This window comes from Acanthaster planci, linkage group LG09, assembly GCF_054643075.1.
Source record: "Acanthaster planci isolate LZ-2023a linkage group LG09, COTS_SCS, whole genome shotgun sequence".
Lineage (NCBI taxonomy): Eukaryota > Metazoa > Echinodermata > Asteroidea > Valvatida > Acanthasteridae > Acanthaster > Acanthaster planci.
This window is the reverse complement of record NC_141785.1, coordinates 13,349,376-13,926,091: the sequence shown is the minus strand read 5'-3', so window position 1 is coordinate 13,926,091 and position 576,716 is coordinate 13,349,376. Positions and strand designations below refer to the sequence as shown.

The 576,716-nt window shown below is 41.6% G+C and overlaps 28 protein-coding genes, 1 long non-coding RNA gene and 10 other non-coding genes across 62 annotated transcripts; 10 read left to right on the top strand and 29 right to left on the bottom strand.

The window, feature by feature from the left end:
• Positions 1–678: 678 nt before the first annotated feature.
• On the top strand, positions 679–75,822 carry LOC110986351 (uncharacterized). 2 transcript variants are annotated; one of them, XM_022248153.2, is made up of 5 exons: positions 679–5,405; positions 51,143–51,307; positions 69,037–69,086; positions 70,169–70,257; positions 72,821–75,822. In XM_022248153.2, exons 1-5 carry the CDS (start codon positions 1,547–1,549, stop codon positions 72,831–72,833), a joined length of 4,176 nt encoding a protein of 1,391 aa, XP_022103845.2. In that variant the 5' UTR covers positions 679–1,546; the 3' UTR covers positions 72,834–75,822. The 2 variants fall into 2 exon arrangements, with proteins under 2 accessions (XP_022103845.2, XP_022103846.2); XM_022248154.2 differs by having other exon boundaries at positions 70,169–70,261.
• Positions 75,823–77,355: 1,533 nt separating this feature from the next.
• On the top strand, positions 77,356–81,118 carry med21 (mediator complex subunit 21). The gene is made up of 3 exons (XM_022248192.2): positions 77,356–77,433; positions 80,438–80,659; positions 80,906–81,118. The coding sequence occupies exons 1-3, from the start codon at positions 77,392–77,394 to the stop codon at positions 81,116–81,118; spliced, it is 477 nt and encodes a 158-aa protein (XP_022103884.1). The 5' UTR covers positions 77,356–77,391.
• Positions 81,119–81,166: 48 nt separating this feature from the next.
• Positions 81,167–86,907, top strand: cdin1 (CDAN1 interacting nuclease 1). Its single transcript, XM_022248191.2, has one exon. The coding sequence runs from the start codon at positions 81,167–81,169 to the stop codon at positions 82,028–82,030; it is 864 nt and encodes a 287-aa protein (XP_022103883.1). The 3' UTR covers positions 82,031–86,907.
• Positions 82,789–140,620, bottom strand: LOC110986346 (calcium/calmodulin-dependent protein kinase kinase 1-like). Of its 4 annotated transcripts, none has more exons than XM_022248135.2 (16): positions 140,182–140,620; positions 113,470–114,635; positions 108,556–108,646; positions 105,690–106,449; positions 102,287–102,388; positions 101,728–101,779; positions 101,452–101,573; positions 95,646–95,704; positions 95,211–95,299; positions 92,963–93,036; positions 92,445–92,624; positions 91,106–91,179; positions 89,746–89,833; positions 89,050–89,178; positions 88,176–88,303; positions 82,789–87,655 (listed from the first exon to the last, which is right to left on the bottom strand). In XM_022248135.2, the coding sequence occupies exons 2-16, from the start codon at positions 113,507–113,509 to the stop codon at positions 87,634–87,636; spliced, it is 2,010 nt and encodes a 669-aa protein (XP_022103827.1). In that variant the 5' UTR covers positions 113,510–114,635; positions 140,182–140,620; the 3' UTR covers positions 82,789–87,633. The 4 variants fall into 4 exon arrangements, with proteins under 4 accessions (XP_022103827.1, XP_086997722.1, XP_022103828.1 ...); XM_087141596.1 differs by having other exon boundaries at positions 114,268–114,635; XM_022248136.2 differs by lacking the exon at positions 140,182–140,620 and adding an exon at positions 123,952–124,106.
• On the top strand, positions 124,609–150,734 carry LOC110986349 (glycosyltransferase 1 domain-containing protein 1-like). 7 transcript variants are annotated; one of them, XR_015426537.1, is made up of 12 exons: positions 140,695–140,872; positions 141,918–142,040; positions 142,815–142,963; positions 143,244–143,349; positions 144,968–145,019; positions 145,294–145,330; positions 145,960–146,106; positions 146,640–146,733; positions 147,275–147,395; positions 147,532–147,701; positions 148,019–148,133; positions 148,763–148,900. XR_015426537.1 is itself a non-coding variant. In XM_022248148.2 (11 exons), exons 2-11 carry the CDS (start codon positions 141,973–141,975, stop codon positions 148,946–148,948), a joined length of 1,059 nt encoding a protein of 352 aa, XP_022103840.2. In that variant the 5' UTR covers positions 124,609–124,625; positions 141,918–141,972; the 3' UTR covers positions 148,949–150,734. The 7 variants fall into 7 exon arrangements, 5 of the variants coding, with proteins under 5 accessions (XP_022103840.2, XP_086997724.1, XP_022103839.2 ...); XR_015426536.1 differs by having other exon boundaries at positions 140,696–140,872; positions 148,019–148,117; XM_022248148.2 differs by lacking the exons at positions 140,695–140,872; positions 147,532–147,701 and adding an exon at positions 124,609–124,625 and having other exon boundaries at positions 148,019–148,117; positions 148,763–150,734.
• A 1,701-nt stretch (positions 150,735–152,435) lies between these two features.
• Positions 152,436–191,839, bottom strand: LOC110986347 (neuronal acetylcholine receptor subunit alpha-3-like). The gene is made up of 8 exons (XM_022248145.2): positions 188,167–191,839; positions 163,191–163,330; positions 158,569–158,613; positions 157,601–157,710; positions 156,212–157,101; positions 155,537–155,677; positions 152,886–153,031; positions 152,436–152,638 (listed from the first exon to the last, which is right to left on the bottom strand). The coding sequence occupies exons 1-8, from the start codon at positions 188,252–188,254 to the stop codon at positions 152,468–152,470; spliced, it is 1,731 nt and encodes a 576-aa protein (XP_022103837.2). The 5' UTR covers positions 188,255–191,839; the 3' UTR covers positions 152,436–152,467.
• Positions 158,989–159,061, bottom strand: Trnar-acg (transfer RNA arginine (anticodon ACG)). Its single transcript has one exon. It is a non-coding gene; the product is annotated as a tRNA-Arg (tRNA).
• On the bottom strand, positions 159,148–159,220 carry Trnar-acg (transfer RNA arginine (anticodon ACG)). The gene has a single exon. It is a non-coding gene; the product is annotated as a tRNA-Arg (tRNA).
• Positions 159,466–159,538, bottom strand: Trnar-acg (transfer RNA arginine (anticodon ACG)). Its single transcript has one exon. It is a non-coding gene; the product is annotated as a tRNA-Arg (tRNA).
• On the bottom strand, positions 159,625–159,697 carry Trnar-acg (transfer RNA arginine (anticodon ACG)). Its single transcript has one exon. It is a non-coding gene; the product is annotated as a tRNA-Arg (tRNA).
• On the bottom strand, positions 159,943–160,015 carry Trnar-acg (transfer RNA arginine (anticodon ACG)). Its single transcript has one exon. It is a non-coding gene; the product is annotated as a tRNA-Arg (tRNA).
• On the bottom strand, positions 160,102–160,174 carry Trnar-acg (transfer RNA arginine (anticodon ACG)). The gene has a single exon. It is a non-coding gene; the product is annotated as a tRNA-Arg (tRNA).
• Trnar-acg (transfer RNA arginine (anticodon ACG)) lies at positions 160,261–160,333 on the bottom strand. The gene has a single exon. It is a non-coding gene; the product is annotated as a tRNA-Arg (tRNA).
• Trnar-acg (transfer RNA arginine (anticodon ACG)) lies at positions 160,420–160,492 on the bottom strand. Its single transcript has one exon. It is a non-coding gene; the product is annotated as a tRNA-Arg (tRNA).
• Trnar-acg (transfer RNA arginine (anticodon ACG)) lies at positions 160,899–160,971 on the bottom strand. The gene has a single exon. It is a non-coding gene; the product is annotated as a tRNA-Arg (tRNA).
• Positions 191,840–193,727: 1,888 nt separating the features above from the next.
• Positions 193,728–223,880, bottom strand: LOC110986375 (neuronal acetylcholine receptor subunit alpha-3-like). The gene is made up of 7 exons (XM_022248195.2): positions 223,183–223,880; positions 199,980–200,122; positions 199,427–199,471; positions 199,116–199,225; positions 197,467–198,347; positions 197,163–197,299; positions 193,728–196,535 (listed from the first exon to the last, which is right to left on the bottom strand). The coding sequence occupies exons 1-7, from the start codon at positions 223,238–223,240 to the stop codon at positions 196,398–196,400; spliced, it is 1,512 nt and encodes a 503-aa protein (XP_022103887.1). The 5' UTR covers positions 223,241–223,880; the 3' UTR covers positions 193,728–196,397.
• Positions 223,881–227,538: 3,658 nt separating this feature from the next.
• On the top strand, positions 227,539–300,756 carry LOC110986353 (uncharacterized). 5 transcript variants are annotated; one of them, XM_022248157.2, is made up of 14 exons: positions 228,849–229,284; positions 231,016–231,042; positions 231,637–232,360; positions 233,574–233,609; positions 236,416–236,620; positions 237,038–237,162; positions 237,639–238,019; positions 238,777–238,961; positions 239,644–239,746; positions 240,276–240,284; positions 242,192–242,293; positions 242,856–243,062; positions 258,789–258,952; positions 259,693–260,915. In XM_022248157.2, the coding sequence occupies exons 3-14, from the start codon at positions 231,764–231,766 to the stop codon at positions 259,826–259,828; spliced, it is 2,250 nt and encodes a 749-aa protein (XP_022103849.2). In that variant the 5' UTR covers positions 228,849–229,284; positions 231,016–231,042; positions 231,637–231,763; the 3' UTR covers positions 259,829–260,915. The 5 variants fall into 5 exon arrangements, with proteins under 5 accessions (XP_022103851.2, XP_086996953.1, XP_022103849.2 ...); XM_087140827.1 differs by lacking the exons at positions 231,016–231,042; positions 258,789–258,952; positions 259,693–260,915 and adding exons at positions 298,775–298,938; positions 299,645–300,756 and having other exon boundaries at positions 228,826–229,284; XM_022248156.2 differs by lacking the exon at positions 231,016–231,042 and having other exon boundaries at positions 228,850–229,284.
• LOC147798163 (uncharacterized) lies at positions 278,649–289,702 on the bottom strand. The gene is made up of 2 exons (XM_087141495.1): positions 282,314–289,702; positions 278,649–282,151 (listed from the first exon to the last, which is right to left on the bottom strand). The coding sequence occupies exon 2, from the start codon at positions 281,736–281,738 to the stop codon at positions 279,642–279,644; it is 2,097 nt and encodes a 698-aa protein (XP_086997621.1). The 5' UTR covers positions 281,739–282,151; positions 282,314–289,702; the 3' UTR covers positions 278,649–279,641.
• Positions 292,087–298,024, bottom strand: LOC147798162 (uncharacterized). The gene is made up of 2 exons (XM_087141600.1): positions 297,907–298,024; positions 292,087–297,744 (listed from the first exon to the last, which is right to left on the bottom strand). Exon 2 carries the CDS (start codon positions 297,306–297,308, stop codon positions 295,278–295,280), a length of 2,031 nt encoding a protein of 676 aa, XP_086997726.1. The 5' UTR covers positions 297,309–297,744; positions 297,907–298,024; the 3' UTR covers positions 292,087–295,277.
• Positions 300,757–301,505: 749 nt separating the features above from the next.
• Positions 301,506–306,281, bottom strand: LOC147798161 (uncharacterized). The gene is made up of 2 exons (XM_087140829.1): positions 306,168–306,281; positions 301,506–306,005 (listed from the first exon to the last, which is right to left on the bottom strand). Exon 2 carries the CDS (start codon positions 305,568–305,570, stop codon positions 303,474–303,476), a length of 2,097 nt encoding a protein of 698 aa, XP_086996955.1. The 5' UTR covers positions 305,571–306,005; positions 306,168–306,281; the 3' UTR covers positions 301,506–303,473.
• LOC147798160 (uncharacterized) lies at positions 306,166–309,118 on the top strand. Its single transcript, XR_015426327.1, has 3 exons — positions 306,166–306,847; positions 307,034–307,197; positions 307,897–309,118. It is a non-coding gene; the product is annotated as an uncharacterized LOC147798160 (long non-coding RNA).
• A 124-nt stretch (positions 309,119–309,242) lies between these two features.
• LOC147798159 (uncharacterized) lies at positions 309,243–315,475 on the bottom strand. Its single transcript, XM_087140830.1, has 2 exons — positions 314,878–315,475; positions 309,243–314,715 (listed from the first exon to the last, which is right to left on the bottom strand). Exon 2 carries the CDS (start codon positions 314,276–314,278, stop codon positions 312,182–312,184), a length of 2,097 nt encoding a protein of 698 aa, XP_086996956.1. The 5' UTR covers positions 314,279–314,715; positions 314,878–315,475; the 3' UTR covers positions 309,243–312,181.
• A 2,107-nt stretch (positions 315,476–317,582) lies between these two features.
• On the bottom strand, positions 317,583–335,732 carry LOC110982266 (interstitial collagenase A-like). Its single transcript, XM_022240564.2, has 9 exons — positions 335,221–335,732; positions 325,873–325,990; positions 324,284–324,519; positions 323,295–323,517; positions 322,616–322,774; positions 321,964–322,059; positions 321,276–321,436; positions 320,295–320,445; positions 317,583–320,169 (listed from the first exon to the last, which is right to left on the bottom strand). Exons 1-9 carry the CDS (start codon positions 335,338–335,340, stop codon positions 319,778–319,780), a joined length of 1,656 nt encoding a protein of 551 aa, XP_022096256.1. The 5' UTR covers positions 335,341–335,732; the 3' UTR covers positions 317,583–319,777.
• Positions 335,733–336,796: 1,064 nt separating this feature from the next.
• On the bottom strand, positions 336,797–352,404 carry LOC110982274 (sodium-dependent serotonin transporter-like). Its single transcript, XM_087141545.1, has 12 exons — positions 352,129–352,404; positions 350,004–350,358; positions 348,322–348,456; positions 347,426–347,648; positions 346,677–346,950; positions 346,055–346,158; positions 345,479–345,603; positions 344,675–344,787; positions 343,973–344,104; positions 342,296–342,496; positions 340,847–341,002; positions 336,797–340,333 (listed from the first exon to the last, which is right to left on the bottom strand). Exons 2-12 carry the CDS (start codon positions 350,341–350,343, stop codon positions 340,253–340,255), a joined length of 1,884 nt encoding a protein of 627 aa, XP_086997671.1. The 5' UTR covers positions 350,344–350,358; positions 352,129–352,404; the 3' UTR covers positions 336,797–340,252.
• Positions 343,281–343,398, bottom strand: LOC147798158 (U5 spliceosomal RNA). The gene has a single exon (XR_015426582.1). It is a non-coding gene; the product is annotated as a U5 spliceosomal RNA (small nuclear RNA).
• Positions 352,405–353,450: 1,046 nt separating the features above from the next.
• LOC110982219 (active breakpoint cluster region-related protein-like) lies at positions 353,451–405,488 on the bottom strand. 2 transcript variants are annotated; one of them, XM_022240491.2, is made up of 24 exons: positions 405,134–405,488; positions 402,769–403,629; positions 391,454–391,626; positions 390,912–391,028; positions 387,173–387,358; positions 385,843–385,990; positions 379,471–379,523; positions 371,879–372,004; positions 370,967–371,079; positions 369,928–370,019; positions 369,094–369,197; positions 368,557–368,601; positions 365,161–365,220; positions 364,508–364,570; positions 363,908–364,045; positions 363,588–363,630; positions 362,752–362,820; positions 361,710–361,909; positions 361,057–361,113; positions 360,109–360,280; positions 359,195–359,272; positions 357,763–357,897; positions 356,762–356,867; positions 353,451–356,122 (listed from the first exon to the last, which is right to left on the bottom strand). In XM_022240491.2, exons 1-24 carry the CDS (start codon positions 405,168–405,170, stop codon positions 355,921–355,923), a joined length of 3,378 nt encoding a protein of 1,125 aa, XP_022096183.2. In that variant the 5' UTR covers positions 405,171–405,488; the 3' UTR covers positions 353,451–355,920. The 2 variants fall into 2 exon arrangements, with proteins under 2 accessions (XP_022096183.2, XP_022096184.2); XM_022240492.2 differs by lacking the exon at positions 368,557–368,601.
• A 966-nt stretch (positions 405,489–406,454) lies between these two features.
• LOC110982234 (serine/threonine-protein kinase ULK2-like) lies at positions 406,455–432,633 on the bottom strand. 4 transcript variants are annotated; one of them, XM_022240515.2, is made up of 25 exons: positions 432,109–432,633; positions 431,500–431,592; positions 430,213–430,254; positions 424,259–424,328; positions 423,755–423,805; positions 422,261–422,383; positions 421,274–421,347; positions 420,268–420,428; positions 419,821–419,903; positions 419,609–419,659; positions 418,943–419,199; positions 418,356–418,386; positions 418,141–418,198; positions 416,893–417,021; positions 416,170–416,311; positions 415,372–415,465; positions 414,987–415,163; positions 414,422–414,555; positions 413,415–413,619; positions 412,981–413,171; positions 411,788–411,954; positions 411,384–411,502; positions 410,392–410,579; positions 409,640–409,730; positions 406,455–409,290 (listed from the first exon to the last, which is right to left on the bottom strand). In XM_022240515.2, the coding sequence occupies exons 1-25, from the start codon at positions 432,196–432,198 to the stop codon at positions 409,211–409,213; spliced, it is 2,901 nt and encodes a 966-aa protein (XP_022096207.2). In that variant the 5' UTR covers positions 432,199–432,633; the 3' UTR covers positions 406,455–409,210. The 4 variants fall into 4 exon arrangements, with proteins under 4 accessions (XP_022096207.2, XP_086997210.1, XP_022096208.2 ...); XM_087141084.1 differs by having other exon boundaries at positions 418,141–418,192; XM_022240516.2 differs by lacking the exon at positions 416,893–417,021.
• Positions 432,634–433,388: 755 nt separating this feature from the next.
• On the top strand, positions 433,389–447,145 carry LOC110982240 (A-kinase anchor protein 1, mitochondrial-like). Of its 3 annotated transcripts, none has more exons than XM_022240531.2 (9): positions 433,389–433,497; positions 436,553–437,592; positions 438,408–438,597; positions 440,091–440,187; positions 440,494–440,624; positions 441,509–441,689; positions 442,219–442,434; positions 443,053–443,195; positions 444,746–447,145. In XM_022240531.2, exons 2-9 carry the CDS (start codon positions 436,958–436,960, stop codon positions 444,863–444,865), a joined length of 1,713 nt encoding a protein of 570 aa, XP_022096223.2. In that variant the 5' UTR covers positions 433,389–433,497; positions 436,553–436,957; the 3' UTR covers positions 444,866–447,145. The 3 variants fall into 3 exon arrangements, with proteins under 3 accessions (XP_022096223.2, XP_022096224.2, XP_022096226.2); XM_022240532.2 differs by having other exon boundaries at positions 433,391–433,497; positions 436,556–437,592; XM_022240534.2 differs by lacking the exon at positions 433,389–433,497 and adding an exon at positions 433,570–433,809.
• A 2,379-nt stretch (positions 447,146–449,524) lies between these two features.
• On the top strand, positions 449,525–487,821 carry LOC110982231 (SH2B adapter protein 2-like). Its single transcript, XM_022240511.2, has 7 exons — positions 449,525–450,509; positions 467,035–467,136; positions 467,793–467,896; positions 471,632–471,738; positions 472,739–472,957; positions 475,871–476,094; positions 480,734–487,821. Exons 1-7 carry the CDS (start codon positions 449,751–449,753, stop codon positions 481,157–481,159), a joined length of 1,941 nt encoding a protein of 646 aa, XP_022096203.1. The 5' UTR covers positions 449,525–449,750; the 3' UTR covers positions 481,160–487,821.
• Positions 487,822–491,137: 3,316 nt separating this feature from the next.
• On the top strand, positions 491,138–501,931 carry LOC110982253 (uncharacterized). Of its 2 annotated transcripts, XM_087141097.1 has the most exons (4): positions 491,138–491,369; positions 493,889–495,095; positions 496,089–496,374; positions 500,754–501,931. In XM_087141097.1, the coding sequence occupies exons 1-3, from the start codon at positions 491,271–491,273 to the stop codon at positions 496,325–496,327; spliced, it is 1,545 nt and encodes a 514-aa protein (XP_086997223.1). In that variant the 5' UTR covers positions 491,138–491,270; the 3' UTR covers positions 496,328–496,374; positions 500,754–501,931. The 2 variants fall into 2 exon arrangements, with proteins under 2 accessions (XP_086997223.1, XP_022096240.2); XM_022240548.2 differs by having other exon boundaries at positions 496,089–501,931.
• A 678-nt stretch (positions 501,932–502,609) lies between these two features.
• LOC110982263 (uncharacterized) lies at positions 502,610–514,795 on the bottom strand. Of its 3 annotated transcripts, none has more exons than XM_087141098.1 (12): positions 514,695–514,795; positions 513,354–513,554; positions 510,871–511,064; positions 510,130–510,476; positions 509,540–509,597; positions 509,219–509,348; positions 508,423–508,494; positions 508,082–508,157; positions 507,580–507,656; positions 506,989–507,079; positions 505,891–505,977; positions 502,610–505,509 (listed from the first exon to the last, which is right to left on the bottom strand). In XM_087141098.1, exons 3-12 carry the CDS (start codon positions 510,941–510,943, stop codon positions 505,375–505,377), a joined length of 1,146 nt encoding a protein of 381 aa, XP_086997224.1. In that variant the 5' UTR covers positions 510,944–511,064; positions 513,354–513,554; positions 514,695–514,795; the 3' UTR covers positions 502,610–505,374. The 3 variants fall into 3 exon arrangements, with proteins under 3 accessions (XP_086997224.1, XP_022096251.2, XP_086997225.1); XM_022240559.2 differs by having other exon boundaries at positions 513,358–513,554; XM_087141099.1 differs by lacking the exon at positions 513,354–513,554 and having other exon boundaries at positions 514,695–514,785.
• A 170-nt stretch (positions 514,796–514,965) lies between these two features.
• On the top strand, positions 514,966–521,920 carry rfc2 (replication factor C subunit 2). The gene is made up of 8 exons (XM_022240506.2): positions 514,966–515,309; positions 516,799–516,910; positions 517,435–517,541; positions 518,060–518,161; positions 519,122–519,380; positions 520,018–520,083; positions 520,581–520,775; positions 521,247–521,920. Exons 1-8 carry the CDS (start codon positions 515,209–515,211, stop codon positions 521,358–521,360), a joined length of 1,056 nt encoding a protein of 351 aa, XP_022096198.2. The 5' UTR covers positions 514,966–515,208; the 3' UTR covers positions 521,361–521,920.
• Positions 521,913–525,350, bottom strand: LOC110982229 (peptidoglycan recognition protein-like). The gene is made up of 4 exons (XM_022240508.2): positions 525,180–525,350; positions 524,147–524,338; positions 523,660–523,814; positions 521,913–522,578 (listed from the first exon to the last, which is right to left on the bottom strand). The coding sequence occupies exons 1-4, from the start codon at positions 525,310–525,312 to the stop codon at positions 522,408–522,410; spliced, it is 651 nt and encodes a 216-aa protein (XP_022096200.2). The 5' UTR covers positions 525,313–525,350; the 3' UTR covers positions 521,913–522,407.
• Positions 525,351–535,602: 10,252 nt separating this feature from the next.
• On the bottom strand, positions 535,603–542,136 carry LOC110982230 (peptidoglycan-recognition protein SC1a-like). Its single transcript, XM_022240509.2, has 4 exons — positions 538,453–542,136; positions 537,437–537,628; positions 536,985–537,139; positions 535,603–536,273 (listed from the first exon to the last, which is right to left on the bottom strand). The coding sequence occupies exons 1-4, from the start codon at positions 538,544–538,546 to the stop codon at positions 536,106–536,108; spliced, it is 609 nt and encodes a 202-aa protein (XP_022096201.2). The 5' UTR covers positions 538,547–542,136; the 3' UTR covers positions 535,603–536,105.
• A 130-nt stretch (positions 542,137–542,266) lies between these two features.
• Positions 542,267–544,676, bottom strand: LOC110982247 (peptidoglycan recognition protein 1-like). The gene is made up of 4 exons (XM_022240543.2): positions 544,459–544,676; positions 544,083–544,280; positions 543,706–543,860; positions 542,267–543,367 (listed from the first exon to the last, which is right to left on the bottom strand). Exons 1-4 carry the CDS (start codon positions 544,550–544,552, stop codon positions 543,161–543,163), a joined length of 654 nt encoding a protein of 217 aa, XP_022096235.2. The 5' UTR covers positions 544,553–544,676; the 3' UTR covers positions 542,267–543,160.
• Positions 544,677–547,202: 2,526 nt separating this feature from the next.
• Positions 547,203–551,526, bottom strand: LOC147798157 (peptidoglycan recognition protein 1-like). Its single transcript, XM_087141532.1, has 4 exons — positions 550,879–551,526; positions 549,477–549,668; positions 548,903–549,057; positions 547,203–548,100 (listed from the first exon to the last, which is right to left on the bottom strand). The coding sequence occupies exons 1-4, from the start codon at positions 550,973–550,975 to the stop codon at positions 547,900–547,902; spliced, it is 645 nt and encodes a 214-aa protein (XP_086997658.1). The 5' UTR covers positions 550,976–551,526; the 3' UTR covers positions 547,203–547,899.
• A 123-nt stretch (positions 551,527–551,649) lies between these two features.
• Positions 551,650–556,475, bottom strand: LOC110982228 (peptidoglycan recognition protein 1-like). Its single transcript, XM_022240507.2, has 4 exons — positions 556,243–556,475; positions 555,272–555,463; positions 553,470–553,624; positions 551,650–552,840 (listed from the first exon to the last, which is right to left on the bottom strand). Exons 1-4 carry the CDS (start codon positions 556,382–556,384, stop codon positions 552,634–552,636), a joined length of 696 nt encoding a protein of 231 aa, XP_022096199.2. The 5' UTR covers positions 556,385–556,475; the 3' UTR covers positions 551,650–552,633.
• A 2,365-nt stretch (positions 556,476–558,840) lies between these two features.
• Positions 558,841–561,195, bottom strand: LOC110982258 (sushi, nidogen and EGF-like domain-containing protein 1). Its single transcript, XM_022240555.2, has 4 exons — positions 560,724–561,195; positions 559,786–559,908; positions 559,291–559,438; positions 558,841–559,070 (listed from the first exon to the last, which is right to left on the bottom strand). The coding sequence occupies exons 1-4, from the start codon at positions 561,102–561,104 to the stop codon at positions 559,063–559,065; spliced, it is 660 nt and encodes a 219-aa protein (XP_022096247.2). The 5' UTR covers positions 561,105–561,195; the 3' UTR covers positions 558,841–559,062.
• Positions 561,196–572,054: 10,859 nt separating this feature from the next.
• LOC110982254 (peptidoglycan-recognition protein SC2-like) lies at positions 572,055–576,203 on the bottom strand. Its single transcript, XM_022240549.2, has 4 exons — positions 575,763–576,203; positions 573,330–573,536; positions 572,779–572,930; positions 572,055–572,615 (listed from the first exon to the last, which is right to left on the bottom strand). Exons 1-4 carry the CDS (start codon positions 576,061–576,063, stop codon positions 572,451–572,453), a joined length of 825 nt encoding a protein of 274 aa, XP_022096241.2. The 5' UTR covers positions 576,064–576,203; the 3' UTR covers positions 572,055–572,450.
• Positions 576,204–576,716: the final 513 nt, after the last annotated feature.

Genomic DNA, 576,716 nt, shown 5'->3' with positions numbered 1-576,716 from the left:
CAATATTCTCCCTTCACGCTACAACTCTGTAAATGCTTGTTAAGTCGAAATTGAGTTATCCAAGACTAATGTAAAGCTAATTACACATTTCGACACCCTTTCCTGCAAAGAAGGTTGAAAGTAATTGTTAACAGATTATAGATAAAAATGGAGGCTATTTTTCCAGAACAAAATTCATGTCAGAAAAAAACAGGAAGAGACACGCACGAAAGCTGTGACCACTGCCACTGTCTGATATTCACACGGGATACCAAAAGTCTGACGCCTAGGGCTAAAAAAAATCCCGCCCACTCCGGACAGGGGGTTCAGTGAAGTGTAATTAGGCATTATCGACCTGTCCAAATATTGCGTATCAAATTCTAAGTTGAACTTTTGTAATGCTGGCCCATTTCTTTAGTCTCAGATTGTTCTATTATGAATTAGGGTAATTGCTGTAAACTTTTTCCTTTTTCCCTGAAAAGGTGAGTCCATCAAATACGGTGCGTTTTTTTAAGTAAAAGAAGAGCAACAATACTAATTCAATATAAAACAGGAAGGTAGAGTTGAAAAAACTTGAGCAGGAGTCCTGAAATACAGCCAAGATGAATAATACAACTATCCCTCCCATCACAGAATGGAAGGCTCTCATTAAAAATTCATACATGCGCACGGCGTTTGGTACACACAATGGCCGGTCGTGCGATGTTGCAGACGACGATTTTGCATACGACTGTACGTAGTACATGTACCCTGTACATGTACAGTACTTCGTGCGTTAATGTGCTGTGTACAAGTTTATGGGAACTTTTCATTCCGAATCGGCCGGGATTCGACTGGAGGAATGTGAGATTTTCCTGCGGAAGCAGTCACTCGTATTTCGGCAAACTTGTGAATTTCGACCAGGAGACCATTTTGACCAGTCTTTTTCGTCTGGAATCCGTGCAAAAGAAACAGGAAGCGTGCCTCGTTGAAATGAAACTTGTTGATGCGTGTGCGCTCACAAACTGGTCGAGTGACTATCGACATTCCGTGACATTCATTGTGTGCACCGACTCTCAACGATTGATCGCACCGTTTTGTGAACGTAAATGACAGCTTGGATTACCGGTGCAGCACGCTGGCAACCCGGTCTTAAAAGCTTGCAGAAAGTGACTGGAAAGATCTCATGAAACTTCAAAAGTTGGTCAACCGCTGTCGACATGAATAAACCAGCGAATTGGATTGTTATAATTGTGTGACAGTTCCCATGTTACGACGTTTTAGAGTGAAATTTTTGACGGGGTATTGTCACATCGTGTTCCGGTCGTATGGCAGTATCAGTCAACATGATCGAGCGAAAAAACATCTTGAGTTCTGGATAAGAACTTTAATCACCTGATTATTGTTACGCAGTACAAGCTTTAGTGTGGACTTCAGATTATAGTGATTGCTTTATGGGATGCTTATGTGCCTAATGGCAGTTTTATTATGGCAGATAAAACTATTGGAATTCTGACAAGCATGGCCCGTGGACATTTAGCAACGGTGAAGCACGCTTCGTGACGGTCGGTTGCAGTCCGTGTGCGTGATGTTTTCAGTGGGTCACCTGCCGTCGTCCGCTTCGCACGAACAGCACAGCAGCACAGTGATGACCGGGAACCCAGTCGGAGCTGGCGGGGTCGACTACGGAGTGCGGTCGGTGGCGGGCGCCGGAGGCTACCCGTCCCGGGCAACACAGGCTTATCACGGGGGAGGTATGGACGCAGGCGCCGGGTTCAACTCTTACGGTGCCAGCAACACGGCGGACAGCTTGAAGGGATTTGAATGCAGTGATTTGGACAATGCCCTCCTTGGATCTGGTGGGTTCCATTCCAATGCCGGGAGTGACGGGCAAATGTACCCCATGCCAAACAGAACTATGGCCACAAATCCTGCAAACATGCCCTATGGGGAATATGGGCATGGTGAAACAAACACTGAAGGATTTGGTTATGGCCATATGAACAGATCGCATGCATACAACAGACAGTATATGTCAAGTGCTGTGTATGGTAGACAGACACGAGGGATGAACAGCATGAGCAATTCTTTGCAGCAACACCCCACAAACTCAGATTACTCTTCTGAACACATGACAAGGAGAATGTCTATTCCTGCTGCAGAGAGCAACGTACCAACCCAGAGCTATGCACGATCGAACTCTTACCCTGTTGGAACACCTTACGAAAACTCACACAACCAGTACCCTTCATCCAGCCAGTCCTATTCTAGCATGACTGGGTACAATCAAACAGCCTTTTCAGATCTGGACACAAATGCATCAAACATGGCAGATAGCCAAATGAGGAGGACACAAGCAAACAGTTACCTGCAGCCGTACTCATCAAGTGCCATGAAGAAACCTTCGTATCCAACAGCCGGCACAGGTGCCGGTAGCGAAGGATGGTCAGATTCTGGCTATTCAGCGCCGGCCAAGTTCCCATCCCATTCTCCCATGTCAAATGCCAAGGCATTGCATTTGATGGACTCTGCAGAGAGTAGCGGCATGTACCCCCAGTTTCCACACGGGAATCAGAATTCAACAAACACGCAGGGGATGCAGTATACAAATACAAGACAGGGAACCTATTCATCTGTCAACAACGAAATCACAACAAATCACTACCCTTCAGTAAACAGCATGGATATATGTCCACCCACTTCAGCTTCAATGAATTACAGTAACAAAATTGCCAAGCCGTTTGCAGGAGGTAGCCATTTAAGGCAGGGTGCAGCGTACAGTGAAATGGCTACAGGCCAGTCACGAGCTCAAGGGTACAAAAATTTTCAAGATTCACAGGCATCTGCCATGGGCCAGTCAAATGTAAGTGCTGGCAGTCAACGGTTGAGACATTATGGACCAATGCCTAATCAAAACCAGTCCCAGGGCATGCACCATTTGTCGTATAGAGCATATGGTGCTGCTGACCCTTCAGTGAACAGTGGCCAGTCTGTGGTCACACCCAACATGGATGGACAGTACCAAAATTACGATCAGTTTAGTGGTGCGTCAAGTACAAGGCATGAGAGACTTCGGTCACTGGATGGAAGATTTGTGAGTGGTGCTCCATCAGTGCAGACAGGTATGGGGGCCTCAACATTCCCTGTACAATCTCAAAACCAGAGGTCTTTTGATTCAGCTACTCAGCAGCAAGGTGTTAGTGGTCAATCTTTCGGTAGCACTAACCCTGCTTACTACAATACCAGAACTAAATCAGATACATTCAGTCCGACCTCGGTGCAGACCAATGCTGGTTGTCCAGAAATGTACACCAACCAGACATATCTTGAAGGCCAGCAGAGGTATAATGTTATGAACTGCTCCAGTGCTGTGGTGAACGATAACTGTCCTCCAGCTTACCAGATGCAGAGTGATGCAGCTCAAACACAGGCTGACATAAGGAGAAATATGATCTTCAGTGCAGAGTTGGAGAAGCTGGCTCGCTTGTCAAGGGACCCAATGGCTGACGATTTTCCTGGTGGACTAAATGCAATTAGTGGTGCTTCCCAAATTCAAGATTCTGTCGGCAGCCTGCCACAACCTGTAAAAAATCCTCCCTACCTGAATGGAACAAGTGCAAACGTGGCTCCTGGTTTGTTCAATAATCAAGGCCCAACCTCGGTGGAAAACAGTACAAGCATGGGCAAAAGTTTTCAATCCCCCTCAGCCACTACAACATCCATCACAACAAATCAGAGCGTGAAGATGACCAGTGCTCCATCCTCTGTTACTGAGTCCTGTGCAGCCGTCTCTTCAGCCCCATCCACCCCGAGTTCCAATGCTGCTGTCGCACAGCAGACATCCCCGGACTCTAACTCCGCCAGGCCCATCCGAACATCGCCCGTGACCAATCCCACGACCTCCACCCCGACCACTGTTACCTCACAGGACAAGGGGAAAGATTCCGAAAATGCCGTCCAACAGCTTCAGCGCTTGACTCAGTCCTTGAAGGAGAAGAAAGATGATGGAGTGAAGGGTTCTCATATGGAATACCTAAGTCACAGTGGTGACAGTTCTTCCTCAATTGGTGGGCAGAACTGCATTGCTGCTTTGTCTGCTGCCTGTCGCAACATGATTGCTGACATGGACAGCTCCGTCCCCAAACTCACTTCAACTTCGCACAGCCCGTTGGGAATGAAATCAGTTATAGATAACCCTGGAAATATTTTGGGACAGAAATACACCCCCACCCCATCAAGTCAAACCTCTTACGGTCCTCAGATGCCTGAGCAAATGTTTTCACCACCTGGTGCCAGTGGCCAGAATATTTCCCCACCGTTAGTCTCGATGGGTGACTCGTTTGGCTCCCCTTCGTACAGTACAGCAAGTGTACCTTCAGACTACCAGATGCAGTTCAGTGATTTCCTCGAGCAGAGTGTGCCCATGCAGATGAACACCAGACGACCAGAGGACAAGCCGAGGAAGAAGGGCAAGCGCAAAAAGTCTGATGAAGTCAATGACATGCTTGCAGCCAGTACTATTGGCCCGAAGAAGAGGCGTGGCAGAAAAAAGTCCTCTCAGAATCCCCTGAGTGTGGAGTCCTTTGACCAGCCCCCATCACTGGAAAATTTGAGTGCCTCAACACCCCTGAGCGATGGGCAGTTGCCGTTGGTGGAGGAAAACTCAAACCGTTCAGCCACGCAAACGCCAAATATGCCATCAAATTCTTGGAGGACCAGTGATACAAAATTAAACAGTTCAGAGTCAGTGCCCAGTCTTTTGTCCAACCACCAGCCCCCCTCTGTGGACAGTGATAGTGCCACACAGGATTTTTTAGACAGCGTGTTCTCTCCAGACACCACAATGTCCGCCACTAACCATGAGCCCGTCGACTCTTTCAGCCAGCTTACTTGCATTAACCAGTCGCATCACTCACCGGCGTCCTCCCTCACTTCTCAGCAGTCCATGAATGAGACCGCGTCCACGGGATCTTATTCTTCACAAGGTGGACTTACATCACGGACTAGTCAGAACTACCAACTTGACAATATGGACCAGTCGAAACTAGCCATGAGCCAAGCAGTTAAAGCCAATAGAACGTCCAACAGCACAGTGTCTTCGACGGGTGACCTGGTGTCCAACCCAGTGTCCACCTCCAGTGATGCCACAGACGCCAACAGTGAGATGGGTGCCTCCGAAGAGGTGCACCCTCTCAAAATTCTGCAGGCCCAAATTCAGCTGCAGAGGCAGCAGTTCAATTTGAATGACTCGCGCCCCCTGCCTCTGAAAAACACTTCCAGGAAAACGGCTGGAGTCAATCCCACCAAGAAGACCCGTCCGTCCTCTGTGCAAGGGGAAGTGGATGTGAATGTACTAATGGCAGAGGAGGACGCCACGTGGTATGTGCCAAGTGAACAGCCGAAGGAGCCAGAGGTACCTTGGGAGAACACCAGGAAGAATGCCAAAGGTAAGGACAGTTCCACTGTCTTTCCCTGGGACTGGTTTGCATCATGACATCCGATGTGGTGTAGACAGCCCAAATCAAGGAAGCAAACCACAAACTTTGTATATCGCTATGGAAATGCCAAAAGTCACTGAAAAAAATCCTCCATCTGACTTTTGATACATTTACAACTGCATGTAATGTATGACAATGTCCTGTGGTGGTTTCTGTGGAATTATGCACCAATCTCTCAACCATGATGCACACCACTTTTTCTTCTATTCTGAAATGTTTTTCACAGTCTGATGAGAACTGGTTATTCATTTCTGGAGAAGGACTCAAATTTGCAGTCTCTACATGCAGTACATGTTCGTACACATGTATTGCTTTATTTCACATTTAACTTTAGAAGAGTTACACAACGTACATGTCAGTCCCAATCTCAGGAGCTTTGAACAACATGACAGTAATGCACTTAACTGGTACATGTACATGCTTCAAAAATTGCAAAATAAGATCTCAAAATGTGGATACTGCTCACCTGGGTAATCATAACACCCATGTATTTGCTGTCTGATGGACAAGATGAAATGGCAAAATTTGCATTGACTGTATCCAGGAGGAGTTGAAAGTGAGTTTTCAACTTCCAAGTACGACAGGTGTTCTGTAGTTGTGAGCCAGACTTGTATTATAAGGGCTCTTATATTACAGAAAAAATAGAAGTGTTGTCAATATGGCTTAGGGGAGGTTCGGAAGTTCCATCAACTTGGCCCAGTGTTGCTAGCATTGAAAGTCTTGGCACTGGCCAGTGAATGTTGATTGTACTGGACTACTGGACATTGTGACCTTTTTTGGAGTTAAATTTACATCAAGCCAGAAAACGATTTAGACTGAAAGTTGCCTAATAATGTACATGTACTTGTAAGTAGTGCAGGCATGAAATTACTTTTTAAAAAAAATCTGAGAACAAGGTTTTAGCAATATGTTGTTGTCGTGAAGTAGGTTTTGCTTGTAAAATGTTGTCAAGCTTTTGGACTGTTTGGATATTTTGAACAAGCACCCAAAATGAGTTTGATAACCAGCAAGTTACAAGCTGATATATGTGTAGTGAATACTGAAAATGCAATGTATTCCTTGTACATACATGTACATGTGCCTCCTGTCCTTTTGTAAAATATTAACCCAAGCGGAGTATTCTTTCCCATAACAAGCAAGAACGAATGCAGAGTAGTATGAACAGCAAGTGGCAGTGTAGCGGTACCTCACGCACACACAACATAATGCACACACTGTGTTTGACTTAGTGGTTATTGTGGGCACTGAGTCTTACTATTCTGGGTATTTTATAGGGAAATGGAAAAGTTGAAGTATTATACAACTTTAACAGATAGCCTTAAAGTTGATTTCATTTTTACATGATATTTTTAGGTCTGCAAGCTTTGAAAACGAAAAATGATGTACATTGTAGAGGCAAATGTAATAAAATGTATCTAATACATATAACAAGTTTGAATTCAGTTTTTATACTTTGTTGAAACACTGTAATTAAACACTACCAGTAAATCAAGTTTAGAGTAATTACTGTTTACAATGTGAGACTGAGAGTTCAGTTATCAACCACACACTAAAATAAAAATTAAACATTACAACTTTATTATAAAATGTGGGGGATGAAGTGGCTCTTGTATCCATTTTTAGTGTAATACATGTATGTACTTAGCTTTTAACATCAAGGACATCTACATGCATGCATGTATCATCTGTTCATTTGTAATTTCTCTCTGAAAGTCAGGTTGAATGTGACTGTTTTTGTGGCCAGGTGTTAGAATTCCATTGTTTGAAGATTGTGGTGACATTGGTTGCAATAATACATGTATATGTACAGTTTTTTCTCCAAGTATTAACTTTCTTATTTAATCAGCCAGGCATTTTGCATTGAAACGTGGGGAAACTGGCTAAACCCTTCTAAAATTTCTTGGTACAAACTACAACTACTTGGCGCTGTATTTCACATCTGTCTTTAGGATACAGTTTTTTTCTGTTCTCTGTATCTCCATGCTTCAAGGAAGTCATGGTGAAAAGTACATGTGCTAGTCTTGGGGCCTGTCAGTTCTGCGCCGATCTGGATCGCGAGCAGTGATCCATAGTTGGTTCACTTCACCGATACCACATCCTGCCGACTCGATGGCACGAAACAGAGTTGGATCACTGATCGAGATCCAGATCTGCGTGAAACAATCAAAGCCATAATCTCCCCAGTCTTTGCACTGGTTTCCTAATTTGCATGTCATCTGTATGGAGATGATAATAGTGCTGGAATGGACCTTTGCATGAAATATGCAAATTGGATGGGCGCATGTGCACTACTACCACTGCTTGGCAAGTGCTGCCGTCAACACTGTTGGTAGCATAGGCAAACTTATAGTAACCATAACCTGGAGTGTTGAAGGTCAATCAAAACCATATTACTGCCTTTACCCGATACTTGAGCACGACTTTCTCAAAACTAAGTGAAGTTTTCAATGTCCTGAGGTTGGAAAGTAACAATCCTTTGTCTTAAAGTTTGGCACTCATGTTAAACTATACTAGTACAGAAACGGCAATAGTAATGCGCACATGGAGATTTGTATTATAAGCAACTTTGCCAACCAGTGGTAGTAATATGCATGCACCTGCCTTATTTGCATATTTCAGGGGAAAGGTCCAATGAGATTACCTGTTCAGATACAGAATGTATTTTCTGATCATGAACTTAATGATGGTGGTTTTTGTAATGTGTTTTTTTCTTGAATTCACAAAGATTCCTCAATTAGCTTGAAATTACCAGCGAGTTAACCTACATGTATACATGTATGTGGAAGTGGATGTAACTGCTAGAATTTTCCAGTTCTGTGGACAAGAGATTGCGCCTAAATTTATGTTTTTGATCATAACTTAATGATTGGTGTACATGTAGTTTCTGTGCTCTTGCTACACCCAGCTGAATCCCAGCAGACTAGTAAAAGTCAATTTGGAAATTGTCAAGAAACAAAGCATAAATCATGCACTGGAATCCCTAATAAATCACCCGGGGCAATTTTGCCCTTTGGCCCCCCTTCCCAGGCACTTGTCTTGAACCCGGTGTACATGTACATGCCGACTTTGGTGACTTTGGACTTATTATTTCGATTGACCTTGGGGATTTCAGAGGGCTTCCGAGTCACAGCCAAGCTTTCCTGGCTGGAATTTTGTCTGCTGCATGAGTGAATTATTTATTTTTCCCCCTTTTCTCTTTTCGATCGGGATTGACTCTGATTGAGAAAGCCTTGCTCTGGTTTGGTCCCGCCTGAACTCTTGTGTCATTGGAGTTCAAGGTTACTTCACTGCTTACAAAACTGCAAACTGACACGCACATGTGCATTGTTCAGCCTGCAGTTACCAAGCATACCGGTACATGTATGTCACAGTGCATTCAGGAATTATGGCTTCTCCATATTTGCTGTATTCCCTTCCTCCATAGGTTGAATAGACATCATTTTTGTGCTTTGCTTGAAAATCTGAACGTTTTGGCATGCTTTTCTGGTCCACATGAAATAGCATCATATACACGTACCGGTAGCATTGTGCATGAAGTTTTTTGCCCATTGCAGGTTTTCTTTGATTGCCATATTTTATGTTGTATTGCAGATACCCACTTGAGTACATTGTTCAAGTTCTGTTTCACAGCTTACATTTTTCTCTTAGTTACAGAAATACTAAGTATTTAGGAGCAGAGATAAAAAAATGTGCTTTGATATAGAAAACAGAAAGAAAAATTGACTGGAGTCTTTCCGCCTGGGCTGGCAATGTTTTAACAGCTTTAGGAACTGTTGCACAGCCTAATCCAGCATGCGCGAAGAAAAGAAGCTGGGGTATAGCTGTAAATACAAATTACATGTAGGTTGCTGTAATCTCGCCCGAGGCAACAACTGACTCACTGGAAGAAGGGAAATTTTCTCGTAATGCCCAACTGCCCATTTAAGGTGGACAGGATGCAGGATATGCAAGGAAGCACCATCTTGGGCCTGCTGCCTTTTTATTGGAGAGGGGAGGGGGCATTTGTCCCCGTTCTTCAATTTTTGTGAACCTGCAGTGTAAGGAAACAACTGGGGATAAATAGCGCGACGACCTGAATGATTTGCTGTTATGCGACCACGATGGTTGTTGTGAATTCAGTCGCATCTTTTGTAACCATTGTCTGCCCTGGCTGGGGCAGTGCAGAGGCGTTTGCTGCTCTGACTATCAGTCAACACTGTCATTTCTACGTGATGAAAAAAATTTCAAGTGTTTTTAACAATGCAAAGGAATAGTTGGCCATGAAGGCACTCAAACCTGCCGCCCGAAACTTTCTGCTCCAGCGTGCCTGTATCACTGCTCACCAAAAGGTCATAAGGTCACAAGCTCAGAGATTTTTTGAGGAGGTGGCAATTCTCTTTGCCTCGTGGCACACTTCGTGCACAGGCATATCAAAACAATGGTAAGGCCTACGCAACTTTGTATAAATTTGCCTGCAAGCAGTTGTAATTTTCTGTACAGGTGGTGAGGAAACAGCAATTTAAAGTACATTTTCACCGAAGCGCTGCACGTTGTTGATGCCAAAGAGAAGTCAAATTGAGTTCATCTCTGCCAGCCCTGGCAGCAACTCTTTGCAGCCGGCCCACGCAGGGAAAAAATCTGAAGCTGAATCATACCCTGAAGGAACTAAGATTGAACGCTGCTGCTTAAGGGGATCAACACATACCACATATTCACAATACAAAGAGGATGTGGTGGTCAGAGAAAGGGGTCAGAAGTAGATTCTCCTTGAGGGCATAGAGCGGACCAAGAGGACTTCCCCTATTTTTCCCCCTGCTCACCCACCAACCCCCAGTATGTGAAGTGCATTAAACAGGGTCAACTCTAGTTTAGCAAAAATGTACCACATATTGGTTAACTGGTCTTACTGCAGTTTGGTGAATCATTGTTTTTACTGCAAGTGTTGGATTTTTGAGGATTTTCAGGAACATTCCTCCCATAAGTGGCCAGATAAAACTACAAAAACTGCTGAAAACTACGAGCTGACTACTTAAACCTTAAAGTTTCATGTCAAAAGAGTTTGTAGGCCTGACATTTGGATCCCAGCAGAATCTTTCTCCAGGCTAAGAAATGTCTTTCATCCATGCTTGGCTGATTCGCTGTCTGCTTTATTTTCTCTCTCTCCTCATTTTTGCCTTTGTGAAAGGATAAGGTAGGATTCAAATATCAGACTCTCTAACTTTTTGAGCTTGTAAATGAATGAAAGAAAAATTACATTCGAGCAGATTAGGGGAGCAGTGATGTGACTAATTTGACAGTTTTGGAATTGGAAATATTATTAGCTGGCAGATGAAATACCGGTAAATCCAGTCTTTGTCTTCTGTGCAGATGTTGAGTTACTTTTAGAGGCTGTGGCAGGACGTGGGCTTAACACTGCAGACATAACTGCCTTTCAGTTTTCTCAGTGTCAACAGTGGCCTGAAACACATTGTCACAACCATACTGTTTATGTTTGTGCCTTGCCCTGCCCTAAGTCTGCTGATTGAAGTGTGAACCAATAAGAGAGCCTCACAGTGAAATACATGTACATGTGCAGCTGGAGAGAGAGAGAGAGTGAGTATGGGGGACTACACAACGATCTCATGAGATGCAGCATACCCCTGGGCGCTGCGCTCTAACATGTCCAAACCCTGACTGCCAACACTCTCAGTTTCTATCCGGAAGGGACACACACACTCTAAAATAAAAGATGCATGATCTTTAGCTGATCCCCCTGCATTTGAAATCAAATCAGCCCCAAATTGCTGGGGGTCCCGGGAGACTGACGGGGAAGACCATTTGTCGGGTATCGCATTACGTAGTTTGCTTCAAGTTTTGGCTTGCAATCGCTGCTGAAGAATGCTTGGAGACTCCATAGCTTGGCAGATCGACAAATTGCTAGTTAGCATAGCCAAAAAAAAAGCCATTCCTTGTATATCTAGAATTTTTGTAGAAATAGTCTGTTCATAAACTTCATAATGTTTATACTGATTAACCTTTAGAGAATGCATTGATATCCAGTTACAGTCCTCAAGATGAGTAGAATCATGAAGTGGAAAAAGGCAGATTGTATGCCTGAAATGCACTCGCAGAAATTTTGGAAATCCAGTTCAGTGTTCATAAGCTTGATACAATGTCTCTTTCAAAGACGGATCCAGTTTTGGGCCAACTTGTTTTATAGGGGCCCAAAAAATTGGAAATTTTTTTCATGTAACCTTTTACAGCCTTCTGATAGGTGAGAGTTTGCAATTAGGGGTATTTTAAATACTTTTTGAAGGGAGGGGAAAAAAAGTGTCTTCTATTATTTAAAAAAAAGGACTTCTTTTTTGTGGGGGAGGGGGATAGTTCCCTGAAGCTGTCTTTAGTCTGTTTAAAATGAAAAGTACTTAAAACTGAAAGCAGTGCCAATTATTTTATTGATGCTATTGGTTGAAGCATGGAGGAAGGACACAAGCCTCCATGGTCTGTGTTCTTCCTCTATGATTGAAGCACATGTAGCTATGTTGGATGGAAGAATATTGGAATCTCATTTTAAGGCTCTCAAGAAAGTCTTCTAAGATTTACACGGCCTAAGAAAATGAAGTTATCGTAAATAGATTTAGGAAGTAAAATCCCTTAAATCAGTCAGCGAGAAGACAGACTATTTTTAGCTATGAGGTTAATGTGAACAATGGTAGCAGTCTGTCTGTTCTTTGTGGATTCCCACGAAGGCACATGTATTTAAGTACACGTGGAAAACAGTCATAAATTTTTTGTATGTTTCTTGAAGACATCACTGGATTGTCTGTTTGAATTTTGGAAGACTATTGGGACATTTTGTTGCCGTGTTTTGTCATTAATTCTTGCAATGGTTTGTAAAAAACACTCAAACAAGTGGCATGTGTCAAATTAACCTTAAACGTAATAGAAATATTTTTTGGAAGCAATTTTGAAGTGTTTCGTTGAAGTTAGACTTTGTAGTAGTCATGGATAGGGTCAGCTGATAATTATGAATGGTGATGTTCTGGATTATTGTCATTTCCACGAGAGGAGGTGAGATGGAAATGGTTGTGAGTGGACTCCAGAACCTGGCACCTGCTGCATTAATTGCCAGTCAAGCCTGGACGTTTGACCTCCTCGTGCCAATCTGAGGTGGGCGGGTAAACCTGTCAAGCCAAGGAAAAAGGTCCTTAATCACCTGTTATAACATTTATCCCCACCTCACCCCTGTCGTCCTTATTCCTTCCTTCCACCTCCCCCCAAGTCCAGCATTTTTTCCCTTCTTTTCCTACCTTGCTGCTGCCTCACCAGAGCCGAAGGAACTAACGGACGGATGGACTGGGCCATACAGTACATACCACCGCTGTGCATTCTTTGACTTGTAAATGGGCATCACACCAACCCCCTAAGTGGGTCTCAGATCAATGGTCCCAGGGACACTTGGGGTTTAGTTTGGCCTAAATGCTCTGACATCCTCCAGTCATGAATTTTCAGCGGGGGTTGGCCGAGAGGCGAGGGGGGTATCACTTTACGGCAATCCAAAGCCAGGTTTTGGCCCTGGTGTAATGGCTCCAGATGCTTGAGTTTGTCTTGAAGTAGACGATCGCGTTACCTGCGCGGCACACCTGGATAGGCTGGGGGGTGACAAGGACGTGCATACTGGCCCAGATCTAGGCCAATTAACCCCCTGGTCTCACCCCCAGTTGCTGGATGGCAGTGGGTTGGAAAGTGGCAGGAAATTGAAGACAGTCAGGACGATATTAATCTCTCTGATAATAAGACCAGTTTGATTGAATTGTTGTCAATAAAGATCAAGGCAGAAGATATTTTGACTTTGATTGTTTCTTCACTTCACGTCCTTTTTGCAGGAGGAGAGCTTATATTTTAAACAACATGCTGTACTTGATGAGAACGTTGTCATGAAAGACACCCAACAGATCAAATCACATTGGCCAGTATACATAAATGCAACTTGTATGCTATTTTTTTCCTCCCCAACAGGGTAATTTTAAGACAAACTCACCAAATCTGTTGAGCTGATCTGTTCTAAAAAAAAAGAAAGAAATCTTGCATCATCAGCTGAGATTAGGAATGGTCTCCTTGTGCAGTCATCTTCCTCCCCTCGGTCGCTCGAGATGTTGTGCTTTGAATTGCAAATGGAGGCTGCCGAAGATACAGTTTCATCAGTGAATTTATTGCCCGGTCCCTGCGGGCCTAATTTTACCTCAATATTCTTTTACATGCTGGAGTGTTTCCAGGTGAATTACCCAGACTCTCCCTCCCCCCCTCAAAAAAAAAATTGCCCAAGAAAATGTCAGGTGTTGCGAGATTGTAAATCAGTATCTTTTCTCAGAAGGGCTGCAATTTTTGTGAATACTAATTGGTTTATCAGATTCCACAGTTGACATATTAAAAGCCACGGATTTCCAAAATCAAAGCCTTTGGCAAAGGGTGTGATAGGCCTACAGTTTGACGTGTCTTGGTCATCTTGCAAATATGTCAGTACCGAAACCACAGATCCAAATCAAAATCTGATGTACATGTAATTGCTAATGAAACATACATGTATTGATTGCATTAATTAATTTATGTATTACAAATGAAAGAAACTGAGTACTAATTTCTTTGGAGAAATGTCTTAAATTTCTTTTTGGTTCCCCTGAATAGTCATAGTACCACTGATAAAAATTCCTTACCCACACAGTAGCCAGGAGTCCCTAAAAAGGGGGCAATGTTGTAACAGTAATCAATTTTGTAACCTTTTTGTAACAAGTTCTGCATATATGGTAACATTTTTTGAGTAACCATTTCGGTCAACAACTAATAAGTCGCTTGGACTTCTTCATAACCGGGGCCCTGGGTACAATACATGCATAAGTCATGCCAAGTCTGCCCTTGATATTGTCCACCACACTTTTTCCCCTTGTGTGCTTGTGACCAGACAGTGTGCAAATTTCACACCAGATGACCGCCAACAAGCTGGTAATGTAAAGTGCACAGGAACTATCTGTATAATTTACACATCTAATGACACTTGAGTGAGAGAAATCAGGATACAAATTAATGCAGGAATATTTCCTGTACAGCTCACCCGCCAGTATCAGTATACGGGCGAGCGTTGAACACCGCACAGACGTCGGGCATTCACCCTCTGCTTTTGACGCTTCCTGTAATTTGTTGGCTTCATCAGGCCGATGTGATAGCTAGTGTTTGGAGGGAGAAAAGAGTCCAATGACATTTATTGTAGTTTAACTGGAGCGTGCAATAAGATACCTTTTCGATTACATCCCTGAGGTTTCTAAATTGGATTTTTAGATTCTGCAGGTACAGCTTTCTGATGATCTTGTGACATTTACTGCTTTGCATATGGGCTTCAAATTCTGTAGATTTTCACATTAGGATAAGCAAGCAGTGCCTTTGAATTCCTAAGGCTTTGGGAAGGGCAAGGTGGTCAAATTTGTAGTGTACACTTTTGGGCAATAAAAGAGCTCAAGCAAAACAGAAACACAAACAAAAGATTTCTGAGCATAAAATGGTGTAAAAAAGGATACATGTGTGTGAATACAAGTGGTCTGAAGTGTGAAGAATTTAGTACTTCTTAGCACGCAGTTTTCAATTTTGTTGGTACATGTGCATGTACCTGCAGCGTACATGTGAATTTATAAACATGTGTGGGATTGTTTACCCCTGTGAACATTGACGAATCTTGATGTGCACATGCACAGCTGGCATTATACCAAATTGATAAGATATTGATAGATGGATAAACTCGATTAATTACGATACTTTGAATATTACAGAGTTGGCTAGAAGCCCTTTTTGCCGAGTTTGAAAGTATAACCCTACTCTTCATTGTTTTATTCTCAGACCTTGGGAGTGGGGGGGGATCAACAAACCACAATTCTGTTTTTTATTTAATTCTGGTGTCCCTGTAGAATAATGCTGTTGTGTACTAACCATCCACCTGGACATGTGGAAATGAATTCAAGTTACTCATCAGAACATTCCTTGTGTTATACTTCTACTTGCCTGCCCACTCCCTTTGCAGTACTTCAGGATTTTTGTGTAAACAGGCTCTGCCATGAAACCATGAATGGGAGACTAGACCCTGGCTGCTTCAGTAAACTCAGACAGGTTTAAATTTACACCGTACTTGTGTGCATTTAAGCTGGGTTTACCTAGCAGATACTGGCAAATTTGGGATGGTCAAATGTTTTCCCTTTTTCACTGTGTAAGAAGTGATTATGGCACTTCAGCTTGCTTTTTGAAAATACTTTGAAATGAAAATTCCACCTCTGCCCTGAAACAATTCATTTTTGGGGGACGGGAAGGGGTATTTCGGTACTATTCGATTACATTGAATTTGAGCCGAGGCTGTGATAGGAATTCTATTTTCCAGACAGCATGCAGACTGACTTTTGTTTCCCCCCTTGTTGACCAGTCAGAAGCCCTTTTGGCATGCTAACACCATCCCAGTGCACCCCTGCCACACAGTTCATCAACACCCCCAAGCCCCCCCTCAACACCCCTCACCCCAGCAGTCGACAAACAAAACTCCCTCCACGTCTTCCCCTGGATTGCTCAGATCACTCGCTCACTGCAAGCTCACCAGAAAAAAAAAAAGCACTATGAAAACATTTACAAACCGATATTCCCCTGCACAGCTGTGCCTCTAGTCCTAAGCAAGCAGAGGCCGGTTGTTGTGCGTGTATTATATTGGTTTTACGGGAGGAAAGCAGGGCCAGCGGGGCTTGCTTGTATTAGCTACCGAATACCTGCGGAGACAATCTACGCCGTGTTTGCACAGGGTCAGTTGAAGCCAGGTCTCAGCTGAGGGCCCTGGCTCGCTCTCTCTTGGCCAGCAGCACTGGATGTTTAAAAAAATGCACACAAAATATCTCCGTTGCTGTGGATTTTTCTCGTTTCCCCCCCTCCCCCCTCCGTATATTTCTCTGGAAAATGTTATTACCCAAAGGAAAATGTCTGTGGAATTATCAATAATAGCAAGGATGTTTGAAATGCCAAGGAACAGGATACAGGTAGATGCAGACTGTGAAGGGAATAAGATTAAAGACAGATGTAAGTGGCATGGAGCATGATAAATTTACCTTCCTTAAACTCCTAACTTTAGTAAATGTTCATATAATATGTAATTCTCTTCATACATGTATGTAACTAAATGTGGAGTTTAACACAAGTTTAAAAAGCCTGGTTTAACCCTCTTACAAAACTGAATATTTTTCGCAGCTTAACCAAACAGTGATTTTCTTTGGTAGCGTTGAGTGGGAGGTTTGAACAGATATTAATCTTAATATTTACACGTACTTTCAAACAATTTGTTTTTTTTCCTAAAATCGTTGAAACGTAGAGGGAGATACATGTACATGTTGTGTTTTCAACATACCAGAAGGCAGCACACTGTAAAATCAGGGCACATGACCCATAGGGGCCTACGTTTTTCTTAATATTTCCAGGTATCAATTTGTTAGGCAGCCTAAAGCTCCATACATGTAATTCTACCCTGGTTTTACTACAAATCATTTAATGGACAAATAATTCATTGACTGTACTGAACGTACGACCCCTCATTCTCCATGGTGTTGATGAGTGTGAAATGACCAAGTGCAGGAAACTTTTGTTTTTAATTGAATTTTCCCTCCCTGCAAATCAAGGACAATGTGTGTGCTAGGGGTACTAAACCATGGTGTAAACCGTGTGAGTGTTCTTGTTCACCGTGCTTTCATTTGGCTGTTGTACCACATCAGAGCAACACTGAGCAACAGGAGAACAAGACTGATCAATTGTGCAATCATGCAGTCTATGCTAATCTCTTGGTTGGGGAGAGTCATGCAGTTGGCATGCCTGCCCCTTGACTCCATTCTCTCGCTTCCTTGTGGTCTTGGTTGGGCCCGCTGGGGATAGGGAGGGATACTACAGTCTCATTCTAAAAACTTTTGAGTTACTTTAGTTTAGCTTACAGTGTGACAATAGAAGCCCAGTTACACTGTATTGAAATGAAATGGAGGGAAAATCTGTGAACTTTCACCGCTTTTAATTGCATGTTGTGCTGTGTGAGTATGCGTGATTGTAATAACTCTTAATAATAATTTGAATAAAGTATGGTACACTGAGTCCTTTAAATTCACATGAACATGGCAATTTGAATTCTCCATACTACAAACACTGTTGCTGTACCTTGTGAGTTGTGTTAAGTTATTGCTTAGTTACATAAGAGACGCCTTGCAACAATACACTCTTCTCAATAGATAAGAAGGGCACAAAGGAACCAGTCCATTCCAGATTTGGTGGTTGCGATGCAAAAGCTTGCCCTGAATCACGAGGTACCGGTACATGTATACCAACAATGTCTTTAGTCTGGGAAATTCAAATTGTTACGTTTATGTGCAAATCAGATAACTCAGAGTAGCAGATTTTATTCAAATTTAACCCACAAATGGCTTATTGACTTTTTTGGAAGATCTTGTGACGGGAAATTGTAAATATGTAATGCATGAGCATGCGATGTGTATATTTGTCTTTCAACATTTGTCTAAAACTGAGCGTTTATTAGAGTAGAGGCCCTTTGTTAACTTATGACAGGTTCTTCTGTATGCATGTCTTCAGACATACACTTCTGTATTTCATAGTCATTTCTGGCCCATATGACATGCAATACACATGACTTTAGATGTTTACATTTTGTGTTTTAAAGTACTATCAATTATTGTTGGATGTTACATAATAGGGTAACTTTACAGGATAATGTACCTTAGCTTATGTGGCATTTCGTAGTACATATCCATGGAACTTAAATAAAGGGAATATACGGAATACACAGTATCCGCTCTGAGCAGGAACAAAAGAGGGTTGGTAGTCATTTGGTACGCACTCAGCGCATAGGCGTGCAAGTTTATGCGTGTTTGGTGCTGAGCATGCTGAGTTACGCGCAATGAATTTAGTCTGGAATATATTGTCTGCGTACACGCGTGTAAGAACACGGTTGGAAAACTTAGCACGAGTACCATCTGTCTTTCTTTTGTTGGTGAGGGTGCACTTCAGCTGAGGGCAGATAGACCCAATTTGTTTCAATAGCTGTACCAAATTTGCAGTTTCAGTTCAATGAGGATGTACTCGATACACGTGTAGGTACAAGACTCAGTGTGCAAAAGACTTTTGTGTGCAAATGTTTTAATTTAACTGTGAAATCACAGAAATTTGTCCATGCCCCAAAAAGAAAACATTGACTTGTGGCCATTGAAAGGAACAAGTAGGGTTGTGTACAGATGGCTGCAATTTGGGGAGGCAGTAGCATTCCATCACAAGTCGCTCTAGAAAATAAATTGCCTTTGTAAACATGGTTGAATTATCCTGACAGAGAGTGTTTGGACAGTAATTTTTCATTGGGGGTAGATAATTACCCCCTTGAATTACCAGTGTTGGTGTACAAGGGAGGAGTACAAATGCCTCCAACAATGCTGGAAATCAGCCTGGCATGATATGCAGGTTGACTGACAGCTGGGACTGTACCATTTCTGCTGGTAGGAGGGAGGAAATTTTCAGTTTTGAGGGGTGCCGTGGGTGTGCGTGTGATTTTAAAGCAGAACTCAAAAACTTTGCTCTTGGTGTTGGCAATTAAATGCATTACTAATCTAGCTGTCTAGGAGATGAAAATGTGGCTTTCATTTTGTGGCAAGTCGGGTGTCCCCAAGGTGAAGTCAGAATTGATTACCCCTTGAAGTGCAGTGGAGCTGGCTGGGTCAGGGTGATTGGCAGCTGTCACCGGGCTATTGACCCTGTAGAAATCCTTGCACCTGGAGATTAAGCCAGATTCTTACAAGATAAAAATGGTGTTGGCCATTTGATCTCCCCCCATGTAGCCAGTGTGAGTTTTGGCTGGGGTGTTTGTTTCATGGGTTCTCATGTTGTAGAAATGTGGGCACCCACTGCTCCTGTTCTGGTAGGCAGGCAAGTTTTAAGGTTTCTGTTGGATGAAGGGGGAGCCGAGGAGGGCAAAAAGTGCTTGAGAAATGATGCAAAGAATTGGTGGTATAGTAAAGGGCATCTTGTTTCAAAGGGTGCTTTACAACAAACTTGTGTGTACTCTGGGTGGGAAGGTTTTTGTTTCCTCAACTTTCGTGTGGATTTTCAGACAGGTTTGACACAGGGTGCATGTACACTGGAACAAAATTTGTACATTCAATTGGCTGGTCATTGCATGGCTGCTCTCCTACAATGCTCGCTCAACTGAACCAGGAAATTGGAGAAGGTTTGCATTGAGTGTTGGGGACAATCGTGGTATTGTTGTCCTGAAAATCCCAAGCTGGAGCCTTGGTGGAGGGATTTACATAATGTGTGACTAACAAGAGATTGTGAACTCGTTCCTGGTATGATCGGTCCTGAAACCCACGTAATTTTTTTTTTGGGGGGGGGAGAGTACAAGGCTTAGTAATTTGGCAGATATAATGAGTTAAATATTTTGTCGAGGACTTAAGCTCATGTGCAGTACATTTATGGCAATTGACAGTGATACTGGGCTTTTTACTGAAAAATGGCTTGGTTCTGTATTCATTGTAGATTCTGAAGTCATTTAATGGTTATGCTGTCGCTTTCCTGCTTACATTGCACTGAATCTTACTCAGAAGGGCCAAGTCTAATAAAAGTGGCACATACCAATATCTCCCTTGCAGTACATGTTTTTTGTGTAAGTAAAACTCAGTTTTTGTATTCATTTTCCTGAGAGTCCTGTCGGCGGTTGTGAAAATGGATGTGTTGTCACAACTCATTAGCGTCTAATGAATATTGATTTTTATGATATATCACCGTGGAAAGGAAATACCACAGTGTGCTTCAGGCGTACATAGCACATATAGGGGCGGACAACAGCACAAATATGAAGACTGCTCTCATTCTTCGGAAACCCGAAAAATTTCAATCCCAGTTCTTTCGCAGAATCTATACGTCCAACAATGAGGCACAATTTTGGCATTTGGCACAAACTGTCAATGGAAAAGAGATAATGTCACACAGTAGACACGGTGCACAGATCGATCCCCAGTAAGCAGTGTACGCATACATACCAGTTTCAATAATTTCTCCGTTATTAAATCATACAAATTTTGTTTCTCACCAGCACCGCTAATGGTCAGATTGTGGAAATTTTTCGTGAAACTCGAAGACACCGTTCAAAAGTTTCGGCCAAATTACAAAAATTACAGACACAATACAGACATGATTTGGTAATGGACATATGATTTATTACACACTAAACACAATAATACTTTATTTTCAAAACTTTTAAAAGCATTGGAGTTGGTCTTTAAGAACTTGGAAAACCTTGAGTTCTGTTGAAGGACAGTTTTGTTTTGATTTCTCTGTCAAAATACCACAAGTGACAATTTGAGTCTTTGAAGTTGATACCTCTCGGAAAGTGGTTGTTTTCAAAGCTTCTTAACTATATATTACCCCCTTCCCCATGGATTTACCAAGGTTGGGCTTGAAAGTTTTTCTCCCTCCATAAAATCTAAAAATTTATCACGTCATAGGTCTACATAATAATTGGATTGTACAAAATTTAAAAATTCTGTCATCAGTGAATGCAACTTGCAAGCAAGATACCTACTAAAAAAGCACAGAAAATCTTTTTGTGAAATGAAATGTTATCTGTACCCCAATAAATGTATGTGTAGACCTTTTCACACTGCAGAGTCAATCCCTGGGAAATATCCCTTGGAAAATCCCGGGGATTTTTACCCCACCAAAACCCCATCAACCGTTCACACTAGACTCATTTGGTAACTCCCAGGGACACTATTTCAGCCTCAGGGAAACACCAGTTGCTCTTCCCCAGGAAAAAGTTAAACCCCAGGGTTTACTCCTTTAACCCTACTCCTGAGCAGGGTAAATATTTCCCAGTGAAATGCTTTTCCCCCAGGAATTTCCTTGGTAGTGTGAACAGACAGACTGAAATTCCCTGTCAATTTCCCGAGAAATTCCTGGGAAATTTGTCTAGTGTGAAAGCTCCTTAAGAGGGATTGTTTTCCATGAATTACCTTGATTACCAGTATGCATGTGTAATCATCAGCAACTTGAATTGAATTTTAAATACTCATGCAGACTGGACCCAGGAGGACTCTGTGGTTGTTACTGCTAATCACTGCTGATTGAGAGAAGAGCAATCATTGATTATCAGGTTGAGCGGCTTAGCCATCCCTCTCCCCATTCCCCACACTTGTGAGTGGCACGAGGTGATTTGTATAGGATGTGTCATCAGTTTGGAGTTTGTGGTAATACATGCACTTCCAATGAAGGCTGGCTCAGAGGGCTCTGTTCGCAGTCAGGGGATTTGGCAAACTTTTGTGAGTCAATTTCCATGTTTGAGAATTCCCTCAGTGATTTCCAACAGGACATCAGTGGTAATCTTTGAAAATTGTTTGTCTAGCCTCAAATGAAAGATGCTCCTTTCAAATGTGTTACTTTTTATGCTGCAGAGATATTCCAGCCGGTGAAAATCCTGTACTGATGCTAATTGGATTCATGTTAGTGTGAATTTTAGCTGATAAGCCTACATTTTGTTTGGTTGTGTCTGTTACCTCTCTAGGCTTCCTGTTACCAAGTCTTTCATCAGAGTTTTAAATTTGCTTGAAACGCTAGTTAATTAAACTCACTTTTGCATAACTTCACCATGATACTCTACCTCATATCCCCTCAAACACAAACTGAAGTGCCAAATAAGAAGTATATTTCAATAACTCAAGGCTTGCCTTTTGTGTTTCCTTTCCTTTTTAAACCTAATACTTTTTTCTAACGTTGCTAAGTACTAGAATGAGTGCTTTTCAAAGCACATTCAGCATCTATTCCTCTTTAGTGCATCTGAAGAAGGAGCTGTCACTAAGAATTTAGAAAGTGTACGCCTTTATTTAAGCTTATACAAGCTTAGTCTTTAAGGCTGCTGTCCCTTTAGTCGATTGATGTTTCTAGCAGACCAACACAACGCAGCTGTTCACATCTTTCTTGGACAAAAGAAAAGAATGAGCCAAACATGGAGTCATTTGAGACTCTTTCCTCAACAGGCCAGGTCTAGGTTTGGTACATGTATGCCACATTGGGTATAGGAAGGATCTGGCAGCCAGCCCCAGGGCACGGCTCCTCAGCGGCTGGTATGGCAGGCATGCCCCAATGCTGCTGGGCTGTTGTTAATTCTACAGCCTTACCTGTGGCACTGGAATGGGAAGCATGCCAAGGGCCAGCCAGTTTGCCAACCTTGAACCTTTTACCTTTTTAATGAGGATATTTTCTTGAGGAGAACATTTTTTTGGTTTTTTTGGGGGGTGGGAAAGACTATGAACCAACTAGAATATATTGATGTTTCCACTTTTATTTGGTAAAATCAATTGAACACAGGCATTACATCTCACAAGAACTCTAAACAAGGATACCTGTTTACTAATTTTTTCTTTTGTGTTGAAAGAGGAATGTACATGTACGGTACTTCTGATTAAATCATTAACAAACAAAATGTCAACAGTCTTAATCTTTCATTACATGAGAAAAAAATGAAGCAACCGTCCCTTTTGCCAAAATATTTTCCATCTAGCGAAAGCAATTTCCTGGGTAATTTTGTAAAGTTCACTGTATATTAACCGATGATGTCTTCAGATTTGAGTTCAATTCTAACAAGAACTAGGCCTATTTGCATGCACATATGCATGTACTTTCATCCGAAAATGCACATGTATATCTGTACAGGCAACTTGAAAAGTTCAGTTTGATCATTGCATTTTGTGTGCTTTGCAAACAAAAAACCCCAAAAGAAATGTTGAAATCAAACACACACAAAATCCTGCTGTTGAAATGTCGCACTGTTATTTCTTCACGTTTAATGGCCTTTGCGCTGTAAATCGGACATCTTCATGGGCTTTTGAATTGTGAGACCTTTTCAACAATATTCTACATCCCAAAGTTATTGCCTACTAGTGACTGTGATTTTGGAATACGATCATTTCACATGCACAAATTCAAACCTGCACCTGCGTGTAGCATGGTGCTGGTGTTTTCCCCAAAGCAGGAACGTTTTTGCATTTCCCCCCCGCAATTAAAGATGACTCAGGTGTGACTGACTTGCCAGTGCGTCTTAAAAACTGTACCAGATGAGATTTCTTGTCATCCTGTTTCTTACCTGGAGTGCTTTTTGGGGGGGGGTAGAAAAAGAGGTTTTCTCTGCCCTCTTGGCTTTGCACCATCTGCAGGACTAACCAAATTCATTTCCACAATAATACACCTTTGGGAGGCATGAGAAAGTAGCTAGAAACCCGCCCGAATGAATTGCAAATCGGCGTAATCGCCCCGTGACAACTACCTGACAAATGCAATTAAGACCAGCCCTCCCTTGAACAGGTGTCTACTGTGGCAGAGGGGAGGGGGGACATCCACCATGTGCAGAGGGTCTTCCCTACCCCTCCCCCTCTCTTCCAACGACCACTTCATGGGCAAAAGAAGAATTGGAGAGTCGTTTGGTTACCAGCCCCCTGCAACTGTGTATCCATGATCCAGTCATGGCGTAGCGTAATTACCCTGCGCATTTCACAGGAAACCCTTTCCACATGTGTACACATCCCCAGCAGGTGGTACGTCCCCTGCATCCACCATGATGCAATTACCAGCTTTGTGTTATCCTCGTAAATTGCATTAATTTTTTCTCCCTACAATTTTTTTTTCCGTTTTTTTTTCTCTGTTGAAAATCAATACTTCCCTCTTTTTTATTTGATTTTTTTTACAAAACGTAGTAATTTAATTAGTAAGCCACTTTGTCACAGTCAGTTGCATGACATGTGCACCACCCTTCCACTTTGTTCGTTCACAGTTTTATACAGAAATTGTGTTGGCCCATCATGCACAGTTGCACACGATTCTGTAGTGTGCACAAATTTTCATACTTGTTAGGGTTGGTGAGTCTTTGTGGCATTAGCTGTTTTGGATGTCAGAAACTTCCCCTTGCTGCCCCTTGCTCCTTATCTTGGTCAAGAATGAATTTGTCCTTCGAACTCTGTGACAGTATTGTCTTGTGACACATCAGAGTCCCTCTTTGTCAGAGCATGGAGGAATAAAATGTCAGAGCACTTAAATCACCCTTGTTTGGACAAAAACATGGGTCTATGCTGAAAGCAACTTTCTGAACTTATGTCTTGTGGGTAGCTTAGTTGGCTAACCCCCAAAATGCCCAGCAATTCATCACTGTTACATTGTCTAAATCCCTGATGTAAAGCAGGGGTGTCTGGGAGCAAGGTAAAAAGAAGGAAAATACTGTGCAGAACTTGAAGGCTTTATGGAGGGGAAAAAGCTGCTTTGACAATGACAAAAGCCACATGGAAGTTTTCTAATCCAACCCAAACTGTGGGAGTGTCAAGTAGGTGCAAATAAAAACACAACCCGAGCCAGATAGATAACACACACACAGGAACACCTTTGGACCAAATTTGACCCGGGTGTTAAAAAGATGAAATTTGGTGTAAAATGTAGTGGTAGTCACTAGTCATGGACTGTCTGAAATTTATGGGGCGCTGCCTTGTAGATTTGCCTTGGTGTGCAAGCTTTAACCTTCCTCTATCCTTTGGTGAATGGACAAACAGTAGAATTGGGATGAGCAATGAGGGAATCTGCCTTTTTGGGGCTCTTGCCACATGTACGCTATCTTACTTCATGTACATGTAGACAGCACATAATGCAACTGGACAATCTGAAGTGAACAAGATGATCTTGCAGAGATACTGTCATGCTTTGAATTGTGGCAAAATGGGCGGTTCACAATAGTGCGCCACACCATGAGTTTGCAACGCGTTGGCCAATCACAGTGTGCGAAATTTGTCAACCCAATGCGCATTCAGAAAGGTTGACAAATTTCGCGCACTGTGATTGGCCAACGCGTTGTAAACTCATGGTGTGGCGCACTATTGTAAATCGCCCCTATTGAATGGAGAGCTGAAGACGACAACGGAAACTGACAGGCATTCTGGACAATCCCGATTCTGAAGCTGTCCGGTATTGGATCAGGCTCAGGGAAAATGCCAAAATGGGGAGGAGGGAGAGAGGGGGGTTAAAACTGTGTGGAAAATGCACAGTGTGAACAATTCAGAATTCAGTGTGCCACTTGAGAGTTAGAGCATTTTATGGACATGGTCAGTGCCGACATTGTGCGTGCCAAGTGACATTTCCTTTGCATAAGAAATGGGCAGCGTTTACATTTTTTTCCCTTCACATGATTCAGGTTTACTTTTTTGTGGCTGAATTGTGTTTAGCTTACTACCAGCTGCATGTTTGTGCAGTACATACATGTACATGTACAGTGTATGACATGAATGCATGATTAACCGCTGGATAGTATCATGCAAGATCGGTGTGGAAGCTTCGCCGTGTGTCAAGTTCTGTACTGATCAAGAAGACAGTGTACATGTGCATGTAATGGATGTTTTGTTGTTCGTGATGTGCATGAATCCGTGCACACAGGCTATCGGAGTGCACTTGCTTGGAAGCTGTGCAGATGCAGTTTCAAAATGGTTCTATATATAGCAGGTTCCATTAGCTACATGAATACTGAAGGTCTTTTGTTTCAATATTGCTCACAATCAACATTCACTGTTTGTCAGAAACCACCCTTTGTTAGATATTATTGGTGGATTCTGTAATTTTTGGTTTATCCACTTTGCCACATCAATGGTTCATCTTGACAGATCACAAATTGTTTCTCTCAAACCAGAGTTGGGGGAGGGGACACATACTTCATCTGGGTTCTGTTTAAAGGTACAGATGCTGAAATCAACCCAGGAATGGGAGGGGTGTTGGTACTTGTGCCCTGGTTGTAAAAACTTGAACAATAAACAGCCATTGTATTCCAGCCCCCACTATTTTGTAACCTGGCACCCTGGCACTCAAGTGGATGTCACTTCTCTGTAGCTCATCCATCATTCTCAAGAGTTCCTTGATGGAGATTTGCTAAGCCCACCCAGGTTTGGGATTGAAGAGGGGACTAAGTTTTGAATATTTGTACTATGCCAAACAACATCATGAAAAACTAATGAAGATGAAAAAAAAAGAGGGTAGGGGAAAGCACATTTAATCTTTGTTCTTTCTGGTCCGAGATCTAACCCGAACGGGGATGCTGCTATATACCGGCAGTATATGTAGGATGCAAATTGAAAGTTGTTTGTGGATTTGTGTATTTATGGACTGTTTCTCCGTTGAGTACCTGCATTTCTATAACTGTGAAGCCATCTACCTGTATGAATAACTTACGCCTTAATGCAATTTTCCTGCAAATGCTATGCTGCTGCACTGTACTCTGTGAAAGGGAATAAACCAACTACATTTCACAGATTATTTTCTTTGGACACAAAACATACTGGTATTTTTTTTTAATTTCACTGTTTACACAACTGATTAATGGAAAGGTTGTACATGTATGTCGTTTCTTTTCAGAAATGCTGCTTCAGAATTTTGACTCTATTGTAAGCTGGTCATGAATGGTTCAGTGTACATTTCATGAGTGTACACATTTGTATGACATTACTTACTAGTATGTGCTGAGAGACAAGTAGTTTTGCTTTTGTTTTAAAGGTGAGAGAGGGGAAACCCTGATTGTAAAACTCCCAAAAGAAAGGGCATTGCTGTCTCCAACGGCTTGTGCGCTGTTAGACATCAACTTACGGTACAAGTGGCGTGCATGACAATGAACACTATACATGATAGCATTTCCACACACACTGTTAAAACTGCCGAGGTTTCCCAATCAGGAATGTACTTTTGAACATGTGAAACTTTGGACAGGTGCCCCTTAGGATATCTGCTCAGAGGAATTTGCGCAGATACATGTACATGTACATGTGCACTGAGCGTTCGGGGGCAAGATTCAACTTGTTTTATGGTCGTCAGTGCTTCGCAGGCAATCAAGCCAGGCTGTGTGCCTGAAGTACATCGTGGTATTTTATGGGATGTAATAGATTCAATAATGCGAGATGATCAAATGTGATAGTCCCTATTGGATTTCACGTGATTGACTGACACTTGGTATTAAAAAAATATGCAGACAGTGGACAGAGTTGCTACATTCTGAGTCGTGTTTCACGTCCACCGTGGGGAAAAAAACAGTGGGCACTCCAACTCATGAAATTCAATAGACATTATTAACATTTGAAGGCGCATTGAAGGCAAAAAGGGTTACTGATGCTGTAACACGATTAACTTTACACATCCATGTATTTGAATAATGTGGCGTGTCATTTTTTATGTTTCACCGAGTGGATTTGAGGACATCTTACAGATCAACAGGATTTAGATGGTCTTGCTGAATGCATCCTCATGCTTGTTTTGAAAGTGATGTTGTCTCACAAAATTGAAATGTAGCTTTCTGTGGAAGGAGAGATTTTCTAGATCTGCTACAATTATATGTGCATGTGGCACCGGTAACTTCTGTGAAGTGTTAACAAAATCCATGCATGTAAATCACATAGAGTGAAATTGGCAACTCCCTAATGGGTCATGCTGCAAATACAGGGTCTAAAAGGTGTGTTAATATTTTTGTGTAAACTTCTATTACACCTGACCCATGTACCAAGTAATTTGACAAAGAAATAGACCTCAAAACTATTTTTTTTGTTTTTCAAGTAATCTACATTTCCTAATCACTCTTGGAAATGAAAGGATGCAATCTAAACTTACAAAATCATTTGTCTGTTGTGGCAGGTACACAGAAAAATTGGATGTAAGATTTATAGAACAACTCAAGTATCAACCCTTATTTCTTGGGTATGGAAATTTCTGAAATTGCATACAAGCCAACACATACATGTAATTAGACCAATACTGCACATTTTGATCAACTTTTGGTCTACTTCAGTGAAGACTCAAGCCCCATGCTCATGTAAAAATGCAAAGCAACAGAGACTGATCAGTATCAGTATGCTTCAAAACAAGGTGCAAGGTTAGGATTGTATGGAGTAATTTGGGTTAATCAATGATATTGATTTAATCATTGAAAAAAATCTACAAGGATATCTCATATCTCTTGACTGTGCAAAGGCCCATCAGAAGAATTCCAAGAATGAACGGTTGAGTTGAACAAACTGAGTGACTTTGAAAAAAAAAATCCAGTCAGCTAATATCGCTGACTTGTTTCAAACACTTTGCCAATTATCTTGAAATATCAGCCTTCAGTTACTCATGTTAAATTTATTGGGTGAGGGGTGAGGAATTCCGACCATGCATTCCCAGCAAGATTCACCCAGTCAGTTAGAAAAAGAGTAGGGGAAAAATTAATATCGGACTTTGCCAAGAATGCTAAAAATTAACCTGGCAAGATAAATATTGGTGTAGGAGTACTTGCATTGCATTCTAATATTGTAAATCAAACAGGACGAGACATCTACTGTAGAAACAGTCTATGTTACACTGGGCGGGGGAAAAATCAGACATTAACATACCGGTATTGTACATGTATGTATAGACAGTGTTCATTATTATACAGCATCATCACTATTGATTTGTGTCAGGTGAAGGAAGTTGATTAAAATTAAATTGTAAATATTGAAACGGGAAGAAATGATTTGGTTACTTTGGTAACATATGCTACACATGTAATTTGCATGAAAATTTTTGTAATTTGTAAAATATGTAGAGGTGCAGTGTGAACCCTGTAAGTTCATGTAATGTCACCGTATGTGCATGTATTGCCTAATATTATTTCAATTTTCAGATCTGCTGTATGATGCTTTTATTTTACTTGTGCGATTCAAGGTTATTATAATAAAGGGTCTGCTATTTTGTGAAAACCACTTCTTCCAGTTACAGCATCCTGAGCAGAAAGAAAGAAATAACTTAAGTCTTCGGGCTGTGAAAGGATGCTTAATTTCTCAGTCTGCTTGCTTTGCTTCTTCACACACCATACTAGACTTGATGGCAAGTGGTGAGATAGTCATATTTTGTCCATGGCAAAACATACAGTATCTATAGACACATCCGACGAAAAGAATTATAAGCCATTGCTGTGGGGCCATCCTGGTTGCACTCTGGTGCTACACACACATTACAGTCTTCTCAGACCCTCAGAGTGTCAAGATTTACATGTACCTGAAGAGTGGCCTTGCACTCAAGTTAAGACATGTGTGGGAGTGCAGTGGCCCTACTGGAATGGCATCTCATCCGATTTGTTCATGCAGAACAAAACAGTCAATTACTGACTTACCACCAAATCTAACACACTACCTGACAACTTCACCTCAAGATACTGGGCCTAAGTCAGCCCATGGCCTACTACACAGACAAGGGACTCTGCTGTCTTTGACAGCCGCTGGACATGTGCTTGCTTCATGTGGTGCAAATACCCAGCACTCCACAAAGGCTTGATTTATTTCATGGCAAGCTGCACAATTTGCCAACAAGCAACTGTTAGCCTTCTTTTATCCAACCATCACCCAGTTGATGACAGACAATGGGCCTATGTGATTTAGTGCAGGTGCTATTGGGCTTTTCACACCTACCAATGCTGTCCTGATGGCTGGCCAATAAAAAAGATAAGTTACAGTCTCTGTTTGGACATCATTCCTCCTGGAAGGTTTTTTAATGCTCATGTAGTGCTCTTTCAATCAACGCTCAGAGAGGATCAGTCCGAAACATTTCAGAGATTCTGTTGAAATCTTGGGGTAATATTCTGCAGTGTTTTTTCCCTCTTCAGTACTACTGCAGTAGGACAAGATCTTAGTGTACATGAAAACTGGGGAGTGTGTCCCCGTGGCCGGGTTTGAACCTTTCAATTTAACAAGAAGAAATCTAAATAGAGCAAAAGAGGAGAAATGAAGAAATTTCTTAATGTTAGGTTGTGTCAGAAAGTTCTGGTTGCAGCTGCCGGCTGGAAATGATACATAAAGATGGCTAATGGCTGCTGCCACTTCCAACAGACGTACCTATTATTGCCTGCCATAGCCAGTTGATTTGGACATGGCTGCTGACAGGAGACTTGATACCGTGAGTAGTAGATCAGACAAGTTGTAGCTTCCGAGATTTCATGGGTTGGTGTGCACAGTAAAATTTTTTTTCCTGGCCGTTGGTCAGACAGTTGAACCTGAGCATCGTAGGTAGAATGTTCATACATCGTATGTAACTTTTTGAATTGAATTGACCCCATGTCAGATGCCACTGAAGCAAGAAGTTGCCTCATCACTCCAGACACTTTCAGGCTCCACGTCTAAGATTGTGGCAATGTGGGTAGAATACAAGCAGTCGACATTTTTCTATTGTCAGAGAAGGAAAGACTGAATTGCCCAAATTGATACAGAATACTAAAATATGACTTGGTACATGCATGGATCCGTTATCTCAAATGACCTCCCACAACTGTGGCTCTGGTTTGTTTCCTTTGTGTGCCACTGAAGCCATTTTAACTGCACTCTCCATCATCGTGGTCTTGCATTTCCTTGCCTCCAAACATAACTATAAATTATTGCAATTACATACGTGTCTCTTTTTCTCCTGTCCAACCCATCAGAGTAAAATTTCTCCAGTGTGTTCTAGGGTTACCATGTGCTGGTACATGCAATATAATCGCAATCCCTGAGTATCTCCCTTTTGCCCATATAAGGTATTGAGGTGCAGTCGCTAATTTGTACTCTTCATTGAGCATTTTTTTTTTAGTCGACAGGGCACAAATCGTGTCCCGTACTTTCCACTTGCAGTCGTCACTGCCCAGCATACTGCAGTGAGGGTTCCTATGATCACTGCAGCCAATTCCCAGTGCAACATTTTGGTTAATCCGAGCCGGCGCCCCAGTTTCACCAATAATGGTTTCCACATGTGCCGAACCTAAAGGCACTTCATGTGCTCAGATTTACGTGACTGAAAAAGAGCACTAATGGTGTATCTACGCATATTTGTTGTATGTCACCTGCAGTGCATCATCCTATATACCGGTACATATGTTGGTGTAAGTCTGTAGTAATGTACATCTACATGTACTGTACAGTCAGATACCGGTACATGTACATTGTACACGTTATACATGTATGCGTAGACTGCACTCATGTTATTGTCGGCCCTTTTTTGTCATGAAAAGGCTGATGCCTTGCACATGCTTCGACACCTGTTTTTCGCACAAACGATTCTCACGAAATATCCAATTTAGTGCAAAATGTCAAATATTTACACAGCGAGCACTGGACAGATACTCATATTCACAGACTGTGGTTTGAATTCTGATGCTCCATTACACACAAAACTTGCAGAATGTTCTTATAAGGGAAGATCTCACATACCAAATGTTCTGAAATTGTGTGGCAGAGGCAAAGGAGGAAGTTGGCCCTGCATCCCCACGCCCTTCTCCAACCCTGCCATTGTTTTTACTTTGGTTGCACTTGCTTATAAATTTACAATCAATTTACAATCATTTACAAGTTGACTTGGCTCCACCACTTGTGAAAGATGCGTACATGTGCATATGCATGTACTTGATGAATTGGACCAAGATCTGTGAGTAGCAAAGAGACATGTACATGTGCCTCAGTTGTGCGAGATTTTTCAGACTCTGTTTTGAAATCTTGGTGAGATAATTGGTAGGAAAATGGTTGGAAATATGCCGTGAGTTCACCTGTTCCGACTGAGGCGTTTGATTGTATCGTGTCTGCATCCAGCCATCCAGTACATGGATGCATACACGAGGGGGTACGTGTTAATGTCATCGCCCTCTGACAGAAGTCTATCATATACAGTCTTTGCTCTGTAATTGCATTCACCTTGAATTTCAAAGACATTCACACTTGTCAGAAATATACTATATTTTAGGTCCTGTCTTGGGGTCTTATTTCTGCTTTGTGGGACTGGTTAAGATAGCAAGGTGATGGAGTGAGAGTTGTCACTGTGACTGAAGAAAGTTTACATATCTACACTGGGGAAGATACAGTATCAGTCGCAGTACATGTATAGAATCTGCAGTGAAAGTTAATAGGCCCTATTAGTATTCATTATAAGCAGTAGCCGCCTGGATATAAGGTACATGCATGTGGACACGTGTTTGCGAGAGACTGAACACCGGCGTGCCAGCTTGCAGGTTTGTATTTATACAAAATGCCCCTGTCATGGGCAGCATGCAGGAAGACTTCTGATACCTCCTGATTCCAGGGCCGCTATCAATCTTGGCCTGGGAAGATCACTGCTGGTTGGCCCCTTCCTGGCTCGGCGATATCTGCTGTCATTCCCATGGTCCCTCACAGCAATATTTACCCACGGTTATCATATCACAACTCAAACACCAATATCGTTCAGATCCCAAGTCTTTGGCAGGCTCTATCTACATGACGAGAACGTCAAAAACTTGGAACTCGTCTTTAATTATTAGCATTACTCTTTTTCTTCCTTTATAATTTTTCATTTGGTGGTACTTTGTCAAAGCGCATACTGTCGGTGAGTGTGCATGTACTTGAATAGTGCACTTGTTTGTTAATCATTCACAGCTGACTACATATCCAGCATCATTATTGGGTTTTTATGGCGCACTGGTGTACAATGTACTTTATGTTCCCACTTGTACTTTTGTAATCTGGAAAACAAGAAAATGATTGAGTAACGTTGTTTGTATAGATAGGCCAACACAAGTCTATCTCTACCGCTGGACCTAGACCTCACCTCTATACATCTCTTTGACCTAAATGGAAGTCTTATTCCTATTGCACTCACCTGTACATTGTGGCATTGCTGTCCCATCCGTGTTCCCCCCCCAAGAAACTGAAACATTCCTGACTTGGTTCATACCTTGAGCTGTCACCCTCTGAAGTCCACTGCTCACCTTTCTGATCTGATTGGTTCACTTGACCACGGCTTCATCATTGCAATGTTTGCCAGCATTATGTAAGATGGCGCGCACATGCCTGGTTCCTGTTTGTACCAGTAATTTTGGGACTTGATAATCAGTCATGTGATTTCACTGATTGTACTAAATTCAGCCCAAGAGTCAGTGTTTGTCAATGTTGGGCCAGGATTGTTTCATAACAAGTAAATCCTTATTTTATATGTTAAACCAGACCTCTTGAAATTTTTTTTATGTTAAGTTTCATCTCATTTATTACGAATTATCATGTACTTCAATTTCTCCCTATTAAAGATTATGCTTACATGTATTTATAGCCATAATAAAATTTTATTTAATTGTATCATATTCTTAAAAATCAATGTTCTCATTTATTTATCATGATTTGTTGGTGTTCAGAATGAGCATGGACCATTCCACATCTTTCTGCAACTATTACTATTTACTTTTTTTTTTCTTTTTCCTGGGATGGATCTGGGTGATTGTTTGCGGGGGTTATGCCTGTTGTTTCAGATGTAGGGTTTCTTGATTCTCTGCAAAGATGTGACATGGTGTGTTTAACCCGTTTTTGTAGCATGGTAACATTTGGAGAGCCACTCGATTGTGATTAACTTCGCATTGGGTAGTCCATCAAGGCTGTTGCCATTGCAGTTGTGTATTGTTGTCTCATATGTTCTGTATTTGTTTATGCCTTGAGAAATAAGAAATGAAATGATCTCCCTGATAACACTGGATAATGGCAAAAAGGCCTTTGACTTGCAAGAGAATATTTGCTATAGAAAAAAATCAGCTGAATGTAATTATAGGCAAACACACACAAAATTGATCTTGAAATCCTGTTCTGTTTAGGAAAAAGGGACAAAATTCAAAAGGATTACAGTTATCATACAAAGCAATTTCAGTGTGTGCATGTTAACTGGAAACTCTCAGTGTACCGGTATGCACATGTTTGTCATAGTTACATTAAGATGTGCTGCCAATATGTTGGTGTTTTCATTCATTCATTGATCCCAGCTCAGCAGGGTATGCTTTTTAACTAGCTGGTGTTTCCAGGATACCAGGGACAAACAACTCCGGTGCAAATGTGGTCCACCCCAAATTGGTCAGTTATGTAAAAAAAAAAAAAAAAAAAGTGGGCCTGTTTACTTGTAAATTCTAACATGTGTCCCGGATACAGTTGTGTGTTTTCAGGTGTGCTTGAGTGGTGTGGTTACTTACTCTGTCTGCCTGATTTTTGTGTTCTTTTGTCTCAAGTTGCAAGGTCCAATGTACAAAGGTTAGACATTTGATCAATCTATAGAATTCTTCCCATTTTTCAAATCTACACTGCGCCTTTTCTCTTGTGGCAGTTGGCTCTAAGATTGAGTTTGCAGTAATTTTTTAATGTAGTCCAAATGCTGCTTGTCAAAGCTTATCCTATGGAGAGGTTTTAGATTAGAAAAATTATGTATTAAGGAAAACTACTTTGAAATATTTGAAATTGTACATGTATATTTCCTTAGACTAGGAACACTCCTTGAATTTACTCTCGACCTGCAGGATAAGTGTATTAAAGCATTTACTTTGTAGCATTCGACTTTTACAGCTACAGAGAAACACCGATTTGATTTAGTTTGATTTAGAAAGAGGTGAACTAGTTTTTGTTGATGCATCTTGGATACCTTGTATATGTTTGTGATCATGTTATTACCGATTTGAGAGTAGTAAAAATTGGTGCAACAAACATTTCACACTGAAAAAGGTGAGGAGCAATGTTCAGACCAGTTTGTATACATGAAGGTCTATGATATCAACTGTCCAGACTCCAAGTATATTCTGAATTCAGCTCTACCTTCAACTCTAACGATGCATAATATTGGCTTGTTCCCTGACCCTTCCTCCCCTACTTCATGTCACATCTCGTCACCTAAGGGTCCATTCTACCTCTCCCCCCATATTTCTGATTGCGTTATGCTATTTGGGGTACCAGCATGTCTTTTTTAATAAGGCTTCTCCTGTTGTGTACTCGTTCTCACCTTTGCTTTTCCTGCAGCCTCATGCCAGCCCTCTCTCATTTCCAGTCCTGGTGTCACTAGGAATTAGCCGGTAACCCCAGCCTCATGGGCTGTGATGCACCTGTTGCCTCAATATCCACTAGGCTGTACCCTTTTTTCCCCCCCTCCTCCCTCCACCTTCCACCTCTCACCTCTCACCTCTCTTGATGAATGTTCGTGTACAATTATGTAAACCGAACCTGTACAGAATTTGTCAGGAGAACTAACAGTTTGTTCCAAAATCAATAGTTCGGAAGTAGTTATAGTTTGTGCGAAATACAATGTACAGGCCAAACATGTAGTTCAGGGAAAATTTGATGTTTGTGTTATTTGTTCTTGCCTTTACTTTCTTGGTCTGATTCCTGAGCAGTTAAAATAGACTTATCCGATTAGACGCCATACCTGCTGTGTCACTGCGCTCTCACACATATTCTTCAGTTCAATGCGCGCGTGCATTGGCAAATCACGACACCCTGTTGGTTGAAGAGTGAAGAGGCTTGTAAAAAGCGCATACCACCTACCCAGGAGCATTGTGCCACCGCAGTAATGGCTTCTAATTCTGGTTGTCAAATTACACTATACTTCATGTGCACATGTATTTATCCTGCAAAGTTGTACCATTCTATGCAGTGATTTTTTTTAATGGACGAAGCAGTTAAGTACTGATGTGTTGAGCTTCAAAGCTTTTCATGGTGAAGGTAGCAAGTTACGAGTAGTTGCACTTGTAGCAGTCTCCTGATGACGGACAGAGCATACTGTCTGAAATGTTGAGTACCCTCCGGTTCTTTTCAGAACCGCACATACTCATAAAAGAGATATCCTTGCATGGTACTACCGCAAACCTGTACAACTAACTTTAATACTGCTGTGTTTTTGAAATCAGCTTCACTGTTTAGGTCTATAGAGTGCAAAAGTCTTCTGTCTAGTGCAGACAGTTAAACTTCACTTGTTTTGTGTATGGTCTGTATTTTGACACCACATTGCTGAAATCAGGGTTGGAATTTCAATACAAAAAAGGGAGAATTGTTATGTGTACTAGTTGATTTGCTTGAGTCTTTGCTGGCTATTTTGGTAAGGCAATGTACTGTTCAACTGAATAACCAGGAAATGCTGGATTTCATTGGAGGTGAATCTGATAGTGCTTGACCAGCCTAATCCCTGCTAGTGCCAGCCAAAGTTCCATTCCTTCCCTGGCTCCGTCTGGCTGTAAATTGAATCAGGGTAACCCCAAAAGCCTGTGAATCACAAGCTAATGAGGTTTGATTCAACCATGGAGCTATTAAGCTCCATGATTCAGCCATGCTTCAACACCCCCCAGCTTTAGGCCTGGCCATTGCATGCCCCACCAAACAACACAATATACAATCCCATTCCAAACTGGTTACCTGGCTTTTAGGTTGTAACCAACAATGGTATTTATCAGTGTTGTGGAATTATTGGAATCAAAGGAACTCATTGGTACCCTGACTGCCCTCCTCTGCCACCACCACCACTACCACTGGAAAAAAACATACCTGGGTCTTTTAGCTTTGGACCCCCTGAAAAGGGATATATAGTTTACCGCTGGCTGGTAAACAGAGCGATTGATTGGGCCTGTCACTCAAGTTAGTTGACAGCTGCTGGAGTGTTTTCACAATGCCATGGGCTCAATGGGCCGTTTACTGACTGGTGTGTTGATTGCACTGTGGCTCAGCAGGTTGCAATGGTGTGCTACCAAACCCCTACCAGGGCTCAGGGAAAGTGGTCCCTCCATCCCCTCAACACAAGCCAGACATCAGAAGTCACTCTTCTGGCTGGAGAGTTTACCCATCTCAAGATCTATTTACCAAAGCCAATCTTGTCAGTGAAGGGAAAAAAAAAACTATTCATCCTCTCCCTGTGGACAAGCCCTCCTGTTTTTCTCACCTCCCAACAAAAGGACACCCTCCCTGATAAATGGCTGCTCCATTTTGTCACTAAGTGAAATGGTTTTGGACAATTGGAAATCTGGTTGAGGACAATGGCACTTAAATGCTGGCTGCTGTGTGTGTGCTTGGCTTGTAACACATGTAGTCAGTGACAGTGACCTGTAATTGTTGCCGTGGAATTGATTTTGATTGAGGATATATTGATCATCTGAATATTGACACTTACCCAAGTGGCTTTTATTACTGTACACAAAAACAGATGTTTGGTTCAGTTCAAATATTTTACAGCCGATCAATTGTAGTATCAACTACCGCTATGTTTTTTCAGCTGATAATGTTTAAATTACAAACACCATTTGTTTTTAAATAAAGCACTATTCATTGATACTGGTGCAGTATTTCTTTCCTGAAAACAAGTGCCGTTGCCCTTGCACCCTCTGGTAAGAGCTTGAAAGTGGTAAGCGTTTGAATTGTGTCTTGTGATCTCAAAAGTCGTGATTGATGGTGTGAAATGCAGAGCAATATGTGACTTCCAAATCTCATGAGGAGCATCTTCAAATCATTGCACCGGAACTTGTAAAATTTGATGTCAGCCCACATTTTCATTGAGAAATTTCAGTATGGATTACATGTATAATGATTTGTTAGATCTGTTGTGATAATTCACAACCATTACTTCTACCCAAATGTGCCATTCTAGCAAACCTTCAGTCCTCCAGTGCTTTACTGTTGAGTAGAGTACAAAAGGTTTGTGGTAGCACCATGGAAGGATATCTCTTTTGTGACTGAGTATGTGTGGTTTGAAAAGGCTCACAGTCCTTTACTATGCTGTCAAAATTGGGTTTATGTTGGTCTTAAAGTGCATATTTATGGGAAAACAGTTCAATGCCAAAATTGTATATGATCTATAAGACTCTTTCCATATTACTGCAGAAATTTATCATTTCTGTATTTTCACTTTTGAATACGATAAGTTTTATGAAAAATAATCAGAATAATTTAGTGGATTGTCCAAACTTATTACAGCATTTGTCTTTTTAGGCAACCATAAAAGGGAGAGATTTACATGTATACGTGTACATGTAGGTCTTTTAGGCCAATAAAAGCATCTCTCACCTTTTTGGTACTAATGGTAGGCATAAATTCAAAACTTGACAATTTTATGAACTGGCCTATGAGTTACATGTACATGTATAATGCATAGGTACATGTACATTACTAGCATGTGAACATCACAAATGTCCAGTTTCATCTGTTGAGATAGCATTTCTTTTCTGTTCACACTTCCCCTGGACGTTGTTCGGTTTCCCCCTTTATATCGACCAGTGGCTATCAGTTCATGATAAATAAACCAAATTGAGTCTGGGCTGCGGTTCCCACCTAAAGCCAGTTGGTATCGGCAGTATCAAGATGCAAATGTTGATTATTCTGTGGGAGTCCAATATTTGTCATCTGCTTGGACTTCATTTATGGAAGCTCTTGCGGTAGTTCTCAACACTTATTTTTAATAACTTGGTATCCTTATCGAACCAGGCCAGAACAGTGTTATTTGAACAATATCCTCCATGATTCAGCGACATCACTGTAAATAATAATCTTTTGATTCTTTGTCAATTTTAAAATTGCTACACCACTTCCATAGGCTTTGTAGTTTGCGTATCAGTCTAGCAGGAGCAATGTAGTTCGTTCTTCAAAGCTGAAACAGGAGAGAAGCCACATACATGTACCCAGTTTCAATGAGAAAAAGAAGCTGAAGAGTTTAATTTGTTATTTTGTTTATTTGTTAATTTTAAGAGTTCTTGTGTGTGCTTTTTTTTATAGCTTTGTTATTTGCTTGCTACCAATGTATAGTGAAATAGAGCTTAACTGTGTAGTTAGTATTGCAGTATTGAAGTGTTCGGAAGTTGACCCATAACCTATTGGAAGAACATTTCCCATGCTTAAAACAGACCATTGGGTGAAGGTGTAGTAGGCCCTACATGTACCTTTGAAAAAGTAAAGAGAATTCACTTGCTCGTCAAAGGTACCGGTAGAGGTTGCTGTCCTGCCATTTTATGGGGTACATGTACACTTGAAAGAGTTTACCGCTAAAGACAGGCTGTTGGGGTAATTCTGATACTGGTACCACTCCGGATAGGATGTACATGTACCTTGTCTAGGTAATGTGACACAGTAGGCGATCATGATACATTCATATATTCTGAAACATGCTGTCAACTGAAATTAACACGATACTGTTTTATAAGTAGACAACATAGCATGTATTCATTACTTTTTTCATTTAAGTTGACCTCATGCTGTGCATGAATTCACCACATGTGCTTTCAACATTAAATTAGCGTAACTACATGCAGGGTTTCATTTTTCAAGTTTTGCAACTCTTTGAAACTGCTGGAGCTATACTGTTCATTTCCCTTTGTCATTGAGAAGGCTTATGGTTTACCTTTTCACAGTGACAATGTGTCTCATCCCAAATTGCTGACTTCTGTTTCCTGAAATTGCCTGTTTTACATATATAAGTTCATTCAAAGCCAACGGGTTGTATGATAGTTTTCCATACTGTAGCATTCTCATCACATTGCAACGTGCTGTACTTGAAGACGCATGGGCCATTTCATTTGAACAGGTTTGGGGCTCTACTCATAGTTACTAGTCGACGATTCACTTGTACTTTTCCCTGTTGGTCAGGGGAAGCATTAAGTTTACATGTGAGCCTTAGATTTGGTTTTGTTTGTCTTATTTCCTCAAGGTTTTGTTGAGAGGAGTAAACGGGTGAAGCTCAATTTAGTCTTGGTGATAATGGTGCTTGTCCTTCAAATGTTTTCCATGAACGGGCCCTCCTTAAGTTTATGCTACTGGCACATGTACATTTCACTCAGCCACATGAAGGTGGATTTTTTATAAGGATTTGCGGTTTCACAACATGGTAATGGTTTGTGTGCATGCATGGAGTGTCACTGCTTTTCATAACCCCAAACAAGAGACTAAGGATTTAAGTTTTTGAAGCAGGAGCAGCCGTCAGTACTTTTATGCCATATGAAAGTTTGGCCTAAAGATTTGCCAAGGAAGCTATGCTGTCACACTGCTGTCATGGAGCTGTTCATATTTTAAAGAATACCATGGCACCAAATAATGTCTGTTAAACAACCTGTGCCTGACAGGACTACCATACTATCACCCTTGATCAGGAACCAATTATCGCGGCAGTTATTATTTTTACCACTAACACCCTTATACCCACATGTGAACAGTCTTGGGATGAAGGCCTTTTGTAAAAGCAACAACCCCTCACCGCCACGGGGCCCCAGCAGAGTCCTGGGGGAATGCAATCAGATGGTTGGGTTGAGGGACCCGATATGGATTATACCTGCTGAAAGGCCAAGGATTCCGGCCTGAGTCATATCAGGGGCTTGACTCAATTAAATCTGGATTTTTTGCCCCCCCCTCCTTTTTTAAAAATAAATTTGGAAGAAATTATGTTTTGATTTGTCACTAAGTAGGATCAGTTGTAATTCAGGTACTTGTTGTTAGGCATTTTGTGGTGACGGTTTTGGCTCATTTCATTTGTTGGTTCGGATATGTTGTGCATATGTCTTCATTTCTGTCTGTCTGTCTGTTGGTCGAGGGCAGTACACATTGTACATGCATGACTGCAGGGCTATCTGCTTTGTTATTCAGACAGTTGAACAGGCAGTTTGCTTGAAAGTATACAAAGTTAGGTTAATTCCTTTTTTTCCGAGAATTTATGGTCAAGTGCAACCACCTTTCAATTTCACATGTGACCCTGAGAGGTACCGTACATGTACAATTACCAGAATCTAGGTCATAATACAATGTACCTCCACTCAGAGCACCGTGAGTACCCCCTACCCTGTCCTCCTTGTCCATTTGCTGTTGGTATACAAATTATGCTGTTGGTATATAAATATCACATGTACCGGTATTTGCCCAGATTTTTTAAGCTGCAAGTACATGTACAGTACGGACAGTAAAACGCAGCTTTGGTCTGAGGGAAGGGAGTTTCTCAGCATCTGCTTGACCAGGATTGTAAACTGATTGGGGCATTTGGTTCTTTTTGAGTCAGACACTTAACAGGTACATGCGTGATGTACATGTACATATGTATTCATGTGCGTGTTGTTCAAGGGCCGTACAAGGGCCAAATATGTTGTTATCAGATGGATGGTCAAAGTGTAAGCCCCAACTTACTGGTACAGTAGGCTGCACTCTCTTGTGCCTGTGAGTCTAGTAGTACTCCCAGTCCCACTGAACCAGTACAGGCACCTGCAGTGGGGTCACTCTGCCCTCATTAGAGGGGTCCTAACAATCAGAAGGGACAGCCACAAGTTGGTGAATAATGGCCAATTTCCCCCAATATGATTAAAGCCCAGTCCTCTTGGGCTCTCTTTGGCCATGGAAATACAGAGGGCGACTTGGAATTCTGGTGGACGCTTGCTCGCTCACCTTCAGTTGCGCCCCTGGCTGGTGAAGCTCAACATAGACATACACGTAGCTTCAACTTCAAGCTCTGCTTTGCATGCTTTGCAAGTAACCTTTAGACTCATAGGCCAATGTGACCTCTTCCTTACTTTTTTGGTGGAAATCGTAGACACAGGGAAATGAAGTGATGAGGGGGAAACACAAATTCAGCTGGAAAAGTTTGACGGAGACAAGGAAAATGTGTGACTGTTTTTAAGGCCAATCCACACTTAGCTCCAAAGTGCACACGAACCTGAATTTTTGACATTTTGGTAAGCACATTTATTTACACAGTGCATTAGCAAAAGTTGAATGCGTTTTTAGCTTTGCATTTCCTTTCATGGGAAGTTCCAGCCTTTCACATTTTTTATTTTTCCCCAGTTGTATTTTTAGGGTTGATGGTGAAAGTAAGTTTTGAAAATTACACAGTCCTGAAGTGTGAGTAAAAGTGCAAAAACAGGAATGGAGTGCATGTGTGAGAAGGTCTCAGGTTGAAAGAAGTCCATGGTTACTGTCCTACCAGATTCAAAGTTGAGCTGTCCTGTTTTTGGTCTACAGACCGTCAGAATCCACTGATGGAACATGCATACTGATACTTTAGCAATGTGATGAGAGGTGGACCTTTTTAATTACGTTAGTGTAGAACTCGTGTTCAATATTCAAAATTAAACTAGCAAAGAAGGAGAGGTTTTCACATGGTCACATGTTGAAAGACTTGTTTTAGGAGTTCTTTTGAGGGAATGATTACTAAGCTACATTATTCTTGTTTCATTGTTCTTATTTTTCCATGTGATTGTAGGTCAGTTAACTTTGGTTATAATTTGACATTCCTCACTCCCTCAAATTCTGTTTTGACTTTTGAAACATTTAATTTTTGCAGGGAGAACATCCACAGTTCATTTTTCCTGCTTATTTAAAACCACAACATCTCCTCTGAATATGAAACTCTCGACGAGTACCGGATGAAAATTCAGTGCACATTTCGAATGGCAGGCAATCAGTCACAATGCTGACAATCGGTACTCGACAAGGTAAAAGGCAAGGCAAATGTTGTCCCCGTGCTGCTAAGTACTGCTGTGTTACGCACAATTGCTCATGCATTGCAAAGTTTTTTTGTTCATTATAAAAGCTCCGTACTTGACCAGACAAAGTTGCTCGGTGCTCAATGGTGGTTCATCGTGGGCAAATTTGTGCCTCTCCTATAATGGTTAATGCCACCGTGTTTAAAGGACAAACACTCTGTGGTAATGGTCTCAGTAGCTCGGGCGGTCTCCGCAAAGCTACGGCCAAGTACATGTGTACGAGTTTATACGGTTATGTGCACAAATGTAATCACTTCTTATACTCTTGACAAACTTTGCTGCGAGAAGCCAGTTGGCGGTGCATTTATGCATGCGTGCCCGGCCGCGGACGAAATCAAGACACGGTTGAAGTTTATTGAGCTAACAGCATGTCAAATACTCCATGCATGCTCTCAACAAATGCCGCAGTCCCGCGTAATGCCTGCTTCTCGTTCTAAGTTCCCCCTGCAGTATCAAGATGATATTGCCATCTCCCTCTCTGCCATTCTCTCTCGTATTGATTGCAGGGGCTTTTTCTCCTTCCTCCCCTGACAATCCAAGCAAGACAAAGTGAGTTTGTGTGGAGGGAAATCTAAATTGGTGTGGATTTTGCAATTTAAGGCCAGAAGTGTTTGAGAGGGCTAATCCATCTTGTGTGACAGTTTTGATGTTGGTACATTTAGGCAAGCACTGTCTGGGTTTATATACCTATGCAGCAACTTTTTCCTTACAGACTTGTCTAGGTTACCTTTTACAAGTTTTTGAGTGCTTAATGTAGATGAACTGAGCACCTCTTTTTTGTACAGACTCAAGTACTCCATTACAAATGGGAAAAAGTTTCCTTATTTACAAGGTCTTGAGGAAGTTTCAGATTTTTTTCGTCTTTATTCCAACTTTCTGGTGCATGCCTTTTGAACACATGCAAGTGAAACTGGTTTCGCGGTTTGGATCTTTGGTCGCTGTTAACAAGTTGGAAGAATTTTTCCCCCACTGTTTGAGAAAGTCTGGCCATCTCTTGGTGTCCCATCATTGGCTGTGCACTTGTCACTGCACTCTACCTTGACTGAGCAGTCCCACCTGGGTACGCTGGGGGCGATAATAGATTTATTACACCGTCAGCCTGTACGCTGCTTGCATGTAATATGAGTCCCAACATGCTAGTCTGGCCTGACCCCGGCTCGACCCCAGTGCTCCACTAAGGGGCGTGCAAAGGCCTTTTATGTGTTGGCTTTCTCCCATATCTTTTTCTTTTTTAAAAGTTAGTCATGAATGAGAACCTCTTACATGTGTGTAGTAGAGATATATTTTTAGACCAATCCAAGGATGAAATTTCGCTGTACGCTTTAGAAGCCAAGCAGTAATGGAGGAAGCGTTGTAGCAGGTGTTGTACAAAACATGTGGAACTGGCCCTCTGTGATATTTCTTAGCTAGAATTGGCATTGTACTTCTCTCATGGATAGCAGGAGAGGGGTTACACTGACCTTGGTCCCAGAGTGATTGTTGAAGGAAATGGCATAAAAGTATGCCAAAAACTGGATATTTACATATACGTGTACCTTTTTGTTTGTTACATGTAGAAACCTCCAGTTCATAAATGCAAATTAATTTAAGTCTGTTTGGTTTTAATTTTTTGTTTTTTATTTCTTAAATTTTTGGGTGTTTTTGTCTTTGTTTTGATTGAGCAGTTAAAGAACTTTATCCCTTGTTAAAGTCCCGGCCACAAAATGAAACCAAAACATGCCTGGTTCATAAAGGTCAGTCTGATAGAGAGTGTACAGAAAGATTTGATGTGGGATCTGCTTCTTTTGGATCAAAATTTTGCAACTGCTAAATCTTCAGTACTTTTTATCATTCTCATGGACAAGACTTCGGTTACCCTGGTTGGAATGCAGTATGGCTTATTGAAGTTGCACTTAGGAAGCAGCCAGTTTCATAGGATCGTTGCAAATCAATTTGCGTCATTCCTCATCAGGTTTGCGATTAGTCTGACGAGGAATACGTTCTGGTTTGCTTGGCATTAGTTAGGGGAGCTGAATCTCTTGGGGTAGATCATTCCAGACTAGAGTACCCACTCCACAAGGCAGCCGGGCTGCATATCAAGCCTCTTTGGCTTGCCTCGCTTGGGAGCTGCCCTCCATTTTGTACACTGTTGACACAGCCAACAGTGGGTTGAACCACACAGCGCTGAGACTGGAGCCATGCCTGGCTAGGATCCGACTTTGAGTTATTACTTGTGTGTATACACTTTTTTATTGACCCAACCTTCAAGGGGGATTGTAGTTGGAGTTCCTGGCTACATGTAGCTTGGTACCGGTAGCTATTTGTGGTGCGACCTGTCAAAATGAGCCACAAGTCACCAGAGCCACCATTTGCCTTTAAAGAATCTTTACCAACATTAATCAATAGGAACCCTCAACATTTTTCATCTGCATCATGTCCATTTTCACCAGGATGCCACACTGAGCAAAACAAAGAACTGAGTTTGCTTTTTCATTGCAAACTAGAACAAAATGACTAAATTGACTGACTGACAGACCTTAAGACTCATTTTATGACATGGTCACAGTTGCTGCGCTTGAGATTTTAATCCTTGTCAGTGTTCTATAAAGGAGACCTGGTGGTGAGTTGTTCCATGTACATGTACATGAAATGTACAATTACAGATCCTGTGACAGTTACGTATGACACTACTTGACCACTTCCATTCTGATGCTTGGAAATGAAAAACTACCACTGTATGAATTATGTATAGATCTGTGGTGTGTATCAGTTCATAGTTTCAAAAGCTTTCACGCTTCGTTTCCATTTACCCACACTTACAGAATACCCAATGCCAATGTAATTTTGGTTTATCATTGGTCCATCTGTGGTGTGATGGGTCACTTTGTGTTGGCCAAATTCAAACAAATCCGGACTCCTGTGGGGGGGGGTGGGAAGGTCAGTAAGCCAGTCTAATTGGGTTGCCAAGGATGGCAATTGGTTAGGCCCACAAACCACAACTCCCTCATCAGACTGACCCAGTTCTTGACCAGCCTTGTCTAAACAGATGGGATTAAACTTCAACTTGAAATTCCGTACATATTAGGATTTCCAAGTACATGTACAAAGAGTGCAATTATGGGCCATGAAGTGAAGACAAGCCCTGCGTGTGTAGAGACCATGTATTGTGTACTTTCCGGTCAAACTCTTGTAAGGGTCCTCTCTTTTCCTAACCAGATGAAGTTGCTGTATGTTTCCCATGTCTGAGGTTGCGTTTTTATTGTCACTTTTCAGGCTCGTTCTCACTTGGCTTGGAAGTGAATGTAAATACAAATTTCTTATGACAGATTAGACTTTCTACGCCCGCATGTTCACAAAAGCTGAACGCAGTGCAACTCGAGTAAAGTTTCTTGGGAGATATTTCATTTTGCTGAATTCGCTTCACTGTTTTATTGGTGCCCCAGTTTTGCTTGTAATCTCAACTAGGTGTCCAGTATATTCACCCCGAGAACTTTTCTATACCATCATAGGAAGCAGGTTGTTCAAAACTTCAAATAATGTCCAGGCCAGCCTGGATACATTCTCAAAATGTCTTCATCATCTGGTTGAAGTCTGCGTAGCAAAGATAAACTGCAAATGTTAAGTTTCAAACATGCTTGTCATGGTTGAGATGCAGATTTGAGAACACTTGTGAACCGATGGCCGATATACATGTACAGTAGGTTATATTCTTATTCACTAGGAGACATCACCCACTGTTGTAAATCTTCTTTGGCAAATGGAGTCGTGATGTGGAAATGAATTCACTCAACAGAACCAATAAATGTTTGACACTGACCTGACAGTTTTATCTGTCATTAATGATGGACGTCCGCTCATTCTCCTCACTTTTTCTTGTCACAAAATATTTTTGTCAGGAGAGTGTCATGGACATGACTTTAAATAAACAGAAGAAACTATCAGGTCAGTGTCAAAGATTAATTATTGGTTCTGTTGAAATGAATTCGTTTTCTACAAGTACATTTTTAACAGTGAACCTGATGAATAGATCTACGAAGTCATGATGTTTCCCAGTACATTCCAGTCATGGAATGAGTCTGTCTTTGACTGTACTGGATAATAACAGACGTTTGTTAAACACCGTAACAAGATTGTTGGAATGTTTAACAGATTGCTGTTATTTTGTAGTTTATTCAAAAAGATGAACTTTGAAAGGGATTTCTGACAAGAAATATTATCCCCAAATCTTGTGAGTGTTCTTGTGCCCTACAGCCTTGTTTGTCTACATCCTTTCTTTCCTTTCTCAGTTGCTCCATATTCACCCAACTCCTACCCCAGTCATGTTGGAAAACATTCCCCATGCATCAGCCGATGCTCTAGGGCTGAATCCGTTTAGGCGTGGTGATCCTACGGCAGTGGACTCATGGGCCACATCTTTGAACGCCAAATTCCAAGAGTTCCCTGGATACAGGCCAAGCATCCAGCGGATGAGATACCGTTCTCTTATCTGTCATCCTGCGCTTGTCACTCCTGACTCTCACCTCTGATACATTTGAAACCTGATTCCCTTTAGCCTGCCTGCCTGGCCAAGAGAGAAGAAAAAAAAGAAGAAAAGGAAAGGGAACCACAGCTAATGCCATCATCTTTTAAGCTGTTTGTAATGGAAACCAAATTGTACCTCGGTGGCTTGGTGGAGCCGGCATTCCAGTGATGTCTGAGGGAAAAAATGGAACTGCCTTAGAGCTGCACAGTGATTATTTGGTTGTTTGATTAATCAATTGTTGTGGCAGTTATTTGGTTACATTTTAAGGTCTGATTATTTAAAAAGCACGTGGGATAAAAAGGGATTCTTAGCAAAATTTGGAAGTGTACATACATGAAAGATTCTTGAACAAAAGAAAAGGTTAAAATTCGCTTCCCAGAATTCTTTCAAAGGAAAGTAGAATGAACACAAAACAAAATTGGTGTAACTTATGCAAAGCTGAAATATATTGGTTTTTGTGATTGTGGGCCAGGATTTTCAGGAAAGGAAATAGGAAATAGCAAGTGCTAGATAATAAATCAGCTATTTGCTTAATTGAAACCTCAACCAAAAATGAAAGGATGAAAGGATTGAAATATAAATGCTAAAGTATTGTACAGTATTCTATTTAGGCCCGTTAATGGGGCTCAATCAACAAAATGCAGTATTTCCCAGCCTTATGATTTATTTGAGTTTGTAGTATTTAGATGAGGTGTTGTGTGTTTATGCCAGACAGAGTGTGTTCCCTTGTTCTCCCTTTCATGTAAATTGAGAAAGTGCTGACTGGCTGGTCATTGTTTTCAAGGGGACGACTGAATAGTTTACAGACAAGCTAATAATTAGTCAAGATTGCCGGTACAGTGTATTTTAATGCAGCTATTCAAGACTACAGTGCAGTGCATTCATCTTAACTGAAGATGAATTTGAAGAAAGAAAATGTTCATAAACCAGCCAAATAATAACTATGAAATTGATTTCCTCACTGCTTCAGACTTGTACAAACAATTGCAAGATCATGTTCCAGTATGACATCTCATGATGCATCGGATGATGCATCTGTGATGGTTGGATTTCTTTGATCAGTCCCACGTGTGCGCGCGCCTGGCACATCCTGCAAGTCAGTCAACGTAATCTAGTTCATTGACCCGACACCTCGCTGCAACAATGTGTTTGGCCCGGATGACGATTGTCTTTTTCAGAGCTGCGAATATGCGGCAACCCCTTCTGTGCCTCCGTGAATCATAACCCAGTTGTTGTTTTGTTCTTGTAGGGTCAGGTCGAACCTATCGATCCCACAGTCCGCCCCGGGGCAGATTTTTCTTTTCTGTGTTTTTTTCCTGTTTTGATGGAGGATTAGATGAAAAGGTGCTATTTGTTATCATGTATTTGACATTCATGATGTTTGAAGGTGCATGATGTACATAGAAATACACATGGGATATCTAGTTGTAAGTTCTGGATGTGTAAGTGAATGGGAATTTCTCTGTGATTTTTTTTTTCTGTTTCAGTCCTTATTCCAGTTTTTGTTTGGTAACTTGTTTCTTACCAGAATGATTTGGATGATAACTATTTCTTTTCAGGGAAGTTCAAAAGGATTGGAAAACTCAACTCTTGAGGAGTTCTTGATCATGTTTGTTTGTCAGTGTTCTTCCTATAGGGATTTGGAAAAAAGAAACACAGATAAATTGGAAGAAAGGCCATGACGGTGTGTTATAATTTTAAATGTTTCAGTGTGTAATCAGTTTGTTTCTTGCTGCAAAAGAAAAAAATATCACTTCTTTCATGGGTTGAATTGAGCATTGTTTTCTTTAACAAGATTTATAAGCAATTGCTCAAGGAAATGCAGATTTCCAGCATACCGGTACTGTGTGCAGCAAATGTTGAATGTTCTTGTGTCACAATATTAAATTGCACCAAAGTAAAGCTTTATCCTGTCCAGGACAGTGCATAGGCACAAAGCATTTTGGAAGTCTGAACTCTGATGTAAGGGGATCATAATTGGCCCTCTTGCCTGTCCCAATATTCCACATCCTCATTCATTTGCCTGTCACTTCAAATTTGGCCTATACTCTGTAACCTCCCATTGACTGAATTACAACCCCCACTTCAATTTAATAGCTATCCAGAGCTCTTTATATTGTTATTTAACAATAAGGGCATCATACACAGACATGCTGCAGCATACAGAGAGAGAGAGAGAGAGCCTTCAGCACAGCAGGCTTACCAACAAGATTAATTACCACTGGCTATAAAATACAAATTGCCTCAAGTGGCTGGCTTCCTGTCCTGAAATAAGGCCAGTGTCGCTTTTTGCTATAGCACATGTAGTTCATGCTGTATTGGTGTATGGGCTTTTTAATACCGGGTAGGATGATTTTTATGGTAACAGTGTGTTTTTTTTCCCAGTGACAAGTTGATAGGCAGATATGCTGGTTTAAACATTGGCTAAACCTTCAAAGATACCAGCATAAAAAGAGCCAATTTAACAATGATGGATTCCTGTAGGATGCATGTAATTTGCACTAATGCAATTTGGTGCATTTGGTTTACAAGTTGCTAGAATGAGACTTGTCATTTTTTTTAGAATAAAACCCCAGCCTTTCCATAGCATGCCCAGCATAGCAATAATTTTTTTGTGGTCACCTTGCCTTGTTGTGTGTGACAGCACGGTCTGCGCTGGCCTGTCTACAATCAATACTACTCATGTGACTGTATGAAACTTAAGCTGGTGGACGTGCTTTGGGCGATCCTTTCTGAATGCAACTATTAACTTGATTCCCTGATTTCTCAGAGTTTTAGCAGAGCAGGCATGGATTTTTGTCTCGCTTTACAGAATAATTGTTGTTATTGATCCCCAAGAACAAACTCTTTGGCAAACAAATGTGCCCTGATTGTGTGGAACTTTTGCTTTGCTCATTAAGTGATCACAGAGTTTTCTAATAATTTCGTACACAAACTGGTGTCACAGTGCTTTACGTATAAAGTAAAGTGTGTAATACAGAATGAGGAATTAAACCAATAATGGGCTATGAGGCGTAATACTTATGGGAAAGATGAGTTTTACGCGGTGTTTTAAAGCCAGCGAGGGAAGTAGCGTTATTCCAAAGGTTAAGAGCAGTGGCATAAAAACCTTTCGTGGAAATGGAAGAGCAAGTTTTGGGCTTACATGTGGAATGAAACAGTGGCGTAGCTAGGACTTTACTAGTGGGGGCACAAAGGGGCACCAGCATCTTATGGGGAGCACCAGCTTTCAGTGGTGTGGCTTGTTCAATAACCATTCATCGTTTTTTTTTTTTTCAGTGGGAGGGGGCACCGGGAATTTGTGGGAGGCATGTGCCCCCCAGGCCTCCTGTGGCTACACCACTGGAATGAAAACATTGCTTTGTGAAAGCTAGTGAAATATTGAGCAATAGACTTAGTGAAATACAGAGGAATGTTTGTACATGTACTTGACATAATATTCTCTCTAAAATCATTGGTTTCCTGCAAGTACTCCACAAAGTAACTCATAACATCCAGTGATTTCTCACAAACAGTCTTTGGCTATATTAGAGCTTTAGATGAAAAATACTTCAAGAAATAATCACAAACAACATGAAATTACTCACTGATGCACACAAAGTTCTAGTTATCATGCTGTTTTGTCTAGGTGATCTTGTTTGTAAAAACAGTTCTTAAAGTTTTTCAGTTTAATTTCTCTGCTATAAAGGATGCCTAATTCAGGACAAAAAACCAAGGTTTACACGGATATATGATTTAGATGCCTGTACTTAGGAAATGCTGAAATAAGAGCAACCAACAAGCAACTTTCCTTTACCTCAGGATAACTTGCTAGGCAGTTATTGTCTGTTGAACCAGTTGGCTATCGTATCTGTTATCTTGGGCTTGCAGGCCAACAGCAAGCCGATGCTAACCCTGTGGACCGACGCACCCAGAACAAACTCCTGGAGCAGAAGCGACGTGACTCAATGAAGAATTCCATCGACAACCTGAAGAACGCCCTGCCTGATGGCCGCAACCTGGCTGACCAGACGCAGCACAGTGTCCTACTCAAAGGTGAGCCCGGACTTCATGGAAGGCTATGTTCGAGTTGCATGACATAGGCCTACATATGGCAAGAATATGTGTGCCTGTGCATGGCACCGACTAGCAGCTTAAGCAATGTCCCATGGAAATGTGTGTTGTTGTTGGTTGTAGCCAAATGGGTTTGGATGTAGCCTAAGATCCTTGATTGGATTTTCGTGAGAAACAAATAGTCAGTATGCTACATGCCCCTGTCCCTCAGATGTACATGTAGCGTAAGAAACGTGCCATCGTGCCAAGATGACTTCATTCTCTGATGAACTGTAGCATACAACCACAGAGTTCAAATGTTTACCTGCACAAACGTAGGAACAGCATTTTTATTTTTTATAAGAGATTTGACAATTGAACTCCCAGTAATATCTCAGATGTTTTGAAGCCATATCACATGCCATCATTCATGATGTCTGGCAGTAAGCAGTGCTGAGAACTACAGTGGTGCAAAAAAGATCCAGTTGGAGGGTGGGGGCTGTGAACGATTGGTTGAAGTTTCACAGCAAGAAGTTGAAAAGATCACATTTTTCCCTGATTTGCTTTAGAAACTTAAGATGACGATTTGTAACAAGCATAACATTGGTACCTGCTGTGTTTAGTTGCATGTCTGACTTGAAAATTTTTTTGCTTGCCAAAAAAAAAGTCCAGAGAGGCTGTTGTACAACTTGTATTAGGTAGTCATGGAATTTTGCCTCACCATCTGTGCACTGCATCTACCCATATGTAGAGGATCAAGAGGCTTCATTTTCACGTCTGTGAGAAATCATCCTCTGAGTTCAATTTGTGAGGTGCTGTGACCCTTGAGGTTCAGTGACTAAGCTTCTAATTCATGCAGCAAAGACAAAGAAGAAATTCCCTGAAATGAACGAGGTGGAGGAGCTTCTGAAAAGTGCCACATGTCCAGGGCTGGCACAGTTTAATTGGCATTGGGCGGAAAACAAGAGAGTGAAAAAGCAATTGAGCACCGTGTGCCTTGCCAGCTTTCTCAATTCATATTTGGGTAATTCCAGAAATTAGGGATCCATTTTTTTTTCGTGCCCCTGTCACATCTGACATATGATTTTGTAAGTTCAGAATACATTTTCCAATTTCCAAGAGTGGTGAATTAATGCGAATTACCTGCCAAATCAATGCTGGTGATACGGTATTTCCATGTCAAATAACTAAGGCCAGATGTAACACGGACACAGAAGTGTCACACTTTTGGACCCTTTATTTCTGGAATTACCCGTTTGAAAAATGGAGTGCCATATGAACTTCTTGTACATGTACTTCCTGCCTGCTGATGTAGCTGCAGCCCATATCAATTGTCCAGGCATCCCCCCTCTTCCCTCCATGGGCTGGCTTTGCTTAAGGAGGATACACCAACCCCCCTTGCAATCGCACCCCCTTCCTTGTGATACCGTGATTCAGTTCCCAAGAAATTTGCCCTTGTAATTGGTACGGACCCCATTCTTGGTTCATTTGCTGGTATGTCTTGTTTGGCCGTGCCCCTCTTGAACAGTTTACCTTTTTTTGCGGTAGGACCCGGCTTGGATAGATGTGCTGCTGTGTACTTATTTGCATGATGTTCCCTGTTCTCTTGGAAGAATTTCTGGTGATTCAGTTCCCTTTGAACAAGTTTTCAGCTTGTTTGTTATTCCTGATTACCTTTTGGTGCAGATTAAGTACTTAACATGTATCATACAGAACTCTCCTGGCACCACTGCCATACTTGGATCCTTTCCACACCAATTTGTAAGTGTGCTCACCAAACTATTTGCATTTTTAATACCTGTACCTGTAAAGTCAAGCTTAGCAGGTGGAGGCTGAATATGTGACCATGTACATGGTACGCACTACACTTGCACACCGAATCAGATCTTCCAAATTCGGTCTCACTGCCATTGCAGTGTTGAAGCTGCTGCAGTTTCAGTGGCCGTAAGACTTGACTGTACATTAAAGGGATTTATATACTGAGTCCACCCCCCTGTTCGAAATGTGTATGGCCCAAATGTTTGAAGTCACCCATCTGTTGAAATCTCCAATTGAAAACACTGTTGCATGTCAAAGCCTGTTGACAGAATCACTAGGAAATAAATGTAGGCATCTTCGTAACTGTGTATCTGACAGCTGTCAGATCCTCCCCCAGCGCTCTCAGTGATTCAGTTCCTCCAAACTTCCTCTCTAATTCGGCAATTCTTGTACCCCTTCTTCGATCCCCCATGCCCCCTTGTTAGTAAGTTGTCTTCATCTTGTGGGCAAGGCAACCCGTTAGCGCCGATATTGGGCTCGTATCCTCTGCCTGACACTCCAGCTCGTTGGTAGGTTCTGTTCACGCACCATTAGATCGGGCTTTCCTTTCTTGTTTCCTCCACTTCGCCAGGCTCTGAAACACGAATGGTCTGGTTGACTGTGTACTGGCTGCATCTTGTGGGGCACCACAAAACAGGTAAAGGGGGCCAGTCATGTTAGCAGTGTTCCCCAATTGTTAGAGATTTCTATGTTTCAACACCCCCCCCAAAAAGCTTATACTCGTAGGCACACAGGCTGTAGTTTGAATGAAATGTTAGAGTGCTTGATGTTCCTACAAAGTTGCCACATTCTTTTGCAGTCAGAAATGGATGGAACAGAATTTACCTGTCAGTTTTGATGTTGAAATGTGCCTTGGTTTTTCTTTCAAAACACAATTCATTCTCATGTCGCAATCCAGTTACAGCTTCCACGTGAAGAATGGGATGTGGGATGTTCACGAAATATGGCAAATGTGTATAACTGTCGGGAAACACGGCTAACGTTGTAGCTGCTTACTGGCTCCCTAACTGTGTTTTGTGGATGGCTGCAAGGTTTCTGGCCTGACAGTCACTCTTGGGGGGGAGGGGGAGTGGGTCAGTTGGAGGTCAGGCCAGTGCAGACTGGTCGATACCCTCCGCAAATAGGAAAGTACACATTACCACAGTTCGTCTGTCGTCTCAGATTGCACACAAGAAACAAATTTTTAACCACAATTTTGGCTCTACTCAGCCTTCCCCTTGCTGTTATAATTTGCTAATTTTTCTACCGCACAAACATGAGCACGGGTAATTGTACTTGACAAAAGCACATGGACGAGCACACAGACAAAGTCTGGAGCCCTGAACTGTGATCGAACATGTACACAACACGAATGTTAAATGTGAGGTCAACTCAACATTGAAGATCATTTAAGTTGAGAGGTATTCAACTTCCGCAAATTGGCCACACGAATGTGTGTTCCAGCGTCACAAAGTCGTGTTTACATTTGCTTTTGCACACAGTATGACCCAGCATTTACGGTAGGACATTGGCTACTGCACTTTTTCAATTGTTACGAATTTCAACTATGAGAGCATGGAAAAAAAGTACTTCACTATATGCAATTACCATCGACATGTTCTTCCCCTTCCAAATACCCTTTCAAGCTTTTTCTGGTGTTTTAGAGGTTGATCCTCAATGGAATAATACAGTAGACGGTGCTTTTTGGTACAACTGCATGTGTGGATTTAAATTGTATGTGAAGGGGCCGGGTAGGGCTTGCACAAAATATTTTCTTCCTGGAAGGACTGTCTGTGCCCTCCTAAGCCCTGCCTTAACTACCACAAAATATTGTTGGTGGGCTCATTTCAACATGGAGTCCTTTGCTTAACAAACTTGTAGATCGGAAAAAAGAATTTTTGCCTGACCTTTCGGGAAAATGACTCCGAACCCACTTAGGACTTGCTGGCGGAGTATCTACGGCGTGCATCTATGTTAAATATATCTTGCGCCTGAGGCTACTTGGGGGGTAATAATTGTGTTCAGATGTTCGTAGCAGACACGAGCAGCCGGAGCAGATTTGGAGCTGGTCTGAATTGGAGCAGGAGGAACGTGAACCTGTGACCCATTATGATTGTTGTTGTCACACGATGTGCAATTAGACCAAAACCAAAACAAACGAAAAAATTGCTGATTGCCCGAGAACCTAAACAGGCCAGCGATCATCATGCTGTGGTAAATGTTTGTGGGCTTCAAGCAGTGAAATAGTTTTCAAGAGAATGCAAGGTGAATACTCCTAAGTCTTCTCAGGATTGATTGGAGATGAGTACAAAACCTTAAATGCTTGGAATCCCCACTCTTAATGATTAATAATAATGAGCCTTTTTAAAATTCTCTTAAATGCATTCTATTGCACCAGGAATGTACTGAAAACTGAAAAAGGTCCAGAATTAGACTGGTCATTGGTCTTTTGGGAATTTAATTCATGCACCCTTGACCCCTCCATTGCACACACAAACAAAACTAAAAGGTTCCACTTGTTTGTTTTTGTTTTATTCCAGTATTATTGTAAGTCCAACTGCTCCTGGCAACTTCCACAGTTATAGTCCAGGGCTATCAGCCTTTTGAGGGTCATTTTTTTTCTCTCTTCAGAGTGGGAAGTAGGGACCCACCTAAAAAATTGCCCTGAGCTTGGTAAAACCCAATGGGTTATCTCTAGGGTTGGCTATTTAGGTTAGGACTAAGTTCATGGCTGGTCAACTTAAGATTAAACTTTTTGGACAAATCAGACAGAGCTGTCAAAGTGACAAGCTAGAACATTCTTGTTACAAGAACTTGTAACATTCATATTTTGGCCTTTTTTGGTTTTAATCTATGACATCATAACATTTCCTTGCCACGTAAATTGTACTTTTTTTCAGATGGTGACGATAGAAGCAGTATTGGTTTAGTTACTGTACTTTTTTTAATGTAAGATTAATATATAAAGACCAATTTGTTTTATTCTCTGCTACCGTTCATGGAGGGGAAAGTTATGTTCTAGTTTTTGTATGTGATCCATTACCAACTTTTTATCAGTGGAACGTGTGAACATGGAAAACAGGTGTGATTGCTATTGGAGATCCACAGTTGGCTGGATATGAGCAAGAAAATTGATGTTATCTATAATGCTGTTCACACGTGCACGTAGGTACGTGTGTGCCTTCAACTTGCATGTTGCCCATGGGAATTTAATCACATGCCAGGATGTTTTCACTGCACTTTGTGACTTCTTGCAGGAGCGAGTGCAAAGTTTGCAATGCATCGCATACATACCATTCTCTCTCACAACTTCAGTATTCTCAGATCGGGTAAAGTGAGATTTATTTGGATTGGATATCTTCTCTTCTTTGGCAAGTTTCAGCTGCTTGTACATGTATATGTAGGTGATGTGTCATATTCATGTGTACGCTTATCAAGTGGAGAACAAAACCCCACATGGCACAACCACTTACTCGTCTGGTATGGCCGGCTGCATTGGGAGACGTGGAAAATGTCTTACAGCCTGTCTGATGCCATTAACACGATGTAATGACACTCACATTCACATTTTTCAAACTGGACACGCGCATGCCTCCAGGCCAGTCACACGATTCTAGTTTTCAATGAGGTGTTTAACATGTACACACCACCAGCACAGGATGAGTATGGAGTCACTACAGGAGCAACTTCTTATTTTGGTCTCTGTCGGGTGCTGCAGTTCGGATCATCTGACTTGACTTTGTATATATAGAGCACCGAAGTGCGACGTCATTTTGAACCAAGTGTAGTGCAAACAAATGGAATGTGTGTGCATGTTGGGTCATGGACTTGTATTCAAGCTAATGCCTTTTACAGACGTAATTGTAGGCGTGATGTATTCACTTTGGCACTCTGTAGAACGTGTAGGTGAACCTTTGTAGTTTGTTGAAAAAATTCGAACACTACAACTATGGACTGGGAAACTATAGTCTTTGAACATACATCACCTTGAGACCTCAGAGCTTTCTTCATCTCTATGAATCTTGTGTTGTACCGATGTACTCTACTTGTACATACATGATGCAAAGTAGATTCATTAAACTTACGGTAATTTCCCCTTGCTTTGTTTTCTTGCCTTGTTTCATTTTAGCAGTCCCCATTTACATTGAATGGTGGTGAAGCTGTATTGTAGGCTATCAATTACATGAAGTATCAGTGCCCAGGTATGATCCGAAGCAGATTTACAGAAGTGTTGTGCATCTTCACCTGTCCTGTGATACTGACTGGTTCCCAGACTTCCTCTGCTTGGAGGAAGTCAGCGATACAATGAACAGCCGGGAGGTGCTTCACAACCCCCCCCTCCTCGCCACTCAATTGGGGTCAAACGCTTGGCACACTTTTGTCCAGTCGAGACTGTGTATTCTAACTGAGCCGGTGGGGTTGTGTGGGTATGCTTGTGCATCATACATAATGGGGGGGGTATCAATGAATTTGAAGAGAAGCCTTGCTTTGCAGCTAGTCCACAATTTGAAACACATGGGCCTGTGTGATTTTAGAATATTACGTACACTGTGTTTTGTATCCTAACTTTTGTCCGAACAATATTTTATGTTTCTGGCATGTGGCAACATGATCGTTTGTAATCAAAGTTCTGTGTGAACAATATTTCCATGCTTGTTTGGATGGCAAAACAAAAACATTTTTAAACATTTCATAATTTGGTTACCACCCTACCCATTATTAATATCTAATATACTCGAAGATCTGCATGTACTGAAACATTTCTCTGGTACGGTGTGAAAAATTTCTGAAATTGTTGTGGCAAGCCAAGATGAACTCCAAGGATTTTTAATGAATAGTTGTGCTTAAAAGCTATGATATCACTTTAACAGATATCAAACAATGAGATGTACATTGGAAATCGCTCACCAGACAAGAGCGACAATATGGTCAAGTGATACACATGGATTGCTTAGTGCTTCTTTAAGGATGCAAGCTTATCACATAATTGCCTTGGATAGGTAGGCCTATATTTACTTTGCAATTGTTTCCTAATGCTCCCTCCATTACTGTCCTCTCCAGGGGGCGCTATGCATATTTTATGCAATCAAACATGGCCGCCACAACTGTTTGAGCATGAGGAACAAACAGGAAATTCCAGATGTTGAAATCAGGAAAGACTGGATAAAAGGGTTCATTCCTGGAAAAAAAAACTGATGAAGGCATCTGTTGCAACTGGGTCTCTATAGTTCAGCAACAAAAAAAAGTTTGCATCTGTATGACAACTTAGAGCAATTGTTTGGTGAAGTTAAATGGGAACTCAGTAGCTTGAGGTGGAGAAGGGAGCCAAGTTGAAAAACCAGTCATCGTACAAATTGGAGATAACATATCGTGGATTGCAGGATTTAGGGGACTTCTCTCCATAATCCAACTCGTCAATTGATTATTTCCTCCTCCCCATGTGTTCCCAGTTTTGGGTATTATGTACAATTAGTGGGTGGAGAGAACTGAGCGTCAACCGTCACAAGCGCAAGAGATTCGTCACAACTTAATATCAGGAGTTATTCCATCAATCTTTTACTATGTCTAATGTGAGATATGACACACTCTTGCTTGTTCCTAATCAAAATGATTATTCTTCCTGGAAAACTGGAAGTCATAGAAGTTCGACTCTATCATGTTGAGGAGGGACTTTAAATGTTGTTTTTTTGCACGTTGTCCCAAAATGCTGCTGCTAGGAAGTTGGAGATTATTGCAGTGAGTGCTAATGGTATGATAATGTCAATCTGAATTCTCCGGTGACATGTAAGTGAACTGTTGTCATGGGGACCGACAGAAACTCATGTAAACTTCTTGAAAATGTCACACTAAATATGACAATTACAAGCTCATAGGGAAGTGTGACTTCATCTCGGAGTTGTACATTAGTTGACGATCATAATTTTCAAAGATGGTTTGATACTCTAACAAGAATGGAAATTCTAGCAAGCGATCCTTTGTCCATCGACAGAGGTTTTATGAACAGGCTTTCACTTGGCCATTGCTTGGCCATTGCATTGAGTTGCCTTAATACTGGGTTTAATTTGGTGGTCCGCCTGGGGGGTCGCCCCCCAGGAGTGTGGTGGCTTTCCGGGCCAGACAACCCCCTCAAGGAAATTGTAGACCCCTCAAACCATTCAGTGTGCAGGTTGATGGACACAGGTGAACTGATTGGTGATCTAATAATTTATCCAAAATAAATTGCTGGGTTCACTAGGAAATTGAGACCCCAATTTTTTTCTCATTTGCTCTTTTCTCCAAACTTGCTGCTTGCTCCCTGGACAATTTTTAGGAAGGAGAAATGGCAATTACACTCCAGGTAGGGTGGGTCCGTCAGTCTGCATGTATGTCTGGGCCTTGCCGCAGAGTAATTTCCTCCCGCGTGGATTTGCCGGGAACTTGAAGCTCAACCCCTCTTTTTATGGGGGAAAAAAGAAAGCCTTAATCTGAAGAACATCACTGAAGCTCCGAGTGAAAAAGGAGGGAAAAGAAACTTGTGAATTTATATCTTACATCTGATTTGGCCGAGCTGCAGAATAAACTGCGACTTTTACGTGACCTGTGAGTTTGGTCAATTGAGGATTTGCACTAATAATGTTAGGGATTACTCACCCATTGATCGCAATCCAGATAACCCATCTATCTTGACATGTCAATGGCTATGGGGTCAAGAGTTTGCGTGCATTGGGGGGGGGGAGAGAAGTTACGCACGCAGGCTGCCTCACATTTTCCCCCCCTCTCCCTTCTGTCTCTCTCTTTCTCTGTCTCTCTCTAGTTGCACACTGACTCTGGCTCCTACCCGGGCTTCATATGCAGTGTGCCATCCATCGGATGTGTCGTGAGTAATCCAGGAAGGAAAATGAGGTCTATGTCCAATTTGGAATTAATCGGGAGGGCCTTGGGAGCAGGGGGGCTATATACCGGGCTGAGTCAATGGCTAGAGGGGATTGGCTAAGATTCTGCGCCCTGGTACTCGCAGATGCCCCGTCATGGCACTATGCCTACCTGTGTGACGGGCCCTCACAGAATCCAGGCCAGCGTCTTGTCTGCACGCCGGCAGACAATGCACATGAGGAGCAGGTGTTGCCTCACGTACACGTATTGTACTAGTTTGAGTAATTTTAAACAGATTTTGTAGAATGAGTCTCAAGGACATTTTTTTTTTCACCTGCAGGACTTTGTTTTCTTCATGTGCATTGAGAAGATCTTTCATACATCAGCTCTCCATTTGATATTTCTAAATGTTTGATGTTCTGATAAATATGGTGATAATGTGGTTGAAATGATGGTAGTCATAATTAGTGCAAGATGTGTTAAGTGTGTGCAACTCCATTGAAGCTTCAGTTCCAATTTAATTTTTGCCTCTCATAGCTCTTGTAGTCACATGAGGTGGCCAGGTTGTTAGGCTACCTGACGTGGTTTCAGTGTTCAAATTAGTGTGTCTGTTGGTCTGCTTGGCTGTTCAGTACCTGCTTTTCTGTCTGTTGTCTTTTCAGTCCAGATTAGGAGTAATATTACTGGATATGAGCTCTTGAACCAATTAGGCATTGTAGAATAAGTTGTCATGCTTGATTGAGGTGACCTTTTGACTTTTGTCAATGGTTTCCATCATGCAACTTAACGGCCCCTCAAGATGTGTGTTCTAATTTCATAGCTCTGCTGCTTTCTTGGAAGTTAACAACATCACCCCAGCTCAATCCTTATTTATGACCACCACAAACGTCAAAGTTTAAACATTTAAAACCAGACCTTTTCTGGTTCTGAGGATAAAGTAGAACAAGGTTGTAAGCCAGTATTTTGTCAGTTGCCTTAGGGGGGAGGAACCACGACCCACCCATAGGAGACCCTTAAGGGTTGGCCAAGCAGTCTCGCCACACATGCATAACCTTAGCTACAGAAATGTGTGTCTGTTGGTTGTGGATTTTTTAACACAGGTTGCTGGAGGCTGCTTCTGAACTTTCTACGAGGTTTGGGATGCTGGCATTTTACTCACATCCAATTTAAGAAATAAAAACAGTCTTGAGAACAATTTGTTCAACTTTCAACTAATCATTCTCAAAATAGGTAAGGTACTGATCTTACCTATTTTGAGAATGATTAGAGAAACCACCTCCCTCTCTCTCAAACGCTGATGACGCAGAAGTTGTCCCTTAGAAAATAAGTCACTCTTTTTAACATACCATTGCTATATTATTGAACTTTGTGAAAGGAAGAATCCATTTAAAAACTCAACGCAAAGTGATTTGTGTCAGCACCTGTGCGTACTGTTTTCTGCATGATATCAGAGAAACTAATAATGAATGATTGAAAGTCTGGCAAATGGAAAGTAAGTTACTTTTTGCTGAGGTTTTAAAATTGATCATTTTTACCTGAAATTATTGGAGATTTCTAACTTTTTGGATGTTTTTCAAAAAAAATCGGCCATCCGAATTGATCAAATGCTTAAAGCACCCATGAAAAATTCTGCCTCCCAAAAAAACCTTCCAACAGCAAACCAGTGAAATTCAGAGCATGCAAACCCACTCCCAGGCAGGTTCTTTTAATAATTCCATTTCCAATGTCTGGGGAAAATACAGAAAAACTAATTGCTGTGGTACTGAAACTGGAAGGTGGAGATAGTGATGTTGACACTCTTGATTGTATTATCATTGCATTGTTGCCCTAGCTGTTGCTTAGATAATGATAAAAATGTGTCCAGCTAATCAGAAGCGGTATCTTTTTTCTTCCCTCCCTTGTGGAAGAGATCATGTGATTTGCCTCAACAGTTTTGCATGCAAACACATGTCAGGATGCCACGCACTGAGGATGCAGGAAAATTTTCAATGTGGTAGTCTCGTAAATGGTTGTTGTACAGGTGCGCAGCTTTATGGGATAAAGGATAAAGAGAAACAGGTTCCCGTGTTCGTAGTTTCCTACACTCTCCTACTCTCTAGGAACTAAAAGCAGTTTTGAATGTAATTTTGTTAAAAGTGCTCTCACCTTTCTCTGGTTGGCTGAAGCACATTTATGTGGAATTCAGTCATGTGATAGTGAATGGAACTGACAACTATAGGGTTGTTGTCCAGTCTATCACACGTATACTCGGTTCCTGTATTATCACAGTAACAGTGAGTTCCCAATCGGCAATATTCACCCAGGTAATTAATAACTTATGGCCTGAGGATTAGTTTTACAGAGTTTAGATTAGTTTTACATTAGTTAAAACAGAGTGAAAACTTTTGCAAGTTTTCATGAGTTTAATAAAAGATGTAATTTTTCCAAAGTTTGTCATTTTTCCTTGACCGTATCTGTCATTACCTAGCATCTACATGTATCTCTTTTAACAGTTATTTCTAACACTACCCTGTCCTTGGATATCTGTTGCTGGGTTCCCATATGTCACTTCCAAAATGGCCAAAGGTGTCTACTATAAAGACACATTTTAATTACTTCGGCATGCTGCTGTTTTTTTTGCTTTTCTTATACAGTTTGAAGAATTTCTAAATAGTTCAGGTCTAATCAGATGGTTATAACCCACAGAGAAATAGAATTCAGAAAGAAGACATTTTTAACGATTGTTCCAGACATCCATGAAAGAATGAGTCCACCAAGAAAACGAAACTTGCGATACCCGCATATTTATTATTTCTTCAGCAAAACACCAATTTAAGTAGTAAGATGGATGTCAAAGTTGTTGCTGCATTTACGATAGGGTAAAAAAGTTGGTGTGAAAAGCATGAAATCATTCCTTGCCAGAGTAATGAGTGTACAGTGATGCAGTGCAATTTGTTTCATCTCCTTCTCTCAGCGTATGGTATCTTTAAAGAGAGGACTGCAAAAAATGGAGTATATTACTGGCAAAATGGCACATTGTCACAAACTGAGGCTATTTTGTTTCTTCTGAAAACAAAATAATTCTTTTTATCTTTATGTATTCATAAACAAAGTCCTTTAAAGGTCATTGTAGAAACCATTTCTTGATACCGCGATAATAGTCCACCTCCATTTGCATACGTTGTGCTGACATATTTTCAGAGCTATCATAGAGGAAAATAAATTGAACCAATAACAAAGGTTTATGAATCAAGTTTAAAGTAAGAGTTAAACAATGGCAAAAATGGGATAATTCAGGAAGGGAGTGAGCTATCTTTCTTTTTTGGGGGAAATGTGATTACTAACGCGATAATAGAGTAACCCATCTGACAAGTCCTTTCTGGAGGCCAGTTGCAAGTGACAGGGTGAATAATGACAAAGGAGTGCTTTTGTCACAGGTCATGTGACTAGCTTGTGATGTGATTTAAAACTGGATGGTTTGAGTATGGACTCAACTGTGCCAGGGTGTCTGACTTTGTCTACTTTAATTTGTCTGAGGCTGTATCTGAATCTGTTGTCTAGAGCTAGGTCAAGGTCTTTGGTCATAGGAAATATGCGTAGATAAGCTGACAGTTACCATAGCTGTAGCCCTGCAATCCCATTTTGGACACAGTCTAAGACTTGCTTGTCTGATCTTGTGTGGTTCTCTGTCCATGTCTGATCTTCAGCCTAATACAGGTGTATTGTGGATTGCTTAATGGATAAATTGATCATGTTATTTTTATTATTCCATTATTTATAAATGTTCTCTATTATTGCAATTACTTTTTAAAACTTTTGTACGTTTTATTTTTCTTTTAACAGGGGTATGGTTGAACACATCATTTTGATGACAGTGAATATACTATTGGTTTATCCTTTGTTTTTCGTACCCTTAATCATTTTATCACAATTATTAATGTAAAAAAATGTAACATGTAAGAAAGATAAAGTACTACACTGGTCAAGCTTCACGCTGGTACCATTTCTGTAGCCCCCCCTTGTCCCCAGATGCCAAGATGCCAAGATGTACACGTCACAGAAGTGTTAAATTTAACCCCCGGTTGATCTTCAGCTTGGAGTAGTGGGAATTATACATGGGCCTGTACCCCTCCACAGGATCTTGGTACTCCATGTGTTCCCTTGTGCAAAAGTCCTGTCTTCAGCATTACATTGAACATTGGAAAAGGAGGGAGGGGCTGTATGGGCATCGGCAGGATTTGTCTGGGGGGAGAGGGGGAGAGCGGGGAGCAAAGTACTCATGAGCAGCGAAACGGACAAACCAATAATGCTAGAAAGGGGTTACTTTTGAGATATTTTCAAATAAATTTTTTGATTCTTATTCTTTCTCTTCTTTCATCTTTGTTTGGTTTTTCTTCCCCCCCTTTAATTTTTCATTTTTTTTTTGGTGGGGGTTGGGGTGGGGAGAGTGCCTCCCCTGCCAATGCCCACAGGAGGGGTGTCGTAGTCCTCATACATCAAGTTTCCTGTATGCATCATCATGATGACAAGCATTTAATATGCAAGCCAGTTATTACAACTAGTTTCCGCCAGTCCTTATCAGCATTCCGTTCTTATTACCATCGAATAACACTGAAAATTAGCCCCCAAATACACACTTATATGCGTCTCAAGTCCATGGATGATACAGCAGGAAACTGTGAAAATTGTGAAACCTGATCACGATAATATGGAATTAAGCATTGATAAGGGCCCCCCACTGCTCTCGGCTGTAATGGGAGGGGACACCTCACAGACTGCAGGGCGTCATCCCACCTCCCCTGGGGAATTGATCTAATCCCGACCCTGTTGGAAAAAGGACACCACCATCCAATAATGACGTGTAAAAACTTGCACTTTTTTCAGTTAACAGTTTGGCCGGGTGGATCTTGTCATCGCCTTGGCCCACTTCGTGCTGACTTTTAATCCCTACTTCTTCTTTTTTATTCTCCTCTGAAAAACTAACTTCACGCACTGTGGGTAATCAAGTGTGCATAGACTGTCAAGGGTAAGTGCAATTTTTTTGGGAGCCAGAGATTCCACTGACTTTAGTGGGGAATCTTGTCTCAGATAGTCCTAAATATGCATATTCACCTCATCTCTTCAAGTGATTACAAGCAAATACAATTCCTAAAGAGGATGTAATGAGGGCCATTGAGCTGTCAACACAGTTCCTCTTTTGGGTCATAGTTTGGGAACAAATGTTTGGTTAATCACCTTGTGATCAAAGGCTAGCACTATACTGTTCAACCACCCCCCCCATGATGTTGATCATTTTATTAAGAAGTGTGAAATTATTCATTTGATTTGCTTTAGACTGCTGTGGTACATTTGGTTCCTGAGAAATAAAGGCTGAACGTGCTTTTCGACAGACTTTCAAAGGATTCATTTCAGAAGAGTGATTTTGAAAAAAGTGGTTGAACCAGAGTCATGTCAAACGCTTCCACCTTTCACTGGAAAAATACAGGTGATATAATCATGTATATCAGAGAAGCAAACTAAAAACCATTGTTGTGCATATTTGCGCTTGCCGGCTGATTGCATAAAGGAAGAAAATGGCATTTTGTGAAGTCATCACAGAATGGGTTAGCCTCCTATCTTTACGATACCCATACTGGGTGGATATTTTATCATCATCATTTATCATAATAAATGGTGTGAGTATATCTTCTACTTCCAACATATTTGTGTGTGCCAAAGAGATCTAACTGATTGGCTTGGGAAAATGTGACCCTACAATTTGGAGAAATATAAACTCTATTGGTCGGCTTGGAAAATTTGGAATTTTAGCCCGATTCATCACCCTCCTTGGTGGATGAATGGCTGTGTTTATGTAATTATCCATTGCTGGGTCAGTAGACATTATTCTGTGGTCTAGGATCTTGTGTTACAAGGTGTTTGGGAATTAGCCGCTTTGCCCCAGATTTGTTTATGAGCTAGGCATGCCTCTCAAGTCCTTCTTTCCATTCTGGATTTTCTGGTCTCCTTCACTGAGGTCAAAATGTGTGCTATGCTTTTCATCACTGAAATCACTGGCCTGTTCAGGCTCATCAGGAATGGGGACAGGGATTCCACCCAGGAGCATTGTTTTAGGCATCTTGTATCATTCAGATTAACACCTTTCGTTTATATATACGTGTATACCCACACTGAACAAATTAACTGTGAAATCTTGAAAAGGCTCTTTGGTAGAAAATTTTGCAATTGTGAATTTGGTAATTGTTTTCTGAGACCCCAAATCGATTCCATGGTGTTATTTATTTTCGCTTCATTATACTTGGTAAAAAAAAAATGATAAAAGGCATCAGTAACTGATCAATAATAAGAATTAGTTGATTGATTATTGAACCAAGTAATCAATTAATCAACTCCAAACAAGCAATTCATTAAATCAGCAAAAAACAAATTCTCAGCAATTACCATGCACTCAAGTTAAATGACCAGCCAATCCCGTTTCATTAATCAATGAACAAATTAGTCCATTGGCCGTGGAGAATAAATTTAGATGGACACATCATCCGACAGCGGGGTGTACCTAAGGGTTTAGCCGTCTTGACAATGAGGTCTCCCCTCCCCAAATCCCATGATTGATGGTGTAGGAAGCGGGTGCAGGGTGGGGATCCAACAGTTCACTTCCAGCATTGCCAATTCCACCTAGTCCACTGGTCACTCAACTTTGCCCAACTCAATTATTGTTTTGCCTAACCTGCCTTTATCCGCAAACAGCTGTATTTCCCTAAATCCCCTTACTCTTTCCAGTCTCCCCCCCCTTCAAAAAAAAAGGGAAAAAAGAAAGCAGAAATAAGCAGAGGGGGTGTCAGGAGTAATCGAAGCCTGTCGCTTATGTTCAAGGGGGTATGGTTTTGATTTGAGGCCCCCCAAGACTCAGGAAAGTGAAATTGGCACTAATTTCCCCCCAGAACCGCTCGGTCAATTACGCTAAATGTGAACATATTTTCACGCCCGGTGTTTTCTTATTTGTGTGCGCATTTCTTGCCGTCTCTCTGGTCTTTTAGTTTTGAGAGGATAAAGGTTGTACCCTTTGTAAGGCATGAATGTTAATGTAAGGTGACCTGTTGTGACAGCCTGTTTGTAGTTTGTAATCTGTTATGACCTCTGACCGACTGTCATGAGAGGTCAGGCAGCAGTGGCATGCATGAATGTCTCATTACCATTGTAGTCAAGGAACCCAGATGAAACAGGAGAAAGGAGTCTGTGACTAGATGTGCAGAACTGTGTGTATGATAAATGAAAACATCTGAGTAACCATAATTTTTCAGTAGTTGAAAAGAAATGGGGAAAAAAAGGAAGAGGGCCAGCTCAGGCTGGAGGTAGATTGTCAGCACAGAGTTCCCGAAGTCGCAGGTTACATGCACATTGTCATTCAGTTAGAGCAATGATGGAACAACTTAGAGGAAGGGGCTTAGTATACAGACCTGAGGGTAGCTGAAAACTGCCAGGTGGACCTCTCTTCAGTGGCTATCCAGCAAGGTGGTGATGGGGGCAGGGGGAGCAAGTTGCACCCCTCCTGGAAACATGTCAATGTTTTTTTTCTTCTAGGAATTGAAAGTGCCAGCATGTCAGTAATGGTACTACCACATTTCTTGGGGGAAGGGGGACATGAGATTTTCTTTCAGATGAAAAAATTTGAACTGTCATTTGAAATTTCCATTTTGACTGTTGAAATCTTTAAAATAGTGATGAATATGAACGAGAGAACTGACTGCCCCAGATGCTTAGGGGACACTGCCATTCTCTCATTCATCTCAAACTCTGTGATCCAGCGAGCTGTTCCAAATTTCCGCAGCCGAAGTTGAAAATTTCCACATGCGATGGGTCCTAAGTGATTGGAATTTCCTTGTTTTTGTCCTGGAAGTTGTGGTCTTGGGGAAGAGCTTGTGGACGAGGACTATCCTAAAGAAAAAAAGTGTTCGGATACTGTTTCCACATGTCTACAAAATATCACAGAAAATGGCAGCAGAGTAATTGAGCATTTTTCAACAGGCTTTCGAATGACTTACATTTCGCTCTTCCCCTGAATTGGATCCCGTCCCGCTGAAATTTGTTGATATCAAGTCCTGCAATGCTACACCATGCCGTTAGGTATGGACCCTAATTTTTTCTCTCTCTTGTAGCTACATTCTCAACGCGAGTCTCACGCCTGTCATTTATGCCGCCAATTAATCCCATCTCTCAGTATTAATTTATGGCATTGACAGTTACGAGGCAATGGGAGACACTTTCCTCTCCCACCCCCCCAAACCATTATTGGCTCTTTGTTGGCAATGATCTTCAATTGTCTGATCTCATTTCAGTGCAACCAGAGCACAGGGCAGTTGCCTAGCAGGCTGGAATGGCAGACTTTCCCAGCTTCCCAGTGCTTCTCAATATATTACCAATTGACAATCGCCAGTCAACCGTTCCTATTTAATGTCTGGAAATCGTACACTGATAGGCAAGGCCTCGAGAGGTGTACGATGGTACCCACCTCCTGTCTCAAAACATTATTCTCTGTGAGCATTTTACAGTTGTCATTTTAATAGCTTTTTTGCCTCTGGAGTATTTTTAGGGTTGAGATACATGGAACTGAGTAGCAAAGGCTACTGGAAGAATATCGGGAGGGAAAGCACATTACCAAAGACTAAAGGAAATTTACAGCTAATCATGTGGGCACTTTCAAAAAATAATTTAACATTGAAGTGCTTGTGTAGGTTATTCATTTTGTCAAGTTTTTACCTGTTTTTCTCTGGTGTTATGCATTGTCAAGTTGAACTGGTTTCAAATTGAAGAACGGTTTACCCATATTAAACCACTCGCATGTATACTATGTGTACTTAGTAATTCTTAAGACAAAGGAAAAGGAGGGGTTTTAAAAGGTTTTTGCTGGGAAATTGTAAAATTTTGAAGCAGTTTATGTCTACCTTTTCTTTGAAACCTCAGGTTTAGGTTTCATGTAAGGGTGCCCTGGTGTCGGTGTTTTCATCGACAAAGTATGCGGTTTCCGTATGACCCATAAATGCACACCATCACACTTAATTCGTGGTGCACATTTATTAAGGCAAATTTACTGTTTTTTCGACTTACAGCTCAGAGCTTCATCAAGGACATGGTGGGAAAACAACAGCGGAGCAAAAGTGTAAGTTTCCATTTCAAATGACAGAAATGTTGCTGTCATGAAAACAAAGATACTGCTTGCCATTTAACTTGGATGTGGAAACATTGAATATTTTTTAGTTTTTAATAGACAATAGCTGAAATTTTACTTTAATCTTGCTCTCCAGTTTTGGAATAGAATCAACCGCTAGCTCCATCTTTTTTTAGTTTCAAGCATCACATTCAATTATTAGTAACTGGGGAAAAATTGACGAGTAATTACATCGTTTCACATAGCCCCCTCAAGATTAAAGCTGGCCGAAATTTGAGGAAATAGACCATGGAAATGTTTCATTTGCAGAGCAGGGCCAGCTGTAATTGTTGCCTGTAAATACAATTAAGCTGTCCCCAACCAGTGCGCAGTGAATGGAGGACATCTGTACAAACTCATTCATCCATGTCAGGTGAAATTAGCCTCCAAGGCCGAGTGATTGATGCAGGGAGAGTAAACCTGACTTTACTTTCCCCTCCCATCCTCCCCTCAGGGCAGTGTTTATGGTGGCTGATGAACCCCCTCAGCAAAAAACAGGGTGCAGACACAAGGCCCGCCATCACCCCCTCCCTGTTTTTTTTTTTTTACCAAAAAAATGCTCTTTAAACTTTGCATGTCTGGATGTCAGAAAATGATTTACTGTCATCTGATCCTTATTGCTTGTAATCTTTACTTCCTTTTTGCATTATTTTTTGAAAATTTTCCTTTTCCTGCCCCGCATCATGGAAGATTTTAAAATGTTGCGGGGCCATGAATTTGTAATGAGTGCATTTCATGTTTCACGAGACTTTCAAAAATCAATTGTCTGGAATGGTTTCACCCATTCAAGTAAACAAACTGTTATTGATATTTCAAATCATAGAGAGTGCATTTAGTGTTTACTTCTTCAATTTCGTGGGACTGAGCATATTAAAGGACACATCTCATCTTGTGTACATTACATGTATGTTAAGAACCCCCTTTAATTAGACACTTTTTCTTGGTAAATTGCGTGCAGCCACATGCACGTAATTTACGCTGGTTTCATCTTCAAAAATCTGAGCAGTGTGTGTTGTATATATTTCTCCTGGCAGTGTTTGGAAGATCTGAAGAGCGTGAAGTCCAGAAACAGCATGTTGGAAGACAACATTGCCTTGCTGAAGCAGGAGTATGACATCCTGAGGTAGGTAAGCTATACCTACATGCTCTCTTCTTTGGCTGTCCCCTCCCTTCCCCGCCCCTCCTCCCCCCTCATCTCAACGCCACCCCTCGTTCATCAAAGCATTTCATGGATCAGGAGCACGTTGGTATTACGGTAAAACATCTGTTTATCCACTGAGGAGGTCAACAGATATTTGCAGCTCTATTAAAGGCAGACATCAATAATTATGCAACTCCTTACCAGCTTTGAAGATGGACATCCAGTGATTGGATTGAACTCAAGCCGATTGATGGAAGAATTTTGGAAAGATCACGGCATCCCTCTTTGTATGAAGAAGGAGGAGTTGCAAGAATGGATGTGAAAGCGTAGAGAGGATATGATGAATGAGCTGTGTATATGATCACTATGTATAACTGAGTCGTTCATAGTCAACCTTTTCCCACAGTGCAGTGTTGTGCTTCTGTTGATACGAATTCTCCGATTAGGGAACAAATATGTGCTTGGCCAGTCTTAAACCTGCATTTAAGTCTTAAGACCCGCTCAGGAGAATGGATGTGACTAATGCTGAGCCACAGGCAAGGGCAATATCAGTATTCAGTCTCCTGAGCTGGGCTTAAACGTTAGAGAGTAAAAAGAAGTAAATATATGATGGATTTCGAACAATTTTGTTGTAGAATTTTACTTTTATTTTCCCGAGCACCTCTGTCCATTTTATTTTATGGTTGTCCGAAAGAATCTCCTTATACGGACTTGGTGCACGCGTGGCGAGTCACTTGCACACTGACTCTTGACCAATCATGATTGATTAAACTGTCTCGGCGAGTGACTTATGCAGGGGGCATTATCACTTCTCAGAGGGCATTTTTAAAATGTTAATACATGGTCAAGTTGCATCTTGTTGACTAGGGAGACTGTCGAGGTATGGTTGAAGAATTATAAACTTTTTCGCCTCTGTATCTGAACAGTGATTTTCTTCAAGGCTGTTATTTTGTGGGAGAATCAAAACTACCAGTGGGTCATTGCAGAGCGGGTGATTTTTATAGATTGCCAGCATAAGTGGGGGGACATTTGTACTTTGCTTTGTATGGTAACATTTAAGGTGCCCCACTCCCCTCTACTTTCAGACATATTCTGCGGATTGTTGATGAAATTGACTGGAGAGTTAGGGTTGACTGGTTGGCACTCTGGCGGTCTAGTATAAAATGATCCATATCATAGTGGCAACGACAGACCTTTAAAATGGCAGCAGAATTCTGTGGCTGCTTGCCAAAAAGATTTCATAAAGCAAGCCCAGCGCAACAGATTGATTTGTTCCCCAGCTACTTGTGACTTGTCTGTCGTTTTCTTGGGGGGGGGGCAGGGAGAGACCTTGTTAATACAGAGAATAGGATGAGCCTGTGGTGATTGTTATCAGGCTGATTCAGGGGGACAAAGGGCCCCCACAATGCCTGGCATGACGGTACATTCCAGGCCCTATTGTCGTCATTGTAAGCTGCTTGGCTTTGCTCCATTGCGGTTTGCTTAGTTGCTTCCTGTGATCATTGATCGAGCTGAAGGAAGGGAAAAGATTTTGGTCCTCTAAGAACTTACCGGTGACTTTTTTTTTCTCCTTACAGTTGAGCAGCAGTGTTGAAAGGAAATCTAGAGCCTTTTAGCCATAACAGGGGAAGCAGAGGCTCATGGGGGGGATCGAGAAAATTGGACGGCGTGTCGGACTTGCAGGCTAACCCTTATTGAAAGGCTTTTGTGGCTTGTTCAAGAGACTAGCAACTTTTCAGGAAATTTATCAATAAGATTTGCGGATGTACGTTTGTTCTGTGTGTTTTTTTGTATGTGTAGAAGGGAAGGGGATTGAATTAAGAGAAAAACCAAATTGGGAAAAACTGAGATACACCTCACAGATATTTCCTCCATGCGGGTCCCAACTTCTCATAGGGGGCCCATGTTCCTTGCTGTGAACCATGAATAGCAATGTCCTCACTGTTGTAATTCTTGTTATACCTCATTGACTCCGGCGGAAGTACTGGCTTTCCTTTGGAATTCCTTGCAATAATAACCCTCATTGTTTGCTGCAGATGTTACTGCAGTCCACAGTTCTCTTTTTTTCTGATGGGCTGGGTTACCCTTGCGTGGAGATTTGTTAGTTCACTTTTTTTCTGATGGGCTGGGTTACCCTTGCATTGAGATTTTGTTTGGTCTTCTTTGGTATTTTTTCTTATTGTGTGATGTGGTCTTGGGTAGTTTGTTTGTATGGGCAGTTTTGGGAGTTGGCCATGGTGGTGGGCGGGCTTAAGTTGAAGTAACACTTGTGCTTAGGCTGTCAAATTCCTGTGGTTTTTTCGTGAGAAGTTGCTACTGGAATTGAAAGGAAGTAAGCAGGGGGCTTGGGAGCAGGGATGCAGGGAACTGCATGCTGCAGGGGTGGGAGTTCTGGATATAGATAGGCAGAGCGCAGCAGTGTAATAGAAACAATAGCTCCCTACTTCCATGCTTTAGAAGGTTCTTGAGACAAGCAAGCAATCCTCACATCTCTGATAAAATTACACCCTATCTTTCCTTTTTTTTCTTCCCATTCTCGCTAAAGCAACATGGAGTGAGACCACAAGCCCAAAGCTACAGGAGTCATCTTCAACGAGGCCAGCCCGCTGCTGTTGCTTGTAATATGCAGGCCTCCGTCCACATCCCAGCCACAAGATTGGCAGAGACTGAGACATTTTAAGACAGTGGCAGAAACTGGAGGCGGGTAATATCCGTCAAATCAACAGGGAGGAGAACTGGAATTGTTGATCGGTTGAGCCATGAATCCCTGAGGTGTTTGAAGTTTCCTGGAAATTTGGGGTCAGAACTTGGTTAACTCTAATCTAGATTGTAACAGATTGATTGTGGTATTTATATTCCAGTGTAAAGAGGGGATGGTTTCTAGAGTCAGTTGTTTTTCCAATTCTAATGTATGTGGTGCATGATAATCCTTAATTCTGTCTCAGCCATTGCACCTTTATCTCGTGGATCTAATTGATTTCAACTACAAATGACCGAGAGTGTTTCCTGTTGAACCCTTTCAACAGAAGTTGCATAAAGAGAGCCATCATGCAAGCTGAAAATGTTAAATTTGAGTCTGTTGCCTCTCATTTAAGAAACACAGGGTGGTTCCAAACTTTACCTCCATTTCAAGGAAACTTGTTTGCTTCACCCATATACTGATATCATTGTCAATCCAGCGGTCTTGTGTTATTTGGAAAAGCATTCACGTCTTCCAACATAACAAACATTCAAAGACAGAGTATTTCAAATGCGATAATGAGATTGAAAAATCAAAACTTTGAGATTGATAGTGATTTTCAGACTTGCATTATTTTGTTAATACATGTTGAATCGTTGTTTTTTAATATTCTGCTTGATAAAGCCTCTTACATGTGAGAGTTGTTTCATTTCATTGTAAATTCTGTATGTAAATAAGCTTTCTGTACAATTTTCAATCTGTAAAGAATGTTACAAACCCAAGGGCTGCATTCAAACTACGGCACAGTGACACACATTGACAAATGTCAACTTGTCGCTTTCAGAACTCCCTCTTGTGAAAATCTTCAGATCGTGGCGCTGAAGTTCATGACTCCAGATGGATCACTATAGGGCATTCTGGAAATGTGCAAGTTAATTGTTGCCAACCGCATCTGATCTGATTTTGAAATAATAATCTACGCACCGAAAAAGCAGAAAAGTGAAAACAAAAGTCAGAAAAAGATCTATGCAATAACTGATGTTGTATAATGTTTATATAATGTACTATGATATCATTCTTTGGGGTAATCAGAACTTTGACAATGACAGACTGAGTTGCTATCGGTTGCCATGGTAATGACAATTGTAGAGGACAACATAAAAGGAATTTTTTATTGCTTTGAGTCTTCGGGCTGGTCTAAACCTTTGAAAGTTTTGAGTTAGAATCTCAGGCAGTGTTTGCCTTGAGTCCATTTTTTTTTATCTTGTAAATCCTTTGAAAGTGGAAGTAATACATTTCACAAGTTTAATGTAGGACCAGAATGCAGCAGACTGCAACTAAAAAGGTTTTATGTGGTCGATAAATTGTATTTTTGTGTAAATTTAAAAATCTTTTATTGTTTGACGGTTATTTTCTTTCATTTTTAATGCCTTGGTTTAGCCTAATGGGGTATTTATCACCCACTAGTGCAGCATCTTAGTTATTTGAATCACATAGTCTTTTGTAACAGGTTTGCCATGTCATAGTAAAGTCATTTTGTGTCAAACAAATTACTAGTTTTGTTGTTTGCTTTTGCAGGATGTTATATCCAAACCTTCATTTTAAAAAGCAGGTTTTTATAAATCTGAACATTTTATTTTCAAGTAAATTATATCTTGATATCATGTTAGTCAGTGCAGGTTCCTGGATGTCATCTTGGGCATGCACATGCTTCCGAACACTTCTTTTTTTTTGTTTTTTTCCTGAAGGCAGTAGTGACTGTTGACTGAATTCTGTGTGTGGTTGGCGGTTGACATTGAGGGTGTGTCTTCAAAGTGTCCTCAAATCTTGTCAATTTTCTCCTTTAACTTGAATTGGATTTGTGAAGTGTTAATGTTTACTAACAGAGTTTTTCTCCATTAAAAGGACTTCCAAAGAAGAAAGAAATGACTGTTTGCAATCCTATCCAAGTTTGCCCCTGTTTAAATGGATGATGGCCTAGAGCGTTTACATTTGATTGCAAACCCCCAAAAGCTGTTAAAATACCTGCATTTACATTCTCTGAAGGTGACTTCAACACCTCAGTTGCCTTATCACCTATAGAAAATACTTAATATTGGTCTGACACACTCACAGAAAAGTTACAAACAGTCGCCGTAAGGTGGACTCACCACTCAAAGATATGGGGCATATTGAATGAAACACCGCTCGTCATTGTCATGAGAAACATACTTTGCCGCACGTGAAACATTTTGTCGTTAATTCTGTCTTGATGGTCAACTGCACATCCTTGAAGATAGTTCAGTTTTACTTTGAGCTTATTTGGTGAGAGCGAATGAATTGGGCTCTCTGTGTTTGGGTGCTATATGTCGATAGAAAATGGACAAATCTTGAAAACTATGACAACAAAATTCCACTGGTTGTTCATGGGTGGATTTGATTTTGAGTGGAAAACACTGACCAAATTCAAAACGCAAATTTACTTTCATTTAAGGAATTCATCTTCTTTTTATTTTCTTTCTCATGTCTTTAGTTGGAGTCTCAGGTGTAATGAAAGAGATTGTGAATATAAATTAACATTGTACAGAGGGAAAAATGGAAGGATTAATAACGGTTCATTACTTCAATATCTTTAATTGCATTCCTCCAACTTTGTCTTTTTTATCCTATAGAGAAAAAAAGCCTCTAAAATTAACTGTAAAAAGAATCACCGGTATTAGGGTAGGGCTTGTGACTTTGTGAAGCATACTGTTTGATTGGAAGTGTAAATTATGTATGATATCATGCCATTTTTTGGACGGCAGTGGAGCTTGGTCAACAATGCTTGGTCAGATGTCAATAGTGAAAATCTTAATAAAGAGCCCCTCGATGGGCAGAGATATTTTTAACACGATTCGTGATTGTCCATATTATAGAACTGTTGAACACTTTTCTTAACTGATAAGACTTGAAGGTTTTCATTACTTTTAGGTTTTACTCACTTTTCTTGACTCCTGAACAGTCACAGTAGCTTAAGAAGGGCTATTTTGTTGGGGGGACACCAAAAGACAGTGAGCTGCAGCAGACATTGTTCATGGATTTCAAATGGGGGGCACCCGGGAAGGGGCACGGGCATTCCCCCCCCCCCCCGATATTTTGTGATAGGACGAAAAGAAAAATCTCCACTTGTGTCATGCCCGCTGCTGTGATGCTAATTTGCAACAGATTTTTAAATGCATTTCCAGAAATAGTTGCCACCTTCACTAGAACCCAAGAAAAGTATAACTCTGTCAATCCCTTTAGTGTTTTGCATTTATACACTACTCAAAAAAAGTTAAGGACCACTTTTTATTTTGTGAAACTTTTTTTTTAAATACGAGATGTTACTGCTGAAAATGTGCATTTGATGTTTTGAAACATTTATTAAATTATTTATTCCAATGAGAACACCATCTAGACAAACCAAAAAAATGAAAGAACTAGACTGCACTCCTTGCTTGGAAAAAAATCACAAGAAAAAAGTGGTCCTTAATAATTTTTTAGTAGTATGTGTTTACTTTTATTTCTTGCATTCGGTTAAATTCCGCTGATCTAAACAATTTCCAGCAAAAATTCAAATATTGCTTAGAAATTGATATTTTGACAAACTGATGTTTCCACTTCCAGACAAAATGACAGCCCCACCTTTGAAAAAAATCAGGCACTGATAAAAAAATGCGGGTAGCACCCATCCGTGAAAAGGGTTGCAGAGACGCTTGAAAAGCATTTCTGCATCTATAGTTGAGCCGGCAAATAAATGTCCGTCAGGACATATCACACCGGCCTTTGCATTTTTACTGCCGTCTAAATAATGTTCGAACCACAGACATAATGCAGTTTGCAGGCCAGTTAAAAGACCCCAAATTGCGTGCGCAGACCAAATGATGCACTCCCTCAAATTCTCTGTTACTTGAGCATTTTTGTGGTCTGTGGACTGGAGAGCTCATTTTAAACAGAAGAGTGGAAACCACGAACAGGACTGCTAGCTTTTTTCTTTTTTTCAGAAATCTGGACAAAGCAGAGCCCCCTCAAAATGGCGCTACTTGCACACAATGGAGTGTATGATTAGCTAGCTGGCAGTTTTTTAAATAGTGATGGGCTTCACAACTTTATAAAGGATGAAGTATTTTCAAAGTCGACGTCTAACCCAGCAAAACTGAAAAGAAAAAGGACAAGAATTTAAGAAAACTTTAATTTGACGTATGGCTTGAACACCTGAGAAACTTATATATCCCAATTTTTGAAGTGGGGGTATTCGTCATTGTGTCCCACTTTGCAAGTTGCATAAACAAACTTTGAATTATTACTCTTTGGCTCAATATTTATAAGACCTTCCCTGTGAAACTTCAGATCGGCTTTGTTTGTTAATGCTTCGATCACTTTCGTTTATACCTATTCAACGAGTGAGGGCGCTGTGACACTTTATTGTCTCGAAGAACATGGCGGATAGGGTCACTCAACTGCAAGATGCTGTAAATCAGGTAAAATTTAGGGGATCTTAGAACCAACCAGAGGATGTAAATGCGGTTGGAGTTAATTTGATGATCAAAAATGATGTGCAGCTAATAATGAGCCTGTTTTTTCAACAAACTATTAAAATCTGCTGCAGAAAGAAACGACGCTTATCTTTATGACGTGACCCAATTTTCGGACTTGTGGGGTCGCATTGACTGTTGTCTTGTACCCTGAATCTATCACATTCGATGTAATCTATTAAACAGGATGGGGCCAGACTATTTTGGGTTCCAAACTTCTTTTTCATTTTTGTAAAATTTGGCTTGACACAGTTAACGTCCGTGACTGTTTAGTCGCCAGGTCCCTTATTTTGCCACTTAACCCAACTGTGAAAACCAATCAGACTTGACAATAGCCTAATACTATAGGTGGCAATACATTGTGTATATATATGGTCATGGACGTTGTAACCAGACTGCTCCAATTAAAACAACTGCGACTATGGCGACGCGCGCGAACCAGCCAGTCGGAAGATCAGGCTACTCAATCTTTTCTTTGATCAGTACGTACACGGTATGTGTGCACATCACAGTTTTCATCGGTATGGTGTGGTTACTTCCCACCATTTGCGAATGTTCCGGATGTCCGCCCAGGCCTATTGTCAAATTGTCATTCAAAATGAAAAAAAGGAGTTGATATAGACCACTGTCATTTTTACCTATGAGCGGCTAAAAATTGCAGAAAAATCACCCTTTGGTTGTTTTTTTATTTTACACGTACCCCAGTTTTGTTTAAACTGTTTATTGTCCCATCAATGTTAAAGAGGATTTTATTTCCATGCAGTAGTTACATGTAGTTATACGTGTATTATTTTCTGATGGTTTGATAGGTGCTGCGGATTTTGAACATTCTGTGATTTATTCTTTTACTTTTGTACTGACAGCCAATCATAGTTTTAGCAGCCACTTGTAGGAAAAACACAACAAGGTCTATGACGTAAAAAGAGCAGACCCTACAATGAAGAGTAGGCCCGGGCAATTAGTCAAGTTGCCAATACCATAAGTATTGGTGGTCATGACTATCAATTTCCAGATAGATGACTAGTCGTGATGCAGCGACTAGTCGGACTGTGTTACAACTAGTGGTCGGAACTTGTAACCCACGCCCGCGGCTATATATGTGCCCTCTGCCCAGAACTACCAAAAAAAAAACCAACTAGCGGAGTACCCAGTCCCCACAAAGAAACACCGTGCCACATGTGACACAGCAATCACCTGTTGTGTGCAGTGGAGCTGCACAATGCACCAAGCTCATGTACATGGAAAGTTTGTACACAGAGCTTCACTCAACTGCTCACACTCACTGCACAACTTGATAGTCGTGCACGACCACCAGTGTTTTGTGTCCTTTCTTGATGGTATAGTTGATAAGTCACAGTAGTTGTGCGGGCCTAGTGCCAGCACACGTACATGTACAGTACATCACTGCCGCGATGAGTCATGTCCGATCTGGACATGATTGCACAGAGCGCGAACATGATTCCTTCTTGCTTGAAGATATTATCCATGAGTGGGGCCATGCATCTGTGCTTTTAAGCTTTGGGATTGTTGTATTTTTATGCATGTCTATTAAACGAAAAAGGGTTTATGTCGAATGTACACACTGTGTCACTGTGATAGAGTCTTCTGTATTAGTCGCAAATTTTATTATACAAATTACTGTTTAATTTTTATGATTTGTAATTCCGACTATTCCCTATAATTCCTCCGTCATCGAAAGGCTGATTTGTAGAACTGTACGCTGCCTGGTTCCATTCATTGACCAAAATAGGGGTCATTTATTGTTTCTTTATTTCCTTTTTAATATATAAACATTTGTGAAATTAAAATAACTTTTGTTTACATTAACAATTACCTTCTGCACATAGTGATCTAAAAATATTTTATTCGTCATAGGCTGTCTCGACATCTTTTTATGTAACAATAGTGTTTCACCCTCCCCTTGAAGAAAATGGAAGTCTCCAAGTCATGTGAAGGTGACTGACCATCCAGGACACACCTTGACTATCGCATGCATCATGCATGTTGAAGACTCATTAATTAACCCTCCTATGCTGAAGTCACTCTTTGGGTCACTTGGTAAACACCTCAAAGAAGCACAGCTGTGTCATGTTGTGCACTGCACCAACATGCAAGAGAGTGACCTTGGGCACTTGTGCATATTTGTGCTGTAAAACTAAAGGAGGGTTAACATTCAGGTCAACCTCGTTCCCATGGGTACGATCTTGCTGCGCCATGTTGGTTGGTTCCCACCATGCCTTGCACAATCTAATCTCTGGTATTGTATAATTTATATATCCCACTGCATGTATTTTGGATATTTAAATGTTGAAATATGTACATGATTGACTTCACGTTTATCGTATTGAAATTGGTTTCATCCTGAATAGCCAGTCAGCATCATTTTCATTTTCTACATGACCAGGGGCTAGTGAAGGGGCATGCATGCAGCCCAGTCGAGGTTGCACTTAGGCGGACTATTCCATGTGTGCTGCTGCAGCATACATGTAGTGTACATGTACATGTAAAATGCTACGAAAGTGATGATACTGTGGTTAAATAAATCAGTGTCCCATATGAAACTAGTCTGTCAAACAGGTTTCAGTTTTTATCGGTTACTAACAACAGAGAAGCATTAAAAGGGGAAAAGTAGTTGGACATAAGCTGATGAAATGGAGACTCTCAAAATATGACATTGTATGACATTGTCCAAAATTAACCCTGTGTTATTTTATGCAACCACAGACATGGTTTAAATGGATAAATAAACTGCTAATAATTGCGACTTGTCGCGACTATTTATTGATAGTCGCCATGACTACTGAAATTCATTGGTCGCCCACGCCTAATAAAGAGCACATCCTGTGATGTCATTTTGCAGTAACAAAACCTGTGTGGAATTTACATGAAAGGACTGTCCTGTTATTAATAAACACCAAATTTATGAATGTGCCAATCTATTTGGTCACAGCTTGCAGAGCACTTTTGTAACAGCATCGGCGTCCTCCAGCAAAGTGCAACTCCGGCGAAGTTCCCTGGCTTTGACAAGCAAGGTGTCATCCAACAGCCAGAACCAGCCCAGCCACAGGAGGACTACACCCAGCTCTTTGCCCAGCTCATCGCTCGCACGGCCAAAGACATCGATGTCCTGATCGACTCCTTGCCTAGTGAAGAATCCACGCCTGAACTTCAGGTGAGATCAAGGAAAACAAGTGTGCAATTTTGTATTAACGGCCCTTTCTTTGTGGCCATAGTGCAAAGTCCAAATGCTGCCTCAAGTCTTGGATAAAGTCACTCATTTTACATGTAGTTTCAACTTGATCCTTAATTTTCCTGACTGTAGCATTTCGTAATGCCAAATTTCTTTTCTGAGAGCCCCAAATTGATATTTTTCCCTTCCATACTTCATCAATAAGCAGGCCTTATCTTCTCCTAACAGCAAGCCTCCTTGAGGCAGCTGGAGACTGAGAACCAAGAGGCTGCCTCTAAACTTGCCGAGGTGGTAGAGAGAGGTGAGGCCTTACTGGTCAGAATACAGGAGGCACTGGGGGACATTGCGGAGGCGCAGCTACGAACCCAGAGTAACAGGAAAAACAAGCAAGAGAAGGAAGGACAAGTCAAGCGTGAAGAGGGTGACCCAGAGACGACGTGATTGATACGTGCTCGCAAAGAAAAATTAGGAAACCGACCAAGTATTAAGATGAAACTTGTTGAGTACAAGAAGATAGTGGAATGCTTGGAGACTGCGTGCTGCGATGGAACCAAGGAGTCACTGGTGCTTGTGCAGCAGCAATTCCCATCGCTGTCATACCACACCCTCATTAGCATCCACTCGCAGCGGGTCCAGGTGAAAACTAAGAAGCAGCACGGCAGGCACAGCTCGGTGGCCGCCATGGAGGCCTACTACGTCCGGTACCAGAAACAGGTCGCAGACCGCTCCTGTAGACAGGGAACGGTCCTGTTGGGACTTGCCCGCGAGATCGACCTGAGCCCTGCCCTACTGGCCCGCATCATCCTGGAGCGGCACCTGTTCCACTCATCCGGAGATGGGGTGGCCGTGCCCAAGACCCGAGTGACCAAGATGCTTAGGGAGCCCTACTTGATCGAGGATCCTGTGCTTTCAATGGAGGTGCAGCAGTGCGTCCTGTGGGACTCCAGCTACGGCCCCCTGGTGGATAGCATCAAGCACTCCATAGGGGTGGAACTAGAAGTGCATCTCAAGAAGACGCTGAAGGAACATGGCCTCGCATTCCTCGGGGAAGAAGAGATGAGGAGGAAGGGCTATGACAAGACGCCCGATGTCAAGCTACAGGTCCCCATAGCCATTGGGGGACGTGTTGTCAATTGGATAGAGAGCAAAGCATCCTTTGGCGACAAGCACAGCCACGAGAACTACATGAGGGACCAGTTCTGGAGCTATGTGAACCGCTTCGGCTCCGGTCTAGTCATCTACTGGTTTGGATTTATTGAAGAGTTTGCCACAAGTTCAGAGCAGGGCATCATTTTAGCTGATGACTTCCCCAGAAACTTCACAAAAATTGATTCATGGGATGGAGTGGACTAAATAGAACTTAATTTCTTCCAAAATCATACAGTGTTCATATGTTTCAGTTTTTTGCATTGTAAATTTCACACTGAAAATAAGTTTATTTAGGCTAGCAAAAATGTTGCCGAGATCTGCTGACTTAGCTGGGTAAACCTTACGGAAAAACAGAAAAACAAAAAAATTTATTTGATTGGGACTCAAAGAATGGTTTTAAAAAAATATTGTAACACTGCTCTTTATAGAGGCTGTGCATGGTAGCCATCTTTGTTATGGAGAGATAGCACAAGAGGTCCACTCATGTATCCCTGTGGAACAAAAGCTGTTACCCGAAAAATGGCTACCATGCATGTCAACATGGAGGCACCTGCCATTGTTCTTTTCATTTACAAAACAGCGGAGCATGTTGCTGATGTTTAAAAGTAAGCACATAATCATATTGCAGACCTTGTTTTGATACTTGGTACCACATATGTATTACATTGGTCCATGTATGCTCAAAATGCATAGGGAATTGGGGTTCAAGCTAGGAAAATTTAAACAGACGTCAAACTTTTAGCTAAATGAACAGTTTTTGCAGCCATGCACTGCTTTGTTATACTGCAGTGCTAAAAAGAATTTTTTTCTCACCAACTGCTCAGAAGTATGAGCAAGATTTATAAATGTTTGTAAATATAAACATCTGGAACCGTAGGAGTGTTTACAGTAAATTGTTGCATTCTAAAGAATAATGCAAATGGAACAAACAAGAAAATCAATATCACTCTCACAATTTCACATGCATTTCTTATCCCCTTTTTATTGTCCTGGGTGGCTTTTTATGACACATCTTTTTTTAAGATGCCAGACTTAAAACACTTGTAAAAATAGAATCAATTTTTCATAGCAATTCATGAGAATTTTCATGAGAAAGTTAGCGAAAATATCCATTTATAATCCTTCAACATCCATTGGTAGATATAAATTGTTCTGTTTTATTTTTACAAAAAAAAACAAAACCTGTCAACATACAACAGGAATAATTGCTAGATGTTCATGAGAGCTACACAGAACGTAGATTTAGAAACTGGACTGACTTTTCCAGTCACTCAGATTACGAAAATCCTAATTTCAAGAATCTCGCTTGATTTGCAGTAGATTTTCTTTGCATTTTTGTGGAACATTTTTATGCTTACGTTCAAATTAAGGAATTTGAAGCAAGAAAAACAAATTTTTAAATAATGAAAAATCCACTTACACTAGAACTGACATTGTGTTCGAGTCGTGGTGAATGCTGTGGAAAAGTTTGAACAGTAACCTTGCTGTTTGTTTTTCCAAAGGAAATGCACAATTATTGAAAAATGAGTTAAAAAAAATGAAAATATAAATTCCCCACCAAGAAGGAGTTACCCGATGGTAACGCACATGGCACCAGTCCTACGTTTGGAAACTGAGATGTACAGATGATCCTTGTATTAATCATGGAATTTTCCAGCAGATGAACCTAAATGCATGCACTTTGTTTTACGAGTTGATAAATCAATGATTGGCGCTCACTAGCAACTGAGTATCTACATGATCAACATATCAATATTAAACATCCTTCTTACATGTATGTACATGTACATACCAAATCTCAATTTCTGTTCACTTGAATAAATATTTGTCAGTCAATAATAGTTTGGTCCAATTCCAACTGATCTCGACTCAAAAAGGTGTGTGAATTACTTCTGTTAACTGCCGGCAGCACCAGACATGGCACACAATTTATAAGATTGAGTAAAAAAGGAACAGTAGGTAAGGTATGAACCTGTGACAATGGGAGACATGGAGACGCTGGTGCCAGCAGCCACTGCACCGGTCCTTTGTGACAGTTTTGTGCATGCTCAGAGCTATGTGCACATGCTCAGAACTATGCGCGCATGCTGAGAACTACGTGTGCATACTCGGAACTACATATGTATGCTTGCTCAACAGTCGGCCAAAAGCAACGCCTTAAACATCTCTCATTGCTAGCTGGTTCAGATGCAGTTTTCATCCCGTTCCATTTTTTTTCTTACCAATATAAGTACCAACTCCGTACATGAGGCAGGTAACACCTGACAATACATCATGGTCAGTATAAATGACCAACATAATCTTATAATTGACATTTTCCACAAACGATTTATAACATAACTCCAAGTTTGCCATTACCATAGAAAGACAAGGCAATATATGCACTCTGGACTTTATAAAGTGATGTTGGCGACCAAAGCTTTTTTTTCCTTGAGTAAGGATGAAAATGAATAAAAGAGAAAATATTCTGTACATAAAATGACACTCATTTTGGTCTTTCAAAGAGAGTAAAATAACTGTACATTCTGAATGCAGTTGGTCATTCAAGCGGACATACTTGATCATAAGGTGTTGGAATGAGGCTGCATAAAACGTCACCCCCTAGACTGTATGTTTGGTTGGGATGCTGAAATTGAACCGTGGGGAGCTGTTTGTGTGGGATTCAGCATCCCAATATCATTAAGTAGGTCTCCAAAGTTAAACTACAAATGGATACACATACATGTATTGGTTCCCCGGGGTATAGCTGAACCTGTTTGGATTACAAATGGTTGTATTTGGGTTCTTCAAAGACTGGCTATATGGTTCCCCGTTTAATTTCAATGATATTCACGGATCAAACATACATGTAGTCTCTTCTCACTGCAGATACATCAATGGTCTGAATACAAAGGACAGTAAGCAGAGAATAAATAGCAACCAAATCTGTGCTCTCAAAGGAGACTTCCCTATTCTTTCTGCATTAAAGGAATACCTTTGAAATGAGAAAAATCAAAATTTGCAAAACACTGGCCAGAACAATAAGCATATTTATAACAGATGCTCAAATCATTTTAATCTCAAAAGCGCAACAAAAATTGCAATGTATTTTTGGTTCTGAAGGAAATTAGAAAAAAAGCATGAAAATGGCTTAAAGTAAACCTCTCCATCGCCATTTCAGTTTTCAAATTATAAAACGTAACACTGTCAATGAGTTCACGCTAACTTTGCAAGCATGAAAACTTCCTTTCTTTAGCAGTAATGCACAAAACTGAATAAATTAGCTTAAATTTGCAGCCGTTTTGTAGTGATTATTTTGAACACATCAAATAAGAATTCAAGAAAACTAAATACATTTATCTGTCGTGTGCCTTACAAGAAGTCAGATATTCCTACAAAGTGAATTGGGCCATCCAATACCATTAAGGATGCGATCCAGAGGGATGATATCCACTTAATGGAAATGCTACTCCTTGCTTCCCCCTGTATCAAACTTCACAACCAAGTCTATGCTCTGGTGACATCCCTAATGATTTGCTTCCCTTTGGAAGAATTAGATGGTCACAGTACAATAAGATAAATGCAATACATAATGAGCACTTGATACTGCGCATAGTGATTAATGGAGTTCAGTTTCATTTTGTTGTTGATACAAACAAAATGTAAAGCATCAGGATATCAATTTTAAAGAACCTCCTCCCCCCTCCCAGGAAGGCATGTCATGCCATTTGGACATTTTACTGTCTTAACCACTTCCTGCTGAGGAGCCCGGTTTGGGCACCGTGGGTTTTACGCAGAGCTGGGGTGCCCGGTTTCGGACAAAAGAGCTGGTGTGTGTAACAAAAGACTGTACTCGGAACAAAGGACCTACTGCTGGGAATTGCCACCATTTTTCGCCTTCCATTTTTCGAGGGTAATCCGGCACTGTTTTGAAACGGTATACCACTGCTTTGGGCATAACGCACCTGTGGATTAGCACCGCGGACAAAAGTGCTCCAAGGCCCCATTGATTAGCGACACAGCGCCGCTGCTCACTTATCCAGCTGTGTATGAAAAGATGCAACTGGCATTCACTGGAACCAAGGAAATTATGCAACACCAAACAATTCTGGGCTCTCTTTTTTCAGGGCTGCAGGCCTGGGCTGAATACTCAGGTATCAATGAAGGTTGCCTGACAGACTAAAGTAGCCACCAGAGAGTCTTTCGTGTGGGTGTAAACGTCCAGTAAATGAACACATAAATTTTTGAAGAATTTTGAAAACGGAAAACATTGAAAAGGTCCCACCATCACATCCTAATCATGAGAAATCCACCCAGTAGGCAGTGGTTAACAAGTCTATCGAAATGATTCCATTTAGGAATACATTTCATATTGTCATCTCGAAGCAGAAGCACTGAGGTTTTTTTTAAAGGGGACGGGAGTTATTTTCACACACAAAAAATGAGACAATCATAATACTTGCCAAAGACAATTTTTCAAAAGATAATTTCAGAAAGTTTTGGTATCTTGTCTCATCTCAACATTGCTAAATCTTAAATGTTTTTAAAATTCCTTTTGCAGTTTTATTGTTTACCGTTGACATACTGAAAGTTAATGTTTGATACAATTTTTCTTTATATATACATGTACATATTTTGGTCAAGAATAAATGGTTCTTGTATATGAATATCTTGAGACACTGGAGTCATCCTATAAATTAGAGGTCCAATTTGATGTGTGTCCCGGTCACATCTAATGTGATTTTGTAAGTTCAGAACACATTTCCAAGATTTCTAAGAGTGATGAATTGATGAAAAGTACCTGCTGAACAAATAGAAATAGTTTGATAGTAATTTCAGTGATATTTCCAGGTCAAATTACACAGGTCAGGTGTAACAGGGATACAAAAATGTCACACTTTTAAATCCTGAATTTATAGAATGACCCACTGTACAAATGCTGAATGGAAAATAAAACTGAACAATTCTAACCACATCAGGTGTTGATATGATTGCGATGAGAATGCAAGTATCTCGTTTGGTATACTACATGTACAAGCTTTGTTCTTTGCTTAATGACGATCATTTTATGGAATAAAAGGAATGTTACATTTGACCTCTCACTCTGTTCTGACACATTTTGTTCCTTTCTTTTCAATACAAAAATAGGCAATTTGAGTAAAACACATTTGATTCACTTCCCATCAAAACAAACAGGCACTTGATGATTTTAGTGGGGGGTGTCAAGCCCCATGATGGAACACCATACATAAATATTAATTACACCTATCACGATGCAGAGAGGCAATTTTTCTTGTGCCGTCCTTTTGTTTGGTCCAACTCCCTCTGGCTGAATTCAGCAACTTTGCCTGGTCACACTCCCGATATAAATCACCAGCTGACGCGTCCAGAGTTACACCAAGGTGAGACCTTTCACTGTTCCATTTTACGGCACGGCTTCAGAAATAAGCATTTCAAGCAAGAATTGTCGCTTTGCATTTCTGCTTTACTACACCCTCACAAGATTCTGTATTGCTGTATAATAATGTGCGGCATAGTCAACACTGTATCAAATGTAAGAGCTTAAGTGTCCAGCAACTCTATGAAATTATGTCTGGTCAGATATGCACGTTTTTATGGCGAGCGCGTCACGGCCCAGTTGTAATAGCTACAGTGGTGAGGCCTGGTGTGCAGTTGCCATGGTAATGCTCAACATCTTAATTCCCCTGGGATTGCACAAGAGAATCTATCACAGAGCACTCTGTCAACGTGAATTCAGTTGCCATCCACGAGGAGCCAACAATCATGCATAAATAAGGGGTATCAGGAAGTATGACGTCCATGTCTAGTCATGGCAAAGCAGACGACAACCTACAAAATAAAACCGGAGGTAGATTTCACTCATTCAATCTTTATGTGGCAACACCTACATGTATTTGACCATTTCATGCCAGATGTAGATGACACTTAAAAGATATGGGCATTTACCTTGGGGCGTAGCAAAGGCATTTTCTTTGGGGGGTATACCAGAGTCAATCTCCCAACTTGCAACTTGTTTGCCAACTTTGTGTCATGTAAAATTCACAAAATGCGGAAAATGGAAATCCATGGTACGCTATCCTGTTGTCTTAAAAAGCCACTATTTTGACCACAAATAATATCGCACCTGGGACAAATTCATTGAGGAACAGCTGGCAAGTGATTGATTGGCAGTTATACTTCAAAGCAGTCAAAGTACCGTAAAGATATTTCACAAATACACAAAGTTTTTGTACACAAAATGTGAAACAACATTCATATAAAGAAACTCATACACAGGCATCTTTAAAAATATCCTATCTGGAATTCTCCATTTTTTAAAGCCTCTGGCTGACACCGAGACCAGACTGACCTGTTTGGTTGCTGATTGGGTGATATGGGTTCCAGCAGGACACGCCCACCCTTGGCACTGTTATGCCGGGATTTCTTCTTGTACGGATTGCCGAAAGACTTGGTCTTCAACATGTTCTTGACTAGAATCTACAAGTATCAACAAACGATGCCAAAAATTTACATCCAAAGTAGTTCAGAGATGTCCATAAACAAACCCTAACCCTAACCACACTGAACCCGACAGGATTCAACAAAGTTTTCTTGCTCTTGCATGCTGGGCTCCGCACACTTCACATATTACAGCGGTTTGATGTCCCTGGGTTCATCAAGGCAGCAGCACAAATTAAGGTTGGTGGGGGGGGGGTTAAGGGTGAATGGATACCCTCTATTTGTCACACTGAAGTAACTTCAGAAATGTTACATGTAAATGCAATGACTGTTACAGACGGGACCTGCTGAATGTACAAACTTAGTTCAAGCATAAGGCAAACATAAGCAAGTTGGGCACGTCAAGGAAACGACGTGTCACTAATCCAATCCCAGTCATGCTGATTTTTACTTGTTACCAGAGAGAAGTATTCAGATTGTGTACACGGTAATGTCATTTTGGGACAGTTCAAGTTTACATGACTGTCTGGGTTTGACTGAAATCCATGAGACTCACATGGGAACTTGACTAAGATCCTAGGAACTATCCAGGACAGGTTCCCACCTCACAAATCCCTCAAGGAAGATACCAAAGGGCATTTCCCACAATTCATCTGGTCATAAAACCCTTATTTTTTTGAAATATAAACACAAGTTTTGTACACATCAAGGTGCAAAATAGGGTTCCTGCATGACAAACTTCACTGGTTCCCTGATGTGTGAAGCTGGTGACATTTAGCACTTACCAGGGTCCTGAGTTTGGGCAGTGTCGTGACACAGGTGTCTACCTCATCCTGCGACACTTCCACCAGGGTGCAATTCTCCTCTTCTGTGGGCAGGGGTTCCTCGCCAAGTCTGGTCACCCATGGATGCAACTGAAATGGGGTTAAACACCAGTGATTACTTACTTCCATGGTGAAACAGTGACCATTCTACAACTTGTGCGTGCCAAGTTTATGGCTTTTATTCCCACAACATTGTACATGCCTCATTAGACTCTCCAGATGCCCTGGAAAGAACATGCCAATGACCCATTCCAGATTTTGTTATTTACTACATTTGGATCTAGAAATATCAATATTTCTCATAGAACATCTGACAGCAGCTACAAGCCATTCAACAGTTTTGGAAGGAAAATTACTGTATTAGTCAAACTGTACTATTGCACGATGAGCCCCCAAGCTGGATCGATCGAGGGCACAATTTTCTTAGCAACGGAGGCTCCTTTGGTCAGAACTGAACTTTGCTGGTTCAAAAACGACTAGGAAATGCATGTGTTACAGTTGCATCGCTACAAACAAAATGAACACTCCTGACCCACCTGGCTCTTTCCAACCAATGAGGGGGTGCTTCTGCTCAAGGGGGATAACCAAACAACTCTTTTTAAATTGACATATACAATGGAAGTATCAGCCACAGTGTAAAGGCCATTTCATCCTCACCTTTATTTCAGGGATTTTGATCCTCTTGTCTGGATCCTTCTCTAGCATCTTCAATATAAGATCCTTCAAGTTGTCTGGTATTGGTTTGCTGCAATGCAAAACCACAGAGACACAAATTTATGTCAAATTATGCAAATGAAGGGCACTAACCATATCAAGTCAAAAGCTATTCAAATTAACTGTAACAGGGGCAGTCTACGTGTATTGTCCCTCTTAATCCCTTCAGCAGGGGGGGAAAGTGATTTGTCAGCTTATATTTCATTTTACTTAAATGAATATTCGCAATCAGGAGGTCACATATTCAGGTGATAAAGTTTTTGGATTGAGAGCGGTCTTACAACAGTCTCACCAGTGAAACAAATTTGCTGCACAGCTGTGACATTTCCAAAAAACACTGAACAGCAGGTTCTAGAGCATGGGCCAACGCTACAAGTTCTTGTTCTGTAACAACAGTGCAATAATTAAATCGCCTGAATCGTAATTTAGTCAACCACTGTTTGCCTGCCATTTTCCCTCCGCGCAGACGAAAACAACCACCCATCCAGGCGAGGCAGACTTCCATAATGAAGGCCGTGTGTAAACACAAAGAAGCGGCTAATTCTGCCTGACATTTCCGTTACTATTTACTCCTGGGGATGATGAGATTGGGAAAGGAGGGGACGGTTGGACCAGACTGACGGAAGTGCGTGTAGACAGCATCAGCACGTGGTCAGGGGATACACTGCTTGTACAGATGCTGGGCTTGGTGTGTCTCCACACGTACATGTAACACAAGCCAGTGCAGAGTACATTGGCCTCAATGCTATCTCCCAGTAGAGGGCACTTGATATTTACTGATTTTGGAAAAGGCTGGAGAATTGACAATTTTTCGCAAAGCTGAAACTTGGCTAAAAGTCTAGAGCCTCCAATCAGTTCAAAGTACTCTATTATTTTATAACTATTTACAAAAAGACTTTTCATTAACCCCCCCCCCAAATCACTTGGAAGAAAAAGAGGTCATGGCAAAGCGAGCACATCCCTGTAAAAGAATACATGATCTACAACAGTGTATAAAAAAATCTCCTTGTTTCTTTACTTCCATTTTTCCCCCACATTTAAATGATAATGCAATACCTTGCAGGTAAAATTGCATACTATGGCATTTCATTTCCATTCAGTTGCGGTCATCGAAACCAAAAGCCCATCTGTTTACGAAGCACTAGAAACTCGAGCACTTGAAATGAGTCCACGAAGTCACGGGGCCAAACTGAAACCCATCAAATCACATGTGTCAACCCAAACTATGCAGAACAAAAAGTTCTTCCCTTTAAAATGACCAGCAAGACGTATTCCAGAGAAAGTGCTGAAAAATCAAACTTACTCTTCCGGAAAAGGCAATGGTAAATTCCTGATCTTGGCATGGAGGCCGAGAATAAAGTCATCCTGGAATGGCACCTTTATAAAAAAAAGGGGGGGGATAGAAGAGTGGAAATAAATTCAATAAATCACAATGACCTTAAGATCATACATGCATATCTCAACATCAGCTTTATCGTAACATCTGTTTTGAGCCAACTTCCCTGCAATGCCAACATTTCTTCCTCGTTATTCTTGTTTCAACAAAAGCCTGTCACAATTTCAAGGACATATTTCTGGCCAAGAATATATTGCTTCAAGCATGATTTTTTCCCCCTCATTTTAACACTTTTTCTGTGAGGTAAGAATTTTTTCTCATTCTCATTAACAGATGTTTGCGAGAAACAATGTCAATACAGGCTCTGCAGTTAACTGGCTTCTCACACCCAAGCGAGTCTCTACAGCAACCTTGACTGGCATCTTCCTATCAACCATTATATTTGTTCCCACAGGCCAGCCCAAAACACAAACAAGGCCACACTAGTATCTGCTCTTGGAAAATGATTTCACACTGTAATGAGCCTGACTCGTTGCTCTGTTACGCTCTCAGCACACTCACTGAGCCAAGTCAAGCATTCTACATGTAAATGTTGAAGCCCTTTCCTTCTACTTGTGGGCCAAACCTCCCACGGGATATCTTGTGGGCCCTGAGTACTGATGAGGCCAGTCTAATCATGTTATTACAAAAAGAACTCAAGGACAGATGGAGAATGTCCGATTGGGTTTTGCCAGTTTCCTCATGGCTTCATCACCTTGCTGTAATAATCCCGTTGCAATCATTCAGGTACAGAATTAAGTTAGGACAGCTAAGGCTGTTTTGTTTTGAAGCAACACCCTCAAAACAACTTGTAATGAGCACGGGGTAGTATAGAAAATCAATGGTTTTGGTAGCAGAAATGAGTTCTTGAAAAAAAAAACCTTAAGGTACATCTACACAAAAGATACTAACTAAATAAATGGATAAACCCCAGTTTTATCTCATATAAAACTTCTTGGCTTACAGGTGTTTGAAATAAAATATGGAAGAAAACGTGAACTGCAAGCTACATGAAAAATAAGTTTCAATATCAAACACATTTCTGTCAAAATCATCTTCACAACTGAAAAAAATAGTAAATCTTGTTAAATAAAGGGCTTGGGAAAAATTGGGTGGCAAAAGAACACCACAAAAAACAGGTTGGGGTATGACAGATGGAATTTTAGTTTTGCAGAGTTGGAAAGGGGAGGAGTCATTATCATGGTGGGGGAATGTGGGGCATTTGTAGACTTTGATCTAAACAATCAGAGTTTGAGATAACTCGTACATGACCAAAGATGAAGCAGTAGAGAGTGATTCCAATGGCCCAGACGTCTAAGGCTCTACCACCATACTTGTTGGAGTCTTCGTGTAAGGTCTCTGGGGCCATAAATGCTGGCGTACCCACTGTGTCAGATAACAGGGCATCAATGCCTTCAAAGCGGTCACTGACGCCAAAATCTGCAATCTGGCGAAAAAGAAAGAGAGAAAAAAAAAAAACACCTCAGATTTTGATTTTTAAAGGATTATCTGGAGGCAGATGTCGCACAGTTGTGTCTTGGTATTAGCACAGTAACTTTAGTCAGAGCTGGAAAGTTTGAAGGAATTTCCCATTTGCTCGATACTTTTTGAAAATCTTCAACAGAGAAATCAAATCACTTGCAGTTCAAACCCAGGACCTCCTACTTTTAATACTAGTCTTTACAAGTTTCAAGACATCACAACACTCTGTTTCCTTTTATTCTGATATTTAGCCTTGCTGAATACAAGGAAAGTGTGACATGAGAGAGAAGCTGTCGTGTGTACCTTTAAGTGGTTGTCCTCGCCTAGTAGCAGGTTGGATGGCTTGATATCACGGTGAACAATTTTCTGATAATGTACTGGGTATGAAAAAAGGGATATACATGCACATTCAGTTGGAAATTGTTCACATGGAGTTTCGGAGCGAAGAGGTCACTGAACCTCAGTTTTCGCTTCAAATTGTTATCTTTTTATTTGTAAGAGAGCAGCAATTTCTATGTTTCCATTTTTGCAATACCAGGCGTGTGTGTTGCTCAACTAGTCAAAGGTAAAACTTGAGAACAATTTTGAGGTTTGTGTTTGTTATAAACACATTCAAGATGTCATCAGTGTGGTGGCATCCCACTCTGAACGCACTCTGACAAGACCCAATGCCCTATTGGTCGAAGAGATATGTAATGCGTGCAAATCACCTGCGCACAAGGTGCCACCACACTAAACAACTTTGAACACTGGCCCGCAAATTAGTCAATTCTTTTTCTCAGGAAAACACATCAGTTTTAAATTATATCTAAGAAATCTGGTAACCAGGCACCATAAGGTCACTTGATTATACACTCAATGACAGCGGCTTTCTGTGCCAACTTGATCTATTTCCTGTTCGTACTTTTCAGCAACCTGTGAATTTTACACCCTTTTACACGCCTGCCCTACATTCTCTTATCTGGCTCAGTCCCTACGAAAACACTGGGGGCTACCTCCGGCAAATATTTTGCTGGAAAACTCTATCCCCCAAATGAATTTGATTACTGTATTCAAGACCCTGCTTGGAAAAACAGCAGTCAAAATATTGACTGTGCTGCTGCTTATCGGTAGGGGCAGATAAGGATTTCAAGCGAGCAAATCAACACAGACTTTGAACCACCCCATGCGTGCTTATTATATGTGCAGAGACAGGGCCAATATTGACACATTTTGGTATCAACAGCCCTGCCCCTATCAGCTTATATGGAGTTCCAGGACAAACTCATACTGGGCAAAGTTTTGTCACGCATCTTGAGTTGTGGACGGTTTTTACGCTGCATGTTAACATCCAATCAAATATTGGTTACGACAATGTCCAGTATCCACATGAAGCACTCGTAAGATGGGGTACATGTGCAAACCAGGTGTCAAGGCCTTCGCCTCACCGAGGGGAGAATTTTGTTTGTACGGAAAGTTGAAAATGTGTGACAAAAATTCATCCCAATAGTGTTTTTGGTCCTCATAACATCAATGTTTCAATACATACATGTATGTAGTCCCCACAGGTACATGTACACGGCAAGTGCATATGGACTTTCAGAAATGGGGAATGTGTTTGTCAATCTCTCTTTCAACCAAATACATACAGTAGTGTGTGAGTAAAGAATGAAGCAGAAACCTATTGAAAAAAAGCCAAATAATTTGCCCTGCAAGCCACAAATACAGCGTCACTTCCACGCCACTTGATAACTACCTCAAAGCAATTAATCTAGGACAACGTGAGAAATCCCGAGCATGCCATCAAATATGTACAGTATATGATTTTTATTTGTCAGACCTAAATGATATTCAAACTGGCTGTGGAGACACTACATCACAAGAGCACTGAGACCCAAGAGACAGACAGATGAGACTCGGTGCTCAGCCACGCGTAACACCGACCATTCTAGATTCATAATGCAGCGTTTGGGGGCAATCTTCCAAACCTGGACGTTATCAGTTAGAGCACTTGACATCTGCTGTGCACTCAAGCACATCATCTCAAATACCTCTCCCTCTGTCTGTGTAAGCTGTGCCCTTCATCCTTCACAGCATTAGTCCATTCTGAGCAGACCTAAAATGATTTTGATACTTTCTTGACTGCACTCTCTCAACCAACACTGCAGTATGCCCAAAGCAGCATCAAGTAAGGGGGACAAACATTGTCACAACTTTTCTCTGGTGCACGTCATATGAAATGACACTCACAACCTGTTAACTTTTATTCAGACTCCATCTTTAAATCACATGTTCCAATTCTACATGCTTTCAGATTTTCATAGGCTGTTCAAAAACAGCTATTCTGTATATCTACATGTAACTACAATGCCTGTCTCAAGCATATGCCCTGACTTCTGTTCTGGCTAATTCTGGTCTGTGCCGTCAGCAGCCTCAATCTACATTGCTGCTGTACACCTAAGCTACATTTTAACATTTCTTTCATGCACTTGAGATAACCACCACACAACAAATAATGATTGCATGATAGCCTGAGCCGCTGGTACAATGTATATCTAAACTGTTTACTCACAGTATTCAATGCCAAGGATGATGTCCCTGAAGTAAGTCCAGGCTAGCTCTTCGCTCAAGGGGTTGTTGGTAGGCACTTCCATTACAGCTCTGCCGAGGTAAACCAAAGGGGGGAAAATAAAAACAGCATTATCCGAGAAATCTGGAACACATTTCCTCTAATTTTACTGCGTCTCATTGCAACATGAGGGTCTAATAAGCCTGCCAATTTTAATCTAATCAAGAAATCTGGAGAATATCACGGGACCAGCTCATGTGAAAAAACAATCACTCTGCCAGATTTTGCTGGCTCTGTCTGCTATCAGATGGGAAATGAGAAATATTCAGTTTAAAAGCAGTACATGTATGTGGCAAAACTGTAACCAAATGGTGCACTGAAAACTTTGTTTTGTCAAGAGCCTGAGCTATTCAATTAAAAGATACTACAGGTACTTACCCCTTCTCAACAAGTTCAAAAACCATGTACAAATTGTCTTCAGCTGGGTCGTTCAACACCTGACAAAATCATGATAAAAAATGAAAAGGAAGGCCACTTAATATTTGGTTTTCTACTGGTACCTCAAATCAAGGCAGGAGTTGCCATATAAAAAGCCAAGTATATGTTTCATAAATGAATTACCCTGGTCGTTCATAAATATTGTTCCCAAAAGTTCCAACATAGTAGTTGTTCAAATACTGACAATAAACAAAGCGTGTCAGATGATCATCCCACAAAACAGGATGAGATAAGCTGAGCCCTTTTTCAAATCATAATTGTACTTCTCTGCCAGGCAATTCACCGGAAATGTCAATTCTGAACAAAAAATTGTGCAATCCAATCCTCCATTCACGTGAACAAGAACCGAAAGGATTCTTATTTTTCACGCCATGTTCTCAACAGACTCCGATATATTTTTCTCGTGCACAATACTTACATACTACCCGAAGAACCTCTGAGAAGATAGTAGATAGAATACAAAAAAATTAAGGCTTGAGGGCACAGAAGTCGGGATATTCTTTGGGGAAAATGACAGAAATCTGATCAGCATGAAACAACCAGAGTCATCATTAAGCTGGATTGCCATCAATCATTAAACTCGGTTGAAATATGACGAGCTCGGTGCTTCAACATCAGGCAGTAAGAATCCAAGTGAGTTTCAGAACCATATATAACAAGCTGGTTTTTGCCTTTTTTTCCCTTTCTGAGGGGAGTGGCAATTACTTTTTGTGGACTTAAAGTTTCAATTATGAAATTTATTTTGTTTCTTTTATTCAATTTGACATGTTTAAAATTTCAGGAAGGCTTACAAAATGCCATTCGCAATTTATAAGAAATAAAATTTGTTTGGAGAGGGTGTGTGCCACTTTTTTGATGTGGTGGTGGGGGTTGGGTGGGTTAGGGTGAGATACCTATGATTGGATGTAATTCTATGTCAAGTTTGACTCACTTCAGTAATTGCTTTGTCAAGAGTATGTCTCTTTGCTGTTAATTTATTGCAGTTGTATTTGTCTGTTTCATTTGTTTATTTATTCCACATACATGTATCTGTTTTTATTAATGTAGTTTTACTTTCTATGTGGGTTAATTTGCTTCGCTACTGATCGCGCCGTTTGCTTAGGTGTCCTAACTGATTTGAAAAAGCTTTCTTTGTGTACTACCTCAAGTACATGTACATTTCAATAAAAAGTAACATGTTTTTCTTGTGTAAGATGTTTCGCCTTTTATGGATTGTCACGAGACCACGAGTTGCTACTTCACCTGGAAAATCATTCAAACCAGGAATTCTTTTGTATTTTTTGGTGTTAGCCAACTTCTTGTAACAAGCTTCCTCACTGAAGAAGTTGATACACTGCGATGACATATCCAACAGACAAGAGCATCACCAGTCTCAAATTTCCTTACACAAACAGTGCTCTTCTAACATGCAAATAAACTAGGAAAAGCAAACAATGAAAGTGAAAACAAAAGATGACTGCATTTCACAACTGGATGACACACAAACGCATACACACAAACAGGTTATAAAGCCTGGGATATTATAATACAGCTCTAATGAGATTCACAGGATGAGACTGATATAGCTGTTGAAGGCCAGCCTAGGACTGGCAATTTGCAGTGTTGTTAGCCCAGCCTACAATGGCTTAATTATTTAATGGATCTCCTCATGCCAGGGTTCTGGAGGGTGATTGCTGTGGCAGTTAATTGAAAAGGAAGGGTTGGTACAAGCAAACTGATCCAACCAAATGACTGGCTGATGTGAAGTCAGCAAGTAGCACACATGTACATCTACATGTAAAGCAGCAAAGAATTTTCGTTATTTTAAATTGGAATGATTCTCTTAGTATCACATGCAAATCTTCAAGAGCATTCTTTCTGAAACTTGTCTTTCTGTGCCCCAGTTATCTGAGGGATGTCCCTTTTTTGGCCATTTATTTTTCTAACAGACAAGGAAATGATTAATTGACCAGCGCCTTTATACTGGATGGTTTTCTTGGAATTTACATTTTCGAGGCTACCAAATTGATCACCACTCAAGCTAAATTGTGACGCTCATGTTAATGGGGCATAAAATGTCGCCCTTTTAATACGAGCGATAAGAATAATTGACTTTGTGGTATGTTGACAGGCATGACAGCTCTTCCATTTTGTGTATTTTTCCAGAAAGAAAAACAGGCTTTCATTTAAATGTAAACTTTACAAATGATGGAGTGTTTTGGGGGTTCCCACAGAGGACAGGTTAAAGGAAACTGATTTCTGACTACATCACAGTGTTTAACTATACAACAAATAGTCTGGATTTTGGTTTATTATTCAGATGAATGGAACACACTTTGTTTTTGGGGGTAATTTTTGAAGCAATTTCTGCAGAAATACTGACATGCAAAGACAAAGTTGCGTAAACAAAGGCTGAGAACCAACCTAACTGAAGAGTCAGCAAATTGACAGAAAATATCAATAAACAGATGGCCAAATGAAACACACAAGAGTGCACAGTTGAGCAGAAGTTACAGGGTGCAACATAAGAGGCCATAGCGTACAAGTACTGTTACATCAACCAAAAAGAAAAACCAAACTCTCATATTCAACCTGAACTGACTCCAAAAAAAAGTGTAAATGCATACATCTATCCCCCCCTCCAAAAAAGGAGGAAAACAACATCTCACTGAGAAAATTCCCTGATTAACAGATCGCTGTTAAGAACGTGCCAGACAGACTTTTGCTGGCGCACTAAGTGCTCCTGGGATATCATTTATCATCGCAGTGCTCGCAACGCCCGGCGGAAAACACAGGACTGCGGAACGGCAAGTGTGAATGTAACTACTGTATCCCGCCAAAAACAACGTATAAATCACAACCACAATGGAATTTACAAATGCCTCATGTCTGAAGTAGGCCAAATATAGACAGTAGAGTACCAAAACAGCTGTAATACTTGGTAAAAAATCCCCTCTCGACCTGTCCAGTTTTAAAGACAGAAGTGCCAATTCTACATTGTACCATTGTATCCGTACATGCGCATGTACATGTATCATCATGTTAAAGACTACTGAACACTTTTTTTGTCAATGTTCAGAGCTGTGGGGAGTGTGTATCTGTAGAGTTGTCTACAGAAGGTTGCCTAACTTGCCTTCAACCAAGACGTTTTCTACTCTGGTAGAAAATGCATGGCCATTCCATGTTGAAACAGTTTATGCTGTAGCCTGTGAGGCTAGTCTTGTCACGTACATGCCAGAGAGACACAAAAATACCCCCGAGCTGAAAATTCAGTCGCTGGGTGATCGTTCCTTTCTTTCTTTTCTTATTTTTAACAATCACTTCACTTGAGGCCCATTCTATAAATGGGGCTCCAATTACAGTGTGTGTCCCTGTCACATCTGACAATATGATTTTGTAAGTTTAGAATGCATCCTTTAATTTCCAAGAGGGATAAAGTGATTCAAATTAACTGCCGAACAAAGAAAAAGTTTGCAATTAATTCCAATGGTATTTCCATGTCAATTACTTGTACCATATATGTAAGCAGGTCAGGTGTAACAGGTACATAAAAATGTCACAGTCTTGAATCCTGAATTTATAGAAAGATCCATGCACACGTAAGCAAAGGAAACAGACACGCCAAATACTTGATAAGTGACAACATAATGAGAATTAGGAACCAGATAAGTGTGCACACAGTGTTTGAAAAAAGGCACAAAAAGTGAAATCTTTTCCTTTGCTCAGAAGTTTGGTACATGAAGCGGTCCAGACTTTTTGGTAGAGACTGAGAAATGTTCTGGCTCAAGTTCAGGGTGTGAAACAATGCAGTTTCACAAACTGTTCTGGAGCATAATACTCAAAGAGTGCAGCGTACATGTACATGTACATACATACATGTCTGTGCAGTGTCACATTTTAAAATTTGCTTTTCAATATGATCTTTAAAATACATGTATCACTAAAAAAGCAGGAAAAAATCCCGACAAGGGAGGGAGTTTGAGTTACTTTTGCTGATCTACTTGTAAGTATTTCATCTCATTTATGATTTCTATTGTTTTACCTGCATACATGTAGTTTATACTTCATTACAGATCTGTGAGGTTCTTTGGCAAAGTACCAGACCATAATTGGCCTTTATTCAATAAAATCCTCTATACAAAATACAAAACGAGAGAGGATCACGCCATAAATCTTGCTCGGATTCATCTAATCGTCACCGTACCTGCTTTTGCCGAGAGCAGAATGAGAAATGGCATTCGTGACATTCTCAGACGCTCATTCTGACGTGCGATAACCATTCGCCAATCACTGTGTGTGATCGATGGTAACCTAAGACACTTTTTTAACATGTCGAAAAAATAATCAGCAGCATCCATCACCTCTTTGGCCCTGTGTAAGCACGAGAGTCTCAATTTCCATGATATTTGTCTTAGTAGTTAAATTTCATACCTAGAAACAGAAAAGTGCTCCTTTTAAAATATGTTTAATTCTTTTGAATTTGCACGTCCAGCCGGTGTTTGTAAACTAGAATGGGAAGCAGTCTGAAAAATCTCTAAGCAAATTTCATAAAGCTACTTTAAGCAAAAAGATAGGATAAGCTCAGGAAATATTTATGTTATCAGCTAATCCAATGTTTTTCAAAGCATGGATTTGTGAGCAGACCCCGCTGAATAACGAATTTGGTTTCCCAAGTTGTCTTGGGTGGTTAACACACCAGACACCCCCCCATCATGCCCTGGTTTGGTTGGTTTCTGGCATCAGTTTCCTCAAGTTTGAGCAAAACAACAACTTCAGTTGCTCCAGTAACACTGCATCACAAACTATGCCCCCTTGGTTTTAAAAAAGTACAATTGCCTGTCCAAGCCAATGGACAGGGTTGCACTTTGTGGTTTATCAAAACACGTCATGTCCCCGGTGTACCGGAGTATTCTAAATGAAGTGTTTTGATTAATATAAATCTGTTTGGATAGATCGGGCAGCCGGGCTTGTTTTAATTGAAGCCACTGTCAGGCTATAGAATTACGCGGAGGTGCTTGCCAATTCCAAAAGACCAAAAGGCAGTCCGACTTTGAGCAAATGATGATGGGGCATCACCGGTTAGCCAGGAATGATAATAATAGCTGATGACATTTGGGTTGGTGAAAGCCAACACTGTAATAGAATGAGACTCGACATCATGTCTCAATATGTCAAGTCATCATGGCCAATTCTTCAGCAGAGGCAGATTGGTGAAGCAGCATAGCAAGGCAAGAATAATGGGTCTTGAGACACACGTAAAATTTAGGGAGAAATGACGTAAATTTGAATCTACAAGTGGGGGAAGGTGATGAAATCCAGTTATCTCCGTCAGAGCACAGAATATCTCGAAGTATTTGCAACTTGGTGATTCTTTTCTACCAAATTTCCAAACAAAATTCCACAAACTTGGAGCAGTGGGAAAGCAGGAGGGAGGAAGACCACATTCTGACATTTCTGCTGAGAAGATGACGTTAAAATTGCCTGTACAATGCTGCACTGGATGCTGGCCTCTTCTGTCTTTCATCTCCTCTTTGTTCTTTTTACCCAAGGAAAAGCCATTATTAAAGAGGCATCACACTCATAATGTTTCTGAACTTGTCGCACGTGTGCATTTCAGCAAGTCACAACACTTTCTTAGTCGAGGAGGCCAAGGGGCCGGGGATGTACGTGTGGCACTGACCACAGTAACTGCTTTCAATTCCGCTCCATATCCTCTCTTCCCCTTACTTCTTGCCACAATCTCTGCTCTTGCTGAAGAGTGACCTACCTCCACAAGCTTGACGATGTTGGGATGGTCCAGCTTCTTCAAGATGGCAATCTCTTGGTAGACTCTGTCCAGCGGGGTCTTGGGCCCCTGGCCTGGTTTGCCTCCCCTGGGTGGAGGTCGCTCTGCCACAGTGAAAACGGTAAAAAAAATGCATGCAAAAATCTTGATAAATTATGATACCAGTAAGTGGTTACTGTCATTGATATTGTTTTTTTTTGGGGGGGGAGGTGGGAGATTGGTGCATGGATAGGGGATGTGAAAGGATAACGTTCTTACTTGCAAAGCCGCCTTTCCGTACAAGTTTCTTCTTGGAGAGAATCTTCATTGCCTGTGGAAAGAAACAACCAGAAAGGGTTAAAAAATGTTGGACCCGCATTTGATTGTTGAGAAGTTTGTTTTAAATGAAGAGCCTAATGTTTGTGGCTGTGCAGCCAATATGAAGCTTAAGGAAAACATCAAGTATGAAGAGAAGTATGCACTGGTAACACTTTTGCAGTACTGGTACCGTTCATTTGGTGATTACAGCACTGTGATAAAAATCCTTCATGAAAGCCAAATTTCTTCCAAGGTCAACTTGAATGAATGAAATTTATTTTGGACTAAGGAAGGTAACTTCTAGTCCCTCAAGCAAAAGGAGCACTTTATACTCAAAATACCCTTCAGGTATTAGTACATGTAGGGTATACAGCCACAAGGAAAAGACTGGCCCCTGAAATCCAAGGCCAATTGTAATAAACAGAACTTCAATTCACACACCAAGTGGGAGAGAAGGGACCGGAGGGACCAAGGATAGTAGAGTCAAGGGGGTACCATATGGAAGCCAAGAAGTACTTACATAGTGTACATCATCTTCCTCATTGTAAGCCAGTTTGACAACTCCATAGGAGCCTTTGCCAATCTCATCAGAGAGAAGGTACTGGTTCAATTGCACATAATCCTGTATTAAAGGGGAGAAATGGTATAAAGACATAAAATGTTGTCTCTTTCCTGAAAAAATGTAGAATATACATGTAAAAATGCTACAACCTACTCGCTGAATACAGTGACCTGATATACAGTGTACATGTGCAAATGAAAATGGTTAACGAGTACAATGTTGCAATCCTAGCAGAATCTTTCCTTTCCACATTAAAAGAATTTAGTTTATGAAGTCTAACAAATGTAAAAACCTGCTACACCAGTTTTTTTTTTATAAGTATGTGTCATGCTGAATAATTTAACAATACTCTGAAATATTTTGAATCAGCAGAACCACAACTAATATTACATGTATGAATGACAACGTAGCCCTTAGGACCTCTCATACTCCATCTGTGTGTGCAACTGTGCTCCAGAGTCATAAAATAATAACCAAACCTTAAGGAGAGACCCATATAGGGAAAAATTGTAAGGATACTGGATTCTTTGTATAATTTGTCTTTGCCACTTTTGTGGTGGTTGGACCCACACTGGTTGGAAATTCTTCACTTACACCTGCATGTAGTAAATTCTTTAGCACCCTCTAAAACTGACTAATTGGTGTCAGTTTGGAGAGACCATCTCCCTGGGCGTTTCAAAATCCCTACTTTGTGATTTGCTGTTGGCACGAAAGAGCAATTACCAGTGCACTGAAACTGCTGCTCAGTTGCAGAATAATTACACATGGGCTATGAATAAATTCAGATGGCCAGGAATCCCTCTGGGCAGTATTTATGGCTTCTGATGTCTTGTTTGTTTTTACCTCAAGCAGATGTATCCGATCCACCTGCATTTGATTTGCAAATGGAAGGTTTGAATCTTTTCTCAATGGGGGGGGGGATTGGGAAGAACCACAGGGACTAGTACAGTACCAGCACATGTGCAAGTAATTTCTCTGTGAGCACTTTATTTGATGTACACATGTACATGTGTGATGATATTGGAGTCTGAACATGACAGAGCTTTTTAGAAGAACAAGTTAACAAAAGTCCTCTTTGGGGAGTGTTGTGGTTAATTAATTTTTCACAGGAACAATGCCTCCGCCTTTCACCCCCCCTTTCCCGTTCCAGTTTTGACATTAAAAAAATTTCACATGGCATGAACAATTTATCAATGCGGAGATCACCTCTGATGAAAATGTCAGCATGATTTATGACAAAAATGTCAGCATCCTCAAATATTTATACAGTTCCATTTCCATCTGCACAAAGTTGCACGTACAAATGCATGAAGAACTTGTCCTCTTGAAATGGTAGCTGATGCCACCATCAATTTTAACTTGACTCTTTCTCCCACCAATGGGCCAATTAGTGTACAAAATATGGCCCTATCATGAAAATGAATTATTCAGCGAAGTGGATATTTTCTCAACTCAGTGCTTCTGTAATATTGCTCAGGAGACTGCAACCCTGGATGATGAATGGAAACTAAAATGTGGTCATCTGTGGGCAGAATCGGCATAGTGTGAATTTGAAAAATACATCTACACTATATATACCGGTACGAGCATTCAAGACTCAGGCTGCATCTGAATCTCTTGTCTAGAGATAGGTCTACATGTAGGTCTTCACTCCATTAGAAATGCGTGGATACACGTAGACAATAGACCCAGCCGTAGCTCTGGAAGCCCGTTTCGGACACGGCTTTAGATGTGTCAATTCCGAATATGAAATGTGGCTGTAGGTAAATTTGGCCTCCGTTAATTTCTACATAATTGCTGTGCAAACCTCACAACTCGGTCAATTACTCTTTGGCAGCAACTTTTTTTCAGTACAACCTTGACATGAAAATGTGTATTTCATAGGTCGTCGAAGATTGCGAGGGGACGTTTGCTTACGAGTACAATGCCAATGAGATCCTGAAAATCTGCAAATCACCCCATATCAGTGAGTTCAGCCTAAAGCAACACATCAAATACAATGCACGAGTGGGGAATATGACCAAAACCCACGAGCAAAAACAGAGGCTCCAAGCACAAGTTTGCAAGAGACCCGTTGAAGTCTCTGGCATGCGACGTCAGAATGGACAAAATGCAGGTTCGGCGCATGCTCTTCAAGAAAGAGGAGCTCAACGCGTAACTCGGAAGCCGTGAATCTCAATGGTCGATAAACAACTAATGAGACAAAAACCATGATGATGATTTCTGGCTTCAGTGATACAAACCCTTTAAAATTGATCAATTTGGACTTCTGGTTTGTCCGTTTCTTACATGTACATGTAATTTCAAGGTAATATTATCGAAGGGTGTGCAAAACTTTACATCTTTCTCCTGCAAAGATTCTACAAACGTTAACAGTTTAACTCCATTGCACATCATTACACGACTGTTCTGCAACTTTTATGTACATTCAGTGGTAAACATAGTGAGGCTTTTTGGTGAGTACACTAACTCTCCATTTTCTCGTCCTGAGCCCCGCCAAGCGAATCACATTTCACCAAAGGGCAGCCTTCGAGGGCTTCACTATGACAAGTGATGCCTTTATTGTTCATGCAGCTTGCAGAAATTGTGAGCCATAGGATTTTATGAGACATGAGCAGGGTCAGTAGGTCCACTGAGTACATTGGTATGTACATGTACACAGGTACACAAAAGAAAAGAAAGAGGTCTTTTTAATGCAGAGAGAGGCCCAGTTTTCATTACTACAGTTGGCTGGGACTGAGTACACGAAACTCAATGCAGTATCAACTTCCAGTGTGTCTCTACTTATCTGAACTTACACTGGACTGTACACTTATACGTACAGTACACAAACACACATTAAAATTGTGAAAAGGAATTTTTTGCTGTTATTCAAAATAGCAGTACATGTATATCATCTGCATGCTGCTGCAGAACTGCACTCTGATTCTCTGCCACTCACACCCTCATCTTGTTTGAAGTAGACTCTCCAACATGATGCACAGCATTGGGTTTAACTTGGTACCTACACTGTACACGTACGTGTACAGTCTCACTGACAGATGATCGGGGGCAGGATAAACCAGATCAGACCACCCCCCCAACAAAGCCACTTAAAAAGTGATGAGGACAATTTGAGGTACATCTCATTTCCATTTTCCCCCAAATTTGTGTTAAAATCAAAAACATTAATAAGCCTTACAGGTACAAGCAAGAAAGCTACAAAAATGCCATAAAGACATCCTGAGTCTCCCCAATAAAAAATAACTTGATTCCCTCACCTACCGAAAAATTCACTTCTGGATCCTCCTTTGAATGGTACATGTATGATTTAAGCAAGCCATTGGACTGACAGGGGGTGCCTTACTCTGCATGGACTTACCTGTACTGATGATATTGATATGTGGGAGGATTCCTTCGTGGGCGGTCTGCGCAACCTGGGTGAGCCGACTGGCGATGCATAGGGCGAGCAGGACAGGGAGGGGAAGACTCGTCTCTGAAGTGGTACGTTCAGCTGCCCCGAAGCTGGCCGGTTGCCACTGGAGGACTTATCGTTCCGCTCGCACATGCTCCGGGACATAGGGCGATAACCGGCGCCCCCTAGTCGGCCCCCCTCACGCAGTGAGGGCGACATCTCCACTGGGGGCAGATCGTCATCAAAGGCACTACGGTCTAACCCATTGAGGGTGCTCTCCACTGTCCGGTCCCTTTGCAGCAAGATCCCCTCATTGAACGAGTGCGACCGCCGGCGACCGAACTGGTCCACCAGAAGGAGGTGTGGATGTTTGATGGGCTCCACTGGCAAAGTGACAATCTCCTCCTCCTCCACACTGGTACCATCCCCGCTGACAATCACTATCCTGGAGTTGGGGACCTGTCCACTGGACTCCATGATGGTTGAGCCCATGCCTGAATCTACCGTCCCCTCTGGCACCCTACCAGGCATGTTTTGACCGTCACAAGACACATCCAGAGGGAACTGAATGGGCTCGTCATAGTTAACGTCAATGTTTCCAGCATGCTCCTCGGTTATAACTGATGGAGGTCCACTATGAGAGGGCTCCAATTTAGAGATCTCCGGAGTCTGCCCATGACGGAGACCGATGCTTATTTCTGCCTGTGATATATCCGGGCTTTCCATTCTATAAAATCAAGAAAAAAAGTCATCCAGACACATACATGTACAGAGCAAGGTATAAATGTGTCGCTTATACAGTGAACATTACACTTAACATACACGTACATTTATGTTGACAGCAATTTACAACCTGAGGGAATTTGGACGGATCTATGAAGAAGCAGAAACATGCTGTGCAAATTTAAGTGCATGTAATTTTAAAAAAGTTTCAGGCAAGAGAATAGAGTATTTAGCATCATTCTGTGTCAGGTCTCACCATTCTGTGTCAGGTCTCACCATTCTGCGTCAGGTCTCACCATTCTGTGTCAGGTCTCACCATTCTGCGTCAGGTCTCACCATTCTGCGTCAGGTCTCACCATTCTGTGTCAGGTCTCACCATTCTGCGTCAGGTCTCACCATTCTGCGTCAGGTCACACCATTCTGTGTCAGGTCTCACCATTCTGTGTCAGGTCTCACCATTCTGTGTCAGGTCTCACCATTCTGCGTCAGGTCTCACCATTCTGTGTCAGGTCTCACCATTCTGTGTCAGGTCTCACCATTCTGCGTCAGGTCTCACCATTCTGTGTCAGGTCTCACCATTCTGCGTCAGGTCTCACCATTCTGCGTCAGGTCACACCATTCTGTGTCAGGTCTCACCATTCTGTGTCAGGTCTCACCATTCTGTGTCAGGTCTCACCATTCTGCGTCAGGTCTCACCATTCTGTGTCAGGTCTCACCATTCTGCGTCAGGTCTCACCATTCTGTGTCAGGTCTCACCATTCTGCGTCAGGTCTCACCATTCTGCGTCAGGTCTCACAATGTTCAAAAATTATTGAAAAATTACTGCGTGGTACAAGTATTCAGCTCCATAGTAGATGCATTTACCCATGTATATACATGTACATGTGTGTAAGAGCATACATGTATAAGTATCCAAACGGGAAGTTTATGCTGATTCGAGAACAGAGCATAAGACTTTTCCGCATTTTGAATGTTGTGTTTTAAAGAAAGAGAGAAAAGGACTTTAAAGAATGGAAGTTAAATGTCACTTTTAAAGTTTATTTTGTCTGCAAAGTTTCAATTCAATCGCACATGGACTCTGGGAGATAAAGGGCTTTAAACATTGCCCCTTAAAGGCCACGTGACTTGTCACTTGATGAGGTCATTATCACATGAGGGCAATTTTTGTCTATACCCCTTCCTTTTCCAGCTACATGTATCTGCAAAGTTTCAACCCGATGGGACATGTACTTCAGGAGATACATAGTGCTTCAGAGAGTGCACCTTTAATGTCACATGACTTGTCACTCCATGACGCCATCATCACCTGAGGTCAAAATTCGTCTTTAGTACATGTACATCCGTTTTGAAATATCTGCAAAGTTTCAACCCAATTTGACGTGTACATGTACTTCAGGAGATATAGGCCTCTGAAATTTGCACCTTAAATGCCATATCGTGTGACACGTGGTGACGTCATGATGATGATTTTTTCTTGGACCCTGTCTACCCTGAGGACTGAGTGTAGACCTACCGTAATAAATATTGAGTCAGATCGAAAAAAGGGCCTTAGTATTGCTCTTGAAAAACGTGTACAAAAACATGGTAAAATATTAAAGATTTTAAATTCCACAATAAATCAGGTGATGAGGTCATCATGACGTCATGTTTCGGAAGAGACCCTTGCTATAAGTTACTTAAGTGTGTAAAGTTTCAAAGTCATATAACTTTGTTTAATGCCCAAAGAGGTGATGAGAAAAAGGGATGGAAGTTTGACTCACGGTGCGTGGCTGTTGAAAAATATGTACAAAACATACGGGCGAAATATCAAATATTTAAAATTCCATAATAAATCAGGTGATGATGTCATCATGACATCATGTTAAAAAAAACAGAAAAAAGAAAACAAGAAATGAGTAGAAAAAAAAACCTTTGGAAAAAATAAAATACACTAAAATTCCTCTTCATTTTGTCTGTAATTGAACAATAAGACAATGTGTTTTTTTTGCTCAGACTCAAAAACAAGCATTCTCTGTAGTTGTCTATTCACTTTTCTCAAAATTCAAACATGCATGATTTGAAAAGACACAGAAATTTCTTCAATCAGTTAATGATCACTTTTAAGTTTTACCTGGACTGTTGACGGTTTTGGTCAGCATGCTCCTTGTTTGTTGAGACCGTCTTGCTGTTATTACGAAACTTGTCACAAATTGTACTGTTGCCTGAAAAAAGGGTGCATGTCAGTGACAGGTACATGTAAGCATGACCACATGGGGGGAAACAAATGGTTAAAGGCACTCACTTGGACAGTCTCAATCGCTAAAAACCAATTAGATACACGTCTGCTTTAGGACCAGACTTCAGCAATTGTGCAACATGTGGACTCTGATGTGAACACACTACGTGCAAGTGTGTGTTTTGCGATTGTAATGTGAAACTTGCAGTACAAGAAAAGAAGAAACTTGTCAGCGATTGTCACGTGTTGCCCTTTGCACGTGTTAAGCATAAACGTGACTGCACAAAACGGGATGTGACTCAAATTCAAAACCGGCAACCTACCCTACAAAGTGTAATTAAAGTGCAACAGTAATAAATGGCCTGCTTGGAGTGGAAACAATCCGGCAAAATGACTCGCAGGCTCTAACTGATTCAAAGTACAGTTCATATCAGATAAACTGATAAATCCAAACCTCAGATTTCAGCAGCACACCATGAGTGAGATCTAAACAGGGCGTTGGTTTTGGTTTCCATGCCTGTTCGTGAAGAGCCCAAGGGAAGTAAGGGAAGTTTTCTATTTATAACTCACAGCTTGGAGTGATGATAAAATCATGATACAATCAGCTACTAACGTTCATTTGTAAGGCACTCAAAAGGAATGCGTACGGCATTCGACTTCTTAAAGCGACTGCAATTCTCTGATGTAAACTTCACAAGCTCCTTAACATAAATTAAAAAAACCTTCATGGAGGTATTACACGTATAGCCACCTGGTGGCCAATGTACATGTACATGTAACCAGGTACATGTACATGTAACCATGTACATGTATGTGGTCAATTGTGGTCACTCTGGTCATTATTCAAAAGAAGCAAGAGAGTTCAGAGTGGAGAATATCATGTACAGTTACCAGACCATTACAAATCATTTGCTTGCATACATACCGGTATACTGGTATATCTGGTACATGTACAATAGTACAAGTGTACTAGAACATACAAATTACTGATGTGCAAGTACATGTACGGTATATGTATACCAGCCCATACGACACAAATAAATCTAAGCTACCGGTACATGTGCGGTTGCTTCAATATTTTTGAAATTCTGTTCAAGACCGATTTCCAACCCTTCTCCCTCCCCTCCCGAAAACCTCAATTAAATTCTCTACAAAAGAGACTCACTAATGTCACAAGATTCAATCAAAGACTTAGCAGACTCACAAAAGGAGTCTCAATTCTGATTCTGATTTTGGCATCCGTTCAATTTGATTCTGGCCAATTCACCAAAAGTTGCCAGTTACATGTACATATACACTGTACCGGTATGTAAGAATGTTGTTCTTGAAGTAACAGTTTAACATCTAAATACAGTACTTCATCAATTTAATTTTCATACATGTACATATTCTGTTAAGAAAAATAGAGCAGTTTCAATTGCAGTTAAATTACATATTAATATGTTAATAACCATACTGTGTTGCATCAGATATTATTAATTTGATGCAATCTGAACTGTCATTGAAATGCCACTTGCACATGTCCATGTACATAAATGTTGACTAGGTATAGGGCTGAGCCAATTCAAATCATTCAAGATTCGAATATTTGACCTTCAATTCCATCGAATATCTAAATATTCAGTCTTACCGACCAGCAAATTATTGATGATTAAACAAATTATACAAAATCAATATGAATAATGCACACAATTGTACATTATAATCACTTTAATAGCTTCTCACGTCTAGGAGTATCTCCAGCCATGATTTAGTAAGATTTCAGAGACGAACAGTACCTCTTGCCCTGTTGAAAATTTCTTTTCCATTTAAATTTTTTGATGAATAATTTTCTTGTTGAGTCGCCATAAGATTTCTGTTGCTTTTCATTTGAAACTTTTTGAAACAAGCCTCCATAGTGCATTTTTTCTCATTTAAAATAAGAAAAACCATTCTTCCTTCCTTTTCATGAATTTTGCATTAGAATATTCAAATTCAGAAAATAATATTCGAATATGCGATAATTGATCGAATATTCGGATATTCGGCACAGCCCTAACTTACATATGTGTGGATGAAGTTGAGCAAATGATAATTTCATTGACCAATTTCATGCTCATCTTGTGTTGGGCTGGCTACACAGCCTGGGCACAAATGATATTTACTGTATATGTACATGTATGTGCATAAGTGTGGCACTGAAATGAATGTAGTGACATGTACACATGTTTACATGTACATGTACATATATGCGTACGTGCACTGGGCTGATTATGAATTCTAAAAACTTTGGTTTGTTGGAAAAGAACTCTGCGTCAGCCTCAAGTAAATGAACTGTAAGCAGTCTTCCAGCCAAGGCTCACGTTGAAGCAGATCTGTTGTCAGTATGAACTGATCTTGTTGGCACATTAAAATACCCCGTATGTACATGTACCGTACATGTTTACACACCGGTACATGTGTGAACATCTGAAGAAAAAATATTGGCACACGTACATACTGGGTATTTGAAGGTTTTGTAGAGTACATTCATGAATACCGGTACATCTTCCAAACCGTTCTCCCCTCCCATTCTCTCCCCCCCCCAAAAAAAAAACCCTCAATGAAATTCTCTACAAAAGAGACTCACTAATGTCATAAGATTCCATCAAAGACTTGGCAGACTCACAAAAGGAGTCTCAATTCTGATTCTGATTTTGGCATCCGTTCTATTTGATTCTGGCCAACTTGCCAAAGTTGCCAGTTACACATACCATTGTATACACTGTACATGTACATGCATGTAAGAATATTGTTCTTGAAGTAACATGTACGTGTACATGTACATACTGGGTATTTAAAGTTTTTGTAGAATACATTCATGAATACACTCTTCATACCGGTACATGTAATGTAAGGACCCTACATACACATGTGGGTAATTTCAGAAATTATTACCGGAATTGATTGAATATCACCGGAACTGATTTCAAACTACATACATATTACAATTTGTTTGGCAGGTAATTTGCATTAATTCATCACTCTTGGAAATTGGAAAATGTGTGCTGAACTTACAAAATCAAAGGTCAGATGTGACTGGGACACAAAAAACTGACCTTGAGCTGTCTCATATAGGCAGGGGACACCCTGGCTCAGTACATGAAGCCACACAAGTATTTCCATATTCAGCCTTTTGAACACAGTTTCAGGTTTTGTACTTTTTTTACACAATGTAAATTTTATGAACCAATGAATGTACAAAAATGTAAAACATATGTGCATGAAGACCTACATGTATGGCTCAGAGGCTATTTATAACTGCACAATTACTGCGTACAGTTTCATTTAGCAGTAGAAATTAATCATAGATAATACATGTACCGGTAGCCATGTTCATCTGGTTGGGTGTGCTATTCAGAGGTATCAGTGTGTGTCAAATTAGCGTCTAGGAGCAAAGGGGGGTGAACAGTGATTGTGCATTGTATTCAGGTAATACATGCACATGTATGCAGCCATAATGCGAATTTGCCTCCTGTCTGGACTCTTTTAATGGTGCTGTCTCAAATCCCCCCCCCCACATTTTTCTTGTCTGTGGCAAATATACATGTAACTCTCAGCTTGCAATCAGTTGGTTTTTCAATTTTGTACAGTTGGTGGGTAAACACATCTGCAACCTTAATCTTTTAAACTGTTTTTTAAAACAATTAGTGAATGAGGACCCTCCAATATTTTCAACAGTCTCCAATACAGTGCTGAAAATTCATTACTACACTGTGCACTCAGTTTGAAGTCTGGAAACTTGTACTGCAAAGTACTCCAAGTTATTTAATAAAACTGCCCAAATTCTCCTAGAGTTAACACCTGGTTGTTCCATATCAGGACTACACAGTCAAGCATACAGTACCGCAAATAATAATGGACATAATATACAGGTACAGCATACAGAGCTTGTGTTTGGTGCTAGTATGGTACAGTACATAAATTGGTCTCCACTAATTGCAAGCAGGTGGGCACATACATGTAGCCTACATGTATGCTGAAAAGACACTACGGGTTGTACACCTGAATCCCTTAGCCTTAGAAGTCTCTCTCGCACATGGTCAGATTGTGTGAGCTTGATGGCCAAGTTGGAGTACATGTACATTGTACAAACTACAGGTGCTCATTTTCTACCTCTATGCTCCAATTCAAAGTACAGTGTTCATTTTGGGAGGCTTCGGGACACTTCCAAGACCACAAATTTGGGCTGACAAGAAGAACAGTTACCACTTTGAATGTAAGTGAAAATCTTTGGCCCACCCAACTTCTAAAAAAAATGTTACACTGACTATCAAACCTAATCTGATCAGTCGGTGAGCTCAAAGCAAAGATTTCAGGTCAGAATCTCTTCTACAAGTAGAAATTTTTTTTTTAAGCTAAGTACAAGGAATAAAAAAAGCTGCCTGAGCAAAAAAAAGCACAAAGAGAATAAATCAATAACAAAGCATCCACAGCCCGAGGGGATAGCTAACCTTTGACCAAAATCCTTTTGCTTACTCCCCAGTTCAGCATTACTTGCTTGGCTGAAATCCTTTGGGTGCTTTTATCCCCCAAAATATGTGCCGATTACTGGCGGCTGAACTTGTTTTGTTAACCAATGAACAGAGAAAGACAAAATGAAAATTCAGAACCAGTTTTCACTTTCAAGTAGTGGGATCAAAAACATGAATAGGCCTACATGTATAACGTTAACATGTCCACGCTTTTAAGAAAAAAAAGGCTACAGTCGGTGTATTACAAAAAGATACTAATACAAACTACATGTACAGGATTAACCTTTTTACCCGCAAAAAATACTATGTAGCTTACCTGCACCCATCTTATGAGAGTGTTTGGCTTTCTTCACCATGTCCTACAACTGAGCGAAGCTGAACAATACCTAGGAAGTCACACTAGCCAAGGGGGGCATGTGTGCTACAATCGAGGGGGGTCTAGCTGGTCAACTGGTAGACACAGTCTGGAGTTTAAACAGCAGCAATTGAGTGGAGAGGGCACTACCGTATCGGTACTTTACTTCACTTTCAAGACGACAGTTAAAACATGTGCATTTGCAGACATGTATGGCTTGCTGGCTGGCTGGTTTTTTTTTTCTCAGCACAATCAGAGTTTCCAGCAGGTTTCAGCCTGCCGAACATGTGTCTGGCAAGAACACCAAATGCCTGAGTGTGCACCTGTCGAGTCAAGTACATCAGCTGATCACTGCCACAACAAGCACATGTGGGATTCAGCGGCACTTGACCATGTGCAGCATGAACACATATTCAATGTACACAAACATCCGATGAGGGGTTTGAGGGTAGGATGGGCAGAACCGCTAACGTCAGCAAGTACACAATAAGCGCTGGGTTGCTGGTGTACACGAACAGGAGGCGATAGCACTAGGCTACTTGACAACTGTAAGTACAACAACACATGGGAGCTTCACAACTGAACACAGCCAACCAGTCTATTTCCAGCAAGACTATATCACACCCTATGTAATATGGATGCACACAGTTAGTGTCAATGATCTCCGCACACGACACACATCACAGATATACACGAACTGATGTCACGCACACTTTTTTGTTACTAGCAGCAGCAGCGGCCTTTGGTACAGTAATATACCTCGTGTGACGCACACTGGATTAGATGATCGGTAATTGTGGGGTGGTGCAGATTCGCTCCTGGATGCCTCACGGGGTGAAAAGCGGTGTGTCCGTCAGCACCACGCTCGTTGAGTTGATACATGTGTGGGAAGGTGCTGGATGGGGAGGGAACCGGATCTTCTGCGTGGGTTCAAGGTTGAAGACTGCGTGCTTGATTCCCGCTGTATAAAAGTTGCCCACGCCCAGCCACCGTAACTCACTGACCGGCCTCGGGTTGAGATCAGGGGCCAGTTCCCTTCAGGTCCAAAAGTCGTATTGAATATTTGCTGAAGCCCAAATATGGAGTCACGGCTTACAGTTGGTTTTCAACCTCTGGTCAAGCTGCATCTGTGCAAAGGTGATAACAGATTGCGATGTGTTTAAATAATGATGAACTACACCAGAGAAATATACATGTACATACACGTGTACAAAGATCAGATCTAAGAGGTCAAAGCCAATTGGTGCCCTCCATCTTTCAACACTGCAAATTATTAAATGTACAGCATGCAGACCTACCGGGTACATGAAGGAAAAAGTACCAAAATAAAGGTACGTGTACTGCATTCAATAAGGGACAAAACCAGAACTTCAAAAAGACTTTGTCAATAGTACACATGTACAGGTGCATAAGGACAATGGGGGCCTAAAAACAACTTTAAAAAAATTTAAATGTTATGATTTCAAAATCAAGTACCGGTACCAGTACATGCTTGTTTGTATACATGTACATGTATACTAGTACATGTATACTAGTACATGTATACTAGTACATGTATACTAGTACATGTATACTAGTACATGTATACTAGTACATGTATACTAGTACATGTATACTAGTACATGTATACTAGTACATGTACATGTATACATGTAAACTTCAAGAGCATGGACACTGAAACAAACACTGCACAAGTAGATGAACTAAATGGGGGGTCCAACAGGTTTTTTTTAGAGGGGGAAATTTGGGAAGTTCAGTAATCATTGATAAATTTTTCTGAGGGGTGAAACAAGCTTTTTGAGCTTTTAACATACTTTGCAAGGAAGAAAAATGAAGAAGTCCCTTCAAAGGTTGCCCTTTTCTCATTTTATTTTATGAACAAAATTTGTCCACTTTTTTGGGGGGGTCCATGGCCTCCATTGGCTCCACAGATCTGCAAATGGCCTTATTTGGATGTATTTCGTGTTCAACAAAAATCAGTGCTAAAATATTAATTATATTGCAAAATCACAAGCACAAATACATCTTGACAAACATGGTAACCGACAACTGACCAAACATCTACCTCAAACAGCCATTATTCAAAGCCCCACATTAACTGTGTCCTGCATGATTCCATGGTGATTTATAGGGCAGCAGGTGCCAAAACTTTGATTGGAATCAAAGACAGCCTTAGGTTAATAATCAGGGAGGGAAACAACATGGAAAGGTCACAGCTGACAGCATAAAAAAGGCAATAGGCCTTATTCAAGGGGAAGTGATTTTTACTGTGTTCTGAGAATCTACTGTACATTGTACATGTATTCAGTGTGATCTGTTGAATGGAGTAGTGCCAGACTATTTTGGTTCCACAGATGCACCTCACTTTAATTTTCAAAATGTGGCTTGAAACATTTAGACATATAATTCTTAGAATTTTAAAATTCTTCATCGGCATAAATGGCAAAACTTTGTACTGATCTTTTATTTCAGTGCTTTCATTTTTATTCTCAAGATGCCAAAATAAAAAAAAGTTAAACTTGTTTTCAGTATGGCCCACTTGTGAGTGAGGCCAATAAACCACTTGTGAGTTAAATTTGAATAAAATCTGGTACACTGTGTTAATTATTTGATTGCATAGAAATGTATCAATTTGAATTCCCCAGTCTAAAGACACTGTTGCTATACCTCTTGATTTGGGGCAAGCTTTTGCATAGGGACCACCATCTCTGGGATGGACTGGTTCCTCTGTGGCATTCTTATCCATTGAGAACAGTGTATTGTTGCGAGCCGTCTCTTGTGTAACTAAGCAAAAGCTTGCCTCAAATCACGAGGTATAGCAACAGTGGTTTTAGTATGGAGAATTCAAGTTCATGTGAATTTAAAAAAACTCAGTGTACCAGATTTTATCCAAATTAAGTCGCAAATGGCTCATTCTCCTGACTGCTGCAGGCTAGCCAAACCAGAGAGCCAGTAGATCTGGGGCAAGCTTGGAATGTGACTGTGCACTCCCAAACAGGGCCATTACGGAGTATAATGATTTGTAAATGGGGTCAGAAAATGTCACTAATGTTGTCTTCTCGGTTCACATAAAATGCAGTTCTACCACCTACGTGTACATGTACATGTAAACAAGACACTGTTGTATTTGATTGTCTTCAGCAATTTTGACAACGCCAATAAATCTAATGGCATGCTGGTAAGTATTTGTTACTGCTGATTTCACTGAGAAATAATTTGGTGAATTTATAAGGTACACATGCAGTATCATATTTAATTAAATGGCATATTGGTACATTATAAAAATGAACTTTTAGTTGTAAAAAGTTACTGAAATTATTATAAGAAATGTACATTTTCCTGGACACAAGAGTTTCCTTTCTAAGTACATACGTACATGTAGCTATTTCAGTACTTTCCATTTTAACTGCTTGGTGAGTGCAATGAAAAACAGTCCATGTTACATTTTCATGAGTGATTACTAGGGCCTATGTAATTCAGCACAGAGTTTGCATTTAAACAAGCAGTTACATTAACCTGCACATTACTTGCTACGTACATGCTTCAAATGGCTATTTGTCTCAGGAATATACATGTACATGTATGCAATCTCTACATTTGAAAAGACTGCATGTGACTTCTGTTTGACGCAAACAGCGGAAGCGACAGTCTCCACATCACACGTGAATCTTTCCTGATTTCTCTACACATCTACATGTACACTATGTATTTTCCATTCGAAGCAGAAAGAACACTTTAAGCTTTCCGTTTTGACATTAAAAGTCAACTTCCCAAGTCAATACAGACATTACGTGGGTAGAATGCCAGACAGTTCCAATGTGCCACTCAAAAGTGTGGCTTAAGATATTTCTAATTCTGACTAAGGATGTGTACATGCACACAAAAAAAATTGTACACTGTACTGGCATCCATACAATACTCGGGTTCATTCTATAGGCTGAATTCTGATTTCAGAAAAGAGGGAATCAGTTACCAGTACATGTAATTTCCTTCTGTTTTCTGGCCCAACAAAAAAAATCACTGACCATATGCCTGTCCAATCAATGACATCGCAATCCCCCCCCCCATCCATCAAGCCTGGCTGTAACTTGTAAGCAACCTTATCTCCAGTCACAACCTCCGTAATCCGAGAAGGGCTCTGGACAGGAGGTGGGAGTCAAAATCCCCTTAGTATCTGATGAGCCAACCTGCCTAACAGCAGCGAGGCTTGGTCCCAAACATTCATGAACACTCTAGAGACTTCTTAGGTTGTCTCTACACCCCTGGTACACACATGGGGAGGGGGACATGTACCCAGGTCATGATTATGTTATATCTATTGTTGGGCTGAGGAACCAGTACACCTCCCATCTCCGAACACGGTGTGCCCTTCCCAATTCAATTTGTTAATGGCGGGGAGGCACAGCTACACGTACAATTATTCCCTCTGCTGAGCATGTGATGTGTGACCACAACGTAAACATCCATCGTCACTCCTGGTCTGGTTCCAGAGAAACCAGTTTTATTACTCTCAGTGTGGGGGGGGTTGCATGTGCATTTACAAGGCCCGAGGCATAAAAAAAATTGCATTTTATTAAAATCATTTTGTGCTGCATGGTGGACGTAGTAAAACTGGCCACATTGGAGCTGATGAAAGAGCTGTTGTTACAATAGGGATTGAGATTTTTATCTGACTGGAACTACATGTGGTTAATTTTTAGTCTAGTCTCCCCCATTCCATCTAATTAAACCTCTGTGGCAGCGTCTGAGAATTATCATTTCCTTAAAATTCTTAAAGTCAAAAAAGTGAGGATGGATGGGAAGGGTAGAAGGCAAATATGTAAGCCTTTTGCGAGTTAAATTTGATGAAAATCTGGTACACTGAGTTCTTTACATTCATGTGAACATAATTTGAATTCTCCATACTAAAAACACTGTTGCTATACCTCATGATTCGGGGCAATTCGTTTGCTTAGTTACATGTACATTACAGAAGTCTTGCACCAGTACACTGTTTCCGATGGATAAGAAGCGCACAAAGGAACCAGTCCATTCCAGAGATGGTGGTTGCTATGCAAAAGCTTGCCCCCGATTCACGAGGGATATCAACAGTGTTTTTAGCATGGAGAATTCAAATTCCTACGTTTGTGTGCAATCAGATGACTCAGTGTGCCAGATTTTGTTCAAATTTAACCCACAAATGGCTTATCGGCAGAGCTCTAGCCCATGGGTCCCCCTCCAAGTAGCACCAGAGGGCAAGTCATCACTGTGAATAGCTGAAAACAAAACCTCTTCACTCAATGCCTTCTTTCTCAACTAACCAGGTTGGAAGACACAGCGGTTCACTAATTAGGGTTGGCCACTTGACACATGTTGGATTGGATGTGGATTGGCATGGCATATACATGTGTAATGTATCATCATTTCCACAAATGTACATGTAGCATCTATTTGTAAATGGCAAGCCAGTATTTTTGGCATTCCTCATGTAAAGGCTCTAGACCCTGGTTCTGACCAGAGCCATTTAGAGCACTGGACTTGTGAACAAGTTACCCAACCACACTGGATTCTTGCTGCCATGAACCAATGACAAACCATTGTCCAAAACTTTAGATTTTAACCAAACCAAAACAATAATACACAAAGATATTTTTGGATAAATCTGTGAAAGGAACTAACCTGTATGAATGTAAGACATTACATACTTCACAAGGCTCCCAGTGAGTTCCCAAAGCCTACATTACAAGCTCTCCTCTAATCTAAAATCTTCAGAAGGCATAAACGGGACACTACATTTTAAATGGACATTGGTCTAGAAGCAGGCCTTGGCTGGATCAAACAGGTCCCTTTTGAAAAAAACTCTACATCCCTCAGAAAATTCCAGTGCATAAAGCTTGCCAACAAGCTCCATCAGAGCAGTGTCACTGTCGTCACAGCCAGCCGTCCACCTAAATCTATTCTGAACTGAATACCAAATCAATCTATTTTAGCATCCGATTATTTATCCGATAATTTGTGCACATGAACACCTTGTATCTCACAGTATACAGAGTGACCAGTAAATCGTCGTGTGCCTGACAGAAGGGAATAAGCGCTTAGGTCCTTTTGCTGGGAAGCATGATCACTGCAAAGAAAAAAGGTTTTCCGGCAAAAGGATGTAATTATGCAACTGTTTTATTTCAATGAAATATAAAGATATCTTGGCCAAAAAAAAAAATAAGTCCTCTAGTTGTTCAAAGGTTGCTTTTTGTACAGCCCAGGTTGATTTTGTAGTAAATTATATCTGCTTTTACTAAATAAAGACAGCGTGTTTCTTATGCCCTTTTGCAGGGAACATTATTTCTGCTGTGATCATGTTTCCCAGCAAGAGGGCGTAAGTGCACTTACACCCTTCTGCTGGGCACCTGACGAAATGTTGAAAGACTGCCAAGTAGATACAAACAAAACAAAACAAAACAAACGGCCGCATGGAGAGTTTGACAAAACAATCTGTTACTGATGGTGGGTTGTTCCTTTCAATGGTGAGTGGCAACAACTGAATGCATCAGTGTGACAGGTGTACATGTACGTATGTACACAGCCACAGGGATGTCATATTGTGCCCAAGCTGTAGTGGAATTAATAATAAAACACACAACAATGTTTTGAAGCCAAGAGGAATATTTTAAAGTGTATTAAAGGAGAGAGATGCAGTCACTGGTGAGACTGCACTTCTTGTCTGGGAAACGACACGTACAGCCGGCAACACTTTTTTTTTTCAGAAGCTCAAACAGAACCAGTGTACAATGTACCAGTATTGAAAGCTGTATTAAATTAATGTACATGTACCTAAAGTGTATAAACATTTAACATCCAAAGGAACCTGTCTATTTATCTTCAAAATAAAAATATTTCTGAAGTTCAACAATAAGCAGGAATTCTCCCACAAGGGCATACACAGACATGAGGCAGAATTCTAACGACCAGTGTAGATGGGGTTTTCAGTAATTCATGTTGAGAATCAACACGTTCATGCACTAGTGGTGGGAATTTATACTTCATTTGAAAAATGTTAAGAAAACTTTCCCATTCCCGTTTTGCCAACACTTTATTACAGAGGACGTCTCCACCCATGAGTACCTCCTTGTTTTATGCATAATTATATAGTTCAACAATGCACATGGTCCAACCAATACAAATGTATATAGATTGATGTTGGTGCACTTAATACAGGCAATCTTTTTTTTAGAATCCACTTTTTTTTCTCAAAAAGTACATGAATGTTGAAAGGGAAAAAATATTCCAAAATATCATATTACCTTTTACAGGCACTGTTTACAATAAAAAAAAATAAATGCCAGATTGCTTCAATCAAAGAGGCGGATCTATTTAAACATTTGGGAAAATCTGTAAACATATTTGGAACTTTTTTGGTTTAAAACGTGTGAACATCTCACCCTTTATGCACAGAGCAGGCATACATATACTAGTAATGTACATGTACTTTGTACAGTCAGTAAACTCCTGTCTGGTCTAACTCTCACAGTCGCAGGGAAATTGGTATTTGAATACCTTACCTGTGATGATGTTCTATAGCATGTACATGTACGAGCCTTCAATGATGCCACGTGTACTGGTACTTGAAGTACAGGTACATTATTGGAACATGTATGTAAATACATGTACATGAGGCCTACCGACGTGAAGCATGGAGCTCCACGTGTTGGTACAGTGAATGAGATGAAAAAGGCCTATCAGTGAGGTATCAAGGACTGTTGTCTTCTGTGCATTTGCATCATGAGGATAATACTTGTACATGTGTACATGTGTACATGTAACCATACATCATGTGATAAACCACAGACTTATGGTACCAGTATGACAAAGCAGAATTGCATAGAAGTACCTGCAGCTGGAGTGATATCAAAACACTTGTATTCACGGCATGAAGAGAATTGAGTAGAGATCAATACTCATCAGGGGAGGGGGCTATTATCCTGAATTCGATTGGTTCAGCCACTCAGTAATGATCTCATCACTGTCCAATCAATCACCGGAAGACACTGGATGAAGGCGGGGCTTAAGGTGAAAAAAAAAAATCCCAGCATGGAATTGCACTGCCAAAGTTCATTCAAGGACTGTAAACAGTTCTCTGAAAGGGACTCCCAGCAAACAAGATTACAAGAGGCAAACAGTTCAGGCAGGGATCTGCACTGCCATTTGGGATCGGATGTAATTATCCTCTCCAGCCGAAAGATGTGTGTTCTTAGCTCAATGGGTCTTGGACACGCTCCATTACCACTGTCCATTCTTCCCCTTTCTATCTGAACAATCTGCAATCCACTTTCAGTTTATTGTCTGGTTTCCCTGAAAACCACACAATGATGAATGAGCTGAGGAGGGTGACAATGACTGGTGAACAGGGAGCAGGCACATCAAAGGTGGAAGCACAAGTTGGTGGCTTGGAGCATTCAAGTCTGGTTCTAGTCTTGACTTGTTCATACAAACATTGTGATTTTTTTTTTCAGGACACACAAGCAAATGGCACATTTTCAGCATTTTACAGCATTACGCACTGTAAAAAATACAGAATCTAATACAACGGTTTCCTACGGGCCTGTTTGCGCTGACAAACTACTTGGTACCAGTGTGATAAACCACTGTGTTCAGAAACCTGAGCAATTCCAAAGGCAACATGTTAAAATTGCATATTCTGGCCACTCAGCACTCGGGAAAGGCGCAATATCACAGACTGGCTGGTAGACTGTTAGAACACGAGTGGCCCGCCTCAAACGTGCCAATGATTCTTCTGATGGTAAACTCATTAACATAAATATTTGCATACCAACTGGTCCCCGTGTGTACCTGGCATACCACTTTCAGTCAAGGTTTTCTGTTACACTACAGCTGTCTGCATTAATGGACTCTAGGATGTTACTTGCCAGCAACTGTGTTAATTTTACAAATGCTAGGCTGGCATTTCTCATTTAATGAAGAAAAAGCTCGGCTGGAAATCTGAAGAAAAACAATGCAGCAGGATAAACACATGGAACTTCTGTAATATCATGTTGTCAGCCTCTCCAGATTACGACATTAAAAATCCACATAAAAAGAGCAAGGAGGCCCAGAGAGCTATAAAGCCAAACTTGAATAATTTCTAAGAAGCAGGAATGACAGCAGGGCAAGAGGCAAGAAAATTATCAGACTGGACACCCAAGAAAAGGAGTTCCATATCAATTTTTAAAAAATGTTTTTGTATTTGTTTTCATTGATAGAAAGAGAAACCTGAGCTGTTTTGATACATCACACATCCTGATGAAAATGGCCATTATGTTTATTAAAAATGATGAGGGTTCCCGTTGATTCACACCTTGCGAGATCATTAACACAGGTACTAACTCAAAAGTGGCTCTGGTGAGTGTGACTCATTTTGTAAGACTCAGTCACATATTGTTACAATTGCAAAAGCCATAAACTTGTTATGCAACCAAATACTGAAAAAGGACAGTGTTACTTAAGCAGAGCTGTACCTGGGTCAGGGGACAAACAAATTCAAGATTTTGTTGATACCAAACACGACAGATGTTTTTGATTGGAATGGAAATTTAATCACAATCACATGACTCGCTGAGGACAAAGTACAGGTGCATGTGCACTATTGTTGAGCAACACAGGAGTGCTACTGAGGATTCACCCAATAAAAGCTACCCTGATCTGAGTGTGCAATATGGGAACCACACTTGGCTCAAATTACCAATAAATCAAATATTTAGAGGCCCAAAATATTTTGAAACACCTAATTGATGTTTTGATAAGGTTTACTTACCTTTCTCTCATAGTAGTTACATTGTACCATCTCTTAGTCTTATGAACAATTCTTCTACACTGTGAAGTTGATTATTATTTTACTGTAAGCCTATGGTTGCAGCCTGTGAAGCTTCCTTAAAATGATTAACACCACAAGTCCGAGTGACAAATCTGAGGAGCACAAGGATGTTATGACAGTTTACATTTCCAGTTTGGATAATTTATGCAACTATTTTGAACAGTAAAAAATAAGAATGAACATATGCGCATCGGTATCTATAGAGCACCAAAGTGAAAAAAATCCCAATGTGAAAATAATCCCACGCACCATTTTGTGTGTAAAAGGCATTATACCAGAACCAGCGAGTGAACTAACACGCGCCCGTGCCCTGAATGATGTCAGACTGGGGTACACTATCAAATTGCACTATCCTGTAGGCCTACACGAATGCACATTCTACAGGTAGGTACAAACTACATGTATGATGTACATGTACTACAGTATGAACATGTGTTGGTTACGGTACAGTGTATGTACATACCATGTATGTACATGTATATGTATGTACATAAATAAAAACAATGATCAAAACACACATGGGCCTACATTACCGTACAAGTTTTTTGGCTCCATTATAATTTCTAACCATGGTATAATTACCATTGTATCAAACTTACCAGTGAAAAAATTCAATGTGTACAGTATAGGTTCCTCTTGATCACTATAGGCAAGGCAGGAAATTACACGCATTTTGGAAACACTAAAAACAATCCTCAACACTTCCAAGGGAGTCAAGGTCAGTGAATGAATAAGAGTGTAAAGACTGCCTGTATGTGCTCACCTTCCCAGTGAGCACACCCACTATACACACACACTCACCTGCTAAAAAAGTCAATACATGTACAGTATGTATGCAAATGAAGATGCCCCAGTACATGTACATAGTATGTTTGGGCCTTAAGAGAACCCTGACTGGCCATGACCAAGGGCCTGGCTGATGGCATCATAGTCTGTTGCCCATGTGATTGGCAGAGCTGGCAAGGTCCTGGCCTTGTCACTGGCCAGTCAATAATAGTACCAAGAATAGAAAAGTTCCTTTGATAAGGGAAGTGGGCGGGACTTGCCAGCAAAGAATGTCCCCAGTGGATCAATTGTGGGGGTGAGAGGGGATCATTCATAAAAATACATGCAACTCTGACTGAGGTGCTGGCCTTGTCATGCTTGTGATCTGGTGGCTGACTTCATAACAGAGTAGCCTTGGACAGTGCAAATCCAGATTACAGATCACAGGAAATAATAAGAAGTCCCATTCATTTCAATTGATTGGGAAGAGTGTATTGCGCAATGACAGGTGAGAATGACAAATGATTTTTTTTCACACAGGCACACAGAAGTTCATGCTTCTGAATGATTCAAGCCTGGATGACATGTACATATGAGACATTACTATGTACATATACTTCTACAGTACACATTAATCTTATGCCTCAAGCAGTGAGACCATTGCCCTAAAGCCACATTTTAGTTTATCACATGTATCTGGCCTGCATTTGTCCTATACAGACCTAACTTTTTCTTTTTAAGGCAAACGTCTGTACTCTATTGTTTATTTTCAGAACCACACATACCGTACTCATAGAAGAGATACTGGTATGGTACGACTGCAAACCTATTTACCGTAACTTGCCACGTTCATTATGAAAACATCAGAATCTCATTTGCATTTTTTTTTACTGCATTTACACGTAGTTCAATGGTTTGGTAGCGCGATGCTGCATTCTCTGTGCTGATTTTTAAGGATTCCTTTTCACGTTTGACAGTAAAAATACTCACTGCACTTACATGTAAACAGACAAAAATAACAAACCTGGCTGATACGAATTCAGGGGTCAAAATTAACTCCCATCTCTTGGTAACCAGCAGGGCCAGTGGAAACTGCACTGCAGCTGGCACTCATGAAAATTGGATGGCCCAGATTGAGTTCATGTAACATTAACCCTAACACTCCTCAATCCTTCACCTGTTGGAGGATTGAGGAGTGTTGGGGTTAAAGAAACGATCAAGCCCACCACACATGCCCATTTGCATCAGTTGAACTTCTCTACCAAAACAGCTGATTGGCCAGCCCGGCTGGATTTACATTTGTAAATGCACTTTTGAGGCCCCCAAAAACTAAGTCTGCTTCTGATACGTGAGCAATCCTAATTTTTCTTTACGACCGTAAAATTGATATCGGTAAGTTAGAAAAACACATATAAAAATTTTAAAAAAAAGGAAAAAAACAAAAACAAAACACCTCAACAATTTTTCACACCTATAAGCTTGTATTTTTTGTTTGCCTGCTTACATTCGCAACATTTGGAAAGAAAGTTCCATTTTTTCCACAAGTTCCCTTCCCATTTTGCTACTGCGCTGGTGAAAACAGGCACGTGATATTGCTCGATGCATAGAAGCAAGATGAAGCAAAGGTGAAGAAAAACCGATAGAGTAGTGAATAATGGACCTTCAACTGACATGTTGGAGGATGATTCATGCTTTTATTCACAATTTCAACTGATCAGATGTTCGAAAACTGCACATTTATCAAACTAATGTGACTACATGTAAAATACCCTGAATAAACATTTACAGATATTGTACAACATGGATGATTACATGTCAACAGTAATGGTAAAATGATAGATTTGCTGTAACTGCAGGCACCTCTGCAAGAGCCAGTGACCTTATTAATATGCATGTACATGTACATGTAATACATCATACACGTAGCTGTATTAGGCAATATGCTCACAGGATGAATCATCCAAAATTAAAGGCAGTACTGTAGTATACGGTACCTCTGTATGTTGCAATACCTTGTCTTGTTTACATCAGTCCACATCTCAAACTGCATTAATGTGTGTACACGGTTTCCAAGATACTATTGATCGGAAATCCTTTTCCGGTCGTTGCTTCATCTTTACTGCACTGTGGCCAAATATTTGAAACGTACATGTACATGTATTAACCCCCCCAGAATGCATTTTCCCTTTTGACAAATATAGAGATTCTGGGGTACAGTAGATTTTAAGTTGATTAAATGCAATATGGTAAAGCGGACAGGTGTGGTCAGCTGGAACAAACCAAATTTAGAATAATTCTCAGAAACACCTGGTATTCTGATGCTTTTAAGCCAAAAAGGAAATTTCAGTCTTTAAGAGTGAACTAATCTACATTATTGTGAATTTGGAGAAAAATTTTGAAAATTTCAAAGACTGGAAACATTGCTTTTGCCAAAGAAAATAGAGGGGGCTCAGACTTGTACCAGTAATTTGCCGGTATACGCTCCCACACGTGGTTGATTTTCAATCTGAAATATTACTTTTAATAACATTTGTCAGATTTTGTTAAATGTCCATGTTTCACACAGCATAAGAAGTAATGCCCATGAAAACCTGGAATGCACTTGACATCCTGAGGTCATGGTCCTCTTTACATATGTGCATGCCTTTCCTTATTAGTCTGTCCCCACCAAAAAAAAGAAGGTTCCTCTTTCGCCAAATCCTTCAAGTAGCACCAGACTACTGTTTTCATAAGATCCTCCTATGGCTCTTGGCCGGGCAATGCTGGAAAGGGGACGGCATTCTTACTTTAAACTGCTCGGGTCCCCACCCGGAGTCCTCGGTCTCGTGTGACCTGCATGCAAGCCACCACTCAGGCAACCACAGCCAACACAACAGCACTATTGCCTAATCCCACACAGCATTGCTCAGACAACCAATTTCGTTTTCAAAGGCTCCCAACTCAGGGACTTGTTCAGGATACAGCCACTTTCACATAATGTACAATGTATGTACATGTATATCTGTGAGTGTGAAACTTGCAAAACTCCTCCCATCCCCACATACCCACTTGTTCAAAACACAAAAGTGCATCATCAGCACGTTTGGAGGCGTATGCAAACAAACCTTTTTGAGGTTGAGGCAAGAACAAGATTTGAGCTGCAAAAAGGCAAAGTTGAAAAAACATTTCAGCTCCAGTGAAGTACAACGCTAATGTTCCTAACATCAAATTTTCCAAACAAAACCTATTGCAAATAACACAACAGACTGAAGCCACTTTCTCTAGCATTCTACACAAATGAACGGATTTCAACCGTCAAATCCTCTCTTTAATCAGCACTGATGCCGCTGTGCATTTTTTTTCAAATTTGGAACTTGGACTCTTGCATGTGAAATGCGCCCAAAACTGGCCACATTTCTGTTTGTGACATCTCACTCTGATTTTAGGCATGATTCCAAATCTCACAACTTAATGCAAACACCGACTGAATTCTGAGCAGGCACTACCAACGTGTTGACAGCGAGAGAGTCCCCGTTTGCCCCGCTCGCCACAAATCCACTTAAGCCATTTTGTGTCCTACCCATGGGCACTGGCACGACCGGGGATAATCCACCGAGCAGTGCACAGGGCAGTCCTTTTTTTTTCACATACACGTACTTTATGCCGTTTGATAAATTCACTACACGCACTGATACTTATTACACTGAAATTTTGCATCCCTTTTGAATGGTGACATGCGGAGGGGGGATCTACATGTCCACTGTTTGCCAAAATACTGTACTCCCCGAGGTACTAGAAAGCTTTAGGTACACTATACCGTACATTGTAAATGGAGGGAAACAGACTCAAATAGGCCCGAAGTGGACTTGAAACAATTTGCTTCCCCCACTTTCTCTGTTTAGCTCATCGTTCGTTGTTCTCCATTAGAAATTTACTCATAATGTTTTATAATGTCGCTCCTTCTTTGTGTGGACGACTATTATGGAATGCTTGACATGGTACCAGTACGGTGAGATGCTACGAGCATGTGTAGGGGAACAGGTGGCAGATCACGTCCTCAAAGGTGCAGTCGGGGGTTTAAATACCGGTACAACCGGATAGGCAGTCTTATGAGAGTCAATCTGCATATGATCCAATGTGACTTGTACATGTAAGGTGGTACCCGGTAGGTTACTCATCCGAATGAGGTCACAAGTGTGAATAAAAACCACTGACATTCAGACTGGTTATGAATTTGTGGTGTCATTCTGTACCGGCAGCTCTGTGGTTTTAGCCATCTGTGTGCAATATTTTAACAGACTTACGTCATGTTTCTGGAAAAAGCCATAAACAGTGTTGAAGCACCACTTGTACATATATTGCCACCTCTTTTGAGGAGAGGGAAGCTTTTTAGGAAATGATCATTGATGTACGTGAACATGTACATGTTCTTAACAAAATAAAACCTACCATTCACGGACCAATAATAAACATGATAACATGACAGGTACTGTTACATGTATACATGTAAATTACTTGATCCTAGCCCAGACAACCATTAAGCATGGCTGGATAATATGCCTACTGCAGGGTAAGAGTACATGTAATGAACAGTTTACTCACAGTTACCGGTACATGTACAGTACGTACAAGTACGGTGTACAAAATGCTACATATGCAAGAGACGAACAGCAAGAACCCACAGAGCTTACAGTTAATCCAACCTGATCAATGAGCATGTAACACATCAATCTATGACAGGTGTTGAGCACTGCCTGTACACGGTAAATATGCATTACAGTGTTTTATAACACTGGTGAAAAAACTCATTTAAAAACAAAACGGTGGATCCAGAACCACTTTTTCAAAGTGGGGGAAGGGTAAAAAAATTGGAGGGGAGGGGCAATATGTGGGAGTTTCTTTATGAGACCTTTTCTGGCCATTCTGAGGAGTGAAAGTTAATTTTGGGGCTACTGTATTTACATGCTTTTGGAATGAAAGGAAATTATGAAAAAGTCTCCCAAACTAACCTTTCTGTTTATTTTTTTCAAAACTAAAATACCGCTCTTTTTTTGGGGGGGGACATGGTCCCCATGGAAGCGCATTGTTATGTTGTTAGAACAATGAAGGACAGGAGAACTCTGGCCAAAAAGAGGCAAGAATTCACACAAACAGGAAGGTATGAATGAACAATACAAACAGCAGTTCAAATTGGAAATCATATCAGGATTCATAGTAAAAAAATTTCTTTGTTAAAAGCTTTGTTTAGATTTAAAGCCAAGGAACTATTCAGTCTCATTATGATTAGAGGATAGGTTTCATTTTAGCATTTATAAAAGCTGTAATTTGTCATAAAAATACTGGTATAAAATGAAATGAATACTCCCACATTATACTTGAACTTTAACAAATGTGCACTGAATCCAGCTTTAAACTGCAACATTCCCAAATTGCAAATTTGATTTCTTGATGTCTAATAAAACTTCACAGTCAGCAAGCATGCCCCCTATGTCACTGCAGCAGTGTCCCTTTAGAAGTCTGGATCATGCACGCCGCAGGGGCTGAGGAGAAGAGAAGCCAACACTACACAACAACATGATTTCCAGCTAAAAATAGACGATCAGGGAAGAAAAAAAAGAGAAAGTTGTGAATAGGCCCATGACGCAGCGTGGGTTTTGAAGGATTCTTTGATCTTGGTGGGGGTTTGCCGGTAATTGGTTCCAGTAGCAGATCAAGTTTAATGTCAGAGCAAACACTGCGTGTCCGCTTCAAATACAGGCTACTTTTCTTAATAGAATGCACCTCCATCCTAAACAAAGGTAGACGGAAGAAAAGATTATTTTTATTTCAAAAGTAATCATACAAAGTACTGTGAAATATACGATCTCATTGCATATTGTCAGAAATCTTGAATGCGGTGAATGCAGGAAACTACACTGAACAATACTAGTACACTGCATGTACTTGTAGACGATACATGTACATGTACATGTATGTGAACCGGAGCACGTACCGCGTATACATGAATAAACAAGTAACACATCTGTTTGCTGTGCTGCTTAGTAAGCAACTCAGTTCTGACGCCAGATCTGACACCTGGCCTGTCGGCACAAGTTTTATGGAATTAGTCATTTAAATGTACAGTGCAGCTTGACTGGTACTTATTTGACATGGGGTTCCAATGCCAAATTTGAATAGAAAATGCGATGGGGTTCACATCCTCCTAGCACTTGGATTTTAGCAAATTTGGAAGGAAAGCCACATTTGAATAAGGCCGGAGATAACGCATGCATAGATGGGTGACGCATAAAGACGTTAGCTAACGGTTTCCATAGGCCCACATACTATGACATGTATTACCATTGTATTTACCGGGTAGCCATAGCCGAGTGATTTGGACACAACCCAGCTAGGTCCCTGGGAATATTTCCCAGGGAGGGGGGGTTAGGGTTAATTAATATTTAAGGAACAGTGAGATAAGGAGCCGACCTCCGACTGATGCAAAACAGGTTATTGTAAGCTTCCACATGACTCACGGTCAAATGAAATAATTTGCCCCGGGCAAGGGTATACATGTGTTCCTCGAAGAAAACAGAGTCGGCAATAGTTGGTGCTGCTTTGCAAATTCGTGCATTCGTTTTTCCCCAGCTGAAACATTACTTTAGTTTCCTTGAGGAATACGGGCGATTTAGTGCACCTCCAAGAGTTTGCAATACACAGTGCGCGAAATCTGTCGACCCTTTCCAAACGCGCATTGGATCGACAAATTTCGCGCATTGTGATTGGCTAACGCGTTGCAAACTCTTGGAGGTGCACTATTGTGAAACGCCCGTATTGTACCTATTTCAAGTTTGTGTTTTGACTTATCATTAAACATACTTTTGTTGTCCTTACAGTTGGCTGCTGCTGAAATACTACACCCCTAGCCCAACCTGAATCCCAACCCATTGTTTGAGTCATACATGTACTGAAAATAATTCATCCTGCAGGAGTGGACGAGTAACAATAACAGACACCTGTAATAATTGATTCACCTTGTTCCGGTATGTGTACAATACAATAACATCAAACACAATGTGAATGTACGTACCGGTATATTGAAGATGAACTGAAACCTGTGTGAAAGCATGGTGAAGGAATAGAAAAGTGTAGTTTTTAATCCTGCATGGTATGGCCAAACCAAATGCAACACAATATGGGAATAGCCTGCACTGTATCCTACCAGTACTCGTGTCCACGACACAAAATACCGGTTTGTACAAAGACTGACCATATAGAAGAGCTGGTACCCTTCAATTGCTCATGCTACATGTACCTGTGCAATCCAATGTGCACATACTGCATACATTTATACATGTACGTGTATCACAGCTGGCATATTCTGTGTACACACTTTACAAATATGGCAAGGATGTTGGTATGACCATGAGCCTACTGCAAGCCGTTGCAGGCTGTAAAAATCTGGAGGGACATTAGCTCTGAAAGCTACCAGTATGCAGATAATCCATTTGTTCACTGTTTCCCAAAATGTAACTGAAACTTGCAGGTATATGTATATATGTACATGTACATGTTAGTACACAACCGTGACAGTGGCAGAGGAGAAAAAAAGTCTGGCCGTATGGCCCAGTGATTGAGACGGTGCTCCAATTCCAAATGGGTGGCTTTTTTCCGGTGACATCATCTCTGATTCAAACAATATTCTCAAACTATCTCAACAGTTTAATGAAAATTTTTTAATCAAATGTACTTTGAACCCTTGGTTAAAATAATACATGGTTCCATAGTTCAGGATTAAATATCAAGCCCCGATGATGTAAAATTGTTTCGCTTTATCTAGGAAACTGATAAATGACGAAAGCTGCAGGTTGAACTTCGTGCCTCTCTGAAATTGTTAACAGGGTCATGCATTTGTGCGTCTCTGAAAATGGCCTACATGCTAGGGACAAGTCAATTCGAATAATTCACTCTTAGAATATTCGACCTTCAATTCGATTGAATATCTGAATATTTGGTCGTACCGACCGGCAGATTGTTGATGAACAAACCATATTTACAAAATCAGTTGCAATAATGCACACAATTATACATTATAATCACTATAATAGCTTCTCACCTCTAGGACCATCTCCAGCCACAATTTAGTAAGATCTAACAGATGAACACTACTTCTTGCCCTATTGAAAATTTCTATTCCTTTTAAATTTATTAATAAACAGTACTTTTTGAATTTGAATCTGCTTGGAACATGCCTCCATGATGAAACTTTTCTCAATTTAAAACAAAAGAAAATTCTCCCTTCCTTTTCACGAATTTCGCATGCAAATATTCAAATTCGAAAAATACTATTCAAATATTCCATAACCGATCGAATATTCGGATATTCGACACAGCCCTACTATATGTCAGTCCCATCAGTGACCAATCCCAAACTCTGTCATGAAATGGTCCAGCTGAAGGGTCAATGGCAGCCCGTTAGTGACTTATTCTTGGAAAGAAAACAGCAAATCAAAACAAAAACCCAGGAACTGTTTGTTACCGAGGACGTGATCAACTGCACCAGATTGCTGGGCTGATTGTATCATGATGAGTAACGCAGGTCGGTGCTCCACACGCACCACTTAAAGACCTCTGGCCCTCTGGCCTACATGTGTACATGAGCTGTATCACGTACCCCACTTCCTCCCCTCTCAGTATCCAGGTCAGTGCATGGCCAACTTGTCAACTTGTAAATCTGGTTAAACTTATAAACACCACTCCACCAGCCAGGGGCCTGGTGTTTGTTTTTTGATATTTTGTCCCTTCTCCTAAATATTATGAATAGCGGGTTTGGAAGCATCACTCTCATACAGTGCTCATTTATGTATAATGTACATCAGGTTTTGTTTATGCAGGAAACTACAATCCTGGGCAAAATGGTTAAACAGCTTTGAGTGTGTTTATACATGTTTGGGGAGGGACCATGGAAAAACTGAGGTGAGTTCATCCCTCAGGGCTTTGAACTTTGGCGGAATTCTGCAACATCAAGATTTCAGTTTTGACTGTATCAAAATTGAAGAGTGTGGGTAAGGGAAGGAATATTTCCATGCAGCTGCAGGGATTACCGGTAAGTGCCTTAAATGAGGTTCACATACATTCTGAAATTAATTCAAATTTTGTCCACTTTCCCCATCTCAATCACCAATCAAAAAACCTTGGGGTGGGGGTGGGGGTCGGTGGATGAAGAAGGGAACCCTTGATAAACACAAGTAAATGTTTTATCACCGTAATGAAAAAAGCAAGTCTGGTCCGAGCCAATTTGGCTCATCAGGCCGGTGTTTATCTCCAGTTTCCTTGCCATGAAACAACTGAGAATATTTCTATTCCCCCCGGATGGGATGCCAGTCCATCACACGTTGCTTCCCCAGGTAACGCTGGTACCCATTTATAGCTTGCCAAGGGCCACAACATACTGCCAGCAGCTGGATTCGAACCTCCAACCCTATGACTGGAAGCCACACACCCTTAACCACTTGGCCACATGCTCCCCTACTGTAATGAAAGTTAACAGTAAATTCCGTTTCCGATTGTTTTGTAACTGCTGGGTATACATGTAGTAGCTCAACAGATCAGAAAGCATGAAAGATCAATCCTCCTTTAATTTTCTCGGCTTATCAAAGAGAAAAAAGTCAGTTAGTGTCCATATTCCCTGTAGGATTTAATTACATACATTTTGTAAATGTAAATGCACATGTGCCGTACATATGAATGTGGTTTGCTGGACAAACACTCGTGCCCAGCTGGCAGAGGCACATTATGCATCAGTTCAATATTTGAAGAGCTTTGCACGTGTGAGGTACATGTACATGTACGTGCAAGGAAGAAGTCACATCTGCTGCCTGGTAATGGACAAACAGGCCAGGCGCACCGATTCTGTTCTCCATTGCATTCAATTGGAAGATCTGTGAATCCCTCCATATGTGAAACGTGCACGGTCAATAAAATTTTATTCGCCGACTCCGGAGAATGCGCTGATACACAACGCTCTGCCAGTCAAGGGGAAAGAGACTGGCTATGTGTCGGTTGCCCGGTCTTTGTTCATGTTTTTTCTCCAATACAAAAAAAATGAGGTTAATGGGTGATTAGAGATTTCGCTTTGCCATGGAAGGTCTGCGAGTTAATCATTGTTGTTCCCGTCGTGGTGTTGATCTGTGGAGCACGAGTGAATGGTTGCTTGCACATACACAAATTGAAGGATGCAAATTTGATAGCTCAACCTGTACACAACAATTGACTAGTTGACACATGTATACATGTACACTTGTAGCTCCACCCTTGAACAGAGAGGCACAGGTTGATACTACAATGCCGCTGCCACCATTATGGAGACACAGTTGTTCATGGAAGTGATAGCAGAACTTTGCAAACTTCATACCATACTAGGCATGCCAACCAGTGTGCTCAGGGGACACGCCTCTGACGAGGATAAAGACCCGTACATGTACTTGTAAGTCACCAAGCTCTGCAGGGCAAAAAACATACCAGTTGGTACATGTACAGTGTGCATTACATTACTGTATGCATGTTAATGAATGGGGCAACACGGTAGGGGTTCGAATCCCACTCAATCAAGCCTGTGAAGTTTTTATTTACAGGATCTCCTCAATCTCTGCACATACTAACTGGTACATGTACAGTCTGTGCACATCCTACATGGTACCACATACAATGTACCAGTACATGTTTGTCAGAATAATCAAATCTTAAATCTCCCACCTTCAAGTTAAACTTACCGTACTGGTTCCTGTGCACACACACAGGCCAAGCAGTTGTGACGTTACCACTAGGAGTGAGGCTGGGAGTTCAAATCTGACTGGAGCAAGTTTTTTTGTGGGTGTTTGCAGGCTCTTAATTAAATCTCTTTCCTTATCCTGAAAACTGCATCACTTCTGAAGGAATATGGATGCACACGTACCCCAAGGGTGGATCCTGAACCAAGTTTGGAAAGAGGGACAAACTTGTTTCTTTTTTGGGGGGGAGGGAGGAAAATGTAAGAACTTTTTAATGTAACTTTGAATGACCTCTCTGAAGGTTGGGATGACGATGGGGTACTTAATGCTCTAGAAGGTAGAAGTAGAAGAAAACAGACCCCTAAAAATCTCTTCTCTCTCATTTTTGACAAAACAATTTTTTGGCCCATGTTCCCCGTCTTCCCCTCTCCCAGATGCGCCCCTGTGTACCCCTGTACAATATAGAACATGACTGATCGAAGCACAACTCAGCCTCAACAAATAAGTAAATGTACAATTCACTTCCGAGCTTTCAAGTAACTTCATGAAGACCTGTTTCTGTAAATATATTTAATGAATATAAACACCAATAGATTACAAACTGCCTTGTTTTTTTCTCCACCACTCTCTATTCTCACTTATGTACATGTACAAATTTTCAATGCATCAATGCTCCTGTTTGGACACTGCATGTGCACACTGTAAGCATGTGGAGCGAATGTCGTTCTACTGAAGAAAATGCAATCAGTACACCACTGTGACTGGTTTTTCTGTCGAGCAAAACATGCTGATTGCATCCAAGTTCTGCGCAGCTTTGTTCCTGATTAATGATTAATCTTTGATCTTTGGGAGGAAAACCATTTTTCTTTGTACTGGTACATGTACATGTACCTCTCTACAATACAAGGCCTTGCAGTACATGTACGTACACCTGTACACGTGTGTATCTGGGGGTCAATTCTTGACAATAGATACCGACCAGTACAAAAATAGGTTTTTAAATACTGTGTACATGTACATAAAAACGGCAGTTCTAAATAGTTTTTTTTACTAAATTTTGTCAATTACCGACTTTTTTGTTTCAGTTCATGAGTGTTGATAATTCACAAAGAATGTAAAATGATCTCAGGAAATCCAATAAATGTGTAAGAATGTGATGTGATCTGCAAAAACCCTTCACATGGCGAACTTTGTCATTTGGGTGCATATAAACTTCAGCTTAACACATGCGTTTTCAGATATTGATTCTTGGATGTCAACAACATGAATCTAGGTGTCTCGAATCACAAATTAAACAGTTTCGAAAACAAAACAGTGTCCAGATCCATTTGAAGTTGATACAGTATGCACCAATTTGACAAAGCCAACAATGTGAAGGGTTTTGGCAGATTACATTGACAAATAGAAACATGACTAACGCACCGTATCTGTACAGTATCTGTACCCGTTTTATGCGTATCGTACGTGTATAACAATAGTATGTGTGAACTGCTCGCACAATACCCGGAAGATTTTCTCAATTTCTCCTCAGACGCTGATTGCTTTCAAGTGTCGATCACAAAGCAACAACAATCCACAGAAATCCAATAATGTTTAGTTTACCATCAAATTAATCATGACAGTGTGCGATATGCACATTTACACATGAAGGCCGTACCTGTGCACACTGTACCGTGCCAGTAGCATTTTATGGAAAATGCTGTTTACAAGTTTACAGTATTAAACTGTACCAATTCCGTGCACTCGGAGTGCAGTCGGGAGCACCTTACTGGAGTGTTTTGAAGAGCAGTTGCCCAGAGACCCAGTGGTGTAGAGGGCAGGCGTGAAATTTGTTCGGAGCAGGGCAGTCTGACTTGAAGGGGGCCGAGGGTTTCTAGGAGGCAGTACATTATTATTAAAGGGGAGGGGTGTAGATTGGTAGAATACCATGAGATGGAAATTTCAAAGGCAAAACCAGGACAATAGAAACAGTCAGGTTGATGACGATGGGTTTAATGCATGGGACCAAACAACTCTTGCCACATGCACATGTACTTGAAAGGACGGGGTTGTTAGATTCATCACCTTGGAAATTATCATTAAACTGGGCTTTACTTTATTTTTTTGATTCTTGGACAATGGAAGGCTCTGAGATGCCTCTAACTGTCTGAGCAAAGCCAGGCAATACGTACTGTACATATATACACTGTAGACTGTAGATCTGCAAGTAAAGTGTTCATGGATCAGTATGCATTGTATGATTATTAGTTGGCTTCATTCCAATTAAAACAAAAGAAAAACCAAATCAGCAATGCAACAATATCGATGTGCCTGGCGTGGGGGGGGGGTGGACAACATTTAGTCAAAGAAATCTTTCTAACTTTTTTTTTCTTTCAAATAACTGAACAATGTGATAAACAAACAGCATGAGTCTTCATCGGACACACCTTCCACTTTGCACAATACATGTGTATAGTTTGCTGGCTTCAAACATGTCAAAAGGCACAAAGGGGCCTTTCAATGGGGTACATGAACATGTACAGTGTACATGCACACCTCAAATGATGGACCACATGAGCAATTGGGTAGTGCTGAGTCAATTTGAATAATTCACTACGTGTATTAGAATATTCGACCTTCAATTCGATCGAATATCTGAATATTCGGTCGTACTGACCGGCAGACTGTTGATGAACAAACCGTATCAGTTGCAATAACGCACAAAATAATATATTATCACCACTAACATCTTCTCATGTCTAGGAGTACATGTATCTCCAGCCACAATTTACATGTACATGTAGAATGATTTAAGAGACAAACAATACTTCTTGTCCTGCTGACAATTTCTATTTCTTTTAAATTTTTTAATGAATAATTTACTTTTTGATTCGCTCTAAGATTTCTGTCACTCGTCATTTGAATCTGTTTGAAATACATGTATGCCTCCATTGTGCAAGTTTTCTCATTTAAAACAGAAGAAAATTCTTCCTTCCTATTTGCATTCCAATTTTCAAATATTGGAAAATAATATTCGAATATTCGATTATTGATCGCATATTCGGATATTCCGCACAGACCTACAATTGGGGCAACAGCATAAATGTACTTTGCACATGCAGGTGTTCATGAAACTCCAGTCTGATCCATTTTGAACTATTTCATAAAATGGAAATGTTAACATTATAACGTGTTTACAATGTACATTGTGTGCATACAGATTCCCTGACATGCCTTTTCTTGAACACCTTTTCTACTGCTTTTCATATGTAGGTAATGATGCACAGTACCCTGTGCAATGTTCATACTGGTGTATATCTACTGCATTGCATAGGCCAAATCCTCAAGGCACGTTTAAGTACTGGACCAGAAAAAGAGCACTCATGTTGTGGCCAACCCTGGAAAGCCAGTGACCTGTGGGAGACATTACCAGTATTTTCCTATCTGGGTCAAGCAGAAGTAACAAAGGACCCAGACTGCAGGGGGGGAGGAGCAAGTCAGTCACTGTACAGGGTGTCCCTGACCCCGGGGTAAGGTCAGAGTCATCCATTGTGTCTCCCTGCGGCTGCGGTTTTTGGCGGGAAACCAGTCAGTGAACTGGCTCTTCCTGGTAAAAGGTGATAGGAAAGTAAGTCGATATTATGACAGAACTGGATTGGGCAATAAAAAACAAAGATACTGGTACACAATGTGTCCGTGGGGTCACTGTGCTGGCTGATAGCCTGCTTCTGATTTTGTTTTGTTCTGTACAAACAGCAAACCTAAACTGTAAATATGCAAGCTAAAAGATGAAAAATATAGATTTTTATCCGTCAAGGCATGCAACAGTAATGCAACTTTTAAGCAAAACAATGACTTAGTGTTTCAAACATGATTCTTTCAAACAGAAGAAAACTGGACAAAAATATTAGCCAAATGAGTTTGTTCTACTGGCAATGTTCAACATGGTACATGTACATTAAGTCCAGAACTCTGGCGCTGGAAGATGATGTTGCATTCTTTCCAACAGGTACAAGATTTAATGAAGCAGCCATGTGCTGTGCTGGCACGCTTGCACAAGTTTGGACTTAAAACCATCTGAAATCTGAACAAGACCAAGGCTTGAAACATCTTTTGAATGCACTTTACAGGGGGCCTACAGTTAATTCAATGTTTTGGACGATTCTGCGAACAAAGAGTAAAGGCCAGGAGGGTAAGATAGCCTACAGGTAGACGAGGGAGATACCATACAGTACTGGTACATGTAGGTGAGATGAAGGTGGGGAAGGTATACATGCTGTGTGCCAATAGATCCCTTCATTCAATCACTTGTAATTCTGTGTAACACTGCCTTCCAATATGTATTTTACTGCACTTTTAACAAAGGTTAAAATTGTAACACACTAGTAATGTGCAATATTAAGCACGTGGTTTACTAGACTGTGAGTTGGTTTTGCTGTTGGACCAGAATGGCAACTGAATTCTCATGCACAGTACAGTGAGTGCTCTGGGGGACTTAGAAATGTCACCACAACAAATCTTAGTCTGGCTCCATTCTTACTTTGTCATTGTGAATAATTTTGTATCCATGACGTGCACAAGATAAAATTCAATTCAGTTCATTTATTCCTTCAATACCATGAGAATTCAAGTCATAAATTCAGACCTCTTAGTGCAAAGTCAGGTTTTATTTCCTTTAAAAAATCCACCAGAATCACAAATAGAAAAATGACTTATCCAGCAACTTAATATTACTGGTAGGATTAAATTTAAAACAGTAAAAGGATAATTTTACAACTTTTGGGGGATACCAAAAGAAAAATAAACTACAGGTCCAAGTGGCCTGGCTGAGGACAGCACAGGTACAGCATTGTTACATCCTAACTATGGCCATGGCCCCAACTATTAATGGGCCAGTCCCAATGGCTGCCCAAGGCCATAGTTGGGGCGTAACATTATCAATTGGATGCTGGCATGTTAATCAAATATACAGTGTGACTGGATGGCAGCAAAATTTTCACCTAACAAAATTAAACAACACTTTCTTGCACTCTCTTGGCATGCTTGAAGTCAGTTCAACCCCAGTTTTAATTTGTGTGCTTTTCTCAGTGCACTTCGAGGGCTCAACCTGAATGCAATCAACGCAAACCAATATAATTTCATACCCCCAAAAATGTCAGATTATATTTTATATACAGGACGGTTAAAAAAACATAAGTTAACCAGATAATGTTACGCCTAGCCATGATAACATAGTACAGTAGCCTACATCATGCATTTGACATACATACACTAATCATCCCAGGCCTAGGGCCCCAACACGATCCTTGGCCTACACAATGAGTAGGCCTACGGCCTACTTATAAAAATATTGCTTACCTTGACATGCTTGAGTTTCAATGGGTTTGAGATTTAAACAGCAATTTCCAACTGGTCCAGGCGCAATTTTAACTGTAAAGCAGCAGAATTTCAATGGAAACTGTAGTCTTGTCACGCCACGTGCCCCGAACGGGTTCACACACACCGCTTCTAACCGAGGATCGTCCCTGGAATTGATTCTCGACTAGATTAGCACTGCAGCACTCAGTCCGACAGTCTCGGTCCACGACGAAGCAAAGCGAATTGATGTTATTAATCGTTATTGAAGACCACAGACAAAACTCGCGGTGGCCCAGGGATATTAGGGGTGAAGTATTCTTACTGACAGCTACCACTAATTGCTGAGTAGGACATGACGAAAACCAAATTATTGGATTTTCAGTGCAGAGGTTACGTTTATCAGTTTTTTATTTAGAGAAAAACAAATCCATAATGTAGATCGCCTGCATGAGCAGCAAATGGCGCCCTCTGGTGCTTTAACAAAATAATTTCGAAACCCCTTGAGGGCGCTCTCACCACAGTGAGTGAAATGTAAACACGGACGTGCTAAGCCGGCGGCCAGAATCGTTGCACGGCAGAAGTCCCCCTGAAATTAAGTGTGGTTGGATGAAGTACTCATCATCACGTATAAAGCGCTCACAAGGGACAAGTCTCGTGGATTATTCGACTACAGCTTGAATGATTTGCTCAGGTGCGTTCGGCCGGCCGGCTGACTTGAAGTTCAGAGGCGGGGTCGGATGTGAAGTGTTTGCCATGTTATGGTTGACATGGTTGAGTTTACCCCAAAACAAAATGTTATGTTTTGTTTTTCAGTTCAATGTAAAATGTACATGTATGTGTGGGGAGCGATCAGTCAGTCACTACGATCACAAGAGGGCATGGCGCTATCAGTTGATTTTGTTTGAAATCTTCGACTTTACTTCCCTTTTTGGTCAATTTCATCATGTTCACAACCATGGATTGGAAACAAAAGGGGATTGGCTGATCGTGGATTTATAGACAAATCGTGCATTGCAGCATTCAGATTGACTGATCATGCATAGATCAAGTGATCTTGCAGATCGACTGATCGCTCCCGACATTAGAAGGGTTGAATTCAGTTTGAGTTTTTTTTTTGGAATTCCCTCTCAGATCATCAGTGATCACTGTTTTTTTACTATTATGGCTATTTCCAACCTGTCTCCCCCCTCCCGCTGTCCCAGCTTGTCCCCTCCCCCCCCTGCCATTACTAACTACTGAGTCCCTTTCCTTATTTTCCACTAAAATTATAAGGTTGCCCTTATATTGGTGTTTTAGGACACTTGAAAATTGCGATGGTCTAATGTGGAATTCTTGCCTAGTTGGGACTTAATCAGCTTTTTGCGAGTTAGATTTGAATAGAATCAGGTTACACTGAGTTATCTGATTGCACATAAGCATAACAATTTGAATTCCCAGACTAAAGACACTGTTGCCTTGTAATTCTGGCAAGCTTTTGTACAGCGATCACCATCTCTGGAATGGACTGGTTGCTCTATGCCCTCTTATCCACTGAAAACAGATGTACTGGTGCAAGGCATCTCTCATGTAACTAAGCAAAAGCTTGCCTCGAATCACCAGGTATAGTAACAGTGTTAACATGACCTTAAAGAGCTCAGTGTACCAGATTTTATTCAAATTTAATTCGTAAAAGGCTTATTGTCAGATTGTTTAAAAGTTTAATTTGATGGAATGTGTATTTTTCACCCTGCAAAAAGGTAGCTATGAAGGCATATTGAGCGTCAGTGACATGAGTGAATTCCCAGCCTGTCTATGAAAGTATTGTTGCTGTCAGCCCTAAAGACATGCACAGGAAACTGCTGCACTGCTCAGCGAATAAGGTAAAGTCTACCCTGCGTGGAAAAAGGACAGAAACATGCACCGGTGTAAAGGATTGTGGAATGTATACAGAAATCTTCTGCATCAAATCAGCCAGCTGTCCGATATAACGTTTGCTCTGACGTCAGACCTTCAGACGTTACAGCTGTTGTGAGTCTGAAACTTTGCAGACATTTTACATTGCCCAGGCAATGCTCTGTCAATGAGAAATGTGCAGATACAAGTGTTGTTGTTGAGTCGATCTCAAGTCCCTCCTCCAGTCTAGTCATGAGTCCTTTCCGAAGAACCTTCACAAGTAACAGGAAGAGCAATGACAAAGGAATGCTTTTTGTCACCGTTCATTGGAAAATTGTGTTATGGCTTGCTACTAGGTAGCTTTTCAAGATGTACTCTTGGGTTTGGGAAATGTCAGGGTTTTTGCCCTTGCCCGATGTATATATTTTATAAACACGGCATACTCAGTGCTTGTCTGAAAGCTTGTGAAAAAATTCACAAGCTTACTCAGGTGGGACTCGAACCCACGACCTCCTGCTTACTAGTGGAGATGTCTTAACCACTTGACCAATGAGCTTACCGAGATGGCTTTTCATAGACTTGCAGGGACTTATTATGATTATTATTTATGCGACCATCTCAATTCCTTACAAACACGCAGGACATTACACACACAAAACAGTAAATGGACTTGACTGCAACACAGGTGAGGAAACTTTAGCGCAGGTTTGTGCACAGCATAGGTAGGCGATAATGATAACATAGATGCTGTCTATTTCCAGCGATTATCTTCAAGAAGCTGGTCATGACAGCCTGCTAGCAGACAATGATGCCTTTAGCAGCTCCTCAGAATTCAATCAGCATATTGCCAAGATGGGAGCAGACTGTGTGCTAGCCATTCATGCCTACCGCAGTGGCAGGCTACTGCTAGGTAAGGCATCAGATCTCGTTAATAGGGGTCCTTGCATTAATAGACCTATCCACGAGCATTGAATGAGAAAAAAATGGCCACTTGATCTAATAAGAGTATACTTGAACGAGTTCTTAATCAGTGACCGTTGAATGTTCTTCTTCCCACAAAGTCTACCTTATGGTTGAGGGGGCTGGAAACCACACCCTCTCACTTTGCTGTCCCTTTTTGGGTGTAAGCCACATCCCGAAGGGCACTTATCTCACAATTCATTGAGGTTGTGTTTGTTTTTTTTTTCCAGAATGCCCTGTGCCATACTCCATCGTGTTTGGTGGCACCGATGTCAATGAGCATCACAGGAACCATGACAGATTGGTCACCATGACAGCAGCTGTCGCAAAAGCAAGGTAACCTAAAACTCAAGCGTGAAGTTGGCCATTCAAGTCATGTGAACAGTTTTAAGGTATCCAAAATTTCCTCTTTGACTCCGTCTTCGTTACATGAAAACCAAGTGCAGACCTGTAAAATATTCAAACTAAAAGCGCACACCTTCATCTTTGGTCTACAGCATACAATGAATGTTGTACCTGTAATTATTCTTTATATAATTAAGTGAAAACTTGATGGTGGGGGGGGAATCTGGCAAAGCCAGAGACAGAGACATTGTTTAGATTCAAGAACCCCATTATCCGAGCTGTGTCAATAGAAGCATCATCTTATTGGCTGTTTGACGGGATGGTAGATGGCACTGTTTGGGCTGCTGCTGAGCAGTCAGTAGAAGCATCATCTTATTGGCTGTTTGACGGGATGGTAGACGGCAGCGGGTGGGCTGCTGCTTAGCAGTCAGTAGAAGTGTCATCTTAATGGCTGTTTGACGGGATGGTAGACAGCAGTGTGTGGGCTGCTGCTGAGCAGTCAGTAGAAGTGTCATCTTAATGGCTGTTTGACGGGATGGTAGACAGCAGTGTGTGGGCTGCTGCTTAGCAGTCAGTAGAAGCATCATCTTATTGGTTGTTTGATGGGATGGTAGACGGCAGTGTGTGGGCTGCTGCTTAGCAGTCAGTAGAAGCATCATCTTAATGGCAGTTTGACGGGATGGTAGACGGCAGTGTGTGGGCTGCTGCTGAGCAGTCAGTAGGAGCATCATCTTATTGGCTGTTTGACAGGATGGTAGACGGCAGTGTGTGGGCTGCTGCTGAGCAGTCAGTAGGAGCATCATCTTATTGGCAGTTTGACGAGATGGTAGACGGCAGTGTGTGGGCTGCTGCTGAGCAGTCAGTAGAAGCATCATCTTATTGGCTGTTTAACGGGATGGTAGACGGCAGTGTGTGGGCTGCTGCTTAGCAGTCAGTAGAAGCATCATCTTATTGGCAGTTTGACGAGATGGTAGACGGCAGTGTGTGGGCTGCTGCTGAGCAGTCAGTAGAAGCATCATCTTATTGGCAGTTTGGCGGGATGGTAGACGGCAGTGTGTGGGCTGCTGCTTAGCAGTCAGTAGAGGCATCATCTTATTGGCTGTTTAACGTGATGGTAGACGGCACTGTGTGGGCTGCTGCTGAGCACTAACGGAAAGCACTGCCATTACACTGTTGGAATGAAATAAACAAGCCAGGCATGCAAATAACATTGCTTGAGACTAAAAGTCCTATCAAAGGAAAGCATTTATTAGGTGCATAGCATGCAGCACTATTGTCTTTCATAGACACTGACATATTATTATCCCTGCACACTGGGCTCACAACATTTAAACATCTCAACTCCTTGCGGAGTATTCTAGCCCGATTATGCCATATCAGGTGCAAACGCCTGAACATAACCATATCTGTCCTCACAGGTAGCCATTTACTCCTGGATGGAGAGGGGCACATAGGGGTAATGCCCAAGGTCACAACATACTGCCACCAGCTGGGTTCGAACCCCCCAACCATAAGATTGGAAGTTACAAACCCTAACCACTAGGCCACATGTCTGAGCTTCATCTCCAATTTTCTTCTTCATTGCTTCACTTGCTTGTTTTCTTGGCAGATTTCTAGTGAGTTTCAATAAGCCCATGCGTGATCAGGCCCTTGCATTATGGGTAAGTCGAAAGAGTTAATATCTTGAAGGAAAGAGTAGCCATATGCAGAAATAAACAGAAATATTAGTTTTTCCTTATTTTTGAGGATAGGGGTTTCTCAACCAAAGTTGCTCTATCATGCAATTATTATTGAGCAGACTTACATGTATGTTCAGTAATGGATCATTTACTCTTGGCCAAATCATGTGCTGCAATAGTCCCTGATTACAAATTGTGGTCAAAAATATCTATGGAAGTATTCTTGTACCTTTCATTCAATTTTTTATGTTTTCAGCCCGATGTCGATAGTAAACTGCATATCCAGCCACAAGGTAAGATCTGTACATCAGCACTGCAGACTGTGCCAAAAAACCACTTGCTAAAGGCTGGTTCCTATGTCAGACAGAGGTTAAAGAAAGTGAGCCATTTTGTTGTCATGGAACATTCACAGTGAAGTGTGAAGGTTAAATTGGACTTGACTTTTGTGAATTTGCAGCACAAATATCTGATCTGATGTCACAACTTTGCGTTCAGGCTTGCTTTCCCGTCAAGCATGAACCTTTGGTTGGAATGTCGTAGAGTTTAATTTTGCCCTTATCAAAGTAATGCTTATGTGGATGACTTTGGGATCCAGGTTCACTGAAATACAGGAACAGAGGGAGTCACGTCTCTGCGTGTTCCATTGTATTCCTATATATTAATGGACCTAGCCGGACCTGCCCTTGATTGTATTCTCAGTGCTCAGTGCTCTCTCATCGTTGTGAGGTAAAGCTGATTCGGTGTGGATTTGAACCCACTACCCCCTGCTTCCTTGTGCAGGTTTCTTACCGCTTGATCTCTGACTTACGCAGATGAGCTTGCAGACTTTATTTGCACAAACATGTCTGGGCCTAAAAAACGTATGAATTTTTCATTCTTTCCATTCTCTTCAAGTTTTTCTCACCTCATCTTGCAATCACAGGAATTGTAACCTCTCCCTCCAGCCGTTTTGATTTTCACCAACACCTTCAAGCAACTTGTGGTATTCCTAAAGACAGCAGTGTGTTCCTCCTGGTGGCTGGTTTGAGACTGGTCAAGGATCCGTTGTATCTAGTCCACAAATTTTCAGGTACTTCACCAGACATTTTGCTGTTTCTTGGTTTCACCGGTGCCTAGTTTCACTGTTCTGATTACCTCAAGTAAAGAATTATTACTTATTAAGCAGAAATGTATGGTGCTAACAGAGTTTGCCTAATTCGAGGGTTTGCAAGAAAATTTTGGCTTATTCGCACGTCACAGTAACTAAAGATTGTGTGCTTACAGTGTTTGTACAAATGTTGTGTGCTAGTCTGGCTAGAATGGTAGTCATACATACGGGCTTGTATGGTTAGTGATACAGTGAAAGTTAGCAGGAGGTCTTGGGCAGAATTTGGTGTCAGCTTTGCTTGTGGTGACTGGTTCTCATATGTAACCCTGTTCATGTGTCTGCTTTGAAAACCGGATTTTTTCCAAGCAATCATAGGTTATCCCCCTCAAAATTTCATATGTTGTGTACTGCTTGTGGTTGCCTCTCACCTGATCAGTCTGCATTTAAATTTGACAGTGATATGTTTGCTATGCAAGGGGCCTCAATCTAACTTCATCTATCTCTATTCCATTCAGAATGGCACTTGAAGCATGGAGATGTATACTTGGTGATAGTGGGCCCCAGTCTGGACCAACAATTCACAGAAAAGGTCAAAACAACTGTTAAAAGGTAGGTGTTGGGGATTCCTTAGTAACCGGTAGATGCTTGGGGCATATATCTCCTTCCCTTATCCCATGGATTTTTAAAGTGTGTTAACACTGCTCTCTTCATTTTGGGAAAAGATTTGCATGGTTACTATACCGACCCTGCCGTTGTTTTCATATTTGCCCATGCATAAAAGCCCCACGTAGTAATGCATTTTCAGATGGAACTTATGCTCGGGTACTCTGTGCCATGGGCCTGTGAGCCAGTATGGTCACATTGTGTGTTTGCACCAAAGGGCAAGAGCCCTGGCTGCATTGAGTCAATTAGAGCAACCACCAGTCATTGCATTGTACATGTACTGGGATATGTTTTATGGCAACTTCCCCTCCCCTCAACTTGCCCTGCCCCGCCTCATTGGAGGGACCGATTTTGGACCACGGCAGACTACTCCTCAAACCACAGTAATGCTCCAAAGTCCTGATTATGACAGATGAATGATCATTAAATTGACTGACAACAAAAAGGAGAAAACCTGGGCCATCCTTGGTTGTTGTATGTCTTGTAGGCTTCCAGGGGTCGAGATCCTAGACCCTCTATCACAAGGGGACTGTCACAAAGCTATGCAGGACAGCACAGCATTGGTGAACTCGTCACTGAGTGAGGGCATGTCGACAGCTATCTTGGAGGTAATCAAGGGGAGACCCTCTTACAGATGATTCACCTTTGCTATTTTGGTTATGATTTTTCGTAACTATTTAGTTTCAGGTCACACTGCTAAAAAAGGTTTTGTTGCCTGTAGTGAACACATCTATTCTATTTTAGAAAGTCTCCCCGTGCAGTGCACTGCATCCTTCCAACACTGCCACACATCCACCTGTTATGAAGTCAAGCCCAATATGGGTTTCGGGAGCTACACCAGTGTCTATTCTCAGCATGTGCCTAAGATTTTGCAACTGGTCCCAGCTCAAGATACAACATGATGCAGCTTTAATGTTGGTATTGACTTTGATGAGGCTTACAGCTAGCCAATAACTTACCTTGAATTGTAAAACCTCCATCAAATGCCAGAAGCAACATTGTCACAGATTGAAGAGCGGAGGTAGATTTATGATTCTGGCAAGTCGTGGCTTATCTTGTCTCTTTTAAGCAGTCTTTGCTCAGCAACATCACCTTTTCATCCGATTATCGAGTTTGCTTGCTTGTTCGCTGAGTGCAATTAACCCCAATTTCCCCAAATCAGGCCAGTCATATTTCTGTCGCTCCATTGCATAATGCGCAATAACCTTTTCCTCAAGGATGTTTTTTGCAGGCCATGGATCTATGTGTGCCAGTCGTAGCACGTAACATACCTGGTAACCGGACCCTCATCACACATGGACAGACTGGACTGCTCTACGAAACCCCACAGGTTAAAAAAGACATTTGTGAGTCCAGAGGGAAAAGAAATGATTCTGCTATCTGTTGAGATTTTTCTGTGAAAGAATCCCAGAAAGTCAAGTGAATGTACTAGACTTTTTGGCGCAAGCTCACCACGGTTGGTTGTATTGATCATTGCCAATAGCTGATTGCATTGTGATGTTTATCAGGAAGCTAGGGACTCCCAGATGACATTGTGGTTAACTAGAGGCTCCACTCTGTTATAAGACGCTGAGCTGGAAACATGCATTCATGGGCTTTCGGGGGGGGAATTGAAAAATAAAAAAGGAAAGAAAAATAATGCAAACGAAATGAAAAAAAGAGTGATTTTAGGGGATAAAAATACACCAGATTGCTTGAAAAAGCCTCAAAATTGATCCCCTCCCACTGTCAATGATTTATTGTTTCTTTGCTAATGATTGCTTTGCTCCCCCCCCAAAAAAAAATTGGCGATGCCAACACATGCATTCTTGTGTCTGGCTGTGTGCTGTAGCATTCCAGTGGTATATCAGACGCCATGCTTAAGACAGCTTATTTAGAATAGATTGAGACTTTGCATGGAAACAACACAATAGCCACAACCCTGCCACTTGTGGCCCTCAACCCAACTTGCCCTTGAATTGTCTCCATTTGTCAGGAATTCATCAGATTGGCTGAGAATCTACTGGCATCACCGGACCAGCGAGCTGCAATCACTAGGCAGGCCAAGGAATTTGTGGACGCCCACCATTCACCTCAAGACGAGAGATGCACCTATGTCAGCCTTGTCAAAGGGATGGTGTCAGACCAATGGTCTGCTGCTGGTCAGGACAGATCCACATGAGGTCCACAGATCCACCAGAACTACTCACCGAGACCACCCCAGGCCAGCATTTTTTGATGTGTTGGAATACTGATGCGCTGGCTCTGAGTGAAACAGTTTTAGAAAACTGTATCAGTTTATTGTACTATCTGACTCGTTTTCACAATGTGGAACCTATGCAAAGTTTCTCAATCAGAGACTCTCTCAAGGCAGTGTTTAACATAAATCCCCCTCACCTTTAGAAAATTGTAAATCTGGTAGAAATGGAGTCACAGTGAGTCACACAAAAGAGAGTTGACTGCATGGGGCTTCTCTGATTTTCCACAGGGAAGTGGCCGTGATGTTGAAAAATCCACTAAAAATAACAACCAAAGAAATTTCAGGCAGAGTGATTTTGGGCATGTTTCCTGGAATATGTAACATTTTGCAGTGAGCAGATGGACAAGGAAAGAAGTGGGTACAGTGGTTTGCTTCCTCTACCCACCCACTCACTCTGTCTGTCCTTCTGTTTCCAAACCACCTGTGCTACATTTCTGTAGTCTTTATTGAATTTTGCTCAGAACTGTTTTGTGGAATAATCCTTGATTACTAGTGGATTCATATAGGGGCAAAACTTGTCTTTTTTTTCAAAATGTTAAAAATTCTTATTTTTATAGCTTTTTTTTTGGGGGGGGGGAATATTATAATATTCAAGTTTCCTCTTTTCTCCGCTGCAGCTGTTATTTCATGAGTGTGAGAATTAAGCTTTTTAGCTGATTCCAGTATTTTTTGTTCAGATGTCGACCCTGAATTTCAGCTTTTTGGTGCACCTGGTCTGTACAAAAGTATGGGAACTTTTTACATTTCAGCTTTTTGCTAGCAGTTTTCAGCTTTAATTGAAAGTGGCCACTCAAAGCCCCGTATTTGATAACAGTTTGGACAAATTGTTACACCTATGAGCAAATGTACAGTAGGCCCTGTTCATCTATTTGGCTTTCACCTTCATTTCAGACACCCCCCTTTCTGACATGGATGGGTTCATCAGTGTGTATCCTTCTAAATACAGTGCTGTGCAGAAACCCAGCTGACCATTCTTTGGTCTAAAACATGGAAAGTAATGTTGGCCAGGCTTCTTCCTCAATCCCACAAAATCCTGCAAAATCTTTTTGATTTTGAAGGATCTGAAGGTATTGACTTAATTGACCAGTGAAATGGCTCCTTTTTGGCAATTTTAACACGAGCTAAAAAAACCCCAAACATTTAAGTAATCCAGCTTGCACAATATTAATTATGTGACTTATTTCAAGTGGAAAACAAATCTAACAAATTCTTTCAAGTCATTCTACATTATCTGAACATCTTGCAATGCGATTTCTAATTTTCTTTTAAATTTTTTAAGCTAGCAGCTTCACATTCAGACAGACAAAGTTTCTGACACCAGTGGCAATATTTAATTACATTCTTGCATTCACTATGTGTACGAGTTGCAGTGTAGATTTCTTGGACTTTTTCAGAGTAATGCTATGGCATGTTGACATCAAACTTTTGCAGAATGACTCATTTGCAAATTTTATCAACTTACTGATAAATAATTAATCTTTGTGAACTTCTAGACTTCTACTTAAAGTGCCTTGAGCTACCTACCACGCTGTTGTGGACTGGGAGTTTTATCTATTTAAAATCTGGCAAATTTGTGTTTTTATGTTGTTCAATTATTTGATCTGAACTCTTACCAAAAGGCTTAAATCCTTTGATTTCAATCATGAGTCAGATTTGCACATGACAATGGCAGTATTATGAATCTCTAATAAATCACGGTCATAACTCACATGCGTGTTCTGTACAATTTATTACTTGTCCAGTGATATCAAAATGACAAGGACCGTAAATCTTGATAGACATGGAAATTGTCAAATTTTAGAAAGAAATAACATGCAGAAAATCAAGAAAACCAAACTTCCCTTACAATTACATGACCACAGCATCCAGGCTGATTAAAGAAAACTCTATTTACAAAATGTAAAATTCCAATTAATTAAAAACATAAGGAAATATGTCTCAGTGCGCTATCATTGGCTTGGAAAACATACATGCAATATTGCTTGAGATATTGCAGGCTCATTAGAAAAATAGCTAATTTTTCCAAAAATGCAATTAGAAGATAAAAAACTCAATTCTCCTATCAGCGTTATGCATAATTGTTATTCCATGTTGTCCACTTTAAGCAAGAATTGTTTATGTCGTTACTTCAGACAAATTTAAGTACATGTTGTACTTTTAGTAAAAATGAAATGGGTAAAACTTTATTCTTACAAGCTTTATTTTGACAGGTGTTTGAACTGATGTTGAGAACACTAAAATAGCATCTTCTTCCAGTGGAAGAAGCACACCGCGTTGCGATAAAAGAAAATTGCCCTGAAGAAAAAGCACCATACTGTCGCAAGCCTTGTCCACAAATAAAGTTGTGTTATCCATCTTTTGAAAATGATTTTTGATACTTTTGGGAAACCTACGGGAATGCTGTCACGTGCCGCTTGCTGCTTTGACAATTAAGCACATATTAAGGCGTTAGTTTAATTTGACAGCATTGAGACAGACCTATTATACGAGACTTAGTGCTTGATACACGGTACTACAATGATTCGTAACGGTGCTTTGTTAATTGCGAGTTACAGTTTCCATAAAATAGACCCGTTTTTGTGTAATGCATGGTCCTCTGTATCTATGAACGGGACCAAGGGGTGAACTCCGTATACGACATTTCGACAGGACCAGCTCGAACCCAGCAAAAGTAGAGCTTGGTGGCAAGCGCGGTTGGGGGAGGGGGGCTAGGGGCTCCCCCCCCAAAAAAATTGTCTAGCCCCCCGAAAATGCAAAAATTAAAAAAATATATTAAAGGGTGGAAAAGGTTGGATTTGCAGTGGAGAAAGAGAAAAGGTGTCGTCACGTGCGAAGGGTCTAGCCCCCCCATGGCTGTAGAACTTCGCCAGCTCAGTGGATAAATTAAATTTGTAATAAACCGGCGCTAATTCACAATTTAAAATGGCTGTCTGTGCTCACTTCTACGTCTAAATTAGGTTTTGCCTCGCAGCTCAGTTCCGTAAAATTAAAAAAGGACATCACATGGGAATCTAGTAACATCAAAGAATCCCGTCGCATGACTCCAGAAGATGAATGGCGCCCTCACTGACATTTAGGCCTAGATGTTTGGACAAAAGACAAGGTACTGGACATTGTCTTTACCTATCGTTCAGCTTGTGAGGATTGCAGCAGCGGCAGCAGGGAATCTGACTGTAACCATCATCCGTAGTTTAACATTACTGAAAGTTTTTACACCATTAAGGTAGTACTTTGCTGGCTGAGTAATTTATTCTTCATAAATTTGACAAAATGGCCACCGCAGAGGATTCGAAGAAAGTAAATTGGTAATCGACCTTGCATCACGAGAAGCTCAATCAAGCTGTCGAGGAATCAGACAAACCGCCAAGTTTTCGTTTGCACTGTTTTTTTTTCACTCCGCTGAGGGAACTCATCGTGATAGTTTCCTTATTTCTGTCTCTTTCATTCCACCGTGTGAGCAACATCGTCACCGGTGAACACCCGAGCGAAAAACTCCTTGGCCAGAGGCGCCTCCAACATGATAGTGATGGTGCCCACAAAGACACCACAGAGGAAGATGATGAGGAAGATACGATCTACTACCATGGCAACGTATTTCCAGTCCTCTTTCGCCTGTATAAAGGAGATGAAAGTATAACATTTCCAGAGTGGTACCCTTTGGAGAAATCCATCTTTTTCTAGGTTTGTTCTGTTAATGATGGGTTGCCAATGGTTATTTTGCTTTCCTATTTACATCCATGATATTATTTCAGCGTTTGAAAACGAATCACAGATGCATCTGGCACAGATGGGAAAAATACATCCCTTTGAAACAAATTAGGGTACAGGTTTCCTTGCTTATTCATCGAAGACTTCTTACCCGGACCATATCATCCTCGTTGTGGTACCTTGACGCCATGTACATGATCTCCTCCACCGCCCGGTGCACGTTCATGGCCTCGGAGGGGTCCGGGTCGTGATTAGTCGAGGGTAAATACCGGCTGGTCCGTCGAGACTCCTGACCCACTGGCAGGAGATAGAAGGGGTGAAGATGGAAAAGCTGTTGATTATAATCTAATAAATAAATATTTAATATGAAGCGGGGAACAAATCATATTCCAAAGTCTTTCTCGTGAACGGAGGTGGCGTCGACATAGCATAGAGCGGAGAAGGACTGTGGAAGCTCTACAAGTTTCAGAAAGACTTTAAAATTGTCTCTCAATTTATCTTCGATATCTCATTATGTTTGGCTTGGTTTGTCCAAGCCAGATATATTCCCACTTCCTGTTCGATATTGAAGACATTATGTGCCCGATTAGAAACTGTGAGAGTGGGTCTGCTATCAAATTCTATCGAGACTCTACAAGCAATGTGTTTATTCAAACATTTCAAGCACAGTCGCATGGAAAATTGGAGGAGGGCAATTCGATAACTCCGAGACTTCGATTTTGCCTTTTACATCTCGGCATTTGGCGAATTCGCGACCGGTGTTAGTTTACAAAGCACATCCCGCAGTCTCCGCTTTCCCGTGTTCATCTCGTCCATTCATCAGCGCTCTCCGGCGCCAAATACACACGCGGTCCCCCAAACGCGAAGTTTACGAAATTAACAGAAATGTAATACTGTCTTTTGCCAAAGGGAAAACAGATTTAACCAGTGACAATTACTGGTCTTTCGATGTTACCGCAATTCATTCCGAGCAGGAGCAATCCTTTACAATTCAAGGCGTGGTTAAATTGACTGCGTTTTGCCAACGGCTCCATTTAAATATCTGTCTCCCACTATTACATCCAATACACCACTCTTTAATGAAACACTCTGATCCGAAGCGATTGCTTTTCTGAGCTGACATATTTGTGTTTTGTTTCCCCTTAGGGGACTTCTAGAGTGTTGGCTCATAAGTGAACACTGGACAATATTTTGCAATAATGATAGTGCGTATAAGAGTTGTGCACAGGCCTTTTGACAATCGTCTTCACGTTGGACCAATGTATATGAAATTATGCCACGAGTTATCGAGGTAGAGCCCTTGTTGCGTTCAGATATGAAGTAGCTCATGACGTTATCAGTTCGGTTCTGACCCGTCTGTATTCAGTGGTTTCTTTGAGGGTGGCCGCATTATTTTCACTGAATTTCCTGTCTAATCACTGAATGTACTATGTATGAAGTCCGTTCACACTGGCGTCATACAAATTTAAGTTTCGATTCGCCAACTTCGACACTGAGTCGCGTCCAAAACTTGGACACGTGTATCTGCTGCGGCCAGGTCATCATCCTGGCCAAAACTGTAATGGCAAAGCCACAAAATACCTGATTTAGACGGGGCCTGACATATTAAAACGGGGACCCCAAGGAATTATTATGGGAGATGTGGCATGAGGTTCAAAAGGCTGGTGAAATCGGCCTATTTGAGCACAGTTTACCCCAAGCCTTTATTTCATTTTGAATTGGCCAAGAAAGACCCAATTTCGGCGAGACTCAAATATCCCCTGGCCAAGCATCTCCCGGGCCCAGCCGACTATAAGGGCATTCTCTCGTTGTGGCAGACATAATACTTTGGTACAATTCCAGATGGGTCAAGATTGTACAAGCACAAAAGTAAACACATTGATCTCATCATCCTGCGGCTTAGATCAGTGTGCTCGTCGTCACCCGTCTTGACAGATGTAAATCCAGAGGGGGATGTTATTTATCGAGACCACTCATCAGAGACAGGACCTTTCTGAAAGTACCGCTCGCAAATTAATTTACCGTCCTGACATCGTGGTGCTTGTCTCGTCCTCGTTTTACTCGTGCGTATAGTAACTGCTCAGTGTACAAGCCCTTATTCACATTTTTGTCGTTCTGTAGATGGCATTACGTCTCGATGACTGACACACGTACAGTATTACTTTTAGTGGCGGAATGGTAATTACAGTGGTTTCCTGTCTGTCTGGCTTATAATGTTTACCAATCTAGGGAATCCTATAGAAGGCGTAATGAAAGGCCAATTTACAAAGGCCCACTCTCCCGTAAGGGCCTGTGCACGGAAGCACGGTAATGGGTGGCCGAAATTTCGAACTCCGTGATTTTCTATGGGACAGTAAGAACCGGCAAATCACGCGATACATAGGGCAATTAACTGAAGTGTTTAGAAACCGGAATGATTTCTTCACAAAACTTCACTGAGAGGGCGCGTTTTAGCCAATAGTATTTTATAGGTACGACGTCACAGACTGTTTGGTATGACTGACCTGCGGGGTGCTATTGTTCTTGTGAAACGTCAGGAACAAAATGATTTTGCACACAGAATGAATTTCCGCCAAGTGTGTACATGCAAATTATGGCAGGACATCTCTGTCGCTTTCAGTCTCGTCGCTCGTTTGTGTAAATAGCTATACTCGTGACGTTATCATCAGTAAAACCTTTAAAGCGTTGGATCAGCTGCATCGCACAGAAGACAACAAAAAATTGTCACTGTGTTTTTTGAAATCGATTTGAAAAGTGGTTAGCAACATCTTTGGTTTTGATGTTGCACTGATGTTTCAGTACCTGGACTGGTCCTACGAAGTCCGTTGGAACTGGACGGCGTGTCTGTCTTGTTGGCTGCCGACCCAGTGGCGGCCCAGTACGTGGGTGTAAGGGAAAGAGAGGGGTGTCTGCTCCCGCCAGCGTCACCGTTGGCGTTCACTTCTGCGTGTGAGGCAGCAATAGATAACTATTTAATTACAAAATCAGACCTTCACTTTCTCTCAGCAGTTTGATGGATGGTAGGATATAATGTCCCGCGATGACAAAATAAGTCGTGAGAAATGAATCACGGAAAATCAGGCAACCTAAAATTCAATGAAAATTAATGGCAAAATTGCGGAAAAGATAAATGAATTTCCTTATTACACTCAATAACCCACGAACGTTCTCCCTTCTGGACTTGCTCTGGAGAAAAAGATGCATGGTAACTTTTCGGCAGTTCAACGATCCTATGTCCAACTTCTTTCAATATTTACCCCTTAGGGTCGCGACATCAGGCAAGTATGAAAGCGAAGCAAATCTGACGTCACTGATGATTTCAGCAAAATTTCATTCGAGTTGAAACGTGTGCAACTTTTGCGAATTCGCAGCGCCAATATTTGATCTGACGTCACAAATTCGGGTTTGGGTTCACTTTCGCACCAAGAACGTCAGACCCTTAGTTATGTTGTGTGAGAAGCATTTGCCTGATTTTACCTGGGATAGCTTCACCCTCTGAGTCCGTCTCCAACCCATTCACGTCACGGTCCACCTCATTGCGCAAGCGCACCGTGTAATTATTGCCTTTGCTCTCCATAACGAGTTTCTTGGAGTCCACGTATTTGGTCGCGACGGCATCTCTCGTCAGCGCCACGCCCACATGGCGGTACCGGAGGTTGTACCGCTCTGGTCTCTTCAGCGCTATGTACTTGGGAAGGACGTTGATAAAAAGCGTCCGGACCCAGTTTGGCATCTTGTGGGTGTGCGGCGAGCGGTACCTGATATTGAGGACAAAAACAGTCAAGATAATGGAGGAAGACACCACGACCATGGTGAAGAGAAGGTACTTAACGATCAGGGGGAAGTTGTTGCCCGTGGGCGGTATCCTCTGCGTCACCAGTAAGAGGAACCAAGCCATGGAGAGCAGCACCGAGGTGCACAGCGACATCTTCTCGCTGATGTCCGGTGGCAAGTAGAAGACTAAGACGGTATTGAAGGAGATGAGCCCGCAGGGCAGCAGCAAGTAGGCGAAGTAATAGAGCGGCATCCGGCGCAGAATGAAAGTGCAGGTGACATCGACGTAGACTTCCTGACAGCACAGGTAGCTGATAACGTGCCGTTCGCAGGGTGACTGAACGATGGTCCACTCGCCGTTCTCCCAGTAGTCTTTCTTCTCGGCGCTGGGGCTGGATGGTATCAGGTCGATCTTTCCCAAGTCGTAGGTCCAGGAGCCGAACTTCATGGTGCAGTTCTGCTCGTCGAAGGGGAAGTAGCGGGCGTCAATCTTGCAGGAACTCTTATAGACGGCTGGCGGGGACCAGTTAACAGTGCCGTTACAGTCCACACTGGCCCAGGCTCCAGTCTGCATGTCAAATGAGCCGTTGGCGCTGCAGTGGTAGGAGAGACAGAGAATAACATGAGACATTACTCAAACAATCACGTCTAAGAAGATCTTATTCTACTTTCATTTCGCTATAATTCCCATGGAAAACTTATTAAAAATGTTACTGGAGAGCAAAAACAGTTTTACTCGTCATTAATTGTGAGGAAAGTTAGTTATGTTACCAAAGGCCATTGCTGTGTCAAACAGCATAAAATATTAGACATCCACGTACAGTACGAAAGAAACTCTCAAAATACTTTATTGCATCCACAACTCTGTACTATATTCAGTTTGTTGTGTAGTCTAAGTTCTTTAGTGTTAATGTGCAGAGAAATGTGGAAGCTACGTTTAAAGAAAGATATTTCCTGAGCATTTCAAACAACTAACGCGAAACTTTAGGGCTATTGCGCCCCCAAGAGTCAGACATCGGTTCCAAAAGCGTAATTGTTTGGATACAAATCAACACGAGTCGTACTCAAACAGCACTTCAGACAGATACCCACTTGTTGTAAATGAGTATGTCAGGAATCCATATAGCGTCACTTGGTACTTTTATCCGCTCGATGCCTTCGAAGTGACTGGGTTCCCACTTGAGATTGTAGTCATTCCACACCTGTGTTGTAAGCAAAGGAGAATTCATCTTGATATCCCATTGGATATGAACAAACAGCACGAAGTAGATGAATCTGACGTTGAGTGATGACGTTCATTAGCAAGGATGGGGCTACAAGGTAAATTGTTGGCAAAGAACAGCGAAAGCGTCTGTCAGTCTGCCTCCTCCAGCCTGAGGACTGTCAATTTTTTATTTGCTCTGCGTGTTCTAAGCCTACTTAGATTATGTTTTTGAACTCTGTTCACAAACCCTATTGATGGAGCTAACTTGTAATGAGACCTGGTGTCAGTGATATGGAACTGCTTAAAATCAGAGAAAATATCTAAAATGCCATGTGTGTTATGTTGCTTGGTAGTGTCTGTGGGTTCCCGGCAAATTGATACTTAATCGGAAAATTTGCCAATTAATGATCTCTGCTGAACAGCTCTGGAAAATTATGCTAAGGCTGTATATGCTGGAATTGTAAGACGGAAAAAACGCTGAGTTATGAGAGGCAACAAACATCAAATCGCAACACGAAGGCTGCATGTTCTGTAATTTGGTATGCCTGAAACATCTCTGCAGTGTGTGCGTTTTTAATTGTCAGCATCCTAGCCTTTCTGGAATTAGGCATCAGTCCTTGCGCCATCTTTCTTCAAACACAATGTGGCGGTGGTGGCCTGAAGTCTTTTTGAAATAGTATTGAGTTACCAAGTAAGTCTAAATAATTAGTTTCACCACTTCCGTACAGTTTAAGATGAAACGAGTCCAACACGTACAGAGCACGTCACCTGATGTTACCTGTGACGCCAACCTTTAAGGTTTGCATTTTTGCGTTATCTACTAATCGGAAAGAGACATCAGAGGCGATAATCATACCTGTTGGACCCACACTTTGGACGTGAGAACCTGGTTTCGTTCATCCTGTGTGAAAAACAGATGCATTGTTAAAACCAGTAGCGGTTTGTGAGGAAAATTGAAGCACTGCAACCTTAGTCTCTATAAGGGGCCTATAATAAGATGTCTTTAACTGTTTGGCCGGCCGCGGGTTCAATCAAGTTTTGGCTTATGGAACGTATTTTATGAATAAAATTTAGAAGTGCCTGCAAAATGATCCCACCAATAATGAAATTTAAAAAACCTTAAACCTATTACCAACACCGGCATGATTCGAACCTCAAAGCCCCTGACCTTTGGTCCAAGGCCTTATCCGTTGGGCCACGGGGCCTCAAACATAATCATACCAATAATTAAACCACAAATAAATACGTCGAAAAGAAAGAAAAAGTATTTGCAGAGCGACCCCGCCAGGATTCGAACCTGGAATCCCCTGATCCGTAGTCAGATGCCTTATCCGTTGGGCCACGGGGCCTCAGATGTTTGAGGATCAAACTTAATTATACCAATACTTATAGTACAAATAAATATGTGGAAGAGAAATAAAAAACACTTGCGAAACGACCCCGCCAGGATTCGAACCTGGAATCCCCTGATCCGTAGTCAGATGCCTTATCCGTTGGGCCACGGGGCCTCAGATGTTTGAGGATCAAACATAATCATACCAATACTTAAAGTAGAAATAAATATGTGGAAGAGAAATAAAAAACACTTGCAAGACGACCCCGCCAGGATTCGAACCTGGAATCCCCTGACCCGTAGTCAGATGCCTTATCCGTTGGGCCACTGGGCCCCAGATGTTTGAGGATCAAACTTAATTATACCAATACTTATAGTACAAATAAATATGTGGAAGAGAAATAAAAAACACTTGCAAAACGACCCCGCCAGGATTTGAACCTGGAATCCCCTGATCCGTAGTCAGATGCCTTATCCGTTGGGCCACGGGGCCTCAGATGTTTGAGGATCAAACTTAATTATACCAATACTTATAGTACAAATAAATATGTGGAAGAGAAATAAAAAACACTTGCGAAACGACCCCGCCAGGATTCGAACCTGGAATCCCCTGATCCGTAGTCAGATGCCTTATCCGTTGGGCCACGGGGCCTCAGATGTTTGAGGATCAAACATAATCATACCAATACTTAAAGTAGAAATAAATATGTGGAAGAGAAATAAAAAACACTTGCAAGACGACCCCGCCAGGATTCGAACCTGGAATCCCCTGACCCGTAGTCAGATGCCTTATCCGTTGGGCCACTGGGCCCCAGATGTTTGAGGATCAAACTTAATTATACCAATACTTATAGTACAAATAAATATGTGGAAGAGAAATAAAAAACACTTGCAAAACGACCCCGCCAGGATTTGAACCTGGAATCCCCTGATCCGTAGTCAGATGCCTTATCCGTTGGGCCACGGGGCCTCAGATGTTTGAGGATCAAACTTAATTATACCAATACTTATAGTACAAATAAATATGTGGAAGAGAAATAAAAAACACTTGCAAAACGACCCCGCCAGGATTCGAACCTGGAATCCCCTGATCCGTAGTCAGATGCCTTATCCGTTGGGCCACGGGGCCTCAGATGTTTGAGGATCAAACATAATCATACCAATACTTAAAGTAGAAATAAATATGTGGAAGAGAAATAAAAAACACTTGCAAGACGACCCCGCCAGGATTCGAACCTGGAATCCCCTGATCCGTAGTCAGATGCCTTATCCGTTGGGCCACGGGGCCTCAGATGTTTGAGGATCAAACTTAATTATACCAATACTTATAGTACAAATAAATATGTGGAAGAGAAATAAAAAACACTTGCAAAACGACCCCGCCAGGATTCGAACCTGGAATCCCCTGATCCGTAGTCAGATGCCTTATCCGTTGGGCCACGGGGCCTCAGATGTTTGAGGATCAAACATAATTATACCAATACTTAAAGTACAAATAAATATGTCAAAAACAAATTTAAAAAACCCTCAGAGCAACCCTGCCAGGATTCGAACCTGGAATCCCCTGATCCGTAGTCAGATGCCTTATCCGTTGGGCCACGGGGCCTCAGATGTTTGAGGATCAAACTTAATTATACCAATACTTAAAGTACAAATAAACATGTCGAAAAGAAACAAGAAAGTATCTACAGAACGACCCCGCCAGGATTCGAACCTGGAATCCCCTGAACCGTAGTCAAATGCCTTATCCGTTGGGCCAGGGGTCCTCAGATGTTTGAGGATCAAACATAATTATACCAATACTTAAAATACAAATAAACACGTCGAAAAGAAACAAGAAAGTACCTACAGAACGACCCCGCCAGGATTCGAACCTGGAATCCCCTGATTCGTAGTCAGATGCCTTATCCGTTGGGCCACGGGGCCTCAGACGTTGGACATACAAATTCAATTATAGCAATACTTAAAGTACAAATAAATATGTCAAAAAGAAATTTAAAAAAACCTGCAAAGCAACCCTGGCAGGATTCGAACCTGTAATCCCCCGAACCGTAGTCACATGCCTTGTCTGTTGGGCCACGGGGTCTCAGATGTTCGAGGTTCAAACATAATTATAGCAATACTTCAAGTACAAATAAATACGTCAAAAAGAAATTTAAAAAACCTGCAGAGCGACCCCACCAGGATTCGCACCTTGAACCCCCGATCCGTAGTCAGATGCCTTATCGGTTTGGCCTAACGAATAAGGCATCTGGCTATCAGGGGATCCCAAGTTCGAATCCTGATGGGGTCGATTTGCAGGTACTATTTATTTCTAATCGACATATTTATTTGTGTTTTAAGTATTTGAATAATTATGTTTGAACCTCAAACACCCGAGTCCCATGGCCTAACGGATAAGGCATCTGACTACGGATCTGGAGATGCCAGGTTCTAATCCTTACGGGGTTGTTCTGCAGGGTTTTAACAATTTTTTGACATATTTATTTGTGTTTTAAATATTGGTATAATTATGTTTAAACATCTGAGACCCAGGGACACGGGGCCTCAGATGTTTGGGGTACAAATTCAATTATTCCAATACTGAAAACACAAGTAAATACGTCGAAAAGAAATAAATAAACAAACACTTGCAAAACTACCCCGCCAGGGTTCGAACCTGGAATCCCCTGATCCGTAGTCAGATGCCTTGTCTGTTGGGCCACGGGGCCTCAGACGTTTGAGGATCAAACATAATTATATCAGTACTTAAAGTACAAATAAATACGTCAAAACATTTTTAAAATCCTGCAGAGCGACCCCGCAAAGATTCGCACCTTGAACCCCCATCCGTAGTCAGATGCCTCATCGGTTTGGCCCAACGAATAAGGCATCTGACTACAGATCAAGGGATTCCAGGTTCGAATCTTGGCGGGGTCGTTCACCAGCTACTTTTTATTTCTTATCGACATTTGTACTTTTGGCATTGGTATAATTATGTTTGAACATCAAACATCTGAGACCCAAGGGCCACGGGGCCTCAGATGTTTGAGGATCAAACACAATTATATCAGTACTTAAAGTACGAATAAATACGTCAAAAAGAAATAAAAACACTTGCAAAACGACCCCGCCAGGATTTGAACCTTGAGTCCCCTTGATCCGTAGTCAGATGCCTTATCCGTTTGGCCCAACGGTTGAGGCATCTGACTTGGCTACGGATCTGGGAATTCCATGTCCGAATCCTGGCTAGGTCGGTTAATTTCCTTTGGGACTTTTGGTTTTGAAAATTTCCACTACTCTGAAGCTTGACCGCACATTTTATTCTGTGCTGTCAAATGTGACAGTCCCTTCCTGAATGTGCTGATAACAGTCAAGTTGTATCAACACAGCCGTGACCTTGCTTATTAACTTTTCACACTCAATTGATTAAGCATCTCTGACCGAGGCCGCAAAATTAATTTTCTTTAACATTTAACCTACCCTCCGAAGACGGTGCCAAGCCAGGTTGCACCAAACGATGACAGGTCATTTCAGCGGGGACAAGTGTAAATCACCAGAGGCCATGCAGCCACGCATTGCCATCTGTAATCGCGGGGTGAGAACGCACGTGTGGGTCGGTCATGGTCACGGAAATGTACCGCTTGCCGTGCACCATCGTTTAAATGTCCTCTGGGAAAGCTTTATTTATATATTAGGTTTAGAGTTTTGAGAAATGAATTGCCCTTCTGCCATCGTTCCCGAACTACGCTCACCCATAAAATTATTTGAAATCCTAAGCCAATATACGAGTACGACTGATAAATCTGTGTGTTTCTTTACTACAATTACTGGCACACAGTGAAACGCGGTGGTGCACTGCCAGAAAAAAGAATGGTGGCAGACCAAATGCTTTCTGTTTCCACTTTGGATACGAGGTTTAAGTTTTTTATTAACTCCGCTAATTTTGAATTTTGGCGGGTGTTCACAAAAGGTGTTAATTACATACTATTTTTAAGTTGGATTTACTTTCACAATGTGACAAAATCTCACCATTCATCATTTCTGCGTAATGTTTTAAGATTGATTGCTCAACTGTCTGCCGTTGTGTCGAAATAATAACCCTTTCAGGTTGTCCTGTTACGTTACAGATTGAATTGTTGAAGACACCGCACTATCGCACTTACCACATCGACGATTTGGGAGATGGCCAGACTAAAGTTGATGTACAGCGTGTCCAGAGCTCCTTTGACCGGTAAGGCTAATTTGCTGTAATCATTGAACAGAAATTCCTGCAGTCGCTCCTCGCCCTCCGATGCTCGAACTCCTGCGTGAACATATAAAAACAAAGAAACTAAAAAAAGAGGAAAATATCAAAAGATATGTGAGGCGGGTGACTGCGCTTCGCGCAGGAACGATACATTATTATGACGCTGCTCAGAGTCAGAGTGACCCAAAAATGTGTCATTTGTTTTTACCTTAGAAATGGACTAAGCCCCATATGACCCAGATTCCTAGATTTTTTTTAGAGTAAATATTGTGTTTATTTAGACAAATTCTTCCACATTGAGCAGTTCTCAATTCAAACCTTTCGTGGTAAAACTTAGATATGACACCCGGTGCTCCCAACGAAGTAAAATAAAACTCCGTCCCAATCATTAAAGTTGGATGTATGTCATGCCCATACCGCCCTAAGTAGAAACACCCCCTCATCGGTTGAATAGAATTGTGGGCAGTGTTCGTTACGTAAGTAGCGACGCTACCACAACGCATGGATTTCATAGTCGCTTGGAAACCAGCGAAGGGCAGTTCCCAGCAAGGGATGCCCCGTTGCTTAGAGTCGTTTATAAAGTAGCGCCAACGTCATGCGGTATAACGAAAACGGTTGTTCATTATGTGTTTATACTATTGAGACATTCATATTGCGACTCTCTCCTTCATTAAACAGCTCTGCCGTAGCTGAAAATGGCGCCCTCTCTTGGTCCCGCTCGGGCCTCTTAATATCTCGAGCTCCTACGTTCCCTAGATGGCAAAAGTGTTGGCTCTCCTTTAAGTTTCAATCAGACAGCGTTCCATTTCCGCATTGACCTCTCTGACACGGAGCTTCTCTGTTTCGACAAATCGTCAATTTTGGAGGCAACCTTGCCGGGGTCCGGTTACAATTTCCTCCCGTCAAGGTTCGTTACTCCTCTCGCACTTAGGACGCCACTTGTTTGTTTTGTGAAATCTCCCCTTCCCCTTCCCGATTTCAGCCTTTAAATATATCGTCTTTCGTAATTACGAGCCGCATAGTTCGGCAATAGTTCGGGAGTCAAGCTTTTCATATGTTAAAATTCTTAAAATTTTCATACGTTAAATTTCTTCGCCTTGGTCTTGCCAGGTAATTTTTTCGCGAAGTTGCTCATTCCTTGAAAGACGCGATGGTTTGAGTTTTGCACTTCTATAATCAATTTCACGATGGTTTTGAGTTCGTGCTGTTTTGATCATATTCCACTGTCCATTTTTCTTCGTGCTTATCATGGTAATGGCGTTGAGTCCACTCTTTTTTTTTTAACTGTGAGACATTTTTCGTCATAAAACACAACTAATTTTACTCAAATTTCCTGTACATGTACGTATAAGCGCACATCGTTGGAGAGCCTTTTAGTGTGAGGAAGGAAATCGTTTGCAGTTCAGTTGCATACACAGCCGCCTACACAAAACGGTAGAAAAATAGACTCAACATAAAAGGTATGATTTGTACAAATACACGTACAAGGCAGTGGAAGATTCATGCATCGCGTTATGGGCATTTACGTCGACAACGAGGAGGATGGGTATTTTCATAGGCTTGTTGCTCTGACTGGTAAGGACTTGGTTTATGTAGTTTTTATATCCAGACTTAAGCCTGTCCGTTAGCGGTATTATGAGAGTACTTGCCCGTGCAGCCAAAATTCGAAATTTTGAGGATACTGAGCAATTACGGTTGAGCCGTGGATCCTGACACAAGATAGGGCCTAATCCAGCGGTCCAAATAAAGTCTCATCTACAAAAATTATTCCTCTCTGTAAAAAAAGTTGTTGGAAGAATGTTGGGCAGCGTTCTCCAAACGACAGTTAATAAAAACTCAATTCCGGTAAAATACCCTTTACACACCTTTGGAGAAAAATATCCAAAAGTACAGGCGATGGAGAATTTCACAAACAGTGAGTTTGAGCAGTGCACATAGCTTGCAACTGATTGAAATGCCTACATAAAAGACGTCTAGGCCTCCTTCCATTTTTTTGGGGGGGAAGACAGTATTTTACACAGAGCATCCTCTCAAGACGATTTTTCTAAATTGGAACGTTGAGTGGGAACTATTTTTCCTCGGAGCAGAGCGACCTCGGAGAGATATAGGTCGCGAGTTCTGGGCGAACCCTCTCTTTTCCTCGTCAGTTCTGTCATTTCATGTTTCAGCCATTCGATCCATTAGAAATCGGAGACGGTAATGTTTCTGTGACAAGCGGATTGTTCCAGTCATCGCCAACTCATTTCGTCTTGTTTCACGTGGCTCATCATAACGCTGAGCTATCTTTCATCTTGCATCGCTGACAGGAGCCTGACAGGTTCAAACCAATAGAAGAAATGAGGATAATTATGAAATAATGGTTTTTCGGTGAATGGGGTATTTGCAGGAGAATGATCTTTATTTGAAAGGGTGGAATCGAAAAAAAGATTGAGGAATAACTAAATAGTAATAACTTATAAAGCGCAAGTATCTAGTAAGGGAAAACTATCACTGCGCTATCAGCGAAATCTACTGATGAGCATGAACAAACAGGTAAGCTTTGAGATGAGATTTAAAGGATGTAATGTCAGGTTAGGTCCTTGTATTAATTTGCAAAGCATTCCACAGGCAAGGGGCAGCGATAGAAAAACTCCTGTTACCAAATTGCCTCAGTCTTCCGATGGTCCACTAGATCACAACCGACGCACAGGCTTAGAGACTTTTTTCAACCACGTGACCAAATGTAAACAATACCACCACGTGTGGACCGCATTAGCTACGGTGATCGCATATATTCCGACAAACAGCTTCAACCACGTACAAGCCCACGAGCGAACGCTGCATGCTTGACTAGTTCATCTTGAATAGGTAGATTACATCACAACATTATGCACTCATTACCATCACAACACATCTTAGGTCCAGCACAATCGTGACGTCACAGGAAAAAGGTCTATATGGGAAGATGACTTTCCGAATGTATTGAGGTGCAGTGCCAATTAATAATTGATCTTAAAGTAATGAGAATGATCTTATATATTTTGCGTTACTGAACAGGGAGCCAATGAAGTTCTTTAAAAACTGGGGTGATGTGATCGAACTTTTTCAAACGTGTCAATATAAGGTTTTGTATTCGCTGAAGGTGATCGATGGAGGAAGCCGAAATTCCTAACAAAAGGGAATTACAGTAATCCAGCCTTGATGTCACATATGAATGAGCTGTTCAGCAGTTTTCTGAGAAAGCTTTGAGCGAATGTGATAAATGTTTTTCAGGTGAAACATGGCAGTACGGGTTGTGTTTCTCACATTATCCTTGAAGTACAAATTTTGTCAAAGATAAATGCATCGCGGGAAATGTAGGTCAATCTCGCCCGCATACTGGGGTCTTTCATGCCGCAAGGAATAAACGGGTTAACAAACGATGAAACTAACCAGCTAACATTTAGGCCTACATAATTGTGTCACCACTAGAGCGTCTAACGAGCAACCATCAGCTTCAAAGGACAACTAGGATATCAAGCAATAATGCTTAAACAACCCACAAAGCGAAATAACGGTGAATTACTTGTACACAAGGTATGTCTTACATTTTGAACATCCGTATATTTTTATTCTATAAAATATGAATAAATCCTAAAAAGATAATGTATTGTTGCATGGATAAAAAGAACAGGTATTTTTACACGTATAAATTTGTCGCATCGAAGCGTGCTTTTTTCCAGAAATATAGACGTACGGGAGGTCTGAAAAGCTATATCGACTCCACGTTTCATCTGAAATTAATTCGTAGCTTTAGCTCCACCTCGTAGGCAATACTCGAGCAAGTATTAGTTTACATCACACACACGGAATACACCTAGGTGTATATGCTTTCACAATCGATCAGGTTGTTTTTTCTTGCGGTATTTTCCCCCCCTCGGAAAAAAGGTCGACGTGGCAGGCCAAGTCGGTCGCATGCATAGGAGCTCACATCATATCAGTTAGTCCAACGGTACTCTGCCAACTGCTCGAGCCTCGAGGCTTGTTATGTACATACGACCCGAAATCAGACATGACGTTCCAAAATTCATCCCCGACATTAATTTCATTATATAATAAATGGAAGCGATGGTCAGGTGGGGCCTTTACGCGGAGATCAATCAATATTTGGCCGGGCACAGCTGCCAAGAAAAAAATTCCTCAAGAAAAGGTTCATTATTATTTGGAGATTGTTACCAACAAAATCTTATTAAATGGCTGTACCGGTATCTCTCATATTTGGTTTGTAAATCATTTGCTGTTATCTGGCTTAATCTGATTTCTTTCAGTGGTGCGACCTCTGACATTTAAATGAGATTTATAAGAAACTTGCAAATGCATTATGCCCAAAAATGTAATAGATCTGTATGTCCTAGTAGTGGTCCGAGCAATCTGATTTGACATAATTGGTACTCCCGGACTGACGTTATGTTAATGCACGAGCCCCCACAAGTGAAACACGACAGGAAATTACCAAGGTGGTTTAATTGTAATCATTCTTAAAAGTCTTCGAATGCTATTAAAGGGACCAGTCTTTTTATCAGCGTAATATTGCATTCACTTTGATGTATTTGTCCATCAATAAATCTGGGACCTAGACCATGAGCAAACTGGCATGATGGCCATGTCACTTCGGACACCCGGTGCCCACCAGTTTCGTGCCTTCGATATACCAGCTGTTGCAGCACGTTCAATATTTGTTGAGCCTGCCGTGTCCCTATTTATGAGTTTTGCTTCCGCCCCCCCATTAATAACGGGACGCCGAATGCTCAATATGTGTCACGATGTATGAAATGCGACATTAAAAGATGCATTCCCTCAGCAGGTGTTCCCGTCCGATAAATCCTTGGGCGACTGTTTTAGGCCGATATCGCATGCCGGTCACGTTGGGAGCATTCGCGAGTTGCCGTCATAGTGATGTGTGAATGGCGATCATGGACAAGCGTTTATATGGTTCGAATTTTCAGACAATGTCTGCTGCTGGGTTTGACTGGAATGAAGTCTGGATTGCAGAATAAAAAGTCTGCCAGAGAGCTTGAATTGAGGGAAAGGTATCGAAGCATTTTCACAAGTTAAGGGAACGATTAGCATTTTTAAACTTAAGAAATACATTAAGAGAGTATGAGTTAAAATAGGCCTAACTTTTCAACGTTTCCAAAAGCAGGGATATGGCCTATTACCTGTAAGGAGTTACTTTAGAGGCCACAATTACAAGAACTAGTTTCTTGACAAAAAGATCGAGTTGCAGTCGTGATTTTTGCTACACGTCTCAACATCCAAATTAAGTGATTGATGTTTTAAAATCAAAATTTTTAAGGATAATGTCACAGATAACAGTTGTCTATTATCACGTTTTTATTCAAACCCCTAATAAGGAAATAACTCAACTCAATGATTATCTACATTGGCTTTCAACTGATTAAAAGTGTGGATGACAGTTCAGTTTTATAACACGACTAAATATGTCAAGGAACCATTAGATTAGGTTGCGCAATGTCCCTCGATTATTGGAATGTTTGATGATGTATTTTTATGTGGTATGACAATATAATGAAGAGTAATTTATGGGCCAATCGTCATTCCAGGGTGTTCGTCGCTTCACGGGGAGAGCGTATAGCAGCAAGCGGCCAGGGCGCCAGTCACTGCCTGGCGGGCTACGTGCTAATTAATAATTATTGAATGCCCAGAGAGGAGACTAATTCCAGACACGTCACACTCAAGAACACAAACGCAATTTTAGCTGTGATGAAACACATTTGGTGTCGCCATTGTCAATGCACGTTTCTTAGGAGTCGGGCTTTTATTCGCTTGAGAAGAATGGTTTGAGTAGCGAAAGTCTGCAAAGAACCAATAGACCTTCACAAGGAAGCCATTTTTCAACATGTCCCCTACACCTATCTTATTCAATGTAATCTATCAAATGGGGGTGGTGACGGAGTATTTGGGGTTCCGTAATACAGTTATTTAAAATTTTTAGTAAACATTCAGGTATAATTAATCACATATTTTAAATTAGTCATCATTGTAAATGAAATAAATCTATAATGAGCTGTTTCCAATGCGTTCATTTTTATTGCTGGGTTACCAAATTAAAAAACTAACTTCGCTTTCGATTCAATATGGTCAACTTGTAAGGTCAGTTCCACCATCCACGTGTCATTAAAAAGAGAATATACATGTACATACTTACATCATTTGTTACCAAAACGATATGCAATCGTACCCAGATGGCAAGATCTTAATACATCACCCAAAATGCACTGCAGTTAAAACTAACCACTTCAACACGTTTATCAGTGCGCCTCCATAGCTGCCACGCCAGTTACAGAACCACGAGCTCAACTCTTAAGTAATAGTTCGTTCGAATTACTTCAGGGTAATTCGTCATTAATTAAATGTCCCATCTCCAAAACGGTCTGTTTTATGATTGCAATGAGCATCGAGCAAAGAAATCCTGCTGCAGTCAAGAAACAGCACACTTTCTTAAAGATTGTATCCAAAATCCGAATTACAGCGTACATTGGAATCCCGAATCCCTTAAATCTTGCATGGGCATGTGTGCTTATAGAGCCCGAACCTAACTATGCAACTGCTTTACTATGATAAATAAGAGGCAACTTTAATGTTCTTGAATCCGAACTATCTGTAACCAGAAATGATAAAGGAAGGTTTAGTTTCTTGATATGTTTGCAGATGCGTATATATTATATGCGTTGATTTTGTGTGTACTATACCGTACGTGACTTGGATATTACTCATAAATACTTGACAAAATGATGTAAATAATAAATGAAACAGGTGGTGCGTGGCTTATCGTCACAGTAAAACGACCGGGGGTCTATTCTCCTTCCTGTAGTCGGGCGATAAAAGAGAGATAGATTGAGTAAGAGTTCAGTGTTCGACTGGTTACTGATCAACAGAGCATCTTCAAATACGACCTTGTATATTGTAAGACCCGCTCCTTCCACTATTTCCTGCTTTGTGCGCCTATCACCTGATGTCACTCGTCCTTGACTTTTCTATCGCTTTCCAAGGTCAGAAACGGGTAAAGTTTTCTCACATCACGCAGGTCAGATGCAGCATGGCTAAAAATGATTGAAAGCTAAAATAGTTGGCTGGATTTCCCCAGGATCTCTTCAGTCGCTAAAAACATCTGAACAACGTCACCTGTCACGCTGAAAAAATTAAGAAGCCTTACGTATATATTACATACGCACCACCGATGAGGTCTGACGCAGCGTCAGAACTCAGTCGGTTTTACTGTCGATTCGAGCCAGACGACGAGACACACAATACAAGGGAAGAGACCCTTCCCATTTCAGTTACAGGTTTCACAGATACCCATTGTGGTTGGATGTTCGAAAAGCACCGACGGTATTTCGGTCCGTCTCCTGGGACGATGCGCAGATGAACTTTCAGTTATTAAAACTATGCCGGATTCCACAGATTTAAATAAAAATCGATCATTGCATCGGTTCCTAAAACATCTCTGTTGTCAAGTTTTAATGATTATCGGCCAGTGGCACTCACATCTCAGCATATGAAATCATCCAAACGAATATCTTGTGTTATCTTATGTCTGCCCTGCTTATCCACTGCAATTTGCATTATCGCACTAACAGGTCTACCGATGATGAAGTCACTGTCATATATATTGCATCATATTCCCGAACACTTATAGACAATAGAACCTCAACCTATGGCAGAGCGTTGTTCATTGATTTTAGTTCTGCATTCAATACAATATCATCATCTAATCTGTACAATAAACTGGTGGGTCTTGGTATTTACTCATCCCTCTGTCGCTGGCTTAATGATTTTCTCACCAATCATAATCAAGTAGTCAGAGTGAAGTCTGATTTCAAACGCTATTATTACAAACACCGGTGCCCCCCAAGGGTGCGCGCCGGTACTGTCACCATTGCTATACTCCCTGTATACTTATCCACTGTGTTGCCTCATTTGATGATTGTACAATCGTAAAATACGCAGATGATACAACTATTTTTATGCTTATAAAAAACGACGAGGAACATAATTATCGTAATCAAATTCAGCTCTCAACATGAATGTTGCGAAGACAAAGGTTGATTTCTGACCCAGACGGAATGAAATTTCTCATGTTGCCATTAATGGAGCAGATGTGGAAATTGTGTATTATTTCAAATTTCTTGGTAGTCATTTGTCGAGCAGTTTAGGCTGGGGTGTTCATGTTGAGCGTTGTTTCAGGAAAGCTCAACAACGGATGTTTTATCTTGGACGTCTGAAGAGTTTTCACTGAAGTAGTGATTTGCCAATGAAGTTCTACCGTGAAATGGTGGAGAGTGTGTTAACGCAGTCTGTCACCGTATGGTGCGGATATACGGCAAGGACTGGAGAGAGTTTTTAGAACAGCTTCACGCATTGTTGGCAGGGGTCTCCCATCATACTACGAACATCTAACAAAAGAAACACAGTGCACTAATAACGTCCTTTACTATTGCACCGTGCTTCTTTTGTTGGATGCTCATAGTGTCAGTTTCTGAAATCGTTTCGATGAAATCCAAGAACAAATTATCAATGACGATTCCCATCCAGCATTCGAACTCTTTGCCTTGTTAAGGTCAGGGAAGTGTTACTTGGGTAAAACAGAAAGATTCAGAAGGAGCTACAACTCAACTATAGTAAGAGTGCTAAATGGGATGAAATAATGGGATGGTTATAGTATGCTTGGTGGCGCCCGTCGATAATATAGCTGCTAAATGTATTTTAATAACTATTTTTATTAATCAACTCAATTCTGCTTATTTTGTTGTCATTTCTTATAATGTCACGATGTGGTTTATTTTATCTATTTTAATGTAATATTCTTTTATGACATATATAGGAAATCTGTATTTTTCTTTTAATTACATGTAAATTGTATTATAGGCCTAAGTGTAATATTTTAAGCACGAGGAGCAAGATGAATATAGAGATAGCAATAAATAATTTAATTCAATTCAACTAATTGAAAACCAAGACAGTGATAGTTGGCTGGATTTCCCCACTCTCCAGTCGCTTAACACACAAAAACAGAACTTAAGAAGCCTTACGAATTTATTATATAAATGGATGACTTTGGAACCCATGAGTCAACTTCAGGGTGGCGCTTCACAACGAGAAAAAAGCATTTCGCAACCTTGGGCGTGTCTGAGAAACAGAGTACTGCAGATTCTCAACCAGCAATAACACGTAATTTGTGGCCATGCCCAGTTTATCCCGTCCTCATCTTTATGATCACCTTGATACAGTACATGGATATCAACAAAGATGGAATCGTGCACAATTGCTATACATCCCTATCAGAGTAAACCATATTTACGGAAGTCCACGCTAAATGAATGCTTAGACTGGCACGGCTCATTGCTGTACTTCTCTCAACTACATGCAGTCCAATAAAACGTTTTGTATTATCTGTTGGCTATTGTTGCTGTTACTGTTTGCCGTTGCTGTAGCGGATGTCCGTATGGTGTCATCTACGCACAGAGTTTTTCAAAGTTGTAACTTCCCCCTTTAAATTTCCCGCGAAATATATCCCTTTCTCCGATATTCGGCAACTATCTTCCTATAGCATATCACCCCACCAAGCCACTTCCTGAGCCGCGCCGTTGCACAAGGCAAGCACCGAGTACATACACCCGCAGATGGGCATCAATCGATACCGCGCAAACTGCTCGGGGAGGAGGGGGGGGGTCTTTTCCTCTTTCACGGCCCAGGGGTCGTACCGTTGTCAATATTGCTATAACTCTGGCCGACCCAAACCACCATGTCACCTGCAGCCCGCAAATGAAAACTGCCAAAGAAGACGGCATGTATTGCGCGGGATTCCGTTGCCACGCGAAAATCTGAGTGCATGCCCCGGCGGACTGGAAAGCAAGGGGACGATAATAATGTATCATGTCAATCACAACTTTTAAAAAAGAGAAGAAAACTGATTGCAAGTGAACATTTATATTGTGGATTGATGAGTGATGGATTTTTAATACTAAAATAGCTCAAAGCTGAATGATTTGAGTCGCTGCGTGTCAAACAGTCGCTTCACAGAGCATCAGCATAGGCCTACTTGTACTAAAACCGCTCTTATTCTGCCTATTCTGCCTACTATTCGTGTAGGCGGCCATTAGTTTGCAGAAATGTCATCCCCGGATGTTACCTCAAAATGCACAGTATAGTTTGCCCAATTACCCTCCAAAAGCAGTGGCGTATCCAGCGGGGGAGGGGGAAAACTTGCCCCCAGGACATTTTTGCGTTTTTTAAAAATAATGAATGGATGAGTAGGAAAGGAATTATGCCGTATATTCATTTATCAAATATTACCAAATCCCTACGAAAAGAACACCGGCAAATAAAAGAAAGGATGTTGGGCCCGTGAGTATTTTGGGTTTCTTGCGTGATTGTCGTTTTGCTCGGCATAGAAATCGCCAAGTGTCAAATCTCATCAGACATGAGTCTGGAGTGATTTCCAATAAAACTAAAACTACACTGAAATTAAATCTGTAATTGGCCCACAGACAACCAGGCCAAAGGGGTGGTATAGTTGAAAACTGTTTGATATCAGCTGATTGAATGTAAACTTTTGTAGGAAATGCCCCGATCAATCCCAATCATGTTTAAACGATCAATTCAACGGAATCCCGAAGTAAACCGTTATGTCACGTCCATTTTCATTTCACTCTTCGTATTGCCATTTTTAAAGTGTCTCGGGGCCTTTGGGCTTATATTATCGCAGTGCAAAGACCTAAACAGTATATTAACCCTAACCCCAGGGTGAAAATCATATTGAAATTGGAGGATTGAGGACTGTTAGGGTTAATAAACATGGCGATGTGATAGGCGCGAGCCTTGTTGTAACAGTTGTGTATCAAAATGTTGGCGACATTTAGTCAGTTTGTTCATTTTTATTTATTTGCGATTTTGTTGATTAAGCACAATACATCCATTCCTCGCACCCACTCGATACAACCTCTCTGTAATGTCGTGTGCAAAATGGAAGCTGTTGTCGCCCAACGCATATATTCTTTTTATGTCACGGTTGTGTTTTTCCTACTAACAGCTGCTAAAACTATGGCTGGCCGTTGCTACAAAATTAAAACTATAATTCAGCTATCAGAACACCAGATAATAATATATGTTTTAAAAGTAAATGAAAATACAACGCAATTTATAATTAATGGGACAGATGTGTGTTTTGAACGAATACGACGTGAAATCAAAAACCAAATTTTGGCTGTCCATACAAGTTGTATGCAAAAGTGAGAGTGGTCTATAATGATGCAACCATCCACTCGCCTATAACGGTCACGCGACATTGGAAACCGCGTTATGCCGAGGGCGCTTAGTTTTGAAAGTGGGCGGTACGCACGTTGTAATCTGTTTTTTCATATGCGCACAAAACCATCGCAGCCGGTAAGGCACCCATTTATTCGAATCAAATTTTCCCAACCATAGTTTTCAATATTTGAGTTACACTGGCATACGCTAATGTAGATATATATTTTAATGTGACTGGAAATCGTAAATTTCTGTGTATATATATATATTTTTTCTGTGTATATTAGGGAGCCATGTCGTAAGGCACCATGCCCTTAATACAGGAGTTTACTTTGCTTAAGACGCAGTAATGTGATTAAATGTTGAATCTTTAATCGATTCATTCTTCTTACGGAATTTACTAATTCCTAGAACACATTTCAACATTTTGCTGACTCATCCCCGGTCAATAACTCCTCAACAACTTGTCCGTTTGCGTGTTTCGTCCATTGCTTTCATTCATGAATCGCCTACGGGACAAAGGGACTTGACAAGAACAAGTTCTCCGCAGACGAAAGCAGTCCGTCGAAATGAGTGGATTCGTACAGAATAATATACCTCCGCCGTTTGCGCTGACCCTGTAATTCAAGTCCGCCGTGATATTTGAGACTGCAATAATATCACTGTCCAAATTGAGCAGAACCGGCTGAAGACGAACCTAATTAAGTACACATCAGAAGAAAGGGGAGAAATTTTTTAAAAAGCAAGATCTGCAAGTGGGAATGGCACAGGAACTCAATAATCAGCGTTGTTGTATACCTTGCTCTCAGTTTTGTTAATTTTTGAATAGTAGTATTAGAATAGTAACAAAGCAATTGATGAAAAATGTGCATTGCGAATGAATAGTCGTGTCCGTCGGCCTACGTAACGCGATTGGCGACTGTATCAGGAGTTTGATTGGATGGATGAAACAAAAATGTTCCACATTAAGACACACGAATCTGTAGGCAAGTCTTTAGCCAAGGAACGCCATGGAGAGATTACAAATACAATCTCTGCTTTGGAACAAAGCATGTTCCATCCTGTGAAACTTTCTTCCACACCAAACACAGTATTGGTTTCTGGACGTCTCGTCATTGAAGATTACATTCATAAAGCAGTAAATTACGGTCAACTTTCTGGCAAAGTATGTAACCAAGCTGGCCTAGTCTAGTTAATAAGGAGTAATTGTGGTTCATTTGATGCATGTCAACCTCTGAGCAGTTGTTTAACAACCTTAAAGCCACAGCATTTATAATGGAGTGAATGGTCAATGACTTGGCGTATTTCATCCATTATTTTGTAGTTTGCTTCTGTCCCCATTATAAACTGCGCGTTAGTTACTGAGTTACGTATCCAATATAATGAAACAAGACTTAACTTTAACTTTTTATTTTCTGGCAAAGCAGACTTCCATCTGCAAAAAGTATATCAGCCTGCGTCAGACGACAACAAGCCATGCCTTCCTTAAGCTCAGTGATACATGTATGGTAGCAATTCCTGTTGATCGTGGCACGACGACTTCGTTCTCATCTGACAATCTAATTTATAGCAGAGCTCTTCCATCTTCTACCCAAGTAATGTGCGCCAGCTCCGATCATTCATCACGACCGGGCGACGCAGTGTATGATCCAAAAATGAAACACTATGGAAGATATCAAGCGAGTTATTTCAATGATTAAAATACCATGCGGTGCCTTGTTTTGATAATGCAGCATTCAATGAACATGAGGCCCCGACGAGTGTTCATTTTTTAGTGGAGGACAAAAACGTAACAAAGCAAACGGAATAACACCAAATAGCCCCCCCCAAAGGAAAACCTCGAAACAACGACAACGACAACATCGTCATCATTGTCATCATCGTCGTCATCATCGTCATCATTGTCATCATCGTCATCATCGTCATCATCATCTGTGCCTGGACAGGCGGATAGGGGATGACTTCAACCCCCCCAAAAATTGCGCGGTCGTGGATATTCTAGAAATTGGTAGATGGATTTTTAGACACCATGTGAGACGAGGGGGCGCTGTTCATGATAAAGATGTACATCTCATGCATATTGACACTCCTTCACCTTGCATCAAAACAGTGTGGTGAAGGTTTTGTACTTTTTCTTTCTTTTTCAATACTATTAAACACATTCGTTAGTTGGGAAGTTAAAAAAACCCAAAATCTGCTTTTTAAAACTCTCACCACTACGGTGGGAGTGGTCCAGTGTAGCCCATACCCTTGGTCAAAATGTGTGTGTGTTTGGGGGGGGGATACACCCCCATCCCTAGGGATTTTTGTTCTTGAACCAACTACAGCCATGGACAAGCCAAACACGCTTTCATACCTCGAATGACCTCCTGAACGAGGTCATGTATATCAAAGTAATGGAGGTCCTGCACTCTCCATGAATCGTCCGGTCCATCAGCTGTAACATTCCGCGCCGTCGTGCATAGTTAGTCCCCATATTTAACAGTTGACGCAAATCAGAAACCTCAAATTTCTTCTCACCTCAATGACCTCGGGTACAGAAGAAATATTTCTATATTTTAAGATGGGCAAGCGGCACCTGGGGCAATCTATTATTCCAGTTGGTTTCAGGTTTACCGTCGGGGCAATATCGTGGTATTTGAAGAAAGCGAAATCTTATCCGCGATTAATTACGACTGTTCACCGGGTATTCGGTTATTGGGAATAGTTTGAAAACAGACGCCCAGGTTCGTATTGCTGTTAGGTGCACACTTAATTAACACCCTACGCTTGAATACTGCACATGTTATCCAGTTGAATCACTGCGACCGGACGTTTGGTGTCGATGATCTCTCGGGTGTCTGCACTTATACTAGCCCTGAAGTTTTCTTACAAACTTGAAACTTCCCGACTGTTTTGCACTAGTTTTTTTTTATCAAGGAATAGAATCCCATTTCAACATGTACGCATTTCGATAGAGTGCATCCAATCTAGATTTGAAATGATTAACATTTTCTTAAGTTTTTTCTTCATTGTTTGCTGAGCACTCTTTCTTTATAAAGAACTGGAGAAAACTGTGCTCCAATACAAAATCTCTGTACATTGCCAAATGAACAGGAATTCATCCTCGACAAGTGATTGCGCTTTTCGTGATCCCGCCGCAGTTTTCTGTCGTGACCATTTTGATAACAGTTGCTTGAGGTGCAGAGGACTCTATACCATTTGTAATACATGAAGGTTTCTGCGAAAAAGAAGCTGGCTATTCACCCCATACAGCCACCCACTGAACGAAGCTTCAGCAAAATATCAAGCTTCGAAGCTTGCTGGTATTATATTATAATAGCCTCCTGTTACAGTTTTAGCAGCGTCATGCAGAGTTGTGGGCACACGGGGGAAGTGAGTAGCGCTTGGAGTAGTAAGGGAAAGGAGTACCATGGTAGATGTCCTTGGTTTGAATCCTAATGGTACATATTCTTCCCTCTCATTCTCAGTTTTTTCGGTTGGAAAAGATAAGTTTTGAAAGGTCATTCAATTTCCTGCTAAAACGATTCTTTTGTTCCAGGGAAAAATGCTCACTTCGATGCAGTGTCGATCAGGAGCCTCGATTATAAATTTGACACAAATACTACATTATGAAATAATATATAACCTCCACATTTCGAATGTTGGCATTCTGCTGTTAAGCTTTAGTCATTAATAGCGTTGGGTAGTCAGATTATTATTCCCCATAATTATCTTGCCATTTATGATTAGTTTAGGCCCCGACTCCGTTCGACTGTTATGAATGTAGATATGGACGCCACTCTGATAATAAGAATTGAGGATATTGAGGGTATTCTGCCAAAGTCGATAACCTTTACGTATTGGTAAAAGTTCACACAGTAATTGTCTCGACTGTTCAGTAGAGCACAAACAGGAAGGACCTGCTACCCGCTTTGCCGCTTCATGGAGTCATTTACCGTAAGTCTATGTACACTCGGAAATCCAATAAGCCCCCTCCTCAAAAACGAGCCATTTATTACACCTCCCAGAAGAAGTGCCCCCCTTCGTCATAATTAATTTGGGTTTACCTTGCAATTAGGTCCAGATTTCACTACGCGCACTCTATCTCGCTCTTCACACGCGTGAGTTGAGTTGCCGCTTCCGTGCCTTAAGTGCCCGCCCGGGCGTCCACAACCCTTGCCCCGCAGTCACGCCGTCAGCCGTCACGAACGCCGGTGTCTAACTGCCCATAAATCCCCCCTTGGTTCGTTATAGGTATCGCATGAACTCTCTCTGTAGGTGTCTCCAGCACGCGCTGATTATAGATTTCCTTCGTGAAAGTACGCATTTTCGCTTAAATGCAACTGGATGAGAAACGGGCCATATTCACGTCGCAGTTTATGCCAGATATAAGATTTCAAGCACTCGATACCAGGGTGTGAAGCAATAATAGACCCGTCGTGAACTTACACTATGTTCACGTTGCAAATTTTGTTTAGGAAGATGAGAATTTCTAAATTCTATTTTCTAAATGAATTTTGTAAAAGTGGTCACTAAAATAGTTTGACTGACTTGCAAATAAGTGAGTGGTAACTACCGAAGAAGATTGTTTCAAAATATATCTTTAGTTCCCAATACTGCGAGTCACAGCAAATACCTCCAAGGCGATGCGATTTGCATTCAGCTAGAATGTCCCTAACTTTGTGCTTAAATAAACAGCAGCAATCATAAAGAAGAGCGGCGAAATTGAATGCTGGAAAAACTCAGCATTTGCCTCAAGCACCTCCGCATGCAGAGAGAACAAAGCTTTCTAAAATGACTCTCACCAGTAGCCCTGTATTAGGTATTGCTGGTTATAAATCACAGCCGGGGCTAGGAGAGGTGCAATCGGGTCGTGTTGATGAAGCATCAGTCTAAAGACGTGAAGAACATTCGACATTTAAGGTAAACATCAACAGTGTGGGTAATACTGTATGTGAATAACCACTTAAGTTGAACAGGTTACAAAATAAGAGCTTTATTATTCCAATGAGGGGAATATAACGAAATTTCAAGGTATATATATGTTGTGTTTGCGGTGGCACCATATATAATCTCTTTTGCAAGATGGAGAGGCTATGGAAAGAACCAGTGGAGTCATTGTTTTGGAAATATATGCTCTGCCCATCGTCAGAAAACGGGAAATTTTTACAGGCATTCGCAGTTGCACCACGACATTTTGGTATTCAGACAGCAAAGGGCTGAAAATTGGAACCTGCCCCTGTCCGTTTCTCATCTCATCTATACGCATTTCTGTGGCAAATTTATTCTGCTTTGTTGCCTTTTCCTATCCCAAGCGATGAGGTTCGCACGGATCCGTTGCTGACCGAAGCCCCGACCAGATAACATCGCGCTAAATCATTGGTTGGCCTAACATGCACTGAACCCATGGCCTCAGCGGTAAATAGGTCGGAAATGCTTCTGAAGGCACGGTTGAATACCCTGGGTTTTATCGAGGTTCTTTTTTTTCGATGGCTGAATAGGTAATAATCGAAGAGGCTGTTAATTCGCATACGTGATCTACGGGACATGACCATTGCCTCTGCCTGTACTTTTGGTATTCGGGTTTTGGTGCATTGGCGTTGACTGGTGCGGCATAAATTGGCACGCAATGCAAAATAGACGGTTTACCATTCCCATATACGGTGAATTCACAGCAGGCGTTGTGGTACTCTCTCTTTTTTTAAGGGGAAACTGCACGGTGATTTGTACGTTGCAGAGAATAGGGACTGGGCATTTTCGTTATTTATAGGGAAGAGGGCATCTTTACGTATGTAAGACAGAATTATTTTCCTTTTCAACTTTTCATTTGATTCTGGTTATTACTGTGTTACCCAATAAACAGGTCAAAGTTTGCCACAGACCCCTTTAGGTCAATTTATACCATTACATGTATATCATGTGGTCCTCTTTTTGAATGAATGCATTAGGGATTGGGACATGCTAAAGGTGTAACATTTAGTACAGGTCAGTGTACAAGACATCATCTGTTTTCCCCAAGGAAATTTGTCCCTGTGTAAGAACTGAAGCCACGATTTGGCTGAACATTCTGTGGGCGTAAATGACAGCGTGGGAAGATTTCCGGAGACGGGATGATACTTTGTTGTGCATGGCTTCTTGATGCAGTTGAGTGGCACAGGCTGACGTTTGCAGTGCAATGTTTCAGTTTCATTGGGATTCAATATCCCCGTGGCTTCGAACGAGACCTGTCCTATAACCCCGCGCCGAATACCGCTCCCTCTCTTCGTCAGTTTACAATATTACCCCGTGAAACTCATCTAACGTTGATGGTAGAGCCGGTGTACGCTCATCACCAAGCCTCACCTGTTGGAGATTTGAGGCAAGAGTTCGACTGTCATACGACCATTACGGCATGGACCGGTGCCACGTCCGATTACACCCCTACAAGCACTGCACACTTTACATGCGGTCGGCTTGCAACAGCGTGCAAGAAAAAAGGCGGGAAATGAAGCAGCTTGATTTCTGCGCACAAAGTGTTTTAAAATGCCTTAAAGCGCGCGGCCTGAAAGATTCATGAAGGAAACCGGAGACGTTTCTACGGGACACACTCTGTATCCCCCTCAAGTCCCCGCTGCAGACCTGTCGAGTGGCACATTACGGGAAGGAAGTAGTGCAAAGGGTAGCACGAGTGTGTCAGCGTTTTAGCCGATCCATACACAGAATCGATCTTCCCCATCGGACGGGCACAGGTGAAAGCCCGTCAGTGCGGTATCCCTCCGCTGTCCAACTCAAGCTCCCCTTCCCTCACCCCGGCATCGATCACGTCTCTCAAACGCCGAGTTAACTAATTCCCGTCCGACCGAAGGTCGTCTAATTGTATCAAGTCGGGGCCACAATGCAGCGGTAACCTGATTATTCGGTTCCCCAACAATCCTGCATCTGGTTAATTACGGATTAATTAGATAGTTCCATTTGCTTTCATGAAAGGGCGCTGTTTACAAGAAATTGAAGTTCCTATCCACAGGACAGAGAGCAAATTAATGCAAATTAGTATTGGGGTTCAGACGACCAGAAAGCAAGGAGATCCTTGAAATGAACTCTGGTCGTGGATGTAAGGCGCAATTGAAAATTGATAGAATGAGAATCCCTAGACAGCAAGGCAATCACAACCACCAAGCAAACCTAGACTTTCCAAGACTTTATAGAGATTCTAGGCCGATGAAGACGCAAATGACATGTTTTATTCACAAGGGAGCTTATTAGAGTAACTCAACAGTCCGTGGTCATTTTGGGGGGACGATTGAAAAGTGATTCTGGACACGTTGTGTGATGAGTCGTACTCAGGTACATCCACCGGCCCACTCAACTGATTTTCAGCTGAATATGAGCTCAAGTACCACACTCCATCGGGAACATAAAAGACGGTGAAACTGGGACATTTCGACACAATTTTGCCTTCAGCGCAATAACACTCGTGCCATCTTCTACTTCAGCTGACGACATTTCTTGAATTTCATTTCCAAGCATGTGGAGTTCTCGAATATAAAAGACGGCGCGTCCGATCGACGGGTAAAAGACGAGAGCCTAAAGTATGCTTTAGACGGTAATTAAAACAGTCCTAGATATACAGGTCATTAAACCACGGCCAGGTATTATTGCCTCGCTTTGTAAGGCAATGAACTGATTCAACCTAAAATGCGTTGAGTGTGTTGCGCCCTCTTGTGTAACCAACGACGCTGGAGCGGCTTTTTTCGTGGCCAATCGAACTCAATGCACAGTTACACTCAATTTCTATACAGTCACATCCTGAAGAAAACCATATAATCTTCCAAAATATTACTTGTATTGTAAATGCGCGTGTCATCATTTTCAGTCGTTCCTTTGAGACTGGTGTCAATAAGCAAGAAATCTGAATTTCACATTGAAGTTTAAAGTTTAAAAAGCATGACTGTAGAGACCGCTTGAAGATTTTACGCCGAGGATTACTGTCCCCATCAACAAGTTTTATTTCAGGAGTTGACTTTATCTCCTGTGAAGTCTCAGTTTTTTAAAAAACATTTTGACCGTTTAAAATGTCTGGAATCGGCTAAACAACATGTGAAGTTGTGTATAAGATGACATGGCTTTTCTTCAGCGAGCAAGCTTGCATAAACTTGAATGAACAGTTGGTAGCTCCCGAGGGTCCTTCAATGAAACTGGAGACGCGCTTCGATTGAAGGTCTGGTTTCAGACACGATCTCATCACCCAACGATTGGGAGGCCCCGGACAGTGGATGAGTTTTTATGACCGCTGTAACCCATACGCAATGATACATTTACGCTTTCAGATCAAATTTGATGTGAGCCGAGCTCCCCCAAAATCGAAGCTCTGACGTACATTAATGCCGCTCCCACGGTTTCCCCTGTCCAAACCAGTCTATGTGTCGGCAGTTTATCACGCCCGAGAAAAGTCGTGATGCCGGGTATGCAGTTTTATCCCTTCCCCAATGGAGACTGCGGCAGAATATCAATCCTTCCCTCTGAAAGGTTTAACGGTCTAAGGAAAAGAACTTTGAAATATCTTCAGGCGTGACAGGTGACGCGTTCTGGCCATGGCTTGACAGGTTTCATGGACCATTCCCGGTGTTTTATGTTCGATTCTAGTCTGTCTAAACATCATCGTTAAGCCGAGGGCACGTGTCGTGGTAAACCCTACGCTCCTAAGGACTGTCGTATTCGGCTGTAAACTGATCGCCCATATGTTCGTAGATTGATGCTTGCATTACAGACTCGTGGGTTACGTGGTTGGTTTTACTTTTGCATAATCTATTGTTGCTTTGTTTACCTTAAAATCATTCCATCAAATAGTTCCAAGAAACATCATTCAAAACAGATGTGATCTGTCGTTGTCCGTATTTAACGGTAAAATGCTGATTTTAAGAAAGAAATTACATTGTTACTCGTGCAAAACGAATAACAAAATTAAATTAAAAAAATAAATCTACATATCTAACAAGAAAATCACTGGGTAATGGTAGGGTTTAGATATACTGACATACTTCCACATCAAAAAAGAATTCAACAATAAAACCAGAGTAAAAGCAAACAAACAACTGAAAACCAACTAAACCAACTACTCCATGTTTTACATCAAATCAAGATAATCGTTATCCAGAAACTTTGTACCCTCAAGCTGCAGCAGAAAATAATAATGACTCATGTACAGAGTAAAACAGAATAATTAGGGTTGAATCATGTTTTCCATGGAGCCGACTGATTTCACACTTCCACCGAGATATTTGAAAATGTTGAAGGGTAATGCCAAGAGCAGCTTTTCAATCATCTTCTGGTTTTATTTATTTTCAGAGTCTCAGTAAGTTACAATATTTTCTCAGAGCTTATCGCGGTACGGCCGTAACGCACCGAAATCCTATGAGCTTCATTACGTGATCCACCAGGAGGTGGTGATAAGTGCATGTTTCCACCTTGCTCTTTTCAGACAGAAATCAACTCGTATCCGCCTCGAGCAGAAGCACCCCCGCATCGGTTGAAAAGAGCCGCATTGTATGGTCAGAAATGTTCATTTTGTTGACGGCGATGCGACCGTTACGCGTGCATTTCCTAGTCGTTCGTGAACAGCGAAGTTCAGTCCCGGCCAAGGAAGCCTCCATTGCTCGAGGCCCATACGGTAACCGCACATTACAAAATGACTACACCTCATAAAACAACGTCTACCGTACAACTTGCTCTTACTTCTCCGTATAAGGACAGTTAACTTATAGAATTGGGCAAAATGGTCGGCCACGATACAAGAGATGCAGACAGTGCCCGACTATATCAAAGTAACACGACAGCATTGGACGTTTGGGATTGACTGTTATAGATGTGGCGCGTTATAGCCCATTTGCACAAGGGCCAGACTAATGAAAAACAAAACGCTAATAACAGGACTGGCAAAGAGTCTGCTAAATGCATCATCGCCATGTTTCAAAATCACATCGTCACCGTTTGCATCAGTTCCATCAGTGTGTAAGTTCAAAGCCCAATCACATCAACCGCATGCTTACGCTTGTCGATCAATGTATCCGCAAAGATCAGAGTAAGGTGTTTATTGAATTCAAGGAATTGCATCGCATCAGTTTTCTACTTTGCTAACACATCTGATTTAAAAGTGAACCATGTTTTATTTAAAGGCAGAACTACACTTGAGGAGATGTCAACGTCACATGCAGGTTTTATTCATTATTTGACAATCATGGCATCATCTACATTTAGAAGTATAAGGACTGCAAGGATATCGAACAGCTTTCCAACACGCGTCCCTGCCCACATCGCTGCATGCATCGAGATCCATGGGTTCCAGCTTTGAACAATGTGTCCTTTTCGTTTTTCGCATGAAACTGAGATGAAAGAGATCTATGATTGATCATGTTACCAGCTCCATTTGGCAAATATAATCTAACCCTGCGAGGTCATCTCGGTCATTTGGCACCCCTGGCTCTGTCCGTGTGGAGGAGCGCGGAAAACCGGTCGCTATACCACCTCCGTGGCCATACCATGCCTGACACCCGTGCTGTCAATCATGATCCCTCTACTGCCCGAGGCGATGCTTCTAGGCAACCGGTGAATCGTATTACCACAATCGCTCCAGCTCCCGGATTTCAATCACTAGATTGTTTTGTAGCAACAGTAATACCATTTACAATGGGCGAGAATTCAATAAACAGTAAAGCGTTGAGATATGCCTGGGAATACATTTATGGATGATCCCGGTTGCTGCATAATAATAACCCTTTGCCTTTGCCAACAAGAAATGGACAGTGTGTCATGCTGCTTGCCCTCAAGAAGCATTGTGTGTCCAGGTTCCACGAGGAATCTTGGTCACAATTTCGCGCGCAACCGATACATAAATAAAATTTGATTTCATGAGCTTAGGCCTATACTGTCTTGCTTCCTGTACTACTGTACAGATCCCGTTCCTTAAAAATGCTGTCGTATTCCCAGGAAACTGTATCAATTCCTTACAAAGTGGAACAGATACAAGATTACTGTACACAAACTGCATGTGCTGTTAGAAAAACAAGCCTAGCAAAACGCCGTAGCGACGCCTGAATTTAATTGTGAGGTATTTCCCTTGGCGATAGGAAGTGACGGAATTGAAGCCCCGAAACGGGCCAAACCAAAATAATTACCAGCCCCAAACGAAAATCCACCATTCATCTTAATCTTCTTTACTGTGAAAGATTGATCATACTCGTCATTAAGCCCGAAGAGGGTATTTTTTTGTATAGTTGATTAATGCGAAGCACGAGCTGCTCGGCTGCGTTGTTGTCCGTACATGCCCCAATCGTAGCGACAATTACTCGATGCTGTCTCCACCTTGACTAAGAGAAGCTGACTTGAAGACGTGTCGGAAACATGGCACAGAGGCGCCTTGCCAGCATCTTCATTGCCACCGCCGCTGCAAGGCAGCACAATCTTAATGAAGCAGAGTCCTCGGATAGCTGCGCGTCCCGAGCGGGATATACTCCTCAGCTATAGCACCAGACGCGAGGAATCCTTGTATCTCGGTGGGGCAATTGGCGCGTGTAGCCCTAATTACAATGTTTTACCAAGTGGCAGTCAGGCGTGTCATTGAATTTTGGGGCCCGACAGGAAGACGTTTCCAGCCATTTAATTGAACAGATGAGCATTCTAATTTCTGTGCTCAGGTAATAAAACTAATATCTCGATTTATTTTCAAGCGATTTCCACAGGTTTTTCTGGCTGTTTCTAATCGTGTTAAATTTGTGTGAATGGCTGGCACTTAATAATAAATGGTTACCTTCTACAGTCAGACTCGATGACATAAAAAAATTTCCTCTTTTCTCGAAAGAAAAATGCAAACCTTTGATTGTAAATCGTGCCTGAGTGACCGCAGGTATAACACAATGTAATGCAAGGTATAACGTGAATTTTTTTGTTTTGTTATTCCCAAGTGACTTTTACTTTAACCGCATCGACAGTCTTATTAAGCAAAAACAACGTACAGGGCCATTCAGCCATCCAATGCTGAGGGATCGCACGTACGTGCTTTGGAAGACAAACGTGCTGCTTTCGTCTGGGTGTGGATATTAATCCAACTCGGCCCTCAGCAGAATTAACCTTCATAAACAGCCGCAGCAACCCATAGCTGTGTCCTGGCATACACACTTCGCACTAATTTACAAAATGAACAAAATGTTTATTTTCCCGCGAGTTGTTATTCCTCTCATTCTGAGTAGGCCTTTGTGTCTCATCAACCTATCTTTGGATCCCTTTCTGCCTTCTCCCCATCCCCTACTGGCTCTTACAAGTCTCGTCGCTCTGTCATTTTCTTCCTGCTGAACTACAGTCTTGTAAATATCGGTTTTTTTTTTCCTTTCTCATTTTCAGACATCCATCAGATTGTCTTCAAATCATTCTTCACTATGTCACGCTATAATCTTCGCCGTGAAATAGCCATTGCAATGGTGCCGCTCAAACAGTGAGATGCTATGGTGTAATTCATGAGGTATAACCGCCTGCCAGTCAGTCTTCATGCTTAATACTCACGGGCCATGAAAATAAAGGGCTCTGTTTGGTGGGCACTCCGATCAACACTTTCCAAATTTTTTCAACTCTGGCAATTGGAAGGGAGGATGTGACACAAATATATTTAAATCCATGCCAAAATCTCCCAGTGCAGACAATTCGGTTGGTAACTATTTTAATTGTATTATCCCAATTTCATGGAAGACAAGATATCAATATCATAAAGCAACGATTTAAATAACACTCAGTGTTAATCTAACACCAACGTTATAGAAGCACAGAGCTGCTGAGGTTTTAAAGCAGAACGCTGAAGCGGAGACGCTGAACGGGAAGGCCTGGTCAGTATTGCTCTCCTAATTTCCCTAGCTTATTCTGTTCTTTTCCAACCTTTCCTCAGTACCTGTTTTCTAACCACTCCTGTGACCAAAGAAGCCAAAGAAACTAGTCTACTCCTTAACGTCGCACGAGGTGAAATCTTGTCCCTAACACGTATAAAAATAATGGGAAGTTGGTTTCCAACTGCGCTGTGTCAGACAAAGTGCCACTCAACTAAATCTGATCGCTTTTTGTGCAACTTGTCACCGAACCGAACCTGACAAGGGCCCTTATTCACTCTGAGTGGCCATTTTGGAATTTCTGAGTGAACACGGTTCCCGCTTTTGGTTTCGCACGACCAACTTCACAGCGTCTTATAAAGCTTTTCCCTGAAAACAGACGTTTGACTAAAGACAGCCATATTCAAACTTGCTCATACATTAAAAAAAAATAAAATTACAGAATAGTTTGTGGTAAAAGAATATTAGTCGACATGGGTTTCCTTCTGAAGTTCCCTTTTCAGCTATACTGCATTTAGGTAAATGTCGCGTTGCAGTTCAATAATACATGAACTTACGTTTTCCAAAGCATCGAAGATCTGCGTAACTTAATATTATTCAGTTCTTGAGTTTAAATACATTGATCTAAATAGAGAGTGAGAAAAGATCGGAAGAGATGGACTTTTGCGTGATTTTTTTTGTTCATTTAATTCTCGATGCAGAAATTTAGAAAAGGTGTACAAAATAATACTCATCATAGGCATGATATGTGGGTCGAAAAGTATTCTTTAATCTTACCTTGACCTTGCTGCATCGTAACAAACAGTACAAAAGAGATCCATTTCTGAATAGCAGTCATGTCGGTCCACATAGCTGGGCCACGCATGTATGTCGAAGTCTTGAATACGCTGGACGAAACTTGAGCAAAGGACGTGTGGTGGATACAGCAGTGTCAGCGCGGCACAGTCCGCGTTATGAATTCCGTGACAGCTGCGGTTGTGCGGTTGAACGTTCACAAAAAGGAGCAAAAAATGTTGCTGGTTTATTGCCACCAGTTGTCATGTTCGCCATTGCATGATCATCATACCCAGACACGAGTTGAACAGATTAAAAATGGACAACATCTCACAGTTTGGGATTTCATTAGGCAGTCGGTTACCTGCTGTCGTTGTGTCCAACTCTTCCGTGCATGATGGCACCGTGCCACTCTTCCGTTTGCTTTTTTCCCCGACTACTAATCGATGCGGATGGTTACATCGCAGGTTTCTTGATGAGCACAGCTTGCTCTTAACCCAGATGTGAAAGAGCCGCGAGTTGTGGTCAGATGGGTGGCCGGGGAATTGGACGCAATATGCGGCCCGTTGCAGGTACACCGCTACTGGATGGGTGGTACACGTAAGTAGTGCAGTGATGTTCTATGTTTTCTCGTGTGATACCTTCCTCGGCGGAGCAGTGTCACTGGCCTTCGGATGAGCGATTGCACAGTGCAGGATTGAGGCGCGGCGTAGCATCGGCTTACAACAGTTTGTAAAATTGTGTACAGGCGGGGTTGTTTGATTAGGTTGCAAAGTTACCTGTGGCAGTAAAGGGGACAATCTGTGACCATGACTCAGCCAGGGGTGTGCACCAAGCCTTCCAAAACGATTGACTGAGCTCAAAAGAGTGAATTTGTTCCCGCTCCCCAAAGAGGGATCAATCTTCATGCCGATCATGGGTAATGCAGCAATCGAAATACCGGTTTTTGCAGTATGTGTTATATGCATCAGTGCATGATGCTAGCGACTGGAATCACAGACATAAATATGCGACTTGAACGTAAGAATTCCCTCATTGTCTTTGTTTAGAACTTGCATTAAGCCCATATGAGTTTCTGAAACATGTACGCCGATGGACTAGGTTTCTGGATCAAGCTGAAAGACTTCGTTTTCTTTGCGTGAAAGTGGAGGTAAATTTCACCTCACAAAGCATACTTAGCGACATTATCGTGTCAAAGGTGCAGTCTGCTCAAATCTTGCGAATTCAGCAGCGTGAACACTTCACAGAATTTGCTTATGCATTCGCAATTGCGCCGAGTGTGAGCACCGAGTTTGACTCTTATCTCAAGTCCAAACCCTTCACCCTTTTGTTGATATACGGTTGCATTGTCAGCGTGAACTAGTTTAACTTTGACTTGCTGGCCCAGACATTTACTCTTGCTCGTTCAAAGTTTCAACAATCACCTAAAATCGAGGAAACAGTTTCCAAAAAATGTCGCACGATTTTGAATATTTTCAAAATGGGAGGAATTACTCCCGTTTGGTCACGTGACATTGGCAGTTGTCGGACCTAAAGATTCTATCAAAGAGACGGGGTCTTTTGGTCTTGGAACCAGACTATAAGCTTTCTCTTGCGCGTACAAAGGGACTCGAGTGTTGGCACTTTCGTCAAGCGGGTTTTTCTTTGCCAACCACGAATGGGTCCTTGTTAAAATGATGACGATATCCGTTGGTGTAGCAGAAAATGGCGCGTGCTTACGACAGCGCCATCAAATGGGCTCGGATTGGTCGCACACCGGAGGAAAACAATTTAAAGAACTTTGTATAACCCTCACTGATAGCGTCTTGCCTTTTGCATAAGCTTGGTTACATTTGACATTTTGCTTCGTGCAGTGCACGCAACCTTGCCCTATACCTTCGCAATGGAGCTGGCTGAACCCTGGCTTGTTTCCCGGATTACTCGGTCTGGTCGGCGGCCCTTTCAAGCCGTACAAACGCGTCTCCGGGGACACAGGTCTGCGGATTACGCGTGTCGCCCATCCGCATAGAGTGGACCATTTTTTTGTGTTTCGCCATCAGAATCTTTGCTGTCGATGTTTCATCATCCCGGCTTCATCGATGTGCAATATGATCTGATTAGACTTGCAGATGGTGGCACAGAAAAGTGCCGGTTCACGTGTGGATGTTTCCTTCATTCGGGCACGGCCAATGCGAATACGCTGTTATGAATCCCACCCCACCTCATCTCGTATAAAAGTGCGGTTGTTCGCTTGGAGTCCGCAACAAGCACGCACGGTTAATTTCTGCAACGCGCCAAGTGACATATTCTACACCATCAGGCGACACCGTGCAAGCGACTATTGCATTTTTATCTGCATATGATCAGTGCTCAAGATCGGCGCACGGGAGGCTACATTCAAGTTAAGCCCGGGTAAAGTGGGCTCCGCCATTTTTTCTGAGTCACCCTTTACATTCAGTGAAAGACAACAAATTCCATTTGGGAACTGGACGCCACACGCTCATTTCTTAAATATTTACATGTACGGTGTATACAGGAATTGAAAAGAGTAGGCTTCACTGAGCACGAGTATAAATTTCAGGCATGTCGTAAACAACTGACTGTCCGTGGGATGCCCTGCACCATTCCGTATCTCGCGTCGGTCCTACCTGGTAGAATTTTGTATGCAAATAAGGACGGGGCAATGAGTCGTTGGCAGGATCCGATAATTTTTTCCAGCAGCACGATGATATTTGATAGAACGACGCGCAACCGCTCTGTCGCAGGGGAAACCAAACTTATCCCAGTTACTGAAGGACATCTAAGGCAGGACAAAGAGGCCAGTAGGCCTGCAGAAAATGTACAAAGCCACTGGTATAATAATTACTAATAATCACCCAGATTGGGTATTCATCTCTCCGACCCGTCTCCAAAAGATGGACCTCGGAAGGGGACATGAATTTCATTGGGTCAAAGGCTGAAACTTACGCCGTAAGCCTATTAGGCTTCTATATACTTACGGCTTCGTCTGTCGCATACATACATGTACACACGCATGTGCAACCGTAACAGACGTTCCCCTGCTCTAGACGCGCATTTCAGATGCAGGTCTTCCGTCACCCTCAATTAGCACAACTTTTGCAGACGCCGTTGTCCGAGAAACGCCCTCTAGTGCCAGTGAGTACCCTTAGGCCGAGTTCGGGCGGCTTGTTCTCGTATGTTCACGAACAGCTTGATTTGTTGTTCTTACGTCAGCTGCTCGAACGCCGGGAACGTACAACTGGTTATCGCTGGTAGTTAGCGACATGCAAGATGGCGGCGTCTATGTACGTTATCCGAGAGTTAATACTTGGTAACTGGGCTGAATTCTTTTCTGTTTAAACAGGAACATTCAGTTCTGTATTTTGGAAAATAATGAATGCCAATTTTGAAAAACTTCCCATTGTCTCTGGCTTTTTAAGCCATGTCGCTCTACTTTTTGCCACGTTGTTCAAAAATCAAAATCACACGAGTTCTTCCATGTGTTCCTGTAAAACCCTGACGAGGAGGCGGTGTACGATCCTGTTCCGAGAACAGTGTTCTTGGGTCATGTTCCCTGTGTTGGAGCGCGAGAACAAGAAACCTGCGTCAAGAACAGGTCGCCCGAACTCGACCTTAGCGATCATCGCTCAGTGCACTGGCTTGCCCACAGAAAATAGAAACCCAAGGAAATAGGCTTAACCGAATGCGCTATGAGGGGAGCCTGATTCATTATCACTGTTGTGTACAGGTAGCCGGCAAAGGGTTATATTGTATTTATTTCACACAGTTTTGTGAACCAAATTTTTTTAGCACCAGCGTCGAAAGGCATGGGAAACGCCTCTGATAAATTATATCCAACAGGGCCTCAAAGAAGTTATCTCATGCATCCCAGAAAAAAATAGACTACCGGAATACGTACTTTCTTTTATGACGTCCCATGTTAGAGCGAGCTTCCAGACAAGTAAAACACTGAGAGGTTGCTGGGGCCGTGTCCTTTGATACACAGAATTTCACTTCCAAACGAAACGAGAAGTAGAAGGTGCACTATGCCCATAAGTCAGACAGAAACAATAAAAAAGACTGCTTGTCGCCTGTAGAATACGTGAGACAAGTCAAACCTGCCTTTTGTTGATATAGAGCTTCACTATACATGTAAAAGAAGTTGCATACATGTCTGCTGCCACCAGGAGTTGTTTGTAGTAAAGTATGATCTCAATGTTCGAAACTGTACGAAGGTGAGAACATATAACTCATGGTAGACTTTGTTTTGTCTCGACCCCTGTTGATCACTTATGGTAATTGAGAAGATACTTCAGGTTTGACTAACTCGTATAGATTAGCCGGGTTCGAAATCTCTGTACAATCAGAAATTCAGTGGACCTTTCCCATGAAATATGCAAATAAGGCAGGTGCATGCGCGTTACTACGACTGGTTGGCAAAGTGGCTTAAATCAGTGACGTAACAATATTAAAGATCTCCATGCCCACGCAACTATTAATACATACACGTCATTTCTGTGCTAGTGTAGTTCGGCATGAGTACAGAACTGAAAGACAAGGAATTGTTACCTTCCGACCTTAGGACACTGGAAACTTCATTTGGTTTCAAGAATGGTGTGCTAAAGTATCGGGAAAGTGTTTTAATGCGGAGTTGATTGACCTTCAACGCGCCAGGTACAGTACAGGGTTAAAGCAGTTCTCCTGCACTGCCGACAGTCTTGACGGATGTGCTTCATTAACCAGTGGTAGTAACACGCATACGCCTTTCCAATTTGCATATTTCATGCATGGATAGGTAGTTGCAAGCACGTTGGGCGTGTACGTTTGGCATACACTGCAACAGGCGGGCGTAAATGTACCATGTTATTGGTGCTGTATTTTGCATGAACTACAGCTATTTTATTCTAGACTTGGTAGCCCGTAGGCCTAACGCGAGCATTTCATAGTCGTTTTTGAACCAACAACGTGCAGTTCCGACTAAATTTGGAGCCGCCATTGCTCGGAAAACTGCGCCCTCTACTGGTACAGCTCGGGGCTCATACTTTATGCATTATTGCCCTGGAAAATCTGGAACGGAGAATAATTGGGTAAAAAAGCTTTGGCTATATGACGGCCATTAATGGTCAATGCCTAATCTGAATGTGCTCAAGTGGTACATAAGTTATGGTGTGAAATCTATAACAGCGATTAACCCGAACTGGCCTTAATCGTAAGTTGGCCATACTGAATTGAAAGTGACGTTAACCTGTCTATTCGGGAACTTCAGAATAAACAGGAAAGCAATAAATAAAAGTTCATCCCAAATAAATGTCATTTATACTGATGGAAAATATAAAATTTTGTGATTGATTATATCAAAATGTTTAAGGCCACATTTAAAAAAATCCGAAAGTGTGGCATGGAATTTATAGTCTGGCACCACTCCAATTAACATTTTACAGTGAATAAGATAAGACTCAATCAATCACAGTCGAAAATGGCTTCCTTATGATTAAGGTCTACTAAACGGCTGTACATAAACTATGGAGTTTCAAGTCTAGGAAAACAGGGACAAAATGAACAACAGGAGAGCTCTTTTGCAGATATTGTGTTTCAAGAATAAGTGCGGAACGCACGTTTATTAAATATATTCTATGTCCAATGAAAAATGAGACATTCAATGTACAGAATAAGAACTACGTGAATTAGATTGTACTTTTTACGACTCACAATCAATAGCCTTGCCTACGCGACCTTTTTAGCACTCTGTGCCATGATTACTGGCTTTAAAAGACCAAATATTGTTCAGTTATTTGCAAGATCAGTTGTTAGACAGAGACACACCCCTTAAGTGTTTCTAAAAGTAAACAATTTATAGTCATACTAAAAAATTTGTCGTACTATGTAGCCATACAGAGGCCAGGGCGCCAAACATACACGTCACTGAATTGAATTGTATTGTATTAAAAGGATTCAGCTGACGTTATAAAAAATCTTCACCCAAAGTGTCAGATAATTATTATCTGCACTCTATCATCAACTAGTATTTGTATACATTATGTTAATGAGGTTAACGTTAAAAGTAATATGTGCGGCATACTAATTTGTACATGTAAGCCTATTTATGGAATTGGCGAATCCATTGCGCCTTGCTTTTAGAATTATTCGCAGAGGGTGCGTCGGTGAGGATAATGTGATAGCGGTACTTATGATGGGTGTAATCTTTTGTGGCGCGGATACCTTACGTAATAATTTATCCACTGCATGGGTGTTGGTATTGTTTTTTATAATCACAATTACAAAGCCACATCACTGCCTTGTAAAATACGGGTTGTGAAATGAAACGATAATTTTTGTCATAAATTCAAACGTGACCGATTTTATGGCGCTGCTAATCACATGATTTCGCTTTGATACAAATCAGAAAAGTGGTCACAATAAATCAGAAAAGCGGTCACAATAAATCAATGTGCATGAAATATCATCTTAGCCAATAACCTCTTTCACCATTACTGAAGCAAAACTTCGTCACGCACCATACAGTTGGCTCAAAGATCACATCAGGCCAACGCACTGGCATCAATCAGTGAGTGACGGGGAACGTCTCATTAAGCGCTAATGTGATATTTCATAATGGAGGCCCTCAGGACTGGTGCGCTGGTCCTTACAAGCCGAGGCCCCTCCCTCTATGCTAAGCGATCGTCAGCCATGGGCAATATCGACACCCCATTAGCTGATCCTATCACTCAAAACTCATGAGAGCAGAAAATCTCTCGGCTCGACGGAAGCGAACATATTTTTCAAGGAGCTTTTGGGTGAAAGCCCCATTCTATTGCTCCTATTAATTTCATATCAGCTTGACCAAGGCCACTTCTAATCCTAAGGACATGTCTTTGAGACAAACCCGTACAGTACTGTTCTGCGGACAGTGTGCCGCTCATCCAACCAATATACATAGAAATCTATATTAACATTAATAATACATTATTTGTTAATAATACATTATTTGTAAAGACAGAGTGGAAAATTATTTAATTCTTTTCAAATTGAAAGTATGGAATCTTTCTACTCTATTGAAGTATAATTTAATTTTTCTAACAAAGAAAAGATGAGGCCATTGAATTTTTGTGATTTATTTTTTTTAATTGACCAATATATCTGCAAGTCTTGTTTTTCCTTCGTTGTAACGATTATATCCGGTCAAATATCTGGTTCTGGAAAACCATGCTCTGGCAAAATTTTCTAAAGGGTTGCCACAAACGTCTATCAACTACTTTAAGAAGTTCACAGCAAATGTGCACAGCGTATATTCTGTAAAAGATATGCGGTGCACTGAGAGATTACATGGGCTGATATTCAAAACCTGCTTTGGTTTGGTACCTCACAGAGTGTGCAGAGTAATGGCAGCCGTATTTACAAGCCTGAGATAAAGTGAGAATAACAATGCTGATAGTAGGCCCTAGTGTTATTGCAACGCCTGCAAGACGATTGGAATAGTTGACGTTCAGGAGGCAGGCCTTGGCGCATACCAGTGAATTCCAGAAAGTGTCTTGTGAAATAAACAGAAGGCCCTATTACTACTCTAAGGTCGAATGTGTTTTGCCGTCCAATGAGAAACCTTCAGACGCTTGGTGGCAGCACACATACCAGTCCTTTTTACCAGTTCTGAGCATGCGCACATTATTCTGAGCAGGCGCAGAACTGTGAAAAGGGGCCGGTATGTCTGCTGCCAACAACGTCTCAAAGTCTCCCATTCAGTTTACCTTGGAGTTACATTTACGGAAGTCTTGATGCGTGCAAACTTTGTTCCAATCGTTTCGAAATGTTCACATACACCCAATTAACGGAAAGTAGATTAAAATGACGCATGCGCCTCGCCTGTATGCGGCTTTGATCATGGAGCTATTAAATGCTCCATGCTTTGATATTGCCTCTAGCAGCATTTCCAAGGGTAGGCAAAAAGGAAGTTGCCATTCCATTAAAACAATGAAAGCACAATACTCCTTAACCAGTGTTGGCACCCGCCCTCTTTTAAAACATCTTAATGCTTGCGTAAAATGGGTTGTTTAATATAGAAAAATCTTTATTGCAAACCCCAACATCAAGCACAGAAAGGCCTTTGCTGTGTAACACAGACTTGACATACGGGATCAGTGTCAGCAGAATTCTTGTAAACGAAGCCGCTTCACCTCAAAGGCAGGAACGCATTACTCGACGTTTGAAAGGTGGTCTTCCCCAATGCCATATTACATTCTGCCCGTTCCAAACGGTTTCCGTCATCCGCCGAAGAAGAACTCCTTAGCGTTGGGTGACTCGAAGATAATCCCCACGTTGCCTGCGAACAGGGCGCATAGGTAGCCAATGAGGAAAATGCGATCCACCACCATTGCGATGTATTTCCAGTCTTCTTTCTCCTATGCAGAAGGAAAGAAGACAGAGGTTTCAGATTATGGACACAGGCCTAAATGTAGTGAACAGTAGCACTGAGCCTTGCTATCTAGGCCCTATGTAGAAAAATACAACAGTGATGTGGAGCTGTCGACACACGATGGCTGCAAGGTGGGCCAATCTTTGGGTACCCAACAGCAGCAAGGCTTTGTTGGCAGTCCGATCCACTTTTGCATTTAGTAACATTCAACAGGGTTCGTATCATAACTCTCAGCCTTTGTACACTTAAACTGGTATAGGAAAAGCTCCGAGTTATTACTCTATCAGGGATGGGTGACCAGCAATGGTAACCAGCAGGCTGAGGCGGTCATTCATAAGAGCGTGGTTTTGAAGTTTCAGCACTGATAATCATGTCTCTTCTGGTTATTCTTTAAGCGGCGATGTACGCATCAGATAAGCAATTAGCTGTGCTGGCTTAATTTTTTTATGTCTTCCAGATCTAATCGTTTTCGACTATGGAAATCTGCACAAAATATTTACTTTGGGGAAAACGTAAACTATGCCTCTTTGCCTTATCATAAAACTTCTTCGATGATCCGTTTGAATCATTGATTTCATGGGCAAAAATCTGACTTTTGTTTTCATTCCTATACCCGTTTGTCGTCCTCTTCATTGGCACACTGTGACGTCAGATACATGATCTCCTCTATGGCGTTATTAACGACCATGGCCTCTGGGCATTTAGTACCTACATGTGTAGTAGGTAGGTATCTCAGTGGCTGCATTCCGCCTGTTGAAAGAAACCGTTCAAAACAATTCAGCAAATATCCTTTCCTAGAATTTGGGATACATGTATTTTAGGACATTTTCGGATAAATAAACCATTTTAAACGTGTTTCTAAGCTCCCGGTCGGGCATTTTTTTTTACTTAGGCACCATTCCTAATTGGGCAATTACCTTGATGCAAATCACTATCAGATTCGGTCTCAGTTTCATTTTCCATTTCATTGCGCATGCGCACATTGTAATTATTGCCTTTGTTCTCCATAATGATTTTCCTCGCGTCGAGGTAGCTGGACGACAACGCATCTCGAGTTATGGTGACCCCCACTGTGCGGTACCGTAGTGAGTACCGTTCAGGTCTCTTTATGCCCAGGTACTTGGGCAAGGTGTTGATCATGAGCCACCGTACCCATTTGGGCATGGTGTGAGTCTGCGGCGACCTGAACCGGATGTTTAGAATGAATACGGTGAAGACGATGGAGGAGGACACCACCACCATGGTGAAGAGCAGGTACTTGACGATTAGCGGGAAGTCGGTAGCGTTGGCCGGGATCTGCTGGGTCACCAGCAGCAGGAACACGGCCATGGAGAGCAGCACAGAGGTACACAGCGACATCTTCTCGCTGATGTCGGGAGGTAAGTAGAAGACTAAGACGGTATTGAAGGAGATGAGCCCGCAGGGCAGCAGCAAGTAGGCAAAGTAATAGAGAGGTTTACGGCGCAGGATGAAGCTGCACGTGATGTCGATGTAGGGATATTCGCAGCACAGGTACTTCTGGACGTGCCTGATGCAGGGTGACTCTTTCATCTGCCACTCGCCGTTCTCCCAGTAGTCCTTCCGACCGGCTTTGTTGTTCAGCGGCACCAGGTCCACCACGCCACCGTCGTAGGTCCAGGAGCCGAACTTCATGGTGCAGTTCTGCTCGTCGAAGGGGTAGTAGCGGACGTTGATCTTGCAAGAGCTACGATAAACGACGGGAGGGAACCAGGTGACCGTCCCGTTGTGGGCGATGTTCGCCCATGCCTTGGAGTCGATCCCAAAAGGTCCGTCGGCACTAAATGTAAATATGATACAAAAGTATTTCATTTAGTTTCTGTGATAAAGTTGTTTTGTATAAAGGCAAATCTATCGCCTTTCAACACATCATTCCACTATTTATACGTGTAGTGAGCACACTGGTAAGGCTGTCAGTAATTCAGTCAACCTGGTTTAGACCATACTCTTCATGACTACGTCATACAGGCCCACTTGCTAAAGACACCACTTATTCTACTTGCGGTTCGAACTGCGTGATTGGGCGTGATTTAATTTAAAACGAAGTCACACGAACTGGTTAAATCAAGTGCGACGTTATACCTGCTAGCCTTGCATACAAATTTGCTTGTGTGCCATTCTGCCAATCAGCTTACCAACAAGACAGCCTACAAAAAAGCCACCAACCAGCTGTGATCTCATGATCCACAGAATTCAATCAACCAATCAGCTAAATAGCTAACCCCCCAGCCAGCCGTCTGGTGAAAGTCGGTCAGCCAACCAGCGACCAGAACAGCATCCCAGCCGGCCATCAGGGAACCGATCAACAAGTCATTAAGTTAGCCAAACAGTCAACCAACCAGCAATTCAGACAGTGCTTGAAATAGGCTTCAAGAGCTATGGCTTAGTCTATTGTCAGTGTGTCCCCGGGTATTTTCAGTGTGGCAAAGACCTAGACTTAGACAACAGTTTCCGGTGTAGCTCTTGACAAATTTCAAGGGCAGCCAACCAGCAACCCATAAAATTGCCAGTCCACCAAACTGCAAGTATTGAAATTTACGCCACTCACTTGTTGTAGATGAGAATGTCTGGAATCCATATTTTCGACGTTGGAACCTTGATGTTCTTTATCCCTTCAAAGTCTTCCGGGTTCCAGTGTAGCTTTGGATCTGTCCAAACCTAAAGAAAACAAGAAATTACAGAAGACAATAACTGGTCAAGATATCAAACCAAAGTCTTATATAACAAATAATGTCGCCATCATTAATAAAAGATGTCATGTATTTTGTTTAAATTTCAATCCTTTTTCAAACATTGAACATTCATAAGACCATCCTACCACAGGCACATTTCTTAACTTTTGGTGAACGCAGTACACACCTGTTTCATCCACACTTTTGAAGTGAAGACCTGGTTTTTCTCATCCTGCAAACGAAAATCATAAATCTTTAATCTTTAGATAATCCGTATCGTAACATGAGGTGCATTTTCAAATCTAAGCTACATCTGCCATGCTGTGCTCTACGAATAGCAATTTTCACTTTTCTTTTATTTTCCATGTTTTCTTCAGGGAAACTTATTGCATACGGAGTCAATTTAAGGGTCAATTTACACACGCTAGACATTCAAAAGCATTATCAACATTATCAGAAAATTGCATAAAACAGTTTGAGGCAATTTTGAAAAAGGCGGATATTTGTGGAGCAAGTGCAATTTTGCCATTGTTGGTTGACATTGACGACTGCTGACACCATATCTGAAATACTTGGCCACAGTTTAAAAATGTGAACGAGCACGTGTTATTCCTGCCAGACATAGACAAGCAGATCGGACAGGGCTTGATCTGAGTTTGTCAGAACAGTCAAAACCTCGTGGTCTCGGAAACTGACTATTCAAATAGAACACACGGGCGGGTCTGCCGCGTGCCACTCACCACGTCGACAATTTGGGTCACTGCCAAATCGAAAAACACCGTCAGGATATCGGATGCATTGACGACCGGTAGAGGGCGCGTGTTGTAGCTGCCATTGAATAGATGTTTGTGGAGGTTATTTTCAGCTTCCGAAGCCAGACACCCTGTGGAATGAAATTAGGTGCCATAGAAGAAAGAAATCAGTAACAACACTCTTGTTAAAATCTGGGAATATAAATTTCTATCCATGCAATCAATTGCATTGATGTGAATGTTAAGAGAGTATACATGGGGTGAAAAGATCCAAAGAGAGCGTAAAATACGCAGAGAAGAAAACTCCTTGTTCCTGTATGTGTACACCCCCCGACAAGTTAAAAACATAAACTAGGCCCTATACAAAGGGATTTGTTGCCCACTTGAACTCTTAAAAGCACATCGAGGGACTAGAACAAGTCTGCTATTAATACAGGGTATCGTAATGGGCCCTTGATGAACCAAGAGAGGGCGCAATTTTCCTAACAACAGAGGCTCCTTTGGTAATTATACGGCGCCACTATGAAATGTAAACTACCAACAAAAGGAACACTCCCGTTCAACATGGGTCTTTTCAGTCAATGATGGGGTGCTTTTGCTCAGGGCAGATACGGCAAAAATAATAGCTTAATGTACCAATGACGCATCACTCTGTTTTTAGTAGTTTGATAGGATAGGGGTCATCAATATACTCTACTATCATTAACATTATGAGTACGATTATCCCCATTTCCAGAAGGCAGTTAGTTGGGTAATCAACGTTCTTAATATTCCGGAGAATAATTTTCCGTAACGGTAAGATTCCACCTTTCACTTTCTTGTGGTCGAAATTAATTCGTTTATACATACATGTATTTTTTGCCTACTGAGGTACACGATGATCCCCATTCAATCCCACCATGCATTACGGAGAACACAGCGGTACGTCATCCGTACAAGGGGCTACTGCCAGCATTACCACAATATACGACAAAATCTGACGGCTTATATACACCATGCACACGCACAGTGACATTGTATCATCACATTGATCAAACCAAACGGAATTAAAGACTGGACATTATTCCCTCTGCGCATAAACGCTGCACCGACTTAATTGTCTTGTATTCAAGGGAGCTAGCGATAGTGAACGATGCTAAAAACATGACACTGTTAATTATTTGTGTTGATAGTCGAGTAACATTGGGTCAGTACACGATGAATCGATGGCGTGCATGCAGGGGGCACCCATGATAGCGGGATTATATTTGCAGCTGCGCCGTCTCGAGGTATCTAAGCTGGCAGCTTATCGGTGGATCAATGCTGATATTCCTCAGATCTCGCTCTGGTATTACCACGCATGTGCCATTCAATCAATTTAATTTTGTGCATTATTTTAGACCGCTGGAAGCTTAGGAACTTTTTTGTTACTGCCAGTAAAATTAGGATTTGTTAATTCCCCTTTTTCAGACTGTCGAAGAAAAATAACCCTAGGAGCCAGTCTATTTCACTTTACCCATGCATTACTGTCTTCATTTACCAATGCTATTTTTGGGTGTAAGACTCAACGTACTTTCTACTGCTGTGTCCTATTTTCCAGAACTTTTTTATGCATAAAGTTCCTGTTGTCCTTTTTTAACCGTGAGTTTGACTTTATGTGGTCATCTCAGTTGTAAAATTCTTTCAGCACTGTTGACCAGTCTTGATATTAAATCAGATAAGAAAAATGTAAAACGAAAACCATACACATTATGATCGACGAGGATCGATTAGGGAACGCATTGCAGGTTAAGTTCCTTGGACTGAATGAAAACCCGATTTGTTTAGATCTCAACATCAGTTGAGAGTCATCAGTAATGGCCATCAGTAATGGCCATCAGTCATCGACCGTACTCTGCCGGACCGGCCGGACCGAAAAGACTGGCTAATCACGGCAGAGACTAGCAGTCAAAACACGCTCTCTGCGCCCGCTTTCTGGACGAATGCCAATTAAACATGGATGACAGACCGATATGGGGGATACGGATTTCTCTTAATTGGTTGTTTATACAATGAGCTGTTGATAAGACTTTTCAACCAGAGTATTCGTGCACTCCTAAAACGGTGGCATGTTCGATAAGACTAGTGTCCAGGGAAGTCGTTGAATAATTGTCCTCACATCTTGAAATATCTTCAGGGTCTGCGGAGGGAAAGGTAGATTCATGGCCGCGAAAACAGTGATACAGGCTTATCAATGGAATATGCACATCTGCCACTTCTGAGATATTTGCATTACAGCACCGTCAGTGGAGCTTTCATTTCTCCCATTGAATCCACTTTTCAGTATATTGCACCTTTTCGGAGTCCTCAGAAAATCCAGAAATGAGCCAAATGACTTCAGTGGCTCCCATAAATTATCGAGACACATATTGTATACCGTAGCTGTCTCAAATCCAACATTCCATTTTTATCGCACGCATTCACACAAACACCGAATGAACCAAAAGTCCACGTATACCAGAATACAACTGATTTAAACCGTTTCGTTGTGAACGAAATTTATGAATGTCAAACAGATGTAAACCATCGTTTGATGGGATCCTCTGATCTGCAGCGCACTATCAATCATAATATGCTTTAAACAGAGCTTGGTGCGGCAGAGCATTCCCGCTAGTACTCGCGCGGGGTTCTAGGTCTAACATTTTAACTTAAGAACATTCCTGCCATTTCTATGTGCATCGCCCGTCATTTGGCTTGGGCGAATTCACAGTTGATGAATGGCGCCATATAAAACATGTCGGAAATGCAAAATGACCCTTTGCATGGTGCACTAAGGCTGATGTGATTTGGGTAGACCTACACAAAGGCCTACTGCATGTATTATCGTGACGTAATGGACGCGTTTGATCGTTTTCCCAAAGGTTGCGTTTCACTGCACCGTAGGCTTCCTTGATCTTGGTGAAACAGTCCAATTGTATCAAGAAAATACGTTGGAACCAATTTGCCCACGTTGTTCAAAATGTTAATGACCTTCATGCATCTAGCTCAATTCTCTCATTGCAGCCAATGACAATGTACTGTCGTGACTATGACCGGATGTCGTCAAAATCCATTTCCGGTTTTGAAATAATCTTTTTGTACTCCTGCTCTCTTACCTTTGCAGACGTTCAACCAAAATGAAGTTGTATAACTTTTTGGAACCTAAGCATTCTGGTTAATTTGTAAAACAGGATCCAACAGAGCTTGAAATCAAGACGTTCACCCTCGTATATTTAACAAACTTGCAATTGGCTTCGACTTCAGTTTTGCCATTTGAGCGACTTGGAGCACAGCCGTACCGCAACAGCATCTTTTTCTGACCTACGGGAGGCAACTGGGTAGATTGTACCCGGTCCCCCAGAGTCGTTTTCACTCGAAATAATTACGGGTTAAAAAAACCCAGGCCCAGGTCGGCCCATCTTCCTGTTGTTCGGGGGGGGGGGCTCTTGTGACTGAAGCCCAGCCAATTAGCCAGTGCACAGAGAAAACTGGAATTCCCTGTACATGTACCACATCCCCGATCCGAAAAACGTCGTTAAAATAGCCTTCGAATGATGAGTTGATTCATATTAATAAACAGACAGCTCGAGCGGTGCGGGCCAAGCACCTCTTCACAAGCGTCCACTCGCCTGCCGAGATGCCGCGCATCCGGACACAGGGACGGCAAGCACTTCCGGGAATTACTGTGCATGCTGATGAGTGTTACTCGGTAATAACAAGGGTTTTTCCCGAACCTTTAGTTTCGCCCCTGGTACCGCTTCAGGGGATTTCAAGCCCACGTGTTTTTTTTTCAGGGGGGATTCGGGTCACTGTACATCTAAGTCTTTTATTTTGTCACGTGTACATCAAACCGTTTGAAATAAAGGCCATTATCTTCAGCGTGTCTCTTTGATTGGGACGTGAAGACTTCTAGTTCATTGTTAAGCCGGGGAGGAAGACTAACACGAGACACAGCTGAGAATTGGAAATGGTCACGACATGCCTCATGGGGGCGGTAGCAAACCACGGTACAAGAAGGGCAAGAGCTGATCTGCCTCCAGTTAAACGAAATTCAGACACATTGCCATTTTCCAATAAGTCCGAATGCAGCCATGCAGGTCAATGCATAGGGTAATCTGTGCTTGTATATCTATCCGCTGGCTCCTGACATGCAAGACATTGCTAACACATGGGTACGACAGTGTCGAGTGGCTCTGTGCCTCAGGGCTCCAGGTTTGTATGCCAGTCGAAGGTGAACAGTTCAGACCACTCGTGCACTTCGAGTGCTCCAGGAAATATTCAAGATGGCGTCCACTCTGTACCAGTTTAAAGTCCATAGGTTATGCGTCTTGCGTTGCCGGTAATTATTCTTGGTACCAATTCAATGTAAGATTCTGAACCCTGTGGTGGTTGATCATGGGGGAATAAGCAGGTCTTCACGAAAAAATGTACTGCGATTGAAATAAAAAAGAATATGTCCTCAAGACTTATGTCAGCACATCTTTTTTACATTCTCTGTTTCTTGAGAGCATGAGAAATGATTTCACAGGACAGGTTTGAAGATTCGTTTTGATGGGAAAGATACGAGTTTATAATGATCATCAATGTCTTTTGGAAACAACATTAAGCCTACAGAGGGAATTGATCGATTTTAATCTTTTTATTTACTAATTATCAATTGATTGGGGTGCAGAAAACCTGATTGGAAAATATTTTGTCTCACTTTAGCGGAAAAATCGATACCCAAGCGAGCGTGTGTTTGTACGTGATCGCTGACACCAGGTGCGACGCGGCATCGACCCAACGGGCCCTGCGTGAGTTTCTTCCACCCCCGGCACGGGGGCAACACGCGCTGCTGGCGCGTGCCCGGACAAACAGATTGCTGTTTCCACCCGTGGTCATCATGAAATGCCACTTACGGGGATGTTAACTCCTAAGCGACGACAGGGGAATTGGCTTGAATTGGCTCCCCGGTCGCTGAGAGCACAGGGACAATTTTGCACTTGCGCCGGAGGTCATGATTTTGAGCCTTCGTTCCACATCTATATTCTCGCAGAATTGCCCATTACGAGAATACAACCATCCAAAAGAAATGGAGTACATATGAAGAAACCTGAGATAAGAATAGAGTAGGCCTACTATCGATGCGCAAGCAGTAGAGAAGAGATTAGATATAATTCAAACACTCTGTGCACCTTCCCTCTCTGTAATCTTAGTGTAACATACTGCACCCGATGTCTCACAATCTAATGGCCCATTTTGACAGAACACATTCTTTTTCTGGGCCTCTAATGTATGGTGTCGTATCTGGGTCTTGGCTGGGTCTTTTTTTCAAAAGCGAATGTCAATTTTGAAGTATCCTCAACCCCTCTCCCCACTAACAACTGTGAAAGTATCGTTTAGGAATGCCAGTGCTTTTAATTCCTAAACAAATTTTGAGATTTTTTTCCAAAATAAAAACAACGAAACTGGCAATATGTTAGATATGCCACTGTCCGGGTATAGTTCTTATGGAGCCAGTTGATAAACACTATCTAAATCCCCTCTGCTCTCTGAACGGAAATACTTTCGATTACATATGATAATAGGATAACCACTCTACCTAGACTTCACCCTTCGAAGAGCATACTGTAAGGAACTGCCAAGTCAAACATACTGTGGTAGGCCCTATCCCTGTTGAAAAATGTGTTAAAAATAGACAGGTGTACTGATAGGGCTAATTTTACGTGCATCGGGACTCGGATGTATCATGCACTTGTGTGATTTGAAAGTGCAGATTTATGGAGACCGTGGTAAGACTAATCCTTTTAAGCGCACTGTGTCGTTTCTGAGAGTACACAAATCAAAATGCCAGGAACCAACTCCCAAACAATCAAGATTCCCTCAAGGAAGTTTTACGTTTGGTCGTCAACTCCCGTGGCTGCAAAGCCATTAAAATGCTCAACTTGAGAAGCAGTCTACATGGGCATGTGTGATGTGTAACCCTCACTTAATTATGTTTTTACTGATCGATTAGATCGACTAACTTGATAAGATCGTAATTTTTACAAATTATTTTTTTTTACAAAATATTTTTGAGGAAGCGTTGCTTCCTGGCCTAATTTAAATGTCTTGAACCGAAAACAAAAACACGATAGGAAAATTAAGTTGGCAAAAAACCGTAATTCTGGCAAACGTTGGTGCTGAAATAACTGTAACATTTGAGGTTTTCCAAGAATGACATCACAAATTTGTTCACGAATAGGCGAACTCGCAATGGCAAAAACTCAAAAGTCATCGAAATGACTAATTATATGGCAACATAAATGGGACACAAAGGTGCATTTATGCAATGGCTACATTTCAAGATGACTTGCATGGGTCCTTAAAGCTGTATTCAATTATCAAGTTCATAATGGCGTAAGATACTTGGTGAAGTTAAATCTTAGCATCCAGGAAGAAAATGCCATGGGGTTCCCATACAGATCCAATACAAGCAAGCAATCCGCAACTAAATGTATATGTTCTTAAATCGTTTTCCAAATTATGTGTGTAACACCTTAAAATCTTTCTTTCATCGGCCTCCGTATTTATGGTGAAAATTACACCTCATCCTCCACACATTTTTTCACAGAGTATTTTCTCTGGCGTTGATGATGTATTTCATCGCCATTCTCGCGCCGTACCGATCCGGGTACACGCCCGGCGTCCCTGTGATTTGCTAGGAGGTGGGAGTATCCGGTTACGGGGCCCCTGCGGACTGGGTAACGAAAGACCCAATCCACCCTCGGCGACAGAGCGGGAAATGAGACGGGACTGAAAGAGAACTGATGGATTAAAAAAAAGGAAAGAGGAGGAGCCACGACGCGCCGAGTTAACCAATCATGCAAACACCTTGAGGTAAGGAGGGCAAATGATTGCCTCAATTATTGGACTTCCTCCGATGTTTATTTTCACTGTTTCAACTAATCAGTTGATTTTTTTGCCTTTTTTGCTTAAATACTGCCCTTTTCATGATCGACTTTTCGGGTGCATGACTGAGAAACCGCATCGTTTATTTAAAAAAAAAGAGAAATACTGACATAGTTTGTGCTTCTTTCGTGTCTTCGAGGGGAGTTTGAGTTACTTTTCTCTCGCTGCATAAGCATCCCTTCATGTGTGACTGATATAAAGTGACATTCGAATGCCATTGGTGCCTCGCCCTGGGGAGCCCGTGTAAAGACGCTACAGATGTGCAAATTTCACCTAATTCCTTAGTGCGACGTAGTGGCGCATCCAACGGGGGAGGGTGGGGTCTTAAGCCCCTCCCCGTTGGCATTTTAAACTTTCTGAAAATGAACATGCAATATATACCCCAGGCCTCTGTGGGGCAGCAGGAGTCTTGATCATCATGAGCTGGGGGGGGGGCTCCAGTCCAAGCCCCCCCTCCACGACAAATCCTGGGTGCGTCACTGGTGTGACGTCATTGCAACAGAAACTACACTCACCCACAGAGTGTGTCATTGGAGCCGCTGGAACTTCAAGAGGTGCAAAGTCTGTTGGTGTTTTATCCAATAGGCCTAGCCTGTCACAGTACAGACAGTTCGCCCGTAATGGGCCCTCCAATATCACATAGAGGGTGTGTGCGGGACAGAGTCACTGACGAACCGGATAGACAACTGAAATTGATGATCACTTTTTTTTGAACCATGACATCGGTATCATAAAAATGAGGTACCTGTATGCCATTTACGTATTACAGTTTAGAGATTTACACTAGAGGTTAGTGCAGTTTTGCGTAGGAAAGGCGGGTTACTGAAAAAAATACATGAATGTACCACGCGATATTGTCACGACTGGTTTTAAGCTTCCACGAATACTACGCCCAAATGCAATCAGCATTTTCTGGCATACCCATCACAGTTGGTCCTGGTCTTGATATAATAACAAGGTATGTGCGAGCAAAGAACGAAAATCTGCTGAGTGCTGCAAAGCTATACACGGGTGTTTCAACCACGATTTGATATCATGTTGAGGAGAAATATAAAAAAATAATCCAAGAGAGAGGCTTTAAACCTGCGACAGATAAAAAGCAAAGCAAACTATAGTTACATAAAGAGTATAAGAATTTGGATTTCTGAAATGCCTTTTACATAATTTCATTTCCTATACAGCCAAATCTTCAAAGTCTGAACTGACTGCATGTTAATGAGCACTTTGATGTTTATTAATAATGCGTTCTTCGTAATAGTGCCGCTGGGACCTTATCCTGGCAGGCTGATGTTGTCTCCAGATTAAGAAATTCCTCGCATTTCAGGTGGAGGCAGATCACGCAGCCTGCTAGCACATACTTATGCTGTGTTCCTTACTCTTTACGTATTGTATACAAATGAAAAACATTCCTAGTAACTTCTCAGAGTATCTAACTTATTTTAAAGTTGGTTTAGCCATTATTGCTATTTACTGTTGTGTCTAAATAATATATTTAACCAGTATTACTTCTAAAATTTTGTTTGTCTTGATTACATAATGTTATATATTTGCTTTTGTTATTATTGTTTCCAAATGCTCTAATTAGTGTTGCGTTGTTTTGTCTTGTATTGTCGGGCAAATCCACACGCAAGCTTCGGCTTTTAAAGCGATGCCTCCACAGTGAGGAATGATGTGGCAGTAAAAAATAATCACAAGTACAAGTTAAGCGCAATCGTTGACCTTCAAAGCCGAAATGATATCGATCGTCATGAATTAAATTTGGAAAGGGCATGTAAAACGTTTATATATTAAAGAAAGAGATTAGGGTCATTCTATAAATTAGGAGTCCATTTTCTTCTTGTCCCTGTCACATCTGACGTATGATTTTGTAAGTTCAGAACACATTCTCTAATTTCCAAGAGTGAGGAATTAATGCAAAGTACCTGCCAAACAAACAGCAATTGTTTGAAATCAATTTCAGTGATAATTTCATGTCAAATTACATAGGTCAGATGTAACAGGGACACGTCACACCTTAGGACCCTGAATTTATAGAATGACTTAATTGCTCGTTCTTCACACATCGTGCATGCACAAAGGATTATTTTAAAGACCTTATTAAAAGAGTTTACAAAAGTCTAAATGTTTCTGAAGATTTACCGAGGTTCATTTTAGTTTCAGAAAATCTTTAATTCACATCGGGGGCCTTTATGTGTTACCAATAATTTTGTCGTCTTCCAAAGTCTGCCAAAGCCTCGTTTTGTGTTTGTTTATAAGCGTCGCCTTACGCCCGTTACCGAGGTCATTCCTGCCATCCGACCAATTCAGCCATCAGAGATCTGTTCTGTTTCGCAATCGAATTTGTATCATAAAAGTTTACATTTCAAGTCTGACATGTATACGGCAATATTTCGCTCACTGACGGGCCCATATCGTATCTGGTCCCGAGCATTTTTCGTGTGTTGTAAACAATTCTGACCCATTTACATCTCACACGCGGAGCGCGTTCTTAACATTTTACCATCCAATCAAAAAATGGCATCTCTGATAAGTGTTATGTTCACCAGTGGCCTTTAACGATCAAGGTAATGTTCATTTCGTAAAAGCCATGTCTTTCCCCACACGCATACGCTCCCATCCAATAAATCAAGTCAGCCTACACGTAGATCTTCCCTCGTTATAAGGTTCTCCGGGACATTAAGATTGGAGACCAGTTGTAGGCCTGCATTATTTTGTTCAAAAGAGATTGACCCTTTTTCTCCAACGGCGTTTTCCACAAGGAAATAACGAATTAGATGGATGCTGATACGAACAAAAATGTATGCCGCCAACACAGCGCAGCCTTAATAATTATATGTGAGAAACCTTTTAGAATAAGGGAAGGATTCTTTCGTAGCAGATTATTAAAGGCTTTTAAGGGAACCTACACCATCAGCATTATTATTACTGCAGTTATTCTACATAGTGCACGTGACTATGTCCTTCTACATAGTGCACGTGACTATGTCCTTCTACATAGTGCACGTGACTATGCCCATTAAGTGTAGTTAAGTTTGAACAATAAAAAGACTGCTGTGTTTCACACATCTGGAATCCACTAGTGACAACTTTTGAATAAACACGCGATTTGAATCCAACATCACGCGGTTTTAAAAAAACTCTCTGCATGCACCAGAGAGCAATTTTAGAGACTAGATTCTGCTTGGATTCCAATATCAAGATCAATAAATCAATAATTATACATAACACTGCATTTTGATGCCGTCAGTAACAGGTGTTCATCCCAGATGTTTAAATCAGTCCATAATATGGGGATTTCAAGGTCGGTCAGATCTATAAGTATTTCCTTTGGACTACTGAGGTGAATGCGTCACGCACACAATTATAATGTGTGTAAAGCATTAGCGCAAGAACCAGCGCATGAAACATCACTCCATTCGTTTGCACTGCACTTTCTGGTTCACAGTGACGTCACACTTCGGAACTCTGTAGATAAAAAGGCAGAGCTAAACATGTTGGGCAGGTGAGAGAATTTTTAAAAAAAATTGCTGCGTTAACTTGAAATCATTTTAGTTCCCACGAAACCAATTATTTGGCCTCCTCGAATCGAAATCATTTAATTTTCTAGTAAAATTAATTATCGTTCCCTCGCAATTATTAATTCACGGCTAGCTTTTCTGAGGGGTGAGGCTATATTTTGGGGTGTCAGACACGCTTTTGGAAAGAAGGGAAATGAAGCAGACCAAAAAAATCGCCTTTCTCTAACAAGTAGGGGGGTGCATGACCCCCAATCTCCCCTTCGATCTGTCCTTGCCTGAGAATGTCATAAATCTGTAGGCTTGCATTAATGACGTTATAGTAACAAAGAATCACAGTATTCATTCAAGCTTCTTAATGTGCCAAAATTCTCAAACAGGAAAGAATAACAAAGCTTACTCCCCGTTAACGTCACAACAATTTCATTTTCGTGCCAATTTTTAATACCGGTAGTCTTACTGCCCTAACATTCATGGTGGATTCTGTTTTTGGCTCATATCTTCCGGCCTTAAGATGCAAAATGGCCCCCGTGAAGATTTGCAATTTCCTGTTTGAATTGAATTTTCAGAGGAATACGGATCGCGCCGTGAATTTGCCGGTAGGCCTTCTACGTATGCTGCTGAGGACTCCTACATGGGCCCACACACAGCAGGAACACTGGTCACAATAATTTCTGTTATTGAGCACCCTTCCCAATTGGTATTATTTGTCGCGGGTCGTGGGTGACAGGTACGTGTGACCTGTGGCTACAAATTCATAAACTTGGAAGCGCTCCTATCAGATGCTTGTGTTGGAGCTGAAAATACACTCTATTACATAACCAAATTTCTACAAAATCATTTATTGGCACAAAAAGTAAATTTTAACCAATTTCCAAGCTTCCCGGTCTATAGGACGACTTTAAAATACTAGGCGGGATGACTGCTCGTCGCAATTTGACGGCCTGCGTCTGCTCTTGTTAAACTAGAAAGCATGTGTTTATCCTAAGGAATTCTTGGATGAAAGGTAACTGAGGAGAAACATGAGACGAGGACGCTAAACGGCCGATAATCGTCGAGGACAGATCGTCACAGCAGGCCAACTTCGGACAGACACATTTGGACTTTATTGGGACCTTTGCTTGACACAATTAGACACCTCTTTGAGAATAATTTTGTTGGTAAGGAGAACATCTATCAAGTCATTCGTGTCTGCAGTTATGTACGCGATTGCTGTGTGTAACTACTCGTCACATTTTATTTTCATAAACTAGACGAATTGCACGACTTTAATTAAATCTGGAGAGTAACAACGTAGCATTTTAGGTAAACGAATGAGACTGATAACTTTTTAGGCAAAACATACATCCACTTCATTCGGCGCCGAGAGTTATAAATATTTACGAATTGACAAGGCTCGTCATGTTCGTTCCCACTTTTTCTCATACATCCTGTATAATAAACTTGTCGTCCCAGGGCATGTAGTTCAAGCTAACATGAGCGCTTTTAAGCCGATTAGCTGTCAGACTACATGATCAAATTAGTCCAGCTGATTAAGCAATAAATTGCCCCAAATCCAAATTCGCTACCCTCCTCATGGGTGCGTGTTGAACTCGAGTTCAGACTGTTAAACGCGTCATAACAAACCCGTCTGCCGGTTGCCAATTCGAGAGGCGCGAATCTTTACGGCATTGCCAGTATTGTAACGCTTGGTATAAACTGCAATTTAATGAGTATGAAGGAATGTACTGTAGATAAAGTGAAAGGAATCTAGGTCTTGGGGGGGGGGAGTAAAAACTGTAATCCAAGAGTGCTAAATCTTCTAATCATTTTACAATGTTTTTTTTACCAATTATCAATTTTTATTATAAATACAAACTTGATGCCTAAACTATATGGTCTTCAATGGCCTAATTAACTACAACTTTCCTTTTTTTAAGAAATCAGACCGTTTAAGTGTGATTAATTCCCATTGGGGATTTCTGTGCAATCTGAAAGGATCAGAAACTCGACTGAATTTGTACTATAGTAAGTACTGTTGAATTTGGGGGTCATCTTAGACTCGATTGTCTCATAACTGTTTCTACAATTTGCTTAGAATGACCACCTAACATCGCAACATGGAAGGCTGACAGAAAATTTAGAACATCTTTCATATTTCCCACGTTAAAATTGTCTGATATTAAGATACTTCAGCTATCACGAGTTCAACTTGTAAATAATGCTTAAGATAAGCGCCATAGGCCTATACATGCACATCTTGGCTATGTAACAGACTTGAATAGCTCACGCCATCTTGGATATTGCACCCTGACCGATTACGAGCATTCCTGCAATTATGCCAAGTATCTGGTACACGACTGCCTGGTATTTTGGTTGATCGTCTTACACTTCAACCCCGAAATGGCCCAGGCACTGTACACGCCGTACAGACGATAATATACGGTTTGCTAGATGTGGTGCGTATAGGCAAGAAGGCTGATCTCCAAAATAATTCGAAACGAAGGAATTGCCGTCATAAATCATAAATGACCTAAAGCGGTACGGAAAAATTGCAGCATACCAATCATTTTTCTAAAATGCTTCTTTTGGGGGAAAGTATACAAATAAAAAGGACACACGGCAAAAAAAAAAAATTAATAAGTGCACCACAAATGTGGTTCAAATGCGCAAATTTTTGGCGCATGTTTAAACCGTGTCAATCCCCAACATGATTTTTTATTAAAATCACTACTTTTATGTCTAGTTTCTGAACGAGCCCAAATCAGGTCGTTGACGCGCATGCTCTGTCTAATCTGTTACTCAATAGGTTTTATGCACTTTCGATAGTTGATCACCGCTTAAGACTGTCAGATTTCACGCTCTCTATACCTTCTCCTCCCTCCCCCTTAAAGACAATTTTCAACCATTGATCAACCTGCTATACATTTCTGTAAATGTGGCCGTATTGATTAATGTCCTCACCCCCTGTTTGCCGAACTCTTCCAACAGGTTTTTCCAACAGGCCGGAGTTTGCCCATTTCCCTTCCCCCTTGTTACTCCATGACTCCGTCTGTTTGCTCAGGTGCCTTGGTTAAGTACGTCACCCGTCCCCGCACCAAGCTTGCCTTTTCGATCTGTTTACGAGGGCTAAAGGCGCTCCTGTCGAGCACTCCTTAAAGAAAAAATTAAGGTTCGTCCCGCCTGGATCTGCCGCAGAAAATACGTGCACTTTTAACTAACTTTTTTTAGCAATTCAAGCGACAGGTCACTGTTCGTGTGAAGGCACGTGTGCAGTGTGATGTGGCAGCTTATTAGGCGAATGTTGTTAACGTCAACTGACTCAGCCTCGCTTAACTAAGTCATTTTTCTTGTTTTCTGCTTACCAAAAAGTACAATGCTTAATAATCTACCGTCCAGTGAATACAACCAGTTAATACGTCAAACATGAAAACATATATTTTAAGAGTACGGGTTAAAGAAATAGAAAACGAAAGTTCCGATTTTGGTAACTCACTTTTCCCCATCGGCGATGTACTGGTACGTGTTATGTGTTAAACATTGCTTGAATGCCAGAGGTGTATATTGTGCCACTCACGCCCAAATAAATGTACACGTACTTTGTACATGTGCTATGTCACTCAGGAGTGAAGCAGAAACGGTGTGTGGAGGTGGGTCTGTCTTACCATGGTCTTCCCTTGCTTTTTTGCAATCATTGGTATAAGCATGGGGGTAGGAACCGTGGTATAAGCATGTATGACATGAACGCAAGGCAACTGTGTCGCCGAGGTATGTGAAGATTCCCAGTCCAGTACCTCTGCCAGACCTTCTCTCGTCTCTCTGATATTTCAGTGTCATAGCCTGGGATTTTTCAGACAGGTGATGACGTCATGTCAGTGACGCAGTACTCTCTGCATATGCAAGTGGTGCATCCACGTTCTGGGTCGAGTGGGGGGATATATTTTTTTTCCTGAAACGACGGTCCACATTTTTCATCATTGAAAGAATTCTCATCCCCTCCAAGAAAGTGGTAATATCATTTCGAAAATGTAAAGCGTTTTCAATTCTTCCACCTAAAAAAAAATAAAAATAAAAAATGACAGCAAATCTCGGGTTGGGGTCGGGGTGAGGGAGGAGGACTTTCTCCCGCCCCCACTGGATACGCCACTGATAAAATAAAAACGCGGTCCTGGAAAGATCAGTCTAATTGGATTCTTGTTTGCTCTTTTATTTTTGCGGGAATCATCTCAGATATTTGTGTTTAATGATGATTTGGGGTGTCAACACGACCCCACCACTCTTACACATGTTCCACATTTTGACAGTGCCGAAATACCTCCCTCCCCCTCGGCCGAGATCCTGGCGAACCGACATCGGTTCGCGTTCTCAGGAGTTTAATTACTTTTACTTAATTTTCAATCAATTTTAATTTATCAGGCATTTGGGGTTTCTGAATTGTGTGAAGTCAGAATTCGATGAAAGAGTGAAAACAGGTCCGGTTTCAACTATAATTACAGATGCCTGATGAATGATACTTTCCGAGTGGTTATACTCTGTGTTAATATGGTAACGAATTTATCTTAATGGTTGCCCCAAATAAATTCGAATTCAAATCCACGTGACCTTCATACCTTGGAGGACAGAATGATGCTCAACAAGATGAAGAAAAACTCGCAAACTGGCGCAAACAAGTCTGAACTGTCAATGGCGATACGAGATCACAAGCAAACGCACGGATGGGCAAACAGACTTAAGCAAAACCTGACTGCAGACATGAGCCTAGACAGGCAGACGAACGAACGAACCCATAATGCCTTGCACTCGCACTTTAACCAAGAAAATAAGGGTGGGGTTAGGCTCAGTGTACATAATCACGACACTTCATTCACGCCGGCGCACGCGAACTACCAGACTAGATGTAATATCTTGACGAAGTTATGAAGCCCTCGGGGGGGGGCAGAGAAATTCCTGAGGAACAAGGATTGTAACACGGTCCGTTTAGGCCTGGGACGAGGCAGGAACTGATGCGTATAGTGTGCCAGGCGCGTTGTGTGGACGCGTCCATGCCATAAGACCTAACACGCACCGGCTCGCAATGTTGCATCCGATTCGCAGCCGGCCCGAGAGTTGATTCAATATTAACCGAGAAACATGATCGAAGTTGTATATGTCCACGGGCTACGTAGATGCCTTTCTCGGTCGCACTACCGTGGAGAACCTGAACAGAGATGAAACATATAGGAGCATGGAACAACCGGTTGTGATCACAGACGCTCTGTTTACATTTTGTGGGGCTACCTCACATTAACGGGAATTTCTGGCCGTGAAAGTATATGCAAACGAAAATTAAAGACAAAAATCCACAATTTATTCATTTGGTATAATAGGCCTATTCGTACTGAGCCATACCTAAACGAGTTTAGTTTGAAAACATTGCGTATCGCCATACAGAAAGCGGGTTCAAAGATCCCATCTTAATCATCAATCACAAGAACCACGATGTTGAAAAAAATAAGTGGTATTTTTGTTGAACAATTCGCCGAAATACAGAAACGGAGCGATGTTGACTAAGTTGTGCCATGTTGATAAAGACTTTATAGAGTTGTTTATAGAGAAAGTTGCGACACGAGTGTCTGAATTGTCGAACCCAAAATGGTAGATTATTCAAAGATGCAAATGGACAATTAACGCACAATAGCTGGATGCTGTACTGCACATAATTTTATAATTAGCAGCCACTTTGGTTCCAAAGTCTGAAGTTGGTGCAACTCTCTCTATATACAGCTTTGTTTTTGGCAGCAGACCATCAAACGAGTGAGAGGGGTTCATAGGAATTAATTCCTCGAGAAACATGCAGATATTTTATTTAAGCTGTCCATTTGTTCGCTTATTTTGCGCTGAAAGGGTTCCAAGAAATAATAACCAGTCATCTTTGGAGATGCCCAAACCTATGCTGGGTTTGGGCCGAGTCCTCAACTGTTTTTGTCCGGATCCGAGTCTGTCAAAAAATGGACTCAACTCCCAAAATACTAGTTTGAAAATATAAAGTACGCGCATCTGTAGCTGTGCTTCACCAAAACTTTCGATTTCCGCTCACGCTTTTCTGGTCATCCATAGATCTAAACCAGTTGTTTGAGTCGTTCACACTGCGCAAAATTACGTTCAAGTTGAATTATCAAATTTGCGTAAAATTTAATTGAAAACTGGGATTTCTCAATCAGATGTTGTCTCTCTCCACTGAGGTCATTCACAAGTCGCTCATGCTTAACGAAAGAGAGATTATCTTTTCATTTTGAGAACCAGAGAGTAGAAAGGAAATCCAATGAAATAAAAATCGCCAAATACATTGATTGTCATCCGATCCTATGATTCACTGCAATACAGGGAGCTTTATGTATTCGGAATCGCATCTGAACAGCTGTCTACGGAAAGGGTGCTCAATCCTTCCCCAACCACATTTACCATTCCTCGCTTGACGCCATAAAGATACTACACAACTGCACAGCCTCTCAAAACGAAGTAGGCTTGAAAACTGTAAGCCAATTATTCGGCCCCACTGTACTAATTTATGGTCCTAACTGCTCATTTTGAAGTTTTGCAGAAGGCACATGACAGACCAAATGTCTTTGGTATCACTCACACACAAGAAAAAATATGTACATTCCGGCTCCTCTCTTTTTGTCATCAGTCATCACAGAAGGAGACTCTGGAAAGAACTTAAGCAAAGCATGCTCTCGAATGGCAGTTGAGACGTGTTTTTCGAGGCCTGGGTGCTTGCTGGGGCATCATTTGTAGTGGCACTCACAGCCTCTGGTCAATCGAGGACCTTGGGTTCTGTTCCCGTGTCCACCCAACGAAATGTTTGGTGCTTGCTCATTGCTCAAAATGCACGATATGCGTTTTTCCTGTGGGAAAATTGTCCGAAGTTGAAATGGACACTGTTGGAGCATTATCCCGAAGATGAATCAAACTTTTTAAAGAGGAAGGGATTGTTTTAATTTCCACCTATAGCCTCGAAATGGCCAATTCAATTCTTAGTGGCTCAGTATAAGACTTGTGCCTGGTTGCTTACAATTCGCATTATGCTGTCTTGCACTGTAGCATAATGTTGTCATTAAGGATTGTTTTTCCGAGTCATTTCAACCCTATAGAGCCGAGGGCAGATTCCAATACTGACACATTCTCCAATATCGTCGTGGTGCATTTTTTCACGTGCCGAGTCTTGAGGAGCTTTTCAGTAACATCTTGCGGTCATTTTGACACCAACTTCATGAAATTCAGACACGCTGATCTCGCAAAACGCCCATTAATATTTTTTTCAAGACAGGTTACTCACGAAATGCATACTTTTTACATGAACATCATCTTTAGTGCAAGGGGGCGACAGGCGTGAAATTAAAACGACTATAACACCAAAACCCTTCTCAAAATGAACGAGCCTTTGCAGTTGCACCGATATATGACTGTCTTTACATTTATGCCCAGGCGTAAAAAAATCAATAATGTGTGACAGCTAAGTGTTGGAAGGGGTGAAATCTGCTTCTCTGGTCGTGAGATGGTCCGGAAAAATGCCAGAGCCTTTTAGGGTTGAAACAAGGTATGAAGATGTCTCTGCCCTGTGATGAAAATCCAGAAAAACTTAGCATGCATTAGAGATGCATCAGTGCTGCCCAAAATCTACAAAGTTTTAGCTCAAGAGAATGGAACATTCTGTCATTATTTCCGCTGCTGTTTCCAACCTTCGTATAGGTGCATCAGCACCTTTTTGTGTGGTTAATGAAACAGACGTTGACATTTCACGACAGCCTGTATAAGTACGTCCAACAAATCGTCCCAAACGTTTGTGGCAATACGTGCATAAGACATCACTTTAAAAAAGAAGTCCCGAATGCCTGGCGTAAAAATAATTTTGTGACAGTGATACTGGAAAAAAACACGGGACTCCCGGCCCCTACTTGAGGGTTTAATGACCGGTCTGTGATATCAAGCGGACACATTCAAGTGTGTGTCGGTCCCCGTTCCATGGATCGAAACTCACGGTATGTTTTGGCAGGGAAAGGGTAACTCTGTATCTTACATCTGAGAAATGTTATTTCTGTCCGCGTTATTGATAGGTTTTCTTCCCCAAACACAAGTAGGCATTACTGGATATCCCATCCCGGCACGTGTCAACAGACATTACCCGCAAGAATAACTGGTCCATCGATCGCAACCTTGTCGATTCAACCGAGTGTATAACTATAATTCAATCACGTTTTTTTTCTCCACTTTTTTTTTAACCAGTCTCTGCTCGGGCCCCATTGATTCCGCGTTATTGAGTTACGTAGGTTGCCGTTACAAAACGGGCTATCGTGTAAAAATGCGTGCAAGTCCTTCGTTGGACGGAAAAGCGTGAATTCGCAACACGTATTAATCCATGTGGTATATGACGGTGTCGGTTTCCGCCATGCAAGATGCATCATGCTTTTAGCGCGGGAGGGAGGTTCCATAGGATAGGATGTTGAGATGTTTTGTTCGATTCGTCGTTAAAGTGACGAATCGCCAAGGGTGCACTGAGGTTGGTAAAGTTGACCATGACGCAACATACTCATGTTTTCCTCGCCTCCTCCAACGCTCTGTCTAAAATCAAACGCTCCGTCTAAAATCGTTCTGAGGGTTTGTTGTAGATTGTGTAGGCCCCCCTATGGGTCCGAACCCAGCGCATATGGCTTCGGTACGGATGTCCTTAGGCAGGCCACTTTACCTCTATCTACTTCACAATACTTCACCTGACACCGGTCGTCTAGTAGATTATGGCTGCAGGTATTTAGATACGGGAGCGTTGTAGCTGCGAATCCAAGGAATTTATGCCTTTTGTCTCCCCAGAAGTGGGACGCGCTCTTTCTCACTACTTTTGTATAAATTAATTTCTTCTTTCGTCTCTCTGGACCATGCTTCTGCAGATTTTTTTAACAGAAAGTCAAGTTCGAGAACCATTCCGATGATATTCGCATGGGGATAAAAGATATTGTCACTTGGGCTTCACACAGAGGACATCTCCGAAATTCGCTACCGGCACTGCCAAGGAAGCGAATCGGGGCCTCGAGAAGTCCTGGGGGTAACGTAACACGTCAAGTGGAATGTTCAAGTCGATCCGGCACACCGACGGCGGCGGAAAGACCGGCAACATCGAAGTAGGAGTTTGTTGCACGATTTCTCCTCGCACAACCCCTCCGGGGAGTTTTTGTGTCCCGCCCCCTCCCCACAACACCGATGCGGGGGAGAAATCAACCACGTCCAATAACGGAGAACCCGGTAGTTTTTCTCCTCATGTGCGTGCGCGGATCCGATTGGAAAAATTAATGAAGGTTTAATGAAACGATGGCCGTAAATTGGCATGGAATGGTCTGAATAATTAATGCGACCTAATCGTGTTCGGTCGACCGAAGGAGTGCTCTGATTCCAGGGAAGACAACGTGAGGCAAAACCGGATGGCGATTAATTAGACATTTTCTGCTAGCGGATATGAGTTCAATTCAACGGAAGGACAATTGCAGCGGGAACAGATATTAACTAGTAGGCCTATACAACAATTGCTTGTGTCGACCAACCTGGTGTCTGTTTGAACTGTCAAATTAACTGACCATTTTTATCGGGAATATAAAGTGTTTCACAAACCTATCGTTGAATGTTATACAGCCATAGTTTCGTGTTAACTTGGCCATACTCTGAAATTTATCTGTGTGCTGGTAACTCTTTTTCTTATTCCTCCGTGTACTAGCCCTCGACTTATTCAATGGAGGACATTTCTGTGTGTTGATTTATACGCAGATACAAAGATAAACGCAGAAGGAAGCAGTAAATATAACAGAAAACGATGGCCTTCTCGTCGGGGGCGGATGTAAGGTTTTTTTGGGGGGGAGCCTGGGGGGTCGGTAAAGTTTTGTTCGTAAGTGAGGGGGTGTTATTTGGCTCTCGCCGTGTGAAGATGGCTGTCGCCGAATGAAGTCATTCTGTCTCTGTTTGTTTTGTCCTCAACCGAACACATAAACTAAGTCCAACACATGCTTTTTGCTTCCAACTTTTAGAAGTAAGCTCTTGAAAAAAATGGCAATGAGCGGGGGAGGGGACCTCCCCTCGGATCGGCGCGTGCTGACTAAGGTTCAAGCTATTTAACAGCCATCTTAAACCATGCTCTTTTGAGCACTTACTATAGCAATTCTACAAGCGAGGGTTCCGTTCAGTGAATGAATCGCGCACTTCATCATCCCATTGCTGCATGCGCAAAAGGGAAATTTACACTTGAAATTCAACCTTGCTACCTGCACAGTTTTCACTCAGAGAGGTCCAAGAGGGAAAAATGATTTCAGCATGAAGATATTTTTTAAAATACCATTGGTGGGCTTTTGGGGGTTTGTTTAAAAAACCTGTGCTTCATCGAACCACGTAACGGCAGATTTCCTATTCGAAATTCCCAGCTATTCTGCACACTCTGAATTTATATGACATAAGAGAAGTAGACTGAACAGCCTCTGTGGTCACAGCATACACACGCTATCAAAAGACACCACGGTGCAGTTTTTCACCTTTCCCCCCCCCATTTCGACGGGGGCATATTGACAAATGAGCCCGAAGATGTTGCTCCTGTCCCCTGCTTCCACACTGAAGTGATTTGCATTACCCACGGGCCTTCTCCTCCTCATGTGTGCTGAGCTCTTCAAAGAGTCTGCCAAGACTTCCCCTGGCTAAATTTGTGGGAGGTCAAGAATGTGGACCGATTCCAATATTTTTTTCACCAGTTTTTTGGTGCTAGCGTAATTAAGTAGAGTCGTAAACACACGAGCCCACCGCGCGGGCTGTGTGTACCCTTTGGTGTTATTTAATAACACTGCATGCACTCAAAACGACGGGAAGCCTGCCAAAATTAAAGCCAATGACAGAAAAGCTAATTTCTCTTCGGATACTGCTTCAATCTCTTTTGAAACGTACCAAATCAACCAGTACTGATCGCGGGTCGAGCTGAAATGAAGCAAAACTACCGTATCTGTCAGTTTTACTAAAAGACCGCAGGGTGCAACCATTTTTAACAGGATTTCAGGTATAGCATGAGGCATCACCTCAAGTGTGACTTTGATGTGTAATGACATTTTGAAGATTGTTTTTAGGGGGGCTGTATATTCGTTTTTGTTTTACCATTGACCAGCAACTGAAACGGTTCAAGATTCATGTTTGTTGCAACATGGCTCTTTCTATTCCTCTTTGATCACAGTCCAGCAATGCTTATTTTCCAAGTAGCTTTAAAGGAAGGCGACATGTAAAGCCTTTGATGCAAAATTTAAAAAATAAATGAAATAGAACTCGTCTTTGCATTTAAATACCGATGTTTATATCTCGAAGACCTGTTTTATATTCCGGGAGGACTGACAGCAAATGGACGAAGGATTTGGAGCTGCTTGGCATGTGCAAGCAATATTGGATGGGGGAGCACCTCAAAAGGAATTCACTTGGTCCATTCATTACAGGCCTAGTAATCTATCCATGCACAAGGACAACTATCGAAGGAATATCAGACTATGGGAGATGGTTTCTTTATTACAGCCAAGATAATACAGATTGCAGGCCTTCGAAGATGAAACGTTTTGAAATGAATGCCCTGTGAGTTAGTTTTTGCCTATCGTGTAATCGTTCCAGGTTATGTCCTCCGAGGTTTTTCTCCATTCATGCTCGAGTCATTTAGATTTTTTCGAAGACGCGACTGTCCGCTTTTTTGACGGAACCCCTCTGACAAGGCAGGTGCACTAATGGACAAAACCCGGAGGAACCGTTGTGATCAACAGTGGCATGGTGGAAGGGTGAAGCAGAAATGTGGAGAGTTTAATGGATTGCAACAGACGGAGCAGACCTCTAGGACCAGGGCATTAACGGCGCCTCGGCTTTAGTAGAGAAACCGACCATTCGGTGTATACACTGGACTATATGGATGTCAAAAAGAAATGTAAAGTGACAGTCGTAGAGTTTCATATCACTGTTGTGGACTCCCACAGTTCTCTCCTTTTCTGTTTCCCATTCTCCGGACTTGAGTTTCTCTACATGTCCGATGAGATTTGCACACAAACTGCAATGAGGCCTTACCATTATAGTTCTCTCAGAAGGCCCGTTATTCCTTGACAGCTTTATGATGACGTGAACAGTTTTGTTGGCTTAGTTTTAGTAAGGTTTGGAGGCACTGGATTTCATGAAGCCCATGCATGTTTGCCCCAGAGGAATCCTTCTTATGCACCTCTGTGTCATATTTCAACCCATTTTGAAATATACATTGCTTGTTTCATTTTGTTTCTTTCTCGCAGATACGTATCTTCATATTCGTTACAAAATAGTGACGCCATTTTCTATTGGTCTTACGACTACGTCTCACGAATGCGTAGCAGAGTTTTTGGTCCAAGGTCTTTTTGTTTATTTTCATATGATATTAGAGACACACCTTGCTTAAAGTGAGTTAGGTGATACGTTTCCACGGAATTCCACATATCTTGCCTCTCTGAAAAGCCCTAAACTGGTGGAGAAAATGCCTGACGTGTGGCATCGCAGTAACGCGGCCTTATATTTTCGTTTTACTCAGTGGCTATAAGTCGCTGTAAGGTAAGTTAAACTAATCCTAGTGCGTATCACTGTTTTTTATACAGTTTAAAGGCATGGAAATTAAGTCCAACACCGTTGTTTGTTCACATCGGTTTGTCTGTCTCGTTCTGATCAGTTATTCAGATTTATTTTTCTTTCCGTCCAATTGTATAGTCCTGTCTCTTTCAACTTACCTATTCTGTAACCCTCAAGCAGCAAGATCCAGGCTAGTTGTTGCATTAACAGAGGCATATTGGTGTAGAAAACGGCACTACCGCAGAGAGAAAGACAATCCACTAGTTAAACTCCCGCACGTTTCGTCATGTCCGTATCATCGCGAGGCGTGAAAAAGCATATCAGGCCGGGTCTCTCTTAATGTCATTAACAAGGCGGCGGAAGGCTGCACGGGTCCCCGGTTAGCGCCGGAATCGCACTGTCAGATCATCAACTGGCAACATCATCAAAACTCGGACGCGTGGCTCGACTCCTCCATAGTGAAACCAGACCGCGGAAACCCAAGCCCCCAACACAGAGCAAAATTTGTCGTCACGCGGTGCGGGGCCTGACGATTTTTTTCCCAGAGCATTTTCTCTTTTTTTTTCCCAGGCAAAGTCTGTCATGCGAGCAGCTGCCGGGGTTTATCCAGCCGTGTGCGCTTGATATTTGCACGCTAGCCGAACAGTTGGTAGCGGGATCGATATACGTGCCGTGAAGAAGATGATGATGACGATACGGGATGATGATAATGATGACAATAAATAAGGGGGTCTTGGTGGCAGTGATGGTGTGCGGCGATCGCGATTGGCAGGGGGCTGCCTTGTGCTGTCCGCGCTGCCCAGAAGTTCTCCCGTCCCGATCTCCCCAGTGGTGGGCCCGTGCTCGCACGGTGAGCAACAAGGCCCTGATAATTAGCTAAGGTTCAGGGACAATTTCTTGGCGCTGCGTTTGAAGATCTGTTGATGGTAATGTGTGTTGATGGGATGCAGGGACTGTGTTGCTGGCTAATCTAGTTTGAGGGAGTTGATCGATGCGGTGTCGTGGTATTTCGGTGTGTAATTAAACGCGAAAGGGCTGTACATTAGGCCCACAATAACAGTTGCTACTCTGTTCAGTGAAGATGTTTAGGTTATAAATACCCATGGCGCCACTGTTTGGTATGGTCTCTCTGCCGACATTATAATCATTTGTAACATCGACTGTAGTGTTTTCGTCTTCTTGTAATTGTCGTCATTGTTTAGTTCATTGCAACATCACATCGTGTCTTTGTCACTTCGTCTTCGTCATGATGGCATAACCACGGGCACGCCTTCTGTACAAGCCCTTGCCCCCATACCAGTTCCTCCGTTCAGAATGTGGACGGAGAAATGTTTGTAATTATTGACACTGCGATTAAAATAAATTACATGTCCCTCCAAAGAGAGTTATACCGCAAATTTACCCCCAATCATATTAATTGACCGTAAATTTCACCAGTGTATGATCAGTGCCATCGTTAGTTCAAGCCATAAGCGACGTTTTCACTGCCACTTCGCGCACCTCCATTACTATTGCTCGGCTCAGTAACCGGTCAAAGGCCCCATCATGTGATATTTGGATGAATTTGAATCCTCCCCCTTGGGATCCGAGTTGACAGATGCACGAGCCCAAGCATACCTGCAGCCAGACTAGCCCTGGGGGCCCGCACGGTGAAGGGTCCCGCGCAGATGGTATAGAGTTGAATGCTCAGTCGTGGAGGCTCACTCAAGTGGCACATCACACACAGGGTAGTGGCAGCGAGGGATGAAGTGCCTCGAAGTTGACATTTTCACGATGATCAGTTAGTCTTTATTATGTTCATTAATTCCATGACCATCATCGTTTTTACTTATACTCGATTACACGTACTGTGAATGTGTTGACCATTGTGGTTAATGGGTTCAGGGAGTTGGTGAGACTGTGAGGAATGACAGCGTTGAGGATGGTGGTGGCGGTGTGAGGGTTACGATGGTGGTGACTGTGGTGAGGTCTTTGGTTATGCTGCTGCTATAATGATCATTGTGGTCATGGTTATGATAATGGTGCTGGTGATGATATCATAGCGGTTATCGCTGAGATGGTAATATGTTGTAATGTAGTACACTGTGTGGTACCTACGGCATCGAATGGCAATTTTTCTTTTGGGGGCAACACATTTGGGAATTTCTTTACGTAACAATCTAAGGAATAAGGCTAAATTTCGGTCTCTACGTGCTTGCAATTGTAATCGGCCTTTTGAGGGGCCAAGCTACTCATGGCCCCCTTAGATCCACCAGTAAAGTCACGGTGATGGTACCGATGATGCCTCAAAAGTCCAATAAGTCTTCTGCCATGCACTGCATGATCATTTTCTTAAATTCCAGAAAGCTTAGCTTCTTCTAAGCAACCAACCCTTATTCACGCATCATATTTTACCAGTTCACTTTGATACTGCCATTTACAGTGCTAATGTAAACACATGCAAAAATGTAGACTGTATACAGATTGGGTCGGATGTCATCTGTCTTTACCAATGGGTCAATATATGGTCAGCGTCAGGATTTCGGACTGAGACCACAGATACAGAAGAAAGGATTGACACATGGTACAAACGAAACAGTGGCTGTTATTAGACACCGTACTTTAGACTTAAAAGACTCGCTATACCCTTTAAGGTTTCAATGCCAAGCTGCGTGGCTGCCATCTTGCAGGCCAGTGCTTTTGTTCCACAGGGTATGGTATAGATGAGGTTAAATCTCCCTGTGGAACAAAGTAACTGTCCTGCAAGATGGCTACCACGCAAAACCTCTATAAGCCAAAGATGTTCTTACTGTTTTCTCAGTGCTTATGAGGAGTATGTTATGGGTCTATGTGGAATGACTATTTTGACTCCGTTATTGCACAGAATTGATTAGGAGCCACAAAAAATTCACATCCTTAATTAAAAAGTTATCATTTTTTTGCAATGGCTTAGGCCTAGTGTGGGGACTTGCTTTCCATTACCCTTTTCCCGAATAGAACATTCCCCTGCTCCACATTGTGCGGTTTAACATCTTTGTCTGGTAACACATTCAATTGCCTGTAAATCGTGGTCAGTAATGTGCCGTCAGGACTATTGAGCTTATCCCTGTGCATACTGACACCAAAGATATTTGCTGATAATGTCACGCGTAATGTTTGGCCGATAATTAAAACACGGCTCGCCAATGTCAGCTGAGTTGGGCGGGCAGCAGGCTCCAGGGGCAGCCTGTCACGTGGCTGGTGTCACTCCTGTCGTTCGAAGTGGCGGGGGGGGGGGGTAAAATGGAAGCTTGGACCGAAGCGTACAGAAGCAGGAACAGGCTTGCAGAAAGGGGCCCTTAGAATACGCCAACCCCGCCCTTCTGCAACTTGGCAATAAATGTCAGGGGTAACTTGTCAATTACACCTGTGCTGCGGATAAACCCACTTTTGTCTAAGGCATTTGTTAACCCTAGCGTTTAAAATCTAAGTGGTATGGCCTAAGCGTCAGAAGGCGCAACTTTTGTAAGCCCTCGCAAGGTTATTTTGTTTTGATCTAGGGTTCGTCGCTGGCACTTTTTTCTATCGCTCCAGAATAATTTCTAAACATTTATAGTTGGAACAAAAGGGGAATACTTGTACTTCAGACTGTGGCCCCACATTTGGCAGTCATATCAGTTGAGCAGTAGAGGGCGCCTCTAGAAAAAATTACACCAGATGGGACTGCGGCAGAGTGTATGGCCGTGTCCGAAACGGGCTTCCAGAGCTACGGCTAGGTCTAATGTCTACGCGTCTCCAGGCATTTCCAATGGAGTGAAGACCTAGACCTAGCTCTAGACAAGAGATTCGGATGTAGCCTAAGCCTTTAAAGTTTAGACGCAAAATTGATCCTATGTGCAATGATGCACATCGTCAGCGTCCATTCGGTGGTGCATTAAATTTGGAGCCATTTCTGTTTGGAGAGGATCCACTCGTTACACCTTTTTTTTTTCTTTGTTTACGATTCTGAATCCCTCAGCCCAGCATGTAATGTATTTATTATGTTGATCGATAGCGCCTCACCGCTGGGGCTATTTCTACCGCCAACACTGCAACAAACCGTCTTGTCAAACAATGCAGTCAATCCCTTAAGGCCTCTTGTTTCCGAGTCATCCCACCGCACCACACTTCCTGGTAACCCTATTCCGCCTCTTGTTCCGCTTGAGATCTCCTGTGGTTCTTGCGTAGCCAGCTTGTTTTTGTACTATTGCCGATTTAGGTCTGAATGAAGGTAATTACGGTCCCTGCCTGGCCCATTCACACCACGCGCGCCACGCCACAGAATTTCAAAATGACCCCCCTCCCTCACCTCAACAATGAGCTAACCGAGGCTTGTAACTACATAAGCCGAACAAGTACAGCCACAACAAAGTCATTTCGGCATAATGAGACGCCAGGATCTATTTCCACTCAGTCTGTTGGCGCCCCGTATATTTTTCCACAGACGAGAGAGCGTTGGTGCTCTCGATTACGCCTGGGTTCAAGTCAGCCAAAGTGTGCTCTTTGCATTGGTAAGTTTGAAAGGGTAAATGTTTACAGGGGTACACATGTTTTGAAGGCATTGTAGACTCGCTATTTTGATGACGAGACATTACTGTTGGTGTGGCAACTGGCGTCAAATTCCCTTGCAGAACAGATTCGGAGGTGCCTCAGTCGACTTGGTTCTATTAAGTAGAGGGGTTATGAACTGTTTATGTCTTCAGGGATTTATCTTATTTTATTGGCTATTGTCGCCAAACCATTTCTGCTGGTGTCGAGTTACACGTTCTACAAAGAAATACAAATAAACATATTCGTCTTTGTCAAGGAAATCAGAGATTTTATGCGTAAATGATAAGGATGAGCACGACAGACAGACAGATTGATGCGTTGACTTCCCCCAGGATTTTACCATCACCCTACCCGGCCCGTCAAATTGCTGGCTACACAGTAGACACCATGCGCTGCACCTCCTGGCGACACGAGGCCATCTTCTCGGAAAACCCTTCCCCCGTATTCGACCGGGGGTTACAGGTGACCCCCAGGCGCGCCCGGTTACGACTTCCCGTGGCGCGGGTCAAGCACAGGGTTCTGAAAACCGAGGACAACTTGTCCTTAGCGGCAACGGCGAGGAACGGCCGGCGGTGCCGAGCCTTCTCCCTCCCTCTTGATGGGGTCAACAGCTTCACACTGGTCGACAACCTCAGCGCGAGATTCGACACTTGTGGGTGGTATAAATACACGAAGCCTAAATCTACCGTAAGTACAGACAATATTTATCTTTTCCAACACTTGATTTTTTTTCTGTTTCTGATAATTATCAATCTGTGGCACTTTGAATGAGTAGTTTCATTCTGAAATTCCGGGTGATCCCACAAATAGCTGTACTGTCTTGAATAGTAATCCAACGAGCTGACAATCAATCATTAGCGTTGAAATCGCAAATTAAAGTAGCCTTAGGACGCTTTTGCTCATCAAAATTGAGGAAGATTTTTTAATCTGGCGTCAGTTTCTGTAACTGTAAAGAGTTCTGAATTTAAAATAAGTCAATTAATGGCACTCTAGTCAGGAAGCCGGCGGCAACAATGGTATTAACAATACATGTACATGAAGAACCCATAAGTTAAGTCTTGGCTTGAAATTTTCACGCAAGCTTTTTTTTTTCTCCTCTCACTGTGAAATTCATTTCTGCCCACTTGTTTTGGGCTTCACCTCAAATATTCTGCAAACCGCCGGGTGCGTCTCTTTTTGATTGAGAGAGGGCGGTGTCGGGTCCCCCTGCAAAATTATTCTGCCCTGTAATGACAGTGCTGAAATTTCAGGCCCCAGTGACCGATAACAAAACTAAATTGACTTCGTTTTCACGGTCTTGGAGCTTTGTGTGCCATCTGTTGGTAACAACTAGAAAATACAACTGTCTGTGACAGAACTGGACTAAAAGTTGCATAGTTTGACACAATGTTATGGCGCCACCAAATTTCTCTTCCTGCGAGTGAAAGTATGTACGCTGGTGTCCTGGCAACAGACAACACATGGACACACTTGAGCGCATGGGGGCGCAAATATCGCATCAACGAGCCGGAGTTAAGACAGATACCCTGTCCTCTCACCGTGTCCCTTGAATTGCGGTAAAATTAGAGCCTGTTGACGTAAACAGGCGATTGAGTGGGTGATTGAAGCGCTAGCGGGCAACAAGTGCAAGTGGGACGTAAATGTGATTGATTTTCAAGAGAATTTTGCAGCTGGATCAGGTCATCATTATGAAATCGTAAGCTGTCAAACGGGTAAGTGATTTAAATGATAATGAAATTGAACATTTTGAAAAGAAAATCCACATTTAGACGTAGGCCTACACTGTGTTGGTCATGTTTTGTCCTCATGCCATGGCAAACCTCTTTCATGGAAAACTTCAAAGTCATTCGGTTCAATGCAGGTAGTTACCTATACTACATACACGTAATAAACGCTACATTAAAACTCGGAAAATCAGATGAAAATAAAATTCATCTGAACTTTGTACCGATGTGAAGTCAGTTCCTTGTTTGACATTTGACATTCAATGTTGAGCAAGTACCCGTTTGATGTTCGAACGTTGACTAAGTAATTGTTTGACATTCAGGATGCACATCCCTAAAAGCCAAAGCGATGGAGCACAAAAGGGACCCCAAAACACACCCCGCCACCGTGTGCATCCATTCACTACCCAATTTACTTTGTACATACCATTTCACAATGATGTATGCACAAACAACTCTCTCCAATAGAGGGAACTAAGGGCATGGGGTTCGTCGGGGTCAAACATGCCCTGAAATGTAGACGATGGTGTTTTTTAGGGCATTTTAATTTTTAGATGAAAAATAAAGGTTAATTTTATATACTTCCTGGTTTCATTGAACTATTTCACTCAACTGAAATAATATACATCAATCCAATGCCCGGCTCTAAACTTCTTTTTCAAAGTGTTTCTGTACACTTTAGTGACCCTGTTGCCCCCATTTTGACCAGGGTAAAGGTACTTTTCCATGGTCCAGACGGCTCTGGCGAAAGTCTTTTCTCGTCTGTGGAGTTCTTTGCTTGCAAACCAGGGTTGAAAAGTGAATGCATGACACCACACTTTTCTCCAATTGCAATGAAATATCCAAACCCCATGCCCCGCCTGGAGATTACATGTACGTTGAATCCTGGTAACTCGGGGCATGGGGGTTTTTTGGGTCAAACAAGCCCTGAAATGTAGTTTGCACAGTTTGTTTTTTGTCCAGGTTTTGTTTTCCATCCCTTTTAGGGACATTTGCATCCTGAATGTAAAATGGTCACTTATTCAACGTTCGAATATCAAACAGTTACTTGTTCTTTATTGAATGTTGAACGTCAAACAAGGAATAAGTAACAAAGTTCACTTTGTAGCAGGTATGTAAAATTGAGATTTATGAATCACAGTATTAGGAGTTTGATGAAATTTCACTGATTGTGAAATTTGAGTAAAACATACATATATTGCTCTGCTAAGACTCAAGAAGGGAAAAATGAAAGTGTGTCACATTAGGAGCTGTGCCGTGTTAGGGTACATCCGTAGCCGAGACTTCTGGTTAGGCCTAACTCTACCAACATGACTAATATGACGAATCAGTCTTTAGAATCCCATTCAGTTTGGAATATTTCTAGTTCTGGATCGTTTCAACTGTTACCTCAATTGAATTGGTCTCCAACTTTTTTGGGGGGGGTGAGTTCTTTTAAAAGTGATCATCAGTGATGTCTGCGGACATACCGGGTATATCTGCATTAGATCTGTCGAGGTTTGGTCTTTTGGTTATTATTATAAATGTAAATTACATGCTTGTAAATCAAGACAGCAACAACTTCACAATTACATACATATATACTTTTTATAATTTTTTGAAATGAGCAGAAGACCACATTTTCACTAAGACTAGCCTGAGATTAGGCCTTAAGTGCTTGGAATTACATTCATGATGTAAGCTGTTGTGTGAAATCTACCATTGCAATTACTTTTTCAGAGTTGCTCAAGCATTCACACCAGCACAGTAAGTAATTGAATACACCCCTGCAGACCAAGAGCTATCCCAGTAGAGAAATCCCAGATTTAATTAGTGGATATTTTACCATAAGAAAAAAGTACCTTTTATGCCCTGTTGTGTTTTCTGTAACTCAGTAAGATGTTTACCTCATTGATAGGGTAACCGAATCTTGTGTTACGGCCTGCTTCATTACTTACTCTACTTCACAAATTGCTTGTTTAGCGTCGGTTTTAACCATAATATTGAAACTTGTGGCGCCCATTATTAGCAAAAGTCCTCTTTGTCAGATCTGTCCTCATTGAATTTGAACTACACTGGGATGTTACTGATATTTTTCAATCATGCCTAAGATTGAATTACCAACATGAAAAGGAGCACAGTCTTTGTTGAAACCAAGGAGGTCTTCACATTTTTTAACCCTTGTTTTCTTTAGAGCTTATTGACTGTACTTTATAGTAAGCTTCATATGTATTGAAAGGTGTTGGAGGTTGCAGGATGGGTGTGCTGGAGTGAGGGTACAGTGTTTGGCGGTCGTTTAGTGGTAAGGAAAATGGACTTCGAGTTTTGCTTTAGTTGAATGCAGTTGTCTTTTCATTGCAGGATGTTTCCAACTACAAGTATCCAGTTAGGATAGAAGAGCCTTCCAAGCCCTTGGTGCTGTTCTTCATTCAAGGGATGACATTCTGATCAGCCACTGAATTATATTCTGCCATACTCAAGTGCAATCATGTTAGATCCCAGTCTGCCCTGGTTAGCCGTGGGCTACCGCAACTTCAAGCAGGAAGACTTCTGCCAGCGACAGATCCGGGATGAGATGAGCAAGTACCGTGTCGATGCGACCGACGTCCGGAGCATGTTGCGCTCTTCTACTCCACAAGGCCAGCAGCGGAGGCGGGTAAAGAGTGCCACGACGGCCCGCTTTGCCAGCCGCAGTGTCGACAGCTTGTTCAGCAGGCCTGTGCCAGCGCGGCCAAAGAGTGCCCAGTTGTTCCACCGAAGTTATTCCCATCACCAGGACGTAGAGCGGTCGCCTGCCTCAAGACAGCCACCCCGCCCACGGAGCGCAATCCTGCCCCACCACCGGCCCTCAGCAGCACAGAACCGCAGCGTGACTGCCGTGGAACGGCAGCATCACGCAGAGCAGACAATCAAGCTCTTCATGGATGAACGGGAATCCAGGTGTGCCTTTTGTCCTGTGGAATGCCGTCCCAAGTCTAGCAGCAGCAATAGGCCGACATCATCAACTGGTCTGGTTGCGGCCCACGTGCCCTCACACTATGATAGATACATCTTCTGGACCAGACCAAGAACTGCCCCAGCTACGGTATGGGTGCTTTTGTCCTCAAATTAAGAATGGGAAATCATGTTCAATATGGCAAACGCTCATGGAAATTTTCAAGCTATCCCTGTCTCAGCAGGCGTGTGGTCATTAGCGTACATGGGTGACCCTCACCATGTTTACAGGGAAACTTTCTATTGCTGGGCAAGTTAGGACCGAATATTTGGAATTGGTCCCCTAAAATTACCGTAATGACAACAACTGCAGAGCAAGTATAGGTGCCTGAGAACTCTTGTATAAATCTACAGTGTAAAAGATTGAGGTACACGTAGATGTTTGGCATTGCTTGAAAGTTGAAAGTTTTATTTAACCTAGCCTTTAGAATAATAATTACTGTAGGAAAAACACTCAGCATTGTGCTTGGATCATCAGTGTATACCGGTACATTGACAACATTACAGGAAATTGTGTACAGTCGTTAGACATGTAAAATGCTCTATGTTGCCAGTTATTGACAAGTTTTTCAGTTATGTGTTAAGTTCCTGGGGTGTCATCAAGAACTGTATGTATGTGTAAGTTGCTTGTGAAACTTCATTACTTAGAGCTCTGTTAGTTCAGAAAATCTGGATTTTTAAATTCTTTGTAAAATTGCAAGTAGAACATGTTTAGAAGGTCTTGAAATTCTTGTTGCATTTGATTGTTCAGGGATTTATTACTGTTTAGTGTTACGAAATTGTTATAAAACACAATTTTTGTTCACTTTTGTTTTTGTTGGGGAGGGGAGACTTCTTAGTACTAAGTACACGTATATCACATCTAAACTCAAAATCTAGTGTATGCTAAAGGTCGGGGCATGAAATTTCCACTCATTCTGTGGATGGCTCCCATGCAGATCCGTGGACTTAGTTGGCCCAGATTCTTTAAGGAGAGAGCAGTGTGAGGCCATGTTAAAAGCATGCCTCTGTATACAGTGGATAGGAGGTTTACACTTGGCAATAGGACGGTGTGAGTTTTGAGTCCCACCCTCCTGAGCTTACGAGTGCTTCTCACAGAATCTTGCAAAGACTTCAGAGTAAAAGTGGTTGTAGCATCCCTTGTGTGTGTCGAATTCAGCAGGCAAACCCTCAATCTAAAATATTCATCAGTACTCAGCAGCAAAGTACATGTACATGTACTCTTGCTGGAGCACTCAACTCAAATTTTGTTTGACATTCTTAAATTTTCACCTTTATTCTCGGTCTGATTTTGTTCTTTGCAGAAAAAGGAATTTCTTCAGCTACCAAGACACAACAATGTAAGTGTATGTTAATTTTATATTGTACATGTTTGCATCATAACTTTATTTTCTGTGATGCTAAGAGATCAGGATAACTTTGATCAAAGGACTAAGTGTTGAAATTCCGGAACTTTTAATTACATACATGTACACACATGTGAGCCTGAGCAGAAGAGGTACTCGTGGATTTCTATCAGATGCAGAGCTGTAACTTGACCAGATCACAACAACCCAGCAAATATCCCTCTAGAGATTTAAATGAATGCTGTTCCACTGAAACGAGAACAAAGCTGTTCACAAGAAAGCAAAAAACAGAGGCACAGTCACTCATTGGCCTAAGTCCTAACTTAAGCTGCTTTTTGGTGCATGAAAATGCTGCATGGCTATTACCATTGAACGGTCAATGGTTATGTTTTCTGCCATCTTGAAATAATCACAGGCTGAAAGAGTATACCGGTACTTTGAGTCTGACTGAGGTTATACTCTCACTCAATGTCAGAAGTAAGGAAAGCAAGTTGCAAAACATGGCTTGAAGAAATTCTCACTTTCCTGCAGGTTGCACTCATGCTGTTCATGTCCATGAGTTTACTTGTGTTTTATTGAGTAAATTACTTGAATGTAACCTTGTTTATGCCCCAACTACATGTATGGCATCAGTCCCAACTATTATCGGGATGGTCCCAAGGATAGCACTGGAGTTGGCCCGGCCCAATCACAGTCAGCACATTTCTTACGAAAATTTCTCAACTCTCTCGAATTCAATACAGTTCACACCCCACAGAATTCATCACAAGTATGCCAAGGTGGCATTTCACCTACAGCACAAACAGACACTAGATGCTGGCAAGAGTTACGGACATACAGTAAATGAAATGATGTGGGTACATGCAATAGCACACCATGGAGGAATAAGAATACATGTACTCGGGACAAACACTTGCATTCTATGCCATAGTTGGGCTGGCCCAACTGTAGTATTACAGTAGGGATTGTCCCAACTAGTCCAAACTACAGTTGGGTCAAAAGCCGTAGTTGGGGCGCAAAAGCTTTAATGTCAGAAGTAAGAGAGTAGCAAAAGTTAGCATGAAAACTATTCAACAGCCGGTGTCCCCAGCTGCTCGGCTGAGGTAATTCCATTCAAACATATGTAATGCATTTACTCAGCCTTGCTGTTATTTAACTGAGGGAAATATGAGCCTGCTTGTTCAGTCACATTATTTACGCATTTGAGCTTCTCGACAAACAAGAGGATTATATGGAGAGCTTTTTTTTTGTGAGATTTTGGATGTGAGTGCATGGGCATGGCATTGCCGAAGACTTTGGACTTTATCTATTGGCCATGTAGAGGTAATAGCCAGGCTCTGGAGGACTATCATGGATTGTGTGAAGTACCCCATAAAAGTCAGCTGGTATTTGTTTAGCCTCTTGTAGCCATGACAACCATTGATGTGCTGCTAATCTGATTTGCCCCTATAACAACCAGGGATGGACTGCAAATCAACACTTGAAAACACCAGGGAGACGGTCTGCATTGGAATGGTGCTAGAGGGTCTCAATTTCATTTGACACTAATGTTGTGCATGAAATGTTAATTTTGCCAGCCCCGTTTTTGGTCTAATCAGCACTGTTGAGTTGTTCTTTATCATATGAACCAGAGATAGATTTCTTATTTTTGTTATTTCTTATTTGTGTAAGTCAAGAGTTCTGGAAAAGTTGCAAGAAAAAACCTTTAGTTACATGCACATGTAGTAGTTCATGTAACTTTAGTGACAACCATCACAGAATCTTGATTGTGAATAAATGCCACTTGCAAACTGGCCTCTAAATCGATATACATGTATGTAATTAATAATGCTGATTTGATGAAAACAGAGTACATGTAGTGTGTTTAATAGAGTGGTCACTGTTTAAATTCAATTATAATACAGGATTTGTAAGACAGACAACATTCGTCTTTCAAGGGTCCAATTTGTTATCCCTGCTTGTTGGGCTGATAACATTTGAAAATCCCTGAAACTGTTTCAGATTTCTAAGAAGTAAATCATTTCAGGTACATGTACAAGTGGCCAATCAACCATAACCACCAACTCTGCCCTCACAGAACATTGATATACCTCGGTTGAGGTACATGGGCTATATCAACAGTGCCCTCATTTAGCAGGAAAAGCACCAGTGTATGCGGGGGAGGGGGGCAACTTGCCCCGGAGGAATTCTTTAGTTTTATTTTCATTTTAATATTTATTTATCAATTTGTTATTGTAATATTTACATGTATCAAATATTGGCACCAAAACCTGAAGAAAACAACACCAGGAAATATAAATGCTAGGATTTCGAGACTGAGAGGAAGGCTTTTGATGACCGGTATTTTATCTCCCCCAACTTCATGTCAAATAAGCCTGAAGCTACTGTTGCTTTTGACTTTTCTCCTCTAACACCAAGAGTTGGATATGCCGCTGAGGAAAAGTATACAAAATGTAAATGAGTTTAAAAGAGCACTTTCCAATGAGAGTTATCAGAAGACATGTCAAATAGTTAAAAGGATTATAAACATAGAACATTTGTGATTAGTGCATGTGGAAATGGCCTGTTAATGAATGTCGCATTTTCTTACCCGAAAAAACTGCGGGGGGCAGGTTTTTTACCCACGAATTTTTCAACCTTGCAATTGTGTTTTGACCCAACCAAGCACTATGCATTATTGCGTTAACTGGGAAAATGAAAAAAGAATTCTTCCATGGAACAACTAAGGAAAAGTATGAGTGTTTACACGCCATCCCGTGTCAAGTGGTTGAAATGAGCTTTTTTACCAACTGATACACAGATAAGGCGAGGGACTGTTCCGCATTACACCAACTTTGTTAAACGGGTGGAGCTGGGTCTACGAGACAGGACCCCATCCCCGCCCCCCAGGAGGCGGATCGCGTTTGAGGACGAGTCAGGCAAGCGGCACTCTCCTTCCCTGGAGTCATCGTCAAGTGCCGATGAAGAAGAAGGGGAGTTAGTTCTATCTGAGGAGGAGGATGATGGTGAGTTGCTCAGTTGGAAGACCTAAAATTGGACAAATTAGATGGGACAAAGAGACTTGATAACCTCTTTCTTCTTGCATTCCTTATTCATTTGTGACCTGCTCTGTGACATTGAGCCACAAGTCACCATGGCCACCGTTTAGTAATACCCAGTCAAAAGAATCTTGTATCGTGAAAATCAGTGGAAACCGTCAACATTTTTCACCAATATTCATTTCATTAATTTCATCACTTTTTACCTTTTCACAAATGCAAATGTTCGGGCTGATAGTAAGACGTATCAACAAATTTTTTAAAGGTATCGAAAGTGTAAATCTGACGTTCTCGAGCCATAGGCTTTACGTGGTCTTCTAGTACAGAAATCAATACTGAATTGTTATATTATTTAGAGGTTTCATACAAATTAATTCCTATCAGAGGATGAAATAGAAGAAGATGTGTCAATCCGCATCCCAACACCTATAGAACCTCCTCCAGATGATGGACCAGAGGAACCACCCTCTGAGGAGGGACGTGAAGCCTGGACACAGCCCAAGGCACCAGTGAGTATACAAATATAGCTTAGCATTGCTTTGCAGTAAACTGGGTTGCCAGCCATTACCTATGACTGGTACTCCAATGATTTTTGGCTAATCTTGTAAATTTGCTTAACAGTTTCTTTTCTGCAACTTCATAAAGTTTGCTTATTCATAAAGAGACATTCAAGATGTCATCACAAATTTCACATCCTGTGCCCAATTCGTATCTTAAGATTGAGTTTCCTCGTGAGATCTCCCAAGGTTGTCTTTATGTTGTGAGTACGTGTGTATATAATCTTAAAAGAAGTTAATATATGTGACATTGGAAAAGAATTGAAACTTGTGGAACTGGGACGTGATTTTGAATGCCAGTAAAGGTACCGTTGTTTTAAAGACTTTAATCACTCTTAGTGCAAAATAACTTGATGTTATAATGTAAGATCTATGAATGTGTTTATTTGAGCAATAGTTGAGCAGTATTTCTATTGTCTGTACAATAGACTCCATCCCCAGCACTGTCTGGCAGAAACAGTCCTGAACTAGATGTACCCGAGACATCACCTGTTGATGAACCAGAAGAGCCCCCACCCCCAAGGGAACAAAGCCCACCCCCAAGAGATCCCACCCCACCCCCAAGGGAGCCTACCCCACCTCCCAGCGAGCTCACTCCTCTCCCAAGAGAACCAACTCCACCCCCTAGGGAGCCCACCCCTCCACCGAGAGAGCCCACCCCTCCGCCAGAACCCAAACCCAAGAAGGAGGTGAGAATTCAGGAGACGCCAGTGCCTCCTCCGGCAAAGCCCAAGACGGTGCCCCAGACGCCGGAGAAGAAGACCAAGTCATGCCTTGCCAAGAAGCCAGAGGTCCCCAAGGAAGTCCAGGTGAGTCTTTGATTTGTCCCACTGGTGTCCAGCCATTGGTTCATTTGGAACAAAGAAAAACTCGGGGGGAGGGAGCGTAGGGGTTGTGTAAGTATAGCGAGTGTCCTGTAATTGCACAGACGGTACTTACGAGCTTTTCATGGTTTATGAATCTTGTTTTATGATTAGAAATAGCCAAGTGGTACACTAGGGCTCTATTCAAGATAGGATTGATTGTTTTATTTTGTGTCCTTGGGCAATATACTTTACTACAATTGCCAGTAGCAGAACTGAAATTTTTCACTGCTTTCCTAGAAACAGCTTTTATATTGCATATTTTGCCAAATATTATGAAGGATGTCCGTAGTAGCCGAAAATATTGATCCAGTTCTCAAGCAAAGTAATATGTAACCTGCTCTGCAAAGTGAGTCTCAAGTCACTGGAGCCACTTTTGAGTTTTATTTCGTATTAGATTGAGGAATTTGAGCTCTGTGTTTTGATGTGTCGCTCAGCTTGGTATGATTAAAATGGATGCCGTGAGACTGTTCAGGTTTCCTATTGCTTAAACACTCTGCAAGATTCTTTCGAAGGCCTTTTGCTCAAAAATGGCTCTAGAACACATGACTCATTTTTGCAGAGTGGGTCACATATATTGTTAAAATTGTCAGAGAAAAGTTTCTGAAATGTGACCGTTTTATTGTTGGGTTGTGCCAACATGGACAACAACAAGCCTTCGATGTAATTGTTGGAATCACTATTGTCTCTTTCTCTCCCTCAGCCACAACCCAAACCACCAACACCTGAACCCGCCCCAAAAGTGGTTGAGGAAGTCGCTACGCAGGTGGAAGATCAACCTACTGAGATTCCGCCCTTGGCTACAGAAGAGGAGAGTACTGAAGATGCCCAGACAGTGCAAGACGCTGCCCAGGAGGAACCAGGAGAACCGGAGCCAGAACAAACTGGGTAAAGCTGTTTAGCATTGTGCAGGACTATCGAGTGTGCCACGCTCGATTCAGTTTTCTATCAAGGGAGAGATTTGTCAAAAGTTTTCCAGATATCAGGATTCTGGACACCGGCCATGTGGATTTTTTTAGGTTTCGAGACTTTTGATAAAATAGGAAAACACCAAGGGCAAGGTTTTACACAATCATAGCGATTTATAAGAGAACTGCTGATTTCTTATCTTCTAAATTTTCTGAAAAGTCACTGCATTTAAAATGCTTCATGGATCTCTCCTCATCCAATCTCACCCTGCTGCTCAGTATAATTTGCATTTACAGTATTTCTCTACACGTCTTTAAGGAACACAACAACACATATGGTATTGGAAAAATGGAACAAATAGTACATTACACATTAATGATTGTGCATGTCGTCAAGTCCTCACAAGAACAAATAGTACATTACACATTAATGATTGTGCATGTCGTCAAGTCCTCCCAAGAACAAATAGTACATTACACATTAATGATTGTGCATGTCGTCAAGTCCTCCCAAGAACAAATAGTACATTACACATTAATGATTGTGCATGTCGTCAAGTCCTCACAAGACCTCACATGTTTCCCACAAATCTGTTACAAACTATGTACATAGATCAAAGGCATTTTGAAAAACTTAAAACCAGTGCGTTTACTTACTACAGTGATTTGGACAAGCCAGCCCCAGAAACAGAGGACAAGCTGGAAAAGAAGAAACTTGGCCCACCACCAAAATACAAGGTGGACTTGTTTGGTGTCGATTCTCAGGTATGGTGTTCTGAATACTGCTGTGGCTGATTTCCCTGTCTAGTTTTTATTTGAACCCAGTTGATGTTAATTGTAGGTAATGCAACTCCCTGGGCCAAAAAGAAACATTTAGATACATAAACAAACAATGTGGCTTTAAGGTTAGAAAAAAAATGACTTGGTATCAGCATCTGTTTCATGGGAACCACTCTGTTAACTTGTTTTCATGCTGAAAGTTCAAGTCACTTTTGTTTCATTCGATATTTCCTTATGAAATGTGTTTGCTCAAGAGACATACAAATGATTTTTTTCTTGTTATGTTCACATGCAAGGATCAGTGTTTAAAGACAGAAGCAGTGTTTTGGTTCCTAGTTAATTACTAGTCAGTTGTTCACATGGTAATGTACATAGATGTCACATCACATGACCAGTTTATATACTGGCCATTTTTTTTATAATTGCAATATTTGTTGACATTAATATCGATCTATTTTCCCTCATCTGACGATGATCCTGTTTGATTGCGACACAACGTAAAAATCCTTCACAGGCCATGAAAGTATGTATCAACTCAAATCGTTTGACGCCATAGCCTCACCATGCGCTAATATGCAAAGTGCACCCATCTTTCCTATTCCTCCCACCACAAATTCCAAGCTCCGCCCCTTGCCATGCACGTCACTTCTGAGTATGCACATTATCAACTTCCCAGCAACATCTTGAGCGCAATTCACTTAAATGGCAACAAATTTTATATTTGAAATTGTGAGACAATTCTATGTGTTTGCTTTATCGTTAATATGATGTTACTTTTGTTATTGTGATGTGTGTTTGAATGTCTGTGTTGCAGTTTCCACTTTGTTTGTTTTGTTTTTTGGTATCTGTTATTTCCATTTATTGTTTTCATGTTCAGTGTCCTGTTTGTATGACTAGTTTTGTTGTTTGTGTCAGTATTGTCTTTGTGGGTGGTGTTGGGGATGGTGTATATGGTGGTGGGGATTTAGCTTGCAGAGGTGCCACTAAAAGGTGACAGTGGTGAGATCACCAAAGTTGCTGATGAATTATGGGTATGGTTGCACTGCACCACACACCAATAATGCCAATAATGTCTGAATCACAAAAATTTTTAACGGTAAGTTTTGCCTTGCCACACTCCCGTCTCTTCAGCCATAAAACCAGCCTCTCGCACATGCACATCCTGCATAGCAACTAACAAAAAATAGCTTGTTGTCCATGACTGCCACAGTAATAGCGAGACGGGTTTTTTAAACATTGCAACACCTCTGCTCTGATCTGTGGATTCTCTCTTGAGTTTGAGTAACCCTCCCACCAGGCGAGCGAGCCGCTCACTCAGTTACAGCATTAATGAAGACAGCATGTTGTCAATAAAACATGATTAATGCCTGGTCAGCAATGCCGTCCGGATGAGATGCTTAATGCATGATTTTGAGTAATCTCCAAAGTTTGAGTAATCTCCAGAACTTGAGTAATCTCCAGAAGTTGAGTAATCTCCAGAGTTTGAAACTTTGGGTGATCTCCAGATCACAAGTCACCACAAGTCAGTCACAAGTCTTTCAGTCCACAATTTCATTCGTAGGAATTTGCGCTGCCTGTTTACAAATTGCCAAACCTTTACGTAGCACAAGAAGGGAACAAATGTCTCAGCATTATTTGCCTGAACAAACATGTACATGTACTAGATTTTTGCGAAAGCCTGCGTGTCTGTCACCAATAGTAATCAAAAATGGGCCTATCAAAATATAAGCAACAGCCAAGGAAACAATTTCAAGTCCTTGCATGTAATTAGACTTGGCATTGTTTTATTCCCATAGGATATCAAAGATGCAAATTCGGAATTTTTGATGCCCAGCTGGGGCCACCGTTACCGTCGCATTTTGCATCTTGGAGATTTCCACCATGTATGCCTTTCACACATTTTCAAACATGCATTGTAGATGCAAATGTCTAATCATGCAGTTTATTCTCCATGGTAGAGTTATGTATGCTTCTTGCTAACCATACATCATGTTGCTGTCAGGTAGAGCTTGCCTCATTTTTTAATTACTGTAAATAGTCTTGGAGTGCAAATTAGATTTTTCAGGATCAAAGTGAGAAGTTAGGTCATTTTGTTCATCCAGTGTCCTAAAATGCATTTGTGTCAGACATTCTTGCCATTTAGTCTGTACAAATTCAGTGTTTTTCCACTTTCTGAAAGTTGCCTTGATGATAGACACGTATATAAAGATGTGAAATTTTTTCTCTTTATGAGAAGTTGAAATTCTCGGAAAGGTGACTTTATGCTGTATTGCGGGAATGCAGGATGCATACTTTTGTTGCAGTTTGTGATCTCTTAGCACTTTTCTGCAGTACAGTAGCAACTCTTCATTTTCAATAATTTTTGGAAATTCCAAAGCTGGAAATCGTTGTGTGATTTGACTCTGGTTTGCTCGATGTGGTCTGAAACAGGACTTGCTGGATATGGAGATGAGGATGAGACGGAAAGGTCCGGGGAGCCATGTGTCTGACACGGAGTCCGCCCCACCTGACATTCCAGAACACCTGCTCAGGGTATGTGTGCCGTTACCTGCAAACTGCATGGTCTTAGTTCTTGATTGAAGATATCTGAAGTATTTCCCGTTGTTCAAAACTTGAACATTCTTGAATGTAGAGTTATCATAAATTGGTTACTTGAAAAAAATTCCAGTTAGTCCGAACAGTCTTCAGATCTTGCAGTCAGTGAAATTTAAGTCTGAATCAACTGGCTGCGGCCTAGAGTAACACAGGTATATATTCAAAATGGCTGAAGCTGCTAGCCATAGGCATGCATGCTGTTGCTAGCCGTATCTATACGTTTTGGACACAGCCTCTGCATGAACACTGAGGCTGCAGGGAGGTCAGCATGATCAGAAATGATGTCAGAACCACTGATTGTGTTGCCTGTCCAACACATTTTGTAGCCGAAATTAAATTTCCTGTTCAGAACTATGCCTTCCATCTACATGAAGAAATTGACCAATTCATATTTCTGTGTGCTGCTGTTAATCATTGGTCACTGCCGTTTTGTTTAAAGAGTGTTACACTTATTAACAGGATTGTGATGAAGGGAACACTAACTTTTTTGCTTCCTCAGAGGAGGCAGCCTTGGCAACAGGGTCGGCTAGCCCTGTCCCGCCGTGCTTGCCGGTTCGAGCTGCCCATGGACGTCCATCTGTTGGAGAACATGAGCCCCACCGAGTACCTACAGAAGTACTGCATCGTCAGCAAGAGGCGACAGGCCATGTATCGCCGGGCGTTCAGCAAGGCCGACCGGAGCAACAGCATGAAGATTAACAAGAAGGTAAGAGTGTATCTGAAGCACCGGGCTACGGCTGGAGATAGCACAGGGGCCTGCGGTGGCTTTCATACATGTAGACACTTCCGTTATTTCAAGCCGTAGTCATCTATTGAGACACAACCCAAGTACCCACCCCTAGGTACAGTATTACATGTACTTGTCTGCTTTTGACTGCTTGGTACTCAATTCTCCCCAGATTATTGTGGCTGAGGAGTCGGGGAAGAAATAACTGAAAAATAGATCCATTCAGTAGAAAACCCAGACAGTTTTTTTGACGGCGCATACTCTTGAGGTAACCAGCATCTGTTTATAATTTATCATGGGGCTTTCAACAGTTCATGATATTGACAAAATCCTTTGACTGGTGAGACTGTCCACCAACCCTTTTATTCCCCAGCAATGTATGTGAATGTTCTCTTTGAAAACAGACCATTGTAGCCTAGAATTGACCAAAGTTGCATCGTAACACTCAGTTTAGGTGTAGTAAGGGTCCGCAAACAAAAGTTGGCCCTTGGCAGCCGATCATCCGCTAGCCTTGCAAGCTTATTTGCATTGTCTAACAATGGGCTCTGTTATGCTAATTTTAGGTCCGCTGAGTCAGTGGACTAGTGAACATGTGAGGCTCGCGGACTAACCGCTGCTCAGATCTCTTTATGGTCAATATGTTGGATGAGCTTGGTTCACAAAAACCACCGGCATTTTTAGCCTCGGCAGTTCATGCCGCTGTCTCTTTTTGGACAAGAACCCTAAGGACAACTTTAATAAAATGATGTTTGTGATTTGTTTATGCTTGTAAGGATCACAAATACACTAGAACCATCGGAATGTAGACAAGGAGAGTGAATCACAGAAACTTGAATGCTGCTGCAACCTTGTTCCCAATGCCGGTGCAAAAGTTGCTGTGGAATTTGTGTGCATTCAAACAAAATTAGTCACATGCTTCATGTGACTAATTTGAGGTTCATGAAGAACCTCACAGCATACATGTGTAAACCAGTGTGTGCATGTGTTGTGTTCTGTTGAATACCATTGCTCCCCTATGCCTGCATAGAAGAGCCTGTAGATTTTGTGCACATTGAAACAAAATTGGTCACAGCTTTACAACTATTTATGCGGAGCAGCGCAATGTGTTACATGTGTATATTCTGACTGAGGGCTGTCCTCCACATACATTTGTGCCCTCAGCCTGTGAAAAAGTTCACCTGTATGGGAGACAGTGCCTTGTCCCCTTAGGCACCGGTATCTAAATGTATGTAGTTAAGTACATTGGCTTTTTTGGCGACTTTCCTTGCTCAGAACCTATGTAGTCATTGTCCCCAGGTAATGCAACTTTGCTAAAAAGGAGAGCTAAAAAATTTGATTTGGCTTGACATCCATGTAAGGTTGGGGGGATTTTTTGTCAATCACACTGCCAGCCATCCACCTACTGAACACACCTCCACTATCAACTCCCATTCTCTGGTGGGTGGACATTTTCAGTGCGTGTAATCCCATTTTCTAACAAAAGGCTACGGTCTTTGTAAAGGCTTGCACAGCTCAGCTCTTCAAAGGGAGTTTAAATGCCAAAATGCTCTATCCATTTCAATGTCCATGTTATGCATGGTTAGCCATGTTTACATGTACATGTTTGTTTCCTTCTGGAAACAATTTAGGACTCGACTAGTTGGTATTTGGTAAGCGTGTTGAGCACATGTTAATTTGGAGAGCGTACTTTTCAGCATGTAAACCAGTGCAGGAAAGTATATTTACAGAGGAGTCACAAAAGAGACATTTAATGAGAGTTTCTTAACAAAATATTCCTGATGATCAGGTTTTGAATCTCCTCAGAGCTTTTGTGAAGAATTAGTACAATTTATAGATATTTACACAGAAAATTTTACATTTTACAATGGACCCTTTATATTATGGTGTTTTTGCTATTCAGTGCATACATGTATTACTGTTACATCTTTTGAAAGAAAAAGGAAAAGTTTTGCTTGATTTTCTTTTTAGGTGGATTATCTAGAAAAAGAACTTGACTATTTACTACCTACAGTTGAAAATTGAAAACAAAACACTTCCGCTGACAGGATCAATTAACAAACAAAAACAAATTTGTTAACCGATCACAGTAACCTTACAACCGATGTTACCTCATAATCATATAAAAGATACTTGTTTCAATTTGAAATACTTTCCGATATTGGCCTGGGTAAAACATTACCAGTACATGGTTTGTTTTGTATAGTTTGTACAAAGAAAAGTTTCGCTTTCAGAACAACGTTAGTTTCTGTCAATAATTGTTCTCCAGATACAATTACAAGGATATATTCTTGCAGTTGATATGTTTCTAGTAATCAAATTTAGCCACAGTAACCATGGCAAGTGAAAGGCTGAAGTAGCTAAATGCTATGGTACAGCAACCGATTGGGAAACACTTTGAAAAGAGGTTGTCTTTGATGCCCCCACTTTTGAAGGAAATGTTTGCCTCGGTGCCCTTCCAACTTGCCTTGGTGCCATGAAATATGAGCTCACGCCCAAAGCAACACTTGCTGCATACCCTGAAAAAACTAAAATTCAATCCCTTTGCTGCTAACGTTTTCTACATACATGTGTAAGCTGTTGGAACCTTGTGTGTTCAGTGGTTACACTATAACATTGAACCACCAACTAGATTCACCAAATTTAAAATACAAGAAAATGTTTCATCCTTTAATGAATTTTAACAATAACAACCTTGACAATTAATCAAAGGATATGGCCAGTAGTTCTTTGAGATCTCAAAAAAAATATGCGCGCAGAAGAAAAAACTCTTCAACCGGTTTAGCTACAGTTCCGACTCTGAAAACAGTCAGTGTCCAAACACTAGGGAGGCTTGAGAATCCACACTTCAGTTCAAATAATGCAGAATTCCTCGTCAACTCAGGTGGTGCTGCTGGTGCACAAGTCCCACTTCGAGGATCCCTGCAATCTGCTTGGTCGTTCCTCGTCTGAATTCAGGTACAGCAATGTAGATCTGGTCCACACTAATTGAACTGCACAGCCTGGCCTGTGATTCCTGCTGACCACAGTTCAGGTCTGAGGGCAGAGGTCAATGGCCTATCTGGAGTGGCCTCCCACTCATATCGGCTACAATTCGACTTGACTGCCACCGGCCAGTGATTTGATGTCTTGTGGGAACTCCACACTACACCATAATATTGTTCTACACCAACGATGTAGGTCAACAACCCTTGCAATCACAATCTGAGGGTGTAAACTGAGAGCCGCAGGCTTAATCGGATCAAGAATAACCAGCTTTATATTGGCAAAGCTTTGGCGTAACAAGATGAAATCACACAAAGAACATGGCATCAAGCAAGTGAGTGACTGAATAGGCGCGCAGTCCCACTCATCACAAGAGAGCGCTACACCATTTTGCAGCGGGCTACACATGTAGCATTGCCTTTGTTGGCAATTTGATTTTGCAGATACGTATCACTGTTAAAAATAGAACAAGTTTTCAGCTGTACACAGAATATATTTACATGTATATTATACAGAGTGTTTATAGGTTTAACCAGGGGTCTAAAAACAAAACCAAAGAATCCCGCTTAAATCAAGTTGTCCAGGATTACAAAAAAAATCTCTTGGCTAAACCAAAGCTGGTGAATCAAGTTTTTCAGACTTTCCGTAGCACTGTGTCATGAGGCTATTGTGACTGACGCTAGACCAGGGCTGACTGTTTGATCCACAGTCTTTTTTCTTCAGCTTGTGGCATGTTGAAGTGGCCAGATGAGAGTGTACAGGAAACCAGTCGCGCAGTGACAGCAATGAGCACACACTATGAAAATGTTCAGTGACACAACAGTCCTTTATTGGTAGCATCTGGAACAAACTCAACATTTCTCAGGATGAGAGGCACTCGCCAGGTCTTGCGGAATCTGTTTAGTGGGTCATTTTGCACACCGGTATAGTAGCTTTCTGTGTGCTTTCTGCCTGGTTTGGGAATTTTTGTGAAATATTTTGTGATTATTTATTTGTGCGTGAACTGCTCAGTCAGCCGCAGGTTGGACAATCCGCTCAAAAATGTGGACAGATCGTCCTGTTGCTACGACCAGCTCACCTGCAGGAGTGATTGTGATGCCCTGGGGTGAGCTGCGGCTCTTGATAATAGCTATGTTGGATCTGGCGGCCGGTTTGACAGTATGCTGTATGAAGGAGTTGAGGACTGGCCTTTGAACTGCGACATAGTAGCCGCCCTCACCATCACAGCAGATCCCTGTGGGTCCCCTGACCATCCTGTCCATGCTTTGCACTGCGGTCACTGCACCCCCTCTGTAGTTTGTGGCGAGTACCTTCCTCTTGTGGGTGTTGGTATAGATGAGCTGCTGCTCCCCCATGGCCAAGTGGGCATCTATCAATGGTGCATTCACGGTTCTGACCAGTCTGCCATCTTGAGTGTGCAGTGTAATCTGCTCCTTGTCTCTGTAGCCAACAGCTATCAGGTTCTTGTCATCTACGGCCAGGCACGTGGGCTTGCCCCCTGTTTCTTCCCCCGGTGTGAACTGATGGACAAGCTGGTAGTCTTGGCTAAAGGTCTTGACTGTGGGACCGTCCAGCACAACCAACTGGTCTACTGTGTTCACCGCGACATGGCTGGGATTGGTCAGACTTCTTATTCGCAGCCGCTGTGTGAGGAGAGAGACGTCAGGATTGCGTCTAGTGGAATACATCAGCAGACACTTGTGTGCCATGTCTGCAATGAGTATGTCATTGTTAGAAAAGGCTGCAACTTGGGATGCTTCTTTGAACTCCACAGGTCCCGATCCAAAATGGGTGACTTGTCTCTTCAGTGACCATTTTTCCTTGGTGTGCCTAGTCTTGTCCTCAACGTCTTCCTCATCTGCTTTGTTTTCAAGCACCAGTTCTCCTAGTTTTTCGCCTTCAACTTCTTCAAAGTCCATAAATAGCAAAGCCTCGTACCCAGTGGCTGCCTGCTTCTTTATCAGCGTGTTGAGGTTGTAAAGGAGCTTGGATCTGGTGTCTAGGATTGAGTGGCAACTGGCATGTTCCAGGAATCGGTCGACCTGTTGGAGCTTGTGCTTGGCGCAGGCCATCTCCCTCTGATTGCTCATTTGAGCAGCGTGGAATGTGTTTCCCCTGTCCTCATGGATCCTGTCCACCTCTTGCTTCAGTCTTTCCTCCTCAATCCTGATCTTGTCAATCATCCCCTGGGCTTTCTGAGAGATCTTCTGCTTGATGTTGCCAACTGTGACATCCAGGTTCTTGCGCGCATGGTTGACAGTGACGGAGACGTTGCCGAATGTCCTCATATTCTCTTTGGCTTTTGCAGAAAGTCGTTTGATGTCCTCTTTGCATTTGTCAGCAGCCCTTCGGAGGTCAAAGAGAGAGTGCTGCGTATGCTCCAAAACAGAACAGGCTGCACACGCCAATTTCTGGCAAGATTCGCAGAAGATGTTCAGATTCTCATCTGGGTGCTGTCTGCATTTGGGAACGTCATTTCTTAGTTTACGTTCATAGATGACCTCTCCTGATTGAAGCTGACCCAGTGGGTGAATGATGTGGGCTCTTAGCAGTGATAAGCGGTGGTGTGCCTGTTCGCACTCCATGCAGAGAAAATGGTCACAGTTCGTGCACCAAGAAACTGCCGGACCCTTTTCCTCACAGGATTGACATTTGATTTTCATCTTCTGACCCCCCAGTAGTTGCTCTTGCATCAGGAACTCTTCCACCAGGGCACACATTGTCAGGTCGTCTGCCAGCTCTTCGACTCCCTGGGGGATTGCAGTCGCCCCACTGCAGATGGGACACTTAAACGTTGGGCCGCGACGATCCTGAGTGCAAGCGAGCTCTTGGAGGCAGTTCTTGCAGAAACTGTGCAGGCAGTCAAGTATCTTGGGCTCCTTGAAATAGTCAGAGCAGAAGGAGCACAGCAGTTGAGACTTGGCCATCTTATCTTTGCCGGATGCCATCTTTATGACTTAATGATGCTCACAGTTCTTCCATCAAAGACTGACCTGCAAACATGTGTGACATTCCCTCGTAAAAATTCTCAATGGCAAGGATATAATTTTGTTACAGGCCTTTTTCCCCCCATGTTGCCAGTCAACGATGGTTGGACTAGCCTTGTCAACTATTCACCACCAGCCTACCGAGGTTGCCATAGAGGTCATTGGTTGCCATAGACCATTTTTAACAGCGCAGTGCAGAGAGGACCAGTTTAAAGAAAAATGCCGGAAACACAGTATGTCACTTGAAAATGACCATTTTCACTGTAATTTTTGCTGTTTTGCCCTTCCTGCGGCCACTTTTTCTCCCCTTCGGCCTAATGACCTGACAATGGTTGACTAGAGTCATTCGCATTTCAACATCACTGCACATGCACTGGGTACATGTATGTCACAAATCAACCACTAGTTAACTAGCGGTCCTTGATCGAACTTAACCTATGCAAAAGTGTTAACTGTTCTCACTGAAATGTGCTCAATGCACAGACTGCCACACCTGAAAGTGTAAGCCATTAAAATGACCAATACAGCAAGTCCCTTCAATTGGCTTAAATTAAAGCTCCACTGTACTACTGTTGAAATCTTTTGTGGCCACTGAGCTGATTTACACGAGTGATTGCTACTCTACGCCCACACAGCATTGCCGCATATTCACATGTTCAGAGCTCCGGCTGGCAAATTTTAGATAATAGCCAAGTTTCAGTTAAATGTCACCTTTTTGCTGCCACTGATACCTCATTTTTGCATTGTTGAATGCAATTTTTCTTCCTCCCCAAGTGCTTAGAAATCAGGATTATAGCTAACCATGTAAATACATTCATAGGTAGATTTTTTTTCTAAACTCACTCAAAATTTGCAGCTCCAAGGCTAGATTATTAAAGTGGAGTTTACAATGCTGATTTAAAAATACACCTTCACATAAAGTAAAAAAAGGAAACATAAAACATGTGGCCAGAAAACAAGATGCCACAAGATGATCATTGAAAGAAAAAGTGAACAGTAAAAACACCAAATGCCGCACATGAAGAACTAGTCTTCAGCATGAGAGTTAGAAAGGACATTGAGCTGTTACTCTGTTTGTTCACCTTGGAAAAGAGAGTTACCAGAGTAGCAGAGATTGTATTGGGTCTTAGAGGAGGATGTTCCTCAATTTGCTAGATCAAAGAATATTTTGTCCAACTTGGATGGGGAGCAGATTGGGTCTATCTTTTAGGATAGAAATTTTCAGTCTATAGCACGTACAGATGAGAAGTGTCACTGCTCAGATGTGTTGAGAGAATTAATCTGATCTATGAGGGCTTTTTTGAGTCAGGGACCCATTAATACTGATGCCTACACTGGCAGGACCTGAATAGCTGTTCTTTAGGATGCACCTGTGTTGGTTAATGCTAAAATAGTTCATTATTCCAAGAAAAAAGGCCAAATAATCTGAAGATTTAATCATCCAAATCAATAACGTTTATTTATCTGAATTGACAAGAGGTTTCAGTTGTCGAAAAATAAATTATAACAGATCTGAGAAAAGTACAAGCCAAGTCTTGATCTAGAAGCTTGGGTGCTATTTTTTAGATTAATGAACTGTCAGACTATCAAGCCATGTGTTGATTTCAGAGTGTTTAACTTTTAGACTAATAAACCTTATTCTAAATTCACACAAAAGACCATCACACACGACTTAATTTTTCTGCAGTCTTAGACACAGTACATACTGTACCTGTTACGTTTCGGTCTCACAAAGGTAAATCTGGCTGGTCCTCGTGTGAGCTTTGCTTCATATATCTTGTCCCAGCCTATGCATCAAATGTTAGCTGAATCAGGTACTTTAATAAGGATATACATGGAGTTGGCTCAGTACATTCTATCATGACTCTTACCTGTAGCCCCCTACTTTCCATACTTTCTATACAAACATCAATCTATCAATCTCTTTTAGGATGGTGGCCCCATATTTTTTCCATTTTACACTCGAGAAACAAAATGCACATACCTGAACAATTTCTTCAGACGTTTGCTGTTAAACTGTGCCATTTGCCTGAATCCCTAAAGGAAGTTGTCCAGAGAATGATTGAGACTGTTCACGGCTTGGCACACCTCAAATTACTTGAACCAGAACTTCAACTTGCTTGTCTGTTTCCGGGATTCATTTGTAAAGCACAGTGCCTTGCATGCCTGTACTTCACCTGGGTCTGATATTTTCCACTCTTGTTTATACACCTACAGTATAGTTTGCTGTAAGCCAAGCATGAACTGTTTTGACATAGGGTTAGTTTTAAAGTTTGGAAATTCCAGGGGATAGTTTTCAGGGAATTCCCAGTGGTCTTGCAGATTTGGAATTTTTCTTAATCTTATAAAAAGGTCAAAAGTCACCTTTTTTTCCAAAAGATTACCACTTATTGCATTGAAGCTGTGACCCAAAGAGCTTTTTTTTCATAGGGTACCAGGGACCTTAATTTTCTTGAAGTATATAAATGCTGTTTTACCATACCCTGGAAAAAAATTATGTAGAAATGATGTAATTTCTATGGACAGAATTCCAGGGTAGATACACCGCCTGTATGAGATCATATCACATGCTGATAAATCTGGAACTGTGTATGCAGGAATGCGGAATTGTTTCTAGCACGTATTTTCCAAGAGCAAGTCTGGAACCAAAGGTTGTGGTTGTAGTTGGGCCTCAAGATTGGAAATCCCTTTTTGTGGCCTCCTGTGCTCTTTCTGAGTGTTGAAGTTAATTTTTTTGTTATTGAAACACTTTTGCAAGGCAAGGAAAGAAAATTGTCTCTGTCTCATTTTTGTTTCAAAAACAGAAACATTTTGAGGGAGGGAGGGGAGGCTCCTTGGCCCCCCATATCCACAAGGAGTATTTGCCATTACTGCCAGTAGAATGTTGATAACACTTGTTTTGCCTTTCATGTCTCTGGTAAATGCCCCATTCCAAACTTATCACCATCCCCTGCCGGTTCTTCAAGTGAAGAAACCTTGTAGGTGGTACCTGCTTTCAGTTAGCAAAATGTTAGCAATCATCAGCCTGTCTAAAAAAATCCACCAAGAGCACATGTGTAAGTCTGTGCATAGTCTTTCAATGCACATTTATTTATCCACACATTATTCATGCTTTCAAGAGAATTATTAATATTGTAAATGCATGGAAATTGCTGGTGTTTGTGTGCATTGTGTGCATCTGGTAGACATCTGTTACCGCAGATTAAATTTATCAGGGACTCTGAATTACAGTAATATTTGCTCTTTAATTCTCTTGCGTGAGACACCTTCTGATCTACTGAATTTTACATGTCACACATAGAGCACACTAATCCCCCCAAGTTTGCCTAGACTGAGCCTGGCTGCTTTATGTATAAGAATTTGAACAGAATCTTATAAGAAATTTGGCAGTGTGTTATGGACATCTCGGTAGAATGTGTTGATTATGTCATAGAGCTTGTGCCTCGTAAAACCTTGGCACAATCATTCGCACATGTACATTGTACATTCCGGTACTGGCCCAGTTTGTGTAGAGACATTGTCAAAAACATGTAAAATAGGAAAGAGGTCATAAAGACATCACATTTGTTTGAGAAAATTCTTAACAGTAAAGGTTAATGCAATTATCAACTGGTACTAAGTAGACATACCTTGTCAGTTATGTAACAAAAGGTAATTATTGAACTTATTAAGATTCAAATTATGCATTCTTTACACCATATTAAGAAGATTTTTGGCTTGAAACTTAAGCTTTGAAACACTCTGTCATCCCATGAATGGATTGCCTTCTTAGCAAAATATGAATCATCTGTTTTTAACATTTAATCAAGTAAAAAATGGAAAAGTCTGATAATCTTAATGTGAAAAACATTGCATTTTGATAATAAGGTAGTTATCTGGAATTGGGCCTCTTACACTTCAGTGACAAGTAACTCATGCCGAGAAAAAGAAATTCAGCTAGAAAACTTGAAAAAGTGTTCTATGGTTCATGTACAGTTAATGCCACATGTTGGCAAGAAATTCTTCCAGTAAAAGACTAAAATCTCTTTGTAATCCACTTTAATGTAAAACTTCAGAAATCCACCATAACAAACATGAGAAATCCACCGTAACAAACATGAGAAATCCACTGTAACAAACTTCAGAAATCCACCGTAACAAACATGACAAATCCACCATAACAAACTTGAGAAATCCACCGTAACAAACTATGCCTGTCAAACTGGATATTTGTACATGGCTAATAACAACTTGATTAAATTTGAATGAAATATTGCTCTATATTGCTTTTTATGAAATTACTGTCAAATATCAACACCATAAATCTTCCACTAAATCAAAAATCTCTGTGTATTCTATTTTACTATAAAAACTGTAAAAGTTCATCATATCATAAAAGTTCTTTCATTATCATAACATTCCTACGTTTTCAGTGTCAGCATTTCCATTCTCACTAAGTTTCCTTTAATATTTTAAGATCCAGGTAGTATGGGCAATGTGGGTTTAAAACTGTGCTTTGTATACCCCAAAACCCTTGGGGGGTCTTTTTCACTTGAAATTTATGAAGCAAGTCAAATTCCCCAGTGGCTAACGTTTTAGACTAGTTGGTTTCTCTGATCTCTCCCTGATTGAAGCATTCCATAGCTCAATTCAGAAACCCCTTTTTCAGTTGGAAGAAAATTAAAGAATTCCTCATTCCAAATATTAAAAGGTTAAACGTACAACTAAACCAGACACTTTCAAGTAAGTCTCTGACTAACACAAAAAACATTGGGCATGCTGAACTTCCGTCTCTATTTTAAACAGGAAAATTGATTCCAAATCAATCTAATCACATAAATGCTTCAAAACTGAAAATAGCAAAAGAGGTAGCAGAGCAAGCAACCATGTGCAATGAACAAATGCATTCAGACTTCCACAAACCAGAAACAAAGGTACTGTATTACCACTTCACGGGGTTAACATTAAACAATATGTTCATGAAGTTGAGAATAAATTGTAATGTAAGGGATTATGTGCCATAGAATTTAATTTTACTACATCCCTTAAAAATGTACCTTTATATTTCAATTAAACTTAATTTCAGCTTTTGTTGTGCTGTTTTAAATGTATTTTGATGGCTTTTTGCCTTTTATGCAAATACGAACCTCCATATTCATGAGCAAAATTGAGGCCATTTGAGAGAGAAAAACTCAAAGTTGCATTGAGTTTTGCACAAGAATGTGGTGAAATTTTTTATATTTTGGGGTACAAAATTTCCTTTTCTTGTCAATTCATTTTTGTGTAGGCATATGGTAATACAAGCAATCTTTTCTCTGACAGGCTTTTTAATAAGCCAATATTGTAAATTGAAATGTGTCATCCTGATTCACATTACAGTAACAGTGCCCTATAAAGTTCATCACCGTTTTGATGAAGAGATGAATCTGCTGCAAAAACAGATATTTGGGTAATTAGTGATTTTTGGACATCTGACATTTTAGCATGTCCTTTACTTGATCAGTTAATTTTGAGACACAAAAAAATTTGATTACTTGTTAATGAAGCTAAATAACTAGCACTTAGCAGTGTGTGTGCACAAATTGTTTTGGTGAAATGATGTTCCCGATGAAATTCCTTTCTTCTATATGTAATATATTCTCTCCAAGAGTTGCTTTTTGGCAATATGATATTCTGTGATGTTTTACATTTGGCTGGAATGTGTGCTGTGCACAAACATGTGCTGCATTATGTGTGTGCTCTATAACTTCTGTTTTGGTGGTGTGACATTCATTTTTACTAGAAAAAACACTCCTCCAAGTTAAACAGGGTTTTGTGCAAGGAGAGAAAATGTGTCAGCTTTTCAAAGAAACGGCTGTCGCATCAGCCAAAAATCTTTCAGTGATTGATGACAAAGTTTAATGGGAAATCGCAATTTGAAAGATATACCAGCTGGAAATGCGCAGCTTTGTAGGGAGGTATGAGACATCAAGAAAAAGCCCAGACAATGTTGAATAGTAACAAAGTGCACTTCTGTGCACTTTTTCTTCACATGGATGTCAAACCCAGAAGGCATCAGATTTGGAACTGAGATCTGTGGTGTGGGTGAACAATTTCTGACTGGATCTGTACAAACAAAGCTGTGTTGCCATTAATTGGCCGCATTGACCGCATGAAGCATAGAATGCAGGACCTGCAGTTCCAACATTTCTGATTAATCTGGTAAGGGTTACAGTGTTCCTCTGGGCTGAAGAGAAATGTGAAGTTACCTGCGTTTCTTGATTGTTGTGGGCTCACGTCGATAGATGTGAATGGCCCGTCCTGTAGCGACAGCCAACTCATTACCCTCTAGATTACAAGTGATGCAGTACACTGGACTAGTATAGTCAGCGATTACACATCTCAAGATAGGCTCGTCAAGAGTAGTAGGATGGGTGTACTCGTAAATTTTGCCTGATCCTGATCCCTTAATGGCAACATACAAGCTGCCATCTGCACCTGAACAGATTCCAGTGGGGCATGCATACATGTATTTGCCTTTCTTTGGGAGCTGCATATCCAAAGAGAATACCACATTACCGTTGTAGTCCACTGATACAAGTTGCTTTCTTGTGGAGTTGGTGTAGACAAACTTCTGCTTGCTGGCAATCAGATATTGACCGATCAGCGGGGCAGACAGCATCTTGATAAGGGTTCCATCTACATTGTGCAGGGCTATCTCATCATTGTCTACAAAGCCAACTGCTATCAGATTGTTGTCATCCACTGCCAGGCACGTTGGGGCTTTTTTAGACTCTGTTCTCCCTGGAAGGAACTGCCGGATGAACTGGCCTTCCTTGGTGAACATCAACACTATGGGAGAAATCAGGACAACAAGCTGGTCATTCTTGTTCACAGCCACATGGGTCGGCGGCAAAGTGACATTCTTCCCAATCAGTGATTTTGAGTAACGGGATTTAGTGGAGCAAGCATTGGTAATCTTGACAAGCTGCCTCCTTCCCACATCTGATGTGACAATGTCGCCAGTGGAGAACATTGCAATGCCAAATGCAGATCTGAACTTTGTTTCTGATGACCCAAATTTCTTTATCTTGGTTACAAATCTCCACACTTCTTTTTGAGGCAATTCTTCATGTCCTTTTGTATCATTTTCAATGAGAGTCAGAGTCCCAAATCTTTGCACAGGAGGCTCAAAGCCTGGAGACTGCCCTATAGGCCTCATCAGTTTCTGAGCTGGAGTCACTCTCGCTGGAATCTGTGGTGCTTGTCTTCTTAGTTGGTATTGTGTGGGGCTGACTGAAGTTTCAGATGACTGTGACCTCGGTGGTTCTTCAGGTGAAGTTGTTCTTGTAGGTCCAAGTAGATCTTGTCCAGGAGGAAATTGTTCACATCTTTGTGAGGTTTCAGCAGTCGGTGATCTTGTTGATTGATGTGATTGACATGGGGGTTTATCATTCGGAAACTGTCTGCCAGGTCCTGGATGCATGCCCTGACTTGCCAATAACCCCAATCTCTCTGAAAAGTTGCTTACAGCCAACTGCATATCAGGTATTATCTCAGGCTTTTTCCAGGTGCTTATCAGTTCCCTGAGACTTTGCAGGAGTGTCTGCCTGAGACTGAGAATCTCGTAATCAGTTGCCTCAGACATTTGTCGGTTCACTTCTTGGAGCTTTTTCTGGGCCAGGGACAATTCTTTGCTGTTGATGGCTCGAGCACTCTCAAAGGGCTTGACCTTCTCCTTATAGATACTCTCAACCCCTTGCTTCAGGCTTCTCTCTGCTTCTCTGATTTCTTCGACCATGTGGTCAGCCTTATTGGAGAGTTTGGTTGTAGTATCCTGAAACAGTTTGTCCAGTTTGTGCTGGACTTGGCCCACAGCTTCCATGACAGTGCTGAGTCCTTGCATGTTCTCCTGGATTTGGGCAGTCATTTCCTCTACACCTTGTCTGCATTCAGTGATTGCCCTTCCCAGGCCGATGGGTCCGTGTTTGCCGTGGTCCTCGAGTCGACATTTTGCACAGACCAGCTGCTCGCATTTTGGGCAGTACAGACTGAGATTCATGGTTGGATGCTGTCCACATTTTGGGATTCCTTGCCACAGATGATTCTTGCTGTTACTAAGCTCCCTCATATGGAGCTGAGGGAGTGTGTAGATTCGATGCGATTTGATTTGTTTCAAACGTTCATGGGCACTTTGACATTCTTGACAAAGGAAGTGCTCGCAATCCATGCATCTTGAAACAGCAGGATTCTGCTCATCACAGGCTTGACACATCTGTGATCTCTGACTTTCCATTGTTGGTGGCACTCACCTTTTATATTTTCTGAGTAGAGTTATTGTAAATCACTCTTCTGCTGAGAGGACTGTTGAAATATTTGTTCCCAGATACTGCTTGCAAAACTGATCAAACCTCTGAGAGGTGTCTCAGACAGTGGAAGCATGCAGATGTAGTCTCTGCTCTGTGAGATTCGTGCAATTCCTTTCAAATGATAAACTGAGTAATCACGGCAATACATAAGGGGACTGTTTGCATGGCAACCAGATGAAGATTTTAAAGATCAACAGAATTGCTTTTGTGGACTCTACAGCAGACGCTGATGACCACATTAGTATTGCTCTGAGAGAGACTTTTTGCTCGTTTCTGCATGTGGGTAGTTTATATCGCAGCTGAAATCCAGTTGTCATCCTGTCCCCGCAAAGCTGAGCATGAACACTTTCAATAGATGTTGACCTGTGAAAGAAAGAAGTGTAAACATCATATAGTATTTGTACGTGCAGGTGAATTGTTGGCAAAATGTCTTAATAGAGTCCGAATAGTTTCTCAACATGTACTAAATGAAAACTAAAAAAGTTTATCCTGAAGTCCTAGTCTTGAAGTCCCCTCCTTTCATACCTGAATTTCTGTAGAACATATGCAGTTGAAACGAGTTATTATCCAGTCCTCGGTCAGGAAATGTTAGAAGTGAAACTGGTTCCTGTGGTGAGGTAATGAATTGATACACTGTGGTTGTAGCTGACGGTGTGTCTGTAGTTGCGGATGGAGGTTTATTGAAATACAGAACTACAAAGGGACAGAGGGGGCCATAGCCCTGCTCAATCCGCTGTATTTAAATGGATCCAGTCTTGTTTGTGTGAGTGAATAGTTTGAACCAGGAAATTGATGGAAAATTCAGCCTTTGTAATAATGTGCTTTAATACTGTGAAAAGTTCAGTCCTGTGTAGGTGGAGCCTATTATGTACAAATCCTTTCAGGGTTAAGTTCGGCCATTGAAAGAAAATTTTTAGGTACCTGTGATTTAGCTACATGTGTGTATCAAACACACATTTGTGTTGAAGGATAGGGGAGGTAAAAAAATGATTGATCTTTGCATTTGACATGAAGATTTTGGTTGTGAACATGAAAATCTTATGGATGACGTAGTGCAGCTGTTGAGCTTAAAACTTTACCAATCACAATCACAAATTACAAATTTCTACGGTACTTTGCAGAAACAGGTTTAATACGAGCCAGAATTTTAGGAGATGTTTGAATAAGTGTTATTTCTTATTTCATGACAGGTCTGGCACTTTGTCCATTCACAGGTACATATACATGTTCTTTGAAAAACAAAATAGCATGTTCCTTCAAATTCTGGCTATTAATAATAAATAAGCAGTTCTGACTTCAAGCTCAGCATAGTTGGAGCTTGTACTTGTCAAAAGTTAATACTTTCTTTCAGTATTCAGTTGAATGGTTGGGAACATAAACGTACACGTTGCCCATTCTCTTCATTTCAGGAGTTCAACACTGCTGTCTTGGAGGCTCTGGTGGATACTGTTAACACAGATCAGATCCAAGATGCACTTCAACTGCTTGAAGCAGACAATTTCACCCACTTTGGTCCCAAACTCTTCTGTGCCATCTGTTCTCTTCTGGAACGGTTACACTACAGCGATTATGTGTGAGTATAGGAAATGGAAAACTTCTAACCTTTCAGATAAAACAGAATGGATAAGGTTGAAGATGTGCAAATGGAGTAGGGGCTATGTGTTTGAAACATGACTTTGTGACAGAATGTACCGTCCAACTTGCATTCTTAGTTAAGATTCTGATTTTATGTTTACATTCTCAGTCTCTTCTTCATACGCAAAAAAAATTCATTTGCAGTATTTTAGTCCTGGCAGTGGTCTGATATGATTTGCCATATTTCTGTTCTGTGGACCTTGAGGGTCAATAAGGATCAATGAGAAAGAAGTCAAACGTGCAGTGAATAGAAAAGACAGGTGGAAATCTGTAAATGCAGTGAATAGAAAAGTCAGGTGGAAATCTGTAAATGCAGTGAATAGAAAAGTCAGGTGGAAATCTGTAAATGCTAAAGTCAAGTGGCAACTTTACTGGATGCGTTTAAGATTGTGACACAAAGATGATTTCTGGGATCTCATGGACTTTTAGATTACTTAACTACAGAGGCTTTGCATAGCTAGCTTGCAGGGCTGTTCTTTGTTCCATAGGGAAACCTCATCTGTGTATAGCATGTGGAACAAACGCACTTGCTTGCAAGATGGCAGCCATGCAAACCCTTCATAACAATGTAATGCAACTGGTGTTTGTTTCATAAGTCATTTTTTTGTAACACTTTTCCAGTCAAAACTCACTGGAGGTTTAGCCTTAACGATTTTGTCATTTTTTCTTTTCCTGCAGAACTGAAGACACCATTGATCAGGAGAGCCTGGTAGCAAAGGAGCGAGTGGAAGATGCAGATTTCCTTGCCCTGGATTGGAAACTTGATGGTTGTGTCATCAATCCCTCACTGAAACGCCTCCTGTACATGCTGTGAGCATGGCAATGCAGTATATAGAAGATCTCTCTTAACTGCTTGGCCAATATATCTCGTGGTCAATCTTCACAGCCTGGTGAGATTGTTTTCCGCCAGTCCAATAGTTTGTACTCTGTCAGAGGAAATGTTGTGCATCCAGGTTTTTTAGATTTACATGTATGGTGTATGTATGTCTCATGAGGGTTAACGAATCCTTCATCGGTAGTGACTGTCATGGAGGGGTGACTTTATAACAAAAACTGCTCCAGGGTTTATCTTCCGCAGTGATAAATATGACAGTCAATGCAAGTTGTCCACTTATCCTAACGTAGGAGATTACATTAGGTTAAATGTTGGAGTATTGAGAGTAAGAAAAGCACTTCCCAACTTGGTTCAGTATTAACTTAACATTCTGGACTATTTCAGTATTTGGATAGTATTTTATAATGCAGCTTTGGAAACTGTTAAACCAAAGATATCATCTGTCAGATGCAGCTGTCCTTAAGCGTATACATTTTCTATTAATTTTCCAACCAGTGTCTTTTGAAGAGTTCTCCCAAAACGCTCACTTTGGACAGTAGTGTTATCATGTTTGCAATGTACCTGTACATTTGTGCACACAAGTCAATTACATGTAGTCTCACTTTCCATTGGTGTCTGAAAGAGACCAGGATGTTCCATGCCTCTGTGAAATTTTGCTTTTACAACATCATTCAAAAGAAGTACACCCCATGGAAGTAACATGTACAAGACCTTTGAGGCCTTTTGCAACTAGTGTACTTGTTTTGTTACAAGTGACTATTTATTTGTTGTATATTCGAAATACCGGAACTAGTTGTATTTTTCAAAGGCTCACTAAGTTGCAAGCAATTTTATGTAGCACGTGTTGAGTCTTTATACATATTTTGTTTGAATGTCAAATGTAAGAGTTTTGTCGTGGAACAAACGTGCATGTAATTTACTTGTTGACAATGGAGTACTGTTTTTTTTAAACATAAATGCACACCATGTTCATTTTAATACATGTATATAATGTAGTTTGTATATATTTTTTTACAGAGCAAAGAGAATACTTTGGAATAAAATACCAAACATTAGACATATAAACTACTGTTTACAAATGGGCATGGTTTCCTTTTTCATTTCTCCGAGGCTGTTGTTTGTTTATGTTACATGTATCTGTTGGGTTGTACACACCCTTTGCAGGACGCAATCTTTGTTTGAGTCATATTCCCAGCGGAGAAGGGTATTCCTTCATCAGTCTGGAAACCTTGTCCGTGTATTTGAAAGAAAAAGTTGATGGTGCATACGAACTCACTAATTTGCTGTGAAATTTGTTCACATTATATTTCCAATATTTGTTTTCTAACATTTCTAAGTTTTAAAAAGTTATTACTCCATTATTTCAATATTCTTTGTTATCCGTCGGAAGTCATGGGAGCAGAAAGTGGAAAAAAAATTGACATTGCCTTTCCTGAACAATTCAAAAATTTACTTCCGAACAAATGAATTGTTCAAACCAATTCAGTGTATTCTCATCTGTTGCTGGACTTCATATTGACCACATATTTATGTACAGTTTTTCCTTAGACCAACTGTATACAGACGTGAAAAAGTTTGGTTCGCCGCATTTATTCACTTTGTGAAGACGTTCCAGCCAAACCCACTTTCAAATAATTTCTTGACATAATTGTCGATATCACAGTCGGCAATTGCCTCACACAAAAGTCTACTTATGCAAAGACGTATACATTTTCAAAGAGTGAAGTATATTTTTCTCAATTTGATTTTTACAGATACCTTTCATGTACCATAATAACTGTAACTGCTGAGGTCAGATAACTGCCTATGAATTACTCAGAATTACCAGTATAGAAACAGAGTTGTTCACCTGGAGCTTCCTTCCTCATGTCAACAATGGACCGTTCGCCAACCAAAACCTATAATGCACGCAGTGAACAGTCTGTTCTCTGTGTCTGCAGCAATGCTAAATTAGGTGTTTGTCGGGCCCTAATATGCCCTCAGGTAATGTATAAACTAGACAAATCCTTAGTTTTCTACAATTCACTCATTGTCAGCACTACCATTTCACGAAAAAAATACACTGGACAGCAAAAGAAACTTGCCACTTCTGTCAAAGGCCGCACATAAAAATTCACTCCATAGAAATAAACAATTTTTGTACACAGGCATGCTGCAATACCCCTCACTAATCATATGCCCAAGAGCAAGTGATTATCTTTATAACAAAGAAGAAATTGATATGCACAGCATTTTAGTTACTGGATCAAAAGTCACAGAACGTAACAGAATGAGCCTTAAGTTTTACGCAGAGATCAATGTCACAGGACGAAATAAAGAAGTTACAATCATTACTTTTCAATAGTCAATAAGGACGGCATCCCTCTACAGAAACCATTCATGCACATCATTTTGACAAAACAGGTGTTCACTTTGTCACTGGTTGTCCATTCATGGGCCATTTTTGCGTGGTGGAGAGTACTTTTGTATGTGACTTTGATTCGGTAACCAAGTTGCTGTGAATGTCAATTACTTCTTTATTATAAAGATAATCACTTGCTTTTGGGCATGTGATTAGTCAGGGGGTATTGCAGCATGCCTGTGTAAAAAAACGAATTCAGACTACATTAAACTAAACACCCTTGCACAATTCAGAGGGTTAAAACTAATAAAACATTTTTTTAATACAGAATACATGCAACTTGTTTAAGGGTCTAATTGCAATGAGTAGTAGAGAAGTGAGAGTTCTGGAGCACACGCCCCTTTTGCCCGGTTTTTGCTCAAAACCCTTGGGTACCTATACGACCCAAAAAGCCCTCGAAACATTTTTGGTGGGGAAAAATGGGAAAAAATGGGAAAATCCAGAAATGACGTGAAACCCCAGTTTTTGATCAAAACCCCTGGGTAGTACATCGACCCAAAAAACCAGGGGATTTCCACTCAACTTTTGACCCCGGCGCCGCTCGCTAGCTCGCTGGCTAAACAACTCGTGACTGGCACCGGCCTGCACAAACAAAAAGGGATTTCCCCTTGCTTTTCCGGTCTGAACTAGTGACCTTGGCTCTGTTCAAAGCAAAACAAACCGCCTTAAATAAATGACCTATATATAAAAAACATGTCAAGTCAAGTCGATAGAAAAAATGATAAAAATTTTAGAAACCTATATATAAATAGAGACATGAGCAGCCTTCTACACAGACCAATACTAAAATATTTTACTCGATTTAAGAAGGCGTTTTTAGAAGATTTTGTCAAGCGGTATAACGTTCCGCTACCGGCACCTAAAAATAAACACCATACACGATTTGAACTAATAAACGCTATCAAAGAGGATCAAAAACAGTTTAGATATCTCCCGCGTCAGTCATATCGGCAGCTGTTGAAAACGGTACAAAAATATAATATTCCTTATGCAAACAAAGACAGATACGTCAAACAGGACTTTATCAATGCGATTAAAGCTTATACACAACCTGAAGAACTCGAGGAAGTAGACATTAAACGTATATGGCGTTTTAAAAATAATTTTCGTAATTGGGAGTTAATTCCTCGCTTCTATGAAGACGACTTGATACAAAATAAAGATCAAGAATGTATCCGATGGGCGTTGAGAGCAGCTTTAAAGCTGTATTCAGACGGAGTCAAAAGCCAGCTAGAAACAAATCCAAAATATAAAATGAATAAGGAGCGACCTTCGACTTACCGGTCAGAAGCAGACAGTCTAAATTTTACAAACATAAGCTTTCCAACACCGATTTCACAAATTCCACGTATCGAATCGCTAAATAGCTTGGCAATCAATGTGTTTGGTTACACCAAAAAAGACGGTCTTTACATTCTCCACAAAAGCAAGCGGCCAGAAGAACCGATCAATTTACTTTTATTTAACAAAGGTGACAAAAATCACTACTGTTGGATTAAAAATTTTTCTCGGTTAACGAGTGATATCGATCATCACAACGGCCAAAAATACTGGTGTTTTAAGTGCATGACGCCTTTCCTAACGGAAAAAAAGTTAGCCAGCCACAAAGAAGATTGTCAAGGCTTAAACGTTCCCACGTGTAAAGTCGAAATGCCAGTCAAAGGCGAGAATATACTCAAGTTCAAAAATTATAAAATAAGCAAGACGCGCCTTTCGTCATTTACGCCGATTTTGAGTCTGTTTTAGAAAAATTACCGCCAGCAGACACAAACACGGTTAAAACACAGATTCACAAGCCTTGTGGATACTCATACGCTGTCGTCAGATGCGATGGAGTTTGTACTAGCCGAAAAACATCCAGAGGTCAAGACGCGGCTGTTGATTTTGTAGGGTCACTTTCTCAGGAAACAGAGAATATAAACGAAACGTTTAAAAACAAAGAGCCGTTGATTTGGAACGATCAATTACAAAAAATTTACGAACAATGTAATAGATGTTGGATCTGCGAAAAGTTGATAGATCGGGCGAAAGCGGGTGAATCTCACTGTCAATGTGATATTCCAAAAATACCAGAGACAAAAGAAGAAAAAATCAAGTTTTGTCGTATAGTTAAAGTTGAAGGCAAAGAATGCAAAGAGTTCAAAGAGTGGAAATGTTTAGATTGCAAAAAGCCCATCAACAATTTTAGAAAGGTTAGGGATCATTGCCACGTGACGGGTAAATATCGAGGCCCAGCGCACGCTAGTTGTAATCTCAAGTTAAGAATAGTGCCCGATCAAACACCTATTCCGGTGATCTTACACAACTTGGAGAAATATGACGCACATTTAATCATGCAAGGCGCTCATGAATTTTACGGGAAATCAATTAAGTTGATCGCTAAAAATACTGAAAATTACATTTCGTTTTCTTTTGGCCAACTCAGATTTTTAGACTCCTTTCATTTTATGGCGGCTTCGCTGGATCGGTTGGTTAAAAATTGTTCGCCCGATGATTTTAATTTACTTTGCGAAAGGTTTCCAGAAAACAAAAGCGCAGCGAGTACGACCGAAGGGAGGACGAGTTTACTCTTGGAAAAAGGAATTTATCCTTATGAGTACATCGATTCCTTTGATCGATTTCAAGAAACAAAACTCCCACCAGTAGACGCTTTCTATAGCTCTCTGAAGCAGGGAGGGATAACCCAGCAAGAATACATTCGTGCGGAGACAGTATGGGAAAAATTTAATTGCCAAAATCTAGGCGACTACCACGACCTATACGTGGAAACGGATGCGCTATTGCTCGCGGGTGTATTTGAAAACTTCCGGAAGGTATGCAAGAAGAACTACGGCCTTGACCCGGCCAACTATTATACGTCACCGGGCCTGTCGTGGGACGCCCTCTTAAAATACTCTGGCGTCCAACTGGAACTATTAACCGACATCGACAAGCACTTGTTCTTTGAAAGGGCAAAAAGAGGTGGTATTTCGAGCGTGGGTGCAAAGCGATATGCGAAAGCTAATAGTCCAGAATTACCCGATTACGACCCCAATAAGCCAGAGTCACAGATCATGTACCTAGACGCAAATAATTTATACGGCTGGGCGATGAGCAAATATTTGCCCGTAGGGGAATTTACCTGGGAAACAGACTTAGAAAAATTTACTTACTATTACATCCAAGAGTTGCGACTAACTGACGACTACGGTTACATGTTTGAGATCTCTTTAGATTACCCGGAACGTCACCATGACGAACACAATGACTTTCCACTCGCACCTGAAAACATGTCGGTACCAAACGAATGGCTTTCGAGCTATCAACAGGATTTAATTGGTAATGGCGAGCAAGTGACCTCGGTAGACAAACTAGTGGCTACTTTGGACACCAAACGAAAATACGTGGTTCACTATCGTACATTGCAAAAATATCTCAAACTAGGGTTGTGGATCAAAGAAGTTCATCGGGTACTGCGTTTCCGCCAAAAGCCGTGGATGAAGAGCTACATCGACAAAAACACGAAATTGCGCAAGAAAGCAAAAAATGATTTTGAGAAAGACTTTTTCAAATTGATGAACAATTCGGTCTTTGGCAAGACGATGGAAAATGTTAGATATCGAATTGACGGCCACCTCCTAAGGGACGAACAAGACGCCGACAAATACAAAAAATTAACTTATAAACCGAATTATAAATCGACGGTGCCATTTGGGGATTGTTCTCTTTCGTTTGTGGAGATGTACCGAACCAAAACAAAATTAAATAAGCCAATATATTGCGGTGTAAGTATTCTTGATATTTCAAAAACGTTAATGACGATTTCTACAACAACGAACTAAAATCAACTTTTGGTGAAAAAGTAAATTTACTTTACACAGACACTGATTCTCTATTAGTTCAAATCGAGCGAAGCTCCGACGATTTAACTGGTTACCTAAACGAAAAGCGTAATTTATTTGACTTTAGTAATTACCCGCCAGATCATCCGCTTTACAGCGTCAAAAATAAAAAGTCATCGGTAAAATGAAAGACGAATTTGGTGGCAAAACAATTTTAGAAGCCGTTTGTATCAGGCCAAAAATGTATTCGATCTTAATAACCGATCACAATTTAAAGAAGGCGAAAGGGGTTTCCAAAGTAGTAACTGAGAAAAGCTTAACCCACGAGATGTATAAAAGCTGCCTATTTGACAAAACGCATTATTGCAATAAACAACAACTATTTAGATCGGATAAACATCAAGTGTTCACCATTTCACAAAATAAACTTAGTCTGTCGCCGTTGGATACAAAGCGCTACATACTATCAAATGGAATCGATACGTTAGCTTACGGGCATAAGCTAATTCGGTAATTCGGTGTCTTCGGGTACTACCTGAAGTTCCTCTTTGACGAAACTCCTATTCGGGCCGTTTAATAGGTAGTACAATGTTGGACCCGTTTTGACGCGTTTTCCTTTCACTCGTTTAAATTGACTAGTTCGCTTTTCAATTTGATAGACGTCCACAGACCAGATCGGAACCGTTGCCCTTCTGACGGAGCCGCCCTCTTGCTCGCCCGGGTAATAGAGGTACCTGACGACCGCGTCTGGAGGAAGTTCTCTTTGGGTAGTTCTTACAGGTGCACTCGGTTCTTGTTTCACTCGGTCTGATATGACGGCTTCTGCAGGAACGGCATCTATGAAACGCGTTTTTTCCTCGTTTAACGATTTCACGACCTGAGGCAAACGCACCACCCATTCCACGTTACGCACACCCACGTTTAACATTTCTTGAGCGTATTGGTGTCCAAATAACCTTTCGGCTAAAGTACGGTTAAACCTTTCCACGATTCCTTGAGATCTGTGTACCCCAGGTTCACCCACTTGAATTTGTACTTTATTTTTTGTCATTAACCGTTTGAACTCACCTTTGAATTCAGACCCCGAGTCTACCATTACGAATTTGGGCCAGGTTAGAGGTGATCGCTTGAAAATTTTCTTGGTCGCTTCGCTAACTTGCTCGGCAGTTTTACTGTTCAACGGTTCTGCCTCTTTATACCGCGAACCCACGTCTACTACGGTTAAAGCGTACTTAAACGTTTTCCTTTTAACTCGGTCCCAGGGTAAATACAAAACGTCCATTTGATGCGCGTAATTAGGTTCGACCGATTCTGATTGTAACATTGTAGGTCTGGGTACGTAATTTGGTGCGGGTAAATATATTTGCCAAACGGCCTGCTTTTTTAGCCAGTTTCTGACGATCGATTTGTCCGCACCAGTCTTTTCGTGGAGGCGATCGACAGCACTTTCTCCTCGCCAGTAACCCTGTGGACTGTAAAATAGTTTTTTAAAAGTTTGGTCCATTTTAAAATAAGTTACACAAAGCGAGTGGAACGAGTTACGACCGAAGGGAGTATCGATAAGCCAACAATCCGACTATTGCAGTTCCACCTATAATCCAAACAAACTCGGAAATTTTTTGATCTTCGGAAGGCTCGTAAAAATCGGACAAAGTAGGCTCTGGCGGTAACGGGGTAATACTCTTACCGGTTAATTCCGAATAAGCTCGTAGGGCGTCGTCTACGTTTACAAATGTTTGCTGACTCGCGCGTTCTTGTCGCATTCGTTCGTTCAAAAAGTCTAGCATGTGTACGCGTTTTTGTTCCCATTCTTGTTTTGCTTGCGCCAGTTGCTCTAACGCGAGGTCGTGTCGCTTTCGTTCTTCGTCGACTTTACTTTTTGATAAACTGCTAAATAAAAAATTTGAGCCCGTGAATGCCAAGGCGTTTACTATCGCTCCTCCAACCATCATTAAAGCACTAGCCATTTTTAAAATAAGGTTAAATTAAATATGGATAACGAAATTAAAGATAAATTAATCGAGATTCAAACCGACCAAACAGAGATTCAGCAGATGCTGGGTGATATGCGCGCCGATATAGATCACATCGGTGATAATTCCCAAAGTGAAAAATACGAAGATCTGTTTTTTGCAGCGGGTTTAACGTTAGTCGTGTTTTCTTTTCTTTTTAAAATGATAAAATAAGAATCGTATTAATAAAACTACTATATATTAAAAGTAAATATGTCGCAACAATACACCAAAAAGCTTAACCCGAGTCGCAGACTTAAAGTTCCTCGCGCGATCAAAGGCGAAAGACGCGAAGTCACCATTACGCATAACCCGAGTACGGTAGACGCGGGTCACACGTTAAACGTAAAATTCCCCGCTTTAGGCACTGACGACGTCATTGTACACGGTACGGCAAAGTTGGCTTTTAAACTCGATTTAGACGGCGGCGACGACGTCGGCAGGACTGTTTATAACAACGTAGCGAGAAACCTGGTGTCGGAAATAAATATAAGTCTCCAGGGAAATAAAATCGTAAGTTACCGGGATGCGGACGTATTTCACAATTTTAAGGATAATTGGTTACCCCCGTCGCAGACCAAAAATATGGCGTATTTTGGACTAGAGAAAGAAAACGTAGCCAAGATACGTCTAGGGGCTGACGATGCTAATGCTGCCGCAAACGACGGTAAGAAAAAGGCAATCGCCGATGCTTTTAAAAATCGTTATGCGATTCCACTAGACACGCCTATGTTGACGGATCATACCCCATTTTATCCTTCGTGGTTTAAAGAGCCTCTGACGTATCAACTAACTTTCAACGGGCACGACAAAGTGGTTAACTCGTCAGATACTGCCGCGGAATATCAAATTTCGGATCTGACCTTGGAATACTTGGCGCGAACCTTGAAAAACAAGAAGACGATGTATTATCTATTCGACCGGATTCACTCGTGGAAGAAGCAAGCGGTAAACAAGTCAGACACGCTATGGAACATTAGCACAGACCAGAGTATTAGAAGTCTAAAAGGAATTTTGATCCTGTTTAAAGACCCGACGACCCGCAACCCGCAAAAATTTTATAATCCGCATATCACTAAGACGATTGTGACAGTTGAAGGTAGACCTAATCAATTGTACTCGCAGGGCCTGTTTGAATATCAACACTGGAATGAAGTCACTAAATATTTCGGAGACTCGGATACAGAATTGGCTAGAGGGGTCGTCTCGGACTTATCCTTGTTGGGAGTAGACATGGCGGACTATCTGAAAGACAAGTACGGTTTGTGGCTCGACTTCCGAAGTTCCGACGACAATTCCGCCCACGGATCGGGCAGACCTCTCGGTGGAGGCGGGGACACATCTATACAAATGGAACGAACGGCCGAAACCGCGGGACCGCTGACGATGTACGTGTTCCTGGGGATGGATTCTCAACTAACGGTGGAGGACGGAAACTTTAAAAATTTGGTTTATTAAAAATGAGTCAGATGTTTAAAAATCCGCACTGTGCCTTGATCGTGGGTAAGACTGGGTCGGGTAAGACCAACTGGATCTTAAATCTTTTAGAGACCGAGTATCGTTTTGCGTTTGAAGCTATCGTAATTATATGCCCGACCCTCCTTAAGAATAAAACGTATTTAGAACGACTGTGGGTGTACACCGACGAAAATGTTTACCTATGTGATTTAGATCGAGAGAAACTAGAATTAAACGAGGCAATCGAACTTTATCAGAGAGTATTCGACGGGATAAATACTTTGTTTATCATCGACGATTGCGCAGCCGATCAATTTATTAAGTATCGTAAGAAGTCTAAGGTAAGCAGTACGTGTGCTTTGTCTAAAATGGCGTTCTCGGGTCGACATTATAACCATTCGTGTTGGCTTCTGACGCAAAAGTATAATTCCGTTTTAAAAGACTTCAGAGAAAATACTGCCTGGACCGCAATTTTTCATTGTAAAGATAGATCGTCCTTTGACCAATGTCTGGACGAAAACGACGTTGTACCAGATGAAAAGAGAGAAGAAATTAAAAGGCATCTACGCAACGTTCGGTTTAGTAAATTGGTGTTGAATACGGAGCCTCCGGCTTGTTATTTCATTAAATAAAAATGAGGAAAAAATTTTAATTACGTTTGTTAAATAATATGATCGAGAACAAGAAATGTAAAATGTGTCGTAGTCTCCTGGACCTAACGAACTTCTCTGTACAAAGAAGTGGTAAAATTAATTTAAACTGCGACAATTGTATTGCTAAGATACGCGCTCGACAGGAACGAAGCAAATGTACTCACGGCAGGCAAAGACATCAGTGCGTTGACTGCGGAGATTCAGGTATCTGCGAACACGGTAAATTAAGACATCAGTGCACTAAATGTGACGGTTCGGGTATCTGCCTGCACGGGAAACTAAGAAAACAATGCGTTAAATGTGACGGAACATCGATTTGTGAGCACGGGATAAGTAGATATTTTTGTAAGATTTGTTTTGATCCAATCAAGGTAACGATTCGGAGTTGGATTCACCATTGTCGCCAACCAGATAAGAAGTATAATCGATTCGATCCTGACCGATTTATCGATACAGACTTTTGCAGTGGACTAATTGAAGATTATCCGCGTTGTTTCTATCCGGACTGCAATGTCGAAATGCAATTTTTAGACTATAGAGACGATCTTTGTACCATCGAGCGGCTAGATAATAGAATTGGACACATCAAATCGAATTGTGTCCTCTGCTGCTTAAAATGTAACAACGCTAGAAAGTCGGATAAACTAGAGATCGAGTACTCACACCATTACTATAAAACTAGTTAACTTTTGTTATAATCGGGATAACTCAGCCTAGTTGTAACAAAATAATAGCTTTGTTACAATATGTTTTAGCTAGTTATTTATTTGTTTTACTTTGTTACAATCGGGCTACGTCAGCTCGGTTGTAACTAAATTCTATTTGCTTTATATTAAATGATAACCGTGCTAGAATACGTTGAACTACTTATCCAGCTAGTTATCGCAGTCAACTCAACTTATTATACAGTTGAGTACATACGACTAAAGTATACTTACAACAAATTTAAAACGCATATAATTAAATGGATGACATCAAAAGTATACTCACCGAATCAAAAAGCGATTCAAACGAATCGACCTCAAACGTAAAAGACCGCCTCTGCGCGATAGCCGCGTCGGGTGAATCTAAAAAATACTTAGGCAAAGAATACACGATCAAAGAAATTGAAGCTATGCCACCCAAAGATCAAGAAAAGCTGTTCAATTTATACGAAGTTAAGTTTGGGAAAGGATTGTCAGAACCCTTGGTCACGCTATTTTAAGTTTGTACTCTCGCCTGCTAGGAATAGCTACTCCGATCGATCTACTCGGATTCAACGTCAGCTTAAAATCAGAGGAAGCGCTTACTAAAGATTTAAACGACGACCCTATCATCGGTCAGACCATGGGTAGACTACTTACCGAGGTTTGTTACAAATACGGAGTGTACCTATCTCCAATTACAGCAGCGTTGATTACCACAAAACATCTAGAATTCAACAAAAGTTCTCTTATTATAAAAGAGGATGTCAACGGAAGTGAGCCAGCAACAAAACAACAGCGAGAACGAGAACAAAGTGAGTCAACCGGAGAAAGCAGTTAAGTCAGTTACTAAGCGAGTAGAACGAGCCAAAAATCCGAAACGCGTAGAACAAGGTAAAAAATTGGCCGAACATAACAAGAAGATGAAGCAACAACTCGTTAAGATGAAATTAGCGGACGAAGCTAACGGTGAAGAGAGTAACCAAAATAAGATCTATCAAACGGTTACAGAGAACAGAAGCTTGATACTCGGCGGATTGGGGGTCACGGGGGTTGTGATCTACTTAATTTGGAGAAACAAGTGTTCTGCCTCTCAACAAGTTTTTCAACCAAAACCAAAAGCGATAATTCCTAACCAAGAACCAATTTTGGACATGGATTGAATACTCCCTTTGGTCGTTTCACGCTCCGCTTCATTTAAAAGTTCTTTATATATAAATATGAGTAACGCTAAATCAATCGACGTAAACGGAATCGCAAATACGGTTTACCACGGCGCCGTCGTTTCGGGAATCTCACTCGGATACGCCATGCTATCGAGTAAGCTATTTAAAATTAAACCACCGGATCTAAATAGGTTGTCCGCCGAAGACGCGTTAAAATTAACCGCGTTGTCCAGCGGCGCACTAGCCACCCAGGGTTGGTTGGTAGCGCAGGGTATTTTACCCGCGAGCCTACCCACCGCTTAAAAAAAATATAAAACGTATACTATAAAAGAAATGGCAGAAGGAGGATTCGATCCCGAGGAAATACCTCTCTTGGAAAATCAAGAAATAAACTACCAAGATAACTTAGAATGGGACGATACCTTTGATACAACGCTAGAAGAAACGTCCTTTATAGAAGACACTAATTTTACACATCCTATTGACGTTGGGCCAGACGAAGAAGATGAAATATATGTATCAAAAAGCGATACAACGAGTTAATTAAAGACGTCGATCCTTTACACGAAACAGAACTAACAAGACAAGTCAACTTAATGGATCTTAGGCAATTGTTACGTGAATCTAAAGTGAACGATTTTTACACAGCTATCAAAAAAGAAACTGGTTACGAAACAGAAATTAAAGATCCAAATATTTTTAATTAAGATAGTAAAGATCGCTTGTACGTAAAGTTTGAAGGCAAAAAAGTTCTTTTAACCCAAGAAAACGATAATAGTAAATTTCTTAGCCTAAGTACTATCAGACAAAGAACAAACACAGATTTTATAAGACGCGTTTTAGGCTTGCGTCATTACGTTTCCGGAAAAACAAAAGAAGAAGCTGCTCGGGTCTCTCGTAAACTCGCAAAACTTCATCCCGAGAGCATAGAATTGGTAGAAATACCCCAAGAAGCAGATCTAGCGAGCGACATCGTGGAAGACCTCACCCGTGACGTAGACGTTCAAACCGAAGGGTTAAATTACAGAGAACTCGTCGCTTTAGATAAATCGTTACAAACGGTAAAAGGAGAATTAATTTTAAATCAAGGTAAATTAGATGAGTTAGACGCAAAAATTCAACAATTCGAAGCCGAGTTGGAAGAAGCGACATCCGAAGAAGAACGTACGGGACTGCAACGATAATTGGACGACTTACGAGTCGAAAGACGGGGTAGATTAGAAGTCATCAATAGAAACACCAATCAATTGAGAAACCAAATTAATCGCATCAAGGAAACGATCGAAAAGATCATGAATTCGGATTTGACACTACGCGAGAAGATTCGAACGATATTTAGAGAACAAGGCGTCACAATCGTGAGCATCTTAACGGCTTTTAGTTTAGCGGTAAGTACCGTCGTTAGTAGTATAGTGGCCAGCGTCAGAGCTGTTGGAACTCCTAAACCAACGCCTAAACCAACTCCTGAACCAACGCCTAAACCTCCTTCCAAACCAGGAATTACCGATTGGATCAAACGGCAATTACAAAATTTAGCCAACGTATTGAAGAAACTTGGGTTGAAAGCTCTGGACGCTTTGCCCGGGATCATCGGTAGCATTTTGAGTTGGATTTTTAACGTAGCGAGTAAAGCGGTCGGATGGGTGGCGGATCACGTGTGGACCTTGTTCGTGGGCGCAGGTGTTCTGCTTTTGACATACGTGCAAAAGAATGGGTAAAAAGTAAAAAAAAAATTAAATCTCAATTCAAATTTGGGGTGAGATTTTTTTTTTTACGCCTTAATTCAAAACGTTTAAGTGAAAACCTTGTATAACATAAACCCGACGACACCCACTGCAACGGCTCCAACGGTTAATGATAGTTTTTCTTCATTGTGGGCGTCTAAAGGCGTGCTCGCTTTGCAAGCTGGTTCTGGTTGCTTCCTCGGTAACACTGTCGGTTCTGGTTGAATCGCTTCTTCGTTAGTACTCGTTCCGTTATTCAAACTCGGTATGTATCCAGTCTTCATATCCTCAGTCGCGACTTGTAAATTATTGTTGTATCCCTCAAACGTACCGATGCGTAAGTCCATATCCGAGGGCACCAGGTACAAACCTGGGGCAACTACGAAGTTTAAAGGCGTTTTTGCGTACTGTAGCGAATCTTGATATTGGTCGATCGACTGTTCGAGATCGGGACCCGAATTAATTAAAGATTCCACAATCGTAATAAATTGCCGTCGCGCGTCTAATCCGGTGCCGGTGGCCAAAACGCTGGTCTTGGTCTGCGCCTGTGCCCCTAGTAATGCGTAGACGTAAGCTCGAATTGATTCATTTACCTTGGTGATTCCCACGTCAGTCAAACGAGACTTTTTAGGAACGAAGTCCCACCAGGCCAAAGTAACCGCGTCCGACTGTGAAATCCAGGTAACCGTGTATGTGCTCGCGTGACCGGAGCCTTTAGGTGGCTTCGCCCATCCAAATCCCATGTAAGTAGATCCCGCGTATTTACCGTTGGTCACGTGTAAGTCGTGCGCGTCGTAGTTTTTACCCGGAACGGGTACGTATCCATTGTTGTAATAAAAAGCTGTCCCTAATCCGTTCGACAAAGTGTCTCTCGTTTGTTTATACGATTTATTCGGGTCTACTCCGTATAAAAGACACGTGTCGGTAAACTTCCGATTGTCGTAATTATTGTGTAACGCGTCAAATACGTCGTTGCTCGGAATGGGCATCACGCAGTCGTAAAATATTTTTCGTACGGTGTAATACACGTGAAAGTTAAATAAAGCCGAGACGTATGGATTAGGGTCGGACAGTAGATCAAAGCCCACACCGCAGGCCGTCGTCGCGCAATAGACCGCAAAATTAAATTGATTTTGGTAAAACGATATCGCCTCGGCAGACCAGCGATTGACCGCTTCATCCGTAGTTACTTTTGGTAATTTATACGCGTGCGTTAAATTTGGAAACTCGGCTGTAAATGAATTGTCTTCGTTTACTAAAATATTTAGACTACTAAAATTGCCTCCCATTTATTTTAAAAGAATTTTAAAAATAATCTTTACCAGTCTTTTACAGGTGCCGTTGGAATAGTCGCTTCTCGATAAGTGGGTGGATTCTCTTCGTACTCGCTCCGGTCGTTCTCCCTCCGGTCGTACCCGCTACGCTTGTACTCAACCGACTTTGTAAAACTTATTCGCCAAGTTTTTTCATAAGATCTTTTTTTAAAACCGCTGCTCGTTCGTTGGCCAGCGCTTCTGCTCTTTCGTTGACTTGACGTTCAAATTCTTGCTCGCTTTGCGAGCTGTGAGCTTTAGTTTCTTCCAATTTTGTAGACGTACGCGATCTGATCTTTTCTTTCATCTCGTTAAACTTTTTCAGCTCGGATAAAATAAGGACAAATTCTTCCTGGGATATGTCACCGTCTGCAATCGCGTTAGATACGTATTCTTCGATGGTATTTAATTTAGCGTCTGCCAAAATTCGAATTTGATCGTGTTTTTTAGTTTTGTGGGTGAGTCTACGGGAGGCGTACTTTAGAATCGCGTAAGCGCCAAACGCACCGATAGCGATTCCTTCCATCACAAGTCCAACGGGACCGGTAATGACGCCCAAAATGGCGGGAATGCCTACGGCTGCCGATGTGGCGCCCAGTGCTTCTACTCCATATTCCACGTATCCGAGCGCGGTTAAGAGTCGTTTGATCTTTTTGTAGCTATTTTCCCTCGCGTCGCGTTCTCTTTGGATTTGGGATTTAATTTCTTCGATCTTTCTTAGCCTGTAAACCTTTGTCTCCGCTTGTTCAGTCGAGTTTAAAGTTTTTAACTCCGGGTATATGTTAGTCGTCATCTTATTACTTTTATAATTACGCGTTTTAAAAAATGTCTAACTCGATTAAAATTTTGCCGATGTTATTCAAGAGCTCACCTCTGTCGTTTTTAACAGAAAAAGTCAATTCACTGATGTTCCTGTCGATTAACTTTTTAGGCGTTTCACTGTGATTACGGGTGCGAGGCTCGGTAGCTATCACGTACAGCTATCACGTTATAAAAGTTGTCAAATGTATTTAATTGTTTGCAATGAATAAACGCGAGTTTCAAGGGGTTTAAATCGTACTTGCCTTCGTAAATAACGTTGGGTAAAAGTTTTATTTTGGGTAAGTTTAATAGCTTGGACACTTCTTTGTTTAGTCTCAACTTGAGATTGGGGTCCGTAATGGCCAAAGTCACCCGTTTAGATTCCGAGTGAACCTGAAAAGAAACGCCTGGTATCGAGTTTAACAAAAAGTGAAACCAGTCTATGCCGTAATAACCGGGGGATACCACGATGCTTCCTCTTTGACCCTGAGGTAATGATTCGGATGAGCTTCGCGAATAAAGTCTGTCGTACATAGGCCCAGTTAGCCCCGTCAAAAACAGTCTTTTAGTTAATTCTCTTCTGGGTCTCCTGGGGGAGTTGGTGGTGGTGGTAGGTCGAGTTGGTGGATTCCCTTCGTAGATTTCATCTAAAGCTTGTCTTTGCCCCTCGAGCAGTGAAGCTGATTTAATTTTTTTATCGTCGAGATCAAAAGCTAAACGAACTTTGGTTTAACTGATCTTCTAAAGCTGCGATTTCTTGGTTTAGCTGCTCAATTTCATCAGCGTGATTCTGATTTCTTCCGCTAACTCGCCTCTTTTATTTGCTTGGATCAATCTGTTTTTAGCTGTTTGTACTAATTCTGGATTGGGAGATGAATCCGTTCTTTCCACTGAGGGCATACCGGGCGGTCGTTCGCCAAGTACCCCCGCTGGCCTACCGTCCAAGTTTGTATCCCACTCAATTTCAGTAGCGTTTGTTACGTTAAAATATCCAGCTTCAAACTGAATATTCTTTACTCGGGCGACTTTGTCGCCTTTGGTGTTGTTGATCTCGTTTTTCAATCTAAACGTCTGCGGGTTCTCGGTCAAGTGAAAAGTGTGCGTCTCCATTTTATTATATACGTTTTATACGTCTTGTTTTGCGAGGTTAAACTTCTCCATAGCGTTTTTCCAGTGCTTATCCGAGACTTGAAAAAGTTCTTTAACTTCAGATTCGATTTCCCCAGTGACGTCTTGATAACAGACTGCAATTAAAGCCTCCAACGGTTTACCTCGAGAGATTTTACCGTTTAAAACTTGGTTCAACTTGTATTCTATTTCACCCGCTTTGCCGTATTTAAAACAAATGTTATATTTTTGTAGGGTTTTTCTCGATTTTGGCGGCTTAGGTTTCCTCCAAACGTGATGATTAAAGTACCGATCTCCCATTTCTGCGGGAGTGTACGAGGAAACCCACCCAAGAATTTGGCCACAATTTGTACACGCATATCTTTCATCTATTTCAACTATTTGGTGATCGCAAGGCGGTCTCGGTTTCACATTTGTCGTTGCCCCAATTATGTGTACTTCCTTTCTATTCAACAAGTGGCAAAGTTCCGCATCAGTCATTTTATATAAGGGTTTATTTATTTAAAGTAAAAAAAATTTAACCCCGGGATAACCGAGGTTAAATTGATTTTCACTAACTACTCGCTTTTAATCAAACGCTTCCCAAAAGCAAGGTTTTTCTTCAACCGTGAGCATAGCCGACGTGACTCGATATCTAACGCTCGCTCCGCAAGAAAGTGAACCGTGGGCGCCATAGTAAATATCTTTAGGAGAGATCAAAGAGATCGCCTGGCATTTTTTGTTCGCAAAAAGAGCGCGATCGATTTCTTTACACGATTTATCCACCAATGTGGCATCATAGCCGATCTTAACGTACATCCTACTTTTATCGGTATAAGCCGGTTTAACTAAATAATTGATCCTATCGGATATGTCGTCTAGTTTTTGAGACACCTTAAAAGAGTTACGCGTAATCACGGGGAGATGTTCCAGCATCTTATCTGTTAATTTTTCAAAATAGTTATAAACTTCATCATTTACACGTAATAGCAACGACTCGGTCTCGGGAGACACCTGATAACAAATTTGATCTTGGCCAGTAGGTTCCTTAGTACCATATTTATAAACTGGGTTGACTCCGTAACAAGGATCTTCGAGCCTAATCAACAGTCGTTTGTTTTGTCCCTCGTGGTGATAAGCGATCTTAGAAGAACACTTTGTAGGTCTTAAAATGACTAAATTTTCAGAGTCAAAGGGGCCATAGGTAATTTTTGGGTTTTTGTTGCCGGCATTTAGACGTTCGTGGTCATTTGAGACGATATATATTTGAGTTGACATGGTTCTGATTTTCCGGCTTTGACTAAAATTTTTCTCATTTTATTCGGGTGGGATTTCTGTCGCGAGTTGTTTAGCCAGCGAGCAAGCGAGCTGCGCCAGGGTCAAAAGTTTAGTGGAATTCCCCGGCGCTAGTCACGAGTTGTTTAGCCAGCGAACGAGCGAGCGGCGCCGGGGTCAAAAGTTGAGTGGAAATCCCCTGGTTTTTGGGTCGATGTACTACCCAGGGGTGTTGATCAAAAACCAGGGCTCACGTCATTCCAGGATTTTCCCATTTTTTCCCATTTTTCCCCACCAAAAATGTTTCGACGGTTTTTTGGGTCGTATAGGTACCCAAGGGTTTTGAGCAAAAACCGGGCAAAAAGGGGCGTGTGCTCCAGAACTCTCAGTTTCCTACTACTCAATGCAAGTTTTATTACTACAGTCTTTGAAAATGCACCTGTTGTTTCAGTTACCCTCCTGTTTCCAATTCTGTTTTGAAGATATTTTGATGCCTTTTTGGTTTTATGTAAACACGAATGCCCATACTCAAGAGAAAAGCTGCGATGATATTCAAGGAAGAAAGCCTCAATGTGGCGTTGATTTGTGCACCAAATTTGCTCCCGTCTTCGACAGGCTGCCATTCAACATTTCCCTTCTTTGCCAAATCGTTGTTGTGTAAGTTTGTGGGCAATATGCCAACGAGCCACCCTTTCTCAGAGATGTTTCAATGAGCAACCTATGGATTCACAAATTTGTACTGTAAAACGTGTGAACTGAAAAGTGTCTGGCCTGATTTACATCACAGTAAGAGCCCACACAAGTCATCGTCGTTTTTGGTGAAGTGCGAATCTGCCGAAACCAGAGCTTTTAGACAGTTTGTGATTTGTGGATAACTGACCGTTTATGATGCCCTCTACACAAACACAAAAAGTTTGAGAAACATACTCACATGACTCATGCGGAAACGTTTTGTCGAAGTGATGTTCCGGTAAAGGGATATGAAAACGCGATTTGAAAAACAAAGAGACAAACTTGAAGTGCGCTTTTTTCAAAACATATAGCTTTACAAATGTGTGGGCAGATACGTCACTTCATCACGACGGTGACGAGTTACCAAGACAGGATGGATAGTTTGAAAGGTTTAAAAACTTCATTTCTCAATACGCTTAACACATTCCCATGTAGATATGTCAAACCGTGTTGGTATGATATTTGTAGTGAAGATGAACAATTTCTCTTCAGATACGTATTAGTATAGTTTGTGGAACGCTGGCAGTTTTTACGTTTATTAGCAATGTTGGCAAGATAAAGGATCCACAGTTCCAGCATTGACCTGATTAACCTGGCAAAGGTTCTAAGCACGTACCCTCCCACTCTTTTGAAATGGAATGTGAAGTTACCTTCGTTTCTTAATTGTTGAAGGCTCACGTCGATAAATGTGAGCAGCCCGTCCTGTGGCCACTGCCAACTCATTACCGTCTGGATTACATGTGATGCAATGTATTGGACTACCACAATCAGTGATTACACATCTCAACTGGTCACTAGTCCCGGGATGGATATTGTAAATGCTGCCCCACCCAGATCCCTGGATGGCCACATACAAGCTACCATCTGCACCTGAACAGATTCCAGTGGGGCATGCATACATGTATTCGCGTTTCTTTGGGAGCTGCATACCCAGAGAGAATACCACATTACCGTTGTAGTCCACTGATACAAGTTTCTTTCTTGTGCGGTTGGTGTAGACAAACTTCTGCTTGCTGGCAATCAGATATTGATCAATCAGCGGAGCAGACAGCATCTTGATAAGGGTCCCATCTACATTGTGCAGGGCTATCTCATCATTGTCTACAAAGCCGACTGCTATCAGATTCTTGTCATCCACTGCCAGGCACGTTGAGGTCCTGTTGGACTCCGCTCTTCCTGGAAGGAACTGCCGGATGAACTGGCCTTCCTCGGTAAACATCATGACAATGGGAGAAATCAGGACAACAAGCTGGTCATTCTTGTTCACAGCCACATGGGTTGGCGGCAAAGTGACATTCTTTCCGATCAGCCGTGGTTTGGAAAAACAAGATTTAGGTGTGCAGGCATTGGTAATCTTGATAAGCTGCCTCCTTTCCACATCCACTGTGACAACGTCGCCGGTGGATAACATTGCAATGCCAAATGCATATCTGAAGTCCGTTCTTGATGACCCAAATGTTTTTATATTGGCTACAATTTTCCACTGTTCCTTTTGAGGGGATCCTGCCTGTCCCTTTGTATCATTTTGAATGAGAGTCAGAATCCCAAATCTTTGCGCAGGAGGCTCAAGGCCTGGAGACTGCCCCAAAGGTCTCATCAGTTTCTGAGCTGGAGTCACTCTCGCTGGAATCTGTGGTGCCGGTCTTCTTGGTTGGTATCTTGTGGGGCTGACTGAAGTTTCAGCCGATAGTGACCTTGGTGGTTCTTCAGGTAAAGATGATCTTGTAGGTCCAAGGGGATCTTGTCCACATGGAAGTTCTGCAGATGTTTGTGAAGTTTTAACAGTTGGTGGTCTCGTTGATCGTTTTGGTCCTTCTTCACGATGCATACCAGCCCGGAGCCTTAGTTCCTCTACGAGACGGCTGAATTGTGCAGGCTTGTCGTGCGGAAGCTGTCTGCCATCTCCTGGAAGTCCTGGTTCATTTTGGTGTCTGCCCGGATTTGCCAGTGACTTCAATGTCAAGGAAAAGTTGCTTACAGCCAACTGCATATCAGGTATTGTCTCAGGCTTTTTCCAGGTGCTTATCAGTTCCCTGAGACTTTGCAGGAGTGTCTGCTTGAGATTGAGAATCTCGTAGTCAGTTGCCTCAGACATTTGTCGGTTCACTTCTTGGAGCTTTTTCCGGGTCAGGGACAATTCCTTGCTGTTGATGGCTTGAGCACTCTCAAAGGGCTTGACCTTCTCCTTGTAGATACTCTCAACCCCTTGCTTCAGGCTTCTCTCTGCTCTTCTGATTTCTTCGACCATGTGGTCAGCCGTATTGGAGAGTTTGGCGGTAGTATCCTGAAACAGTTTGTCCAGTTTGTGCTGGACCTGGCCCACCTCTTCGATGACAGCGTTGAGTCCTTGCATGTTCTCCTGGATTTGGGCAGTCATTTCCTCTACACCTTGTCTGCATTCAGTGACCGCCCTTCCCAGGCCGATGGGTCCGTGTTTGCCGTGGTCCTCGAGTCGACATTTTGCACAGACTAGCTGCTCGCATTTTGGGCAGTACAGACTGAGATTCATGGTTAAATGCTGTCCACATTTTGGGATTCCTTGCCACAGATAATTCTTGCTGTTACTAGGCTCCCTCATATGGAGCTGAGGGAGTGTGTAGATTCGATGCAATTTGATTTGTTTCAAACGTTCATGGGCACTTTGACATTCATGACAAAGGAAGTGCTCGCAATCCATGCATCTTGAAACAGCAGGATTCTGCTCATCACAGGCTTGACACATCTGTGATCTCTGACTTTCCATTGTTGGTGGCACTCACCTTTAATATTTTCTCTTCTGCTGAGAGGACTGTTGAAATATTTGTTCCCAGATACTGCTTGCAAAACTGCCCAAACCTCTGAGAGGTGTCTTAGACAGTGGAAACATGCAGATGTAGTCTCTGCTCTGTGAGATTTGTGCACTTTCTTTCATGTGATAAACAGAGCAACCACGGCAATACATATGGGGATTATTTGCATGGCAACCAGACGACGATTTTAAAGATCAGCAGAATTGTTTTTGTGGACTCTACAGCAGACGCTGATGACCACATTAGTATTGCTCTGAAAGAGACTTTTTGCTCGTTTCTGCATGTGGGTAGTTTATATCGCAGCTGAAATCCAGTTGTCATCCTGTCCCCGCAAAGCTGAGCATGAACACTTTCAATAGATGTTGACCTGTGAATGAAAGAAGTGTAAACATCATATAGTACGTGTACATGCAAGTAAATTGTTGGCTAAACGTCTGAACAGAGTCCGAATAGTTTCTCAACATGTACTAAATGAAACCTAAAAATGTTCGTCCTGAAGTCCTAGTCTTGAAGTTTCTTTCTTTCATACCGGAATTTCTGTAGAAAATGTGCAGTTCAAACAAGTAACTATCCAGTCCTTCATCAGGAAACATTAGCAGTGAAACTGGTACCTGTGGTGGGGTAATGAATTGATACACTGTGGTTGTAGCTGACGGTGTGTCTGTAGTTGCGGATGGAGGTTTATTGAAATACAGAACTACAAAGGGACAGAGGGGGCCATGGCCCTGCTCGTTCCGCTGTTTTTAAATGGATCCAGTCTTGTTTGTGTGAGTGAATAGTTTGAACCAGGAAATAGATGGAAAATTCAGCCTTTGTAATAATGTGCTTTGATCATGTGAAAAGTTCAGTCCTGTGTAGGTGGAGTCTGTTATGTACAAATCCTTTCAGGGTTAAGTTCGGCCATTGAAAGAAAATTTTAGGTACCTGTGATTTATCTACATGTGTGTATCAAACACACATTTGTATTGAAGGATAGGGGAGGTAAAAAAAGATTGATATTTGCATTTGACATGAAGACTTTGGTTGTGAACATGAAAATCTTATGGATGACGTAGTGCAGCTGTTGAGCTTAAAACTTTACCAATCACAATCACAAATCACAAATTTCTACGGTACTTTGCAGAAACAGGCTTAAAACGAGCCAGAATTTTAGGAGATGTTTGAATAAGTGTTATTTCTTATTTCATGACAGATCTGGCATTTTGTCCATTCACAGGTACATGTACATGTTCTTTGTAAAACAAAACAGCATGTTCCTTCAAATTCAAAATCCTTCAAATTATTAAATAAGCAGTTCTGACTTCAAGCTCAGCATAGTTGGAGCTTGTACTTGTCAAAAGTTAATACTTTCTTTCAGTATTCCGTTGAATGGTTGGGCACATAAACGTAAACGTTGCCCATTCTCTTCATTTCAGGAGTTCAACATTGCTGTCTTGGAGGCTCTGGTGGATACTGTTAACACAGATCAGATCCAAGATGCACTTCAACTGCTTGAAGCAGACAATTTCACCCACTTTGGTCCCAAACTCTTCTGTGCCATCTGCTCTCTTCTGGAACGGTTACACTACAGCGATTATGTGTGAGTATAGGAAATGGAAAACTTCTAACTCCATTAGTCAGGGGGTATTGCAGCATGCCTGTGTACAAAAATTGTTTATTTCTGTGGAGTGAATTTTACGTGTGGCCTTTGACAGAAGTGGCAAGTTTCTTTTACTGTCCAGTATATTTGGGAGACACATTTACATGATGCACAATTTAATGCTAGATATGTAAGACCCGGGGATTTAAAACCTTGTCTTTTACAACCCCAATTGAGGTCCCTCTTTCTGGACGTCTCTAAAAAATTCATTTTAAAATAAAGTTTCAAAATTTGTTCCAAATTCCCCATTGTTTATATATTCATAATACATGTGCCCTGTGCTCCCAAGTTCTCAGTCGGAGAAGTCTGTATTCCCAATTCCTAAGCTCCTTTTTAGTCAAAGAATTTCTAAAGAAATAAAAAGGGTAAACATCTCCTAATCGGGCCCTAATGAAAAAATTCCTTGACTAAAGAGAAATCATGCTTGTTTAACTTTCACATCTCTCTTAAAAAGGAACATTGATTTCAAGTTAGAGGTATCTTAAACTTTGTGTGATTGCTTAAAAGTATTCAAACTTCAAATTGAAATGACTTTCAAGACCCTCTTTAAAAGAAACGAGCAAAACCGCGGATCTTGAAAAAAACGAATTCAGACTACATTAAACTAAACACCCTTGCGCAATTCAGAGGGTTAAAACTAAGAAAACAATTTAAAATACAGAATACAAGTAACTTGTTTAAGGGTCTAATTGCAATGCAAGTTTTATTACTACAGTCTTTGAAAATGCACCTGTTGTTTCAGTTACCCTCCTGTTTCCAATTCTGTTTTGAAGATATTTTGATGCCTTTTTGGTTTTATGTAAACACGAATGCCCATACTCAATGTCACGGGTCAGGACAGGGTAGTGCAGTTTTGCACTTCGTTGTGGTGAGTCCGCCAGTGTTTTATGACCGGATGCTCCAAGGGAAACCGACAACAGACCAGAAATAATCAATCGTCAATCACACTAGTATCCAGTTTTAACTTCACTGTAATATTTGTTAACTTATCTCCAGATCACAAAAAAAGATGATAAAGTTACCCCAATAAGGTTCTGATACAAAAGACAATTCTCCAAAGATAGGTTTCTCTAATAAATTCCCCGGACTTAGTAAATTCCTAATCTAAATTCCCGGACTTCGTAAGTTTCTAATCTAAATTCGCCGGACTTCGTAAGTTTCTAATCTAAATTCCCCGGACTTCGTAAGTTTCTAATCTAAATTCCCGGACTTCGTAAGTTTCTAATCTAAATTCCCCGGACGCCGGTCGGGACCGCCCTCGCTCTACACAGTGGCTGCGTACACAAGAAAAAGCACAACATGACATGAGCATGCAGTACGGTACACATATGGTCGCACATGTAACGAACGGTCGATCACATGTGATGAACACACATGTGATCGCTAGAATTGTTGACAGGATTTTTGGGCACAAAATATCTCATTTAGGAGACGTCCAATTGGCTGGACAGTCAACCAGCAATCGTAAGGAGGGTGAATGCACTCTCCCAACCTCAAGATTACAACAACAATGGCATATGTGAGAAACAAAAAGCAGAAAAATAGGCCCAATTAAAAACGCTTGTCTCACCATTCGGTGTCAGCCAGAAAAGGAGCGAGCGTTCGTCCGGCGTACGCGGAAGACACATTTCCCTAAAATATTCATACGCTAGAACAATACCAAAAATGTTGCAAAATGAAAACGCGCAAGTTTAGACCCAATATTAATTACTGAAAATTTTTGTAGGTTAATTACCTTTACATTGGCACGTAAATGATAGATTCCAACGAGACTTTATTACAATATAATTGGACTAAATTGCGTAAGGGCGACGGGCCCTTGGGCGGTAATTCGCCTTCCAGAAGTTTCCAGAAGACAACACTACGGTGTCCCTGAAAGGCTACCGACCCTCACAACTTCCCTGCTTGGAAACCATGCGCCCTCGAATGGTTTTCTTTTTAATTAACATCATCACGAGAACAGTAATGTTAATAACAAATGAAGTAAGATAAATAACCTCACATGTTAATACAAGCACAATCACTTAAGAACAAACCAGAGAAAATCCCAAGGCCAAAAATTTTCAACTACTAAATGGCCTATACGAAAACAAAACACAGACCAATTTGAAGTACAGCAATATTGTCAAGGAACACGTCCTAAAGCGGATGTGTAACAACTATCTGGTATCTTTGGCTCATTTTCTCTGACGGGAAGTTACATTATCGTTACTCCCAAACGGCAGGTTCCCTGCTTTTTCGCATGCCTTATTCTGCAAATACAAAGCAAGTTACACTTTGGAAAGCCAAACAATTGCCAAAGTTTACAAAGAGATATTTTATAACACCTGCAAAACATCACTAGTGAAAGTGCCGACTAAATGTTTCATTGCATCGTTCACTATGAGTTGTAGAACACACTTTATGTATAAAACCAGGGTTGGGCAACAACAATCAAAGCACAACACCCAACTAAATAGTTGGAATGAAGAGCCAGACATCACAAATTACAAAAAAATTCCTGCACAAGTGATAATAGTTACAGTAAATATAAAGTTAACAGTCTTTTGAACCAAGACACCATAATGCTAGTAAATACAGGTTTATGAAAAGTTCTTTAATACACATGACAAACAATGAGATGGAGAAACTAGCAAACAATCCCGCTCACCCCAAAAATGTTCAACCAACGGTACTGTGTGGCAGTCTCTCATACAAGAACATTGCAAATCTTGCTCAATAATAAGAAGCAAGCTGAACTCATCAACTGTTCAGATAAAACATAATTTGGCACTTTGCACTGGAGCATTCCTGGAACACCTGTCACTAATAGTACACAGGGTTAAATAATGGACAAATGGAATAGGGAAATAAGACATTTCCTTAACTGGCATTATAAAAAGATGGTGACAAGCCAAACAAAGTCTCACATCAGACTAGGGAATGTAAACAACCCCTTATTTAAAAGTGAGGAAAGTGAGCTGGAATTTACCAACTGCACAAACAATGGCATACAATTCACCTCAACGCAAAAACCCGTCACCTACAGTACGTAGGGTCAAAAGAGGAAAATGTCAAGTGATTCCCATTCCTAATAACAGCGACAGTAAGGATTTGCAAGTATCTAGCGACATTTCTCCATCACACTGTATATTACGTGTGGTAACCACAAAAGTTGTTCAAAATTGACTTATGGGAGATAAATACTTCAAACCCACACAATTTTCAAACAGATGGATATTTGCTACACATATTAAAGTTCAAACAAGTGAAGTGATAGTACAACACAACTCGGTTTTCAATCACAACTCTATACAGCACTGACAAAGGGAGGTCATCACCATGTCCTGCTATACAGGCAGCCCTTGTCAGACCAGTGATTAAGTTATAGCATTTGGCCACCCAGGATACCACTTCCCTGCTTTTTCCTGGGTCCTTTCCTCAAGGGAAGGTATCCATACCTTAGTGTCTGTACATGACAGAACATAACTGGGATCCACTGATCCTACTGAAAACTGTGGCCAACACGATTGGTTCACCACCTTGACAGGTGAAACCTCACTGCAACACTTATGCCCATCTGCAGTAAGCTCTAGAGATGCGAAACATTTTGTGTCGTCACAAGAAGGTGTACTCACAGGGTGCACTCTGAAAAACGACACCATCAAATTCAGAAACAATGGGAGTAACAACAATCTGAGGACATTCAACAATAACTGTACTCTCTTTCTCGAAACAATGAGGGTCTTCAGTACTACTGTTTCCCTCTTCAACAACATAACGAGGACAGGGAGATACAACACTACACCCCTCCTCTGAAATATCACGAGACACAGGACAGTCTTCAAATTCGTCCTCAGAACAATCTCCCTCAAAAGACACATTCTCAAAATCGTCATCTCTAAAAAACTCTACAGTGGGCAGATCAACGTTACACTCCAAAACACCATGGTTATTACATGGCTCACTGAGAGCTAGAGTGGGTGTAACAGTTGCAACTTCTTGCTCAAATAGGGGGCACACGTTCTCAATAATTAACTTATTTGTATCAGCAAATATGCCTAAAATGTCCCCCATGACCTTATCAAAATCAACTTTAGAATGAGTTGACAAATTCCCAACTGTGGCTTCTACAGCAAAATCTTTGACTGCATGGACCACTGTTGCCACAAGCCTTTCATTACGAATGGCAAGTGCATCTTTAAGCACTGTAAGTGCAGCCATGATTACAAAGGTGAAGTCAAACTTCACATGCAGGGTACAATGACCCAACCAACAAGGCCGTCAATAAGGGATACATGATAACATACTGAACACACTGGTAATACATGATGTACATAGGATACTCACACAAGGACCTTATTCTATAAATATAAGCTGATAAGGCAAGCACAGTACTGGAGTGTAAAATGCTAACCGCCATGATAAGAAATTAAGTGCAACTCTAACATTCAGGCACCCGTTGGTATTTTAAGCCCTGGAGGGCACCAGCCAGTGTTTCTGCTAAGGCCTTCTGGGATTCTGCAATGATTTCTCCTACATTTGGATTTGCCATATCTGGGTTTGCCATGTCTGGGGCAGGGGACCAGTCGAGCAATAAGGAAAAATATGAAAATATTAAACTAGTCTAAACCAAGTTACACACAAGATATGATTCTCAGTAGGGCTAGAGTAACCCAAACATGTATGGCTCACGGTTAAAAGAAAATCTAAACGATAACACTGCCTGTGCTACCCTATGGTTGTCTCATACAAAACTAGAAGGAAGCATATATATGTGCTCAATGCGAAGCACCAACTACAAAAATGCTCTGACAGTATATTAAATACTAAGGGTGGGGAAAACTAAATACGATATCCCACACACAATTAGTATACTGCAATAAGGCACAAATACTAGTAAAAAAGCATCAGTCGGAAAAATTGCCGCAGCACCAAAAATCCTCCTGGAAGACAACACAGAGAGCAATCAGCAGGAACAACAATGCTGACAACAGGATGTGCCACGTCTGGCTTGAACATGCAGAATTCTTGCTTGCCACTGTACTTAATTCAAGAGCATCTATAACGGTGACGCAGAGTAACATGCAGCACGCAGGATAGTGTTGTCCACGTTCACGACTAATCACCAAGAGAAACCAGCCAGCGCCCGGGGAATGTTATTTCAAGAATCAACAGGTCAGAAAAAGACTAAATTACCATGTACACGGATGAACTATAATGCTGTTATACCCCTAGAGCATCCTGTCTACGACGCCAGAATGTCACAGGTCAGGACAGGGTAGTGCAGTTTTGCACTTCGTTGTGGTGAGTCCGCCAGTGTTTTATGACCGGATGCTCCAAGGGAAACAGACAACAGACCAGAAATAATCAATCGTCAATCACACTAGTATCCAGTTTTAACTTCACTGTAATATTTGTTAACTTATCTCCAGATCACAAAAAAAGATGATAAAGTTACCCCAATAAGGTTCTGATACAAAAGACAATTCCCCAAAGATAGGTTTCTCTAATAAATTCCCCGGACTTAGTAAATTCCTAATCTAAATTCCCGGACTTCGTAAGTTTCTAATCTAAATTCGCCGGACTTCGTAAGTTTCTAATCTAAATTCCCCGGACTTCGTAAGTTTCTAATCTAAATTCCCGGACTTCGTAAGTTTCTAATCTAAATTCCCCGGACGCCGGTCGGGACCGCCCTCGCTCTACACAGTGGCTGCGTACACAAGAAAAAGCACAACATGACATGAGCATGCAGTACGGTACACATATGGTCGCACATGTAACGAACGGTCGATCACATGTGATGAACACACATGTGATCGCTAGAATTGTTGACAGGATTTTTGGGCACAAAATATCTCATTTAGGAGACGTCCAATTGGCTGGACAGTCAACCAGCAATCGTAAGGAGGGTGAATGCACTCTCCCAACCTCAAGATTACAACAACAATGGCATATGTGAGAAACAAAAAGCAGAAAAATAGGCCCAATTAAAAACGCTTGTCTCACCATTCGGTGTCAGCCAGAAAAGGAGCGAGCGTTCGTCCGGCGTACGCGGAAGACACATTTCCCTATAATATTCATACGCTAGAACAATACCAAAAATGTTGCAAAATGAAAACGCGCAAGTTTAGACCCAATATTAATTACTGAAAATTTTTGTAGGTTAATTACCTTTACATTGGCACGTAAATGATAGATTCCAACGAGACTTTATTACAATATAATTGGACTAAATTGCGTAAGGGCGACGGGCCCTTGGGCGGTAATTCGCCTTCCAGAAGTTTCCAGAAGACAACACTACGGTGTCCATGAAAAGGCTACCGACCCTCACATCAAGAGAAAAGCTGCGATGATATTCAAGGGCGAAAGCCTCAATGTGGCGTTGATTTGTGCACCAAATTTTTCGACAGGCTGCTATTCAACATTTCCCTTCTTTGTCAAATCGTTGTTGTGTAAATTTGTGGCAATATGCCAACGAGCCACCCTTTCTCAGAGATGTTTTAATGAGCAACCTAAGGGTTCACAATTTGTACTGTAAAGCTGAAAAGTGTCTGGCCTGATTTACATCACAGTAAGAGCCCACACAAGTCATCGTCGTTTTTGGTGAAGTGCGAATCTGCCGAAACCAGAGCTTTTAGACAGTTTGTGATTTGTGGATAACCGACCGTTTATGATGCCCTCTACACAAACACAAAAAGTTTGAGAAACATACTCACATGACTCATGCGGAAACGTTTTGTCGAAGTGATGTTCCGGTAAAGGGATATGAAAACGCGATTTGAAAAACAAAGAGACAAACTTGAAGTGCGCTTTTTTCAAAACATATAGCTTTACAAATGTGTGGGCAGATACGTCACTTCATCACGACGGTGACGAGTTACCAAGACAGGATGGATAGTTTGAAAGGTTTAAAAACTTCATTTCTCAATACGCTTAACACATTCCCATGTAGATATGTCAAACCGTGTTGGTATGATATTTGTAGTGAAGATGAACAATTTCTCTTCAGATACGTATTAGTATAGTTTGTGGAACGCTGGCAGTTTTTACGTTTATTAGCAATGTTGGCAAGATAAAGGATCCACAGTTCCAGCATTGACCTGATTAACCTGGCAAAGGTTCTAAGCACGTACCCTCCCACTCTTTTGAAATGGAATGTGAAGTTACCTTCGTTTCTTAATTGTTGAAGGCTCACGTCGATAAATGTGAGCAGCCCGTCCTGTGGCCACTGCCAACTCATTACCGTCTGGATTACATGTGATGCAATGTATTGGACTACCACAATCAGTGATTACACATCTCAACTGGTCACTAGTCCCGGGATGGATATTGTAAATGCTGCCCCACCCAGATCCCTGGATGGCCACATACAAGCTACCATCTGCACCTGAACAGATTCCAGTGGGGCATGCATACATGTATTCGCGTTTCTTTGGGAGCTGCATATCCAAAGAGAATACCACATTACCGTTGTAGTCCACTGATACAAGTTTCTTTCTTGTGCGGTTGGTGTAGACAAACTTCTGCTTGCTGGCAATCAGATATTGATCAATCAGCGGAGCAGACAGCATCTTGATAAGGGTCCCATCTACATTGTGCAGGGCTATCTCATCATTGTCTACAAAGCCGACTGCTATCAGATTCTTGTCATCCACTGCCAGGCACGTTGAGGTCCTGTTGGACTCCGCTCTTCCTGGAAGGAACTGCCGGATGAACTGGCCTTCCTCGGTAAACATCATGACAATGGGAGAAATCAGGACAACAAGCTGGTCATTCTTGTTCACAGCCACATGGGTTGGCGGCAAAGTGACATTCTTTCCGATCAGCCGTGGTTTGGAAAAACAAGATTTAGGTGTGCAGGCATTGGTAATCTTGATAAGCTGCCTCCTTTCCACATCCACTGTGACAACGTCGCCGGTGGATAACATTGCAATGCCAAATGCATATCTGAAGTCCGTTCTTGATGACCCAAATGTTTTTATATTGGCTACAATTTTCCACTTTTCCTTTTGAGGGGATCCTGCCTGTCCCTTTATATCATTTTAAATGAAAGTCAGAATCCCAAATCTTTGCGCAGGAGGCTCAAGGCCTGGAGACTGCCCCAAAGGTCTCAGTTTCTGAGCTGGGGTCACTCTTGCAGGACTCTGTTGTGCCGGTCTTCTTGGTTGGTATCTTGTGGGGCTGACTGAAGTTTCAGCCGATAGTGACCTTGGTGGTTCTTCAGGTAAAGATGATCTTGTAGGTCCAAGGGGATCTTGTCCACATGGAAGTTCTGCAGATGTTTGTGAACTTTTAACAGTTGGTGGTCTCGTTGATCGTTTTGGTCCTTCTTCACGAGGCATACCAGCCCGGAGCCTTAGTTCCTCTACGAGACGGCTGAATTGTGGAGGCTTGTCGTGCGGAAGCTGTCTGCCATCTCCTGGAAGTCCTGGTTCATTTTGGTGTCTGCCCGGATTTGCCAGTGACTTCAATCCACAAGGAGTATTTGCCATTACTGCCAGTAGAATGTTGATAACACTTGTTTTGCCTTTCATGTCTCTGGTAAATGCCCCATTCCAAACTTATCACCATCCCCTGCCGGTTCTTCAAGTGAAGAAACCTTGGAGGTGGTACCTGCTTTCAGTTAGCAAAATGTTAGCAATCATCAGCCTGTCTAAAAAAATCCACCAAGAGCACATGTGTAAGTCTGTGCATAGTCTTTCAATGCACATTTATTTATCCACACATTATTCATGCTTTCAAGAGAATTATTAACATTGTAAATGCATGGAAATTGCTGGTGTTTGTGTGCATTGTGTGCATCTGGTAGACATCTGTTACCGCAGATTAAATTTATCAGGGACTCTGAATTACAGTAATATTTGCTCTTTAATTCTCTTGCGTGAGACACCTTCTGATCTACTGAATTTTACATGTCACACATAGAGCACACTAATCCCCCCAAGTTTGCCTAGACTGAGCCTGGATGCTTTATGTATAAGAATTTGAACAGAATCTTATAAGAAATTTGGCAGTGTGTTATGGACATCTCGGTAGAATGTGTTGATACATAGAGCTTGTGCCTCGTAAAACCTTGGCACAATCATTCGCACATGTACATTGTACATTCCAGTACTGGCCCAGTTTGTGTAGAGACATTGTCAAAAACATGTAAAAATAGGAAAGAGATCATAAAAACATCACATCCGTTAGAGAAAATTCTTAACAGTAAAGGTTAATGCAATTATCAACTAGTACTAAGTAGACATACATGTACCTTGTTAGTTATGTAACAAAAGGTAATAATTGAACTTATTAAGATTCAAATAATGCACTCTTTACACCATATTAGGAAGATTTTTGTCTCCAAACTTAAGCTTTGAAGTATTCTGTCATCCCATGAATGGATTGCCTTCTTAGCAAAATATGAATCATCTGTTTTTAACGTTTAATCGAGTAAAAAATGTAAAAGTCTGATAATCTTAATGTGAAAAACACTGCATTTTGATTATAAGGTAGTTATCTGGAATTGAGCCTCTTTCACTTCAGTGACAAGTAACTCATGCCGAGAAAAAGAAATTCAGCAAGAAAACTTGAAAAAGTGTTCTATGGTTCATGTACAGTTTGTTAATGCCACATGTTGGCAAGAAATTCTTCCAGTAAAAGACTAAAATCTCTTTGTAATCCACTTTAATGTAAAACTTCAGAAATCCACCATAACAAACATGAGAAATCCACCGTAACAAACATGAGAAATCCACTGTAACAAACTTCAGAAATCCACTGTAACAAACATGACAAATCCACCATAACAAACTTGAGAAATCCACCGTAACAAACTATGCCTGTCAACCTGGATATTTGTACTTGGCTAATAACAACTTGATTAAATTTGAATGAAATATTGCTCTATGTTGCTTTTTATGAAATTACTGTCAAATATCAACACCATAAATCTTCCACTAAATCTAAAATCTCTGTGTATTCTATTTTACTATAAAAACTGTAAAAGTTCATCATATCATAAAATTTCTTTCATTATCATAACATTCCTACGTTTTCAGTGTCAGCATTTCCATTCTCACTAAGTTTCCATCTATATTTTAAGATCCAGGCAGTATGGGCAATGTGGGTTTAAAACTGTGCTTTGTATACCCCAAAACCCTTGGGGGGTCTTTTTCACTTGAAATTTATGAAGCAAGTCAAATTCCTCAGTGGCTAACGTTTTAGACTAGTTGGTTTCTCTGATCTCTCCCTGATTGAAGCATTCCATAGCTCAATTCAGAAACCCCTTTTTCAGTTGGAAGAAAATTAAAGAATTCCTCATTCCAAATATTAAAAGGTTAAACGTACAACTAAACCAGACACTTTCAAGTAAGTCTCTGACTAAAACAAAAAACATTGGGCATGCTGAACTTTCGTCTCTATCTTAAACAGGAAAATTGATCACAAATTATATTGCATATGTGTAGACTCTGTCAAATCACATAAATGCTTCAAAACTGAAAATAGCAAAAGAGGTAGCAGAGCAAGCAACCATGTGCAATGAACAAATGCGTTCAGACTTCCACAAACCAGAAACAAAGGTACTGTATTACCACTTCACGGGGTTAACATTAATCAATATGTTCATGAAGTTGAGAATAAATTGTAATGTAAGGGATTATGTGCCATAGAATTTAATTTTACTACATCCCTTAAAAATGTACCTTTATATTTCAATTAAACTTAGTTTCAGCTTTTGTTGTGCTGTTTTAAATGTATTTTGATGGCTTTTTGCCTTTTATGCAAATACGAACCTCCATATTCATGAGCAAAATTGAGGCCATTTGAGAGAGAAAAACTCAAAGTTGCATTGAGTTTTGCACAAGAATGTGGTGAAATTTTTTATATTTTGGGGTACAAAATTTCCTTTTCTTGTCAATTCATTTTGTGTAGGCATATGGTAATACAAGCAATCTTTTCTCTGACAGGCTTTTTAATAAGCCAATATTGTAAATTGAAATGTGTCATCCTGATTCACATTACAGTAACAGTGCCCTATAAAGTTCATCACCGTTTTGATGAAGAGATGAATCTGCCGCAAAAACAGAGATTTGGGTAATTAGTGATTTTTGGACATCTGACTTTTAGCATGTCCTTTACTTGATCAGTTAATTTTGAGACACAAAAAAATTTGATTACTTGTTAATGAAGCTAAATAACTAGCACTTAGCAGTGTGTGTGCACAAATTGTTTTGGTGAAATGATGTTCCCGATGAAATTCCTTTCTTCTATATGTAATATATTCTCTCCAAGAGTTGCTTTTTGGCAATATGATATTCTGTGATGTTTTACATTTGGCTGGAATGTGTGCTGTGCACAAACATGTGCTGCATTATGTGTGTGCTCTATAACTTCTGTTTTGGTGGTGTGACATTCATTTTTACTAGAAAAAACACGCCTCCAAGTTCAACAGGGTTTTGTGCAAGCAGAGAAAATGTGTCAGCTTTTCAACCAAACGGCTGTCGCATCAGCTAAAAATCTTTCAGTGATTGATGACAAAGTTTAATGGGAAATCGCAATTTGAAAGATATACCAGCTGGAAATGCACAGCTTTGTAGGGAGGTATGAGACATCAAGAAAAGCCCAGACAATGTTGAATAGTAACAAAGTGTACTTCTCTGTACTTTTCCTTCACATGGATGTCAAACCCAGAAGGCACCAGATTTGGAACTGAGATCTGTGGTGTGGGTGAACAATTTCTGACTGGATCTGTACAAACAAAGCTGTGTTGCCATTAATTGGCCGCATTGACCGCATGAAGCATAGAATGCAGGACCTGCAGTTCCAGCATTTCTGATTAATCTGGTAAGGGTTACAGCGTTCCTCTGGGCTGAAGAGAAATGTGAAGTTACCTGCGTTTCTTGATTGTTGTGGGCTCACGTCGATAGATATGAATGGCCCGTCCTGTAGCAACAGCCAACTCATTACCCTCTGGATTACAAGTGATGCAGTACACTAGACTAGTACAGTCAGCGATTACGCATCTCAAGATAGGCTCGTCAAGAGGAGTAGGATGGGTGTACTTGTAAATTTTGCCTGATCCTGATCCCTGAATGGCAACATACAAGCTGCCATCTGCACCTGAACAGATTCCAGTGGGGCATGCATACATGTATTCGCGTTCCTTTGGGAGCTGCATATCGAAAGAGAACACCAGACTGCCATTGTAGTCCACTGATACAAGTTTCTTTCTTGTGCGGTTGGTGTAGATGAACTGCTGCTTGGTGACAATCAGATATTGACCAATCAGTGGGGCAGACAGCATCTTGATAAAAGTTCCATCTACATTGTGCAGGGCTATCTCATCATTGTCTTCAAAGCCAACTGCTATCAGATTGTTGTCATCCACTGCCAGGCACGTTGGGGCTTTTTCAGACTCTTTTCTCCCTGGAATGAACTTTTGGATGAACTGGCCTTCCTCGGTGAACATCAAGACAATGGGAGAAACCAGGACAACAAGCTGGTCATTCTTGTTCACAGCCACATGGGTCGGCGGCAAAGTGACATTCTTCCCAATCAGTGATTTTGAGTAACGGGATTTAGTTGAGCAAGCATTGGTAATCTTAACAAGCTGCCTCCTTCCCTCATCTGATGTGACAATGTCGCCAGTGGAGAACGTTGCAATGCCAAATGCACATCTGAACTTTGTTTCTGATGACCCAAATTTCTTTATCTTGGTTACAAATTTCCACACTTCTTTTTGAGGCAATTCTTCATGTCCTTTTGTATCGTTTTGAATGAGAGTCAGAGTCCCAAATCTTTGCACAGGAGGCTCAAAGCCTGGAGACTGCCCTATAGGCCTCATCAGTTTCTGAGCTGGAGTCACTCTCGCTGGAATCTGTGGTGCTTGTCTTCTTGGTTGGTATTGTGTGGGGCTGACTGAAGTTCCAGATGACTGTGACCTCGGTGGTTCTTCAGGTGAAGTTGTTCTTGTAGGTCCAAGTAGATCTTGTCCAGGAGGAAATTCTTCACATCTTTGTAAGGTTTCAGCAGTCGGTGATCTTGTTGATTGATGTGATTGATGTGGGGGTTTATCATTCGGAAACTGTCTGCCAGGTCCTGGATGCATGCCCTGACTTGCCAATAACCCCAATCTCTCTGGGAAGTTGCTTACAGCCAACTGCATATCAGGTATTATCTCAGGCTTTTTCCAGGTGCTTATCAGATCCCTGAGACTTTGCAGGAGTGTCTGCCTGAGACTGAGAATCTCGTAATCAGTTGCCTCAGACATTTGTCGGTTCACTTCTTGGAGCTTTTTCTGGGCCAGGGACAATTCTTTGCTGTTGATGGCTTGAGCAATCTCAAAGGGCTTGACCTTGTCCTTATAGATACTCTCAACCCCTTGCTTCAGGCTTCTCTCTGCTTCTCTGATTTCTTTGACCATGTGGTCAGCCTTATTGGAGAGTTTGGTTGTAGTATCCTGAAACAGTTTGTCCAGTTTGTGCTGGACCTGGCCCACCACTTCGATGACAGCGCCGAGTCCTTGCATGTTCTCCTGGATTTGGGCAGTCATTTCCTCTACACCTTGTCTGCATTCAGTGACCGCCCTTCCCAGGCCGATGGGTCCATGTTTGCCGTGGTCCTCGAGTCGACATTTTGCACAGACCAGCTGCTCGCATTTTGGGCAGTACAGACTGAGATTCATGGTTAAATGCTGTCCACATTTTGGGATTCCTTGCCACAGATAATTCTTGCTGTTACTAAACTCCCTCATATGGAGCTGAGGGAGTGTGTAGATTCGATGCGATTTGATTTGTTTCAAACGTTCATGGGCACTTTGACATTCTTGACAAAGGAAGTGCTCGCAATCCATGCATCTTGAAACAGCAGGATTCTGCTCATCACAGGCTTGACACATCTGTGATCTCTGACTTTCCATTGTTGGTGGCACTCACCTTTAATATTTTCTGAGTAGGGTTATTGTAAATCACTCTTCTGCTGAGAGGACTGTTGAAATATTTGTTCCCAGATACTGCTTGCAAAACTGATCAAACCTCTGAGAGGTGTCTCAGACAGTGGAAGCATGCAGATGTAGCCTCTGCTCTGTGAGATTCGTGCAATTCCTTTCAAGTGATAAACTGAGTAATCACGGCAATACATAAGGGGACTGTTTGCATGGCAACCAGATGAAGATTTTAAAGATCAACAGAATTGCTTTTGTGGACTCTACAGCAGACGCTGATGACCACATTAGTATTGCTCTGAGAGAGACTTTTTGCTCGTTTCTGCATGTGGGTAGTTTATATCGCAGCTGAAATCCAGTTGTCATCCTGTCCCCGCAAAGCTGAGCATGAACACTTTCAATAGATGTTGACCTGTGAATGAAAGAAGTGTAAACATCATATAGTACGTGTACATGCAAGTAAATTGTTGGCTAAACGTCTGAACAGAGTCCGAATAGTTTCTCAACATGTACTAAATGAAACCTAGAAATGTTCATCCTGAAGTCCTAGTCTTGAAGTCCCTTCCTTTCATACCTGAATTTCTGTAGAACATGTGCAATTCAAACTAGTAACTATCCAGTCCTTTATCAGGAAATGTTAGCAGTGAAACTGGTACCTGTGGTGAGGTAATGAATTGATGCACTGTGGTTGTAGCTGACGGTATGTCTGTAGTTGCGGATTGAGGTTTATTGAAATATAGGACTACAAAGGGACAGAGGGGGCCATGGCCCTGCTCGTTCCGCTGTATTTCGATGGATCCAGTCTTGTTTGTGTGAGTGAATAGTTTGAACCAGGAAATTGATGGAAAATTCAGCCTTTGTAATAATGTGCTCTGATCATGTGAAAAGTTCAGTTCCTGTGTAGGTGGAGCCTGTTATGAACAAATCCTCTTCAGGGTTAAGTTCGGCCATCGAAAGAGAATTTCAGGTACCTGTGATTGAGCTACATGTGTGTATCAAACACAACTTTGTATTGAAGGATAGGGGAGGTAAAACATGATTGATGTTTGCATTTGACATGAAGACTTTGGTTGTGAACATGAAAATCTTATGGATGACGTAGTGCAGCTGTTGAGCTTAAAACTTTACCAATCACAATCACAAATTTCTACGGTACTTTGCAGAAACAGGTTTAATACGAGCCAGAATTTTAGGAGATGTTTGAATAAGTGTTAATTCTTATTTCGTGACAGGTCTGGCATTTTGTCCATTCACAGGTACATGTACATGTTCTTTGAAAAACAAAACAGCATGTTCTTTCAAATTCTGGCTATTAAATAAGCAGTTCTGACTTAGACAGCATAGTTGGAGCTTGTACTTGTCAAAAGTTAATACTTTCTTTCAGTATTCAGTTGAATGGTGGGGAACATAAACGTAAACTTTGCCAATTCTCTTCATTTTAGGAGTTCAACACTGCTGTCTTGGAGGCTCTGGTGGATACTGTCAACACAGATCAGATCCAAGATGCGCTTCAACTGCTTGAAGCAGACAATTTCACCCACTTTGGTCCCAAACTCTTCTGTGCCATCTGCTCTCTTCTGGAACGGTTACACTACAGCGATTATGTGTGAGTATAGGAAATGGAAAACTTCTAACAGTTCAGATAAAACAGAATGAATAAGGATGAAGATGTGAAAATGGAGTAGGGGCTATATATTTGAAACAGGACTTTGTTACAAAATGTACTGTCCAACTTGCATTCTTAGTTAAGATTCTGATTTTATATTGGCATTCTCAGTCTCTTCTTCATATGCAGAAAAAAATTCATTTGCAGTATTTTAGTCCTGGCAGTGGTCTGATATGATTTGCCATATTTCTGTTCTGTGGACCTTGAGGGTCAATGAGGATCAATGAGAAAGAAGTCAAACGTGCAGTGAATAGAAAAGTCAGATGGAAATCTGTAAATGCAGTGAATAGAAAAGTCAGGTGGAAATCTGTAAATGCTAAAGTCAAGTGGCAAATTTATTGGATGCATTTAAGATTATGACACAAAGATGATTTCTGGGATCCCATGGACTTTTAGATTACTTGACTACAGAGGCTTTGCATAGCTAGCTTGCAGGGCAGTTCTTTGTTCCATTAGGAAACCTCATCTGTGCATAGCATGTGGAACAAATGCACTTGCCTGCAAGATGGCAGCCATGCAAACCCTTCATAACAATGTAACGCAACTGGTGTTTGTTTCATGAGTCTTTTTTTTTGTAACACTTTTCCAGTCAAAACTCACTGGAGGTTTAGCCTTAACTATTTTGTCATTTTTTCTTTTCCTGCAGAACTGAAGACACCATTGATCAGGAGAGCCTGGTAGCAAAGGAGCGAGTGGAAGATGCAGATTTCCTTGCCCTGGATTGGAAACTTGATGGTTGTGTCATCAATCCCTCACTAAAACGCCTCCTGTACATGCTGTGAGCATGGCAATGCAGTATATAGAAGATCTCTCTTAACTGCTTGGCCAATATATCCCATGGTCAATCTTCACAGCCTGGTGAGATTGTTTTCCGCCAGTCCACTAGTTTGTACTCTGTCAGAGGAAATGTTGTGCATCCAGGTTTTTTAGATTTACATGTATGGTGTATGTATGTCTCATGAGGGTTAACAAATCCTTCATCGGTAGTGACTGTGATGGAGGGGTGACTTTATAACAAAAACTGCTCCAGGGTTTATCTTCCGCAGTGGTAAATATGACAGTCAATGCAAGTTGTCCACTTATCCTAACGTAGGAGATTACATTAGGTTAAATGTTGGAGTGTTGATAGTAAGAAAAGCACTTCCCCACTTGGTTCAGTATTAACTTAACATTCTAGACTATTTCAGTATTTGGATAGTATTTTATAATGCAGCTTTGGAAACTGTTAAACCAAAGATATCATCTGTCAGATGCAGCTGCCCTTAAGTGTATACATTTTCTATTCATTTTCCAACCAGTGTCTTTTGAAGAGTTTTTCCAAAACGCTCACTTGGGGCAGTAGTGTTATCATGTTAGCAATGTACTTGTACATTTGTGCACACAAGTCAATTACATGTAGTCTCACTGTCCGTTGGTATCTGAAAGAGACCAGGATGTTCCATGCTCTGTGAAATTTTCCTTTTACAACATCATTCAAAAGAAGTACACCCCATGGAAGTAACATGTACAAGACCTTTGAGGCCTTTTGCAACTAGTGTACTTGTTTTGTAACAAGTGACTATTTATTTGTTGTATGTTCGAAATACCGGAACTAGTTGTATTTTTCAAATGCTCACTAATTTGCAAGCAATTTTATGTAGCACGTGTTGAGTCTTTATACATATTTTGTTTGAATGTCAAATGTAAGAGTTTTGTCGTGGAACAAACGTGCATGTAATTTACTTGTTGACAATGGAGTACCGTATTTTGTAAACATAAATGCACACCATGTTCATTTTAATACATGTATATAATGTAGTTTGTATATATTTTTTTACAGAGCACAGAGAATACTTTGGAATAAAATACCAAACATAAAACATATAAACTACTGTTTACAAATGGGCATGGTTTCCTTTTTCATTTCTCTGAGGCTGTTGTTTGTTTATGTTACATGTATCTGTTGGGTTGTACACACCCTTTGCAGGACGCAATCTTTGTTTGAGTCATATTCCCAGCGGAGAAGGGTATTCCTTCATCAGTCTGGAAACCTTGTCCGTGTATTTGAAAGAAAAAGTTGATGGTGCATACGAACTCACTAATTTGCTGTGAAATTTGTTCACATTATATTTCCAATATTTGTTTTCTAACATTTCTAAGTTTTAAAAAGTTATGACTCAATTATTTCAATATTCTCTGTTATCCGTCGGAAGTCATGGGAGCAGAAAGTAGAAAAAATTTGACATTGCCTTTCCTGAACAATTTAAAAATTTACTTCCGAACAAATGAATTGTTCAAACCAATTCAGTGTATTCTCATCTGTTGCTAGACTTCATATTGACCACATATTTATGTACAGTTTTTCCTTAGACCAACTGTATACAGACGTGAAAAAGTTTGGTTCGCCGCATTTATTCACTTTGTGAAGACGTTCCAGCCAAACCCACTTTCAAATAATTTCTTGACATAATTGTCGATACCACAGTCGGCAATTGCCTCACACAAAAGTCTACTTATGCAAAGACGTATACATTTTCAAAGAGTGAAGTATATTTTTCTCAATTTGCTTTTTACAGATACCTTTCATGTACCATAATAACTGTAACTGCTGAGGTCAGATAACTGCCTATGAATTACTCAGAATTACCAGTTTAGAAACAGAGTTGTTCACCTGGAGCTTCCTTCCTCACGTCAACAATGGACCGTTCGCCAACCAAAACCTATAATGCACGCAGTGAACAGTCTGTTCTCTGTGTCTGCAGCAGTGCTAAATTAGGTGTTTGTCGGGCCCTAATATGCCCTCATGTAATGTAAAAACTAGACAAATCCTTAGTTTTCTACAATTCACTCATTGTCAGCACTACCATTTCACGAAAAAAATACACTGGACAGCAAAAGAAACTTGCCACTTCTGTCAAAGGCCGCACATAAAAATTCACTCCATAGAAATAAACAATTTTTGTACACAGGCATGCTGCAATACCCCTCACTAATCATATGCCCAAGAGCAAGCGATTATCTTTATAACAAAGAAGAAATTGATATGCACAGCATTTTAGTTACTGGATCAAAAGTCACAGAATGTAACAGAATGAGCCTTAAGTTTTACGCAGAGATCAATGTCACAGGACGAAATAAAGAAGTTACAATCATTACTTTTCAATAGTCAGTAAGGACGGCATCCCTCTACAGAAACCATTCATGCACATCATTTTGACAAAACAGGTGTTCACTTTGACACTGGTTGTCCATTCATGGGCCACTTTTGCGTGGTGGAGAGTACTTTTGTATGTGACTTTGATTCGGTAACCAAGTTGCTGTGAATGTCAATTACTTCTTTATTATAAAGATAATCACTTGCTTTTGGGCATGTGATTAGTCAGGGGGTATTGCAGCATGCCTGTGTAAAAAAACGAATTCAGACTACATTAAACTAAACACCCTTGCACAATTCAGGGGGTTAAAACTAATAAAACAATTTTTAATACAGAATACATGCAACTTGTTTAAGGGTCTAATTGCAATGCAAGTTTTATTACTACAGTCTTTGAAAATGCACCTGTCGTTTCAGTTACCCTCCTGTTTCCAATTCTGTTTTGAAGATATTTTGATGCGTTTTTGGTTTTATGTAAACACGAATGCCCATACTCAAGAGAAAAGCTGCGATGATATTCAAGGGCGAAAACCTCAGTGTGGCGTTGATTTGTGCACCAAATTTGCTCCCGTCTTCGACAGGCTGCCATTCAACATTTCCCTTCTTTGCCAAATCGTTGTTGTGTAAGTTTGTGGCAATATGCCAACGAGCCACCCTTTCTCAGAGATGTTTCAATGAGCAACCTATGGGTTCACAAATTTGTACTGTAAAACGTGTGAACTGAAAAGTGTCTGGCCTGATTTACATCACAGTAAGAGCCCGCACAAGTCATCGTCGTTTTTGGTGAAGTGCGAATCTGCCGAAACCAGAGCTTTTAGACAGTTTGTGATTTGTGGATAACTGACCGTTTATGATGCCCTCTACACAAACACAAAAAGTTTGAGAAACATACTCACATGACTCATGCGGAAACGTTTTGTCGAAGTGATGTTCCGGTAAAGGGATATGAAAACGCGATTTGAAAAACAAAGAGACAAACTTGAAGTGCGCTTTTTTCGAAACATATAGCTTTACAAAGTGTGGGCAGATACGTTACTTCATCACGACGGTGACGAGTTACCAAGACAGGATGGATAGTTTGAAAGGTTTAAAAACTTCATTTCTCAATACGCTTAACACATTCCCATGTAGATATGTCAAACCGTGTTGGTATGATATTTGTAGTGAAGATGAACAATTTCTCTTCAGATACGTATTAGTATAGTTTGTGGAACGCTGGCAGTTTTTACGTTTATTAGCAATGTTGGCAAGATAAAGGATCCACAGTTCCAGCATTGACCTGATTAACCTGGCAAAGGTTCTAAGCACGTACCCTCCCACTCTTTTGAAATGGAATGTGAAGTTACCTTCGTTTCTTAATTGTTGAAGGCTCACGTCGATAAATGTGAGCAGCCCGTCCTGTGGCCACTGCCAACTCATTACCGTCTGGATTACATGTGATACAATGTATTGGACTACCACAATCAGTGATTACACATCTCAACTGGTCACTAGTCCCGGGATGGATATTGTAAATGCTGCCCCACCCAGATCCCTGGATGGCCACATACAAGCTGCCATCTGCACCTGAACAGATTCCAGTGGGGCATGCATACATGTATTCGCGTTTCTTTGGGAGCTGCATATCCAGAGAGAATACCACATTACCGTTGTAGTCCACTGATACAAGTTTCTTTCTTGTGCGGTTGGTGTAGACAAACTTCTGCTTGCTGGCAATCAGATATTGATCAATCAGCGGGGCAGACAGCATCTTGATAATGGTCCCATCTACATTGTGCAGGGCTATCTCATCATTGTCTACAAAGCCGACTGCTATCAGATTCTTGTCATCCACTGCCAGGCACGTTGAGGTCCTGTTGGACTCCGCTCTTCCTGGAAGGAACTGCCGGATGAACTGGCCTTCCTCGGTAAACATCATGACAATGGGAGAAATCAGGACAACAAGCTGGTCATTCTTGTTCACAGCCACATGGGTCGGCGGCAAAGTGACATTCTTTCCGATCAGCAGTGGTTTGGAAAAACAAGATTTAGGTGTGCAGGCATTGGTAATCTTGATAAGCTGCCTCCTTTCCACATCCACTGTGACAACGTCGCCGGTGGATAGCATTGCAATGCCAAATGCATATCTGAAGTCCATTCTTGATGACCCAAATGTTTTTATATTGGCTACAATTTTCCACTTTTCCTTTTGAGGGGATCCTGCGGGTCCCTTTATATCATTTTGAATGAGAGTCAGAATCCCAAATCTTTGCGCAGGAGGCTCAAGGCCTGGAGACTGCCCCATAGGCCTCATCAGTTTCTGAGCTGGAGTCACTCTCGCTGGAATCTGTGGTGCCGGTCTTCTTGGTTGGTATCTTGTGGGGCTGACTGAAGTTTCAGCCGATGGTGACCTCGGTGGTTCTTCAGGTAAAGATGATCTTGTAGGTCTAAGGGGATCTTGTCCACGAGGAAGTTCTGCAGATGTTTGTGAAGTTTTAACAGTTGGTGGTCTCGTTGATCGTTGTGGTCCTTCTTCACGAGGCATACCAGCCCGGAGCCTTAGTTCCTCTACGAGACGGCTGGATTGTAGAGGCTTGTCGTGCGGAAGCTGTCTGCCATCTCTTGGAAGTCCTGGTTCATTTTGGTGTCTGCCAAGATTTGCCACTGACTTCAATGTCAAGGAAAAGTTGCTTACAGCCAACTGCATATCAGGTATTGTCTCAGGCTTTTTCCGGGTGCTTATCAGTTCCCTGAGACTTTGCAGGAGTGTCTGCCTGAGATTGAGAATCTCGTAATCAGTTGCCTCAGACATTTGTCGGTTCACTTCTTGGAGCTTTTTCCGGGTCAGGGACAATTCCTTGCTGTTGATGGCTTGAGCACTCTCAAAGGGCTTGACCTTCTCCTTGTAGATACTCTCAACCCCTTGCTTCAGGCTTCTCTCTGCTTCTCTGATTTCTTCGACCATGTGGTCAGCCGTATTGGAGAGTTGGGTGGTAGTATCCTGAAACAGTTTGTCCAGTTTGTGCTGGACCTGGCCCACTTCTTCCATGACAGCGCCGAGTCCTTGCATGTTCTCCTGGATTTGGGCAGTCATTTCCTCTACACTTTGTCTGCATTCAGTGACCGCCCTTCCCAGGCCGATGGGTCCGTGTTTGCCGTGGTCCTCGAGTCGACATTTTGCACAGACTAGCTGCTCGCATTTTGGGCAGTACAGACTGAGATTCATGGTTGGATGCTGTCCACATTTTGGGATTCCTTGCCACAGATGATTCTTGCTGTTACTAGGCTCCCTCATATGGAGCTGAGGGAGTGTGTAGATTCGATGCGATTTGATTTGTTTCAAACGTTCATGGGCACTTTGACATTCTTGACAAAGGAAGTGCTCGCAATCCATGCATCTTGAAACAGCAGGATTCTGCTCATCACATGCTTGACACATCTGTGATCTCTGACTTTCCATTGTTGGTGGCACTCACCTTTAATATTTTCTCTGTAGGTTATTGTAAATCAGTCCTCTGCTAAGATGACTGTTGAAATATTTGTTCCCAGATACTGCTGGCAAAACTGCCCAAAGCTTTGAGAGGTGTCTTAGACAGTGGAAGCATGCATATGTAGTCTCTGCTCTGTGAGATTCGTGCAATTCCTTTCAAGTGATAAACCGAGCAACTACGGCAACACATATGGGGACTGTTTGCATGACAACCATACGAAGATTTGAAAGATCAGCAGAATTGCTTTTGTGGACTCTACAGCAGACGCTGATGACCACATTAGTATTGCTCTGAGAGAGACTTTTTGCTCGTTTCTGCATGTGGGTAGTTTATATCGCAGCTGAAATCCAGTTGTCATCCTGTCCCCGCAAAGCTGAGCATGAACACTTTCAATAGATGTTGACCTGTGAATGAAAGAAGTGTAAACATCATATAGTACGTGTACATGCAGGTAAATTGTTGGCTAAACGTCTGAACAGAGTCCGAATAGTTTCTCAACATGTACTAAATGAAACCTAGAAATGTTCATCCTGAAGTCCTAGTCTTGAAGTCCCTTCCTTTCATACCTGAATTTCTGTAGAACATGTGCAATTCAAACTAGTAACTATCCAGTCCTTTATCAGGAAATGTTAGCAGTGAAACTGGTACCTGTGGTGAGGTAATGAATTGATGCACTGTGGTTGTAGCTGACGGTATGTCTGTAGTTGCGGATTGAGGTTTATTGAAATATAGGACTACAAAGGGACAGAGGGGGCCATGGCCCTGCTCGTTCCGCTGTATTTCGATGGATCCAGTCTTGTTTGTGTGAGTGAATAGTTTGAACCAGGAAATTGATGGAAAATTCAGCCTTTGTAATAATGTGCTCTGATCATGTGAAAAGTTCAGTCCTGTGTAGGTGGAGCCTGTTATGAACAAATCCTTTCAGGGTTAAGTTCGGCCATCGAAAGAGAATTTCAGGTACCTGTGATTGAGCTACATGTGTGTATCAAACACAACTTTGTATTGAAGGATAGGGGAGGTAAAACATGATTGATGTTTGCATTTGACATGAAGACTTTGGTTGTGAACATGAAAATCTTATGGATGACGTAGTGCAGCTGTTGAGCTTAAAACTTTACCAATCACAATCACAAATTTCTACGGTACTTTGCAGAAACAGGTTTAATACGAGCCAGAATTTTAGGAGATGTTTGAATAAGTGTTAATTCTTATTTCGTGACAGGTCTGGCATTTTGTCCATTCACAGGTACATGTACATGTTCTTTGAAAAACAAAACAGCATGTTCTTTCAAATTCTGGCTATTAAATAAGCAGTTCTGACTTAGACAGCATAGTTGGAGCTTGTACTTGTCAAAAGTTAATACTTTCTTTCAGTATTCAGTTGAATGGTGGGGAACATAAACGTAAACTTTGCCAATTCTCTTCATTTTAGGAGTTCAACACTGCTGTCTTGGAGGCTCTGGTGGATACTGTCAACACAGATCAGATCCAAGATGCGCTTCAACTGCTTGAAGCAGACAATTTCACCCACTTTGGTCCCAAACTCTTCTGTGCCATCTGCTCTCTTCTGGAACGGTTACACTACAGCGATTATGTGTGAGTATAGGAAATGGAAAACTTCTAACAGTTCAGATAAAACAGAATGAATAAGGATGAAGATGTGAAAATGGAGTAGGGGCTATATATTTGAAACAGGACTTTGTTACAAAATGTACTGTCCAACTTGCATTCTTAGTTAAGATTCTGATTTTATATTGGCATTCTCAGTCTCTTCTTCATATGCAGAAAAAAATTCATTTGCAGTATTTTAGTCCTGGCAGTGGTCTGATATGATTTGCCATATTTCTGTTCTGTGGACCTTGAGGGTCAATGAGGATCAATGAGAAAGAAGTCAAACGTGCAGTGAATAGAAAAGTCAGATGGAAATCTGTAAATGCAGTGAATAGAAAAGTCAGGTGGAAATCTGTAAATGCTAAAGTCAAGTGGCAAATTTATTGGATGCATTTAAGATTATGACACAAAGATGATTTCTGGGATCCCATGGACTTTTAGATTACTTGACTACAGAGGCTTTGCATAGCTAGCTTGCAGGGCAGTTCTTTGTTCCATTAGGAAACCTCATCTGTGCATAGCATGTGGAACAAATGCACTTGCCTGCAAGATGGCAGCCATGCAAACCCTTCATAACAATGTAACGCAACTGGTGTTTGTTTCATGAGTCTTTTTTTTTGTAACACTTTTCCAGTCAAAACTCACTTAGCCTTAACTATTTTGTCATTTTTTCTTTTCCTGCAGAACTGAAGACACCATTGATCAGGAGAGCCTGGTAGCAAAGGAGCGAGTGGAAGATGCAGATTTCCTTGCCCTGGATTGGAAACTTGATGGTTGTGTCATCAATCCCTCACTAAAACGCCTCCTGTACATGCTGTGAGCATGGCAATGCAGTATATAGAAGATCTCTCTTAACTGCTTGGCCAATATATCCCATGGTCAATCTTCACAGCCTGGTGAGATTGTTTTCTGCCAGTCCACTAGTTTGTACTCTGTCAGAGGAAATGTTGTGCATCCAGGTTTTTTAGATTTACATGTATGGTGTATGTATGTCTCATGAGGGTTAACAAATCCTTCATCGGTAGTGACTGTGATGGAGGGGTGACTTTATAACAAAAACTGCTCCAGGGTTTATCTTCCGCAGTGGTAAATATGACAGTCAATGCAAGTTGTCCACTTATCCTAACGTAGGAGATTACATTAGGTTAAATGTTGGAGTGTTGATAGTAAGAAAAGCACTTCCCCACTTGGTTCAGTATTAACTTAACATTCTAGACTATTTCAGTATTTGGATAGTATTTTATAATGCAGCTTTGGAAACTGTTAAACCAAAGATATCATCTGTCAGATGCAGCTGCCCTTAAGTGTATACATTTTCTATTCATTTTCCAACCAGTGTCTTTTGAAGAGTTTTTCCAAAACGCTCACTTGGGGCAGTAGTGTTATCATGTTAGCAATGTACTTGTACATTTGTGCACACAAGTCAATTACATGTAGTCTCACTGTCCGTTGGTATCTGAAAGAGACCAGGATGTTCCATGCTCTGTGAAATTTTCCTTTTACAACATCATTCAAAAGAAGTACACCCCATGGAAGTAACATGTACAAGACCTTTGAGGCCTTTTGCAACTAGTGTACTTGTTTTGTAACAAGTGACTATTTATTTGTTGTATGTTCGAAATACCGGAACTAGTTGTATTTTTCAAATGCTCACTAATTTGCAAGCAATTTTATGTAGCACGTGTTGAGTCTTTATACATATTTTGTTTGAATGTCAAATGTAAGAGTTTTGTCGTGGAACAAACGTGCATGTAATTTACTTGTTGACAATGGAGTACCGTTATTTTTTAAACATAAATGCACACCATGTTCATTTTAATACATGTATATAATGTAGTTTGTATATATTTTTTTACAGAGCACAGAGAATACTTTGGAATAAACTACCAAACATAAAACATATAAACTACTGTTTACAAATGGGCATGGTTTCCTTTTTCAGTTCTCTGAGGCTGTTGTTTGTTTATGTTACATGTATCTGTTGGGTTGTACACACCCTTTGCAGGACGCAATCTTTGTTTGAGTCATATTCCCAGCGGAGAAGGGTATTCCTTCATCAGTCTGGAAACCTTGTCCGTGTATTTGAAAGAAAAAGTTGATGGTGCATACGAACTCACTAATTTGCTGTGAAATTTGTTCACATTATATTTCCAATATTTATTTTCTAACATTTCTAAGTTTTAAAAAGTTATTACTCAATTATTTCCAAATTCTCTCTTATCCGTCAGAAGTCATGGGAGCAGAAAGTAGAAAAAAATTTGACATTGCCTTTCCTGAACAATTCAAAAATTTACTTCTGAACAAATGAATTGTTCAAACCAATTCAGTGTATTCTCATCTGTTGCTAGACTTCATATTGACCACATATTTATGTACAGTTTTTCCTTAGACCAACTGTATACAGACGTGAAAAAGTTTGGTTCGCCGCATTTATTCACTTTGTGAAGACGTTCCAGCCAAACCCACTTTCAAATAATTTCTTGACATAATTGTCGATACCACAGTCGGCAATTGCCTCACACAAAAGTCTACTTATGCAAAGACGTATACATTTTCAAAAAGTGAAGTATATTTTTCTCAATTTGCTTTTTACAGATACCTTTCATGTACCATAATAACTGTAACTGCTGAGGTCAGATAACTGCCTATTAATTACTCAGAATTACCAGTTTAGAAACAGAGTTGTTCACCTGGAGCTTCCTTCCTCACGTCAACAATGGACCGTTCGCCAACCAAAACCTATAATGCACGCAGTGAACAGTCTGTTCTCTGTGTCTGCAGCAGTGCTAAATTAGGTGTTTGTCGGGCCCTAATATGCCCTCATGTAATGTAAAAACTAGACAAATCCTTAGTTTTCTACAATTCACTCATTGTCAGCACTACCATTTCACGAAAAAAATACACTGGACAGCAAAAGAAACTTGCCACTTCTGTCAAAGGCCGCACATAAAAATTCACTCCATAGAAATAAACAATTTTTGTACACAGGCATGCTGCAATACCCCTCACTAATAAGTTTTACGCAGAGATCAATGTCACAGGACGAAATAAAGAAGTTACAATCATTATTTTTCAATAGTCAGTAAGGACGGCATCCCTCTACAGAAACCATTCATGCACATCATTTTGACAAAACAGGTGTTCACTTTGTCATCATTCATGGGTCATTTTTGCTTGGTGGAGAGTGCTTTTGTATGTGACTTTGATTCGGTAACCAAGTTGCTGTGAATGTCAATTACTTCTTTGTTATAAAGATAATCACTTGCTTTTGGGCATGTGATTAGTCAGGGGGTATTGCAGCATGCCTGTGTACAAAAATTGTTTATTTCTATGGAGTGAATTTTACGTGTGGCCTTTGACAGAAGTGGCAAGTTTCTTTTACTGTCCAGTATATTTGGGAGACACATTTACATGATGCACAATTTAATGCTAGATATGTAAGACCCGGGGATTTAAAACCTTGTCTTTTACAACCCCAATTGAGGTCCCTCTTTCTGGACGTCTCTAAAAAATTCATTTTAAAATAAAGTTTCAAAATTTGTCCCAAATTCCCCATTGTTTAAATATTTATAATACATGTGCCCTGTGCTCCCAAGTTCTCCTCAGTCGGAGAAGTCTGTATTCCCAATTCCTAAGCTCCTTTTTAGTCAAAGAATTTCTAAAGAAATATAAAGGGTAAACATCTCCTAATCGGGCCCTAATGAAAAAATTCCTTGACTAAAGAGAAATCATGCTTGTTTAACTTTCACATCTCTCTTAAAAAGGAACATTGATTTCAAGTTAGAGGTATCTTAAACTTTGTGTGATTGCTTAAAAGTATTCAAACTTCAAATTGAAATGACTTTCAAGACCCTCTTTAAAAGAAACGAGCAAAACCGCGGATCTTGAAAAAAACGAATTCAGACTACATTAAACTAAACACCCTTGCGCAATTCAGAGGGTTAAAACTAAGAAAACAATTTTTAATACAGAATACAAGTAACTTGTTTAAGGGTCTAATTGCAATGCAAGTTTTATTACTACAGTCTTTGAAAATGCACCTGTTGTTTCAGTTACCCTCCTGTTTCCAATTCTGTTTTGAAGATATTTTGATGCCTTTTTGGTTTTATGTAAACACGAATGCCCATACTCAAGAGAAAAGCTGCGATGATATCCAAGGGCGAAAGCCTCAATGTGGCGTTGATTTGTGCACCAAATTTGCTCCCATCTTCGACAGGCTGCTATTCAACATTTCCCTTCTTTGTCAAATCGTTGTTGTGTAAATTTGTGGCAATATGCCAACGAGCCACCCTTTCTCAGAGATGTTTTAATGAGCAACCTAAGGGTTCACAATTTGTACTGTAAAACTGAAAAGTGTCTGGCCTGATTTACATCACAGTAAGAGCCCACACAAGTCATCGTCGTTTTTGGTGAAGTGCGAATCTGCCGAAACCAGAGCTTTTAGACAGTTTGTGATTTGTGGATAACCGACCGTTTATGATGCCCTCTACACAAACACAAAAAGTTTGAGAAACATACTCACATGACTCATGCGGAAACGTTTTGTCGAAGTGATGTTCCGGTAAAGGGATATGAAAACGCGATTTGAAAAACAAAGAGACAAACTTGAAGTGCGCTTTTTTCAAAACATACAGCTTTACAAATGTGTGGGCAGATACGTCACTTCATCACGACGGTGACGAGTTACCAAGACAGGATGGATAGTTTGAAAGGTTTAAAAACTTCATTTCTCAATACGCTTAACACATTCCCATGTAGATATGTCAAACCGTGTTGGTATGATATTTGTAGTGAAGATGAACAATTTCTCTTCAGATACGTATTAGTATAGTTTGTGGAACGCTGGCAGTTTTTACGTTTATTAGCAATGTTGGCAAGATAAAGGATCCACAGTTCCAGCATTGACCTGATTAACCTGGCAAAGGTTCTAAGCACGTACCCTCCCACTCTTTTGAAATGGAATGTGAAGTTACCTTCGTTTCTTAATTGTTGAAGGCTCACGTCGATAAATGTGAGCAGCCCGTCCTGTGGCCACTGCCAACTCATTACCGTCTGGATTACATGTGATGCAATGTATTGGACTACCACAATCAGTGATTACACATCTCAACTGGTCACTAGTCCCGGGATGGATATTGTAAATGCTGCCCCACCCAGATCCCTGGATGGCCACATACAAGCTACCATCTGCACCTGAACAGATTCCAGTGGGGCATGCATACATGTATTCGCGTTTCTTTGGGAGCTGCATATCCAAAGAGAATACCACATTACCGTTGTAGTCCACTGATACAAGTTTCTTTCTTGTGCGGTTGGTGTAGACAAACTTCTGCTTGCTGGCAATCAGATATTGACCAATCAGCGGAGCAGACAGCATCTTGATAAGGGTCCCATCTACATTGTGCAGGGCTATCTCATCATTGTCTACAAAGCCGACTGCTATCAGATTCTTGTCATCCACTGCCAGGCACGTTGAGGTCCTGTTGGACTCCGCTCTTCCTGGAAGGAACTGCCGGATGAACTGGCCTTCCTCGGTAAACATCATGACAATGGGAGAAACCAGGACAACAAGCTGGTCATTCTTGTTCACAGCCACATGGGTCGGCGGCAAAGTGACATTCTTTCCGATCAGCAGTGGTTTGGAAAAACAAGATTTAGGTGTGAAGGCATTGGTAATCTTGATAAGCTGCCTCCTTTCCACATCCACTGTGACAACGTCGCCGGTGGATAACATTGCAATGCCAAATGCATATCTGAAATCCATTCTTGATGACCCAAATGTTTTTATATTGGCTACAATTTTCCACTTTTCCTTTTGAGGGGATCCTGCGGGTCTCTTTATATCATTTTGAATGAGAGTCAGAATCCCAAATCTTTGCGCAGGAGGCTCAAGGCCTGGAGACTGCCCCATAGGCCTCATCAGTTTCTGAGCTGGAGTCACTCTCGCTGGAATCTGTGGTGCCGGTCTTCTTGGTTGGTATCTTGTGGGGCTGACTGAAGTTTCAGCCGATGGTGACCTCGGTGGTTCTTCAGGTAAAGATGATCTTGTAGGTCTAAGGGGATCTTGTCCACGAGGAAGTTCTGCAGATGTTTGTGAAGTTTTAACAGTTGGTGGTCTCGTTGATCGTTGTGGTCCTTCTTCACGAGGCATACCAGCCCGGAGCCTTAGTTCCTCTACGAGACGGCTGGATTGTAGAGGCTTGTCGTGCGGAAGCTGTCTGCCATCTCTTGGAAGTCCTGGTTCATTTTGGTGTCTGCCAAGATTTGCCAGTGACTTCAATGTCAAGGAAAAGTTGCTTACAGCCAACTGCATATCAGGTATTGTCTCAGGCTTTTTCCGGGTGCTTATCAGTTCCCTGAGACTTTGCAGGAGTGTTTGCCTGAGATTGAGAATCTCGTAATCAGTTGCCTCAGACATAAGTCGGTTCACTTCTTGGAGCTTTTTCCGGGTCAGGGACAATTCCTTGCTGTTGATGGCTTGAGCACTCTCAAAGGGCTTGACCTTCTCCTTGTAGATACTCTCAACCCCTTGCTTCAGGCTTCTCTCTGCTTCTCTGATTTCTTCGACCATGTGGTCAGCCGTATTGGAGAGTTGGGTGGTAGTATCCTGAAACAGTTTGTCCAGTTTGTGCTGGACCTGGCCCACTTCTTCCATGACAGCGCCGAGTCCTTGCATGTTCTCCTGGATTTGGGCAGTCATTTCCTCTACACTTTGTCTGCATTCAGTGACCGCCCTTCCCAGGCCGATGGGTCCGTGTTTGCCGTGGTCCTCGAGTCGACATTTTGCACAGACCAGCTGCTCGCATTTTGGGCAGTACAGACTGAGATTCATGGTTGGATGCTGTCCACATTTTGGGATTCCTTGCCACAGATGATTCTTGCTGTTACTAGGCTCCCTCATATGGAGCTGAGGGAGTGTGTAGATTCGATGCGATTTGATTTGTTTCAAACGTTCATGGGCACTTTGACATTCTTGACAAAGGAAGTGCTCGCAATCCATGCATCTTGAAACAGCAGGATTCTGCTCATCACATGCTTGACACATCTGTGATCTCTGACTTTCCATTGTTGGTGGCACTCACCTTTAATATTTTCTCAGTAGGGTTATTGTAAATCAGTCCTCTGCTAAGATGACTGTTGAAATATTTGTTCCCAGATACTGCTGGCAAAACTGCCCAAAGCTTTGAGAGGTGTCTTAGACAGTGGAAGCATGCATATGTAGTCTCTGCTCTGTGAGATTCGTGCAATTCCTTTCAAGTGATAAACCGAGCAACTACGGCAACACATATGGGGACTGTTTGCATGACAACCATACGAAGATTTGAAAGATCAACAGAATTGCTTTTGTGGACTCTACAGCAGACGCTGATGACCAACTATAGTATTGCTCAAAGAGAGACTTTTTGCTCGTTTCTGCATGTGGGTAGTTTATATCGCAGCTGAAATCCAGTTGTCATCCTGTCCCTGCAAAGCTGAGCATGAACACTTTCAATAGATGTTGACCTGTGAATGAAAGAAGTGTAAACATCATATAGTATTTGTACGCGCAGGTGAATTGTTGGCTATATGTGTCAATACAGTCTGAAGAGTTTCTCAACATTTACAAAAGCAAACCTAGAAATGTTCATCTTGACGTCCTAGTCTTGAAGTCCCTTCCTTTCATACCTGAATTTCTGTAGAACATATGCAGTTCAAACGAGTTATTATCCAGTCCTCGGTCAGGAAATGTTAGCTGTGAAACTGGTACCTGTGGTGAGGTAATGAATTGATTCACTGTGGTTGTAGCTGATGGTGTGTCTGTAGTTGCGGATAGAGATTATTGAAATACAGGACTACAAAGGGACAGAGGGGGCCATAGCCCTGCTCGTTCCGCTGTATTTTAATGGATCCAGTCTTGTTTGTGTATGTGAATAGTTTGAACCAGGAAATAAATGGAAAATTCAGCCTCGCAATAATGTGCTTTAATAATGTGAAAAGTTCAGTCCTGTGTAGGTGGAACCTGTTACACTGCACTTTCAAGGTTCTGCCATCGAAAGAAAAGTTTAGTTACCTGTGAGTTAGCTGCATGTGTGTGTAGCAAACACAACCTTGTATTAAAGGATGGGACGTTTAACATTGATATTGATTGATATTTGCATTTGACACAAAGACTGTGGTGGTGAACTTGAGAATCTTCCGGGTAATGTTGTGGAGCTGTTTGCAGAAAACAGGCTTAATACGCGCCAAAAATTCAGGATATGTTTGAATCGTCTTCAATTTTTTTTTATATAAGTTTGGCGTTTTGTCTATTCACAGATACACGTACTTTGTAAAAACAAAACATTTTCCTGCAAGTTTTGGCTATTAAATGAGCAATTGTTACATTTTGCTTTGAAATGAATAAATTGAACTGATTAGGCTATCTGATAGTTGGCAGAGTTCCATAGGCATTGTGCAAACTTGACTTCGAGTTCAGCACAGTTAGAGCTTGTACTTGTCAAAAATGTATTCCTTCCTTCGGTATTCTTTTGAATGATGGGGATCATATACATAAACTTTGAGATTTCTCTTCATTTTAGGAGTTTAACACTGCTGTCTTTGAGGCTGTGGTGGATGTGAACACAGATCAGATTCAAGATGCCCTTCAACTGGTTGAGGCAGACAGTTTCACCCACTTTGGTCCAAAAACTCTTGTGCCATTTGCTCTCTTCTGGAACGGTCACACTACAGCGATTATGTGTGAACATGGGAAATAGAAAGCTCCGACAATTCAAACGGAACAAAATGAATTAATTTGAAGTGACAAAAATAAAGTAACTATATGTTTGGAACAGGATTTTTGTAGACAGTACTGTCGGAATTGCATTCTTTGTAAAGTTTCAGATAGAATCTCAATTTCATATTGTTACACACTAAAAATCATTTGCAGCATTTTAGTCCTAGCAGTAACCTGATATCATTGGCTTTATTTCTGTTCTATGAAGTTTGAGGGTCGATGAGGATCAATGAAAAAAGAAGTTCAAACGCTCTCAACTGTAAAGTCAGTTGGCAACTTTACCAGGATGCATTAAAGATTGATACGTTATTACTTCACTGTTAATTGATTCCATGGAAAGTCAAATACTGGATGATGTTTGCTCGTCCTAAGGTGGACATTCGATTACCTGACTATAACACTGTAGCTTCACTTCCAAAGCAACTGGCATTAGTTTCATGTGTCATTCATTAATGTCACAAGATTGTTCCAGCCAGAGCTCTGTACTGCAGGTTTTAAAAGCCTTCATGGTTTTCCTTTCTCATGCAGAACTGAAGACACAATTGACCAAGAGAGCCTGGTGGTAAAGGAGCAAGTCGAGGATATGGATTTTCTTGCCCTGGATTGGAAACTTGATGGTTGGGTCATCAATCCCTCACTAAAACGCCTCCTGTACATGCTGTGAGCATAGCAATGCATTCGATAGATCTCTCCTAACTGCTTGGTCATGATTGCTGTTAGAGGACACGTTGCCAGTCCGGGTTCTTATTTTTACGTATGCCTCATTAGAATGAATCCTGCATTGGTGGTGAGTATGATGAAGGGGAGACTTTGTAAGAAAAAAAATCGTTTCGGGCTTTATTTTCCAGTATGGTAAACTTTGACAATCAAGTTGTCCACTTATCCTAATTCTGTACATTACATTGGGTTAAAAACAGGAGTGTTGTATATTTTCAGATTTAGAGAGCAAGCAAAGCACATACCAACTTGTTTCAATATGCACTTGACATTTTTAGATCTCAGTATTTGGATAGTATGTTGGCTTTTGAAACTATGTTAAACCAAAGGTTTTATCTGTCAGATGTAGCTGTCTTGTAACACATCAATCTGTTAGATTCTTAAAAACTGAGGCAAAATGTACAAAAACAACCAATTTGCAAGTGTACTTGCTGAAAGGGAATATTTATTTGTTGTATTCGAAATTGAAGAACTAATCTACTTTCTCTTACTTATTTGCAAGTGATTTCTGTATTTCGTGTTGAGTCTGTGTGTCTTATTAAAATGTCACATATGATTTAAGAGCTTTTTCGTGGCAACAAATGCACATGAACCTTATTTGTGAACTTCGCATAGTTTTTGTAATTTTGAACAATGAACACAAGTTTAATTTAATATATTATGTAGTTTGTAAACATTTTTTTACAGAGCACGAAGCCTAATGGAATGAAAAAGCAAACGTTACACATAACTAATGTACGAATGGGCATATTTTCCATTCTTATTTCTCTGTGGCTGCTGTTGGTTTATCTATGTTATCGTCTTGTATATGAGGCTTCTTGAACTCAATATTGTCCTTTCAGTTGGCTCAAAATGCTGTCCATGTATTTGAAAAAAGGTGTGCAATATCATAACTCACTAAGTTGCATTGCAAGTTGTTCGTATTTTATTGCAAATGTAACTTTTCTGAACCTTCTAAAGTTAGATATAAACTCTTAAAAGTATTCAACAAAATTCTGTATATACACTATTATGACACAATTATTTCAATATTATCTAATTTGCCTGTATCTACACTCGTACATGTAAGGGTGGCGCACAAATTAGAAACAGGTCGGCATTTCGTCTCCCAATTCCAATTATTTTCGCAAAGATTCTGAAATTTTCAAACCTATCAATGTATTCTAATCTTTGGCTAGATTTTATGATGACGCCACATTTGGGTTTAGACTTTCCTTAGACCATTAGTATAGACGTGAAAAAGGTTATTCGCAGCGCAACAGTTGTTATATTAAAGTCACTCGAGATAAAAACCCGCTTTGAAAAAACCTCCTAACCTCGTTGGCAAGTCATAGTGGTCAACTGTCTCATGCGGCTATGTGCAATTCACACTTTTCCATACCAAATCCCATAATGCTATGAAATACACATTTTAAAAGTGAAGTACATATGCATTTTTTTTAGTTTATGAGATTTTTTATTCAAGTTAGTTTTCACGAGATAATATTCCCAAGGTCGTTTTAACGAAAGTTATTCTTGGGACATTATTTCTATTTGGGTGGAAATTATTTCTATTCGGGTGGAAAGTCGTTTTAAGAGGGGTATGCCTTGAAAAAGAAAAATATAAATTTTCAGACTTGTTTTCTGAATGTGTAAAGTTTACGAAATGCGTTTGGGGAATTGAGGGCGTTGGCTCTCAGGCGAGAGGTCGTTTAAACAACACAGTGCGATCTCAAAATATTTCTCATGAAATTAAACTTTACAAATATATTTCATACATAAAAATGTTTTAACAATTAGATCTCGAAACGAAAGTCTCCTAAAACAAAACTTGAAAAAAGTGTATCTTCACAAATAACCTTGAGAAATATATTATAAAACCAAGTTGAAAATGTATTCCTCAAAAACCTTTTATATATATATATCTAAAGATCGATCTCGTAAAAACGAACTTCAAATTACCTATTTGGTAAGATCTAACTTCGGAAAAGAATCTCATAAAAACGAAGTTGAAACACTTCACCGGTACTTCAATTTTAGAAAATGCATACTTTACTTTTTTATATGCCATTAGTAGGCTTTCGTACGAACCTTCCACTTGCATTTAAGCCAACGTTCAAGTATAAGAACGTTATCATTCATATACTGTACTAATGTACCGGTAAGTGTCGAAGTCTAATATTCTCTATGTGTTACTCGGAGATACCAATTTAGAAACGGATTCGTTCATCCGATGCTCCACGATAGTCTGTCCTGTAATGTCTGCAGTATACAGTTAGGACCGGATGTGGAGTTTTTATGGTATACCAACATCAATTTGAGTTTGCTGGTCAGCAATACTGTTAGAAAGCTGTGAAACTAGCTTGATTAAAGTTCCTCCAAATCAAAAATTCTGAAGAAAAAAAATAAACTTTTTAGGAAACATTTTTCTTTATCTGCGTAAGAGTGTATGTATTTTGTGGTACACTATAACTTTTGTAGGTCTTCAAATGTTTCTTAGGAATTCCAATTCCTGATTGGTCTCCAAATTTTCGTAGGTCCTTGGCACAGTGTGTATATTCCACCTGTTGTATTAACCGGCCTCGTCAGCCGACCACGCCCCAATAATAACTTTTCATGAAATTAGTACATCTATTAAGATACGGCTCTAAATATGCTTTGGGTGATGCTAAAGTAATCATGCTATGTCTTCGCCTCTGTGCCTATTTCAACTGGTTCGCCATTTTTTGGGGCGTTCAAAATGAGACGAAGGGTACAGGGGCGAGACCTGAGGTAGGCTAGGCGGGGAGGAAGGCATGGTGCTGGGGAAAAAGCGAGAGAAACCAAAAATGGAGGAAAGGGACGAAAATGACCAATTTGCTTCAACATACCTTGAAATTGGCCCCGTTCCGCCGTTAACCATTAACAGTTATATCAGTTTGCTACCAAGGAGTCTTTGCCCCCCCCCAAAAAAAACCCCAACAATCCTGTCAACGCCCATGGCAAGGCCTGGTATACAGATATTTCTTGAGCATAAGATACATCCCTGTGCTATCAAGGCAGTTGGGCCCTTGCCACTAGCTGGCATTGCCTAGGCTGTGGTGCCACGCCAATTGCACTATCAGGAACGCCGACTCATGTCAAAGCTATTACACTTGAACTGAGAGCAATCATGCTAAACGTCCAGGTGCTGGTGGCCTGCGCTGACGACCGATCTGAGCCAGTTCCGGTTAATAAATCCTGACCCTCGGAATGTTGCAACGTCTCGGCCGTCCCAGCCAATCGTAGGCTATCGGCCGAGTCGCTTGAGCAACCAATCCAGTCCACGTGCGCGTGTTGTGGGAACCCGCGGCTGACGGTGAAGCTCCAGGGGCCGCACTGGTAATACAGGAAGTCGTCGGTGAAGAAATAGATGTAGTTGTCGGTCCACTGAATTGCGCCAACAATGTTGGTAGGAACGCCACTGAAAACCTGTAGGGTATAGGGGCCTTGGAAACCAAGCCAACTGTACACGTAGAAGCCGCCATCTACAAGGTGTAAATACACATAAAAATCACTTTATAAGGAAGGCTTTATGCTAGGGTCTTCAATGAGGCACAGTGGATGAAACAGTGGGCAAACACGTGAGCAGAAAACAGCCATTTCTAGTTACCTATGAAGATGTAGGTCTCCCCGTTCCCGCTGATCTCGAAGATGCCTTTGATCTTCTGGACGTCCGAGGGAAACCCTGGGAATTCTTCGGCAGCGTCCTTGGGGAAACCCTCGTCGAGGCTGCTCAGAGTGTACCGCCATACATGCCGGTCCTTTGATTTAAAAAAGAAAGAAAGAAGGTGAATGTATTTTTTCATCTTAACTTCCGTGATCACAGAGTGTTTCCCTTTTGTTGAATATTGAAACGAAAAAGTCGTATTTCTAGGGATGGATTTGCGTCGGAGAGATGTAAAGCCTAATTTAATTTTGGATTTTTGCCCTGCCCGCCGTGTTGGTTGGAAAAAAGGTGAACAAATTGTAATTTGGAACAAGGGAAAGGTAACGAGGTCAAAACGAAGACTCGCTTCAACAGTTGATTTGCATTTTTCCGAACTTCGAAACAACCACATATGATATCAACAAAGTTTCAAAGCAAAGGTTCATTTAACAGATGCTGATCAAAATCATGTGCTTGTTCATCATCACTCAAAGTCAGATTTTTTTGGCGGGGAGGGCCTTTGATGTTTGGACTGCCATCCTTGGACTTGCCAGTTTGTTTCATACCGATCTGGATCTCGATCAGTGATCCTACCAATGGTTCGCTCCATCCATTAGGCGGTTTTGGGTGTCAGTTAACCAGCGACGGATAACTGATCGCGGTCCGGATCCGCGTGAAACAAACTAGCCCACAGCATGGATAGCAAGAATGACCAGCGCAAGACCGTAAGAACGTAACGCAAAACTTCTGCGACAGAATAGAGACAGACGCCAGACCATTTTTTGCGGTGCCATGTAGTCTTCAAAGTTGAAAAAGGTGAAAATTTCATTTCAAAAATGTAAATCGTCATATATTGTAAAAATTAGGGGGGGGGAGAATCGGGGCTGGCGATGATGATAAACGAGCAATTCAGTTTTATCAGCTTAACACTGCCATAAGTATTACTTTGAAGAAATAAGTTTTGCCCGTGTGTGGCATCCAGACGTATTCATTTTTCACGGTGAGTGCAGCATCGATGCTCCCTTCCAATCCGGGCCACCGTTCTGATATCCTCCGTGGAAATCCGGGCTCTGGTCGCCCGTTGAAAATCTTCCAATAGTATTCACCTGCAACGAAAAAAAATGTATAGCGTTCCCAGAAATACTTCAAAGGCAAGTGATCATAACTGATATAAGAATAAGATAGAAATCAAATCTCCACTTTTCGTGTGAACACCAGCGGCCGATGTCATTGCACTGCCTATAAAAGATGATCAGAAACATGATTCTTCTTCAAGTAGAAACAATCTGCAACAATTTTAGCATACCCAGGGTGTTCTAACGCACGCATAATTGCTTCAGTACTCTTTAAAACATTATTTTGTCCATGGAAAGTATCTTACTGTACCGAGTTTAGCACGTATGGGTCTTCATAACAGACCCTTTAGGCAAAGAATCATATGCTAAACAGTGCTTTGAGATTGGGCATCGATTTTGGATTTGGAAAAAGGACTCGTAACGAAGCTGCTAACGAACGGCCGAAGAATGTCATCCTAACTTATGCATTCGTGTTTCACTGATTCTTTGTCATTCCAAACTATAAAACAGCGACACGGTTGAAAGGGGCTTGATTTGAAATATCACTTGGGGCCTACCTTTAAAGATGTATGTAAATCCGTCCACCATTACTGCGTCCATCACCACGCGGCATATATCCGGGGCATCTGTGACTTGCGTCGGTACAACGTCACCTGGAGAAACAGTGAACAAAAATCGCCGTCAAGTATTTGAAGAAAGAAAAGGAAGTACGTCATTGGTAACGGTGGTAGGTCAGATGTGGAATCGATGGAGATTTTGTGACTCACACGATAAAACTACAGATTCTGTATTGATCCTGTACATGAAAGTTAGTATAATCCAATCCTCTTAAAACAATCACAAGACCAACATAAGACCTCCGATGTGAACTTGTAATTGTCGCAAGCTATTCAAATGAACAGCAACGAAGGTATTCCTTCAATCGTTGCTTATCTTTTGTTACTGGTGACTTGTCTCTTAAAGGATCTTGTGCCCGGTATTGTTTCGTTGAAACTTTGTCATGTAATAGTGTCAGTGCTATAGTCCATTGCATTTCCATGGGAACGAGCCAGGGAGTAAAAGTGTACCAGAAAGTATACTCAAATACAAGTACGGGTGTTGCAGTACTGAATGGGGCATACCAATATAGTGGTGATTTAGTCGACCGTAAAGTAACGCCGACAATGCGAAAGTACCGGCAGTAAAAATGACAGTGGAACATTGCAGTACCGTAGAGTGCCTGTATGCCATTGATATCGTCCTCGTGTAATGTGAAGTCGGGATCGTAGCCGAAGTGAAATGGAAACATCAGACTGCCGAAGATGACGCTGTGACCCAGGCCTAACGAGTGGCCAATCTCATGAGCGGCAACCAGCCATAAGTTGGCCCCTATTTTAAAAAGGAGGTTTAATGTGACACGAAATAGACTTCATTAATACAGTCTGCAAAATCTCGCTTTTTTACTCGATTTACTTTTACTTTTAACTTATTTATCTTTTGGGGTCTTTTGTTTTTATGATCAATTGATACTTTAAAAGGAATGAAATTGCTCGCACTGCACAACCAACACCATTCCAATGCTTTTAACGTACTTAAGGGACGAACAAATTTGGACTACTTTTTAATGAAGAGTTATACAAAGCAAGATAACAGTATTTTTATGAGGAAACTCGTCCCCTTATGACTAATTTTATTCAACAGTTTAAATTTTCCATAAATTTAACTTTTCATGAAGTCTCAAGATAAAAATGGATTTGACAGTCTCGGTTAGTGCATCATGGGCTCTTTATTTTCTCAAAGGATCAAAATGGATTTATATTTTTTGTATCTCCACTGACCAATTATTACTGGAAGTGCTAAATTTTCTTGATTTACAGTTTCTGCCCAGCATGATATATAAACTATTTACCCGAGTAGGACCTAGCCGTCCACGTCTCCGCCTCATCTAAATGCACGTCAGATTTGAGACGGTCCTCACTCCACGGCCAGAAGGCGTGGGCCAGAATCCGGCCTGGCCCGTCAAACGGCATGTTGTCGCCGTGCTCCTCCATGGTGGGGTAAAACGAGAGAGTAATATCCACCTGGCCGCCTCGTCTGCGCTCGAAGGACAACGCTGTGGCGTTGGACCACACCTTTAGAAGGAAAAAAAATCAAAATGAACCAGTAGAGAGACAGTTAAACTGCTCGAACAAACAGTGGCAATAATCAAAGGTGTCCTTTATCTTTGTGAGGTTAAATTTGGTTGAAATTTCAAATCGCTCTGAAGACCAGAAGGGCCTAATAGGCGTGTTTAATTGGACCGAGTATGGACGATGGAGTGGGATGAGGAGAGATACGAGTAACAAGATTTAACAAATAACAGAGGGAAATCGACTCAGCGTTGAAAACAAACGAGATAAAACGTAAAACAAAGTTTATGGACTAGGCCCTATGGGAAACAAATAACCTCAATGGAAAATTGAGAACAATAAAAATAATCCACTTAATCTGGGAATAAGAGAGTCAGTAGCTGATACTTGCTTGGTCCTTTTGATGGCAAATTGGCGATGCCAGACTAGACTGTTCAATGAAATATGTGTTTGTGTGTCGAGAAAAAGAAATGGCGCTGGGGTAAATTTACAACCACCGCCTTATGTCGAGAGCCTTCATGAATCTTCACCCGAGAATTTCTTATAGGGAGAAGCAAAGTCTTCCCTCCGTTTTGTTCAGCCAACTTTGGGAATCTACCACCAGTCAGCTGAGTTAACATTTCAGTAGCAACTCTGAGATCATCTATGAGCGGTGTTTCACAGGCGGTTTACACTGTCACCGCACCAGAGACACCCCAAACTGATGAAACTGGCCGGCGTGGCTTCCCAGAAAACTCCCGGGTGCTCAAGATCCACACCACCCCCTCACCTCAAAAGCACGCTTGATGGAATCATCGATGACGCTAGGTGGGAGGTCATCGGAGTACATGACAATGTCGTAGGTGATGTGAGTGGACTCTGGCTGCCACGACTCGGCCTCAGTCGGGATGTAGTAGCGGCGCTTGCGACCGCGTCCAGAACTGCCCCGGCTGCCCGGCTCAAAATCACGGTTACCGCATCGCTTCCGCTGGAAGCACGCTGCGGTTGCTTCGTCCATTTTACCGTCTAGAAAAAATCAAAAAGCCAAAAAAAAAAAAAAAAAAAAGGTGTTGACAAAATCATGAATCTTAACTTCATAACTTTCAGTTTACAACAGGGGTTTATTTGGCCCCATGCGCACGTGTGTGCATTATTGGCAATCCGTTTTTAAAAACCCTTTTCCATTGCTGAACAAGTTTACTAAGCAAACTACAAGCAATGACGTATTCAGGTTTAGATCCAAGGGGAGACAGTTTTTTGCAAAAACGACCGCCCAATGTTTTCATTCGTCAGAGAATTCTTCCCAAAGCAAAGAAATTCGTAGCACCGTTTCTAGAATGCTGGTGTATTCAATTTCTAAACATGAAATAATTTATTTTTAAATTTCAGTATGTCTCTTATACGCAGGGGGAGCGACTTTCCTCCACTGGATATGCCACTGAATTTCGAGGCTTCTAATCTCCCGTCTATGTGCAGTCGATTCCTTAATACTTTTTGATTTGCTACTTTTCGATTTGAAAACGATAGCAAAAGTTTGGAAATGTGTAAAAGGAAAAGAAGAAAATCTTTTCCAACACATTTTTGAAGAAGGAAAGTAGCGAACATTTTCCACTGTTGATAATAAAGACAATAGCCCGCCAAATGTCCACAGCCGCGTCGAGGATTATAAATAATTCTTTACCAAAAATGTGAAAGGAAAAAATTGTTTTTCTCACGGACAGCTAAGGCACTAAAGTAACAGCAGATCTCATATTTATTTTTCTCTGACCCAGCTCAGCCAGGTCACACTACTTTGAAGTGAGAGAAGATGCGCAGTATATTGGATTTAAAGAATAAAAAAAATCTTGCTTCCTTTTTGGTTTTAAAATTGAGAAAGAAGTAATGTTTGAATTCTTTTGAGGATTGAAAAACAACTGAACGAAACGTACTTATGGACCTGCTCTAGACAACTGCCATATTTTAACACGTACTTCAACGTGTCACTTCACTTTGCCAAAGAGAAGCGTATCACATTGTAGAAATGAAGCGCATCAACCGATGTATCACTGGAAACATGAATTCTTAACTTCCTGCGAAAACTTAACTAATCTAGAAAAATTACAACGAAAATGAACACAAGTTTTATTACAAATGGCCAAACTCAAATTACAGCTTTACCCAACTGCTTAATTTGCCCATTTTTTTTAAAAGAACAACCCTCACGCTTTTAGTCTTTCTGCTTCAGGATCAACTGATCAACGCTGACTGCGTAAATACAGATGACAAACATTTTCAGACTTTCGTAAATGCCATTCTGTTGGAAATATCCGTGGAGAAAATCCCAAAGTCGGAGCTGCCCAACGGCCAGGCGCTATAAAGAGCTCCATCCATCGAACTTACCCGTCCTTGTGACGCCGCATATATCTTGGAATCTATGGAGTGCATCGAGAAGAACTTCGGCGTCTTGAAGCTGACCGTCTTCCACTGGAGCAATGTATCCAAACTGCTCAAAATAAGGCTGTATCAAGAAACAAGATGACAGTTACAATGACAAGGGAATTTGCCGAATAAAGAGCACGATGCATTATAAAGAAGTCACCTGTAATCATTATGACAAAGTGTCGCATTAATTGGTGGACCCGCATAGCACTCGCAAGCTCTCGGACAAGCACTGAGCATACAGTGCTTATTAATATACGTTGGGTAAGGGCAAAACCTGTTATATAAAATCCGCATAGCACTCGTTGGTAGGTTTAACTGAAGCCGCGTGAAATTGTGTGTGGGACTAAGTCTAGGTCTTCATCGGTTGAAAACAAGTTGACACGTATTAGGCGGCAGTAGACGAAAAGGTTGCTCTGCATACCGTTTCGGACAAGGGGGTGTAAGGGGGAATCTTTTCTGACTCAGGGGAAGACACCTGAAATTTTCGGCAACCGGTTCCACCTTAAAAATGACATTGGAAAATATTGCGGGCTTACTCGGGACCCAGACACGGCTTGCTCACTATTCTTCTGTCTTCTGTTTTACCTGTGTACGATACAGCGACGTTTCAAAGATAAAAAAATGTGCATGTTAAGTTGCGACTAACTTGTACCGAGAATTGCAGCGCTGGAGAGTCGAGCGCCAGCGGTGGGCCTGGGCCTATTCATGGTAAGCCCAGGTGCTTTGGTATACACGTACCATGGTTAACGCTCGGTGTTGTGTTGTACCTTTGTTGACAATAATGATTCATCGCACTCGTTTGCGACAGCCGGCCACCCTGACGACACCGCATGCGCACGAGATATTTCAATTCGCTGAATGTTGGTGAAAGGTAAGAAGTTCACAGACTGTGCAGCACCGCCATTGCTCACCACTGCACATTGTGGGAGCGGATTCATGACACATTATCTGGTGAAGATGTTCTTGAGGCGTTTACTAGATTTTTGCGCGATGATCCCACCTGAACATAACAGCTTTAATTTTAGGTGTGATTTTTGCGCATTTTTCTCGAATGCTGTTGATCACTTCTCGTGTCTCCTTTTTGCTTTCATTCTTTTCACATTCAGAATTGGTAAACTCATTATGTGCCTCAACAGTGGCGGAATTGGGCCCAAAAAACAGGTAGTTTGGGTCCGAAAACTTGGTCTGTTTGATGAATAGAAATGACCCGGGGGCCAGTGGTGTAGCCTCAGGGGCCTGGGGGACGTCCCCCCCCCACAAATTCCTGGTTCCCCCGTTGCCCCCCCCCCTAAAAAAACCGGGTGAATGAATATTGAACAAGGCTAACAAAAGCTATCCCCAAAAGCCACACTCCTGAAAGCTGGTGCCCCCATAAGATGCTGGTGCCCCCCTTGTGCCCCCACAAGTAAAATCCTAGCTACGCCCCTGCCGGGGGCCACACTCAAGGTTATGATTCTTGGATTGGCAACCTGCTTGAAAACTCATTGTTACACTCAGCCCTGATGTTTGTAGGCTTGATTTTGACTGCACATCAACAAATTTTTAGGCTCAAAAAAGGACAGAGATTCGATTTCAACACTTATACAATAGGTGAGCTTTCTTAACCTAAATCCTACACGCCAAACTATCCTATGCACATGTACGTGACCAGTCGTTAGTAGGTGAGTTTTCAGCTGGTAAATTTGCTCAAGCATTTTCTTTATTTGCAACACGTCAAACGCCAGACAACCATGCACGGCAACGACGGCTGAAATATTTCAGACACGGTTCGTTGGAGAATTTATCTTTCGGCCTCGAACTGACTACAGACGCGTCGTCCCTCTATTATGCTATCCTGGGATTTGAATACAATCATGCATGTGGTCTCTGTGTGATTTGTAAGCATGCAAACCCACAGAGTCTCGGAGGAAATAACAACACTACTCTAATCCGCAATTTCAATACTATTGGAGCGGGTCCATAGTGATACAGTTTGAAAAATACAACCCTCTTTTGTGTTTAATTGGCCATGGTAAATCCAAACCTCACTACGAAGATTTTCAACACCAACGCAATTCAAGTTTGGGTTTGGTCAACCATAAACTTCATTTTACATGTACATTACTATTATCGGAAGAGGGGATATCATAAAGAATCTTCCCAAACTGTGGTGAGAATGTCTCACTGAATCTCACAAGTTGTTTTTGTTCGTGGTTTATTTCGACAAAGCCTTTCGATTTCAAGTTGAGGAGAAATCCTGTGCAACTGCGAAGGCCTCATTGTTCAGTTTTCGGAACACTTTTCACAAAAAAAAAATGGATACCATCACACAAATCACGTTGTCGTGAAAGCAATTCGCGATGCATTGAAATAAAGTTAAGCCTCGGCGCGATGCCACCTCAAGGCCTCCATGTATAGACACTTGGCTCCAGATATCGATACCAATTGGCTTGTGAAAAATGAATCGCAGTTTCTGTTTTCTTTTCGTAACGAATTATGACAAACTTCCAACAGGTTTCCATCACGACAAAAAGTTGAACCTAATGTTTTCAGGATGCCGGTGGCAATATTTAAATATTGTTAACTACTTAGCTGTAAAACTGTAAACACTTTGGGAATGTGAAACCTATTTTTGTTTTGTTTTGTTTCGTTTTGTTTTGTTTTCACATTCATGCACTGAGCACCGACGGCGGGGAACCGAATCTTCTTCTTACATGCTAATTGGACTTTGAAATTAGAACGTGAAATGACGATCAAACATCCCTGCAGTGCAGGCATTCAGGCGGGAATTACTGAAGCCCGCTGGGCAGGGAACAATGTTGAAAACTGATCCAGTAAAGTACTTTTCAAGTGACAAGTTCACTTGAAAAGTACTTTACATATTGCACCGGTTGGGAGGGAACAAAAATGCGAGTGAACATGGACATTAGATGGTAAATATACACAGGTATGATTACAAAACAAATTTAAGACTTCAGACAAACAGTTTGTAACAATTAAAGTATTAAGAAAGTATTCGGCTTCGTACTTTTGTCCTATAGAGACTTATTTTTTACATTGCAATATTTTACACTTTACATTGCTCGTAAAATACTCGATCATACCATTGCCTTGCGAGAGGACGGGGTCAGTGAAAGTAGTAAACAGTTAATTACCGGTAAGTTACTTGTATACGTGGCCGTATATGGGATTCGAAGTGATTATCAATGAAAGCGTCAGATTCGATTTTACGTTATCTACACTTCCGTACACATCAGAAACACGTCTGACTGTGTGGGTAGGGTTTCGAGGTGACATTTAAAAAGCCGTCAGTTCTGTTTCTTCTATTGGTGCCCCTTATAGCCAAGAAACCTTCGGGGACCAAAAATGCACAACGGTGATCCGGAGGACATTCTTTATGTCATAGAATCGTACTCGGGTGTTAAACGAATTATTTGAAGGTTATGTATATCCACTGCTGCCAGTTAGGATTGCAATATCAAGAGAAGGTCGTACATGGAGCAACCTGTTATTACAAACTACCGAGTCAAACGAAGTTGTGACCATAAAAGGGACCATATAGGGAGGTTATTAAATTAAAAAGCTTCCCTATCTAGAAGTACAGATTGATGTTAAAGTATAGTTGAAATCAACAGCTATCGAGGTTTTTTAATGACCAAATCCTCCAATTAAAAAAAATGTGTCCAACTAATATGGGTAAATCGAACTCCCCCCCCCCTTTACTTGTCAGGAGCTAGTTCTTGTCATAACGACCAAACCTCTCAAATCCAATGTTTTTGAGCACAGTTCTTGTCATAACGACCAAAACCCTCACGTCCAATGATTTCGAGCACAGTCGTGTGCTAATCTTCGAATATCCTTTCAATATCTCGTCAGTATGATTAAAGTAGCTTGACGTTTTTCACCGACGGGAGCAACTCTTGTCGTCATCAGAACACACGCTGCAAATATTTTCAGTGTATAGTTGGGTATAAAGAGAGCTAGTTTGTCAAATCCGTTGTTTCCAGCAAAACCAGATGGGCGTAATTCAGAACTGGAGGGAAGACAACTTCGGTATATACATGTATTTCCAGCGACTAGATGTTCCCACCCGGAAGAGATTTAATATACACGTGTACCAACATGTGTGACGGCAAACCGTGCGTAGTTTATAATCAGCGGCTGTTCGTTTTCCTCTCAATGAATGACGTAGGCTACCGGTAGCAGCTCTCTAAAAGGAGGGCGGGAGGGGAAGAGAGGGGCAAGAGTTATGGGGGGAGGGGGAGTTGCTCCCCCCCCCCACTATACCACTGCGTCCTCCACACAATTTCTTAATGTTCGTTGAAACCGCTAAGGCCCCGTCTCCCTGTACAAAAATCGCTGCTTACTATTACAGAGTTATAAATAGATTTTTAGAGTTACGGATAGAAAAACGTTTTCGCTTTCTTTTCAAGAGAAGTCACGCAGCCCATTCACTTTAACAAATGACCTTCTGAAGTTTTGTACTGATATCTACATGTCTGCCCTTTAGTGTGTTCCTCTAGAGAAAGTCCCCCCTTCATTTCCATCCCTTGACAAAAAGTAAACAAGTTTTATAAATAAATACCAATTTGACACAGGAGTCAAAATTTTTCAGTAATTTTTTGAAATCTTGGTTCCTTCCACTCAACCCACCGCTGCCATCATTAAAAAGCATACTTGAGTAGACCTTCAAAGCAAATAAATCCAAACAAAATCGACCATCACTTTGTCAGGATTTTGGACCACAGATGATAGGCGTAAATGACACGCATAGGTGTGAATCTTCCCTGAATGCAAAAGAATATGATCTCTTTTAATTTCAGTCAGTCCAAGAGTCCGAATAAATGTGGCGTGAATAGGACCAGGACGTGCGCGCGCCGGGGACTATAATATTCAGGTCAACATGAATATTGTTTTGTTAGGTGCTTTTGTTGGCTGAGTTGGGCGGGTTCACTTTTAGCCGGGTTTCGCTTGTGATTATAGTTAGCTCTCGTGCATTGAGTAACCTTGAGAACAGCACGTGCCAAGCCGGAGCAAGGTAAACTCCCAGCAGTGCATTGTCAAGAAAAACTGAGCCACGGGAGGGAAAATAAAAAGTAGAAAATGTTGCTGCTGAACATGACGCCAGCACATTGCCCTCAGTTTGAGTCATGGGTTATTTTGGGATAACTACATTCTTTTATGCAGAATGACGTCCGATTTTGAGTTCTCATGATATCATTTCCTTCATATGTACATTGTAAATAAATCATGTGTTTGGGTAAAAATGTGCAAAAACACCAAATGTATTTCCAAAACTTTTTCCAGCACTGTAAAAATGTTTATAACTAGCGACACAAATATATACGACGAGTTTTATCATTTCATGTGGAAAATCTAATTTCTTGAATTGAGAGCCAAGTCTCAGTTTGCAAGTGTCTCTGCTTTTCCACAAACCCCTTGCTTATAGTTAACTGAGTGGCCTTCAGGTAATATTGCGCAGTTATGACTCGTCCGACACTCAGCCTTCATTCTAATAGAAAACTGAGTCTGATTGGTTGCAGAGTCTCCTCGGGAAGCGAAATTCTTCACAAACCCGCTCACGTGCTTGGAGTTGTTGGGAAAACGAACCCAGGGTTCCTTTGAGATGAGAATACCGTCATAGAGGAAACAAATGCAAATAAGATACTCCAAATGATTGCGCATAATTGATTTATGTTCTCATCTTCAACAAAGTAATGCTTAATTTACATCTATTCACAGAGAGCTAGATGACACATTAATCTCTACTTTGAAGCTTATATACCCAAACAAAAACTAGACCAGAGATGTCATAGTTGCCAAGCATTATACCACCTGAATTGTTTTTAACTGTGGGTCTAATCAAAGGATGATTCTTTCACAGATCTGTTGGGTAATTTTGCCCATTGACAGATCCACTGTTCCTGGAGGAGTAAGTTCCAACTTTGGCGCAACAAACCTTCCAACTTCCCAAGGCATTATAAGCAGAGTTTTGTCACTGAATCCAAAATCCAACTAACTTCGAAGACTATACTTACGACGTCAACAGCAAGAACTGAGACGTGATCAGGCCTGGCTTGGAGCCAAGGCTCGAGGCACAGTCTTTTTTTTTCAGATTCACATTTACTTTTTTTCTGTTGCCTATCTATTTGGCGCGTTCTCTCAAAATATACATGAACGCCTCTGAGCTTAGATATAGCAACTTGTTTTTAAAGTCAACAACTGTTGTGACCGAAAGAAATTTTAACTTAAAAGGTTCCCTGAAGCTGAACCCACGGTACCGCCAAAATCTCCCAAGTTTGCCAAAAAGGAAACACAAACAGGGTCTTTGTTATGCAAACAGTGAGATCATGATATGCTTAGCCGCCACTGCGTTAATCGGAATGACATAGCATGTAGCCAAGGAGAATGATGTGTGCATTGGTCCTGTGTTTGAGTTTACATGTCTGTTTGTATGGATTCAGCTTTGCAGACGTGTTAATTCGAAAACAAATCCGGACAGCACCTGTCTGCCGACTCAGAGTGCGCCATCTCTGACTGCAACAGAGATTATCCTATTCATCTGTTTTGCGTTTATTATAAATTATCTCACAATCACATTTCTGCGTACCACCAGTGACTGAAGCTATGACTGGCCGGCAATTGGTGTTGAAAAATACCAGGCAGCATTAAAACGCCACACAATAAACGCGATTACTGACGCGAAATGAAAATACGAAGTAATGAGCCAAATGTACATTTGGAGATGAAATCTGACACAACCATACAATGGGGATATTTCTGCGAACTATTGCCGTCTGTTTACGAAAAGCGCGCATGATGAGAGTGCCTGTACAACCCTCAGCCGACCAAAAGATTTCAGTTCTATTAAAATCGATTAAAAAGCCGCATCCGGCTTTGATCTCCCCTCAGTTGAGACCCTCATGCTCAATATTTAGGTTCATATTCTGCTTCAAATATCAAATTGGTTGAATAGCGGCCAAATTCAGGTGTATTTCCAAACTTAATGCCATTGGAAAATGTAAAGAATATTATCCTCCTGCCCGAGGTGGAGTTGTAACTGAGACGAAGCCGAAATTTGGTGAATGGTCCTGCAGTTACTGTCAAGTTCGACCGCTACACATTTGGTCGACTATTGGTGGATTTTCCGTGGTAACCTTTGCACAATCCTGGGTACTGTACTACCAGGCAAGCTTGACAAATGGTTACTACCAGGCAAACTCAACCAGTGGTTGCTGCCAGGCAAACTCAACCAATAGTTACTACCAGGCAAACTCGACCAACGGTTACCATCAGGCAAACTCAACCAGTGGTTGCTGCCAGGCAAACTTGATCAATGTTTACTATCAGGCAAACTCAAATGGTTACTGCCAGGCAAACTAGACCAGTGGTTACTATCAGGCAAACTCGACCAGTGGTTGCTGCCAGGCAAACTCGACCAGTGGTTGCTGCCAGGCAAACTCGACCAATGGTTACTATCAGGCAAACTCAACCAGTCTTTACTGCCAGGCAAACTAGACCAGTGGTTGCTACCAGGCAAACTCAACCTGTGGTTACTACCAGGCAAACTCAACCTGTGGTTACTACCAGGCAAACTCGACCAGTGGTTACTACCAGGCAAACTCGACCAGTAGTTGACAAAATGGTTGCCGCGCGAACTTGCCCTCAATTTTAGCAATTCTGGAGGTCACACTTGGCGTCAACATCATTGAAAATGTATTCCCCTGTCCTCAAATAAAACTTAACAATGGAAACCCGAAAAAGTAAGGGTGCACACCACTAATTCAAGTGAGAATTTTTGACCGGCTCACTAGCATTAAAAGTGCCCCCACAGTATCTTTTGAAAAAGGAGACTGTTTGGCCCCCAAAATGGTGAGACTGTGTAAATCGTTGCCAGGATCAACTCCCTGGGTCTTTGAGCTTTCATATGAGAGCAGAAGGGCTAAAAACTACGGTTGAAAAATGGTCCTAAGTGCCCGAGAAAGTTGAGGGTTGGCAATTGAAAAATGGCTGCAATCGGACTTCGGAAAATCACTTTTTGGGGGGTGATTTTGTTTTGTGGGAATAATTAAAAATGTAATTGGTTAACCCACAAAAAATTGAAAAGAAATTGAAAGATAAGTGACCAGACAAGAATTTCATTTATGTTTCAGAAATCTCAGGGATGTTGGCGTGCATGCTACTGGGCCCTGAACGGTGCTGATTTTACACTGTTTTAAATGGGCCTTGAATAAAATTCGCAGAATACTCGCCGCCAGCTCAGACTGCATCGACAAGAGGGAAGAGGTTCCGCGGGGCGGGCCTTCATTTAGGGGAATGGCATCTGTAAGGGGTAGTTGACCTCTTAAATGAGATGGACGCACGGGGTAACAAGACATCTTACTTTAGATGTGGTTAAGCACTGTGGCTTCACCGGTAACATTTGGAGGAGCGGTGTGGGAAAGAACCCTGTGTTTGTAAGCTGTTTTGTTTGTCATGCACAGCTGGTGTGTTTGTATACGAGGCAGAGAGCCCGTGAAACCGCAAACGTACGGATGCTCAACAATGGTAGGCCTAACTTAAATTACACGTATGTGTCTTCATTTGTCTGTTGTGTAGAAGTGCAAAAAAAAAAAAAAAACACCAACAGTAAGATCTCGTCACAACAAGATTTTGTATACTATTTACGAACAAAGTCTCTGCTGCTATACGTCGTCGACGTGAACCATGCACCAGTCTTTTCTTTCGCTTCGATTTTGATTTCATCCATTCTATGCAAAGTTGAGAAACCTCTCATAGAAATGTGACTTGGCATCAAATTTGGCAGAAAGCATACTCTACTTGTGTTGTTCTTCCTCCATGACTTGCCCCACTGGTTGCTACAGTACAGTACGGTCCTTGCATATCGGCAGTTCTCCCCACAGGATTGAAAGAACTTTCCGCTTATTGTGCGAATAGTGAAAGTCTACTGCAACATTACGTCAGTGGTACCATGGAGCTATTAGACAGGATAGCCCCGTAGTGGTACAGTGCATTTTGCCATAGAGCTACAAACCCACGGTCGTCCCCTGCGTTTGTTCCTTACGTCCATGTTCTAACCAAAGTCGGCTCCAGGAGTTTGTTGTCCGTCTGCGCAGTCAACCGTAAATGGCCTGCCATTGTGCCCAAATCGAAACAAGTTTCTCGTGTGCTCGTCCGACAATAATTACGCCATACACAAAATGCCCAACAATGATGAAGGCCATAGGCATTTTGCTTACAACAAACTCCCTGGTGACTATCACAGTTCCTCGTTTTTCAAAATTCAAACTTCAAGGAATGAGAAAATAATTACTGTTTCGAACTTACCACAGTGTCATTGAGGGTGTTGAATTCCCAAGCTAGTACTGATGATCCCGGGATGAAGACAAGGAACAGGACCGTTAAATGCACGCGGTCTTTCATTGAGACATCAAAGTGGCCCATCATCTAGTCACCAGGAACTCGTGGCTCTAATAAATGATTCCTGTCATTCAATTTCGTCCCCTTTCGGTAATTTTCCATGTGACTTAACCAGTTGCTCTTTAGTTACAGTGTTGCTAAACTGTAAGAGAAGGCATTCCCCGGACAATTTGGCTTGACGTCTGCCGTGCGATACAGCGCTTCTACGGGTCCGTGTTGAATTCCCTTCTCGGTTCGTGACGTGTGACTTAAAACTAACCTTGCCAGCAACCCCCGGCTCCCGCGGAGTTTTAAACTGCGCAGGTGTGGTTTGTGTGCGTGAGACGGAATCGTGTGGGCCTTTTCACTTGGATCGGAACAAAGAGATTCGGTTGTACGAGTCACCTGCGAGGTCTCACATGAGGTACCGTGTTACTGATGACTGTACCAACGTCAAAATCGAAACAGTAAGCTCGCGACGGCTGGTATACCTGTGTATTGGAGGCCTGGGGTGGTGGAGAGCTAGATCAGTGTTGTTTGGATGTGAGGTGGTGATGACAATGATGCATTGTTCAGAGGAGGGTGGTGATAATTGTGTGGTGGTTTGCACCCCTGCTGGTGACTATAGATTTATAGCACACAGGTGGTACGGTGCCTCCAATTCAACTCCTGGTTCGAATCCAAACACGTGCTTGTGCTCGTTGTGAACGAATACAGGCATGTGTTTGCTGGACAGAAGGAGGGTCCCGCTATAGCAGAGGTGTCGCTTGCAAGAATCTGCGGGTCTCTCGTCTCAGGAAGAAATGTCACAATGATTATTATGAAGGATGTTATTGGTGCCGGAAGAGAATCGGCAAAAATAATGGGGCTCATTCTATTCTATCTACTTAGGGTTTCTCAGCTAAGGTTAATTACTTCAGGAATGCAAGGTCTTTCTTTCAGATTAATCGATTCAGCCATGGCTGCTTACGTGCGCCCTCAGCTGATTAACTATATCACTGACCTTCAAAAGAATAATAAATCGATCAGGTATGCGCGTGAGATCTGACCATACACTGAGAGGAGTAAACGAAGTTGACTTCCGTCTGAATACGTTGTGGAACAGTCCGAGATGAATTCGACCAATCCTGGCGGTTATAAGTGGACCCGCATTTGAGGGCTTCTCGACCAATGGCATGACAACAATAGATATGACTCACACTCTACCTATCGACAGTTTATATACATGTACATCCAAACGTAGACCAGTTGCGATATAACATTTGAAATTGTGTGTCGTTAGAAAATGTTTTAAAACAAAAACTGGGGTTAAGCGATCATGCTATACATTCAACTCATAATAAACCGTATTCACATAGGGCCAAATGTCAGTCAGATTCCCTAACATTTGAAAACGTAAAGTTGAAAGAACCGGACTCTATTCTACGATTTCATTCCCTCCGAAAGAAAATCACCTGGTACCATCCCATTAAGGGTTTCAAATGTATACAATACGTTACTGAAATTGGGTCTCCCGCAGATACCGTTTATTCAAATAATACAGGGCAGATGCTACAATAAATTATAAACCATTTCCTGAATAGTACAGGTAGGCCTATATTTGTTTACATTACTACACACAAAAGCATTTGTCTATATTCTTCCGTTGAGATCAGGTGGAAATAAGCTCCAACGTAGTTCTGCAAACCCACTTTAATGAAATGCATAAACAACATATACCAATCACTTCATGCCACTTCACATCACTTAATATTTCCAATTTCACGCCACTTTTTTGCGTTTTATACATTCATATGAACATTAATTTGATGTTATCCTAACAAGAAAAACAGGGGTTAGCTTGAACCGCTCATTAACCAATGCCCATGCGCGTATAATTATTTTGTAAGTGAAAAGGTAAACAGGCGTTTTCTGTGAATTTGTACTCAAATTAAAAAGCTCAGTTTGTCCTCTTTAAGGTCATGCACAGATGATAAGAGACGAATACATTGATTGATTTGCAGACACTCAGCGGGGAGAGACTGGATTCCTCCTTGTATAAAAAACACGGTGTAAAGTGCACCATCGACTTTCCAACTATTTCGTAATAAGGTTTTTTACCTAATTAGGCTCAGGCGGACTCCCTTTACCCGTGCAACATAGACCTACCCTCACTGCTTAGTGCTTTGATAGAAACTGTCTTCCTTTGACATTACTCTGTATAATTCTTGCACTTCTGTAGCGACTCACTAACGCTTAACAGCTAAACATGTCGTTGTAAACATCAAATACAAAACACGGAGCAAACAAAACTGGGGAAAATCAGAAAGAAAGGACATAGCACTGTGAACGCGCAGCTTTCAAGTTGCACATTTCTGGTCCCTTCTAACAGAAGAAAAGATCCCAAATAACAACTAATCGCTTGACGAAAAGTCATGCATTGGTGACGGCAATGAAAGGTGTCTGGGAGCTAATGCATGGATGTCTGGGCCAAGCAAAATATCGCTCGCTACGGTCGCCAAATCGGCAAAACACAGCGGCGCTCCAAATGTTTGAGAAATGAGCAACACCAGGTCGTCATGATGAATTTTTCAATCTGTGGATGAACAGTGGTCGTGGGCACAATAGCTGGAAAATCACATAAACTTGTAAATCGGCGCAGTCATGATCGAAACCCAGCTGTATGAGTGTAGCTGACGTTATAGACTTGCTTATCATATTAGGAGGGAAAAAATGACAGTGTAACCGGTCTCCAAAGTGGTTTACACTACACCTGCGATTTTGCCACTAGCTTATTGCTGGAGTTTTGCTGGGCGAGCGTGTGTCTGCCGAGCAAAATCTTCTGGTGAGTTAGCATCGGCGTGTATCACGCAGAGACATATATAGGCTTCTCTTGCCGATCATCAATGATGAATGCCATTACGAAAAGCGCATACTCGACCCAACATCAAGTGAAGAAATGAAGCATGCGGGAATGGACTAGAGCTGCACGCACAAAGTCCACTCACAATACAACCTTGACGAATCATCTGCATTCGCAATGACTGAAAGCATCCACATAAACAATTCGCGCGCATTTTCATTACAAATTGCCCGTCACCCACGTATTTTAACTTTTTAAACGTCTTTGTTATAAAATAAAACTAGGCCTAGCTGATAGCTGGGCAAGTGAGTTGTAACATGCTGTAAGGAAAGTGGATTTGGAACGCGTCCAACTGAAAGTTAACCAAACTGAGCAGATGACAAGTGTGAATAAGCATAATTGCGCTACAATTATACAAAAATTAATAGAGCTGCATAGCCAGTGATAATCAGTCACGGAAATCGCTATAATTAACACTCCGGCTTCTGATTTGTTTGACTAAAGAAAACACTTTGTGTACATGCTTAAACTTTCCTTGTTTAGCGCATATTCATGAAATTGGCTATCGATGCAGCTGTATCTAGTCCCCAGCAGCATACGTGTGGTTTGAGTCGATTATAATTCCGATGCTCCTTATCAAAAACCATGGAGGCAGGTCTCTCTTAAATACAGTTTTGTTATGAAATAAGCTCGAGTACTCTAGGCCGAGGTTTCCCTTCCAGAGAAATGAGAATGCTTCCCTGCATAAACTGTTGTCATCCCATTATCAACCCGCAGTCTAGTAAATCGTTAAAACCTTTCAAGGTCCGTGAAGTCAATGACCCTTTAATCCTTTACTAATAACTCGCACAGGAAGGACTCACAAACACTCACAATAATCGTGTATACAATACTTATAATTAGCGATGTAAGTAGATCGATAACTAAAAGTGACTATCAGCTCAGACTTCAGATATGTTCAGGCAAGTGAGGCATCAGCGTGCAACAAATCTCAGCATCAAAACCAGCACAAAATTTGCGAGAAAAAGGTTTCCAAACGCCTGTACATGTACTAGGTGCATTGCTACCCGAAATCTGATATTTTGTCTTCTTTTTACAGATTACTAACATCAACCAGTAACCATGATGGTGTGACTCAGAGACTGACAGAATGTCCCAACTAGCACAGCGGTAAAAAGTCTTCCTGCAATAACTTGCTTTAGGAACCAATGTTCCGCTTCAACGACTTTCTGCACTAGTCTTTATCCACCACTCTTTGGAAAGCAAATTAACTTCAGCTCCCATTCTCCATTGAAACCCCGCGCTCTTTACACCCATGCACTTCGATAAGTGTTTGTGGAGTATGTTGGACCATTTGAAATAAAGAGAGAGGGAACCAGTGAGTCGAAGAAAAACCGTGTAGGAGTATCTGGGCTTAAGTGATAAGTGGGCGTCTCATTTTCATCACAAAGCAGGTTACAGCCTATCAGAAAATGGTGATCAAGCACGCTAACACGATATGCAATGCAGAAAAAAACCCGCTTGTTACCGGCAGTAATGGTTTGTGAGAGGATATTGATGTTACACCGACAGTCTACACTGACATAAAACGGCTACGCCGTCATCGATGCAAGATTGATGTGAGCATGGTGCGAGGGGAAAACAGAGAGTTGTGCAAAGAAAAGAAACCATTGTTATTAATCACTGATGTCGTGGGCCAAGACAAGTGAAATGTGATAGTGGGAGTGTTTCGACGCCAGGCTGTCAAACAAGCGAAACGAAGCAAAGTAACCAGCCAGCATCCAACATACAAAATACTTTTCAAAAAGGTATTTCTCTACACATCGAATTCGACATATCAACGACGCGACAACATTCAAATATCGAGGCTTATATGTGGCATGAAAAAAGTTGTCGCTTTGTAGCCTTATAATGTGTATTATAAAGCCAATAATCAGTGCAAAGCAATAACTAAAAAATCATTTATCTAATTGCACGGCATTATGGAATACGTTTAATACAAAACTTGATATGCAGAACGGGCGCTCTTCGTGCATCACTCAGAGCGGGCAGTATTTTTACTCCACCAACTAGGCCTATGGGCAAGAGTTTCGCGTCGCGAAACGCAGTAACAAGATGTTACACGAACGCAACTGGATCCTTTCTGCCACGTTCCGGGTTACCTGGCCTCTCTTGCGGTCGAAAACATGCTCTCAGGCGCTGAAAACCAAAAGTATATTGAATAGAATCAGATCAGTTGAAATCGTACTTGTATAAATATGCGATAAGACAGCTGTAATAATGGGCAACAAGCGAAACCTAGGGTAACGTTTGAAGGTTTGCACGTCGTTTGCGGCGATACTTTTGTGAGAAAGCATGGTTCTGATGAGAACCGGGGGCTCGACGTTTCGAAGTCTTCTCCTGAAGACGACCAGAGCAAGCTGTTCGAAACGCCATGCCCACGGGTCTTATCAGAACCACACCTGCTCACAAAAGAGATTTATCACATGGTGTCATCATCGCAAACAACGTTCCTAAGCGAAACCTAGTTGTAGCCACAAGATTTGACAACGCTCTCTGAGCCCTGAATAATGTGGCAATGGTGTCTCTTGTCTGGACACGAAATGGTCTCCTACGTGTACAAATCAGCGACTGTTTATGCAGTTTGTTGTTTTCATTTCCTGTAGTAGTTGGAGCCATTTTGTGCCCAAGCTGTGGCGCAACTATAATTACCTGTTCAATGGACCCAGGCGTTGCAATTAGCTTATACACGGCGTAGACGGGAACGCACATGACCGAGGAGGCCGTGAGAAGCCAGCCGAAACACTCGGCCCAGGTCGGGTAGTACGGGATCGGTTCGTAGTGCACCAAAGCAAAGATCACGATGAACTATGAAGGAAATATGACACCATCGACCGGTAGATAGGTTTGAGATACATTTGGTGAAATCTTGGAACGAATGTTGAACCAGTGAACCAAGTCGGTCTAAACAACAGTTCAAGTAACAATTGTAAAACCCAAAGACGAATCACATTGACCGAAAAAGAAATTTCAAACAATTATGGCCACACACAAGCCAGTCAAACAAGACTAGCGCAATACAAATCCAGCCAAACCGAAACCTGAACCTTAGGTCAAAGTGAGCAAATCTCCTAAAATAACTAACCACATGCAGTTAGAAATCCACAAAAATTCTTTGCGTCTGCTTATAAATTAGTAAATGATACCATCAGAGCTACTTCGAGTTAATGATAATAATTGACATTTATAAAGCGCCCAATCCATCAAGCTGCTCCCAGACGCTGCACATCAAAATATAAATAAATAAATAAAACCTACATGTACCATAATTAAAATCAAGAAACTAAAAATGCTTGTTTAAAAAGATGCGTCTTTAGCCCTTCTTAAAAATCTCCTCCTTCCTAGACTCTTCAAGATGAACTTCAAGCTGGTTCCAGAGACGGGGACCAGCCACAGAAACATCCTCTCGCCAGCAGAAGACAGCCTAGTTTTTGGAAGAGTAAGCCTAGACGAGCCAAGCGCGGAACGAGTGAATCGACTAGGAATCCTAACATCAAGCAAATCACTTAAATAACTTGGAGCTCTGTCGTGGAGACTTTTAAAGATCAGGAGACACACTTTAAAAATTACCCTATATTTTACTGGCAACCAATGTAACTGCATCAGCAAAGGAGTAATGTGGTCAAATTTCTTGCCATTAGTGAGTAACCTTGCTGCAGCATTCTGAACTCTCTGCAACGGAGCAAGGGCTGACGCCAATAGACCAATTAAAACAGAGTTACAATAGTCTATGCGGGACGTAACAAGTGCATGAACAATCTGCTCCGTGGCTGATTGACCCAAATAACGTTTAATTTTGTTTACCCAAATAACGTTAATTTTGCTAAATTTTGTTAAATGGATTAAGAGAGCATTGCACAGTGAAATTCAACAGATACCTTCAAAATTACCACATAGAACGATCATTTTCACCACGATACCAGTAACAGAGATCCACAAAAGCAAGGAGCTGAGTTTGCTCTTCATAATGCAAACTAAATCAAACTTACTGAAAGTAGCTTTATGACTCACGTTGTGCGATCCAGTCACAGCCAAGCGCATGCATGGTTTTTGGTTTAGTTTAGTTTAGTTACCTTTGGTTTGTTGTGGGGTCGTACTTACACATATGGCGACTGGGCTCAAGAACTGCCAGCATATCATCCAGAAGACACCGGGTTTCTGGCCGATCATCGCTTTGATGTCGCTGCCCATGGCCCCTACACCGTAACACCAGGCCACGGCTACAGCTTCGAGGGCCACGATGGCTAGGATGGTCACCGACACAGCATAAGCATCGTAGAGCTGGATCACAAATTGCCCTCCCTGAAATGGATGGAGTAAGAGCTGGAATTTGCTCTGGAAAGTATGCCGAAGAACGATATTGTTGCCTCCAAGATTCATGAAATTGTGCCACAAATTGGATCCGTACTTATAAAGAATGTGACTTTATGCATTTGGGTTACGAACATCTTGCAACTTGTCGCTGCTTTTTGTGCTTCTAACAGAAGTGCGATTGCGAAGAGTATATTACGGTGTTTGTGAGTTTGAAGGTTGTGTTTGTGAGTTCGAACGCCGTGTGTGTGAGTTCCAACGTCGTGTTTATGAATTGTAAACGTCGTGTTAGTGAGTGGCACTGGGCCAATTTCATGAAGCTGCTCAGCGCAAAAATTGCTCAGCTCAGTATTGTCTTGCTCAGGAAAACAGGATACCGGACAAAAATCCATGTCATTTTATGATAAGCAAACATCGGCTGAACACCAGTCACAAGCAATATACAACACATGAATATGTCATGTTGGTTGGTAGTCCTGTTTTTATTGAGGGAAAAACATCATCCTATCATCCATGAAATTGGCCCTGCCCACTCAAACACGACGTTCCAACTCACATACGGCGTTTGCCTGTCCGTTTTAGAATACCACAGTTTATTAGCAGTGTGGCTTTAGAGCGCAATGTAAAAAAGGACTCAACAATTTTACGAACCAACCCTAAACTGGCTGGTGAGCAGCGAATCTTGTGATGCCCGGGCGCGGAGTGCATCAAACCACTAGTTCTGTCTACTTAGGGTGATGAAAATTCCATTTCTACCTTTATTCATTAATTAAGATGGCTCACTTTCGCTGGGCCGATAAAAAAATGGATCGAACTCAATTAATTGCTCGCCAACACGGAAATCTTTAGTAAAAGGCGAAAGATTTATGCGCAATGCAGACTAGCCAAAGTTAGTTTGTTTTGGTTGTTGATGTTCAGAATTTGGATAGCGTGATTCCTCAAAATACCCACAGTGGTTCACTGTAATAAGTCTGTTCGAATACAGACACGCCTCTCACAACGAACCCCACTCAGGGAGGCTTTGTACGTTTACCCGAACAATAGGGTCATATACCTCGATCAACAATAGAGATTTATCCAGCTCCCAATTTTCTCCTCCTGGAACCAACCATAACCTTTTCGAGTGAAATATCCAACACAGTGACCTTAATTTTTTCTAACATTTCGTGACGTCATATGGTGGTGTTTGTTCGTAACTTTACATAGGTGTATGTGTCTGACACAGGTTGCCAGTATAACTGCCTGGGGGAGCTATTTTAAAACTTGCATCGGAGCTGTATAGATAGAGAATAACGACAGCTTTAGATTTTGGAAACAAAATGGCTGTGTATCATGTGTACAGTATAATGTCGCTATTGTCGACCAAAATGTCCCAATGCACTGGCGCATACACCTGTCAGTTTGTTTCAAATAATGATTACACTCATGTCGCAAATCTCTGTACATGTATAAACGACTCTGACTTACATATGTTGCCGTGGAGAGACTGCCTAGAAAGCAACAGCAGACGAGAACTGCCACAAAGAGAGGGCGCCTCTTGCCAATGGTGTGCGGGAATTTGTCCATCCAGGCTGTAATGATCGATTCCAGGCCACCGAACTGCATAAAGAGAATCGCAACAATATATTATAATTCAAATTTTTCGTCCAGTTCTTACTGAAATGAATTTTTTAGTGCTATTTGACTAGTGTTGACCAGTTAAGTTCCCTCTCAGGCACATTTCTTTATGGAACTGCGTCGTACGCAGAGAATCTGTTGAGCCAAAATACCTGAGCTGATGGAATAAGGTGGAAGTAACTAAATACATGCATTTCGAGACTGTCCTCGTAGCGAGAACTTCCTGGTCCGTAAATCAATTACATGTACCTGAGCTTGTACCCACCACGTACTATGCCACACCCAAAGCCGCCAACGGACACACCGAATTTCCTTCAGGTCTCATTCGATGATTTTGTCATCCAATTATCAAATTAAGTATGAAATGTCCGTTCACTGATCAAAGAGTTAAGCAATCCACAATGCTCTGTACTTTCTTCAGTAAATTGCGAAGTAGCTAAGTGATCCCAAGCTCTCTTGAAAGGGCGATGCATTTTAAGCTTTTAAATTGTATAAACCCTTTTTCCCAACCCCGCCCGGTTGTGTCTTGTTTCACCGGGGCTAATAACCTACCGTGCTGTCCAGTCCCAAAGTGATGACCATGAGGAAGAAAACCACGGAGAGAACGGCAGGGGCAGGCAGGGTAGCTAAGGCCTCCGCGTAGGCAACGAACACTAACCCATACCCTAGTCAATGAGGTTTTAAAAAATGCAGAGCTCGATTAACGTGACTTTGGTCTGCCAGCTGAAGGTTGACTGGCGGTTGTTAGGTACTGCCAGGGAGAATGGCTAGTTGGCAGTGGCGTACCGTAACCAAGGAGGTCGAGGGCTTACCTCTTTTGAAATTAACGAAGGAAAAAACCTGGTGATTATCAGCCTCGGTCAGTGTTTCAGCCATGATTAAACCCATTGATTGCCTCTCCAGAAAATCTTATCGCCCTCTTGCTGTTATGTTACGTGTTAGACGTTGTTTCAAGTCGGCTGTTTGCCTGGTGATATTTGTTCGGCATTGTGGTGACCAAGTCAAAAACAATTTACCCTGATATGATAGAGGACGTCGACGGACAAAATACAATCGCCTAACGACTTGATACGAGGTCTATAAATCTAGATACCCATTGTTCAGTCAGACAGTCTGTCGAAAGTTTGTATGCAGGAATTCGGACATTACTTTTTCTGCAGTTTCTTCATTAACGAGGGATACACGGGGCAGAAGAAGGACCGTGCCCAGTGCCCCTTAATCTAATACGTCACTGTAGATATCGTATGGTAATCAGTCAACTTGGGAAGGGGCTTTCGGTCAGTAAGTCCATCATCGATTCTGGTCTGTCGCTGACATTTTTGTGACCTAACACCTTAACTCTTGTCCCGTTATCACCTTCAGGGGCGACTTGTTCGACAGGAGTCTGCTGTCTCACGGCCATGTAACCCAGCACTGAAAAGATGGCAAAGCCTGACACGAAACTCGTGGCGCAGTTGGTAGCGCTGATCACCAGCGCATCCCTGCCCAAAAGAGTAGATTTGTAGCCAATTATTTTCTAGATATACTCCCTACTTCATTGCTTTCACAAATATTAGTATATTGTTCTTCTTTAAAAGAAAAATGTAAATCAGATATTAACTTAAGAAAATAACATTCACAAATTAAATTAACCCATGCAGACTCGGTTTAGTGAAAACCTGAACTTGCTCCTAATATGAAATTAGAAAACACCGAGATTTGTTTTTGTTTCTTTGACAAGAGACATCCTCTGCCTAAGGTGGCAAAGGAGTGCCAGCAGCACAGGAACAAGATTCGCCAAACAAACCCAATTCCATTCACAAGGCTTGCGGAATTGAAATGCCTGGACTAATTGAAATAGCAGACAAAGGGAACAACCTGCGAACCCAGAAAGGCTACCGTCAATGGTCTTATGAAATATTTTCTTATCTTACCACCATCAATATCAGATACCTGTAGCAATTGTTGTGGAACTGGTTGTAGCTAGAGAGTGCAAGCATGACGCCGAACCCTGGGCCGAGAGAGAAAAACACCTGCACGGCAGCATCCATCCAAACCTAGTAAACCGAATCCAATTAGGGAAGAGAAAGAATTTCCAAATGGAATATAGGACTTCTTTCTAGTTAGCGAGTGGTCATTAATCATAAAAGGAGACTGAATTTGACATGTATAGCTTATTCAAAATAATTATCAGTATTGTTTTGGAAGTCGTACAACTTTACTTGTTAACAAAAACTTTCTCCATTTGAGATAATGCTCAGATTTTGTCGATGTCACGGTTTGCATACTCACCGTCTCAGGCATGTATGCCATGTGCGCCTTATGTGTTGTTATTTTCTAACTTTTGTGGGTTTGTTATCCTTTGTTATTGCTGATGTAGCCGTTGTTTCTAGTGCTGGTGGTTTTCGCCGTTGTTCCATAATTATAATGTGCTGCGTCCATAGCTAGTATTTTGACATTTTTTTCGTCGTCGTTCTTGTCGTTTCTGTTGACATTTGTTGTTGACGTCGCTACAATTCGTCTGATTCTATTTGTTCAATATTATTATTGGAAGTCCCCCCCCGAAAGATCCTACCCCTGGTTCCAGGAGAAGGTCCCACTTGGGCTCCAGGTAGTACACAATGCCGTGAATAGCTCCCTCAAGCGTTACGCCACGCACCAGCAGCACGGTGAGACAGAGATAAGGTAAAGTAGCTGTCACCCAGACCACCTTCCCGGATGCCTTGATGCCCCGCCAGAGGCTGAGGAACACGATCGCGTACACAGCCAAGAGGCACAGGACGAGATCCCACTTAACCCCTCCCAAATCTTCGATACTCCGGTCGGTGGTCAGTCCCAAGACCTTTAATCTACCGAAGAGCGAAGAGGTACAATGGATAGAATGATGAAGTGAACCGTCGGAAAGTTTTTATTTCGGACAGCTGAGATTCTGAAGTCTGCGGAATGGTGGGAAACGTACAGTTGAACCATCGGGTTATTATGAAAGTTCAAGCAACAGCAGATCCTCAATGTTTGGAATTTTAATTCTTAAATGACCTTCTGCCTGCGCAACCAAGTTCGGATTCCTGATCCTCTTCCTGTGTACTCCTGAACAATAGCTTTGAGACTGCCCTGCATACGCTACGCTGGGTTTAAGTGAAAAGCGCATAAAATAGCCGCTGATCTGTTATAGCAGATTAAATTAAACTGCTCTGACAATAAAAGTAGTGCCTTTATTTTGTTATCACCCAGATATGCGAAGTCCCCTATGTACTGTAGGCTACTCTCTCACAAAACGCGAGAGTCAGTTTTCTACGATTTATGAGCCGCGATCGCAATACTCACTCATAGAACTCCGACGCTGGGGTGGAGCTCTCATTGCTGGGAGTGGTCGTGTTACCAGACTGGAAAGGTTCCATGCAGTCAGCCGTGTTCCAAGTGTTGTTGCAAGTTGTCCAGGGCAGGACACTGGTGAAGGAGGAAAAGAGGTAATAGACGGCCCAGGCGATGACAGTGTTGTAGTAGAAAGAGACATACATGTTGACCACGCAAATGGCGAATCCGATGCCTGTGGGGATCATGGAGAAAGTGTCGAGACGCACGATTGGATGAAGTAATGTAATTGGTGGGTAAGGTTTGGGGGCCATCCACTTATGGCCATTTTTAATGAGAACACAAAGAGTACCCCACTTCCCTCAAAGACCGAACAATCTGACAGGAAAAATGTTAATGTCCGTGCTGGCTAGTGTCATGCATTTTCACATTTTTCACTGAAAAGCACACTGTCCCCTATAGCCCCTTCCCGCAACGTTAGGTTTGTGCGCTCGTGAATGTGCTGGTCGAAATTATTAATGGCGAGGATGCGTGACGGTGCAGGATCTGGTAACGGTGTTGGTGAAAATGATGCCGATAATGAAGATGATTTATAATAGTGGTGATGGTAGTGAAGGTGGGGACAGTACATTCGTGATTGGATAACCATAGGCGATCGTGGTGAAGGGCTTCGACTATTTTATGACGGTTAAGAGGAGACTGCTCCAGTCATTTAGCTAAAAGAGACGTCAAGGGCAGAGACGACTGTGAAAACCTCGTATTATAAGGGAATGAAATAATCAGGAATTTAGAGGCAGGGAGAAGAAATTAACATGAGTGTGAGTTTACTAAGAAATTGAAAGGGAGGGAGCTGGATGGACGCATATTGGGTTATTAGATCTAGGCGCAGGACAAGGATAAAAACGCACCTGTGAGGAGCGGGCAGATGCGGTTCCACACGGTGATGCAGCCAGTCCGTTGGTACTGTCCCAAGGCCAACTCTAGGTAGAGCAAAGGGATTCCACCAAACACTGCCATGATGGCGTAGGGGATGAGGAAGGCTCCTTGGGTGGGGGGATGACGGTGGTAGAGGACAAAACAAAGAACACTGGAAATCTCAGGAGAAGTGACAAAAGGTGCCATCATCTGTTGATTTCTTCGTTTAAATGATTGGGAAAGGAGTTTTCTCTCCATCACGTTTCCCAACCGCGGTTTTCCTCGTTATTGTGGAAACTTTTGTTCAACCTAATTGTGTAACCTATGTGAAATATACTTTAACGAATTATGTTGAACATGGAAGGCCCAGTTTTAAATCTACTCGTCTGAAAAGTAATCTGAGGTTTGTGAAAAAAATACATAATTTGCAGATTTGTTTGTGAATTTCTTATGCTTAAATTGAACACCATCTAGGATGACCACAACGACCTTTGTAATTCTACTCCTAAGAAGGTTCTCATGAAAGGATGGTAGTCGTCAGGCATCCAAAATCGCTTTATTCATAATATTCAATCCTTACATTTTAAAGTTGCAATCTTTTTTTCTTGATTAGGCTTTGAACATTGCCGTTTGCATCTCTGTGGAGCCGGCTGCCCTAGCCCTACACCAATTAGGATTCCATATAACTGACAGGCAGAGACTAGGTCTTTGGCCATCTTATCATCAAACAAATTATTCTTAATATAGACTGGATTGGGGGAGGGGGATCACGCATACGAGAATAAAATTGCTGGTCAGACCTTAGTCCCTTTCTTCCCCTCCTATACTTGTTACTTGGGTAACCTGTCCCAGAGGGCGCCAAATGACGTCAAAGTTGTATCCCCAGCGTTCATATCTATGACAAAAATTGGTTGCCCGTTGAGGAAGTCATTGTCGAGTTGAATACGTGCCGCCCCAGAGGTGTTCGAGTCCGTGCCATTCGATCATAATGAACTCAATTAAAAATAACACAAAGCTTACGGAGCCCTGTGTCTATAAAAGAAAACGATTGCTTTACTTTTATCTATTGTTAATTAAATCACTCTAAATAATTCAAATTTTTTAGTCCGTTTCCTGAAAAACTCTGTTCCTATTAAAATTGTTTTGTTTAACTGGTCCCTCAAAAAAAGTCGTTTGTTCACTTGAAACAACAAGCGTTGTCCTAGGTCCCAGGGGTGTCTCGTGTTCCTTCGGTGATGGTTATGTTCCAGAGGTATTTTGCAACACTTTCAGAAACATGCCAAGAAAATCTTTCCGCAAATTTTGAATATTTGACAAAAATAAAAGAAAGAAAAATTGATTTAACTTGAGCTTAATGACAGAAGCAGAGGGCATACATTTCAGATAGGATTTCTCCTAGCCAAAGAAGTGCACTCACGCGTTGTGCCTTCGTTTGTTAAAAAAAATCCCACACGCATAAAAAAACCCAAACTTTGATGGCTTGTCAACTCAGTTGCGGGGGGGGGTATTGAACTGCAAACCCAGTGATAGGCGTCTTGATTTGACTATTCAGAATTACAGAGATACTACTCCTGTTTCATTCAAAGTCTCTTGAAAATCACGTAATGGGTTAAGAGTTCGACATGAAAGTTATACAATAGAGTGAATCGAACTTCTTTCACACGTTGAAACTTACCTCCTCCATTCTTGTAGCAGATGTATGGGAATCGCCACACGTTACCAAGATCCACCGCAAACCCGATAACAGATAGCATGAAATCCAACTTGGAATCCCATTTCTCCCGGTCCACTGCCTGGGACAGCGTCTTGACCTGCCCAGTCTCCATCTGCACCAGCTCCGCCTTTGTCACCGGTGGATGCTCGCGGTGGGTTTGTTCCCCGCCGCCGACGGGCTGGAATCCCCGGACGCGTTGCGGTCCTACATCGCCGACGTCCTCGGAAGGGCTTGTAGCTGCGTTTGCCAGCAGCCCGCTCGTGGAAAGCTGAGCCTCCAGTGGCTTGTTGGAACTAGCCATTCGGAATTCAAACACCTGTAAGTAGCGGAAATTTAGGAGGGAAACATGAGAATTAAAAGCTACCAAATTATTCTTAAATTTGGCCTGTGATCAATTTTCAACGTCTTCACTCATTTGAGAACTTAACCCAGCTCTTCAAATGCCCAGTTTGGAGTTGGGATGTATACCAGATTCTAAAGACGAAAACTGAATAGCCGGCCTGTGATTCTTAAACCTATAAGCAGAATTAGATGCTAAAATGGACCAATCACAGTCCAAGAACTCGTTTTTTATGGTGTGCTCTCACAGAAGTCGGCCCACCATTGTTCAGTCCTCGATCAATCAAAGCGTGCTGCACGCGCTAACGAAGCCCCTAGGACAGGACTGTAAAGCGTGTCAGGCGAGGCACTGCGCGGGCACCTGTCGGGGCCGAACGGGGAAGAAACCGTTAAATCTCACGCCCTTCTCCGAAGTAATCAACAAGAAAAAAATTTAGGGCACACAGGTTAAGTTTAAACACGATTGACACGTTATGGTTTCTGCGTGTTAAGTAATTGCGGGCAAGGAGGTCCTTTTGTCTTGTTATTCATGTTTTTGATCCACAAACCTGTTTCTTGTCAACCTTATGAAACATTTCATATTTCAGCAGAGGTAGAACATAACAGTGGTGTAAAAGACAGCCTTAAAACTGGTCTGCGAGAGGGGGTGAAACTAGATCAAAGCAGACAGTGCCACGTTGTTTAATTTCAAAATTTTCCTTTGGTATTGCTCTTTCGACATTCGTTTGTGCACCGAAATTACAACCATGTTCTTTCGACACAGAGAGAACGAAAAACGTCGAGGGAAAAAGCTCCACATGTAAAAAAGGAGTGTAACTCAATTCAAAATGAGGGACAAGACTTCAGCAAAGAACGCAACTCTTACGTTTGTATCCTTGCGGGGAAATTCCTTTGTTCTCATGTAGTAAAAAATTGTGTGTGAAGCACGGTTTTATGGTTGCTTCCATCTGGTCCTGAATAATTTTCTTTTGCTGAAATTTCGACCAAACGTCCCTTACACAAAACACTTCAGTTTGCGACAGGTAAGTACACTTGAAAGTTCTTTATTTTTGAGTACATTCCAAATATCTTGTAGGATACCGCTTTAGTACCCCACAAGTACAACTACTGTCCCTTGTGGGGTATACTTTCTGCTGTTCTACAAACATCCGCCGAAAACTGCACTACAGCGAGTGCGTAACACTGCCAAATGTTCGACTCCTCAACCCTCAGCCCTCCATTAAATACCTGACTGCATATACCATATATACTCTGACAAATAAATTACATTTCCATACAAAATTCTAACCCTGTAACCTATACCCAGCTTTATTCCCGGGGACGGCGTCGATCTCAAGCATTAAACCAGTTATTAAAAAAAGGAGGTTTACGGAGTCCAGGGCGCGTAATATTATAACTTGAAATTGCTATAAACAAATGTCGACTAAAAGCTGCGTCCGGTTAATGTTAATACTGGCGAGTCACAATAGGCGCACATCGGGTCGACAGATTTCGCGCACTGTGATTGGCCAACGCGTTGCAAACCCTTTTGGGGCGCACTATTGTGAAACGCCCGTATTGTACATACAGGTATTTTGTCCATTGAGTGTCTTGGCTCTTGGATCGCGAAATTTCAATTAATGCACGAGATGAATAGTGAAAAAAAAAAAACGTGCGGAGAATTGACAGGAGAAAATATGCTCTGATCTTCCAGATTTATACACAAACAAAAAGACACACGAAAGAGAAGAGAACATCGTGCACCTACTTCTTACAGAGCCGCTGATGTTACCAAAGAAACTGTCTCGTCTGTGAGGAAACAGGTGGATACGTCGACTCAAGTTGCAATAAACGCCACTAGCTCGTACAGGCACCATCCAAGACAAAAAGTTCACGTATTGGGGCCCGATGGTAAACCACTGGAACTGACAAAGTACTAACCTTTGGGTTTTTAATGTAGCTGCTCAGATAATTAAGGGTGAACCAAAGTTCGGAGTCATTGTCAGGGTCAGAGTACATGCACCTGTACGTGGCACCGTGACTGCTCAGATGTCAAGGCGACAGCACCCCGTGCACACTATATTACAGCCATGTATTCCAATGCCAGGGCTAACTATATTTGGCGCTATGGGAATCCCTCTGGGCTCGGCCTTGGTCCACCTTTGAATTACAGCGAGCAGTGACCATGACCACAGTTTGAGGAATTTTGTACACAAAAGGTCACGTCTTTCTTCAGACTATTTCGGGATGCTCGTCGTGGCCTTAGCATCCTGTTTTTGGTTCAAGAACACATTTTCACCGTTTAATACGCAGGTCCGAACTCGAGTGTCGATTAAGGTTGAATGACCGATGAATCACAATAAATTCGTCCAGCTGTTGGACAAAGCTCCTCTCACGGGTACACAGGTCACCATCTGTCTTGCCAATATTATCCAAACCTTTGCCAATGTATATTTATGTTATCACCCCCTCTACTTTCATTCTTGTCTCCCTCGCCTTCGTCTTTACCTGTTCGTGGCTTGGTAGTCCATCACTTTTTAGCCGAATGTTGTTTTGCATTTTTTTTCTTTCGCGTTCTGCACTTCTCCACATTGTTCTCTATTTTCTGGGGACTGACTTTTGTGATCTTAACTGAAACGCTTTCTTAGTTGCCCGTTCCGACGGTGGTTGAAACCGGGAGAGCCGGGTTCTGCGAATAGCTTGATTAGCAGGGGCGGGGCAAATCGCCCCCTCCCCAAGGGGTATATTGACGGTTTGGGTTTGTTTTCATGATATTAAGCACTAACAGTTTGGAAACTCTCACCTTACTTTGGAACACAATTCTTTTAAGAATGAGAAAAAAGAAAAAAAAACAAAACAAAAACTGACATTCGTTTTCAGAAACAAAGACCGAAACAAATATGCTTGCACATATCTCTAGTTATTTTCTTTCTCTCTGCCGGTAAGGCGTGAAGGATCCCTCCGATTTCGGCCTTGTGAAGACATAAAGGGGGCAAACGCGTCTTTTTAAAAACTAATCTGAGATACTTTTCCTCATGCATTCACTCTTAACTATGGACAACAAAACAACCTCCCATACAGACAAAAACGTATGACAACTTGTCTTTAATAGGCTTAGTCCACCTCATACCTCAAAATTATGACACTAGTCCATAACTGTGGTATTTACTATCTTCACGGCTAAGATACCAATATAAGACGATATGCCTTCTGAGTAGCAGTGTATGCATTATGCAAATAGGTGATTATCTGTTGAAATAAGAGGTCGAAAAATCAAATTTATGATTCAGGCGCTGCACAGTTTTACAGTGCCATCTTCGTAGTTATATTCTTGGTGACTGAGAGAAGCAACATCCTCCAAAATGATGCACTGCTTTCTATTTACAAATATTGTCTCCCACTCAAATCCGTACAAGGACAAGTGGTTGGGCCACAAGTGAACGACTACTCCACCCCCCCACCAGATATTTGCATACATAAATTAACGCGAATGCTGATATCAATTGTTAGCTATATGAATATACTAATAGTTTCTTTATATTATTGCTATTACTGTTTTGCTTTAAATAATTCTACAGAAATATCACATGCCATAAAATCGAAGTTAGCAGTTCCATCTCTGTTGTGATGTCTTTTTGGAAAATACACACAAAACATAAAGAAATCGGGTAAACCCCTGACCCAGAGCAACACTAAAAATGATGAAAAAGAGGACAACTCTAAAGAAATAAACTCTTTGGATGCATATTGCGTGGTCTGTCTCATGTTGACAAATTGTGAGTTTCGGAGCTTTTTAAGTAGTAGCAGACGGCTTGCACTTACTTACATGCTAACTTTATAAGCAATCATCAACAAAGCATAAAACTAAAAATTTCAGTAATATACAGCGCCACTTGGGCACTTAATTTTCTGCGTACTGGAAGTCTCTCATTATTTAAGTTGATATGGAACACCTATTTTACTGAATGGTCCCGGCCATATTCTGTTGTAATTCCAATACAATCGGGCTATTCAAAAACTCAAAAAAGGGTAAACTATTTTCTAAGATCTGGAGTAGATCTGGACATAATAAACTTTATGAAGCCAGAAAAATAGAAAAATCAAAAATAGATTTGCTTACCGTAGGAAAGAGTACTTCAGATGTAGGCACTGTACGAAGAGATGAAACTCGACTCCCACGGCATAATATATACATCCATAATATCCTTTCTGTGTACTTGATTTAAAAGAAGTGTTTAAATAAATTAATTCCTACATTCCCGGAGGGTTCAAGTACAGATACTATATTTATAGTACTGAACGAGACAGCTTTTCTTTTAACATAATTAGTTCAATGCTTTCAGAGTACATCACATTACCTCAATGATTAGATAACATACCAAGTATAAGAATTTCATCATTCAAAATTAATTTTTCCGTAATGATTACAAACTTTCAACAAAAATATAAATTATCCATCAATTTCTGCATAACGTGATTTCCCTACTACATTTACAAGACACTGCCTGTCACTAATACGCCCGTGTACTGTACATTATAGGGCACTCATTAAATTCATCAAAAAGGGCGTTTCCTTTCTAGACTTTCCACTGTTTCTTGATTGACAGCGTTAACGAGTCTGGCCCACTTATCGTCTTGTAGAATTCTACCAGACATTCACAAGGCACCAGAGTGATCAGTCATATTTCCTCTGGGGTTACAAATACACTAAACAGGAAAGGTAATAGCATTCACTTGTGTACATTTCTGCTAGCAGATATTAAACCAGTACACTCTACACTATCCCTCTACAGCGTGCACAGAATCAGCAGGAAATGCTGACACCATTTTTTACATTCTTGCCACGGAAATATGTCTGTGTTAAAAACAAGTGTCTTAATAAACGAGAGCTATACAAGACATGTACAGAACAAACTATCTATGAAGAATAGCATTTTTAGGATTTATGAGATGTATTCTTTTAAATAAAAGTAAATAATATGGATTATCATATTATATTTAGCTCTCTATTTTGGTGTTATCTTCTTCACAACCAAAGTGAAAGCATTTACCCATATATTATTTCTTCAACTTTCTTCTACAACTCAAATTTGAGGTAAAATGGAATTTGTGGTTTAAATGCTGAAATATAATTGTGCTCCTGACCAGTTCTTTCCGTCTAGATTGTGTCTTATATTTGAAGGCATGTTCCAAAGTTAGGCATGACTAGCAAGGCATTCCTCAGGTATGGATTCATAAAACACTTGTGCTACGGTGTGGAGTGCTAGCATTTTGTGATAACCCTGTCCCCCCAGCTGTCACACCTTAAAGCTAATGACATCATGGAGAATTGATCCGAAGTTCCCCCTTGGAATGATCCACATTTCTAACCTGGAATGTTCTTGATTTAACTACAAGGACCGATAGTTTCTGTACACACTTTGTTCCTTTCAATGTTGTTTTGCCCCTACAACAGCTTTATATTCAAACTGCGTACACTAGTACTCATCTTGGTGGATAACATTCTGAGATGCCATTTGTGGAGCTATGTACAAACGGGAGGTCTTTTCTTTTCCTTTCTTCACATATTCCCGAGACTGTAGTGCTCCAGGTAGTAGTACAGGATTCCGACCTGGGTCATGGCATCGGAAATCCCAAAGCCCGGAGAAGGGGAGGCGCTCCCAGCGTCTACCCTCTTGGGGGCAGGGCCGATCAGGGTGGGGCCAAAGACTGTGGCCAGGTTGTGTAGGTGCATCTTGTTGGTGGCGTCGTTTTGGGCAATCCTGGGAGGCAGATTTTCAAGTAGAGAGAAACAGAGAAACATGTCAAAGACTTTTACTTAGAGCAAAATTCACAGGCTCTTGGAAGGTAAACTTCGACACTCTACTGAACCGCCAACCTAAACTGAACTGAAGTGTAAAGACCACCAATCCTTTGCAAGAGGGCACAAAAAGAAGTATCAACTTTTATGCAGTGCTGGGAAAGCTTAGAGAATAAAAGAATGCCTGGCAATCAAACAGGGACTAACAACCACCCCATGGATGCACTGCTTAAAATTCAACCTGGGGTTAGCGGTGCTTGAAGGCATGAAAGGACCAACTGTGTCCAACTGCCAGAAATTTTGTATTGTCCAGAGCATTATGTGCCACTGCAAAGCCTTCAGTGCGCAAATCATAACTTAGCTGGGGGGCCCTGTGGCGACTAAGTCCTTGGGCAAGGTGCTCTACCACTGGGAGAAATTCATCACAAAGGAAAGCAGCTGCCCTGTAAATACCGACATCCATGGCAGGGTCCTTGCTGCATACAAGATAGAATGAACTGCATTCGGAAATGCCACCTCTTTTCCAACCAGTTACGGGGTAAAAATGGCAAGCATGACAACATTGCTCCTCTCGTTTATAATGTGGGTCATGACCACGTACCTCCTGAGATGGTTAATAAGGTAGAAGATGACGCTCTTGTTGGGCTCTGGAATGGACTTCATAACTGAGACCATCAGTTCTCGCTTAGAGTCAGGGTCTGCCAAAGCTGCAAATGAACATACCATCAACCAACGCTTAAATAATGACGCAAGAAATAGCTAGAATCACCACAGCATGCAGAGCAATTTGAAAACAAATAATGCTATTAATAAATATGCCTACTCAGATTTACACAGACTAATAACATTCAAGGATGCAAATTGAAGATATGATTTACAATTTCTGGTGGAAAAAAAAACAATTGGAGCTCATGATCATCATTCTGTGAGAGAAATTCTGTTAAAGGACACAGTGCCAAATTGCACCATGTGTAAGTCCCTTTTACACTCATGCCGGGTACTCAAAATGAGTAGGAATTTTGTAATGAGCACTATGGGGGGAAGGAACAGTTTAGCTGCACAATGCCTCAAATGAAACACTGCAAGTCAAATGCCAAATGACTCTATGGGTGCAAGACATTTCTCTGCACTGTGACAAACCTCTAACACTATAGTTCACAGAAGAGGTTGGAATCTGGAAGAGTGATATTCTCTCTGATCTACGGCAAAAAAGAAAAATAATTTGATTTCATTTGATCTATTTTGTTTATCCATTTTATCTAACCCATAATGTTGACTACTTCTGAAGGGTGTGGCTTCAATGTAGTCAAGTCAAAGGTGTGTAAGAGCGTCCATCAAACACCCCATACCTGACCTCCCCCCTTACCTGACCCAAAGAGCACAGAGAGAGACCCACAGTATTAATTCTTTGATAGAGAAATCCCTTGTAGCACAATACAGAATCAGCCAGCAACTCCACTCACATGTGGCTTGGGACAGGAATGAAACCCACACCACAGCCGAGAGAGGAGAGAGTTTGACACACTACTCCCTACACACACATTTGAAATATTTTCTTATTCTGCCATATATACTTTGGATATTCCCCTGACTGTGACGTACCCATGCCATCCACGAACTTGGAGTAGAGAGCCTGGGTGAAGAGAGGCTCCGGTAGCTCCCTAAAGTAATGCTTGATGAGCCCTGCCACGGCGTGGATCTCGGCTTGCTGCACCTTGACTTGGGTGTGCTTGCTGTCTGTGGGTTGGCCATGGACCAAAATCAGACAAGATGTTGGCAATGTTACTAAAGCCCCTTTGAGCTTCAGGTCTTGTTCATGGGAATGACCATGGAAGCTTGTCGACAGTGTCAATCAGGATACAAAGTCTGAAAACTGGTCGGGAGCGAGCTGCTGGAAATGGGCTTCATACACAAACACGTACATAGGCTGCATCTGAATCTCTTGTCTAGAGCTAGGTCTAGGTTTTTGTTCCATTGGAAATGCATGGAGATGCATAGACGACAGACCTAGCCGTAGCTCTGGAAGCCCGTTTTGGACACGGCCTAAGACACTAAATCAATGTCTGCATCATAAATGGTGGCAGATTGACTTACCAAGATGGCATCTGGCACCCTATGGTGGATTAAAGGGGGGTGAGGGACCAACAGGAGTCATCAAGCCCTCCCCCAATTTTGTATTTTTATCTGATTATCCAACAGTGTATTTAGCACCAATTACAGGATGATAATGAGTGAAGAAGACAATGAAGACATGTTTGGTTCTAGAGTTGGGAGGAAAAGCCCGGATAAATGTTTTGGGGAAAACCCACAGACTCAGGGACTGAAAACACAATCCATAGGTGGACTGAGCCGGATTCAAACCCAGGCCCCCTGAGGTGGAAGGCGAGGAAAGAAACGCTACATCAACCTGACCCCCTTTCTATCATAATGTGAGAAAGGTGATTTTTACGGGCAATCTAACTTCCATTCATTCCTAAAGTATGTAAAAAGCTCCAAAGTTTGCCTCATTCCTCCAAAAATCCATAAAAATTTCCATAAAGAAATGCCCATATTTATTGCTACTCCCTCCCCAAAATTTGAACCTGAATACAATTTGCTAAGCACCGCAACCCAAGTAGTTCAAAATTAATCTATGCATCTGAAATTATGCACTTGTTTCCACAATTGCTTTCTTTTACTGCTTGAATTGCTTTTCATGTATTATTGCCTTATGTAGGAGGTTTGGAACCAGACCATACACACCAACTAAACAATAATAATGACCGTTTGAAAATGCCACTTTCTCTTTCCTTGAATTTCAGATTTTCTTCCCCCTAGAAATAAGTCACACTTTGAAGGACTGTGTGAGATAAAAATACAATTCTACAGCATTCGTAGTGTTTCTGAAGGCAGAGAAAAACCACAGGAAGCTCTTTCACTGAAGGCAATGTCACTTAATGATGAGAACATAATTTGAAACCCTTGTGCAGTGAGCACATCAAAGCCGCTACCTCAACCGTAATAGATTCAGAGAGATGTGATGGCACCAACTTACTAATTTCAAACAGTTTCTTGAGCTTCTGTATGTCAGCTGATGAGCCTGAGATCCGATAGATACCCATCTCCAGCATGCCTGCCAATCAAAGAAAGTGCAGAAAATAATTTACCATCTCAAAAAAGAGCTGTCAAAATGTACAATAGTTTAACACTGCCCCAATCATCTAAACCTAATACGAGGTGACCTGGGTATCAATTGAGAGCACATTTTGGTGCTAATGTGATCAACGGCACCCTGTGGCCCATTCATAAAAGTCACCATGCCTTGGACATGGTGTGAATTATGCACTAGTTCCCATGCATGTAGCAGAGTACACATGGAACATTTTCATTGGAATGTGCACAAAAGCCATAGCATCTCTGAAGCATATAGGCTTCAGTTCTCTGTCAACTTCCTCTTTCCACACTGAGAAGGTAATGACACAAAAGTCCATATCAGGTATAATAACTATTTAAAAAACATGACACGAGATCCTGTTTGCACCTTGAACAACAACAAAAGCAAGGCAAAGTGGAGCGACAACTCTAGCTAACTACAGGTCAGCCAATGTCTCCTAATTGATGGATGGTCAGGTGGACCATCTGTAATTGGGCCAAATGGTATGGTTGAACCGCTGATTATCAATAGCAGAATTCATCGACCATAAAAGAGGGACCCATTCATGTGGAAGTAATTGTAAATTGACCATGCACGCAACAGGAGTTTGCAAACACGGGCAAAATGTGCGTGACGATGAGACCCTACAAAATAGGTCATTTGAGTGTGACTGTATTGCTGATGTCCATTGTAAAAAAACAACTGACTAGTGGTTGAACTGTAGTTAATGCCCAAATTTGCCTTAAGATTTTAGGTTTGATTGACCTTACAAACACCATCAGGGAAGATATATCGTAAACAAATCTGAGACTTGCCTCTTTTTTCCACCTCTTCCACGCAGAGCCGGACAATGTTAGGAATATTGGTTCCCTCTCTTTTGCACAGGGTGCAGATCCGCACCCCAAACACCCCCATCTTCTTCTTGGACTGAACCCGCTTCAAGACCTTCTCTGTTGACTCAAACCTCAGTGTTACGGCGATTTCCAGCTACATAAGAGAAGACAGAGAAATACCTGAGCGCTACAACATTCGCCCAATCTAATCACTGTGTTTTTCAAACAACACATTTAAGGGTAATTCCAGAAATTAGGGGTCCAAAAGTGTGACATTTTCGTGTCCCTGTTACATCTGACCTTTGTTATTTGACGTGGAAATATCACCGGAATTGATTTCAAACTATTACTATTTGTTTGGCAGGTAATTTGCATTAATTCATCACTCTTGGAAATTAGAAAATGTGTTCTGATCTTACAAAATCATATGTCAGATGTGACAGGGATACCAAAAACGTGGACCCCTAATTTCTGGAATGACCCATAAGTATTCTCCCTGCAATAGCCAGTTTTTCTCTAACCACATCACGAATGTCCTTATTTATTTAATATAGTGGGCTATTTCTGAAATGAATATTTCATAAGTTGTGTCCACTTTAACTGTGCCTCTTGAGGGCATCTTTTCTGTATTGCTGAGAGCAACTTGCTGGCTAAGGCACCAATGAGCTTCCCCTGGATAGTGTTTCTGACCAATCATAGACTCCTGGGGGCCTTCCATACGTGGACAATAAGCATGTGCCCGGATTTGAGTAGGAATGAAAATCTTCTGGTTCTGACAGAGGACAATATATCCTCATTGAAGCAGTGTCTACTGATAATCTCTCTTGCTGGGGTAGACTATCAGGCTACTCTAGCAAAGTAACGACACCCTTGTCTTGTCACCAACCTTGTGTCATCATTTTTTTTTGAAGTGAATTCATATATTCTTACCTTCTCCATTTTGATGGTAGTGTTAAATTCCTTCTTGCCAATCTCTGATTTTGACAGCTGTAGAAATCAACCAAATTAATGTTAAAGTTAAAAGTGATGCGGCAAAGTGATATTAAGTATTTCACATTATGAATGTCTACTTTTAACCTGTTGGAGACTCAAAACCCTAGCTGATCTCACTAAACCGATCCACCCAACCACATCAAACACAGACTCGATCTAACTTTCATCCTACCCAGCAACCTGGACTTAACTTCAAGCTTGTCTTTTATTTATGAACGCCAAGTATTTTTGCTAACCACATCAGTACCTGTGCTCCTGGATGACCAGGGTGAGATCAGAAGAAATTGAAAAATCCACGAGAAAATCACCAGAGTCTTTGAGGGTCTCTCAGAAACATGAGGTCTATGGCATATATTCATGTTTTCCAAAACAGCACCCCTTAAAATACCCATTTCTTACGTACTACATCAACTGTCATATCGGAAACACAGAAATGGCAAACTCAGGTTTTCCAAACTTTAAAAAGACTGTTCATGAAAATCATGAAAAATCCTGACAAATCTCAGCCCTGATATATTTACATCGGGGGCACCAATGCAGCACCAGAATCTGGTGTCCGGCCGATACATCTGACTGACGTTGAGACTCACCGTCTTGGCTCCCTTGTCGATCATCTCGTCCTCCAGCCCCTTGGTGTAGTCGTAGCACAGTATGCGCAGCGTCTGCGTCCCCTCCACCTCCAGGCCAAACTCCTGATTCCAGGTGGGCGTCTTGGAGTTCTCCGACTTCCGGGTCCGGGCTCGCAGGGAGATGATGCCATAGGAATCCACCTCCACACAGCAGTACAACTCTGTCGGAAAACAGATTTAATGGGAAACCCTTATGGCCAGCTCTATGTGGAGAATGCTGGAGTTGATTTGCGAGGCATCCTTCTAGCCTGTGTCACAGTCAACTCCATTACATACGAGTGTCCAACTTGCATGGCTAAGGCTGGACATGACATGTACCGCTGTGGTGGCTGCTAACCAACTGCTACAGGCACTCCGCATAGGCCTGTGCATTATCAGTATGAATTTGTGCCAGATGACTGCCTACTACCAAATACAGCACTGACCCATCGCAAAAAAGAAAAAACAGTAGAATACTCTGAATGGGGAAACCACCATTGTGAAAACATCCCTTAAGTCATCTGTGAATGATGTGCAGGAAGTGCATAGGCTATTGAATGATACCATACGAACTTCCTATTTGGGTTGAGAATGACAGGAAACGCATCAGTGGAAATGAGCTGGCACCCCACTCAGCTGACTGCAGCACTTTGTCACATGAGGCATAGGGTGTCAACTGGAATGCTCTCTTCATATGCTGGTAGTTGCAGACACAACATGGCAAAAGTACATTACAAAGGGCACTAGTCTGGGACCCGACCCTTCAGTCCCTATCCCACCCTAAATCACCCCTTCTGTTATCCCTATACAAGCCTAATCCACCCCAGCACTGTTTGACTACACGGGTTCATCTGGGTATAAATAAAATGTAATTACATTAACATACAGTGCAATACAGCTGCTCATGGGTGGGTTTACTAACATCCTTCAGACAGGCCCAAGTAAACCCACACTGAGAACTATTTTGGTAACTATCTGGTAATCATAATTGGCAAGAAGGAATCAAGATTGTAGGGATACATACGAGCAGGCACTTTGAGTCCCATTGCTTGTAAAACGGTCACGTGCAGCGTCCCAAACAGCAATTCTTCCTCTGAGAAGCGGATCAAAATCAATATATGTATTGTTTAAGACTTTGTGTTTATCCAGCCCTGTGATTCTTTTCTAGAGTGATACCATTACTCCTGCTTTTTTTTTTCCATCCCTGTAATCCCTTTTTTAGCCCTCACATCTCCACTCTTCAGCTTTGACTACTGTTTCCTTTGATCTTTGCCTTCTCTGGTCTCCCCAGTATTTATCCCTTGTGTTTTGTCCCCCTTGCCTCCATTCCTTGTTCCCACACCCATGTTCCATGTACATGTGCTGTTCATCCTTTTGCCTTTCCCTCCTTCCCTCTCTATTGCCCCCGCCCCCCTCTGTACATGCATATCCCGCTCTTCTTCAGGCCGGTACTGGTGTTTAAGACTTTGCCAAGTTTAGGATGTGTTTTAATTTTTATTATTGTTGTGGTTATTTGTCTAAGTTATGTGTATATTATTTAATTCAGAAATTTTATCTATTTCTCATGGATGCCTGTAAGTGGCGGGCAACCGCTGTTGGTCATCAGAAAAAAAAAAAAAAAAAAGAAGAGAACAGGAAAGAACACACCCAGATCTTGGCTCAACAGGCCTACAATATAGTGACACCATGCTTTGTTTACACATGCCTTTTCCTACAGCAGTGGAACGCACTCCATTAAGCCCCATAGGAAAGTGCACGTGTAAACAAAATGTGACGGCATTACGTTCTAGGTCTATATTCATTTTTGAAGTTAAAAAAAAGGGTCTGGTGTAACTCTCATTAAAATGAAACCTGACTTACCATCCTTGATTAGGATAGAGCCAATGTTGTTGATCTTTCGGCCCTGTCAAAGATAAAGAAACTATCAACTTCATGAAGTTTTATTCAGTGGAGACAAACATTCATTTTCAAAAGTCAGTGAGAATAAGCCTATTAATTACATGTTCTAACTTCAGCCAAAACCTCTTATGGAATGACTAAGTATCTGTCTATTTCTATATATTCATATTTTACAGTTTTTCTTTGTTAAGTATGATATCAAAAAGCACAGTTTCTGAAATTGACTGCAAGCTAAAACAAAACAAGAAATGTTCACCCCCCCAAATTTCTCTTTTACTCACCCTCTTGCATTTGGTGAGTAGCTTCTCAATGTGGTAGGGAGTGAGCGACGGAGTGACTCGGCATTCTCGCTTGGCCGTCAAGATGGCCTCCTTCCACTCTGAACGCTCATAGTCCGAGGACATCAACAAGGTGTATGTCTGTAGCAAAGCAATGAAGAAATGATTGATTGCAATCTCACCCTGGAATCAGCATGGCCAAAACCATAGCTGATTTAGAAATTAGCCTCTTGTGAAAAAGAGATTATGTACTGTCATGTGGCTGGCTTTTTAACAACTTTTATTATTACAAGAGAAGGTTTCATCTAAGATAATTTGGATTCAGGACCCAGGACTGTTGACAAGGTATGGTGTCGGCATATACAAAGGTCCTCAAGATTTGGAAATGCAAATCATGCTATGATCATATGCACATTCAACTGGCAACAGGCAGGCATCATTGTTGCTGTTACTTAGATGATCTGGGCCTCCCAATCTTATGACTGGGGCTGGGAATAATGCATGTGCCTATGCAAATCGCTTGCTAGCAGCTGTAGACAACTAACATAGATGCCCACATTCATTCATCCTAGCTGCAGCCAGTTGATTTGGAGATGGCTTTACCTTCCCCTGGTGATGGTAGAGATGCAGAGGTAGCTTGGGTGACTCTATGATGACCTTGCCCTCCTGTGGGAAGAAACAAAACAAATTATTTGTGTGACTTTAATTCAATTTGGGTTAACACTTCATCTTGAAAGAAACTTTAAAACTGTCCTATGTTGGTGCATATTATCGAGAAATCATATTGGATGAGAGGTCAGACACTCCTAACAATTTTGTCAGTGGCTGAGGTGGTGCAGATACCCGGGGTCACAGTTCACAAAGCTGCTAATCTGAAACAATAATTTATAAGCTGACTCCTTCTTCCTTACAACTGGCTGCAGCCAGTACCATAGCATTGCATTTAATTTCAAGCCACAGACATGAGACATGGCCTTATTGTCACACTCATTAAACCCCCACACGCCATTCTGATTTGTAACCATGCAGCTTCAATGTTTTTCTGAACTCGGCAGGGATGTGTAACTGCCGAAGCAAGTGATTGAGAGCCAAACTAGGAAAGACTTATTCAAACCGAAATGTCGTTTCTGTCGACCTCGACATTCCACACACAAGTTGCAGCAATGTGTACAGCTAGCACAAGGAGGAGGGGGAGGGGACATTTGTGCAAAAGCAGTATCAGTTATAAAAAAAAAACCAAGAAATGGTAGATTTACATTTGTGGTCAGCTCTTTCTTCTTGGCTTCCAATGTCTTGGTCAGCTGCTTGCTCTGTCTCTGTAAATCGACAGACACAAAATTAAAAACAAATATCAACAAGTAAACAATTTAGTCCGGAGACAACTGTGATGATTCAATCTGTGATTGTCAATCTTTCTGTTACAAAAAAGTTTCTGGTATAAAAGAAAAAAATAAGGATGATTTGAGATCTGTCAAATACAAAACACAGGTGTCAGATCTTCCATTTGATTTGAATAGATACTATCCTTATGTTTGGACAAAGTTATCAAGCAAGACACATTCTGGTCTCAACTTGATCGAAATTGACTTTTGTCAAAGTTAGTCCACATGCTAATGCTGGGACAAAAATTGCCCCATGCCGAGACCGTAATCAGTACCAAGAAGTTAGTATAGTTCAATTCCACCAGAATGGGGGATTTGGGGATTCCCAGCTGTGTCTGAGTTTGGCTTTAGTTTCATGAATGCAGTCTCAGTTTGAGAATATCTGACGCACACGAGCTTCACTTTCTGCTGTAAACATGACAGAGATGTTTCTCTTTCTAAGACCAGGCTAACGTTTGGAGTACTGTCACTTTGCTACCAACCACAGACACTAATCATGTGACACTGGGTCATTCTATAAATTTGGCATCCAAATGTGTGATATTTTTGGTGTACCTGTCGCAACTGACCAGTGAAATAGACACAGAAATATTGCTGAAATTGACTTTAAATTGCATTTATTGGTTTGGCTGGTAATTCGCATTACCTGATCACTCTTGGAATTGAATGTGTTCTAAACTGACGAAACTGTACAGATGTAACAGATACAAACACAAGTATTTGACCCCATATGTACACCCAGTCCTAATTGTGTGTGGAGCTCGAACATGAAGCCAGAGACAAAGCTGAGATTTTGTAGGGGAAGGCCCCAGTACATGGACAGACAGAGACTGCATGTTTATGGAGGTTAGAGTGTTAAATTTCCACATATTTATACTGAGCTGTGTTAGGTGCACAAAGGCAACCCTGAATTGGGTCAACAGTTGCTCCTGGCTTTGGTGACAAATAAACGCTACTGCCACTGAATGAAAGATTCCCCTACAACAGATGTCATCATAGGATTTCTACATTCAGGAAACAGAGGGGGTCGTTTACTTTGGCCTTGGTGTTATCAAAACTTCAAGGGGTACCTAGGCCATAGGCAATGGGCACCGAGGTCAACTGATGTGAAACTAAGTCAAAGTTAATGCATAATTGCATAGTTAGTTCGCACAACTAGTAAAATTATAACTTGGTAAATGAAGTATACATGCAAATAAATGTAAAGAAAAATAAAAAACTAAACAATTCCTCCAAATAAATCAGTAAATACCTGTGAACAATTCAGTACAAAAATAGCTCTCCCATCATCTACATCTGCTCAAGTTGAAATAAATTCTACTCTTTGTCACTGGCCCAATTTCTTAAATTCTTAAATTTAAAACACAAAAAATAAGATTGGTTCCTGCTCTATCAAAGAAAGTTGTAGATCGACATCTTGTTCAAAGTTTGTCCAGTCAAGTTTGACATTGTGTGGTAAAAAATGGCAAGCTAGTTTTGAAATTTGAATGATGGCATCGTTGATTGTATCCTTTTAGCACTCTCATTTAAAATGTTATATTTTGATACAGCACTCCAAATATTAAGTGCCAGATGCAATAAAACATGTAAAATGATTTCTGTTACAATGCTCTGAAGTTTGGAAAGCGGTTTTTGTAAAGCACAGATGTACACCAGTGCGAATGGAACGCCCACACAGAGGGGCTACTGCTGCGTCAGTCTAGTGATTGCTGGTTGGAAAATTGCACTAGGAATTGAATCTAGTTCCTTGAACTAAAACTTGCAGAAATATTTCCAAAATTGGAGACTGTTTCCTGGTTAACGGTTCTTGAATTTCGGAGCGTGCTTTACATTGTCGTGGGGATCACTTCCCACCGGTCCCTCCAAGTCTTTCTCATTATTTATAGCAGCAGCAGTCAGTGTACCATGCTTGCATCACTTTGTGTGCTTCCACTTAACTGTGCACGCAGTGCAAGTTGGTTATTGTTGGGGGAAAAGTCGAGCTTATCTACTGAATTGTGACAACTGTTTTATTTGACTCTAAACACCCTCACACAAACAAATATTTATGGTATAATACAATTTGAGATCACACGTGCATGCATATTTACTGTAAATGACTTGATGTGTTTTGCCTGAACAGTATTTTTAAAGAGCACTGCGTTCAATCCGGCAGGCAAATGGCCAGTGGCCATGTTGGCTGTAATAAATATTGAGACCTGTTTGTACACATTCTGGTGAAAATTGGTTAGAAGCATCATAGTACATTGTATCAACTTTTAATAGTAAGCAAGGATCAAAGGACACCCAATTGAGATACCGAAGATAATTCATACTGGTTTAACTAACAGCTTTATGGACAAACGACTCTTTTCAGCCTGCTCAGCTGAATTCCTCCGTAAATTCATTTTAAAGCACCTTTAAAGGCACAAAAATTGGAGGCACTAAAGCTGAAGCTAACCCTGCTGAAAAAGGACATGGGTGAAGTAAAAGTTTTCAATACTGGCTCTTAAAATTTGTTATGGACAAAGACAGCAAAGCTAGAATTCATCAGAATTAGAGATAATTGTTGAACTAGACGTTATAATGAGTGAAAGCTTTTGATTTCGAGTGAAATTCAGCAAAAAATAGTGCTTAGTGTTATTCTGTTTTGGGGAGTGGGTTATGTTAGTAGCACTGAAAATACATGCCAAAAGGAAATATTTCAGTAGTCATTCACCTCTATTTCAGATCAGTTTGAATCACTGAGATTGTCTCTTTTGGGTGGTAATAGGGTTTTACATGTACAAGGACAGCTAAAACGAATAACCAGTGAACTGGCCCTTTGGCTACAGGTACATTTCTACCTACTATGCATTTCTCAAAGGCAAATGATAACATCTGCATTAGCTGACCCAAAGTATTTCCAACAGTGTACACAAGGGAGCCAGCTGGGGCCAGGCTAATAGGCCAGACTTTGCACACTTGTTGCTGTTCACAAATAACTGTTGGCATGCTTCATTTTGGGCATGGGTTGTTGAAGACCAAACTGGCTCAATGCCCAACCTCGACAGCTTAGTCCTTGCGCGCGTGCCTCTTTCAGAAAAACTGATGCACGGATTGCATTTCAGTTGATTCTGCAGTTGTTGCCATTGGCCTCTGAGTGTCTTTGTGGGCCTGGCTTAGACACTGTGTTAATTTGACTACTAGTGAAAGGGTAGTTTGTTAGAGACAGCAACGCAGCAACCAGCGCTAAGTGACTGTGAGGTGCTTGGAAGGTTTTTTAATGGGGGGGGAGATTTTCTGGCATACCCTGCCGCTGGTCTGAAGACGGAATGACCCACCGGGACTTGAGGGCTAGGAGAGGAAACAGACAGTGGGAGACCAGGGAAGGAAACAAAACATACATGGGTTAAACGGCAGGGTACCAGCTGGTGCAGTTATTTTACACATCCTTGACATTAAAGGCCGCCCTGTTAAATATGGTAAGAAGTGTTTACTATTGAAAGGTTGCTGAACTGCATATGTATTATGCACTGCATGAGGTTTTTAACAATTGGGTATGCACATGGCTCTTTTGGCAAAATACAGACTGGTTAGGTTTGTCAACTGCTCTAATGTTAACAAAAGGGTGAAGATTTACAGGCCATTGAGCTGAATACCTATTTTTCTCTACTAATGTCTGTTTCACCATTGCAATTTCCCCTATTATGCTGAAAGATCTAGGATTTGCCAATTCTTGAGACTTGTTTCAAACCCCACGAAAAAAAAGATTTCTGGTTATCCGGCGGCTACCATATTGGTATTAACAACCACACTCCATCTGTTTTAAAGGGTCACAGGGCTTACCACTCCTGAGTTGGTCTCTTTGCGGATGGAGGCCTTCAGATCGGTGATTGCTTTCTTGAGCTCATCCAGCTCTTGGTCACTCATGTTGGTAATTTTGCCCGGGACTGTCCACACAAACACAGAAACAGGTCCAAAAGAACAAGTTAAAGCTAGTTGAACATCATTCAAGAGAATTACAATGGGGAGTGCATGTTCCGTCCACACTGGAGCATGGGTGGAAATCTGGTCCCCCCGCCCCCCCGTGAATTTGGTATGGGGGAACACAATGTCGAATGTCCCCTCCATGTTTTAAGCAAAACAAAATACTAAATGAAATTGATGGATTGAGGATTTTCCTTTTTGAGTTTTTATAAATGGAGTAAGATAATAAACACTGTAAAAAAAAAGTGTAAATTGATGTCCCCCCATGATCAAGGAGAGATTTCCGCCCATGCAAGGTGCTTGGTTTGACGGCAATTAATATTTCACTATATTGAGACTCAAGCTTTTCTTACTATGTGTGTTGAGCTGACATCTACTCACTACAGTATTAGTTGCTTGGTCATGTAACCAATACGAAAGCTTCATTTATAACCCCATGACCTGGCTCAAACCTCATTCAAGGGCTTGCCCGTTAATGAAGCCCTTGCAGAAGCTTACATAACATCCTCCATTTCCTGTTTCTTTTGTGTATCGATAACACTGCCAAGGGAGACCACACAACAAGCCGTGTTTTGACACAACCTACTCAAAAGAGCACTGTAACTAGAGGCCTCTCCAGCAACTTTTGTCTGGCATTAGGTTCTAGAGGGATGGAAAGATGGGCCAGCAGGCTGGCCAAAGTTGATTACCAACCTTCCGATCTCTCGTTGGGTGTTAGCGACAGCTCAGTCAACGGCATGTACCACTGACAGTCATACTGGGCCTTTTCGCGGTGGAACATGCCACTGTTCGAGGAAAACAAAATGGAAACGTTTCCTTTAAAAGTTCAGATCTGTGCATGTTCGACAGAGACTGTGTTCTTTTTTCCTCTTTTAACAGATGAAGGCTTTGCCCTCAACTGTTGCAATGTTACAAGAGGTATCACATTAAGCATGCTTGGGGTGGGTTCTGTCTTCTGTTTCTGTTGACTTCTGACATTCATCTTCATACAACAGTATGGAGTCCCATTACTTAAGAAGTTAGAGTGACGCTTGTTCTCTGTAGGATACCATCAGAGTGTCGCAAATCTTGAGGGGGGAAGGTGGCAAGATGGAACAGGAAAGAAAATCCCTCAAAGGGGGGTGTGCCAATACTTTTGACATCAACTTGGGAAATTTCTTTCACTGCAAGCTCCTTTATGTTTTCCCTCTATGCGAACTACTCTCCTGGAATTTCTCCTTCTAATCTCGTGTTAAAAATCATCGTTTTGGACCAAGCAAGTGACCACATATGACAACACTAAAGCATCCTTTCTTAAAATATTTTTACTGGTTATGTGATTTGTACTTTTTAAACCATTTAAGCCACTTTGCCTCTGTCCATCCCCACTACATAAATTTATGAGAGTGTTTAGCACTGTCACAATTACAAACTGCAGTGTGACTGGAAATGTGATTTAGGTGCAATTTTAAAGGTGCTGTCATACAAGAAGGTGCAGAGGACCAGCACCCACTGCAAAAATGCTCTGTTTTCACCAAGCAAAAAAAAAGTCTTTGCTGGGCACAGTTTGTGCACTGAGCTCCAAGTTGGCCTGTGGAAGAATAGAAACAGCCATGTCCAAATAAAACTGGCTGCGGCTCAACATGATGCACAGGTCTATGGTGAGTGGCTGCAGTTGCTAGCCAGAGGCTACCCACAGCCACAGTGTTATTTCCAGCTTTAAGCTGCATCTCTAGGCCATGGCCTGACCCACCTGACGGGCTTCTCCTTGGCGCAGATGATGAGGTCCGACCACAGCAGCACGTGCCTCAGCTTCCGTTCCTCACTGAACTCCACCAAGTAGCTCTCTTTGATCAGCCGCCTCTTCTGTAGAAGTAAAATGTATCCAGATATCAGTCTCTGGATGGCAAGGGATGGGTGCTGGAAATCCTCAAGCCAATTTTACAATCAATACCGTAATGCAAATTCTCAAGGGGAAAATTGAAAATTTTGAATTTTGAAAAAAGAAAACAAAAAAACCCAGTGGGTAGATAAAGTATTGTGTCTTTCACTGTTCCTTCAGTATAAAACTCTTGAGTACACTAGTTGAGCACAAGCTGACCACTGAAAGGACGGAGGAACATCCTTTGTTCCCGTTGTATTCTATCTTCTGTAGTCAAGTAAAGCAACACACAGAAGTCCCCCTCCCCCGCCAAAAGATTGCCAAGAGAGCTTATTCTGTTAGACAACTGATATTCTTCAACGGACAAATGCTTGGATGAACAAGGGTGGACAGGTGAAGACATGGGTCACAATTCTGAGGTTCTTCAACCACCTCGGCCTCTGAATGCCAAACGAAGGAAATGGATATGGGATCTCCCCTCCCAATCTTCCAGTTTGCCACACAGGGAAACCTAAAAGTTTTTATTTTAAACTCACATCCGGGCTGGTAGATTTTTGTCTCTGCTATCTTGACAGTCTAACTGGCAGATTTCCGATTAAAATATGGCACGAATACAAAGGAATCTATGTTATATAGTTCTGTTGAGGTTTATGAATGCAGCTACGGTTGTGACATTGACAGATATCGCAAGCTGTTGATAGAAAAAGCTTGAAGCCATATTCTCTCGGGAAACCAATATCTCATCTTGAGTTGCGACCCCAAAAATCTTCATTTTTCACAGACCTGCTTTGAAGTGTCTGTTTCTCTAGTGGCGTCATCAATTTGCTTGAAGAATGTCCGGGTTTTCTCCAACACCTGAGCAAGAATGGAATAGTCCTCGTGGGCTGGGGGAGTGCGAATCAGCAAATCCTGCAGCAGGGTTGAGAAACAGTCTGTCACTCATCGCGAGAAAACAGTTCAGTTTTGTTCAGGAGGGTCTTGCATATTTCATACATGTATGTGAAAAAAAGCCAGCACAAAATCGAAAAGGGAAACTGACTGTGAACTCATAATTTGAAAAAAAAGCCAGCACAAAATCGAAAAGGGAAACTGACTGTGAACTCATAATTTGAAAAAAAAAAAGAACTTTTATCTTCATGAGTGATTCTCCATTCACTTTCAGGTTTAGAGTATCACTGATGTTGCTACATACATGTACATGTACCTACTTCATGAATAACACATTAACAATTTAGGAGCATGGCTGAACTGGGATGGAACACCAACCTAGCATTTAATAAATGATGTGGTGTTCGAGATGTGTGAGATTCACACCAGGCTATTTCACTCTGTTTAAAAATATGATTTGTAGAAGGAGTTGAGCGCATATCAAAAGTCTAGCACTTCACAATTCAGACAGGACACTGGTCAAACCGGGGTAGGGAGCATATACATATACAGAAGTATATTTCCCCTTGGATACTAAAATAGGCACGGCCAAAAAGGAATTAAAAAATCGGTGCAAACAGGTTAATATTTAAAATGCATGTGTTGTGCATTAGTGTGAATATTTTTCAATGTTCTGTTGAGCCATCAGTTGGCTAACTGATATTTTTTTATGGCAACGTCAAAAAATGACACTTTGATTCATCCTGATTGGCACCACAAACATGAAAGGGTCAAATGTTCAAACTTGGAAAAGAGCAGAAAGAAAGGTGTGCTGAACTGCCAGTGGGCCGCAAGCTAGTGTGTAGGATGCATAACAGGAAATATTACCAAACACTGCCACCAAAAAACCCACCATAATAAAACCCAGAAGTGAAACCGACCCAGCGAAAACTAGGGGCTTACATGTGTGTGGAAGAGTTGTTCATTCTAATCACCATCACTGCCATAATGGACAATGAAGGCTGGCCATTAATGCATCTACTCTTGATAAAACCAATGTAAAGGCCCATGGAATGCATTTAACTCATTCACAGGTTTCAACCTCTGCCTCCAGCAAGAATGCTTTCTAAGAACGACACATAGCTTTCTATGACAAAATCTGTTTTCCTATCGCATGCAAATCAGAGATTTTTCCTCCTATTTCTACGCACAACCTCTACACATTATTTGTGATGAATAAGTCACCCTCAGATTTCATCGATACACCAAACAAGAATTAGACTGTATTAAAAACTAGTTTGACCAAGAAGAAGTTAACACGAGCAAACACACACGGCAGCCAGACAATATTTTCAACAAATTTCTTACAGTACATGCACTCAAGGCACCAGAATATTTTGGGATTTCCCATGACAACAAAAATTCTTTGGCTCTGGTCCAATTTACATGTACATTGTAAAGCTTTGTGAAAAAAAACCAACACGTTCCACTCAATATATGTATAAATTTTCACTACTTCCTTATCCCCGAACTCCAAAAATTTGTCATAATTATCATCGCTGTTCCAATGGCTTTTCTTCCAACTGCATCCTGGGATCCAGACAGTATAGAAGAGCCGATGAGAACTTTCAACCGAAAAGACAAATTTCATTTTCTATTTTAACAGAAATGGGGCCAAGTTTCCAAACCAACGAAACCTGAAGCACTTTCAGTTTGCTGCACAAACAGTCCTCCCTGTAACAGCCGCAGCATCATGAGCGTCATGCATGTGTGGCAAGGACCACTGAAAACAACTCATTGTTTCAGTCCCCTCAAACAGGAAGAAAAACAACAAATTATTGAATGACTCAGTAGCGTCATATTTCTTTTTTTCTAATAATCTCTTTTTTTAACCAGTGAGGTTTTCCCTTCAAGATTTTTGTCACACGTCTGACAAAATCAATGGACAAATTTTGGCAAAATGTTATTACAGCCTGTGATAACATTCACATCTGAATTCATCCTTTGATAGGGGACTACTGAAGCACAGGGTAGCGCCCAAAACTGGTCCTTTTTGTTGTTTGTACCACTTTCAAGCTGACTTGCGCATGCTTAAAATGATGAAAATGATACCAGACTGGTCACCTGGGACTGGTGAGCTCCGCCTCTACCAATTATCTGAAATGCCTCCCCCATTGTACTATTTGGTGTGCTTCATCAGCAATAAGTAATTGATTCAGCACTTTTGCTTGGTGCTTTTTGAAATCTTGTAGGGGAAACAATTCCAACTAGCTTCAACGGGTTGCAATTGAATCCCTGCATGTAGCTTCCTCAAACGGGTAGCCAAACTTCACTTCATTAGTTTTTCATCAAAATATTACACATAACAGTATTTGGGCCAAATGCCTTACGCCCCCCTGGAAATCGATACAAAATCTTGCTGGGTGACTTTCACTCTCACATGTTGCCTCTACACTAAATCCATCCAGAAAAACTGATCTTTGATTTAATCCAATTCATGCCAGCATCAGCAATATAGTCCTGATGGCATTTTACCGAGTATCCGGTGGAGGTGACTATGCTACAATGGTCACTTTTTACTTTTTTGAAACAACTCATCAAAAGTCACAACAACTGATAAACCCACTATGGGCTGTGCCAAATTTCAATTGATTATATCAATATTTGGTAACCAAATTGCACTCTAGAAGCATATTTCAAGGCAATACAAGTTAACTTTTCCTCCAGTTTTACTTTTTCTTTTCTGTGGTGTGTGATCTTGCTGGGATTAAGGGAATAAATAAGCAATCAGGAATCACTATATTGGACTCCAAGCCTCCTCCTTGAAGTAGGGAGTGGACCACTGTCCAGTAAACTCAACAAGGCAGACCACCACAAAACATTAGGCTCTCATACAGCCTCTCAAGCTGGGTTGAACTCCACCCTGGGCGAACCCGTGACCACCCTGAGCTAAACAGTTGATACTTCCACCCTGTGTTCATTGTTTCACTCATGTTTTGTGCAAACCGAGCCTGTCAGGGCACATTCAACCTGGAAATGAGTACCAACAATTTTCCAACCCGGGTTGAAGTCAATCTCGGGGTTGATGCAAGGTTTGCGTGGGGTTGAAAATGATCAACCGTGAATCTTGCCAGTTTTCAACCCTGCCTCAATGCTGCGCCAACCCCCGAGATTTGTCTAGTGTGAAAGGCCTACGTACTGAGTTTCCACAAATGCTTCTGAAGCAATTTGGTATGATCGAACATTCAAAAGATGGGAAGGCCAAATAGTCGAATATATATTTGAATATTCCATCATTTGCACTGACTCAGCTTTGACCCACATACACATTTTAGGCACCTGGAATTCCGAATTATCAAATGCTGATTTCTGTCTGTCCAATATCCCTGCCAGACCACACACACTTTGCTCTAATGCACATTTTACAAGTTCAATGGGGCTTTCCGAAGTTTATTTGTATCCTTCTGGGAATGATACGGGCAACTTTCGTGGATGTGGGAGGGGGAGACTAAAGCACACCTGAGCCAACAGACCACAGAAAAATTCAATGAAAGCCAAGGGCTGGGACAATCAATCTACAGCGTTTGAACAATGGGCATGTAAAAGGCATTCAACAGTAACCTTAGTGATGAAAAGCAATGCTTTTTATATGCATGTTTGGGGTATTTTTAATAGGGATTTCCATATAACTACAGGTCTTTTTTCTTCCAGGAAGGTCAAGTCTTCAAACTGACTACATGTAAAGACCTAATAAACCAGGAACTGCCGGAGGGTAGAGTTTTAGGACCTGAGCTGCTCTTTTGAATGTGAAAAACACTCTTTGAAAAGCCATATTATGGACAACACTTTCCCTCCTACAGTGAAAAACTGCCACAAAAAGAGTGAAGTTACTCAGGGAAGTTACTCAGGGAAATTACTCAGGGAAGTTACTCAGCGAAGTTACTAACAGTCTTTTTTAAAGAGCCAATATTACCTACAGCTACATGTATGTCAGAGTGGAAATATATCATTTTGTAATGAAGTGCAGAATTATGCATAAAGTGTGTACTTTTTCAATAAATAAAAGTGAAATTATTAGGGAATGGCACAGCCCATTGCATCCCATTTCATTGACTGAATTTTTGGGTTCGTATACACATTATGAATAATTACGTGCTGTGTTGCACCAGGAACATTTCCACTTTTGCCCTGTGCAAAATACTCCCCTGCACAAGTCAGAGTGCAACCTTGACCTGCTGTTGCTGAGCAAAAACCTTCCATGTTTAGTAGCAACTGCACAAAACCTAATCCAAGGTAATGGCATCAACACCATGGCACCCCAATTTCATGTTGCCGGTGTTCCTGATCTTCAGCTGCACCAGTAAATTGGCAAGTTACCTGTACATCAACCTGTTCAAGTTGGCCAAGGAGGCACTTGAGGGGAGCTGTAATACAACTGTTTCACAACAAGCCTGGAAGTGATGCACCTTTGCGTTTGCGTCTCATTTTCCATTTTTGCTTTGTTATTTCAGTTGGTATTTTACAAGCCTGACTGGTTTTCATGCTAATGCAAATTTGTACATTCGTGCCAAAACTGTGATGTGGTCCAATGCACTTTACTCCAATGCTGCATTGATTTGCGCACAAAAAACTACTTGATTTTTGTTCTGATTTGCAATCAAAAATTTCTACCTCTTTGAGATTGTTGTGCAAGTGTACAGCAGTAACTGTGAAGGCAAACTCTTCTCAGAAATGTTTTCATTGAGCAAATTTGGGGCATGAAATTTGAACATGAAAGCTTGTAAAGTGAACAGTGTCTTCCGTGATTTGCATACAGCAACAGCACTCTCAGTCTTCCGGAAAAAGTTTTCATACACTGCAGAAGAGTTTAAAAATGCATAACAACTGAGTCAGTTTTTAAAGAAGACCTTCACTGCACATATCCTCTACTGTGTGCCACGCAACTTGTGCATAACTGAGTTACATTGTACCACTGCAGACAGAGTTGCTAACCATGGTTAGCTGGATCAGCTTATAATGGTACAAATACTTTGGTACAGTATGTTTATCTTTCACTGCCTATTCCATTCCTGAAACAATGTTCATTTTCTGGAGCAACCTAAGAGGAAATTTGTGGCCCCGTGGCCCCACACATCTGCTCAACGGCTCGCAAGTTCACCATTTTGCAACATGAGTGATGCACGTACAAGCCACAGGATACCGCGGCACATACGTCAAAAGGCGAGTTACTTTTTATTCCTCTGCAGTTCTTTCCACAACCTTTAATCAATGTTTCGTCGGTGGATCTGCAGGAAGCGGACACCTGGTCATCATCAACACAGCACAGGCACAGGATTTCCTGAGCAAAAAGCACACTAGGCCATCGGTGAGGCTGGAGGACTAACCATCAAGTGCATCCGAGGTCTACACGTACATGTACCTGCATATCTGCACATCGTTTTACAAAGTGTAGAGGCTGATATACACTGATGTCATTGTGGTTGACCAAAGCCCGTATATTACTGTTGTTTAAGCCGCAAACAGAATGAATCGGACACTCTTCCTTATTTGGCCTGAAGCAAGGGGTATTGCAGACAGACCAAAATGTCTTTATCACTTTTGTCATTATCAAACTGTGACCAACAAACTTAACTCTGCCCGGTTCAAACTTAAGGTCAAAGCAAATCAAATTTTAGATCAGTAGCAAACAGAATTTCCCAAGGTCGATATGTGCTCGATTGTTTGGGAAATTTGCACCGTGAATACTGCGACCTCACAAATTCATGCCCATTTTCATACTCGGTACAAACTGGTGTTCATTTTCTGGTCACTGCAATGATTATGCACTTGGCCGGTCTCGGACTCACCAAGCACATATTTATACTATTTGTAAATACAGTTTTAGTCAGAGAGTCATAAGAAGTCAATAAACACTAAATTTCCAAGGATTTTGTTCAAGAATATTAGTTTCATTTTCCGAACACCCCCTTCCATTTGATGGTATTCCTTATGCAAGTAGTCCAGAAGAATCTCCTTATATGGACTAACATGTAATTGGCATGCATGCATGTGGTGAGTTCGGCATGCCGCAGTGCACACAGACTCTTGACCAATAGGAATGGATTAAACTATCTCGTACCCAGGTTCCAGCCCCTTTTTACGTAGTGGGCATTATCACAGGGGGTATTATCAATACACGGCCATGTTGCCCTTTGTTGAATGGGGGAAACTGTCTAAGATATTTATGAATAAAGAATTACATTTATTAATAAACGATACTACATTTACCCTACTGCTAGCACTGCCTAGGGTACATGTCATTAGCAGAGAAATACAGCACAGCTGTTCCATAAAATGTTGTGAATGTCTACAGCGTGACTTGCTCTACGATCGTGTCAATGGCTTAGCCTGTTCACTTTGCCACTGTACACATACCATACTGCAATTAATATTTTCTGTCGGTCAATTAATAACAGCTGGGCCTGCCATGACTCACAGTGAATATTTCTCTTACTATGTGAGTCGGTTAATAACCAAACATATCAAGACAGTGTAAACATGAGTATTGCAAAGGTCAAGATATCCACAGTTACATTCACAGTACATGTGAAAGTTGTTAGACTCATGGCAAACATAACAAATGACAAAAATATATATCGGTTAATAATACACAAATTATTTTCGTGCTTAATTATGTACAATAATGACATTGGCATGTATAGATGCACCCTCACATTTTTGCATGGTCATTCTGCAAAGGAAAAGATCTGTACAATATGATTCATAAACTTGTCCAAATTGCTCATAAAAAGGAAAGTGTATTACTGTTCTACTTTCAAGGCCATTACATGACAGTTTGCCAGTTGTAGCGAACTTGAATCGCACTAGCTTGGGATGATTTTTGCAGCTGTCCCGGGTGACTGCCACTGTGGCAAAGTAAACGCGGGGGTCACCGTGCAATGACGGAACAAAAAAGTACATTCACCAATTAGACGAAAACGGGAGACCGGTGCACACATTTGGTCTGTGCATGGTCTATGGAGGGCGGTACGGTTTTAATTAATCACTGAAGTACCCAACATGGACGACAAAACAGGAAGACCATGCCAACTCTGTGATACTTGGATGACAGAACTTGACAAACTATGTGTCATAACACATGTGCATTTGAATATATCTTGGTTTTTGTCCATAACATGTTCAGAGATGCAAACTGCAGGACAAGTCCTATAACTGCAGTAACTCAAGTTTAACACTAATTCCCCTCCAAATGCAATCCAAATAATTGATTTCCCCCTCTGATTTTTTTTCCAAGATTAAATTTCCCTCTGAAAATTTAATTTTCAAATAATAAAGATTGAAATATTCTGGGTACAACCCAAAGAAGATTCTAATCAAGGTAAACTGTACTTTATATCACTACTTTGTTCACATGCATGGATCCCATAATGAATATTCATTAAATATATATGAATATTGATCACAGCCATTACTGGCTAGTTTTCCCAAGTCTATTTTTTTATACTTACACTCAGGAGCATTGTCAGCTTTGTTATTCTTTGCAGTGGTGTATTCAACATTGCTGTAGGTAGCAAAAATAGATACAAAAGAAAGAAAATGATTACATTTACCCGATGTGAAAAGGACATCAACCATCATATTCTTGATTTCTTTTGAATAATTTGTTAAGCCTAGTACCAGCATACATATCATACTGATATGCAAATAAGCCAATTGAGGAAACCTGTTCAGTTTTTTTAGCCATACCACTTCTGGTTTTGCATGCAATAAAACAAGACTGATAGCTTATATTAATATTTCAGTACGTTGCCCAGCTGTGCACTAATTTCCACATTTTCGGGGGTATCTCTGGACGGCGTTGCGCCAGATTCCCCCAAACTTTGTCACAATGAGCAATTTCCGCATCTTTATAAAGTTCAAAGACCTACATCTACGCAGACGTCACGTTGGGAATTAGTGTGCCATGGCAGTTTCAACGAGCAAGTAGTGTGCTTGACTCACTGCCGCAAGTCCACCCAGGAAATTTCACATTCTGTTAGGATGTGTGCAATGAGGCAGTCCAGACCAGATACTGAAGACCGTTACAAGACCCCAAAATTGAGACAATCACACAGCATCCAGTCTGAATTCAAGTCAAGCTACGTGTTCATGTATATTCAAATGAACTGCAAACAAAAGCAGTCCTTTGTTAATATTCACTGGTGACTGGTCTTGTGACGTGTGTCAACCACAACAATCGACCCTTGAACACCATATTGACAGCATGCACATGATGGAGTCTGCCCCCCCTCATATGCTATGTACTTCATCAGTTGCACTTCCTCAGCACGTGCATGTGAATCAATGCACATACGCAGAGTGTAGAACATCGCTGTTGGAAATTTTCAAAAAAAACCCAGAGAGCTCTTTTTGAGCACGAGTCCAAAGTCCGCACCCTGATATAACTATTCAGAATTTGCACGTACGAAAAATCACGTTCATGACGTTGTGTTTCCGCACCTAACTAGGTCCAGGATTTGAAAAGGGGCTACAATTATTATCCTTTTGGAACAGAAACTGAAAAACTGCCTGGTACCTTCCTCCACGCGAGCAGGTCAACATTTTCAACTTCAAAAATCAGACAAAAAAGGGCAAGGTCATGAGGTATCAATGCAGCGTGTGCATATGACAATAGATAATACTGTGAAACAGGAACTGATAGCTAGCCTTCCCTCATGATTTTTTTCAAGAACAGATAATTCCATTCAGCTTTGAGAAAATTCTTTCATTTCTCAAAGAAGTTTCACTCTATACACAGCATGCTGATTCCATTCATTTGGTCAAAAGTATGTGACCCTATGACTGAGGAATGATCATCTCACAAGCTGCAGCTGCAAAAAAGAGAACTGATCAGTGTAAAAAAAATCAAGTCTCTGGATTCAAAACCAGTGGGACAAATGCTGAGCAGAGATGAGTATGTAAGCAGTTACGATAGATATTATTGGTCCAAGGATAACTGATTTAGATCACGACAGTGGAGAGAAATGAATAATAATAGCTTTCCAGACACAAAAATGTGCTTACTCACTCTGAAATATGTACATGTACATGTGCTATGACAGAACAGCAGGATTCCTTTTGCTTTACACAAAGGTGAGGAAGACCTTGACTTGATGTTGTGCTTCACTTTGAATGGCAAATGTTGGTAGCCTAAACATGCTACTGTGCTACTGTGACAGAAATTTTAGTGAAGTTAAACTTCCAGCTCAAAGCCAGCCTGGTGATGGCCCAATGAAGATGTAAATGGTGCTTTTGAACCCGGTCTCGGGGCACGTAAATGGTGCATTCTGATCCTGCCTAAACAAACCCAGCATAAGGTCATGGTGGATTGAAATCTAGCCTCAGAGGCCTGTGCACATAATAATAAATGGTGGGGTTGACTTCAACCTGAGTGGCCTGCCTTTGCTGACAGGCGGTTCAAATCCAGCTTAGGTGGCCAATAAACAAATCAAGGCTGGTCTGAATGTAGCCAAAGATATCTGCATGAACAAACAGTGGCTTGCTGACTCTACTACTAGCAGTGTTAAACAAAATTTGATTCATATCTAGCTTTATAATAATGAACATTCATAATGTGCAGATATCTGCCAAACACGACGTTAAGACTGCAAGACAACCAAGACATCAAACTAAATAGAAATGCCAGCTATTCTGAAACAAAAATGTCTTCAAAGCCAAGGGGCAAAACCAATATTGAATGGCAGTTTATTCCACAGACGAGGACCTGGATGAGAGAGTGATCGATTACCCCAGGAATTGTGAGGCATCATCCGATTTCAAGTGCCTAGTTGCGTTGTAAGAAATTGATGCAAAATTGAGGACAGGTACATGTACATGTATGCTGCCAATGAGAAACTGGTAACATACAACTTGTACTGAATCTGGTCAGTTAAACCAGGGAGCCAGTACAAGTGTCATGTCTGCAAAACAGGTGTTGTATAATGTGACCTATAGAGGGAGCAAGGGTCTATTTAAATGATGAAAACTGGGTTCTCCTCGATGGGCTCTCTGAAATCAGCAAAGTCATGGTTGTAAAACTAGCATAAGAAAAGGTGAATCATTTGCCTGCATGGATTATCTTGATCTAGTCCAATGCAATGTTATGTTATTGTACACGTACACACATGCTGTCTTTTCCTAAAAATTGTTCATACAGTGACGCACTGGCGTCATGCCGGTTGACAGTAACCTTGAATGGCACAGTACTGGGCAGGAAGAAGAACATGTACAGTATCAATGCCAAACGTCTTGATCATGTGGTTATGACGTAAATGCACATTAAACATATCCAAACACATTATGACAGGCAAAATACATTTATTTCACCAGCTGTCTATCCATCGAGTTCCTCTTCACAGAAAATGAAAGTTTTCTTCTCTTTGTTTTTTTTTCCTCTTCCTCGTTGGGGATCCACGTTCGATTGCAAAGCCGAAACAATGGGGAACGGAGGGACTGTTCTGTTCAGAAAGATCCCTCACGTCATTTTACACAGATTCATGCGTCAGTTTGGCTGTGTTGGTTGTGAAATCCCTTCCCTTCACGTTGAAGATGTTGACTGTACATAGTACCGATACAGTGGGAACTATAAGCCCTTGTCTGGGCATTCAGTCACTAGAGTATGACGTTGAGTGTTCGGACACCAAGCTCCACTGTATCTCCAAATTGTTAAAACATGTTCGACGGTGCTTCCATTGATATGTACATCATACACTGCATGATCTGTTCATCTCTGGCTTTCATTATTGGTTGTACAAATGTCAATTAGTGTACTCAAATACTCATCATTCCTAAATTTATTCAAAATGGTCAGCTAAAGTAATCCTTTTGGCTTGATGATTATTCACTATGCTCTTACTTTCACTTTCCATTTTATATGTACGAACATACGTGTACAATATAATGAGCACTTCAAAAATATTAGACAACTCCTAAAATGCCAGGCCAAAGGGCCTATCATCCATTTCATGTAAATATCAACAAATCTGTTGTGACAATGCGCCAGTGGGACATGGTTGAAAGGGAGTTTAAGGTTGATGTCTGAACAATAGCCACGGCTGGAAAGCAGGTACATGTACATGTACAATAATACACCCATGGCCTCAACCATCAAACCTATGAGGTACACTGTACGACCTAGCAAAGTTTCCAGTGCATGGTGACTTTAGTTTGCTCAGTTTAAAACATGTACATGTAACACGATCACGCGTGCAAGTTCAGATATGTAGGTAGGCCTTGACGTCATGAAGAGGACAAATTCTTTTGTTAGGAATTTGGGACTAATGTTTAGGCCTCCATAACGTCTGTCTTTCCACACGTGTTTTGTCCCCATAACGTGCATCTTTTTTGATTCCCTGCGACAGAACAGAATATAATTTTGCAAAGATAAAAACTATTTTGTCACTATCAAACTGCTCAGGCTGAAAGCAGCATCTACAGTATCCTATGTGCAAGCATGTGTTCACTGCTAATGCATGTCTACATAAATGTACTGTACAGTGCAGTATAGCAAGGTGTGCATACATGTACATGTACATGAACACTATGTACATGTACATGTACACTGTATGAGGAAATACCTCTGTGTACATACCTGTATGTACATGTAGGTATCTTTTCACACTTTTCTGAACAGAGAACAATGGGCTCCATGGCTGGGTAAGGCCCAAGGTTGAAAAGCACAATTGAATGGTTCCTCCAGGAGAGAAATGACAAATATACCAGTGATTGATGGTGGCATGAAGTTGCACTTGGAAATAGTGTGGAGGTATTAAAGGCAATTAAACACATGTGAAGAACACAAATCAATGAAAGTGACAGCTAAACTTAAATTGCATTGGAACTTCTAAATCAACTGAGCAGAGACTTTCTGCACCACTGCCCAAGTGTGACCGCACATGTACATTATGTGCCGTCTGTAATGCCTAGGCAGGCACCTTCCAAATTGTGGGAGTGACTTTAACATTGGAAAAAGTTTGGACCAAGTTGTGAGGACTTTTCCCAGTCTCCACAATACATATTTTTGTATGCCCCTTTTTCTCATTTCTCGCACATTTTATCTGAGCAAAGACTGCCTGGTTTCATGCACGTACAGGACATGCACTTCAGATTTCTTGTGCTACATGCATGTACATGATCTGCCTGTACCCTTGCACTCTGGCAGCATTTGTTTCTGTAATACTCCAAATGTGAATTGAATGTTCCAAAGCTTTCTTGGGGGTAGGGAGGGGTGGACTGGGGTGGGGCAGGGGACGGAACAGTGTTGACTGAATTATAAAGTGATTGAGATCCTGAAGTCAAGTTGGAAATTTCTGGAAATTGGTCGAAATGGTGTTGCAACCATTCTCCAAATAACGGAACACCAAGCAACATTTGGCCCCAGGCAGGAGTTCCAGGATCATTGTGTGCCCAGAGATTTTCAAAATGAAAAATGCACCTGAATGGTTGGTAAGAACTGGGCAACACCCACCGGAACAATGCCCGATGCCATGCCTGGCATACTGGCGCACACATGCGCACAATTACAGCAAGTCTGCCGAGGACCACAATCAGGACAGGAACTCTGCTGCATTGCAGAGCACAAAGCACAGGGGCACATTTTTGTGATGTCCTGGCTTTGAAGGGGAAAAACGTCACAAAACCAACGCCAAGCAGTTTTTACTTGCATAAATCCCCTCTGAACTCTATTGCACTGGGCTGTGAATAGAGCTTGCGCTGTCCAAAACATCTTAACAAAAGAGACTGCTTTTTTTTTCAGAAAAACCATTCTTCTATATTGAACAATTTACTTCCTGCTACTATTTACACAGCGGGAAAAATAGTCACCCATTGAGAGTCGGCATTCGTATTTCAGGTTAGTAAATATGATGTGATTTATTTCCTCTTTTCTGTTTATACCCGGACTTTTTCCATCATGCTTTGGGGAAAAACTTGTGAAAAGGCGGATCTAGGGTCGCAAAAATGGTTGAACTAATGTTGCTTATGAGAATAACTGCAGGTTGGGGTATGCCTGCTTGGTATATCTGAAACTGTCAGTAGACCCGAGACTTTTGCATGCAAGTACAAAAGAAAAACTAACTGACCCACTGTGACACTGACAATATTCACAGAATATGTTGAAAACTTGTTTCCAGGCCCATTGCCAAGGGGCAGGCCAGAGGAGCCAGCCCTCTCTCCTGGCAAGCAGCTATTGCCCCCCCTTCCGGCAAAAAATCACAAGTATCAACATTATCTGCTGTTTCTGCGATGTGCCCCACTGGCTGGCACTGTGCCTGCCCCCCCATGCCTGAAGCTGACAACAAGGCTTTTAATTTCTTTTCAAACCTCAGGTTGAGCTTTGAAAGTTTGATATTGAAGGGAAACCAGTGAGATGTCTTGTAACACAACACGTAGGGGATTGGACACTTGTCGTTTGCTGGTTTAGTTACAGTATCGCACGTAGCATGGTAACTGAGATCCAGCACATGTCTAATTCACAATTTGCCTATGGGTGGCATGACATCACTGATTTCAGGAACATACTGTAAAAACAAATGTGCACAAACCCAAGGTGCTTGATAGGCACAGTTGCATTTTGACCATGCTATAACAGCTAGTCATATGATGCTGAGGGGATGGCACATTTGGGAAAGAAATGAACCCCCCCAAAAATCCAGCAGAGTGCTTATTTATAACAATAACAAAAGAAAATAAAGCATGGATTTTCAGAGCTCTTTATGGCTACAATGGCATGAACTCTCACAAAACAGCTATGGTTTAGTAATTTTTGCACTTTTGTTGTTGGGAGTCACAAAGAAAATCCTCCCAAATCACACCTCAGGATGACAAGGGTTGTCTTTACTCACATTCCATGGTGTAGGTGTCGCCAGAATGCAGCTTGATGCTGGCTGAGATGGCGGCAAAGCGTTCGTCCTCCTTCTTCAACCTCTCCAGGCAGCTCATGGCCTTCTTGTAGTTGGCTATGTACTCTTCATGCACCCCAAAATGGCTGGCCTGGAAGTGGCCGCAAAATTTGATGTTTGAGCATTTGAGAAATGGCACTTGACACAGCTGGGTGCGCGTGGCACGGCACCGTGCTTTGCAATTGGAGTTGCTTCCTCATTCCCAGCCTGAGAAGCTCACTCGCAAAGACATGCGGTCGAAAAATCCCTCCGGAAGACTATGCTTCGTCCCCCCAAAGTGAGGCCGCTTCACAATAGTGCGCCACCAAGAGTCTGTGGACCAAATGCGCATTTCGAAAGGGTTGACAAACTTTGCACGTTGTGATTGGCCAACACATTGCAAACTCTTGGTGGCGCATTATTGTGAATCACCCGTATTGTGCAGGCAATTACTCTCTATTTGAATCATAAAATGACAACTATCAGTATAACGTAAAGCCACAGATATATAAGAAATCCAAACTGAGTTCGTGCCACTTTTCAGTCTGATCAACTCTATTGAAATAACAGAACAAGCATTTCATCTTTCTTTCAAAAGAGATGCTGACAGTGTCTATGCACTGAAACATGCTGAAAAGCAACCCTTTTTGCCCCGCTGACAATTTTGATTGCTCTTGTTTAATGGGGCATGTCTCTGTATCACCACAAGCAAATAAAGATATAATAAAAAGCATCATTGAGCCAGGAGTGATCATCTTGAAAACCATGTCAGTTATGAATACCACCAGCTGGGAGTTGCCGTTTCCAAAATGGACAGTACAGTGTTTGTGTGAACCATTCTTTGGGATTCCCTGTTTGCAGAGGAAATTCCACATATGCATATGTACAGTCCAAAGTCCCATATTTAGTGCTTCAAGGTTTCAGTTATGGCCTGCTATGACAGGAGTCAGAAGCATGAATCTGACCGGTGATTAGCTAAGCAGCTACAAGCTTGTAAATTTTGTGGATAAAAAGCTATATGTACGGTATCTTTATTAGAGGCGATGAAAAAAGCGGGATTTAAAAAGATGTATATTCCAACTGGAAGGCCATGATCAGTCAGTGATGTACGGTAACATAAAACCACTGTCCCTAACATGCAGTCATGTCTATGAATGATCTTGTGCTTGGGTTTCCTTGTCCAGCTGTGATTAAACCAAATCTACTACACATCTAGGTTTTTCATGTAACTGTTGGTGAAGTTTTAACAGGTGAATATTACTACTCGTATTGGCTCATGGGCCGATCCTCTCACCAGAAGTTTGAAGGAGTCTCCGTAGGTCTGCTCGGGGGTCCATTGCGCCAGCTTGGGTTCCATGTGGTTGCAGAACTCCCGGTGCACCTCGCAGAGTTCGGGGATCTTGAAGAACAGGGTATCGTAATCCTCGGCGGATAAGATGGGCTTGGAGGTGGTCATGTTGGCTTTGAAGGTCTTCATCATCTGATGGAATGGATAGATGGATGGGGGGAGGGGAGAAAGGGGGCAGTGAGAAAAAAATTATGGCAGAATGAAAGAAAAATGATTTGTACAGCAGACAGAAAATTCGGCTTTCAAGTGCCGAGGTGCCTTTTTGATTTTTAGCGTCCATGATAAAACCGGATACATTAACTTTTCCTTTCTTTGTGGACAAGTTACATTTTCAGTCTAAATGCTAAAAACACTATCAGATATCATGAGCTTTTTGACAAAATCAAATCAAAAATCAAAATTTGAAATCTATCTGGAACACATACATGTACATTTTAACCCTGATCTGTAGGTGAGGTGTTATTTCCTGCTACTTGCAAGTAATCTAACTAAAAAAAAAAATTAAAAAAAAGAATCTGAAAAATAAAACTACAAGAATGTTGGGATGTTATAATCCCTGACTTTCCTGACATATTTTCCAGTCGTCAACCCTCAAATATTCCAAGCCAAACATGTGAAGTATAAAAAACAATGTTTAGTCCATGGAATTCTGAATCCAATAAAAATCATTTAAAAAACATCAGGTGTGAGGTTTTGAAAGACTTGAAATGGCCACGGTTAATTTCATAAGTAACAAAGTTTCATGTTTCAAGTTTGCCTCAAACGTCATGTATTACACACATATGGACAATTCCATACCAACTGTGACATGACTGCAGAAGTTGAAACTTGATTATTCAAATTTTTTTCTCCGCTACTGCTTATTAGAACACCTCAGATTCATTAAGTTGAGGGGATGTCATGCCAATACCATATGGATAATTATTATTAATGAAATAATTCTTAGTGGTTGTTTTCTTTATATGAATATTTCTATACATGTAACATCCGTAACATAAAATGTATTCAGTAACAGCTTCAATTAACAAAATTGGACTATACAGGGGTACTTTTATCTAACTTTCAATTCAAGCCTGGATAGAATAGACTCAGACAAACTGCAACATAGTTTGTATAAAACAAACCAACAACACAGAGGTTTACTTATTTGTACCAAAGGTCAAAAAGCCACGTCACAATGCGTAACATCTGTAACATTCATTTCACATGCTTGTGGCTAATTGTATAAAAAGCTAAACAAAGCAACAACACAGAGGTTCACACTTATTTGTACCAAAGGTCAAAATGCCACATCATAATGTGTAACATCTGTAACATTCATTTCACACACTTGTGGCTAATTAATCAGTGGAGCTAAAACTAGTTGATTCAACCCAAGTGGTCTCAAATCCTCCCATTTCAACGTGATTTTACAAACATCCTACGGGGTCAGGGATATGCTTAACACTTGAATAGGCTTCAAGTATAAAAACAAATAAATTGGTTTTTTTTCCCAACACAAGTTAATTTGTTTATCAACTGAAACTTAGGAGTTGCATACAAATATACACTGTTTGCATCTTTACCAGCCTGTCAAGAGAAATCAGCCCCTTCTGATGACCCAGACTGTTGATGATTGACAGACAAAAGATAGCAAATGGGGGGGGGCACTGATTACATCAGACAATTCTCTCTCAACAAATGCTGCATCCATATCTGCTCCCACAATGCACTTCAAATGCAAACATAGTTAACATGGATCAAAGGTAACAAATTTCAATGCTGGAAGAAACCACATCATGCATACATCACAGCGCCAGACAAAAATAATCATATTCTGGGAAATACATGCAAGCATGAGCTTGGGGACTTTGGAATTCATTGACGGTGGACTTTGGTACCAGCCATTTATGCCATATGGCCAACAGCGCTACATACCAGGCAAGGTTTTTTTTCATTCCATCAACAATTTACACATCTGTACCTCTCTGTCAGAGGCTAACATGGTGAAAACGGAAAATTTTCTCCGAAAAAATGCATAACCTTTAACACCGAATTCAATGAATTTAGATTTAAGTGAGTCAACCTGACCATCAGTAAGAACTGGGGCTGTACAGTAATTGATCAATCAGTCTCTTTCAGTTTCTATTTCAATGAATCAAATGACTGATTTATCAACCTTGGAGAAAGCTCATTTTCCCAAATCTCCCAACCAACAATCAAGATATACATGTACAATCCAAGCTGGCAGTACATGCGTCCATCTTTATTGTTTTGTCCAATATCTTTAAAAGCAGTCTTTGCAGTTATTTTGCATTAAAACGGTTTTCTCACTTATCAACATGTGCAACATGTCAACCCTACTGAAATACTAGAAAAATACACATGCACTTTAACTCACACATTCTATGCTAATAATTCAATATAACGTGCACGTGTAAGGGACTGACAACTCAGCACATTTTTAACATTCAAAAGTAAAAGTAACAGGTACCCTGCAATATTTTCAGATAAGTGTAACTCTATGACCATTGGACCATTAACATACATGTACATTGTCACGTAAATGTTTATCAGGGAAAGCAGTAAAACACACAGTAATCATTACATGCTTACACATTTGGAGAAGTTTTCATGATGGACAGAACTTGCCTTGGTTTCCATAGGAAACTACTCAATGATTTTAGTTTTTATCTACAAGTACATGTAGAGGAACTCATTCGTAATATGAATTTTCAATAACCCAGTCTTTCACCTCTAAACATCCATAATTTTCACTTCATCACTAAAACTGTCACTTGATCTTATATTCACGCTCTGTCCTTCCTGCTAATGAGTGCTCAGTATAAAAGACAGCTGCATGCATGTGCACTCCTCATGTTACCGGTGAATTTGGTTTCACATTAATCAATGACACCGATAAGAGGGAATCATATAAAACATCAAGAGTAGGAAGAAGGTTACAGAAAAAGGTGACAGTGATGTATGTACATTGTGCAAATATTACATAAATACAAGCACGTTCATGTACAAGTATGCCATCTCACACTCACTTTTACCCTGTTTGGCCACCACTGTCTCTCACTTTTGAGAAATATTCGGCCAAACCCAAATAACATTCCAGCGTCTCCATCCAATACCTCCAAACCGTTTACTTTCACTTCTCACTGCATGCACCAATCCCTACCTGTTTGTCACCTCCTCTGCTCACTAACATCTCATACCATCTGGAAGCCCTTCTTCCAGTGGCAAAACTTGGGTACATTTTGCAGGGGGGTATAATTTCAGAGGCCCCTCATATTTTGGAAACACTCCTCATTTTCTCACAGTTAAAACACTGATCAAGGCAGAGTATCACTGAATTTTTGTCCTTTTCAAATTTCTAGGGGGGGGGGAGGAGAACAGGCCTGAAGGGGAACTTGGCTCCCCCTAGTCACAGCACTGCCTTCCTCATCCAGGCACATGCATGTATTTCACTTTCCTTGTCCCCACCCACCCCCCCCCGCATTCTCCTGTCCCATTCCACCAGAAGGTCCTTTGTCACTACTTCCCTTGCCCCTACCTGCCTTCATTCATTATCACCCAGTCTGCCCACTCATGTCTCACCCCATCTGAGGACTCTCTTTCATCTGGACACGTATCCCTTCCCTCATCCCCATCACCCATTCTCACTTTTACCTAGTCTGGCCCCTACAATTCCTCATACCTTCTGGAGTTCCTCCATTGTGTGGACGTATTTCAGTTCACTTTCCAACGTTCCACAAAGCAGAATCCGCCTCACATTCAAGATTTCCACTTCTGGAGATGACAGTCTGTGTGCAAGCTGTAAATATGTAAGAATATTTCAAGTGAATTACATGATATTTCAGTACTTGAAATTTTAAAGAAGTCTTCACATCTCATGTACTAAAGTTTAACAACTAATACTATTATATTAAATAATCCCATTTCTGCTTGAAACGTGAAAAAAAAACAAGTTTAACCACTTTGGGATGGTATTAGTTTTGACCCAAATTTTTTACTTCTTTGGCAGTTATTTGAGTATTTGTCCGATATATCTTACCACAACCTAGCATGCTGAGGCACGCTCAAGAGCAATATTTGCTCAGGCAATAGGCAGAACATGTACATCTGGAACTATGGTATGCGCACTCTGCATCAAATGCACAATATCCCACTCCATGCAAGCACGCAAACATCCACATGTATAGCTCTGTACAGCGCATCACAATGTATGTATACATGTACCTGTTCTTTGGTGGGTGATTCTGGCTCTGGGCTTGAGCTACCAGCGGGCGTGACCACGATACCTGCTGGGCGTTGCAAGGAGATAGTGGGATGGTCATTAATGCCGGGGGATGACGCTGGCCTACCTCCTTTGTTAGGGGAGAGCGAGGCACTGGATGCGTTTGAGTCGCTAGCTGTGAGGGAATCAAGCCAGAAAGATACAGGAAAAATGTCACGTTTACAATACCCATAACCTCACTTCTCGTTTTTTTTCTTGAAACCATGTTAGTAAACACAATCCCCTGACAGGGATAGGAATTTACAGCATTTATAACAACATTACTTGTGCAATGTATGTTTTATGAAAATGTGCATGTATGTAACCATAACTACATGTACATAGGGTCTTCTTCATCATCTTGGCAATCACTTGCGTGTCCTATCAAAACAAATTGTGCAGCTCCTTAAAGCTGACATGATAGATGATATCGTTAATATCATAACTTGACATCTATCCAATAATGAGCTTTTTGGTGGTGTGCACCTGGTCTCAGCTTGAAGATAAAGACACCATACATGTACATGGGGGGGGGTTAAGTCAGGGAAATATATCTTGGAATTTTAAAAAGGGTATAAAGCCACATCTTTACGGGAGTTAATGGCAAACAAACCCTGACGAGATACATCCTGGTGCATGTACCTGATACTTGACAACTTTACCCTGCATGCATGTTTGTTGGCTGTACATTAAAATCTTTGGTGGAAACAGAACATAACATGTGCGTTCCCATATACAGTATACAAATATAAAAGTCATTCATATTTTTATATGACAAAAAAACCAGATTTTTATCCTTTGTATGACAGAAAATCTAAACAAAAAAAAGGTACTGTCGATCAATTTGTGACAAGGTTAGTTAATTTTTAAATACATGTGTGGAAAAGTACAGCACCTAGGGAACTATACTTTGTATATTTATTTGCACCACATAGAAAGCACTGCAGGAAAACACTTTACAATCTAATACAATTAGACAAGGTCAAACTACTTGCCACTGTACAGTTGTATGTGTATTTGGACAACTCTGTTCATATTTTCAAGCGGGTTAAACACATCCCTTGACCTTTAATTACACGGGTGACCACACACTAGTCATCGTCATTTCCTCAAGCACTACATGTAGGCCGACAGTGTACATGTTTGGAAATACCCGAATTAACTATCCACATGACAAAGGAAACTTCAACTCACTTGGACCTAACAAATAAAGCCATCAGCCTAATTTACCAGTTTATACATGCACATGTACTCCACGTAATTTACAACCCTATAAATACACCACATACATGTATGTCAACACAACGGAGGAAATGAGCGCATGCAGGACCGCTGTGCTTGATAATCCAAGAATTCAACCTAGAAAAAATTCTTTTTATTGAGTGAAAGATGCACTCAAAGTCCAAACACAGTAATCTAATGGAAGCTGATTTACAAACATGCATTGCAGGGACAGGGATGATCTGTAAATTGTTAGGAATTGACTTCAATCAAATGCTACACTCTTTGTAGTTGTACCTGTGGTGTTATTTGTAGCTGTTTAATACATGTACATGTGTAGCTGATATCTGACTTTTTAGGTTGGGCCATTTTACATGTATGCTTACTCTGCAAACAAAACACTAAATTTCTTCTGTTTTTGTAAGGGGGGTAAATGCTCCCTTTGTAATTATTTAGATTATTTATTAGAGTGTAATGGATTAGTATTATTTTCTCAGAGACATAATTTGTTGGTCGATATTTTACCTTCAAGGTCATCCCGTTAGTTCCACAAGCCGGGTTCCGTGTTTATTTACATTAACTACTGGAGTCAGCACAAATAAGCACATTTCATCACTATTATTAGTACTTATTTTTGGAAAGAAAATCTTTATTTTGTGCGATTGTAAAATTTCCATACTTTTACAAACAAATATCTAACCAGGATGGGTTTATTGTCATTTATCATAACATCTTACAGGAATTAGGTACAGGAAAATTAGGCTCTTTTTTAACCATTACATCATACTTATTGTTGCTAAGTTACTACGTGTGCAGGCTCCTGCAGTCGCCTGCCCTGAGATCCACAGGTAACTTTGTCATAATTATAGATCGATTTTGGTGCTAATAATTCATGTTTCGTTTGGGAAAGTAATGACTGGGGTCCTATGTCAATATAACCGCAGAAGATCATGGATCATTCTAATGTAAATTTCAGTCATGTTTCGGTGGAAAAAATGGTGATATTTTGGGCTTGAAAAGTTTAACTAAAAATGAACTTTGGCGATGGTTGTACAAGTGTGTAGGTACTGTGTAGGCCCATGTAGCATTAATGCCGTGCACATGTACATGTAGACATGAGGCCCCGGGCGTACGTCGCTTTTTCGACTTGGGTTATAATTTTTGTGGGTCTTTATAATGCCGCTGTGGGAAGCATAATCACACATCATTGTAATGTAAATGTATTTCACAACTCCAAACTGCATTGCTCCTATTTTCTCAAACTGTATCTTAGATTATTTTTTTGTATAACGTACATGTTTTCTACAACATTTGAGTCGCCTGCCCTGACATCCACAGGTGTAGGCTGAACGGTGTGGCAGACGAAATAAATTGTTATACACGAGGCAAGCTGACAATCCTGCTTCAGTCTACCTACATCCTTCGAGTCCCAAGGATCTGGGTGCCGATTCAGTCCTTCCCCGTCCCTTCGTAACCCAAGGAGGCCCCTACCTCCAAGCGCCCCACCCTGCCACATTTCTATCTAAAATTGGTTACATATATCCTTGAACACTTTGATGACAAAAATATACATGTCTTTTTCTAAATGGCATTGCATTGAAAAAGTAATGACACTGACTGCAGGTACAATGTACGGCATATCAAACAAGCATACGTGCATTATGTGCAATATCTCCCTTAAAGGGAACAATTACGTATCCCTGAAAAGCAATGTCCTAGAATCACAGCAGCCCTATGTGTGTGTGTGTGAGCGCCTGTTCACCCAGACCGGGCCTTGGGAGGTAGTGGGGCATCCTGCAGAGCCATGCCAGAGGCTTCCTGGCCCCAAAATGAGAGTGAACAACAGAAAAGCTGTACAGTATCTCCTATTGGGCAGACTGTGCATGAAGTAAAAGTTCAAGGTCTGTCCTCTACATGGGTTTGTACCCAACAACTTGCACCAATTAAAAAGAAAGAAAGAAAAAAAAAACCTGGCTTTTGGTGCAGATACATGTATGACTGTCACAAGTTTCGGTTTTGTTGACGTCCTTGAAGCCTTGAAGGTACTGTATTTAGTAGGCAGTACATGAAAAATCTAGTGGACCTGAGTGGCATTATTGGTGGGTGTCTGCTTTACTTTTGATAAGCCCATTCAAACAAGGATTGGATTGAATACAGACTTTTGTTCAGAGTTAGTAACTGGGACAAGAAATGAACAATTAGGATAATCACACAAGTGAGAATGTATCATCCTGCAAATTTTTAAAGTGGAATAACTACATGTGTGAGCGTTGATTGAACTTGTAATTTCAACAGCACCGGTGATACAATATACAACATGAATTAAAATGGGGTGAATGTCTTGTATGGAAATTAAAAAACAAGTTGTCGTCTGTTTTTGATTTGAAAATGAAAACAAAGAAACCAAAAACAAGTCATTTTCTATTTTTGGATGTAACAATGAAGAGCTTGTCTTTCCTTTCAAAACCAAATACGATAATCGTATTCTTTTTTATTTTCAATGTGAAAATGAACACAAATGTGATCTGTTACTCCATTATTTAAGAATGAAAAACAGTTCCATTACTCATTGTGTATACATGTACATGTATATGTGAGAAATATCTTTGTAGGCCATTGAATCAAACTTGGCTGAATTAGAGCAATATGAGGAATTTGTTGCTTCTGAAGTAAAAGGAGGAACAGTTCGCAAGGAAATTTCTGGCATGCTTGAAGACAATTTTTATCTTGAGAAGTGCTCTGAGACATCCATAACACCTCCTCAGAATTGTACGTGTGTAGTTGGACGACAATTGGAATAACCTTTAAAGCAAGATTACTTTCGCCTTTGTTTTCAACAGGAGAAACAAACAACAATTTCTTCATCCTTCCCTCTTTTTCATTTTCAAATCAAAAATGGGAAAATGACTAATTCTTTTTTGATTTTTTTTTTAAATTGAAAAATGAAAAACGACATGTTTTTAAGTTGTTTGATATTCGTTTTCAAATCAAAAACCAAACGAATGAAACGTACATGTACAGGGACCATACATGTACATGTATTATTTGTCACTCTTTTCTTTTTGGTTAGTTATTCTTATCAATCCAACCACTTACAACTTAAGTGAATTACACACAGTGGGCACTTCCTTTTTTTCCTTTGGAGAAAAAAACTGTTGATATCCATTCAAATGTATACAGAGAGAGTCTGACCAAAATTATCTTCATTCTATCTCCTACTGGGATTGCAAGGGCTGAAGCATACCACACTGCACGGTACTGACTGCAGTAGTACACATGTACAGTACATGTACAACTACATGTAGCCGACATGTACATGTACATTGTTTGTCCGAATGTTGTACATGTACTTCTCATGTTTCTAGTCATGTTATCATGGTCATGCAAATGATATGGAACTCATCAACCACAACTAGACACACCCATCCCTCTGTGTGTACGTACATGTACATGTATGTACACAAGTACATATGTACACACAGAGGGATGGGTGTTCACATACGTAACCACTTTTTGATCAGGTACTGCAGGAGGTAATTTGATCATGAATACTTTCACACTAGTAGAAAACCACCATCAGGAGGTGGGGGAAAGTGTACATGTAGAATTTTCAAATAGCTGTGTACACAGCACAGTCCAAGTTTGAGTTTGCGAACGGTCAAATACCAAAAAAAAGAAAGAGTTTTTAAAAAAATGCCACAGAAATGGTGTGACCACCTCCAAAGATTAAACAACTGTTTCAAAACAAAAGTTTGTTCATAGAGTTTCTAGTGTACATTCTTCAAGCAACTTTTTTCTTCTTTTTGTCTTGGTCACACGTATTCACAGTGCATCTAAGAAATACCCAAATACCAACCAGTACATCAGGACATTTTGTACATGTAGATAACCTTTAAAGACCAAGGGTGATAGTGTTTACTGTAAACATGCGGAAAAAGAAAAAAGAATGCAGAGTGCTTTAAATGAGAATCAAGAACCTGCAAGTAATAATGGGATTTGTGTTGAGTAACATTGTGTTCTCCCAACCCTGCATGCTGTGAACACATCAGCAATTAATTAAAAAAGGCTCTAACCCTGCACAAATTAAAAAACACCCCTAGTATCATAAAGTGGGTCCTTGCTCTATGGTATTATTACCTAAGCCAATATGCTGTTAAAGCACACCAACCTCTGCTTAATTACTCAAATGTTATCCACTTGTACAGCAAACCTTAGGACTGCTTGTCCAAATAAAGGCTTGGAGAAGGTTGGTCATGGCAAATATGCACAGCCCAAGATGGAAAAAGAAGGGAAAAAAAAGGAATGTCAAGATTATCTGATACACGTGGGTGTTATTTCTAACACATCTATTTCACAGTTTTGTGGATCTTAAGCACTTTTGTGTGTTGAGTATTTAGCACTAAAACACCATCGAATTGCAAAGGAAGACTTCAATGTTTAGATATCTTCTGAAAATTGATGGAGCACACAAACATGTCAGAATACATACATGTATGTGCGATGTAATCTGTGGCATATACATGTAAATTCTAGGCCCCACATGACTATGTTTCCAATGAGAAAAGGTCAAACCTCATGAAGGAGTGGACTGACAAGAGAAGATACATTATCTTGAATACTGGAAGTGAAATACATGTACATGTATGCATGCACACCCGCATTGTACAATTTGTGTGTATCAATGCTTTCTACAATGAAAGTTCTTTCTTCTCTAGAACCAGGAAGTTTATTGGTTCCGTATTCATTTTATACAGGTACCAGGCACCTGTAAGCACAGTGTACAATGTATATGTACATTTTGTACATGTACACGTATGTTTATCCGAGGGCAACACAACTCCTCATACTATGGGCTAAAGATGTATTTATACATACAAAAATTGACAAAAGCTTGCTGTATGCTAGTTTCCAAAGTTCTACTAAAAGCAGATGAAAACACGTACATGTATGTACATGTACAGTACTCAATTTCACATACACTGTATTTGCAATAAATGGGATGTAGACATGTTTTAATGTTTTTCTTACTCCTTAGTAGTAAGCATCAGACTGAACATTAAAAGGGGGTGACTGATGGGTGGTTGAAGTTTACAGTTGATCTCAGAATTAGACGGAAGTTGTGCTGCGCACGCCCACAAGTTCACCCATACATGTACTGTAGATGGCCATACAGCATGTACATGTAGTGTATGGGTGTACTAACACCAACATGTACATGTATGTATTGTGCATGTCATCTGAATACTGTTTGGTGGTTTTCATTGTATTGTGTGTAACAGGCACAGAGTCTGAGGTACAGTACCATTGTGTTTGTAAATGACTCACTTTGGAAGAAGTCTATGGGATGATCAAACAGTAATTCTAGGTCATGTGCATTACAGTCAGCCTTGTGTCATCATGATCAGTTGCAAAGATCATTATTGTAAATGTAGCAAGGGTTTCACCTGCATGTACCAGCATGATTGCAATTACCTGTCCCTTCCCAGAAATTAAAAATTATCTGCCCTTTCCAAATATGAGCAAGGCCATATTTCTACCAAGTACAGTACCAGCACTTCAGAAGGAAATGTGTAGATCTATAGTAAAGATTGCGGTAACACCATGTATTTATCTCTTCTTTGAGTATGTGTGGTTCTGAGAAGAACTGGGGAATAACTCGACGTTGGTGTAGAGGGGGATCCAGATGTAGGGATTAGCTCGGTGAGGCGTTAAGGCGGGAACAGTGATGGCAGGAACAATGGATGCTGCACTGGATCCTGGGGCTGCATGCCCTGTGTGTGTGTTTACCGGAGCGTGTCAGTTGGAGTTGGCAGTGGGAGAGTGAATAGCTGGGTGTTAAGGGGTATAGAAGAGCCATAGGCTAACTGAGGGGGAAACCTAACTAGGGAGTCCTAGGGTATAGGAGACCCATTGGACTGGGATGTGAGGATGGGGCGCCAGATATCGCTGATGTTGAAGCCGATGTCTTAGGGAACTGTGTCGTGCTTGATGATTTCCATGGCTTCTCTAATGCGGCGGGGATTCCATCGTTCGATGCTGGTGATAAGTTCAGCTTGGCTCCAGTTGATTTGATGGTCCTCAGTGTGGGAGTGCTTAATTATTGATGACTTTTCCAGCTCTCCCTTCCTACCATGGGCTTTGTGCTCGTTGATTCGGGTAGGGAGGTCCCTGCCCGTCTCGCCGATGTACACTTTGCCGCATTGGCAAGGAATTCTGTACACCCCCGGTCTGCGCTGGGGGTCCTGTCGGTCCTTGTGCGAAGTGAGCAGGTGATGCAACTGTAGTGGGGCTGTGTGAAAAACTTTAATACCATGCTTGTGGAGAATCCGCTGGATGTGGTGGGAGGTATTGCCTAAGTAGGGGAGGGTAATGGAACTAGGGGCCCTAACTAGTTGGCTTTGGGTATAGGAGACCCTTCGGCCGGGGGTGGATCTGGGTTCTTGGGTCTTGACTTGTATCCGTTACGTTGCAGCGCTGCAGTGATGTGGTGGGGCGAAGGATTTTGGCAAAGTGCTTGGCTGTGTCGTATGTGGGGCCTCCTCTGGGGGGCCTCCTTGGTGGGGAACACCAAACACCACGTCAAGAACTCGGACCAGTTTGCCGCCCTCATCCAAGACCTCACCCTCCAGCCAGACGACACCATGGTCAGCTTTGATGTCGTCTCACTATTTACCAATGTCCCCACCTCCGACGCCACCACCATCGCAAAGGACAGGCTTGCAGCAGACCCTGCCCTCAAGGACCACACAGACCTCACTCCAGAACAGCTACACCACCTGCTTCTCACCTGTGTCAAGTCATCGAGCTTCCGCTGGCGGGACAAATTCTTCGAACAGTCAGCTGGAACCTCCATGGGATCTCCTATATCCCCGGTTCTGGCTGACATGTTCATGGAGGAATTTGAGCAGCTTGCCATCAATACATCAGACCACAGGCCCAAAGTTTGGCTCCGATATGTGGACGATACTTTCGTCATCTGGCAACACGGGCAGGACAACCTCCAACTTTTTCTGGAACACCTCAACGGGCTTCACAGCAGCATCCAATTCACCATGGAACAAGAACATAATGGCAACATTTCGTTTCTTGATGTTGAAGTGACCAGAAAGGAGAACGGCAGCCTAGCACGCACAGTCTACCGCAAGCCCACCCACACGGACAGGTATCTCCACAATACGTCCTTCCACCACCCCAAGATAAAGTCATCCGTCAACCGGGCCCTGGTCCGCAGGGCATACAACATCTGCGACAAAGAATTCCTCGGTAAAGAACTCCACCACATCACTGCAGCGTAACGGATACAAGCCAAGCCAAGTCAAGACCCAAGAACCCAGATCCACCCCCGGCCGAAGGGTCTCCTATACCCAAAGCCAACTAGATAGGGCCCCTAGTTCCATTACCCCCCCCCCTTACTTAGGCAATACCTCCCACCACATCCAGCGGATTCTCCACAAGCATGGTATTAAAGTTTTTCACACAGCCCCACTACAATTGCATCACCTGCTTACTTCGCACAAGGACCGACAGGACCCCAGCGCAGACCGGGGGTGTACAGAATTCCTTGCCAATGCGGCAAAGTGTACATCGGCGAGACGGGCAGGGACCTCCCTACCCGAATCAACGAACACAAAGCCCATGGTAGGAAGGGAGAGCTGGAAAAGTCATCAATAATTAAGCACTCCCACACTGAAGACCATCAAATCAACTGGAGCCAAGCTGAACTTATCACCAGCATCGAACGATGGTATCCCCGCCGCATTAGAGAAGCCATGGAAATCATCAAGCACGACACAGTTCCCCAAGACATCGGCTTCAACATCAGCGATATCTGGCGCCCCATCCTCACATCCCAGTCCAATGGGTCTCCTATACCCTAGGACTCCCTAGTTAGGTTTCCCCCTCAGTTAGCCTATGGCTCTTCTATACCCCTTGACACCCAGCTATTCACTCTCCCACTGCCAACTCCAACTGACACGCTCCGGTAAACACACACACAGGGCATGCAGCCCCAGGATCCAGTGCAGCATCCATTGTTCCCGCCATCACTGTTCCCGCCTTAACGCCTAACCGAGCTAATCCCTACATCTGGATCCCCCTCTACACCATATAAGCTCCACTCCCAGTTAGAATCCTGCAGTCTCCTGAAGACGGACAGAGTACACTGTTCGGAACGTCGAGTTATTCCCCGGTTCTTCTCAGAACCACACATACTCAAAGAAGAGATAAATACATGGTGTTACTGCAATCTTTACTATAGATCTAGTTTCTTTCACCATGAAAACCTGTAAGTCTGAAATGTGTAGACTTAATCACAGAGAAATTTGGGGGTATTCAATTTAAACAAGCAAAAACTTCTTGTCCAAAATTTGTTTTAGGCTGTCCTCAGGACAGGTGCTAAAATGAGAAACCGGTCATATGTGTATAGCATTTGGTATCAAAGTTTTCTGAAAGGCTAGTTTCCAATAAACATTGAAAATATTTGCTAAATCCCCCCTCCCCCCAAAACAATCGGCACCTCAAAAACAAGTAATTAATGATAATAATGATATGAACAGTTCTTATAAAGTGCATAATACTATCAAGTGCACCGAAAGTCATTCTTAATGAAATTCTTCATAAACTGTCACAGCTCCCTCAGGGTGAGTACACATGCAAAGCTAGTTGGTGCCATTTCAGGTACTAATAACCATCTCTGCCCTAACACCTACCCATTTAAAATGTGTACTCCTGGGTGGAGAGAGGAGAGGCAAGTAGGGGTACCGGTAAGTGACTTGTTCAAGGTTAGAACGTATACCCAGGAGAGGATTCTAACCAGTGACCCTTTGTTTGGGACTTGCAAACCCCGATCCCCAGGCTGTGGTTTCACACACTTACATGTACATGTGTACGGGTATATCTTTACTTATCTGTGATGAATACCCAGTCCACGCATTACATGTACATGTACATCTACAGACGGGGGAAAAGCAATGACTCTTCTACATCAAGAATTCACATGCCATTCCATCAGTAAAATCAACGACTGGGTGGCTCCTCAGAGCTTTCCAACATAGGCCGTGTCCAAAACGGGCTTCCAGAGCTACGGCTAGGTCTACTGTCTGCGCGTCTCCACGCATTTCCAATGGAGTGAAGACCTAGAGCTAGCTCTAGACAAGAGATTCGGATGCAGCCTTACATACTGTTACGATCCCAGTTGATCCGAATCCTTTTGTGTCTCCCTGAAAAGGTACGTGTGGAATTTATGCACGTTCCAAAAACCTATAAAAGACTCCGTAGTCATTGATTTCGCTCTCAGTCAGTGCCTATATGCTTTTAGCATGTGCGTTTCGAAATAGCCGGCGTTGGGTCAGCACCTCCTTGTCGTCTACGCCTCGATTACTGATGCACCGTGGCCAAGGCTGACACCGCTGAGGGACCGTGGACCCTGGAGTGTCGTGGCTCCATGTGGAAGCCGAATCTCGGGGATCGACACTGACCTGCATGTCTGAACTGGGCTGTTCTGGCGTGGAGTGCGGAGGTGCTTGGCCCGACGACCGCCCCTTTTAGCCATGGCACTGACTGGGCGGGGCCTAATTTTCTTCTGTTCTTGTGTTGGCTCCTTAAGGTAATCATACTCGGCCGAATATAATTTGCCTCTTCGCATATTAATATATTTTTGCCGGCTTGCTAATTTTCAGTATAATTAATTCTGCTTGGCTGTGCTCATGTAAATAATTTCCTTTTATGCTTTTGACTGTTCAAATTCACGATGCCTTTGCATGAGAAGTTTAAGTTGCAGCAAACCACTAGATTTACTTTGTTTTAATTTACTGCTTTGCTGATTTAAGTTAATAATTAAATGTTATTCCAAATTAGTTCCTTTATTGTCCTTTGCTCGTATGTTTTAGTGTCCTGATTCCCGTCTTTTGATTTTTCTTCTGCCGTGCATTCTCCGCACGTAACAATACTAGAATATTATGAAATTTGAAAAATACCAGTAAATGTATACCCCCTCTCCTTTGTTTGCAACAAAAGTAATTATCTGTTGTTTTTTACTCTGCCTTGTGTTCCAACTTACCTGTGTTTCGTGTGTCATCACTTTTGTCACTGGAAGTTGGCATGTCATTTCGTCGGGGAGGGACAGGGGCAGGTCGGGCTGGGGTTCGTTTCAGTGGTCTTGGGGGTAGATGCTGGTGCCCGTCCACCACTGTTGGTTTGTTGAAGTCGATCAGCGTGCTCACCCTCATGCTGGTGGTGAGCGGACGGTCCGGGTCAGGACTACGGGCAAAGACGTCCTCCCCTTCCGAGTCCTCGTTGGACACGTTGCCATTGTGCATCTTCCGCAGGAAGTCCAGGTTCTCGTAGATGCCCTCAATGTCCTCATCGGAGCTGTCATCATGGAGGGCGGCCAGGGTGGGTCTGTTGTCATACAGCGGCTTGTGCATCGCCTCTTCCCTCCTGTCCTCGTCACCCCCGGGGCATCTTGCCTCATCCCCCTCGTCCGTTTCATCAGTCTCCATCTCCATTGAGCCCCGTGGAGTGTCTAGGCTCCCCTTGTCCATCACCACATCGGTGTCGTCATCTGTGTCCAGACCCATCTCTGACTCCTCCGAGCCTGTGGACCGGGCATCCAGGCCCTCGCTGGCCCGGTGGTAGCGGTTGATCTCCTTCTTCAGCCACTCCTGGCAGAACTTCTCCAGCTTGAGTTCATGTCGGAGCTTGTGGATGCGTGACGTGTTCTCCCTCAGGTCTTCCTCCAGATTGGCCAGGATCTCAGTGTCCACTTCGCTGAAGCCGGCAGCAGTGGATTCATCAGGGCTCTTCGTGGCACTCTGAGGGGTTTCTATTTTGAGGAAGTGCATCTCGGGAACCTCCAGTTCACCAAAGTTCTCCTTCCAATCAAATGTGAACTGTTCCTGGATGGTCACATTGACCGTCTCTGGACACAAAAATCCACAAACATGCCAATTTGTAAGTAATTAGAAAGAAAATATACACACTTAAGTAAAGTTCTACTAAAAGAACAGTAAGAAGTAAAAAATGAAAGGAATTTTCATTGAGAATCTAACTTATCTAAATATGTGGCACATACCTTAGCTTGTAAACTACTTGTACTTGAGCGAAACTTTGTGGGAATTGACAATGGCTTTGTACATGAATAAAGGGTGAAAATGTATTAACCGTTTACAGTATGGATATACATGTACATCCATACAACTTTTGGGGTTGTGACACTTGCAGATTGAAAGACTTTTAAAGTGTCCAGGTTTTGGACATTTCCACCTTTTTTTTAGAAGTGCATGCCCTCTTCTGTTATGAGTTTTTTCTTTTCTAATGCAACGCCTTTGGTGGAAGTAACTTGAATGTTGAGGAACATTTGGAAGAAGAAGTTATGCCAAGTCCCCAAAACATGATAAATATTTGGGAAAGTCTTACTTTTATCATGTTCAGGCTTGGTTTGTGGCACCTCTCTTTCCTTTGTACAGTATGGAGAATCACTCGCCCCATTTCAATACGGGCGATTCACAATAGTGCGCCCCCAAGAGTTTGCAACACATTGGCCAATAACAACGCCCGGAATTTGTCGACCCTTTCCAAATGTGCATCGGGTTGACAAATTTCACGCATTAATTGTGATTGGCCAACACGTTGCAAAGTCTTGGGGGTGCACTGTTGTGAATCGCCCGTATTGACAAGAAAAGTTTAACTTTCTACATCCTTCACAAATTAAGAATAGTGTGAGCATAACAAAACTGTTGAGGATCCAAAGGTGACTTTGGACTGACACAAGCACTGTAAGTATGGTAAGAAGGCTTAGATGTTATATGTAAAGAGATAAGCTGAACTAACCACTTAATATTAGATGAATGGATTCTAAAGCTACGCGTACAATGTAGTTAAAATTGCTCTGTTTGGAACTCCTTACTGGAGTAAACCTTGCCTTCTGAGCAAACTTCCTGACTTCTGGGCCAAATCAGCAGTCTGCTATGAGACAACATGTTCTTTTAAACCTTCTTCAGGGTATTAAAAGTATTAACCTGCTATAATGTCTATAAATGGGAATTTCTTGTAGTCTAAAACTTGTGGCTGAAATAATTAAAAGAAATACATTGCTACAGGACATCTGGCGATCATGAAAATCCTCACTTATACTAACAGACCTCTTTTTAAATAACACTGTACATAAACTATGTCTTTTAACTGTCCGAACTGGTAAGAATGACCGTGCAGGAAGGAATCGCAAAGTCCTAGTCCTATACAAAATTAATTAAATCACCATAAATGTATCAACACTATCAATCCTTCATTCGAGGCCAAATTTTGCAAACTATTTTGTAAGATCCCGGGGGAACAAAACGGATAAAGTTATCAAACATAAAGACAGTTTAACGTCAACAAGTTCAACAGTTTTGCGTGAAAAAAAACTTGAGTAGGATATTTACCGTGCGGCGTTATCCGGCGAGAGTGACCAACAGGCATTTTGACGTCGCGGTCTGCCGATACAGTTATAATAACGTTAGACTAAGAGAGAAGTTTTATCAGTCAACGGAGTACCACTCGTACAAACTGTATTCCACACGCAAACTTCTGGTCAAATCATATTTTTAGCACTTAATTGTGTGTTCTTAGTCTGATTTGATCGACAGCTATCACAGCACGCTGCTCTGTCTTTTTTCGGAGACAAAATCCACTGTATTTTCAGCAAAGTTCTGGTTTCGGTCGACCGCACTGATTCTCTTCCGTACGGCCGGCGTCCCGTATCAACGACGTGAAAACTCTCAATGTTCGTGTTGTCGTCTGCACACTATTGTTATTCACATTGGGCTGGAATATAAGCTGGTTCCATTACACCACGAGGGATGCTCGCTTCAGATTACTCAAAGAAGAAATAAAAAGACGAAATAATTCGTAAGAAAACTGTATCATTAACTTAAATCATAGAGTTACTTTCTATTTCATATATTCCACACAACTATCAGAAACTTATTAATTTTGGAGGTTGTGGGTGTACATCTCCCCTGTAAGAAATGGAATGATCGTTACGTCATAATACTGGACGGGAGATAGGGAGAAACCAGATTGCACCTGTTGCGGAGCAATCCACCCAACTGAACAGGCCGCGCCAGGAGAGGGGGCAATTGCCTCGGGCGCGTGGAGCTGCGGCTGGAGGTAACACACTTGTCAATGGGGAAGTAGCCGCAGCCGTTAAACAGTGGCTACTATGGGCACATCGCGAACTCATGCATCATACGTCGATACGCCGGCATTCTTGGAAAACGCTGACCCTGTTTTATAGTCAGGGTGGGCCAGTTTCGAGTCAACTCGTGGATGAATTATGCAGGGTAACGTGCTGACTTGCTTTGGACCTTTTTCTAAGCATTCGGTCAAAAATTTTTGAGCAACTCACAGTTCATCATCTTAATGGTCTCAGAGAACACAACGCAAAAGACAATGGATTTAGAGGCGGACGTGGGGAATGGTGACAAAGAGGCGAAAAAAATAAGAAATTTACACACAAACCCCGAATCGACGTCTTAACTGTAAAGCTTTCCAGTGAGGCGCGCGAGAACACAGACCAACTGGCGGTTTTGGGCCTACCCTCAGTGCCCGGCAAAACCAAACTAAAAACGTGTGAGGCTCATTGATAGAGTCCATGTGATGCCTCCTTGGGACAATTTCCAACTTCTGGTTACGCGTGGTTCGTCTGGAATATTGCCGAGGATGAGATGATAACAACTGGTAAAGATATCGACAGTGCAGCCATTTCTCTTATTAAATTCAGTTGATTTTATTGTTTTCGTTCGACGCTTTCTGCATTTGCACCTTAACTTTTATATACAATCTCAGAGTTTTGGTCGTTCTCAATTATGTACACTGTTTTAAAATTTACATTTTGGCTGGACATACATTGTTACTTTACATATTGATAAGACATTGATTAGGAAACAAAAATTCGGAGTTATCCGAATGGCAATTAAATGGACAATATATACATGATAATAAAGTTGTAGTTAGCTGCAAACTCCTTCAAAGAAACAATCAAAGCAAATTTTACACTGCAGCTTAACGACTGGAGAGATTACCACACTACAATGCCCCCAAAATCCCTTTTCTTTTCCACATTGGAAAAACAAACTCCCCTTAGAAAAAAATGGGGAAAATGAAAATCAACTTTTGACAATAATTTATCCTTCAACAAACATATATAAACATTATGTACATGAAAACAAAACCTACACATGTACGTTTTGTACCAGTCTGTGTGACAGTAACAGCTTCCACACATAATTAAAAATAAATACAGTAAATAAATACAATAAATGACAAATAAATGTAACTTGCATCCACATTCTAGTTACACACGATAACAAAATGACATACACCTGCCATTTGACACAAGACCTACGCTCTCTGAAAATCAACACTGCTGGTAACTGCAACAACGCAGCAGTCAACATGAAGGCCGCCTTTCTGAAAGTACACCATTCTGCCCTTTCTGTAACCCGCACTGGTTTACCATGTTTCACTCCAGTACACTTTCAAAGGCAATTCTTCTTAACTTTAGCATACCGATACGAAGTATCCTGAAAACATGTTTCTGAAAAGGCGTCGTAAAATACTGTATTTTATCAGCTAATACACATTCCTTGTAAAACTACAAGTGCAGCTGATGGCATATTATGTAAGATGGTAACAGACCACATTGCAGACACAAATAAATAGCACGAGTACCAGCCACAAATACTCTGCAGAACCGACATCAGCTGACTCACTCACCCACGCTGTTCACCTTATATTTACAAGTCTGCTTTGGCAAGTTAAGAAAAAGAAAAAAAAAAACGGGGGGGGCGGGAAAATTATCCAAGTCTCCCAGTCCCAGAATTCACACACATGGAATACAAAATAGACCGCCATGTATCAGCATACAGTGTCCTTGCACAACATCAGCAAGTCTGGCCGTTTCCCCCCCGCTCTCTCCTCGCATCCAAGAGGGGAGGGTGAGAATAATTAAAAAAAAATACAAAATAAACTTGAAGGAATATTAGGGCAAATCCTCACCTTCAAACGTATGACAGTAAGTATTCAGCTTTGTTTCCAGGCACCAAAAAAAGTCTGAAATTCAACCAAAATAGCTCCTTTCAAGGCGGATCACAGTTACCAGTTGCCTTTTGAAAGTGCCTCAAGACAATTATATGGGTGGCACATTAAAGAAACTATCTGTCTTCAGGAAAAAGAAGAGAGATCTGTTAAATATCACCAATGTACATAATTCTGACAGGCTCACTACATAGACTGTAAATCAACACTTGCCGTGTGTTTAACTATTCATGTGCTTGTCAAATAGTTTAGTGGGCAGAGTGCATGACAAGAAATCAAGAGGTCTTTGGTTCAAGTCCAGACACAGTCAATTTTGTTGTCACTTAAATACAGCAGTTTGCAATGGCAAACTCACACCCACGAGTGCTTGGCTTGAGGAAGCTCATTTTGAATTGCATCCTACTCTAACTGCAAAAATTCTCAAGTGTTATCAAGCACCTCTGTGCCACACTGGAGTCCACAAATATTGAGCATCAAAGGCCAATGACTAGGCAGCTCGGCAGATTTCCTTTCAGATGCAAAGACAGCTGACAAAGACACATGAAGACAGCTTAATGTTCCCACTATCCAACATAACAACCAGCTCATTTCTGTAGTCTAGGAAAAAATGCTATTTAATCGAAGCAACAATGGTGTTCTATGCTTCACAACTAATAAGGTTGTGTCAAGTGTGGGATTCTAAATCACTTAACATATCACTTGATAAGAAGCGACATGAGAACTGTGAAATAATGAGCAAGTCGGATATCATGGCTGATGACACTGACACCTTCATGGCAACAAACAGCATCGGTGTCAGCTGCCTTGCTGAACACATGCTCTGATCACAGGTTGGTTAACACTCGATGTGAGAGCGAGTACGGACACAAAACGATGACAGCAGATCAGTATTCGTGCTGTCAATTGGCAAAGTTGAACTTGTTTCAATTCAAATGAATTTTGCTGCAAACGTTTTGTGCCGTCAACCTCTCTTCACTTTCATACTCGCTTGACGTATGAACCGGCCTTACAGAGGGCCAGGAGTGACGGAAGGGATTTCATCTCGGTGCACAACTTCCACATTTCTGCGTGCATGCTCTTTTGGCGTACAGATGAACTCTGGATGAAATGAGCTTGGCAAAAAAAACGAGGTTGGCGGCAAAAACTATGTCAAGACCAACACTACACAAGATAATTGATTTGCAGCTGAAATGCTTGGATTAGCAAATAAATATTGGCAAACACCTGGCGTTTCTTCCTGGTTCAGTCCACAGCAGCTCCAAAACATCAGCCCCACGTCTCGGGCAATTGAGCGTCCAACAGGTGAACTCTACACCTGCTAAGTAGAGATCCTGTGATGATCTGGATTTCTCAGCAGCAAGTGTTTGTGTCTTGGCTGCCAGTATTCCTCTACCAAACACATTTTGTTTTGTTCCGTTGGCTCACGAAGCGGCTAGTGAGGCTAAGGCAGGGCTAGACTGTCTTTCCAGATGGTGGATTCTTTGATCGAGGAGTAGTTTGTCTGTGGAAAGAAACGTTTTTTAAAGCACTGAAGATTATTTCTATCACTTGAAAAGAAAATTGTTGTCATTTGTTAGCCAATTCTTAATAACCAAAAGGAAACTGTCATTACATCAATCAATGTTAGGAAATGCCCTCCCACAAGAAAGTCATCCTTGCCCCTGAAACAACCTGAAACTCACTTATTTCTACAACCCTTAAGGATACAATTAGGATCCAAGATTAAAAATACATATAAGAAACATGAACAAAGCAGTCATATCCAAGTTTAGCTGAATGAGACTGTTTTTTAACTTAATGTCTGGATTACTTTAACAGATTCAAAAACAAGGAAGAACCTGCGCACTCACATTTCAGAAGCAGATCCCTATCGCTGTCGGACGTTGCCTGGAGGCATAGTCCGTGCAGTAGCCATTGGGCTGTGTGGTAACGGCTAGCACACTGCACACAGTAAGGAAAAAAGTCAACAGAAAATAACATAAAAAAGTTAAATCATTCCCTGGCACTGCGAAGCCCAGTGTGTTAGCTGTTGACTGAAGAAGTTACACAAAATAACTATTATTTCAAAACAATTACATTAACTTTTGATCTAGATGTGGGCTTATGTTTTAATTTTTCAAATGTTGGGTCCAACTTAAGCGGTGGGCTTAATATCCTTACATCCTTGATAGGCCACAATCCACCCTCCTGATGGCTTCTGAGGGATGTTGAAGGGTTAGGCTTAGCCCTAAATGACCAGAATCCTGCCCTCACAGTAAAATATTGGCTGCCCCTTGCAACTTGGCCTCTCTGTTGGCCCGTGTGCACTTAACACATGCCAATGGGAAAAGTTAATCTTTTAGGCTGACCTGTCTTGGAAAATTATCATTCCACAAGAACAATATTTTCATAAAAATGAGTGTCAAATTGATTGCAGGACATTTCTGGGAAAACTCCTGAAGGCTCCTGAAATAATAGAAAGAATACCAGCGATATAGGAAGTAACGTCAAGGTGGCCCACCCTGCCCCTGGGATCTTTCATCCCCAGACTCTCCCTAGGGCAATTCCCCCCTCGGCTCATGTAGGAACTAATACAAGGCCTCCATCATCATCAATCATGCACCTCTTGCGGGTTGCCAAACAGCTCCTCTAGCCCGGTACTCTGGCACAGCTCCACTGCATAGTTGTACATGAGCTTGTCAGCGGTGATCTTGTCTCTCTCCACGACACGGGACCGGCTCATGCTCCTGTCGTACAGAGAGTGGCACCGGCTGAGGCAGTGGTGGTACCGGTCATTTAGGACTGTGACAACTGCGACAAAAATGGTCAATGTTGATTGGGTTTGCTGAAACTGATAATTTTAGGTTCAGTCTTAAAACCAGGATGCAATGGATCAAGTTTCATATCCTAGGTTCCATCATGTGGATATCCCGTGGTCTGATAGTTTCTGGCTAAATATACGGTCTTTGAATGATTAAAGGGTTAATGACAGCAAGCAATAACACGGGATCAATGGATAATTAGAGAGTGCACATATTGTGTAGTGCACTAGTGCTCAAAGCAGTAGGCACTGCATCACTGTCACTGCTCATCACCAGGCACATGTAAGCATTTCTAAACACCAACTCAGCTCCCTGGGGAGCATACAGTTCAATGCTGCCATCTTGCAGTAAGAATGGCTGATCAAGCACAAGAACCATCTCTGCCATCACAGGCACCCGTTTGTATTCCTGGGTGGAGAGAGGCAAGTGGGAGTGAAGTGGCTTGCCCAACGCCACAAAATACACACCCATCACTGGGTTCAATTCCAAAACATCTGTGCCCAGGAGATGTCAAGTTTCTCTACGCAAGGAATGATGAGCTGGTGTCCTAGTGATTTAACCACTTCGTGCCCGGGCATTTTTCAATGTTGATGATGCTGGGCCGGCATGACTATCATTTTTTCCGTTTTTAAAATCCTTCAACAATTCATCATTCCATTTAACAGTCGTTTATACAGCTCTATGTGTGTGGTCCAGGACTTCTCCAAGTACAGGATGCAAGGGTGAAGAGGACGAAGACATTTCTGCCAGTGACTTTCCCCCATAAATTAACCAACTCAACCCATCCACTTACCGTTGCGGACCGCGTTTGAAGGTTTCAATCTCTCGGCAAGGATTTCCGATTTGGCCATTTCCAAGGCAGCTGACATTAGCTCCAAACCTCGTGCATACAACACCAGCTGCTCGGCTCTCCTGTGAATGTAACAATATAATTGAACACACAATACATTTAGAGTGACGTGATGTGAGTGATTAAGGCAGAGTTTTGTCTCGGTACATTAACAATACTGTTCTTAAATTTTCAAAAGAAAAAAAAAAAGATTCCCTTCAGGTCAGTTCAAAGATTTTACTAAAATCCTACTACAAAATCTGCCAAAAATTCAGCCTGAAACTGGGACTCGAGTTTTGAGAGGTGAAAAATGAGGAGTGATTTTGGTTTTCCGTTCTTCTGGGAGATTGACCTCGTCCTTTTCTCACCTGTAGCCTTCGCTGACAAAACACACCTGGTCCCCCGTGCCTATGTCGGTATCCACACCATACATGGACTCAGCCAGTGGGTCACTACGTTGCTGGGCCACCTCTGTAATGGCATCTACAATGTGTAGGATGGTGTTCAGGCGTTCTACTGTTTCATTGTGTTCAGGCTGATCAAGATGGAAGAAAGAAAAAAAAAAAATCAAGAAAATCAATTTTGAGGGAATTTAAAATGACTTCATTTTCAAATACCTTTCTGTGAAATGGGCTCAAACTTCCTCGGGAAGTTCTTTCCCAGGATGCACTCTCAGGATTTTATATACAAGAATTATAGCTGGACATGTGTGAAAGTTCTGTCATGGAACCAATAGTCACATCAGCAGAGGGAGATCTATGCAATGCAAGTCTTATTCAAATTATTTCAAGTTAGTCAGACGTCAATAGCAAGCAAGATCTTAACCCTAAACCCCCAAGGGTTGCTGGCCCTAACCTTCCCCATTCACACGAAGTTGAACACCCATAAAGGACTTTGTGCACAGAGGCTGTTGGACTTTGTTTTTCTGAGGTATGCCAAACCCAAACCCAATGCAAAAGCCAGCTGTTATGGGCCTACCAGACCTATCCCCACAGAATGAAACACTTTACTACTGTTTAATTCTGTGTGGTTGGGGAAGATTGGGGTTAAGCAACAGTCATGGTAAGAAGACAAACTTCAGAGAATCTTAGGCACAGCTCAAATTCCCTATTCCATTCTTTTTGATCAATCCTATTCAATTAATTTTTTTCTGCTCTTAACAGCAAGAACCCTGTCCTTGGAGATGTCTACAAATGAAAATGTTCAACAAAATCTGAGCAAATTACCAACTTTGCTGCAAAAAGATTTTGGAATCAATCTTACACTGGCTTTTGCCCTTCAATGGCATAGCTGTTTGCTTCATATCAAGGTTACGTTAAAATTTTTGGTAACTAATCCAGGTTTAATATTCATGAAAAATAAGCCTGCATTGGTAAGCTTTAACATCTTCTTTTAGATGGCTTATGTCTCTAAACTAATCAAAACAGAAACTGACCCCTTAAAGGCACCTGTACAGAAAAGCCAATTTTGGAGAAAAAAATGTCAAACTTAATTGGAAATGATCACATTAGTTAGTGCCTATAAATTGTTCAAAGGGATAGGCAAGATCAACTTTAATCACCTCTAACAGGGTTTCTTCGGGCAGTTCAGGAGCAACAAACGTGATGGGGCCCATCATGTTGGGAGGGGATGCTGCGTAGGTGATGGAGCTCTGGCTACTGGGGGAGCCCTCTGACAGCAGGGCCGAGTTGCGTCGCGATGTGCTACCGATGTAGAACTTGGCATTGGTGGGCGGGCTGTTGGCCAGAACAGCTGGAATGGAAGCATGACAAGGAGGGATGTAGAAATAATAAGGTTCCAAATTTATGAATCAACGCATCGATGCAATCTCAAATGTCATCACTTGCAAATCTTTTTTCACTTAGAAAATGCGGAGATGCTCCACTTCAGAAGCCAAAGTTTGTAAATTAGGCCAGCCTGCAAAACCAGATATTTGCAACCAAATGCCGAGCAACCAAGCTTGACTTTATTGTCTGAAGCTTCAATGGAATATACCTGCCAGTCCCTCGATGCTCCCGGCGGGCGACTTGCCCAGGCTCTCAAAGGCAGCCTTGAGGGAGTACTGGTCCAGCCGGCCAGAGCTGGCACTACGGGGAAAGAAGCCCGCCTCCTTGGGGGAACAGTCTTCCCCATCGTAGCCGCTGATAGCACCGGAGAAGGTCTTGTTGCGCTGGGACCTGGCGAAGGGGGCACTGAGGGGCTGATGGGAAGGAGGGAATGAGTCGAGAGTTAGGCTGTATTCAAAATCAAAGAGAAGCTTAGCAAATTAATCTGCTACACAAAAATCAGCTGGGACCCGGCCAAGAGAAGTACAGCACAGTTACCCACTCTTTAAAGCAAGTATTTTCCTTGCTTAGCAGCCCTTTGAAAATTTGGCCCGAGTACTCTGTGGGTATGGCCTTACCACTGGGGCACTGTAGAGAAAAGCCGTAGCCATGGAAAAATAAGATACCTTGGGACGGCGAAATTTTAAACAAAACCATGCAAATCCTGCTTCTATTTGGAGGAGTTAATGGGCAGTACTAAGACTAGCGCAATGCTCATCTATTACAGAGTTGTCACAAAGGAGCATGACAAAAGTAGCATTTTCAACCACTTGATGCCAGAGGACGTGTAAACACACATAATTTTCCTTTCTTTATTTGTTCCACGGAGGACGTCTACACTGCTTTTTTTATTTCAGCAGATGACGTATTAACACGTCATGCTTGGTTGGGTCAAAGCGCAATTGCAAGGTTGAAGAATTAATTAGCGGGTAAAAAAACATGCCCCCAGCAACAGCAGAAAATCTGACATTAACTGGCCATAGTACAATGTTGAAGATGGTAATTACAGAGCCTTCATGGGAATTGGAGCCAGTGAAAACAAATGTTTCAAATTAATTCAACTTCTGCTATGCAAGCCCCAGGAAATGAAAAGAACAAACTCTTTTTTTCGTGTTACTGCCATTACTTAGGCTTGGACCTGCTCTGAAACAATGACGTCACTTCAAATGTTCTTACCGCTTCTAAAATGGTATCTTCTGTCCTCATGGGAGAGGTTGCCTTGTCTCCTCTCTTGGTGGGCGATCCCATTATTGTTGGGAGGGCGGATGGGTTGGTGAAAGCCAGAGGGGATATTCTCGCTGGCGAGGACACTGACGAATGGAAGGAAGAGACCTATTATTTGTGGGTGTCCGAGAATCCCGATCTCCCCTTTTAACACACTGGCAGAGTGTAGGATGCAAAAGGTGAAGTGGGTATCAGTTGGGGACCATTTCTGCCTTGGTTGGTTGATCGAGAGAATGGACACGGCTGTAATGCCCGAGTTAGAGGCAAGGGAATTATCACCATCCACTCTCCTGAGCCATTCTTGGGTGTTGGTTCACACACATATTTATTCCATTCATAAATATCTTTTCAGTCACAAAGTCCAAACAATTTTTAAAATAACAAATTTCCGACGAGATTGATCTCGGGGGAACCTGTTTCCCAGGCATTTTCAGGATTTTCCATGACTGTAGGAACTCAGGTTTTACTGCAGAGCCCTCTACGGTCAGAGGCAAACAACAACTCCATCTGGGCTTACATTTCCTCCTTGCGGGCGAGCCAGACCCCGGGTGCTTTATCGCGGGTGGGGACCACTTCTGAGCTGTGGCTCCCCCTTCTGCCGGAGGTGGGGAGTTGGAGCTAGCAGGGAGCCTGAACAGTGGTGGAGAAGGGGAGGCCTGTGGGCGACCAGAGACTCTATGGATGACTCCAGTACCTGGATGAAGTATGGTTTGGAAAGTCGTTATACGGATTTGGAGTTTGAACTGGGATTGAGAATTCTGCTGCGGCAGATGAGCAATAACACAAAAGATAACAAACTCTGAGCAACTCTAGACTTGGAAACAGTAATACAAAATTTGGCATCAAAGGCAATGACAAGTTAATTTAACAATCCAAGAATCTGAAAAAAACCTTTTCCAAACCTGATAATCCTGATGAAGGGAGACTACTTGGGGAGGTCAATCCCACTGCTGCCACTGGACTTGGCAGTTTGCCAAACTGGAGTTGATGAACACCCTGAGTAAAAAAAAACAGTAATTTCTACTCAAAAACGACTATCCAGAGGTTACTTCTGATGTCCCTCCATTTCAAATCTCACAAGATATTTTTTTCCAAGCTTAATACAATGTTTTAACACTTGGTAAGCATTAGTAATCATGATCATTTAAAGATGAAGATACAAATCAGCTCTGTTCTTCAGTGAACAATAAAACAAGTACTCGGTATCTGTACCAAGAAATACTGCAGGTTTCTCTGGCCACAAGTTTTGGGCCATTTTCCAATACTTAACTTCGTCTCCGTCTCAGGCTTCCTGTAGGAAACCAATCCCCAATTATGGGCTTGAAGCGTTCAACTGAAATTGAAGAACTGTAATGTTTGGCTCTTTTGCATCTTATTTGATGTTTTGTGGCACTATCAGACTTACTATTGCGCTTACAACCTCAAAGTCAGGAAGAAAAAAACAGTTGACGCCTAAGATGGAGCCCAAGTCGAGTATTGGAAAACGGCCTTGTAGTTGAGACCAGATAAGACCACCGCAAGACCTCACAGGACCATCACAAGACATCACAAGGCGACTACAGAACCTCAGCTGAACACCAAGCTATTCACATGAACTGCAACAGAAGTATTCCCATGTCACTTTTTCGCCCTTTTTAACTTGTGACAGGTTTGATGACTTGTCTTGTGTCAGTCTCAACTACAACCCCAATGATGGCTACCTGAGGGGAAGTCTTGGACGGGCTTGTTGCACTCTGGGGGCCTGAGGAAGGGGGCGTCATCTTGATGCCTGGCGGCTGGTGACGACTGGGACTCAGGCTGGACTGGCCTGGTGATCCCGCAGTAAGGGGAAGACTTGTGGGCCTGCAGAGGCAGCATGGAATCAAACAAAGAAGGAGGGCATTAAAAAAAAAGACACTTCACTTTATTCTTAAGGAGAGGTGTAGAAAACTTCTCTCAGAAATTTAGGAGCACAGCTTGGACGTGAGATTGCTAGACACAGAGGTGAGATTCCTTGGTAACTTATTGGCAACGGTCATTCTCATTTCTTAAACAAACATGCTATTGCTAATATGTTAATTAAACCTCCTAATTAGCAAACTTGGAAGTTGCCAAAATTTATCGGTGACAGTGCTGTGAGCTGTGACAGGATAGACTGCTCAATGGTTGCTGACTGTTTGAATACAATAGCTACATGTACAAAGACAAGTGACTCATGCATAGGATTACTTTCATTCAGTGTTAATGCATGGAAGACGTATCTACAATCTAATATCTGGCTCTACGGGAGAAGACACTACCAAAATGTTGATTCTTACAAACACCCAAACTTGCCCTGCCACAATTCCCTCTCACTGCAGGACAACAAATATGTCCTTTTGTAATGCATTTTTTTTTCCACTGAAAAGATTGCTCCAACTGGACCTGTCGGCACTCCTACCCACCTCTCGCTTGGAGACTGGCTTCCGTCTGTGGGCGAGCGAGCCCCCGGTGCCTTGGTGGCATACAGGCCCATGGGAGTAGGAGGAGGGGGAGAGGGGAGGGAGCTACGCCGGGAGGCCTGGGGAGGGTCACTGTGAAAAACCAAGCAGACCGAGTGAGAAAGTGGGGTTACTATCTGGGGCAAGATTTTGTAGAGTTTGCATGCCAAATACAGAAATCTGAGCACAGACAGAAAAGAGTCAACACTGTGCAACACTGCAGCATACCACAGGTGGAAAACACACTCAGACCACTTCCACTTCCCATAGGGTCGTGTAAGTTCAAGCTGTAATCAACAGCCTCGTAACTACCAGGTGAAGGCAAGTGTCAGAGCCACTTTTCAACGTAATGAGAGCTCCTCTTACACTCAACACTTGTGCATAACACAGAATGTTTTGAACACAACTGGTATATTCAATTTTGATGGGAGGGAATGCTCACCATCAAAATGCTGGCATTTGTGTGTGTTTTTTTTTTTTTACACAGGGTACATAAACAGCCAAGGGAGGGAGCCTGGAGATGAGTGCCCACAGGTAAGAGTCCTGCCACCTGAAAGCGTGCTTTACAGAGGCTTTGCGTGGTAGCCATCTTGAAGAGCAGCTCTTTTGGTCCAAAGGGAAACCCTGTTTGTGCATACCCTGTGAACAAAAGCACTGGCCCGCAAGATGGCAGAAATGCAAACCCTCTATAATCGAAATGTGGTCACCTACAGATGAAGCACAGGGACTTCAACTCTCATTGCAGCAAGATTGGGACTACCTTGCTATAAAATGAACCAAGTGCATTGAAGGGCACGAAAAACAAGGAAAAAGAAAAGTATTCAGCAGACTCTGAACTCCTGAATTTGCATTTCCCAACCGTAATCTTGTTTGTGAGAGTTCTTCACATTAAAGGCTGCCTGTAATGACTATGCCACGTTACACCTTCACATGTGTGTCCGCAGTCTGTGATCTGTTGAAGCCTTTGATTTGAGCAAAATTCAATGTTGAAACAACAATGGACAATTTGCAGAATGGTAGATTTGAAGGCATTTCCTTGAAGTTTTTCACAAGTCTACACACAAGTCTGGCCAAAGCTTCCCGGCATTAACAACAGAAACTAGATTCACCAACACATGACGGTCAACTTGGCATGCAGGATTTGAGTACAACACTTGTCTACTTTGCATGATCAGAATCTTAAGTTGAGTAGACTTCTGTCTCCTCTCTCACCTGACTGATCTCTGACGATCCATCCGTCTATTCTTTGGTGACTGCTCAAAGCCTGTACCTGCAGAAGAGCATAATTTCATAAAATGTCAGAGAAGTTCAGGGATTGCTAACCAATGTCAGTCCAGGGATCTTGATCAGACTGACTCGACCAAAGTTCAGACACAACCCAAAGTGCGTATCACGTAATGACAAAGATGTACACGTATGGTACTTACACTGAAAGTGTGGTGAGACAAGCACAAAATCCTGCAGGAACAAAGTAGAACAAGTTACCAGCTAGAATCAGGATTTCTTGTTTGGAATGATTTGGGAGTCGCAGAATCACAAGCGATGCAGCTAATTCTAAAAAACTGGTAATTCTTGCGAGCTGGGTTTTCAGGGCTGTCATACTGCCTAGGAGGGGGATTTGAGCATCCCCCTACCATCTTGGCCATGAAACAACAGATTTGGTTGAAATTTGGTATGCATGTAAACTATACATGCAAGGCATACCTGAAATGTATTAGACAGCAGACCAAGACGTTGTGTATTGTTTTCATCGTCATTATTATCTCACACTGTGAGTGGACAATTTTCCCTGTGCATGATCAGTGAAATAGATCACTTGATACCCAACTTCAGGTTAAAAACTTGACACATGGAGAGAACGGCTGGCCGGAATTTTGTATCACTGGTATCAAAATGCACACAGTGTCATTTGTGAGAAATTATTGAAAGCTGAGCATGTGACCACTTCACAATCTAACGAGGACCTGTTGCCTTCAGAAAAAAATTGGCACATTCTATCTCACATCTCCCTTACCCCTTCTACGATCTCGTTATCCAGGGAGCTGATGCTCTGTGGCGTCCCGGCCCCGTACTTATCCGGCGAGCTGGACACGGTGCCACCTCCGCGGCTGGTGTCACTATGGGACGATGACGACCGGTGCTTCCTCGGCGCCTGGTCCTCGGGGGAGGAGATGGGCAGATTGCCTGACAGGGGTGAGACGGAGAGGGTGCGTCGCTCGGGGGAGTCGGCCACAAAGCTGTGCCTGCGACTGGGAACTGGCATAGGGGCGGCTAATGGGGCGAAAAACAAAACTAAAAATTACTCAAGCTCTAGAACACAAGATTACGAGTGCGAAATACTTCTAAGTCAATTTTAAATAATATCTGGCGCCCCCACTTCCTAAATGGCACCTAACACTAATCTATGTCAACAGATCCTGTCTTTCTCTTTGACTGCAATCTCTTTATCGAAGGGGGTTAAGCCATTACAACATAACAGTTACTCGCTATTATTCATGGGGTAGCTACTGCACATAGAGGCCAGAACACACTTTTAAGATTTAAGCTGTCTGGGATGAGGCTCATTATGTGTTACGCAATACAGCAGCAGTGTGCATAACTGGGATATGTAAATTAGAACACATGGGAGTATCAAACAGTGGCTTGTCCCTGAGGAGCAACAGGATTGGAGCGCACTTACATGAGGTAGGTTGCACTTTCTTTCCAAGGAAGGGATGACTGAAGAATGCATCTGTAACAATTTCCACACAAAGTGAAGAACGGATTATTTAGTATATCACAGTGCTTTGGAAAGAATGAAGTGTATTCAAAGCTACATGTACGAATGGCCAAATCTTTTCTATTGCCTATCACAGTTACGCTTGCAATCCGTTTTGTTTTTGTGTAATTTACCAAATTCTATCCTGTCTTTCTGGTTTCGCTTTAGAAGCCGGACAAGCAGATCCTTCAATTCCTTAGAGGTGCCTTGAGGAATACTGAAAAACCAAACAAAAATGACACTTCGAACATCAAAATAATCCTTGAAGATATGTATACATTATTCAAGAACTTGCAGTTTATTCAACATGCTGCCAACAATAGTATGACATGCTAAATATGCATGAACATGGCGTACGCCAACATGCCAGTTTAGAATATTTTCACAGGGCGTTTCTACATAAATGCATCTGCAGACAACATCTTGAAATAAAGTGATGTTTTTTCGATCCACTGTTAGGGCTTCCAAATGCTCCAAAATCTTCACAAATCATTATAGTTCTTTGCAGACAAGACCAGAAATATGGGCTGGAGGGTTTTAAACTAACCACCTCCCCCCCAAAATGTCGGGACTTGACATACTCAGGCAGCACATGCTTGGCTCGCTGGTAGAATTTCTTCAGCTCTGGGGGATTGGAAGCTTTGAACGGGGCAGACCCTGTCAGACACTGGAACAGGATGGTTCCCAGACTCCACAAATCAGCCTTGCCATCATACTGCAGGGACATGATAACCTCTGGAGCCTAAACAAGCAGAGAACAACCCATGTAAAGTTTATGGAAGATCACAGTAAAGGTTTACATACAAAGAAAGTTAGTGCATAAAATGACTTACTGGATAATACGGAAGACTACACAATAAACAATGCGGTGAACCACTTTGGTATTTCATAACTTTAGGCCAAGTCTTTCCGCGACAAAACATGCATGTGAGTTGGCGTATGGCGTACTGATAGGACAGATACTCGTGCATGCATGCTGCTATTCCTAAATAGCCTCGCACGCATTTCAGTTTGGGGCGTATGCTGAAGGAGTATCGAACTGGCTCACTGCAAATTAACGGCCAAGATATGGCCAGGACACTTGACGTCACACTGACATCAGCGTTACTGCTTTCCCTGTGCAGAATACCGTTTGCGACGTTTCCTCAAGTGAAAAGGCCTTTCGTGCAGTGAGAAATTAGCCAAACCAGCTTCCAGTAACAGCACAGTTTCGGTATCTTCGTACCAACAAATGAACGGAACCACATCCACTAAATCGAGGCTTCATTTGTTTTCTTTGACTTTTTCTGGTTTTCATCTCCATTTTTGGAAGGGGCGGTCATGGTATGGAGGAATGAAATCCTTTCACACATTATCAACTAATAACCCTCTTCCAGTGGCTCTATATCCCGCCTCCCAATTCTGGGTAAGTGAAGTGTTAAATTACACTAGCTCATCTGTCAATCCAAACGACATATGAATTCCTGTTTTCTGCCTTTGTTTTCCAACGCGAAGGTCAGTACATCGCTGCAAAACAGGAGGTGGTACATACAGGGGATTTCCTTCAACAGGAGAGTAAAAAACGAATTCAAAATCAATGTTGGTTACCATGTAGAGTGGCGAACCGCACAGTGTTGCGGCCATCATATCTTCCTCTAGGATCCTGGCAAATCCAAAATCAGCTGCAAAAAGAAGAAGGAGCCATGAGGGAGTTCACCCTGTGTGTGTGAACTTATTTAGAGAGGCGAATCCTTTACCTAGGACTGCACTGGCACTGCACTGCAAAGATATCCCCAAGCTTCTGTTCATCCCCAGATGAAAAATTAACATTTTTAACCCTAACCCCCTAGGCTCCTGCACTAGAAAGCATACTGAACCTCACAAAATCCAACAGGTTCATGTACGTGTCTATGTACATGTACTTGTACATGCAGGTTAGTGTACCAAACCTGATAAACTCCAACAGAATGAGCCCGTTGGAGTTTGAGTGATATGGTATGGACGGGTCTATGCAGTATAGGATGACTTGCACTGAACAGTACCAAACCTGACAAAATCAAGCATAGTCCAACAATTGGTACAGCAAGCCAGACACTGCACACAATGAACCCTGTGTGTCCCAACTCACACAGAATCCAACACCATCTCCCTGGGCCTTTCATCCCAAGTCTCACAAAATTCAACAAGTTCCTCAGGTACGGTACCAAACCTGCTAAAACCTCACAAAACCTGCTGTTGGAGTATGGCAGGTTTTGGGCAGTTGGGGTTAAAGAGAATTCATGCAAATGGGTAAAATGTTCCTGAATTCCCTGACATCACTCATTCATTTTGAACTGCATACTTTGAAAACTGAGTCCTGAAGAATGTCTATCCTCTCCCCCAAAAAAATAAAACAGGTGTCGAAATGTTATCAACTACCCCAGTCTTTCAGAATTGTGATTACAGTCAACAGACTGCTGTCTACAGACTTTTATGTAATGACTTCTGGGGGACGTCATACATGAATCAATATGATTTTCAAGTATTTCTTGTTGAATACATGACATGCAGCTTTTTCGTTCCATCCTCACTCAATCTGATTGCACCCACACCCACCTATCTTGATTCTGATGTCCGATGGAGGTGGGGTCTTCTTAGACTGGTGACTCAGCAACAGATTCTGAGGCTTGAGGTCTCGGTGTATAATGCCCTTATTGTGTAGAACCTCCATTGCCGCAGCTGCAAAGATCACAGAAACAGCACGATAACAAACAGAATTCACCTTGAAGCAGTGCATCTTTTAATCCTACTAATCCTCTCGTGTCTTTCTCCAAAATCCGCCCCGAGTTTGGAGAGGATTCTGCAGGGTTGAGGAAGGTAGAGCCCAGCCACTATTTCTTAACACAGCAGTTTATGGCCCCTTGAAATTTGATTTACAAAGGAATGTGGCACTGGTTTCCAATGTGGCATTAGTATATGAAGGGTTTATTTCCAAAAAAGAGACATATCCATTTTAAAAAAATGAATTTTTTTCACTATTATGAAAAATTGAAGAGCTTTAGCAGCATGTCACGTGTCTCTAAACTTCTTTTTCATGATTTTAACTTGGTAAAGTTGTGTTTAACTGTCTTAAATCTGTAGAAACTGACTGCAGACAACAGAGAGAGGGTAGGATTCTGAAACATACCAAAATGGTGCTTATCGCATTTTGGAAGTAAACTCTTCATATCCAGTAGTTTTCTTTGTTTTGAGGGGGAGGGGAAATATAGAAAATTTTCCTGACATTATTATCCAAATTTTCATCCCTAAGAGAACCCTTCCATACCAAACATGCCCACGGAAGGTGCTTATAGTGCTGTTTCAAAAGAGTTGGCGCTTTCACTCATGACCAAGAAAACTCCAAAACATCCCCAGGGGATCTCTTTTCACCTCTTGGTGGATTATTCCACTGCAGCATGGAGGATGATTTGAGAAGAGCCAGGAACCAGTAGGTTCCCTGATAAATGAAAACGGAATTAGGAAGTGCCTGATACTGTAAAAACTGATGTAAATTAGAAAACAATCAAATTTGATACCCCGTACCAAAACAAGAGCTGTTCCTGGAATCAGTCTAGATAGTGCCATACAAAATAACACAAAGAACATTGTCACATACCATTTTGCAGGATTTTTAAAATTTTAATTAATGATGAATGACATAAAAAGTATTTTGTTTTAATCATGAAGTTTTTGGTTGCGGTGTGTGTCACAAACGTATTATTTTGGCCAATTTTTAACCAACTATCCAATAGACTAGCAGGTTTTCATAGGCCTAAACACACGAGAGCATGCCACTTTTTTCAAGCCTAGATACTTGAAAAGTAAATTTAAAAGGTAACACAAGTTTTGTTTGGCCTTGAATACTTCACGAAACATGTACCATGTTTATGAAATGTATGAAGTATAGAATGTAAAGAAATGAATTTCCAAGACAGAAACTAGCAAAATAATTAGAAAAATTACATCATTACGTTAACAAATTCCACGTGTCAGAATTAAAATAAAAATAACTCCAAGACATACACATGTCTGTACACGTATGTACCGCTACTGTGCTTTCGAAGTACGTACCTATTTGCCTCAGAAAGAATCGTATCGTGTCTTCACTAAGTGTGCCTTTGGCTGAAAGAACAAATGTAAAAACAACAGTCTTTGAATGACCATGTATCCACTCTGAGCTTTGTTTCAGGGACTAAAATACACGTACCTGTCCTTTTCACTGACTGTACTGTAATCACAGGTATGCTTTTTTCTTTGAGTAAAAAACACCACCACCAACAAACTAATCTTCAGTCTATGCATAAAGCATGTGTTGATGCCTCAAAAATACCACGGTCAACAATTTAAAAAGCAAGTTTGTTTGTATTATCCAGTGGTTAAAAAACAAGGTCGGACGTCCGGACTAAAAACAGTACCAGCATAAATATAAGCTTCAGATGTAAAAGTGCCGCTGTATTACATGTTGAGTAAATGCATTACAGTTAATGAGGTTCCTGAATGAGGAATGCTTCAAACATGAGCTATGCACACATTCGGTATAACACAAGATTGAGTGATAAAATAGTGCCGTCTCACCGTGGAGATAGTCGGCCAAGTCACCACCATTACAGTACTCCATAACAAGGACCATTGATGTTGAGGTTTCCTGTAGAGAGAGGGGGGGAACCCAATACATGTAATGACTCTCTTTATGAGTTTTGAATTCGGCATACTGTACATACCCGTACATGTACATGTACACATTCACATTGCATGGATGTGGATTTATGGTGCACAATTTTGTAAGTAATCCTCTTCAATTTAACTTCAATTCAGTAAAAGATTCATTTAGTTTTGTGAAGAGGACAGTAACACAGTATGTCAAGAGGATGAAGACTTATAATGTACCTGTACCTCCATAATGTGGATGGAGGTACGGTACATGTGCACACCGGTATGTACATGTACATGTACATGTCTGAACACCTGACTGATGCCCCAAACAAAATACCAGTAGAAAAATTGAGTACGAAATTAAACTCTGATAAGGGTTTAAATAAAAATAATAATTACAATATTGAAATGAAAAAGGTAGAGTTTAGTAACAATGGATGTGTAAAACCAAGAAGCAAATTTGCTTTTCATGATTCTGTGAGATATCACTATAACGTGCACTAAATGGGAACTCTGCCAAGAATCCCAGATGAAATTGTAATAATGCCAAGGATCATGCTGTGCGGCTATATGCCCATAAATGGCAACGTGTACACAGCGCTCAACCCTGTTTACAACAGGCTCCCCAAATTAGGGCCAGAACCTGATAACAGTGTACATGTCCACATGTAATGGGATTGTCCACTGTAACATCTGGGCACAAACTAACAAAGGTAAACAGTATGAACATGACATGATACACACACCAAATTGAAAGTTGGTTCATCTTAAAAGTCAGCATTGTTTGTACAAACTGCTATGTGTCTTCCATTAGCCCATGATTTAAATTGAAATAGTGTAAAAACTGTGCCCACCTTGTCGTCGTGACTCAGACTACATGTAATGTACAAATGAATGCATGTATCCCTCAAAAAGTCCTTTTAAAATTACCACAACTTACTCAACAATACCATATGGCTGAAATAAGCGTGTCTGTTTTTTTTTTTTTTGATGTATGAACACTTTTTGCTTTTAATACAATATTCCATCCAACTGTAAGGACCAAATACTCTTTTGGCCTTCAAACCATCACGTTTACTTCAATTTCTCAAAACCATCGAGTATGAACTGCAATCTAAACAAGGGCTAAAACCACCAATATTTACGATCAATATAACAACATCTGTGTCCTTGTATTTTGGAAGCATGCCAAGTCTTGTGGTGTACGAAAAATCTGTTGTGCAACCTGATCCACGTCACTTTGGCATACGTGTGTCAAACCACACTGTATGTAACGGTACATCATGTCCTTCACCCAGTGGGTTGAGGTTCAATACCTGACCTTGTTTTCCCAGTAATCACCTGACTCAGTGGTACTAGTACTGTCACATGATCAAAACAACCAATTGACCTCTGGGATTTGGGGTCATTACTAAAGGCAGTTATGCAAAATCTATTAATTCAGGGGTCAAGTAATATTCTTCAGGTGCTGAGCTCTCTTCAACAGAGTCACACAAAATGTGATGTTGACAGTTCAGCAACTGAGCAAGTCTACATGTAGAATTGCACTGCAGACAGCTTCATCAGTGTAGGCCTGGAGGTTTGCTTGGTAAAGGTGGAATGTAAAATTGGCACTATACATGTAGCTCTGTCATGAATCTGTGCAACATGCCAATGTAGAACACTTTCAGGAGGGGCTCTCTGCGAGTCGGCAGATATCCTTGGCAACTATGCGCATGTACATGTAGGCTACCGGTACATGTGCATTTTTCTTGCCAAACTGTAACCTCATGTGTTAAGTTGTTAGTGTGTACAATGTATTGATAAACAGAAATGCGTACCAAATCTGTCAACTGCAGATTACAAAAGTACATGTACAAGACTGTGTGCACATGTAGGTGTACATATTGTCGGGTTCACCACAAAGTGACGTATAGGGTAGTTTTGGTGCACCACGGAGTAACATAATGTCCACAGACTCTGTACACACGATACGTCAGTTCATGGTGAGGCAACTATTCATAATACGTCACTTTGTGGTGAAAATTATTATCACAGGTACATGTATGCACAATACGTGTTCAATGTACATGTACAGGTACATTAATTATTGTGACGTCCCAGGGGGCAGTGTTTATCATAAATTACATGTACTTGAGTCTCTACGTAATCTTGTTTATAAGTGAGCCAAAGCCATTGTTTCAGCCAAGTCACCTGCTGTGTCAGTTATATGCTAATTATGGGGTTCTTTAACTAGAGGAGTTCTTGCACTGCTGGGACACAAAATTAATTATTGCATGGCTTGTAATGGTACACGTAAATTATGATACTTCAAACAAGAAAGGTTTTTTTTCTGAAGCAAGAAGGCTGGATTCTAAGATTTTTGATCACAACTCTGCTGTTTGGGCCTTTGTTTAGTTATCCCCATTTGCTCTTTTTCTTACAAAATGTTTGTATTTTTGTGTGTGTTTTTGCCACTGTTTCCTTTTGTCTGTCCGCTTTTATCATTGTTGTAGTTTGCTCTTGCTCAGTGTTGGGCCTATGCTTTGTACATGTACAGTCGCCAATTGTGGATGTACATAGTAGTTGTGATAGTCTCAAGAGTGCAACTGATCGTTAAGTGTTCATGAATCCTGAGGCTGACGGATACGCAGTGGCGTCAAGCGTGGCCTACAGCCGCATGGCTTGACGTCATTAGTCCAATCAGGAAGGGGCCAATCCTAGGGAGGGGGGAGATGGTTAGAATCCATAAACCCCAAACATGACATTATGTTCAATTTCAGATTGTCTACCTGGATGGATATACATGTACCTGAACCCACACCAGGTTTAATGACACGCCTTCTGCTTAGTGTTTGTTTAAATGTGTTAGTGTCACATTTTAATCTTTCAGGACGCAAATATACACTTAGGCCAAGGAACTACCATTACGTGGACATGTACTGAAAGTAGCAAGGTTGTAATTGATTCATACATTTTAAGCCTCAGCAACAATTACTTAAGACCACTGGGCTATGCCCACAGACCAAATTTTTTGTTTACAGTTCCAGACATATCAGTACCCACTAACAAGTAGCTGCAGTACCTGTCTTGTGGAAGCTGAACTTTCAGGAAGCACTAGTGTAGCACTACCTACCATGTCCCAATGGCTAACAACAGAGTTAGAATTCTAAAGAAAAGTTTGGATTGGTATTCAACCTGGTCTGGCTCTGGGCCTTTTCTATTATGCCAGTCATCAACCCCCCCCCCTCATTTTCCTTTGCTAAACCATCCCAGGGTCTGGGGTGATGCAATGGCTATTTTAAGGACTGACTTCATGCATTTGATTCTATTCAGGATCCATGCAGAAGGTTAAGTCAGCAGGGCATGTGGCTGGTGCGTGTCAACCCTGTGGTTTTTGGTTGGTGAATTTGCATTTTAAAATTGACTTTGTTAGTGCAGGCCTGCATCAGAACTGTTCTTGATTATTCTCATCCCCAGGCAATGCATCATATCATCGCATTCATGTTTATTCACAACATCAAGGACAAATCCCAAGTAGAATCTTCAATAAAAACCTAGTTGAGTACTTGTTTAATACAGGCACTTTGACATACAGACCTGTACATGTACAAATGTACAGGTAGGTAGGTATACCGTCCACTACACTGTATGTGTCTGAAATACATGTACATATATGCCTAGCACTGTACATTACTGGGGCATAATACATACATGTATATGTAAATAAATTTGTAAAAAAGGTTGGTGTTAACATACATTGTAAACCATATAATTTTAGAAAAAGATTAGAGCAGAAAGTCTTGCCAATGTAACCATACCTGTGGTGTATCCGCAAACCTTCTACATTATCATATTCCACCATGCAAACCTTCAAGAGCTACATACCTGATTAGACATGAGCTAATTCAAGAATGACATTCACTGGGCACACAACCCCAAGGTGTGTCCACATGCACCTGTTTGCATTGAATTTGGGCACAAAATTTTCCTTTATGATTAGAGGAAGCTCCGTCTTTGAAAAAAAAAAACGAAACGACCAGTACGGTGCCTTTTAAAACGCAACTCCGGCTGAACTTGTGCCAAAATGTGCATTGCAAATTTAGGCATAAATATTACTCCACAGCATAGATCTACATGTAAGGCATATCAGCTGAATTTTGTCAAACAATTTCTCTGGCAGACACTTGAAAATCAGCAGAACAATGCTTGCAAATTTACTAGAAAATATTTTGCCTACATGTAGACTGTATAAATTGCTGTGATTTTATAGTGCCTTGAATCACTAGCCTGGGACGCATGACAACGAGCAAACTTGGCTGGATTGAACTGTTGGAGCATGGCACTACAATTAAAGCACGATTAAAGCAAACTGCATACATGTACATGTACTGTATGTGTGGACAGCTATATGCACTTTGTCTTCTAATCTGACCCCTTCAGGGTCCTGATGAAGGGACAAGAGAAGAGAGCAGCTGAATCAACTTGGCCGAAGCATCATGTTTACAGTGCATGACCAGTGGCCGAACTTATCCTGATGTCCAATGAAAATCTTGATGTCAAATTTAAATGACAATGGTAGGTTTCATCAGCCCAATGGCATTATCAAGGGGACACATATTGGCCTGCAGACCCTAAGTGACCATGCATATTTATCATACAGCATAAATCATGTACAAAGTTATTCAATGTAAGTAATGTACATTATGGACAGCATGTATGCAACGATCATCCACACTGTACTCAATGCAGCCCGACCCCAAAATAAAAAAAAATTGACGTTACGAGTAACCATTTCTTTCTATTGATAACATATACCTGTACATGTAACAGTTACAAAAATCTCTACCTGTACGGACTTTTGTCATTTGCCACTTTCAACACATTTTTGTTTTGAGTAGGGATGGTTTAACCCAGTCGGAATGCAAATGAATGTTAATTATGCAAAGTTTAAACTCTGAACATATTCCAATCAAAGATGATCTCATCTACATACTGTACAAGCATGTACAAAAAAAGCCAACTGAATGGAAAGCTTGCAACACACACATAAATGATTATTCCAGATTCCAGAAAGTGAGATGCTACTGCACAGGCAAGCACATACATGTACATGTACATGTACCAATGACATTTACCATCACATTCAAGAAGATGGTGCCGTTCCCCTCAGACAAGTGAATGCATGTCTAGACTATATTCATGAAAATCAGCGTTCATGTGCAATGACGCAGGCAGTTTATCAAATGCTCTTCCTCAATCAACAGTTTCAAAAAAACAATGGAGACTTCAGGAACAAGGTCAGATGGGCTGTTTTTGGCCAACAACTTCCAGAAAAAAGAGACACGAACAATCTCAGAGGATTATAAATTCCATGAAAGGAATTCTGGCCACACAAGAGGCATACTGCCTGTAGTGCCTACTGACATAATACACAGCAGCCACATCACTCATCAACACAAATCTACATGTAACTACACATGTAGACAAAAACTTGTGATTACAAACAGAGCAAGACATACCCTAAGCACAAATACATGCAGATGTACAGTACATGTGATGATCTTTCATCAACTGCAGTTTTATGAAACTGAGGTTTTCCACAAACTTGCACAGGAAATGACTAGTCTGGGGTAATTATGTCCTTGCAGCAAGCACAAATATTATTCCCCTAATGGATTACTACACATGTATCAAACCTACAAATAAAAGAACTGATAACATGCCACAGCTGTGTTATCTCCATCATGTCCATTTTCTTACAGCCTGCCAGACCCAAGGGCAATTAGACAAGCACAGGAGCTACTTTTTTCAGGTGACAATGGTCATGGGGAGGGGGGTACAAATTGACAGGTTGTTTAGCCAGATGTCAAGATACATTCCAGAACACAGCTTACCTTAAAATGGAGCAAGGACACAACATTTTCATGATGAAGATCCTGAAGAGTGGGACAAATAAGGAAAAAGAGAAGTAACATTTAGCTCAGGACAAAGGCCATCCAAGGTTTTACTTGCACTGGGCTCTTCCTATGCAGAAAAAAAGTTGTCAAGTACATGTACTATTTGACATGTACATGTACATGTATATGTACCCATATAGCTCAGGCTAAACCTGGACTTTGTCAGGTGTGAGCCACAAAGGAGAAAGTACAAATTTACCAACTGTTGTTGGGCAAGCCAAACTGCAGCATTACTATGGCTGGGACTGTTCCAACTATAATTGGCATGATGCCATAGTTGGGGCCTGACAAATTCCCCAGAAATGGTGACTACACTGTCAGTGACAAACCCTGTAACAACTTTGCTCTTTATTGTTTGCGGGACAAAGTATTATAAAACAAAAGCAAGGTTGAACAGCTACACAAAGCCCAAAGATCTCAAGCGCATTGCACTCCTAAAAACAAAGTCTTAAACTGAAATGCAGAACTTTTTATAATGAACTACAATGGAATAACAGGCTTGGACTTTTGCCAGGTAGGATTTTTTTTCTTAGCTGTGACACGGCTCCGACAGGTAAACCAGGCCCATAATTACAGTCGAGTTGGTGGCACAGCGTACAACCACGAACAATCATGAATCTGAAACTAAAACCCATCACAAAATGGGGGAAGGAAAAGAAATAACCATTGGTCTGACAATCTTTCCAACACATCTTCCAATGCATATTTTAGCTGTGATGGAACTTTTGCTTTCTGTGAATAACCCTGCCAATAAGCAGGTTCCTTGACCTCTATCATGTCTACTCAAAGTTCTGGGTCTGCTTCTGACTAGACACAGGCACGTCTACAAATCAATGTGCTCCTGGGACTGACCTGGGAATCAGGCAATGGACTTGGAAAGGAGCCGAACTTTTAAAATGCAGACCTATGATTCTAGACTTTTGCTGTTGATGTATCCTACAGTTTTCTGTGGTAAATTTAAAAAACAAACAATTTATATCAAAGCCCTTTTCCAATGCCCACATGCCCCAAAATTGTTATTTCTATGGAGAAAATAAACCAAAATCAAAAGTTTCAGGAATTTTGTCCAGGAAAAAAAGCCACGTGATGACTATTCACTACGTAATCATATGATTATCATACCTACTCACAAATACTTCCACAGCAAGAAAAATCAAGTAAACATTCTAAAGCAGACACACAGGCCTACATGAACATGTACCAGTATACGATTTAAAATCTTACCTTCAAGATCTCAATTTCCTTTTCTGGTAAGCTCTGAGACTTGGAGAGATTCTTTTTGTTGATACACTTGATCGCCACAATCTCATCTGGTTTCTGCAAAATCAATTTTTTTCCATCCGTGTCAACATCCTATTTACTGACACTGGGAAAACATTTTTGAACAGAAATCTGGACATGATGCAGTTTCCAATTTCTTCTTTTGATTACCACAATGGGCAGTCACTGTGATTTTATTAGCAAAAAAATTTGAATACAGGCCTACTGGCTACAACAAAACTGAACAGCATTTAATGATAATTCATGGAAATCAGCAAATTCAATTTTTTTTCACATACCCTACGCCTAGGTCACAATATATTACAGGCATGACATGTATTGTTTAAAATCATCACTGATCATGACATGATTAAATCAAGCCTCAGCAGTCAATCAGCATGATCAAGCATGTCAAGGCATGTAACTTTAATCACAAAAATATGTAACATGAAAAAACACAATATTTTGTTAGGTTAGGCCTAATCATGTTATTGTTGATTTCTTTCCTCCATGGGTGAAATTGAATAACATTAACAACATAAAAATGTCAATTAAAAATGTACATTTATTTACCTGTTTTCTCCTCCCTTTGAAAACAACCGCAAATGCCCCGTGGCCGATCAGATCTTTTCTGTTGTACTCAAAATCGCCAACACACTCCATCCTGTCTTCCCGGGGGGAAGAAAGCTAGGCAGTAAAGCGAGAAACGCTGGTCATAACCCGGACAAAGCAGTTTCGCGGCTCTGTCGGCGAACACAAACACCCGCCATATACAAAGCACACACTTTTGTGCAGTTCAGAGCCTGAGCCCTTTGACATTTCTCGCAAGGAAAATTACATCATCTTTTCCCTGCACTCCGTCGCCTTCTCCTGATCGAAGAAATCTACAACACAGTTTCAGCACCATGTTCTTGTTCCCCCCATAGATGAAGTTCAGCTCAAAATTACCATGCGTTAACAAGTGTGGTATAATAATGCGGCAAATTTACATTCCAGTTCCTTTGATGACTCAAATGTGCAATAAATATGTTACACCGCGGTTTGTTATGCTCTGACAGTCTACAACATGTATCCGAAAACCGCCTGATATCACGACATCTATTCGTGCACGCATTTAATAAAGCTGTCCAGCTGATCGTACCGAACCATTCATTTACAAAATAGGGGTGGAGTAAAATAAGTCAAAATATACCTAACTAAAATCGAATACTTTGTCAATCAAGTGGTATTTATCAATTTCTGTATTAACAAAAATAAACTGTTCTTTAGAGCAAAGGATTTACTTCGATTTAATTTCCGGGTTTAACGAGAAATTACAAGTATGTTTCAGTATTTTCCCCTAGGAATAAATGGAATATTTCCCTACGTATTTTGTTTTGGTCCGACCTAATAACGCCCTACATCGGCAAAAGACGACAAGGGGCATAAAAGCGCGTCCCCAAAATTGTTCAAATGTTTACATTGTTTTAATTAGAGCCTATATGACACGTTTATAAAATTACATGCCCTTTGCCTATCTTTGAATTGCTGCTTCCTTCTCAAACTGAGCTGGGAGTGCGAAGGATGTGTCTTTGTTTTGGGCGGATCACACTTTTTTTTCTATATATCAATGCCTTCTTGCTTCATTTTCAGGGAACCCCGTTAAATGCCTAAATAGCCAGGGGAACACACTCCTATATTTACTTGGTAACATTTATTAGAAATTTTAAAAGTATTTTTAAAAAAATCAAACATTTCTTGATCTACTTCATAATGACACTAAACCAAAGGCCACTAATTATTTGAATCCCTTTGTTTTTATCAACTACATACCACCTATAATTTTCAAAAATAAAATTATTTTACCCGTTGCAATTAAAATCCTGCCTCTCTCACCTCACTCCGTTGCTGAGTTTCCCACGTGGTAGTGGACTTACGTCGTCGTTGTGGAGAATTTTTCTTAAAATTCTCCTTTTCGTTGAGGTAAACATCGCATTTGTGTCATTCCATGTGTGCATGGTATACTTTTCTCTCTGTGTTGGTTCGAGGAATATTGTCACTCATTTAATACTGGGATAAAATGGATGTTGTAGTGATGAACACACGTGGCGTTTTTCGTTGAGTCTTTCCATATGCCCATACGTACGAGTACATGTACATGTAGTCATGTCTGTAGGACGGGTCGATTTGGCAAAACTGACATTGTGGCAGCGACAACTTGGACATGTTGGACAAATGAGAAAAGGGGATTTTGCACCTTATTTTTCTTTCTAAAGTTGACTGCCGCACGGATTGGTAATTCTTTTGTCTTAAGTTTTGCTATTTTTGTCATGTTCGTTTGGCCTACTTTGGAAACTGGCTTTTCCAAACGTACAGTATTTCTTCATGTCGTCGTATACGACCTTGTGTCCCATTGGCAGGCCTGTTGGCAAGCGTTGCATTTAGTTGTGCAAATCAAAATGTAACATTGCACGTCTGTTGTGGGCTCTTGGCTTCAACAATACTTCACAGGCTCATCTACAATAAGTCGCAAATTGTGAAAAAATAGGAAAAAGTGTGTCAGTGAAACATAACTCATCTGTTGCCATGTATGTAGACCCTAATAGTTTGTACAGTAGGCATGGTAGGGGGCCTTGTAAGTCACTAACTTTTAGATTTTAAACTTGCGGTAACATGGTTAGAACATTTGGAGTGTCAGTGTTTGCATTGTAAGTGCGTACAAACCAGTGTCTGTTTTGCATTGTGCTGACTGATCTATTGCATAGCCAAATCTTCCTCCATTTGTGTCCATTATGTCTTGAAAACAAATGCTTTTGTGCAGGCTTTGCATACTGGCTGACTGCAATACATGTACATGTAGTTGCAGATCACAGTTTGGAATTGCGCCATGTATACGATCTCTTGCTGGGCATGTGTGGTTCCGTGATAATGAGGAAGCCATGATAGAGTCTTTGAGAAGACTGACAACCATCCTTAGTCTTTTAGTATTCATTATCCATTTAATTAAACAGCAAGAAAGATGAAATTTACTGCTGGGGCCTGGGAGAAGCTTATGAAATCACTTTCACGACTTCCTCAACGTGTCGTATTTGCTGACTGTTAAATTAATATATATATTTAAAAAGATACGGAAAAGAAACCATGCTTTCCTTGCTTATAACCAGTTTACAACAGATGACAGTAGCAACTTTGGAAATAAAATTAAAAAAGGCATACATGTAGTTGTCTCACTTATGGTAGGAGAAATGTCAAACATGAGCCAGCGCAAACCTTTTTTCACCGATTTCAGAAATGCTCATTGTGTATTAATGACACATAAGTGACCCCGAAACATCATTGGGAGAAGAGCGCAAACAAACTCGGCTGCTTGGTAGTACAGTGGTTAATGTAACCCATGGCGCAGCAAAAACCTCGTCCTCTTCACTGATTTTGTTCCTTGTGTCAAGTTCATTTTGTCTATATTCATTGCATTTTAGAGATGAAGTAAAACATGCCCCGGTCTAATATAATTTTTTTTCATATGAACTAAATGAACCTGGTGTCACTGGAGACCTCCCAACCCTCCTGATTTTGGCAGAAAAATTTCTGCTTTTCCACTTCGTTTCCACCATTCCGATTTCGCCCCAAAATTTCCACCAAATTGTAATTTTACCACGCCTACGCATTACCGGAAACTGCCCGTGTAATCTTGAGCATGTACCGTAATACGACTTATCTGACTCACCCGAACAGTCAGTGCAGTGCACATTGTGTGAACCTCGTCAGTGGCAGTATCCTCTTTTGACGCGTACCAACCGCGAGATGGATGTGATACTGAAATTGTTCATGGATGAAAACGCCCTCTTTTGACAAGCTACATTGTAACTAACACTGTATGTGTCATACGACACCCGGTTTGGCTTTGGACTGCAGCTAAGAACGTTTGGATCTGAGAGTAAGCACTGCTGTGAAATTGACCACGATCATGTCAAGTGTGGAAGCACCATGCAGTGAATTTTTTTGCTGAATTTCAGAGGACTGAGGATGAATGCATTTTTGAAGTATAGCAATTTGATGATTTTAAAGGATTGCAGATGGTGCCAAGCAATTTGGACTTGGGGGGTTAGGGTTAAAAAATCAGTGTGCGATTTCATTTTTAGCTTTAAATCGAAGGCCCATCTGCAATTCTGTAGTCCTGTTAATTTGTGACTTGTTCTGTACAAATGAGTCACGTACATGTACATGTATTGACACAGCCACTTTTGAGTTACAAGCCTGATAGCTATCACTAACAGTTCCAAATTCTCCGATTTCAATATGAATTTACTTACACCCCAGGGGTAGAGTTGTGTACTTGAAAAGTCAGCAGAAACCGTCAATATTTCACCTACAGCAATGTCCATTTTCATCAGGATACCAAAATGACGATGCATCAAAACAATCTTTGCTTGTAATGGGTCACATTTATCATCAATCTGTTTCGCTAAAATGTGCAGCCAATCTCCTGTGCAGTGTTACCCTGAAACCAGGTTACATGTATATGTACATGAATGTCATTTTCAATATCAGCATGAAATTGAATTTGTTCTACAAACACAAATGCACATTTTCCCAAACCTGAAAAACGTTTTGGAAAACTTCATGGCTGAGCAAAAATAGCGCAAGACCAGTCCCAAGACCTTGACACAATGCATCCTTCAAACGCAGCCACACATTTTTGCTATAAATCTCAATCTTCCAGCATTGTATTAAACAGCTCTGAAGATTGTGGAGAAGTTGGGCTGGCTGTGGTTCAAGCTGATGATAGACTGCAATGTCGGGATAAGAGCATTTTGTCCAAAAGTAAAGTGTTGGTGTGGTATGATTCTCAAATTTCCCTGCCTTTTATGAACCATTTTGACAGTCTGGTTAAAAAAATTGTTTAGATTTTGCAAAAGTCTCCAAAATTTTGAGATGCAGTTCTGTCTAGAAATCATTTGTTGCTGCTAAATTCATTGCATGCATTTTCACTGTTTCAATTAGTATGGAACTGATGTATTTATGTTTGTTCCCCTTCCAGCAGCTGTCTCTGAATGGCAATGCAGATGAGAGAGCAGGAGCACGATAGCACTAATGTTTTCCCACAATTCCGCCGAAGACCTCCTTCAAATACATGCAGTATAGTACTGAGACTATTATCTTACCGGAACATTTTGCCTGTCTACCTATTACGAAGCCAGCCAGTTCTAGACTGCAGGACATAGATGCTCAAGTTTTCCTCTGCCTTTTTTGATACTACTTAAATTATTTCCATTGGGGGTGGGAGGTTTTTTTTTCAGCTTTTTGCAGTGGTACTTGCACGTGGCCTTGGATAGTGAAGCTGCATAATTTGGACACTATTCAAAAGTGTTCTTTTTTGTGTGCCATTTGGCACTGCGTGTTAGATCTTTGGATTGAGAGGGTTTTTTTTTGGAGAGAGACAGCCATGGCACAGTTGCGTTACACAAAGTACGTCGCTGTGTGTGGCACAGCACTGACTGCTGGATTGGTGGGCCTTTATTTGTACAAGCGGAGGGCGGCAAAGAAGGAAGAAGAGCGACGAGCTAAGGGAGAGCAAGAAAGTAAAGCTGAGGAAAACATGGACTCTAACGAGTCAAAACCAGAGTCACAGAGTGAGAGGGACACTGCCCGGGACATTGACCAGCAGGTGACTGTGCCTGATGATAGCGGGATTGATGTGGAAGAGGTGGTTATGTTGAGGGAGAAGTCATTGGACCAGGAATTTCCCCAGACGGGGGACAAACAGCTCGCAGTAGTTGACGAGGTACAGGACATGTTTGAACCCCTAGATACAATCGAGAGTGCACCAACAGAAAGCAGTTGCAAGGAAGAGGTGATGCTGGTCGAGGAGCCAGTTATGCAGTCAGCACAGATGCCGGTGGAGTCTTTGCTTCCACCAAGTAGTAGTACCTTGGAAAGCAGTCCTCGAGGGTACTCGGAGGCTGGTAGTGAGGGTTCTTTGACCCTGGATTGGGCCACTGCCGTGGATCAGGTTGATGAGATGCACAAGGAAGAGTCCTTGGTGTCGCCAACTACAAGCTTGCAGAGTCATCCTGAGGGGTGAGGAACTTGTTAGTAGTTGATTAGAGTAGACATAATAACATCACCCTTTGTTTACATTGTGCTGTTTTCTTCGGCATTCTGGTTCGACACGATCCATCAAGCCCTGATAAGAAAACACATGTAAACAAAGCCAGTTCCCATTGTAATATAGCTCCATGACACCATGAGGTCTGCGTGTGTGGTGTCCAGTTTCATCCATGAAGTCAAGTACAAAACAGCTATGACATGTCTATTCTAAATGCACAGGTAAAGGCAGCAACCAGGATATTGTAAAGAACTGTGAACAGAAAGAAGAAGAAATTAACATTCACAAATGAAAATTGTGTGAAAGCACGCCACTTGTCAGTGGTACTTTCTTCAGCCCAGGACACTTACCAAAAATCTCAACATTGTGTAATTTGGTCAGCTTTTGCATAGCCCTTACCACAGGTCCTGACCCATGTGCCACAGATACTGTGGTAAAATCCTCATCCCTTAGTAAAGTAAATTTACAGGATTTTATTTCTAAAACTAAAAAAGCCAAGGCTCAGTGAACTGTGCATCTTTTGGCTAATTCTAATGCCTTGTCAAAGAGCAAAGTATGCCTGAAGCTACCAGCTACCGGTAGCTCAGGGATTGAATTAAAAACAGACTGTAATTACATTTAACGCATTTTAGGCCAATCTGAATAAAATTTATATGTACTTGCACATCAGAAATCAAACTTTGTAATAGCAGTGGTTCAGATATTAAACTATCCCAGTTGTAGCTATGAAAGAAATAGAATGGCCGTAACACTTCACTGGAATGCTACTTTTTAAAAACCACTTCAGTTCTGTAGCTGGCTCGGATCTGAGCACAGAGACCAACAGTGACAGTTCTTCCTTGGACAGTGGCAGATGCACAGGTTCAACCACCAGCACTGGTACCCTGCAGCATCCCCAGCCAGCTGTGCGGGAGATGCCGACCGTCTACCAGTTTGAGTTCCCAGCCAAGGAGTGTGGGCGGCTCATTGGGAAAGCGGTAAGTTGTGGGCTGTGAATTTTGAGAGATTGTTTCCAGGTCATGATAGTTTAGGATAAATTACTAAAAGTTTAACTCGGCAGCCTTTTCTGATTGTAGAACTTACAAAACAATGCTAAATCTAATGCAAAGTCCCATTATATCAAAACACTACATCTAACAGATTCTGCAGCATAAATCTAGATTTCAAACTTCTTATGTGAGGTTTCACTAGAATCAACAGTTTACTTCATTCCCAGAAGTGGGAGATTTGTCAATCCTGTTGCTTACACAAACCCACTTCATGCCATGCCCAACATATGAAAAGTAGGAAGTGGTGGTCTTTTGTGTTCTTTATACTAAACTTATACCTCAACCCTGTGTTGGATTTTGTGTGAAGGGGAACACATGGGTCATTCTTTGGAGCGATTGGCTAATGGTACCGTCACGTTAAATTTCGTTCACCTAGGGCTTCCTAGTTAATACATTGGATTGTATGGGATGACAGGGTAGCCATAATCAGTTCCTGTCTCCAGTGACTAGGGCTTCGAATTTTTATCAAAAGAGGCAGCAGTGGAGAGCCAAAGCTAGTTTTCGATGCTTGTACATGCCTAAAGTCTCATATGGAGATGCCGCACTGCATGTTGCCAACATAGAGTGCAACGTAAACCGTTGAAAATATATCTTGTTTGGGTTACCTGAAGATATAATCCACACGTGTTTGCAATGGACATTAGTAATGACACACGATAAAGCCACAAGTAGAAGAGGTTTTTGAAGTGATATTTAGCCATTTCATGCAACATCGTCATTAGAGGCCAGTATCAGTGCTTGACATGTCATAAACTGATTTTTATCTACACCATTAAACCATGATAAATTCTACACTATTTGAATATCAAGTGGATTTTCGGTTATGCAATGAATCGCCGTGACAGAATGAAATCACATCAAACCAGATTTTCAAGTTGGTGAATCTGGCTTTAAAAACCTTTCTAAGCTAATGACCATCAGGATGGCTTTAAGTTTTCACATTCTTGTGAAAACCCCGGTAGCAAGAATATGTTGATTTGTTTTACTGGAAGAGATTACATAAGATCATTGACTAACAAAATCATCCATCAGACGTCTTGTTTTCATCACAAAAGTTCACTGGCATTCCAGTGTACGACCCTGAATAAGAAGCAAAACTAAGTTGGAGAAGGAAACATACGTGCCATGTGTTGGAGCGTGCCTGATTGTGTCAGGTTTTGGTATTACCACTGTGCAAGTTACCCCTGCACTGCAGAGACCCTTCCGTACCAAATAACTTAAACAGCTTCTGTCCAGTCATGTGCCAGTTATTACAATGACCTGCTTGTACTTGCTGCACTGTCTCTAGTTTATCAGCCGGGGAGGGGGGTTCTAGTTGAAGGATTCAGGGAAGTTTCCAACAAGAATGCCTTGAGAGTGAATAAGAAATTGGTGTCGCTACCTGTTCGAATTATTATTTTTTTTTTTATTACTTCTACTAGGGTAAGAACATCAAGGGGATCCGCAGCAGATCAGGTGCCAAAGTGACTCTACGTGACTGGCCCGATGAAAAGACCAAGCAAATCTGTGTCATTGAAGGTAAATATACCACTGCTTCACATCACTGATATGCAGACGGGAGAATTTTTGCAAACCACTTTCTCAGTTGGTTCACTCTGGATGTTCCACACTTTACAAACTTAAACTCTGAAGAAATTGTGTGGTGTTTTGGGGGATAAACCAATCACGCTTAGGGCCAGTAGTTTAATGATAAAGGTGCAATCCTGAATCAGAGATTCGATTTCCTTGCCTGAGGGTGAAATACAGTGTCTGTCTTGAGATACTGAAGTTCTTGCATTTTATCTCAACACAAAGTGCTTCAGAGTTTTACCTTGTTCTTCGCAGGCTTTCAGAGTGAGATAGATGCAGCACTGGCGGACATCCAGAACAAGTTCCCTTCGGTGGACACCAGCAAACAGTACATCGAGATGGAGCAGGTCACGGTGCCTGCAGCTACAGTACCAGAAATGTCGCAGGTTGGCCAAAGCAAGTCCAGTCCAAGATAATGGCATATTGAAATGGTTTGATGGCTAGCCATCTAGAAACAAAAGATCCCATAGCGGTGCAAGATGGAGAACCCTGCCAAAAAAGGTGTAATCACCGTGTGTGCCGTTCAAGTAAGCAATACGTCTGCACAGTGTACGTTAATGCACAGGCTCACCAGTTGTGCGTGCCTGGCGCTGTGCGTGCACCTGTGCATTAACGTGCACTGCTCAGGCTTATTGCTTTCTCATTAATGGCGCTCAGGCAATTACGATGTTTTACACGTATTCACGGTGAAGTTCCCCATCTTGCCCCGCTATGCGCCCTACACGATCTGTGCTAGAAACCTAGGTGTGATTGTAGAAGCACAGAAAGTTAAAGGAAATAGGATAAAGTTTTTTTTTCTGTCATAAATACATGCAGTACCTTTGTCATACCCCTCTTAACCACTGACCCCTCCCAACTGAAGCGGTGGACAGATTGTTACCTGTGTACAAAACAACGACAAGCATGAGGGGGGGTTTGCAGTTGAGCTTTGTAGAGGGGATAACAGTGCCCCTTTGTGGCATCCGTCCTGAGCAGAAGCACTCTCCCAATGAAGAGGCAGGCTAATAAGAAGTTTTTCAATTGGGCCCGAGTGCATGCTTAGTGCATCCATTGTCAAACAGGTGTATACCTTGGCGTTCACAAGGAGAGCCCCCACCCAGGGGATGTCATTACATGCCATCTCCTCTTCCCGTGTGGAAAGGATACTCGCCTTTCAGTTCCCAAGTTGTGTTAACTAATACTGTCCCGGAGCAATGGTGGGAACCCTATTCAGTTTCAGCCCTCTCGGAATTGTTTGTAGTTCAAGATTCCTCTTTGACCCCCCCAACAGATTCATCTGCACGAGGAGATTGTCAACGACGTCATCGTCTCCAGTGTAGTCTCGGCGGGGCACGTCTTTGTCCAGCAGCCCACCCACCCCACCTACATGGCCCTGACTAGGCTCAACACCTTCATGAATAACTGCTATAGTCAGATGGATATGACCCCGCCCCTTCCAAGGCCCATTGAAGGTGAGTTTTTGAGATTATGGGTGCAATACTAGAGTCGTTAAATACAGGCTACTCTGAAGCACTTGCCTGTATAGGTTACATGTGGTCCTCATCCTTTATTTTACCTTTTGATACCCAGGAGTGTAACTTGCCTCAGATCAGCTGATTGAATCATGTTGTACTTCTCCTGTATGGCATTACGAATGGATAACTACCCTAGAAAATGTGCAAGTGGGACTTTCCTTGTGTTTTCCCCCCAGAATTCTTAGTTACATGCACGTACCTGTGATGGGCACCTTTATACCGGACACCTTTCTACCTTTATACAAGTCATCCTTTACAATCATCCACAGGTTTTAGCCACGTAGAAGCAGTCCTTGCTAGAACATCCACTTACTTTAATGTCATGCTACAAGTCCACAGGACCCTTGAATAAGTTTGTCATTCTCCTTACTGTTGCCAAACTAGGCACAAACAAGAACAGGTGTCCTTTTGAGTAAGTGTTAGTGCTGGCTGACATTCACAAGATCATTCATTTTAACTCTCTCAGTTGGTGTAATCTGCGCTGCTCCCATGATGCAAGGCTGGTATCGTGCCCAGATAGTAGACATCTTTCCTGACACGGATGAGGTGGATCTCAAGTTCCTGGACTTCGGTGGCTATGCTCGGATTGAGAGCTACGTCCTGAAGCAGATCCGGACGGACTTCATGTCGCTACCCTTCCAAGCCAATGAGTGCTATCTGTCCAACATTGCTCCTTTGGCTGGTAAGTGAAGTGGTCAGAACTGAGTGTGACTTTTGAGCCTTTGTGTAATCTAGAATGTTTGTTTCTGGTTCCTTCTCTGGTGATATTTCGGGCCCTGACTGCACTGAGCTCTGCTTTGATCATGATCTCTCTTTCTGGTGTTGAGCCAAGTATGGTTGGCTGCCAGTATACAATGAGCCATGCCAGTACTTCACTTGCTGATGTTGAAGTTTTGCTGATGTTTGAGTAACATGTGACGGTATAGTCACCAGGTCCCTAATTTCGCCACCTATTGTCAAGTCTCAGTGGTTTTCACAGTAAGTGGTGAAATGGCGGACCTGGTGACTTTACCGTCATGGACGTCAGAGAGAAAGAATGGGAATTCATTTAGATTCCTGCCTGATTCCAAAGCATTTCCCCTTTGGATTTTTTCAAATATCAATGAGCATCATTGCCTGATCTTACAGGATCATTGGCCACGTTCAGTGTAGTGATAAAAATTGGCTCTGCAGAATCCTCAACTTGATTCCAAGGAGCAAGATAGAGTAATTGTCCAGAAGTGGCATGTGCCCCAAGTTCAGACTTGTCAAAACTCAGGATCGAAAGAACTTTGATAACTGCAATTTCCCCCTCCCCCAGGAGAAGAAGACTTCTCTGAGGTAGCGAGGCTGTTTGTGGAGCAGGTTGCCCAGAACTTCAACATCTTACAAGCTCAGGTCACAGGCTACTGTGAAGATGGAATGCCATTCATTGAGCTTTTCTACACAGATAGTGAGAGGAAGGTATGAATTTTGTCCTTTTCTTATAGTTTGGCCCGATACCTTTCCAGTGTTCTAAATTTTAAATGTGATGGGGAGTGCTAAGTATTTAAAGAGGGAGGAATAGCAAGTGGTTCAGGGGCCCTTTTCATGTGCCCCCTTTCCAATTTGGAGTACATACATGTATATGTAATGCATTTCTGGGCATATTACAGGTGGAGCGTTTCCTGGAAAAATTGGAAACAATTTTTTGGGACATTCTTTGACAGCTGTTTTTGTCAAGATAATGTGTAAGATGAAGTATTCCAGAATAGAAATGTTGCACCCAAAAATTTTAAACTTGACAGCCAGAGTTTGAAAGCTTGGTGGCTCCTTTTTTAAACATGGTAAGAGTCAAGCAGAACTTAATGGACTGGCAGTCAACTTGTCTAAGGGTGTTATTGATTAGCGTCTAAGAGTTACAGGGGTTCAACCTCATCCCTACCAGTCTGCTGATTGATACAGTACACACGGCCATTCCCTAACGCACCCTAGGCTGGAGAACACTGCCTGTCCTATTCCAGCCCATTTGTTACTGTATGATATGCTTCTCTTGGGAGCGTTAGTGTGATCTGCAGTTGGGGAAGTAATAACTTTGCGCTACTTTACGTGATAATCATTTTGCGAGAGCTGTAATCTGGAACTACTTGTTCTGCCACTTTTTTTCACTGTGTACGAGAAATACCAGGAGCTAGCCTCACATAATCACAGCCATGTGGCGTTAAGCTATTGAAAGTCAAGAACAGTTTTTTAATGTTGTCATTATCACAACTCTTCTTGATCTTTTGTGGGTTTCTCTTTATTTCTCAATAGTGACTTTTTTTTTGATGGGAACATTAACCATTTCCTGCCGGGTGCTTTTAACCACTTGCTGCCGAGGCAGTTGTCACTGTTGATGATGCTGGTCCGGGATAATTATCATTTTTTGTGTTTTCAAAATTCTTTAAAAATTGCTATCTTCATTTACTGGACACTTACAAACACATGAAGGACTGTCTGGTGTCCACTCTAGCCCGACAGACAACATCTATTGATGCTGGAGTATTTCAACTAGGCCTGCCGCCTTGTAAAAAGAGCCCAGATTGGTATGGCTCTTTTGTCCGATTTTGGGCACCCCGACTATGTGTACAAACCCAAGGTACCCAAAACCGGGCTCCCCGGCAGGATATGGTTGCCGGGGAGCCTAGTTTTCGGGAACAAAAGAAACTCATGTAACACCGCACAATCTGGCGTCTTTTACAAGGCAGAAAGCCTGGCTGAAAAACTCTAGCATCAATAGATTTTGTCTGTCCGATTAGAGTAACCACCAGACAAACACTCCATGGGGTGTAGGCATTCAGGAAAAGAGGTAAGAATTTTTGAAGATTTGGAAAACCGAAAAGATTGAAAAATCGCCTGTATGTAAACACTGCATTTCTAAAAGCCCCAAGCAAGAAATGGGTAAGGGCCTCAAAAATGCAGGTCGTACTTATTGATGTAGGTTGGTACCGGCCATTGAGTTGTTTCACAATCACCGGAATGATTTCTATCTGCAGGTTCAGTCTCTGAACAAGGAGTTGGTCAACCAGGGGCTGGTTACGTGGTACGAGGAGGGCATGGAGGAATCACTGACTGACACCAGCCTGCTGTCAGAGGTAGAGCCAACTTCCCAGTAAAGATCAGCTTGGTAGAACAGTAACCACAATGAGGGCCGGTGTGAGGATCAGAATCCACTTGTTATTGCCTTGGCTCATACAAGCCAAGGGAACATCTCAAAGAGTTAACCATTACCGACACATTTAAGTTTGTGGAATGTGAATGTAGTACATTAAGTGTTGAAATACATTGATTCGTGCATCACCTTACCCAGACGCATCACTCATATCTGTCTCTTTGAAGTTACAGAATTGGACTTTAAGTATCTTGACATTTGAATCTAGCGTACAGTTCCTGTGCATCTTTCTGCTCAATGGTTCAAACTCCAAACCACATTCTGATAAACTAAGATCTCATTTTTGGTTATTGCTTTAAACGTAACAAGTCTGCATATCTTTTGTGAGCAAGGCCTATCTGTCTCAGATTCTTTAATTTCCCTCCCCCAAGTTAGGTTTTTGTTGTGCCATATAATTCAAAAGCATTTCTGTGACTTGAAAATTTGTCAGTGATGTAGAAGTAAAGTTATCAAAAGTGCAGCTTTGTTCAAAAGAAATTAGATTTAGGTAATTTTTCAATTTAGTGATGTGTAAATAAAATATCACAACTTCCAGTCAACAGCTTTTTTGTAAATACTCTTTGTTAACCTCTTTTGCCATTTTTTTTCAAAAATTCAAACGGTGGTTGGTTTATCCAGGAAGTCTGTTGTGGCTGTTTAAGTATTAGTTTCTCTTGATTTGGGATAATTGCGTGTTACATGTGTAGTCTAAGAAAAAAAGTTCTCATTCAGTAGACATCCTTTGAATACATTTCAATTGCAGTAATTGGAAAAGACAGAAGAAAACACACATACTGTTTACTGGAAAGAAAGTGCCTCATAACATTGGTTAGCATCTGAATTCTTGAGACACTGAAACTTCTTTTGCTGTTCATCTTGAGAGGGCGTTACCGGACATTAGGGCTATCTGTTGCCTCTTACAATAACGACTGAAGAATACCCCGTTTGTGAAATCTACACACTCTGCATAATCAAAATTGAGTGTTGTTGACATGAAGAGAAAGGTTGTCTTGCCTTACCACACTGACGGCTATTTTATGTTTCAATTATGTAGTTAGAAATGTTACATAAAAGAGCTGTTTATTTTCCCCAGCTTTTATTTTCCCTTTTAAAGGTTGAAGTATTCAGTGTGGGGATAGGCACCGTTAAAACCAAGGCAAGAGAGTAATTAGAAGACTGGTAGATTTTTTTTCGGAGATAGCACAAATGCAGCTAGAAGCGTGATGTAAGGTTCAGTCCTAGGACTTGGCCTAATGCCGTGGCAGTCCTGTTTGTTTTCAAGGAATTGGAGGAAGAAATCGTATACCTAATGGGTGTTTATAGAACCTTGGCTTCAGTGGAGTTTTTGGTTATTAGAAGCCTGTTATTGTTAAAATCGCGCAAGTCAGACATGTAGATGTACTTTATATGAAGGCATTTGATGTACTGGTGACAGAAAAAGCAAGGTGCTCGTATCATAAAGCTTGAACCTTGAAACTTCAGTGGAGGAAAAGGTTTTGTAAACTCTCAAATATTTGTATTTGCTTAAGTAGAGGAAATTGCGAAGTGTGACGGTGCCAGACTTAATGCTGCTTAGAATTACTAAAATGTGTCTTCAATTCGGTGAATCCCCGAGTAAATTTTTGATACACCAAATTCCTTTTGATCAAGAGTGCTGCTGGAATGTACTTTTTGGCACACAGAGGACGGTATGGAGAATAAGCCATATAGGTGAAGTCTTGATTGAATTTCACAATTTTTACTGTCCCTGAAAACTTCCAAACTGTCTTTGTAAACTTCAATTCAGCCATGGCAAAATACTTTGGTTTCAAAGTATTTTTCCATCATGTTTCCCCAACAAACTATGAAGAATGAAATATTGTTGGCAGAATGTCGTAACTGATCCTCTGCATGTACAAATGTAGAAGTGATATTTAAGGGGGGGCATTTACCTCCATATAATTTAGTATTTTATTTTTCAAAGAACGGAATCAGCCGGTTTCATGTGGTGATCATGTTTGTAAAAAAATCGATGCCCCTTTTTGCAAGGGTACTAAACTTGTAATAAAATTTAGTGTTGGACACTAAATGAAAAAAAGTATGTCAGAGAATAATCCCCAGATACGGAACTTCTGATGCGCCAGCCAGCACTTAGAACGATTAATGATTGAATGCAACACTAGATAGAGCCATGTGTTACAGTATGTACCAGGTTTATTTCTGTATAAATCTTCAATAAATGCAAGTGGCTTCAATAGCAAAGGGAGGATTATTTGATGCCTGTCATCTGATTTCTCAATTGCAATGCTATGACAGGCAGACACGAGTGAATCCAGGATCGGGGGGGGGGGTTACCCCAAAATTGGAAAATTCTATTTGTAACTGTTTTGCCTTTATGAGAGTTGATGCTGAATTTTGGCGCAGTTTATACGCATTCGGAATGAAAGAGTTAAAGGCAATGAAAACGTCTCTCAAAAATTGCCCTTTAGTTATTCCCCGCCCCATCTGCCTTTGACTGGACACAAGTACCAGTCGTTTGGCATGTTGGCCGGCTGTTGACCGTGTCACGTGGGCGTGCACGCAAGCGAAACTAGCCACACCGTGTGTGTGCAGAGTATGGTGTGCGTAATTGTGTTCCCCTTGGCCTATGTGGTGTCTGCATTTTCTGTCATCTGTTGCAATCCATCTTCCTCCACACCACTCAGATTTATGCTAGTGTGGGCGTACATTAAGGTGAAGAGTGCCAAGGGAAAACTTGTTTTCACAGTCATTTGGAAAGCTTGTGATGTACTGGAGGACTTCGTGATAGACTTTCAGGCTTCGTGGCTTGTCGAGAATTGTGATGGACATCCATGGAGGCAGTACACATCACCAAGTTACCAGTGGAAGTTTTCGCTTGTCACCCGGTACCCAGCGCCGGAATAGGGCGCTGGGCTTGGGAAGGGCTGATGGCCTTGTACAGATTTTAGGGTGCAGTCCACTGATTCAAGCAATAATTTCCGCCAAGCTCATTAGCATTAAAAGTCCCCCCTCCCACAGTATCTTTTGAAAAAGGGGTTTGTTTGGCCCTCAAAATGGTGAGATTGTGTAAATCGTTGCCAGGATCAAGTTCCTGGTCCCTTGGACTTCCATCTGAGGGCAGAAGGGAAAAAAATACGGTTGCAAAATGTTCCCAAATGCCCAAGAAAATAGAGGGTTGCCATTTAAAAAATGGCTGCGTGCTGACTTGGGAAATTTGACTTTTGGAGGTTGGTTTTGTTTTGGGGTGAATGATTAAAAAGTTCTTAGTTAACCCCCTGAAAATCGAAAAGAAATTGAAAGGTCAGTGACCGAATAATAAGTAAATTTTTGTGTGAGACACCCCTGGGATGTTGGCTTGCATGTTATTGAGCTCTGAACAATGTTGATTTTACACTGTTTTCAATGAGGCCTGAATTAGTGAACTGTACTCTCAGTATAGTGAAGGAAACACGGCTAAAGACGGGCAGAGCATTGAAGGTAAATTTGTGCCAGGCGCGCGTGCCCGCTCAATGCATTACAAAGGCGGTGGTTTGTTAATTCGTTTTTTCTTCCTCATTGCTTGAAAATAGTCTCACTGCACTTTATTTGTTCATCCAAAATTGATCAAAATAACCATTGATTTGAAATATATCGCAAAAAGACACATGATCAGTGATACTTTGAAGATTACCACACTGCTGCGAATGTTCCAAGGCCATTTTTAAAAAAAATCATAGCCGACACTTTACCCGAGCCAAAGCATTGTCATTGGCGATCCCCCCCCACCATGTAAATAACGGTTCGCTACATCCCGTTATAACGGGATGTGATAACGTTGCGGTCACAGGTCGTTCACAATGTAGCCAATCGCAGGACGACCGAAGCGACAGTTGGCTTTGTGCACTAACGCAGGAGGGCGCTATGATATCAAGGTCAGGCGCCTGAAAATGTGAACAAAAAACTGCCAAGCAGAGGGACGAGGACCCTCCACGCCCCCCCCCAATATTAAGAGTCTCGCAGTCCTAACAGGCCAGCTAACGCCTGTAATGATTCCCTCAAATGGAGTTGCCGAGCAGAAGGCACTATTCTTTAATGTTGCGGAAAACTTGTATTTATGTATGGTTGGTTGAACCATGGAGGTAGAATCACATGGTTGAACCATCCATGGTTGAACCGTAGGGGAAGGACACACAGAGAGAGTTGCAACATAACCAACCTCATGACGGTGAATTATGCGTCAGTGCACATAGACAATAGAAAAAAGCTTCATGCTGTACTGTATACAAGTTTGCGCTACTCTCCTTATACCGGCTGTACATGGTCGAACAGATTCTACAGCGCCTCAACTTACTACTACTAGCAGCAGACTCAGAATGTGTTCAAAGGTCGAAATTCTCTCATTCTCACTCTCCTGCAGTACTCATGATGGGGGAACAGACGAATTTAAAGCATTTCCAGTGCATTATATTAAGCACGAGCGTCGCTTATTGTATAGGTGCATAAGTTCTTGGTGCACCTGTCAATCAAGTCATCAGTGAGTCAGTCATTCACCTGTCTTATGAACTCAGTTGACCTTTCAACCGCGCTATTTGCGCAATGACTCAGAGGGTTGCTACTGCGCATTTTATTTTCACGTTGATTTCTAGTCTGCATGCACTAGTAAGCCTACACTGCACTACCAGGAAATCAGCGGAGTATGATTACGAGGAATTCCGCACGCGGAAGCGGAAAAGACGTCGCTTTAAATTAAAAAAAAATCCCATTCTCCCTCAGAGCATTTGTAGTTTTTCAACAGAACTTGAGTTGTGACAGCGTCGGTAATCATGCTGTACGCATTGATCGGTTGATAAGTGTGTCAAGAAAAGGCAGAAATGAATGGGACCATGGAGCATCACGACAACGATCGAGTGACCGACATCAATGAGTTCTGCGAAGTGGAAGCGCAGAAGGCAGCGGCGACTTTCGCCGTGGCTTACCACCAGTTCATCACTGAGAATCCACCGATGGATGGCGTGCCCGTGGACGAGAGCAGGTTTGCACGGCGATTTGCCGATCACTTCCTGGACCACTTCGAGACTGAGGTCCGCCGGGCCTATAACACCGTCAGCCCGGCCGAGCTAAAGGAGGATCGGCGGAACGCCAACGACGGCGACCCGACCGGCAGCAGCCCCGCCAGCCCCACGGACTCGGAGGGCAACGCCAACGTGAATACCAGGCTCTTGTCGGACTCTGGACCGCCTGGAAGTAGGAACGGTACCACAGCTATGTTCAACGGGGACCCTGTTGTCAACAGCCGCTACTCCAGCAACTCAAGCCTTGATGGCAACCACAGCAGCAGAAACATTAACTCTGTCCATCATGTTAAAAACGAGGTCAGCAGACTCCCCAGGAAATTTTCTTTCCGAAACATGACAGAGAATGTTATCAATCGCTTTCGAAAGGCTCACCATAGCTCCAACCAGGGCCGGGATCGAGGGATAAAGTATAACCCAGAAGACGTTGTCAGAGAAGGAATTGTGAATTTTCTGACAGGGGAGGACTTACAAGGAAGACAGAAGTGGGAACGAAGTCGACTAGTTCTTGTCAAACGGCTTGAGGGGCACATGCTGGATTTTTATACCCCGCCCAAGGTAGGGATCACACTGTCTTGAAGTTGAAAGACAATAAATACCATTATTGTGGCATTAATGTCATTGTGTGCCATACCATTTCGCATGATCCGCTGATCTGAATGATCAGTTGATTGCGCTGCATTATTGCTTGATAGCAGTAGTGTAATCAACAAAGACATGGGAGGCATGGGTTCCCATTGCCTAAGACCTGTAACCCCTCCCTCCCAAGTACCACTTCCCAACCCACCATGAAATCAAATAAGGCAAAAATCTGGTGAGAGTCCCCTGTAGTCAGTGTTTTACCTTTCACTGCATGAAAAAGAGACCTGTACAGTAGTTCAGAGCCTTTTGTACCCCCTCGAGAAAATGAGAGCCCCCTAAGTGCCCCCCTGTAAACTTTGACTTTTGTTTTAGCCCTTATAATCATTCATGAATTTCCAATTGTCATTGGTACTGAGGCAGATGTATTTTCCATTTTATTTCATACTCCCATTCAAGCCACCCCCTTCTGACAAAGTGTTGCTTTATTGATGTGGGACGAAAATATTCACAAACTTCGAAGTCTAAAGCTTGGCAGAGAAGTAAAATTCAGAGAATTCCTTCCAACAATACCACTTTTTGTCCTGGACCATGCTTTTACTTATTTATGAATATTAATGTTCTAGTATTGTTCAATCAAAATTACGATTTGCAGGTCATTCATCCCGCTTTGACCTGTCACATTCATTTTTAGCCTGTAGAGTGACTGGTGCCCTCAAAAAAGGCAATTAAGGGTGATTTGTTCTTACAAATATTTGAAAATGTATTTGAAAATGTTTCTTGTAGAATCTGATTATACACATGCATCTGTGAGTTGATGAACAGATATATAAAAAATATTCAGTAGAAAACTGTAACTTAATTTTTGACTGGTTCACTTCCCCCATAGGGTTGTGCATAAAATGCCATCCCCACCCGTAATGCATTGTGAACGTCGAAAAGGTTTATTGAAGGCTGAAACAGTCGGTGGACTTAGTTCATCTTTCAACAGTAAATTAGTGGGGGGTGGTTTGATGTTGAATGAATTAAGGAAAATCAGTTTTAAATGGGCAAATTTTGTTTTTTCGTTGTTCCCACCACTCTTCCCATAGTGCTCTGTTGTTTAGAAATCAGTTGAAGCATTTAATTCCAATATCTGTGACAATATCTGTACTTGTGATGGCAGACTCTTACAAGGTATTGAAGACTGTAGGGTGGGTAAAACTTGGCACCAGGGGTCTCCATTTGTTGTCTTCTTCCATCAGGAACAACAGATTTGTTTGTTTTTAAACCATGCATAAACCAAAAAGCTAGAACCTTGTACTCGCACGTGTGAGCTTCCTTCGTCAAGTGCTCAATGCCAACAGGTGTTGATCGCAGTTGTTGAACTTGTGACCAGGACTCAACCTCACTTGCATCTCCTGCATCTTTAAGATACTGGTAGATCAGACGCTTTGTTGAATTGTGCAGTGACCTTGCATGCATTCACTTGTGAAGTTCATGACTAAGAAGCAGTTTCATGACAGCTTAATCTGTCTTTGTGACTTGTGTTTCCGGTCAATCCCTCACTCCCCCTGGTTTCCGGTTTCCACCAACTTTACGATGCTTTTCACTAAATCTTTGTTCATCATGCATAAGTGCATAAGTCTCCTTAATCAAAGAGAGGGTGTCTTGACTTAAAGTATTACACTATATACCAGTATGTTTAATGCTCGCGTAACACACATTTCTGATAATAACTGAAAGTTTGGCCCAACCCTGTACAACTAGCAAAATGCCTACACTACTGACACATTCTGATACTGCAGTCCAAGCCAGGCAATTATAATGAAACAGAACCATGCATCCAAAGCCGGGTTTCTTGTGTAATGCCGTGCAAGCACTGAATAGAGATTCCTGATTTGAATCAGGTACCCTACATTTTCTGCTGATTCTGTTTGATTGAGCAGGGTTCCCACCGAGGTGAATTGCTGAATGTACTTGGCATTGCAACCATGCAAAAGAAAAAAACCCTGTGAATCTAATAAGCATCAGACATGTACAGTGTACGTGTTCATGTATATCATTTATGCATGCTTTGACTGGTCGGACCAGGCAGAGTTTTATCCAGTTTGATTGGCAAATTAGCCAGGTGAGCATATAGGCTTACTGTATTCATCAGAAAACAAGGAAAACCTTAAGAAGAAAAAATTGAACGAGTTGATGCAGGAGTTACATACATGTACATACAATATATATCATCAAACAAATGGCATCGTGTTTCTGGTTTTGAGTTCGAAATTGACCCAATTCAAAGTGAAGTGTTGGCAGTTAAATTATAGAAAGCTTTTTTCCCAGTCCCAAGCTCAGAAAAAGGATTCCCTTGATTTTGAAATGGAAAATCCAGCAATGTTTCACTTGACGTCAATGATGGTTCTGTGTCATGGTGGAAAGCACAGTTGTTGGTTTTTGCACGGAGCAATTGTCACAGAACAGTGGCCCCCGTACTTTGCTTACTACCATAGGTTTGGGCCACTGTAAGTGTCCAGTGATACATGTGTAGCATCATCACCATGGTGACTGGATTTGTCTATGGGAAGCCAGAATACGTAAGTGATTCACACTACAGCACGCCACCAAGAGTTTGCCAAAGACAGCCCACTTTTCAAGTTTACAGTTGACACGCTGCCGTGATCAAGCGCACTTCTAACGTAATCTAGGGATATTTGATTGATTGAGGCATTCCTTGCACCACACAAAACCATCATTTTGACTAGTTACCATACCTAACACCCATTCACAATGAGCAATTTTGAATTTTCAACCAAGATAAACAAACATTTACAAAAAATTCAAGTTATCAATGCGCAGTATCGACTATTTATTCCACAATGCACTGCGAAAAGGCCTCTCCATGACAGCCTCTTGCTGGCGCACTGCATTGTGAATCGTCTGTAATGGAGTTAAAGGGAAAAATATCAATTGAAATATCTGCATAGTCTTTCTGTTCATTCACCAAGTTAGAAATTGATGCCTTTTTGTATCCAAGAACCCAGCTGAAATTAAAATGTCTGTGTGTGAGGGAAAACGGTCATTAGATAATCTTGTGTACAGTGTGTCTGTATGAAAAAATTTGGTACTGATGCATTTTAACGCAGTCGAGAAGCTCATTTCTGCATAAATTTGAATTACAGGATACTCTTCACACATGGATACGTGTACATACCGGTACATGTACATGTACATGGTTGTATGCATGTACACGTATACCAAAAAGATGGAATTACATGTACATTACAAGTTTTTTAAATTCTTTTAAAGATTGTAAAAATCTGTGGCATGGAAATGGTTTAAATTAAATGGCAAATATTGTTATATCTGATAAAACTGTTTAAAGGTGCTACTCCGTGCATCATTTAGTTTACAAGAATGATACAGCAGAATCTATTTTTTTCAGCTTGCAAAACAATCATAATTTGGTTTAGCAGCTGTTTTGCTTTTAAATAAAAGTCGGCCCTCAGCAACAAAGTTGTACCTACACTATCACGTACAGTACATGTACATGAGGAACATGTGAATGAGATTTCAGCTACTTCCGTCAAGTAAAAATGTGAAAAAATTGTTGAAAAATACTAGTTCATTCCGGTACATGTGCATTTTTGCCTATAAATGGTGGATACCGCAGTGTCCTACAATATCAGTCACATCAATTGCCAGCATATCAACAAAGTTCTGCAAGGTTGATGCTACCGTGCCCATCACACTCACATGACATGTTTGAGACTGCAGAGCACTCATGTACAGGCTATAGGCTTAGGAATTGTATCCTGTTTTAGAAAAAGAGTTTACTGCAAATAGGATCAAGGGTTGTAAGAAATCTTAATAGTGAAAGATGTCAAACATGGAACTCTTACGCAAGTCCCTGTATTGGACCCTGGCAAGGTGAGGTGTCAGTGACTTGGCCCCCTTCGGGTTTTCTTCATGGTCTGCTGGGTTGGATTACGCCCAGACAGTGATTAAGTTGGAGGCTACATGTATGCATTTTAACCAGCAAGGCCTGTTTTTTATGACATAACCTCTTGAGGAAGAACCAGGCCCCTGGATGGACACAATGCTCTATATATAACAGTTGGGCTATCTAGACATGATAAATCTTCTCTTTGACTACTGCCAATAAATTTCTTGAGGACAAAAGGAGAAAGACTTCAGGATCTTTTTTGTGAAGCGATCTCTCGAGACCAGTGTACATTTTTGCAAGTTTTGCTGCATCTTCTGAAGATTGCCTAACAATATACAGTGCATAGTGAATTCTTGAACTTTGAAATTGTGAAAACTCAGGTTTTTGCTGTTTGTGAATGATGAAAGTTTCTTGTGACCCTCTTTAGTGTTTTTCCCTCCCCAAAACTTTGGAGATGTAGGTCTTGTCTCATTTCAGGCTCTATGATCCAAGTACCCAAGGTCTGTGGCTACCAGAAGTGGCCCTATGCTGCACTTTCCCCCTTAATAAGATCTCCATAATTGGTTTGAAGGACATTGTTTGTAGGTTTACATACACTATCTACATGTACATGTACATGTACATGTAGGCCCCTACTGTACATAACAAACAGAAAGCACACATACATGTACATACAGGTATGAAGTTTGAAACTTTGATTGCTCACAATGAAAAAGTTGGCAGTTGCAGTGGCCTTGCACAGTAGCGAGGCGTCTGCACTATTGAAAGAACAAAATATGTCTGCAGACATGCAGTTTTTCCTGGTGCCAGCAGTGTAGCCACTAACTCCAATCTTCCTGCCCTTCCCCAACCTCTTCCCCTACCCTCTTTCCTTCTGTCCCTGATCGCCCTTACCTCAGTGAAATTGATGTAAATACTTGCACAGGTGATTACCTTTTTTCTTTCAGAACCTGGAAGCTTGCATAAATTCTAAACGTACCAACGTAGCCAGAAATTACTCGACCTGGACTTGAATTTGTGACACCAATTCAAAAAGTAACTTTGCAATGTACAGTAGGCAAATTTAGCTTTTCAAAAGTTGAACATCTACTGGGCCAGATTTTATCAGGAAGTTTTTTTTTTGTGGGGGGGGGATTCTGTAAAATTGCATTCACAACCTTCCTATAATTTGAACTATCACATCCTTTTCACAACATCCATTCACTTGTGTGTAATGCTTGAGTGGGAGGGGGTTCAGAGTTTGAATCAGCATTGTCATTGTAAGGCGTACATATACGTGTAGTATTCAGTACTTGAACTCTGCCATTCATGTGCACAGTGTATGTGGAAAAAGGAAGTGCTCGGTGCACAGTTTAAAATAAAAATGTTCTGCACTCATGAAGTTGGATGAGTACACTTGTGGCATGACATCGCAACCCAGCAACAGTGGTCAATCGTGGCCACTTTGTCATGTTTGTTGTGTTTTGTTCCAGTCTGGTACTGTTGAAAATTCTCATACAAAAATGGTGCATGCTGGTACAGATATGGAAAGTTTATTTCTACGTGTACAGTGTATTACTTGAGAATTGAAGAACAAATTGAGATGGAAGTGGGTATTTTTCACACTTCAGCATGTGCAATGTACATTCACACACTGGCAAGAGGGAGGGTTGTGGGTTACACAGATTTAGTATGTACAGTGCCATGTCACAAGCTCTATCTACCGAGAAATGGTGGATCCACTGTTACTGGTACATAATTTCAAACACATGTTTTGGTATTTTACATTTAACAAAAGTGTTTCTGGCAGGAAGGACAGCTCTAACCAAAGGCTGTAGCCACAAGGCTCAACTACCGGACCTAACTGACCAACAACTATAACAGTTGCTGGAGCCTTGCAGTGCACTGCAGCCTCATGTATGAAGTGCAGTGCAAATGCTGAGAGACCGAATCAAGAATGCCTAGTTTTTAAACGTAATGATTTCTTGTACTTTATCATTATCATTTTAATGTGTACATGCATGTACATGTACAATGTACATACAGCGTGTTGCTCAGTGATGCGTTTAACTGGCACATTTGCATCTCCCCAGACCCTACTCAGTTACATACAGACGTGTATTGGTCACGTCCCGTTTTCATGTTTGTGGCCCACTCTGTACATAAATGGCTCCCAGCCATTTCAAGAAATATGACTTTCCATCATGTACATGTATAACCAGTATAAGTGAAAGTAAAGTAAAAGATGTCATGCATATTTTGGTATTCTGTGTCCTCCAAGACATACAGTACATGTACACGTACTCAAGTTCTTGTCAATTTAATGTACAATAGGAGATAATGAAGGTCACCTTTTAACGAATTTGTGTGTAGTTTTCTCTTCTGTGGATGATTGAATTGAGATGCAGCTCCCATCGCCAACCCCGTGTATGTGTAATCATTATTGTGTAGGGCCTGCATGTACATGTATGTGATTTGCTTACATTGTAGGCCCCTTACTGTATGTGTGCATGTTACCATGGAATCCCAAAATGGCACAAAATCAGCACCTACACTGTAAAGTTTGTAAACATGCAAAGTACTATACACGTACATGAACATGTCTTCTGCTGATGTAATATGTCCTACATGTAGCCTTCATATCCTGCATGTACATGTACATAGGCCTACCGGTACATACATGTACATGTAGCAGGCTTGATAACCCAATCTCGCCATGCAGATCAGTTTTAGATTACAGCACGGATCCTCTATGAGTAGAGAGTCCGTGATTACAGTGAGATATGGAGTGTGTCCATGACTTACGGTACCAGTACATGTACAAGTAAGGTACATATACCGGTAGGGTTAATGAAGTGAAGATGTACATGTATGGTTAATGAAATGAACATGTACATGTATGTGCATAGTGGACATTTATTCAAGTTTGTATATATATACTGTGTACATTGTTAGTTTTACCGTCTTCAATCCCAAAACATATTTTATGGAGGTACATGTACATGTATACGTATGTACATGTACGGGTACAAGGTACCCTCCCCCTTGACCATGGATGTACTTCATTAGGATTAGAGTTACATGTATTGCACTTATATACATGTATGTACGGTCATTTGCTACAGACTCGATACATTACAAACAATAATACACCATAAATCAGATACGTTTTCAATTTGGCAATGAATTCCCAGTAAATGTACACATGTACTTGCTTGCTGAGAAGTACATGTACATGTACCATAGATCTATACATGTAAAGTTTATTTTGGAAAGTGAGTTTGACAAGGGGGAATTCACCTCATATTGGGCAAACTCCCAAAAGACCAAAGGTTTTTCTATACACTACGCTATTAATGTAGCATTTATAACCTTGAAGGGCAGTGCTTCAGTGCCATAAAAGAATGGTTCAGCAAATCCACACATGTACAATATACAGTTACTCCCACGCATGTCAGCACTCTAAGTGAACTCTACTCTATGTGAAGTCTAATGACGATATGTATCCAGCAGGCCTACGTACATGTACATGTGTATACTCCTAGCAAAGAAGAAACCAAAGTATTTCATAGTACTCTGCAGGCCAGAAAATAAAAGAAGTTCCCAACTACATGTACATTGATCAAGTTCAAAACAATTGAAATTCTGAATATTTCAAAATGATTACTTCTTGGGCATTATTTGATTGTTCAGTTAAAGTCGAAAAGGTAGAATAGTTATGTTTACAAAAATGTCAAAGCTATGCAGGTGTCTCTAGCATTTTTTTTATCACCTACAGTATTGCTTTCAGTGGATTTCTGTGCGCGAGAATGAACCACATTACACTTACATACATGCAGGCCTGCATGTACATCCATGTGTTGTCACAATGTACCGGCCGTATACCTGTACCATTATTGAAGTGAAAAAATACGTGTACAAGACATTTCTCTGTGTTTTAGATGAGGTCAGCACAAGTTGGTTTACTGACAACCAAACTGTCCCCTAAGCAAGACTCTGGCCCTTTTTAAAGGATTTTTATGACAAAATTTGTTTACTTTGTCCATTACTTGTACTAGATGTAAATGTACAGGTATGTACTGCATGCACCCTGTGTGTCAACTTGACAAACATGCAGGTGATATCACTGTACAGGTGCATCTTCATATCTTTAATTAGTACAAAAATTGAATCCTATTCAAGGTCACATTTTAAAAGTGCCCGGTTTACTTTTTTGTGAGAGGGGTGGGGAAGAAATCATCTCTATCAAAAAGAAATGCATTTGAAACTTGGACATGAATTAGGATGCTGTCTGTATCGCAAGAGCTAAGTTATTAGATTGAGATCTGTCAATTCTAATTGAATACGTCTCTGCCAATTATGCTGTGCATTTGGCCGGGATATGTCTCTCGACAGACACGAGGCTGGCTATGATGGGAGAGAACGACTAGACAGGCCATGATGAAGTGGCCTGTCATTTATGTGGGAAAAGGCTTCAGTAGAAGAGGGTTTTCTGCATAATTTCGTTTTCATCAAATGACGTGACCATTACCTGTACTGAGTAAATATTCCCCCCCCCAGAAGCACATTAGCTAATTGTTTTGTTGAAATAGATGGGTAGATTTGCCACAGTCACTTCGTCCAAATTTGTAATAAATGTACACCCCTACGCACATTATACCGGTAGCACCAGGACGCATACATTTGCGGGTAATTGAATACTCTGCAATGGTGTGTATCTCCTGCACAGTTGCTTGAAAATGAATTCCTCTAAATGCATTTTTTCGAAGAACAATGACAAACATGTAAATGCAACATTTGTTAATGTTTCCACAGTTCTTCTTATATGTACATGTACGAGTAAACAGTACAAGGAAAGCAATGCACCAGAACAGCCAAGGTAACATGAGCAAAGCAGAACCACTTCCATGCTTGTAAAGACTGTTTTGTATTTAATGTTTTTTATAAACTTTATTTGGGCCTATCAGGTGAAAGTAGTTACCAATAGTAATCATGCCTCCCTTCATATATCTCCAGTGTTTCCGGGAACTCAAGTTTTAGTAACTTGTGAAACACATTTGTTGCGTTTCGTTCCATGTTTGTTTAAAATTTTGACTGAGTCAGTCCAGGTTTGTAATCCATTTGTTTCATTGTTCATTGCAGCAAAAATCGAGGAAGTAAGGAAAGAAATTCACATATGTATCAAATTTGTCCCATGACTCACCGTGACAGCAGGTTATCGGGAAACTTTGCAGGAACACCCACGTTTCACATGCTATTACATACCAGTACGAATGAAAATCTGGTGGTTTTTCATGTTGAAAGTTTGACATTTGGAAGGAAATGAAGCACAACCCTTCCTTCTGGCTCCTAGTTTGTACATTACATTTGTACATGTATGGTATTGTACTTGAAACAATAGCTCTACATGCACCCTCATGGAGATTTGTTATATCAAACACACTGCACTGGAGGGTCAGGTACAAAATATATTGAAGGACCCCTCCAGAACCAATTTATTTTTATGGGGGTGGATTGGACTTGTTTTTTTGGGGGGGGGAGGTGCAAAAGATTGGGAAAGTTTGTCATGTAAATAGTTTATGGTTTTTGAGAGGTGAGACTACATTTATAAAGAATTTAAAAAGAATTTGCACCTTTTGGGGAGGGAGGCATGCTACATTATCCCATTGAACCCCTTCCCATCCGCCCTGAAATAATGCATCATCAACTGCATCATACCGCTACATGTACATGTACATGTACGTGCATACATGTACATGTACACCTGTACAGTATGTAGGCCTATAATTTGGTAGATCCTCTTATGAAGTTAGGACACATTCAGGCTTTCAACTTGTTTCATTTACAAAATTTTTAAAGTGATGCCTCAAAACCCCTCAGAATATACATGGATGCCACACACTTACTGAAACACTTTTAAGATACAGTTTTGGTCAAAAAAGTCATCAAAAATGTTTTTGTATCAGTTTCATTCATTTGCTTTCTTTCTCTCCAGAAACAAGGAAGCAGCACGGGGAGATGCTGGTGTTTGTCTTTCCATTGTGATGGCCTCTTTTGTAACCTGATTTTATTTGAACTTGGTTTTGGAAGTGTCCTGTTTTTGTTCATTTGCCGGATCAGAACCTGAGGTACTGAAAGAGATGAGGAAGATATTAATTAGCTACAGAAAACGTTCCGTCTCAATTGCGCTCTTGAGCCCGAAGCAGAAGTTTTCCTTGAATGCAGCAGGAATGTGTTTTCTCAATATATCATCACACAGCCCCAATTTGGGCATCTTTTATTTCCTTTCATAGGCATGTATATTCAGCCCTACAACATACATGTACATGTATGTGGGCGAGGAAAGTTACACTTTCACATCTCATGCAGGTACATGTATGTTTGTACCGGTACATGTACGTGTAGATGTGCATGCATACATGTACATTTACATGTACCGGTACATGCACTTTGTTATGTATATACATGTAGGTGTGTGCATTATGGTACATATGCAGCTCATATGCACCATACACCCTACTTTGTAATTGTCTGTATCATCTGGTACATGTACATGTGCTGTTTCTAGGTCACACATTCATTGACAGATTACTAACTGTTACTAGCCTGAGCCTAAATATTTGGACATGTCTTAGACTAAATAAAACCCTTATCTGTTGGCTATTTTGAGGTCAGGTTTTGCAAGACCTCTGTAACTTTCACCTTGGCTATTCTGCCATTGCCTGACACACAAACTGATGAGAGTACCTCATGGATGTACATTTTGTTCTGTCTCACACTTTACAATATGTATCTAAAATTGTCATAACAACTTGGGGTTGCATGTATTTGTCATGCTTAGTATACAATTTATACACAGCATGAAGACATGTGGTGCTCATATCAAAATCATTTTTAGGCCAAAGAAAAAGACTCCGGTTTCTTGTCACGGGCTTGGTCCAAAAGTGGTACAGTGACACGTTTTTTTACTTCTTTTTTTCCCTTGGAAATGATGTACAGTGTACATGCACATACACTTTAGAGTGCATGGCCTTGTTACCATGAGAAGTGCGAATTAACAACTTTGAATTAATAAAAAGACCATAAAGTATGACGAGAGGCGATGGTTTCAGTCATCTCACTCAAACAAGAGGCTTCAATTCTTGGCAAGATTGAGCTTGTTAAAATACACTAACACAACCACAATGCAAAAATTAAATGCGAAGAATAAATGTTCAGCTCCAGTTTCTAGTTTTAAATGAAATTCTCACGAGGTGACATTCTTTGCACATTGTTTTCTGCTTTAGTTAGATTAGAAGAAACATGTTGCACATGAAATAGCCTCTGAAAAAAATTAATCGAAACAGTTCAGTTCCAGAGTCAAAATGAAAATGAAATTCTCGTAACGTAAATGATATACAGGGTGTCCACATAAAAAGTATACCGAGAAAATTACTGTAATAACAAAACTACGTTATATATGGGAAAGAGAAATATATCTCTAGAAAGGGCAGAATGTCCTCTTTGCAATGGTATACAGCTTGTGATGTTATTGACACAGATGAGTGAACAATCTAGACCGGTGTTAATGGTACTGAAATTGGCACTGTGACAAGTTTGCATTTTTCATAACCAAAGCTCAACCATGCAAGTGTGCAGAATACCAAATGCCTTTGCTTATAAGAAACAAGTTGCATATAAAACATTGGGGGAAAAATTCAGCTCAGAAAATAAAATCTCCTCTCACTCTAATCTACAAGTACCGGTACATGTACCTTTGTTCTGAGCAAGTGACGATGCATGAGTCGTTACATGTATGGCTTTCATAACGCGATGTCCATCGCCACTGCATGCACGCATGCGTATATACCGCCACTGCCTCACTGTATACCGACACTCAAATAGACTGGCCCCTCTAGGTTTGTTGCTTTAAAAGCATTTTCAATTTGTACGTAAGTAGGACACAAGACCACTTCCTTTGTCTGGTTCACAGACGTGGGCCTGGGTCTGAATCAATTGGCTACGGCTGGAATTACACCGACTATTTTGCAGTATCCACAGCCAGTTCCCATATATGTAGAATCATGCATAATATTAAGCCTCAGCCAACTAATTCGGGTACGGCCTTCGTGTAATGATACACGAATGATGTCATCTGATAAGAGCGCCCAGCTGACATGTACATGTATGGAGGCCCAGGGGGTTCCTTCACCGTACATATTACTCCACCCCACCATTGAAAACACATTAAAATTACGCGGTAGCAGAATTCTTAGCTGCCGATCAAGTAAGTTTGGCGGCTTTTGGAAATTGTTTAATGCAAAATAAAAAAATTCTTTATTTTGCCGGCGCGCAGGTTTACAGCGATGTGTGCGATGACCAGAAACCAGAGACTTTTTTGGCCTTATTGACTGGAAACTATCAAATGAGGAAATTTACTTTTTGATGGCTTCCTTTTTGGAAAAGTGTTGCTTGTTGGGTGCTTGACTTTTAGTGCTTATCTCATCCAAAATATCCCGAAAATGTACGTACATGTACATGTATGTGTACAGTTGTGTGTTCACTGTACAGTGCCCATGTGTTCCTAAAGGGAGAAAATTGAGGTGGACTCATTTTTTTGAATTTTATTTTCAATTTCTTTATCTTCACTGTCCTCTGATTTTTGGCTGGGAAGTCTGTATACCTGCAGCTGTACTTGAGTAAGTGAAGAGTCTGGCAATAGTTGTGTGACCTTGAGTAGGGAAATGTACAGACCTTTTGAACATAATAGGCTAGACTAAATTGTACTCTCACAAAAGACCTTATGGTTAGGGGGCTAGCCACTGAATAGAACAACAAACACCTAAATGGAAGTTCTGGTTCCTCAGGCGCGAAAACGAATGATATATTTTAGTATACCTGGATTGGTTTGTTCCTCTCAACAGGAGCTTTTTCTCTGGTTCCGTAGGCCTTTATTTTTAACGTTTTGCAGTTTCCAAAAGTGTACCTGTGTGTACTAGGGGAATGTGTTTGCCAATCTGATGATTGGCTCCACATACGTTTTTGAAATTGTGCATTCTGCAGTTTACATGTACATGGACGAATATGGCTTGGCTTCTTCATATGTATATCTGCATAGCTTTATACCAATTCCAAGAGCATTGAGTCAGATGGTGATTTGATGATCAACTTCACTATACAGTACAGGCATATCCATGTACATGTACATACATGTACATGTGTATGTACATGTACATGTACTGGTATGACTGGTAGTACCAATACAGGTACATGCATGGCGTATAACGATACTTACACCTGGGCAAAAATTTCTGAGTTCTTGTCAAAGTGTGGTCAGAAGCCCTCGTAAAACCTCATGGCCCTGGCTGTTACTGGCAGGTATTTATGATTACATTTCTACAAGAATTATTGGAGCTGAGCAGGCATGACAGCTGTACTTTATGAAAAGACAGAACTATCCCTTCCAATTTGCGTCGGTCTGGAATTTGAGGCTGAGTGTTCCTGGAAAAACGCTGTTCATAGCTGCAGGGCTTTATGTGATACATGTACCGTACATGCACATTACATGTAAGCTTTAGGGCTTCAACTCAAGAGACACATCTATATGTAATAAGAGATGTACAGTACGTGTATGCTGAAACCATTTGTAAGATTGGCGCTTGGCTTTGTAAGGGGCATACACTTCAGATCGAATGTTTTTACCAAAAACGCATGCTCTGTCAATCGTGAACATCAAGAAAAGTAATAAACAACTGATCATGAGAAAGGATTACCAGTACATAAGTTGATCAGCAGGCATGTATGGGTACATGATGGATTTACAGTAGCTGGTGAATGGGTATCATGCAAATCCAGTTTTGTGTTTTGAATTTTTTGAGCCCTGTTTTTGCCTTTCTCCTTTTTCTTCTGCGCTGAACTGGTTATCTAATAATTTTAAAGACACAAATTTTCACAAAGATATGAGTTTCAACTCTCTTTTTTTTGGAGGCCCCCTCCTTTTTGTGAATACTACCGTACCAGTAGATCTTTCACTGTAAGAATAGTGTCATCACATACTGTAGTCACTAAACAAGTTAAGTAAACCCATGAATTTGAAAGGAAAAGAACTTTCATTATTCCCCCACCATGCACTGCAAATGCAGGTTTACTTGCATTTCACACACTACCTGTAGCTTCTAGGAATGGCCAAATACCTTATCCGGTAGAAGTTGAGCAGTGAATTTCTTGAAGAGCATCAAGCTTTTTATTGATAACCTGATACCCTAGTTAATTTTTATCATACAGTGGTGTCTTATGATCTGCCCCCTACATGCAGACAAATCACATCCCTGCCTTCTGTGACATTTGTAAACTAAGTGTACACTCAAAAGAATCTGGGCCATACCCCCCGGTACACGTACCGGTATTTATTCAGCCCCCGTACTGCAAGGATTTCTCAGAATCTTGTCCAGTGCACTGACGTGCTTGCGAGGAAAGAGTAACCTAGCGATGAGGACAGCTCTGCTGGAAATACCATGATATTTTCCCGGGGCTGAGAACGTAACATGCACTGGTCAGGCTACGATCTTTCGATATTCCCAGTGGTCCTTGCATGGAGGTTTTGCAGAATTGCCTTTTAAACAGAAAGCGGTGCCTTAGGCAACTTTAAAGCTCGCTGTATGAAGTGAGGCTTAGGGCAAGATCTTTCAACATCCGTTGATGTCCATTTAATAATTGAATGTACCGGTACATGTTTAAACAAAAGTTCATTTTCGTTTTAACTCTTGAAAAATCGTTGCTTTGCTACAAATTCCGATTCTCAGTGTATTTTCCCCTCTCTGCCAAACTTGATTTCAGTTATTGACCATGGTGGCATCAAAGCTGATTACAGGCTGTTCCATGTTTGAATGAGTGCATGTTGATTGTTGAGGTGAATGAATGAATCCTCCCAAAAGAAAAGAAGGACCTACATGTACATTGTACATCTTCAAGGGTGGATCCAGAGCCAGATTTTCGAGTGGGGGGAGGGAAGACTTGGTGGGGGGTTGACCAAAAAGTTTATCGTAACCTATTACGCCCTTCCTGAGGGGTTAGGCAACATTTAGGGGCTTTTTAAATGATTTTTGGAGCACTGGAAATGAAACAGACCAAAATATTCACCTCTCTCATTATTTGTTTCAAAAATGGGAGGGGGCTCTTTGGGAGGGGGGTGTGGCCCCCTGCTGGCTCTCCCAGATTGGCATTTTTAGATGATGAGCAAACATCTACCTATTTTGTACATGTACATGGACCTTTCAGGCTACACTGTGCTGGAAATATTGGCAGAGGCATTGTCAGACAAATAGGTTTCAAGGCCCTGTGCTTTTATTCAAACAGGTAACTTTCCACAGTATTTTTACCTTGACAGACATTAATTGCATGTAGAGTTTTAAAAAGTGGCCTTGTCACTTTTTTTCATCGTTTGATTTCTGAAGAGAGATGCATGTAGTCTCATCTTAGATCCAGGGCTGCTCAATTCTTTGCACATACAAGTCAGAGAAAATACAAGCAGTTGTGATCGGAGGTTGTTTGGCATTGTTTTTATGTTGATCGATCCAGGGCAGCTCCGGTAGTATCATAAAATGCTTCTTGCACATGATTTTCCTTTGCCCCCCCCCCACACACTGAATAGTCCCTCAAGGGAGGTGGGTATGTTGTAAATAAAAGTAGTCTTTGTGAGAGAGTGGTGATACAGTCAGGACCATTGCCACAAATACAGAGCGCCACCCTGCCAGCCAAAGTGCACGCCACTTGTATCTGTCTGTGCAAAAACAACTTGTTTGTCCAGAAGCACCCGTATCTTGTAACTTGCCCCTAGGGGAAGACAGGGACTGGAATGGTAAAGTCAGACAGGGCGAATGTTTATGAACTGATCTTTCTTCTCCAGTCAAGAGGCCTCTGTCAAAAATTGTGAAAAAGAAAGAAATCCAAACATGGGTGGTCAGTGACTTTTTCTGTAGAATGTATCACTTTTTTGTCAGCTGTTGAAATGTGACTTTTTGTCCATGAATATTTGTAAAAAGTGTCTGGGCCCAAACCTGACTCTATTTCATCACTGCAAAACAGAACCCAAATGATTAAAATGAAAGAGACTGGCCAGTATTTGAACATACCGGTAACATTTACATAAATTTACATCTGTATCTGTCCCAACATACATGTAGTTGTACTAGTAGTGAAGAAAAGTTGGGAGAAAACACTGATTATTTTCTTCCACTTTTAATACTCCATCAAACTTTATTACTGATTATGATTTATTCCTTGACTATTCCTGTTCGCCTTAAAACCCACCTGACCCTCCCCCAATGCCCAGAAACTGTCTCCCTCCCCCCCGAGAAAACATGACATAGACCAATGCAAGTTCCCACATCTTTGAATCGGACATGTACCGGTACGTGTACATGTGCATGTATGTATGTGGATGTTTCTTCTTACATGTAGATTCACACAAGGTACATGTACGAGTACATGTACATGTATGCGCATGTATTTCAAGTCAACCAAACTTACAGGGTGTTGGCTTTGACTTTTCCTGAATGCAATCTGTTACTTACGTGTGAGCTCGATTTGTACAGTTGATTTAGAACTCTCTTTTGGGTTATTCTTCTGCAGTCCAACAAGCCCAGGAACGGTATCTTTTGCTTCCTAATAGAAGAAGCCAGGGAAACAACTGCTCTGGAACTACCCGAAAAGGATAACACATTTGTCTTGAAGGTAAGAATGTTAATAAAAAAAGGTAATTTATTGGCAGCTTTATTGTTACAAATTACACATACCGGTTTGATGTAAAACACAGTGAAAAGGGCCAGTCTTGGGAGTAGTGTTTTCCCTATGATTATAAATCTCGGCTTGGTTTCAGCACTATACTCGTACAGCATACATACATGATACTTGTGAATAGCGATATTCAAACAATTTTTTTGGAGATACAGACATGTAAGCTTGTTTTCCTCAAGGACATCTGTTGTGGCATTTGCGTGTGTAGCAGGCCTGTAATGTGAAATACAGAGAACTGTTTTTCCCCAAGGGTCATTGGTCCAAGACCCTTGATAATTTTTAGCTTCAGGGTTGACAAAACATAAATGTTTTCTTGCATGGTCAAAGTAATTAAAGTTTGGTTGCCTAAAGAGATTTTCTGTCTTCTTGTACTGGTAAACGTACATCAAAACCTTTAAAAAAATCCCTTATCTAAGTTCAATTAGTTAAGTCCTGAAAAAAGTTCACATGCCTGTTCATGTAAAACCTAATATCACTTCACAAAGAGAGGTGTCCTCCTTTTTTCTTAACAACAGCTGTGTGCGGCAGCAGTTGTTTTGCTAATTGTCTCATGAATAATTAAAGGCTGGGTTTTATTTTATTGAATTTTTCAGGGAGACAACAGCCTTGAATTTGTCATCGAAGCACAGAGCATGCAAGACATGCGCTCCTGGCTGACCAACATTCAGGCCTGTATGCAGTTGCCCAGTTTACCAAGGTGAGTAGTCAGTCTGCTTGCTTGAGCAACACCCAGAAGATTGCTACAATTTTGCATAGTTCCTGTAATTTGTTTCAATGATTGATGAGGGAGGGGGAAGAGGTGTTTTCTTTTATCCTTGCAAAACTAGGAATATTTCGATTAAAAGTTGAAAATCTTATCTACATGTACAAGGGACCCTATGTACCATGTATGTAGGTTGTTTTAGAATTGCATGTATGGTACATATACCAGTACATGGAACTGGCATGTTAGGAAACCTATGTGCTCAAGCAGACCTGAGGTGAAAACCAGTCACAACAAATATTTACATACATGTAGACTCACATTTTTGTGTAGCAAATATTTTCTCTACTAAGCAAATACATACATTTACACGTATGTGCACCTGGCAGCTCTGTGAAGTTGACCCCTGAGTTGTTGAACCCATGGCCGCAGAATTGGGAGTAGGATTTAGAATTGTATTATTCAAATTGGAATGGAAATTCTCCAGCAGTTGGACACCAGAGGTGCTCCCCGATCATTTTGAAACAAAAAAAAATGAGTTTTACCGGTACCTTAGGCTATTCTCCCTTCTCTTTCCAATTGTGCCACATTGTGATGGACAGCCACGCGGAACCGGGCAAAGTTATTGACCCTTTGTGGAGCATATTCATGAAGGTCCCTTGCCCATAGCTACCTTGCCACAAACAGCTTTTGGAGTGTTCTGAAGTGCGGTGCGGTTTTGCACTTGCAAATCTTGCAGAATTGATTCAGTTAGGATGAGGTGATGAGAGTGGTCAGGAAAGGACAGCCTGTCTCTCCCTGCATAAAAAAAACCCAGAGTACCCAGATGCTACCGTTACATGCACCTGAGCTTTTGTCTGACTGTACATGTACTTGTATGATGCTTCACATGTATGGGTTGTATTTCACCTTTGAATGATCCCCACAGATTTAACAGTTCTCTTCATCTGTAAGGTGGATCTAATCAGGGGAAGTTAAATAGAATCGGGGTGTAACAATCAAAAGCTGTATAGTTGCAGATATAGTGAAATATATTTTATATTTGGCTTCTCACTTCAGTCCGTGCAGAGTTGCTAATAATGCTGATATTACAAGATTTGCAAACTCAAATTTTCACATCACCCTAGAAAAAAAGTAGTGAATGCCTTACATGTAGGTCAGGAGGGGGGAAATGTGTTTTTAAAAATGACTATCCATTTTTTTTTTCATCCTTAAAGATCCTTAAAAAGTTACCTTTTAAAGAGACTTGTTTGCATGGGCTTTCAGTTTCTAAACTGAAACAAAAAAGTGGTCAATGGTCTCCAACTCAGTGCCCCCTCTTTGTGATGGGTACCCCTCTTCTGAGGAGGGGAGGGTGGGATGGGGTGGGGAGAGTGCCCATTCATGAAAAAGATCACCAGGCGTACACGTACGGTACAGGGCACTGCGTACATGCACCAACATAAAGTACAGCCTTCATACATGTATATACAGTAGGTTGGAACACGCACATGCATGTGCATCATGAGTCATGTCTGTGGTCCCGTGCGCAGCCAACTACCAGGGGAGCCTTTGCCGCAGAAAAATAGGCCGCTAAATCTGGACTTTTCCCTGTTTGGTTCTTGGATGATTGGATCTGTGCTTTTTTGCGCTGTATGGAGCACCGGAGCGTACCTCAGGTGCTGATATTTTTGGACATGCTCCACTATTTCCTTGTTATCATGAGCGTATATAATGTAAGTCCAGCCAGTATGATTATTTCTCTGTCAAGGAACAGGTCCATCATATGCAACAGGTTATCATGTTGTCACAGGTTGTAAGCTTATGTGATAAATTAGAAGGATTCGTTAAATTTGTTTGTGGATTGTTCGTTTGAAAAAGGTTTCATTTCATGAAATCTCAAATGGACTAATACATTTACCATGTGCTTTATTGCCACATTGTAACACATTGAGGCTTTGGTCACAGAACAGACTTTGTTGGGCCATTGACTCCACGTACACACATCACAAGTCATTGTTTCTGAGTCCAGTCAAGTCTCAAGTCAAAAAAAAAAAATTGCGATACATGTCAAACAGGGGTCCAAGTCATCAATTCAAGTCAGCAACACCTGTGTTGAATGTCATTGCTATGCAAAATCAGAATACGTATACATGTGTACATACTGTACATGTTCTAGTAGGCCCACAGGCATTTTTGCACACGGTAGGTGGGACAGCTGCTTTCATTTTCAAACATCTTCTCCGGCACTCACTCAGCTTAAAATCAACAATATACTTTCGTTATTTCATATGCTACATGTACCACAGCAAGTGCATATTATACATATACATGTACCGGTACATGAGGCAATTTTATTTCCTTGTTGGGTCTACAGTAATTTCCCCCATAGGATTCATGTATTGCTGTCAGTTTATAATTCTGTTGTACTGTGCCGGTACATACTGGTACATGTATAGGTCATGTGTAGCAGTATGGTACATGTGCACAATCCTCCAATGTAGAGAGCTGGTTTGACGACTTCTATAACATGAATTCTTTGCCTAACCTGCCTGTACTTATGAGGCAAATACAGGTGTACATGTATGTATGTTTTTAAGAGCACTTTGTACCAGATGAGGGCCAAAAATTTGTTTGATTCCTTTTATAAATGCCATACCAGAAAGGTCTCAAACATTGTCAAACAGCATAGGCAAAGAATTTGACAACTTGAGATTGTAATCTTACAGTTATAACTGCATGGCTTGCTTGATGCCATTTGGCAGTATCAAGTGTTTAGAACATAAATCTGTGTATAAATGTCATAAATAATGGAAACATTTTACCTGTTTGCACGCAGTGTACCTGTACATTAACAGGTGACATGTTAGATGTGCTTGTGGATATGTACATGTACATGTGTGCATGAAGTTTGTAGGATTCTCAAATACAAGAATTTATTAAACTCAGATTACCTCTGACCAAGTAGCGGAAGGAAGCAAGTGTGGATTAGGAACAAATTATGCATTGTCTCTTAGATACATGTACAAGATGATTTCGACAGTTCATGCTGTTAGGATCTTTTGTACGTGTATGGTACACGTACAAGATAGACTGTTTGTGAAGAAATTTAAAAAAATCAATTGTGTATACTGGGAACTACATGTACATGTACATATTTGTACATGTACATGTACATACATGTATTTGAATGTACAGAAAGAAAACTGAAATACCAGTACCTACATGTACATGTCATAACCACTAGATATAGGCCAGTTTTTTTATTGTGCACCATCATAAAAGGGTTGTATTTCTCATTTAGTTCTTCAGTACATGTACATCGTATTGCAGCGCCCTTCATGAGATAGCAGAAGTAAAATTGTGAAGCGGGTTCACATGTGTACATGTAATACGTCATTTTGTTTCCTTCTCGTTTCCATTTTCACTTCTGCTTTTGTTGTATGCCAGCACATACAGTATGTAGGTTCCCTTATCTCACGGACATGCAACTGTGTAGTCATTCAGGGATTCTTGTGATTAGTGTTTAGCAAATAAGAATTATTTTCTGCCTTGCAATGATGAATGCTTACAAATGCCATGTGTCGTGCTAGCGATATTTTACAAAATTTTTTAAAATTTAAAAAGAAAAATTTTGCAAAATGGCTGTAGATGTTAGCTTTGCTTTAAACCTACGGACATTTGAAACTAACTTTTCTCATCTTGTCAATAATTGATATCATTTTCTGCCCTTTGTGTCCCTCTCAACAGGAGACCCTTACCCAGCGTGCCTCATTCACCTGAACCACCAGCCACTTCTGGCTCCTTCAGTTTCTTGAGACCAAAACCCAATCTCACAGTTCAAATACCCCAACCTGGTAAGTCAAACTAAAGTGTACAAGCAGACAGGATCCTCCAAGGACTTAGTGATTCAAACTCTCCTTTGATTTTTCACTGTTCCATAGAATGCCTGATTTTTCCCCTATCACTTGGGTGTGGCAATGGGCAATGTACCCCCCTTTTTCTATAAATAGCAGCTACATGTACACCCAAGCCTGATTATTTGCAGACTCCCGTGCAAAAGTTGTACCCTCGTGGGTGACAGAGTGAGTAGGCTGATTGTGGCTGTTGTGTACCTTGTGTTTCATACAAAGATCCTACCTGTTTGCACCATTGATTACTATTAAACTGTCAATCAAATGTCCACAGTCATTTGTTATACATGTAATACTCAGCTGTAATCAGCCAGCATTTTGCTACATCTGAGTGTAATCATTGGTGATTTGATACAAAAAGTGAGTGTTGGAAGTTCAGCTAGAAAAATAGTCGGGCCACTTACAAAAATATTAATCCACATGTTCATCTATATTCCTCAGTATTAATAGAAAAATGTAGCAAGTGCACAATACGAAAAGGTTAGAAAACATCAGTGGTTGAAACTGAGACCTTTCAGTATTGCCCAGGTGTCGAGTAATGGAGCAGCCAATCTAGTGTACACATTCATGTACATTCCCAAATCATTCTGGCTGAAAGATTTCTCAAGGTTATTTCAACACTGCATGTGCCTGAAAAAAGGGGGGTAGACTCTTGGCAGTTTTGTTAGATGATGTATTGCGTCTTGTGCCCCCAGAATCACTTTTAAATGTTTCATTTCGAATGGACTAAAAATTATCAGTCTTTTATAAATTCACATAAACCAGCTTGAGGTTTCTGTAAGCAGACTGTTGACTGCATTGAGCAGTAAGACAATTCTTGAGATTGAACTCATAAAAGTAAATTCTGAAGTCACAGAAGGAGATGAAGCCAAGATGAATTTAGAAAACACCCCTAGGTCTCTTCCATTTGCACTCTGTGAAATCCCTTCTCCCCCCCCTGAAGAATTGTCACCGGATGGCCCCAACTCCCGAAGCCCCCTCACCCCAGAGCACTCCTTCGAGGGCTTCTCCAGCCAGGATCCCAACCCACCCATCTCCCCGCCGCCACGGATCCCACCTCGGCGTCGCCATGGCAACAGTCCGGATCGGCTGCCCAGTGGGGGCTCAGATGGGCCCGTGACCCCGGAATTGCCCTCTATGCAGATGCAGGCCAGGCCACTGGGTGAGTACTGTCCTGGAGGTCAGTGACAAAGAATAGACAGTCAGCCTCTTGCTGCAATGAGCTCACGGCTCAAAATTCATTTGACGGATGCACTGGAATGCCCAGTGCATGCTTGGCTTTCACATGCCATACCTGTGCCAAAATAGACTGAAGTCATCAGCCAATCAGACCCCAGGTAAGGCAGACTCAGCTCAGCTCACACCAACCAGTGAAATAAATCTCAGAAACTTCAGACCAATCCCGGAAGATGCCATTGTTGTGGTGACACCACATTCGTGGGTGTTTCTATATGTGAGGTGCACATGCATTTTGGCAATTCTTGCTCCTCTATTGGACTAAGAGATATTCCACGTCCCCCTCCCGTAATGGCTTCTACATGTCATGCTGATTAATGTCTTTAATGTTGTCGCCTGACCTTATGTAGTGAGGTCAGATTTTTCCACTCTCAGGCAAATAATCAGCTGCCTTGGGTGGTATCATGGCCATTCTGGTAGACTCATTGTATGGTCATACCATTAGATACATTTGACATGCACGTATTTGACACAGGCAGGTAGCATTGATTATTGTCTGCAGGCATGTACATGTACATTGTATGATGAGAATATGTATCGGTACCGGTTCATGTAATTTCAGGGCTATGTAATTTAGCTCCTTGGTCATTCAGATATCATCAAATTATAAAACCCTGCCTTTTTTCAGGCTGTGGATGTGTTCACTGATATGAACAAGAAATTGCCCACAGCAGACACAAGTCACGTTTGTTGAAATCGACACAGCAGACCAGCAAACCCAGAATTCTGTGCCTTGCTTGTTTAGAGGTCAAGAGATTGCCTGATACTACATGTCCATATAGCAGACAACCTTGAACTTGGACGCACTGCTGCCGGTCAAGGCTGTGTGAGTTTGTAAATGACAAGGCCAAGTGCCTGATGGACACAAAGGAGCTCCGTCCAGTCATACAGGATTAAGGGGGTCAAGGAAAGAAACTCATACAGGTTATTTCCCTGCAGAGAAGTTTAGTTCAAATAGTGTAGAGCCATTTTGCACCAGTCTACAGAAACACTCTTCACAAAGAACTGTAAATTACTGAAAAATTTGTTCCTGTCTTTATTTCATTTCCTTTGAATCATAGCAACAAACCTGTTTCATACATGTAGGTTAGATGGATTTGATGCCAAATCCTTCTATATTCTGCTGCTAGTAGTGGTAGAAATGCAGTGTTAATCAAGAAATGAACAACTGTCGGAAATCAGGCCACAGAAATGAACTACAACACTGCACACAAGTATGAAATTACATGAGGTGAAAAATGGCAAGGGCTTACAGACGTAACTTGACTGAAACATGGAGATTGTGACATGAGCATGTACAATTGTACATGTTCATGAACCTTGTTGCTAGCTGATTATACATTCCCCCCCCCGTCAATACCTATTGATTAGTTAACCCTTAAGCCCTGGCCCCTTTTTTTCTTCTTTCATTCTTGTTTCCACCCTGAACTCAATTCAAGGTGTTTGTTGCCACCGGTTCTGTTTTCATGGTTGCATTGATGAATGCTCACAGGGTGGCCGCCACCACTGGCTCGGCAAGGTACAATAGCAAAGTGTGTGCCCCGGCACTGCAGTAGGTAACAGGGGAAACTGTTGGATCATTCACTGCTGTGTATTATTCATATCCTGCTTTTCCTGGTATATTGCTGCGGTTGTCACCAGTGCAGATCCAAAGTTAATTTGACAGGGCTGCCTGCAAATTGGTCTCAAAGTTTGTGGTGTCAAAGTTGAGGTCACAGCTTTTATGGATGTGGAGAGAGAACTTTTTCTGCCAATATCATGGATGCTTACAACTGGGCCTTTCTGTTAGGGGGAGGGGTTACCCTGTCATGTTTTCTCTGACTGGAACTTGAAATTTGCAGGTGTTTTGTGGGTTAAGGGCACTTCCTTTTGTCCCCACCTTTTATCAAACAAAACTCAAAGTCAACAACATTCTGTTTGAGTTTTTTTGCACAGAGTTTCAAATTCTGTTTTACATTTCCCGTTATTTTTGTGTTCTTAAAACACTCAGGTTTCAGCCATTGTGTGGCAGGTTATGGTACTCTACCTAAAATTGGTTTTAGTGGCAGATCTACAGGTTGTTCAGTGAATCCGTACATTGGGTGCTCAAAATTTGAAAATTGATCATGAATTCTCAAGAATCCAACAATGTACAATACATGTATAATGTATTGTTGGAAAGAAGGCGCCCCATTCTGAGGGGAATTTTTTACAGTCAATGACTGTGTTGAACTGGCAGCCACCAATTGCTGCTACATACATGTACATGTACATGTAAATGTACATACATGTACACTTTACACGTACATGTATGTCTGTTTGTGCATGGATTGGGTTGCTACTGAGCAGGAACTGGCTGAAATTGCAGACCCTCATGAAAATGTTCAACCTTGGGCAAATTAATTTAATTTTCTCGTTTTCATTATAACTTTATAACAGACTAGTCTCATAGAGTTGTATTTAAAGTGCAGGAGTTTGCTAAGCACAAACAAATATTGGCACAGTGAGAATAGCCTATCGTCCAAATATTCCATGATGATAATTACTGGTGGCTCACGGCTGTGGTAGCGTAATGAAAGTACCAAACAATGCTTTCTGATTAGCAGCCACATGCAGGGCAACAGTTTTGGTTTCTTTGGACAGAACTGAATGAATAAGATTCCCCCAGACAGCCAGATTTTATTTAGGATCCATGCAGTAGTGATTCAATAGCTCGTTTATACTCGCTTGTACTTGAACATAGAATCTTTCCTCTAAACATCATTTTCTTTTGTAGTGTAACCAAGGATAATTACTTAAAATATGGTTTCCTTTTAAATTTAACTTGTGCTACGCACCGTATTTTTTTGTTAAAATCTAGACGGATCAAATCAGAACATCAATTTGGAACTAGAAGAAACAGCCACGGTGTCCGATCACCCTCTGAATGAGTACCCATGGTTTCACGGCACCCTGTCCAGGGTGGACGCTGCCAAGCTGGTTCTGCAGGGAGGCAACACAAGGCACGGTGTGTTCCTGGTCAGACAGAGCGAGACACGGCGCGGGGAGTGCGTGCTGACATTCAACTTTCACGGCAGGCCCAAGGTGAGTTGTCACAATGAGAGATCCGAACCAGTCGTCGCTGCTGTTATTTCACGGCGAACTTGTCCCAAAGCATGCGATTATCTTGGGCTGAAAAAGTGTGACTTTTTTAAGCAGCGTACCATAGTCAGACTCCATTAGTCCTTTGGATTTCATAAATGATCAGTTGCCAGTCTTAGCTCAAGATCTGTGCGACACTCCTTGTCACGTTGTGTTCTTTTTCATACATTCTCTCTGTGAGCAAAGCCAGTGGGAATCACAGTACCTTTATATACACATCACCCAGCTGCTGTGTATACAGAAAACGGCCATGCCATGTTTATAAGTCCTATAAACTATCACAGAAAGTTGACAATATGAGGGGTGCTATCAAAATTTTCCTGTGGAGGAAAAAAGAGAAAATTTGCACATTTTGCCCTGTGCTATGTGTGCCCATCGGGGCATAATGTACGCACCAGTATGTGTGTACAGTGAGTGGATATGGGGTGCTGGACCTATCAAAACAACTTTGGCTTTACAGATTTCCAGAGGCGTCACTTCTCCAACCACTGCCCGACATTCGTTTGTGTGTAACAAAACCACATGTACCCCTAAGGCCTGTGCAGAAATTTTTAACGAAAGAGACACAGCGATTCCATGGCTTCACACAATGTGAATACGCATTTGCTTTGTGTTGGCATACAAACACGGACACAACCTGAGTATTCTGCTGAAATACTGTGCTCGGTATGCCCAGCACTTTTCACTTTCAAGTGGTATGACCTCTTCCTTTGCCAAAAGTTACTGACAAAGGATACGTAGTATCCTTTGTCATAGTACTTTGTCATAGTATGCGCAAAGTATAGTATGTGTATAGTATGCGCAAAAACTTTGATACTAATAGACCAGAATATGATATAAATTTGATATTTCTTTCATAACCATTGCAGAAGAAAATGTCAGAAACTGAAATGCCCATCACACCTCACAGCCTATCACACTGATTAAAATCCGATTGTTAAAGTTAACATTTTTCAATGTACAAGTTTTAAATTGGTTGCTGTGTACGATTTTTTTTCCAAGTACAAGCAAGTCACAGACCTCAATGGCGGAATTTCTCGGCTCGCTGCGCTGTATGTTTACTCTGGAACAAGTGGAGTCACCAGAGACATTAATTTTGCTAACAGCGTTTCTGGAAAGTCAGAAAAATAGGCAACTCCCTTCTGAGAAATGCCACTTGGGGAGGTGTGTACGCATCAGCTGGCAGATGGCATTGACATGTGGCGTTTTGCACGTAGTGGCTGACTTATACATGTACATGTAATTAGGAGGCTGTTGCATGCAAGACTGAGTAAACAAATGAGATGGTTGCTCATCCTTGTGTACTTCCCTTTTTCCTGGATGGTCTCCCCTTTTTGAATAGTAGTTTAAAAAATGTTTTCATTCAGTTGATGAATTTTGTTGAATTGAAAATTTACTTTTTGTATTTTGTAGCAAAATAGTCAGGTGTCAGTGTTACAGTAGTTTTAAGCCTGTTTGGTGAGGAGAAACCTTAACACAGAAAGTATCGATAAAAGGGCCAAAAGAATGCATCTTGAAAAAAAGGGCTGCTTCCTCTCTTTTTTAAATAAACCGTGATGAGAAATTGTTTAAGTTCTTTAGCCAGCCCAATGGGTACCCCTGCTGGGCAACCATGCAGGCCAGGCGTAGAAGTAAATAATGTAATCAAGAGCCAGCTGGCTGGAAGGTTATTGTAATTACACTGCACTTCTACGAAATGCTACAAGAGTCTGTGGTTGTTGACGAAAGAACCAGCCATGCAGTGTACAAATCTGAGAATCCTAGAAAACGTCCTGATTGCATCCTATTGCAGGGTAGTTCAGGGCCATCCACAAAGTACGTGTGCACTAGGCAGGTGGAGGGGCGGTGTTGCTCACCTTGTGTATTGCGAAAGGGGATAATAGCACTACGTACATGTATATTTACATACATGTATGCAGAGGGCTACTTCTGCTTTCAAGAGAAACTATTAAATTAATGTACTTTTTTAAAGTTTGGTATTAAGTATTTGGTTCCCCCCTCCCCCGGACAAGTTATTGAGGGAAAAAGACCGGCTTAGGAGAATGGACGCCACCATCAGCATTCATTCTCCTGAGCAAGGTCTTAAGTGTTACTTTAAGACTGGCCAAGCACATATTTATTCCCACTCTATACATTTTTATTCAGAGAGTCAAAAGAAGTCAAGATATGATGGATTTCCAGTGATTTTGCTCTAAATCTTTGCTTTCATTTTCCCCACCTCCCCGGTCCATTTATGTTACATGTATACTCCTTTTGAAAATTGTCCAATAGAATCCCCTTCAATGAAATTGGTACGCACGTGGCACGTCCCATGCACACAGTCGTTCTATGTACATTTACTTTTATATGAATGGCCCCCTCTTTGTCTGCATACTTCTTTTAATATGCCTTATGCTTGTCGATTTCAAAAGGTACCATACATGTACATGCAGTTCGAGAAACATGAAAAATCCTTCCCATGGTTTTGGAAACTCGATGTGTCATTCCTTGTTTTCGTACAGGTTCAGTCACTGAAAAGTCTAAATGTCTTTCAAATATCCTTCCTGGCAAGGAGCACTTCATGAAACAGGATTTGTATTCAATTTTCTGCAGTATGAACTCACCTGTATTTGAGAAACCAGCCCAGTGATTGAGGACAGTTGTTTTCGGGTACATGTACTTACACATGTATCTGTGAATGCAATCAGTGCCCCTGAAACCTTTTAAAAAAGGTCTTCACGCTCATTACTTTGAAATAAGAAACCATCAATTAGAAAGGATGGTCACCTAACTCCTTTTGCTAGAATGAGATTTTTTATGTCTTTCAAATGGAATACATGTACATGAAGCAAGTTTATCAAGTTGCTAAAAAACACATTTAGCTCTCTGGCTCCAGCTGAAGTCAGAAAAAGGCTATCCCTGTGGGAAAAGATGAAATGACTAAATTCAGAACCAATTTTGTTACAAGATTCAACAGTTTTTTCAGGGAGCCAAAAAATAGAAATTTTTCTGTATGTAACCTCTTTGGCCTTTCTGAGGGGTGACGGTATAAGTTTTGGGTTCTTGTTAAATACATTTGGAAGGAAAGGAATACTCCCAAGTCGCCTCAGTCTCATTAGTTTTATTTTAAAAGTTGCCCCCTTTTTGAGCGGAAGAATTACCCCCATTGTCCCCCCTACCCCTTGGAGCTGCTTTTGGCTCTACATACAGTTTTGTCTGTGTTCAAACAGTAAATGGGTTGAGACAGTACAACATTGCTTTGGCCAGCTTACTGCCAGAGACTGAGATGGCTCCGCACACATGGCGCATGTACAGTACATGTATGTGTATCTCTCAGTAGGAAAAAAATGGCTTTTCCTGTTAACAAACCACAGCTAAGATGTTGGTAATTGTGCAGTTAAGAAAATCTGAAATTCTTTGAGCCTGGGGCTGATGTCACAGTGCTCTTACACTCAGACGTTTTGCTAAGAAAAGAATATATGTTCAGGTTACCAGCCAAATTGCTATTAAAAGATACAAAGGATGTTACTTGGGACTGGTTCTCTGCTCAATTTTGCTTACCACAGAAAATCTGCCAAGGGCCCAGCTGGCAGTTTGATGCTATTCTGCCAGCACAAGTTTTTCTTACAGGCTCTTGGAATGCCTTGAGTGCTTGTGCTTTATAACGTAAAATACTTGATATTAAATTGTCCATGTCATTTATGTCTTCATTGCAGTAATGTGCAATTTATATTGAGTGCAGTTAGAGAGCTGGTAAGAAGATTGTCTTGGCTCCAAGGCGTCCCTTGTGGTGCGATATTAAGGCATACCAGCCCTGGTGTGTGTTTTAGGGAGACCTGCTTTGGTGAATTGTTGTATTGTCACAGGCTGGTAATCAGATACATTTGTATGCTGAAACATTGCACCAGCAAGGACATCAACCAGTAGAAATCAAGACTAGCGAAAAGAAAGATCACAAGCTTACTTTAGGTTAGAGTAGAATCCACAACTGCCTGTCACTAAAGGCTGGTTCATGCTTCACGTGAAAGTGAAAATGAGTGCAGATTCATGAAATCAGATCAAATGTTCGCACTGTAAATTTGCAAAAGATGAACATGTTTCAACTGGAGCAAAATTTCACTGGAAATCATTCATGATATCAGATTCGCTTCGCTTTCGTATTCACCTGAAGTATGAACCGGTCTTAAGGCAACACTAAGTGTCTGGGCAGAAGACCCTAGTTTATAAAGCCTAGCAGCACCTTGTATGGTGCATTTGTTATCAATTTTAGGAGATAGATCAATGCTTTGTTTTATCAACAATTAATTTGCCATCTTTACCAATATAACTATGGTGAAGATTTAATGCTTTAACTTGTACCAGCACCTCCAGCAAGCTTTTAATATTTTCAAAAGTCAGATTAGATCACGCAATCTTCCACATGAATGTTGGAGGGTGCTTTTGGCTGATTTATGGACTCCATCTCTTGAGTTGCAACTGCTTCAGTAAAATCTAACTAAAGGCCTGATTGGTGCCAAGGTTCAAATATCGTGCAGTTTGTTTTTTCTAGAAGGAAGGATTCAAAGTCTTTTTCCTGTCTTTTTCACCCCTTTCCCTCTCGTAGCACCTCCGACTGACACTTGACCTCAGTGGGCGTTGTCAGGTCACCCACATGTGGTTTGAGAGCATCTTTGACATGCTGGATTACTTCCGCTCCAACCCCATCCCACTGGACAGCCGGGACGGGGCCAGCCAGCCCGACGTCACCCTGACGGAGTTCGTGCCCAACGCGCAGTCGGTCAGCACCCCCAGCACCCCGCTCACACCCGCCACGCCTGAGGCGGGTGTCAACCGAGACAGTGGGGGCGGGGGCAGTGGCAGTGGGCTGGGTAACCCCAACTCCCTCCTGGTCTCCTCCAACGAGTTCCTGGGCTCGGGCAGCCAGTTCTCCCTGTCCATGAACTCTGGTGGCCAGTCGCCTTCTCCCCTGGACGGCCAGGGTAGAGGCTCCTCCACCAGAGCTGTCAAAAACCAGTATTCATTCGTCTGACGTTTTGTGCACGGAAGTGTGAAGACTTGAAACTTTTTTTGAATGTTGACATGTGTACAACCACAGTGAAATCCTACAAGGTAGAAGTGGTGGTGGGAGTGATGTTGACAATTTTGGATTTGAGATCTTGCTGCAATGAATTGGTTGCCACACCTGTACCATAATGTGCATTTGACCAAACATAGTCAGTGCTTGGCAGGCTCACATTGTAGTTTAGTTCATTGCAAATCCTTAAACACTATTACTCTCGGTTTTTGTTTCTGAAGTCAAGTCTAATTTCCTGTAAAAGGATTGTAAAAAGAGACACGGCACATCTGTGTCCTCTTAAAGTGTCAGTGACTTGTCCTTAGCTTGCAAATTTACGAGCAAATCAAGCTCTTCGTCATACATCCACACTATTTCCTGTCCAATAGACATTCTTATATGTTCATGTAGATGTGGTGAGTATGCATGTCAACGAGCCCACTAGGGATCAGCACTGCACACCGTACTTTATGCACATGTTGCCTACATTTATGATTTCTTCTTTACCACATGCTGTATGTCTCTCCTGCTCTCCGAATGGCCTATAATTTCTATTTCAGATGGTAACATGAACCACACACAACTTCTTGTGTGGCAGGCAGTAAATGTTTTTATTTCACTCAAATTTTTTTTTTAAACTTTCAACAAGGGATGCACCATTCCAACGTTGTGTTTGTAGTTTTTCAAAGTTGTTGTTTTATTTGACACAGTGGAGGGATTCAGCACTCATTTGGGGAGAATGTTGCTGTGAAATATTTATATTTTGGTATTTGATGATATGCAAGTGTTATTTGCTCAGCAGGGTCTTGAAAGTGACTTGCCAAAAATGTGCACAAAAACTTTGAATCCTTGATTCAAACTAAGATCTTGTTGAAAGTCAAGATTATTTCCAACTAGTCCACAACAGAACCACCAAACATCAGCATTTAATCTCTTGCAACAAATTCTCTATAAATCTGTGACCCCTACAGTTAATATGCAGACATTAGTGGACCAATCAGGAGAAAGGGAAATCAGGGAATCTGTATTTATGTGGTGTGGGAGGGGGAGAGAGAGCCAGGTCTCAGCTCTGGGAGTGTACCTGTCCATGCAGTTGATTTTCAAGTAGGAGAAAAATAGTAGACTAAAGTGCAAATGGATCTTCAAGTGCTCTCCTCCAGTTTTTTGCACCCCCCGAGTGATGCAGGGCATTGCTGCTATATCTCTGATGAAGGATGCATGGAAGTGTCACTATTTTTGAGATTCTTGGCTGGGCTAAGAAGCACCCTACTACATATACATGAATTTGCCATTGGATGGATACAAGTATTTGCAGTAAAGTGGGTTGCTCAGGGACACAGTTGGTGTAGTTTCCACATCAGGATGAGTCTGCAGATGCACTAGGCACAACAATGTCGTTATATTCAGAATAGCTTCAGGAAGTGTGGTATTATTCTAGCATGTGGTCTGCCATTGTGTTTATAAATTTTGTTTTTGTTTTTTTTTTACCAAAGGAGCAGATAGATTTCCTTATATATTCACTGCTTCTTTTTCTGTGTTCTTTGGACGTGGAAGGGCAAACACATTGTGGATAATTATAGTTCATCTCTATCTGTATGTAGCATGACATACATGAGTAACTTACAGGTTTTTCAGGAGGGAAATTACACACGGAATGCAGTGCACGCCACAAACAAAGAAGACGTGCAAATGTCCATTATGTATTTTGTTCGCATTCAGAAGAAAGCCTTCCTGAGGTTCATGCGAGTTTTGCAGCTTTCTTGTGGGAAAACGTTAATGGCTTAGATTAGTGGCAAAAGGACTTTGTGTGAAACCCAAAAGTAGTTTTTTCGTGATTTTTTTTTTCAGGGAGAGGACTGAAAAGCTTGTATAATTTTGTTTACATACTTATCTTTGTTACAATCAATAAGACACAGCCCTGAAATCCTCTGGGTTTTGAACATTATTGACCGAAAGCAGTAATTGGATAACTCCTCGCTTCTAGCATGCCAAGCTTGGCTTGTATCTGAAATTGATTTCTGAAAAAAAGATGCACTACAATTGGTATTTTCCAAGTCTCCAAGCACAAGAGCTTGTGTAATGCAACCACAAATTTGGGCCAGTTTTTGGAAACTTCCAAAATGGTTTCTGCAAAAATACGAATAAATTCTCTGAAACTACATGTATGGAAATGTCGTAGCGGATGGTCAATAGTGGAAACCGGGTAAAAGGAAAAACAGATCCATTTGCGTTCATGTGCATTTTCAGAGAACAGTTTACTGTGAGGAAATACTCGTGGGAAAGAGACAAAAACAGGATGTGCCCACCTGTAGAATTTCTATAATTATGAACATCACAGGATGAGCAACTTTCCCTCTGACGACTACAGCCGTCTTCTGAGGATTTATCTCTGGGTCTGAGAGATACATGTACTTCCCTTAGTCAGCCTTTAGATGCTGAACCTCCATTAAGACTTGGGTCCACCTGTTGCCATTAATTGTCCCCCGCCCTTTAGACTACAGGCACTTACCAATAGAGTTCTGTACCTGTATTTGGTCTGACTATAAAACCTGAGTGCTCAGTGTGCTACCAAGGTACACAGGATCACTGTGTTTCTTCTCTTTTTTTGACGATATTAGAAATGATAACTGTCATGCAGAAAATTAAAACTTGACTGATTTGTAGTACAGTGGATAGCTAACTCTTTGTAATGGAGTGGAGAAAACAATTCATACTTGGTGCTCAGTTTCGTTTTACCAAGTCTGTGTGATTATTTTTGATGATGTCTCGGCTACATTTATTTGGCACCAGGATCCGATTTCACAGAGTGGATGGGCAGTAAATTTACATCCGCCGATGATGATGATCTTTGCAGATCCACAAGTGTCATTTACTGCTGGCCTAGGGGCTGAACCTGACACACCAAAAAATGCCCCCCGGTCGGTGTCAAGATTTGTAAAAGACGTCACACCCAAGTCATCTTTGAATTGCCTTCATATCCTACCATTACTATGAAGTTCTATTGTACGCTAAGCTGTGTGAAGGACTACTGTTGCAGAAAGTTTTGTGTGAATGCTGTGTTTTTTCCCCTTCTTTTCACTTGGTAAGATTCTTGATCACTACACCTGATTCTGTTCACCATTTCATCCCTATATCAAGTCGTAAGTATCTCCAGCTGCTAGGCATGAGCTATGATGTCCTTGAAGTTTGTCCTCTAAAGGAAACTCGGAATGAATGAGATGACTTGCCCTCGTCAAATGCTGTAATCTACTTCGTGACAGACGAAACTAGAAATAAAATATTTACTCACCAAAATAAGTTGTCATTAACTCTGGTATTTCTTTCATAAGGGCTACCAAGGTGCTTTTGTTTACTTGATTAGGACTACTCACGTGTTTGCATCGATGTTGTATATGTTATGGCCACTTGCTCACATGCAGTGAGGTAATGTATACCAACAGTACAGCAGTGACACATTCAAAGACTGTACAGAGTATATACTTCAAGTATGTAACAGCCAAGAAATATTTCATCTTGCACCAATATGTTCACTTGTATATACTTTTGTGATCACAGCTGTTTTTAGGAGTTTTGGTCTAACAGAACCCCTTTTTTTGTAATTTTTACACGTACATGTACATAAGTATATATTCTGTCTTGCCGTTTAAGCTTTATTGTAATACGATTTGGCTCTGCAAGTTGTATTTTTCTGAATGCAATCCTGTCTCATGTCAAAATCTGGCCTTGAATTCTTTCTTAATGTAGAAGGTTTTGAAAGAACTACTTTTTCAGTGAAAATGTATTATGTAGAAGGACAATTTGAAATTTTTGCCTCAGTGTGGGGCATCAACTTGAAATAAACCCCCTCTTGACACTCATTTTCAGAGACTTTAAGCCTCGACGGTAACCTTCTGTCATGGGAACGATTGGTCCCCAGAGTCACAGATAGTTTAACAAATCTAAAATTGAAATTGAAAACTTTGTATTCATGTATTTAAAAGACTGTACATACTATGATGAACAAAAACAGGGTTCTTCTTCTGAGAATACGGGCGATTCACAATAGTGCGCCTCCAAGAGTTTGCAATGCATTGGCCAACCACAGCGCTTGAAATCTGTCGACCTTTTCCAAACCTGCATTGGGTTGACAAATTTCGCACACTGATTGGTCAATGCGTTGCAAACTCTAGGAGGTGTACTATTGTGCAACCCACGTATTGTGTTTTACGGGGTTTTGTGTTATCAAACAAAGAATCAAATGTATTAAACATTGTCTTTGTTCAGAGAGCAAAGTGATGATGCAGTAGCAAAAAAATGTGGAATAAAATACCTCTACAAAGCAAAACTTTAATGTTTGAAATGCACTCTGTAGGCCCTTTAAGCTTCTGGTATTTTGTAAATGACATCACTGATATTTTGGTCGTGTTTTATACTTCCTTCAGACAGAATTACTCCTTGCTCTTCACTTAGTATTATATCCCGTTGTGTAGGCAGTAGTTAATGAGAAGCAGTAATGATTTGAACTGGATAAATATAGAATTAATCATTAAAAAGCCTGTTGGAGGGGGGGAAAAAAGGAGAAATCATCTTCCTATTGTATTGTTAACATGAATCTTGAAGTCCTGTTTTAATGCAGTTTGAATGGGTTGGCAAAACTTTCACAGTATTTCCAAGCAATGCCCATCCTGAAACCTTCGTGGCAGTGCATGCCCAAATAAGGGTGTTTTCATGTTCTCCAGGATTGGCTTCCACAGTGATTTGTTCAAAGCCAGTCCTTTCTTCATCTCCTGTGAACCGTTCCTAAGGCATTGTTTGAGTTGCTTTGAAACGGTGATCCGTCCCATATAATTCTGCTACCTTTTCAAGCACTTTTATGGAAGGCTGCAGAATCTCTTCAGACTAGCAGAATTCAGACACATTGCTATATATGAGAGACCTTGTGTTTGGTTGTGAAACTGGTGTAGTGAAACAAATTCAGCCTGGTGGAGATTCAAGTTGTGGTGCAGTGGCTAATTAACTAACCTCCCCATCTTGGCAACATTAATTTTGACATAATATTGAGGGCTTGGGGAGTCTCGAAACTCCCTTCATGAAACAATGTCTACTTGAAAATGATGGTTCATTGTTCAAAGTCTTCGGTCTCTGCATCTGTTCAACTCATCAGGAACCCTTCCTTCTCTTGGCTTTAAAAAGAATCTGGATGCCGGCCTCCTTTTTATAAATTCCGGACCTTCCTGTGAATAGAAGTGCCTCTCTTTGCATTTAAACAGCCAATCAGATCAAATGAAATGACCAGAAAGTAACACGAGACAAATCAAGTGGCTTGAGTATTACTAATTTTTGAAAGGGGGAAATAACAGAAGTGTGGGGGGGGTGTTTTGAAAGGGTTACACCATATTTAAGTACTCTTACGATTACGTTCAGCCAATTATAAAACTAATAGGAAGAAACTGATGTAAATGTGTATTGCCAGACCTTGGTCTGATTGCACATCACCATGTTTTACTTTGGGGTGTGCATGTTGCAATTTTCAGTAATATTTTAAGAAGTGTCTGGATTACAAACTCAAACGATAGTGCTTCTTTTATCTCAGACCTTTTTTTTTTCAAATTGATATAAGATACCATATTTTGATACGTAGAATTGAGCATGTAAAAGGGACCCATCTTTCCCTAAAGGCAGCTCTGTGCTTGTTAGACCTTGCCTTTTAAGGGCTTGTTATCAAAAAGGTTTTCTACATATGCATTTGTTGAATTGAAAAAAAAAATTCCTAAATTGAAATCTGCAACATCAGTTTGTGCTGAATTTGGGTGCAAGCCAAGGTTTGTACAAAAGTAGCATTGTTTATAACTTTGAAATAATATTTAAGATATTTTTCTATCAAGGCAAACATACTGTATGGAAATATTATGACGCAAAGTAACGCAGTATATACAACTTTCAAAGAAAGATTAGCTAGCGGTATTTTGTCAAGTTCATTGGAATGTAAATATATTTGACAACCTTGTATGTATGATAGCTGTACATATTATATGGATGTTATTTTGGATAACATGAGTACATGTATTTGGTGACTGGGTAGATACACCGATATAGCAATTACCTATGATACCACGCAGTAGGCTGAGCTTGTAACTGTGTTTAATGTTAATAAAATATGAACACCGATAAGTGCATTAATTCAACCCAAGACTCACCCTGTGATAGCTCCTTTAATGAGGTCGCCCAGATCATGCATCCGATGAAGAGTCAAGGGTAATTTTAATTTGTTTAGTTCTGGTAGAAGCTTTACTTTCGTTTGAGACAGGTGTACACAGAAGGTGCGTGGAAGAGAACAATTTTAAACAGTGTTTAATTATGCCATTTTAAGGGCTCAACCCCATACTTACTCAGATGTAGCATTATCGACAGGAATTTGTTGCGATTGCAGGTATCTTTGCTTTGTGGGGAAAACTTTTAACAAGTCAGGATTGGCTAGTCATTGTGACATTGACAGTAAGTAACAAAGTAAATGATTGTACCGCAAAGATTGGCATCTTCAATATTTTTGTTTTAATTTTGGAAGGCTAACTGAACTGCGAGAAATGCATTACACAGCGTAAATTCATTGTATTGATTAATTATGTGGAATGCTAATAAATGATCTCTTACTGCAAAAAGTGGTTATTGCAATGGATGATAATCATATCAGATATAGTTTGGTGGGTATCCCAAAGGTAGAGCATGTCCGTACTGCAATTCAGTACCCAGTGTACTTGCATTGAATGGGCACAGATAAGGGCATTATTGAATTATGCCCTAAATAATTGTTTATTCATGCATCACAGAGAACACTTGGAATCATGGGTGGAAATCTCTCCCCGGTCGTGGGGGGGGATCATGGGTGGAAATCTCTCCCCATCATGGGGGGGGGACATCAATTTAAACTTTTTTGTGCATACCATGTTTATTATCTTATTCTATTTATAAAAAATCAAAAGGGAAAATCCCCTGTCCATCAATTCCTTTAGTATTTTGTTTTGCTTAAAGCATGGAGGGGACATTCAACATTGTGTCCCTCCGTACCAAACTGGTGGGTGGTGGACGTGTGGGAGGACTTGTTCACATTGATGCACGTTCATTTAAAATACTACAGAGAAGCTGACAGGGAGAACATTTAATGTTGATGACCATGGTGTGAATGTGCATTTTCGATACGTGATGCACTGTTGTAGCATTTTAATCAGTGTTTAAACAGCGAGATTCTGTGAAGTGAGGTTAATCATTTTATCTCTTTAGTATGAACACAAAAAAGCAACACATCTGAAACGGCCGAGTGGTTAAGCTGGCGGTTATCAGATCGTTAAACGGTGGGTTCGAATCCCAGGAATGGCTTTTTATTTTCCCAATGTTTGCTGTCAGTCAAGTCAGTAGCTATAAGAAACTCTAATTCACCCCCGTCAAATACTAACAGTACCTTAGACGATCGACCGGGTGAGCTCTTCTGTTGGGACAGCCCGCGAAGTCCATGTGAGCGCCTTAGTACAGGTTCGAGACGTATAGGCGGCCGGCGGGGCTTGTCTCGTTTCCTCCCTTGCATGGTCGCTCGAACCCTTTTGGGGGTTAAAAATGGATGGGCAGGGAGAAAGTGTGGTGGGCCGGGATGGAAGCCGGTAACTGCGATTCCTTGTGAATTTCAGGAGTCTGTGTCCGGAGTCCGGTCATGTAACAACAAATTTCGTTTGCTTTCCAAATGCAGAATAATCTGACATTATCGAAGAGAAATTCTCATCAAAAATACGTCCCATATCTTCTTGGGTCACCCCTACGTTGCAACAAACGGTATTGCAGTGCTGCTCGTCCTTGTAAATTGTTGATCCATCACTGGTCAGACAGGGCTGTCCGAAAACTACAAGCAGGAAAATTATCAAATAACTCAAAAGACGCGAACAATCCCAAGTTGCTGGAATTTTAACAACAGAAAATGACATCGAGAATGCAGTGGATGTCAAATCAATAAAGCTTTTGGTTTTACGTACCCCATACTTGCTGCAAAAGGCGCTGTGGGCAGAATAATCAGACTTTTCAAAGAGAAATTCTCATACAATGCATGGGGGTTCCTCTCCTTTTTTTCTGTTCAGTTTCTCCGAATGACGCGATCTTCATTCCGAATTAGCATGTTGACATAGACAGAAAAAACCCTTTTTAGCTTGTTATAGTTCAGTTATGAAGACAAATGACACTGCGTTCGATTTGGATGCTTCCATATTTATTTGAAGAGAGAAAATCAGAGAAAACATGTTTTCCTTAGAGGTGCTCTTTAATTAGGATTTCTGCGATTGCTATGAGAGGTTGTGGTCCATGAACAGAGTTGAACCCATTGTGTCGAGTGGAGGCTGTGGACAGGTGGGTCAGCTGGTACTTCCATGAAATGAGTCCCCCCCCCGACACACAATTTTCGGCGTTGAGCTCTGAGTTCAGTACCGAGGGTATATTCTTCCAACAGCAGTCATATCAACTGCAGTCTGCAGATAAAGATTGCAAAAATATTATGTACATCTTAAAGACCTTGTAAAGCTCATTTTCTCTTTAAGTTTTGAACTTGATTTCAATATACATAATCAGGGAGTAGGCCGGGGGTGCAGGGGGTGTGGATGCGCCCCCCCCCCTCGCCGCTAGCAGAAGGGAGATCCACTGGAGGTGTTCATATTTTATTTTTCAACCAAACAGCAGTATGTTACTTTATTAGGTGAAAGTACATGGGTTTTTGATACACGATGAACGAAAAGTAAATAGCAAATACATGTATCTGGGGCAATCTGTGTTTCACGTGCGTACTTTTGTGCCTTCCTCGTTTAAATGCTGGAAGTTGGAGTTCCATTTTCTTGAAAATCGCACCTCCCGGGGGCCAACCAGCCTACGCCCTGATAATAACATACAACAGTTTTGCACGGCGCCCTCCTCCTCCATGGTTTCAGCAAACTACACGCAAACACCATTCTATTTTTAGGTTATACTACACAAATACGCGCCCATAGAAAACAGAGCAAAATCAGACCGAAATAGCGCCGCCTGTTGACTCTCGGAAAGACGTTGGCCTCCGTTTTTTTCACTGAAAATTCAAGATTATGGCCAGAAGATAATTTTTCGTTTCAATTTTATGGGGTTAGCAAAGGAATTGTTTTTATTCGCCTTTCCCCGAAGATACCCCCAAATAGTAGTAAAACTATGCGCTCAGCTCTGAATGTAGTTGCCCGCTTCTATTCAAAATAAGCCTGCAATTTGGGGCTTTTTGTGAAAGAAATACCCGAACTGGAAACGACCAGTCCCAAATTCGGGATGTATAGAAATATTGTTATGATCCCTCCTGATTATGCATGTTTTATTGTAAACACCCCGAGGTATCACAAAATATTAATGAGCTCGCGCGCAGAAATAACCATTAATTTTTATCACGGGGATCATTGGCCGAGTTTGGGCGGCTTGTTCCCGTATGTTCACAAACAGCTCGATTTGTTGTTCGCGGGTCGGCCGCTCGAACGCCGGGAACAAACAACCGGTTATCGCCGGTAGTTAGTGACATTGAAGCAACATGCATTGCAACATGGCGGCGTCCAAATAGGCTACGTTATTCGAGAGTTAATGTTTGGATGGGCTGAACTCTTTTCTATATATAAACAGGAACATTCATTTCTGTGTTACGGAAAATAATTAATGTTAATTTTGCAAAACTTCCCATTGTCTATGACTTTGGAAGCCATCTATCTACTTTTTGCAGCTGTTTAAAAATCAAAATCTCACGAGTTTTTCCGTGTGTTTCTGTAAAACCCTGACGAGGAGGTGGTGTGTGATCCTGTTCCGAGAACAGTGTTCTTGAGTCGTGTTGTTCCCGCCGTTCGAGCGCGAGAACAAGAAACCCGTGTCAAGAACAGGCCGCCTGAACTCCACCATTGGTCCTTTCATTATAGCGCCACCTGTCATGAGAGGGCGGTTTAATGTAAGTGCAACTAGACTGCGCTGACACAAATTTAATAACAAACGCAATGCTCATTGACGTGGAGAACGGACCCAACTTCTGACTTAAAATTTGATATCGACGGCTGCGGAGAAGTAATGTTCACAGAACAGGATGAAGCCCATCATGGAGCGAAGAGGCAGTTGGTTAAAAGTAAAAGTTATTCTGTTGGTTGTGGCGGTTTGTTTGGAAACAACAGGCAGAACCAAACAGGTAGGCCCATTTTCCGCATTGTTGATTCCACCGGTAATACGGAAGTACTGGTACGGTGGTAGGCAGAACTCACGTAAGTTAGTCAACATTTTGTAGGCCATGCCAGTCTTTGAAAGCTGATTTATTTTCAAGGGAGAAAAATAAAATTACAAACTTGTCATGGCTGTTTTCAGTGTATCTAAATTTTAAAGATGGTTATTCACAATGGCAAAAGTAGGCCTAACAAAGGATCATTTTCTTTGTTGGTCACAGCGATAATTTGTATTTAAAGGCAAACAAAACATTGTATTGCATGGATATAATGCAAGAGTTTCGTTTTGACCACAGAAAACTGTCTTTGCCTTGGTTGAAATGGAGGCAACGTTGTCGCTAAAGTGTACAGAAACTCTTTGAAAAAAAGGAGTTGAGAGCTGGGCGTGGGATTGATGTATATTAGTTCGATTGACTGAAGTAGTTTCGATGAAACGGCACATCCATTGTATCAAAAACTAACCTTTATTTTTTCCTCTAATAATAACACTGCTGTAAAAACCGTCGCCAACATTTCAGGGCTTGTTTGACCAAAACACCTGTTGCCCTTGTTTCCTTCCACGCCTTCTGTGGGAGAGAGTTGTTTGTGTATCACTGTGAAATGGAACATACAGTGTAAAGTGGGTACATGTGAATGGTGGCGCAGTGTGTTCTTTTTGTCCCTATTGCATTCTTTTACTAGGGGGGTGCATCCTGAATGTCAAACGGTTACTTGTTCAACATTGAATGTCTAACGTTGTACAAGGAACTACATGTAACTTCACATTGGTGTAGCTACATGTGTAGGTAGTCCCATTGGTCATGCTGGTGCAGTGATGCAGGACTCGAGTCCGGACTCTGACTCTCGTGGACTCGGCTGGGCTCGGACTCGGATTAGATGGACTTGACTCCACTGTTAGTGTGGCCAGGATACATGTATCAATATGCTTTACCCTGAGTGGGGTTGTACATGTACATGCATTTAACGTCCTTTGATGGTGTAGCCCAACATGCCAGCCAGGTCTCTTATTTTGCCTCATATAAGCCATCAGACTTGACAATAGGCACCTGGCAAAATAAGGAACATGGTGACTATATGGACGTTGCTTTACATGTACTGTACTACTAACTAGGCCTAGCATGCCTAGTCACCTACTGGTACGGTAGTAGCCCCGTGTAGAAGACACCCTTTATGAAGTGTGCCTTTTATGTCTTTTGAACCAACTTTTCACGGTTCCAATACGCTGTCAGAGGCTGTGATTGGTAATGCCCGATTATGATGGATACAGTAAAAACGTCGCATCTTGCCCCTTATCTTTCCTCATACACTGTACATGTATATCATCTCAATAAAAGTCACTCGTCATAGAAATGTTGAAAAGACATGTATCTTGGACAGAAAAATGTCCAATTCTGTGAGAGAAAAGAAATTGACTCCCCATAGGATAGGCGTAACTGATGTTAGACTTGTACACAACCGCTGAGGGCACTTTTGTTAGTACATGTAGGCCTGTTATTTTGAGCAGTTTTTCCAGTATTGAACAACTATTGACTCTCCGACTACTGACTTTGTCTCACCATTCATCTCTTAATGAATCGCAGGGCAGTGTTCACAGTAAAGCACAGTTGGACGTTGTGTTGTGGCCCAACCCTTTTCTGCAGGGAGTGTTACATGTACATGTATTTGGCCTTGACTAGCTCATACATATAGCAGTAGTGGGAATGTCACTGTGGCAAGCCACATGACTGCAGGTGGATTGTGGGAGGGCAAAGGGGGGGGACTGTGGAACTTCACATACTTTTGAAGAGTAAATGAATATGGGCAATTCACAATAGTGCACCTCCAACGCGCGAAACCTGTCGACCCTTTCCAAACGCGCATTGGATCGACAGATTTCGCGCACTGTAATTGGCCAATGCGTTGCAAACTCTTGGGGACACGCTTTTGTGAATCGCCTGTATTAACGACATATACATGTACATGTAAACGAAGAACTTAACCCCTTCAGGGAGACATCAAATTGAATAAATTTCACATGTGCATTGCTGACACTGCGTGGTAGTCCAAGCCAAATAATACATGTACATGTACCTCCTTCGGCAGTTCATCGAAAGTGATCATGCACATCATGTAAAAAAACAGGAGAAGCCAAGTTGCTAATTGAATTTAATCCCAGCAATATCAAAGAGTGAGTAAATATGTAGATCAATGAAACTCCTTCCTAAAACTGGTACAAGGAGCTGAGTAGTATATTAAGAGACCGAGTGTTTTTACTCATCATTAAAAGCCAGTCAGAGGATGTATTCTGTCTTCATGTTGTGTGTAGGCCCTACTGATGTAACACACATGTACGTCCATACTATAAATGAAATCGTTTCACACAAAGAGAAATCAAAGGTAGAAATGGCTCTGAAGTTCTGCACTGTAGACTTTGTGAATTGTTTTTAAGTGTGAAAGGGAAACATCGCTCTTTTTTGGTTATGTTTTTTCCTTTTCTGTTGTCCCTCAGGTCAAGGGTCAGAGGGCATTAGAAGCTGAAAGGTCACTGGTTGCGGTGGTGGAAGATGGACAACAAGGTGCCCTCCAGAGCGGTTTGGGTTTAAAGGCGCATTCCACTGAATCTATGGGAAATGTGCAGAGTGCTGAAGCAAATCCGTCCAGAGGTGCTGAAGCTGTTGAGCTGTTGAGCGTTCAAGAAAACAATAATCCACAGCCGAGTGAAGTCAAACAAGACAAATGGATATTTGACCGAGATGGTGCTGCACCAAGGGAAATGTCCATTACGGAAGTGCTGCATTTACTGGGCAATGGGCAAATGTTAAACGAGGCTAGAACTTGGAAATCTCTACAGGGAGCATACGTTTATGATAAACAAAGAGAACGGTTCCAGGGTGAAAGTTTATTACAGAGTGAAAACGAAAAGGGACTTATCAGCAAAATGTTGTTAGAGAACTCAGACCGCAGAGTGAAGAAGAATGCATACAGGATGAGGAGAGGAGCTCCAATTACAAATGATTCACCTAGCAAGGTGCATGTGAGTCCTACCCCTAGCGGGGCCGGTGACATCCATCCGGGTAACATCAGTCGACCTACCCAGTCTGATATGACCTCAAAAGCCAGCGAGGATGAACCATTCTCGCTGGCTCCAGTTCTTTCAGGAGACGTGCTGAGCCCTCTCCCGATCACCGCTTCCAGCCATGATACCAAAGAGCCAGTCAGGACCACCCATTGGCCAGAGATCCTACATGCAGACATCACTATGAACAAGCGGCCAACCACTCCTCCGACTCCAGTCCAGAAACAACCAGAGCTAACTCTCTTGCCGAAAGTGCCATCAACAACCAAAACTCAAGGTGAACCATCACCAAAACGTGGCCCTGTGGTGCACCGCACCGCGCCGTCTTCCACACTCGAGCCCACTGCGCCCTCGACCACAAATGCCAGCAGCATCTCGCCGGAATCAAAGATCAAGGAGAGGACGCTGGACAACGATTGCGTTGGCGGCAACTGCGACGCGACCTTTGTGGGAGCCAACCAGTGGACAGACGACGCCTACTGGGCCTTTGGGAGCCTGCTGACCATTCTCCTGCTGCTGACAGCCGGCGTGCTGTACACGGGGCTGTGGCGGAAGCGCAATCACATGTCCAACCCCATCAGCGACGTCAACTGCCACGCCCAGGTCAGCCCCTCTCGCAAGAGCAAGACAGACATCAAAGGTATATTAATTAAGTCATATACATGACAAGAGCAATCAGACAAAGGGCTGCAACAGTTGCAAACTTGAATTTATTGTCCTTGAGATTCTAGAATCAGGAGCATTAAAAATTCCGCATGTTGTATATCATATCCGGTCGTCAATCATCTGTTCATTACTGACAATATGTGGCACCACATGATCATATGTATGTACATTTACATATACATATATGTAAACACAAATTCAGTATTAGTCGTATACACACAGGTCCGATGCAAATGCCCCCAAACCTTGTTCCCTCGTATTACACTGCAACAAATGGGGCATCACCAGAATTTTTTTTGGGGGGGGGGCAAAACACTCAGCAGCCACCTGACCAACCCTTTGTCTGGGGTATTTTCAAGTAGATATTAAGTGATATTCATTTCTGAAGCCAAATTTTGTTTTTGTTTCTTTCTCTGTTCTTTGTCTCCATTTTCATTTTAATTTTTGAGGGGTAAGTACATGTACGGGTACATGTAAGCCCCCCTCCCTGCCATAACCCTCCCCTTCCCCTGTTGCTCTGGGGTATGGTACATTGTAGCTCAAGGGCGTTTTAACTCATTTCCTGGTTCTTGGTTGCCAAATTTGGTTTGCTGCATTCTTGGAAGACTGATTACTTCGTCACTCCCTCAAGTGACCTATTTTGGAAAATTAAATATAAAAACTGTACTAATCGGTTGCTGACTGCATGACCTTAAATAGTCAGATCTCAAAAGTTGAAGAGTGTGATGTTTCAATCCTTGCGTAATCTTTCTCAAAGGGAAGATGGAAGAAGGGATCTATTGGGATTAAAATATCTCGACTTTTTAAATTGACTATTTTACATGAACAAGAATCACAAGGCTTATATTCCACACAGTTTAGTAGGGATCACATCTCTCCTATCAATAAGTGAAAATCCTTAAAGAATCTCTGTGATGTTGGGCTACCCTTCTTACTTTACATGTACCTCCTTCGTACTCTTCATCAGATCTTCTCAAGAAGAAACTCCTTCACATCAAGAGCCTCAACAACTCCCCACTATCCTCCCCTTCAACACCGCCATCAGGCAAGCCAGATACCAGCCAGCACAATGGTGGCACCAGCCGAAGGAGCAGCAACGGCCGGGCCGGTAACCGGTACAGCCACCGCTACGACAGGCTCCCGCTGCTAGCTGCAGACGAGAACGAAGAGGAGGAGTTCTCCAGGGAGTGGGGACCACAGGCATAGTGTATGAGCAGAACCAGTGTAGTGAAGGGACTTGTTTGCCACCGAGCGTGAGTTTCACTGGTCTTACATGCAACAATGTTACCTCAAGTCCGCTGGTTTCTTCAGTCCTTCACTTCCCATGCTATTCAAAATTGAAAACATGTTACCAAAACTTTATGCAGCTTAGAAAGTCGTATATTTTTTTTAAAAAGACTTCCGAGTTGCTTATTGAATGTTACTGTCTGTTGGTGAGTTTGTGTATAGAGAAACCAGTTCTGAGTATACATGAACCTCAGCCTTTGGGTTTGAGTGGAATATTTGATGAGACTGAGTGCAGAGATATAAAAGAAGATGTAAAAAAAAAGTGTTCGAGTTTGTTCTGAGTGAGTAATCGTGTGTTTGAGTGTAAATGCAGCATACTTTGTGATTTTTATGAGTGTATTTGATTTTTATTCCTACAAAATGGGGCCATTTTTATAACTGTACAAAGGACCGAAGCGAACACGTCACGCGCACAATGACCGGTGTAAACCAACACGGTTGAACATTCACATGCCCCGTTTGTTTGCACTACTCTTTCTGGTTCACACTGACGTCACACTTCGGTACTCTATATCAGATTGGAACTAAAGTCTTTCTTTCTAATCTGGATGCAGGTAACCTAACCTGGATGGGCATTTTATCTCCTGGGCTTTTGTTTGTATTCCAAGCCAGTTCAGGAATGAGAAAAAGCTCGATCGAAATGTTCAATGTGTGCCGTACGTGAACTTCTGGAAAGGTCTGACGCTCATTAAGTTTGTAACTAGTTTTATCCTCCAGAGAGCAAATGCATATATTTTTAGAAGCAATCAAAAGAAAAAAGGCATTGCATAAATTTACTAGTTTCCTTTCTGAATCAGCCAGGATAATTGGAGTGTAATGTGGTGAGCCGTCAACCAAGCTGTGTTGAAGCAGTGTGATCAGATCTCTTGGGCTTTCTCTCTTTAGAGCACACAGCCCTGAATTGATACAATGCAGTGGACATGGCATGGTGTTCCCATTTGTTCCTGCAACACTCTCCCATAGAGTAAACTCAGCACACACACATGCTTACTTATATGTACTTTGAAAGACTGGTTCTGAACAAAAAAATTGACCATTAAGGAGAGGTTAAATGCTGTGATCCCTTTGTCTGTCCGCTATGCTCAAGCAAATACAAGCCCATCCTTGGAGATGCCGCGGTATGTACATGTATTTAGCTTTCAGTGAAACACTCGTACGTAAAGAGAGTACATGTACAGTGAATCACTGAATGCATGACTTACATTGTTGCATGTTGGGGTAACTTTTGGTAGAAGTGTTTCAATGGCAAAAGTGCCTGTGGAAGTCATTCTTGGGACCTGTCTATCAGACAAAACAGCATACATGTACATGTATGGACGCTGACTAAAGCAATTTACAGGCCTGTGTCTACAAGTTCTGGTATGTTCAAATTGGTAAACTCAGTTAGATATTGTGGTATTTACTTGTATTCCAATTGTGGATGTTCCTAAAATGCTGAAGATTTCATGTAAAAATAGCTTTCGTTGGACAGGGTCAGTGAATACTTGACAAAAGTTCAGGTAAATGAAACCAAAGTTTTGAAAACTTAGGTAAAGCGCTCCAGAACCAGTCCATTTAAAAATATATGCTCTGTTGCCTATGGAACGTGTAGCTACATGTATATATACATGTATATGTGTACTTTCCTACAGAATTGTAATGTTTAGTTATAAAGTGGCCCTGAAGTCACAGCAAAGTGAGTCAGTATATGATTGCAAGTATTGAATACACATAAGAAGAAAGCCCTAGTGTAACAGACACTGCATTAGTTGAGTTAAGTTTTGACATACATACATGGACTTAAACTATCCGGTTTGTAAGTTTGACATCGCTTAAGTTTAAACCATGCCCAGTGCACATGCACTGCACATAGAACCATGCAACCGTAAATTAATGTGCAACTTCAGCGATTATCCGGATCGTCCAAATGGGAGCCTGCAAAATCGTGGCGTGTCCATGTGTGTGACGAAATCACTTACAAACTGGACACCATACCTCTCCAACATTCAAAGAATTTGGCACAATATCCTGGCTCTGAGGCCTTAAAGTGCTGCTTGCTTTGTGTCTATGTACTTTTCACTGGTCGTGATACAATTAGGGAAAATTTGTGGAATTCACATTTCTGCTTGAAGCAAATGCTGTAGAGAAAAACTGGATTCTCATTGGCATACCCTGTACACAAAGGTTGAACTGCAAGAACAAGAAATAAATTAATTCCGAGTTGTAAGGAAATCCACTGACTACAAGGTGTAAGGAAAAATATTGCTACTCAGAGAAACAAATGGCAATTTGATTAACAGGTATAATTTTCGTCTGCTCAAAAATGTAAACAAAGATACAACTGATGTATGCTCTCTCTTGTAACGTGCTTCTCGTACCGAAAAATTGATTTGTTCCAAAGTGTTTTACTTCGGAGAAATAACCTTTGATGTGCAAAATAGGCACAGTGCACCGAGACAAATTTCCATTGTACATGTGTACGTCCATGACTATGCACCAGTAAGCAACAGTGCAAAATTTAGTTGGAGGGGAAAAAAAACGGAAGTGTTTGCAAATATGTGGATCATTAAGCAGCACGACAGCTGTTGGAAACATACGTCAACGCGTTGAATTGCATTTGCATATGTATTCACTGGAGTTACATGTACTTAATAGGGGCTGAATTATTTGCCGGCGTCAGTCTGTGTTCGTAACAGATGGCATGTATTTACATCAACTCGCGCTGACAAGATTGAGTTACTTGACTCTGGAAGTTCCCAGCGCCGTTTGTGAATTAACGGACCAAGAAAATGTAAAGATGCTTCCACGTTTGTGCCGTATCTTACATACGAAGACACGTTGCTGTGTGGTACCCATGTATCGGGTGTTAGGGCACAGGTTACCCCCCCCCATACATGTACATGTTAACCATTTTTATGCGGGTGGATGGGGAAATAGAAAGTGCTAACATATCAGAAACACGACTACCCGTTTTTTGAGAGGGAGAATTTCGTCTAAAGATGAAAAAAAAAATGGAAAGTCATATTTGGAAAAAACAAATTCCGTTTTGCCCTGTTCTCTGCCAAATGACCATATCACACAGCTTGTTAGCAGAAATGACAATGACAAAGCAAGAGTACACGTACATGTACGTACAGACTCCAGCAAAAATCTACCAATGAGAATCAATCATCACAAAATGGACAATGCAAAAGCAGTCAGCTGGTTGCCTGCATCTATTAGTTTCATAACCAAAATGTTTTGTCGCTACATACATGTATATGTGTACATTTTAGAAAACTTTTTAATCAATCCCTTATGCTTGCAGTTTAATTTCCCTCTGTAAAAACAGAGTCCAGTTTCTTGCCTTAACAGGCAAAGTAGAACTTGGTTATCAAAGCCCACTCTCACAGTTGGTTCCAGTCATTGCTTGTGCAGTGGTGTCCGGCGCAAAGATAACGAGAGATGAGTTATCCAAACAAACAAGAACTTGTTGGGTGTGAAACTCTATCGGGTTTTCAGATACTGAAGGTGAGGAAAGCAAACCACTTTGCCATCTGGCATTGAAAGTTGAGATAAAAATGACATGTATGTGGGCATGAAGAGAATTATCCTCTCTTACCACAGGGGCACCGCAGTTATACTGGCCTGTCCTTGAAGTGCTGAATATTGGCAAGGGAGTGTCTGGTGTTTCTTTCCTGTGGATTTAAAATAGCAGATAAAAGGAATTGGCCATCTTGAAAGACTGCCGCTTTTTCTGTCCGTACTGATAATATACCCATTGCATTGTACATCTACAGTGTATGTGAAGATTAAATGTCTTACTATCATGTAGGCAGTGGCTCTACATTTATGTCCATAGAATTTATAACTTCCTGTGAAAAATGCCAGCTGGGACACAGCAAATATGACAGTCGGGAAAAGTCATATCTGCAGTAGTTTGTGATAACAGTGATAGACCATGATAGCCCAATAGGGCATTGTCTACTTCGAAGCAGAAGGAGACTGTGTACAAAAAGGGACCGGTATGGCTATGGCTTGTGTAGACCACTCCCCACAGATATGTGTTGCTTCCAGCCACAGTCAGTTAAGTTGGACGGGGCTTATGCTTTGAGATGTACCTTCGTAAACTACTCACATTTGTACAGCACAAGTTTAAAAAATGAAGGGAAGTTTTGGTAATCCTGTCATGTGTATCAATCCAGTAGCAATGAGAAATACTGTCACTTGTCACTTATGATGTCCCCCGCTGATGGTGGAAAGCACTGTACCCAAAATTGTACTGCCTGGTCCTCAACAGTCACTCCAAACAAAACCCAACACAATGCCCCCCCCCACCCCCGGACCATTGGTCACTGATTTCATTTGTATCTCAAACCTGTTTCAGCCGGAGGTCATGGCTTCATTGTTGTAGACTGTGGCTTGGTCATGGTCCTTTCCTCGAGGCCTGATGTTTGAAGCCATAACAGCAGCCACATCATTGAATGGATGCATATCAAACTACATGGAGCTTGAAAGGGCACAAAAGCAACAACTATAAAAAGAAAGTGGTTAGTGTCAATGATAATAGAGGAACCTGTGGGGAAAGTACAACATGTTGCGAACACGCCACAAATGCAATCTAGATGTTTACATTACATGTACAGGTGCAAAGTTGAGATTAAAAAAATGTTTTTTTTTATGTACTAGTTGCGAAATGTGAACAAGATGGACAGTTAAAATAGTGTCTTTCACGGGAAAGGTGTCTCTTTTCAGGAAATAAATTTTGTATTGTAAAATTTTGAAAAAATTTATCAGATAAGAGAATCTTTTGTATGGACATAAGATCCTTTCTTGATGTTGAGCTTGATGCATGTAATTTTCTGATATCCGTGTGCAATTTGGACAAACTTGTAAACTTGACATTGGGTTTCTATTCATTCAGGGTCCAAATGTGTGACACTGTGTACCTACTTTGCCTGACCTGTGTAATTTGACACCAAACTATCCTTGAAATTGACTTAAATTGTTTTATTTGTTTGAGTGTATTACTTACATGCACGTGATCACTCTCGGACATTAAAGAACTTTGCATTCTAAACTTACAAAATCATATGTCAGATGTGACTGGGACACAAAAACTTGAACCCTAAATGTATGGAATTACCAGCCTGTAAATTACACTGTAAATTACTGTGTTTATACATGTAAATACATCCAAAGTGTTACAACTGAGTTCGGATGCCCCATTTTCAAGACAATGGTGTTCAGTCATGCATGACAGGAGGGATACCATCAAGGTATCATTAGAAAGAATACTGCTTCTACTTTTCGGAGATCCTTGTACATTATAATCATATCTCATGGTTTGGGCATATTAACCCCTTTCCTCAGGGTTTGGTTTTTTCTGGGACACCGTGTACAGCCACAATCATGGACACCATGAAACTATTGCACCCATAACTGGGCCCTGCCTGTGCATTGTACATGTAGCTTCCTTTACCCTTATGAAGTTTTTATGAGTTTCAAAACGTGTGTCTTTTTAAGATTGTGGATAAAATAAAGTTTAAAAGTGTGCCACATGTAGTTATAGTTGAGACTCGATTTTCTGGTTTACAGGTACATAAATTGCTTGATGACAGAGCAAGTTACTTGCTTTTTAAAAAAATGACAACATTGCCACTGTTCTGCTGGGGGCACCCTTCCATCTCACCCATGGTCACTATTCAGTACAACCTGCTGATTTTCCTAGGCTACTCTGGGGGCACCCTTCCATCACACCCATGGTCACTGTTCAGTACAACCTGCTGATTTTCCTAGGCTACTCTGGGGGCACCCTTCCATCACACCCATGGTCACTATTCAGTACAACCTGCTGATTTTCCTAGGCTACAACACTCCAACTTCTCAAGACTACATGTATTTTTAAAAAATCATTTAACGACCTCGGTGTGAATGCACAAAGCAGTACAAATTGGGCCGTGTTCATCAAGCGCTCTTCCATTTTGAGGGACCTCTTTTCTAATCCAGTGACAACCTCAGAATCGGTTTGTTTTTGCATACATTCAACAAAAAAACAGGCCGCCCAAAATTCCTTTAACACCAACATTCAGATGCAAACATACAGGAACTTAAATTGGCTTCATTTATTTTCTAAAGGTTCTTGTTTCTTGAAAACGGACGGTACTTTAGTCTGGAGTACTACTGCTGGTGCTTGTCTAAACGACAAAAGACACAAACCAAATGAAATGCAAATGAAAGGGATTAGTTTGAGTGCCTTTATTTAAATGCTTTTGACTTCGAACACATACTCTAAATCTTTCTTTGTACTTTTACAGCATCCAAACACTCTCTAAAAGCATAATACTGGAAAGGGAAAAACAACACACAAACGAGGACATTTTTATCATAAAGATTTTTCAACAGATCAACTTTACTTGAAATATCAAAAACCTCAGGCCAACACATATTTACAATAAAACAGAAGAGTTATGCAAATGATATACTTACGTATTCATAAGTTGATACCGTGCACGATATGGGGCCGATGGGTACCCCCCCCCACATGTCCAATCCCTATACACACTCTATAGAGTATTGTTACCTAACACATCCTCCCTAGAAGTCTGCAAAGAATTCCTGAGATTCTGATCAAACAATGACCAACACCAAGGCGGGGGGGGGGGTTCTCTCCACCCTATATCTTGCATCATATGCGTAAGTTGCTGTACGGTGCGTTGATCCTGACGTGAGTTACATAATAATTGCAAGCATTTCCAGAATTACTATACAAATATATGTACATAAATCTGCTAGTAAATGATACTGTAAGTGATGCAATTTTGTTGCAGGTGTTCAGAATTGATTGCTATTGAAAACAAGAAAAAAGATGCCAAAAGAGTAAGGACTGAAATGATTTCTGGCGGCAACTCGGGACAGAATACATTGTAACTCAAGTGAGTCAATGACATAACAGACCAAAAATATCGATTGCATTGTCAGTGGAATGCAATTACTTGAAATAAATGTTCAACCTTAAAAAACGATCACAGTTGGATTTCCACCCCAAAGTCCCCTTAGTGTGAATTTCCACATTTTTCCCCATATTTTTCACATGAAGCACAGAATATTTGCTGTAATTCAAACTTTACTGTAATTTCGGTTCAGCCACACAGACAATGCGGATCATGCATTTATGCATTGGTTCTGCCTGAGCACAGCTGTGGAAAGTCAATTTATACAGTCACTGACTGATTACACAGTATTTCTCCCACGTCACAAAACTGAATGGCAAATGCTGATTGTCTGGCACCTGGAGTTGATTGTGCAAAACGTGATTCACCTGAGTCAATATTCATGAAATTGCTGATAGTAGCAAATACCAAATTGCAGATTTTCACAACTAAGAAATGGCTGTGAACCAGTCACATGCTGTCTTATTAAGACAGTTCCACTGGTGTCCTGACTTGGCTAAGCAAATATGCTGTGTGCGAAGCGGATTCTTGTGTTGAGTGGTTGCATGGAATTGGCACATTAAAAACTTGCTAGCCAGTATTCCAAATCACCGGTTAGCAATTAGGATGAAAATGAAGCTTGCCAGCTGGCATCTATTTGGCTGCTGACAATTTCAAAGTTTTGACAGATAAAAGAGGCTTAGAAAAACAGTCTCAATTTTTCGCATTAATTACATCAAGATACAGAAAACCTCACAATTTATTTGAGATTAAAACTACATGTACAATGAAAGGGGACCAGCCACAAAGACACACTTCTTTTCTACTTTATACTGCTCTTCAATATATGAAAACAATTTGACATCCTTTTGGGATTGAGTGTATTGGGAAAGGCACCTTTTTCAACCTTTGAAATTTTCTATACTTTCATGTTCAACAGAGGGCAGTGCTGCTCTGTTGTCAACTAGGAAGACACTGCTAAGCTGACATGGTTTTCTTTTAAAATTGTGAACCCAAACGTTGTTCCCTGAAAACATATCGGAGAAAGTATTGCATATTGGTTTATTGCCACCTACTCAAACAATAATGAATGACCAAAGAAAAGGAAATTTAGACCAGGAAAATATCAGATATACCAACTGCTTATGTGCAAATCAATACAATATAAGGGATTTTTCTCCTTGGAATGGCATCACAGCTTCGCTCATGAATATGGAAGTTCGCATTGGTATAAAAAAACCGAAAAGGCACAAAAGTAATTTTTAAAATAGCAAAACAAAAATTTGAAATAAGATTAACTGTAACACAGAAGTGTACATGTGCATACATGTGCCCAGCTGGCTGGCGGATGCACACTCCTTGTTCTTTCTGATACAACACCATCTCAGCCATCCAGCCAGAAAACAGTCTGCACCACAGTGGTTTTTTTTTTTAGCTACAGCTCTGGTCATAACACAGAGACCATGTATGATTATAAACCTGGTATTCCTGCCAACCATTTGTCACCCGCAACTCCAATCTATTCCGGATGTATCAGACAAATCCTCATTATCAACAGATTGTAAGAATGCTGGTACTTGTATAGGCATTATTGAACTCAACCACGGTATGCCATTACTCAGGCAATCTATCACACAATAAATAATTTATAATAAATTTTTGAGTTTATTCAATGGAAATTCTGGGTTCAGCTGAAGGCAAACTACCGTATGTGTTGCTGTGATGACAGTGTGACGTGGGAGGGGCCTTGGTACATGTAAGCGGAGGGGGTTCAGCACTTGGTAAGTTAATGCACTGAGCATGTGAATATTGATCAGAAATATACCAATTTTCAAGGGCAAACCTACATGTAGATTTGGCAAGTCCGTCACAAGTCCTCCCATTTTAAGCTAAGTCAGAAGCTGTATATTCGAATGAACTGTGACCAAGCACTCCTTTGTCATTTGTTCACCTTGTTACCTGTCCCTGGACGTAAGACAGGATTGGTGATGGACCAAACCACAGCACTGCCCAAGAATGCAGATCAAACTGCTAAAGTCCCGTGTAAATTCTGCCAGAGATTTGAAATTTTAGGAATTACTGAGGAAGAGCTGCTTGTATAGCAGACAAGGCAACGATGAAGTCCGTCGCGTTGACTGTTCCGCCACTGCCTGCCTGGCTCAAATGACGCAACGTCTCCACAACTTGCTGCTGACATGAACTCCTAACATTCTGAAAATGAACACCAGAAACCAAAATCTGAAGTACATAGATGCTTTCTGAAGCCAATGTTAATACTCTGACCTTCCCTGATACTTCAAAATCTATCAAGAGGTTTGTAAGATGTTTGTAAGATGCTGTTGGATTGAAATAGCACCAGTCCAGTCATTTTATCAACAGTGAACTTCACAGTCCTTTAAAAGCTTACATATTAGGAATGTGCCAGTGAAGACGTATGCCTTCAAAATATAACGTTGTTTCATAATTTTTGAAGGTTTGAAAGATGCACCGGCATTGAAAAAATGATACAGGGCAGTTGCCATTTAACATGTTGCTGTGTTATCTGGTCATTTGTCACAGCCAATGCTGAAAATGTGAAGCACTACTGCCTACCTGTGATGATGTGTTGCTACGGCAACTTCTCCTAAGATGAGGCAGTCCCAGAACTTCTTGCCTGGTATCCTGCAGCAGTGGGTGGAGCTATATAAAAAGAGAGGATTCCTGTACAAGCCATGCGGCAAAGAATTGAGGTCTCAGACTGTGATTACTACGAAACAAGTTCTGCGATTAAAAGCCTGTTTTCATATTTTGGTTGCATTACCAAAACCAAAAAACAATGCATTTCTCCATCAATTTTAAGAACAGTATGTTCATAAGCCGTACAAATAAATGAAAAAATCTCATTTCTTGGCGAGTATCATTCTGGAATGTAATGAAATCAACCGTGGATCTTTAAGGGGTAAGCAGCATGCTGACTTCTCAATAAATGATGAGGTCCAGCGGATCACACAGACGAGGGTGAAAAAGTGCAACATCAATTGGACTAACAACTTACTGTACACCAAAGCTAGCGCAAGTTTCAAATTTTACTTTTATTGAGCTGCGATGTTCTCTACATCGCACACAACACCACAAAACAAATGCAAACTACAAGACAATAACTAAGCCTGGTACTGTAGGTAAGATGGAGATCGTGGTTTCATGGTTTACGCCCCTCTGCTGTGGAAAAGATTACCAGTTTTTCTTAGAAATATTGAGAATTTAGGGACTTCTAAATCACAACTGAAGACTTTTCTTTAAAAGATGTTAACTTTGAGTTTAGTTTTATTTACTGTAATGTGTGTTGTGTGCGTAGAGTGTTGACATATCATCCAACTTGTTTTAAATGTAACAATATGATATATATTGTACCTATACATTTACTTTTACTCATTAATCGTGGATTACTATTATTTTTTTAATATATGCTGTGAAGCATTGGAGACTTATTGTGTAAAACGTTATATGAAGAATACATTATTATATTATCATTTGCCTTGGCAAACTACAAATGATAAATATAAATGATAATAAAGGGGAAGACGTAGCCATAAAACGAGCAACTCGGAACACAGCTTTAGGCGAAACAAGTCAATCTGCTCAGATATTCTGCAAGCTTATTGTTTTCTCCCTTGCAAACAACAAATTAAAACACAATGCCTAGTTTCTTACCTCCTTGGCGATCTCTGAATTGCTGTCACTGTGGTCTTGCTGATCTGTAACTTCAAGTCTCTCCAATTCCTCCTCTTTCTGTTCGAGTAACCTGTTCCAATCCCCCAAACATGACCCAAAAAGTTAATCTTTACTGAGCATTTTATCTTCTAAACAGACTTCACAACAACAACCTTTGTTCTAGATTTTGCCAGCCACATTTTGTTTGCAATCCTTTTCTTGTGCCTATCGAAAGCAACCTCAGGCTCACGACTATTCCACCAACAGATCTCACATCATACTGTGTCATTGTGGCCATGGGTCAGTGAATGCTCTGTTGGATTGAATTTAGGAGATGTTTGAAGAAGATTTTAGAGCTGACAATGAAGCCAAAGTGGAGATGAAGATTGGATTGTGGCACAGACCTTTGTTTTTTAGAACTTGTGGTGTGGTGAAAAGTGGTGATGGTTTTGGTATGTTTCTCTGGCAGCAAATGGAGAGGCACTGAGCAGGTTTTACCTAAACTTAGTTCCACAGCTCAATAAATGACACCCACAGCAAACCTGGAGATCAAGCTGAAGTTTGGAGGAAACCATCTATGCCTCTACTTACTCTTGCTGCAGTTTAACTTCTTTCTCCAAGCATTCCACTTGGTTGCTAGTTTCCACAAGGGCTGCTTCCAAGAGGCGCTGTAAGGACAGATTGACAAAAACCACAACCTCAAAGGAATGGTCGTTTGTGAATAAACCCAAAACTAGGCACCGCATCACTGGCTTCCCAGGTGCCTCACACAAAGGAACCCCCAATCACAGACTGTTAAAAAAAAATTGGTATTTCACTACTTGACGATACACCATCCAAAAATTGTTTAAACATTGCCTGCAAGATAGCGTGCTACTGAATTTTCCTTCTACCGGTAAGCTTCTCAGTTTTTGTAAGAAAAACCTGAATGCAAGTCATGCTGGTAGGCAGAGGGGGAATGCTACAATGCAGGCCAATCAAGCAAAAGGATTTTGAAGTGTCAAACTGATTCATAGACATTAGAAACGTCATTGTTGAAAAGAACGACTCTGACACTTTTAGATAATTCCATTAATACCAAAACTGTACTGACAGTGTGTTTTTCCATGTCTTTGTAGTTAGGCTGTCTCCTACTGGGAACTTTAAGTGATGCAAAGCTCTTCAACAGCCTGCAAAATACATAGACAAAGAATTGGTCAAAAACAACATCTAACACTTATTTGCAGGCAATCTCATTTTGTCTTTTTCACTGAAGGTTAAAAGACTGTTCAGCTAATATCACTCACAAGTAAGCCAGTCAGCTGGGCAATTTCTTTCTGGAAATTGTCACAATTTAAACTGAAAAAAATGCAAGAATGCCACGAAGGAATAAATGGCTTTTAAGAGACAAATCACAAAGGTTTTGTTTGATCTGATTTGGAATAAAGTTCCAACCTTGTTTTTAAGTTGTTGAGATGGTCTTGAATGTCATTGTTGATAGGTCTATCTGTCTCATTCAGAACAACGCTGTGAGAGAAAAGAAACAGAGATGCCATCAACACGGTCACATCTTATCTTTTGTTGTTGAATACATGAAAATGGGGGTGCATGGAGGTGTCGTTGTCAGCGAGTAATTCCATATGAAGATGCAATGCGATGACTACACAGGCATAACTCAGATAGGGGTATCACTGAATGGCACAGTATGGCTACTTCTGAGAGCAAACTAAGGTCATGTCTTGTCATTCTTGTGAACTCACGGCTTTGCATGTGTAAATGACGTGCCATGCTTGCTACTAATTTCCCAAGTCTGGAAAAACTACTATAGGCTAATTTGGCACCTCCAAGTTAGAAACCGTTACAGCGGTAGTACCATGCTTGCATACAGCTGGGGCCAATTTCAAAGAGCTGCTTAAGCACAAGATTTATGAAAGGTTACCAGCTCAAACTCTATCTGATTGTCATGCTAACCAAAAGACAGCTAAATACAATCCCAAAACAATATATCTAACATGGAGTTCAGGCTGGTTACCTGATTTATCAAGCAAGGTTTTCTCACGCTTAAGCAAATTTGTGCTTAAGCAGCTCTAGGAAATTGGTCCCATCTGGTGTTATGTACAGGTTAAGCACCTCTTTGACCAATAGGATGTTTTAATTTGCTAACTGCACGCAAACGTCCAGCTCAAGAATGCACACAGGAGTACGGTGTCATAGCAGTAATTATGTCTCGTTGGTTTAGTCTACATCTTACGCAATAGCACTGTCGGCAATCTGGTGCAAGAATTCTTGGGTGGTCTTGGTCATGGTCTGCCATTTAGCGATGCTCTGGGCTGACACTTGTCGCTCTAGGTAGTCCTCCTGGCCTAAGGCTTTCCTCTGACCTACACGATTAAAATTTAAGACTGAACAGTGGGTAGCAACTCTAAACGAGCTTGCCGAGACAAGCATGCCAAGACAACTCAGCAGACTTGCTGCTTAGGCATCTCCTGAATGGATTTGAATTTGCCAGGGCTCATCTTCAAACTACTGTTGAAGATATCAGGTTGAATTTAAAATTTACAAATCGTCATACCGGTTTGGCGTCTCCGTTTAGTGGGACTGCCTTCTCTGCTTCCAACAGGAACTTCTCCCTGATGAAATAAGTATACAAATGAATTAAAAACTTTATCAGATCCAGTTTATGGTCTTCCTAAACAAAAACAAGACTAATTCATTCCAAGCATGCGAGTGAATTACTGCCATAAATGATTTTTGGATGTCTTCTTAGGCAATAATCATGCGAAAATCATTTATGGAAGCGATTCACTTGTATGTTTGGAATGATTCAAGTTTCCTTTTTTTCTGAAATGCTACAGTTGCTTCACTGTCTGCTCTGCTGCTAAGTCACAGGGGCAATTGGTGAGATCAATCCTAAGCCCATAGAATCATGATGGCTCTTTTCCGGAGTCCCTGAGCTGGAACAATGAAACTACAATTCACGCTTCTTCCGAGCAAAGCAGGAGCGACGGCGTATGTACATGTAGGTGGGGGTCAGTTACATTGGAAGTAACGATACTGACAAGAAATTGTTGAGATTCCAGATTCAGCTGTCAGTTGACAATCAAATAGGTAAACTTGCAATACGTGATGCAAGTAGATTGAAAACAGAATGCCAATTCTTACCTGATTCTTCCCTCTCATTTTATGACTTCTTTTTACTCCAGTTCCTTTTTTCTCTCCTGCATCTCTTTGCGAGTCACCTGGCACATCATCAGTCTTATCTGGTACCCTTCCTTTCCTAGCCCGCCCACTGCCTCCCTTTGAGGCTATTTCTCCCCAGCCCGGGCCAGCAGGGGCGCTGCTCTTGGCTGTATCTCCTGTCTTCTGCCTTCTCCCAGGTGGTCGTTTCCCCCGCCTGGAGGGGTTTAGCTGTGAGGACGAGTCCGAGGACCCCGGACTCGTCATCTCCAGTGTACCTGCCACATTGGCAGTGGACTTCTTGGCTGGCTTTCTCCCTGAGATGGTAGGGCCTATTTCAATACAAGTCAGTCAGGATCTGATTACATTGGCTTGGTAGCACCTTCATATTCTGTTGATGTATCTGGATAACATCCTCTTGCCATTTCTTTGGCAATAGCTGCATTTTTTAGGTTCAACTTCTCAAAAAGCAAAGAAATTTCGAGGCCAAACCCCTTTCACGAGGGATAATGAATATAAGGTTGTAATTAAGGTGAAATGTCTTCAACTGGTCCCTTTTATAAAACTTAAACCTAACTACAATTGATTCATAATATTTGGGTGAACAGCGTACCTCAATCACTTTTACATGAAAAAGTTCTTCATGTCCTATTTTACATCTATTCCAGACTTTGGCAGATTCCTGGGGAAATGTTCCAGGAGGTCAGCTGATACATGTACAGTTACCTTTCTTAGCTTGAGTTGCTGCTGCACCCCTTGCGGCATCATTCTTCTTTGCAGTAGTCTTGGCTCGAGGCATGGTTTCACGATGCTAATGAGTTTGACAGTGGTACATTGTAAACGCATCTACACATACTTTTCTTGGTATCTCCTTTCAATTTCAGTGGTTTTGCAAGTTGCACTCTCTCATAAGTACAAACCTAGAGGAGGAAAAGGTTGAAAGCAAATTTCAAATTTATTACAAGAAAAACAGAGGAACATTGTGCTAGGTGATCAGAAAGACTATACACGTGTGGCTTTCACACAAAAATGAAGAATTATTCGACTATACGTGTCAATTTCTCAGTTCAATTTGAAAGTTAGGCAGCAATCAAAAGTTAGTGCAATGGATAGGAAAGACACAATGGTGAATAAATCTAAGTTACTTCATAGACTTTATTGATTCTGCACAACAGCTGCAAAGAAGTACGGGAGTACAATTAAAAAGGTTTTATATCTGATCATTTTCTGTTCCAACAATTCTTTCTGGCCATTATGCAAGATTGAAAATGATGCAGATTCCATCTATCCTCGTACATGTTGTATTTTCATTCAACGTAATTTATGAAGCTTAATAAACAACCACCGCCAACAACAATCTGACACTGTCTGAGCTAAGGAAGAGTTGTTCTTAGGTTACGGCCTATCCCTAGAATGTTGAGGTGTGTCATCCACTGCACTACCATGAGTGCGCCAGATAAAGAACCCAAGACTATTCATACGGAGTATACAGAGCCTGTGTGGAACACCCCCCCTGTCACCGCTAGCTAATGGTCAATCTGGTTCTGCAATGATGACCCCCAGATCCGAACATAAATCAAGAACAACTGAATGAATGAAAAGAGACCAATGAATTCTTTTTAAATTTGTGTATTTACACTCTATTTACACATCTATTTACAAATTTACAGAGGAGACATGAATCTGAGAAATATGCCTATTTACAAACTCACTCAGCTTACAGTTTGGAGATTCTAACTCTTCAAGTCGGCAAATAAGCGAACAACTACAGAATTTACAAATAATACAGGTATTCTTAATTTGACTTACTTCGAATTGAGTGAATCACCAACAGTTAAGTTTTATACCAAATTTATTTAGTTGATGAATATGGAGCCAGGTTCTCCCTCAATATGTGAAAATAATACCGACGCTCTCGTGTCCAGCTAGTTCAGCGTGACTAGGAGTAGGAAGCCCCAGTTGGAGAACATAAGTCTCGTAGCCTTCTCTCAAGGATGGAAATGGAGTCCTAGCTAGTGCGTCACATGGTGGGGAGGGAGACGTCAAACCCAACAGTTACCGCCATGTATTAAAGTAAAATTCAACCGAATACATGCAAGTATCGTGCCGACATTACCAATCATTCGTTAAAACTCTTCTCAATTCTGTGACATTACTCATCTTTCTTACAGTACCCTTCAATAAATATACAGGTCAGTCAATTTTCCTTCCTAATCCAATCATCAGGTCAGCTATTCTTCTATCGACGTCAATGTTACAAAAAATGATGAATTATTTCCTCATACACAGCTTCGTTTATTTTCACAGTTAAAGTTGTAATAATTCAATAAGTTATATCTTCCAAGTTCAAAATATTTTCTGCAGTTTTACATTCTTAAGTACAAAATTCGTTCAACTTACGGTTATGTCCATCATAACTAGACAATGTCTAGGCTGATTGTTGCAGAGAAGGGGATCGGTTTCCTGACAGATCGTATTGGCACTGAATTTTGCCAAAACTCGATCTGATCGTGCCGGGACTGGAATTCTCCGGCCGATCGTCGCCTGCTGGATCAGGGACTTCAGCGAAGTTGACACCGGTCACAAATCTCTCACTCAGCTCAGCTTTCACTTTAGGATGTTGTCAGATTGAGAATCAAAAATCTTCTGCCAACACTCTCATACACACCAAACTCAACTCCAAAAAAAACTACACCATCCTACGAATACAGATAAAGAAATTAGTGGGGAAAAAAACCGGACCCTAACACGAACAAAGACAAAAGTATGTTCGGACAATAACCATGGCCGGTGGTTTTACGTAATTCATAGCAACGAAACCGCGCGTCTCTCGATCGCGATTAAGACGCCCGATCCGTGATCGACGAAGTTCTACTGGCTGCTAGGAAAACAAGCGCGAAATTTTGATTGGTTAAAGAAGTGACGCGTAAGAGAGCGAGACTATTTGCTGCCAGGGGAGAAATTTAACAGACAAAAACAACAAATAAATAAAACTACCAATAGTTTCAGAGGGATCTTAACACCCCCACATGTTTTGTTATTTAGATTTAATGACAATGAATGCACCAAGGGTTTACTCGAGCCTATCCTAGAGGAAGAAAGAAATGCCCTCTATTTCTCTAATGTGATGTCATATGCAGGTCCTCTGTAATGGAGAACTCGTGTGGTATCTTTGAGTTCTCAACATGCTCGAAGTATAACATATGTACCTACCGTACAAAGTCACGAAAGTCACGTAGTGTGGCCAACTTAAAAGTTGTAACTAAGCTGCTGCACAGTGCAGTCCTACTCCTAGGCTATGGTAGGTATGTGCAAACCTCCGAAAGGTGCCCACACAAGCATTAGCCTGATTATCTGTCTGCAGAAGGTGTGTTCAGATTTCGCGCTGTTGATTGGCTGTTGTAAGCAGTCTGGTGGACAAATTAATGAATATGTAATGAGAAAAACATGAAGTACACGTTCGTTTTCGAAATTTTCCAATCGACTTCCATTACGGAGCCACTAAAGTTTGAGCTTGAAATTTCACCCAACTTATCCTGATTTGTAACAAAGCATTGTCATTTTAAAGTGAATCATTGTGAAACATAACTCTTGAGCTGTAAGTGGGTATAATTTGAGCAAATTCTGAGCCTTCTGAGCACGGGGTGTTTAGTTCCATGTGGTGCAAGCGCACTGTGTACGCCATCTTGCCGTGATTAACGGTGTATAGAATGGCCGATGTTCAAAGAAAGTGACACATAACGCAAAACACGGATTGCGGGTCACAGTTTTTCAGAAGATTCCGATGTTATTCAATACAAATACGGAGGCACAAAATACACCCATCTAAAATTCTTTAAAAAATCACAACTCCCCAACCCAACATCGCATAATATTGCTTTTGGTATCATTAAAAAGCTTATTTTAACCCCTTTGCGACAGGATTATTTTGACCACCACTGCTGGGCTGTGGCATGCCCTGAATGGAGGGCTTTATCCAGCAGCAGGCCCCATTGAACCAGCAGCTGCATGGTGAAAACGTATGTGTGGTATGCACTAATGCTCACACAAACATGGCAAAGGTGCTGTAGTAGCAGTCATCCGTAGCGAAGGGCTTAAAACCTATCTTTTGGCATATGTTACATCTAAATCAGACTAACTTGAAAAATTGTCACATGCCTAGCTATGGCACGCAGTTTACTCTGTGAATTGGAAAGAGTTCCATATGCTTCAGATGCCAGTCATGCCAGTAATCTTTCCCTACAATGAACTTTAAGAACGCAAATATGTGTCCAGAAATGTTCAATTTGGGAGGGAAAATACCAAGTTGTTTACTTAGAAAATACTTGTTGTAGAATGTTTCAGACTAGTCACTGGGTTTGTACACAAACCCTGCCCACACTGTCACGGTGACTGGTCTACGTGTACGTGTATGCCGCGCCGTGGGGGTATGGAACTCTTTCCTGCGAATCTATCACCATTTTTAAAACCTAAAAACATTGATACTGACATAAAATAGAGCTAAATAACATGTATATTCATTCCGCAGATCTCAGAAACAATAAACTTACTGCGATTCCAGTGAAAAAACGGTTTGCAAACCTGGCATGATCTATCATCGATCGTCACGACTGTGCGTTGGACATGTCCATGTTGTTTACATCAACCTCGTACGTTCCCAAATAAACCATCGGATGTTAAAATATAAGTCCTCTGAGAATGATACAGACTACGTCCAAGGAAGTAAGAACGTTATTGCCTATTGGAGTAATCTAGAAGCTAGTTTAGATAAGAGCCAATCACAGAGAATTTTACACTTAAGTAATCTGTGACCCTCTGGTGGCGCGAAACATGCAGAGAGAGCATCACACCAGCTGACCAGCGTGGACTGAATCGTACAGCAGTAGTACGGCCCCCTACGCTGGAGAACGGACACAGCAGGCCTAGTACGTCTTGTAGGCCTTGAAGTTATAGTTACAAAATTTGCCTCAAAACTTTCATCAACTAACAACACTTGCAAATCAAATTAGGCTCAAGAGAAACTGTTATCATCTTGGGACTTCGGGAATCTCGGCCGTTTTTGAAATGGAGGAAAGTATGGAAACTGAATTAACACTAACAGACGTGGGGAAGCAGTCAACATCGACGGACAAATCGAGTAAAAAGTCGAAGTACGAATTACCATGGTAAGTCAGTCGAGGCTTTTGACATGACAAAGGGAAAAGATGTTGCATCCTGACTCCACTTCAGCAGTTGTGTACAAAGTCTATGGGGAGAGAAGAGAATTTTCTAAATATTTCCCAACAACATTGGTTGGATGGATGTCTTGCTCAGCTCAACGCTTGCAACGAACACACGGGGGGGGGGGGGTGATGCACTATGTGATCGACCCTCCTCAGTCCTTGCAGTAGTCACAATTTTTGCAATATAAATTTGTATAACAGTGGCTAACCTAAATGTTTCTCGGTCCAAAATTCGTGTCTTTCCAGCATTTCTATAATGACTGACTTTTATTGAGATGATACCTAGGCCTTGAGAAAAGTGGAGTCAGGATGCAACATTTTAGCCGGCTTTTTTTTGTAAGCAAAACAAGATGGGGACCATCAGATGATCAGACCATCACTTGACTATGACATAGTTTGATACTACTGGCATCAGGTGAATGTTGCCCAGATTTGTCAAGCACAGTTGTGGAGTGGCGATGTTGATTTATTGATTGATAAAAGGGAGATGGGGCCTACTTAGGGACCCCCCAGTTTTGTGTCAATAATCTTGCAAAACTGGTAAGTACCCCCCCCAAAAGGAAAACTCTCTTTATTGCACTGACCCTATTTTTTTGGAAATTTCAAATCGTAAATTGTGAGAAAATGTGACTTACTGATAATTACCCATGCAAATTGGAATCCACTATGTGTCATGTGTTCAAACTCAGTTTTCCCTTGTAATTTCCCTCAAAACTCTAAACCCTACCCTTTTTGACAACATCAACCCTACAGTTATTGAGCATGATATCACAGTTACCAACCACGGTGAATTCAAAAGCTCGAATGTAGCTCTCCCTTCTATTATAGGAACGGGGTCCCCAGTTTACATGTACAATCCCCTAAAAAATAGTATTGTATTGCACAATTCGTCTTTTCATTCTAATTTACAGTTGTGAAAGATTGCTTCAAAAAGGAACTGTAAAGTTGGAGATACACATGATTTATTACACGATTGATGTAGCATACTGATGGTACAGACTGACTGATGGTGCCCAAGTTGACCACTGCACATGATCATGAGTTAGAGGCGTCAGTTGTCCACCCAGTTGTTTTCAAACCTTTTTCCCCTTTAAATAAAGGGGAGGAGTTCCTTATACTGACACCAATTGACACCCTGTGCACAGCCCCAATGAGCTGGTCTGAAAATTTCAAGTGTTTTCTAAATACTTTGATATTTTTTCCCTGCTGACTTTGTTTTTTTTGGACATGTTATCACTTCCTGATGGCTTGTAACTACTGTTCAGAAAAATGAGTGATGTTCGTGTATAGAACTCTTCCCAATAGAATTGTCCAGAGCAAAGTGCCAGTAATGACGTAATGTGCCGGTGAACGGGGACCACAGTCTTCCTAGAAAAGTTGGTTTGGTATAAAAAAAAATGGTATGACTTCGGCATGGTCTTTCTTCTGTCAGGGTTGAGAAGTACAGACCAACTCTGCTGACTGACATCGTAGGGAACGAGGAGACCATAAGCAGGCTGGAAGTCTTCTCCAGGGAAGGCAACGTACCCAATGTTATCATAGCTGTAAGTGTTGAGGTTTCAAAATGGCGGGAGTTCCAGATCCAGCCACGATGTACGTGTTCTTGCAACCAAAAGTGGGGTAAAAAATTCTACTTCACCTTTTTTATTTGGAAGACAACTCCAGTGAGCTTGGGAATAACTGAAATTGTCAAAGGAAGAGTTTCGGTTGGTCATATTAACTGCTGAATTATGAATCTTGAGAATCATGTTGGTCGGATAGGGAACTTTTTCCCACTTTGCACTTGCGCATGTCAAGCCCACTGGCCAGGATTTCTTGTGGGATATTTTTCCCCCCTTAGCGCAGTTTTTGGTGTGATCTCATCACGGCTGATACATTCAGCTTGTGACCTCAACGGTTTTTCTCAATGAAGGGCAGTCCCTGGCAAGACCATATATGCATGTATAGGGAGCATCCAGTCAAATATTTGACACCCCCCTCGTCGATCAATCTCGTTCTGTTTTTGAGAGTTAGTATTGAAATCAAGTGATTGATGGAGATTTTCTTGCTGTGGCTGTGTTTCTTTCAGGGGCCACCAGGCACCGGTAAAACCACAAGTATCCTATGCCTGTGTCACGCATTGCTGGGTCCTAACTACAAAGATGCAGTGCTGGAAATGAACGCATCCAATGACAGGTTCGTGAGAAATAAAAATCCGTTGTCTGTTGTCAGAATTGGACACGGCCTAAAAAGTACATTAAACTTGTAGGGAGAACTTTAAAACAAAGTAGTGTAAGTCTTTTTAGGACTTGTCTTTTTGAACTATGATTTTTTTTTTTTTTATTTTGGGGTAATTGTTTGTGAAAATTCAGAACTTGACGTAAACCAGACAAAATACTGCAAATCTCAACAGGCCTGTGTACAGATGACGCCGTGCTTTATTCATGTATGCTTTCTCATGGAAACTTGGAGGGGAAGTCTGATTGAAAGCTTCACAGGAAAGTGAACTTGTAAACAAAGTGCAACATAATCAGTACATAAATCTGTTTGACAGAGGTTCTTGACATGTGCCACAAAATGACATGGGGTACTAGGTAATTATGGAAGGCACAAGGTAGCTATATAACTCCCCCGCCCCAGCTAATACTTGAAATTGTAACAAGTGCGGTTTTTAATTTAAAGTCGGATCTCATGGTTTTTCCTCCATTTTGTAGAGGCATTGATGTTGTCAGGAACAAGATCAAAACATTTGCTCAGAAGAAGGTCACGCTGCCCAAAGGTCGCCACAAGGTCATTATTCTGGATGAGGCAGACAGGTGAGAGATGGCTGCAGGGCTCAGAATTGGGCTGAACTTTGAAGAAAGAAGCACGTACTCTCCACTTTCCTGATCTTTTTTAGTCTGTGATAGCAGGTTGCCCCAAAGAAGTTTAGAGCTATGAATGTAATTAACCAAATGTTTAAAAGTAATGTCACTGAGAGATTTCTACTTTGTCCTGTCTTTCTGTCAGACCTGAGGGTAGCTGAAAGGAATGCTGTTTTGTTTTATTGGCTACAGTTCATGAACAGTCATATCTTGTGAAAGATGTGACTTTTTAAATAGAAAATACAATAAACTAGTCTAAGCTGACTAGCTTGTATTAGATACCAGTTGGTTGAACTCGGATCTAACTTCCTGCAGGCCGTTCTCGAAATCATAGCTTCGTCAGAGCTCACTGCTTTATTTCAATATCAAGAATCAGTTTCAAACCTGTACAATTTTAAACATACTTACTCCAAACCTTAGCGTTGGATGGTTAGATCTTTCCATCGTAGCAAATGGAGCTGCACTGAGCTTAACTGTTTTCACTGTAAGGGGGACGAATCTGCCAAATTGGAGCTTAAAGTCAGTAACAGAAACAAAACAGGACCTTGAAAAATCCTCATTATCCTGGCTGTCCTAATTGGGTTCTGCACTGCCACTAATCTGATACTAGGCATTCATCTCATTAGGATGTTTCTGAATGAAGACTACTGACACCAAATTTCTCAGGATTTGGGGGATTTGTAACCAGAAAAAAATTGTGAATGTTTAAAAGTTCCTAATCATTCAGGTTTTCCTGCTTTAAGCTCTTTGTACAAACAAGCCAAGTTCCGGATTCATATAATTCTGGCTATTTGTGAGAAACCTTTTTCCCTTTTCAGCTATTGATAGCCTTGAAAAGTGTCAATATTTTATTACAGTTACTGCCCTTTTTCTGTATGTTCTGTGGATATATGTGCATCTATCCGACGATAGTATGACCAGTGGAGCCCAGCAAGCCTTGCGCCGCACCATGGAGATCTACTCCAAGACCACACGCTTTGCCCTGGCCTGCAACGCCTCGGACAAGATCATCGAGCCCATCCAGTCACGCTGTGCCGTTTTGCGGTACTCGCGGCTGACTGACAAGCAGCTTCTCCAGCGACTGATGGAGATTGGAGAGCAGGAAGGGGTGGAATGCACAGACGATGGGCTGGAGGCCATCATCTACACAGCCCAGGGTGACATGAGACAGGTAACCTTTTTCACATTATATACACGGTTCTTCGGTGGGTTGCTGTCTCCTCCTGTTGCACCAATCTGCTACAGTGGAAAAAGGAACCAGACCAGTCTGCAGTGAACAGATCTTAGACAGTACTCCTTTAAAACAATCCTGGGGTTATGAAGGTACCAAAAAAAGCAGAAACAAATCGTCTGTGGAAAGTAAACATAGGATCTGCTTGAAACAAATAAAGAAAAGGATGAACCTAAGAAAAAATAAAGAAAAGACAATTGGTGCTGGGCTTGAACTAGGCTCAGGTTACATGATAAACCATGTGTGTATCAACCAGGCACCACATATTTTCACTGACTGGATTGAATGTGAAACGTTTTAGAGATTCGCACGGCTAAATGTACAATGCAATTACAACAACAGTTGGTCACTTATTTTTTGTTTTGCTTTGGGTTTTTGTCACTTTTCTTCACTTGTAAAATGAATTAACGACTGATATAAAGTTAGTTATCAGTTCCTTCACAAATATTAGGACATTTCTGAGGAAAGGAGAATGTATTTTCAATATTTGTTGTAGCACAGTGATTCCATTAAAGAAATGCTTAAAATTCAAATGAAAATTGTGCAAAACTTTCAGCCTGTTTGTTTTCATTTTCAGGCAATAAACAACATGCAGTCAACGTATTCTGGGTTTGGGGTCATCAACAGCGAGAATGTATTCAAAGTGAGTCCATTTTTTCTAGAGACCTTTCACCAAATTCAGTAAATCCAATAACTGGTAGTTGTCCACCTGTTCTACGAGTAGTTTGTAGTGTGCAAGCATTATTAAAATGTTACTTCGTCTCAAGATTTGCCAAACGTGACTGTCCCATTTAAACATGTTTTTTCAGCATCCAGTGCTGCATTACCGAATATTAAACTGTGTTCCAACCTGGCAAATTGAGTCAAAAGTCACCAGATCTGCCATTCGACAAGCGCTGTTCGATTTCGCTTGGTACCCATGTGTAGGTTACCAAGCAAAGTTTACCACTGGTTCAGAACCAAGGGGATTGGAGTAGATTAACCCAGCCAAGCAGGACTCGGTCATCATGGAGGCTAACCCTTGAGTTGGTGGGGCAAAGACAGACTTTGAACTGGACAGCGACTTGGATGAGTGTGCGATTGACAAACCATCCCAGGATGAACTTGGCCAAGACCCGTCTCTTTTTCCTTCTTGGGCAGGTTTGCGATGAGCCCCACCCCATCCTCATCAAAGACATGTTTGCCAGGTGCATTGAGGGGGACGTGGACAAGGCCTACGAGGTGATGGAACACATGTGGGACATGGGCTACGCACCTGAGGACATCATCTCCAACATGTTCCGGGTGTGCAAGACGTACGACATGGCCGAATACCTTAAGCTGGAGTTCATCAAGGTCGGCCTATGCTTTGACCTTCCTGTGCCCACTGTTCTAGACTTGACGAGTAGTCGTGCCCCGTGATAAATCCCTGTCGTTGGTTGGCAGGGAAGTTCTTTAAAGATTCAGCCATTCTCGCAATGACACCGTGTCATGTGCCACTGTGGTACTATGTGGCAACCTGTCACATGGTGTCACAAGGGCCCCCCCGGAAAAAAAATTGAAAAATGAAGAAGAGGGAATGAAATGAAAAATCACTAGAAATGAAAAAAGGGAGGAAACACCCTGAAGAACCAGCATCTTGCTTGAAAACATTTCAGTACTGACCCCCTTCTGTTTATGGTTTATCAGGTTGCGGCTAACGAGAGGCTTGCTCCCCCTGGGAAAAAGTCCTGGCAAACCCAAGTGTCCTGTCATGTTCCGTGCTGTGCTGTCCTTATGCATCATCTATTTTATACCCACCCTTCACAACACCTTATCTCATTTCAGGAGATTGGCTTCACGCATCTGAGGATTGCAGAGGGAGTGAACTCACTGCTACAACTCAGCGGTTTGCTGGCCAGGCTGTGCCAGAAAGGGGTGTTACCCACTGAGGAGTCTTGATTCCTGCCTTCGAATGCACAGACTATCCACTTCATGAGACTGCCTCACTTTTTTGAACCCCGAAATACTGTGCAGATGTAGGTCAGACTAAATATCATTTCAAGTATTTTTTCCTACTCGACCACTGTAACATTATGGATAGAAACATATATATTTAAGTACCTCTCCACTGTTTAAGGGATGCCCTCGTCTGGTTGTGCTCTGAGATGATAAACTGGTTGTCAAGAGTGGTTTGCCTGAACTAACATTGGGTTAAGAGTGTCAGGAATTGTATCCTGTCCATAGTGATGGAAGTCCTGCAGTTTCTGGCATTTTGTTTGACATTTAAACTTGTCGCACATTTGCATGTCATTAACTTTCCCGCTAACTCTTAAGGGCCATCCTATATTCATATTGCCACCCCTGCATCTACAGTGTCATTTATATTATTGCTTTTATTGTACACGATGATTTCAGTACTGATTTTGGCACTGAAAAAGAGAAATTCTTGTACGTGTATATTTGTATGGCCAAATTGCAAACAGAAATCAAAATAAACAGTGTTCCACAGCATTATTGAATGCTTATCGTCCAATTAAGTTTTATTTCATTTATTCAGAGTTACATAGAGTCTTTAACCTTTTCTCCCAAGCTTTTCCAGAATACCGTTTAAAATGCCCCCCACCTTTAAATGTGAGTTGTATAATCTTTCATACCATATCTATAAGAAGAGCACGCTAGTAAGAAATAATTAATAGGGAACAAACCTCGAAGAACTTTAAGATATTTGACTTCACCTCTTAATTGACTTCTAGACAAGAATACAACAGATACAAATTCTCAGCTTTGATTTTAGTTGACATCTTTACTTGGGCCGGATACATATGGAAAGTGTTGTGTGAGATCCCCCCCCCCGTCAGACAATGGATGGAGCTGAGAAGATCTGCTAGAATGCCCTTTTGGCGGTTTCCCTCTGAACATGTTTTTGGGAATCTGTTCACACCACATCTATTCATTGAAGCTCTGCTCAAGCCACATCGAGCCGGCAGGTGCCCCCACCCCCCGGTCTCAGAAAAACGACCGGTCCACCACAGAGCACCATCCGAGATCGTCGGGCCAATCCACGAGCTCGGAGTAGGCGTCACGCTGCCCACAGATCACCAAGTTTTCGGTGAGTTGAGCCTTCTCTAGACCGCACGTGAACAACTGCTTCAAGACGTTCACCATTCCGAGACTCGGCTGTACGTAAGAAAGGAATTTGAAATTGAGTCAAGCTACACAGGTTGCAGAAAACGTAACTGTGCGCTCTTTCTTTCACCCTATTGGCATAATTATTCAACATGTTCCGGATTCGCCCGCTGGCATGCGCAGCGTCATTTGTAAAAATGAGACATTGACGTTTGTGATTGTGGATGTCGGCTGGGTTTTGATTTTCAAGTTACTGTTTGCTATAACTGTTCCGTCTGTGGTTTATTCGCGGGTTTGATCTGTGACTCGTGGTGTTGGTTGAATGGTTTTGGTTTTAGTGGCTCATTATTTGGATTTTGGCTTTGACCTAGACCCAGTAACAACACCCCAGTTACCGGGCCTAAAGGGTTAATGGTTTGTACTTTGAGGGTTTGTTTTTGTGGCTTATGATTGGGGTTTGGTGTTAATCGTACGAGTTCATTTTTGGCTTGATATTTACATGTTCAGGGGTTTCGTGGTTACGGTTGCAGTATTAATAAGGCCGTGTCCGAAACGGGCTTCCAGAGCTACGGCTAGGTCTATCGTCTACGCGTCTCCACACATTTCAAATGGAGCAAAGACCTAGACTTAGCTCTAGACAACAGATTCGGATACAGCCTAAGTTTAAGATTAAGATTTGGTTCCCTACCAGTGCTTGACGTCTCTTATGTAAAACAGATAACTGCCGCTTTCAAAATGTCCATTTTAAAGAGCACCTCTAAGGAAAACATGTTTTCTCTGATTTTTACCTGGCCATTGTTTGGCGTGCCCAAGGGATTTATCCACCACGAACACAGGGCGAGGGTTCCCCTCGTTTTCTGTGTTTTCTCAGAATGACGCAATCTACATTCAGAATTCACATCTTGGGCATGAACCAAAAAAAAAAAAACCCTTTTAAGCTTGTTATAGTTGAGCTCTGAAGACAAATGATTCTGCATTCGATTTGGATGCTTCCATATTTATTTGAACAGATTAAATCAAAGAAAACATGTTTTCATTAGAAGCGCTCTTTAAGATGCAGCGTGCGTGAACATTGTGCTACGAAAACCTACTTGCTGGGGCTTGGTATTAGTTCGCTAAATCTTTCACGTACCGGGCTATCTGTGTAGTTCCCAATCAAGGCGATGACCACAATACGGGGATCGTAGGAAATTTCACTGGTATGTGGCACCACGGTTTCCCAGCCACGCCCTTCGTAGACCCTGCCGTCTCCGCCAATCACAAAGTTGTATCCAATGTCGTTCCAACCTGGACAGTGTTAAATTTGTGATAAGTTTAGCCGTAGGAATGCATGTATCGTTATGTTGAAATACTGAGCAAAATAAGATTTGAGTGAGATTATAAGTCTTTTGTGAGCCTGCTGAGGACTCTCTCTGGCTGAAAAAAAATGCAAAAAAGCCTTGAAAAATTCTGACCCCCATCATTCACGGTCAACCAGGGATACAAACTTGTAGGGTCCCAATATCCACCTCCCCGAATCAAAATCACCTTACTACGTGTTATTAATCCTAAAATTAAAAATACCTTGAGGTTAGGTTTTGAATTTCCCCTTTCTCCTGTTTTAATATTCTTATTCTCACCCTTGCTGTCCATGTGGTAATTCTGGATATTTTGCATCAATTCTTCACAGCTCTGGGACGTGTTACAGGGTGAGGTCGCGGTGTGGCGCACCACGACCACGTGCTTGGGTCCTTTCATGACTGGGCTATCCCAGGGGGATCGAGCGTTCCATTCGTCCCGGGAGACGACGGAGAGACCAACGCATGGGTTGACTGGAGGTGCGAGAGAATTGTTCTGGTGTAAGATCCACGAACTACATCGAGTTTTGAAGTGAACGAGCTATATCGGCAGAAAGCAAGCCAAACTTCTAACTCCAATTGGCCAATATTGAGCTAACTCAAACGACTGGTCAGAATCCCAGTTTGTTGTGACAGGCCTAGAGGAGTTTGTTGAGTCAGGCGTGGATCCAGCAGGGAGTATCAGACCCCCACCTTCACTCACTGACATATAATTGAGGGCGTTGGGGCTAACGTCTAAGGTTGGAAGACCCCACAAGCACATGGACAAAAATAATGAGATTGCATGGCTTCACCAATGGCGACAACTACATGCCCCCCTCGTATGAACAAATATTTCCCGACCCCACCCCAAGCAAAGTACCTGGATCTGCCCCTATGGGTGGGTGATGTCTTGTATGTATACATGGTTGTGCACCGAATTCGTAAAATCTGGAAGTAAAGTTCCAGTCAGATCTTCGACTTAGGGTGCGTGAAACCACATGCATTTTCACATTCAAAGCGTTCACCTATTCGCGGACGTTGTGGAACCTTCACAGTATTGGAAAACCCTATGGAGTGAGCACCAAGTAGGACTACCCAGTCTATCTGCAGGTAGATTTGCAGTTGCTAAAATTTGTGTCAACTATTAACAATATTTCTGGGATCCGGACGTGCTTCCTTTATTCAATACTAAATTTCGTTATTAATATCCGAGAAATTCAAATCGACAAACCCATGATAGAACTGTTGTAGAATTCTTTGGTGAATTCTCCACCGCTAACATGCTCAGAATACTGTCTGTTTGGAGCAGAGGACTGAGCGATCGCATACTTACGGAACTTGAGAAGGCTCAGTTTCGGCAACCGCGATCTCGGATGGGGTACGCCAACCAGAGTGAATGTGGTACATGTATTTGCAACGCACAGACACAACAAAACAGTTACGGACAAGCGACTTTGGAAACCCATCTCAAATGTATATGTATTCCTTGTCGGCTCCTTGCCACGTATTGGTGAATACCAATCGTGAAGCCTCTTTTATATCTCCCATATCAATTGTAAAAACAGTCCAGGAGGATTCAATCGAAGTTTGAAATTAATTACTTTTGAAAGAGGGCATTAGATACTGGAAACATGTAGGCATTATTCCATTTAGGCATAATTACTGAGCTTATTTAAACAAAGGCAATAATTCCTACCATAAAATCATTTTAAATTACAAGTTACTTTAAAAGAGTTATTTAAAAGGACCAAGGAAATACAGTAGCGCTTTCATGTTTCAATTAACCTTATTTTCCGTTTAGTTTGTTATTTTCATCTGTGTTTTGGAGCATTTTTTTGTATTTATACAATGCGAATTTCCATGTACTATCACCATGTTACAATAGCACATGTTGTATTGCTACCTAAGTTCAATGCACGGATTGACCTTCAACAGTAGAACCACTTTCCAAGTAATGAGCCTCACTTAAGGAATGACTAGTTGAACCACAAGGCCCTTGGGGAGGAAAGCAGGGCTGGACCGGATGGGTCATGAGGCAGCCCACTGGCCTTATAAGGAAAAGTCAGTGTTCATTAATTTGACTAACCCTACCCTCAAATCCAAATGAACCAAACATATTCATGCACGCTGTATTAATATTCAAAGACTAGTAGCTAATACCTAATAAGGCAAGGAAACTTGTATGATGGATGAAAAATGGAATGTCCAGCAAATGTATAAAATCCCTATGAGTTCTGGCAATTGGGCAGAGAGCCGCACATCGAGCCAGCCGAATAAACCACATCAACTACAGTACAACTTTGTCTCAAGTCATCCTCTTGTGTCGATTCATATAACCTGTCGGGTTATATTTGGTGGAGAATCCGGGTAGCTCTCTCTACGTCAAGTCTTTCATGATCACACGATCGAAGTCCAAGCAACAGCTTTCATCAGCCATGGCATGTACAGCACATATCGAATCTATCCTCCCAAAGTTTACTGGGTATGACTCGGAGGATCCCGAGCTTTGGCTTGACCGGTACGAGAGATATGGTCTTCAAAAGACTTGGACTGCAGCACAACAAGCCAGCAATTTTCCTCTCTATCTTTCAAGTGCCGCTAGCTACTGGTATAGAGATCTCCCTGGGGAGACTAAGGCCGCCTTTGCAACACTCAAGCAGGCGTTTCTCAAAAAGTATCAGCCCCACGAAGGCATGCGATGGGTTAGACTCTCAGAGCTCGCCGACCGAAAGCAACAGACGAACGAAACGGTCGAGAAATACCTGGTGGACATAGAAAAGCTGTGCTGTCAACTGAAGAAGTCACCGGAGGAAAGGATGGAGGCCTTCATCAGAGGACTACGCCCCAACATTCGAGCATACGTCATCAAGGCTCACCCAAAGACCGTGGACGAGGCGGTGACTCAAGCGCGGATAGCGCAATCAACGTACACACAAGACGAAACACCTTCCACCGAAGTCAACTCGGCGATTAAACATTTAACAGCCCAGATAACCGCCCTGAAAGATCAGCTGACAACCATCTCTGCCACCCAGCCAACGCCCCAACAACTACCAAACGCAGGACAGAATCAGCTCCGCCCTCAGCGATCCCAAGTTTTCCTGCGCCAACGCCAAGGCCGAGGACAGCAGCAAGCACAACCGACTAGGCCTCCGATGATGATGTACCCGTGCCGTGGATGTGGAGGTGAGTGTACAAGTAGGCAAACATGTCCGGCCTGGGGTATTGAATGTAACTATTGTCGTAAGTTTGGTCATTTTGCTAGAGTGTGTTTCCAACGTAACCGATCTAACACCGTCAATGATATCCACCTGTCAAATCAATGACTAGAAAATCAGACATCTCCGGTTCCACACCTGACTAATGTTTCTGCCATGTCAGGCGGAAGCAATTTAGTTCAGGTAAAAATTGGCTCCGATAAACGATTCGCGTTACTCGATACGGGTGCGTTAATATCATGCATGACTAGAAATACATACGCGCAGTGTTTTCCTCAAGATCAGTTCCCTTTGGGCCATTCAGATGTGCCCTTAATTTCAGGTGTTGCTGGTCATGTAACTAGAGTTATGGGCAAGGTTGTTCTGCCGCTTTCTATTGGAGAGCAGAATTTTGAACATCCATTCTATATCCTGGAAACTATGAACCACGAAATCATTCTTGGTGTAGACTTCTTGAAAGCGCATAAGGCCAAGATATCGTTTGAGGAAAATCATGTAGTGTTCCCCGATTCCCCTTCTATTCCATTAGTAGGTAAAGAGGCAAAGAAGGTAACTGTCCGGGCAGTGTGTAATGTATCATTGGCACCCAGAACACAGACTGTACTTCCTGTTCAATGTAGAAATGTTAAGGCCCAATACGGCATTATTGAACCTGTTCCAACCTTGTATGAGGACACACAGTTAGTTGGCGCCAAGTGTGTTGTTAAATCTGTTTGTGGTAAATCTGTATATCAGCTCATGAATCCTTCTGACAATTCTGTGCAGATAAAACGTAACCAAGTGGTTGGCTATTGGGAGCCACTCTCTGATGATATGTATATTGAAAGCTTTGAGGTCGGCGGAAAAGATACCCCTACGGTTAAGCCTAAACAAACAGATGTGACACACAAACACACTGTAACCGTGACCGAAAGTGTTGAGCACCCTGACATTGTAGAGGAACTTGCTATCACTATGGAGGATTCTGATTTAACATCAGATGAAAAGCAACAACTTATCTTATTTTTGGCTCGGAACAAGGAGGTTTTCTCGAAAGATGTAACTGATTTGGGTACCACTAATATTCATCACCACAGAATAGACACGGGTGACGCACAACCAATCCACCAACGTTTCTATCGCACTTCCCCTGTTCACAAAGCAGAAATTGACAAGCAAATCCAAGATATGCTCAACGCTGACATAATTGAACCATCAACCTCACCCTGGGCTAGCCCGGTTGTTCTTGTGAAAAAGAAGAATGGCGAATTCCGCTTTGCTATCGATTACCGTCGCCTCAATCGAGTCACAAAACCCATGTCTTTCCCTCTACCACGACCTGATGATGTATATGATACCATAGGTGAATCCCATGCTACGATATTCACTGTACTCGATCTTGCGTCAGGATTTTGGCAAATACCTCTGGATGAAGATAGCCGCGCGAAAACGGCTTTCACATCTCATAGTGGCAATTACCAGTTCAAGAAACTTCCATTTGGTCTCATGAATGCACCAGTTTCCTTCCAAATGGTTATGACCCAAGTCTTGCGTGGGCTGACTTGGAAATTTGCACTCGTGTATGTGGATGACATTATCATTTTCTCACCTGATTTTGACACACATCTGAAACACTTGCAGGCAGTCTTTGACCGGCTCCGTTGTGCAAACTTGAAATTGAAACCACAAAAATGCCACTTTGCTGCCAAACAGGTTACCTATCTTGGGCACATCATATCGAAGCAGGGGATTAAGACTGATCCCGCCAAAACATCAGCGGTTACTACTTTCCCTATCCCTAAAGACCCATCAGAAGTTCGTTCGTTTCTAGGACTCTGTAACTACTATCGTAGGTTTGTGAAAGGTTATGCCAACATAGCCGCACCCCTTAACAGACTCCTACAGAAAGACGTGTCATTTGTATGGACAGCAGATTGTGATCGTGCTTTTCACCAGCTGAAACAAGCACTTATCTCCCCACCAGTTCTCGGCTATCCCAATTTTGATCGTGAGTTCATTCTCGCTACTGATGCTAGTGGCTTTGCAATCAGTTACATCCTCTCTCAAACCGACGACAACGGTAAGGAGATTGTGATTCAGTACGGTGGGAGAGCACTCACAAAAGCTGAACAAAAGTGGTCTATAACTGAAAGGGAGGGGCTAGCTGTTGTCGAAGGTATTCAGTTTTATCGGGTGTATCTAGCTAACAGACGTTTCCGTGTCCATACCGATCACGTTTCTCTGCAGTGGCTCAGATCTATACACAATGCAATGGGTCGATTAGGCCGCTGGTCTATCGTGCTGCAGGGGTATGATTTTGAAATTGTTCACAAATCTGGCACATCCCATGGTAATGCCGATGCCCTTTCCCGTCGACAATATTCCATCAGCGCCTCTCAAGTTCAAACCCCTAAGGCAGATTCACTCCCGGTAGACACTGTGCATCAGATCCACACGCTCAGTCAATCACGGAAGGAGGAAACATACGAATACAAATTGACGTACGCTGCTATGTCGGAGAAGGAAACCGTATGTTCTATCGATAACCCAGACAGTTTGATGGACCCATCCATTGATATCAAAGCTCGCCAGCGACGTGATATTTCCCTACGTCAGTACATTGAGTATTTAGAGGATGGTAGTTTGCCGCCCGATGCTCATGTTGCTCGACGAATAGTCGCTGAAGTTCAGGATTATGTCGTACAGGACGGTGTATTGTTTCATTACTATTATCCCAGGGGCAAAGGTCACAGAGTTGACAGACAGATCAAACAGTTAGTCGTTCCTCAATGCTTACACCATGACGTACTCCTTGCATATCACGACTCAGTCCTGGGAGGACACCAGGGAATCGATCGCACATACAACAGTATTCGCCAGAAATATTTTTGGCCCCGAATGTTTTCTCAGATTGAAGCCTATGTGAAGTCATGTACAACCTGCCAACGCATAAAGGTTAACCATCACGCTCAGCGCGCGCCCCTCCGACCACTGCCTGTAGGGGAGGTGTTCTCCAGGTTACACATTGACATACTTGGCCCTTTGAAGCCATCTCCTGAGGGGTACAAGTACATTCTTTTGATTGTCGACTCGTTCTCAAAATGGTGCGAAGCTTTCCCCCTCAAGACGCAGGATGCCGAGGAAGTAGCCAAAATACTGTACAATGAAATAATATGCCGATACGGTGCTCCTTCCTCCCTCCTCTCTGACAGAGGAACGCAGTTCATGTCTAAACTTATCAAGCAGTTGTGCAACATCTTTCAGATCACCAAAGTTCAGACCAGTAGCTATCATCCACAAACGAATGCAACGTGTGAGCGCATGAACAGTTTCATTTGGCAGTCCCTTCGCGCTTATTGCAAGCCAGACCAATCAAACTGGGTGGAGTTACTTCCCAGTGTCATGTTCGCTTATCGAAGCACACCAGCCACTGAATCCACACAACTTAGCCCGTTCATGATTCTATTTGGTCGTGAATGTCATCTGCCGATTGATACCGCATTGCTACCCCAAGCGCAGGCCGGTGCCCGGTCAAATCCTACACTTGAGCGTATCATGCAAAACCTCGACACCGCGCGCAAAATTGCCGCAGAAAACACGAAAACGTCACAAGCAAAATACAAAGCCCAGTTTGACAAGAAATCTAAAACCCCAGCTTATCAAGAAGGACAAAAAGTATGGTTGTACTGTTCGAAACGTCAAGTTGGCTTATCGCCCAAAATGTGCCATAAGTGGCTAGGTCCCTACTATATCTGCGAGGCTCGAGACAACTTCACCTACAAACTTCGCAAGTGCAGCGATAACAAACTTATGTTGTCCCCAGTCCACGCGAATCGGCTGAAGCAATACCATGATCCTCAGGACAGACCAGTTCACATTCCTGATGGCTTAAACGGCCACACTGAGCTGGGTGCTGAGGAGTTTGAGGGCAATGACACTTTAAGTGACCTTGCGCAGGACCCACCTAATTCTACACCCACTCAGTCTGACATCGCACACGAATCATACCTCCCACCCGTTGTCTTGGGCAGTCCCACACAACCCTCTGGCGATACACCAGCAGCCGTTAATGACCAAGGTCGTAGTGATTGGTTTATCGTTCATAGTCTCAGACGCTCTGCCATTATTGACGGCAAGCGTCATTATCAGGTAAAGTGGAAAGGGTACGACAAAACAACTTGGGAACCCGAAGAAAATATTCCTGCCGAATTGATCCAAGACTTCCACATACGAAAAACCAAACGATCTAAGGCACAGTATCGCAGAAGATGAACGTAATTGTATTCGGGCCTCAGTACTTGTAGTTGATAGTCTAGCTTTTTGATAACGTCCTAATATGAATTTTCACCGTAGTTATGTAATGTACCTTCTAATCTTTAATAGCTATTTGTTCATTCTTCTTAAGTATTTGTCAGTTTGTTACCTTCTTTGCTTCGTACTATATGCCGGCCATGGACATGATTGCAGTGCCTGTACACTCATTCTCTTATATTTCTGTGGTTTCATGAAGTTATCTATTGTTTTTATTTCTCGACTTTTGTTAATGTATTATTATTATTACTAATTTTTGTTTGCTTAGGGTCACCAGTACGTTTTATCACTGCTTTTCTTTTTTTTTTACATGTTGTTTCTGTTCCTTATTAAGTCGGGAGACTTAAGCTTCGAGGGGAGGGCACATATCACCATGTTACAATAGCACATGTTGTATTGCTACCTAAGTTCAATGCACGGATTGACCTTCAACAGTAGAACCACTTTCCAAGTAATGAGCCTCACTTAAGGAATGACTAGTTGAACCACAAGGCCCTTGGGGAGGAAAGCAGGGCTGGACCGGATGGGTCATGAGGCAGCCCACTGGCCTTATAAGGAAAAGTCAGTGTTCATTAATTTGACTAACCCTACCCTCAAATCCAAATGAACCAAACATATTCATGCACGCTGTATTAATATTCAAAGACTAGTAGCTAATACCTAATAAGGCAAGGAAACTTGTATGATGGATGAAAAATGGAATGTCCAGCAAATGTATAAAATCCCTATGAGTTCTGGCAATTGGGCAGAGAGCCGCACATCGAGCCAGCCGAATAAACCACATCAACTACAGTACAACTTTGTCTCAAGTCATCCTCTTGTGTCGATTCATATAACCTGTCGGGTTATAGTACTCGTTGGCAAGATTCTGATGTCTTGCATCGCAGGCACTGAAACGTAATGTTGCACGGATTGAATTGGTGCACAAAATTATTGGAATTTAATAGCTGTCGCAACTTTCTGATTCTTTGTTATCATAAAAACCGAGCAAGCAATCTTTTCCTAGAAATGTTTTTGAAAGAGCAAATTTGGGTTTGAAAATTTGAACACGAAAAGCTTGTCTTCCCTGATTAAAGTAACAGTATCAGCGCCCTCACTTATCCCGTAAAGCTTAGGATAGTGTTTAGTGTTTCAAAACAAGCGCACATTTTGATACGCTTAACCCGGCCCAAAAGGATTTCAAACAATTTTCCTATATCAAAGAAGGGTATAAAGATGCACAAAACGTGAGTCTAAGAAAATTCATTTTCACGGATCTCAGCTTTGTTGGTTTTCGTCTAGACCTGTTTGTTCGATACGTCCATACACAAGCAGCCGCTCGACAGCAAGTAAATAAATTTCTAGTTGAGATTTCACAAAAATAAACATTCTTTGGCAATCAACGTTTTCTTTGAGAATCACTGTTATGCGAGGATATACTCAAGAGTAAATCTAATCCCTTTTAATAAAATCAAAATTGGGTTTGCAACGGCCAAAATCAGTAACCACATTTGTATTTGCGTTTCAGTCCACGTACTTGCCATCTGCTGGAAGGAATCGCGTGACAATTAATGAACAGGGAAATTGCGACCTGCCTAATCCTGTATGGCTGTGCCTTCTGGAATATTCTCACGGCAATCGTTAATCCACTTGATTACCTGTGTTACCAGATTTTGGTTATCATATACCATGACGACGCATGACGAGACTGACAGGATTTTTTGTTGTTAGAGCCAGAAATGGCAGTTGGCGTTAACGTAAACCACGCAACAACCCTTTCCTTGGGTTACTTTCTCCATGGTCACAAGAGGGCGCTTGTCATTACAGCCAGTTTTGTCTTCAGCTTAAGTTAGGCCGGCCATTAGAAAAGTGTACCATTAGCTTGAATTCAAAAGCCTTTGAGAAAAACGGTCATTGATGACAACGTTGAAGATTATGAGACGCCTTCACTGATGGCCTTGAAAATTCTAGCAAGTAAAATCCATGTACATGGAAGACTGACAATCAAAAGTCGATAAAAGTGGCGATTAAAATGTGAGAAATCATAAAATGACAAGTTACAGGTTTCTTTGGAATAGGGATTAAAGTTCATGTCTAAAACGTCCAATTATGCTCATGTTGCTTGGTTGTGTCAGAAAGGAATGGACAGGAAATTCATTAATTGTCAGTGCACATTATTCACGGTCTTAAAATTGTGAATTCAGAATGGGGATCTGAGTCTACAAACAGGGCTCATTATTTACCCAGTTCTGTGATTTTTCCGAGGCAATGTTTTGTTCTCCACCCATTAACCAACGACACTGGCGAACTAACCCTCGATGGCATGCACACCTAATTTCGACGGGAGTTTGTAAGAAAACGTGATTTAAGTGGTTCGTGCATGCTGGACACTAGAAACTTGAAAGTTCGGACTCATGGGCCGTGGCGGCGGTGGGGGTGGGGTAGGTCAGGGAAGGTGACACCGGTTTGCACTGGGTGGGGCAAGGCCATAGACTCCATGTGTATAAATTGCAAGATCCGGGCTTTCGATTTTCCTCAATTGAAGTGGTCTTCTTTCATGCTTTCGTTTGCACTGTTAGGCTATTTGTGCTGTTTTGCGTGGTCGTGACCGGGCCTTAATCGACGTCTTAAATGAAAACATGGTGACGATGCTGTATCCCCTTTTCTCCCAGCGGAAAAGAAGGCGATAATTCGTTCCATTCCTGCAAATTTATAGAATCTTGCTCGCTCTCAGAGGAGGGGACGCGTGCGTAAATTTTATTCAGCTTCAATTAATAATAACGGCTTTAGTATGAATTGCATGCATACAATTCTCGGTTTAAAAAAACACAGCCGAAATCAATGGCTGTCTGACGACAGCTCTTGAAAACTGTCTTACACGATGACAAGGGTTAGGAGATGTATACTCGCAATGTTGAGTGGTAATTTACCGCGCTGTTCACGTACTCTTCGCGTCAACACTTGCGCCATGCGTTGCCTATCCGTCAAAACTGCTATGAGAATGATTTTGACGGCCAAACCCAATGCACACGTGTGCTATGCTATGCAGATGTGTGTGCTTGTGGTGTCCGTGGAAGTGAAACGCATGGACACATCGTGTACATACGCACACACCCAAAAACGTACCTATGGAAAGGCGCCTTTGTGGTTGAAGAAAGTGGAACCAGCGTGTTCCCCTATTGTGTCCTAGCCACACCCTATGTCCACCCTCTCGTGACCACCAATCAGAAAATTGTAATCGATATCGTCCCACCCTGCAGATGATGAAAGGAAATATGGTGTATTAGAGACACGACTTGGGTACGAAATCATCGATCCTTCGGTTGTGATGAATAAGACTCCGCTTAACGCAACAAAGGTGTGTCATAATGTCAAAGCGTGTGTGAGATTTTAGCTGAACAACTCGAAAATATCGGCACAGTAGGGGAAGTGCATTACGGGGATTTCCTAAAAATGTTCAATCGAAGATGGTACTTTGGCTCTTCTAAATTTCTCACAGAAAAATTCTAGGTCTAAATTTATAAATCCGTTGATAAATATCTTTTAGACAATCCGTTTATAAATATCTTTATAAAGTTAGCTTAATAAAGCTTTATAAAGTTTGGCATTATACAATGCAAATTTCAGTTGTTCTATTCGTTGTGCAAGTCCACACTGTCTCCTCAGTGGGAAACTTCAGTGGCAATGGCATGTGTACCACCTTAGACAGAACATTCACGAGTTATAGTTACACGACAGGTTCTTTGTACTCCCAAATACTGTGCAGACTCAGGTCAGACAAAATATCCTTTCAGGTACTTTTTCCTACTCGACCACTGTAACGTTATGGCTAGAAGCATACAAGTTTAAGTACCTCTCCACTGTTTAAGGGATGCCCTCGTCTGGTTGTGCTCTGAGATGATAAACTGGTTGTCAAGAGTGGTTTGCCTGAACTGACATTGGGTTAAGAGTGTCAGAAATTGTACCCTGTCCACAGTGATGGAAGTCCTGCAGTTTCTGGCATTTTGTTTGACATTAAACTTGCAGTGGGTGTTGCACACACATTTGCATGTCATTGGATTTCCCGATAACTCTTAAGGGTCATCCTAAATTCATGTTGCCAGCCCTGCGTGTAAAGTGTCAATTATATTATTTGATTTATTGTACACGGTGACTTTGATACTGATTTTGGCATTCACAAAAATCAATTCTTGTATGTGTATATACGGACAGATTGCAAACAGAGATGAAAATAAACAGTGTTCCACAACATTATTGAATGTACTACGATGCTTATCGTCCAATTAAGTTTTATTTCATTTATTCAGAGTTACATAGAGTCTTTAACCTTTTCTCCCAAGCTTTTCCAGAATACCGTTTAAAATGCCCCCACCTTTAAATGTAAGTTGTATAATCTTTCATACCATATTTATTAAAAGAGCACACTAGTAAGAAATGATTAGGCCTAATAGAAAACAAACCTCGAAGAACTTTAAGATATTTGACTTCACCTCTTAATTGACTTCTAGACAAGAATACTACAGATACAAATTTTCAACTTTGATTTTAGTTTTATCTTTACTTGGGCCGGATATATATGGAAAGTGTTGTGTGTGATCCCCCCCATCAGACAATGGATGGAGCTTGGAAGATCTGCTAGAATGCCCTCTTGGCAGTTTCCCTCTGAACATGTTTTTGGGAATCTGTTCACACCACATCTATTCATTGAAGCTCTGCTCAAGCCACACCGAGCTGGCAGTGCCCCCTCCCACGGTCTCAAAAAGACGACCAGTTCACAAGATATCTGTTTTCGACATCGTTGTGCAGTTTCCGATATCGTTCTTCCAACCCACGGTCTCGGAGGCGAACCGGAAACAGACCAACACGTTGTCGATGAGTTGACCCCTCCGCATACCGCACAGGAGCAACTGTTCGAAGCGGTCATACATTCTTTCACTGGGCTGTACATCAGAAAAGAATCTGAAATTGAGTCAAGCTACACATGTTGCAGAAAATGTAACAGTGGGCTCTTTATTTCACCCTATTGGCATGTTGTACGTGTTCTAGATCTGAGCAAACTGTTTGCATGTACCCCACGGCATCATTTGTAAAAATGAGACATTGAAATTTGTGATTGCGGTTTGAGAATGTGGCCCGGGTTTCGGTTTTGTCCCGTCCGTGGTTTATTCGGGTTTTGATTTGTGACTCGTAATGTTGGTTGAATGGTTTTGGTTTGAATGGCTTTTGGATTTTGGCTTTGACTTAGACCCAGTAACAGCACCCCAGTTACCGGGTCTAAGTGGTTTAGGGTTTGTAGGCCTACTTTGAGGGTTTGTTTTTGTGGCTTATGATTAGGGTTTGATGTTTATGGTACGTGTTCAGTTTTTTGCTTGATATTTACATGTTCAAGGGTTTTGTGGTTACGGTTGCAGTTTTAGGTTTAGGATTTGGAGGTTTAAGGTTAGACTGGCTCCCTACCAATGCTTGACGTCTCTTATGTAAAGCAGGTAGCCACCATTTTCAAAAAGCACACAACATAATGCCTGAATGTTACAATGTTCAGTTTAAGATGCAGCGTGCCTAATCCATTAGTATCCAACTTTATCGAGCATTGTGCTCCGAAAGCCCACTTGGTAAGGCTTGGTATTAGTTCGCTAAATCTTTCACCGTACCAGGTTATTTACGTAGGTCCCAATGAAGGCGATGATCGCAACATGGGGGTCGTAGGAAGCTTCATCGGTTTGTGGTACCGCTGTTTTCCAGCCACGCCCTTCGTAGACCGAGCCGTCTCCGCCAATCGCAAAGTTGTATCCAATGTCGTTCCAACCTGGACAGTGTTAAATTTGTGATGTATTGTTATGCTACAATGCTGAGCAAAATTAGATTAGTCTTTTGTCAGCCTGCTGAGAGCTCTCTCTGGCTGAACAAAAATTGCGAGAAAGCCTAGAAAAATTCTGACCCCGATGGTTCGCGGTCGTCCAGGAATACAAACTTGTAAGGTCCCAATATCCACCTCCCACAATCGAAATCATCTTTCTACGTGTTATTAATCTTAACATTAAAAATACCTTGAGGTCAGGTTTCGAATTTCCCCTTTCTCCTTTTGTAATACTTGTATTCCTACCCTTGGTGTCCATGTGGTAATTCTGGATATTTTGCATCACTTCCTCACAGCGCAGGACCGCATTGCAGGATGAGGTCCTGGTTTGGTGAACTAAGACAACGTGCTTGTATCCTGTCATGTCTACGCTATCCAGGGGGGATCGAGCTTGCCAATCTCTCCGGTAGGTGACGGGGAGACTACTGCATGGGTCGTCTGGAGGTACGAGAGAATTGTTTTGGTGTAAGGTAGACGAACTACATCGAGTTTTGACGTGTAGGAGCTATATCGGCAGAAAATAAGTCAAAGGTCTAACTCCAATTGGTCAGTTTGCTAATTGAGCTAACTCAAAAACGACTGGTCAAAATCCAAATTTGTTGAGTCAGGTGTGGATCCAACAGGGCGTGTCAGACCTCCACCCCCACTCACTGCTGGGGCTAACGTCTACCATTGGAAGACCCTACAAGCATATGGACAAAACAATGAGACTGAATGGCTTTACCAATGACGACAACTACATGTAGGCCTACCCCCCTCGATTAAAAAAAAATATTTTCGGAACCCCACCCCAAGCAAAGTACACTGGGTCCGCCCCTGTGGGTGGATGGTGTCTTGTATACATGTTGTACACCGAATTTGTAAACTCTGGAAATAAAATTCCAGTCGGATCTTTTACTATGGGTGCTTGAAACCACATGCATTTTCACATTCAAAGCACCAAGGCCTATTCGCAGACGTTGTGAAACCTTGACAATTAGAAAATCCTATGGAGCACCAAATGGGACAACCTAGTCTATCTGCAGGTAGATTGATACATGTAGTTGTTAAAATTTGTGCCAACTATTAGAAATATATCTAGGATCTGAACGTGCCTTCTATAAAATAATGCTGAATTTCGTTGTTATTAAAATCCGAGTAATTTAAATCGACAAACTCATGCACGATAGAACTATTGCAGAATTCATTAGTGAGTTTTCCACCTTTAACGTGCTCAGAATATTGTCTATCTTGAGCAGAGCACTGAGCGATCGCATACTTACCAGTCGGGTGAAGAAAGCCTCTCAGAGAGAATGTGGTATTTGCGACGCACAGACACAGCAAAACAGTTACGGACAAGTGACTTTGAAGACCCATCTCTACGGACGTATTCCTTGTCGGCTTCCTGCCACGTATTGGTGAATACTACTCGTGAAGCCTCTTTTATATCTCCCAAAGTAAGTGTAGAAATAGTCCAAGAGGATCCAATCGAAGGTTAAACTTAATTCCTTTTTAAACAAGGCATTAGATACTTGAAACATGTGGGCATTATTCCATTGAGGTAATTACCGAGCTTATTTAAATACAGGAAATTATTTCTACCATAAAATAATTTTTAAATTACAAAGTTACTTTAAAGGGACCATGCAAATATAGTTGCGCTTTTGTGTTTCAGCTAACCTTACTTTCCATTAAGTTTGTTATTTTAAATCTGTGTTTTGGAGCACTTTTTTGTATTTATACAAATGCGAATTTCTATTTATTATTCGTTGGCAAAATTTTGATGTCTTGCGTCGCAGGCACTGAAACTTAATGTTGCATGGATTTGTGCACAAAACTATTCTTTTATTAAGATGTCACTTCTTTCTGATTCTTTGTTATCATCAAAACCTTTGCCTAGGAATGTTTTTGAAAGAGCAATTTTGGGTTTCAAAGTTGTGTCTTCGCTGATTTACAGGACAGTAACAGCGCCCCCACCTTCCTGGTAAAACTTCGGACAATGTTAGTGTTTCAAAACAAGTGCACTTTTCGATACGCTTACCCCAAAAGGATTTCAAAGAGTTTTCATGTATCAAATAAGAGTATAAAGATGCACAAAACGTGAGTCTAAGAAACTTCGTCTCCGTCTAGACCTTTTTTTTCTAGAAGTCCATACACAAGCAGCCGTTCGATAGCAAACAAATAAATTTCCAGTTGAGAATTCACAAAAAAGTATTCTTCGGCAATCAAGTTTTTTTTTGAAAATCACTGCTATGTCAGGATAAACTCAAGAGTAAATCTAACTACTCAAAGTTTTATAACGTCAAAATAGAGCTTGCAATGGCCAAGATCGGTTAACCACATTTGTATTTTTCTCTCAGTCCGCGTACTTGCCATCATGCTGGAAGGAATCGCGTGACAATCAGTGAACAGTGAAATTGCGACTGTATCCTGCCTAATCCCTGGGCTGTGCCTTCTGGAATATTCTCACGCATATGCAGCAAGGTATGAGACGGAGAGAACCCCCCTGCTTTGTGTTGGTCATTGTCTCGCAGGAATCTGGAGAATTCCTTTCAGACATCTTGTTAATTGGGGGATGTGTTAAGTAACAACAGTCTGGAATGTGTATAGGGATTGGACTTGTTCATGGGGTACCCCTCGGTCTCATTTCTTGCTGGGTATAATTCAGTATATGAAATCTGGCCTTTTTTATTTCCGAGAGTTGGATTACGAGCGGACGTAAGAACATGACCAATTATTTGGTTCATTTGTCGGTTGACTGGTCGTGTGATTAGAGGACTGTTTTTCAAATCCTCTTGATAGCAATAGCATGCTTTCGTCCCTTCTTATGGGACTCATCTGTTGCATTATGGGTGATTACAGAGACGGAATCGTACGAACTCGCATATGATTCAAGATTAAATTTGCGAGCCAAGAGTGGGCATATATTTGTGTTGTAGTGGGGCAGCCATTTGGTTTAGCGGGAGTGGAAGCGAGGTTGAGTCCTCTTCCAAAAGCGATCTTTTCAGTGTTTGTAAGTGTCGCTTTGGATAAGTTGGTTATGAAGGTTTCAAATTGTTCCGCTAATAGGTTATCTGGTTGGATTTGGTGATCTTGGTCTTTTGTCAGCATGTTGTGGTGTTGTGGAGACACAGTTCTATTTCCGTTGACTGTGCGTTCTCGTCTTTTTTTTATTTAGTTTTCTTTCAGCCATTACTTTGACTCTGGATTGGTAGTAATAAAGGAGTGTCGTTCAGGGTATAAGGTTGTATTCCTCAATTCAATGTGTGAAGCGGAAGCATGAGACAGCAGTGGCTAGAAATATTCTCTTTCAGAGATGTGGTAGTCTTGAAAAAGACCGTTCGGTTTGAAGAGACTTATCTTGGTATTGGTGCCTCCTCTTGACTCCTTCTGGTTGGGTCTTTGGCCGGTTGAAATAGTCAAACAAGTTGCGGGCTGCGGTGCAGCTGTGGCTTGGTGAGGAATAGTGCCGTTCGATTTTGGAGTTTCTTCCACCGTCCAAGAAAGGAGCTCTGGAATTTGAGCGAATGGTGTGGCCGGGGTGGACGTACCCTGATGTAGGCCTACATGTAGATGTAGTCTGGTGGTGTTTGAATCTCGATTGCCTTTGACAGAGAGTGTGTTTGTCGGGTGATGTGAGTTTTGACAGAAACAAGTCTGTTGACTTTGTTTGCCAGACTCTTAACCCGTTGGAACTGTGTGTCAGTTAGGCGGTGCGGTTGCAGGATTCGTTCTTTGTTGGTTGATGGTTGTTCAGGGAACTGCAGGTCCAGTGAAAATGGAAGGGAATCGTCGTTACCAGAGGTATGTACTGGTTTGTCCGATGGCCTGACTCCACATCACACAGCAGGCAAGAAGCTTTCGAAGAGCATCCAGTAGGCAGTTGCTTGGTTGTGTCAGAAAGGAATGGACAGGAAATTCATTAATTGTCAGTGCACATTATTCACGGTCTTAAAATTGTGAATTCAGAATGGGGATCTGAGCCTACAAACAGGGCTCATTATTTACCCAGCTCTGTGATTTTTCCGAGGCAATGTTTTGTTCTCCACCCATTAGCCAACGACACTGGCGAACTAACCCTCGATGGCATGCACACCTAATTTCGACAGGAGTTTGTAAGAAAATGTAATTTAAGTGTTCTTGCATGCTCACTTTTTAATCTCAACATTTCCTGGACACTAGAAACTAAAACGTTCGGACTCAGGGGCGGCGGAGGTGGGGTATGCGTGTCAACACTTGCGCCATGCGTTGCATATCCGTCAAAACTGCTATGAGAGCGACTTTGACGGCCAAACGCAACGCACACCTGTGCTATGTTAATGGAGTCGATTTTTGTGTCAGTGGAAACGCATGGACGCATCGTGTACGCAAGGCACCCAAAAAACATACCTATGGAAAGGTGCCTATAGGCTGGAGAAAGTGAAACCAGCTGGCATCCCTACGGCGTCCTAGCCACGCCCTATGTACACCCTCTCGTCACCCCCAATCAGAAAATTGTAACCGATATCGTCCCACCTTCGGTTGTGATGAATTTGTCAAGACTCCGCTTAACGCAGCAAAGGTGTGTCATAATGTCAAAGCCTGCGTGACATTTTAGCTGAACAACTCGAAAATATCGGCACAGTAGGGGAAGTGCATCACGGGGATTTCCTAAAAATGTTCAATCAAAGATGGTACTTTGGCTCCTCTAGATTTCTCAGCTAATATAGGTCTAAATTGATAAATTTATTGATAAATATCTTCAAATTAGCTTATTGTTTGGCATTATACAAAGCAAATTTTAACTGTGCCGTCAGTTCTGCAAGTCTACATTGTTGGGAAAGCACACATCACCTGTATTTTGGTAATGTTGGAGTCAATGTGATAATCCTGAATTGCCCGAACGCGTTGCTCGCAGTCGCTAGTCGTGCTGCACGTGGGGCCGGCCGCCGTGTGATGCACCACAGCGAAGCCGAGAGGACCAGGCAAATACTGGCTGGCGTTCGATTTCTTGGCGAGCCATTCGTCCCAGCTCACGTAGATCACATTGTCCCAGGTAACCCCTGTAGGGTGCAGGCGACGACGACAACAGAAGCAGCAATGACAAATAACAGTACGTCATTCTCACTCTCAGCACAACGGAGACTCGAGCAAAATTTATTCGTAAACGGCTTTAATTACATGTAATTCTCATCATTAACACGAAATAGTTCAGGATGTAAGGCACTTCCACTGAATTTGCTCTTTTTTTCCTTCTCTCAAAAATTTAGAAAACTATACGGTGGCTGATCTCCTCCAGGAATAAACTTTTTTATTTCACGGCGTTATAACGCCCTATTACGGAGTTATAACTCCCTAATTTATGGAATAATAACGCCCCATTTTAAGGCGTAATAACGCCCTATCACGACGTAATAACGCTCTACGGTGTCCACGCAATAACACACGTGGCTCCACTTATTGGCATAGTATTTACAGTTATACTGTGGCCATCCTTGGACGGTTTGAATATTGCAAGGTATGTGATAAAAGCCCCTTTGTCTGCAGGGAGCAGAGCGTTATTACGCCGCGATTAGGCGTTATAACGCCTTAAAATAACGCCTTAATGGGGCGTTATTACGCCTTAAAATAGGGCGTTATTACGCCACAAATTAGGGCGTTATAACGCCGTAAAATAAAAAAAGTGTATTCCAGGCTCATTTTGTTTCCACTGGGAGTGATGCAATGTGCCTTAATTAGGCTTAAATGCACTGTGGTGTTGAATGTACAAATCATAGAGGTCGGTGTTTGATCAGGCTTTTGAATTGGAGCATGTAGGTATTTGATCGAATTTTAATTTGCATGATTTATAGCGAAACTAGGTCTTGTGAATATTCACCACTCAAAAATTGCAAACTTGTACAAATTATACACTTATTACAAACAAAAAAAGATTAAGACTAGACTGCATCTCTAGAATAATTTTGCCTGCTGAAAAACAGCTTTCCTTAAAACTTATCAACACGCTAGACTTCAGAGTTTGCTCGGATTGTCTTCCTTCGGCTCAAGGTAGTGAGGCCACCTGCGTATCTCAGCGTACAGCGTATCTCCCGGGCAGGACGTGGGGCCAAGTTGACGTACGTCCCGGTGGCCACGCAGCACGTACCGGTCGGTAAGGTAACCTGATTGGACCCCGCACTCCATCAGCTGATGGAACACCCTGAGTGTTCCCTGATCCGGCTGTTAATTAATTAATGGACAAGTTTATTTTGCAAAAATATTAAACGAAATCTAACAGTCCTTTACTTTTTTGGATTAGAATGGAGAAAGGAGTGGGCACGACACAGGCTTTAACATTTTCAATTTCCCTTGTTACAGACAATTTTCAGAATAAGTGGATTATCATTGCTCCTAGTTAAAACATCTCATACAGATCCGAAAGGTTTTCAGCCGGCTGTTTTTTCAAGGATTTGCACAAGCTTCATCTGAACCCAGCCCTGTGACCTGTGCTGAGGAGAAAAGAAGAAACGTCGTTGTTAAAACACAGTCAGCTGAAGACGAAAAAGAAGTCCACATACCAGAACGCTGCTGTAGTTTCCGATGATTGCAATGCCTTGTGAGTGGTGATTGTAGTAGACAGAGCCGGCATGTGCACCTACGGTGTCCCAGCCTCGCCCTATGTAGACCCTCTTATCACTTCCAATGACAAAATTGTAACCGATATCATCCCAACCTTCAAATATTAATAAACATACAACTGTAATTGTATCACCCCCAACGACACGATGCATGGTGACATTGATAACACCATAAAAGTGTGTCCTGAGCTCTCACACATCCCCACAAAAAGTTGCCACTTGGTATGTATCTTGATCGTTCGTTTTTGTAACTATCCTGGTATATGTACTCTGATAAAGATCCCTTGCTGCAGTTCTTCGAAAGCATTTGAAATTACCTCTGACTTCCATGTGCAATTTCTGGAACCTGCGCATATCTTCGGAACACTCTTCCAGGGAGTGACAAGGCGGGGTTCGAGTGCCGGTGTGGTGCAGGACGGTATAGTCCACGGGTACTGACATCTCCGCGCGTCTCTTGGGGGGCATGGCCTTCCACTGGGCCCTCGTAACGAAGGTTAGATTCCTACAAGGGGAGTCTGGAAGAGATGGAATTGGTTCATGTACAGTTGAAGCAGAGCTCCAAGTTGAACTGCACAGGGGCGCAAGTCCTATCTTCTGATATGGAGACGTGGGAACTCTCCCTCGAGCTTTCGTGTCTTGATTGTAAAATTTTTTCGTTAGAGGTAATCTTCAGATACACCAGTGTAAACCTACCTTCAGCAGCATTCATTCCATTTTCTGACATCTTTCCGAATGCGGCATAGAAAATTATGCTCACCACAGACAACAAAAGCATCAGGGCTGGCATGGCTCGCCCCGTGCACACAATGGAGCTGTGTTTGTTGAACTAGAATGAATAATGTACAAGGAAGTACAGCGTAGGCCTAATGCAACCCTTCGTGTTAGGCAGTTTCGGATGTCCCATTGACATTAATGAAACGAGGAAGCCGGGCCTGCAATCTATTGAAATGGCTGTATTAACCCGCAGTGACCCCATGACCCCCACCCACGGGAACAGTGTAGCGGCATATATTCCTCGGCAATAGACATCTTCACTAATAATTCATAATCATGCATGCACGCGCACAAGTGGCCTGGGCGGCAGGAAGTGTGAGCCGGCCATTGAAAATGTACAGGGGTGCGACTTTGATGATTATTTTCTCTCAGGTTGTCTGGCTTTGTTCATTTGTTTTCTTCAGAATATCCCATTAAATCGTGTTTGCTATTAATTTCTAGTTTAAGTGGAATTTTTAGTGCTATGTGAAAAGACTTCATAATTGCAATTTTTCCTGTGCGCACGAGATCACCATTTCTTGTGTGGCCTCCTTCCATCATAAGAAGCATAAACTACATCGTTAGTGTTCTAGGAGCCAACTTATGCAAATCAAGGCGCATGTTTGTCTTGATGGCCCGTCCGACCTAGAAGAAGTATGGAGGACGAAAAGTGGCCATCTGCTTTTCTGCTATCAGAGTAGTAGAAAAGCAGATTTTATGTTCTGGTAACATGCAATTTCGACTTTTCTACTTTTCTGCCGCCTCAAAAAGCACAACGAGCATTGTTTGGTTATGCATTTTTCTATTTTTTCTGCTTTTCTGCTCAAAAAAAAACCGATGTTACTTTTCCTATGTTCACTGGTGGCCGAAAAGTGGCCGTCTCCTTTCGAACAGGCAGAAATGATCGAACATTTTGACAACAACCGTGAATTCTACTTTTTTGCTTGTTTGATACCGGAGGAGCAATTTTACATAGGCGGCCGAAAAGTGACCATCTGCTTTTCTGCCTTCCATGGGTCGTGAACTTGGTCGTGAACCTCAGGTTATGACCATTTCCCTTCTTGGGGATTGAAGACGTAAACCAATAATTACAGTCCACCCTATCTTTTATGACGAAAGATTCACGTTTTCCTTGGACCAAGCAAGCTTGTGTGTCTATTGGATGATAGTTGTAAAACTGGATTTCCTTTGAGATGCTGTTTTCTCTGCCTCACAGGGACACTGACACTGCCGTATGGGATTGGTCCCCAGAAAGCATGGTTAAGTATTGGTTTCTAAGTCTTCACTCCCCCCAAAACGGAAGTGGTGGTATTACAGGTTCATGACCCCATTCACGGCTCATTGAGGACAGAAAAGCAGATGGGCAGTTTTCGGCCGCCATCAAAAAGAGGAAAGTAAAACTACTTTTGTAGTGGCAGAAAAGCAGAAAAGTGGAAAAGTGCATTACAATAAAATGGTCATTCTGCTTTTGAGGTAGCAGAAGAGTAGAAAAGTAAAAAACTGCATGTTAAAAAGACGTAAAATCTGCTTTTCTATTATTTTGATAGCAGAAAAGCAAAGGTCGCGTGAAGGTACTCTACGATTTTGGATTCAAAACTGCAGTTTTTGGCCAAGTGAAAAAGGTGTGTTGCTGCTACGTGTAGCAAAACTACTAAGCATGGTGTGAGTTTACTCTTGTTTCCTACCGATCCCACCTTAAGGAAAATTTGGGCAGCAAAAGTCAAGATCACCAGGGCGAAGTACTCGGCCCCGTGCAGTGATCACTTTAAGCCGACGTGTTTCTTTGCTCGTCGCCCAGTGCCCGAAGAGGGCGGGGGGAAGGGCTAATGGTTTTGCACAATGGCTAAATTGTGCACGACCTGTATGTGACCACGAGGTCATCACTTCCTGTTAGCGAAGTGCTGTTTGTTAAATTTTTGGATTGCCAGTGGAAATACCAATGACAAAGTGTCGGCTCTATGAAACAAAATGGCTTCGGAACAATCACAGTGTGATAATTGATCTTCTCATAAGAATGACTGATTACCAGTCTTTTGACGATATATTTCAAATTGTTGGTTTCGTGTTCAGTTTTGGATAGACAAATGTAGTGAGATAATTTTCAGTAGTGAGGGATCTTTGAAAGAGAAAAAACTATTGAATTGATAACCGCTGTTTGTGTAACGCATCGAGCGAGCTTGCATGCCTGGCAGAATTTACCCACAATGCTCTGTGCGTCATTAGCCGTGACCCGGTAACCCGGAACGTATTTCATTCACCAAAATCTGTGCAAGCTCCCCCCCCCCCCCGCAGCCCTGTTGGGGCGCTGGGCGACGAGCAAAACGCGCTTCGAAACTGGATTGCATGCCTTCATGGGTGTGACCAGAGAAAGATGCCGTTCCGACACTATGCCCCTGACCAGAGAAGGGCAGGATCCCGAGAAGCCAGCCAAATGCCCACATCCAAGAGGTGCATTGGCCATACGCGAAAGCAATCAGGGTAAGTTTGCTGACAAATACGGGGTGCTGCGGCCCTGATGATTCGTCTGGTGCCCAGACATCATTTCTCGTGACTGATTGTGTGTGCTTCTGTTTGCGTCACAGAATTAAAGCTGCAATCGAATGGGGAGGGGGGTGGCGGTCAATTTTTGAGGGCCTAATAAACACACAAGTAATGAACAAAAATTGTTTTGCTTTTATATCTCATTATACGTATATTAATCACTTTATTTATCAACTGAAAATTGGCTATGACAAATTTTGGCAGCCTGCGCCCTTGCGCCCTGCGCTCTTTAATATAACAAAATGTCTTTTACTTCACAAGGAAACTAGTTCTTTATAGAATGATAAAAACATTGCTATCAAAAACAGAACATAGGCTCTGATCAATTTCTATAGCTTTGACGTTCGTTTGGAGTGGTCTCCAGTGAATGGATGACAAACACAAATCAGTAACATTTTTGGATGACAAAAGTAAATCCGTTCTTGGGGGTAATGACACTTATTTCGGAAGATCATTAGTTCCAAAGCTTCCCTTCCTGCTTTAGACCACGCCCACCAAACGTCTCATTCAGGTAACAGACACTTACACATCGACGTACCAGGATGGAACATTATTTTATTTCAGATTTTAATGCCGAAGAGTAAGGGCGAAAACGTACATTCGGACTGTTTTTGTATAAAAATATCACAAATTTCTAATACGGCTTGGCCCCGCGTCTGTATTACAAATTACATTTTCTTGACATTATCATCTATACAAGGCCAAGTCTCATTAATCATTAGATTCTTTCCTATTCACAGTCAAAAGGATCATGTTGTCATGAATATAGCAATGTATTTCTTTGGTATCCCATTTGAAAAGTTCTTCTACTGCAAGAAGAAACCAGTAAGGAATTTAGGATTAGGTTGAATTGTCTTCCTTCGGTTCGAGATAATGAGGCCACCGACGTATCTCAGCGTACAGCGTATCTCCCGGGCAGGACGTGGGGCCAAGTTGACGTACGTCCCGGTGGCCACGCAGCACGTACCGGTCAGTGAGGTAACCCAACTGGACCCCGCACTCCGTCAGCTGATGGAACACCTTGAGTACACCCGGACTTGGCTGTTGTTGAAAAGAAAAGAACTAGAAAATGAAGCACCGATGTAGTCCTTTGGATATGGAATCATGCGGATTCTGTATGGGGCCTTACTGTTCATTTTGTAGATCAGAAAGGGCTTCCCGACTCCGCTCCTAAGCCACCATCGTTATGAAATTTAAACAGGCTAATTTTGAGAATGGCAAGTTCTCAAGCATCCCCCTTATCAACATTAGCTTCAAACATTTCACAAAAAAATGGAAGGATGGCCTGGAAATTCCCCACTGAATTTCTTAATCCGAATATTCAATTAATTATCGAATATTCGAATATTATTTTCCAAATTTGACTGTTCGAAAGCAAAATTCATGAAAAGGAAGGGAGAATTTTTGTTTTAAATGAGAACAATCGCACTATGGAAGCTTGTTTCAAGCAGATTCAAATGAAAAGCGACAAAATGATATATGAATCAGTAAATTATTCATTAAAAATGTAAAAGGAATAGAAATTTTCAACAGGCCAAGAAGTATTGCTCGTATGATAATTCTTGCTAAATCGTTGCTGGAGATAGTCCTAAAAGTGGGAAGCTATTATAGTGATTATAATGTACAATTGTGTGCGTTATTGCAACTGAATTAGTATATGGTTTGTTCATAAACAATCTGATGAATCTATCCGAAAATTCGGATATTCGATTGAATTAGAAGTCGAATATTCGAATAGTAAAATATTCAAATTGACTCAGCCTTAGGTGCAGCAGGTGGCGAAGACGAGAAAGAGGAAAGATGTTATACAATGATGAAAAAGGACGGAAGGACATTTACATACAAGAACACTGGTGTAGTTGCCGATGATTGCGATGCCTTGTGAGTGGTGGTTGAAATACACTGATCCGGAATGTGCACCTACGGTGTCCCAGCCGCGACCCATGTAGACCCTCTCGTCACCGCCAATGACCAAATTATAACCAATGTCATCCCAACCTGGAAACATTTATGAAGAACATTGCAAATGAGCGGTTACGTTAACTTTACTAGACAATAATTAGGCATCAGCTGGTCCACTCGCTTCCAGTATAGGCCTATACGCGGGACGTGTTGTGTGCGTCGGTCCATACCTATCAACATTGGCCGGGTCGTAATTGACATGAGCGATATCACTGATCAATCTTGACCAATAGTGACGATATCGACAGCAACACGATGATGAAATTAATCACGACGACGATGATGTTTTCATACACAACCATAACGTGTTTCGCTGATAAGTTCACTGTTGTTACGTTCTCGTTGTTTTCAGCGGAATTACGAAGAATGATCCTTCTGACTACTAGTTGACCTTTGACCCAGGTCCAAATTCATTATTACACTGTTCTCACTGTTGCAAGCGGATTAAAAAATACCTCTGACTTGCATGTGCAACTTTTGGAACTTCCTCATATCTTCGGAGCACTCCTTAAGGGAATGGCATTGTGGAGTGTCGGTGTGGTGTAGGACAGTGTAGTCCACAGGTACCGTCATCTCCACGCGGCTCTTGGGGGGCTTGGCCTTCCATTGGGCCCGCGTGACAAAGGTTAGGTTCCCGCACGGGGAGTCTGGAGGGAAGGGTGAGATTGGTTCATGCTCAATATGGATTTAAGGATACCAGGCGCGGATCCAGCCGGGAAGCCCTCGTTTATTGCCATTTTTGTCTAAAGGCTGGAATAGCTCGTAAAAAGCATGCATAAAGCACGTAGAGGTCTGATATTGCGTGTATGGTTAAGCACAAACCAAAGAGATTAAATGGCTTCACCAAAGGCGACTACGTGTAGTTCCCCCCCCCGCCTTCCTCGGAAAACATTCCCCCCCGCACAAATCCTGGATTCGCCCCCACATGCTGAGAATCGCAGGGAACATCGCTATGCTAATACGAATAATGATGAGCCATAAGATTATTCAAGTGTATCTGACAAAGAAGCGAGGAAAACAAATAGCAAACAGTATGTCGTGTTCATGAGACAGTGTTTTAGGCTGTACAGGTTACATGCATGAACAAAAGAGGGCGTCAACATTTATTTATAGCAGGCAGCCAACAAATAATAGAATAGAGTCTAACGTATCCCGTCGCGACGGGGCGCGCCATTTGTGGCCGTGGCAGAATCAGTTGGCTGTGACTTCCGTAATTACATAGTCTCTAAAAGGGAAAGGACAGCTTGAACTATATAAGGACGGAGGGGGATGGGTCAACGGGGGTCACTGCCCTCCCCGAAAGGTTCAACTTGAGAAATCGATTTTGGGAACTACTTCATTTCATTTCCTTCCAAAATGCATGTAAAATTTTAGTCTATCTCCTCGGGGAGGCCACAGGTTACGTCTAGAAATTTCCAAATTGTCCCCCCGGAAAGAATTGGCCCAATCGAAAAATTAGTTCTGGATCCACCCTTGAAATTATACCAGTAATATCATGTATAGCATCAAAATTACGGGCACAACAACCGGCGCATGTTAAAAAAACGAACCAAACCAGACGTGACCATTCGGGCCGTGAGAGTCGTGGAGTCTGTCCCCGTCGTATCTATTAATACTTCCCCCCGAAACACCAATAAAAACCACGTTTCTATACACCTTTACATGGGGTATAGCTTTGCTTGCAGCAGATGGAGCTGAATTTTATTTGAGTGTTAATTTACAGGGCAACATGTACAAACATTTCCAATAATGATAATTGACTGTTGTGAAAACTGAAGTCTTGTCCAAGCCTGTCAGCTAGCTTGGGAGTTTAATAAATGGCCACTGGTATGCGAATAGATGCTTCAAAAAACCTACCGGCAGCAGCATTCTTCATCGCTTCATCGTCTGACATTTTCCCAAATGCAGCATGACACACAAGTACGCCCACTACAGCTAAGGAGATTAAGCCCATCTCAAACCTGCAACCCAGGTCTTGCGAAGACAGGAAAATACAAGCTGAACGCTAACAGTTCACGCTGATAGAAGGTAAGTTCCTATGGTATCAGCCTTGCGAGTAGATGCCCTCACCAGCCTCGTTCTTCTGGAAAGTCCCAGTAACAATAACGCAATGAGGAAATACCTTGTGTCAATGTACAGTTTCACCACAGCAATGGTTGTATTAAAGCTGCACGTGCATTATGATTGTGTTGCTCAGCGAAGCGGCCCTTTGACCCCCATGTTCAATGAACCAGACTACAGCCAAGTGTTGACGGTGACGTTCATAATTTCCTTTGTCAAAGCAAATATTGATGTCAAGCCCAACGTGCGTGCAAAGTGCTTCCCTTTTAATGGATACAAAGTGCTTTTAAAGCGAAAACATAGTCCGTGTACAGTGGGGTTGTACAGGTGGTTGTTGTGGGTCACATCAAGATAGGCAATACTGACGGCGCCTGTCGCAATGAACTACAAGTTACATTTAAGATCCCCATAAATAGCCTTGGACTAAGACAGGCAACTGAAAGATAACATACAGAAATGCTCACATTTTGCCCCCAGGGAAAAAATGGACCTCCAACTTTTGGACCAATGTTCTGAATTCGCCTTTACCCAACTAGTTTTTTTTGTCCAGAGGCCTCTCTATATGTTTCCAGCGTGGCATTATTGACAGATAACGTTTTGGTGATTGAGAAAATTCCCAGCATAACTCTGTATGAACACTTTGGGGCTAAAGACACGTAACCATGAGGTGGTTATGGCCCCAAATGTCATTATGAAAGTTATGAAACCAAGCCCAAATATATTCGGGTTTAAATTACAGCTGTCTACTGCAACAGAGACGATAAAGCATGCATTCTCTTTACTTTAGATAAATGAAGATTTTATTACATGTCACGTGGAGAAAACTAAAACCTATAAAATTGATTTCTATTTTAATTGAATTAACGATATAATGAAGGATCAGTTTAAAATGCATAGGTGTATAAGCTTTAAGTGCCCTTGACATACATTATCAACAAATCTCTGCTTGATTCAGCAACTGCGTACTTTTTCAATCTCCACGAGAGCAACGGAGTAATCTCCAGATCCTATCCCACCCCCCAAAAAAAAATCAAAACAAAACGATAGCTGTGTAACTTGACGGCAGAATGAAACCCCCCCCCGACTGTTTTGACAAGATAAAGAGATCTTGCAGTAAGTGTTGTTTGCTTCACATGGCAACATGGTAAACTTGTATTAGTGACCTTTGGCAAGTTCGCGTCGACAAAGGCAGATCCAGAGAGATCTTTGGGAAGAAAGAGACACAGAATAGAGAAAAAATTGCCTTTCTCTCATAACTTTAAATTTAAAATATTTAGCTCTGTTTCGTATTGGGAGAAGGGTATGGCCCCCTTTACCCCCGGATCCGCCCTTGCACATAGATTCGAAACAAATCTCTTTTGACGAACAGAGCACATGTATATGATGTATATGCCCATAAAAAGACCAATTCTCACGTTCTTTCTTTGCAAGCTAAACCTGCATGCATAATTCAAAATCAATATTTTCGAACAGAGATTAAGACATAACCACATCTGAAAAGCTGCTCTGTTTTCTAAAACAGGCCTTTTTGCTGATAAGAAGAGCGAGACTTCAGTATTTGGTCGATTTGTTCGCCTTTGGTTCGAGGTAGTGAGGCCACCGACGTATCTCAGCGTACAGCGTATCTCCCGGGCAGGACGTGGGGCCAAGTTGACGTACGTCCCGGTGGCCACGCAGCACGTACCGGTCGGTGAGGTAACCCAACTGGACCCCGCACTCCGTCAGCTGATGGAACACCTTGAGTACACCCGGACTTGGCTGTTGGTACATTGAAACAAACTGGAAGTACTTACTTGATGATATTAAAATGACATCCCTTGGTGGCTTCAACGGGAAAGTGACCATCCGTTCAACATGACCTCAATAAATTGGAATTGAATTCGGATCGTCATCACAAACTTTTAAAGTAGAAATATGAACAAAAGGATTCATCCCGGCGGTGTATCCAGCTTTTGGTGTGTGTATGGGGGGCATTCAACAGCGAATGCGGCTTCTGGCTCATTCAGCATGATGTGCGGGGAGAACATAAAACCAACACCTTACGGTCCAGATATCCTTGTTTTTCACATTGTGGTGATGTTTTCTTCTGGTGTTGATTACTTTCTTTAATACTCAAAGTATTTTTAACACAAAAGGGAAAAGGTGAAAACAAAATCCGTGAATGGGCGGGGGGTAGGTTTCCTCCCTGCCCCCCGCTGGATAGGCCACTAATTCATCCTCGATCCTGTTTTGGTTGCGAGAATTTCAACCACCTTCAGAAAATATCTATTTCTAAAGGAGCTCCTTGTGTTTCTTAAACAGACCACCGTGAGCCATCCATCTTTCGGGGATTAAAAAAAAAGTTTGAATTTATTTTTGAACGAGGTGGAACATAAAGTGCTCCATACCAACAGGCTGGTGTAATTTCCGATGATAGCAATGCCTTGCGAATGGTGGTTGTAGTACCATGACCCAGCATGCGTTCCAACGGTGTCCCAGTCACGCCCTATGTACACTCTCTGGTCGCCTCCAACAACGAAATTGTATCCGATATCGTCCCAACCTAGAGAAATGGGAGAGTTATAAGAGTCCCACCCGACTACGCTTGTCGTTTTTCACTGGCCTTGGGGGGCATACACTGAGTATACAGTGTTAAATATACACGTCGGGCAGGGAAAAAAATCCAAAATTAATACAGAGAGTTGTGCTGTAAGCTATACTTTTACAGGAAAGAATTTTCACCTCTGGTATTAATGAAAGTGGCTGTCCAACCACACCATCTCCAAAATCCGCCATTTGATACCTCTCCAGGCGGAAATTGGCAGAATTTCTGTTATAACACACGCCGGAGTTCATAGACTTGACTCAAGTCGGGACCTCCTGTGACGTCTTGTTTTTCTGCTTAGGGTTGCACTACACAAAATAGGCGCACATAGAAAACAGTGTAAAATCGGACCGAAATAGCACGTCCGTCTGTTGACTCTCGTGAAGAGGTTGGAAATTCAAGATTATGGGCAGAAGATTACTTTTCGTTTCAATTTCATGGGGGTTAACCACAAACGCTTTTGAACGAAGACGCCCCCCAAACAGCAATGAAACAAAGCGCTCATTTCTGAATGTAGCCACCCGCCTCTATCCAAAATAGGTCGGCAATTTGGGGCTTTTGTGAAAGAAATACCCCGAACTGGAAACTATCAGTCCCACATTTGGGATTTGTAAAAATATTTCTACGATGCTTCCTGATTATGGCCTGTCTTATTCTAAAATCTCGTGGGGTTACAAAATGTTAATGAGCTCGCGCGCAGAAATACAACCATTTGGTGGAATGCACCCTTAGGATTTGGAGGCCGCGCGTCGTTACTTGCTTCGCGCCCTCTTGTGTCCACTTACTACTGTGAGTTCAGAAATCCTGACTTGACTGCGAATCTGCCAGCCGTTTGTACACAGCGAATCGGCTCATCTACCAACACAGGTAGCATCCAATCAAATTGCTGGACGTGTTTTGGCATCGTTCATACCTCTATTATAGTGAACAAGTCTACAGGTCTGATTACTTTGATTGGTGGAAATTCCGTTTACATTATGCGAGATCCATCGTTCATATGCAATTACGGATAACTGCAAATCACCGACCGGGGGTCTGATTGGCATATCAGTTCAGTCGGACTTACTGACTTGTGACACTCGTTGTACAACCTTTGACGTTGACGCCCGACGGTGTACTACGCGTTATGTGAAGGGTTGGCTGACTGGGGAAGAGCAACGTTAAGTCCGACACGATTCAAGTCTAGAGTTCATTTGGCAATGGGCATGATCAAGCAGCGGTCGGCATATCAGACAATCAGTAATGTGCGAGGACGGTTTCAAGCGTGTCTAAAACCCGGAAGTTTGTGAAATGCCTCATCCTGGCGGCGCGCTGGTGGATATGGGTACAGAGCTCTTTATAGAGAGAATTGCGACATGAGTTTCTCTATCGTATGTTGAAACCATAATTGTGGAAATGCATCAGTGCACATTTTACAATAAGCACACAATAGCGGCATGCTGTACTGCACATTATAATATACAGCTATTTTGGTTCCAAAGTCTGAAGTTGCAATGGCGCTACTCTCTCTATGTACAGCTCTGTACGGGTAGACACCGTCTAAAGACTTCAGCTGATTACTATTACCGTAATATTCTTAAAGGTTTCGAAGGGTTGAAAAGTTACCTCTGTCTTCCATGTGCCACTTCTGAAAAATCCGCATGTCCTGGGAGCACTCCTCGAAGGAATGGCATTGTGCAGTGTCGGTGTGGTGTATTATGGTGTAGGCCACGGGTATCAGCATCACAGTGCGTCTCTTAGGGGGCTTGGCCTTCCACTCAGCCCGTGTGACGAAGGTTAAATTCCCGCAAAGGGAGTCTAGTTGGAAGGGTAGGCAGATTTGGTTCAGGAAAATAAAAGCAAAGGTGTTAGAAGGTGTGCTACGAAGCGTGCAGGGTGTCCTACTCGGTGGCAAAATCTCTTCGCAGAAAAGAGCCACTCTCTATTTCAGCTCTGAATCAAAGTACGACTTTGAATGCTACTACCCATCTATTCTCCTGTTGCTCTCGGGATATGGACTGACAACCTCCCCACGCCATGAGCGCATGCGCACATGACAAAAATTATCAGTTACAGAAATGGGTGCCATCCATATCAAAGCTAAATGGCGCAATGGAACAGTATCAATGGAATCCTCAATGGAATCTTAATGTCCTATCCTAAATTTGTTTCTTATTTTCACATACGTTTTAGGGCTTTTATAATGTTAATGCAGATTTCCACATTGATGAGGAAAACTGTGACGTCTCTTGGGCAATATCTACTGTAGATCGAGCTCTCTGTTGGTTTTACAACTGGACAACTTGCACCATCCTATACGTCTTCGTAATACTATATGTAACTCCGATCACCCTAGGCTCCATGTGTATCCGGTGTGGCGATCTCAGCTGTCTCCCGGTCTCAGCGGTCCCCCTTACCAAATATGGTAAAAATACGTCATGCCATCTCTGCGCACTACAACGGGAGAGTGGTCAGTTTAATGTCCGGCTATTCAAGGGGGACCGCTGAGACCGCCATCAAGAGAAAATGCGTGTATAGGCCTACCAGTTGTAGGTACTGTACAACACAAGACAAACGCATATCGGTGACGGACTTACCTGTATTGGTATGTTTGACCACCAGTTCGTTCGCTGACCTCTGCCTTGCTGAATAGGCGTCAATTTGGATGGAGAGACGGACTACAGCTACCAAGGCTAACCAGACGTAGCCCATAGTGGACGTAGATATGTTGCCTAGCATTCAATGGAAAACACACGCTGATTTTCGTAATTTGTTTGCAGCAGGAAGTAGGTCTCTCTAAATGGCGACCCTTCCTGTTTGGCGAATTCCCATTTCGTATTAACGTGACAGGAAAGAACAGAGCATGAACAGCGACCTCGCTGAAGGAGAGAGTCTGACAAAAGCAGCTGTTCTGAAAATAATCATCACAGAATGTATTTGCCCCTGCGAGTCATAGTTATATGCGAGTTGTGTGGGACGATGACCTTTTTTCAAGATGTATTTTTGCGTTGGGGAGATGTTAATTATATATATAACGGTTTTTGCCCTAACCCAACGTATATTAATAAGCACTGTATGCTCAGTGCTTGTCCAAGAGCTTGCAAACAAACCTCACAAGCTTACTCGGGTGGGACTCGAACCCACGACCTCCTGCTTACTAGTGCAGATGTCTTGACCACCGAGCTTGCCGGTGGGTTAGGGCAAAAACCGTTATATATATAATTAACATCTCCCCAACGCAAAAATACATCTTGAAAATAGTTCGCCGTACCCGCTGCTTCATTTGACTCGGACCGGCCAGCCGACCCCGGCAAGCTCGGTGGTCAAGACATCTGCACTAGTAAGCAGGAGGTCGTGGGTTCGAGTCCCACCCGAGTAAGCTTGTGAGGTTTTTTCGCAAGCTCTCGGACAAGCACTGAGCATACAGTGCTTATTAATATACGTTGGGTTAGGGCAAAAACCATTATATATATAATTGACGATGACCTTCATAAAAAGATATCGTTAAACATCAGTCTTGATGATGGTAAAATTAGAGTGTTTAAAGTTACAATATATAAACAAAAGTTAAAATTTCATAATAACCACAGGCGAGAAATCAGGTGTAAGATCAACTATCATCATACATCATTGAGCGCAACGACTCTCGTAATTTTTCTTTTATTCATTGAAATAAATCGCCAACAATTACTTTCTTAGTACGCACGAATCTACAATTAAAGATTCGCAACTCAAAGGGACCGTGGAAAGCAAGTTTTGAGAGTATAAAGTTCTTCATCAGAAATTTCAACGTCCGCATAAAATGAGTAAAAATGCAATTTACACATACATGTACAACAATTAAACAAGTAAACAGGATTATGAATGATTTAAATAATTAAAAACATTTGGCTCCATAGACAACGTGCGGTTACCGGACCCAGTGTTGAAGACCCTAGACATTCTTTGTACACGGTGATCGCCACTGCGGGGTTGCTGGTAACCGGGTTGCTGGTAACCCACAGACTCGCGGTGTTTCGCTGCGGTATACTGGAGTAAATAAACGGTGGAAAGATGCACGAGGAAGCTGCACAGTACTCTTCAGTAGCACTCAGGAGTCAGCGAGTGATCCCCGCAGATGCGCTCGAAAATTCCAAATCAGCAGTGGTCATGTGGCAAACGTCGGACGTTTTTAAAGTCAGTTATGACATTTTGCGGTTCCGGCGGTAGAGAACAAATACCCAAATATGAACTTCGATATTCATATCATAAGTTGCAATCCCAGTGGTTCCTACGGTTGAGAAGGTGGGAACATGCCGCAGGAATGCATTTGACAAGGTGGCAAGCTAGGTTTCATGCCTGGCCAATTGTGGCCAGTGACAGGAAGGACAACCAATCTTTCTATGTTTTTGTGTGTTTTTTTAAATTTTCCTCTGGACCAGCTACATCACTTTCACTTTTCTTGTCGTGCATTTTAAGAGAGACTTTTAAGGATGTAAAGACGTAACCAGCCTTTCATTATCATTGGAATATCAGGACAATTCCAATGACGGTGGTTTCTGTCTCATGGCAGCCATGTTGAAAGTGCAGAAGTGTTACGGACACGCACGCGCGCTTCTCACAATCCTTTGCAAAAGCATTCCTCGTAGCCCGTATAGTGGCGCGTAATTTTTGTCCTTGCAGCACGTGCAGTGCTGGCGGGGGCCATCATTGACCATTTTGATCTCTGAATGTGCTTACTCCTTGTGTATAATAGCTCCATGCTTCAACATCAAGCCTTCGTATAAACGTTTCTTAAGCAATTCCATCTGTGTTTGCAACCCCATAATTTGTCAATTCTTTAAAATATACTGACCTACAACTTTTGTCAAAGACAGTGTAGATGATCACTCTTAAAAGTAAACGCAAAGACTGAGGCGAAATTTATAAATTGTTTCAAAATTTCATTCTTTTCTAATTCCATACTACATCACACTAGATGTTAAGAAACAATAAAAGATCATAAATATTTTAATTTAAACGATATTCGAACGATGAAAAGCAGAATTGAAATTGCTTGTGATTCTGGGTATTATAATTTGTACATTATATCGCGATAAATATTTATACTACGGTCAGCGATACTCATATTAATTGTGATATAATAAAATAAATAGTATTTGAATGATAAATTGGAAACAGGAAATTTCTGACGATACTTACTATTCTAAATATGCATATACATGGCTAAAACAAAAGCATCACTGCAACAATCGTCTTAATGTGATTTGTTTCACGAGCAGGTGGCAATTAAAGACTCAATAGCAAGGCCATGTTTTGGTGATGCAGAGCTCATCATCGGGACAGGTTGATAATCTCACATCATGGTGTACGAAGTAGACAGGTTCCCAGATTTTCCGCAGCACGCCATCAACTGCCGGAGAACCTCCAGGACTGCACTACATGCCTGTTTAGGAAAAAACAAAGGGGCGGAGGGTAATCCTAATTTGTTCCCTGCTCAGGCTCCTTCCAAAAGGGTTGGGGCGGTTGGGAGTACTGCCCCCATCGGCATGCATCAAAATTATTGTTCTTGTGATTTGTGACCCCAGTTCTGCCGGCCTTGGTCTAGCGTAGCCAAGTCAAGCCAAGCCCAGCCCAGCCCATAAGATTAAAGATAGAGTGGTTACCTGAATAAATAATATTGCCACAGTCAATTCGGAACAGAAAGCATCCTTTCCTGCCGATATTCGAATCTTGGTCTATGTTTACGATCGCATTTGTTCTGGATCCAGGGACAGTGATGAAGGTCAAATTATCGCCAGCATTCACGCCAACCTGGGCAAGAAAATAAACGATGTGATGTCAGAGATTTATAAAATCATTATTAGGCCCTAGTTACAGCTGAAAGTTCCAACTGAGAAAGGACGTGCGTTCTTATTTTCGATGTACAAAACCTCAATTTCGGGAAAAAATGTGGAGGGTATTTTGTCAGACGGGGTGAAATAACGAGAACATAATACACTCTCTCACCATTTCTGAATGGTACACCTGACTTCTCTGTTCTTGCGTATGTTTCTTAGGTAAGAGGGGGCATAGAATTGCTACAAGATTACAAAAATTCAAGCCAAGTGATACTTAAGATAGTTTAATTGCTGAGTGCAGGATCTAAAATAAAAGCGTACTTGAGCAGGAGTTCCGATGCTCTCGCCACCACTAACACCAGCGGGCCAGTTGATTTCCCCGTAATTAAATATGGCGAAAGAAATCTTCCTGTTCGTCACCAGTACGACTTGAAAAGTGTTTGTCTAGTGAAAAAGTGACAAGCTTAATTTTATTATAATTAAAAACCGTGCCACTGAATTATCAGTATTGTTCGCGGCCAACTTTTTTGAAAGGGTTTGATCATTAAAATGTCAACAGCATAATATATATGAGCACGATGCTTCCTTTGTACATACATAGTCTGAGAACGTACAGTCGTTGCTAGGATCCAAGCATCCCTTATTAAAGACCAACCTTCCACGACAGTGAGTTTTGAGTGAGCAAAGACTTGGAACTCAACGAACCTGAACACTGAAAGATTGTTTTGTTTCAGTGCATACATGACTACCAGCAATAAATGTTTCAAAAGCTTGGAAGACACTACCAATAAATTAAACGTGATGTATGATAGGTCAATTTGTAAATGATAAGTTATTTTCTATTCGTGTATTACTTGTGTTTCTTGAAAATGGCGCTGACCGCGCATATGCAGACGTTATACGGGGTTCTCGCTGCATACTGAAAAGACTAAACTGACGATAATCTTTTACTCTACATTGCACATTATCCATTTCGCCCATTTAGGTTCGGCTAAATATCCACTGATGAATCAACCCCTGTGTGATATAAACATTTCAGAAATGAAGTTTGCTCCATTTGTTTCAATTAGTTATCCTACTAAAAATTAGCCATGCAAGTTTGGATAAACATGTTTCCTTTTGCCTGTGGCGTGACTCACGAGTTTCGAGGCGTTGTGTAAATGCCCCCAAGGTTTAATTAATAAGTTCTCCACTTAAAATCGTCTGTTTGCAGATATAATATACAAGAAGGTTTCCCGTTAGTCTGTGGCCTGACTCACGATATTCAAAGCGTTGTGACCACTGGCTCCATAAAACGGGACTCTGTTCCAGGTTGCGATAAACATCCACGATGTGGAGAATGTGGACTGATCGGTGATAGCTCCCTTGATGACGCAATCCGCCTGAGCGAAGATCTCATCATTTTCTGGAACACAGGTAAGCTCACGATAGGTGACGTTGCCTCCGTATCTTACGTCCATGTCAGCCCAGAATGGTGCCACCATTCGTTTGTCTCCACCAAGAGGAAATGCTTCCGGTACATAGCTCCTAACTTCGTTGAGAAAGGAAAGCACGCCATTCGTGTTCACCTGCACTTTTACGGGACAAAGGTTCTGATTGAAACAGTTCTTTGATTGGAATATGCAAGCATGTTTAGCCATGTTGGATACTGCCCTTTTTAATGAAGAATTCAGGTATGGTTATCAATAAAGAAATCGTTTTCACTCATCGACATTTAAAATTCCTAACATAGATGATGGGGACGTTCTTGATGATGTGATAGCCTGGAGTTGTGCACTAACAGCAGGCGAGACGGACTCGTCACAATATTCCTCTTCTGGTTTTCGCTTAAACGATGTAAAACCTCAATCAGCAATATTTTCTGCTTTTTCTCTATTCATAAAAATGGACCTGCTCCACTGGGCCACTTTTGAGACGTTAAGTGGCGACAAAATCCCAGGTGACCGGTCTACTACTACTCAATATTGCGACGCAAACAAACGTCTACAGGTCGCGAGGAGGGGGACCAGTTTGCCGTCACCAGTGAGGCAGTTCGATATTCTAACAGCGTATGCTAGTGTGAGGCTATTCGAGAACCCTGGAGTTCGGGAACCGCTAGCGCTGCGCGCGCAGTGGATTTTCAGTCACGTGATTTTTGACGATCGGCGTTCAGTCTATACGGATGTGCTCAGAAGCGCACACCTTCGAAATCTTTCAACATTCATGCGTACATGAAATTGCCATAGGAAATACCCAGATTTGAAAATGCCCGTGCCTGCACGGATAAGGTACCCTTCCTCAAATGCCTTTCGCCACGTCAATATTACACGTTATGTGAATAACCTCTAGCAGTGTACACCATAGAGTTGAAGCGCTTGCGCGTTAACATAACAGCGTAGTCGCACATGTCGCCCTGTTCTGCTGCCAAATTTGCCTAACGTAAAAGAATAGGCTTGTCATCTCTAGCCTTACAATCCGCCCTGAGCTGAAGTGCGCCCTCACCGGCGAAAGATGGATGGTACTGAGTTTTCGAACCGGGATCTTGCACGCTTTCGACGTGCACTCGCGGAGACCATATATTTCAGACTAAATTCGTTGCGTGTACTCAGCGTGCTCCGCGTCAAATGCACATAGACTTGCGCGGCTATGCAATGAGTGCGCACCAAATGACTGTCAATTTCATTTGAAAACACCTCCTCTAAAATTTGTTGCTGCTTGGGGGAGCGGAACATGATATCTTGTCGAGTTCGAACAACCTGTTCTTGACATGGGTTTCCTGTTCTTGCCCTCGAACGGCGGGAACACGATCCAGAACTTTGTTCTTGTCTCAGGATCACACACCTTCTCCTCGTTTGAGTTTTTCTCGAACAGACGCAAAAAGGTGCGGGGATTCCGATTACCGGTACGAACAGCAGCAAAAAATTGCTTAAATGGCCGACAAAGCCTAAGACGCTGGAAGCGTTCTGTAAAATTCAGCATAAACAATTTTCAATAGTAGAGAAACGACTTTTTAAAATAGCAAATATTGCAGCCTAGAAATTCAAACATTAACCTTACAAAACCCTGTAAATTGACAACACCGTGTTGCAGGTTGCTTGTCACAAACTACAAGCGATAGCTGTGCATTCTCAGCGGCCGACCCACGAACAAGAAATCGATTTGTAAATGAACATGCGAGACACGCGGCCCGCATTCTAATTTATGCGCATAAACAGCATGAGGAGGCAACAAACTTGAGCCCCACTGAAAATGTACAGGGGTACAAATTCCATTATCATTTTCTTTTATTATCTGCATTTTTTTCACTTGGAAAACCTCCAACATTTATTTCTAGTGTGAGAGGAATTTTGGGCACAAAAAAGCAAAGAAAAATGTTCCCGTTCAAAGCGCGCTAGGTCGAAAGAAATCTGTAGGGCTCCGTTCTGATTTCTGAGCTGTTAATCAGATTATGCGATCCATCGGGGTACCATCCACCATTCTTGGTCGACATCGTAAATAGCGAAACATCTAACGTTAGAAGGGTACTAATAATGTTCGTAGCTGATGAAGCTTGTATATGTATTCTACAAGAAAATAATAGAGTTAAAAGAGAACGGAATTTGTCCCCACTCATATCAAAAGTGAAAAAGGCAGCGGTTGAACAGGTGGCTGGACTATTGGGCCGAATGCGCGGCCAGCTTCACCTTGGTGTACGTGCCCAAGTGGTGCATAGTACGCGTGGCGCATAGTACCCTGAAGTACAGAACTGTTTGATTGGACGTGGTTGGAAAGGCGCCCTATTAATTTCTTTTGAACTTGTAAGCTCGGGGAGAAAGCAAAGTTTATTTTATTTAGTTGAGTCTAAAATCCTTTTAGACCAGAAGGTACCAGTTGAAATGATTTTAGAGGGTTTCCGAAGACACAAATGAAAAAAGTGCAGATGATTAGAGAAAATGACGTTGGGATTTGTGCGCCTGACCATTTTCAATGGACTGCTCAAGCTTGTTGCCTCCACTTCCCATGTAGTTACTTGCAGATCGCTTCATTTGGTAATACGGGCGATTCACAATGCGCCTCCAAGAGTTTGCAACGTGTTTACCAAACATAGTGTGTGAAATCGTCTACCCTATCCAAATTGCATTGGGTCGACAGATTTTGTTGCAAACTCTTGGAGGCTCACTTTTGTGAAACCCCGTATTAGGCACCGCCGAGCACGCATAATTGGGGAGCGAGGTTGCACTGACTGTCCCAGGTGTTATTAAACTGGACGCCGCACCGCATCGCGAGGAGGGTGGATTACACCCGACCAATAAACGACTTGATTTCAAGTCTGACAATGAAGACAGGCCCTAACCAAACGACTGGCCGATGTAGGCAGTGTAGGCACTGTATCGATCATTTTATAGGCTTTGTTTATAAGTTACTGTTTGCTTCTTCTCCAAGCCCAAGCCAGGAGGCCTCCTCTGAATAATGAGTGCAACAGTTTGCTTTCAGATAGTTCATCACGTGCTTGTTCTTCTTGTCTGAAGTTGTGAAAATGCTTAAGGAGTGCATCTCACATTACGCAAGTGTTCGGTGCACTTGATAAAACGCACTTACAAAGAGAGAGTTGAACTTGTGACCACAGAACGGGAAAAGAATGGAAATGGGAATATTGCCAGAGCTCCCATCGTCATTTGGTACAACAGATGTGTCTCCCTCGCTGGCCCCATGAGGGAACATAGGTCCTACAAAAGAAAACAAAAAGAAATGGCTGGTAACTTTTTATTCCAAAAGTCTTATCCCTTTTCCTGCCACCGCCACTAGTTTATCAGAGGATTTTCTCATTGCTTCATCAGGCAGCGCCCTCTACGTTACAATGCAAAGAGGGCAGTTGTATCTGCATGGCGTGTGCCTGAAAGAATACTATTAAGTTCCATTTATAACGACATTGCAATTTGTCGAATCTGATTTGGGGCAGCCTGCGGAACATTAGATTCTAAAAAGTAATAAAATAGGTTTAATTGTATTTTTAAAAACAAACTAGGATCGTTGAAGACTCACTGAAAACGAAAATGGAGCATATTCCCATAAAATTTCACTTTCATTTGGCATTTTTCCCTTTGGAAATTATTATGTTATCAATGAAGATGTGAACCAGGTCATGAGTAATAGTTCTTTTAATTCTCCGACCACGATTGTCCATAAGCAAGGTTTAAACTATTTCTGCGACGTGAAACTGTACATCATTTTTACGAACCTACTGCAAACTGTAGATTGTTGCGAATCTGCAGTAATAGTAGATTCGTATCGACGAGGAAGGGTATCTTCACGTCCACCCCTTCCCTCGTTTTGATCATACCATGGAGGAAGGACACAGAAGGAGTTACAACTCTGGCACATCAAAGTGCTTGATGATCATTACCGTCCAATCAGACGAACAATAGTAAACATTCCAAAAATGCCCAATTACTGCCTGCAGGGTAGCCGGACAAGTGGGGCCAGTAATATCGTAACAATAGTTGTGGTGTTTTCTTTGGAATTAACTACAGACAGAAAAAATCTAACATTAGATTTACTTTTGCTGTTTTGGATAATTTTTAAGGATTTTGATGCCCTTTTCCATTATCCATGCACATGTTTGTAATTTTATTTTGTCACTCCAAAACATCAGTTTTCAAAGTCTTTGTAGGAGTTTGGCTAAGACTGGCCAACAAAATGTTGAACACCACAGGACAGTTAAGTTCACGAAAAACAAAATGCGCTGTTTCATCACAGGGAGTGATCATGATATCTCATACAGTACCTTTTTGTGTAAATTCTGTAATAAAAATAATTCAAATAAAACTCAAAATCTTACAAACAGCTTGGCTATTTATTCCCAAAAGAAGTCCAGAAGAAAGCGTTCGATAAGGGCAAAAACTGCTCACGGACACTTCGGGTGTACAGTCTAATAAAAGCAACTGCGCAAGCACTAAATTTGATGTTCTTTTCAGATCATACCAAACACCAACGATGGCATGAATATTCAACTTCCTGTACTGCAGTACACGACGTTTTAGGGATGCAGATTAGCAAAGAAAAATTGTGGCGATGATCATGGGGCACAAAGGGGGCTTATGGTTGCAAAACAGGTGGTGCTCAGCAAGTATGCGCTGCGCTGCGCTCTGGCTGTGGACATAGATGTTATAACCCGGGCAGTTCAAACTCTTGCTGCGTTCTTCCTCCATGATCATACAAAGAGTGACCGTAGGGCTGGGAAAAGTCACATCATGGTGTGCTGCCGTGAGATTGATTCTACTGGGCCTCCGGTAGTGGTTTTAGCCCGATAGGTCTGGCTGCAATGACACACGTGTAATAATGTCTCCTAGGCGCAAGAAGAAGAGAACCGAGTGGGCCTATGTATCCAGCACTGATGGCATTGACTGCACGAATACTGTCGATGTTTCACGTAGCCAAAACCTGTGCAAGTGAATGAATGGAACCAACAAGTGTGCATTGAGGCGAAGGGTATTAGCGCCATAGTCTCGGGACTCCATGTTCGTGTGACGATGGGAAATAGTCATAGAATAGACTCGGAACTTCTGATTTGTGCCCACAGTTCCTTGTCGATTCTCCTTGACATAGTATGTGGTACACTGAGTTCTTTAAATTCACATGAACATAACAATTTGAATTTTCCGTTCTAAAGACACTGTTGCTATACCTCGTAATTCATGGCAAGCTTTTGCTTAGTTATTTAAGAAATGCCATGCATCAATACACTGTTTTCAATAGAATAAGAAGGGCACAAAGGAACCAGTCCATTCCAGCGCTTGTGGTCGCCATGCAAAAGCTTGTCCCGAATCAATTGAAAATCTGGAGGACTCAACATCCCACTACTTTTGTTTGAGAGGCGGTAGGGATTTCGGTTGGATGCAACGTCGCTCCGAACTTTGTAGAATTTACACTGTTTTCAGTGGGCTTGAAGTACATGTAGTGCTACATGTATTAACCAGCAAGAAAATGAGACCGAGGGGTCCCCCCAAAAAACATGTCCAATCGCTATACACACTCTAGACTGTTGTTACCTAAGACATTCCCCCCCCAGATGTCTGAAAAGAATTCCCCAGATTCCAGTGAGACAATGACCAACACAAAACAGGGTTCTCTTCGTCTCATATCTTGCTGATTCACATGAGTAGTGCAGTGCACCCAGTAAACCATTAACCTTTTCATTATGCAGTCATGACTACTACGTTGCCTTACGATATCACACTGCGTGGGATATCGACACGGCATGCAAGACAGCGCATAGTCTAATTCAACTATCTGCTATGGAGGCGTTGGATGAACCACAGCATAAACGGGGCCCAATTGAATCTGCAGGATTCGAGAGGCGAGCACCGACATTGCGCATCAAAGTGACGCTCTGTTCGAGCAATACAGGAAAATATCGGCAGACCTTAAAACCGGCTGTAAGTGGGGTTTATTAGGGAAGGCCAATAAGGCCAGGTCTTGTTTTCTTTGGCGAAATAACGCAAACCATTGGCGTATTAACGCAAAACGTTTGCAAAATAACACAATACTTTAGTTTCACAATGAGATCATATGGGCGTTACAAACATTGTGTGGAACAAAGTGAATTTTCCCCGTTTTGTTGATGCAGAGTATGCCGGAGGGACGTGACGTAGAAAGAACTCCGAAGCTTTTATTCCTTTCTTGGCTTGAGTTAGTCGCATAGGCCTACACAGGGAAATTTCGTCAGGAAAAAAATGCAGGACTTTTTAAAATGTACAAACTATGTGCAATAATAAGGCTTAAAGTTTCTTCCTAGGAAGATATCACAGTTTTGCTAATAAATATGGAAAATACACAAAATAGGTCCAAACTCTTATGGAAATGGACATGAATAAAAAAATAGAAGATATGGATGATACAAATTGTCTGTTCAGTTAATTTTTTATGTTGGTTTGCTTTGTTTTTTTCCGTTTTGTTTTCCACATTTTTTATTCTGCTTTAATCTAAATTTTCATCTTGCGAAACTTATAGCCTCTTTACGAAACTGAATCAGCAAAAACGTCCAGTTAAACCAGTTTTTCTGTCTTGCATGGCGATTAAGTGACACGAAAAAGAACGACGCTATCCTAAATTGAACACACTGCTAAAGGAATCCGAAAAACTCGAAATAAAATTGAATGCCTGAATCCCGAATTTGAAACAAAGTAAAAAATTGAGTGGAAAAATGGATGTAATTCAAGCGCACGACATTAAATTGGCTGCTTTTTTGCCGAAATTGATTGGGAAAACCTTTGTGAAATATCAGGAGACAGACTAAAAGAAAACAGTTTACTGTTTGATGTCGTTTACTTTCTGGTTGAGTGTAAGCTAGCTGTGATGTGGAAGGTTTTCTTTAATTGGTCCGTAATATAGGCCTTCATTTAATTTTGAGTATGGATGTCATCTTTTCTATGATATAAATGAGATGCTTTGACGAGATTTCTAATAACGCAATTCGTGTACTCCAATATCACACCAATATCACCATCTTCTACTGCTTACCGGCGCTATCGAGCGAAGAGCAAGGCGTGTCCTCATCTCCATTAAAGTACACACTCCCCAGGGTTGCATTGAAGTCTTCGGGATGCTCTTGTATTGCAGCAAGGTTCAACTCGCAGATTTTGCTGCAGTCGTTGAAGTTAAAAGACTTGCATCTCTTATCCATGCTGCAGTCACGCCCACAGATGACACGAGAGCGTACAGGTCTACGTGCAAACGCATACCCTTGCAGTGCGCAATTTTCCGCTGCGTACATGGTTTTAGGGAGTGGAATACACCGATGAGCAAAGACAAAAATGACCATTCCAAAAAATAGAACCAACCCGAAAATTTCAAAGCCAGAGGTCAGTTTTGCCATGTTGAATTTACAGACTTTCTGCGGAGTTGAGTTTTCGAAAGGAATGTGTGACATTGAACAGCTGGATGCTTGCTTTACTGCGTTCACAGTCGCCTATCTGTTTCTTGATAGAAAAGCCGATGTATCCACAGGATCCATCATTGACGGCTTGGGATTGTTCAATTTTTCACACCTGCTTTAACAGCTGAATGCGAACATCCCACGACACCGTTTACGTCTTTCCAGGTCAAAGACATTATATACGTCCTTTAGAATTATATCATGAATTTGGCGTTTTGGCGAATACAGGCAACGGATCGGCCATTGTGCTCCAGAAGAATGTTTTGAATTAACAATAAAGTTTATTTTTGACGATAATTCCATGCACTATTTCGAAAAGTGTGTAAAAGTCCAACACATTTAGTCCATATATCCCCAAAGAGACCTTAAAATGTAGCGTAAAAAATGAAATTCCACTATTTTTTGCCCAAAAGCAATTTTGTTCCCCGTCCTAAAATTGTTGATAGATCCGCCTTTTGGGGGTTAAGGAGTCCTTAATATTGTTTTATGATTACACCCATACCCAAAGAAATCAACACTAACAAATAAAAGTAAGGACCGTGAGCAAGGCTTTCTTGATGTTTTTCTTCTCCACAACATCATCTTGAATGTATACCCAGCAAGAAATGAGACCGAGGGGTACCCCCCAACATGTCCAATCCCTATACACATTCCAGACTATTGTTACTTAACACATCCCCCCCCAAGATGTCTGAAAGGAATCCCCCCAGATTCCTGCGAGACAATGACCAACACAAAGCAGGGGGGGGGGGTTCTCTCCGTCTCATACCTTGCTGCATATGTTTGAATGAGCCCAAAGCCTCGTTCGCTTTTGAATATGCCCCCCCCCCCAAATCAAGAGCTGGGTACGCTGCTGCTCCAGGCGTCGGTGAACGTAACAACTATTGTGAGCAGCCGGTAAAGTTGGAGTATGGTGAACAATGGGTGCTTGTAAGGCAGAAACCACTATTAATGATGCATCAAAGCACTCCATGCATATATTGGCTGAGCAGGCTGTGACAACCATTTTTGTATTTTTACAAAAGGCAGCTATCCATGAATGTTTAATTTGTGGCACTGTGCAATTACGACATACAATGCCAACACACTCGTCAAGTGGCCACGTACGGCGTCAAGGTAATTTTCGAATGCAGATCAATTCATTGCCTGAACGAAAATGTACGTTTCGCTGCATCCATGCATCAGTTGACATTTGTCCAGAAAACTTGGCGAGGAGTTGCTGGCTTTTGTCCCTTGCTGTATATTCTCTGCGTTACTGTTTTATAAATGATCCATTCTCGTGCCCTTTTAAATGGAAACTCGACATTTATCGACAGAAGTGTAGGCCGATGGAGCGCGTCTGCGTCATGCACCAAACTGTTATTCCCGCCCTATTTTTAAAACGTCATTACGCTGTTTGCACTATTGCCACAGTTGTACAGCGAAACGAAGCCCGATGAGCAGCTGCATGTTGACCCGTTCGAAGTGAAGAAGACTACGCCCCACTTCTCCATTTTGAATTTCTGGTGCTTTTATCGTAAACTAGCGTTACGAAATTCTCAAATAAGAGTTGTAAGAACTATGATGCCTGTTTCCTGCAACTAAAAACACATGTACCAAACTGAAAACTGCAGCTTTATCAAAGAAAGCTAGTTATTAATGGCCCGCACTGGGAATGACAAGGGCGTGGTCCATCCCCTAATTAAGGGAGGAGGCTGGAAGACACGTCAGATTCTTGTTAATGATTCACGTAGACTTTACTGATTATTTATTTAGATAACACCTGGACATGGATATACATGTGGTTCCAGAATAGACTAAGAATAAGATATCTGAATAGCTAGGACATTGTTTAATCTAAAATACCCGCTAATTGGAATTATCATTCTAATGCACCATTCGACGCCTGTTCAAAAAGCCCCAGAGCAAGTTGTCCGGGCAGATTTTGTTGGCCCTGGGACATCCTGGTGTCCACGTAAGGAGTATGAAGAAGCCAGGTTCCCGTAGTGCACTCCGTATGGAGTCAAACCCGGGAGACCGTTCAAACCTACCTCACTTGGCTGTTGGGGTACAACAAAGGACGAAACGTATGAATGTATCACTTGGTCTGTCATGAACACAGGAAGGGTGTGGAACCGTATACAAGTGCATGATCTCTAAGGAAACATCAATGTTCCGCTATTGGTTGGCTATGCAAGATGAGATTATGAAAAGAGACTTGTCGGTTTCTGCCTTCTTGAGCAGAAGCGCCCCCTCATCGCTTGAAAACAGCCATGCTGGTTGAGAGTGTTTATTTTGTTGGTGCGATGCAACTGCAACACTTGCCTTTCATAGTCGTTCGTGAACCAGCGACGTGCAGTTCCCACCAATGGTGCCTCCATTGCAAGGAAAATTGCCCCCTCTCTTGGTCCATTTATTTGGCCATTAACACATGGGCATCGGTCAAATTACTTGGACGTGCCTTGCAAGCAGAGCTTTGTCCACTCTCTCTGTATACAGCTCTGCTTTCAGCCTCTTAACACTACGCAACAGTCAAATGGGGGCGTTATACCCTGACAACAGCAGTGCACTTCAACTGTGCCAGCTCTCTCTTTAAAAAGCTCGCTTTCCAGAGCTGTTCATAGCGCCAACCAAAATGACTGTTTATTATGTGTGCAGTATGGGAAATAGGATGAAAGTCAGTCACGGATTTGCTTTTAAAGATATAGCCCTTTCACCCTTTAATGGGTTTATCAGAAATTATCAGTTCTCACTCATGTTTGTTTTATTTTTTCCCGTTGCGGGTCAGAATATGGTTCCCCCGGAAAAAATCCTGGCGACGCCCATGGCAGTACAGCATGCAGCTATTCAGGGCGTATTGTCCACGTACAATAATGAATAATCCACAAGTTTAGTTCCAATAATAGGACACCCAAGTCGCAACTCTATAAATAGCTCTGCTTTCAGCCCTTATGTACGCCCCAATAGGTGAAAATATATTCAACAATACAGACAAAGGAGGGCGTTGTACCCAGCATTGCACTTTAACCAGCGATCGGATTGCGGTTTTCAGCGTCTTAACTCTCCCCTTTCAACTTTTTCGCAGGCAGCTATAGGTGTCACGCTGTCCCTTTACCACGGTGCGCTTAAACAGTTACACGCAGTTCTTCCATTCCAAGTTACTCTAGTCCTTGTTATAGGTTGGTGCTCCGTAACCTTTCCGATCCTACCAGTTCGCGCCCTAGCATCGCTCATAGCAACCAGCGATCATTCACGTGGTCGCACGCGTCGAAGTTTCTACTTCAAAAAGAGGTTTTGCCAAATCAAATCTCTCTCCAAGTTTCCTGGTAGAATTACACCAAGACGTCACGGTTTTCGTAGTTCCTAATTACAGCAATGTCAGTTTGCGTGTTGATTGTATACGAGGAATAAGTGCGTAAAATTAAACCCGCGCCGTTCAAACAAAAAATTGAACACGAAGTCCTGATCTCATTTGTGCACTTTGCTTTCCCTCTGAATTATTTTTCTGTAATAGGGAGTTTGAAATTCACAGCTCTGCGGGTGAATAGAGTATTGCAAACTGGAGGGACGCTGGAGATCTCTTTCATATTCGAAAACTTAATTTCATAGTTATGGGCTTTTGTTATTCCCCCCTACTTTGGTATAAACTCCAACACTGATTATCAATCAACGCGAGGAAATGCATCATGTTATACTACTTTACATATCATAACTTGGTTCTTTTATTCTGTCTACAATAATGACGTAGATTTGAACATTATGTACCAAAAATAGGTGAAATTCTCAACAGATCAATAATTCACCAATATCATACACTCTGTCATCAACTGGACAGTGGGGCAAGGTCTTGTCACAGAGTGGAACGCCCTGTCCAGACAGTGTCCCGGACAAATTATGCTACCAACAATGTCAAGATATAGGCTTATAAATAAATCTAACAGTTATACAAATCTTGGGAAAGTGATGTTAGATAAGAGTCTCTGATATATTAAATATAGGATTGAAACCATCTAAGATTTTAAAAGCTGAAAGAAAAGTTGTTAGTTGTTATTGCAACAACTGTTTTCAAATTATTGATTATACTTTGTGTCTTCGACACAGACTAAATGATGTTTTAATAGTGAGACCAGGTTTTGATCTTGGCATGGAGCGAATCTCCGGGGCAGGTTGTGTTCCGTACGTCACGGTGTCCCCTTAAGAAGTAAGAAGGAGACAGGTTCCCAGATTCCACACCGCACGCCATCAGTCGCTGAAGAACGTCCAGGACCGTGCTGTTTGGCTGTTGAAGAAAAGCAGACAAAAGACAGACAAATCAATTTCGGTTAAAATAGCCCGTAAGGGTCCATAGTATAATGCTACCTGTACAAAGTTCAAGTGTTGACTTCAAAACTATGGTTATGGATATAACACAATGTCTCAATTAAATGAGACAATTTTCTCACCAGGACATTTTTGTAGTTCCCAATGACGGCAATGCCTATGGCGCGGTGATTGTAAGAGGGGCCAGCGTGAGCCCCTATGACGTTCCAGCCACGCCCCACGTACACCCTCTCATCCCCACCAATCACAAAGTTGTAGCCGATGTCATTCCAACCTGAATAGACCAAAAGGATATTGAGGGTGATCTCAGTCTTTTAGACAAATGCTCTGCAAAACTGAATCCGAACACAGCCACATTTTAAAAGTATTTCCAAACGCATCGTACTCTGATGTATAATGTTTTTGAGACACCGGTGGATATTTTGAGAAACGTCTTTCTGAACCACCAAGTGGGAAAGTGTTTCAGTTGGGAACGCTTCAATGGTATGCTTCGTTCAAAGACATGAATACATGCATAACAGCATACGGAGGGACATGGTTCACTGTCACTTGGGTAACCATGAGGCTTTTTTCCTCGTATCTCTTGAGTTGTTCACATTCGTGTATGAATTCTCCATTTTGGTAAGTCAGAACAGCGAAATGAGCTATGGGGCTTTATACAACTTCTTCAGACCGTTGGTATCAACGTCATAGTTCTGAAAGCTCCTCATCATTGCTGAACAGGTGTCTTGGGCGTAACACTGCCCGCTGCCGGTGCTGTGCCCTGCGGTGTGATGCACAATACAGTGGTCGGGCGTGTCCGGCATGGCCTTTGGAAACCTGGGTTTTCTTGCGCCCCACTCACACCTCTCGACGAGAGTAAGACCTGCACAGGCGTAAGCTAAACCGTAGGAAACAAAACAAATTACCTGAGAATGTTAATGTACGTATGCGCATATCTTGGTCCTTCGAATTTCCCCGACTTGTCAGCTCCCAATAACCATTTTCACGATGCTGAAAGTCCCCTCCATGCTTAAAGCAAAACAAAATACTGAAGGAATTGATGGATCGAGGATTTTCCCTTTTGAGTTTTTATAAATGGAATAAGATAATAAACACGGTGTGAACAAAACAAGTGGAAATTGATGTCCCGCCCCTACGATCAAGGAGAGATTTCCGCCCTTGGATGAGGTACGCAACGATGACAATAACCGCCGACAGTTTGTGCTGGAATTTTTTTCTATGGACACGATGGACCGGTATCTCAAAACTAATTAACTCCCACATAAACCGCCAACGACGTTTTCCTATGCCACGTGGGTGGTTTGCCCAAGCTCTGACGTCAGCGTTTCGCCATTAACACCATCCAAATAACAAAATGTCAACGATGAAAAACCCTTATATCTCAAATTCCAATAAAAATACATATGTTCACACAACCTAATGAGTTAAACCTCATCTATTGACATTGACACACGAAGCGATTTTAGTGGAATCTGCGCCCCGCAGGACTTGCCCAGCTCGCGAGTTGGAACTGAGATAGGCGCATAATTGAAGAATTTTCACTCCGTAATTTCGTTCCCACCGCCTACTTTTTCGTTCCCACGAATTAAAATTTTATTCGCACGAATTACTGAATTCGTTTCCACGAAATGCTAATTCGTATACACAAATTACTTATTCAATCATACGAATTACTGAAGTATTAAAAATAGAGAAATTTTCTCCATAATTCGCTGGAATTAGTAATTCGTGGGAATTACTGATAATGCACCTCTGCGGTCAGACCCATAACATTTGTGTGTGTGTATATGAGTTTGTTTCTGCATTCAATTGGGGACCCTGAACAATAGAGGACAATAAGGTCCCCGATTGACAGAGGGTCCCCGATTGACAACTGTGTACAAAACATAAGGGTGGTCTTCTAAAAAGTTAAAGTACAAACAAAAGAGGAACAATAGGGGGTCCCCAGTTGCAGGCAAATACACATTTGGGTGTGTGTGGGGGGGGGGGGGTTAACAAACTTGTTTAGAGCGCCCCAAATTTGGATTTCTTTCTTTTATGGCCTTTTTAAGGGGCGAGGCTACATTTTATGTAGGTTTATCCAGTTTTTGGAAGGAAGAGAAATTAATTTGACAGGAAAGAATCGCCTTTCTCTCAAAAACGACTCTATGCCCTTGTGTAGACATTAACTAAGAATTCTAAAATTTGGAAGCTCCATTCCAAGAAGCAATCTGATTGAAACGATCGTTGTAAGACCACAGAGAGATGGGCAAACCTTGATCTGAACCCATCTTTAAGAGCTGTTGCCAAGAATCTATGACTGTTTGCACGTACACTTCCTTTTCATAATTATAGTAATTAATCCACGTGTGTGAAAACACCAGCGATTCACTTTCACATGTGTGAAAACACCAGCGATTCACTTTCAGATCTCTCACTAAAGTTTTCACTACATCATCATTGTATTATAGTAATTCACTACTGCATCTTTTTGAAAACGACACCAACCTTGCGTTCGTAAGCACGACGCAGCAAATCCTATTGTCAAAATAGAATGCACCAATTAGACAGAAGGGTAAAGGAAACCTCGGATTCCATTCCATTTCAGATGGAAAAGGTTTGAACTTAAGGCGTTAGTCGTGGCCAATATTTGATCCGATGTTTTATCTTATCCTTTTATTTACTTATTTTTTTGGGGGGGGGGCTTGTCTGTTTCCTTTTGTTACTTTTTTATTTGAAGTTATCGATTCATGCACCGTACACAGACTCTAAATGAGACAAGGGGCGTATCCAGCTTTTGGTGGTGGTGGTGGGGGGATTCAAAGGCGAAAGCGGCTTTGGTCACATTCAACATGATGTTTGGAGAAAAAACAATGTCACAGGTCTTACTTGCGGACTCGATATCCTTGCTTTTATTTCATGGTGTTGTTTTCTTAGGGTTTGGGTGTTGATTAATAAATATACTTTTTATTACTTTTTTACATATAGAGTGTTCTTTGTTAAAAAAAGGAGTCGGGGGGAGGGAAGCTGCCCCCTGACACCCTCACCAGCTGGACACGTCACTTGACGAGGCTCTAATTAGTCTACGTATGGAAGCCAAAGCCGATCACTTTCTACTACTTACCCTTGTCAGCGAGCGAGTAGAGAAGCGTGTCCTCATCTCCATCAAAGTACACACTCCCCAGGGTTGCATTGAAGACTTCGGGATGCTCTTGTCTTGTAGCAAGGTTCAACTCGCAGATTTTGCTGCAGTCGTTGAAGTTAAAAGACTTGCATCTCTTATCTATGCTGCAGTCACGCCCACAGATGACACTAGAGCGTACAGGTCTACGTGCAAACGTATACCCTTGCAGTGTGCGATTTTCCGCTGCGTACATGGTTTTAGGGAGTGGATTACACTGATGGCCAAAGATAAAAATGACCATTCCAAAAATAGAACCAACCCAAAAATTTCAAAGCCAGAGGTCAGTTTTGCCATGTTGAATTTACAGACTTTCTGCGGAGTTGAGTTTTCGAAAGGAATGTGTGATATCGAGCAACTGGATGCTTGCTTTACTGCGTTCACAGTTGCCTATCTGTTACTTGACAGACCGTGGTGAAAAGCTGATGTATAGCTCCGCCCATTTTGAGAACAGGATCCATCCATTCAGGAACCAATGACGGCTTAGGATTGGTCACGATTTTTCACACCTGCCTTAAAAGCTAAATGGTAACATGCAAGCCTTTGCTTGTCATAGACACTAAATACGTCCCTCAGAATTACATGATGATTTTGGGGTTTTGGCGAATCCAGAAGGAGTGGCAACATGGCCCAATGCTCCCCTAAAAGGGTGCTTTTCAATAACAAGGACTGGCAATTTCGGGCAAGGATTTAAATTTCTTCCAAAAGCATATAAAATGCCCACAATTTAGCCCTCATGTATCCACAGAAAGCTGTGGATTTCAATTTCAATTTTTGTCCTCCCCTAAAAAAAGTCAACCCCCCCGACAGTTTGGTTCTAGATCCACCCCTGTGCATGGGGTTATGGAATCCTTTACATTATTTTAAGATTATCATTCGAAACCACTTTTTCGAAGT

What these genes read in the sequence shown, in the direction of transcription:
- LOC110986351 (XM_022248153.2), top strand. Translation starts at nt 1,547, where the DNA reads ATGTTTTCAGTGGGTCACCTGCCGTCGTCCGCTTCGCACGAACAGCAC. An exon ending in CACCAGGAAGAATGCCAAAG is followed by an intron (nt 5,406 to 51,142) that starts GTAAGGACAGTT and finishes TTGGGCTTGCAG; the next exon opens with GCCAACAGCAAGCCGATGCT. An exon ending in GCACAGTGTCCTACTCAAAG is followed by an intron (nt 51,308 to 69,036) that starts GTGAGCCCGGAC and finishes TTCGACTTACAG; the next exon opens with CTCAGAGCTTCATCAAGGAC.
- med21 (XM_022248192.2), top strand. Translation starts at nt 77,392, where the DNA reads ATGGCGGATAGGGTCACTCAACTGCAAGATGCTGTAAATCAG. An exon ending in TGCAAGATGCTGTAAATCAG is followed by an intron (nt 77,434 to 80,437) that starts GTAAAATTTAGG and finishes ATTTGGTCACAG; the next exon opens with CTTGCAGAGCACTTTTGTAA. An exon ending in AATCCACGCCTGAACTTCAG is followed by an intron (nt 80,660 to 80,905) that starts GTGAGATCAAGG and finishes TTCTCCTAACAG; the next exon opens with CAAGCCTCCTTGAGGCAGCT.
- cdin1 (XM_022248191.2), top strand. Translation starts at nt 81,167, where the DNA reads ATGAAACTTGTTGAGTACAAGAAGATAGTGGAATGCTTGGAGACTGCG.
- LOC110986346 (XM_022248135.2), bottom strand. Translation starts at nt 113,509, where the DNA reads ATGGTGAAGAAAGCCAAACACTCTCATAAGATGGGTGCAG. An exon ending in ACGGAAAGGCGGCTTTGCAA is followed by an intron (nt 101,574 to 101,727) that starts GTAAGAACGTTA and finishes TCACTGTGGCAG; the next exon opens with AGCGACCTCCACCCAGGGGA. An exon ending in GCGAGGACAACCACTTAAAG is followed by an intron (nt 92,625 to 92,962) that starts GTACACACGACA and finishes CTTTTTCGCCAG; the next exon opens with ATTGCAGATTTTGGCGTCAG.
- LOC110986349 (XM_022248148.2), top strand. Translation starts at nt 141,973, where the DNA reads ATGAAAGTATTGTTGCTGTCAGCCCTAAAGACATGCACAGGAAACTGC. An exon ending in ATCAGGCCCTTGCATTATGG is followed by an intron (nt 145,020 to 145,293) that starts GTAAGTCGAAAG and finishes TTATGTTTTCAG; the next exon opens with CCCGATGTCGATAGTAAACT. An exon ending in ACTGCATATCCAGCCACAAG is followed by an intron (nt 145,331 to 145,959) that starts GTAAGATCTGTA and finishes TTGCAATCACAG; the next exon opens with GAATTGTAACCTCTCCCTCC.
- LOC110986347 (XM_022248145.2), bottom strand. Translation starts at nt 188,254, where the DNA reads ATGCGTGGCCCAGCTATGTGGACCGACATGACTGCTATTCAGAAATGG. An exon ending in AGAGGGTGAAGCTATCCCAG is followed by an intron (nt 155,678 to 156,211) that starts GTAAAATCAGGC and finishes CCTCACACGCAG; the next exon opens with AAGTGAACGCCAACGGTGAC. An exon ending in ACGAGGATGATATGGTCCGG is followed by an intron (nt 152,639 to 152,885) that starts GTAAGAAGTCTT and finishes TCCTTTATACAG; the next exon opens with GCGAAAGAGGACTGGAAATA.
- LOC110986375 (XM_022248195.2), bottom strand. Translation starts at nt 223,240, where the DNA reads ATGCCTCTGTTAATGCAACAACTAGCCTGGATCTTGCTGCTTGAGGGT. An exon ending in TGATAGTGATTTGCATCAAG is followed by an intron (nt 197,300 to 197,466) that starts GTAATTGCCCAA and finishes TTCTTTCAACAG; the next exon opens with GCGGAATGCAGCCACTGAGA. An exon ending in ATGAAGAGGACGACAAACGG is followed by an intron (nt 196,536 to 197,162) that starts GTATAGGAATGA and finishes CCTTCTGCATAG; the next exon opens with GAGAAAGAAGACTGGAAATA.
- LOC110986353 (XM_087140827.1), top strand. Translation starts at nt 231,764, where the DNA reads ATGTTAGATCCCAGTCTGCCCTGGTTAGCCGTGGGCTACCGCAACTTC. An exon ending in ATCTGAGGAGGAGGATGATG is followed by an intron (nt 236,621 to 237,037) that starts GTGAGTTGCTCA and finishes AATTCCTATCAG; the next exon opens with AGGATGAAATAGAAGAAGAT. An exon ending in TTCCAGAACACCTGCTCAGG is followed by an intron (nt 242,294 to 242,855) that starts GTATGTGTGCCG and finishes TTGCTTCCTCAG; the next exon opens with AGGAGGCAGCCTTGGCAACA.
- LOC147798163 (XM_087141495.1), bottom strand. Translation starts at nt 281,738, where the DNA reads ATGGAAAGTCAGAGATCACAGATGTGTCAAGCCTGTGATGAGCAGAAT.
- LOC147798162 (XM_087141600.1), bottom strand. Translation starts at nt 297,308, where the DNA reads ATGGAAAGTCAGAGATCACAGATGTGTCAAGCCTGTGATGAGCAGAAT.
- LOC147798161 (XM_087140829.1), bottom strand. Translation starts at nt 305,570, where the DNA reads ATGGAAAGTCAGAGATCACAGATGTGTCAAGCATGTGATGAGCAGAAT.
- LOC147798159 (XM_087140830.1), bottom strand. Translation starts at nt 314,278, where the DNA reads ATGGAAAGTCAGAGATCACAGATGTGTCAAGCATGTGATGAGCAGAAT.
- LOC110982266 (XM_022240564.2), bottom strand. Translation starts at nt 335,340, where the DNA reads ATGATGGGCCACTTTGATGTCTCAATGAAAGACCGCGTGCATTTAACG. An exon ending in ATGCGGCGTCACAAGGACGG is followed by an intron (nt 324,520 to 325,872) that starts GTAAGTTCGATG and finishes GATTTTTTCTAG; the next exon opens with ACGGTAAAATGGACGAAGCA. An exon ending in TGGCATACAGGCACTCTACG is followed by an intron (nt 322,060 to 322,615) that starts GTACTGCAATGT and finishes CTGTTTCTCCAG; the next exon opens with GTGACGTTGTACCGACGCAA.
- LOC110982274 (XM_087141545.1), bottom strand. Translation starts at nt 350,343, where the DNA reads ATGGCTAGTTCCAACAAGCCACTGGAGGCTCAGCTTTCCACGAGCGGG. An exon ending in CGAACAAGTCGCCCCTGAAG is followed by an intron (nt 344,788 to 345,478) that starts GTGATAACGGGA and finishes CTCATTGACTAG; the next exon opens with GGTATGGGTTAGTGTTCGTT. An exon ending in TGAGCCCAGTCGCCATATGT is followed by an intron (nt 341,003 to 342,295) that starts GTAAGTACGACC and finishes TTTCCTTCATAG; the next exon opens with TTCATCGTGATCTTTGCTTT.
- LOC110982219 (XM_022240491.2), bottom strand. Translation starts at nt 405,170, where the DNA reads ATGCCTGTTGGTCACTCTCGCCGGATAACGCCGCACG. An exon ending in CTCTATCCTAATCAAGGATG is followed by an intron (nt 362,821 to 363,587) that starts GTAAGTCAGGTT and finishes TCCGCTTCTCAG; the next exon opens with AGGAAGAATTGCTGTTTGGG. An exon ending in CTACCATCAAAATGGAGAAG is followed by an intron (nt 360,281 to 361,056) that starts GTAAGAATATAT and finishes TCTCTTATGTAG; the next exon opens with CTGGAAATCGCCGTAACACT.
- LOC110982234 (XM_022240515.2), bottom strand. Translation starts at nt 432,198, where the DNA reads ATGGAGTGTGTTGGCGATTTTGAGTACAACAGAAAAGATCTGATCGGC. An exon ending in CTTGGCCGACTATCTCCACG is followed by an intron (nt 423,806 to 424,258) that starts GTGAGACGGCAC and finishes TTGTTCTTTCAG; the next exon opens with CCAAAGGCACACTTAGTGAA. An exon ending in ATAACGAGATCGTAGAAGGG is followed by an intron (nt 418,387 to 418,942) that starts GTAAGGGAGATG and finishes TTGTTCCTGCAG; the next exon opens with GATTTTGTGCTTGTCTCACC.
- LOC110982240 (XM_022240531.2), top strand. Translation starts at nt 436,958, where the DNA reads ATGGCACAGTTGCGTTACACAAAGTACGTCGCTGTGTGTGGCACAGCA. An exon ending in GCAAATCTGTGTCATTGAAG is followed by an intron (nt 440,188 to 440,493) that starts GTAAATATACCA and finishes TGTTCTTCGCAG; the next exon opens with GCTTTCAGAGTGAGATAGAT. An exon ending in CAACATTGCTCCTTTGGCTG is followed by an intron (nt 442,435 to 443,052) that starts GTAAGTGAAGTG and finishes CCCCTCCCCCAG; the next exon opens with GAGAAGAAGACTTCTCTGAG.
- LOC110982231 (XM_022240511.2), top strand. Translation starts at nt 449,751, where the DNA reads ATGAATGGGACCATGGAGCATCACGACAACGATCGAGTGACCGACATC. An exon ending in CAGTTGCCCAGTTTACCAAG is followed by an intron (nt 467,897 to 471,631) that starts GTGAGTAGTCAG and finishes CCCTCTCAACAG; the next exon opens with GAGACCCTTACCCAGCGTGC. An exon ending in ACTTTCACGGCAGGCCCAAG is followed by an intron (nt 476,095 to 480,733) that starts GTGAGTTGTCAC and finishes TCCCTCTCGTAG; the next exon opens with CACCTCCGACTGACACTTGA.
- LOC110982253 (XM_087141097.1), top strand. Translation starts at nt 491,271, where the DNA reads ATGAAGCCCATCATGGAGCGAAGAGGCAGTTGGTTAAAAGTAAAAGTT. An exon ending in CAACAGGCAGAACCAAACAG is followed by an intron (nt 491,370 to 493,888) that starts GTAGGCCCATTT and finishes GTTGTCCCTCAG; the next exon opens with GTCAAGGGTCAGAGGGCATT. An exon ending in GAGCAAGACAGACATCAAAG is followed by an intron (nt 495,096 to 496,088) that starts GTATATTAATTA and finishes ACTCTTCATCAG; the next exon opens with ATCTTCTCAAGAAGAAACTC.
- LOC110982263 (XM_087141098.1), bottom strand. Translation starts at nt 510,943, where the DNA reads ATGCCTCGAGCCAAGACTACTGCAAAGAAGAATGATGCCGCAAGGGGT. An exon ending in ATTGCCGACAGTGCTATTGC is followed by an intron (nt 508,495 to 509,218) that starts GTAAGATGTAGA and finishes TTTCTCTCACAG; the next exon opens with CGTTGTTCTGAATGAGACAG. An exon ending in ATTCAGAGATCGCCAAGGAG is followed by an intron (nt 505,978 to 506,988) that starts GTAAGAAACTAG and finishes CTTTTTATATAG; the next exon opens with CTCCACCCACTGCTGCAGGA.
- rfc2 (XM_022240506.2), top strand. Translation starts at nt 515,209, where the DNA reads ATGGAGGAAAGTATGGAAACTGAATTAACACTAACAGACGTGGGGAAG. An exon ending in ATTCTGGATGAGGCAGACAG is followed by an intron (nt 518,162 to 519,121) that starts GTGAGAGATGGC and finishes ATCCGACGATAG; the next exon opens with TATGACCAGTGGAGCCCAGC. An exon ending in TTAAGCTGGAGTTCATCAAG is followed by an intron (nt 520,776 to 521,246) that starts GTCGGCCTATGC and finishes ATCTCATTTCAG; the next exon opens with GAGATTGGCTTCACGCATCT.
- LOC110982229 (XM_022240508.2), bottom strand. Translation starts at nt 525,312, where the DNA reads ATGGGTTTCCAAAGTCGCTTGTCCGTAACTGTTTTGTTGTGTCTGTGC. An exon ending in ACTGAGCCTTCTCAAGTTCC is followed by an intron (nt 524,339 to 525,179) that starts GTAAGTATGCGA and finishes TCGCACCTCCAG; the next exon opens with TCAACCCATGCGTTGGTCTC. An exon ending in GGAACTACACAGATAGCCCG is followed by an intron (nt 522,579 to 523,659) that starts GTACGTGAAAGA and finishes TCTTACGTACAG; the next exon opens with CCGAGTCTCGGAATGGTGAA.
- LOC110982230 (XM_022240509.2), bottom strand. Translation starts at nt 538,546, where the DNA reads ATGGGTCTTCAAAGTCACTTGTCCGTAACTGTTTTGCTGTGTCTGTGC. An exon ending in AGGCTTTCTTCACCCGACTG is followed by an intron (nt 537,629 to 538,452) that starts GTAAGTATGCGA and finishes TCGTACCTCCAG; the next exon opens with ACGACCCATGCAGTAGTCTC. An exon ending in GGACCTACGTAAATAACCTG is followed by an intron (nt 536,274 to 536,984) that starts GTACGGTGAAAG and finishes TCTGATGTACAG; the next exon opens with CCCAGTGAAAGAATGTATGA.
- LOC110982247 (XM_022240543.2), bottom strand. Translation starts at nt 544,552, where the DNA reads ATGCCAGCCCTGATGCTTTTGTTGTCTGTGGTGAGCATAATTTTCTAT. An exon ending in ATTGCACATGGAAGTCAGAG is followed by an intron (nt 543,861 to 544,082) that starts GTAATTTCAAAT and finishes TAATATTTGAAG; the next exon opens with GTTGGGATGATATCGGTTAC. An exon ending in GAAACTACAGCAGCGTTCTG is followed by an intron (nt 543,368 to 543,705) that starts GTATGTGGACTT and finishes ATTAATTAACAG; the next exon opens with CCGGATCAGGGAACACTCAG.
- LOC147798157 (XM_087141532.1), bottom strand. Translation starts at nt 550,975, where the DNA reads ATGGGCTTAATCTCCTTAGCTGTAGTGGGCGTACTTGTGTGTCATGCT. An exon ending in GTTGCACATGCAAGTCAGAG is followed by an intron (nt 549,058 to 549,476) that starts GTATTTTTTAAT and finishes AAATGTTTCCAG; the next exon opens with GTTGGGATGACATTGGTTAT. An exon ending in GCAACTACACCAGTGTTCTT is followed by an intron (nt 548,101 to 548,902) that starts GTATGTAAATGT and finishes TTTCAACAACAG; the next exon opens with CCAAGTCCGGGTGTACTCAA.
- LOC110982228 (XM_022240507.2), bottom strand. Translation starts at nt 556,384, where the DNA reads ATGCTAGGCAACATATCTACGTCCACTATGGGCTACGTCTGGTTAGCC. An exon ending in GGTCAAACATACCAATACAG is followed by an intron (nt 555,464 to 556,242) that starts GTAAGTCCGTCA and finishes CCTTCCAACTAG; the next exon opens with ACTCCCTTTGCGGGAATTTA. An exon ending in GTGGCACATGGAAGACAGAG is followed by an intron (nt 553,625 to 555,271) that starts GTAACTTTTCAA and finishes CCATTTCTCTAG; the next exon opens with GTTGGGACGATATCGGATAC.
- LOC110982258 (XM_022240555.2), bottom strand. Translation starts at nt 561,104, where the DNA reads ATGGCTAAACATGCTTGCATATTCCAATCAAAGAACTGTTTCAATCAG. An exon ending in GTCACAACGCTTTGAATATC is followed by an intron (nt 559,909 to 560,723) that starts GTGAGTCAGGCC and finishes CTTTTTCACTAG; the next exon opens with ACAAACACTTTTCAAGTCGT. An exon ending in GCATCGGAACTCCTGCTCAA is followed by an intron (nt 559,439 to 559,785) that starts GTACGCTTTTAT and finishes TTTCTTGCCCAG; the next exon opens with GTTGGCGTGAATGCTGGCGA.
- LOC110982254 (XM_022240549.2), bottom strand. Translation starts at nt 576,063, where the DNA reads ATGGTCATTTTTATCTTTGGCCATCAGTGTAATCCACTCCCTAAAACC. An exon ending in CTACTCGCTCGCTGACAAGG is followed by an intron (nt 573,537 to 575,762) that starts GTAAGTAGTAGA and finishes CCTACGGTTTAG; the next exon opens with CTTACGCCTGTGCAGGTCTT. An exon ending in GGAACTACAAAAATGTCCTG is followed by an intron (nt 572,616 to 572,778) that starts GTGAGAAAATTG and finishes TTTCTTCAACAG; the next exon opens with CCAAACAGCACGGTCCTGGA.